The sequence below is a fragment of the Trichosurus vulpecula genome, chromosome 1 (assembly GCF_011100635.1).
Source record: "Trichosurus vulpecula isolate mTriVul1 chromosome 1, mTriVul1.pri, whole genome shotgun sequence".
Lineage (NCBI taxonomy): Eukaryota > Metazoa > Chordata > Mammalia > Diprotodontia > Phalangeridae > Trichosurus > Trichosurus vulpecula.
The window spans coordinates 492,311,706-492,888,421 of record NC_050573.1 but is presented as its reverse complement, the minus strand read 5'-3'; the positions used below and the strand labels follow the sequence as shown (position 1 = coordinate 492,888,421).

Genomic DNA, 576,716 nt, shown 5'->3' with positions numbered 1-576,716 from the left:
ATCTCCTGAGTTTAAATCCTGCCTCACACACTAGCTACGTGACCCTGGGCAAGTCACTTAATCAGTTCTGGTCTGTAACATGGGGTTCATAATAGCACCTGCCTCCCAGGGTGGTTGTGAGGATCAGATGTCAAAGTGTAAAAGGGCTTTGCAAATCTTGAAGGGCTACGTTAATACTCGCTATTATTGTTATTATTACTGCCAATTGCTCATTGTCACACAACTTGTGTATGTGAGGGATATGATTTGAACCCGGGTTTTCCCAGCTTCAAGTCTGGCACTCTCGAGGTAGATATAGTGGAATACTGTATAATGCACATTGACGCCATCGCAGATCCATTCCTCAATCAGCATATATTCCTCCTCACCCTTATGTCCTCCGTAAAACACACACACACACACACACACACACACACACCCATGCACACGCGCGCGCGCACACATTCCTCATTTTTAATAAACCATAAGGGTCGTTCCTTAGAGACAAAGCCTCCCCAGCCTGGCAGCTCCGTGGCGACCTTTCGTTTTTTTTTTCTATGCCTACATAACTACAATCTCTATCAGTATCCTTACATCTAAGGGCCAAATGTGACCCCAGTGGGGCTCTGCCCACCAGAGAGCTATTATATTAAAAGGAACTGAAGCTCAGGGAAGAGAAAAACACAGAAGGCTATTAGTGCTTGCATTAACAGCAGTGGTAAATGCCTTCTCTCCAATACACCCATTGTTTGCCTCTTTGTACGGCGGAGACAGTGGGCACTCCCCGGTAATCTGACTAAGTGGTCCTTTCCTATCTTGCTGTTCAGGGATTTATGCCTCTTGCTTATTAGTGGTAAATGGTAGTTATGTGTGTAAATCTCAGCACATGGGAAGAAAATATACCCGTAAGGTACCATAAATCACTTGGATTGATTCTGAAACTGACAGAGATGTGACCGGAGAGTTATTTGCTCAGAATTTAATTTGAATCACCAGCCATTAGACATCCTTTATTTGGTGTTAAACTGCTATATTTCCTGCTACTGAAGCTGACTCAGGTGTTTGGTGGTTTATTTGTTTGGGGAATTTCACCAGTGTTGTAGACAAGTTGGGGGTGCAGGGTTTAAATTTCCAGCACCGACTCTGTGAGTTCTGAAAGGCGCTCAAATCAAGGATAGTATATTAAATTAAAATATGTCATTTAAAAGCAGTGGGGTGGAATTTTTTGTGATTAGTGAACTCACATCTGGGGACAGCTGAATTTTAGTCCATTACTGAATTTTACAGCAAAAATGCCTCCACACCCATTAAAAGGCTATGACACCAACCATTTTGCCCAAAACTTCTACCAATCCCTCCAGCTACCTTAATTCTCCTTAGCCCAGGATCCCTACTCAGTCCCTTCAATGCTGCCCTCACTAACCTCCTAAACTCCTGAGTATCATTAACCACAATGTTACTCCTCAGGCTTGGATTGCATATGCCTCTGAATTCCTGTTCCTGAGCTTTTTGGCTCTGACTTGTTCTTTTGCTGCCTTGGTGCACTACAGATTTATACATCAAACTTCAGCTGGGACCTTGCTCTTGTTTAGAAATCTTTTTATTCACCTCTTCTTAGTTGCCAAGCATGCTTCTTTCAATGGTATTCACCTCTTCTTAGTTGTCAAGCACACTTCTTTCAATGGTAGTCCAAGCCTCTTTCATTGTCAAGCTCCGAATAGCAACACCTTCTCCACTTCATAGCATAACAAATGACAAATGGTATCACCTCTTACTTTTCTGAGAAGATCAATATGAACAGTCTCAACTTCTTTTTTTCCCCACCTTTAAATTTAAATCTCTGTCTCTTCTCCAATCCTCTCTTTTTCTTATGGCTGAGAGGAAGAGGTAGCCTTCTGTCTTTCCAAAGCTAACTCCACTACAGGGGTGTGTGTGTGTCTATATGTGTGTCTGTCTGTCTGTATATGTGTGTGTACATATGTGTGTGTGTATATATAGACATGTGTATACATGTGTGTATACATATATGTTTATATATACACATATGTATGTATGTGTATGTATATATCTACATATACATCTAGACATATACCCACATGTACATACATATATACATACATACAATACATGTATACATACATATACCTATGCATATATACATACACACACATACACACATATATCTGTTTATCCAATGTCCTTCCATCATTCTCAGGACCTTATTCCCTCACCCCCTACCTTTGTCCAGAAACTTAAATCCTTACCATTTTACTCCTCTTTTCCTCTTTGCCATTAAACATGTGCCATTCTTTTCAATCTTTTGCAAAATATCACTTAACCTTGTAGCTACTTTAGCTACTTCTCTAATTCTTTCTTTATTTCACTGCCAAACCCTTCGATGAGTGTTCTGTTTCTCCTTAACTCTCTGCAATCTGTGGGAATTTTAGAACTAAATTAAGGACAAGAAAAAGAGCAAAGAAGGGATAAATGAGATGATTGTGGGAGAGGGAAAGAGGACAGAGTTAAAAGATTCCCTGAAAATTAGAATAGGACAAGCAAAAGTTAATGAAAACAAGAAATATTAAAACAAAGTCAAAAGATTGGAAAAAAATAGATAAAATTATAAGGTATCTCATATAAAAAACAACTGCCCTAGGGAAAGAAATGGTAAATCATTGGATTACCTGAAAGCCATGACCATAAACAAAAAACAAACAAAAAGATCCTGAGCATCCTATTTCAACAATCATGAAAGAAAACTGGTCAGGCATATTAGAAGAAGAAACTAAAGTACAAACAATACATCAATCATCTCCTGAAAAAAATCCCAGGAGCACCATAGCCAAAATCTAGAACTTCCAAGACAAAGAAAAAATACTGCAAACAGAAGAGTTCAAGTACACAGGAACCATAGTTAGGATAATAGAAAATTTCACAGCTACGTAATAAAGAAGCAGGGAGCATGTAATAAGATATTCCTAAAGACAAAAAAAGCACACAACACAAAATAACTTACCCAGGAAGACTGATTATAATCCTATGGGGGGTGGGGAATGCACCTTTAATGAAATAGAGAAGTTCTAAGCATTCTTTAAAAAAAGACTAGAACTAAGTTTAAAACTTTGAAATATAACTATGAGAGTGAAGAGCAGACAAACAAATATATATATGTATGTGTACATATATACACACACACACATATATATTCTACACACACATATATAATATATATTTATACATATATATATATATATATACACAAATGAAAGAGACTTTATTGAATTGTTTGAGATTGAGGTGTTTGCATTCTAATGGGGGGGAGGTACAATGATACGAGCATCCCCTCAGAATTCTAATGTCATCTGGTGCCATTGAAGGAGTCAAATAACAAAGAGGGTCTAGGAGTGTTTTTTTATATATATTTTGATGATCACACACAAAGAAAGGAAAGAGTGCAAGGAAAGCATATACCAGAGAACATGATCAGGGTGCAAAAGTAGGAACTGAATGTAAATGAGAAAGAAGTAGGAAAGGGAAGTGGTATCACTTGAACCTCACTTTCATCTGGACTGGCTCAAAGGAGGGCAGAATTCACATATAAGTAGAGTTTGACATAGAAATACATTCAATTCAACAAGAAAACAAGAGGGAATAGATAAAGGAGAAAAGCAAAAATAATAAGGAGAATAGATTCAGGGAGAGATTTATCATAAGCAAAACAAACCCTGAATTCAGAGTGGGGATGAAGAGGTAGTAAAAGAAATAAGGAAGGAAGGAAGGAAGGAAGGAAGGAAGGAAGGAAGGAAGGAAGGAAGGAAGAAGGATAAGAAATGATTGGGTCTGGATGAGGGAAGAGAAGCCAGAGGAGAAGAAGCTGATTATCAAGCATAGAGCACTGTTTCTGACCATAATCTTGTCCTACAACCTTCTTCTTCTTTGTAAGCAGGGGCAAGGAACAAAGACAAAAAAAGTACTAGGGAATATAATAAAATACAATACACAATTAATGATCACAACTGTGAACATGAATGGTATGAACTCACCCATAAAATGAAAGGGGATAGCAGAATGGATTAGAAAACAGAACCCAATAATATGTTTACAAAAAACATAGTTGAAATACAAAGACTCACAAAGAGTCATTATGTTCATGCAGAGTGAACATGAGAAGCAGGAGCAAAATCTGTTATGCTCCAGCAGAAATAAAAAAGCAAGGGTGGTAACTATGATCTTATACAAAGCAACAGAAAAAGTACTTGATTTAAAAAGATCAACAAGGAAGCTAAATTTTGCTGAAAGGTAGTAGATAATGAATTATTTTCATATTAATATATATATATATATACATATGCACCAAATGGCATATTATCTAAATAAATCTAAAAGCTAATGAGTTATAGAAAATCTAAATGAGTTACAGAAATAAATAATAAAAGTAGAATATTGGGGAACTTCAATGTGCCCCTTTCAGACCTAGATATATCTAACTAAAACATGAATAAGAAAGAATTTAAAAACCTGAATATAATCTTAGAAAAGTTATGATAGATGTCTCTCAATTACTGAATGAAAAGAGTAAAGAGAGTATATGGTTTTCAGATGTTCAAGCACCTTTACAAAAAATCACCATGCATTATTGGGTATAAAAACCTCACAAATGCTGAAAGGTAGAATACTAACTACAAATTTTACTTATCAGAATGCAAGAAAAATTGTGTTCAATTATAAGCCATTGAAGAAAGGAGTAAAATTAAATGGCATGATATAACTTAATCTTAAAGAATGAGTGAAAGAAAACAATCATAGAAATGACAGATAGTCTGTTTAAACATAATGACAACATCAGACGGTATGTGAAACTTTTTGTGATACAGCTAAAGCAGCCAGTAGTGGATACCTATGCTTCTAAACACTTTCATTAACAAAAAAAGAGGAAGAATAGATCAACAAATTGGATATACAACTAAAAAATTAGAAAAGTGACAATTTTGAAAAACCTAACTAAACCCCAATCTAGAAATCCTAAATGGCAAAGAAGATTATCTTTTTACTTAAAAGGAATAATTTCATTAATAAATAAAACCAGGAGGAGATTTTTTAAAATAGTTAAGACTATTAGCTAATTTCATTTTAAAAAAGAAGAAAACAACTGCCAATATCAAAAATCAAAGAGAATTCACAACAAATGAAGAATAAAGGAAATTATTAGAAACTATTTTGCCCAACTATATGCCAATAAGACTTACAACTTATATGAAATTAATGACTATTTACAAAAACTCCACTGAGATTAATGAAATAAAACATAATGAATTTTTAAAACCCAAACTCAGGAAAAGAAATTGAACAAGGTATGGATAAACTTGCAAAGGAAGAACCCTGGAACAAGATGGATTTATAAGTAAATTCTATGAAACACTAACTCCAATATTATATTAAATATTTGCAAAAATATAAAAGAAGGGATCCTACATCTATAACAAAAATATGGTCTTTATAGCTAAGCCATGAAGAGTCAAAATAGAGAAAGAAATCTATAGACCAACATCTCTAATAAATATTAATACAAAAGTTCTAAATAAAATATTAACAAAGAGATAATATATCACAAAGATCATACACTATGACCAGGTTATAGTAGGAATTTTCAATATTATTGTTAATAATATTTTCAATATTATGAAAATTATCAACATAATTAACTATATGAAGAATAAGAACAACAAAAATCCTCTGATTATTGATAGATACAGCAAAAGTATTTGACAAAATAAAATACTTCCCTTACTTCTATTAAAAAACACTAAAATGTAGGAAGATATGGACCTTTCTTTAACATAGTAAGTAGAAGCTGTCTAAAACTAAGAATGGACATTATATGTGATGGAGATAAACTAAAGGCCTTTCCAATAAGATTGAGATAGAGTGAGGGTGTTCTTTGCCACCACTGTTTTCATATAGTGTCAGAAAAATAGCTGAATCAATAAGACAAGAAAAACAAAGTCAGGGAGTAACCACAGGCAAAGAAGACTCAAAATTGTGACCTTTTGCAGATTATATAATGGCATATTTAGAGAACCCCAGAGACCTAACTAAAAACATTCATTGAAAAAAACTAGATGGTGGCTGGAAAGCAGGGACTTGCTTAAGCTGTCCCGCAAATCCCTCCAAACAGCTGTAAAAAATGGCTCTGAACAATATTCTAGAGCTGTGGAACCCACGAAATAGCAGAGGGAAACAGGTCTCCAGCCCAGGAGAGCTTGGATGGTCACTGGGAAGGGTCTATCACATGGTGCTGGGAGAGGAGCACGGACTATACTGGGTGTCAGCCAGCTGGCCGCAACAGGCCATAGGGCCATGAATCATTGAGCTGTGGCAGTTACCAGACTTCTCAAACCACAAACACCAAAGAGCAGGTTAGTGGGAAACTGCAGAATTGAGTTGAGACTGGTCCGGCCACCAGCCCTGGGGGTGGCAGAGGTGGTGCAACAGTGGGGGTGGCAGCAGCAGGAAGCTCCAGAGGCCACTTCCAGATCTCCAGTGTCAGCTGCTTCCCAAGTCCCTGGCTCACACGGTGGGAAGAATCTAGCAGCAGATCAGAGCAGGAGTGCAAGGAGCACTTTGTGAACACAAAGACAGGTTCTCTTGCTGTGCCCTGCTTGGATCTGTATTGCAGTCCTGGTTGGTGGTTCTTGGGGGGGGGGCAGTGCTGCTGTGACAGAGCCTACAGTGATGGTGGAGTAGAAGTAGCTCTGAAAACAGCAGCACTTGGACCCTAAAGCTTAGGACAAAGTACTCTCTACTCTACAAGCCATCATATCCTGACAAAAAGCTCAAGGGTCAAGTAGTTGGCCGGGAACATGAACAGGCAGTGAAAATGAACTCAGACTCAAACTCAAACTCTAGATTCCTTTTTTGGTGACAAAGAAGATCAAAACACACAACCAGAAGAAGTCAACAAAGTCAAAGAGCCTACATCAAAAGCCTCCAAGAAAAATATGAATTGGTCTCAGGCCATGGAAGAGCTCAAAAAGGATTTGGAAAAGCAAGTAAGAGAAGTAGAGGGAAAATTGGGAAGAGAAATGAGAGTGATGCAAGAACACCATGAAAAACAAGTCAATGACTTGCTAAAGGAGACCCCAAAAAATACTGAAGAAAATAACACCTTAAAGAATAGACTAACTCAAATGTTAAAAGAGCTCCAAAAAGCCAATGAGGAGAAGAATGCCTTGAAAGGCAAGATTAGCCAAATGGAAAAGGAGGTCCAAAAGACCACTGAAGAAAATACCACCTTAAAAATCAGATTGGAGCAAGTGGAAGCTAGCGACTTTATGAGAAATCAAGATATTATAAAACAGAACCAAAAGAATGAAAAAATGGCAGACAATGTGAAATATCTCATTGGAAAAACCACTGACCTGGAGAATAGATCCAGGAGATATAATTTAAAAATTATTGGACTACCTGAAAGCCATGGTCAAAAAAGAGCCTAGACATCATCTTTCAAGAAATTATCAAGGAAAACTGCCCTGATATTCTAGAACTAGAGGGTAAAATAGAAATTGAAAGAATCCACTGATTGCCTCTTGAAAAAGATCCCAAAAAGAAAACTCCTAGGAATATTGTCACCAAATTCCAGAGTTTCCAGGTCAAGGAGAAAATACGGCAAGCAGCCAGAAAGAAACAATTTGAATATTGTGGAAACACAATCAGAATAATACAAGATCTAGCAGCTTCTACATTAAGGGATCGAAGGGCTTGGAATATGATATTCTGGAGGTCAAAGCAGCTAGGATTAAAACCAAGAATCACTTACCCAGCACAGTGTGAGTTGAACATGAAAGGATGATATCTAAAAATAAAATAAATTTAAGGGGTGAGAGAAAAATGTATCGAGAGGGAGAAAGGGAGAGGTAGAATGGGGTAAATCATCTCACATAAAAGTGGCAAGAAAAAAGCAGTTCTGTGGGAAAGGAAGAGGGGCCAGGTGAGGGAGAATGAGTGAATCTTGCTCTCATTGGATTCAACTTGAGGAGGGAATAACATACACACTCAGTTGGGTATCTTACTACACGGGAAAGTAAGGGGAAGGGGATAAAAGAGGAGGGATGATAGAAGGGAGGGCAGATAGGGGGAAGAGGTAATCAAAAGCAAACACTTTTGAAAAGGGACAGGGTCAAGGGAGAAAATTCAATAAAGGGGGACAAGATAGCACGAGTATTGTGGAAGTGTTTTACATAATGATACCCATGTGGCCTATATTGAATTGCTTGCCTTCCTAGGGAGGGTGGGTGGGAAGGGAAGAGGGGAGAGAATTTGGAACACAAAATTTTAAAAGCAGATGCTCAAAAAAGTTGTTTTTTTCGTGCAGCTGGGAAACAGGATATGTGGGGAATGGGGCATAGCAATCTATCCTGCCCTACAAGAAAGTAAGGGGAAAGGAGATGGGGTGGGGGGAGGGGTGTGACGGAAAGGAGGGCTGACTGGGGAACAAGGCAATCAGAACATATGCCATCTTGGAATGGTGGGAAGGTAGAAATGGGGAGAAAATTTGTAACTCAAAATCTTGTGGAAATCAATGTTGAAAACTAAAATATTAAATAATATTAAATAAAATTTAATATCAAATATCAAATGAAATATCAATTAAAATTCAAAAATTAAATAAAATTCAAAAAAAGAAGAAACTAATAACTTCAGAAAAGTGGCATAGTATAAAATAAACCCACCTGAATAATGAGTATGTCTATATATTAAAAACAAAACACAACAAGAAGAAATAGAAAGGTAAATTCTATTCACAATAACTACATAATTTTGAAAATACTTGAGATAGTAAAAAGTACTATCTACAAAGACACACAGGAATATAATTCTAAACCATTCTTTACAAAGATTAACTTTTTTATTTATTTTTAAAATTTTAATTAATTAATTTTTAATTTTCAACATTCACTTCCATAGGATTTTGGGTTTTAAATTTTCTCTCCATTCCTATCCTCCCCAAAACAGCATGCAATCTGATATAGGCTCTACATATACATTCATATTAAACATATTTTCACATTAGTAATGATGTAAAGAAGAATTAGAACCGATTGGGGGAACCACGAGAAAGAAGAAACAAAACAACCAGAACTACAACTACAACAAAAAAGTAAATAGTGTGCTTCCGTCTGCATTCAGAATGCAAAATTCTTTCTCTGGATGTGGATAGCATTTTTCATCACGAGTCTTTTGGACTTGTCTTAGATCCTTGCATTGCTGAGGAGAGCTAAGCCTATCAAAATTTGTTGCTGCACAATGTGACTATTTCTGTGTACAATGTTCTCTTGGTTCTGCTCACTTCACTCAGCATCAGGTCATATAAGTCTTTCCAGGTTTTTCTGAAGTCCACCTGCTGATCATTTCTTATAGCACAATGGTATTCTATCACATTCATATGCCGCAACTTGTTCAGCCATTCCCCAATTGATGGGCATCCCCTCAATTTCCAATTCTTAGCCACCACAAAAAGAGCTGCTATAAATATTTTTGTACCTGTGGGTCCTTTCCCCTTTTTTATGATATCTTTGGGATACAGACCTAGAAATGGCATTGCTGGGTCAAAGGGTATGCAATTTTATAGCCCTTTGGGCATAGTTCCAAATTGCTCTTCAGAATGGTTGAATCAGTTCACAACTCCACCAACAATGCATTTTTAGTGTTCCAATTTTCCCACATCTTCTCCAACACTTATTATTTTCCTGTTTCGTTGTGTTAGCCAATCTGATAGGTGTGATGTGGTATTTCAGAGTTGTTTTAATTTCCGTTTCTCTAATCAATAGTGATTTAGTATATTTTTTCATGTGATTATAGGTAGCCTTAATTTCTTCATCCAAAAACTGCCTGTTCATATTCTTTGACCATTTCTCAATTGAGGAATGACTCGTAATCTTATAAATTTGACTCAGTTCTCTATATATTTTAGAAGTGAGGCCTTTATCAGAGACACAGGCTGTAAAAATTGTTTCCCAGCATTCTGCTTCCCTTCTAATCTTGATTGCATTGGCTTTGTGCAAAAACTTTTCAATTTAATGTAATCAAAATCATCTGTTTTGCATTTCATAATGTTCTCTCTCTCTTGTTTGATCATAAATTTTTCCTTTCTCCATAAATCTGACAGGTAAACTATTCCTTGCTCTCCTAGTTTGCTTATAGTACCAGCCTTTATATCTAAATTGTGTGCACATTTTGACTTTATCTTGGTATAGGATGTAAGATGTTGGTCTATGCTTAGTTTCTTCCAAACTTTTTCTGGTTTTCCCAGCAGTTTTTGTTAAATAGTGAGTTGTTATCCCAGAAGCTGGAGTCATTGGGTTTATCAAATGATAGATTACTATAGTCATTGACCGTTGTGTCTTATTCCACTGATCTACCACTCTATTTCTTCGCCAGTACCAAGTAGTTTTGATAATTGTTGCTTTATAATACAATTTAAGATCTCATACAGGTAGGCCACCTTCCCTTGCATTTCTTTTCATCATTTCCCTTGATATTCTGGACCTTTTGATCTTCCAGATGAATTTTCTTATTATTTTTCTAGCTCTATAAAATACTTTTTTTGGTAGTTTGACTGGTATGGTACTGAATAAGTAAATTAATTTAGGTAGAATTGTCATTTTTATCATATTAGCTTGGCCTACCCCCAAGCAGCTGGTGTTTTCCCAAGTATTTAGATCTGACTTTATTTGTGTGAAGTGTTTTATAATTGTGGAAAGATGATCTTTTTTTAGTTTTAGTTTATAGCACACGGTTATACATAATTTTGAGTTTCAGATTTTCTCCCCTCCCTCCCCCCTCCCTCCTCAAGATGGCATGGAATCTCATATAACTACTATGTATAACTTCGCATTAAATTAATTTATACACTAGTCAAGTCGTGGAGAAGAATTATGACCAATGGAATGAATCATGAGAAAGAAGAAACAGAACAAAAAAAAAACCCAAAAACAAAAACAAAAGAGAAGAAAAAAAGGTGAGTGTGTAGTGTGCCTCAATCTGCATTCAAACTTCACAGTTCTTTCTCCGGATGTAGATAGCATTCTCCATCGTGAATCCTTTGGAGTTGTGCCTGCAACTTGTGTTGCTGAGAAGAGCGAAGTCTGTCAGGGTTGGTCCTCATGGAATCCATGTATCTGTGGTTGTGTACAATGTTCTCCTGGCTCTGCTCCACTCACTCAGCATTATGTCATCTAGGTTTTTCCAGGTTGTTACGAAGTCCGTATCATCCCCATTTCTTATGGCACAATAGTATTCCATTACCTACATATACCACAGCTTGTTCAGCCATTCCCCAATTGATGGGCATCCCTTTGATTTCCAATTCTTGGTTACCACAAAAAGAGCCACTATAAATATTTTTGCACATATGGGTCCCTTTCCCTCTTGTGTGATTTCTTTGGGATACAACCCTAGAAGTGGTATTGCTGGGTCAAAGGGTATGAACATTCCTATGGCCCTTTGGGCATAGTTCCAAATTACTCTCCAAAATGGCTGGATCATCTCATAACTCCACCAGCAATGTAACAATGTTCCATTTTTCCCACATCCTCTCTAGCATTTATCATCCTCCTGCTTTGTTATTTTAGCCAATCTGACAGGAGAGATGTGGTATCTAAGACTTGTTTTGATTTGCATTTCTCTAATCAGTAGTGATACAGAGCATTTTTTCATATGCCTATAGATAGCTTTAATTTCTTCCTCTGAAAACTGCCTGTTCATATCCTTTGACCATTTCTCAATTGGGGAATGGCTTGTATTCCTATATATTTGGCTCAGTTCCCTGTATATTTTAGAAATGAGGCCTTTATCAGAGATACTAGTTGCAAAGATTTTCTCCCAATTTTCTGCTTCCCTCCTAATTCTTGTTGCATTGGCTTTTTTGTACAAAAACATTTCAATTTGACATAATCAAAATTATCCATTTTGCATTTTGTAATGCTCTCTATCTCTTGTTGGGTCATGAATTCTTTACTTTTCCATAAATCTGATAAGTAAACTATTCCTTGCTTTCCCAAATTACTTATAGTATCAGCTTTTACTTCTAAATCATGAACCCATTTTGACTTTATTTTGGTATATGGTGTAAGATATTGGCCTATGCCCAGTTTTTGCCCTACCATTTTCCAATTTTCCCAACAGTTTTTGTGAAATAGTGAATTCTTAGCCCAGAAGCTGGCCTCTTTGGGTTTATCAAAGAATAGATTGCTATAGTTGTTGACTTCTCTATCTTGTATTCCTATCCTATTCCACTGATCCACACCTCTGTTTCTTAGCCAGTACCAGGTAGTTTTGATGACTGCTGCTCTGTAGTACAGTTTAATATCTGGTATGGCTAGGCCACCTTCTCTAGCATTTCTTTTCATTAATACCCTAGATATTCTAGACCTCTTGCTTTTCCAGATGAATTTTGTTATTATTTTGTCCAGCTCAGTAAAATAGTTTTTTGGTAGTTCGATTGGTATGGCATTGAATAGATAGATTAATTTAGGTAAAATTGTCATTTTTATTATATTAGCTCAGCCTAACCATGAGCAACTGATATTTTTCCATTTATTCAGATCTGACTTTATTCACGTGAAAAGTGTTTCACAGTTATGTTCATATAGGCCCTGGGTTTGTCTTGGCAGATAGACTCCCAAATATTTTATAGTGTCTACAGTAACTTTGAATGGAATTTCTCTTTCTATCTCTTGCTGTTGGGCTTTGTCAGTAATGTATAGGAATGCTGAGGATTTATGTGGGTTTATTTTATATCCTGTAACTTTGCTAAAGTTGTTTATTATTTCAAGTAGTTTTTTACTTGATTCTCTAGGATTCTCCAAATAAATCATCATATCATCTGCAAAAAGTGATAATTTAGTTTCTTCTTTTCCTATTCTAATTCCTTCAATTTCTTTTTCTTCTCTTATTGCTACAGCTAACATTTCTAGTACCAAATTGAATAGTAGGGGTCATAATGGACATCCTTGTTTCACCCCTGATCTTATTGGGAATGCATCTAGCTTGCCCCCATTACAAATAATGGTTGTTGATGGCTTTAGGTAGATGCTATTTATAATTTTAAGGAAGGTTCCATTTATTCCTATGCTTTCTAGTGTTTTTAATAGGAATGGGTGTTGTATTTTGTCAAAGGCTTTTTCTGCGTCTATTGAGATGATCATATGGTTTCTGCTAGTTTTGTTGTTGATATGGCCAATTATGCTAATAGTTTTCCTAATATTGAACCAGCCTTGCATTCCTGGAATAAATCCTACCTGGTCATAATGTATTATTGTCATGATGAGTTGCTGCAATCTTTTTGATAATATTTTATTTAAAATTTTTGCATCAATATTTATTAGGGAAATTGGTCTATAATTTTCTTTATTAGTTTTGACTCTACTTGGTTTGGATATTAGTGCCATATTTGTGTCATAAAAAGAATTTGGTAGGACTCCTTCTTCACCTATTTTCCCAAATAGTCTACAAAGTATTGGAATTAGTTGTTCTTTAAATGTTTGATAGAATTCACATGTAAAACCATCTGGCCCTGAAGATTTTTTCCTAGGGAGTTCACTGATGGCATGCTCAATTTCTTTTTCTGAGATGGGGTTATTTAGAAATTTTACTTCCTTTTCTGTTAACCTGGGCAGTTTATGTTTTTGTAGATATTCATCCATATCTCTAAGGTTGTCAAATTTATGGGCGTACAATTGGGCAAAATAGTTCCTAATTATTGTTTTGATTTCCTCTTCATTAGAGGTGAACTCATCCTTTTCATTTTTGATACTGGTAATTTGATTTTCTTCTTTTTTTTAATTAAATTGACCAAAGGTTTATCAATTTTATTGGTTTTTTCATAAAACCAGCTCTTTGTTTTATTTATTAATTCAATAGTTTTCTTGGTTTCAATTTTATTAATCTCTCCTTTGATTTTCAGAATTTCTAATTTGATATTTAATTGGGGATTTTCAATTTGCTCTTTTTAAAGACAGACTTCCATAATTAGAAAGTATTAATTGCTCATGGGTAGGCCAAGCCAATATAATAAAAACTACAATGCTACATAAACTAATTTATTTATTCAATGCTATGCAAATCACACTACAAAAAAGATTACTTTATAGAATTAGAAAAACAAAATATTCTGGAGGAACAAACGATTAAGAATCTGAAGGGAAGTAGTTTTAAAAATAGGAAATAAGGGGAATTAGCCATACCAGATCTTCTCAATTTATACAAAATATAAATCAACAAAACAATTTAGTATTGGTGAAAAAATAGAGAAGTTTGTCAAGAAAAAACAGCTTAGAAACACAATACACTGAAGCAAATTAATCTCATAAGCTAGTGTCATATAAAACCAGAGACTGGGGCAAGAATTCACTATTTAACCAACACCCCTGCGAAAATAGTAGCATAGCATAGTAGTGTGGTAAAAATCATTTGTAGATCAACATTTCACACCATTTACCAAGATAAGTTCAAATTATACATAATCTAGATATAAAAGTTCTATCACAAACAAATTAAGGAAGAAATCATATTTCAGATCTATGAATGGGGAAGAACTCAAGACCAAATAAAAGAAGGGGAGAATTACAGAAGATTAATTGGTTAATTTTCATTATGTAAAATTAAAACTTGTTTGTACAAAAAATATCCAATGCAGCTAAGATCAGAAGGAAAATAGTTAACTGATTTACAAAAATATTTGTAGTATCTGATAAAGGTCTCATTTCCAAAATGCATAAAACATTTATATAAATTTTGTTAACACTCTAAGTAAAAGTTATGAAATAAATAGAATTATTAAAAATTATAAAAATAAAACCATTCAACAATGACAAATAATCAAAAGATTTGAACATGTAGTTCTCAAGGGAAGAAATCCAAGCTATCTATAGCTGTATGAAAAAAATGTTCCAAATCACTAATATAGAGAAAAATTCAAAGTAAGGCAATTATGTGCTTAAAATTTTATTTATAAAAAAGGAATAGTAAGTGTGATTGATAAACTGCTTTTAGGTAACTTTGAAAAAATGTGGATAACAGGAAAGAGGTCTCAGGACTGAAGGGAAACACATATGATTCCAGTTCTCAATTAAGAAGAAGGTCAATTCTTCAAACTTTATTGGGACCTCGTATTTGATTCTTTGCAAAATACTATGATGTATTCTTTTTTATATAGAGTTATGGGACCAATAGGTGCAGGGGTGAGGTACCTATGGCCTCAAGGCCACATGTGGCCTTCTACATCCTTGGATGCAGCCTTTTGATTGAGTCCAACTTTTACAGAACAAATCCTTTTATTGAGAGGATTTGTTCTGTGAAGTCTGGATTCAGTCAAAGGCCTACACTTGAGGACCTAGAGGGCCACATATGGCCTCAAGGCCACAGATTCTTCACCTTTGGGAGAATTCTGTAGAGAAACTTTAACTGAATTTAAGCAAGCAATGATAACATTGTTCATTAAATCCTCATGGACATGATGAAACTATTCAGGCTCAAAGATAACATAGGTAGACCCAGAACTTGTTGGTGGACGTAACCCAAAGTGTAATGTTTAATAGACTAACGCCAATCTGGAGGTAGGTGTCAAGGAAAGCACTCCAGGGATCTGCATGTGACCCTGTAATGTTCCATAATTTCATAAATGACCTGCATTGAAGACACAGATGGCCTGTTTACTGAGGCCCCAAGGGGGCAGCTAAGTGGATAGACTGCTGGGCCTGATGTCAGAAAGACTCATCATCCTGAATTCAAATCTGGCCTCAGACTGTGTGACCCTGAGCAAATCACTTAATCGTGTTTGCCTCAGTTTCCTCATCTGTAAACTGAGCTGGAGAAGGAAATGGCAAACCACTCTAGTATCTTTGCCAAGAAAACCTCAAATGGGATCATGATGAATCAGACACGATTGAAAAACAAGTCAGCAACAACAAAACAATAAGAGGTCACATAATCTAGAAGAAATACCTAATGTATTGGAGTAGAGAGTTAAGATACAAAAAAAAAAATAGGCTGAATCTGACCATATGGAATTTGATAGGGATCAATGAAATTACTTACATTAGAGCTTTTAAAAATCATTTGGATGTGCATAACCAGAGAATAATTCATGTGTTTGGTTTTTTGTTTTTAAAGCCAGAAGCTTTTAGTCCACTGCAAACTGAGTCTGGATCATTGTTGTGGTATGGAGGCCAAAAATGCTAAAGAGACATCATAGCTGCTTTAATAGAGGCATGGTGTCCATAATGAAGGAGGTCATGCATCAGTTCTAGTCAGATCATATTCCGAGCATTGTATTTGGGTCTAGGAATTCCACTTTATTTCATTTATTTATTTTTGTTTGTTTTAGTGTGTGTGTGTGTGTGTGTGTGTTGATGTAGTTTAGTCCTGTGTTATCCATAACACCTTCACAGCCTCAGAGGCAGGCTATAGATAATACTGAAGTAACTAGTAGTTTAGCTACCTGAAAGGCATGATTTATTGTTTTGCTTTGTTTTTCATTTTGAATTTTTTTAGTCAAAACAGCTCAAGACAAGAAGAAAAACAGAGAAGAGAAATGTATAGGAAACTGTAATTTCTAACACTGAAATTTGCTTTAACTATGTGTATATACACATACACACATATCCACATAAACATAGAAATTTACATATACACATACATATATATGCTATATTTATGGTGTATTATATATTTTATATATACACACACGGTGTGTATGTGTGTGTGTGTGTGCGTGCATGTGTGTGTGTGTAAGCTTTTCCAGGTAGTAACAAAGAACTTGATTTTTGTCTTCCTCTGTTCCTCCTCCCACTTCTGTGCAATTTTTAAAAATATTTTATTGATTTTTTTCATATGTATCAGTGTTTACCAATCCACCTCTCCCCCAGTAGAAGTTCTACCTTATACTAAATATATATAGTAAAGCAAAGCAAAGCACATCAATCTATTGGCCATGCATGAAAACACATATCTGGTTCTTTACATCCACTTCCATCCCCTTTCTACCAAGAGGTGGAACATGTATGTAACCAGGGGTTGCACAGAGCCTGTGCAAAGCTTCTTTTCCTGATTCCATATAACCATGTATGTTAGCTCAGGGTTTTGGTGTTTTGGGTATAAAGAAGCCCCTTCCTGCTTTTCTTGGGGCATGGAGACTTGGAGTATTGGTATGACAAAGCAAACCTATATGGTTTTTTGTCCCTGCTCCTCCTCATGATAGTAGTAAAAGGGCAGGGTGCTATGTCAGTTAAAAAGGAGAGAGTTTTTGACTCACTGTTCTTCCTTGGACTCTCCCTGAGGCAAGTAAAATGGGGGTGCAAGCAAAGGGGCCACCCTTCCCAACTCAGCTAAAGTGGCAAACCATGGAGTACATGGCAGCTAAAGCCTATGTCCTATCTAAGTGAACTTGCTTCTCAGCTTTAGATTTCCTCTTGTATGTTTGTTTGTGCCTGAGTTTTGATTACCAGGCAGATTTGCCCAAACTTGGAGACTACTGTGTGAGTCTGAGAGATCCAAAGATCCTCTGTCCTTTGGTCAGAGACAACTAGAAGCAGGGGGAGGAATCCTCCACAACTATTCCAGGATTCTTTGGAGAACTCGAAAACTGGCCAAAGGATGAATTCAACCCCTGGTCTGGCTTGCCAAAAGACATATGCCACGTGGATTGCCTATTCAATATTCCCACAAACTGTTTTGATGTTTTAAAGGGATTTAAGTATCAAATGCCATAAAAATATAACAGTAAAGTTAAATATAACAATAAAGTTCATAAATCCTGTTTTAAGTCATTTTACGCATTTAGTTATTTTAGCATTTGTTTTGCACAGGGGAAAGAAATACCTGTCCCATACCTGACAAGTGCCTTCCTACCTCTACCTCAGGGAGATACTAGACCTGAGGCAATATCTCATCTTAAGCAATTTTTCCCTGGGGCACCAAGCTAGGAGAGACATAATGAGCCAAAGAGTGTGAGAAAAAGGAGTCTGACTCTCCTTCTAGATACTCAAGCTCTTCTAGGACTGAACCCAGTCTAAATAATATACATGATCCAGAACAGAAGGATCCTTTAAAAGAAAGGAGAGGAGAGGAGAAGAGAGAAGAGGAGAGGAGAGGAGAGGAGAGAAGAGGAGAGGAGAGGAGAGGAGAGGAGAGGAGAGGAGAGGAGAGGAGAGGAGAGGAGAGGAGAGGAGAGGAGAGGAGAGGACAGGACAGGACAGGAGAGGAGAGGAGAGGACAGGACAGGAGAGGACAGGACAGGAGAGGACAGAGACAGAGACAGAGAAACACAGACAGAGAAACAAAGAGACAGAGAGAAAGACAGAGACAGAGACACAGAGAGGGTCTGAGAGACCAAGAGAGACAGAGAGATTGTCCCAATACCTCCCCATCTCTACCAATCACCAACACATACTACACCCCAAGGTCCGGCAGTTGGTCTTATTGCTAGGTATACTTTGCCATGAACATTATAAAGTCATGATAGATTGCAGCTTTAGTCAAAATCCTGAGATCTTCCAGAATCATTTCCCTCACATTGTTATAGTTATTATGTAAATTTTCTCCTGGTTCTGTTCACTTTACTCTACATTAGTCCATTAAAGTCTTTCCATATTTCTCTGAATATGTCATATTCCTCATTTCTTATGGTACAACAAAATTTCATTGCATTCATATGCTACAATTTGTTCAGCCATTCCTCAATTAGTGGGCACCTATTTTGTTTCCAGTTTTTTGTGTTGTTTTTTAATATTCTTATACATTTAGGGCCTTTACCCTTGCCCCTGACTTCCTGGGGGTAGAGATAGAGTGTCAAATTGTTTTCCAGAATGGTTGAGCCAATTTATAAATCTACCAACAAAGAACTAATGTGCCTGCAGGGACCTCATTTTAGAAAAGACATTGATTTAAAAAAAAAGAAGACAAGGAAAAAGAAGCAGACTTGAAACTATACTATGTTATATTTATTTAAGGAAATGAAAGTATCTACTCTGGAAAAGTAGTGATGGGAGGGGGACATGGCTATTATACATAATCAGACTTTGGCAGGGGGGGGGGAGGGAGGGGAGGGGGGGGATTGGTCAAAGAATGAATAACCAGAACCTAGGAGTCAAAGTTTCCGAGTCAAAATTTAGCTAAGGTATTTAAGAGTGAATGAGCTGCCTCAGGAGGTAGTGACTTCTTTTATCACCAAAAATCTACCAGTAGAGCCGGTATGACCATTTCTTTAAGCATATTAGAGAAAGGATTCATGTTCAGGTAAGGATTGGACTAGATGCTTTCTAAGATTCTATGACTCTATGGCTTCTTCCCCAACATGCCATTTCCACTCTCTTAAAGGTCACCAATGACCTTTATCTGTCCTATATACCTATTACTAATATACCTATTACTAATGGTTTTATACATACATACATATATATATACATATATAATATCATTTCATTATGTCAGTCCCCACTCAAAAAGTTTCAATGCCTCCCCACTGACTTCAGGCTAAACTTGCTTTTACATACAAGGCTCTCTATAATCCTTAGTCACAACCTACCTTTTTCATCTTATTTCCCAGTATTTTCCCACACAGACCTTTTGCTCTGTCCCAACTGGCCTGTTATCTTTCTTTATTCCCCACCATTTGCTTATCCAATACACTAACTTACATATCTTTTAGCAACCTCTCCACCTAGCCAAAACCCCCTTTAACTCGCCACTTTTCCATAGATTTTAACCTACCCCCTTTAAAACCCAGAAATCATTTCTTCTTCTGAAGGCAGTACTTATTATTGTCTTCCATTCCCCTGACAAAATCATTCATTGACTTATGGCAGTGGTTTCCCAACTCGGTGTAGCAACATGCCCCACCCACTACTCTTTATACTTTTCTTTTCTTTTTTGTTGTGCATATGTCCTTCCCCCCAAATTACATGTAAAAACAATTTTTTAACATTCATTGTTCTCTATACTTTTCATAATCAGTTTCATTCAGTTAAGATAATTTCTTATTTTTTTGACATTTGTCATTTATGTTGTTTTTATTGCCTTACTGATACAGAGGTTCCTAAACTTATTTGGCCTACCATTCACTTTCCTCCCCTGCAAAAAAAATTACTTGGAACCTCTCTGGAAATCTCCTTCTTTAACCCTTTCCTTTTTTGTTTTTAAATTTGTGTCATTTCAAACTACTACTGCCCCCCTGGATCATTCCCCCAAGAGGGCAGTATCACCTATTTTGGGAACCTCCACAAGACAGTGTCTTCTCAAAGCCTCAGGGATCCAAGATTATTTTCAAAGACTTCCAAGTATCAGAATCTTAACGGAGATTCCAAATAACCTTTATAAATTCACAGCTCTGGCATAGGTGTAGTATGCACACCTGACCATTTGTCCTCCTTTTAGTCAGTTCTGGAATTGGCAGAGACTCAGGGATATTTTTGTAGTTTTGTGGTTTCAAGAAGACGAGGGGATTGAAAAGTAGGGCAAGGACAAATCTGTTATTGACATCTCTGGGTCCTGATAGTTCCTCTGGGCAGATTGGGATGAAGTCTCCACTTTATGTGATGGTTTCTGCAGCCTCAGCCCCACCGCCTCTTGGACCTTCCATCCTTCTGATGGGAGGGTGAACCTGAGAAAGGGTCTTCAAAGGCCCTGGAACTGACATCAGCTTCCTCCAGCCCCCATGTTGGACCACGGAGGCCTGGAGCCTCCACCCAGGAGAGTGTGGCCCTCAGACTAGGGTGAAGGACAGATAATTTGTTATAATCTTGTAACAACACACAAACTAATCTTAAACATACAATAAAATTAACATAAAATGTTAAGGTAAATAATCACTGCATGAGATGATTCTTTGCAATCATCTAGTCCAACTCTTTCTTCATATTACAATTAAGAGTCTGAGACCCAGAGAGGTTAAGTAACCTATGGAAGGTTACTTTAGAAGTAAGTGGTAGGTCTCCCAGTTCAGTTCAGAATTGAACTCCAAATCTACCCGTCCTACTGTATTATGCTATCTCCCAAAGGCACAGCTAAGGAAGAGAGGTGCTCCTCCCCAGCAAACTTTATACTTTCTCACAGACATGCATTAAGTGACTGGGACCAGAGATGGGGGAAGAATTGGGTTGTCAACACAACTTGGAGCAGCAGCACTCAGGGTCTAGCACCTCAACCACCCAGCATCTTTTCCCAGCCTGTCCCTTGGCTCTCTTCAAGACTCTCTTTCATTTTGGAGATATGGGAAGACCAGGACTAGGGCCTAGGAAGTGCGGCCAAGAGTCCCCAAATCCACAGATGCCACATAGACTCAGACTCCACCTGCTGCAAAGGGGAGTTAGTGGTGTGTAGCAAATTAGTATGAGATGACACTGACCAGTTCCCTCTGCTGAGGGATCTTAGCCTTTCCCCCCTTTTGTTGTTGTTCAGTCATTTGCAGTCATGTTTGACTCTTTGTAACCCCATTTGAGGTTTTCTTAGCAAAGGTAATGGAGTGGTTTGCCATTTCCTTTTCCAGATCATTTTACAGATGAGGAAACTGAGAAAAACAGGGTGAAATGACTTGCCTAAAGTCACACAGCTACTGCCTGAGGCCAAATTTTCACTCAGGAAGATGAGTCTTCCTGACTCTAGTCCTAGCATTCTATCCCCTGTGACACCTAGCTATCCAATACCATCCCACTACTATGAGAAGAAGGAAGAGATAGTTACCTTAAGCTAAGTTACCCGCTCTGTGCATGCACAGAGCCACCATTGGTGCAGAGGGAATGTGAGGAAAGGTGAATTCATTCCCTACTCTCTGGACCTGGAAACAGTTGGAATTAATTCACAATGTTAGTCTCACTTTTGTTGACTTTAATTTAACTTTTAATTTGGAAAATATGTGTATTTATTCCTCATACTGAAAATATCAAATAATTTTGACCATGTTTCAAACTCTCTTTAAGAGGAGACACACACCCCTATTCAGAACACTCTGCCTTATGATGTCTCTTGAACTTTCATCTTTTATTATTTTTCAAATTTTCCATCTTGGGTTATCTTTAAATTTTTAAATTGAACTGTTGCAATTGCAAAAATCTAATCTCCCCAAATAGCTCCCCAACTCTTTCCCTGATCTTTAAAACAGACTTTTGGAAATTGTGCTCTTCCACAAGTTCCTGCTCTGATGACTCATCCTGTGTGGAGGTGGTTCTGGGTCATGCCAGTAGAGCATAAACCCTGGCAGGTTCTAATAAGCTGGAAAGATTTTTTTTAATGGCACAGGCAATAGACCAATTCTATGTACCAAAACCAACTTAATTAAGGAAGGAAAGACAAAGCACCAATAAATGGACCTCCTGCTGATGGATTTTTTTTTGCCTGAGGAAACTATTAAAACAAAAGAAAAACTTAAAATGGCCCTTTGTTCTAAGTTTTTAGACTCTCTATAAAATTTTGACTACTAGTACTCTAAATGTGAGATCCTTTTCTAACAACTTATCTAACAATGAATAGACATATTTCTAAAAGGGCTGAATCCACCAGTCTTAATATTTTTACTACAAATACTTTTTTTTTAAAAAGAAGGAAGTTGCAGCTAATGGAAGGATGCTTCATGTTTTCTCCTTGGAGAAACAAAAGAGTTGGCAGAGAAGGCTTTATCATATGCCCAAGGGCAACTATCAACACTTTTATGGCTATTTGGTCATCATATATTGCAATCCTAATAATAAGTATTTGTAAAAAGACCACGATGAAGGTCTTTTCATTTGGGTTGCTCGGGACGAAGTGGCAGAGAAATTCTACAAAGATCTTAAGATCCTCCAAATACAATCAACATACTCTAGAACTAAATTACTTCAGGAGAGCGTGGGGAAAAGTGAAGATGGGAGGACACATAGGGGTTTGGTTTAGAAAGAAGGAAAAATGGAGGCCAGAGATTTACAGATTACATTTTTATATCTTGAACATTTTCTTCAAGAAAACAATTGATAGGAATTGGACGTAGCAAACAGCAAATTATATCCTAAAGAATGCAATAGATTCTATTTGAACAGACAGGAAAAGACTTGTAATTTACCTGATAGTTATCCCTGAATCAGCTGCCCATGTGCAGGCAGACCCAGTCTATCAGAGTAAAAGAAAAATCAGTATTATTAAGAAGAAAAAAACAAAAAGGAAAAAGTATTACAATGGGGGAATGATCTCACATACAAGAGTAATAACATTAAACATGAAAAAATCAGAAATAAAGAAGTTATATGGACACCATCTATAATAATTTTATCCACAAGTTTAATCAATGTAAATTGTATTAATCATCACAGCAAGGAGACCAAATGAGTCCCAAAAGTACTTTAGTCATCAAAAATCTATCTACTTACCAAATGGAAAGAGAAGGTTGCCAATGGCAACACTCAGTTGGACTTTAAATCAGTTATAAAATTGTATTGAAGGATGATATCAGCAATGTGATCTCCTAAAGTACAGAGAAAGTGGAAAATAAAATCAGTTTAAAGAAATCTTGGCAAGCTATCTAATCAAGCAAAGTCATCCCAAGGGTATTCGAGGATGAACATGGTAAAAAGACAACAAACAGAAGAAAAATAGAAAAGATCTGAAAAATAATTATAACAAACTTCTCCATTAGTGATAGTTGAAACTACCACATTTGGACTGCAACATCACAGTTGTCACAATTGAAATTAAGGTAAACAGAGGCAACAAAGTTGAAAGCATGTTCAATTTATTGGTAAGACCAGTATTTACCAATAAAGGGGGTCCTTGGATCTTCAGCAAGCCAAAAGACCCCAAAATGGAGTTTGCAAGGCTTCTTATAGTTTAGGGAGAGTAGATAAAAATAGAACAGCATGAAGGTAGGGTAGGGATTAAGTCATCTGGTTTCTATTGATGAAAAGGATAAGATTTTCTTCCTTGTGTCTAGGGAAAGCTGATGGGTTTTATCCACTTGTAGCCTTGCAAGGACAGTCAGTGGTACAGAGATAACAGGTCTCCTTGACACAAAGATAGAATAGCGATTTACAGGAAGACTGAACTTCTGAACTTATGGACTTCTGAACTTAACTCAGAGACGAAATGTGACTTAGGTAGCTTATACAAAATGTTAGTAGAGATGCAGAATGAAATCAATTTACAAAATAGGATCAACATAATCAATATGATTTTCTTACAATCACAGATACACTTATAGGGGAGTTAGAAATGGCACTAAAGGAAACAAATCAATCAACCCATCCACAAGCATTTATTGTGCACCTACTATATACCAGGCACTAGGCTAAGTTCTGAGAATACAAAGACAAAATGAAAACAGTCCATGCCCTCAGGAAGCTTACATTCTAAGAGAGGAAGGTATGACATGTACATAGATAAGTATTTATATCATATAAACTAAATGGATGCCAGTTAGTGTGGAGAGTCTCACAGCTGGGACAATCAGGAAAACCTTATGTAGAAATTGGTGCTTGAGCTGAATCTTGAAGGAAACTGGGGATTTTAAGAGGTGGAGGGGAGGAGGAAGTACATCCCAGGCATAGAGACAGCCATTGTAAAGGTCCAGAGACTGAAGATGGAGCATCCTTTGTGCTGAACATTGAGAAAGATGTAATGACTGGATCACAGAGTACGCAAAAAAAGAGTAATGTGCAAAGATTGGAAAAGTAGAAATGGGCCAGGTTGTGAAGACCATTAATTGCCTAATAAGAATTTATATTTTATATTAGACATAATGGGAAGCCAGGACAGTGAAATGGCACAGTATATTGAGTACCAGGCCTAGAGTCAGGAAGACCTGAGCTCCAATCTGGGCACAGACATTTATTTCCTAGCTGTGTGACATTGGCAAGTCACTTAACCCTGTTTGCCTCAGTTTCTTCATCTGTAAAATGAGCTGGAGAAGGAAATGGCAAACCACTCCAGTATCTTGCCAAGATAACCCCAAATGGGGTCACTGTAGTAGCAATTTAGATTTGAAGATCTTTCCCACCCATTAATAGTCCATGTGACCTGCTTACAATGCAGGAAACCTAAGACATGTGGTGGGAGGAGCTTCCTAACAGGAAAAGAAAGTTATGTCACAGGAAATGCTGAGAGAGAGAGAGAGAGAGAGAGAGAGAGATGCTATGGCTGCTAATGGCTGCTAATTGCCACCCTCATGATTGTTAGAACTCAACAGGCTGACTTAGCTGTACTGTGTTTGTTTTGGGGAAGACCCCAGCAGGGGGTCGGAGAGGTTTTGGGACGAAGAGGCTCCATGTTGTGATATTGTGTATTGAATGTTTTGGGTTCCTTGCTGTTATGATGAAGTGGACTGACTGCCTGTGGGAGCTGAGCATTTGATTATGGGATATGGCTCTCTGGTGTCTGAATAAATGGTTTACTTCTACCTTCTATGTGGAGAGTCTCGTATACTTTGTGATACAGAACTACATAGGCATTTTGACAATTATCATCTATATTGTTATTATTGCCTTGCTGTTATAGTCACAAAGAGTCAGAAATGACTGAACAACAACAAAAATAGGAAGCTGTTAGACTTTGATTAAAGGATGATATAACCAGATTTACACTTTTAAAAAAAATCACTTTGTCAGCTATTTGGAAGAAGGATTGGAATAGGGAGAAGCCTGAGGTAGGGAGATCAAATAGGCTTTTGCAATATTCTATGCAAGAGTTGATGAAAGGCTGAAATAGGGTGGTGACAGTGTGAGTTGAGAAGAGGATCATTTACCTCAGTTTCCTTGTCTGTAAAATGAGTTGGAGTAGGAAATGACAAACCACGCCAGTATCTTTGCCAAGAAAATCCCAAATGGAATCACGAAGAATCAGACCAGACCGAAAAAACCAAACAACAAATACAACATATATAGAGATAGAAATGACAAAATTTGTCAACTAACTGGATATGTATGGTAAGTGAGAATTCAAGGCAAGGAGGACACAGAAGTTGTGAACCTGGCTGATTGGGAGAAGAGTGATGCCCTTAACAAGAAAAGGAAAACTCAAAAGAGAGTTAGGTTTGGGGGAAAAGATAATGAGTTCTGTTTTGGACATGTTGAGTTTCAGATACCTATGAGACAGCCAGTTCAAGGTGTCCAATAGGCAATTCACTAGGAAGAACTGAAGATTAGGAGAGAGATTAGGGTTGCATATATAAATCTGGGAGATAGACAAATAGAGATAATAATTGAACAAAAAACACCAGAAAAAGCAGCTAGACAGGAGATATATACTGGAGGCAACACAATTATTGGGGAATTGAGAAAATATGTAGATCAAGAAGGGAAAGATATCAAATGTGTAGGTCTTTATTAGTACCATTAAAGAACTGATTGAGACAGGATCTATAACTGCCTATCTATCTATAATCTCCCATCCACATAACAACTTTGTGAGAGTCATTTATATACAACTATTCTTGATGCTGCCTGATTAGTAGGGAACAAGAAGTACTTCACAAGCAATATTTCACAGTGGACTACATCTTAAATATTTCACAATTAACTGAAAGATGTAAGACCCCACTGTGCTTGCTATTTGTGGATTACCAAAAAAAATAATACGCATCTGATTAGGCAGAACAAAATTCTGCTTATAGGTTCTTTTATAATAAAAGTTTTTCTCATCCATGTAACAAAATTATTCAAGATTCCTTGAACTAATAGAAATAGCCCTATTCAATGGTCCTCTGATCATAAACATCAAAAAAGGCACAAAACAAGGGGATGTTTGCTCACCAAGTGCTCACCACTGTGATGAAGGAGATCCTGTGATGAATCCTAGTAAGAAAGAGATTCCTTCTACATAGTGAGGTCCTGCTTTTTTCAGATGACATTATGCTGATTGCATCAAGCCCCAAGACATCACAGAGCCTTTTGAAAGAGGTCTGTCATCACCACTGATGCGCCAAAAAAGTAAAGAAGGCCTCCAGGTGGATCCCTGGGGGTGAATTGATGGTAAGATATGAACAAAAGTAGCACAGGATGAGTAGGCATGGATGGGTTGATCGTTTTGGACATCCTTGGAGGGAATTTCCAGATCAAGGAAATTTCAGATCTTTATTTGAGTAATATTTTTACTACCTACCTCAGTAGGGTAGTTTTAAGGATCAGGTCCAGTAATGAATGTTTTATCCATGTTGTTAATTTTATTAATTATAATCATAGAATCAGAGGTCTAAAGCTGGAAGTGACCTCAGTGGTCATCTAATCCAACCCCTTCATTTTACAGTGAAGAAAGTGGAAGCCAAGAAAAGTTGTGACTCACTCGAGTCCTCTGGCTTCAGATCTAGCCCTCTTTCTACTGTATCATGTTCTCCCTTCCTTCCCGAAATCTTTGTGGCTACATATAACACCTACATCTCATTCGACACCACTGGACAAACCTGACCTTTATCTATGTTCCATCCAATTCTATATCTTGTCTGATGGTAATGGTGTCCACCTCTGTAGTATATTGTTGGTATTCAATACACTTGACAACAATGATAAAATAAGAATTAGAACATCAGACCATTCATTCATTCATTCATGAAAAAAGCATTTATTAAGTGTCAACTACATGTCTGGAACTGTGCTGTGTGTGAATTTTCAATCAGCAGTTCTGCTTAGTTTCCACTTGATAGAATACCGTGCCTCTGTGGGATACAATGGTCACCTGAAATCTCATTATTACACAGATTGTCTCTATTTTTGGTACTCAACATCTTGCCAACTCCCTCAGCTGTCTCTCCCTTCTGTTTGGAGGGCTAGAGGGTAGAGCAATAAATTGCTCTCAACACCTTCCTTTATAGCAGACTCAGAACTGTGCAAGTAATTCTCTATTTTCTCTATTTTCCATCAGCTCCAAGGAACATCATGCTTCAGCACTGGGTACCTCCTGGCAGTCCCCCTAGCCTCCCCATTCCCCATGCCACTCTTGCTTTTCAGTTTCCTTTTGTGTGTTGTCTTCTCCCATTAGATTGTAGGCTCTTTGAAAACAGGGAGTGTCTTTCTTTTTCCTATTTGTATTCCCAGCACTTAGCACAGGACCTGGCACATAGAAGGTACTTAATAAATGTTTTCAATTAAATTGAATTATGCTCTAAATATACTCACCTGTTTAGTTTCCTCATAAAGTGAGCTGAACAAGGAAATGGTAAACCAATGCAGTGTCTTTGTCAAGAAAATCCCAGATGGGGTTGTGAAGAGTCAGACAGCCAAAACTACTGAACATCAATAAAAATACTCTACTAGGGAATAACAACCTGCATACATTTAATTAAATATGAAGTGTTATGAGGGCAAGGCTAACAACTGGGATTGTCAGGAAGGGGTCCACATAGGAAGCAGCATTTGAGTTGAGTCTTAAATGAAGCCAGGGATTCTAAGAGTTGAAGGTGAGGAAAGAGTGGATTCTAGGCATGAGGACACCCAGTGCAAAACCAAAGAGCAAGACATGGAATGTCATAAGCAGAGAAAAGGGAGTAGAGGAGATTGGGTGACGTGTAGTATGCTAAGGGGAGCAATGTGCCATAAGACTGGAAAGATAGAGTAGATAGGCAGCTGCTTGGTTGAATGGATAGAGCACTGGGTCTAGAGCTGAGAAGACCTGAGTTCAAATCCTGACTCAGGTATTTACTAGTTGTGTGACCCTGGGCAAATCACTTAACCTTTGTTTGCCTCAGCTTTCTTACCTGCAAAATGAAGATCATAATAGCACTAGCACCTACCTCCCAGGGTTGTTAAGAGGATCAAATAAGATAATAATTGCAAAGAGCTGAGCACAGTGCCTGGCACGTATCATCATTATTAAAGCCAGATTGTGAAGTGCTTTAAATGCTTAATAGAAGAGATTGCATTTTTCCCTAAAAGCAGTAGGAAGCCACTGAAACTTTTTCACTTCTCCTCACAGGGGAGTGACATGATCAGACTTGTGTTTTTAAAATATAGTTTAGAAGCTGTGTGGAGGATGGATTGAGGCAAGGAAAACAAAGAAAATCCTCATTTTCTGTGATTTTCACTATGGATTATTAAATCCTCTATGAAAACACACACCTCATGGCCTTTCCTTCTAAACTGCTGGCAGATAGGAACCTTTCAGCAAGCATGTGTCAAAACCAATGGCAGGAATGTAAACTGTAACATAATTTTTTTATGTATTTAGACACCTAGAACAGCAACCTTAAACACTCAAGTGTCAAAGTAAGACAGATAACCCAATAAATCTGGAGCAGGGACAGGGAAAACAAACATTGCCTTCTGTTATATGGATGTTAGCTAACTCAACACAACTGCATGATTGGAAGCATCAGTGGGCCACACATCTTTCCTGTTGGGAGGGGTGGGGGAAGGGGTTCTATAAACTCTTTTAAAGCTTCTCAGCATCTTTTTTTTCTTTTGGTCTGTCTTCCTGTCAGTTTGCTGAAATGCACAGCTAGATTCATTATTTAAGGAGTGGAAAAGGTTAAGAAAGGAAGATTTTGGTGACATGACCCAGGAGATACAGGCCCTCAGCTGACCATACTTCTGTGGTTATTTATGCTTAGCTGAGAGCTGATATAAGAAGCCTGGGGAGAAGGATCCTTTAACCAAAGAACTTGGACTGAATACTCCTTGGAAAATTCCTTTCTCTTCACTGCTATTTTCAGACCACTGTCACTCTACCTACCATCTCTCCTCCTCTCGCTGATTGAAGCCCATACCACTCGTTTACATCACTCTCCCCCACCTTTTTCATTATTGCCTACCAGCCAAGAAAGAGTACTGAATTTGAAGCCAAAGAGATGATTTCAAAAACACATGGAAAGACTTACATGAAGTGAGGCAAAGCAAAGGGAGCTGAATCAGAACAATTCATTCTGTAACATCAATATTACAAAAATGAACAATTCTGAGACTTTTATAAACTGTTGGAGAACGAAATGAACAAAACCAGGAGAACAGTTGATACAATAACAACAGGGCAAAAAATGTAAAACTTTGACCAATACAATGACCATTCATGATTCCAGAGGACCAATAATGAAACATTCTATGACAGAGAGGTGATAAATTAAGGGTGCAGAATGAGACATATACACACACATATATCTACATCACATGAATTCATATGCACATGAATGTTTGTGTGTATATATATATATATATATGTATATATATATATATGTATATATATAGTATATGTAGCCATTGAAGGAATTGGTTTTGCTTGACTTTTGACAAAATTTCCTTGACAAAAATTGACATATTTATTGTAAGAAGTGTGTTATTTCCCCCCAGTGGGATGGATATGAGATGGAGAGAAAACAAATTTCCATTTTTTTATATAGATGAGAAAGTGAGGCACAAGGTGAAGGTCAGAGTTATACTGGTGGCAAAGTAGTAGCCAGAATAATAGAGTCTGAGATTGTTTTTATGCCTCTGATATATTTCCTTCCTTCAAACACCTTGAGAATCAATCCCTCAGCATTCTCAGAACTATGTCATCAATAATGCAGAACACCTCTGGTCTAGCCCAGCTGTTTTTCTCCTATTTTCCATTCCCCCTACAAGTATACCTGAAACTTTGATTTTAGAGGCCAAATGGGATGGCTCCACTGTCCTTGATTGTGAAAAGGGTTTGTTATTTTTTTAATACCCTATAGATCTTTTGTATATTTGAAGTATTTGCTGTCCTACTTCCACAATATTTTCATTGTGTCATGGAGTTGTCCTAAGGTTCCTGAAAGTAATGCCAATGGAATACAAACTCTGGTAGGCTCTACTATGATTGAAAGATTGTTTCTGTTTTCTGAGGACCAGAAAACATATATTGTATATGGAAAACATATATTCTATACAGAAAATATATTCTATACTGGCTAAGTATAGGAAAACTCGTCACCATTAGACTAGTAGATGAATTTGTTTATTTACAAAGAAAAATCAAAAATGGTCTTTAGTCCTAAGTTTAACAATCTTTTGTTTCTGCAATGATGGGGGTAGGGTGGGAGTGGAGGGTGGGCTGGAAAGGGAGCAGAAAACACTTAGGATCACGGAGGATTTTTTTTACAATACCCATGTTTATTGAGAGATTCAACAAAGCAAAATAATTCTGGAGATATTTAAGGTTAAAAACTGGAGTGGTTTTCATTCATAAACCATTAAAAAAAATCTTTGTTGCTATATTGGAGAAAAAAATAAGATAAACCTATAAATGAGGCTGCCTAATTTTCTCTACCACTTACCTTTTATGAGCACTAGAGTACAAAGACCAGTAAGTAGACATTGCCCACATTATTCTACCAAAAAAAATTTAGGGGGGAGAGGAAATGAGATTGGGGAGGGGGGGTTGTTGGAAAACATCCTAAAAGAGCACAAAGGAATTGCTGTTTATTGGATGAGTGGAGAAGAAGGGAGGTATTCTGTCCCTTTCATACCCCTACCTCATTTGAAACAGCTAGAAGTAAACTTGAAGTCATTTGTGATTAGGATATCACCAATATCAACTAAGCAGGCTGACTCCTAATAAGCCATAACAAAATACACAAAAAGGTCAAAGACAAAGGTTAACTCAAAGTCAGACTGAATGGACTTCATCTACAAAGCAACAGGATCAAGTAAAAGCATTTGAAAAGTGAAAGGCACCTTGAAGTACTAGTAGGCCTGTAAATTCAAAATCTAGAACTAGAAAGATGCATTGCAAAAAAAAAGAAGTCAAATAAGAAAGCATGCAGAAGACTACAGGGGAAAAAATGACTTATTTATCAGGTTCAGAGTAGACTTGGAGGAAAAGAGAATTGTGCTGTAAGTGGGCTTCATGGAAAGCTTAATAGTAATATGAAAGCAAAGCAAACTTGGAATAATCATGCTAGGGAGGGGAGGGGAGGGGAGGGGAGAGGAAGGAAATGTTGCTGGAAATGGATGTGATTTAACAAAAGGCATCGATAAAATTTTGTGTAAAAGGCAATCATGATGCAACAAAAACAGGAGGCACCATCTTTGGGATTTAAATAAAACCAAGCAATATTGGCTTAGAGAAAAAGATTAGAGGAGTGCTGGATGAAAGGAATATGAATCAAAGATGTTTAGTAAGGGAAAAGATGCCTAAAAGATTCACTGGGTTTGTAGATAAAGAGGGTATTAGTGGAGAACAAGGCTCAAAGCTACCAGAAAAGGCAACCCTTTAAAAAAAAACCATAGACAGGAATAGGGAAGGATTTGGCCAAAAAAGGAAGAGGTGTGGACACAAGAGGAATTATAAAAGAGGAATTATAAAAATAAAAAGCCAGTGGCAATAACCACCTGACAGATATAAGGGCCACTTAATTCATGTAAAGGGAGGCATTTGAGAAAAGCATTGAAGTCAAAAATCATCATAAGGCCATGGGGGTAAATACAGAGCTGACAAAAAAAACATTTATTACAAGGGCAGGCTTCTATCGGGGTAGAGAGATGGGTTAGTGAGAAGGGAAAGACAGAGAGGAAGACAGAGAGAAAGAGAGAGACGGAGACAGAGATAGACAGAGAGAGACAGAGGCCAAGACAGAGAGACAGAGAAACAGAGACAGAGAGAGAAACAGAGACATAGAGAGAAAGAGAAAATAAAATCCTTATATAAAAAATTTCACAGAAGAAAACAAAAAAGTAAAGAAATAAAGAGAACACAAATAAATAGAACAGTTTTGTTACCGCCTTGTTAAATTTAATATAGATATGCTTCTTTAAAAACAAATTCAGTTTCTTGTAAAATCCTTTTATTGTTCCTTGGAGACTGAAACGTTTATGTTTGTTTATAATTGTTAAGTTTACAATAAAAAATTTTAATTTAAAAATACAACTATTGGGAAAATTAAAATAAAGGCATAAATGACCCCAAGAAACCTAAGAAAAAATAAACTTGACTCTCTTTGCGCCATTAAAATCTTGGGGAGCTTGGTAACTTTTTCAATTTTGTCCAGTGAGACACCTCAAGGTAATGAAGAATCCTATTGTTGTCTATCACTAGTGGGCACTGTAGGGGTACATCTTGGTAGTGGTCAATGGTAGTGGAATAGTCATTAATACCGATGGGCTAAACAAGGTATAAGATTCAGGAACTGGAAATTGATTAGAGCAGAGCTCAGACCAATGAGCATTTTTTGCTTATTTGGTCCTGTTGGTGTGATCTCTTGCAGGACTATCCTTTACAGAACCAGTAAAAATGGATTATTGTTTGCCATTCAGTCACATGTTTTCCAATGTCAGAATGAATGTAAAGGCTGTGCATAATAAAGAAGGGTATGCACAGCAACAGATCCTTCATTTGAATTCAACAAATATTTATGAAGCACCTACTGTTTGCCAGGCATGAGGAGTGTGGCATAGTGAATTCCAAAAAAAAAAAAAAACTTGCAACTCTTTACTTCCTGGGAATGCCATATCCTACAAGAGGCCTCCGAGTGAATTTAAGGGGAGAATAAGATAATAACTTTTCACCTACCAATAATCCTTTTGCCTTTAAAAGTGATATTTTGTGAATTCTGGTGATTTTGGTCTATAAATACTTCCTATTTCAGCTATGACAGCCTTTAAAACCAAGTATCAAAAGAAATAACTTAAAACAAGATTTTAAAATTACTGTTACAAAGTACTAAGCCAATACTTTCAAAAAATAATGAAGTATATTCAATCACATTAATAATAATAATAATAAATATGTAATAACTGTATGTTGTCTGATATTATAAGGTAAAATAATTAATACTAATAACAAACAGTATTAATAATTTAATGAGAGCCAAAAGTTTCCATACCATTTATATATAAAATTGGTATAAAATAAAGCTTCTAGATCACAGCTTTAGAGATAGAAGTGACCTTAGAGGTCACAAAATCCAATCCCTTTATTTTAAAGGAGTTAAATGATTTGCCCAGAGTCACATTGATAGTAAGTTTCTGGATATAGAGTTTGAACCAGGTCTTCCTGATTCCAGGGACAAAACTCTATCTGCAATGCTACTCCTTTAGGATATTCTTCTTTGATTTCTACTCTAATTTATATTTTATAATGTATACATTAGTACAGTGGAAAATTTATCTAATTTATAAATATGCATATATAGGTGTATATGCTTAAAATTTTTTACTGATTATCTACACGATTAAAATGTTTGGAGATTGTCTGTCTAGACAATCAGTGGTACAAACTCAGAAGTGAGAGGTCATGTGTGTAGGCAAGCTTGAGTTGGGTAGCATTGGGACAGGGCTCAAGAATTTTGTACTGGGGAAAACCCAGAAATAATTGTGGGGCAGATAGGAGTAAAAGGATCTGTCATGGAGATGGGGGAAGAATTCTTTGGGCTTGGGTGGCTCTAAATGGTATAGTATTCCCTGTGGGTTTTTTGCACTCCTGAGGTTTAAAGAAATGTTTATGTAGCTATTCATTTTGACAGACCACAAGGTTCACATCACTGGCTGCTCCAGTGAGAAAACTCAAAAAATGTTTGAAGGTGCTCATTAAAACTGGAATTCTTAAGTAACCAGAATGGGAAGAATAAGTGAGGTGCATGGGTACACAGAAGGAGGAAGAAATGATCTTCCTCTGCAAGACAATTGACACAGGCTACCAGCTCCTGGGACTACCTACAATGGCATTTTCATTGGAGAAGAGCAATTGTTTTATATAATGATCAATACAACATTTTATCCTATCTTTGGATTAATCCTAACCATTGGAATTTCACTCCCCACCCTCATCCTCCACTTGCCTTTAATTGAAGCACAATGAAACTTTGATTAGCTCACTGGATTTTCAATGCTCTGCTTGTAAAAGAAAGGGAATTCATTAGAAAACTAACTTTCACCTTGGATTTAGCTAGACAAAATATAGACAACCCCACCAAAGTCTTCCAATTACCTCCTATTTAAGCACCTATCATCAACATACGTTCAACCTGTTTTCCCAGTGCTTCCTTTTACATACATTGATAACACTAAAAAGTGAGAACTAACATTCAGAAATGGTAACCTTGAGGCCCTACAATATCCTCAGCTCATAAAAATATTACAACCTATTCCCTCCACGATACTTAGTAAGACAGGAAAGTAAATTAACATCTTAAAAGGGACTATTGAGCAAAACCTGTCAAGCAAAACTTGAGAAAGCTAACAAGATCTCTAGTGGAAAGTATGGATGGGAGGGGAGAGGATCAATTTGAAAAGAGGAAAGGTAAACAATGAGTTACCAGAGGTTTCCATTTTTAAAACTAGGTAACACTTGGGCTTTGAAATGAAGGATAATCTAACTGTGCCTTTGATTGCTCAGCAAAGACAAACAGACAACCATTTTCCAAGAGAAGTGGGATGTGAATTATGACTAGTTCATAAGAAAATATCTTTCAGATGAGGTCTGTGGCAGCTGTGGAAGCAGGATTAGAGAGCGGTTGATTTAAGTGCACAGATAAATAAAATACACATACATGGGTATTAGGAAATGTCACTTGTGCTTTTTAAAAAGAATAATTCTAGGCCTCAGCTGGAATAAACAAGGAACCTACCTCCCATCAAATAATAGTACTCCTAGCTTGAATGATGGGAAAAGATGTTCCTTCCCCATATAAACATGCTACAATAGTAGTAATAGAGAAGTCACAATTTTGACATGAGAAATATATGGACAATGGGGGGAAAAACAGCACATAAAGCCTGAAAGCCACATAGGCTGCCTACAAGCAGCCTAGAAATCCAGTTCCATTTAGATGTTACCCTGATCTCTCAACAGAAATTCAGATCAGCAAAGAAGGCACAGTTGACAATGAAACCCAAGCCATCAACAAGAAGGGAGGGAGGAGAAAACAAATCAAAGTTAGTCACTCAGAGGTAAGGAAGCAACTCAGATAACTCTGTGGTTGTTTCCAAAAACTCTGTTCTTTGTTGATTCCATAAAGCTTCCATATCTATCCATTGATCCATTGATTCTAAGATCCCAGGATTCCTTCTCTGGCCCTCTCCCTTGTCCATAGGGGAACACTAACTGCTGGGCACTTGGCACTGCCAGAGGAATTTCATCCTCCCAAACACATATATCATAAAATTGGCCCTGATGTTGCAATCCAGTGCTAGTGGCCCTCATTGAGATACAAGATGTAATGACAAGCTTGAAGCCCACAAAAATGCAGTGACAAGAAAAGACAAGAGACAGAGGATTTCCCAGGACCCCACCTTTAACTTACTCTTATACGCGATAAACACATGGCCGCTACACTGTAAATAACTCTCCCTGGCATGCTAGAGGAAATGAAATAGGCCACCACCAAATGGGCTGCCATTTTTGTTGGTTTTTATGCCCTAGACAATAAAAGGTCCTTTAAACACAAAAATAAGTATGTTACTTCTTTGTGTGGTGGCAGAAAAATTGGAAACCAAAGGGATGTCCATCAGCTGAATATTGGCTGAATAAGTTAGAGTATATTAATGTGGTGGAGTAGTACTATGCTATAAGAAATGAGGAAACAGATGAAAAAGATATAGAAAGATTTATATGAACTAATTCAGAGTGAAGTAAGCAAAACCAGAAGAATGATGGAATATCAATATTACAAAAGTAAAAAATTTTGAGGACTTTTACATACCTATCAAAAATGAAATGATAGATCCAGAAAAACAATTTATACAACACTATAAAAAACAAATGACTTTGAAAATTATAAGAGCTATGATCAATACAATGACAATTCATGATTCTGGAGGACCAATGATGAACCATGTTATCCATGACAGAGGGGTGATGAGTATAGAATGAGAAATCTATATTTTTGTATACAGCCACTGAGGGAATTTATGTGGCTTAACTGTGGATATTTGTTACAAGAAATTTGTTTTCTCTTCTTTTCTATAGGGTGGGATTGGGAGAAATAGAAAATGGATTTCTTGCTTTTTTAATAGAGAATGGGGGTGGTGACGTAGATCTAAAATGTTGCATTAACTTTCAGATCAGTTCTTTTCCCTTTATTATCAGTTTGACTTGTTCTACTTTGTTACAACAGACACCTCACCAAGTAGAAACAATCTCTAAATATCTATAATATAAAAATAAAGCATATCAATAAAAATTTTTTAAAGAGAAAGATATCCAATAAAAGGAAGTAAGAGAACGTTCACTGGTACAGAGAACCACTGTGTTTGCTTGGGAGTTTCTCCCTATCACATTTCTTTTTACTGGTCAGTCATTTTTTATTCATGTCCTATTTCTCATGACCTCATTTGGGGTTGTTTTCCAAATACTAGTGTGGTTTTCCTTTCCTTCTCCAGTTCATTTTATAGATGAGGAAACTGAGGCAAACAGGGTTAAATGACTTGCCCAGGGTTACACAGCTAGTAAGTGTCTGAGGCCAGATTTGAACTCAGGAAAATGAGCTTTCCCAACTTCAGGTCTGGTAGCAGTGGATAGACCTAGCTGCCCAGTGACATTGCTGGTGTGGTTCTATTTAGCTTTGTTTATTTCTCTCTACTCTCTTGGGGCTGTTCTTGAGAAGTGACCCAACATGAAAACCAAACAACTCATTTTGAGAATGATTATTTAAAATAACTATCTAAGAGACCAGTTATCTGCATGGATTCATCCTTGGGACTACTGACTCAAGCAGTTCTTGAGGACCTAAATCAGAAGTTCTTGACCTAGGGTCAATAAACTTGTTTTGACAAATACTTTAATAACTGTATTTCACTATAATTGGTTTCTTTTATAATCCTATGTATTTTGTTTTACACATCTAGAAATGTATTCTGAGTAGGGGTCCATAAGTCTCACCAGATTGCCAAAGGGCTCCAGGATACATTTCATCACCCTATACCTAGATGATGAAGGCTTCCTAAGAGTCAATATAAGTGTAGTTGGAGTGGGGATCAGGGTGGGGGTCTAGGGTAGAAGTAGGATTAATTACCTATTAATGCCCCCCAATTCCATAATGGTTATTTGTAGAATATTATCCCTTTGAAATACCACACACACACACACACACACACACACACACACACTATTTAATTTGCAAGAGATCGGTAATTGATCCCTCCAATAAAGCCCTATTTAAATGTCTCATCAAGGGACTGGGGTGACTCTAGGTTCTGGAATGCAATGTCAGCAAACCTCAAACTCTGACAAGATAGAAATGCTTGAAAATGGGCCTCCTTACAAATTGACTATGTCAGTCATCTGAGAACTAGCAGAACTTAACTCAGCACCAAGAAGGCAGGCTTCTAGGTGTGAATTATTTTGGCCACAAGAATTCAAAATTCATAGATACAAGTAAGTATCTAGCTATCTCTCTATCTCTGGGTGCATATATAAGAATGGCATGTATATATCTGCATATGTATGTACATATGTGTATATGTACATACCTGCATATGTATGTACATATCTGTATACGAGTGTGTGTGTGTAAAGCACTACAGTGTTCTGCACATAGTAGGTACTAACAATAGAATCACAGAATTTTAAGGTGGGAAGGAACTAGAGAGGCAACATACTATAAAAATCCACACATGGACAAGAATTCCCTTTTCAACATACCTAAGCAGTCATTCATCTTCTGCTTGAATAAAGAGAACCCGCTACCTCCCGAGGGAGCCTCTTTGACTTTTGGAAAGCTCTAATTAATAACACCGTTAGGCTTATAGCAAAGCTGAAATTTGTCTCTTTGTAATTCCCACTTATTGCTACTAGTTGCAATCACGTAAGACCAAGCAAGGATAGTTCAAACCCTCTTCTAGGTGACAGCCCTTGAAAACTTGAAGATAACAATAATGTGTCTCCCCCTCGCCTCCAAGCAAACAGGGATGAGAGGAGAAAAGAAAGTAAAAATTGTAAAAAAAGAAAGTTAAAAAAGGAGTATAACCACCAGCTGGGTACTATAAAACAGGTCATTTTAGTCTCATGAAGCAAGAAAAGGCTAAGCAATGAAGAATAATACAGTAAGTAGCATCAGTTGAGAGGTTACTATTCAAGCCTGGTTGGCACATTTACAACAAGGAGGCTTATTAGCTATTTTATACCTCAGCTCCTTTTATACAGTCCAATCACTAAGTGGGCTCTTTTCTTTCTGATTCTTTTTTTTCCGTGACTTTGAGAAAGTCAATACCTACCTAGATCTCAGTTTTCTCATTTGTTAAATGAGGAGAGTGGGCTAGATGGACTCTGAGCTTCCTTTTACCTCTAGTTCTATGATGCTAGGAGCTGGAGCTCATCAGCCCTTATTTGGCTTGGATCACCTAACTGGGTGACTCTAGTCACCCAAAAGAAACAATCAGCTCAAAACAAAGACATAGAGTGAATTGCCTTAAAAAGAAGGATAACAATAAAACACCTCCCCTATTAACCTGGAGTGCACACTATCATCCAATGGCAGTGCAAGGAAAGGATGCACACAAGAGTTCACAAATGTAGAGACATGCATATAGGTAACACACAAGTCCAAGGCAGGCAGGAGGAGGAGCAACTCACACCTTTGAGGCTACAGGTGTGCAGGATGCTGGTGTTGTTACTACCAGCTTGGGTCTCCCAGTCTCCATTAGATGAGGCTCCCCTGGTTGTAGCCAAATGCTGCTCTGATGGAACCTGTTTGTCTGTAATTACCACCTGTAACAACAATACTACTTGCAGCTACCGAAGGACAATAACACCAGCACACAGGAGGGCTGCTAGCACGGGTTCTTTGATCTGCTTTTTTAAGGAAAGCAACTTTAAGGGATTTACAATCTTAAACATACATATATCATTCACTTAATCCAGGGAAAAAAGTCAGAGAAAACCCAAGCAGAAATTATATAAACAGAGAAAATAACACAAATCAGCAGACAGAGCTTCTGTCTGCCCACAGCAATACATACATACATACATAGTTACCAGAGAGAGAAGCACCAACATCTGGGTTTTCAAAGCTGGGGGCGGGGGGTGCTCCTTAATGGCTACCCAGAGTCTTGTCTGGTGAAAACACAGGAACACTCTTTCAATGAGTGAGCCCCCAAAGCAAAATGCTTAACTTAGAGTATATATACACTTCTTCAGGGTTAGCCCACAGAGGGCATCACAACCATATGACTCAAACTCATGTGAGTTAGGCTTCTTCATGACTTAAGCAGGTCATCAAAGACTCTTGATTCAAAGACTCTTGATTCAAACAAAGGCAAGTCTCTATCAAAGGCACTTGATTGCCTTAGTGCTGAGAAGAACTAGAACTCCAAAACAAAAAACAGCAAAACAAAAAGTCTCGTTTTACTTGCCATTATACCACCACCTCCAGCTTTGGTCTCAGGTACGCCCTAAGACCAGAAGGATTTGGGATTCTAAGGCCAGATGAGGACAACATGCGGCACTAGGAAAGTGAGAATATCATGTTTGTTCAGTTCCAAGCGCTATGTTTTTAAGAAAGTTTTATCTAATAGTTTTTACACCAAAGTCATTGTCTGCTATGCCCCTACCCCTCCCGAACCATCCATTGTGGCTAAGGAAAAGTTTAGCAACATCTGATATAGAAACTACCACTGACATAGCAAAAATCACATTCCTGTGTGGCATATTTTGGAAAGGATGCTGATAAGCTGGAAAGTATCCAGAGTGACGGGTTAGGGTAGCGAGGAGTATATCTGGATGGTGAAAGAATACAAGATCATGATATATGGTAGCTACATGAAGGAAGTGGGAATATTTAGCCTGGAGAAGAGAAAATTTAAGGGAGATGTGATTTCCCTCTTATCACTTCATGTATCTGAGGGGCCATCAAATTGGGGAGTGATTAGATATGTTCTGATTAGTCTTAGTAAGAAAAACCATGATCAGTGGATAGAAATTGCAGAGAGCTGGATTTAGATAGGAAAAAAATTCTAATAATTTAAACAGCCTCAAAGTGAAAGGGACTATCTCCCCTAAACAGGCACTGGTGGGTTTTGCCAGCTAAGGCAGAATGAATATTGGCATGTTATAGTGGAGGATTCTTGTTCAGACCTTACTAAGAAATTTCAGGGGTTCTTTACCTTCTGTCCAGAACCCCTTTTGGTAATCTGGTGAAACCTATAGATCCCTTCTTAGAATTCATTTTTAAAATGCACAAAATAAAATACTTAGGATTATAAAGGAAAACAATTATATTGAAATACAGTCATCAAAATATGTATTTTTAAAATGTTAACAGACCCCAGATTAAGAATCTCTGATTGATAAGCTCTGGGGGCTGTTAGATCAGTGATTCTGTCATTTTTCTGTGCCTCCTGGATTCCCTTGCTTCCTTAAAGTCTTATCTAAAATCTTATATTCTGCAAACCTTAGCCAGTTCCTCTTAATGCTAATGCTTTCCCTCTAAGATTACTTCCTATGTTCCTTGTGTGTGCATAAATATCTATATATATAAAAATACATATGTATACATATGTGTACATATTCATATTTATACACACATATATACATATACACACATATATATATATACACACACACATATATCTTGTTGCCCGCCCACATTATAAAGAGAGCTCCTTGATGGAAGAGACTTGTGTTTTTAGCACTTAATAAATGCTCGTTGGTTGACTGAATGATTGATGGCAACGCCTTGTACTTTCAGCAAATCATTTGTTCAACTTATTGGTCAATTGTTCAATTAATTGGTGCATGTAGACCTAGCCATAGAGAAAATTCCTACTGGAATTCAGCATCTGAAACGAATGAAGGAAAAACTGTAAAAGGAGTTAGGAATTAAAGACTGCAAGAGGAGCTATCACTATATAACAACCTAACCTTTGGAGAAGGGGATACTGTCTTTATTTCCTCATTACATATTGAACATAGATAACACCATACAGCCCAAAAGGGCAGCCCAAACAATTCTATGATTTTTATAACTTCTTCTAAGACCAATGGAAGGAATAAAGGGTCTGGCATTGACTATTTGTTCCACTGATAATCCTTTCCTATTTTGAGAGTTTCACATCTCTCCAAGGACTTTACTATTTCTTGGAAAAGCCAAGCTCTTCTGTAAATCAGGTTTTCAGCTCAGGGAATATAAAAACAGGCTATGTAATGAATGTGCCTAGCTTCCTTGAATTTGCAGGCAGATGGAAAGAATAGCAAAAGAAAAGGTGCGAACTTTCCCCATTCATCTTAATGGGGTGTTAACCTCCCTGCCTCAGGGTGACCATTTGAATTCTAGAATTATTAAACAACTTGACCAAATTCAGCATCCCTTCCCCCACCCCACCTCCCAACCCTGGGAGTCCCTGATCACTCCCTGAAGAAAGACAGCTGGGTCCAGTTTGGACGATGACTCAGGCTTAAGAAAGCAAACACATACCAAACAAAACTGCCTTCAGCCAACTTTAGATACTTCCCATCTTCCCTCTGTGCTTCTGCCTGAAATTTCCAGCCTGTTTAATATGAGGAAGGGATACAGACTGAGGTATTCCCTTAGGAGACAGGCATTCTAGAATGTTTGCATTAAATGAAAACCTTTACCTACAGCCTTGCAGAGAAGCTGCCAACCCTTTCAGGATTTTGATTAGCTCCTTAAGGGCTAAAGCTGAGTCTTACTCATTTTACTCCCAGCTCCTAACATCCTGTCTTCTAGGACGCTACTCAGTACCCAATCCTGAAACTATCACACTTGCTCAAAACCCTTCACTGGCTCCTGATTGCCACTAGGATAAAAGACAAAATCCTCAACCTGGTGGTTAAGGCCCTCCACAATCTCCTTCTAACCTACCTTCCCAGTTTTATCTCAGGTTCCTCTATTATATACACTCTATACATTGTAGTCAAACTGAATTAATAGCAGCTCTTGGAACTCAGATTTCTAGTGTCTTTGTCCAGGTTGTCTCCCAGGGCTGGAGCCGTTATTCTCTTGCCCCTCCGCCTCTTGGAATCATAGTTTCCTTGAAGGCTCTGCCATTATAGAATTTCCTTCCCAACCTTCCCCTTACCCACTTGTTAGTACTGGCTTTCCCTCTCTACTCAAATTACGTTGTATTTTACTTAGCCACACACCTGTATCCTGTCATCCTCCCTTTCCGCCATGTAAGCTTCTTGAGGGCAGTGACTATTCCACGTCTATCTTTGTATTACAATACCTTTCATATAATAGGCACTAAATAAATTCTATTAAATTAAAAGTAGGTATTCAATAAATATTTAATTAATTAAAACTGCAAGAATTAAAAAGTGCATTGGTAAAGCAATACTGTGCACGTAGTCCATAAATACCTATTACTTGAGAAGAAACAATAAAGTGTTATCAGGACTCTTCCATATTCTCCATCACAAATAGACTGCATTTCTCTGGAGATGTCCTACACTAAGACAAAAGGCATCCAAAGTCTGATCAGCAATGACAAGAGAAAGGAATAAGGAACAGGCCTTCGAGAGGCTGGAAATTGGATTTCTACTTAACATCATTTCACAGGCAACAGCTGAGGGCAGCTATTGTTTGTATTATGGAGTTGGCAGGAATGTACTCATTGCAGATCAAACACAGCTGAGCAAGTAACTCAGATAAAAGGCCAAGAAATCCTTAGAGAAAAGATGGAAACCTGACTCAGAAGCCCCAGGTGCAAGGAATAGTAGGGCAAACAGACTATATGCCACTGGGCTGTTAGGGTTAGCTACAAAAGCTACAGTTTACGCAGAATCTTGCTTCTAGGAAGGAGGGAGGGTTTGGGGAATCTGCTGGTGGGCTGCAGAAATTGAGCTATGTCTATGCTTCTGCTCATGCCAAGTTACAGCACATGTGGTGCTGCCCCCCTCTCCCTTCATCTCTTTTCTCTCTGGACTCACTCATTCCCCACCCCCAACCTACATCCCCATTAGCCACTTGGGTCTTCAGAGAGACAGCTGGTACATCTCTAAGTGTGCTAGGGGCAACTCAGTTGTGTGGCTAATTTTCTAATTCTATAGCTACTGAGCCCCCACCAATATGTTTCCCATTGAGTGGCATGGTGAAGACCTCTCATAAAGTCTAAATCTCAGCCTTTCTGTAAATTGAGTGGGATAAATAAAAGTGAGGAGTTTTCAGCATGGCTCGGGGCTTCTAACTGACAGCTAGGCCTAAGTTTTGAGTTACTAAAAATCACCTGACCCATAGGAATCTGAAACTTAGAGCAGCCTGACCCCCTTCAGCAGGAGCCTCACCAAATAAGGGTAAAAGTGTTTTTAAGAGTTGGTATTGGCTAAATTAGCGTTTCCTTGTTCCTTGTACCTGGGGTAGATTTCCCAGTTTATATTGTGAGCCTGAACTCCACCAATGACAGTGGTGGGTGGGGGTTGTTTGCCTTAGGGTATATAGCTGGGTTCTGCCCTCTGGGCGCTGCCTTTCCCTACCCATTGTCTATGGGTTAGGAGACCGCCCTTTCTACTGAGATCTTAATAAGGACTCTTTTTTGTTTTTGCTTCTACCTTGAGAAGTCTCTGAATATTACTTGAGTTGTCTCACACACCATGAACAAATCAGCCAGCTGACTCATTTAACTCTCTTTCATCTTTGTTTTTATTTCCAAATTCTCTCCTTCCTCTCTCTTCTCTCTATCCCCTTTCTCACTTATTGAGAAGGTCAGAAATAGAATATTCATTATACATAGGAATTGATGCAAAATTTATTTCACATGAGCTATGTTGTAATTTTCTTTAAAAGCAAGAAAAATAAAGAAGCTGACTCATTTAACTCATAACAAAAGCATTTATTCAAAAGGCAAAACAAGAACAATACCCACAAACTTCTCCCCACAGTGCATATAGTATCAATGGAGAAGAGAGTAGGTAGAAAATTAGAGCACCATGGTAGTGTATGGGACAGAATTTTTAAAATAATAGGAGAGACATCTTTGAGAGAAACAAAGTAAATTTATTCTACAAACCTTGCAAGATTTGGACACACCTCCATAACGGAGGAGGCGAGGTAAAAGGGAACCTGCCTTAATTTATAGTCTTAATGAAAAAGATTCCCACCCACCTCTATCCCTTCTCACCATTGACAGGGAGGTGGGCTTACAGTCTAGGCGCGAAAACTACACAGAGGACCAAGATTGATCCAGTCCATTCAGGTTTTTCCCTATCAGAACTCAACTACCAGGGTGGCATCTGAAAGTCTAGGAGAAGAAATGGGTTGGGGGAAGGAGAGACCCTTCCTGGATCAGAGAACAAATAGCTCACAGGAAATTCATTATCTTCTAACATCAGAGAGAGAGAGGGGGAAGGGCATGCCAAATCCCTCTCCATTAGACATACCCTGTGAAGTCTTCACAATTATCCATCCCATTCAATAGTGATGGCCAGGGATGCAGTACATCTAATGAGGGATAGGAAATATACATATACCTAGGACTTAGAGATTTCACAGAACCACAGTCTCAAAGTTAGAAGATATAATTTAATCAAAAAAGCTTTCAATAGAAAGTACAAAAAGGAGAAAATTGGTCATACACATCCACAAAAACAGATACCTCAGTGAGCACCAGGTACAGTAAAATAAGAATATCAGAAAAGAGGCTGAGTAGTTTACTATTCATAGAAGGAGATATGCAAAAAGAAAAGCAATAATAAAATTGATGGCCTGAGCTATATGTATATGTGTGTGTGTGTATATACCCACATATATACATATACATATGTGTGTGTGTATATATGTATATATGTGCATATATACATATATACATATGTTTGTATATATATACACACACAGAGTATGGTTGTACAAGGTATGGTTAGTAAGCGAAATAAACTAGAGCTCTTAGTTCTAAGGGCTAAATTCAACCTCTTAAGTATCACTAAGATTTGATAGAATGAGACTCATAATGAGAATATGACAATTAAAGGGTAAACTTCAATATATGGATAAATCTGTTACCTTACTGGTGGGCATTACCTCCAACCAGCACAAGCTCAAATATTTTGATACCCTCTCCCCCTGTATATTTCTTGTCCAGTTCCACTAGAACCTTTCTTCTTGTTCTGAAAGTTGTTTTCACTGAGTTGTTGTTCAGTTGTTTTCAATTATGTCCAACTCTTCATGACCCTGTCTGAGGTTTTCTTGGCAAAATACTGGTGTGGTTTGCCATTTCCTTCTTCAGATCATTTTACAGATGAGGAAACTGAGGAAAACACAGTTAAATGACTTGCCCAAGGTCACACAGCTAGTGAGTGTCTGAGGCCAGATTTGAACTCAGGAAGATAAGTCTTCCTGACTTTAGGTCCAGCGCTCTATCCGCTGCATCACCTTCTCTTAACTGAAGGCTGTAGATTATTTGAGGGCAGACATTAGTTAAGAAGGGTAATGGCATATCCCAAAGATATGGAAATGTAAGAAAACCCAAGAACCAGTGGAAAGAGCATTTGAATGAGGATTAATAGAGAAAGAAGCAGAAGATACTATAATGAGTTCCACCTAGCCAAAAGGAAGAAATAAACATTAATTACCAGAACAAGTATATAAACCTGGTAGAGTCTTAATATAAAAATGATTTTCAATTATCCAGATATTTGCTACAGTCCTCTTTCTGTTAAAGCAGAATAGTGAACAAATGTCTGGCTTTGCTTAATGATTTTGTTGTGCAGTTGTTTTTTTCAGTCGTGTTCAACTTCTCCACCTCACTTTACAGATGAGCAAACTGAGGCAGATGGGGTTAAGTAACTTGCTCATGGTCACACAGCTAGTAAATGTCTGAAGCCAGATTTGAACTCAGGAAGATGAGGCCCTGCACTCCATTCATTGTACCACCTAGCAGTCCTTCTGCTTAATGATAACTTCATCATTTTAAAAAATAAGGGGAAATTGCTATTTGGGGTATTATTCTGCCCAATAAGGAGAAGGTGGTTGCTGAAATAGAGATAAGTGGACCCTTGAGAGAAAGTGACTAAGTAGTCTTAGGGCATTGAGGCTTCATAAGGAAAAGGCCAGGAATGTCCTGATACGCTCCCTAGATTTGTGGCAAGCAGATTTCAAAAGGATCTAACAAATGGTAGACAGGATCCTTTAGCCAGCAATTGTAGAATATTTTGATCTATATCTGGAAGGGATTTTAAGATATTTTCTATTTCTACCCTGAATTTTGTTGATGAAGAAACTGAGGTCTGAGAAGTTAAATAACTCACCAAATACCACAGAAACAATAAGTAGCAGAGTGGGGATTTGAAATCAGGTACCCTGCCTCCAATATTCTTTCTGTTACCTGTGTTGACTTTTCCATTGATGCAGATTACAGCCCATCCATGCCTGCCTATCCATGAAACCCTAGGCTAAATTCTCCTATAAGTTCACCATAGGGGATGCCCACAGGAATGTGCTGGTAAATGTTTAACAACCAACTCTGAAAAAAAGTATTCATGACACATTTTTAAGTTTAGTCTGCATTATTAATATTCTCCCTCATAATTTTCTGAAATCTAGACAATAAATAAAACAATAAACTACACCCTGATTTGTAGAATTTGCCTATTTCAAATATGTAAATGCTTACATTGAAAATTTTTAAATTGGCTTTTGTGAGTCAGTATGAGCTGGATCAGGTACACCCTGGATCTACCTAAGGTGCTGGGGGCCTTCTTTGATTTCTCCTATTATGAAGATAAAAATGAATAATCAATAAACATTTATCAAGTTTCTGTTATTTCATAGGCACCATGCTAAACAAGTAGGATAATTGTGGCATAAAAACAGAACCTTTGAACCATACATCAACCATTACTATATTACCATCTTTAGAGGAAACATCCAAATTGATGAGAACAGAGATCCATTTGTATATTTTGATTTCAAGATCACCCCAGAGTTATAGGATGCCCTCAAGAACAAAATTATAACAACACAAATTCAAACAAGAAAGAAAATGTGGTGCTATCTCGACATCGATGTAAATGCATAGTGTATTTATGAGCCAATTTTTTAAAAAATTGTTTAGATGACACTATGATCAGATAACTGAGGATGTATACAAAATAATGGCATATTAATGTTAACTTTGATAATGCCATATTGATAATACCATAAGAATAGTTTCAGGAATGCTGAAGCTCAGAATGTGTCCCCATAAATGCACACGCGCATGCATGAATGAATGAATGATTTTACTTCTGTTTTCTCTATGGAGGAAAATGATACCTTGCACTGAAAAGTTTAGAAGAAACACAATTACCCAGAAGATGAAACCCAAGACAAGTGAGGACTTTTTTTTTATTTTATTTTTAATTTATGGAATAAAACAAGCATTCCCATAACATTGTTCAACAAAAAAAGACGATTGTACATGAAACCACAAATCTGCTATGCACAACTTGTTGCTATTCCTTTTAAATATATAATTAAATTCACAAAGTCATTAGAACTTTGTCAAATCACTAAGAATACAAATCCTTCCCTAGTAGATAAATGGTCAAAAGATGTGAACAGTTTTCCAATGAAGTGAGGACTTTTAAGAAAGTTTTCAAGGGAGAGAGAGGGGAGCTAATGATAATGTTGCCAAAGAAAAGAAAGAAAAAAGCATCATTCAAGCAGTTTTTTTTAAATCCACAGAAGAAAACAGAAGGAAGTTCAGAAGGAAACACAGACAAGAGGGATAGCTTTGAAAGTAACATGGTAAACATATTATATATCTTTTTAAAAACAATCTGTACATAATAGAGAATTACATTCTTATATATAATCCTCTTTTTTCTATTCTAGTTTGTATATAGAAATATTCTTTTGGAGGATGGGTTTTTTGTAAAACTCAGAATTTAAAAAAAAAAATTAAAGAAAAAACATGGTTTGTGATAAACTGGAGTGTGTCCAGAAGAAAGTGACCTTGCTATTCAAAGATTGTTTGAAGAACCTACGGATGTTTCTCCTGGAGAAGAAAATTCATAGGAGACATAATAACCATCTCCAAGTATTTGAAAGGCTGTCATGTGGAAGAATGTTTGAACTGTTCTACTATGTCCTAGAAGGTACTAGGAACAAGGGGAAAAAGTTGCAAAGAAGCAGATTTTGATTTGATAAAAAGAAACCTTTCCAAACAATTAAAGCTATTCAAAGTGGGATAGTGTTTCCTGCTCCCTTCCCACCACAGAAGGATACTATTTCCCCAACACCGGAGGTCTCCATGTGGAACTCGGATTCCAGTCAATCACCACCCATTGATTAAGTGCCCACTATGTGCCAGACATGGTAGAGTACCAGATCTATCCTGAATATTTGTGGGTTAAGATTCATTCTACACCTTCTCTGGGAGGTAAGGAATCACTGAAAGAAAATGTGGTCTGTCTCCACATATCCTGTTTCATGCTTCTAATCTCAATAGGTTTAACAACTCAATCTGGAACAAACTTTCCAGGGTGCTAACCCTCTGGAGGAAAAAGATTAATGAAGTCTCAATTAAGTCCTGACCAGTCTTCCCTTGACTCTCTTCTCTAATCCAATCACACCATTCCTAATTATTTACTTGATTCTTTATTCTGGCTTTCGTTTCCCTTCTTTCTCCTCTCCTTCATCTCACCTTCCCTTCCACCATGGGTTCATCAATAATAAGCTAGAACACCTGAGAAAAATAATTTCATCACCTCATCAAATCTTTGTAAGCAGTATACCAGTATCAAAACCCCACAACAAATTCAGAGAAAACAAGCAATGGGATTGATGTTTGGTTTGGTTTTTCAAACACACAAATGTTTCCTCATCCATAAAATGAGGATGCGGGAGGTAGATTAGATCAGGGGTTTCTAGTCCCTGAACTTGGATGGGGGAAAATACGACATCTTGATTTTCACTAATCTCTAACTGAAATTTTACATTTCTCCAATTATTTAAAAACATTATCCTGAGAAGAGGTCCATAGGCCTCACCAAATTGCCAAAGATGTCCATAGCACATAAGAGGTTAAGAAGCTTTGGGATTAGCAGCTATATAAGGTCCCTTCCAAGTGATATTCTGTGAGTATAAGTAAAGACTCCGGGGACTTCTGGGAACCTAAAGACTTTTTATAGGTTGAACAATAAGCACTTGTTGGCAAATTGATTATCAGGTTCTTCTCTGCAGGTTGTACAAGGTGAGATATTAAATTAAATGCATTTAGAAGACTTGGCTCCTATTTCACATATGAGGAAGCTGCTATTTATTCAATGAATAAAAAAATAGTTGGGAAGCATCATGAAGAAGCAGGGGGTTCATGAGCATTTGGAAATGGTAAATGGTTGCCATGGGAGTACACCAGTAGAAGCCAGAAGAGAGTGGAATGAGAAGTTCATTGTAGACAGTGGGAAAGAATGGCAGAGAATCTGCTCACAGGGGATGATCTAAAGGGGGAAAAAAGAAATAGTTGTAGGTTATTGGCTGAGGATGAAAAGAAAGTCAATAAAGGCATGAAGAGGAGAGGTTGGCGATTTTCATGGGCCAAGGAAGCGGCAGTTACAGGTTATGAGGAAACATATTTTTATAAAAAAATAGAATCTGTCAACTTTAGTCAAATGACAGGATGGTTTCTGGGGTTTTAGATTTACTTTAGGCTCTTGGCACAATTTCTTTACCTGCTGAAATTACAAAGCAAGATGTGCTCTTGATAGCTCCGTCTTCCTATATTTTACTTTCCTTCCCAACTGCTGTTCACCCTTTTGTCTGTCATAATGAACATAATATTTCAACTCCCAGCCTCAAGTCCCAGAAAAGAAGAGCCCAAGCCAAGTATGTGTGGTTTGTTTGACTGTTTGGGAAAAATAATAATTTGAGAAAGGATGAAATAAATATTTATTTGAAAAGTCTTAAAGTCACACAGTAATATTATGTATCACTGGGGATGAGAAGAGAATTTAAGTATAGTAGAAATTACATGAATATTGTTTAAAGGAAATACAGAAAGTTTACATCCTACCCATAAGCTCTGTCAGTATAGTGATTAACAAACCAACCATAAATTGCCTGCTTCTCAAATTTCTATATTTTTTAAGCTTTCAAAAATCAGCTTCCTGAATAAGTATTGAAAATGTAAATGTGGATTACTTCTGGGAAGAATAAAAAAGAGAAATTGAATGATTTTTTTTTAAAAAAACTACCTAATGTTGTCCAAGAATGGTGAAATACTACAGTAGAAAATAATTCGGAGGGGGCGGGGGACAGAGCCAATATGGCAGCTGGTAAGCAGGGACTACCGTGAGCTCCATACCGAGTCCCTCCAAAAACCTATAAAAAATGGCTCTGAACCAATTCTAGAACGGCAGAACCCACAAAACAGCAGAGGGAAGCAGGGCTCCAGCCCAGGACAGCCCGGATGGTCTCTGGGTGAGGTCTATCCCACACGGAGCTGGGAGCTGGGAGCTGGGAACGGAGTGGAGCCCAGCCTGAGCAGCGTGGACCAAAGAGACCAGGAGCCGGGTGGAGGGGGCCCTAGCGCCCTGAATCAGTGAGCTGCAGCAGTTACCAGGCTTCTCAACCCACAAACACCAAAGACTGCGGAGAAGGTTAGTGGGAAAAGCTGTGGGAGTAGAAGGAGTTTGCGGTTCGGCTTCTAGCCCCAGGGGCAACGGAGGTGGGGCAGCTACAGCTGTTGTTACTTCCGGCCCCAGCCCCACCTGGTGGGAGGAATTAAGTGGCGGATCAGAGCAGGAGTGCACAGCCTGCTGAAGATCTAAGTCCAGTCCGGGTTGGAGGTTCTTGGGGAAGGAGCAGTGCTGGTGTGGCAGAGCCGGCACCTCCCCCCCAAACGTGGAACATAGAACTCTCTAGTCTAAAAGCAGTCATACCCCACTGAAAAACTCAAGGGTCAAGTTGGTTGGCTGGGAATATGGCCAGGCAGCGAAAACACACCCAGATTCAGTCTCAGACTTTGGGTTCTTTCTTTGCTGACAAAGAAGACCAAAACATACAGCCTAAAGAAGTCAACAAAGTGCAAGAGCCTACACCAAAAGCTTCCAAGAAAAACACGAACTGGTCCCAGGTCATGGAAGAGCTCAAAAAGGATTTGGAAAAGCAAGTTAGAGAAGTAGAGGAAAAATTGGGAAGAGAAATGAGAAGGATATGAGAAAAACATGAAAAACAAGTCAATGACTTGCTAAAGGAGACCCAAAAAAATACTGAAAAATATGCTGAAGAAAACAACACCTTAAAAAACAGACTAACTCAAATGGCAAAAGAGCTCCAAAAAGCCAACGAGGAGAAGAATGCCTTGAAAGGCAGAATTAGCCAAATGGAAAAGGAGGTCCAAAAGACCACTGAAGAAAATACTACTTTAAAAATTAGATTGGAGCAAGTGGAAGCTAGTGACTTTATGAGAAATCAAGATATTATAAAACAGAACCAAAGGAATGAAAAAATGGAATACAATGTGAAATATCTCCTTGGAAAAACCACTGACCTGGAAAATAGATCCAGGAGAGATAATTTAAAAATTATTGGACTACCTGAAAGCCATGATCAAAAAAAGAGCCTAGATATCATCTTTCAAGAAATTATGAAGGAGAACTGCCCTGATATTCTAGAGCCACAGGGCGAAACAGAAATTGATAGAATCCATCGATCTCCTCCTCAAATAGATCCCAAAAAGAAATCTCCTAGGAATATTGTTGCCAAATTCCAGAGCTCCCAGATCAAGGAGAAAATACTGCAAGCAGCCAGAAAGAAACAATTTGAGTATTGTGGAAACCCAATCAGAATAACCCAAGATCTGGCAGCCTCTACATTAAGAGATCAAAGGGCTTGAAATACGATATTCCGGAGGTCAATGGAGCTAGGATTAAAACCTAGAATCACCTACCCAGCAAAACTGAGTATCATGCTCCAAGGCAAAATATGGACTTTCAATAAAATAGAGGACTTTCAAGCTTTCTCAGTGAAAAGACCAGAACTGAATAGAAAATTTGACTTTCAAACACAAGAATCAAGAGAAGCATGAAAAGGTAATCAAGAAAAGGAACAAGAAAAAGAAATTGCAAGGGATTTACTAAAGGTGAATTGTTTTGTTGACATTCCTACATGGAAAGATGATGTGTATGATTCATGAGACCTCAGTATTAGGGTAGCTGAAGGGAATATGCATACATATATGTTTATGTATGTGTATATATATATATATATATATATATATAGGTGAATGTGTATGTATGTATATATCTATGTGTATATATATATATATATATAGAGAGAGAGAGAGAGAGAGAGAGAGGGAGGGAGAGAGAGGACACAGGGTGAGTTGAAGATGAAGGGAAGATATCTAAAAGAAATAAAATCAAATTAAGGGATGAGAGAGGAACATACTGAGAGAGGGAGATAAGGAGAGATAGAATGGGGTGGATTATCTCGCATAAAGGTGGCAAGAGGAAGCAGTTCTGTGGGAGGAGGGGAGAGGGCGGGTGAGGGGGGAATGAGTGAACCTTGCTCTCATCAGATTTGGCCTAAGGAGGGAATACCATACATACCCAATTGGGAATCTTACCCAACAGGAAAGATGAGGGAAGAAGATAAAAAAGGGGGGGGATGATGGAGGGGAGGGCAGATGGGGGTGGAGGTAGTCAAAAACAAATACTTTCGAAAGGGGACAGGGTCAAGTGAGAAAATTCAATAAAGGGGGACAGGTTGGGAAGGAGCAAAATATAGTTAGTCTTTCACAACAGTATTGTGGAAGGATTATACAAAATGATACACATGTGGCCTATGTTGAAGTGCTTGACTTCTTAGGGAGGGTGGGTGGGAAGGGAAGGGGTGAGAGAATTTGGAACTCAAAGTTTAAAAACAGATGTTCAAAAACAAAAAAAAAAGTTTTTGCATGCAACTAGGAAATAAGATACACAGGCAATGGGGTGTAGAAATTCATCTTGCCCTATAAGAAAGGAAGGGAAAAGGGGATGGGAGGGGAGTGGGGTGACAGAGGGGAGGGCTGACTAGGGAACAGGGCAACCAGAATATATGCCATCTTGGAGTGGGGGGGAAGGTAGAAATGGGGAGAAAATTTGCAATTCAAACTCTTGTGAAAATCAATGCTGAAAACTAAATATGTTAAATAAATAAATTAATTTTAAAAAAAAGAAAATAATTCTGGACCCAGCTTACTTACTACATGTACGACCTTGGCCAAGTCATTTGACTTCTGTTTGCTTCAGCTTCTCTATCTGTAAAGCAAGGTGGTAGAAATATATGGTACATAACATCCCTTCAAGCTTTAAATCTATGAAAAAAAAGAAACAACAAGCTAATCTTCTGTATAATCTACTGGTGAGGAGTGCAAACTATGGGCAGTTTATAAAAACAAAGGATTTCCTCCCACTTTTTCAAAAAGTCAGCAAGTATTTATTTGGTACCTGTGATGTGTTTAGCCTAACACTAGACAGCTTAGAGTATTAAGAATTATAAAACAGAAGATGGCTAGAAAACAGGGACTCCCTTAAGCTCTCCCCCAAACCCTTCAAATACCTGTAAAAAATGGCTCTTAACAAATTCTAGAGCTACAGAACCAACAAAATAACAGAGGGAAGCAGGTCTCCAGCCCAGGACTGCCTGGATGGTCATTGGGAAGGGTCTATCACATGGTACTGGGAGTGGAGCGCAACCCAGCATGGACCATAGCAAGAAGGACCAGGCCCCAGGTCAGGAACAGATCTGGCAGAGCAGGCCTTAGGGCCATGAATCACTGAGCTGTGGCATACTTCTCAACCCACAAATGCCAAAGACAACTTAGCAGTTCAGTGGGAAAACTTTTGGATCTGGCTGAGAGAAGTATGCAGTCAGCCCCAGTCCTAGAGGCAGTGGAGGTGGTGTGGTGGCAGCATCAGGAAGCTCAGGTGGCTGCTTCCAGAGCCCCATCTGCAGCTACTTCCAGCCCCAGGCCCACCTGGTGGGAGGAATCAAGCAGCAGATGAGAGCAGGAGTGCAGGAATTGCTTTGCTGGGGCAGAGGCAAGCATGTCTTGCTTTGCCCTGCTTGGATCTGGGTCTTAATCCTGGTTGGTGGTTCTTGAGGGAGGAAGAGAACTGGTGCAGCACAGCTTGCAGTGACTGCAGTAGAAGTACCTCTGAAAACAGCAGCACAAGGCCGCTGAAGCTTGGGACAAAGTACTCTGTACTCTAAAAGCAGTCATACCCTGACAAAAAGCTTAAGAGTAAAATAGGTGTCTGGGAACATGAACAGGCAGCATAAAAGGACTCAGACTATAGAATCTTTTTTGCTGACAAAGAAGATCAAAACATATAGCCAGAAGAAGTCAACAAAGTCAAAAAGCCCACACCAAAAGGCTCCAAGAAAAATGAATAGGTCTCAGGCCACAGAAGAACTCAAAAAGGATTTGGAAAAGCAAGTAAGAGAAGTAGAGGAAAAAATGGGAAGAGAAAAGAGAGTGATGCAAGAAAACCATGAAAAACAAATCAATGACTTGCTAAAGGAGACCCAAAAAATACTGAAGAAAATAACACCTTAAAAATAGACTAATCCAAATGGCAAAAGAGCTCCAAAAAGCCAATGAGGACAAGAATGCCTTGAAAGGCAGAATGAGCCAAATGGAAAAGGAGGTCCAAAAGACCACTGAAGAAAATACTACTTTAAAAATTAGATTGGAGCAAGTGGAAGCTAGTGACTTTATGAGAAATCAAGATATTATAAAACAGAACCAAAGGAATGAAAAAATGGAAGACAATGTGAAATATCTCCTTGGAAAAACCACTGACCTGGAAAATAGATCCAGGAGAGATAATTTAAAAATTATTGGACTACCTGAAAGCCATGATGAATAAAAGAGCCTAGATACCATCTTTCAAGAAATTATCAAGGAGAACTTCCCTGGTATTCTAGAACCAGAGAGTAAAATAGAAAAAGAAAGAATCCACCAATCACCTCTTGAAAGAGATCCCAAAAGGAAAACTCCTAGGAATATTGCAGCCAAATTCCAGAGTTCCCAGGTCAAGGAGAAAATATTGCAAGTAGCCAGAAAGAGACAATTGAGTATTGTGGAAACACAATCAGGATAACACAAGATCTAGCAGCTTCTACATTAAGGGATCAAAGGCTTGGAATATGATATTCTGGAGGTCAAAGGAGCTAGTATTAAAAGCAAGAATCACCTACCCAGCAAAACTGGGTAAAACCAAGGCAAAATATAGATTTTCAATAAAAGAGAGGACTTTCAAGCTTTCTCAATGAAAATACCACAGCTGAATAGAAAATTTGACTTTCAAATACAAGAATCAAGAGAAGCATTTTAAGGTAAACAGGAAATAGAAATCATAAGGGACTTACTAAAATTGAACCATTTTGTTTATATTCCTACATGGAAAGATGATATTTGTGATTCATGAGACTTTTCTCAGTATTAGGGTAGCTGAAGGGAACATACATATATATAGACAGAGGGCACAGGGTGAGTTGAATAAGAAGGGATGATAGCTTAAAAATAAAATTAAGGGGTGAGAGAGGAATATATTGAGAGAGGGAGAAAGGGACAGATAGAACTGGGTAAGTTATCACACATAAAAGTGGCAAGAAATAGCAGTTCTATTGGAAGGAAAGAGGTGGCAGGTGAAAGGGAATGAGTGAATCTTGCTCTCATCAGATTTGACTTAAGGAGGGAATAACATACACACTCAATTGGGTATCTTACCCTACAGGAAAGTAGAGGGGAAGGGGATAAGAAAGGGGTATGATAGAAGGGAGGGCAGATCAGGGGAGGAGGTAATCAAAAGCAAACACTTTTGAAAAGGGACAGGGTCGAGGGAGAAAATTGAATAAAGGGGAACAGGATACATTGGAGAGAAATTTAGTCAGTTTTTCACAACATGACTGTTATGGAAGTGTTTTGCATAAGGATACATGTGTGGTCTATGTTGAATTGCTTGTCTTCTCAAGGAGGGTGGGTAGGGAGGGAAGAAGAGAAGAATTTGGCACTCAAAATTCTAAAAACAAATGCTCAAAAAAGTTGTTTTTATATGCAACTGGGAAATACGATATACAAGCAATGGGTTATAGAAATCTATCTTGCCCTACAAGAAAGTAAGGGGAGAGGGGATGGTGGTGGGAGTAGGATGACAGAAGGGAGGGCAGACTGGGGAAAGGGGCAATCAGAATATATGCCATCTTGGGGTGGGGGGAGGGTAGAAATGGGGAGAAAATTTGTAACTCAAATTCTTGTGGAAATCAATTTTGAAAACTAAAAATTATTAAATAATAAAGCAATTTTTAAAAAGTGTATGTTGAAAACTATCTTCACATGGAATTGGAAAAAATAGTATTAAGTGAAATAAAAATATAAAGAAAAAAATAATTACAAACCAGAATTCTTACCTTAGAAGATTTTACAATCTACTTGAAGAGATAAGATTAACAGTCAGCAAAAAGGTATTAAGCTCTTACTATGAGCCAGGCACTGTGCTAAGCACTGGGGATATAACACAAGGTTAAAATGAGGGTACGCAGGTGGCACAGTGGAAACAGGCCTGGAGCCAGGAAGACACCTTCCTGAGTTCAAATCTGGCCCCAGACACTTACTAGCTGTGTGACCCTGGGCAAGTCACTTCACCCTGTTTGCCTCAGTTTCCTTATCTGTAAAATGAGCTGGAGAAGAAAATAGCAAACCATTCCAGCATCTCTGCCCCCCAAAACCCCCAAAATCAGATCACAGTCAGAAATGATTGAAAATAACTAAACAACAAAGAAAATAATGAACAAATATTGAATGTATGTGTATATATGTATATAAATACTGAAGTAATTTATATTATAATAAATAATAAAAATTAATAATAAAGTGAAGAATGAAATAATAAATAACAATTAACAAATAAGAGAATAAAACTTATATGTAACAATATGTGTAACAGTACGAAGTTGTATGGAATCTAGAATGTTTCTAAGTGCTTTCAGAGAGTTCAGAAAAATGGGGAGTTCGATGAGGGAGGGCTCTACTGCTCAGAGAAGACGTTCTGGGACAAATAGTATTTCAACTTGCCTTTAAAGGATAGGCAGGATTTGGATTAGAGGAACTGTTTAGAATGGATAGTTGACACAAGGAAGAATAGGAAAAAAAAGCATTTAGGGGCAGCTAGGTGGTGCAGTGAATAGAGCACCAGTGGGAGCCCAGAGGATCTGAGTTCAAGTCCGGCCTCAGATGCTTGACACATTTACTAGCTGTGTGACCTTGGGCAAGTCGCTTAACCCCAATTGCCCTGCCTTCCCCCCTCCAAAAAAGAAACCACTCTTATTTGCAAAAATAAATAAAATGAAAAATTAAAACAAAAAAGAAAAAAAGCATTTACTAAGCACCTACTACATGCCAGGCATTGTTCTGAGTGCTTTACAAATATTATCTCATTTGATCCTCACAACAACCGTGGGAGGTGGGTGCTATTATTATCTCCATTTGAGAGCAGGGGAAACCAAGGCAGACAAAGGTTAAATAACTTCCCCAGGATCTCACAGCTAGTATCTGAGGCCAGATTTGAACTCATCTTCTTCCACTCCAGATGAAAGCAACATGAGTGAAAACACTTATACAACTGTCATGCCTTCCATAATATCTGACATTTTATAGTACTTAAAATTTTATAAAACACTTTACATATATTTTCTCATATGAGATTCACAACAACTATTCATTTGTTCATCCTTTGTCCTTCATTCTCAAAGAGGACCAATGACATCAGGAAGGCGATGTCAAGACTTGCAAGTGAATTGGATTTAAGTGAGAAAGGGCTGTGCAAAGTCACCAGCCTCACTCTCTCCTCCAGAGCCATCTGGGTCCAGTGTCCAGATATAGATCAGGGTGACTGGAGATGGCCCCATGGGAACATAGTAGGTGATTAATAAATACATCTTCATATTATAATTAGATTGTGAGCTCCCAGAATGCAAAGACTAATTCACAATATTACAGATCTCAAGCTAGAAGAATCTCAGAGGCCATTGAGTTCAATGACCAGTTTACAGTTAAGAAAACTTAAGACCAAGGAAGTAAATGACTTGCCCAGGGTCCCAGAGGTAGCAACCCATCAGAAGTAGGATTAGAACCCAGGTTCTCTGCCTCCAAAGCTCATTCTCTTTGCATTGGGTTGCACTGCTTGCCAAATAGAAGTTTCTTTATTTGCAAACGACTCCATTTTCTCCTCCCTCTTCCAAGGCTGACCCAGCTATCACCTGCCTCTCATGTGCCTCCTCCATCCCCCTCCACAATGGTCCCTTTCCATCAGCCTAAGATCATTTCATGGCTGTCTCTCTGATGATTCTAAAAATATCTTGCCTTGGCTTTTCTCCCTCATCTTGCTCCCTACCCTCTGCCTCCACTTCCCCTCTACCCATCCATTCATCCTCCCTTTGGAATGTGGCACCTGCCCTCTCTGCTAGGGCTTGCTCTCTCAAAGGTCATTCAATACCAATAGCCTTTCCTTACCTGGCCATCTTCCTTTAACTCTGCTCCCTGCATGCTCCTGGTCCCCCACCCAGCTTCCTGCAATTCCTCCTCTTCCCTCTTGTGTCTCCTGGGGTCCCTCACCCATGCCCTTCCTGTGAGAGCTTCCAGAGGGTCCTCTTCTTCCTCAGCAACCTCAACCCACTGCTTGACCTTCAAGTACTAGGAAAGCCCAAACACTCTTCAGGTGTCTCCCAGATCTCCATGACTTGCCTTGATCTCTCTTCTGAGTCCAATCACTTCAGTAGAAAGACCGTTGGATATAAGGATTCAAAGACACTTAACTTCCATGGGCCTCATACAGAGGTATGGACTCAGTGGCCTCCGGGGTCCATTCTAGGTCTGGATCTCAGATCCTAGGAGGTAGATTTAAGATGTATTATCACTTCCAGATTAGGAAACTGGGGTTCAGAGAAATTAACAGGCTTATCTGTGGTCCCCAACCTAAATAAATTTTCAAAGATTTCAAACTGGATGTCCAGTAGACATCTTAAACTAAACATGTCCAAAACAGAACTAATTATCTTTTCTCCTAATTCCTCCCCTTCCACTACCTTTCCTATTAATGTAGAGGGCAACACTATAGTTTCAATCCCTCAGGCTCACAACCTAGGAGTCATCCTAGATTCCTCACTATCTCTCATCCCTCATATCCAAGATGTTGCCAAGGCCTGTCAATTTCACCTTTTCAGACAGCCTCCATGGCCACCACTCTGCAAGCCCTCATCCCCTCACACCTGGATTACTGCAATAGCCTGCTGGTGCATCTGCCTGCCTCAAGTCTTTCCCCACTCCAACCTATCCTCTCTTCAGCCATGAGAATGATTTTTCCTAAAGCACAGATCTGATTAAGTCACTCCCCATTCAATAAACTCCAGTGGCTTCCTAGGATCAAATATATGTTCTATTTGGCATTCGAAGCCCTTCATAACCTAGCCCCCTCCTACCTTTCCAGTCTTCTTATACCTTACTCCAAAATGTATTCTTCAATCCAGTGACATTGGCTTGTTCCATGAACAAGACACTCAATCTCCCTGCTCCAGGTATTTTCTCTGGCTGTCCCCCACTTATTCCAACTAAAACCCCACCATAGGAAGCCTTCCCTAACCCCTCTCAATTCCAGCACCTTCACTCTGTTAATTATCTCCAATTTTTCCTTTCTATAGCTTGCTTTGCGTACATTTGTTTGCATGTTGTCTTCCCCATTAGATTATAAACCCCTTGAGTGCAAGGATTGACTTTCTTTTGCCTTGTTAAATACCCCTACCACTTAGCACAGTGCCCAGCACATAGTGGGTACTTAATAAATGCTTATTGATTTTTTTTAACCCAGGCCCTCCTGATCTGTAGAGCACTTTAACAATTATATCACTCTGACTATATGAAGTTATTGGGGAATATTGTTTATACTCATTGTTGTGATATTATGATCTCAAACCTTCAAATCAAAAACTAATAGCTTAATTGAAAAGCTGGGGAGAGGGAAGTATAGTTTTGTTTGTTTGTTTGGGAGGCAACCTGGGTTAAGTGACTTGCCCAGGGTCATACAGCTAGTAAGTGTCTGAAGCCAAATTTGAATTCAGATCCTCCTGACTCCAGGGCCAGTGCTCTATCCACTGTGCCACCTAGCTGCCCCTTGGTATGTATAGTTTGTACAACCCTGTGTTGTCAATGAGGAAAGTAAATGTCATCTGTCAGCTATGAGGGTGTCTATGAGGAGTTTGTGTCATGCCCATGGCTACAGTTGCTTCTCATCTCATAGATGTTGTTGACCAGGCAGTCTTGGTACTGCTCTAGAGTCATTGACATCATCAGTGCTTTTTTTCTCTATTTCTGTGGTTGATATTAGTCAGGCAGTTGCTTTCACCTGGGGATGATTCCAGTTTCCTTTCACTATCCTTCTCTAAGGTTACCTGAACTTTCCTGGAGCTGCTACATTAGAGGGGACAGAGACCTCATAGAGGGCTCCCTTCCTAGGAGCATTGATGTATGCTACCACATTGATAACATACAGTTGATTGAGCCAAATGTTGGCTGTATGAAGGACAATGAGTAGGAATCAACCCTAAGAAAATCTAGGGTCCAGCCTACTCTGTCAAGTTTCAGAAAAGATAGTGGTTGAAGAAAACCAAGAGGATTCTAGGCAGAGTTTAGAATAAGCCATTTATGCTCACTTCCCCACAGTCTAAGAAGGAAATCCAGAGACTTATTGGACTCCAGGTTTTAAAGAAAAATATCCCACACTTGGGCATCCCCAATTTACATTTGCTCTCAAGTCTTCTCCTTTCAAGTGGAGCCCAGAACAGGTGGCAGCCCTGGAAAATATAAATCAGGCTGTCCAGCAGTTTCTCCCCTTGGGCCCTTATGTCCCTGAAGGGCCCATGTTTTGGGAGGTCTCTGTTCATAAAGATCAGGCTGAATGGAGAAAACACAAGAGAGTGATCAGAATAAGTAAGTGTTAGCCTTCCCAAGCTACAAATTTCCCAAAGCAGCCACTCACTCTACCATTTTTGAAAAGTATTTGTTTGTCTTTTACTGGGTCGTAGCTGCTCCTTACCAGATCATATGGGTCATATTCTTTGTCCAGAATTGTTTATTATGGATGGAGTGATATAAGATGGCCTTGCCTGGGTCCCTCTGGTGTTAGTACCCTTCACAAATAGGTTGTGACTTGCTAGAGAGTGAAGACTCCAGTCCAAGCCCTGGAATCCTACCTCCTCCTCTAGACCAATGGGCCCACATCTATAAGGATCTGGCTCCTGAGGAATGCCATTTTGCCAGGTTTACTGATGGATTCATTTGCCATAAGAAAGGCATATGCAATTGGACTCTAACAACCTCTCATCTGGTAACAGAGAACACTCTAGGGGATGGGATGCCAAAATAGTCCCCAAGGGCAAAATCCTGCTACTTCCTGTTTTAGCCACCTGTTTTTGTTCAACTTCAACTGAGAATGGTTTTTACATTTTTAAATACAATAAAACTTTATTTAAAAATGTAAAAGCCATTCTTAGCTCATGGGCCATATGTGGATTTGGCCCTCTGGACCATAGTTTGTCAATTCTTTCCCTAGGGAATGGGGGTCCTGGTTAGTCTTCCTAGGGGACTGAACTCCAGGCCATAGATTGGTATGTGAAAGATACTTGAGGGAGAGGGCAGAAAAGATTTTTCAATTGCACTGATTCCTGGGCAGTGGCCAGGGTACTGGCCAAGTGGTTAGTGCCTGGACAACATTGGACTGGGCAATTGAAGGCTTTCCCCTTTGGAGCTCGGACCAATGAAGGGATTTTGTCAATGCCTCTTACTGAATACAGTTGTTTGTGGGGCTTATAAAGAACCATCAGAGCTCCACTGATTTTTTTAAATAGGTTGAAGCTATTACAAGAGAAGTGGAGATTGGGAGTAGGTCCATTGCCAATCTGGACTTTGGGATAATGACGTCATGTTGTGCTGGTCATGGAACTGCATGATCTCCATAACTAAGAATAAGGCAATTATTTCTGCCCAACTGGGATCCTTTTGCCATATGGAGAACTCACTTACTCCAAGTAGCCTTCAACCAACTGACAAAATGGAATTTCTCCCCCAACTCAGGGGAAAAAGAGATTTGTCCCTTGCTAATCAATAGCTGTCTATTTTACCATCTAGGTCAAGTATCCACCTTCTCAGGAGCCACATTTGTGATATCAGCACCACTAGGGGAAAGGGAAGAGCTCTCTGGTTCAGCAATTTCTTGGACCCAGGAAAACACAAGAATCAATTGTTTGAGGCCATTGTCATGTCCTTATTCCTTCCTCAGCACAGTTACCTTAGCTTCAAGGTCCTCGGCCATTCAGAAGACGATGTACATCCTAGAGAAACAGCCCAAATCTCCCTCAGTTGTCAGGCTTCCTTTCCTCTGGGATGGTTCAGACAACTCCTTCCCATAATGCTGGTTGGACCAAGGGGTACTATTGTTGGGAGCTGCCTTGTTTACTAACAACAGGGGGAGGTAAAACTGTCCCTCTAAAACTACTGCGAAAGTATATTTACTTGGAGGAAAGGAGATCGAGATGACTTGGTGGTAATTCTGAATCCCTTGATGAAGGTTTGGGAGAACCCTATAGAATCCCCTATAAAAGAGGGCAGCTTTTCCACAGAGGCCTCTAAGGGGGTAAAGATTTCATATCACACACGTGATGTGGCTCCCAGGAAGGAAGAGGTTTTGGTGGGTAAGCCAAGGAACACTGAGAAAGCAGTGATATAGACAGAGCCTTGGTATCAATTTAGATCCTAGGACAGCTTGCATGCAAGAGGCTTATGACCTCTTAGCCACTTCACCGTAGATGCTCGTAGTGACCTCCTTTTGTCAGGAAATGTCAACTGCTGAGGTGTAGTATCACTAGCCACATGGACTAGATTGAGATCAGAGCCTTGATTCTTCATAAAGGGGGAGATAAAAAGTCAAAGAGTTCTAGCTTTGTTTTCTTCCACCTACTTTTTTCTCATTTTTCTTTGTAGTAATTTCTTCGGGGTGAAGGGTAAAGTGCTGTTAAAAATATTTTTTGTTATTGTTGCTCTGTCTCTGTTTTTTCCCTCCCCTCCTCCTTCCCTTTTTCCTATGCTAGTAGGATTGTTCAATAAAGTCCCTAAAAATATTTAAATGGTAGAAGACATAGAAAATCCTTAGGATCTTGTCACCATGGGGTGGTATGAAATAAGACACTAATATATACCAGGACTCCTTCCTTCCCCTGAAAAATGGATTAAGTTAGTTATTCCCCTAAAAGTTAACAAAGCTGTCCCTGGAATTTCAGCTTCAATGCAATTTCCTGGTAGTCTCTGGCTTTCTGATCACCTAAGGGGGTAAAAAGGCCCAGCCACATGGGTTTGGGGCCCTTCAGACTTGACAAATGTCTCCAGACCTTGCTAGTCACCACACCCTCCCCTGCTGACCAGATGTGTTTCCATTTGGAGATGAGGAGGACTGGATCTACTCAAACTAAATGCTAGAGTATACTTGTTGATTATCCTTTGCTAAGTAAACCTTCTTTTGTTAGCTGTTGAATGTCTCCTTTCATCCCAACATTGAACCTGAATTAACAAGTATTGGCCAGAGATAAGCTTGCCCTTCGCATCCGTCCCAAACCTTTTATTTTTATGAGTCCAAATAACAGCCTCTGATCAGCCACTTCGCTAGGGAAGAGTAGAAAAGTGACAGATCCAATGTATTTTTTACAAAATTATGGGTTTGTCTAACTTGAATCAGGTTGATCAAACACTGAATCACAAATGCAGAAACTGAAAAGATAACAGGCAAAAAGACAATAAAGACGTTTGAAAACATAAAAATGAACAATAAAGGCATATATGAAAATAAGCAAACTATTGAAATAAATGGAAATTAAAAACTGCCTGGGGTAACTAGGTGGTGCAACGAATGGAGTGCTGGGCCTGGAGTCAGGAATACTTAAATTCAGATCTAACCACCAATACTTAACCAGCCATCTGACTCTGGGCAAGTCACTTAACCTCTGCTTGCCTCAGTTTCCTCAACTGTAAAATAGGGATAATAACCTAAGTCTTAGGGTCATAGTGAAGATCAAATAAGATATTTGTAAAGCCCTTAGAATAGTGCCTGGCATATGCTAGGCACCATAAAAATGCTTATGCCCTTCTCTTCTCTCTAGCTCACTCTACATATGAACACACACTCACACACACACACACACAAGCACCCTAGACATAAGAACCTCAACAGATCTGGAAATACCAATGCAATGGGAATAGTGTGACCACTTTCTGAAGGAACATAACATACCAGCAGCCTCTGGGTCTCAACAGATGCTGATGTGAATGAATCTACCCCAATTCCATTAATTTAGCCAGAGAGCTAAAAGAGGAAACTAACAGAACTGATGACAATAAGTCTTATTTCTATGTGAGAGCACAAACCCTCACTGCTACTTTCTATTCTTTACATTCATGGCTTTGAACAAGGCACTTCTATAAAAAGATGCCAAAGCTCTTAACATTTGCAGGTTGACCTAGTTTCTAAACTAAGCCAAGCCTCCTCATTCTTTATTTTTCCATTCTCTGCAAATCTTCCCTGAGAGGGCTTCTCTTGATTAACAAATGAAACCACACAGGAACAAGTGTCAAAGCCACTTGAATGGAAACTGTCTCTAAGCAGCTTTGTTTCAAGCCGTGACATTCCCACTCTCTTAGGGATGAGGGGAACTGTATGAGAGTATTTTTTTACTGCCACTTATACCGCTGCTGCTACTGCTACTACCACCACCACCACCACCATCACTACTACTACCATTACTACTACTACTAGTAATAATAATAATAACCACCAACAACCACTAACTTTATATAGTACTTCAGGGTTTGCGAAATACTTAACACTATCCCACTGAATTGTCCCAACAAATTTGTGAAGTAGATGCTACTGTTATGCCCATTTTCCTTTTCATTGCTAGCTCCAGTCACTCTCCCCATTCCTCTCTCTCTGTCCATCACCCCGGCTGTGCCCTTACTTTTCTCATAATATTGACCCTATCGCTGTCCATTTCCATTATACGGCACATTATGTTCTTAAATCCCTTACCCCGCCCCCTTTCACATCCCCACTCACATCTTCTAACCCTAACCTTAAGCACCAACACCATTTGCCTTCTCTTTGAGAGCTATTCACAAGCTGCTACACACTTCAGAAAGAAGTCATACAACCATTTATGTTAACGTAGCTCAACTGGGTTCTCAATATTACACAGAAATCCTTTTATTCTTCCCTAATTGCCTATCCGCATGTCCCACAGCACCTGTTTCAAACCTTCTCTCTTCCTCTTCTCAGGCCTCCCACATGACCATATCCTCTTCTCCCGCCCAGCAAAGAAGCAGATTTGCTTTACTGAAAAAACAGTGGCCACCCACTGTGAGCTTTCTCTTCTCTGCTACCCCATGTCTCAGTCTTTCAATACCACCCGCCATTTGCTCCCTCCTCATGCCAAACTCTGATGAAAAGGTGATCATTCTTCCAAAGGCGAACCTACACCCTTAATCTCATCCCTTCCAGTTTTCTCCAGTAGTTAAACCTTCCAATTATTATCTTTTCTCTAATCTTCCATCTCTCTCTATCCACTACATTCTTCCATGATGCCTCCAAACATGATCAGTCCTTCTCCCCCACCTTTGTAAGCCCGTCACTTGACCCTGCCATCCTCATAAGCTATTATGTGTGTATATGTATATACAAACATATATATATGTATGGATGTGTGTATAATGTATATACATATGTATATATATACATATGTGTATATATACATATGTATATATATACATATGTGTATATATACATATATATACAGAGAGAGGATATAAATGTGTATATATATACATATATATCCTCCCTTTCATAGTATAACTTCAAGAAAAAAATCTACACTTGTGTCCACTTCCTCTCTTTCCTGCCACTTGTAACATTTTATATGAAATTGTGAACTTCCATTTTTTACAGTTTTAAAAAATACAAATTAAACTCAGCATGATAGTAACAAAATTAAACTATTTCTCTATGCCCCTTTCTAAACTTCCTTCTGCTTTCTTCTAAGTGTTGTTTAATGTTTCTCTGATGCTCTTTTCATTCTTTCTTTTCTTCTTTTTTTGCACCATGATCATTACCCACTAACTCCCCCACAAATACTCACTTTTCAACCTCTGACTTCTGACTTCATCATTCAACAAAAATTGCTCTCTCTAAAGTTATCAATGATCTCTTAATTGCCAGATCTAATGTCATTTTTTTCAGTCTTCATCCTTCTTTACTTTTCTGCAACATTTGACACTGTTAATTACCTGGATGCTCTTTCCTCTTAGGATTTTAGTAATTCTACTCTCTCCCCCTCCTCTCCCTCCTCCTCTCCCTTCCCCTCTCCCTCTCCCTCCCCCTCCTCTCTCTCTCTCTCTCTCTCTCTCTCTCTCTCTCTCTCTCTCTCTCATTTCCCTCTGCCTGTCTGACCACTCCTCAGTCTCTTTTGCAGGATCATTACTCATATCATGCCCCCTAGTTGGGGCTATCCACCCAAGACACACTCTTCTGAATCCTTTTTGTCTTCTCTCTATATATTCTCCCTCTCCATGATCTCCTCAGCTCCCATGGGTCTCATTATTATCTTTATAGAAGTGACTTACAGATTTATATATCCAGCACTAATCTCTCACCCAAGCTCTAATACCAAATTAGACATTACTAACTGGATGGCCCATTGGCATCTCACAGCCAATATGTCTGAAATAGAATACATTATCTTCTACCTTAAACCTTCCCAAACTGCAAAATTTCCTGTTTCTGTTGAGGGTACCACCACCCTTCCAGATACCAGATATACAACCTCACTCAGCCTCTACTACTCCATTTCTTGTATTTGTTTCCAATCTCATAGCCACCACTCTAGTTTAGTCCTTCATCACCTCTCACTTCAGCTATTGCAACAACCTCCTGATTGGACTTCCAGCTTCCAGTCTCTTTTCTCACTAATTCATCCTCCATGTGGCTGCCAAAATAAGATTCCTTAAGCATAAGTTTTATCATATGACTCCCCTGTTCAAGAAATCTATGTTGCCTCTAGATTAAAATGCAAATGGCAGGTTGGCAGTTTTTAATTTAATAATAAATATTAATATAATAATATAGGATATATAGATAATTTAATAAACAATATGGACAATATAAAAATGATAAATTGCAAATAATCAAATTTTAAAATATAAATATATAAAATATATAAATATAAATATATAGAATATCAATATGTAAAATTTTAAATTAATTTAAATCCTTTAGAATTTAGTTCCAGTGTACTTTCAGAGTTATTTCACACTATTCCCCTTCATACCCTCTCTGTTCTGGCCATTATGGACTGTTCTGCAAACTCATTATTCCAAAGAGGGGAAGAGTGGCCAAGGAAAGAAGTTTTGGTGCATTTCATTGCCAATACTGTGAGTAAGAACATAGGACAGTACATGCCCTTCCTAATAACAGTGGTAGTTTTTATCAGATTATTGATCTCAGAGCGAGAACCAGAAGAGCTTTTCTTTGATCCCTTTGGGGTCCAAACCTATTAGTTGTATTGCTGGGGCAAAGCGTACACACAGCTTTATAGCCCTTTGGGCATAGTTCAAAGTTGTTTTCCATAACGGTAGGATGTGTTCATATCTCTACCAACAGTGCATTAGTGTCCCAATTTTTTCAGATGACATTGGTCATTTTCCTTTTCTGTCATATTAGCCAATCTGATAGGTGTGGGGTAGTACCTCAGAGTTGTTTTAATTTGCATTTCTCTATTCAAAGGTGATTTAAAGCATTTTTATGTGACTATAGATAGCTTTGATTTCTTCTTCTTAAAATGGCCAGTTCCCCTCTTTGGACCACTTATCAATTGGGGAATGACTTGTAGTCTTATAAATTTGACACAGTTCTCTATATATTTGAGAAATGAGGTCTTTATCAGAGAAATTTGCTGTAAAATATTTTCCCCAGTTTCCTGTTTCCCATCTGATCTTGGCCACATTGGTTCTATTTGTACAAAAAATTTTTAATTTGATTTAGTCAAAATTATCTATTTTATATCATATAATGCTCTCTAGCTCTTATTTGGTTGTAAATTCTTCCCTTATCCATAAGCCTGACAGGTAAGATATCCCATGTGCCCCAATTTGCTTATAATATCACCCTTTATGTCTAAATCATGTATTCATTTTGACTTTATCTCATTATACAGTGTGAGATACCTATAACTAGCTTCTGCTACAGTGATTTCCAGTTTTCTCAGCAATTTTTGTCAAATAATAATTTTTTGTCCCCAAATTTTGGATCTTGGGGTTTATCAAACACTAAATTACTATGGTCACTTACTACCATGTATTGTTTACCTAATATATTCAACTGATCCACCACTCTATTTCTTAGCCAGTACCATATTGTGCTGATGATTACCACATGGTAATAAGGTTTGAATTTTGGTACTGCTAAGCCACCTTCCTTCACATTTTTTTTCATTGGTTCCCTTGATATCCTTGACCTTTTGTTCTTCAGATGAATTTTGTTATTATTTTTTCTAGCCCTATTAACTTTTTTTGATACTTTCGCTGGTATGGAACTAAGTAAATTAATTTAGGTAGAATTATCATTTTTATTACATTGGCTCAGCCAACCCATGAACAACTAATATTTCTCCAGTTGTTTAGATCTGACTTTATGTTAAAAGTCTTTTATAATTGTGTTCCTATAGTTCCTAGGTTTGTCTTATGTAGACTTCTCAAGTATTTTATATTGTCTACAATTATTTGAAATGGAATTTTTCTATCTCTTCCTGCTGGACATTGTTGGTAATGAATAGAATTGCTTGTGATTTTTGTGGGTTTATTTTATATCCTGCAACTTTGCAGAAGTTAATTATTTCAACTATTTTTTGAGTTGATTCTCTAGGATTTTTCATATCATCTGCAAAGAGTGATAGTTTTGTTTCTTCATCGCCTATTCTACTTTCTTCAATTTCCTTTTTTCCTCTTATTGCTTTAGCTAGCATTTCTAGTACAATACTGAATAATACTGGTGATAATGGACATCCTTCCTTCATTTCTAATCTTGGGAAGTCTTCTAGCCCCATCACAAATAATGCTTGCTGGTGGTTTTAGATAGCTACTACTTAACATTTTAGGGAAAGCTTTTTAGTGTTTTTTCTTCAAATAGGAATGAATCTTGTATTTTGTCAAAAGCTTTTCTTCATCTATTGAGATAATCATGTTTTTTGTTATTGTTATGTTTTTGTCATTGATGGGGTCAATTATGCTGATAATTTTCCTAATATTGAACCCTCTGAATTCCTGGTATAAATCCCACCTGACCATAGTGTATGATCTTTGTGATATAGTGCTGTAAACGTCTTGCTAGTATTTTATTTAAAATTTCTGCATCAATATTCATTAAGGAAATTGGTCTAGAGTTTTCTTTCTCTGTTTTTGCTCTTCCTGGTTTAGGCATCAGTAACCATATTTGTGTTGTAAAAAGACTTTGGTTAGGACTCTTTCTTTGGCCATTTTTCCAAATAGATTATATAGTATTGGAATTCATTGTTTTTAAAATGTTTGTTAAAATTTGCTTGTAAATCCATCTGGTCCTGGAGATTTTTCATAGAGAGCTCATTGACGGCTTGTTCAATTTCTTTTTATTAAGATAGGGCTAGTTATATGTTCTATTTTCTCTTCTTTTAATCTGGACAATTTAAATTTTTGTAAATATTCATCTATTTCACTTAGATTGTTATATTTATTAGCACATAATTGGACAAAGCAACAATAATTGCTATAATTTCATCATTATTGCTACTGAATTCACCTTTTCGATACTGGTAATTTGGGTTTCTTCTTTCTTTTTTAAAGAAATCTATTATCTATTTTATTGATTTTTTTCATAAAACCAGTTCCTAATTTTATTGATTAGTTAAATGCTGCCTTACTTTCAATTTCATTAATCTCTTTTGATTAACATTTCCAATTTCATGTTAAATTAGGGCTTTTTAAAATTTGTTCTTTTTTGTTTTTAGTTGTAAGCCCAATTCATTGATCTGCTCTTTATATATTTTACTGAAATAAGCATTTAAAGATATAAAATTTCCCCTAAACACTATTTTGGCTGTATCTCATAAATTTTGGTATATTTTCTAATTGTTGTCATTCTTTTTAATTAAATTATTTCTATGATTTCTAATGAAATTGTTTCAATGATTTGTTCTTTTACCCACTCATTCTTTAGATTATTTACCTTTCAATTAATTTTTAATCTGTGTTTCCATGGTCCTTTGTTGAATATAATTTTTATTGAATTATGATCTGAAAAGAAAGCATTTAATATTTCTGCTTTTCTGCATTTGGTTGTGAAGTTTTTATGCCTTAATATATGCTTGATTCTTGGGAAAGTGCCCCATGCACTTGAGAATAAGGTATACTCCTTTCTATTCCTCTTCAATTTTCTCTGGAGAGCCATCATATATGACTTTTCTAAAATTCTATTAATCTCCTTAACTTCTTTCTTGTTTGTTTTATGGTTGGATTTATCTAGCTCTGAGAGGGGGAAAAGTTGAGGTCCCCCACTAGCATACTTGTACTGTTTATTTCCTCTTTAACTCATTTAACTTTTCATTTAAGAATTTGGCTGCTATGCTATTTGATATATGTATGTTCAGTGTTGATATTACTTCATTATCTATGGTACCTTTTAGCAAAATGTAGTTTCCCTGCTTATTTATTTTAATTAAGTCTATTTTCACTTTTGCTTTGTCTAAGATCGTGATTACTACTGCTTTTTTTTAATGTCAGCTGAAGCATAATAGGTTATGCTCCAGCCTCTTATTTTTACTCTATGCGTCTCTCTGATTCAAGTGTGTTTCTTTTAAACAATGAATTGTTGGAGTCTGGTTTTTAATCCATTCTGCTATCCACTTACATTTTACGGATGAGTTCATCCCATTCACATTAACAGTTATCGTTATTAACTGAGTATTTCTCTCCTTCCAACCAGTGGTCTGACCCCCATGTCTGTGGGCTGAGAGCTCATGAAGCTGCTGCCACCAATGCAGCTTCCCCCAAGGTGTGGCCTGGCTGCACTCCCTGTGCATGCTCCCAGGGACACCACTGGTGAGATAGACCTTTCCTATCGAGCTTCTAAGTTGTCTTGGCCTGGAAAATTATTTCATCTGACTTTTTTTGATTCCGCTACTCCAGAATTTGATTTGAAGCGTTATATAATGGTTGTTTAGAGGGAATTTTGAGAGACTTGGCTAAGTACTCTCCACTCCACCATGTTGACTCCACCTTCCCTTCCATTAAAACTTAAAGCATTTTCCAAACAAAAGACAATACAAGAAAAATTATAGAGTAACATTTCACCAATAAACCTAGGGCATGCTCTCCCACCAATGTGCACAGTGTCTGTGGGGTAGAACAGGAATAACCTTACATACTATTGTAAAAGAGGTGCATGTGTAGCGTATCCCACTCCCCTCCCATCCCCTTTTTCCCTTCCTTTCTTGTAGGGCAAGATAAATTTCTATACCCCATTGCCTGTATATCTTATTTTCTAGTTGCATGCAAAAAAATTTTTTGGTTGTTTTCGAACATCTCTTTTTCCAAATTCTCTCCCCTCTTCCCTTCCTACCCACCCTCCCTAAGAAGGCAAGCAATTCAACATAGGCCACATGCGTATCATTATGTATAACCCTTCCACAATACTCATGTTGTAAAAGACTAACTATATTTTGCTCCTTCCTAACCTATCCCCCTTTATTGAATTTTCTCCCTTGACCCTGTCCCCTTTTGAAAGTGTTTGTTTTTGATTACCTCTTCCCCCATCTTCCCTCCCATCTATCATCCCCCCTTTTTTTATCTTCTTCCTCCTTTTTTCCTGTGGGGTAAGATACCCAATTGAGTATGTATGGTATTCCCTCCTCAGATCAAATCTGATGAGACCAAGATTCACTCATTCCCCCTCACCTGCCTTCTCTTCTTTTCCTACAGAACTGCTTTTTCTTGCCACTTTTATGCGAGATAATTTACCCCATTCTATCTCTCCCTTTCTCCCTCTCTCAATATATTCCTCTCTCATCCCTTAATTTGATTTTATTTCTTTTAGATATCTTCCCTTCATCTTCAACTCACCTGTGCCTGCTCTCTCTCTCTCTCTCTCTCTCTCTCTCTCTCTCTCTATATATATATATATATATATATATATATATATATGTATGTATATATATACATATATATACACATACATACATATACATATATATACATAAACATATATATATATATGCATATTCCCTTCAGCTACCCTAATACTGAGGTCTCATGAATCATACACATCATCTTTCCATGGAGGAATGTAAACAAAACAGCTCAACTTTAGTAAGTCCCTTGCAATTTCTTTTTCTTGTTCTTTTTCTTGATTACCTTTCATTGCTTCTCTTCATTCTTGTGTTTGAAAGTCAAATTTTCTATTCAGCTCTGGTCTTTTGGTGAGAAAGCTTGAAAGTCCTTTATTTTATTGAAAATCCATATTTTGCCTTGGAGCATGATACTCAGTTTTGCTGGGCAGGTAATTCTTCGTTTTAATCCTAGCTCCATTGACCTCCGGAATATCGTATTCCAAGCCCTTCAATCTCTTAATGTAGAAGCTGCTAGATCTTTGGTTATTATGATTGTGTTTCCACAATACTTAAATTGTTTCTTTCTGGCTGTTTGCAGTATTTTCTCCTTGATCTGGGAGCTCTGGAATTTGGCAACAACATTCCTAGGAGATTTCTTTTTGGGATCTATTTGAGGAGGAGATCGGTGGATTCTTTCAATTTCTATTTTGCCCTGTGGCTCTAGAATATCAGGGCAGTTCTCCTTGATAATTTCTTGAAAGATGGTATCTAGGCTCTTTTTTTGATCATGGCTTTCAGGTAGTGGTTTTTCCAATGAGATATTTCACATTGTCTTCCATTTTTTCATTCTTTGGTTCTGTTTTATAATATCTTGATTTCTCATAAAGTCACTAGCTTCCACTTGCTCCAATCTAATTTTTAAGGTAGTATTTTCTTCAGTGGTCTTTTGGACCTCCTTTTCTATTTGACTAATTCTGCCTTTCAAGGCATTCTTCTCCTCGTTGCCTTTTTGGAGCTCTTTTGCCATTTGAGTCAGTCTGTTTTTTAAGGTGTTGTTTTCTTCAGTATATTTTTCAGTATTTTTGGGGTCTCCTTTAGCAAGTCATTGACTTGTTTTTCATGGTTTTCTCGCATCCTTCTCATTTCTCTTCCCAATTTTTCCTCTACTTCTCTAACTTGCTTTTCCAAATCCTTTTTGAGCTCTTCCATGGCCTGAAACCAGTTCATGTTTTTCTTGGAGGCTTTTGGTGTAGGCTCTTGCACTTTGTTGACTTCTTCTGGCTGTATGTTTTGGTCTTCTTTGTCAGCAAAGAAAGAACCCAAAGTCTGAGACTGAATCTGGGTGTGGTTTCGCTGCCTGGGCCATGTTCCCAGCCAACTTACTTGACCCTTGAGTTTTTCAGTGGGGTATGACTGCTTGTAGAGTTAAGAGTACTATGTTCCAAGCTTGGGGGCATGTGCCAGCTCTGCCACAGCAGCACTCTTCCTTCCCCAAGAACCCCCAACCTGGACTGGACTTAGATCTTCAGCAGGCTGTGCACTCCTGCTCTGATCCACCACTTAATTCCTCCCACCAGGTGGGCCTGGGGCCAGAAGCAACTGCAGCTGTAGTTCTGTAGCTGCCCCACCTCCGCTGCCCCTGGAGCGGTGGCCAAACACCAAACTACCTCTTTCACTCTGTCCCCAGCAGCTTTTCCCACTAACCTTCTCTGTTGTCTTTGGCGTTTGTGGGTTGAGAAGTCTGGTAACTGCTGCAGCTCACTGATTCAGGGCGCTAGGGCATGCTCCACCCAGCTCCTGGTCTGGTTGGTCCGCACCACCCACACTGGGCTCCGCTCTGCTCCCAGCTCCATGGGCGAAAGACCTCACCCAGCAACCATCCAGGCTGTCCTGGGCTGGAGCCCTGCTTCCCTCTGCTATTTTGTGGGTTCTGCAGTTCTAGAATTGGTCCAGAGCCATTTTTATAGGTTTTTGGAGGGCCTTGGCAGGGAGCTCACGCTAGTCCCTGCTTTCCAGCCACCATCTTGGCTCTGCCCTCCTTACCCCAAATTTTACAATAAGGTACTGTAAACACCCCATAAAAGAAAAAGGGGAAATTCAGACTTCTTCTCTGGTACAAAGGGAGGACCACCATGATCAATAGTCTATTTTTTAAGGTGTTGTTTTCTTCAGTATATTTTTCAGTATTTTTTGGGGTCTCCTTTAGCAAGTCATTGACTTGTTTTTCATGGTTTTCTCGCATCCAATTTCTCTTCCCAATTTTTCCTGTACTTCTCTAACTTGCTTTTCCAAATCCTTTTTGAGCTCTTGTGGATTTTCCAGATTTCAGGGGCACTATGCTTGTAACTGCCATGATGTGGAAGGGATAACTGCATTTTCAAAATTTTGAAGAATATACCGGAGAAATTGTAAATCAAAGGACTATGTTGGGGACTGTTTGGGGACTATGGGAAAATTGTATATTGTCTATTTTATTCAACAGAACAAAGGATTTGGGATTTCTTAACTTGGGTTAGAGATGGGTTACTATTCATGAAGGGGCATTCGTTTGAGTCATAAGAGGTCAGAGAGGGAATGAGAAGTCAGAGATTAGAAGAATGAGAAGACCCAGCAGCCACCAAAATAAAGTAATGGGCCACAGAAAAGGAAGTGCAACAGAGCAAAGCTTCAGTCTGAATCAGCTGCAAGATCTGACTAAAGCCAGCTAGGCTCATTCACTGTTCTGGTCACTGTTTGGCTGAGAGGAGAGCTCTGTGACCCCTAAAAGCTCATTGGAGAAGACAGAATCCTGCTGTATGAAGAGCTGGTTGGCTTATCTGCATTGGTCTTTAGTGCCTTTACCAGCCCAAGAAAATGGAGGCTGGATTGCATGGTCCTTTCTAATCCTCTGGCTTGAGAGGGAGAAACTCCTCAGAGGCCAAAAGGGCAGATCTAAGGAGCTATGCAGTTCTCAGCTTAAGGGAACTACTTGTCACTAAAATGTTTTAAAACCACTTTAGTGCCCAGGCAAGGGAGCAGACTTAGAAAGCTACCGATGCCAGACAGAGGGATGCTGTTCTATTGAAAGCATGCTGTTTCATCACCCCCAGAGTAGCAGAGAAGCAGCTTGGTCCAACAGCAGGTCCAACAGTTAGGGCAGGGGGGTAAGGCTGTTTCCTAAAAAAGACCACCAACATTCAAGCCTTTGATCAAGAGCTGTGACCCTGAGCACATGCATCTCAATTCTGTAAGTGTCTGCTCACTCTCCTCCTCCCACCCTCAGACATAGAATGCATGGGTGGGAGAATATGACTCAAGTTTATTGGTGAACTATTATTTTATTGTTCATTCATTTTTCAGTCATGTCTTACCCTTCAAGACCACTTTTGGGGTTTTTCTTGGCAAAAGATACAAGAGTGGTTCATTTTACAGATGAGGAAACTGAGGCAAACAAGATTGAGTGACTTGCCCAGGGTCACACAGCTAGTAAGTGTCTGAGGCCAGATTTGAACTCAGGAAGATGAGTCATCCCGACTCTAGGACCAGCACTCTACTGCGTCGCTTAGCTGCCCTTATATTTTCATTATTTCTGCTTTTGCCTTCTAATTAGTAATGCTATGTTATGATTATGTTTGCTTTTGCCTTCTCACTTAGCAAATGTTTCATGCTTGATACAGTGACATCACTAAGACTGATTGATGTAATTGGAAAACATACTAGTAGAGCTTGCTACAGTAGGAAGTTGTAGATGTGTATTACCTCATGCCAGGGCTACCCCCAGGACCCCAAAAATGAGTTATATCTCTATGGTCATGACTATAGCTGGCCTCCCCTTCAGAAACTCCCTGTCCAGTTTTGCCAGTGTCAGTACCCATTCAGACAAATAAGCCAACCCAGAGGGAGAGGAGTGGGCATAGGTGCCACATCAAGTAATAATAATCATAATAATAATGATTAATATTTATATAGCAATTACTATGTGCCAAGTATTGTGCTAAGTGCTTTATAATTATTATCTCATTTTAGCTTTACAACAATCCTGGGAGGAAGATGTTAATATTATCTCCCTTTTACAGATGAGGAAACTGAGGCTGGGAGGTTACGTGACCTGCCCAGAATCATACAGCTAATAACTATCTGAGGTTAAATTTGAACCCAGCTCTTTCTGACTCCAGCCCTGGTGCCCAATCCACTGTACCACCTAGCTGCAGGTACCACAGTCAGGCTATAAAGGCAATATACATTTGTCTAATAATCACAAAACAGTACTGGGTTTCAAGGCTTCCCAGCTAAAATTCTCCCATCAGTCATATGAAAGTTTGATGCTGAGTAATAGGACACTGTGGTCTTCTTTACGCTGAATATCTCCAAAGATTTATCTCCTTATCTCCAAAGACTGTTTCCTTCCTTCCATTCTCCCTTCCTTCCTTCCTTCTTTCCTTTCTTCCTTCTTTTCTTCCTTCCTTCCTTGTTTCCTTCCTTCCTTGTTTCCTTCCTTCTTTTCTTCCTTCCTTCTTTTCTTCCTTCCTTCTTTCCTTCCTTCCTTCTTTCCTTCCTTCCTTCCTTTCTTTCTTTCTTTCTTTCTTTTGTTTTTTCTTCCTTCCTTCCTTCCTTCCTTCCTTCCTTCCTTCCTTCCTTCCTTCCTTCCTTCCTTATTTTCTTACTTTCTTTTTTCTGAAGGCTATTGTGGTTAAATAATCTGCCCAGGGTCACACAGCTAGTAAGTATCGGAGGCTGAATTTGAACTCGGGTCCTCCTGACTCCAAGGCCAGTGCTCTATCCACTGCAAAACTCAGCTGACCTGTTTTCTTAGTGTTTGTTAAATGTACGGGTCTCACATTTGTCTTTATCCAGGCCTTCTTTCAATCAGCAAAATTATAAAAATTTGAAAGAGGGACCCCTTTACAAATACACTTATATATGTATGTGTATATACACATACACACACACACAACTACATGGCACAGTGGCAAGTAAGAGTCAGTAAGACCTGAGTTCAAATCCTACCTGAGACATTTATTTAGCTGTGTGACCCTGGGTAAGCTACCTAACATATCTCGGTCAATAAGCAGTTATTAAGCACCTACTATGTACCAGACATGGTGCTATGCACTAGGGATACAAAGAAAGAAAGACAAAAGACAGTTCCTCCTCTCAGAGAATTCAGAGTCTAATTGGGAGACAACATGAACTTAACTATGTATAAATAAGTTATCTATAGGATAAACTGTAGATAATCAATAGAGGGAAGGTATTAGCATCAGAGGGGATCATCAAAGGTTTCTTGTAGAAGATCAGCATTCAGCTAGGATTTGAAGAAGCCAAGGAAGCAAAAAGATGGAGAAAAGAAGGGAGAGCTTTCCAGGAATGGGAGACAACCAGCGAAATGCCAGGCATCAGGAGATATTGGGTCTTGTTTGGGGCCCAGCAAGCAGGCCGGTGTCCCTGGATCACAGAATGTGTGAAGGGGAGTAAGGTGTAAGAACACTGGAAAGTTAGGAAGAGGCCAGGGTGTGAGAGGCTTTGGATGGTAAACAGAGGATTTTATATTTGATCCTTGAGGGGAAAGAGTAGTCACTGGAGTTTGTTTCCTCAGCTGTTAAATGGAAATAATTATAGGACCTGTGTCATGGGGCTGTTGTGAGGATTAAATGAGATTATATACAGATAAAGTCCTTTGCATATTTTAAAGGGCTGTATGTCGTTGTTCAGTCATTTCAGCTGTGTCCGACTCATCGTAATCCCATTTGGGGTTTTTTTTTTTGGCAAAGATACTAGAGTGATTTTCCATTTCCTTCCCTAGCTCATTTTAGAGATTAGGAAACTAAGACAAACAGGGTTAAGTGACTTGCCCAGGGTCACACAGCTAGTAAGTGTCCAAGGCTGGATTTGAACTCAGATCTTCCTGACTCCAAGCCTGGCACTCTATCCATTGCACTCCCTAGCTGCCCAAAATACTATACAAGTACTAACTATTGTCATGCTCATCATCGCTATTATTGCTGTTGATATTTCATTTAATCATCAATCAAATTTATCAAAATAAAACCCTGTATGATAAGAACTATAAGAATTATTATCCTCATTTGAGAGATTAGGAAACAGAGCCTTGGAGAGATTCAGAAACAGAGTCTTGGAGAGATTCAGTTAGGATTTGAAACTAAGTCTTCTTGACTCCAGATCTACCATTCTATCTACTCCTGGAGACACTGCCTCTCAACCACACTCCACAAATGGCCTTCATTGGTAATACATCTTGATTCCCATGGACTCTAAACAAATCCTCTGCCTGCACTGTAATCACCCTTCAAGTGACCACTTAGTGCCCACTAAAAGAAGAAATAAAAGGTGTTATTAGTTTGTGCTCTTTTTTCCCCTCTAAAAGACAAAGTTCCCTGTCATTTGTGAAATTACCCTGGGATTTACTAATTAACATTGAGTATGACAACTTCATTAAGGAGACTAAGTAGAAGTAAATTGTGGGGTCAGACTGGGGAAAGGGGAAAGCTGATGCCCACCCACATGCTTGGAGTATAAAACCAGTGAAAGAGGGAAGAGAATGATGAAAAGAATTGATGGGCATTATCTTCCCTGTGTTACTTTTATCTCACCATTTAATCAAAGCCTATAAATAACACAAGTATTTACCCTTTCATACACACTTCAGAAATTTTCATTAGTGTTGGTTTATGAGAAATTTTTTTAAGCAACATTATCTCTAACTGGACGATGAAATCCACTTGACATTGCATGTAAGTTGATGGATGGTTTTGTTAGCAGCAAGCACGGGGAGAAGGAGCTCAGCTCCTCCTCTGAACTAGATATAAATTACAGGGTGTTAGTAGACAGTGAAATGTCAGAACGACTCAGCACTACAGTAAAGCATGAAGGACTCTATGAAAGTCCATGTTTTCACTGCAGTATTAAGGCGCTATACTACCTGTCAAAGTAATAAGACACGGAGGCAAACATCTATTATATTCAAACCCTGGCCACCCTACAGTACCATTGCTCCCATCCTTCATGTCCATTTACCCAATAAGATCATTGGCTCCACTCTAAAATTTGCCCACCATGTGATGTCATAGACCCTCCCCTCCAGATCTTGTCCAATTAGGTGACATCACCCTATTGTTCCCACTTCCCTCAAGGCCTGTTCTCTCCATATTTGAAACCAGTTCCCCTACACCCTACAGGTTTTCCTGGCTGGCTTTCTGCCTCATCTGAGTACTGAGTTAAGTTTCAGCAAGGTAGGCCTGGTATCAGCTTTCCCCTTACCGAGATCAACACCAGAAGTCAAGGAATGTTGACCAATGGAAAAGATGCTAAACCTATCGAAGCAGTTTCCTCCCTAAAACTCTCTCCTTATCTCTTCCAGGAAACTTTCAATAAATCTACACATCCGTGACCTGTCCTTTACCTCTATTGGCAGACTACTTTTCTAACACCCCCTTCTGGCCTACCTACCCAACTCAGTTTGGTCCCCCAAGAGATGGCGTCCATAGATTCCAGATATTCTGTATGCCCATACTCTTACAACTAAAGCTCATGAGCCCCCATGATGTGTTTTCCTGTACTTTAATCAGCCAGAGGACACAAAAGATAAGGCATTTATTGAAATGATATACAAAAAAAAGAGTAGCATTATAAAGTATCTCTCCTATACACCTAGAATGTACCCTCTCACAAATACACTCAAGGGCAGGAAGTGATTAAACATAAAGAACGGTAGTAAATATAGTAGGCACAAACCTAGAGAAGATACATGGCCAACCAAGACAAACTGGTACTTCTCTGGTACTCATGGGCTTTTCTTATTCTCATGCTGCTCCCCCTGGGTCAGCATCCCTAGTAGGCAGATCATTCCACTTGAAATCTCCGATCCTACTCCTCTCTTCAAATCACCTTGACCCTAGAGCTAGACTTTCAGGGCCTGCTCTGTGATGGATGCATTATCTCCTGTGAATGGCTCCATTGGGTGACATCATTGCTAATCAGAGATCAGAGATAAACACAACCCCTAACCACCAGCACTCCAGAAAAGAGGTGAGGAAAAGGGCCTTAAAGAACAATTATTTCTCAAGTATTGGACTCTTCCTCCATAGCTAGTTCTTTTCTCAACTTGCACAAATGAATCCCAATTATGAAAGATAACTGACTACTCACAGCTTTTTAAGACCATGCTTGATACTTCAGCCAGTCAATGACTAGCTACCCTATCATTCAATCAAGTTGATTTAGGACTTTCTTACGCACCTAAGAAGAGCAAAGAAAGGTATACACTTCTTTATAATTCCTTTGTGCTGGCCAAAGTCTAAAAGAGGTAACTCTTATTACAAGCAAATTAGCCAATTCAAAGTTTGAGAGAAGTGAACCTTTACATTTCATTGTCTCTTTTACTGGTCTTTTATATCATTGCTGTCAAACATCTGGCCCACAATACTCCTGAGCACAACCTGCGTTAAATTAAAACATAATTAGGGGGCACAGAGCACTGGCCCTGGAGTCCGGAGGACCTGAGTTCAAATTCAGCCTCAGACACTTACTAGCTGTGTGACCCTGGGCAAGTCACTTAGCTCTGCCTCAAAAAAAAGGAAAGAAAGAAAGAAAAGAAAAAAATGTAATTGGAAAATGTTTAACTAAATAAATAAAATACAATTATAGATAATGATACATTTTAAAACTTGGTCAATACACAGCCCACAGAGAGCATTACATACAGATTAGTTGGCCCAATTCTATTTGAATTTGACACTATTCCTTATATCTTGTAGTTTCATTCTATGGGTTGAGGAATATCAATAGACAAAGGGTTCTATGATCGACACTCCAGTGAAGATAGATTCAATTTCTCTTCAAAAAACCCTCATTTCCCCTATCCCTTGAGTTGAATTGCTCAGCATCCGGACTCTTCTTGACCTTTTCTCCCAATGTATCTCAAAAGAAGGCTGAAGCTGAAATGACAGTGTTTGTTTAACCAAAGCAGTCATTTAAGAGGGAGTTTGAGCTCATAAAATTAACTTTGCACTGATATGACAACGGCTGAGGAATGAAGACTGTACTCAGTACAGGTAAACTACAAAGAAATTATTTCTTTTGGTGGGGGGTTGGTTGCTAAAATTTTCTATTGGTAAAAATCTTTTATATAACCACATAGACATAAAATTATAGATTTGGAGTTAGAAAGGACCTACTTCAGATGTCATCTCTGGCCCAAACCCTCTTATTTTAGAGAGGAAGAAGCCAAAGCCTAGAAAGAGCAAATGTCTCTTCTGAAGTCACATGGGAGTTAAGTGGCAGAGCAAGAATGCAAACTGAGCCCCTTTGATGCCAAATCCATCTCTTTATAAGCATCACCATGCTCTTTGGGACTGTTTCCTTCAGTTGAATGAAGAATTAAAGATTTGCCTTGGTTGGAAATAGTGATTTAAAAACTAAGTGTGAACATTCAACATAATTGAAATGACGTTCAAGTTATGGTCTTCATTGGACAGGAGAATGGGGAACAAAAGGTTTCATTTGCACTGGAATGGTGACTTTATATGGAAGATAGTCAAAATGAATGGTTTTTGTTGTGCTAGGGAAGGAGTTGTTAACAGAAACCACTACAGTTATTTGCAAGCAAATCCAGAACTAACAACTTGGGTAAGCCACACTCCCCCATGCATCCAAACACAACTATAGAAAGCGACCTTCACCTGAACCTCAGGAAATTCTAATGATGCCCCTTAAAGCTGAAGAAACCTATGAGAGACCCCAGAAGATGGAGCACTTACTAAATTCATCTGACTGAAATGCTACATCGTGATCAAGACAGAAATGTTATAAATGGAGGTAAGAATCAGATCATTGTACAGACTGTCTACTGGATTTTATTAATCGTTTCTGTCGTGCCTGACTCTTCATGACCCCATTTGGTGTTTTCTTAGCAAAGATACCAGAGTGGTTTGCCATCTCCTTCTCCAGCTCATTTTATAGATAAGGAAACAGAGGCAAACAGGGTGAAGTGGCTTGAGCAGGGTCACATAGCTAGTAAGTGTCAGAGTCCATTTTTGAACTCTGGAAGGGGAGCCTTTCTGACTCCAGGCCTGGCACTCTATCCTCCGTGGCACCTAGCTGCCCACACAGGATCACAAAGAATCCCCAAACAGGCCCTGTCTTCAAGTGCTCAATATATTGGTTCCGGAGGCCCATATAATTCAGAAACTTAGACACTAGGCTCTCTAGAAGAGACTGTTGAAGGGAATGAGTCTACAGAAGAAATTTCTTAAAAATCCTAGCTCATTGTGAGTCAGCCAAGACTGTGGATGATTGTATATGCATAAGGAGCTTTTCTCAAACCCTGTTAACTAGTTCCACAATCGCCTACACAGGTGTGAGAGGTCTAGAATGACTTATGGAATAGGCTACACACAGTTATAAGAAGGGATTTAACAACACACTCTGATTTCCAGCATGCACTGGTGACCCTGTTGGCACTCACCAACTACAACTGATTATTGAAGCTCTCCCTTTATAAATAATATTTTTAAAGACTTGCTTTAATATCGCTATCTCAGTATAAATATATATATATATGTATATATATATAATATGTGTATATGTGTGTGTATACACGTAGATATATATTGTGATCCTGACAATTCACAGATATGTAAGAATGGGAAATTTGACCTCCCTATTCCCTCACTCCCCAGGCTCAGGATGTAATCACAAGTTGATGAGGTTTTAACACCTCAGGATTTAATCAGAAGTAAGGAGGAGTTAATTCTTTAACAAGTTATTAACACTTTAGAAAGTGTTAAGCTCTTTATTGAATTATAAGGGTAGTTTCCCATTGGCTGGCAGAAAATGGCCTTGCCCCAGGTAGCCCTTAAAAGTTAGTATATTTGAGAGTTGGAAAAATTGAGCTAGTTAAGGAAAAAAAACAGAAGTCAGGGGAAAACCCTGCACTACATCCCTTCATGGGGGTTAAGGGGATTTTCTTACCTCCCCTCTCACTCATTAGACATGGCATCTAGCAATTCACCTGCTTCCCCAGAAGACAGACCATTGAACAGAGTAAGTCTGAGAGAACATAAGACACAGTTGAGGGAGTTTACATGCACACACACACACACATGCATATATACATGCAGGCATATATACATACATATATATATACACATACACATACACACATTCATATTCTGGGCAGACATGGATACCATCCAAGGGCAGAAACAGTCACTAAGAGTGTGCCCTCTGCTAGATAAGAAGAGAGACAGTAACCTACTCAAGACAGAGTTAGCCCTGATAATAGAGAGTAGAAGAGCAGATCTGGGGAAATCCTAAGGAGCAACCCACTTAGCAGGGATGCTGTGTAAGAGTCTTACTCTTGTGAGAGAAAGGACATCAAAGAGCTGCTAGTACTAGAGCTGGGAATTTCAGCAGCCATATATGTTCCCTATGTGAGTGGCTCACTTCCATTGTACTTCAAATGCTTGCCCACAATTCCCATGGACATTGTATGTCTTTGTGATAGGGTACTCCTCAGAATTATGGGGAAAATGTTTTATAGCTCCTGTCCATACTATGCCTTCTTAGAAAATGCCCATATTAAAAGTTAATTATAACTAGTGGCTAACTGTTTAATGGGCAGCCCACCAGTAGGGGCTTGTGAGCTCTAGTGTTAGGAGTGACCACGCAGAGGTGACTCCATAACCCGAGAATGGAAGCCACCCTCCTGGGCAGCCAACCTGTGAAAACTTGTCAGAGGGGGTGCTAAAACTAGTTATGTCTGAGACAGATGCTCTGTTGAAAGAGATATATTATACCCTAGGGATAGAAGATCAGCATGTATATTTATCAATTACCTCTTTTTCAAAAGACCTTAAAGTGGGGTGGGGAGAAAGTGACTGGGGCAGGTTTTAGATTGGCTGAGTGAGGAAGATGCTTACATTCAGAATTAGTTTCCAGAGGCACTAAAACTATCCCTCCAAATGGCACTCCAATTCACTCCAAACAGGCAGATCTATTGGAGATGTCAGTTTTCTGAGGATAATGGGACCCTAAGCTTCTGACGGGTGAGATTTCACCATTCCTAACCCAACCCAGGCTATTTTCATGCCCAACTCCTGCCTGAGCTTCAACCACCACTGAAAACCCAACATTCCAACTCCTACCCTGGGCTCCTGCTCAGTGACATTCTACCATTTTGAGCCTGATCTGGACTTAGCATGGTTCTGCTCCCTGGATTCATGCCATGCTGCTTTGCTTAATAGCTTGGTCCCTCCTGAATTTCTGGTTATGAGTCTTGAAACAGTAATCAAATCAACAGTAGAAATCCTAAAAAAGACACGTCAATCAATTGGTCTGTTACTCCCCTCATGCTCCCTTTGTTTCTTGATGAAAATACTATTCCCTATTCACCATTCTCCTGTATGGTTTTTGTCTTTTCCTATGAGAATATAAGCTTCTTGAAGGCAAGGACTGGCTTGCTTTTTTATTTGTATCCCCCAGGGCTTGGCAGTTCCCAGCACAAAATAAGCGCCTGATAAATGCTTTTATTTTACTCATTTTTCATTCTTTGTAAGTTTGTTAATATCAGCTGTAGTCATTTCAAAGTATGCTTTGATAAATCAGATCAGGAGGTGTACTGTGCCTTTGAGTCAATGTTTTACTCAGGCAGTTTATGTCAAAATGTCCAGACAAACCATGGAAAATAATTTTTGAACATTTGTCAGGAAACTTTGAAAAGTGGCCAAGCATGGCCCCAAAGAAGAGACATGAGAATGAACCTCCTTCCCATCTTCACAGAGGTAGGGGACTTTAAGAATGGAACACTACATATAATGTTGGATTTCATTGATGTCTTAGTTTTGCTGAACTGATTTTTTTTCTTTCATTCTTTGTTGTAAGGGATGGCCTTCTGGGTGAGGAAAAAGAGGGATATGTTGAGAAAAGAAGGGAAAATAAAAACAAAAGATATCAATAAAAATCTTAATAGAAATGTTAACAAATGAGATAGCATTCACCATTTTGTTGTGAAGCTGGGGGTAATTAAGCATTTCAATTGTACATTAATAAAAAAGAAGGCATTGCTTTAGAGTCTGTAACATATTTCAGCATATTAATGTACTTAAAGTCTCCTTAGGTAGTTAAATCTTTCCTACCCTTTGATGACACACAAATAACCTATGGATTCCATGTCTGCACATTCTTTAGAGGTTTCAAAAACTCCAGTGGAAGTCTCAAAAGAAAAATCAATAATTCTGTCTTTGCAAAAGGTGACCACATGAGGGTGTCTAAGATAAAGGGGAAATTTGGACAGGGATATAAGCAGACTTTTCACAAGGGAGATTTTTATAGTGCCAGATGTGATGACTAGTGGATAACTGCCTGTTTATAAGTTGACAGGCTATGATAGGGAACAGAACATAGATACTTTTTAAACAGAGGAATTACAGAAAATAAATCCAGGTAAGGACACTATTTACAGAACAGAAAAAAATTCTCCAGATCAGGGGTCAGGATAGAACAAGAGTGTTTTCTTGAGTAGAAGGAGGGGAGGGACCTAAAAAATGTAATAGCTAGACCAAAGCATCAAATCTCCAGGGTTTCTAGGGATGGGGTCATTCTATTCTCAACTGAATAAATAAATATTATCTGTGTACATATATAGAGAAATCCTTGTATCTTCCCTAATCAACTCACTATTCTACTACTATAGTGGCTTTTGATCCCTCCTCAAATTCCCCATGGCTCCTTATCTCCCCACCCTCTCAGCTGAAGACCTCACCTCATACTCCACTGAAATATCAAAGCCATTTACCCAAGTACTCCTTTTTTACCCAATCCCTTCATGTCACATCACTCAGATGTCTTCCCTCCTGCCTCCTTCACCATAAAGAGGTGGCTCTTCTTGCCATAGCAAACCCTTCTATATGTACCCTTGATCCCATTCCATCCTGTTTCCAGTAGACGGCCTTTTCTATCATATCAGCTGCTTCCTTGATGCCTACAAGCATACCAAGGTAAATTTCCTCCATTTAAAAAAAACCTCTCTTTTTATCTGACCATCCCTGCTAGCTATCATCCCATATCTCTCCTTCTTTTCATGGCTAAACTTAAAGAAAGCTTTCACAGTTCTCTCACTTCATCTCATCTTACTTTCTTCTAAACTCTCTGCAATATGGCTTTATCATTCAACTGAAACTACTCTCTCCAAAGTTATCCATGATCACCTAATTACCAAATCTAATGGCTTTTCTCAATCATCCTTTTTGACTTCTCTGCAGCCTTTGACAGTATAAATCACCCTCTTCTCCTTGGTACTCTTTCTTATCTATGTCTTTTTTTTTACTCTGCTCTCTCCAAATTCTTTTCCTACCTGTCTGACCATTCTTTCTTAGTCACCTTTGCTGAATTATCATCCAGATCATGCTCACTAAACATAGGTGTTCCCTAACAATCTATAATGTCCTCTCCCCTCTCTCCTCTCCTCTCCCTCTCCCCTCTCCTCCCCTCTCCTCTCCTCTCTATATCATAAGGCAGAATTCATGACTTCAAAGATAACCATGAATATGCCTGAATGGTCCAGAATCACAGGATATAAGGAATTCTCTAAGTAGAAGGCAGAGGAGTTAACTCATTTATTAAAACTCAAAAGTAGCAGACCCACAGACCAGTGTCCCCAATTTGACATCCTGGCAAGAACCTTCCAAAACCAGTATGCCCATCTCACAATAGTGACCAGGAGGCCACAGAAAAACATTATGGCAGCAAGCCAAGCCATACTGGTGCTCCCCCACCCCAATGCCAGGGCCCTCCAGCAAGAAGACCACCCACTGGCCTCAAGCCCCTGCTCAGCACTCTCTGGTCTCCACGAGGGTCGATCCTGCTTTTTTGTAGCGCCTGCCACCGTCGCCTCCACTTCCGCCACAATCTCCAAGCTGTGTTCCAGCTAGCTGACTGCTTCCTCTCTCCTTCAGCTATTAACTGCTCTCAGCAACTGCCTCCTAGCTCTGCTCCAACCCTTCAGCAAGCTCCTCCCACCACAGGCTTTATGTCATCACATGGACCAGAACTCAGGTGCCTACCACTGGCTCTAGTCCTAGCCACTCCCCCCAGGACTCTGAGAGCCCCTCTGCAGAAGCCCACTCAAATGGGCAGGGAAGATCTTCCCATTCACTGATTGCCTTTACACTCTCCTCCCCTTTCCTCTCCTCCCCTTCCCCTTCCCCTCCCCTCTCCTCTTCTTTTCCCCCTAGTCTCTACTATTTCATTTGGTGATTTCATCAGCTCTTGTGGGTTCACTTATTGTCTCTATGAAATGATTCATGGATCTCTACATCCAGACCTAGTCTCTCTCTCGAGCTCTAGTTCCACAGCAGCAACTGCTGCTTGGACATATTGAATCATATGAATACCAGGGGTGGGGAACCCGCGGCCTTGAGGCCACATGTGGCCTTCTAGGTCCTCAAGGGCAAACTTCAAAGAACAAATCCTTTTATTAAGGGAATTTTATTATTTAGGACTGTCATATACTATTGCAACAGCCTCCTAGTTGAACTCTCTTCCTCAAGTCTCTCCGCATTTGGATCTGTCATCTACTCAGCTGCCAAAGTGATCTTCCTAAAGCAGAGGTCTGACCATAGAACCTCTTCACTATGCACTACACTCCAATGACTCCCTATTACCCCCAGGGCCAAATATAAAATCCTCCCACTTTTAAAACTTTTCACAACCTAGCCCTGTCCTACCTACCCAGTCTTATTACAACTTCCTTTTTTCTATATACTCAGCAATCAAATGACACTGGTTTTCTTGCTCCGGATTTCATGCCTTTTCATCAGCTGTGCGCTATGCCTGGAATGCTCTCCCTCCTCCTGGCTTTCCTGCCTTCCTTCAAGATTCAACTCAAATCCTACTCTTTTCAGCCGGTCTTTGCTGGTGTCCTCCCATCCCTACCTCACTGCTAGTGCCGTCCCCGTGAATTTACCTTCCTTTTATAGTGTTCCATTCTGTGATGGATAAATAAATATTATCCATGTACATGTGTGTATAGACATATCTATGTGAACATGTATCTATATATAGACATGTAGTGAGCAATTCTTGTACATATCCCTAATTGATTCATTATTCTACTCGTGTGTACAATTTTTATGTTATCTTCCCCATTAGAAGGTGAGCTTCTTGAGAACAGATACCCTGTATCCCTAGTAATTAATATAGTACCCAGTATATAATAAGGAATTAAGAAATGCTTGTTGATCCATGCTTGTTGACTGACACATAACAGTCCCTAGGCACACCTTTACCCAGGACACTATATCTAACCCACCATGTACTTGGTATATCCCTTATAGCAGCAGTGGTCATGGAAGATAGGACTTGTGGAGATAAATTCCATCCTTCCCCATCCCAAACATGGCACACTGTAACTGAAAGCACCACTTTGGAAATAAGAAATGGCAATGAATACATTCACTCTTAAGAAAGGTGAAAAACAAATAAGCTCTGAACCGATGCAAGACTGTCCTTGGAAACAGAAAACTGCAAATTCATCAATACTTTGGGCCACCTAAGCCTTTTAAAAGGAAGCCACAGAAGAGAGCTCTTACTTGATATAAGAAAATTTAGAGTATCAGATGACTTTGTACCTTCCAATGTAAGCATCCTTCTTTTTTATTATTCAATTTTATTTTATTTTCTGTTCCAGATTCTCTTATCTGCCATCCCCTCCCTCACCCACTGAGGAGGCAAGAAACACAAAACCCATTACAAATATGAAGTCATGCAAAACAAATTTCCACATTAGCTGTGAGTAAGCTCCTTTTGAGTAGGGATCATAGCATTCTTTGCCACTTATATCTCCAATACCTACTACAGGTGCATAATAGGAACTTAATAAATTCGTGCTTGATTGCTCACCCTTTTAAACAACAACAAAAATAGTGATGGTTTGTGTCCACTGTGGCTTTGACGAATGAATGTGTCAGTTTAGCTACTAACTGCTCAAACGTGCATTGAAGAAAATACTTAATGGTCAAGTCCCCCTATTGGCCACGCTGTCCAAATATACCCTTCTCTGTCCCAAAATTTGACATAATTGTCAATTATGAGGTTTGTTTAGATCTGAACAAAACCCTGCCTTAAATCAGCTATATCCCTGTGAAGATGGTACGGATCTAGATAAGGGAACAAATGTGTTACTGATCAACTGTCCTGTTATCTCACTTTTCACCCAGCTGACCCTCAGTAACTGGATCATCAGCAAAAAGAATAGTTGCTACCCTTGGCCAGATTTTATTAGATTAACACTTACCACTGAAATGACACACTGGTGATAGTTTTTCCCTGGTTTGGGGACGGGTGTTTTACTAGGACATACCAGGATATCATGAAGTAATAAAAATAGAGGGAGATAATAAGGCTTTTTGTAAGCCAAGAATATCTGACACAAGGTAGCAAAAGAAGATGCATCTGTACAATGACTCGTCTTTTCAAGAAAAGTTACCGCTAAATGCAATGGATATAGATATCAAGCTCAAAAGGAAGAAGAATGTCTTCTGTCTAATGGTTGATGAAGCAACCCAGTGGTCTAAGTTGTATATCCTTCAGAGAACTGGAGATAAATTTTCTTCAGGGAAACAAAGGTCTCTAATATCTGGATATGTGAGTTTCTGGAAGATACCGTATGAAAGGACAGCAATGTTTCCCTGTTACCTCGGGAAAGGCTCTATTAAGAGGGATACATGCACTGTTGGGAGAAGACACAGAATGTTTAATTTGAGTAGGAGCTGGGTAGGTAAGAATGGACATAGACAGGGCTGGAGAGAGGGACTAGAGGTGAGAGAGGTGTTTGTGGTGGCTAGTATGTCTGTTGCTGAGAGCAATGGGGCTTCACTATTGCTGCTGCCTTCACCCATTATGGACAGATGGAATAATTGAAGCAGGTGTGAGAGGCATATCAGATCTTTCTGTTAGAGAGAACTGTTACAGCACTGAATGATTTTTTTGGCTCTACCTCACTCCACTTTCTTCTGCTTGAAGAGCATATATGTTAAATAAAAAGATTATCTTTTTTTCAAAAGGTTGCCTAATTAATTTGAATGCCTAATGAAGAAGTTTTTTGACCACAAACATTTTGGTGTGCGTGCTTCATTATTTATGAAAAGGGATTAGCAAAATAAAGAGGGACAACAGTAGTAAGAAAATAAAGAGTAAAATGAATGAGGTTTGAACCCTCTTTTTGCTTAAGAAGTCTTCAGGACTCTACTGAACTAAACAAGAAATAATCTTATTGATACTTATATCTTTTATATTATTTTGCATAAATGTCTCAAAGCGGGGTATAAAATTGTATCCAGATTTGTTTTCCCCTTTGGGTGACTTTGCTATCTGCTGGGAGTCTATTGAGTCACACTGTCTTTTCCATTGCTATCTCTGTCCTGGACTCATGCACATAGGGCTCTGTAGGGGTAAGGTTAAGAGCAATGACTTGAGAGTTATTGTTGTTCAGTAGTTTCAGTCGAGTCTGATTCTTTGTGACCCCTTTAGGGTTTTCTTGGCGGAGATTCTAGAATGGCTTGCCATTTCCTTCTCCAGATCATTTTCCAGATGATGAAACTGAGGCCAACAGGGTGAAGTGACTTGCCCAGGATCACACAGCTAGGAAATATCCAAGGTCAGATTTGAACTCAGCAAGATGAGTCTTCCTGATTCGAGGCCTGGCACTCTATCCACTAAGCCATCCAATAGGTTCTGGCTAATTGGAGGGAAAAGGGCATGATTGGAAAAGTCTAATGATATCTACATTCCAAGAGTGTGGGCCATCAAAAAGAGAGTAGTCTTCTTCTTTTTACACAGATGTCTGGATAAATTCTCATCTTCTGTCTTTTTCAAGATGAGCAACACCTAGTATATGATGAAGCTTCACTTACATCCAATTCTAAGTATCCTGTGGACTGCATGTGGATTGGACTACTCAGCATCCCAAAAGGCAGCCAGGTCTATAATCAAGAGAATCTTTTCCCAGGGCAGCTCCCTAAGAAGGGCATTCTAAGGTTTATGAATAATGATGTCTTTAGTGGGAATGGCGTTCCTGAAAACCCTATTCAACTTCAAACATTATGACATTAATTATGTGGCTCTGTATGTGGGTAGTCAACAGGCTCCCATTAAGCATTTGCCCTTGGTTTTGAGGCCAGGAACTATTTTAAAAAGTATATAAACCTGGTACAGACTTCTGGGAAGCACATGAATGATTGCGAATTCCTAGTGAACCATGCAGAATCCTGCCAATGTTATATTTTTCTCCCTTTCAATTTGTTTCCTGGACAAGAATGCTTGAGCCTGAAGGCAGAGACTCACTTTGCCCAAGCCCTCACTTAACAGCGTTAACATGATTATGTAGGGAGTATTTGATAATGTTGTAGAGATTAACCTGAGATACAACATGCACATAACCAGGGGCATGTAACAACTTCTAATCTTTTTATTGAAGCAATCCTATACATGAAAAAGGTTCTTGTATGTTTCACTCTGTGACCATTTCCATCAGGCTCTGGGCATTTTCACTGGCTATATCCCTCATGCATGGATTGCTCCCCCTTCTCATCTCTGCTTCTTTGCTTCTTTCCAGTCCCAGATAAGATCCCACCTTCTACAGGTGTTGCAACAATTTGACTAGCAGCTGCTGTGGGGGTGAAAGACCAACGCAAGCCCAACAACAAGAATGCTGCTAGCACAGGTTCTTTTGATCTGATTTACTAAGGAAGGCAACATTAAGAGGTTAACAATCTTACTTTAATCCAACATATACATATAAACTCAGTTCAGGAGGAAAAGCCAGCAACCTGAACTTCAGAGCAAATAAAAACAAGTTACAAACATACACAACATAAACAGACCAAGTCACAATTCATAGTTACCAAGAAACCATCAACATCTGAGTTCACAAGCCAGGGAGCACTTAACAACAGCTGGCCCAGAGTCACATGCCTCACCTCCAGTGGCTCAGAGCCCCAAGGGAGAATGCCTACCTCTGGGTTTATATATCTTGTTCAGGGTCAAAAGTGAGTCACACATGCGACTCACCCACATCACCTAAAAGTGTCACAAAAATGCAACTTGAACCTATGTGGTCTAAAAGTCTCTGATGTCACAAACATGTCACTCAAACCCATGTAAAGTAGGCTTTCCCTTGAGGTGAGGAGGTGATCAAGGACTCCTAATTTAATCAAGGAAACAAAGGCCAAACTCTTCAAGGGCACTTGATTGAATAAGTGCTAAAAGCCCACCTTAATTACCAATACAACGGGAGACCTTTCTCAGTCCCTCTTAATGTTTGTGCCCTTAGTGCTAAGCATAGTGTCTGGCACATAGTAGGCACTTAGTGCTTATTGACTTATACCTTCCTAGAAGACAGTTGTCCTGGAGTCCCTTAGGGATAGTGATCTAAGCCTTTCTAATACCAAACCTAGAGGGCATTGTCTGAACATTCACCTAGTTGAAAACAGAAAGGGGGAATTTTTTTTGACATCTATGAGCACTCAGTAGAAAAGCCATGCTTTCTTAAATCACTCACAATCTTCTTGAGAAAAATTCTAAAGTTATTGTGTTTCAGAATAGACTAAGTTCTAAGAGTGCTTGACTTGTTGTCTGTGGTTACTATTATGTTTTACCTATTCCACTGCTGTAAGGAGTTATCCTTTAACTGAATTGTAAACATGGATTCTGAAGAGGCTGGTCAAAATGGCAAGATGGGTTTTGAGAATTGTAAAGGATGAGTTTGTGCTAGACTGACAGGTCAGCAGCCTTAAACCCTTAGTAGATGCATCTTTTGGCAAGAACTTCATTTGTAGTAATAATAAAGTACTTCCGACAACTGGAAATGAATTGTGTCTTGGCATATTTTTTCTTTCTGGTCATATGACAATGATCTAAATCACTATTGGTTAGAGAAAGGCGGATTAAAACAACCTTGAGATATCATTTTATACCTACCAGATTATTGGCTAAAATGATAGAAGGGGAAACTGTCAAATGTTAGAGAAGATATTGAAAAATTGGGACATTAATTCATTGTTTGTGGGATTGTGAACTGATCCAACCATTTTGGAGAGCAATCTGGAATTGTTCCTCCAAAATTATTAAACTACCCCTACCCTTTGACCTAGCCATACCACTGCTTGATTTATTTCTGAAGACAAATAGGGAAAAAGGAAAAAAACTTGTATGTTCTAAAATGTTTATAGCAGCTCCCTTTGTGGTGGCAAACCAGAAATTGCAGGGATACTATCAGTTGGGGAATGGCTGAACAAGTGTAGTAGCAATTTAGATTTGAAGATCTTTCCTACCCATTAATAGGCCATGTGACCTGCTTATATCACAAGAAGCCTAAGTCACATGTGGTGGGAGGAGCTTCCTGACAGGAAAAAGAAGTTATGTCACAGGCAATGCAGAAAGAGAAAGAGAGAGAGAGAGAGCAGTTACGGCTGCTAATGGCTGCTAAGGGCTGTAGTGATAGGTAGAGCTGAACTTCCTGTGACTTAGCTGTACTGTGAGTTTGTTTTGGGGAAGACCTCACAGGGGGTAGGAGCAGTTTTGGGATGGCAAGGCTCCTGTTGTGATATTATGTATTGAATGTTTTACTGCTATGATAGATTGGATAAATAGTTTGTGTGATATGGTTCTCTGGTGTCTGAATGAATGGTTTACCTCTTCTACCTTCTATGTGGAGGGTCTTGTATACTTTGCGATACAGAAATACACAGGCATTTTGACAATTATTATCTACGTTGTTATTATTGCCTTACTGATACAACAAGTTATGGCATATGGTTGTGATAGAATACTACTGTGCTACAAGAAATGATGAGCTCAATGATCTTAGAAAAACATGGGAAGACTTGCATGAAATAATGGAGTGAAATGAGCAAAACTAAGAGAACATTGTATACAGTACCAGAAGAACTGCTCAAAGAACAACTTTGAGCAACTAAGTTATTTTGTCTATTATAAGTACCCAAATTAACTCTAAAGGACATATGAAGAAAGATGCTATCTGCATCCAGAGAAAGAACTGATTAATAAAAGTATGTATAGAATAATTTTCCATATATGTATACCTACTTGTGTCTAATGGTAACCATCTTGGGGAGGAGGGAAGAAGAAAAGAAAATTACATAATAATTTTGTTGTATATTGGAAAGGAATAGCAAATTGTGCATAGCAGATTTGCAGTTTCATGTGCAATCATCTTTTTGTTGCACTGTGTTGTGGGAATACTTATTTTGTTCCATAAATTTAAAATAATTTTTAAATTAAATCTAAAATCATACTGTCACCCTCATCCTATACCTCCTACATCTATTCTCTCAACACCCAAATCATGAGTCTTATATGAAGAAAAGGAATTTATAGTGTGAGCCAATATTTTCTCTAGAGTTTTGCTCAGAGGTTAGGTATAGACACCACCCACCTTCTCTTCAGGGATGCTGTGAAAGACACTCGGTGATGATGATTTGCCACAACTGTGACATTGGAATGACATGACCTTAAAACAACTTGGATGTGTCCTGTGAGTAGGGCTCCCAAGAATAACAAAAAGACAGAAGTATAGCTGTACAAGCATTCTCATAAAAACTGGCCAGCCTTTACCAATCTATGCAGCAAGGTACTAATGGCTCCTAACATGCTCATGATGATACACTTTTGGACTGTCACAATTTGTTCAAAAAGCAATTCTGTATTTTTTCTGTAGTAGTAGTTCACACTATCCAAGACTTCCTGGTTAACAGCGTCCCATTCCAGAGCATCTGGATTTGGTGATGCCAACATTCTACACTCAGGTAGAAATCATTTTATAGACTCTTTTTTCAATTGCAGGTATAAGCCTAGTATCTGTGAAACATAAGGCTTATCTTCTCACCCAAATCTAACCCATAGTACTACATTTTTAATATCAACATCCAACTGGTGACCATATTTTCCTCACCAGTAATAGGTTTGTTCCTAAGTTACTGTATCTGGAAGGATGGCACCCAGTATAGTCTCATTGAATATTTCTTTAGTGATTGATTGAAATTTAACAATCAAAAGGACAGCTGAACTTAGCAAAAGCCCAGACAACCACACCATTTTTCAATGGCTGTTTTAAGGACAATACACTTATTACCCTATCTTTTTATAAGCCTGAGCCTACTTTGAAAAAATTTCTGCAGCAGTGGGGGTGGGTTGAAAGCAATGGCTGAAAGTAACTCATTAGAATTACTGGGCAATGTGGCTTTTCTCTATTTGGGGGGGGGGGGGCAATTATACCAGGAGTTTGGATTTGATCATATTCACTGGGGTAAGTTTACTGCAATGCTGACTTGTGTGAGAACAATGAAATAGACCTAGCTCTTGGACCTTGAGAGGTTGACTGGACGTACCCTGGAAATTGACACAACTAGCCAGTTTGGTGCAAACATGTTCCTCAAATGTGGATAAATCTAAATATACCAACAGCTATAGAGTTTCTTTGTGGCGTTTTGGAAACCGTCCAGAAGGAAATGTGACCAAATGAAATACATTTGTTGAACCAGTGTCTTGATTTGTCACTTGTCATGGGGATTTTTAAAAAGAACCATGTGTCTGGTTGTTCAGGATAAGGCTGCAGCTCCTCTTACTCTGGCAGAATATGAGATGATGATGGTGATGATGATGATGATATGATGATAATGAGGAAGTTAGATGATAAATGAAGACAGATAGATTGATTATAGATAGATAGATATCTTAATGGGTCCTTTTGCCCTGGCAGAATTGGAGATAGATAGATTGTATGATAAATATTATATATAAGCTATGTGGATGATTTATAAACAATGCTGAGATTTAAAATTCTGGTGGTGGATATTTTTGGTGAAAACTTTTTTTGAGCTCATCATTATTACAGGCCTCATCCGTTAGGTCACCTACAATCACCACAGTGACATGCTTGATGGGGGGAAAAGCTCATTGTCATTAAATGTCAAGGGAAGACCATAAAAAATGTTTGGAAATTAGCAATACAGGCCAATTTTTGGCACACAGTGTCTACCAACAGCTATAGCACCAAACAATGTTTTTAGGAACCTAGGACTCAGGAGTATTATTGCCAAATTCTACTATTACTTTCCCCAAAAATGGCCTTGCTCCTAATTAGATACATGATAATAGACACATGAAAAATGAATCTTGAAACTCATTGCACATCCAAAGGGTTTAGTAGCCATAAAGGAATGTTTTTAAAGTCACAGTTATGATCCATTTCTCATAGATCACATGTTGTATCTTTTTCAACAGCTTTTTTCTGTCAGTCAATGTCTCTTATCATTCACACTGCCAGTCTGCTATATGATTATTTGTACAAGCTCATTCTGTCTGTATAATAATAAAGCATATTTGCAAAATTCACTATAATCTCCTTGACTTTCAGAACAGTCTTTCCATCACAAGTCTTAAAACTATACGATTTGGAGCCAGCTAATGCCATCCATGTTCTCTTGCTGGTAATTAACTGGTCAGCTAGCTCATCTAGTTAATAATCCTCCCCAAGTGACTAATGAAAATCACAGAATTGATATTGCAGTGCTCCTGTAAATGATCAAAGAGCTTGTAAAAAAAAAGCTTCACTCATGAGTAGGCAGTAGTTAAGCAAGCTATGAAGATGTTTAAGGTCCTCTATATCAGGTATTGATCCTTGTCCTATATCCATCAACACCCAGGTCTGTTACCCTCTACAGAAATCACAATGTGAGACCTTATAGGAGAAGGTGAAAAGGCATCTTCGAAAGGTGCCAAAAGTTTCCTCGTAATGATGGTATTGGGGGGGTTGGATGGATGATCTATTGACTAAACATATCCCACAATGAATTCAAAAGCAATTTTTCAATCTGCTTCCTGGCAGGGTTTGCACAGTTGCATTTGAGGCCAAGTTTTATACATTCTTTGCTAAGGTCATCCTCTATGTATGGTGCTTCCTAGTTGTCTGTCTTACACCAACTGGGGAAACCTGGCATTTTCCTGATTCTAGTGCAGGCATATACAGATAAACTCACTGGGTATTTATGGGAATTTGTAGAAAATACCCAGTTTCACAAACTTTGGTAATTCTACACCCCTTTTTCAGAGCTACAGTCAATTCCCCAGTGCACCAGGTCCCTATTACAACTTATTCCTCATCACCATGCCTGCAGGGTTCGTGCTAATGTCTCTCCCCATATTTTCTCAAGCAACAGCTGCCAAAGCATAAAGGATACATCATAAGATTTTAAATTATGTGCAATGAATGTGAACTTTTAAAATCTGGCAGTCATGAATTTTTTCACAAACTGTTCCACACAGCCCACACTCTTAAATTCTCACTGCTAGTGATACTTGTACATGCGTGCTGCATAAATATCATTTGTGATATGCACTCTTATCTTTTGAATGCAGTCAAAGTAGCTACATGATATACTTTCAGATTCTTTGATGGGACCCAGACAACATAAATGTCTGCCATCTTTTCCAACCCACATGGGACAGGTTCCACACCAGACATTCCTTACACTTGAAGTGTTTAGAAGACACATCCGTATAACAGCTGTCCCAAAGTTTCTGATCCTTGCACCCTGTCTCTCTCCTGTAACTTCCAGAGTCACAGGCTATAACCAACAGGCATCTGGATGAGAAAGGTTCTGCAGTGAGGGAGCCGTGAGCAGTTCACATTTAGGCAGGTGGGTGACTGACAGCTCTGGAAGAAATATGGGCAGCAGTGGTTGTACTTGTGCCCCTATGCACACCAATCACAGAGATAGTGTGTACCAATAAATGCCTTTCTATCTAACAGTCCATTATAATAATCATCTATGTCGGTCAGTCAACAAGTACTTATTAAGTGCCTACTATGTCCCAGATACTGTGATAAGTGCTAGAGATAAAAAGAAAGGCAAAAGACAGTCCCCGTCTTTAAGAACCTCACCGTCTGATGGGGGAGACAACTGCAAACAACTAAGTATAAATTAGAGGTAATCAACAGAGAGAAGGAACCAGCATTAAAATGGATCAAAAAGGGCTTCTCATAGAAGGTGGGATTTTAGCTGAGACTTTAAAGAAGCCTGAGAAACCAGGACTCAGAGATGAGGAGGGACAGAATTCCAGGCATGACAGACAGCCAACGAAAATGAATAGAGCCAGCAGGAGTGGGGAACCTGCGGCCTCCAGACCACATGTGGCCCTCTAGGTCCTCAAGTGCGGCCCTTTGACTGAGTCCAAACTTCACAGAACAAATCCCCTTAATAAAAGGATTGTTCTGTAAAACTTGGATTCAGTCAAAAGGCCACACCCAAGGACCTAGAAGGCCACATGTGGCCTTGAGGCCACAGGTTCCCCACTCCTGAAGAAAGTCTTGATCAAGGAACAGCAATGAGGCCATTGTAATTGGATCACATACTCGGAGTGGGGGGGAGGCTTACGGGGACAGAGAAGGAGGGGTATGAAGGATGTAAGGAGTAAGAAGACTGGAAAGGTATGAAGGAGTCAGAAAATAGAGGACTATAAAAAAGCTAAGGGGCCAGCTAGGTGGTGCAGTAGATAGAGTGCTAGGCATGGAGTCAGGAAGACTTACGTTCAAATCTGACCACTGAAACTAGCTGTATGACCCTGGGTAAGTCACTTAACCCTGTTTGTCTCAGTCTCCTCATCTATAAAATGATCTGGAGAAGGAAATGGCAAACCACTCTAGTATCTCTGCCAAGAAAATCCTAACTGGGGTTGCAAAGAGTTGGATACAACTGAAAATACCTGAAAAGCAACATCATAAAAGCAAAATAGAGGATTTTTTTATTTGGTCCTGGTGGCAATAAGTATCCACCATAGTGAATTTGAATGGTGGTGGAGGAGGGGGAAGAAGGGAAAGGTTTAGTGGATGGTTAAACTAACACTTTAGGAAGAACTATTTAAATTCTGAGTGGATGCCTGGGTCTAAAACCTGCCTTGGATATGTGCTAGTTGTGTGATCATGGACAAGTCACATTAGGCCTCAGATTCTTCCTAAATGTGTGTCCTTGGACAAACTTCTTTTGCCTTAATCCACTAAAGGAAGAAATGGCAAACAAGTGTAGTATCTTCACCAAGAAAACCCCACGGACAGTATTGTCCACAGGGTCACCAAGAGTTGGACATGACTGAGCAACTTAACAATCACGGCTTGACTTTACAGTTATTCATGTGTGTGTGTGTGTGTGTGTGTGTGTGTGTGTGTATTATTAAAGATACACACTCATATATGCAGTACTATCCTTTAGAGAGGAAGTTCTAATTGTAGTTGTATATGGGGTGTTCATGAGGACTGGCACCTCTGGCGTGAGGACTTACCAAGGCTTTTCAGGGATCTTCATCCACTGTTGATATCCATGTGCTACCTGACTCTCACCTGTAGCTCCAAGAAACTGTAGCATGTACAGCAGCCATATCCAATAGACCATCTCTACAGATGGGCTAAATCAGATTGAGGGTAACCAATGGGCCTCAGACCCACTGGTGAGTTAGGGGGTGTCTACCCCAAGCATGTGAAGACTTACCCCAGCAGAATGGGTGGAGGAGAACAGTTTGTTCCAACAGCCATGAAGCAGGTGCTAGGGAACACTTAGAGCTTAGTCAGAAACAGAAGACCTTATGGTCATCCACTGCATCCCGGGTCACTGCAGGTTGTCTTGACTTTGGTTTTGCCAATGGACTTTGATGACTCTGGAAGAGAGAATGAGGCTGATGACTTGGTGAGTGTCTGCGTCACTTCACTCCAACTCACTCACAAGTTGAGATATCACCCCATGATGTCATTGGTCCTCTTCAAAAACAAAGTACAAACAACAGCAATTCTTCACCATTCATAGAATGATGCTTCACTTACTTATAGAAGGAACAGTTAGTTCCACACAATGCCCACTCACTTGAGATCATGTCACTACAAATCTCAAGAGTTCTGGGACTTGGCAATAAACCAAGTTCATCTCATAGAATCATAGCATCTCAAGAGTTGAAAGAAATTTCAGAGCTCAGCTCAGCCAACACCAACGCCTGAAGAAAAATCCCCAACATAAATCTCCATGTGACGACCCTCAGTAATGGGGAACTCGCTACTTAACAAGGCAGTACTTTTAGACAGTTTCAGTTGATAGGAAATTTTTCCTAACATTAAACCTAAATCTGCTTCTCTTCTACCCATTGCTCTTCATCCTCTCTGAGACCAAGCAGAATTAGTCTAACTGCTCTTCCATATGATCAAACCTTCAAATATTTAAAGATAGGTCTCATGTCTTCCCTTCATTTTCTCTCCTTCAAACTAAACAGCCCTAGCTCTTTCAACTAATTCACCCACAAAATGGTTTCACATCTCCTTAACACCTTGGTCATTAACTCCTATGAGTTTTCCAGCTTGTCAAGGCTTCCTAAAATGTGGCCCTTAGAAATTAATAAAAGTTCTCTGGGGTGTAGTCTGACCAGAAAAGAGTATTGCAGGACTGCAATCCCTCTCCTGTAAGATTCTATGCTGCTGTTAATGAAGCCTTTTATGGTTTTTTAATCTAATAAAATTCTAGATACAAAGTTAATAGAGGATCATCTACATCAGATTTTATACAGTATTACACCCTTCCAAGTAGATAAGAGTCAGCTCATTTTAGACAGGTGCCCTGGCACAACAGAATGACTGAGTCTGGAATTAGGAAGACTTTGGTTAATATCAGGCCTCAGTCACTTACTAGCTGTGTGACCCTAGGCAAATCACTTAACCTTGTTTGCCTTGGTTTCCTCATCTGTAAAATGAACTGGAGAAGGAAATGGCAAACCACTTCAGTGTCTTTACCAAGAAAACCCCAAAAGAGCTCACAAGGAGTCAGACACAACTGAAAAATGACTAAACAAGAAACATACTAAGAAGGAAAAGTGACTTTGGAGTCAGAAAGTAGAGGTTAATAAATGGCAGAACTGGAACTTGAACCCAGATCTCCCAAATCCATTTCCAGTGCTCTTTGTACTAAGATAATAGCAGCAAGTATGGCCCACTTCCCTGTGCTTTATTTGCTATAGACATTAACAAAGAAAGGGTAGTCATGGGATTGGCTGAGAAATGTTTCTTCCAGTTTCAAAAGATCATGGGATTTGGAACAGAGAGAAATTCAGAGCTCATTTAACACCCACATTTTACAGATGAGAAAACTGAGATACAGAGGGGTTAAGTAACATGCCTGTGATGGTACAGTTAATACATAGAAGTGCCAGAATTCAAACCTACCTAAAATGGTTCATCAGAAAGAGCACTGAATTTGGAGTCAGAGGACTTTTAATTCTTTTTTTGCCACCTACTACCTCTGTGACTTTGGCCAAGTGACTACACTTCTCTGGGCTTTCAGTTGCTCATCTGCATAATGAGGGCATTGGACAAAATTACCTCTAAGATCCCATTTCTACCCCACTCAACAATCCTGTGATCCCATGATTCCAATGCTACCTCAAGGTTGCTTTACCTTCTTCTGTGTCATGGAGCCCACTGGCTCCATGTGGTGAAGCCAACAGAACCCTTCTCAGATTATGTTTTTATGTCCATAAAACAAAATACTTAGGATTACAAAGGAAACACATTCTATTGAAATAGTTACCCAAAAAGAAAATTTTTTAAACCAGTTCATGAGCCCTAGGTTCACCTGCCCCTGCATTTCACCAAAGTGGTTGACTCCAGATGTTGTAGCCCTAGATAGGAATGCCCAGGACCAGATGTGATACTCTGGAGAGAATGGGGCATCTTGAAGCCAATAACTGTAGATTATGAGGTCATCAGCACAAAATAGTGAGATGGAAGCATTCGCTGAGGGAGCATGGAGGGGGGGGGGAAATATTGTCATTTTTTCTTTTTTCTTGTTTGAAGTTACTAAGCTACAGGGTTAAGCAGGAATTGTTGCTTTGATTTTATTCTTTTTGGAGGCAAGTGGCTGCCTGCCAGTGGCAGCTGCATATGGGATCCTTTGCATTGTGTGCAGTCTCTGGTTTTAAAGGGAACCTCTTCCTTTCCTTAGATCATATGCTTCTTTAGACTCAGGGCCATTGCTTCACACCGATTATATTCCTCCTTTAATCTTTGCCCTCCACCCACCGCTTTCTGTGACGACTTATTCCGTACAGTTTAATAAGCAACCCAGGAACAGGGCCAAAGGACTCATCTTGATAGCTACGAAAGCCAGTCCATGGACAAAAGAGGAATTATTTGATATTCTCATGCCTGGATGCTCAAAAAGAAGCTTTGGGGGATAACACATATACTGTCTCTCAGATTTCCTTATCTTGCCTCCATCACCTAGGTATTAACTCCTCTTGCCCAGGAACCCAACGGGCATTGAGACTTTCTTGAATATGATGAACATTGGCCTTTCAAACAAATCTCAGAGCATTGAAAGACTAGAAAGCCTCTCATAGGATGGCATAAATTCACTTTTGTGTGGCACATTATAGACTTAAACAGGGGAATCTTCTTATATTAATATGAAGGAATATAATAATTTAATCAAGTTACAAGTATTTCATAAGTGCCAACTGTATGCCAGGCACTATACTAGGCACTGGGGATCGATTCAAAGACAAAAACAAAAGCTATTCCTGCCTACAAGGAGTATAAGTTCTATTTGTGGAAATAACATGTACACATGCAAATAAATACATAATCATTTCAGGGGGCCCACTAGTATCTGAGATGGGGAGGAAATCTGGGAGGGATCAGGAAAGGCCTCATGTAGACAGCAGGCACTCGAGCTGAACTAAGGAACCAGGGATTCTTCAAGACAGAGGAGAGGAGAGTGTGTACTCCAGACATGGGAGACAGCCAATGAAAAGGCAAGGGATGAAATGCTATGTACCAGAACCAAGTAGTCCAGTTCAATTGAAATGCAGAATCCGTGAAGGGGAACAATTTGTAATTAGTCTGGAAAAGTAGGCAAGAGCCAGAATTTTAGAGAAAGGCATTAAAAGCCAAATGAAAGCATTTACATATGGTCCTGCAGAATATCGGGAGCCACTGGAGTTTACTAAGTAGGGGAGTGATATGGTCATACTTTAGGAAATCACTTTGGCAGCTGTGTGGAGGAAAAATTGATTGGAGGAGAGGATTAAGGAAGAGAGAACAATTAGTCAGCTATTGTAATAGTCCAGATGAAAGGTGATGAGGCCTAGGCTAGGGTGGTCATGATGGGAGTGGAGGGGAATCTGGTGTCATAGATGTGGAGGTAGAATTGACAAGGCCTGGCCACTAATTGGATGGGGGAAGTGAGGGAGAGTCAAGACTCAGGGATTAGAACCTGGGTGACTTGAAGGATGGCAGTGCCCTCGTAAGAAAGAAGGAAGTTGGGGAAGAGTAATAGGTTCAGAGGCGAAGATAACAAGTTCTGCTTTGACATGTGGAATTTCAGATGCCTAAAAGAAATACAGATGGAAATGCTCAAAAGGCACATGTAATGTGGAACTGGAGCTCCAGAGAAAAAAAAGAGAACGGGGGAATGAGCATTTATATCACGCCTCCTGTTTCCTAGGCACTGTGTTAAGTGTATTGCAAATATTACCTCATTCGATCCTCACAAGTCTGGGAGGTGGGTGCTATCTCCATTTCACAGTTGAGGAAACTGAGGCAAACAGAGGTTAAGGGACTTGCCCAGGGTCATACAGCTAGTTAAGCATCTATTCCATATCTATGCATTCAGTTCTAGAGACAGCTAGGTAGATAGAGGGGCAGGCCTGGAGTCAGAAGTTGTCTTTCAGCGGTTCAGTCATGTTCTTCAGTCGTGTTCAACTTTTTGTGGCCCCATATGGGGCTTTCTTGGCAAAGATACTGGGATGGTTCACCATTTCCTTCTCTAGCTGATTTTACAGATAAGGAAACTGAGGCAAACAGGGTTAAGTGACAGCTAATGAGTATTTGAGGCCAGATTTGAGTTCAGGTCTTCCTAACTCCAGGTCCAGTGTGATGTCCACTGAACCACTTAGCCACCTCAAAGTGGATACATACATACATACACAGACAGATATATAGATATGTGTATATACACATATGTGTGTGTATATATGTATATATATATATATAATATGCAATCATTTTTACTACCTTTAATAATTTACTGTTAAGCAAGCTTCTCCATTCCCTGAGAAGTTTAAACAGTTGTGCTTGGTTTTAGTCATGTGACCCAAGAGCTGGAAAAAATTATTTTACCCTTTTGTATATAATCAGATGAACAAGCCCTCAACTAATATTTGCGTAGCACCTACATATGCATAGGGTGCTATGGTAGAAGCCATAGTCACCCCCCTCAGGGAGTGGAACCTACTTGTAGAGATAAGTCTCATTATACAAATGAAAACGTAAACAATAGTAAACATGGGCTTTGAGCCAAAAAAAAAAGTAAATAATAAATGCTATAAAAATTCAGAGGAGGGAGAAATTACTATGGATCAATGTCATCAGAGAAGGCCTCTTGGAAATGGAGGATTAAATGAGCTAACATATGTAAAGTACTTTGCAAACCTCAAAAGGATTTAGAAATGCTAACTACCATTATTGTTGGTGTTCTTATCGGCATTATTAGTGGATGGAAGTATGTTTTGCATGATTTTACATGTATAACTGACATCATATTACTTGCCTTCTTAATGGGTGGGGAAGGAAATGGAGGGAGGAAGATAATTTGGAACTCAAAATTTTAAAAATTAATGTTAAAAACAAATAAATAATACCCTTTTTTTAAAAGGCAGTATTATTAGTGGTATTTAAGTGGTTGATAAAATTAGATAGGGTCATTCTGTATTTAGGGTCATTAAATAAGGTCATTTCATACATAAAGAATAATACAAGTAGTTCTGTTATGCTGTAATGGAAAGTTCACATAGAGACAAGGAGTGAGTTTGGGCTGCGGTGATAAATGGGGAGAAGCCTAAGAGTGTGTATTTTCTGGTGTAGGCATGGGGAGCATTGAAGATCTTGAGTAAGGAGGGAAAGCTCTGTCTAGCAACAGGCTGCTGCCAGTTTGCAATATAGTTGTTGAGAGCCAGGGTGAGAAGGTTTTTTTTTTTATTAGTTATTTTTTTATTAATTTTTTTTTTATTTTTAGTTTACAACACACGGTTCTACATAATTTTGAGATCCAGATTTTCTCCCCTCCCTCCCCCCTCCCTCCCCAAGACGGCATGGAATCTCATATAACTACCATGTATAACTTCGCATTGAATTAATTTATACACTAGTCAAGTTGTGGAAAAGAATTATGACCAATGGGGTGAATCATGAGAAAGAAGAGACAGAACCAAAAAAAAAAAACAAAAAAAACCCAAAAACAAAAACAAAAGAGAAGAAAAAAGGCGAGCATGAAGTGTGCCTCAATCTGCATTCAAACTTCACAGTTCTTTCTCTGGATGAAGATAGCATTCTCCATCATGAGTCCCCTGGAGTTGTCCTTGCACCTTACGTTGCTGAGAAGAGCGAAGTATGTCAGGAAACTAAATTATCACTTTTTGCAGATGATATGATGATTTATTTAAAGAATCCTAGAGAATCAAGTAAAAAACTACTTGAAATAATAAACAACTTTAGCAAAGTTGCAGGATATAAAATAAACCCACATAAATCCTCAGCATTCCTATACATTACTGACAAGTCCCAACAGCAAGAGATAGAAAGAGAAATTCCATTCAATGTTACTATAGACACTATAAAATATTTGGGAGTCTATTTGCCAAGACAAACCCAGGGCCTATATGAACATAACTATGACACACTTTTCACGCAAGTAAAATCAGATCTAAATAAATGGAAAAATATCAGTTGCTCATGGTTAGGCCGAGCTAATATAATAAAAATGACAATTTTACCTAAATTAATCTATCTATTCAGTGCCATACCAATCGAACTACCAAAAAACTATTTTACTGAGCTGGACAAAACAATAACAAAATTCATCTGGAAAAACAAGAGGTCTAGAATATCTAGGGTATTAATGAAAAGAAATGCTAGAGAAGGTGGCCTTGCCATACCAGATATTAAACTGTACTACAGAGCAGCAGTCATCAAAACTGCCTGGTACTGGTTAAGAAATAGGGGTGTGGATCAGTGGAATAGGATAGGCACACAAGTAGGAGAAATCAACAAGTTTAGCAATCTACTCTTTGATAAACCTAAAGAGGCCAGCTTCTGGGCTAATAATTCACTATTTCACAAAAACTGTTGGGAAAATTGGAAAATGGTAGGGCAGAAACTGGGCATAGACCAATATCTCACACCATACACCAAAATAAAGTCAAAATGGGTTCATGATCTAGGAGTAAAATCTGATACTATAAGTAATTTGGGAAATCAAGGAATAGTTTACTTATCAGATTTATGGAAAAGTAAAGAATTCATGACCCAACGAGAGATAGAGAGCATTACAAAATGCAAAATAGATAATTTTGATTATGTTAAATTGAAAGGTTTTTGTACAAAAAAAGCCAATGCAAGAAGAATTAGGAGGGAAGCAGAAAATTGGGAGAAAATCTTTGCAACTAGTTTCTCTGATAAAGGCCTCATTTCTAAAATATACAGGGAACTGAGCCAAATATATAGGAATACAAGCCATTCCCCAATTGAGAAATGGTCAAAGGATATGAACAGGCAGTTTTCAGAGGAAGAAATTAAAGCTATCTATAGGCATATGAAAAAATGCTCTGGATCACTACTGATTAGAGAAATGCAAATCAAAACAACTCTTAGATACCACATCTCTCCTGTCAGATTGGATAAAATAACAAAACAAGAGGATAACAAATGCTGGAGAAGATGTGGGAAAATTGGAACATTGCTACATTGCTGGTGGAGTTGTGAGCTGATCCAGCCATTTTGGCGAGTAATTTGGAACTATGCCCAAAGGGCTGTAGATATGTTCATACCCTTTGACCCAGCAATACCACTTCTAGGGTTGTATCCCAAAGAAATCACACAAGCGGGAAAAGGACCCATATGTACAAGGATATTTATAGCAGCTCTTTTTGTGATAGCCAAGAAATGGAAATCAAAGGGATGCCCATCAATTGGGGAATGGCTGAACAAGCTGTGGTATATGAAAGTAATGGAATACTATTGTGCCATAAGAAATGGGGATGATACGGATTTCGTAACAATCTGGAAAAACCTACACGATATAATGCTGAGTGAGCGGAGCAGAGCCAGGAGAACATTGTACACAACCACAGAGATATGGACTCAAAGGTTTTAAGACAGTTTTTTCAAGAAGAATCTGGACATCCAAATTTTTTTTAAATCATCTTAGGTGGCAATACAATTATTCTTGACATCATTAGAATTTCCCTTTTAACAATTGCCTGCAGAGCCTGCCTCACATTCTTTTGGATATCCTCGGTGCTAATAAATCTCCATCTTTAAAAGATGGATTTAATTTGGGGGAATGATGAGATATCATTCTGACTTGGCGAGTAAAGTAAATGATCCATTCCAAAGGAGGAAGCCTGAGTTACAAGTCACACGATCTTACATTTATTTTTCATCCTGACCACAACCTCCAGACCCCCTCCACCTTCTTGTTCTTGATCAGCCACCCCATCTCTGGCCTCTTTCCCCACTTCCTTCATAGCTTTGACCCCATATTTAATAGGTTCAACAGTGTACTGTTCTCTAATCTTGACCCTCTTGCCTTCTCATCCTTCCATCACTCAAGCTCTGCCTATTCTCAGCACTGGGTCACCCCCAACGACTGCCTTCTATGCTCCTCCTACTCCTATACCACTGAAAGCCATTGGAGGAAGTGATGTAGCCATGCCATCTGAGTCCACTACAAATTCATGTTATCCAGCCTAAACTTGGCCCTCACTGTCACACAGAAATCCCTTTTTTTCCTTTCCTGATTGACTATCTAACATATTCCCTAGGTGGCTGTTTCAAACTTCCTTTTCAAGCGCTCAATGCCACTTTTTACCCTCTTGTCTGAAAAGGACTTTATTTCCTACTTAACTGTGAAAATCAAGATCATTCATCTGTTTTACTGCACACATCAAAGCATTTCTACATCTCCATCCATCCTCTCATCTTTTGCTCTAATCTTAGAAAATGAAGTAGTCCATCTCTTTGTCTCTCTACCCATCCCTTCCAGAAGCTTTTCTCATTGAAAATGAAAAAAAGGAAAGAAGAAAGGAAGGAAAAAAGGAAGGAAAAGAGACAGAGAGAGAAAAAAAGAAGGAAAGAAGGAAAAGAAGAAACAAAGAAAGAAGCAATGAAACAAAATATAGAAGATACAAATAAGATACTTTTGTTTCTATATTAAATTTAATAAACTATGTGTAATAAAAGTTCACAGTTCTTTTCCTATTCTTTTTACATCAAAATGTTCATGCTTGTTGATATTTGCTAAGTGCATAATTAAAACAATTTTTTAAATGAAAGGATTACAATCTGCATTGGTGGAGGGAAAATCCACACTGATTAAATAAATTATGAATCATTTGAAGTAAACAAAAAAGATTATTTCTTGAGTTGAATACTGGTAAAATTAGCTCAAGGAATCATGAATAAATAATCCATAATAAATTGGGTTGATCTAAGAAAAGAGAAGTAATCTGGGAATCAAATTTCCTAGATTCATTTCTTGGGACATATCCTATGTGACTGGTCAAGTTACTTTAACTTCTCTGTGTCCCACTTGGGATATGTATGTTAGCTAGGGGTTTTGGCAGATCCCTTTACTGTTCCTTCCCCTAATACTCCCTGAGACTTTTCTCAGATGTTGGATTCTAGATACTCTGCTTGGCTCAGCTCCTACTCCCTGGAAACTACTCCTATGCATATGTACCCATTAAAATTCACTTAGACTTCATAGAATAACCAAAGGGAAATGATTTAATTAGATTAGAAAAGTATAATAATATCAAAAAGCATCAGACTTAGGCAGCATGAAATAGAGTAAACCAGTCACCATCCCCAATCATCATCAATCCACCAAGCCTTTAAGTACCCCAGGCCTGCAAAACAAAGACAGGATCCAATTGTTCCCACTAGCATAGTTAATTGTTGTTGTTTGTACTTCATTCTCTAAGAGAACTGTGATATCAGGGAAGTGGTACCATGACATGCAAGTGAATTGGATTTAAGTGAGGGAGGGCTGTGCAAAATCACCAGCCTCGCTTTCTCCTCCGGAGTCTTCTGGGTCCAGTAGCAAGATACAGATCAGGATGACTGGACGTGCCTCTGGATGTGGTGGGAGACTTTGGCCTTTTTAAGGTAAGGTCTTCAACAGGTCTCAGTTTGACTGAGGCAATACCCATTCAGTGACAAAGGCTAGGTAAGAAATGAGGCAGGGAATGGCCTCCTTACCTAGTCAAAAAAAAATCAATCTGGGAGGGGAAGATGCTCAGGGTTTCTGGCCAGAACAGAAACAGTTGCTATTTACATTGACTCTGAGCCAATCACAGCCCAAACAAGTGGGGCTTGACCTGGGACCTATTGCTGGCTAATCAATGAGACCCAGAGTGATTTCGGTTTAAGGCACGGTCTTTAAGGGAAAAAAAAAGGTTTCAGAGATGAAATTGTACGTTCCGCTGAACAGAGCACCCTCAGGTAATGGTACAATATCCTATGTGACAGACGGGAGGGGAGGGGAGAAAAGAGGAGTTAGTCCCTTAGGTGCTATCTCCCAGCCCTCAGGGTTTTTGTCTTTCTGTGTAGTTCAAAACTCTCAGAGTCCCATAAGGCCGAAAGTTTTTATAGGTCTCTGTGGGGAATTAAAGTTTACATGGGTCGCTGCTATGTTGGGGCATTGTCTATCTAGCAAACCCAAATGTCTTTCCCTTCTGAGTGGATTCTAATCCACAGGATGGTGTTCCAAACCTGGGGAGAGATACATATATGTCCATGGAAAGTGGTACTCACCAGAGTGCAGGGAGACTGCTGCACTAGCAATGCCAAGTCCATTTCCCTTCTGGAGGGCCCAATCTGTTTTTCAGGGTCAGCTCAGGTCAACCTACTACTCGTAGCTTTCCTGATCTCCCAGTTTTTTAGGGCTCCCTCAAGCAAAATGACTTTGTATTCACATTGTAGTATATATTTATGGTTTCTAACTCCCAGCAGAACGTAAGCCCTTTGAGAGCAAGGGCTGTGATAATTTTTGCCTTTCTATCCTCAGAGTTTAGCATAATGCCTTGAACATAGTAGGTACTTGATGTGAGCATAATGAAACTCTTTCCTGAAATGAACTCAGTCATCTGCTTCATAGGGAGGAAAATAAAACTACTTGAACTGTTGGTAAACTCAAGTGAGGAAATCCCCTCCTCCAATTATTAATCTCTTCACATTACTTCCTAGTTCTAAAATTCTCTCTCGCGGGCGCTCTCGCTCCCTCGCTCTCGCTCCCTCGCTCTCGCTCCCTCGCTCTCGCTCTCTCTTGCTCTCACCCTTGCTCTCACTCTCTCTCCTTGCTGGCATCTTCCCATTTGGAGGGGCAAGGGTCCCAGAGAGTTACTGCAATCCAATCTCAGGCATAGCAAGCTGGGGGGGCGGGGTGGTACGTGGCAAGAATAATTGCTACATCATAGCAAGAAGGGGGTAAAGATCATGGAGCGCACTTATCATGGTAACCATTTTTTCTTTCCCTCTAATCTTTTCCCCAATGTTCTTGTTCAAATATTCTTCCAAGAAATATCAGTATGTTATCCTTCCAAAACTTACAGGGCAGATAGTCAAGATTCAGTACCATACGTATAAATTCACAGACTTTAAGAGCTGAGAGAGTTTAGAGATATCCAATCCAGGGATGGGAACCTGAGATCTTGAGGCCACATGTGGCCGAGTCCAAGGATTGAGTCCAAGTTTTACAGAACAAATCTTTTTATTAAGGGACTTAATTAAGAGACTTTAATTAAGAGACTTTTGTGAAATTTGGATTCAGTCAAAGGGCTATACTTGAGGACCTGGAGGGACACATGTGGCCTTGAGGCTACAAGTTTCCCACCCCTGAATTCTAGTCTAACCCTCTCATTTTAGACAATAAGAAATAGGGGCCAAAAAAGTTAAGTCATTTGCTTAAGATCATATAACTAGCTAAAGAAAGAGGTAGAATTTAAAACAAATTGTTGGGACTTTTTCTGACTTCCCGGTAAAGACATTTTTATACTAAAACATAATGCATTCCCATTTTATTTATCACCTTCTGCCTCTATGAGGATTATCTCAGAATTAATTAAACTCACTAAGCTCAAGTGATCCACCAGCTTCATCCTCCCTGAGAGCAGAGGGTACAGGCATGCACCACCATATCCCACTGTAACTTCTTTCCCTACATCTCTCCTCTGTGCTCCTTTCTCGTCATTCACAAAACTAACACACGAGCTCAGCCCTTTATCACATCTCACCTGGACAATTACAGTATCCCTCTGGTTGGTCTGCATGCCTCCAGTCTCTTCCCACTTCAATATATTCTTCAAAAAGCTGCCAAAGTGACTTACCTATGGTATCTTACCTCATGTCACCCTTCTCCCTGCTCAGTAAACTCTTTGTTTTTGTTGCTCAGTCATTTCTCAATCACGTCTTGACTCTTCATGACCCAATTTGAGGTGTTCTTGGCACAGAAACTGGAGTAGTTTGCCATTTCTTTCTCCAGTTCATTTTACAGGAAACTGAGGAAAACAGGGTTAAGTGACTTGCCCAGGGTTACACAGCCAGGAAGTGTCTGAGGCCAGACTTGAACTCAGGGAGATGAGTCTTGCTGACTCCAGACCCAGCACTCTGTCCACAGCACCACCCAGCTGTCCCCCAGTAAACTCTAGTGGCTCTCTATTACCTATAGGATCAAGTATAATGCCCTTTGTCATTCGAAGCCCTTCACTGCCTGGCCCTTTCCTACCTTTCCAGTCATCTTACATGCTATTCCCCTCCATGTATTATTTGCTGTTCCTTGAACACTCCATCTCCCCTCTCTGTATCTCTGCGCTGGCTTTCCTCAATGCCTGGACATTTCTCTGAATCCCAGGCTTCTTAGACACTCATCCTTATGAGTACTTTCCTAGTCGCCCACCCCCTTCCCAGATGTCAGTGCCATTAGATACATCTACTTGGTATTTAAATTGTATATCATCTCCCTCACTGGAATGTAAACTCCTTGAGAAAAGGGATTCTTTTTACCTTTTCTTTGTTTAGCATGTAGGATCATCTACAGTCATCCCAATGAACATCTGTTCACTGGACCCAGATGGCTCTGGAGGAGAAAGTGAGGCTGGTGACTTTGCACAGCCCTCCCCAACTTGAATCCAAGTCAACTGCAAGTCATGTGATCGTTTCCCTGATGCCAGGGTCCTCTTCAAAAATGAAGGACAAACACAGCAACAAGTGTTTAGAATAGTACCTGGAAAATAGTAAATGTTCAATAAATGTTTATTGGCTGAGTGATGAATTGGTTTCACTTTCCTATTCCTGGCTTAGTTGCAGTTAGATGGTGTAGCAGACAATGCTGGCATGGGAAATTAGGATTACATGAGTTCAAATCCAATTTCAGAAATACTTACCCAATAAATAAATAAATAAATGTTTTAAGAAAAGAAATACGTACTAGCTATATGATCCTGGACAAGTCATTTAACTACTCTTTGTCTCATTTTCCTCATTTGTAAAATGGGGATAATAATGGCACCTGTCTCACAGAGTTATTGTGAAGGTCAAAAGGAGATAATAAATGTAAAGTGATTTGAAAACTTTAAGAACTATAGAAATATATTTTTATTCATTTTTACTCACTGCCCTTTTCCACATTCTCAACACAACATCCTCGAGCCTGGAGGTTTTGGTATGTACTAATCTGAGGATTTGCTTTTCCAATTTCTTCTTCCAACTTTCCTGCCCTTCTGTTTTCTCAGACCAGTCCAACTTGAATATCCCATGATTCTAGCACTCTACTAGCTTGTAAACAGTGCAGTTGAGGAAGCAGATTGCTGCAAATCACATGGTTTCAGCTCCAGGAAATGGACCTGTAATTTGTGACGTCCAGCTGACTGTTCTCTTGGAGGCACTTTCTGCACAACGGATACTGTTGTTTTAATAATATGCTTGGTGTATGCTAAATTTGGAGGTGCTGAAAGCATCAGGGATAACCTAAGGCCAGGGTTTGAACCCCCTGGCACATGTTGTATGCTTAATAAATGCTAGTTGACTAAAAGACTGATTGACTGGCGTAGGCTGGGAACTGCCTCTACCAATGCAAGTCAGAGCCCTTAGCCTGGAGAATTACAGAAGTTTTCCAAGTCTGCTTACTTGTCTGAGATCTGAAGCACCATTATATTCCTTTGGCCCAAAGCAGATGCACTAAGCTTGGGTTCTGCACAATTTTTCCAGGTGGCTCCCTTGGCTGGGCTTTGAAGAGTTTCTACTTCTTAGGCAGTATATAGCAGTAAAGGGAAAGAGAACAGCATAAACTTTCTGACCACCAGCAAATCTTTCCCTCCAATCAGCTGTGACCATCAATAAATGTACTCTTCCAAGCAGCAAATGACAATTTAGGTTCTGAGCTCTTGCTATAACCCAGCTCTGAGGTCACTTCTAGGACCTAAATTGGAAGACTGTTCTTGGACACACTTGGAGATCTGGTCTTGACCAATGCTGCTGCTATTAAAGAGACTCTTTTATGTGAAGTGATACACTTCTAACTTTTGCTGAGAAATCACATTTTTGTCAACCATACCATAAATAGGCAACGTAAAGCAGTCCCACAGTCACAAAACAGTTCAACAGCTAGTAAGTATCTAAAGTAGGATTTAAATTCAGGTCCTCTTGACATTATTCTGTCCACTGCGCTACCTAGTTTGATGATGGAGTGTGTTATATTTATTATTTTAATCCCCAGAACCCAACACAGTGGATGGCACATAGTAGATGATAAGAAAATGCTCATTAATGAATTGATTTTTCACATTAAAAAGATCTTTATGGATAGATAGGATACAGCTTGGTGTTATATGAACCTTTATCTCACAAGGCCTGAGGGCTTATATTCAGCATAATAATCAGAAGTAGTCAGAAAGTAAGGCATCTCCTTGCCACAACCTGCCTAAATACCAAATATTTGTATTGTTAATTTTCAGTTTTAAAAGGAATAGCAAATAACAGCACTCCATATTAGAATAACAAAAATAAAGCTAAAACCCTCTCTCCTCTCCTCTTTCCTTTCTGTAGGAAATGGCAGTTTTTAAAGACCCACTAAACTTCCATTGGGAATAGTATCATGATAACATTCTCCCTATACCACCGTTATTTTTTTTTTTGCTTATAATACTGAATGAAAATTATTTCTTTCAAGCATATGTCTGTGGGGAACCCAAATTTCCTCCTGTTCCAAGAATATCTTTAGCAGATTCTGGCTAGTAATCTCTGGTCAAAACTCTAATGGAGGTACAATAAAGGAATGGAAAGGAATGGCATGGTTTCCACAATGACTTGAATGTAATGATGCTGTTCTTAGAGATTCCAATTTTTTCCTCATTATTCAGAAGTATATCTCTTGTTGCCCTTCCATAAATGTCAGAATATACCTTGCTGTATGATAAGCTTGATTTTCTTCTCCTCAGGAAACTCTACTCCCCCTCCCCCACCAAGCTTATTTGTCTTCTATCAGTATTTTCTTCTGTCAGATTCTTTCCCCCTCTTCTTAGGTCATTTTTTTTCTAGCGTGTTCCCCTTTCTAACTAGTTTTGCAGGTTTTCTACTTCTTTGAAGCCTTGAATCTGGTGGCAGCATAATTTCCAATTCAGAGTGTATTGTGACAATCCGGCTAGCAGCTGTTGTGGGGATGAAAGACCAACACAAGCCCAACAACAAGCATGCTACCAGGATGCTGCAAAAGCACAGGTTCTTTTGATCTGCTTTAGTAAGGAAAGCAACGTTAAGGGGTTGACAAGTTACTTTAATTCAGCATACAAATATCATTCCCTTAGTTCAGAGGAAAAAGCCAGCACCCTGAACTTCAGAACAAAATACAAACAAAGTACAAACATTGACAGACAGACCTTGTCTGATTCAAATCCCAATACATAGTTACCAGAGTTTAACAAAGTCTCAGCATCCAGGTTACAAGCTGGAGGGCTCTTAGCTACAGCTGCCCAGAGTCTCCGCCTCAGCACCACCACGAGTGAGAGCCCTGCGCAAAATAGCTCTGTCTTCTCTTCTTAAAGCATTTCAGACATCATCAAACATCATCTGAATGACCAGAACTTAGGCTCCTATGATTGGCTCTGGAGTTAGCACCTCCCCTTAGTTAGCCCCACCTTGGGCCCCATCTTAGTTGCCAATCCACACCCACATAGGTTTTACACCTAATAGGGGTTTGGACCTGGGGCTTAGCACCCAGTAAGACTCAATGAAATACACTGAATTAACAAAAGCCAAACTCTTCAAGGGCACTTGGTTGAACTAAGTGCTAAGAGCCCATTTTGCTTACCAACACAGGGTGGGGGGGGGGCACCTGCCTGCCTGTTCTCTTTGCCAGATGCAACCTGAGTGTTTGTGTATGAAAGAGCCCACACACTGTGCACTCTTTAAAATTTACCCCTTAAAGAAAACCACATCAGCTAGTCTATATCTTTTAATGTTGTAGTGTCTTTAAAAAAATACTCCATATATAAACCTCAGAGAACTTGATGGTGTTTGGAATTCAGGAAGAATTAACAGTAAAAATCCTAGACAAGAAGCTACTCATGAGCTTCCTTAAATCAAACTGTGTATGGCCATTTGATGGTGTTTAAAATTTAAAATACCTTCTCTTACACAGATGCATTGGGAAGTCCAGACAGGAGGTACTGTAGGATGACAAAGTGTAGTTGGTAGTACCTTGGCTATTTTATATATTGTTCCTCACAACCCATGACTCAGGCCCATTTTCACAAGACTCTTGTCAGTGGTGGGGTATGATTACTCAATGCCTCAGGGAAGCAAAATGGGCTTAAACCCTAAGTGATGTTCTTAATTCCTATTGGCCCAAGCCTTGATGACATCATCATCATCAACATCTTCATCAACATTGCTAGCATTTGTATAGTGTCTGCAAATTTATATAGGTTTGCAAAGCCCTTTATATATGTAATCTCACTTGATCCTCACAACAACTCTATAAGTAGGTGTTTAGATATAAAGACACTAAGTCCAAGAGGAGCATGGGCTCTAAGGGCCCTTATTCCTTTACAGATTACATAAGAGGCATTCTTCTTTGACCCACATATTTGACATGAAGGGGACTTACAGTAAGGAAATTCTCAGAAACTATTACTACTGAGTTTGGAGTCGGAAAACTTTGGTTTGAATCATAGTTCTTCTACTTACTAACATTCTAACCTTGAACAACAAGTCATTTAGCTTTTCTGTGTCAGTTTCCACCCATGTAAAATGTGGAATTGGATGATATGGTCTTTACAGTTTTCAATCTATGATTCTGTAAAGTTATCTCATACCGTCCTCAATCTTGGAGATGGGTAAGAGTGTGAAGTATAACTTCAATATGATGGTCAACGTTATGTCAAGAACTCTGAAAGAATATAGGCATGAATGGTGATAAATAGACTTGCCTTAATTGGATTATATATTATTATTATAGCTATTAATAAAAGCATCATTATTGTTCATTATACTTATTTATATATTTTATGTGTTGTTCAGTCAGTTCAGCCATGTCTGGCTCTTTGTGACTCCATGGTTTATACTGTTCATGGGGTTTTCTTGGCAAAGATAATGGAGTGGTTTGCCATTTCTTTCTCTAGTGGATTAAGGCAAACAGAGGTTAAGTGACTTGCCCCAGGTCACACAGCTAGTAAGTGTCTGAGGCCAGATTTGAACTCAGGTCTTCTTGATTCTAGGCGCAACACTCTATCTACTGAGGCACCTAGTTGTTTCCATATTTTATATAGTTAGGTATAATATATTTATATATTATAATAATTGTTAATAATGATAATAATGATTGCTGACACTCATATAGAGCTATAAAGTTTGCAAAATAATTTATAATACGGGATTTCCCAAAGGTCTCAGTGCAGTTTTAAACTATCGGGACACCCTGTATAATCTCATTTGAGATTCACAACAACCCTATAAGTTACTGGCATCATTTGCAAGACTATTTACTTTTCCTTCCTTCCTTCCTTTTTTTCTTCTTTTTTTTTGCTTCCATCTTCTGGTTCTCAGTTTAGATTTAGTTCAATCGGCTGAGTCACTACTGGGCTACTGCCTTTTGTTAATTCTCTGATGAGTTTCTTCCATTTACTAGTTCTCCATTGAATTGCAACTGCTACATGGACTTTTCCCAGAAAGGGAGTGGTTATACCTCTGACTGAGAAGCTAGTCTACAGCCTCAGGGATAGTCTAGCTCTTTTGTGAATCACATCAACAGCTGTACTCAGCCAGCTGGCAAAATTATTAAGTCAATTATGTCCTTTGAATTAGTTTGTTTCCCTCCAACTGAAATTCTCCTGCCTGGTTAGGATGAGAAAATTCCTCTAATCTCCTATGATGTGCCTGGCTGCAAGCACTATATCCATGCAAATTATCATGGTGCTTCACTTAATATAACTAGAAGGCTGGGGTAGAGCTCATAAGACTTGCCCTATCCTCCTTTGAGCACCATCACAATTGCTGTTTTACTCTAGTATCATCTCAAAGTATAGTGTTAATGAGGTCAGGAATAATGTTATGGGGTATATAGTGTTCATGAGGTTGTGGGTTTAATTCTGTGTATTCCCTTCTGTGGCAATGAATTGAGTCTCCAATCTCTTTAGTCATCTAATAGACAGGCATTCCCTGTTTCAAATCTCTCCTTTCTCTAATTTATCCTCCACATGGCTGCCAAAATAATTTTGGTAAAGAAGAGGTTAGAGCATGTCACTTCTTTGCTCAGTAAATTCTGATGGCTCCCTGTTGCTAGAATGAAATACTAACCCCTCTAGCATTTAAAGTCCTTCTAAACCAGGCTCCAACCTACCTTTCCAGAACAATTATACATCATTACCTTTCATGCACACCTAATGTCCAGCTTAACTGGATTTCTTGCTATTTCTTACACATGATACTCCCTCCCTGTGCTTTTGCATAGACTATTTTTCATGCCTGGGATACAATCCCTTCTCATCTCCAATTAGAAGAAGCACCAGGTCCCTTTGAAGACTAGCTTAAATTTTATCTTCTACATGAGGCCTTTCTTTAACTCTGAAGAATCTTCCCTCCCCCATATCACCTTGTGTTTATTGTATTTAAAGTTCTTGTACCATATCATGGGGAGAAGGAAACACATATATTAAATTCCTTCTATGTGCCAGGAACTGTGCTAGTGCTTTACAAATAGTATCTCATTTGGGCCTCATGGGATCCATTGGACCCCATTTTGTAGTTAAGGAAACTGAGGCAGACAGAGTTAAATGATTTGCCTGGGACCACACAGCTAGTAAGTTTCTGAGACCAGATTTTAACTCAGATCTTCCAATTCCAGGTCCAGTGAATATTACAGAATTTTTTTTTATATTTATATATATATGTGTGTGTGTGTGTGTGTGTGTGTGTGTGTGTGTGTGTATACATATAAAGGATATATTGCATAATGTATCATATGTTTATTACATACTTTATGTATGTGTTGTCTTGCCAAATACATTGTAAGCTTCTTGAGGGTAGTTACTATTTCATTTTTATCTTTGTATCTCTAGGGCCTAATATTTGCTTGTTGGTTGATTGATTGATTCAGAGGGCTTCTCAAAAGACTGTGATTAATACAAATCCATCTGCATAGATGGAAAATAAAGTGGCAGCCTTTATATAATCAGGACATTCGGCATATTGTTGAACAATGCTTCCATTTTGCAGTCATGGCCAAAAGATCTCCTGGTTTGTTTTGTTTCCTTGTTTAATATTTCTCTCCCTGCTTCTTTCTCCTCACTGTCTATATATACCAGTGCAATACTTGACTCAGAAATATCTATGGCTTCAGAGATCAGATTCTTTTTGAGGGTAACACATTTCACCAAATCATCAAAATAGAAGCTGAAGGTGATGTGATCTTAGATATCATTTTATCTATTCCCTATCCTTTTACATGTATAGAATCTGAGGCCAGAAGTTACAAAGCCCCTTAACAGAATCACACAATGAGATATGGGAGACGTGGGATTCAAGTCTAGGTCTTCTGACCCCAAGTCCAAAACACTACAGTGCCTGCCACTCTTTTATCTTGAAACCTTACCCAGAAATCTGGAGGGAAAAACATCCTTCTGGTACACAGCCTCAGAGGTTGCCCAGACTTCCTTCAAGTCTATAGAGATAACCACAGAGAAAAGGTGGGGCGGTGATAATGTGGCAGCAGAGAGAAAGGCCTCTTGCAGAAGGTGGGATTTGAGCTGAATCCAGGTGACCCACAGAGGTGAAGAGGGAGGGTGTTTTAGTCCTAGAGAATAGCCAGTGAAAAAGCAGCGTTGTGAGATGGAGCATCATGTTCAACAAACGAAAGAAGGCTGGTGTAGCTAGATTGTAGAGTAAGGTGTAAGGAGACTGGAAAGGTAGGAAGGGGCCAGGTTGTGACAGGTCTTTAAAACCAAGGAGAGCATTTTCTGTTTGACTCCAGAAGTAATCGAAAGAAACTGGAGCTTACTGAGCTGAGGGGAGAGGGAGCGACATGGTCAGACCTGAATTTTAGGATGATCATTTTAGTAGCTGAGTGGAAGATAGACTAGAGTGAGGAGAGACTTGAAACAAGGAGACCAAACAGAAAGCTCTTGCAATAGTCCATGCTTGATTAGGGTCTGCAACAGAGGGGCAGTTATGTGAGTAGAAAGAAGAGGACTTACATGAAAGATGTTGTGGGGTTAGAACAATGAGACCTGGCAACAGACTGATCATGTGAGGTGAGTGCAAGTGAGAAGTCAAGGTTAACACTGAGGTCACAAGCCTGGTGATGTGGAGGATTTCATTGTTGTTTATTCATTTTTCAGTCACGTCTGACTCTTCACGACCACATTTGGGGTTTTCTTGGCAGATAATGGAGTAGTTTGCATTTCCTTTTCCAGCTCATTTTACAGATGAGGAAACTGAGGCAAACAGGGCAAACAAGTGACTCATCCAGGGTCACACAGTTAGTAAGTGTGTGAGGCCAGATTTGAATTCAGGAAGGTGAATTTTCTTGACTCCAGGCCTGACACTCTATCCACTGCACCATCTAGCTGCCCCTGACTTGGAGGATAGTGATGTCATGTCCTAAGACAGTAATAAGGAAATGTGGAAGAGTGGAAGGTTTTGGAGAAGAAAAGAAAATGAGTTCCATTTTGGATATGTTGAATTTGAGAAATCTATAGTATATTTGGTTCTATACATCCAAAAGGCTTTTGGTAATGTGAAATTAGAGATAAGACTAGGGCTGGATAAACAGATATAAAAATCACCTTTGTAAAGATGATAATTGAACCCCTTCCTTTACATAAATAGTTCTTTTTTATTTTAAATTTATTTATTTAACATATTTAGTTTTCAGCATTGATTTTCACAAGTGTTTGAATTACAAATTTTCTCCCCATTTCTACCCTCCCCCCACTCCAAGATGACGTATATTCTGGTTGCTCTGTTCCCCATTCAGCCCTCCCTTCTGTCATCCCACTCCCCTTCCATCCCCTTTTCCCTTCCTTTCTTGTAGGGCAAGATAAATTTCTACGCCCCATTGCCTGTGTATCTTATTTTCTAGTTGCATGCAAAAACTTTTTTTTTTGTTTTTGAACATCTGTTTTTAAAACTTTGAGTTCCAGATTCTCTCCCCTCTTCCCTTCCCACCCACCCTCCCTAAGAAATCAAGCAATTCAACATAGACCACATGTGTATCATTATGTATAACCCTTCCACAATACTCATGTTGTGTAAGACTAACTATATTTTGCTCCTTCCCAACCCATCCCCTTTTATTGAATTTTCTCCCTCGACACCGTCCCCTTTCCAAAGTGTTTGTTTTTGATTACCTCCACCCCCATCTGCCCTCCCCTCCATCATCCCCCCCCTTTTTTATCTTCTTCCCTCTTCTTTCCTGTGGGGTAAGATACCCAATTGAGTATGTATGGTATTCCTTTCTCAGGCCAAATTTGATGAGAGCAAGATTCACTCATTCCCCCCTCACCTGCCCTCTCCCCTCCTCCCACAGAACTGCTTCCTCTTGCCACCTTTATGCGAGATAATCCACCCCATTCTATCCCTCCCTATCTCGCTCTCTCAATATATTCCTCTCTTACCCCTTTATTTGATTTTATTTCTTTTAGATATCTTCCCTTCATCTTCAACTCACCCTGTGCCTGCTCTCTCTCTCTCTCTCTCTCTCTCTCTCTCTCTCTCTCTCTCTCTCTCTCTCTCTGTCTCTTTCTGTGTCTCTCTCTGTCTTTCTCTGTCTGACTCTCTATCTGTCTCTCTCTTTCTCTCTCTCTCTCTCTCTCTCTCTCTATATATATATATATACACATATATACACACACACATACATATATACATACATACACACATATATATATACATAAACATATATGTATATATGCATATTCCCTTCAGCTACCCTAATACTGAGGTCTCATGAATCATACATGTCATCTTTCCATGTAGGAATGTAAACAAAACCGTTCAACTTTAGTAAGTCCCTTGCAATTTCTTTTTCTTGTTCTTTTTCTTGATTATCTTTTCATGCTTCTCTTGATTCTTGTGTTTGAAAGTCAGATTTTCTATTCAGCTCTGGTCTTTTCACTGAGAAAGCTTGGAAGTCCTCTATTTTATTGAAAGTCCATATTTTGCCTTGGAGCATGATACTCAGTTTTGCTGGGTAGGTGATTCTAGGTTTTAATCCTAGCTCCATTGACCTCCAGAATATCGTATTCCAAGCCCTTTGATCTCTTAACGTAGAAGCTGCCAGATCTTGAGTTATTCTGATTGTGTTTCCACAATACTCAAATTATTTCTTTCTGGCTGCTTGCAGTATTTTCTCCTTGATCTGGGAGCTCTGGAATTTGGCGACAATATTCCTAGGAGATTTCTTTTGGGGATCTATTTGAGGAGGCGATCGATGGATTCTTTCAATTTCTATTTTTCCCTGTGGCTCTAGAATATCAGGGCAGTTCTCCTTGATAATTTCTTGAAAGATGATATCTAGGCTCTTTTTTTGATCATGGCTTTCAGGTAGTCCAATAATTTTTAAATTCTCTCTCCTGGATCTATTTTCCAGGTCAGTGGTTTTTCCAATGAGATATTTCACATTGTCTTCCATTTTTTCATTCCTTTGGTTCTGTTTTAGAATATCTTGATTTCTCATCAAGTCACTAGGTTCCACTTGCTCCAATCTAATTTTTAAGGTAGTATTTTCTTCAGTGGTCCGTTGGACCTCCTTTTCCATTTGGCTAATTCTGCCTTTCAAGGCATTCTTCTCCTCGTTGGCTTTTTGGAGCTCTTTTGCCATTTGGGTTAGTCTATTTTTTACGGTGTTGTTTTCTTCAGTGTATTTTTCAGTACTTTTTTGGGTCTCCTTTAGCAAGTCATTGACTTGTTTTTCATGGTTTTCTCTCATCCTTCTCATTTCTCTTCCCAATTTTTCCTCTACTTCTCTAACTTGCTTTTCCAAATCCTTTATGAGCTCTTCTATGGCCTGGGACCAGTTCATGCTTTTCTTGGAGGCTTTTGGTGTAGGCTCTTGCACTTTGTTCACTTCTTTAGGCTGTATGTTTTGGTCTTCTTTATCACCAAAGAAAGAATCCAAAGTCTGAGACTGAATCTGGGTGCGTTTTCGCTGCCTGGCCATATTCCCAACCAACTAACTTGACCCTTGAGTTTTTCAGCGGAGTATGACTGCTTGTAGACTAAAGAGTTCTATGTTCCACGGTTGGGGGGGATGCGCCAGCTCTGCCACACCAGTACTCCTCCTTCCCCAAGAACCCCCAACCCGGACTGGGCTTAGATCTTCAGCAGGCTGTGCACTCCTGCTCTGATCCACCACTTAATTCCTCCCACCAGGTGGACCTGGGGCCAGAAGCAACTGCAGCTGTAGCTGCCCCACCTCCGCTGCCCCCGGGGGCGGTGGCCAAACCGCAAACTCCTTCCACTGCAAACTCCTTCCACTCCCACAGCTTTTCCCACTAACCTTCTCTGTTGCCTTTGGTGTTTGTGGGTTGAGAAGTCTGTTAACTGCTGCAGCTCACTGATTCAGGGCACTAGGGCCCACTCCGCCCAGCTCCTGGCCTGGTTGGTCCACGCTGCTCACACTGGGCTCTGCTCCGCTCCGCTCCTAGCTCCTAGCTCCTAGCTCCATGTGGGATAGACCTCACCCAGAGACCATCCAGGCTGTCCTGGACTGGAGCCCTGCTTCCCTCTTCTGTTTTGTGGGTTCTGCAGTTCTAGAATTGTTTCAGAGCCATTTTTTATAGGTTTTTGGAGGGACTCGGTGGGGAGCTCACGCTAGTCCCTGCTTTCCAGCTGCCATCTTGGCTCCGCTCTGGGGAAAAGCACATAAATAGTTCTTAATGTTGGATCTCTGAATTTGTTTTTATTATATTTTGATGACTGTATTTTAATATTATTTATTTCCTTCATAATCCTGTGTACTTTATTTTGTATATTTAAAAGCATTCTGAGAAGGGATCCATAGGCTTCATCACACTGCTAAAGAAATCTGTGACATAAAAAAGAATCTCTGATTTCCATATATCAAAAGATTTCTGGAAACTTAGCTTCAAAACAGAAATAGTTCCTTTTTAATTCATGAATTTAACTCATGTTTTATTCTTTCCCTCCCATCTTCCCCTCTCCCACATTGAGAAGGCAAGAAAAACATATCATATGTGTGTGTGTATATATATATATATGTGCGTGTGTGTGTGTGTGTGTATAAAATTAAGCAAAACAGAGAGAGAGGAGGGAAGGAGGAAGGAGGAAGGGAGGGAGGAAGGAAGGGAGGAAGGAAGGAAGGAAGGAAGGACAGAAAGAAAGAAAGAAAGAAAGAAAGAAAGAAAGAAAGAAAGAAAGAAAGAAAGAAAATGTGCTTCAATCTGCACTGAATCCATCAGTTCTCCATCTGGAGATGGGTAGCACACTTCATCATGAGTCCTTTGCAATTGTGGTTGGTCATCATGCTGAACAGTTACTAAATCCATCAAAGATGATTACCTTTACAATATGCTGTTGCTGTGTAAATTGTTCTCTTGGTTCTGCTCACTTCACTTTGCACCAGTTCATACAAATATTTCCAGGTTTTTCTGAAGCCATCCCTTTCTCTATTTCTTATAATACAATAGTATGCTATTACCTTCATATCATATACCATAATTTGTCCAGCTATTTCCTAATTAATAGGCATGCCCTCAGTTTCTGGTTCTTTGCCAGCACAAATAGAGAGGTGTTTTATATATGTGTATGTATATATATATATATATATATATATATATATATATATATATATATATATATATATATTTGTACATATGAGTCTTTTTCCTCTTTCTTTGATCTCTTGGAGGTAGACTTTGTATCAGTATTACTGGGTTTGTAAGTTCAAAAGCTTTTTGGACATAGTTCCAAGCTGCTTTCCAAAATGGCTAGATCAGTTCACAGCTCCACCAATAATGCATCAAAAAACCAATCTTCCCAGCGTTTGCTGTTTTACTTTGCCAATCTGGTGGGTTTGGGGTAGCACCTCAGAATTTTTTTCATCTTCATTTCTCTAGTTAATAGTTTTTTTTAAATATGGCTATTGATAGCTTGTATTTCTCCCTCTGAAAATTATTTATTCATATCCTCTTACCATTTGTTAATTAGGAAATGGCTCTTATTCTTGTAAATTTGAGTCAGCTCCCTATATATCTTAGAAATGAGACCTTTATTAGAGAAATTGGACTGCAAAGATTTTTTTCCCCAATTTCTTTCTTCTCTTCTAATTTTAGCTGCATTTGGTTTTGTTTGTGCAACAACTTTAAAATTTTATATAATCAGAATTGTCCATTTGACCTTCTGTGATCATCTCTATCCCTTGTTCAGTCATAGACTCTCGCTCATCCATAAATCTAACATGTAATCTCTTCCATGCTCCTCTGATTTGCTTATTATGTCACACTCTAAATCGCATATACATTTGGAGCTCATCTTGTTATGGTGAGTGTTGGTCTATACCTAGTTTCTGCCAGACTATTTTCCAATTTCCCCAACAGTTTCTGTCATATAATGAGTTCTTGTTCCAGTAGTTGTGATCTTTGAGTTTATCAAACTCTAGGTTACTGTGTTCATTTGCTTCTACACATTGCATTCCTAATCTATTCCACTGACCAACTTCTCTGTTTCTTACTCAGTATTAAACTATTTTGATGACTACTGATTTGTAGTATACTTCAAGATTTGGTGCTGCTGGGCTCCCTTCCTCCGTGTTGTCATTAATCTTCTTGGTATTCTTGACTTTTTGTTCTTCCTGATGAACTTTCTTATTGTTTTTTTCTAGCTCTAAAATATAATCCTTTGGTAGTTTGATTGTTATAGCATTGAATAAACAAGTTCATTTAGGCAGTATTAGCACAAATAGTTTCTTAACAAATGGTTTTTCTCTTCCAATACTGATGCCACCTTATCGAATTTATCTTCATCTAAGTCACCTAATGATGGGATGGCTAGGTGATGCAGTGGATAGAGTGCTGGACCTGGAGTCAGGAAGACTCATGTTCCTGAGTTCAAATCCAGCCTCAGACACTTAGTAGCTGTGTGGCCCTGGGCAAGTCATTTAACTCAGTCTCAGTTTCCTCATCTGCAAAATGAGATGGAAAAGGAAATGGCAAACCACTCTAGAGTCTTTACTAAGAAAATTTAAATGGGGTCACAAAGAGTTGGACATGACTGAAAACAACTGAACAACAAGTGTCACCTAATGGTCAGTGCTGCCTTGTATCTGATCAATAGCAAAGTTATAGAAGCTAGGTTTTAAAGGCCAGTTCACACTGGCTAAGAAAGGCTAATGTTTACTCCCTCTGTCTCCAGAAAGCCATTACAATAAAAGCTCCACATAACATGTAAAGCTTGTCATCAGATCAAAACTGTTCATTGGCTTCCAAATAAAATTCAAATTCCTTTGCCTAGCATCCAAGGCCCTCTCCAATATGACTGCTATTTACTTTTTCACAGTCATAGAATTTATACCTGGCAAGGAGCCCTGTATATCAGCTAATCCAATCATTCAACCATATCTTTATACTGTGCATCCACTCACCAGCTAAAGCAGATTACCCATGTTGTTTTGTCAGTTAGTCATGTGTGACTCTTCCTGACCCCATTTGGGGTTTTCTTGGCAGAGATAATGGAGTGGCTTGCCATTTCTTTCTCCAGCTCATTTTATAGATGAGGAAACCAAGGCAAACAGGGTTAAATGACTCACCCAGGGTCACATAGCTAGTAAGTGTCTGAGGCTGGATTTGAACTTGGGTCTTCCTGACTCTAGGTCCAGCACTCTATCCACTATTCCACCTAGCTGTATATAATAACATTTTCCTACCTCTGTATCTTTCCTCCTGCCATTTTCTTTGGGCAAATTCCCCTTACCTCCCCACTTCACTCCTGTTTTTTTTTTCCTTTTGAAATTGCATACCTTCCTTAAGGGCCAACTCAGATCCCACTTTCTTCCATGCAGACTTCCTTGATTTCCCTAACTGGTCCTCTTTCTGGAGTCTTTCTGGAGACAGGGGGAGGAAACATTAGCCTTTCTTAGCCAGTGCGAATTGGCCTTTAAAATATAACCCCTATGATTTTGCTGTTGATCAGATATAGGCAGTAATGATCATTAGGTGACTAGGGGAAGACAAACTTGATAAAGCAGCATCACTAATGGAGGAGAAAAGCTCTTTGTTACGAAACTATATCTAAAACTTTGAATTCCTCTTAGATTCTTCAATGGAATTACGACAAATGGAATTACTCCAACCGACAGTTCAGACTGTAACCTTCTCATGCTGTGCTATTCCTGTCCATGTCCCAGAAATCTACTGAGGTCCTTCTCTCAAGCTTTTGACATTGTAACTAATTAATCATTGACCAATAGAGGGTACAGACCTTCATCAGTTATCTACGGCTCTGGCTACATGACTGACATACCTCATACATCTCTCCAACAACATCCTTTATAAGGATTTTCTTTCACAATTCTTGGTTGACATTTTATGTTTACTCGTGTCCACCATTTACCTCTCCATTGCTTTGAGGGTTTTCCTCAACTTTAATTCATTGGAAATCATAGTATCCTACATCATTTCTAGAAGAATATTGGTGTGGTTTTTTTTTTAAGAATTTGGCCCTTTTTCAGAGTGATGTTTAGAGTCATTAACTGTGCAATTTAGATAGAGCTGAGATAAGAACCCAAGTCCCTAACATCCCAGTCCCATACTTAGTATATTATATCCCACTACTCCCCTAACCAGTCCTGTACCTAATAAAAAATATTATATATAAAAGAAATCTACCACAATTGTCTTTTGTTATATTTTTGCCACTTTTACATTGCTCTAGTAATATAGTATCCCTACCTTTACCTGAAAATGTCTACAGTGTTCTCCTCCTGCCCTGAAACACTTGTTGGGGTAAAGTTATCATCTGAGGCCTACAAACTATCACTTGACCAAGCCAATATTTACAGTTTTCCATTGTGTACTTTCCTGTATTCTCCTCACACAGAAGCCCACAAAATCCCACCTCCAGCATTACAGTCAATGTTTTCCCTGCTGCCAAACTCCCCATATTGAATTCTAGGTGGCAGGCACTGACCAGAACTGAATACCAATGAGTTTGTGGAAAATGGTATTGAGTTAGGTGAAGAACAAAAGCATTCTGGCTTCAAAGGGAAAGCCCCTAGAGTGGAATCTACAGTTTCTGCACACAAGGGGCTTAAGAGAGCCTGGGTTAACAACAGCCATGACAAAAAAAAGAGAAGGAGAAAAAAGAGAAAAGAACTACAAAGAGCTGCAAAATAAGCCGTTATCAGCCCTTTCTGTAGCATTCTGCAAAAGCTTTTAGACCTTAAAACATGATCCAAAAAGTCGTTCTTTGGTCATCATTTGGCCTGTGATGGCTGTGAGCAAGCCTGAATTTTTTCTAATATTTCTCAATAATTCACTCAGAAAGGAGAATACTTCAATTGCTGAATCCTTGCTAGATGGAGAGAGACACACACATTCATGCGAAGGTGCTCTGAGAAAAACAGAAACACACACACACACACACACACACACACACACACACACACACACACCTCCAGCCAATCCGAATTGGTTGGCTAGAAGTGAGTTCTGGCTGACTTCCCAAAGATTAGAGGCCTTGCTGTGTTTTTTTTTCTTGCTGATTTTCTCTTTTTACCCATTCTAGTCAGCCACTGATGTGTGCACCTCGAGCAATGGTGACCTCACAAATGCTCCATCCCATTTTTCATGCTTGTTCTAATGACCATGTTTTCAGGGGATAGAAGCTGAGGACTTGAAGGGATGGGAAGAGAAATGTTAGGATGGGGGTGGGGAGAAGGGAGAGAATCTTTATCTGATCTTTTTCCCTCTCCCTAAACCAGTGTGTTTTCGAGCAAAAGAGAATGGAAAAAAAACTATTATAAATACCTTTGTCCTTGATATTGAAAAATGAAGTATTATTCTTTCCATTGTCGAAACACTAAAGACTCTCTCCTTTTCCTCATGTTTTCTCCCCTCCCCCTTTCCCATTGCTCCTTTCTTCCCTTCCTGCCTTTCTCCCATACTTCTTTCCCCCTTCCCCCTTCCCCCTTCCTGGAGAGAAGCCAGTCACTCGGGCCCCCACTCTTTGCCATATCACTTGCTTTGCCAGTTGTTGATGAAGATCTGGCAGCAGGAAGAGGGACCATCTGTGGCAAAGTTGAAACCTATTTAGCTCTCCAACAAGCTGGGGAGGGGTGGGGGTGGGGAGCAGCTTTCTTTATATTCAACCAGACTAAAGATGACAATTACAGTAGGATTAAAACCATGGAGTGAAGTGTTGGGGTGGGGCGGGGGAAGAAAACTCTTCCAAAACAGCAGAAATCATACAAACAATTAGCTTTGAGAATCAGAAATTCCCATATTTCTGTCATGTACACCTGAGACAAGATCAGCCTTTCTCCACAGTTAGCTATGTTAGAGCCTGCTCTTGGATCTCAAAGCATATAAGGAAGACTCTGACACTCTCAAATGGGGTGATATTTGTAAAGTGCTTAGCACAGAGCCTAGTACACAGGAGACATCTGATGAACATTTGCTTACTCCCTAGCCCCTTCCCTTGCTGAGGGATTTTAGGTCATAACCTCTCATATTTTCAACAAATACATTTAGCATTTAATATGGCAAAGGTATTGGCTAGGCCCTGAAGATCAAAAGACAAAAGCAAAAATCCCTTTCCTCAAGGAACTGATGTTCTATTGGATGAGCTTTTACATAAACCTAGGTATGTAGATACTAGGTATAGAGGGAATGAATGAATGAATGAATGAATGAATGAATGAATGAAAAAAGCCATAAATTGAGCATTACTGTGCTAAGTGCTAGGAATACAAATACAAAAACAAAGACAGCCTCTGCCCTCATGAAATTCACATTCTAATAGGGAAGACATCCCACATAAGGGATTGGTGGCTAAGGAAGGAGACTTTGATCCAGAGCAAAATGGTCAAGGTAGAGTTCAGATTGAGAGCTGTAAGGAGAGTGAAGGAGAGCAGGAGGTCACTAAGAGCTCAGGAATTCAAAGTAGAATTTCCTGAGTAAGGATATAATATATCGTGATCAGAGATTTAGAATTTAGAGGCCAGCAAGTCCAAACTCTTCCTTTTACAGATGAAGAAACTGAGGACAGATTGATTAAGTGACCTGCCTAGATTTACAGTGTTCGGCATAAAATTGGAACCTAGGTCTTCCTGATTTCTAGTCTAGTACGCTATCTCCTTTTTCTCCACTGGCACTTAGTGTGCCAGCTAAACTAATCCTTGAAGGAATATAAGATTTGGAAAGGTAGAAGTAAGGAGAGAGTGTATTCCAAGGATATGGGATGATATGGAAGCAGGAGATGAGCCACTGAGTTCTTTCTGATTTTGCTTGGAGTGAAGAGTTCGTGGAAGAGAAGTGGGAAATAAGACTAGAAAGGTAGATGGAGCCAGATTGTGGTAGGTTTTAAGAGGCAGGAGTTTATCTTTTATCCTAGAGATGATGAAGAGAAATTGAAGGTTTTTAGTTAAGAATGCTACATGGTCAGTCCTGTGCCCTTGGAAGACTATTTTGGCCGCCATGTAAAGGATGGATTATAAAAAGGAAAGGTAGAAGGAAGGGAAACTACTTAATAATGTATCACAATAAATCCAGATAAGAATGATGAGAGCTTGAACAAGGGTGATTGCCGTTTGAGTGGAGAAGAGATGGGTGTGAGAGGTGATAATAGAATGAATCTACCAAACTTCAAAACATGGAATATTGGGGTTAAGGAAGGAGGAGTCAAGGAGGCCTCTGCAGTTATGAATCTCCGTGACTGGGAAGAGGGTATGACCAGTATAAATTTGGCTTGCACAGTAACATGATTACTCCAGTTTTGAATGTACTGAGTTTAAGACGCCAATCAAATCAGATATCCAGCAGACAGTTGGTGATATAGGACTAGAATTTAAGAGATTCGTCTTCAAATAGATGGCATGTGAACCATGGGAGCAGATGAGATAATGAAGAGAGGAGCATTATTGTTGTTGCATCATTCAGTCATATCTGACTCTTCATGACCCCATTTGGGGTTTTCTTGGCAAAGACACTAGAATGATTTGTATTTCCTTCTGCAGTTCATTTTACAGATGAGGAAACTGAGGCAAGCAGGGTGAAGTGACTTGCCCAGGTTCACACTGCTAGTAAGTGTCTGAGGCTGGATTTGAACTCATGAAGATGTTGTCTTCCTGATACCAAGCCCAGTGCTCTATATCCCGTGCTACCTAGCTGCCCTCTTCATTTACATAGTAGAACAGAAAAAGAGGAAACTGCAAATCTTTATTATGTACATCTTTCTTTTTTAAAGTATATACTAAACTTAAACCTTTACATTATTCTTAGGTGAGGTTATTTTCTATCTTTTCATGCTGGATTTTGTTGATAATATTTTAAAAAGCTGATAATTTTATGAGCTTTTTTTTACACTTTCCAAATACAAACAAAACATAAGCTCTGGCCATTTTTTTTCCAGCATTCTATCATGGTGGAAAGACTTCATGTATAACCTTGATAACAGACTGAATTTGTTTTCCAAGGACCATCCTAGTCCCCCACCTAGTAATGAATTTTGGGGGCTATGACAAACCCAAAACAAAACAAAGATAAATTTTAAGTGGCCCTCAGGCCTTCAAGATCTCCCTTTCTCCTTCTGCCATGATAGTTGCAAAGTGATGGGAAAGAGAGCTAAGGGGGCTAAGAATCACAAATCGGTATTCTTCACTTTGATTATTGGTACTCTAAATGTGACATCCTTCTTCAGTGACCAACAAGTATATTGCTGGAAGAGCTAAGTGATATCAACTCAATAATTATACAAATTCCCCTGTTGTCCATGTCTGAAAAGGGATGTCTTTTTCTGCATTTTAAGATCATTGCCTTTATGGAAAGAGGTGAGAGCCAAGTTTCACCCGCAGGCTTTTGGAATCAAAACAATCTTGATATTTTTGCTACAAGGATCAGGAGAAAGAAGGAGATTGTAGCTAAATGGAAGAATGACTCACAAATTCTTCTTGGAGAGGCAAAGAAGAAAAGTTGGCAGAGTGGGTTTTATTTTGTTCACCTAGAGGCAACAAGAAACATTATTTCATTTGGATATTTGGTCATGACAGATTGAAACATTAATGACAACTACTTGCAAAAAGAACAACATGAAAGTAATTGCCCCATATGCAGCAACATTGGTAGCTAAAGATAAAAATAGAGGAGGGTATGAAGAAGCTTCATAAGACCCTTTACATCAAATCAACATATATTCACATTCTTGGTAAAAGGTGGAAAAAGGTGAGAATGGAAAGAAATATTAGTCAGGAAGAAGGAATTTGAGAGGTCAAAGACCTCTGGATTACAGCAAAGCCTCACACCTCTATATCTGGAACACTTTCTATGAGAAAAGTGGGGTGGGGGGCAGGAAATCACTAGGTGCTAGACAGGAAGCAAGGAATGAAAGAAGGAAGGAAGGAAGGAAGGAAGGAAGGAAGGAAGGAAGGAAGGAAGGAAGGAAGCATCATAAAGAACAAATTAGATTATATTTTTAACATAAAGAAAAAACTTGTTAATTGATATGGGAGGTATCCCCAAGTCAGTTATCTTTATTCAGTCAGACCACTGACTCACCTATTGTAAGATCAGAATTAGTAAAACACAAAAAGAAAGACAAGAATAAGATACGCCATACAGTAGAAATGACTTGAGTCCGAATTATTTAAACAAGTCCCTGAAAATCAAAAAGGGAAAATGGAGAACAAAAATGACATAGACACTGACTTTAATAATTTCATCTGGAAATTTAACCAATGAAAATTAATTGCTACAATAAAGAGACCAAAAAACTTAAAATGTGTCTTAGTCAGCTTATTTGTCAAACGGAAAGAAATGGCTGCCAAAGCAACAACATGTTAGAATAGAAACTTATTTGTAAAATCTTACAAACAAGAGTGGTGAATTACTATGTGAGTAGTACCATCCCATAAAGGGAAGAGGAGTAGCAGGTGAGAAATATAAAATATTATGCTAATGCAACATTGTAACCTTTCAATTAGCCCTTCTCATAGTATGATGCCTAGATATCTCTTTGGGTTATCACATTTTCTCATACATCGGTTATTTGTGCACATGTTCCCCGCCCCCAGCACCATTTGAGATTGTAAACTTCTTAAGAGCAGGGTCTGTGTCATATCTGCCTCAAGAGGTAATAGATTCTCCCTCCTGGAAGATCTTCAGTTAGAGCTTTGATGACCATTTGTTGGAGGTATATTAAAAAAGAGTTCTTGCTCAAGGCTGGTTTGAACTAAATGACCTTTGGGGTCCCTTCATATTGGGATTCTGGGGCTCTCTAGTTCTACTTGTTAGCACAGTGCCTTGCATACAGTAAATAACACGTTTGCTGATTTGAATTTAACTCCTGGGTCCCTAAAACATTTAAACATGATCACCAGGGGCTCCTGATGGTTTATTCCTCGACAATATTACTTTCTTCTGGGCCCTAAATGGCCCAGTCACTGGTAGAATTCTCTACTTCCTGGACCATAAAGCCTTTCCAAATACAAAACAAGACCTTCTTTGATGATCCATGCTATTCACCCTTTGTTACCAAACAGATGTGGAAAAGAAAGTTTCCTGTGATCTCTAGCACCTCTGTAACTAGCCCAGAAAAAGGCTGGGTTTGTGAGTTTGTTTGCTTAGCTCTCACTTTGCTGGTATGAGGCAAAGGTTGTTGAATTCTTTTAACTTATTGTTCTTTTCTAACAATGTTATTTTTAGCTTTTTCATTTGTAGTCTACTGTTCCTCAGAATGTAGCCATGTTATCATGTCACTTTTAACAGTTTTTGAGTCCACTAGTCAGGGAAGAAGTGTTTATAGTCTATACTCGTATTTCTGGATAAGTTAAACAATATAACCTTGCTTATCTCATTTTCATTTGAAATTCCCATGACCTACATCTGTCCAAATGCTGACAACTTAATTTTCGGTTCCATTCCATTAAACAAACATTTATTAATTACCTACTATGTGCAGCACAATGCTAGGTACTAGAAGAGATCAAAAGAATAAAAAAGAACCAGTTTCTGTTGGTACTAGCTGATACTCATTTACAGATCAGCTCCACCTAAGTGGGTGTCTGGGTTCAATGTTCTGTGAATATTCAAAGCATTTCTCCACTGTGCACAACTTTCTCAAAACTCATTCTTGCTCTATCAATGCCTAATGTTTACTGGGCCCTCATTTGGCTAATAGGTTCCTTGTCTCTTCCATCTTAACACTTTTCACTCCTACTCCCTTCTTCTTGCATTAGAGACTAATTTCCTAGTGCAAGACTGTTACATAGAATGCTTGAGGCTTCCCTCAGCCCATCCTTTGGAAGAAATAGTTCAGTTCAGCCAGGCCATGCCAAGTCCACCAGTGAACATTTATTAAGAGCTTACTGTGTGCCCGGTACTGTACTAAGTGCTGGGGATACAAAGAAAGACAAAAGACAGTCAAGACAACTGGCAATAACCTAGGACACAGTGGATGATCTTAGGGTCTGTGATATGTAACCAAGCTTTCAGTGTCCCATAGCACCTGCTTCAGCCACCTTCATGGACATTGAAACAAATTGTTCTTATCTACCCATTCCACCAGGAATGTCTTCACATGCTTGAGGGAGACATCTCTAACTCACCAACAGGTGTGAGGCCTGCTGGTTACTCTCCACTTGGTTTATCCATTTGCTGGGGTGCGGCCACTGTGTGTGATACAGTTTCTTGGAGCCACAGGTAAGAGTTGGGTGATGGGTGGACATGAAAGGTAGATGAGCAGCCCTGAAAAGATCTCAGCAAGCACTCACTTCAAAGGTGCTAGTCCTCCTTGAATGTCCCATACACCCCTACAATTTCTATAGCAAGGTCCGAAAGGAAACAGGAAGGGGTTGGGATCAAAAGTTTAGTTAGAAGTATTAGCTATGATAAATTAATAGAAATTCTTCTGCTTCCATGACAGGAGGTAAGAGAGCAGGCTGCTGATGAAGAGGTGGAGAAATTGGGAAAGTGGGGAGCAGAACAGAGATGGAAGGGATGGGATTTAAATTCAGGCCTTCTTACTCCAGAGATGGAGCTCCTTCTACCATTCTAAGCCAGTCCAGGTCAACTGGAGCTCTTCAAACAGAGGCTGAATGACCACTTGTCAGAGATGCCATCGTGGGTTTCCTTTCCAGTTCTCAAATTCCACAATTCCATTATTCTGTGATTCTGAAACTGAATAAACTGAGTACCTAACTGTTTTTAGGGGCTGGAGATACAAAGCCTTTAAAAACAATAATAGTACATTACTTTTCTTCAAGGGTCTTGTCCTTCTTTTGAGGGAGAGGGAAATGAGAATGATATGCATCCACCTGTTCACTCCCAAACTTCTATAGAATGTGACTGATAGAACTTTAAGGAAAGGATGGACCTTGAGGTGAGCTGGATAAACAGCTAGAGCATTAATTACTATTCACTAGAGATTTATTAGCATCTGTTAGTGCTTACTATGTGCTAGGGGGCAGCTAGGTGACTCAGTGGATAGAGTGCCAGGACTGACATCAGGAAGGCTCATCTTCCTGAGTTCAAATCTGGCCTCAGATACTAGGTATATGACCCTTGGCAAGTCACTTAATCCTATTTGCCTGAGTTTTCTCATCTGTAAAATGAGCTGGAGAAGGAAATGGCAAACCACTGCAGTATCTTTGCCAAGAAAAACCCAAATGGGGTCATGAAGAGTCGAACATGACTAAAATACTATTGAACAGCAACAATAGCAACAACTGTGTGCTAGGTACCACACTAAGTGATGGGAATATAAATATGAGCACACAAGACATTCTCTTCCATCAAGGAGCTTATGTTCCATTGGGGGAACATAACACATCAGTGGAACCTGGGAGAGTTGGTGGGAGATCAGTACCACAGGACAGCTTGGAGCAGTCCAGAAAGTAGTGCAGAGGCCTGAGCCCTGCAAAATAAGTCCAAAACCGACTCATCTGAGCAGAGGGACCCACAAGTGACATTTAGGCCATAAGCAGTAAGGAGGTGGAGTTGATTATCCCGGTAGAGAAGGCATGGATTGCATCAGTCTAGGAAGTGATGTGGAGGCCTGGCCTTGGCAAGAGAAGGAGAAATTTATGTTTCTAAAACTGTCCCCAGTCTCAACTTCAGGGATCATAGTTGTTTTCTTTTTTAATAATATTTTATGTTTTCCCAATTATATGTAAAGACAATTTTAAACATTCATTTTTAAAATTTTTGAGTTCAGGAAGAGGATTGTGTAGTAGGTTAGAAAATTTTTGGCTCTCCAAATTTCCTCCACAAAAAAAGACAGAATATCACCTCAGAGGGAACACAGAGCAAGGAAACAAACAAAACTTGGAGTAAAGCAGTTATCTTCCTAAGACAATTTGAGAAGACCCCAGAAAAGAATAACCTCCAGGGGTAGAGGTTGAGCCTGATACAAGTACAAACACATCCAGGCTGACCCTGCCAAATCAACCAACAACAAGCCTTGGGGGCAGCTGGGTTAAGAGGCAGCCTCAGCCTTAGAAACTTTCATCTCACTGACACTGTGGGGGTTTGAAAGCTGAGTAGAAGACTGAAGGACCTTTCACTGTCCAGGGATGACAAGCATACCTGTGCTGACCAGATGTGTCCTAGGCTGTGGCTGCAAGAAGAAGGAGCTAGCACACACCTGATAAGTGCGGTCACAGATGGGCAGGGACCCTGCTGGCTTACAGGAGAGCAGAGTCCCTGGTTTCAGTTCCAGGGCAGAGAGGACAGCTGTAGTTTGCAGCCATCAGAGGGACCAAAAGGAGTAAGATCATTTGTGGGAAAGCGTGGCTGGGGGCCCTAGCCATGGCTCAGGAGTAGAGATGAGAGCCCAAGGTTGGACCCTGGGACAGACCTCAGAAAATAACAGTAAGAAGGACCTTGGGACATCATTCCCCATACCTCAGGACTAGAACTTGATTACACTAATAGCTACTAAAAACAAAATAAAATAAAAATGAAAAAGCAAAGGAGAAAGAACCCAACCATAGATAGCTACTATAGGGATAGAGATCTGGATTCATATTCAGAGGAGGATAATGGAATTAAAAAGCCATTCCTTTTTCAATGAGAAACATCAAAAGGTCCCAAGCATAAAAAGAGTTCTTAGAAATCAAAAAGAACTTTAAAAATCAACCAAGACAGATCAAGGAAAAAATTTTTAAAGAAGAGAAATTAAAAAAAAGAAAAGGAAAGTCAAACGACTTAAAGAATTAAAAACTGAAGGAAGAAAATCACTTTTAGGGCTGTATCCCAAAAAGATCATAAAAATGGGAAAAGAAGCTACATGTACAAAAATATTTACAGCAACTCTTTTTGTGGTGGCCAAGAACTGGAAATTGAGGGGATGCCCATCAATTCTGTAATGGCTGAACAAGTTGTGGTATATGAATGTAATGGAATACTATTGTGCCATAAGAAATGATGAGCAGGTGGACTTCAAAAAAACTTGGAAAGACTTATATGAACTGATGCTGAATGAAGTGAGCAGAATGAGAAGAAAATTGTACACAGTAACAGCCACATTGTATGATGACTGACTTTGATAGACTTAGCTCTTCTCAACTATGCAAGAACCTAAAACAACTCCAAAAGACTGATGATGAAAAGTGCCACCCACATCAACAGAAAGAAGTACGAAGTCTGAATGTAGATCAAAGCATACTATTTGCTCTTTTTTTGTTTAGTTTTGTTTTGTTTTTTTCTTTCTCATGGTACCTCCCATTCATTCTAATTCTTCTATACAATATGACTAATGTGAAAACATGTTTAATAAGAATGTATATGTAGAGCCTTTATCAGATTGCAGACCATCTTAGAGAAAGGAAAGGGGAGGAAGGTGGAGAAAATTTAAAACTTGTGGAAGTGAATGTTGAAAACAAAAAATAAATAAATTTATTTATTAAAAATAGAAACAAAATATAGATCACTTACAAGAAAAACTTAAGGAAGAAAATAATTCCTTGAAAACTAGAATTGGACAAGGAGACGCTAATGACATTCTAAGACACCAAAAAGTAATAAAACAAAATCAAAAGAATGAAAAATGAAGAGAATATGAAACAACTCATCAGGAAAAGAACTGATCTGGAGAACAGATCAAGGAGAAATAATATAAAAATAGTCAAACTACCTGAAAATTACAATAAAAAAGGATCTTGATACAATATTATTAGAAATTATCAAGGAAAATTGCCCAGAAGTTCTAGAACAAGAAGGCAAAGCAGAAATAGAAAAAATCCACCAATCACCACATGAAAGAGATCCCAGGAGGAATCTTACAGGAATATCATAGCCAAGTTTCAAAGCTCCCAAGTTAAGGAAAAAATATTGGAAGCAATAAGAAAAAAAAATAAATATCATGGAACTACAATAAGGATTACGCAAGACCTAGCAGCTGCTACGTTAAAAGACCATAGGTCTTACAATACTCTGTTTCACAGAGCAAAAGGTCTGGGGTTATGACCAAGGGTAACTTACCCAGCAAAGTTAAGCATAATTCTAAATGGAAAAAAATGGACATTTAACAAACTGAAAGACTTTCAGGTATTTGTGACAGAAACAGCAGAACTTAAGGGAAAATTCAACATATAACATCCAGGAGAAACATAAGGCAAACATTAAAGACCAATTATAAGAGACTCAATAAGTCAAATTGTTTACTTCTTATAAGTGAAAATGTTTTAGTACTCTTATGGCTATCATCATTATTTGGAGTTATTTGAAAGAAAAGCTTAGGCTGAGTTGAGTATGATGAGGTGATTCTAAAAAAACAAAACTGTCTAGGGAGAGATATAAAGGAGTAATTATCTCAAACAAATAAGGCATAAAAAGAAGGATTGATAGAGAAGAAACTGGGAGGGGGGGAACAGCTAGTGCTGGAACCTTACTCTCCTCAGGAATAGGTTAAAGATGGAATAACGTATATATGTATACATATGTGTGTATATACATATGTGTATGTATGTATTTATATACGTATGCATAAAAGTCCTCTAAATTCATAAAGAAATAAGAGGGCAAGGGGATAGGGTTGGGGGAAAGGATAAGGGAGGGACTCTTGGATGGGGTGGATAAGTTAAGGAATAGGAGAGCAAGGTAGCAGATAGAAGTAAAGCAAGAGAGTGAGAAGGGATAGGGTAAACAGGGTAAGAAGGATAGTAAGGAGAAAAACAGGAAGGAGGAAAATACACAACAAGCAATTATAAATTAGAATGTGAACTGGATGAATTTACTCATAAAATGGAAATGGATAGCAGATTAAAAATTTGAATTCAACAATATGTTGCTTTCAGGAAACACTAAAAATGAGAGATACATACAAAGATAAAATGAAGGGCAGGAGTAGAATTTATTAAGTAAAAAAATCAGGGTAGCGATCATGATCTTAAAGTTAAAATAAATTTAATCAAAAGCGAAAAAATAAAGCAACTATACTTTGTGTCAGCAATATTATTCTATATTGTTTTAGAACATTTAAAATACCTAGACAGTATAAAATACCCAAGAGTATACCTGCCAAACAGACACAAAAATTATATGAACACAAATATAACACACTTTCTATAGAAAGCCAGATCTAAATAGTTGAAGTAATATGAATTGTTCATGGGCAGGTAAAACCAATACTTAAAATGACAGTTTTACCTAACAAGTCGATTTATTCAATGCCACCCCAATTAAATTACTAAAAAAAAATTATCTTACTGAGTTAGAAAAAACAACAAAGTTCATTTGGAAGAACAAAAGGTCAGGAACTTCAAAGAAACTGGGGTGGGGGGGAGATGTAAAGGAAGCAGATTCAGCAGTGTCAAATCTTAAACTATATTATAAGATGAAAACAACATTGAAGTGTAAAATGGATAATTGTGATTATTCTAAATTCTAAATTTGATTATTCTATGTAGCTAAGAGTAGAAGGTATGCAGAAAATTGGGGGGAAACTTTCATAGACAATCTCTCAGAAAGGATAGGATTGGGTTGGAATATTGCTGTGGTAGAGGAAATGATGAGCTGGTTGACTTAAAAAAACCATGGAAAGACTTGGACTTATAAAGGAAGATGCTATCAATGTTCAAAGAAATGACAAATGGAAATAAGCAAAGTATGGTCTTACATATATGTGTATGAGTGTACATGTGTGTGTTTACAGATATCTGTGTGTATGTATCTATGCTTAATTGTAGCCTTCTTTAGAGTGCAGAAAGTGAGGAGGGAGGGGGAAAAATTAAAAGTGCACAGCAGAGAACAAAAGAAAATCTACAAGGAAGCAAAGAAAAGCTGGGCAGTTTTGTAAACAATGTGTAGTATTTATTACATAGATTTTCTTGAAATGGAAACTTATTGCTTATATTGAATCCTCTCCTATGTTTTGCTGTGTACTTGGCAATGCTTATTTTTTTTCTTTTCTAATTTCACATTTAAGTTTAAAATAAGTTTTTTAAATAGCCCAAAAAAAGAAAAGAAAAAATACTTGGAGTCCCAAATTTTCTCCCTCCTCTTACCTCTCCCCTCCCTCAGATGGCAAGTAATTTGATAGAGGTTATGCATGTGCAATCATGCAAAACATTTCCATGTTAATCACAGTGTGAAAGAATACACAGACCCAAAGGAAAAAAAACCATGAAAAAATTAAGTGAAAAACAAATTGCATGCAGACTCCATCAGCTCTTTCTCTGGAGGTGGGCAGGATTTTCCATCATGAGTCCTTTGATATTGCCTTGGATCATTGTATTACTGAGAAGAGCTAAGTCATTCACAGTTGATCATAGAGAGTGTAGTTGCTTTTCATGTGCTTTTCATATATTTTTGTTTCTACTTCTCTGTTTACCTATTGTTTCTCCCCTGTGAATACAAACTCCTTGAGGATAAGAACTGTCCTTCCATGCCCAGCACAGGATGTGACACCTAGTAGGAATTTAATAAATGTGTGTTGAGTTGAATTGAATTATAAGTGGGAAGGGATCTTTGATGCCACTGGTTGTCAAGAGCATGGTCATCCATGGTCAGATGCTTCCATTTCCCTTTCTGCAAGGGTCATGCCCAGTCCAGAGAGTATAGCCTAAGAAAATGCACAAAACAACTCTAAGACCATGAGCACCACAGAGGTAGTACTCTTTCCATCCTCTTAAGGACTAGGGTTGTAGTGAGGATCAAATAAGATATTATATATAAAGCACTTAACATAGTCCCTGGCACACAGTAGACACTATGTTATTCCCTTCCTCCCCTAATATTAGGCCAGTCTGAGACAACTGTGGGGTGGAGCTTGTAAACATAAAGTTAGAAAGGAATTTAAAGACCTTCTAGTACAATCCTCTTATTTGATGGATGAGAAAACCAAGGCTCAGGGACATTGAGTGACTTGCCCAAAATTACATAGTTAGTGGACAACAGAAAGATAGATAGATAGATGGATAGATGGATAGATAGATAGATGGAGAGAGAGAGAGAGAGAGAGAGAGAGAGAGAGAGAGAGAGAGAGAGAGAGAACGAGAACATTTACAAATTATATGCCAGGCAAACAGTTCTGGAGCTCAATGAAACATGGAGGGGATTTGTAGGAGGTCAAGTCTAACATTCAGGCATCAATCTGTTAAGATATGTAGTCACAAACATATTATACCAAAAGACCCAATCTGTCAGCTAACTGCATGCATATGACACCAGGCAGTATAACTTTTGGCCTTTTGCTCCCAAACAACATGCTACCCAGACATTTAAAATATGTATTCATAGCACAAATTCTAGTTTGCCAATATTAGGCAAGTGGTAGGTAGAAATGAATCATATGACTATTAAATTTTTCTCTCCTTGATATAAAATGTGTTTGTGCACATACACCTACCATATATGTGCCTGATATGTAACTATCTATAATCAGATATTTCCTTTCTCATCTTCTAGTTGATATATTTTTATATCTGTCATTATTTATATGTCATATATCACAATTTCTTAACCTGAAGCCCATGAAAATCCCAAGGTGTCTGTGGATAGATTTTAAGGGGTGCATGAACTTGTAACGTTAAATATTTTATTCATTGTATTTCAATCTAATTAGTTTCCTTTATATCTTATGTATTTTATCTTATGCATTTCAAAACATTATTCTGAGAAGGAATCTCTAACTTTCACCAGACTGCTATAGGGTTCCATGTCACACAAAAAAGATTTAAAACCCCTGTAATATATTGATGGATGGATATGTATGACCTTTCCAAGGAAGCCAGGACAGCTGAACCACAGCATAGATAAGCAGCAAATGTGTTCATTGATACTGGAGAGACAGCAACTGGTTAAATGACATTGGGGAGCATAGAAGATGAGACTCATGAGCAATATTATTAAGGGGAAAAACCCAGGCTCTAAGGAATATACCCAGAGAACCCCAAGGAGTGAAGTAGTTCTCTCTGGGAACTCATCCTGCAAGTTGAGTAAGTCCACAGAGCCTATACTATATAATTAACAAAAGTGGATAACTTAAAGAGATCAATCTTGAAAGGAGAAAATTATATAGTTTATTAAAAGCTATCTTTAAAAGCCACCAAAGTTTTAAAGAACAAGTAATTCCTATATTATCTAGACTATTTCTAAACATAGAGAAAAACTGGAGAATTATGGTAGGCTACACACAGGTATATGCACATGCATGTATTGAACATATCTATATTTAGGTACATATACGTATTGGATATAATTATATATGTGTACATATATGTATTGGACATACCTATATGCATGTACATATATAATTAGGCATACATATATGTAGGAGTTTTTAACTAATAAAACAGACAAACCATTAACTAAGCTCATTTTTTTAGAAAGGGAATCAAATTAGCAAAATGAAAAAAGAGAATCACCATCAATGAAAATAAAATTTTAAAAATTGTTAGAACTATTTTATGCCATTCTATGTCAGGAAGAATGCTTGCAGAGTTTGATACTCAGATTAACATAATAAAAATATGAGAATTCAAATATCAAAATCTTAAAATAAGAGAAAGAGACTAAATACACCTTGAATGAACTCCAGCCCCTTTTCTGCTGATTGAGTCTGTAACGAATCAACTTCTTTGCGTCAATATGAAGAGACTTCTAAGAAATGTAAAGAGCTGGGCCTTAGAAAAGGGATAAATCAATCCCACAGAAAATAGGAAAAAAAAATCTAAGATCAAGGCATAGATTAATAAAATTGAAACTGTAAAAGTAATTGACATTATAAATAACATCAATAACTGTTTTGATGAACAATTAACAAATCTAATCTTTTGAAAGGAGGAAGAAAACTCAAATTACCTAAGTGAAACTATTTCATGCAGTTCAACGTTAATACACTTGTGTACATGAAAGAAATACGTGGGTAATTACAAAAAAATAAGATGCCGCAATTAACAAAAATGGATAAACTAAAGAAATCAATCTTTGAAGGAGAAACATATTAAGAGCTATCTTAAAAAGCCACCAAACTTTTAAAGAACAAGTAATTTCCATATTATCTATACTGTTTCTAAACATAGGGGAAAAAACGGGAGAATTATAGAGGCCACCTGATTCCAGCTCGTGGTACAGTATATAGAAAGACTACTAGTCCTTGAGTCAGGAAGACCTGAGTTCAAATCCAGCTTCTGACACTAGCTTTGTAACCCTGGGCAAGTTGCTTAACCTCTATCTGCCTCAGTTTCCTCTACTATAAAATACGGATAATAATAGTACTTACCTCCCAAAGTGGTTGGGAGGATCAAATGTGATAATATTTGTAAAACTCTTGTCACAATGACTGGGATATAGTAGCTGCTTAATAAATCTCATTTTTTTTCCTTCTGAGGTAAATATGGTTTCAATTGCTAACTCAAGCAAAAATAAAGCCAAAAAAAAGAAAATTAAAGGCTGATATCACTAATGAAATAGCTACACAAAACTGTAAAATTAAATTTTCACTAATACCATCTAATAATACACTGAAATGATGAAATTACTTCTGCATTTTTGTCTTTCTAAAACAAATACCAAAGATGAACCATTTTCAAAAGAAGAAATACAATTTATCAACAACCATATGAAAGATTGCTTCAAATCTCTAATTAGAAGAGAAATGGAAATTCAAAAGACTCTGAGTCTTTACCTCACATCTCTCAAAGTGACAAAAATGTTAAAAAATAGAAATAGTAAATGTTGGAAAGGTTGTTGAAAGATGGTACACATAGACAATGGATGGAGTTGTGAATTATTTCCTCCATTCTGAGAAACAATTTGGAATTATGGGACAAAAGTCATTAACCTTCTACTGACCTTTGATCTAATAGCATATACCCTAAGGTAGTCAAAAAAAAGTCCTCATAACATGCCAAAATATTCATAGCAGCACTCTTTATGGAAGCAAAAAACTGAAAATAAAGTGAGTGACCTTCAGTCAAGAGATGTCCAAATAAATTGTGAAATTAATATTATTTTGCCTTAAGAAATGATGGAATTCAGTGTAACATGAGAAAACCTGTATTTTGCCAGGAGGCAAAATAATCTTATTTGTCATCACTCTTATCAAGTGATAAAAGATGAAGTAGGACCAGAAGAACAACATGATAACTATGAAAATGTAAACAAATATAACAATAAAAGCCAATCAGATTCTAGATGATTATAATGACCATCTCAGTCCCAGAGGAATGATGATGAAACACACTTCACCCTTCTCAGTGGGGAGACAATTGGCTACAGATATGGAAGGTGATGTACACTTATTTTATCAGGCAAGATCACTAGGTTGACTGGTTTTGTTTAAACATTTTTTTCCTTTATTACAAAGGAAGGTTCATAGAAGACCTAGCTTCCTTTGAGTCTTATCTGAAGCTGTACTTCCTACATGGGTCCTTTCCTCACCTCAACATTTCGTAGGGACTCCCACCCCCAAATTACCTTGCATTTACTTTGTATCTGCTTTGTATGTACTCATTATATATATATATATATATATATATATATATATATATATATATATATATGTGTGTATGTATACACACATACACATACATGTATACACATATGTGTGTGCTCACATGAATATACATACATATATATGCAATACACATTTGTGTTCATGTATGTACATCCACATATAGCACACATGCATATACATATAATCACATGCATGTAAATGTATACATGTTGTGTGTATGCATGTATATATATGCATGCATAAACATATACCTATGCATACACTTACAAATATACTACATATTCATATTAACTCTCCCAACAAAATACGAGTTCTTTGAGATCAGGGATTGTTGTTTTTTTGTTTTTGTATTAAGTGCTTGGCATTTAATAAATGCTTATAGATTGAGTGATTGAGGTGGTTTAAGGGGGAAAGATTGTGGTGTAAAAACAAAAGCCTTCAATGAAACTTACTCAAAATGGAAAGGAGGCAAAATGATCTTATTTGTCATCATTATCACATTTGAGAGGATGAGTGAACAGTCCACTCTATTAATAAAGCCAAGCTTCAACACCACCACCCAACTATGCTGAAGAAATCCAAATAACTAAATTAAAAGTTCTGTGTGATGAATAATTGAATGTCTCCCAGTATACAAAATTAGTCTTCTCTAGCCCTGAAAAGTAGGATTTTTTTTTCGTCTGCAATGGATGGAACTGCTTGCACAAGGAACTGCAGCATTAGACTTGTCAAGACACTGGCACAAGCCTTCTTTCCGGCTGCGCTGTGCTGTTATGCTATTGGAAAGGTATGTGCCTGTGATTTCTTAATTATCAGCATCTGCTTGTTTGGTCCTGCACTTAATCAAGTACAGTTAAAGCTAAACGTGACCCAAATCAATGAGGACATATAGAATGGGGGGGGGGCAGGGAGAAATGTAGGGGCGGGGGAGACACAAGCCATGTGTGTACAAGCAGAGACAAAACACATCCTACATGGGCAAGTAGGGCTGGTATGCAGTCAGAAGAGCCAGAGAAAAGCAGAGAGAGATGTTTAAAATGTGGGAGCCAAGCAAAGTGCTAGGTGAGGTCTGAGGAGAAAGGGAGCTACCAGCAGGCAGGACCAGGGGAGACCTCGCGGATGGTTGTGTAGGAATCCAACAGGTGAAACGGGGGCAGGGAGGGCATTAGAAGTACAAGGAAAACTATGAACAAAGGCATAGAGGTGGGAAAGCAGTAGAAAGGTAGCCTGAAGTCAGACTGTAGAGTGCCAGGCTAAGAAATGTGAACTGTCAAAGCAATGATTAAAAATCAGGGGAAGATATTTGACCTTTGAGACCAAATCATTTCACCATTTAAGTTCTCATCCTAGTCACTCATCATGCCATTCAATTAATCAAGAAGCATTTATTAAACACCTCTCATGGATCAGACACTGTGCTAGGGGCTAGAGATACGAAGAAATGAATGAAAGAACCCCTTCCCTCAAGGGGCTTACACCCTATAGAATGAGGCATGTCCATATAAGCCTATACAAAATATGTGCAAAATAAACACAAGACAAATGAGGATAGGAGACACAAGTCGCTCATAGTCTCACGTAGAAGGTTGCTTTTTAGCTGAGCTTTGAAGGAAACTAGAGATTCCAAGAGGCAGAGGTAAGAAGGAATTATATTGCAAGTATGGGGGACAGCATTTGCAAAGGCTTGGAGATGGGATATGGAACGCTGTATGTGAGGAAAAGCAAGAAGGCCAATTTGGCTAGACCATCAACGTGCACGAAAGAAGCTTAATGAAGGACTGACTAACGAAAGCCCAGTCTTCATGAGCATGTGAAGGCAATCTCCTATATGGAGCATACACAGGAATTCTGTGACTTTTTCCTATCCGTTACTGCGTGTGGTGAAGAAAGGGCCTTTGGGTTGGCTCCTGAGCCAGGACATGTGAAAGATACCCATAGGGTAACTCCATCTCTCTCCTTCCTGGTGATGATCAGTCCAAGAACTGCTTTAAGCCTCAGCATGAGGAGAGAGGTAGAAGTGGGGTGGCAGCAGCCTCCTGCTGCCAGCTGCCTACCTCCTCACCCAGGCTAACCGGGGCTGTGAACTTGATGCCCCTGTTTCTTTGCCTCTTGGTTAGCAAGTGCTGGAGAAGGAAAGGATTAGGATTCGACCTTGTAAGATCTCAAAAGGTCCAGGAACCAGAATCCATACCAGAGTTTGCCAAAAGCCAAACTCAGTGAACAGCAACCTTTTTGAGCACAGATGCCAAGGGAGTCACGCATCCATTGGCTGCGCCATATTCAAAACTGAACTTGATGGGGGTGAACGCTTTGTAGCAACCACTCAAGTTTGAGCTCACTCCCTAGGACCGAGGTGGTATAAAGGAGAGTGTGTTCCAGGTCCAGGAGAATGTGTTAATTCCATTGTTGCTATATCTTCTCAGTAAATATCCTTTTGTAAAAACTAATTGATGTTAATTAGTTAAATGATACTGAGGTACACTCACTGTATAGTATTAATGATATGAGAGAGATATTAACTATAACTATGAATTTATATTTAAAAGAACATGCCAGAATATGGTTATCCCTTCCACATAGTGACTTTCCCCATCGCAGTTTCAATATATCGTGAGTCAGCATAAGAAATTAAATAAGAATTTGGGGGGAGTTTTGCAGAAGCCGCAGATGACATGCAAAGGCCAGGAGACAAAGCAGAAAAAGTTTAGAAACTCAGAAGTACATAAAATGTACCTATAGTATTGTATAATATCTACATATTTTATCTTTTAATACCATAAATATATACAATTTCTTTTCAAAAGTTAAAATAAGTAAAAAGTTAAAGTTATTTATTTCATTTTTTTATTTTTTCATACTGTATTTTTATTTAACATTGACCTACAAAAAGCCTATGACCAAATACTTAACCCAAATTTTACAATAAGGTACTGTAAACACTCCATAAAAGAAAAAGCAAAAATTCAGACTTCTTCTCTGGTATGAAGGGAAGGCCAAAAAAATTTTGTGCATTTTCCATTTCATGAGGGTGTCGTGCCCTTAACCCCTGCAAAGTGGAAGAGGTAAACTGTAGTATCTTGAGCCAATGGCATTAGAGAGATACTCCCCATCCCTCAGAGGCTGAATCCTGAGGGGGAGATAGAGTCTTAGGGAATCCATCTTTCTAGTGAGAGTGGAAAGTTGGATAGGACCCCCAGAGGCTATAGCTAGTTGCCCTCTGGGAAATCAACTTGAAAATGAGACTGAGTTAGAATAGGGATATCCAGAGTTTATACAGGAAAATCCAAAAATCTAAAGCTTAAAATTGCACCAAGACTTTTGGGATATCCTGTGTAGTCTACAAGAGTAATACATAAAGTTAGAAAGGTAGATGAGAGTTAGGCTTTTAAGGAATTAAAATGTCAAAGAGTTTGCATTTCACTTTAGAGGCAATAGGGAGTCACTGAAGGTTATTGAGCCTAGGAGTAATGTAGTCAGCCTTTGCTTTGGCAGCTATGCGGAGGATGAAGAGGAGAAGGGAGAGATTTGAGATCATTTAGGAAACTATTACAATAGTCCAGGTAAGAGGTGATGAGGGTCTGAACTAGGGTAATGGATGTGTGAGTGAAGAAAAAAGGGTAAATGTGAGACAGGTGCTATGAAGGCAGAATCAGCAGGATTTGACAACTGATTAGATGCACAAGAACCAAAGAAGACTCAGAGATTGTGAATGTTGTACTGTGCAGTACAAAGGACAGAGCTTGCTGTGACAATCTCGTTAAGGGATTCGAGGATTCATGTAAGATGTGAGGAGTATCCCCATGGCCAGAGGAAACCAAGATGTCTGAGAGGACATCACCAAGTCAGGGCAACAGACCACATACCCAGGGAGAAATAGTAAAGGAGGCCAAATATGGAAATAACAGCTCAAGGAGGGACTAGGTAGGATTCAAAAGTTCCTTCCAACTCTGAAATCTTAGAATTAGTGAATAAAAATAAGATGGAGGGAAATTCAAAACTAGTCATTCTAACTTTGAATGTGAATGGGATGTTTATAGCAGTTCTCTTTGTGGAGGCAAAGTACTGGAGACTGCAAGGATCCCCATCAATTGGGGAAGTTGTGGTATATGGTTTTGATGGAATACTATTGTGTTATAAGAAACGATGAGCTCAATGATCTTAGAAAAGCATGGAAAGACTTGCATGAAATAATGAAGAGTGAAATGAGCAAAACTAAGAGAACATTGTATACAGTAGCAGCAATATTGTTTTAAGAATGACTTTGAGCAAATAAGTTATTCTGACTCTTACAAATATACAAATTAAAAATAAAGGACTTGTGAAGAAAGATGCTACCTGCATCAAAAAGAAAGAACTGATAAATAAGAAGTATATGTAGAATAGTTTACACACACACACACACTATACATATATATACACATATATATGTATATATACATACATATATACCTATTTGTGTATAATCTCTGGGGCGGGGGGAGGGAAGAAAAAAGGAAAAAAAATTTACATAATAACCCTGTTGCATATTTGGAGGAAATAACAAGTTGTACATGGTGGATTTGCAGTTTCATGTGCAGCCATCTTTTTTATTGTACTGTGTTATGGAAATGCTTGATTTGTTCCATGAATTGAAAATTTTAAAACTTTGTAATACAAAAAAAGAATGTAAGCTAAGAAAAGAAAGAATTCTAATATTCACTGACAAAAGAACCTCCCTCAGCTCCTTGAATTTTATCATCCTCACTGTGAGCAGAAGCATGGGGATGGGTGGGAGGAGGAAATCAGGTTTTTGTTTTGTTTTATTTTGTTTTTGGTCAAAAGTTAGCTGTGATTCTGCTGGGCTTCTGTGATTTGCATTATAGTTAATTATGCACCTGTTACATCTGTCTCTCCTAAGGTTCTCAAGGGCAGGAATGGGTGTGATGGCATTTTGTTGCTCTTGTACCTAGCAAAAGACTGTCTATGCTTTACTTCAATTCCTCAAAAATACACATATGTGTCTTTCAGAGTTGTAATGAGGAATTTTTATACCAAGAGCAAGTAATACAAACCATATCTGGGGGCAAATAGCAAAAATAGGGCTCTGGTGAAAGTTTGATTGTCTCCTACCCTCAGCAGATTCCAGAGACATCCTTCTCTGTCCCTCAGGGATCACCTAACTCCTTGTACTGGACTCCCCTAGGTCTGCCGTTCTCCTTGCCCCAGTTTCCCTTTTAGTCTTTCTATTTCTGTGTAGCCTTCCTGTGGAACTACACAGCCTACCCACCAACCACCAGTGTTGGGAAGCATCAATGTGCTACTAAGGAAGCCTCCTGCATAAACTTCTTGAGTTGTCCTTTCCTGAGAGAATCTAATTGAACTGGCCAAAGGGGTAATAGGTCAACCTGGGGGCATGATTACATCTGTTCATTTACTGAGCCACTGACCAGAACTGTGACTAAGATTCCCAGCTGCTATGACTCCAGAGGCAAAGACAGGCAGCCCCACTTTTACTCCTGTCTATCCCAAAGAGAACAGAGAATGGGTCTCTGAAGCATGGGCTCCAGTGTTAGGGATACCTGCAACCATTGCACCTCCCCCCCCACCCCAAAGCTCATGACCTATAGTCCAAAAAGGGGGTTAGCCAGTCAGATAGTTGCCCTGTTATCCTGAAGAGCATAGTGCAATGATTCAGGACTCAAAACCCAAGGACTTGGCTGGGAAACCTTGTGTTACCCTGCTAGATCTAAAGATCTAGATCTGAAGATTTTGGACCATTTTAGGACCCTCAGCAGTCACTCCAGTATCCTGATGAATATGGCACTGTGATTTAGGACCCAAAGGTAAAAGCCAAGGATCTTAACCCTATGCTTCAGTAATAGGAAACTCCTTTCTCCCCTTTAAATTTATGAGTACTGGCCAAGGCTGCAACTAGGATCCCCAGCAGTCACACCTTCACAGGTAGGATTTTTTTATTTCACAGAAGGAGGCAAGCACCAGAGCCAGAACCAAGTACCTCAGCAAAAACAACAACAAAAACAAAAACAAATCAAAAAGAAAAACCCTTTCTCCTCCCTTGTGGCTAAATCAAATCCAGTGCCCTCTTGGTAATGCGAATGGGTTAAAATGTGAGTCAAAATATGAGTCATACCCATGGCAGAACATAAAGAAAGTAGGATTTTATTTTATTTTAATTTAATTAGGTATTGTATTTTTTTAATTCCATAACTACAGTTGTCTTATTGAACTTATGGTCCATGGGTACCTCATTGCATTCTAATTTCAAGCTTGGACTTGTCTGAGCTAGGTCTGGCCCAGAAAAGCAGCAGGGGGTGAGGGAGGGCGGAGTTATCAAAGAGCTCACTTGGGGTGTGGTTGCTACAGGAAGGGAGCTCTTAGAGTTTTCTATTCGTAGCAATTATCACTGCCAAGGAGATGCTGAGCTCAATTGTTTCTATACTCCAGAAATGCTGTCAGCACCCTCCAAATTTCAGCATTTTGAATCAAAATCCCAGCAACCTCTCCACCCCTATCTTCAACATCTTCTGACCCCAAGAACTCTACATGGACTACAGAACCACTACATCATCCCTCCATGGCTTTTGATATCACATTCTGGCAAATAGATATCTATCAGATAACTAAACTAAAAGTCATGCATCTAACCTCTATCACTAACTCTACGACAAGAGCTTTGATCAAATGCCCCTCGGCCCACTTTCCCATCACTAAAAGAAAGTTGATAACACCAGCTCTTTATAGCACAAGAGAGTTATAAATCTTAATGAGACTATGTCTATAAAAGAACGAAGCTAGAGAAATTCATGATATCAATTAGTATTTTTAAAAATGGTTTGTGGCATATGAATATAATGAATTAGTATCATGAATGTGAGCTCCTGGAAAGCAGGAGCTTTTGCCTTTTTTTGCATCCTTAGCATTAGTACCATGTTTGGCACATAGCAGATACCTAATAAATGTTTATTGAATGACCGAATTGTAGTATGTGAACACAATAGAATGTTATTACCCCACGAGAAACAATGAATGTGAAGAATTCAGAGAAACTAGGGAAAACTTGTATGAACTGACACAAAGTAAAGTAAATAGAACCAACAAAACCATTTATGAAATGACTACAACAGTATAAAGGAAAAAACTTAGTTCAATGCCAAGACCAGTTTTAACATCAGAAGTAAACTGCAGATGTGGAACCAGGCATACATTGACATAGTCAAGGTGTTGGGTTTCATTTATTTAACTATATTTCTTATATATTTAAAAAGAGCATTGGAACAAGAAACCAAAAAAGAAATTACAATAAGTCTACTTTGCCAATCTAGGTCTTCATAGATATAGCCAGAAGCCTTCAGACTTCAGAGATATCCAGTTAGAAAAAACCTAGCTGAGGAGTACAGTAACCAGAAATCTTTGAACTCAAAGAACTGAGGCAACCCTGAGAAGCCTGCAAACTCTAACTATGTGCTGGGGGTAAAGAGATGGGGTTCCAGACCAAGGTCTAGCTGAGAAAACCTGGAGAACTTAATTGTGTCACTCCGACCCTAAAACGAATCAGAAACCTACAAGGTTGGAACCGCAAAAGCAATGATGAGGACATATCTTGTATCAGGTCACTCTACCACAGACTTCCTCACCTCCTGCCTTGCAGACCAGTCCAGCTCCTGCACTGACTACACCCACTCTTGAGGTCCGTAAAGAGCATATTCCTCATTTCTTAGACCCCAGACAATATACATCAGTACTCCCCTCCCCAATAAAAGACCTGGCTATTCCTTCTAGAAATATACAGAGCAAAATTCTAGATATGACATCTCAATTCAGGAGAAAAATGAATAAATACAAGAAAATACTAACAATAAAGACATATTATGAAGCCAGGAATGCTCAAGACACAATTCCAGAAAAAGAGAATACCATCTCACCATCTACATGCAAATTCTCAAAAAAAACAACCAGATTAACCATAAGTTCTATTGGAATTCCTAGAAGAAATGAAGTCAAAGTTTTTCAACAATGAAATAAATTAAACAGGAATTCTAGAGGAAAGAATAAGGAAGGAAATGAGAGCAATAAAAGAATTGAAAAGAGAATAAACAGCTTAGTATAGGAGATTTTTTTAAAAATCTTATTCAAGTAGACTCTTGAAAATTAGATTAGACCACACAGAAATCAGTGACTCTAATAGACAACAATAAATACTGGAAAAGTATCAAAAGAATGAAAAAATATCAGAAAATGTATGGTATGTCCAATCAGAAATAACTTAGGTGGAAAACAGGTCAAGAAGGGTTCATCTAAGAATCACTAGATAATCTGAACACTTCAAGCGTTAAAAAGTTTAAGTATTATAGGAAGTCAAGAATGAAAACTACCCAGAGCAATGAGAATCAGAGGGCAAAGTAAAAATAAAAATAATTTACCAGTCACTTCTCAGAAGAAACCTCCAAATTAAAACTTCCAGGAACATCAGAGCCAAAATCCAAAGATACCAAGTCAAAGGGAAAAAAAAAATACTGCAAGTAGCCAGAAAAAAAAGAATTCAAATATCAAAGAACTATAGTCAGGATCGTACAAAGACCTTGCAGATAACACATTAAAGAAAAGGAGAGCTTGGAATCTGATATTGCAAAAAGCAAAAGAGAAAAGATTACAATCAAGAATAAGTTACCCATCAATGAAGAGAATAATACTATAAGGGTAAAATGGACCTTTAATGAAATTGAGAACTTCCAAGCATTCTTGATGAAAAGATCAGAGCTAAGTAGACACTTTGAATGAAAAAACAAAAATTAAGAGAAACCTAGAAAGGTAAATACATTTGAGCAATTGGAACAAATATACAATCATGAAGTGTTTATATTCTAAGAAGGAGAAGAGTATTCCCTCAGAACACTGATGTGTTTAAGTTTCACAAAGGGAGTAAATAAAACAGAGGAACTGGGAAAAGTTTTGTTACATTTCAATGATCTAAAGAGAAAAGAAAAAAAGAATATACAAGAGAAAAAAAGGAGGAAGGGCTTAGATAATCCAAATAATCCAGCTACATAAGAAGATTACATAAACAGAGAGGAAGAGAGTGGTGGGGGCAGGTTACAAATGAACCTCACTTTCATCTGAACTAGAAAAATGAAGGTTGCACACATAAACATATGTACATATATATATATACACATACATATATATATATTATATAGTTTGATGTAGAAATACTCTAACTCAAGAGGGCATTAGTCATGAATAAGGAAAACAGAAAGGTGGATTGACAGGAAGAGATTAGTTATAATTAAAATCTATCATCAGAGAGTAAGTACAGTGTAAAGGAAAGAAAGAAAATGTAAGAACCCCTGATCAGAAACTGGACAAGGAGAAGAAAAGAGTAATAGTGAAATGGAATCAGACTGCATCAAATATAGATCACTAGAGCTAAACCATGTCCTCTCTCAACACTCTCTTCTCCCTAAAGTGAGGGATGGGGACAAAGAAAGGAAAATGTACAAAAAGACAGGTTGGATGGATACATACAATTAATACCTGTAACTGTGATAAACTCACCTATAAAACACAGGAAGGTAGCAGAATTGACTAGAAAGAAGATCCAACAGTATGTTTTTTTTTTTAAAGAGACACATTTAAAAACACAAAGATTCACACAGAGTTAAAATAAGGGACTAGAGCAGAATCTATCATGTTTCCAGTGATGCAAAAAACGTAAGGGGAGCAATTGTGATATCAGACTAGGCAACAATAAAAAGAGACTAAATTAAAAGAGAAAAACAGAGAAACTACACATTGTGCTTAAAGGCACCATAGACAATGAGTTACTCTCAATATTATAATACTTATTCACACTCATACATGTTGTTGTTGATCAGTTGTTCAGTCTTTATGACCTCATGGATGATATATATGCACCAAAGAGAATAATATTTAAATATTTAAATTAAAAAATCAATTGGATTATAGGTAGTCAAAACTATAAGACTGTTGGACTTTAATGTACACTGCTCAAACTAAGACAAATCTAAATTAAGGACCTGAATAGAATTTTGGAAAATTGAGTGTGATAGACCTCTCGTGATTACTGGATGGAAATAGAAGGGAGTGTACTTATTTCTCAACTGTGTGTGGTATCTTTACAAAAATGTAACATGTATTAGCCTAAAAACCTTACAAACAAGTGGAAAAAAGCAAAACTAGCAAACAGATCTTTTTCCAACTGAATACAGTAAAAGTGATATACAACAAAAGGCCTTTAAGGAAGGGACTAAAAATTAATTGGAGACTAAATACTTAATCCCAAAGAACCTGTGGGTCAAAGAATGAATCATAGAAATAACTGATAAATTCATCAATAAATATGCGAACAATAAACCAAAACTTGGAGATGTAGCCAAAGCAGTTATAAGGGAAATTTATATTGCCTAACACTTTCATCAACAACAACAAAATGAGAGAGAACAAAATAGAACATATATTTTGAGGAGAGTGAGGGGTCAAACACACTAAAAGCCTAAGAATAAATGGACTTTTCCTTATTATGGCAAATAGTGTCTCTTTAAATCCAAAAGCTAGTATTAAATGTAATAGAGTTATCTAGAGGCCTTTCCAATAAGATCAGAGGTAAAGTGAAGGATATCCATTATCATGACCATTACTTAACATAGGACTAGAAATGCTAGTTATAGGGGAAAAAAAGGAAATGAAATTGAGGAAATAAACATAGTCAAAGAGAAAACAAAACTATCACTTTCTGCAGATGATATAACTTACTTAATGAACCCTAGAGAGTCAACTAAAAGTTAATGGAAAGAATTAGCCATTTTGACAAAGTGGAAGGAATCAGCAGCCAGAAGAAATAGAAAGAGAAATCCCATTCAGAAAATTAGAATATTTAAATAGTAATGACAGAATATTATATCTACCAAGCTACACACAAAAATTGCATGACTACTATTAACTGTTCCTCGTTACAAGGAATGGTTCTATGAGAGCAAGGAGTATGATTGGGAGGTGAATGATAAAAAAAATCTTTTTTTTTTTTAATGAACAAAGATATCTTATTAAATACTTATTTTCTTTTCCTTTGTCTCTGGTGCCCTACTGTCTCCTGCTTTAAGTCTGTAACATATATATTGCTGACTGTCTGAAAGTAAGTAAACCCATGGCCTGGGCTTCTACAAAGTGAATGTATAGAATCTGGCCAGAATTAGCTTCCAAGACAGTTGACTCACATCAGCTGGTCAGAACCAAGGAAACTTACCTTCCTGCAATAGAATAAGGATGTTATTTTATTTCTCCTTTTTTTCTTTTCTATTCTGGTTTCCCTCTTCTTCTCTTTTTTCTTTTCCTTTCTCTCTCTCTTTTTCCTTTTCCCATTCCTCCCTCACCCCAAAGTAGCAGCACACTATATCAAAGAAACTCTAGCTGGTGCAGTTCTCCAAATGGCTGGAGAGAAAACATCCTGGTGCTAATTAAAAACATAGAATTTAGCTACAAGAAAAAGTAAACATTACCTAATGAAGTTCTTTGTCTTCTGCCAAAACACTTAACTTCTTGCTTCATTCATTTGGTTAATTGCTCCCTCACTGTTGATCTGCTCCTGTCAGCTAGGCCAATTACCATTAAGACATATATGCAAACCACATAGCCCACTCAGTCCTAGACCTTATCCTTTGAAAGAAGTGTGAAAGACTATCGCATCTCCCACCAGTCCTTTGCGAAAGGAAAAACTTCATTTTTATTGGATTAGGTGCCAAGAGCTTTCTTCAATCACCCAATGGCACTTTCTTTTTTATTTGGTAAACTTTAAAATGAGGCTTATTATCCTCTACTTCCTGCGGACCAAAGGAGCCCTGCCTCGTTTTTGTTGTTTTTTTTCACTCCCCTTTTTATTGCTGTTTGCCCTTACTTCCACTTTTTCCCCTTCTGAAAAAATTTGCACTCTCCCCACCCCCACCCCCAAGCACCATAAATTAATAGCCTCCTTCCCTTGTGGTCATTTTTATTCTTTCAGAGTAGTGACAAATTAAAGCTTCCCTTTCAAAAAAAATCCCCATGACAAAAGCACTTGTAAGCTGAAAGCTGCTATAGCATAACCTCTCCTATAGTTCTTCAGAGAGCTTGTGACCTGGGATAATTTTACAAGTCCAGTTATGAACCAGCTTATAAACACACACACATACACACACACGCACGCACACACACACACCTACTTATGTGCACAAACACACTCCTTCAGTCTGGCGAAGTATGAACAAACAGGTCTGGAGTTTTATTACAAGCCTGAAAGACTACTTCGTAGGCTTTTAATTTATCGTTTAAAAAAATGAAAGCTGGATAAATGAGAGTTTTGTTGTTGCTGGTAGTTTAATGACTTCCCTTTTCAGGGGCTCTCTGACTGCCTTCCAGTAGCTCCCCTCCTGGGTCCATTTTTGTGCCACACTAAAGCTTGGCTCCATGCCAGTGTGACAATCACCGCCTGAGAAGCCTCCTCTGTAAGAGATTATTTCTCAGGTTTCTTTGTTTCATTGGTAGTTGGGGGAAAGAGGGAGAAGAGGGTGGAGATGGAAAGAGAGAGAAGGGAAATGGGATGGAGGGGGTAGGGGGTGATTTCTAAACTCAAACAGGATGTCCTGCTGGCGTCTCAGGCTGGGAAAGCTTCAATTTCACCAAAAGGGCAGTGTAGGATGGCTTAAGTTAATCCAGGGTGTCTAGGCTGGTGAATTTTGCTTTGGGCTTTTTCTCTTTGAGAGACTCTAAACCTCAGAGGGGACTCCACCCACCCTGGCAGCACAGAGAAGGTAGTTTCTAAAAACAATGAACTCAGAAAAAGGAAAGGAGGGTGAAAAGGGAAAAAAATCATGTTAAAACATGTGCCTTTGAACATATAAAGGCTAGACACCAAACTAGTCTTTAGGGTGTGTGTGCATGTGTGTGTGTGTGTTTGTGTGTGTGTGTGTGTTTTGTCTCCACAAGATAAATAATCAAAGTAAGGGACAAGTTAAAAAAAAATAAAATGTGGCAAATTACCTCATTTCAGCACATGTCCACTTTAATATAGGTGCAGAGAGGAGAGAGCACACTCACCACATCAGAGCTCTTAAACGCTCACTTGAGCCAGAAAGGGAAAAGGGAGCAGATGGCCCCTTACCCTTATGCCAGCTCCCTGCCTTCATACAAAGTATATGCAGATCACATATCCTGCCAAATTTACACCCTTCCTTCATAAGTTTTGAAAGGGTGGCACCATTACTAAGTGTCCTTGAACATCAATTTGGGCTCCAAATTTTTTAAAAGTATCTCTTTCCATAATTAAATGTGAATCCCCACAAAATCTCACTCCTTATGTTCAAAAGGGAAATCTATATCCCCACTAACTCTTAAATGCCTGATCTGAAAGAAAAGGAACTATATTGGAGGACAGAAAATGGAGAAAGACAGAGGGGGGGGGGGGAGAGAGAGAGAGAGAGAGAGAGAGAGAGAGAGAGAGAGAGAGAGAGAGAGAGAGAGAGAGAGAAGAAAAAAATAAAATAATCCTACTTAAGGAAATCTTCCCTAAAAGTGAAATTCTTTTCTTTGCTTAAATATCTGAAGCCAAAGAAATGTTACATGCCTTTCAACAAGGCTATATAGCAAAGAAGTACCTCTCTTTGCATAATGTATGTTTCTGAAGAGTTGTGTTATCATCATCATAGACACTAGCTAATCTCTACTTTTCCTGGTCCTGTAGATCAGGTAGCACTTCAATAAGGAATAGGCTCAAGCTATTTCTGCTCCAAATTTTACCGTCATCATACTCATAATAATTTACAATTCTATGGTGACTTAAGGTTTACAAAGTAGATAGATAGATGGTAGATAGAGATCAATAGATAAATGGATAGATGGTAGATAGAGATCAATAGATAAATGGATAGATGGTAGATAGAGATCAATAGATAAATGGATAGATAGATAGATAGATAGATAGATAAATTAGGCAGATAGAAGTAGAGATAAATCTCATTTGATCCTATCATCATAGCAATCTTGTGAGGTAGATGCATCCCCTACAGAGGAGGGTACAGATCAGGAAAGTGAGCCTGAGAGAGGTTAAGTGAATTCTCCAGGGTCACACAGGAAGAGTATGAGGCAGAATTTAAACCCAGTTCTTTAAAGCCTCTATCTATTATACCACCTGGTTTGATCACTTGGGTTAGTTGGCCCTACTAAGGCTAATAATGTCTGTGTCCCACTGACAACAATTGAGTTCAACTCAACAATAATTTTTAACATTTATCAAGTGCCTATTAGGTACAGAGCAGTTTTGAATAAGGCATAAAGTGTAAATAAGACAAAGGCCCTGCCTTTGTGGAATCTAGCACATGTGGGGACTAGCACAAACAAAAACACAAAATAACATTGTGAGACACATATAATATACATACATATATACATATACACAAGTACATACATGGAAGAATATGTGAAACCTGAGAGGGAAACTGGGAGGACCACAGAAGGCTTCATGGAGGACAAGGCATAAGCTGAACCTTGAAAGGAACCTTAAAAGAGGAGTAGGAATATTTTCCTGTTGGATTACAGCTGGGTGGAATGCAGAGCAGGGTCTGGGACCTGCTAAATACAGTGAGTTAGTCAAGTCGGCACCCAACAATCAGATAGCTCAACACCTGAATGGAAGTTCCAAAGCTTGGATTAGCTCTCCCAAGGAGCTGGAGAAAAGAAGGTCCATAAGAAAGTAAGCTCTCTCTCGGTCTTGGTCTCTGTCTTTCTGTCTGTGTCTGTCTGTCTGTCTGTCTCTCTCTCTCTCTCTCTCTCTCTCTCTCACACACACACACACACACACACACACACACACAAGTCAGGTGCGCTGATAGAGAGGTGTTCCAACTATTTCTACAGTGACAATACAGTAATAAAATTCTACCCATGGAAGACAGACTACTGACTTCCCTAAGAGAAAGGTCCACTGAAAAGACAAGTGAATTTGGAAACAGGGGATCAAACTTCTAGGTTCAGGCTTCACAACAAACCTATTCTGTGGAAGTCATTCATATAGCTACGGCAACCTGAGTTTCCTCATCTATAAATAACAGGAAATATGTCAACAGGTATTATCATCAAAGTCTGTGAGCAAATATTGGAGTTCGCCCCAGATCAAGGGCTCCCATCATTCACCATTGCTTTTGTCTTATGCCACCACCACAGCGGTTAAAAAGAATGCAAGGTCTCTCCTCTTTAGACCAGGAGCTTGAGAAAATAGTCCTGCAATTCCTTTTGAACTTGTTCCCTGTGAGCAAATCACTGGTGACATTGCCTCTAGGCAGTCACTTAAGAGTTCAAGAAACTACTTGACTCTACTAGGGACACATTCTGTGGGGGGGTCAGCAAATTGCAGTTGCACAGCTTAGTCCCAGTGTCCCACTTTTTGTCTAACAACTTGAGACAGTTTTCTTTCTGGCCAGCTCTCCATCCACTATGACATGCTCCTTCTCTTAGAAATGACCTAAAAAGGGATTCCCTGTAGATGGTGAAGTCCTCCAGATCCTCCTATTTGTGAATGACATTGTACAAGTTGAATCAATCCCTGGAGCACTGCAAAATTGCCTAAGAAGATCAGTAAGTACTATCTACTCAGGAAGGACCAGCTGTCTGAGGAAACTCTATTGCCCAGAATCTGACATGCATTTGGATAGACAAAGGCTGGAGTGTGTCAGATTGGATTGCTTTCGCAACACTGAAAAGCTCCTTTAGCAACCACAAGTCTTCTTGAAACTGAGTTCAAATCTAGAAACACAGGCTTATCTCTTTAATACCAGGTATTCAACCTCTCCTGTGGCTTCTCTGGGACCTGGAACACAATAGTCCGCAAAGAACATGAAAATGAGTATCACACAGGAGACAATGGAGACATATATGGTGGTTGTGAGCAGGCTGTGAAATGTAACAAATTAGGAACTTTGAAGAACAAAAGATGTCATCAGGGAAATATATGAGTGAGTAGAAAATAAACTGGCTATATGGTAAGGATTAGGGATGACAAGTAGACATCCTAAGTGCTCCCCACTGATATCCTCTCAGTATATCGTGAGAAAGCAAAGAATGCCTCCAGGATATTGGGTGGAACTGCTGTGGAAAACATATAGAAAAACACAGACAAAAGCTGCACAGGATAGAAAAGCATGGCTGGATTAAGGTCTGTATCATTGTAAGCAATAGTGCATTGGAGCCATCTCTAACTAGCTTGTGGATTATTAAATTTACAATGTGAGCATTTATACCTCAGAAATCAGCTATCAGCATAAATCAGGACTTGATTTATTGTTTAGCTGATCATCTGAACTGATGAATATTAAACTTAGAAGTGGGTACGTACATTTTTTCCCTAGAGCCCAGTTGTTAAACATTTACCAGTACACTCCTGTGTTGTTCTATAAATCTTGCTTGAGCTTAGCAGAAGTGTGGTAGAAAACTCAGGTAACAAGACTGTCATCAGGCTAGAGGCCTGGAGACTGTAGGCTAAAAATGATAATAATAGTAGTAACGATAATAGCCATTTATATAGAGCTTTAAGATTTGTAAAGTGCTTTACATCCATTATTTCATTTGAACCCCTGATTGTAGAGAATATTCAAATCCTTGAATTCACAGATCAATCTCAGATATTTTCCCTGCCCTCATAGAGTCTACTGGAGTGGTAGATATTTGGCAAATAAATGCGTGATAAATGCATAAGAACAGAATAAGCCAAATATTATATCCAAAATCCATGGTGGGAAAGATTATTACTTAGTGGGGAAAGATCAGAGAAGGGTTCACAGATTTGAATTGGCCCTTAAAAGATAGGTTAGAAATCAACAAGTAGGAGGAAGGAAGAATGAATTAATGAATGAATGAGGGAGGGAGTGAATGAATGGGATCATAGGTCAAGTAGAAGGCTAAGAAGTGCCCTCAAATGATGTTGGAGAACCCTGCATACCTGTGCTACATTGGGGGCTCATCTCTCATAGCACTCTTAGATAGGGAAGCATCCTCTAAAGCCTGGTTAAATTTATATAATGTTTATGTTCTCAATGATGTCTAAACCCATAGATGCATCATCTTCAGCCTAATGTATGTATACGGGGTGGAGGAAAAGTAGTGGCCAACACAGGACTACCTTAAAAATGAAATGATCCTAGATTAAACCATTTTGCTGCATGAAGCAAATTGCCGTTAGTTGAAATCCCTTTCATCCTTCCCAGTTGTTTCCCTGATTCTTTTTTTGTGTGGATTCACCTTGATTTGAACTTATCATTCCAAAACTTAGTTCCTGCCTAACCCACTGGATCTGTTATGTCTTGAATTTGTCTTTGACTTTTCGATGACTTAACAGTTGCTTCTTTGATCCCTGGCTTAGGTATTGTGTACGAAACATTCTTAAAAGCTTATGAATTCCTTCTCACGTGTTATAAATCAAGGTCTAATTCCCAGAACCAGCTGACCCTGCCTCCCCACCTCTAGAAGGCATATCCTGGAAAAATAGGGTAAAGCAGTATGCCAAGGGGCAATTACATTCATAAGAATAATGCCATAAATGGGCCTTTGGCCAAATGACATTATAGTAGGGTTTCATGATTTTACCATGAGGTTTAGTTATAATGCATGAATGAATATATTACATTGGTCAGAGTAACTTTATATGGAATATAATATGGTTGTACATAGGATGTTACATTACTACAAATTAGGCTGACTTTTAAAAAAATCACTAGCTGTAACCACAACAAACCCATCAGTTCAAATGGAGCCTTTTTCAAGGAAACTCAGCCGGCTTTCGGGTATCACTTCATCAATATTCAGTTTTCTTTCCAAAAAAAATTCAGTAGTCACCTCTGAAAAGGTTACTCTAAGGAAATTAAAATGACAAGCATTTTTCCCTCACTCTACATATCCAATCAGCTTCTATGTCTCCTCCATCACATCTGTCACCTAGCTCCTTCTGTCTCCTCACATGGTCATAGTCCATCTCCAGTGTCTGTGCCTTTACAAAAGCTATCCCGATGCTTGGAATGAGCTCCCTCCTCTCTACCTCTTAGAATTCCTAGCTTCCTTTAAAGCTCAGCAAAAATACTTCCTTCTATATGAAATATACAATGAGAAGTTAGATGGCATGATGAATAGAGTGCTGGGCCTGGAGTCAGAAAGATCTGAGTTCAAATCCAGCCTCATCCACTTGCTAGCTGCATGACTCTGGGTGAATCACTTAGCTTCTGTCTGCCTCCCATTCTTTAAAAATAATAATATCTACCTGCTAGGGTTGTTATAAGAATAATTGGAGTTAATATTTATAAAGTGCTTCATAGACCTTAAAAATATTCTATAAACACTAGCTATCATTATTATTAATACTTTGTTATTCCTCCATATGGTAATGCCACCACTAAAAAAATCCTCATATTTATTTTGTATATACTGAATTGTGGACACATTTATTCACCCAATTGAATATGAGCTCCTTGAGGGCAGAGAATGTTTCAATTTTGTCTTTGTGTCTACAGTGCCCCACACATAGTAGGCAGCTAATAAATGTTTGTGGGTTGATTGTTTTGAGTTAATTTCTAATTTGGCAACAAAGATCCTGGGTTCAAATCCTGCCACATCTGACCTAGCTGTCCTTGGGCAAGTCACTTCACTCTCTCAGATTCTGAACTTCCAAATCTGTCAAATGAGGAGGTTAAGTGAGGTGCCCTCTAAGTCCATGACAGCTGTTCTTTCTCAAACATATTTTATACTTCCCACTAAAGAAGCTGCTAATATGCCAGGGTAAGTATCAACAATATCCTGTGTACTTCTTCATCCATTCTTCCCATATCCTCCTTCGTTCTCTTTGATAGTCTTTTAAGCATACAACTTATTTCCAGCCTCCATCTCTTTAGGTAGTATATTTTATTGAATTAATGTTTAAAAGAAATTTGCAAGTAATTATGATTGCATAATGATTCATTTCAGAATTTTCTTTCTGACACATTCATGCCTGATAATAGTAAGATATGATAACATGAATATATATATGCATATAAACAGTATCTGTATATCATTTTAAAACAAGAAAATAAAATAATTTATGGAAAGTTTCTCTATAAAGTAAACTCATACTAACTTATGAAGTTCAATGAAGATAATATCATTTTGCCTAAAGGATTTGCCATAATATTATTATATAATCTGTCTATCCATGGATGTGTATGAAACAAGAGGAAGAACATAGGATTCTTAGTTCCGAGAGTTCAGATTTAGTCTAAGATCTTCCCAGAGTAAAGATTTGGGTTAAAAAAATCCCAGGTCTGGATAGAGCCAAGACCAGGGTTTAGTAAGGTAAAGAGCTGTCTAAGGGGCAACAAACAGTGGGGTGCACCAAGAAAAAACTTGTTAACCTGTTAAACAGTAAATGTGTCTTTACACTCTAAGTCTTCAATGAATCGATGATGTCACTAATGTGAATATTCTTTCCGCTAGTAGAAGCAATAACTGGGTCATAGGCTAAGCTAGTTTCTACCTTAAAAGGCAAGAAGAGCTTCCTTGGGACTTAATTGGTTCAGAGGATAGAGGTTTCAACCACTGATATAACTTCCCAGTTACTTAAGGTATAAAAAGCCCTCCCCATGAAGAGGCAGCTCTCCTTAGACCTGCTGGAATCCCAGGTAACCATTCAAGTCAGAATACTCTTCTGACACAATAAGCCATCATAGCAAATGCGTAGACCCAACTGTGATGATTTTATATAGTGCTGTATCCTAGCTAGATAGACTTTGTATGTTATTGTGAAGTAAACTTCTTTTTTGTTAAATAGCTAGCATTTATGGAGCACTTTAAGGTTTACAAAACACTTTTCAATTATCTCATTTTATCCTCACAATTTGGGGAGGTAGGTGATATTATTATCTCCATTTTACAGATGAGGAAACTGAGGCAAACAGAGGTTTGTGTTTTTTTTAAGTGACTTGCCCAAGGTCACCCAGCTAGTAAATAGATGAGACTGGATTTGAATTTAGATCTTCCTGACTCTGTCTATTGCTCTATCCACTGCACTACTTAGCCGCCTCTGCATTGTTAATTGTTAGCTGTTCCACAAGTATCTGATTTCATTCTGCTTCCAAACCTGAATGACCAGACTAGTGAGAGTCATGCCTGGCCGAAAACACTTCCGCATGTAAAGACTATGACCTGTCTATGCCAAGGTGATTGTCTAGTTATCTCAAAGCACTATCCCTTGCTCAGGATATAACCTTCTCCTTTTCTGATAATAAGCTCAGGGATGTCCTTTAGGCCAATTATTGCATATAAACCATCACAGATCACAGCCTATGTGCCCTCACCATGTGTTTCCCCATTCCTTTTTAGAGAAAATAGAAATGCCTTCAACATTGATTCTCCAGGTATTGTGGTGTCCCAAGATTCACAGTCATGCAATATCACTTGAGAACACTGGCATTTAGAAGAAAGATAAAGTTGTTTAGTCTTTTTTTCTGGACTGGAGAACAGCTTAGAATCATTAAAAAGCACTGCCCACTTCTCAAATACAATCCAGCCTGCTCTCTTCCTCCTATTTACTCCTGGGACCAACTTACTCATTGCACGGGGACTATTTCAAATATATGGCCTGATGCTCTAACTCAATGGACCAGCCACACAGCTACATGTCATCATTTGGACAACAGGCATTTTTCATCTATTTAATTTTTTCTATATGGATTATTAGGTCAATCTCTTTTAAATAATTAAGGCTTTCAGTGAGGGAGCCCTGTCTGAAGCTTAATGTACTCAGTACAATAACATCTGCCAACAGGAACCTCCAGGACATGTTAACATCTACAAGAAACCCAGCTTGCATTTGGAGCCTGAACAAGACATCATCTATGACAGCAACAAGAACCATTGGCAAGCAAGTATTTCCCTGTTTTGTGACTTGCTTGTTGTTAATAATTACAGGTTCACTGAATAGCATTATTTTTTGTATTTGCATTAGCAAGGAATTTTGTAGGATCTTAGCATATGCACAAGGCTTCTTGGAGAAGAGCAATTCAGGCTGAATTTCACTTTACCACATCAAATGCCTTTTTTATAATCAACAAACAATAAAAGTAGCACCTTTCAGTAGGTTTTGCAACTATAAAGTTATTGTCTGTGGTAGAGAAGTGTGTGCAAAAGCTTACTTCTAATGCCAGAAAATTCCACTCTATGTGGTAGGTTGGTATTTATTTTGGGATATCGAGTTACTTTCATCATGGCAAGAGCTCAAAGCCTTTCAACATACAATTCAATTCAAATCAATTCTTAAAATATTCATTAAGCATCTATTATATGCAAAGATCCAAAATATCTTACTTCCATTTCTCACTGTAATGTGGAAGTCGCCCTGTATTGTTGAAGGATTTTTCAGCAGAACAAAGTGTCTGGCAGGTTCTACCATGCTGGAAAGATTTTATATGTGCAATATATACTTTCAGGAGATCAGCTATCATTAATTACCTATTGGGTAGAGACATCTTAAATACATCTAAAACTGAACTTTTTATCTTCCTCCCTAAATTCTCCCCTCTTCTAAACATCCTATTTCTGTGTAAGGCATCACCTTCTTTCCAGTGCCTCAGGCTCATGATCCCAGCATTTTCTTGGGCTTTCCACACCCTCCCTCATCCCTAATCTGTTAATAAACCATCTCTTCCATTTCTGCCTTCACAACTTTCTCACATATGACGTCTTCTCTCTACTCAAGCAGCTACCACTTTAATTCAGGTGCTCCTCACTTCTTGTCAAGACTTTTTTTAATTAAAAAAATTTATTTTCAGTCCCAAATTCTCTCCCTCCCTTGACCCTACTTACCCATTGAGAAGGCAAGAAATATGATACCCGTTATACATATGAAGTCATTCAAAATGCATTTCTATATTAGCCATGTTGCCAAAAAAGCAAGAAAAATAAAGAGGAAAAAATATGCTTCCATCTGTACTCACAGTCTATGAGTTTTCTATCTGGAGGTGGATAGCATTTTTCATCATGAGTCCTTTGGAGTTGTCATGGATCATTGTAATGATTATACTAGTTTCTTGCCTAAATTATTGCAACAACCTCCTCATTGGTCTTCCTCCCTTGAGTCTCTTCCTGCTTCAGTCCATCTTACACACTACTACAAAAATGTTTCCTTAAACATAAATCTAGTCCTATAACTCAACCATCTTCAGTGGTTTCCTATTGCCTATAAGATAAAATATAAGTTTCTCTGTTTAGCTCTTAAAGCCTCATAGAACTTGGCCTCAACCTATCTTTCAGGGCTTATTGAATATTATCTCCCTCCTGAATTCTTCAGTGAATCCAAACACCTTTTCTCTGTTCTTCACACCAGACACTACATTTCATTTCTCTTTGCTTTTGCCCTGGCTGTCCCCCATACTTGGAATGTATTCCTTCACTATACCTCTGTCCTTTTTCCCTTTAAGATGCATGTTAAGCATTTTCTGCGGAATGAAGCCTTGTATTTAACTGATTTCTATATATTTGTATTAATTCCCCATATATCTATGCTATATATATTTTATGTAGATTTATTTCTTTCCCATTAGAACATGAGGCCATTGAGAGGAGGGATTGTTTTATTTTTTGTACCTGTTTTGCAGTGCCTAGCACAGTGCCTGACACCTAGTAGGTTCATAATAAATAATATAATGATTGATTCATTGGCTAGTGATTTCTTTCACCATGGCTTCCCATTAAAAAGGAAGGAAGGAGGGCAGAGTGGAAGGAAAGAAGAAGGGAAGGAAGGGAAGAAACAGCAAGGGAGAGAAGCAGGGAAGGAGGGAAAGGAAAAAGAAGGGAAGAGAAAGAAAGAGAGAAAGGAAGAAAGGAAACCCTCAGGGTCCTAAGAATCAAACAGTTTTTAGGTTGTCTATAAATATTGATTTAGAAGCTCATATTCTAAATATCAGATCTTTGTCCAGGGACTTACCAATGGAAGAACTGATTCATTAACAATCTGTACATTTTCACTATAAATGAAATCAGAAGATGAAAAGAAGTTAGTTAAATGGAAGGGTATCCAAACTATTTTCTTTTCAGAGACAAATAAAAGGGTTGGAGGAGTTGATTTTATCATGCATCTGAAGGTAACAAGAAACATCTCAAGGGAAACTTGGTCATCTCATATGACCAAGTTTTCATGATAAACACCCTTTAAAAAGATCACCATGAGATAATTTCAGCTCACATACCAACATGTTGCAGAAGATGAGAAGGTGAAGAAATACTATGCAAAATTTGCAAAGATTTTTCCAAAAAAAAAGGACCCATATGTACAAAAATATTTATAGCAGCTCTTTTTGTGGTGGCAAAGAATTGGAAATCAAGGGGATGCCCATCAATTAGGGAATGGCTAAACGAATTGTGGTATATGAATATAATGGAATACTATTGTGCTATAAGAAATGAGGAGCAGACAGACTACATTACAACCTGGAAAGACTTATATGATCTGATGCTGAGTGAGGGGAGCAGAACCAGGAGACATTATATACAATTACAGAAACACAGATTTCTGATGACTAACTTTGATAGACTTGGCTCTTCTCAGTAATACAAGGTTCTAAGACAGCTCCAAAAGACTCATGATGGAAAAAGCTATCCACATCCAGAGAAAGGATTATGGAGTCTGAATGCAGATTGAGGCAAACTATTTGCTCTCTCTTTTTTTTCTTCTTTTTTGGTTTTGTTTCTTCTTTCTCATGGTTCATTCCATTGGTTATAATTCTTCTTTACAACTTGACTTATGTAAATAAGTTTAATGTGAAGGTATATGTAGAACCTATATTGGATTGCATGCCATCTGGGGGGGGGAGAGGGGAGAAGAGGGAGGGGGAGAAAATTTGGAACTCAAAAACTTGTAGAACTGAATGTTGTAAACTAAAAATAAATTTAAAAAATAGATTTTTCCAAATTAATAAACATATAATTTAATGTTTGGTTACTTCAGTGCAAAAGTATACAGAAGACTAGGGAACCATGCCTCCTGCACTCTGGCCCTTCTTGTCCAACAACTGGAATTTAGGTTCTAACCCCTGGGAAACTAGGTTCAAACAGATGAAGTTAAAAACAAGATAGATGAAAAGTTCCACAGTATAAAGAACACTGTATTTGATATCAGAGAAGCTAAGTTCAAATCCTGATTCTTCTATTTTCTACCTGTTTGACTTTGGTCAAGTCACTTAATCACTAGGGGCCTTAGTGGCTCAAGTTAGAGCAAAGACCTAGTTAGAGGACGTAGAGATAATTGGTACTTGGGAAGCTAATACAAGGATGAGTTTTGTTACTATGCATCACAGCAAGCAGGCAAAAATAGAAACATGCATGCACATGCACACACACATATATACACAGATTCAGCCACACACAGGACTAGGGTCACTCATTTGAGGGAGATGTGTACTGTGGGAAAGATCTCAGTGGGAGCACACGCCGAGTGAGGTCTGAGCAGGGAAGTTTTATATCTTAAAGATGGACTTGGTTGAGAACAGGTAATCAATGCCAGATATGGGAGGAGGCATTGCTAATCAGACCCAGATGTGTTGGGGAAATTCAGCTGGGTTGCTTATCGGTACCAGAATCAAGTAAGGGAGTTTCCTAATAGGGACCAGAAATTGGGTGAGAGTCTGAACACGTAATTGGTGATCCCAGAAATGGGTGTTGGCTTGAAACTGCTTCAGTCCAGGAGCCTTGTCCAATCTGGAGCCTAAATCTTATACATCAGTGGTGTCAAACTCAGACAGAAACAGATCTCCGAAGGCTGCATATTGATATAAAAAACACAAATTAACATTTTTATGCTGTATTGTATTTTTATTTATTTTGTTAAACATTTCCCAATTACATTTTAATCTGGTTCCCTTGCATTTGGGTCAGTTTGATAACTCTGATTTATATATTTGACCCAGGGTTGGAATGAGTCGGAATACCAGAAAATTATAGGCCATTTGTAATTGTTTATGTGTTTACAGTCTTTAGGACTGCTTAGCCTAAGTGGCTCTATATTAGAATCCCATCACTTATACCTATAACATCAAATTATATATTTCGAAAATTACAATTATCACAGTTCTTCTACAAAATGAGGCATTGGGGTAGATTACTTCTATAGGCTCCTCCAACTTTAATCTACAATTCTATGAAGACTTTGCTCAAGAAGAGAAGGAGGAACGATGTAGAGAAGAGTCAGGGGGTGCTGGACATGACAAGTAACAAATAAAATCACAAAAATGACCCCGATTCTATTATAACAGACAGAAAGGAGCTCAGGAGCAGCAAGATGGTGAAGTTGTTTCATACAGATCACTCCAACCCAAAACCCTAAAAAAAAAGAAAGGAATAAGGCACCACATACAGAATCATCAAAGCTGAATCCACAAGATAAGGTAGAAACATGGCACAAGGTAAAGATTTCATGACATAACATTGAAGAACTGAATATTTGCCACTCCCATTCAGTTTCCCCAGCCCATGACATATACGACAATGAGCACAAGCAACTCCATAGACTTATTCTTTATTGTCTTGCTATGAAGAGTTTCTGCTTATTATAGCCAGTGAAAGGACTCGATCTGAATACCACCATATACTCCAAAAGAGGATTCTGACATTGATTTTCTCCAGCCATGGGAAGGAAAGAGAGGAGAGAGGAGGGAGGGAATATTGAGCAGCAAATAGCCTGTAAGAAAGTTTTCTGCCATCCCTTTTGACAAAAGGGACAGATTCATAGAAACCTGGAAAAACTTAGATGAATTGATGCAAAGTGAACAAAACCAGGAAGGTGGTTTATACAAGTAGAAGAGTATAAAGGAAGATCACTCTGAAAGACTTAACTCTGACCATGGTAAGAACCAGGGATGATTCCAGGAGACTTATGATGAAACATGCTTTCTAACCCTTGACAGAGGCGGGATGGACTAAAGGTGCAGAATAAGACATGCATTTTCGGACACAATCATGTGAGCCTTTGTTTTACTTAATTATACTTATTTGTTAGAAGGGAATGCTACTACGGAGGGAGAGAGGAATTATGAAAGAGAAAGAAGGAATAATGATGGTGCTGATGAAATAAAAGGAAAAAAGAATAACGATAAGACATTTTAAAACCCATAGAAGAGAGCAGATGAAAGTTCAGAGGCCTAAAAAAAGGCTGGTTTGGGAACTATTGTCTTGAATTTGTTTCATACTATTTTTAAAAATCAAGCTGATACCACTACTAGGTCTATTTCCAAAGATGATTAGCAGAAAAGGAGAACCTATATGTTTTAAAATATTTATAGCAGCTCTCTTTGTGGTGGCGAAGAACTGGGGGATGCCCATCAGTTGGGAAATGGTTAAACCAGTTGTTGCATATGATTGTGATGGAATATATACTGTGCTATAAGAAATGAGTTTGGTTATCTTAGAAAAATATGGATAGACTTGCACAAAATAATGAAGAGTGAAATGAGCAGAACCAAGACAACACTGCATACAATAGTAGCAATATTGTTCTAAGAACAACTTTGAGTGAATAAGTCATTTTGAATATTATAAACTAACTACAAAGGACATATGAAGGAAACACTATCTGCATCCAGAGAAAGAACTGATAAATGGAAGTATGTATAGAATGGCTTTACATATACATACATATTTGCATCTAATAGTAGCCATCTCTAGGGCAGTGAGGAGGGAATAAAAGGGAAAAAAGAAATTTACATAACAGCTTTATTATATATTTGAAAGGAATAGCAAGTTGTACACAATAGATTTGCAGTTTCATGTGCAATCATCTTTTTTTATTATACTATATTATGGAAATGCTTGTTTTATTCCAGAACTTGAAAATAAAATAAGTAAATAAATGTTAAAAGAAATATAATTATTTAACTTTTTCAAAAGCCAATCATAATATAGATTCATGATTTCACATATAATCCTCTTTTCTATTCTTTTTATATGGAAATTATAATATACTTTGATGTTTGTCAAGTTTATAATAGTAAAAAAATTTTTTAAATTGAGAAGCTATGAAACATTGAATTAGGGTGGTCTCAGAATTGAGTGAAGAGGAAAGAAATTATAGAACTAATTCAAACCCTAACTCTGCCAATACTTCCTTAGACAAGTTATTCACCTGAGTCTTAATTTTCTCATTTTTAAAATGAGAGCCCTTCCAGTTCCAAATCCATAAGCCTATAAAATGTCAGTTTTCCCCATGTTGAATCTGAAGTAGTGACATGATCAAATATCAACATACTCCCCAGTCATCAGCTGAAAATGGGAGCATAGAGACCAAGAGAGACATTGAGGTTGATTGATATATAAACATGGTAGCCATCTGCAGAAATGCACTACCTTTTGTTGAAGCTAGAAGAGTACATAAGAGCAACAAGGAAGAAAGAGCATTTTGAGAAGAGAGTCTAGAATAGGAATTAAGAAGATACACATTTAGTTAGTTGGAGGACAAATGTGAACAACAAAGAACAACTGTGAGCTAAGAAAGGAATGCTTAAAAATTTTATACCGAAATTCTTTTCCCCCTGTATCTTGTAAGGTTAATGGGGAATAAGATCTTCCCTGCCCGTCAATAGGCCTCATGTGGAGCACATTAAGGGAAGCTTGCTTGCCTTTGGCTTACACATCTTTTGTTAATTTCTAATTAGGCACTGAGCCTAAAGAGTATGTATTCTGAGAGGTGAACTTTTGCTTTGGAGGCTTGCTTATGAGAAAGATATTGTGATTCCCTGGTCTTGATTCCGAGCAGCCATATGTTCAGAGCTCCCCAACTCCTCAGAGATAAAAGCTCTCTCAATTCAGTGGTGGATGTAAAGCTTTGGTTCAGGCAGTAGAGCCCTGTCTGTTGGTCTTTATTTCTCTTCTCTGTATTTCCTGTGTTTGTATTTTATGTGATTAAAAAAGAAAGATTGTTGACCTCTGAAACAGCTATCTTTCCTTAGTAAAGCAGATAAAAGAACTAGCAGCCATCCTGGGTATGCCAGTGTGGTTGCTGTTACAACCTATAAAACATTAACTTGTCTTTTATATTTTACCATTTTGATTGGGGGCAGGTAGGTGGCACAATGGACTGAGTGCTGAGCCTGGAGTCAGAAAGATTCATCTTCCTGAGTTCAAATCAAATTTTTACTAGCTATGACACCCTGGGTAAGTCATTTGATTCTGTTTTCCTCAGTTTCCTCATCTGTAAAATGAGCTGGAGGAGGAAATAGCAAACCACTCTAGTATCTTGGCCAAGAAAACCCCAAATGGGGTCACATAGAGTTGCACATGACTGAAAAACAACTAAATATAATTTTGACAGTGCCAGGGCATCCCATTTCTCTGCTATAAAAATTATATTCCCCTGAAAGACAACAAAGCTGTCCCTGAAATTTGATTTGCTCCTGCCTCCCTTGACAGAGCTTCCTGGTCACTAATGAGCATAAAAAATATCACCCTTGTGGCCACTCTGATCTGTTGGATTTCTAAAGACCACACTAGTTACCATATGTTGCCCAATTGCCCATATTCACCATGTAGAAGAGAGGGGGGCTATATCCAGAGAAGCTAAGTGTCACTGTATTCTTTTTGCATTTTGCATATCCTTGCTGTATTAGAGCAAAGGAAACCTCCTTTTGTTAACTGTTCAATGACTTGCAAATGCATTTAACCCTAATAATGTGCCTGAACAAGGTACTGGTACAAGACTTGCCCTTAACAGCTTTGGGCGGGGGGATTTGTTTGTTTTTCTTGTTTTCAGGAGACCTACATTTAGATAAAACGGGGACAAACATGAATTGTAGGCTGAGACATGTTCAGGTAGTAGTATAAGGAAAAGAGAAAGAACTATTCTGAAAGTCAAAAGGAGAAAGAGTACCAAAAATGAGAAGACAGATGGTCAACAAATGCTCAAGCAAAGAAAAGAGGGATTAGGATGGAGAAAAGGCCATTGGATTTGGTCACTGAAAGGTGACCTTGGAGTGTGCAAAGGACAGAGAAGTTGTACAAAAGTAGAAGTAATGAATAAAGTTGACTCTCCATGAAGGTAAAAAGAGAAGAATGATGGCTTAAGAACATGGGAGGGCCAAGTGAAGAATTTGTATTTATTTTTGTTTTGTTTTTATAAGATCAGAGGGTCATAGTTCCATAGCTGAAAGATACCTAAGAGGTCATATAGTTCAATTCTTTCATTTTACAAATGAGGAAACTGAGGTTCAGGGAGCTTTTGTGACTTGTTCATGGACCACAAAGGCAGTAAACATCAGAAGCAGTATTTGAACCAATGTATGTCCTCCAATTTGAGATCTGTTGCTTTTTCTATGGTACCACATCATTTTCATTTGGTTTGGGAAAGAAGTCCCTGAGAATGTTTATGGGCCATAAGGAAAGATCTAGAAGAAAGGAATAAATTGAATATGAGAGAGAGAGAGAACAGAAATGATCAATGGAGCAAGGTTCTGGAGTCAAAAGTAACCGATGATGATGATGATGATGATGGCTAGCATTCATATAATGCTTTAAGGTCTGCAAAGAGCTTTACAAATATTTCATTTGATCTTCACAATCACCCTGGGATACAGCTGCTATTATTAATCCTTGCTTTAAAAATGAGGAATCTGAAGCAAACAAAGGTTAAGTGACTTGGTATGGGTCACACATCTAAAAAGTGTCTGAGGCCTGATTTCAATTTGGGTCTTCTGACTCCAAGCCCAGAGCTCTATCCACTGGACTATATGATAGGCTCAAGGCAGAAGAATTGTAAACACACAGAAGTCCAATTTTCAACCTTGTCTAAGGTGTATGAATGTCCCTCTATCATTCATTTCACAGATGAAGAAAAAGGGGGCCAGATATGTTCAATGACTTTCCCAAAGTCACACAGTGAATGACAGATCTGAAAAAAAAACAGAAGTCCTCTGACTCTCCTTTTAGGAATTTTTTTCCATGACACCACCTTTCCCTTCTCCTTATTCTCCTCTGCCCTCCAAATTCTGACTACCCCACCTTCAAAATCCAAGAGTTGTCTTCTCTTTTCCTTTCTCCTTTCAGGGACAGTGAGTAGAATAATTTCCGAGGAATAAAAACAGATATTCTACCCGTCACCTAGAATGGAGAAAAGGTGACTACTAGCCATTTGCTCTCTATCTTCCACCTTAGATGAAAATCATCTAGATGAGTAAATTAAGGAGTCCATAATTACTGAACTTTCCTATCTAAGTTTTAAATGTGGAGACTAAAGCAGAAGGTGTTTGCTCATCATCAATGCTCCAATTTCTTCATTAAAATAAACACACACAAATATAAATCCCTCAAGCAATAATCACTCCTAGTCCTCTGTTACTATGTCAGTTTTCTTCTGCCCACCTTATTAGTCTTACTGTCCCAAGAAGCAACAAAAAAAAGAAACCCCACATCCAGTAAGTGGTAAGTCAGAGAAACTTTCTATATAAAAAAGCTAGAATTGAACATCATACAGAAAGTCAGATTCCATTGCTACAAAAAATACATGTTGGCTTCATTTTCCTGCTTCACCAAGCCTTTTTTACCCCAGTTTTGTTTCACACCATCATTTTCCCCAAAATGTGTCTTCAAGAGTCTTTTTTCTTTCTACTTTCCTTTGCCAATTGGTCTCTGTATTTGGAGGGGCAGCTAAGTGGATAGAGAACAGGTTCTGGGGTCCAGAAGACTCATTTCCTTAGTTCAAATGGGGCCTCATAAACCCGAGAGAGTCACTTAACCCTGTTTGCCTCAGTTTCCTCGTCTGTAAAATGAGCTGGAGAAGGAAATGGCAAATCACTGCAGCATCTTTGCCAAGAAAACCCCGAATGGGGTCACCAGGAGTTGGACTCCACCAAAAATGAATGAACAACTCTCTATATGAGGATTTTATGCTTCAGTCAGGCCACTCTAATGCTGTTGGTCTTGGGCCCCAGGAGTCCAACATTGTTGGAGTGCATTAGAAAGCGGTGCTCGGGGCAGTGGTGGTCCGTGCTTTTCCTCTTCCCCCAGGGTCTGCAGAGCAATGAGTATCTTTCCAGGTTTCAGTGCAAGGCGCCTTTGTTTGGAATATCTTTAAAGCTTCTTCTCCCTGACACCCAAATTCCTTGGCCCTAAATCACGGACCGTACAGCACACTGAGAATGCATGTAAACTTGCCGCTGCACCGAGCTGAAGCCATCTTATATGACTCAACCCAGCCACAATTCTCTTCACTCTAACTCCCGGGACAGCGCCGATTACTATGGAAACGGCGTCCCTTCCATCACGTGGATGAAAGGTCACATCCGGGTGATGACAGTTCCGGTTCAGGCTCCTACCTGGAATTGTCTAGGTCTTTTTGAGCTGGCTGAGTCTGGCCGGTTCCAGGGCCCTGAGAGGGGGCAGCCTGCCGTTTGGACCCTGAAAGGGTCACTGGTCCATCCCCCCGAACACGGAGGCCTCCATCTTGGCGAAAAAGCAGCAGATTTCCAGAGTGGCCAAGGTGAAAAACAAAGCCTCTGCTGAAGCACGCATCGCAGAAGAGCTTTTAAAAGAAGCTAAAGAAACAGAGCTTGAGCTTCTTCCGCCACCTCCTCCACAGAAAGTCACAGACAAGAATTAAATGATTGTAAACTAAGGAAACGACTTTTGAGGACAATATAAGGAAGAACACAACTGCTGTTAGTAACTGGATGAAATATGCACAGTGGAATGAGAGTCCAAAAGAAATTCAAAGGACCTGGTCCTTATAGGAGTGTGCCTTAGATGCGGACTATCAAAATATCTCCCTCTGACTAAAACACACAGAAATGGAAATGGCGAATTGGCAAATAAATCACGCCTGAAATATCTGGGATAAGGCCAACATATTCGTCCTTGGGTCAGCCAGTTCTGACTCAAATACATTTCCTGTATTTCACCATATAACCACTGCCACCACATAATCACACTTTTTTTTTCAGTCCAAAATTGGCCAATTGTCGCATCGTATAATTCTGTTCATCAGGCCAGCTTAAAAGGTAAACAGCAGCAATGTATTCACCAGTAGCATGTGGACACACATTTATCTCTTGCACATTGCAAGCCACGAACCTAGAATTCTCAGTGCAGGCGCGTTGTCAGTATTCAATTTTAATATAATTTTCAGAAGTATTCCATGCATCCTAATCTTGCAGCAAAAACAGTTTAGTAAGAAATGATTTTTGAGTAATACAAGCACAATTTTTTGAAAAAGTTTCACATAGCGGTCACATCCCACTTTTTTGCAAAAAAAAAAAATTGCCATAAATCTACAACGATTATGCAGTGAAAGACAATATATGGAAGAGATGTTGGAAAATATTGCTGGAGATTGGCAAGTATTTGATCACTGGATGGAGTAGCAACTTGAGGAACAAGCCTGCCACTCCTACATCAACTTGACATGAGATATAAAGAGGTGGATAAGACATGTTGCATTTAAGAAGGATTTGGCCTGGTATATCCTGATGTTAAGAACAAGATTAAGTATGCTCACTTTGAAGAAAAACATAGCCGCTTTGCTTATGCAAGGAAAGTATACTAAAGAGCTGTGGAGTTCTTTGGAGATGAACATATAGGTGAACATCTTTGTGCGGCCTTTGCAAAGTTTGAAGAAAATCAGAAAGAATTTAAACAAGTGATCTACAAATGTGCCCTGGACAGAATTTTGAAGCAGGAAGCATAAGAACTCTTTAAAAATTACACAATCTTTGCAAAGAATTTTGGGGATACGTGGGATATTGAAGATATCATTGTGAGTAAATGAAGTATGAAGAGGTGGTGAAGGCTTTTCCACACAGTTATGATGTCTAGTTTGATTATTTATGATTTGTGGGAAATAATGTGGAACTAAATACTATGTGAGAGCTGCATGAAAAAGCCATTGTGCCATGGGTCCAAGAGGAGAAGCACTAGAAGCAGTGTATATTCCTCTGGATCAAGAGTGAGGAACCTGGGGCCTTGAGACCACATGTAGCCCTCTAGGTACTCAAGCATAGCCCTTTGACTGAATCCAAATTTCACAGAATAAATCCTCTCAATCAAAGGATTTGTTCTGTAAAACTTGGACTCGGACAAAAGGCCATACCCAAGGATTTAGAAAGCCACATGTCACCTCAAGGCCACAGGTTCCCTACCCCTGTTCTGGACCAACTATGCATTTTATGAAGAGTTGGAGGTAAAGGATCCAGAGAAGACCAGATTGGTACATCAAAATTGTTTGGCATTGGTTCCTCACAAAAAGTGTAAATTTGCCAAAATATGGCTACTGTGTGCCCAGTTTGAAATAAGACAGGAAAATACGCCATTTGCCAGAAGAACTTTGGGAACTTCTTTTGGCAAGCATCTCAAAAACAAATTGTTTAAGTCTATGCTCAATTGAAGCTTCAGCTTCAAGAATTTGGCTGGTGCCAAAAACTTTATGAAAAGTTCCTAGAATTTGCATCAGAAAATTGCACATCACAGATCAAATTTGGTGAGTTAGATACAATTATTGGAGATATTGAGATAGGCCAGACAATATATTAGTTGGCCATTAGCCAGCCATGCTTAGATATGGCATAAATACTTTGGAAATCCCACACTGATTTTGAAATTGAACAACAAAAATCTGAAAAAACAAGAAGTATTTACTGGAGATTTTCACAATGAACATGCATCAAGGTATGGATCAGTTTTGCCCAATTTGAGCTATCTGCAGGAAATAAAGAAAGTTTAAGTGCAGACAAATTTATGAAGAAGCCAGCAAAACTATGAGAAACTGTGAAGAGAAGGAAGGAATACTCATGTTACTAGAATCCTGGCGAAACTTTGAAGATGAATTTGGAACAGAATCTCATAAGGATAGAGTGGACAAACTCATGCCAGGGAAAGTTAGGAAGAGAAGAGAAGTACAGGCAGGAGATGGGTGTGATGCTGGCTGGGAAGAGTGCTAAGATTACATCTTTCCAGAAGATGCAAACCAGCCCAACCTCAAACTGCTGTAATGGCCAAATTTTAGAAGAAAGAGCAGAAAGAAAAGGGATGCTACAGAGCAAGAGTGGGACAAAGATGTGGATGAGGGTGAATCTTGTCTTTTTCCATGGTGTTGCATTTTTTATTTTTATAAATTCTTTTCAAAATACAAAAAATTTGAAATGTCACCAAAAAAAGGAAAGCAGTGCCCTTCCTCCTTCTCTGTCATCAGCATTATAAGTTTAATTGAATTTACTCCCATTGGACTCAACTTCCTCTCTTTCTCCATAGAAACATTCTATTGGCCTTTAGTCTGTCATCCTCCTAAAATGCAGTGCTTCCCCAACCTCAAAGGCTCATTCCACATAAGTATGTCTCCAATACTTTTATTTAATTTTTAATTGTCAATATTAAGTATTAAACCTTCTTGGTTAATTTATTTTCATGTTTTAATAACTGTGAATTGTCATTCAATAAATGTGAAATGTCATTTCCCAGTGACTTCCTACATCCTTGTCCTGCCCAGTAATGCCCTCCCTTGAAACAATAAAGTACAGCTAATTAAAAACAACCAATGCATTAGCCCTCTCTAACCACTTGGGACTCATTCTACACAAATAGTCTACCACGTCTGCTAAAAAGGCTATGTTGTACTATCAGTACTCCAAAATAAAGCTTGGTCACTGCGTTAATCAATTTTTCTAAATGTTGTTTTCTTTTACGTTATTGTGATTACTGTGTAAACTGCTGTCTTGGTTCTGTTTACTTCATTCTGCATCTATTCATATAAATCATTCTGACTTTTTTGAATTCTTCATATTTCTCATTTCTTGATGAGGCAGAGTACCATAGTACCAGAGTTCCACTGTCACAGACAGAGAAGCCTCAGTTCAAGATCTGCCTCTACCACATGTTGGCTGTGACCCTGACAAGTCCCTTATCCTCTACAGTCTAAGTTGCAAAAAAAAAAAAAAAAAGGTGCTGGCCTGCATTGGTAAAGGGAGTTTCCTCACCCAGAGTTCCTTCTACCCATAAAATCACAGGTCCAGGTCCTATCCTTATTCCTTTCTAATCACGTGCTCAATATTCCAATTAAATTACATTCTTAATATCGAGCATATTCTTATGCTCAATAATATCCCATTACATTAATATAACACAATTTGTTTACCTATTCCCCAGATAATAGGTACCCACTGTGTTGCCAGTTTTGTTTTTGGTTTTTTGCTAGTGTAAAATTGTTGCTATAAATATGTTTGTAAATATGGAAACTTCTTCCTCTGCCTCTGACTTCTTTGGAGTCTATCACCAGCAGAATTATCATTGGGTGAAAGGACACATACAGTTTAATGATTTTCCTCATTTAGTTCCAAATTGTCTTCTAGACCTGTTCTACCAATCCACAGCTCCAGCAACAATGCACTGGTTAAGGTTTTACTCTGTGCCAGTGTTCAATTAAGCTAAGTTAGGTTCAGATTCGGATTCGCGTTGGCAGTAAGGCACACTCCTGAGAAAACATGGTTTTCATTGAAAGACAGGGAAAATACTCTAACAAACACAGTTAACACAACAAAGACAAAGACACAAACAACATAGATTCATCACCTCTTGGGGGAACTCCAGCACTTAATCCTCTCAAAGCTGAGGGGGGTCCCAGTTTACACAGCCCAGCTCGATCAAGGCCCAAGAGGGAAACTGATCCCAGGAAGCTTCCTCTCCATAGTGAGATCCCCCCTAGCTTGTTCCACATGGGGACTTTTATAGCTTCCTCAACAAGGAGGGCCTACTGCTAACTGTCCCGCATGTTCCCCTCCAGAAGGGTCAGCCACTCCCCTCAGGAGGGGAAGATCTTGTCAATCATTTTGTTTCTGAGAACTGGCTAGGTCCTCAAGAATCAGTTTCAGAATTTCCTGTCCTTTGTCCCAAGAGTTACCTGTTCTTTGCTTGGGCCTATCTCCCAATGTATTCCACTCTTTTACCTTGCGCCAATTCATGAGAGAGGAGTGTCTGAGAGGTCCATTCTTAAGGTTTATCAGGTGGAGAGGGATGTTTGATTCTTTATTCCAAGCCGGAAAGTCTAAAGGTCTTTGCAAGAAAGAAAGGGGGAAAGGAATGTCTGATATTCCAAACCAGAGAGTCTTGCAGGGAGCGGGGATGGGGGGAAGGAAGAAAAGCTGGGCTTACACTATAATACGGAAGATCTTCTATAATGATTTATCATTCAGCCAGGTACTGGGCTAAGCTTGAGGGATCCTCCGAAAGACAAAAGCACTGTTCCTAATTCCATTCTAATGGGGGAGATGACATTCAAATAACTACATAGATATTAGGTATACATATAATGTCAATAGAAAGTCAACTCAGGGGGAAAACACTGGCATCAGGAAGACCACAAGAACTTTCCTCCAGAAAGTGGGATTTGAGCTAAGCCTTGAAGAAATCCAGGGGAGCCATGAGGCAGAAGTAAGGCAGGAGGGAAGTTCAGGCATAGGGGACAGTCATTGCAAAGTCATGGAGTCTAGGGACAGACTGTTGTGTGTAAGACAGAGCAAGTAGTCCGATGAAGCTCTATCGCAGGGGGAATGAACAGGAATAAGGTATTTGAGAAGACTGGAAAAACTAGAAGTGCCAGGTTGCAAAGAATTTAAAATACCAACCAGAGGACTTTGCATTTGATTCTGGGTGCCAAAGAAAGCTCCAGAGTTGACTGAGTAGAGGAGTGACATGATTAGACCCAAGTTTTGGGACATTTTGGCTTCTGAGTAGAGAATGGATGGAAATAGGGAGAGATTCGGATTGGGACGGCTAGTTAGGAGATTATTGCTATAGTCTAGGCCAGAGGGGATGAGGCCCTAGGGTTCATATTTTGGTGATACTCATGTGAATAGAAAATAGGGAGCATATAAAAGAGATGTGAAGGTGGAAATGACAGATTAAGGGAAGAAATACTGAAAAAGGTGACAGATGAGTTGGGCCTTGAAGAAAGAAAGGAATATTAATAAATGATGATGGAGGTGAGAATCAATCCCAGGCACAGGGGACAATATAATCAAAGATGTGGAGATGGGTGTGTGGGACCAGAACAAGGGACAGAAAATAGTTCAAATTGACTGGAACATGGAGGAATGCTGTGAAATAAAGCTGACCAAGTAGATTGAAATCAATCATGAAAGGGCTTAAATGCCAGAATCATGAGCTTGTTGTTGCTCATCCTTCATTCTCAAAAGGGACCAATGGCATCATGGATGATGTCTTGACTTTTGAGTGAATTGGATTTAAGGGAGGCAGACCTGGGCAAAGTCTCCTCCAGTCATTGGAGTCCAGCGGAAAGATGTAGGTCAAGACGCCTGGCTATGGCCCAGCAAATCATAAGCTTATATTTTATTCAATAGCTGAGAGAAAGCCACTTAAAGTTTTTATTAAATTATAATTTTTTTATTTTTAGTTTACAACACTCAGTTCCACAAGTTTTGGGACTCTAAACATTCTCTCCCTCCCTCTCCTCCCCCCTCCCCCTAAGACAGCATATAATCCAATGTAGGTTCTACATATACCTTCACATTGAATTTATTTACATAATAGTCCAGTTGTTAAGAAGAATTATAACCAATGGAATGAATCATGAGAAAGAAGGAATGAAACCAAAAAGGAAGGAAAAAAAGAGAGTTTGCCTCAATCTAGATTCAGACTCCATAATTCTTTCTCTGGATGTTCATAGCTTTTTCCATCATGAGTCTTTTGGAGCTGTCTTTGACCCTTGCATCGATGAGAGGAGCCAAGTCTATCAAAGTTAGTCCTCACAGATACCATGTGTCTGTAATCATGTATAATGATCTCCTGGTTCTGCTCCCCTCACTCAACATCAGTTCATGTAAGTCTTTCCAGGTTATAATGAAGTCCGTCTGCTCATTTCTTTTTTTTTGGAGAGGGGAAGGCAGGGCAATTGGAGTTAAGTGACTTACGCAAAGTCACACAGCCAGTAAGTGTGTCAAGTGATGGAGGTCAGATTTGAACTCAGGTCCTCCTGACTCCAGGGCTGGTGCTGTACTCGCTGGGCCACCTAGCTGCCCCTGCTCCTCATTTCTTATAGCACAACAGTATTCCATTACATTCATATACCACAATTTGTTTAGCCATTCCTGAATTGATGGGCATCTCCTTGATTTCCAATTCTTTGCCACCACAAAAAGAGTTGCTATAAATACTTTTGTACATACTGGTCCTTTTCTCACTTGTGTGATCTCTTTGGGATGCAGCCCTAGAAGTGGTATTGCTGGGTCAGAGGGTAGGCACATTTTTATAGCCCTTTGGGCATAGTTCCAAATTGCTCTCCAGAATTGCTGGATCAGTTCACAATTCCACCAACAATGTAACAATGTTCCAATTTTCCCACATCCTCTCTAGCACATTTGAGGTTTTTGTATAAAGGAATGACGTGATCATAGGAATAAATTAGGAAGATTACTCAGGTAGTAGTGTGAAAGACGGATGAGAGAGGGGAGTAAATGGGGCAATTCATAGTAGCTGAACCAACTTTATTATCACTGACTTCTCACTACCCTTGAATCTCTTCCCTGCCTTGTCTGATCATTAGTCATCTACTGCCAACCCCAATCCTAGATGCAATGAAATTGCTGAAGCCTTGTTATCTAATCTCATCTGGATCCTCACTGCTATAAAATAACCCCTTTATTCCTCTTAGACCTACTCTGTATCACAATGCCCAAAGAAACGAATTCAAATCTTCTCTTTCCTTAGGTCTCCTACACCATGTCCTGCCTTATTCTTCTCAGAGGAAAACCTTCACTCTCACTGGAACTTCCTGTTCTCCTTGCCTCACCAGTCCCTGATCTCCTTTGGTGAAGCCTCTGATAAAAATTAGCTTTTCTTTTTGCCAAAATCAACCCCTCTGCCTCACTTAAATGCAATTCATGCACAAGTCATCACCCCATATCATTGGTCCTCTTTGAAAAAGGACAAAACAACCAGTGTCCTATCAATATGTGGCACCATTCCCATTCAATACTCTCCCCCCTCCTCTTGTTGGGTTTCTTTTTAAACAACCCTACTTTTTTCGGTATTTCCTCTGGGCAGGACAATTCCTAATAGCATACACCAGGAAGGACAACCAGGGGAGAAATCAAATTATTTGGGAAGGCTCAATCTCAGAGTCATTTCCCTTCCTCTTTCTCCCTTGCTTTGCATATCCAATCAGTTACTGAGTCAGATTATTTCTTCCTCTACAACATGTCACATCTGTCCCCTTCTCCCAGCCACCACCCTAGTTCAGGTGCTCATCATCTCTTGCCTAGGCTATTACAACAGCCTCCTAATTGGTCTTCCTGATTTAAGGCTCTCTCCTCTCTAATTCACTCTCTATATAGCTGTCAAAGTGATATTGCTAAAGCATGGGTCTGAGTGTCATTCCCCTACTAAATGAATTCCATTGACTATTACCTGTAAGATCAAATATGAGTTCCTCTGCTTGGCATTTGTAATGGACTTAGCGCAATGCTTGGAACAAAGTAGGTACTTAATAAATGTTTTTTTCCATTCTTCTTCCCCTCCATCACAACTAGGCTCCAGGCTACCTTTCCAGCCTTATTATACGTTACTCCCCTTCACGAACTCTTCAGTTCAGCCAAATTACTCTTTTTAATTGTCATCATATATGACATTCCATCTCCTGCCTCTGTCTCTTAACTATCTGCTATACTTGCAATGTATTTCTTCCTCACCTCCAGCTTTTAGAATGTCTAATTTCCTTCAAAGCACAATTTAAATGTCATCTCCTACATGAGGTTTTTCTCAGTCCTAATAGTTCCTAGTGCCTCCTCCAGAAAATTATCTTGCATTTATTTCACATATATTTTGTATATACTAACAAGTATAAATCTCTCCTGAGAGATATAAGCCTCTTGAGGGTAGGGACTGTTTCAGTAATATCTTTTTATTCCCAACATTGCCTGGCCCATAGCAGATGCAATAATAAATGCTTTTTAAATGATTGGTTGGTTGGTTGGTTGGTAAAATCATCAAGAAGGGTTTTGAAGGGATAATGAGGTCACCAAAGGCCAGTATACAGCCTGGGGGAGAGGGAGAAAAGGAAGAAATATGGACAAGAATGGGAAAACCATCTTTAACAATTTATATTACATATATTTCTATTATATATAATTTATATTTTTTATTTTATTTTTATGTATAATTTATTTTATTTTATATATTTATATATATTATACATACTATATAATTAATAATAAAAATAAGAAGAATTGTCCAAAATTGTAACAGTTGCTTCAGAAGCTATTACACAGAGAGACCAAAAGAAAGGCTGCTTCAAGCCAACCAGATCTCATCAAAGAAGTTTGGAATTAGGGCCATAAGTCAAGGAAGCCCATTTCATTGTTTCAGAAATAAGAGAACATAGCCAAAGAACCTGAGCTGCATTTTGCTACAAAGATAATCAAATATATATTAGATGCTCAAGAAAATAGTCCAACCCTGGTTTGCTATCCACTGAAGTCTGCCAGACTAGCACTGAGAAAGAAAGATGAGGGCTAAAAATGAGAGCTACCCCAGATCCTTAAATCTTCAGTACTGCCACCAACAATCTTTCTACCTAAACTCAGAAAACCCCTATACGTCAAAGATAGTGAAGATTTAAAAAATAGTATATCTGAACTGTGGCCCCAAGTGACAGTTATATTCTAGTTGGTATTTTTATTATAAATTTACTTTTTATTTTTAGTTTACAACACTCAGTTCCGCAAGTTTTGGGGTTCCAAATTTTCTCTCCTCTCCCCTCCCCCACAAGATGGCATGTAATCTAATGTAGGTTCTACATATACCTTCACATTGAACTTATTTACATAATAGTCCAGTTGTTAAGAAGAATTATAACCAATGGAATGAATCATGAGAAAGAAGGAATGAAACCAAAAAGGAAGGAAAAAAAGAGAGTTTGCCTCAATCTGCATTCAGACTCCATAGTTCTTTCTCTGGATGTTCATAGCTTTTTCCATCATGAGTCTTTTGGAGCTGTCTTTGACCCTTGCATTGATGAGAGGAGCCAAGTCTGTCAAAGTTAGTCCTCACAGATACCATGTGTCTGTAATCATGCATAATGATCTCCTGGTTCTGCTCCCCTCACTCAGCATCAGTCCATGTAAGTCTTTCCAGGTTATAATGAAGTCCATCTGCTCCTCATTTCTTATATAGCCCAATAGTATTCCATTACATTCATATACCACAATTTGTTTAGCCATTCTCCAATTGATGGGCATTCTGGTTGTTTTTTGAAGGGAATTTGCAGTATACACCTCTGCTACTTATGCAGGGGTCTAGGCCTCAATGGATTTAGCAAGAAGGACTACATACACTTGGGTCTCATAGTGAGTCTGGAGTTCCCTAAGGGAAGTTATATAGACAAGGGGTAAGGGATTCTAGAGTACTGAGAAGTCAGCAATAATAAAGCTGGTTCAGCCCCATTCACTCAACTTCCCACCCACTTTCAACATCACTACTGGAATATTCATCTTCCTGATCCATCCTGTGATCATTTCACTCCTCCACACACTAATTTTAAGTGGCTCTTCTTGTCTACAGAAAAAGGATAAAGAGGTCAATGCAATGACAAACCAATTCCAGAGGACTCCTGATGAAACATGCCACCCACCTCCTGACAGAGTGGTGATAGAGTCAGAGTAAAATTTGAGACATATTAAGACATATTTTGGACATGACCCCCAAAATGTGCTACAAAGATTTTGTCTTTATTTCTTTTCTTTTAAAATGGAGTGGGGTGGTTAGAAGGGAGAAATATATTTTAAATTAATTTTTTAAAAATAACTGCAACTATTTGGAACTTTCCCTGTCTCTTCATTAAATTGGAATTTAGCTATAATATTTCTGGAAGTTTCTATTTTGGGATCTCTTTCAGGAGGCAATAGATGGATTCTTTCGATTTCTATTTTACCCTCTGGATCTAAGATAGGGCAAGTTTTCCTTTATACTTTTTTGAAATATGATGTCTAGGCCCTTTTTTTCATCATGTCTTTCAGGTAGCCCAATAATTCTTAAATTCTCTCTCCTCAATCTATTATTTTCCAGGTCAGTCATTTTTTCTGATTAGATATTTCACATATTCTTTTACTTGTTTATTCTTTTGACTTTGTTTCATTGTTTCTTGATGTCTCATGGGGTCATTAGCTTCCACTTGCCCAATTCTCATTTTTAAGACTTGTCAATCAGCATCAGCTGCACCCAATGTCAACAAAGGGTCCCCCATAATCTCTTTCTGACTGCTTTTCTAACCCCTTACCATTTCTGGGCTAAGAGCTCCCACATCTGCTGCTGCTGCTGTCACAGCTGCTTCCAAGGCCCCCCACTGGTGCTTCCCACAGTGAGTGCTCCAGACTAGCCTCTACCTGATGTCACAGACCTCTCCCTGCAACCTCCTAAGTTGTCTTGGGCCAGGAAAATGTCTCACCTTGACCTTTTATTGGCTCAGCCCCTCCAAAATTTTACTTGAGGAGTTATATTAAAGTTATTGGGAGGTGAATATTGAGGAGTTCAACTAGGTTACTGCCTGTGCCCCACCATCTTGGCTCCACTTCTTCATTTAATTGGAACAAACCTAAGAAACAATGCAGTCATGCTGTTCTTTTACTAAAACCTCAGCCTGAGGTCTCATGAAAATGATAAGATTTCTCTCTGTCCAACCTCAGGACTCTATATGAGGGAAAGGACAACCCAGGGAATTAGCTAGGGATCACAGAAGCTCCTTTGGAGAAAACCATTTTCTCTCAAGCATCTTGCATTTAACTGGCTCAACCTATGATTCGACTGCAATGAAAGGGGCAGTAAATTCCAAGGGCTACAATTACTTCTGCCAATGCCTAGAGAATTCATTCTGAAGACTTTTAAAAAATAGAGATGTGCACATAGGAGGCAATGGGGGAAGGAAAATGAGTATAGAAAATGGCAATATATGAGACAGAGGCAAAGAACTGGAGAAAAAGACAGGCAGAAACATAAGAAGAAAGCAAAGCTACATTGATAGTAGTTTTCCAAATTCAAACTGGTAAACATATGGCCAAGCTATTAGTTTGCCTGTAATTACTACGTTCTCAGCAGCAAGACGACTTACATTAAAAGCTGTGGATTGAAGCTCTTGGATCTTTTGGAATAATTTTGCTCCAGGCTCAGACTTTATTTTGTTTCAATTCAGAGTTATGTTTCCTGTGGTAGGAGAGTCAATTATTCTGAATTTCAGCATTTTAAAATGTAAAGATAACAGTACAAATTAAAAGAGGGTGAGTTCACCTCTCTCCTTAGCCTGGTCTTTTATCTAAGGACTTAAAATAGGTCCCTTAGGCCACAAAAGAAAAAGAGAGAATTGGACATAATGATCATAGGGAATAAAATGGTAGTGTGATGAGAGGCATGAAGAAAAGGGATGCTACCCCTTGCCAGCTTGAGTAGTACAATATCTCTTGCAAATGGAATATGATCAGGAAGACTCAAAGGCTAATTGATCACTGGTGTTTTTTTCTTTCTTTTTAACAAATTACTAGCATTTATTTTCTCTCATTTCCATCTCCCTACTACAAAAAAGAAAAGAGAAACCCTTGTGATGAATATGCATAGTCAAACAAAACAAATGCCCACATTGTTCAAGCCCAAAACTGTCTGCCTCATTCTGCATATTTAGTCCATCCCCTTTGTGTCAGGAGATAGGTAGCATTCTTCAGCATCAGTCCTCTGGAATCACAATTGGTCATTGCTTTGATCAGATTCAAAATTGTTCACTTTCACAATGTAGTTGTCATAGTGTGTGTCATACTACTGATTCTGATCACTTAATTATGATATATGAATGTAATGGAATACTCCTGTGCCGTAAGTAGGTGCTGACAATGACTTGAACACACAACACAACATAAAAGCAATGGCATACTGGAAATAGCTCATATTGTGTGTTTGCATTTACACTTTGGAAATCAGGAAACACTACAGATCGAGCCTTGATTTATTGTTTTATTAATTGTCTAGACCAGAGGTTCCCAAACTTATTTGGCCTATCACCCCCTTTTCAAAAAAATTACTCAGTCCTTCCCTGGAAATCTACTTTCTTTAACCTTTTGATGGTTTTTTTTTAATTTGCATCATTACAAAAAAATAAGATTTTTTAAAATGATGCATCTTAAATTTAATAATTTATTGTAAATTTGTGGGGTTTTTCCTGCATTGAAATTTTGATGACACAATATTGCATCATGTAACCATATAGTATCATATTGTAAATAAATCATTACATGCACATATTACTGCCAATGCATGCTGGACTTTCCCACAATGCATGACACACTCACCTGCCAACACTTGCTTGTTAAGACCTGTCATCAGACTTGACTACTTGACCAGTGCAGTTATAACTTACATTTTGTGTTTTTAATTGGAAAATAATGTAATCACTACAATTTTAACTCTGTTGCACAAAAAATGAAACATGTATGTACAATTTTTCAAAATTTTCTTATCTTCTTTTCTTTCCTTATGTTTCTAACACCACCTTATTTTTATTCAACGCCCTTCAATTGCACCCAAGGTTACTACTGTCACCCCGGATTGTTCCAGCCAGCTCCCAGGAGGCAATATCACCCACTTTGGGAAACTCTGCCTCTAGACTTAAGAAGTGATGGAGAAAATGTTTAAGATCCTTATTAAACTTAAAAGTGTGTCATGCATATTTTTTTTCCCAGAATGCCTGGTCCTTTAATTTACCAGCACATTCCTGCATAAAAGTCACATCAAGGATACATATGAATGGGAAAAAAAGATAAGTCAGTAAAACAGTGAGAACAAAGGCTTAACAGACAGCTCAGGACCACACTGGTATTCACAAAATATTAAAATACCTAGAGGAACACCTCCAACATGTTAGGCAGGTCTTTTGTGGAAGATTTATGGAAGGCAGTAGACAAGAATCACAAGGTATGGGTGGTTATGATCTGTACCAGTGAAGAAAGTACTTACAATGGTCAGTCAGTAAACATTTATCAAACACCTTCTATGTGCCAGGAACTGTGCTAAGCACTGAAGATATAAAAATAAATGAAAGATTGTCCCTACCTTCAAGGAGTTCACAATCCAATGGGGGAGCCAACATCTAAACTATATAACTATAGTTTATAACTATATAAAAGCAAGATCTATACAGGATAAATAGGAAATAATTAACAGAGGGAAGTAACCGGAATTAAGAGGGAGTAGAAAAGGCTTCCTGTAGAAGGTGGGATTTTAGCTGGGACTTGAAGGAAGCCTGGGAAGCCAGGAGCCAGAGTTGAGGAGGAAGAGGTTTTCAGACATGGAGGACAGCCAGGGAATATGTCTGTGTCAGGAGATATAGAATCTCTTGTGCAAGGAGCAGCAATAAAGACTGAAGAATACATGAGATGTATGTTGGGTTGAGGGGAGGGGAGTAGATCTGGAATGATCCAAATATTGTGCTTTCAGAGCAAGAGTCCTGACAAGGCTCTGTCAATCTGGTGTCAGTTTGATATGGTCTATGTGCTAATGGACTTTTCCATTGTGGTTTTTTTTTTCTCCTCACTTCTGAGCCCAAGGACTCTTTCTAACACAGGTGTGTGCTGGCCTATCTCGTACTGCTCCACTCATTTGCCAATCCCTTTTAACTCCTGGCTTCCCACTGCCATTAAAGGTACAAGCATTTGCACTGTCCATTTAGGTGTGTGGTATTTCTTTTCAGTTTTCAGTCCTCACAGGCTTGTCCATGAAGAATGATGTCTTAAATCTAGTTGCATCCCCACAGAGGTGATAGAGGAAAGCTCACGGTAGAAATGCCAGGCTTTGAGTGTACGAGTGTACTCATTATTTTTGGCTGCGGCTGTCAACACCTTATTCAGGTACCATTCACAGCTGCTGGAGTTAATGAATTCCAGGCAAGTTTGTTGCATCTTTTAGTTTTTATTTTCTACTGCCATGCCCACTGAGCATGAAATGGCTCCCAAGGGGAGGGGGAGACTGAAAGATGGAAATAAAAAGCCCCACACTTTCTTAAAGTGAATCAGTGTACGCAGCCAATCATATTATTCTCACACAATGAAAAGAATCTTCTGGTTATCAAAGTCTTGCTAAATCAATGGAGGAAAAAAAAGACAATTTAATGAGTTTCACCACGAATAAGATAAAGATAGTATTAATCTGGTTTTGTAAGTTTAAATATCACCTCAGCTATATACCTATTTTCTTAAGAGCGTTCCCAATGGATCTCTAGTGTAAACACCCCATCTTGGACCTATTCACAATTAGTTTAGCAAATATGTTGTACATTGATGTTTTTTTTTCAAATGCACAGTTTCAAAATACAAATAGACATTTGGAAAATTACAAAACTAAAATTAAAGATCTACCTAATTTAGAGCCTTCGGGTTATGTTCAAGTTCCTGTGATCCATTTGGAATTTTTATTATGCTGTAGTAGAAGAGCAATAAAGTTAGGGGACCTGGGAATAACTATCAGCTCCAATTCTGGGTCAAGGGAAGCTATGTGCAATTCTCAGCTTGGTGACAGTGGGCAAATTATTTAATTTCTCTGAATCTCTGTTTACTCACTAATAAAGGGAGGATAACAATAGTTATATGAACTATTTTCACATGGTAGCTGTGAAGTGAGTTGTAAACCCTCAAGCGCTACTATATAAAAATTTGAGTATTATTATTGAAACACATGGCCCAGAGGGTCCTCAAATGATCTGTGGAGAAGGGCTAATTCTGGGGCCCTGACTCAAGAAAGGTCTATTCTCTCTCTGATTCATTGCCTTCATGTGTAGTTACTCCAGGAACTCTCCAAAACATATTCAAGGTATAGCTCATGTCTAGGTTTCACCAAATATAAGTAAATGGGTCCCTGGTTCCCATACAAGCACTCAGGGTAGCAGATACAAATAGGGAATGGGACACCAGCAAGGGCAGTGCATAGAGCATTTGACATAGAGTCTGGAAGACATGAGTTCAAATATGACTTCACACACTTAATAGCTTTATGACCTTCGGCTTACTTAACCTCTGTCTGCCTCAGTTTCCTTACCTGTAAAATGGGGATCATCATAACACCTCCCCTCCCTTGTTTGTTGTGATGATCAAATGAGATATTTATAAAGTACTTAGCACAATGCCTGATATATAGTAATTTAGTAGTCACTTTATAAAAGTGACTACTTTTTAAAAAAATTTCAATTCAGAAAATACAGAAGAGGCAAAGGACTCACAGGATCCCATAAATCAATACAAAAATATGTAAAGCATTTAGTTGGCCCATCAGCATTCCTGACAGCACCTTAAAATTGGAGTTGCTATCAGGGTAACCCATTAAAACTCCAGTGAGTTCCTAGTTTTCACAATGTCCTACCCGATCTCCCCAAACTCATACTACTACCTTTTACTTCAGACTCCTCACAGGAGGGAAACATATGTCAAGAGTTGTTGAGTAAACAATCCTCTTCCCACTGGACTTTTATTGTCCAAGTAACTAACTGTCCATGCCTTCAAGGTAGGACACTGTGAAAAAAAATAGGTGAACTATCTTTTTCTTTCTCTAAGGAGCTTCTCTGCAAAGAGTCCATCCTACTAAATCTTGATCAGCCAATTAGCAAGGCATCATTGGCCATGCCCACATTGCATAGTGTCTGGCACTAAAATGCTTGTTACGTGCCCAACCTAGCATGATTCTAGAATACAGTCTTCTAGCCAGAGATTTATTAACTTTGGGGTTCACCTTGTGGGTAACTCTAAGTTTTGAGCATTTAGGGATCAAACCTTCTGAAGAGATGAGGGTCAACTAAGTGGCTTGGTGGGTAACAGTAGCTGGAGTGCCTAGAGTCAAGAAGACCCAAATTCAAATCCAGCCTCTGACACTTACTAGCTATATGATCCTGGGCAGGTCGCTGGACCTCTGTTTGCCACAGTTTCTTCACCTGGAGATGAGGTGAGGAAATGAGAATCATAATAGCATAATAGCATCTACTTCCCAGGGTAGTTGTGAGGATCAAATAAGATTACATATGTAAAGCACTTAGCACAGTGCCTGGCACATAGTAAGCACTATATAAATGTTAGATATTATTATAATTATTTTCTGATTCAGTGTGCTTCTTAGAGAAAGAGACAGGTGACCTCCTATGTGAAAGGCATTTTGCTAGACATCAAATAGTCCAAGCCAAAGAGGAAAAAAAAATTCTCTGACCTCAAGAAGCCTACTTTCTACTTGGAGTTGCAAAAGATACAACTCATATACAGGTAAGTAAATGCAAGTTGACTTCAAAAGGGAGAGAACACAAGAGCTGAGAGTGGAGGGAAATCAGGAAAGGCTTCATGTAGGAGGTGGCACCTAAGCTGAGCCTGAGGTAAAGGTAAAAAGGAAGTAATTATTCTAGAATTTCTCAAGAGAAATATTTTTTTAAATAAGGAAAACCACCTTTTGTTTTCAGGGACATTTTCTTGTCCCCAAAGAAGCTAAGAGCATTTTTTTTCAAGGATTGGATATTTTGCATAGCATGTTAAAATTTGCAAAGCATTTTACAAACATTATCTCACTGGATCATTACAACAACCACACCACGAAGGTATGTATCGTGCGCATTTATTATCTACATTTTATAACTGAGGACACTGAGACTCAGAATGGTTATAGAAGCATAAATTTAGAGCTAAAAGATCCCTTAGAAATGATTTAGTCCAATACCCCTCCACCCTGTAGATGAGGAAACTGAGGATCAGAGAGAGATCAAGTGTCAGAGGCAGGATTCAAACTCAGGACTTCCCGATTCTAGCATGATCGTTCTATCTACTGACATCAATCTGCTTCTCTGTGGGAGGTGCTGAACAAATGTTTGCTGAATTGAATTACAAAAGAAGATGATATTACTGACCACCATCAGTACATTTGGAGTTGTTTGGGTTGAGTCTTGGGGTTTTGTTTTTTGCCACATATGGTGGGGAAAGGTTTGCTTTGAATCATCCACCTGATCCTCCTTGTGACAAATGATAGCCTTTTACAAGACAGCTGGGTGAGATTTGGCCTAGAGGCTTTTATTATGGAACTATTATGGTTAGGTTCACAGCCTTAGGAAGAGTATGACCCAGTGGGAAGAGAAAGAAAGGAATGAAAAGGTAAAATGATCATGAGACAGAATGCCAGGAACATGAATATCTCTCAGCCAGATATAGATGTTACTCATAGGTTTCACTGAAAAAAAGTCTGAGAGAGAAGTGACATCAGTGAGAGGTTCATTTAGTCAAAAGTTCTGAATTCTAGCTTCAGGTATGCTCTTGGCTAACCATGTGCTGCTAGATCATTTAACTTCCATAGGTCTTAATTTCCACCTATTGGAAAATGAAAGAAATGAACCAGATGATATCTGAGGTCCCTTCTAGTGCTAGCATTCTACATTCTATGTTCTAAGACTCCATCTTCATGGGTTCTACTGTCTCACCAAATGAGTGAGCCATTCCAGTGAATCCTGCCAGTCAGCACCATTCTATCTCGAATCAGCAGAGTTTCTAAATACAGCCCAGCTGTCAGCAGCAGGGATAGCCCTAGGCAAAATCACGAAGTCAGCAAAGCTTTTCTTTGGAATGGCTCGCGTTCCCTTCCATTGTGGTGAGCCAGTGGTAGAGAAATATTCTTGGATGGATGCCTTACTCCTCAAAGCACAAAGGTGATTCCCACTTAATCCAAAGGCCAGCCTCGGTCTGCAGAAACAATTACAGAAGAAATATTAAGATGTCTCCTGGCACCAGACTCTTGACAGGGAAAATAAAATCCACAATTTGAATTCTGAACTATGAAAATTCATTAAACGGCCACGGCACATTTGTGCCATATAGTGGAAGAGAACCAAAAAAAGTCATGGGCAAGTGGTTTGACCTCTCTGAGACTCAATTTCTTTATCTGTAAAAGGGGGGATAACAATGCTTGTAGTACCTGTTTCACATGACTTTTGCAAAGCTCAAAGGAGAAAATGTGAAAATAGCTTTTTGAACCTGTATAAATCTCAGTTATTGTTATTATTATTAATTTACTGTTGAACATCAGAGAACTCATTTTCCAAGTTCATAAATGCCTGTTTGTCATGGAATTGCAGATCCCTAAAATGTTAGATTTAGAGTTGCCCCCAGGCAAATCTCTAAGGAGATAATTGCAAATGAGTTGATGATTCACGTTGTTAGAAATAGTTTCCCAGGATTCTACATTGATGTTTTCACACGTCCAAACCAAAAACCAAGCAAGTGAATAAATGTGTGAATGAACAGTTAAACAAATGAATAAGCAGAGGAATAAACAAAGCAGATCCATAGATATGGATGGATAGATAAATACATAGATGTAGAGAGAGATAATAGATATGGATGGAGATAGATATAGATAGATAGATAGATAGATAGATAGATAGATAGATAGATAGATAGATATAGATATATAGATAGATATAGATAGATAGATAGATAGCTATAGATAGATAGATAGAGATATAGATAGATAATCATCCTCTCAGTAAGAATCAAAGATGGCAAAGAGAACCCAGAACTCTCATTCTAAAAGGGAATATGGTATGAGGAAGTGAGTAGAGAGATTTTACAGCCCAGTCACTTCTTCAATTACTCAAAGTCACAGGATATTAGAACCAGAAGGAACTTCTGAGTTTATCTAGTCCAACTCCCTCATTTTGTAGAGAGAATAACTAAGGTCTAAGTGAAGTAACTTGTGACAAGTCACATGGCTAGTGACAAGCACCACTGGACTCACATCCATTTATACTAACTATGGAATCAAGAAGATCCAATATCAAATCTGGCCTCAGACACTTACTAGTTGCATGACTTTGGGCAACTCATTTAATCTCCATCTGGCTCAGTTTACTCACCTATAAAATAGTGATGGTAATAGTCCCTACTTCCCGAGGTTGTTGTGAGGATCAAATGTGACAATATTTTTAAATATTTTATTCGTTTTGAACTTAAATACAAAAAGACAAAAAAGTCCATGTACATAGCATAACACGAAAAGAGAACTCAATATGAAACAATGCATTTCCATTTTGCACTATTGACTTTTTTAAAAAAAAAACTATGTAATAAATACTACACATCATTTTCAAAACTATCCTGCATTTCTATGTTTCCTTCTAAGCTTTCTTTTGTTCTCCACTGTGCATTTATTTTTTTCTCCCTCTATTCCCACCCAGCACTAGAGAAGGTCATCATTAGACACAGATATGTATATGTGTGTGTACATGAGAGGGGGAGAGAGGGAGAGAGAGAACCATACTATACATACTTCTATTTATCCATTCCTTCTCTGGAGCTGGATAGCATCTTCATAGGTCCTTTGTAGCTGATTTGAGTATTCAGCTTAATCATTCACAATTATTCTAACAATATTGCTGTTAATATATACAATATTCTTGGTTCTGCTCATTTTGCTCTTCCTGCAAGTCTTTTCATGTTTTTCTAAAATCAGCCAGCTCATAATTTCTTATAGCACAGTGGCATTCCATAACATACCAGTGATCCTATACCAATAATAACCATATGCCAGTGATATTTATAAATAGCTTTGTGAACTTGAAAATGCTACAGAAATGTTAACATTATTATGCTTATATTTTCAATACTCTTCAACTAAACCAAGCCTCCTGCTCTGGCAAGCTATTCAATATGCTATAATAGAGAGAGCTCTGGACATGAAAGGCCATCTGTGTCCGATTCCCAGTCTTATAATCAGATACATACCTGTGACCTCAGATAGAGAAATTGACCTTTTCAAGGCCTCAGTTTCCTCATCTGGAAAATGGAGGCATTAGAATGGATGATCTCAAAGGTCTCTTGTAATATTCTCTGATGTTCCACAAGGTGTGGATCACCTGTACCCTGGGCTTCCCTTGTCTCCCTGTTCCTCTAGCTCTTTCTGCTTCATCTGCCTCTGATTCTCTGTCTTTGTAGGCAGTGGAGAGGCAGTGTTGGGTAACAGGAAAGTATCCCTCTAAAGACCCTCCAGTTCTAAACGAGTTCATTTTGGAAAGCAATTTGGAATTATGCAAATAAAGTGACTAAAACACCTATACCCACTCCATTGTGGGATATATAAACCAAAGAAGTCATTAATAAGAAGAAAGTCCCCATATACACCAAAATATCTATAGCAGCACTTTTTGTGGTAGCAAAGAAACAAAGTAGCTGCAATTTGGATGCCAGAATCGTTAATGGTCTCTTGGATTTCTATCATCCCTCTTACTGTACAAGGTCCCACAGGTTTCTAAATGGCATCATTGAATACCATTATCCTAGACCATGCCTTTTCCCCTCTGGGTGAAACTCATCACTTGTCCTCACACCCATCCTGAATTCCCTTTCCTCTCTGAGTCTAAATATGGTCTCTTGACAATGTTCCTGAGATGGTATCTTCTGTGGTTAGATTTTCTGCATTGTAGATTATTCACCATTCTTCTGATTTATCTTTGACTTTGTGTCACCAACACACAACACTTCTATAGAAGTGAATCCCCACCCGGATACAATATGCTGCAGTTTCAAATAAGAGTCAAGAGTTTTCAAAGAAAAGTGTTTTTATCGGTTAATAAATCAACAAGCATTAATTAAGTGCTTGCTGTATACCAGGAACTGTGCTAAGCACTGGGAATAGAAGGAAAGGCGAAAACACAGTCTATTCTCAAGGAACTCACATTCTAACGGGGGAGACAACAACATGGAAACAACTACGTATATACAAGGTATAGACAGCGTAAACTGGGTGTAATCTTGGAGAGAAAGCACTGGCAGCACAGGGAACCAGGAAAGGCTTCCTGCAGGAAGTTCGATTTCAGCTGAGTCTTGAAGTAAGCCAGGGAAGCCAGGAGGAAGAGACAAGGAGGGAGAATATCACTCTTCTTATATTTAACAGAATTATGCTACAGTTACTCTTTGGAGGAATTTGAGGATTTTTTTGGTTTGGTTTGGTTTTAATTTTCCTTTCTGTTACCCAACAGACCATCTTTGAATAGCAGCTGAGTGATAGTCTGAGGTTATTAAAGAAAAATGTCCCTGACAGCATTGCTGATGTTAACAACATAAAGAAGATTCAGATGTGTTACAACAAGTGTTTCTGTTCCCAAAGAAGTGGCGAGAAGAAAATAGCAAATGGGAGACAGATTCGGATGAGACACAAAGAAAAATAAACACAACTAAATAAGGCACAAGGTTTACTATCAGGAGATTGGGATTCTTCCCGGCTGAGGAATGGAGAGCTTTACAAATATTGCTGGAGGGAAAGTCAGTGGGAGTAGCTGAGAAGGGTAGTGAATGATTTAAGTCCATCAAGGTACTTAAGGGATACCAGGAAGTAGGGAGTATGGTCCACAAGCTTTGGTGAAGAAAAAGACCAGTCATTTGTTTTGCTGAAGAGTCAATGAATCAAAAGCGTCTTGTGTAAAATAAGGAGTTAATTTCATTCCATTTTTGGTTGGTCATCAGAATTTAAGAGGGCTCTGAGTGTGGAAGTCCAGGAAAGGAGGGAGAGAGAGATGGATGAAGGGGGCAAGGAGAGGGAAAAAAGAGGAAGAGTGAGGAGATGGGAGGGAGAGAGAGAGAGGGAGACAGACAGAGAGAGAGAGAAAGACAGAGATAGAGACAGAGACAGAGACAGACAGAGACGGAAACAGAGACAGAGACAGACAGAGACAGAGACAGAAAGAGACAGACAGAGAAAGAGAGAGACAGAGACAGAGAGAGACACACACACAGAGAGAGAGAGACAGAGAGAGATGAGAGAGGATGGATGAATAGATAGACAAATAATAGAGTAAGCACCTTACTACATACCAGGCATTGTGCTAGATGCTAGGGATAAAAATATAGACAGACGTATATTCCAGGTGTGAATAAAACCTAATCCATAGTTATAGAGATGAAAGATAAAGTGACAAACATAATGAACAGAAAGAAGGTTGTGTGGTTGGATCATAGAAATTATGAGAGGGATTCATGTATACTAAAGCTAGAAAGGTAATTTTGGGCACCAGGTTATGAGCCGATGAGAGTTTATATGTGATCCTCAGGCAGCCAGGTGGCCCAGTGAATAGAACTCCAGGCCTGGGGTCGGGAAGATTTGAGTTCAAATTCAGCCTCACTTAGTAGCTGTGTGACCCTGGGCAAGTCACTTAACTCTGCCTCAGTTTCCTCATCTATAAAATGAGCTGGAAAAGAAAATGATAAGCTACTCCAGTTTTTCACCAAGAAAAACCCAAATGGGGTTACAAATAGTCAGACATGACTTCAAAAAAACATCTGAACAACAAGAACAAAGGTAAAAGGGAATTGATTAAATTTACTGAAGGGGGGATGGATTAAATGATCAGAACTGTGCTGTAGGAAAATCACTTTGGCAAGTGTTTGGAGGATGGATTGGATTGGGAGACTTAAGGCAGGGACACTACTTCAATAGTCTAGAGGGGAAAAAAGGATAAGCATCTGAACTAGGGTGTTAATTGTATGAATGAAGAAGAGACATATTGGAGAAATATAGAAGTAGAAACAACATGGCCATGTGGGATGAGTGAGGTTGGGAAGTCAGAGATGACACTGATGTTGAAAACGTGAGTAACTGGAAGGGTGGTGATGCCCTCAACTAAAATAGGAAAGTTTGGAAGAAGGGTGGATTTTAAGGGAGAAGATGAAGGGTTCTGTTTTAGAAGTGTTTAGTTTGAGCTGCCTATGAAACATCCACTTCTGAATGCCAGTGCTAGGTGATACAGAACTCGAGTCCAAGAGAGAGACTGAGAGACTGAAGCTGGATAAATTGATCCAAGAATCATTTGTATAGAGATGATAATTAAATGCAAGGCTGCTGATAAGGTCACTCAAGGAAAAACTGATAGAGAAAATGGTCCAGAACTGAGCCTTAAGGTGCACCCACAGTTAAGCAAACCAGTCAGCAGAGATTGACGGTTAGAGAGGAAGGAGGAATAACTGTGAGAACAATCTGCCAGAGAAATAAGAGGAAATGGGATCAAAAGCATTTTATGTTAGCCCTGAGTAGCCTTAGGTTTGAGATCTGTCAAAAAAATTAACATACTCAGAATACATTAGTGTTAATTATACCTTTACTAAGATTTTCAAAGGATACAAGAACATTATTGATTAAGCCTACAGGACCAACCTGATAACAGTTTCAGTTAGATGTTAATGTCAGTGTACAGGCTCCCTGTCCTCAATCTGTCCTCCACAGAAGCTCATCCTGGGTGCTGATAGCAGCAGCATATGGGAATTCGGAGGGTTTTGCTAGGTCACAAGAACAACCACCCTACTCTTTGCAATCCTTGCTATCACATCAGTCCAAGGGTTACCTGGGCATTTGTTTAAACAGGGATTTCTTAACTTGGTTACATATCTCCAGATCTACAATTTTGTTTTTTCTGGAATTTTTCCCCTTTCAGCTTTGTCTTCCTGTTGTAGTATCTCTTCATCTTAGGTCTGTTTAGAGAAATTGGGATGGAGTGGGTGTTATAGAAGCCAACTCTGTACAGGTATTGGTCTTGGCAACAAGAAGGACCACTTATTCATCAGAAAGTGGAGTAAAGGAGAAGGTGGGATAGGGATGCAGACTGGACTAGAGAACCTCCATTGCAAGTTGGCACCTTCTCTGAAAGTTATGGTCTTAGATAGTTGCCTAAAGTACTAAAAGGTTAAGTGACTTTCCCAGGGTCAAACAAACAATATATGTCAGAGTCAGAAGTTGAATGCAGGTCTCCCTGGGTTCAAGGCTAACTCTCTAGCCACTATGGTCAGGCTATCTCTCAAAGGACAAGACAGTCAGGGATAATGCCAAGCAACTCAAAAAGGCACTTCCTGCCAAAAATCAATTCAACAAATATTCACTGAGGCCTGTGTGTCCAGAACTGTTCTAGACTCAGATTCAAATGATTTATGCCCTACTTACTTATGAAGAACTTACAATTCTCCTGGGGATATACATGATTTGATAAAAAAAAAAGACAGTACTAGATTGTGTAACTCTATAAGACTTCAGGGAAAGGCAAAATTAATGTCAAATTCCCATGGTCTCTGACTGCCAGCATCCTTTGACTTCTGTACAGCGATGCTAAAGAGTGGGTAAAGTGTGGGTAAAGTGCTGTCAAAAAATGAATGATGTTGCTCTTATGACATAGATTCATCATGACCATTGTTTTGTTTTGTTCTTCATGCCCAAGACCTTGGACAGCTCTCTACACAGTCCAAAATACCAAATTTTGCCATGGGCACAGGCTGCACAGAGGAACACAGAGAGGGCCACCTGGGAACAACAGCTTTCCAAAGCTGCTGTGCTCCAAATCAAAGAGGTCTCTCATGTTATTTCTATCTCTCTCTCTCTTTCCAGGAGAATCAGCTCTGCAACAACAACAAAAGGGACCAAGCCTACAAATGCTGGTCCAAAAGTTTTTCTGTCTCCCTGCTTTTATTTGATGCATGTAGAGAGCCAAAGAGTTGGAGCAAGACTGGCTCAGTTCCTGAGGCTATTTCCATAGCTACTGCCTGCTGCTTCCAATGCTCAACTCCCCTGGTTTCTTGGTGGGGTAAAAAACACAAAGGCTAAATGGCTAATAGAATGAAAGTATGATCACTTAGGAAATACATCATTCTAAGAAGAAAGAACAAATGAAATGCCATTTTTTGCATGGAAAATAATGTTTTTAAAACAATGGTTTTCATACCAGCTGCTATCTCTGTGAACCCTAGTACACAATGGTATACTTTATTCTCTTTGGTCTTTTCCTTTTCCTCCTCCTAGGGTGGATAGGTTAAATGAGATGACTGAGATCCCCAGTGAGTAGAGCAAAAATACCCTAAGTTGCTGCTCCTCCCCTCCCTTTGTGCCATAGATAAAAACAGAAACCAGATAGATTTGATGCTCCAGGGGATGGGTAATGGAATCCAGAAGTTTTTACTTCCATGGCTCTGGTTCAAATTCCACTGCCTAAAGGATTAACAGTCTAGTATCACTATTATCCAAAGACAGGACTAGAAGTAAGCAAGGCAGGCAGCTGCCTAGAACTCACAAGCAGAAGTGGGAGAAAAACATCAGACCTTTTAAAATATTATTTTGCATAAACATGCAGCAGGCAGCAATGCAGAACACAGTGGTTTGAGTTGTCGCTGTGCTGAGTGGGGTAGGGGAAGAGGAGAAATCCCCTCTCTTCTCCTCACTTTGGGGAGATGTAGCTTCCTTTCAGCTCCCTCCTCCCTCAAAGGCATGGTTTGCCTTTCACGAATAGCCAAACAATACACTAGACTCTGAAGACAGGGTGCTTGCTTATCAGCCCGAGTTTCAAGAGACATCTGATTCTGAGTTAAATCAGTCAAGTTGCTGTTGTTGTTGAGTCTTTCAGTCATGTCTAACTCTCTGTGACCCCATTTGGGGTTTTCTTGGCAAAGGTACTGGAGTGCTTTGCTATTTCCTTCTCCAGCTCATTTTACAGATGAGGAAATTGAGCCAAACAGGGTTAAATGACTTGCCCAGGATCACACATCTACTAAATGTCTGAGTCCTGATCTGAACTTAGGTCCTCTTGACCCCAGGCCTGGAAGCTCTATCTATCAAATCATCTAGCTGCCCTTAAGCATTTATTAAGTGCTTATTATGTGCCAGGTACTGTGCTAAGGGCTGGGGATACAAAGAAAGGCAAAATATAGACCTTGCTCTCAAGAAGCTTACAATCCAAAAAAGAGGAGATAACAAGAAAATAACGTTGTAAAACAAGATATATCCAGGACAAATTGGAGATAATCTTAGAGTGAAGGCACTAGAATTAACAGGAATCAGGAAAGATTTCTTGCAAAAGGTAGGATCTTAGCCTTTACCTGAAGGATGTCACGGATGCCTGGAGATCAGGAAGCAGAATATTCCAGTCATGAAAGAGCAGTCAATGGAAATGTATGGAGATGGAGTGTCCCATGAAAGGAACAGCAAGGAGACCGATGTTACTGTGTCATAGAGCACGTAGAAGGGAGTAAGGTGTAAGAAGACTGTGAAGGTAGAAAGGAGCCAGATTATGTAGGGCTTTAAAAATCAAACACAGGATTTTATATTTGATTGTGGAGGTAATAGGGAGTCACTAGACATATTGAATATAAGAGGGGGAGCAGATCAGATCTGTGCTGGAGGAGATCAATTTGACAGCTGACTGGAGTGGGGAGAGGCTTGAGACAGGGAGACCAAGCAGGAGGCTATTACACTAGGTCAGGTAATGAGGGTCTATGCAAGGGTGGTCGCAGTGGTACAGGAGAGAAGGTGGCATATATAAGAGATGTTCCAGAGGTAGACTTGGCAACAATTGGACATGGAGGGGTGGGTAAGAAAGAGGGAGGAGTGGAGAGTGACATCTAGGTTGTGATACTGAATGACTGGGAAGATGGCGGTTTTGTTAACAGTAATACGGAATTCAGAAAGTGGGAGGATTTTGGGGGAAAAATAATGAAGTCAGTTTTGGACATGCAGAGTTTAAGATGTCTATGAGATATCCAGTTTGGGATGTCAGTCAATAAGCATTTATGGGCGGAGCCAAGATGGTGGCTGGAAAGCAGGGACTAGCATAAGCTCCCCCGCCGAGTCCCTCCAAAAACCTATAAAAAATGGCTCTGAACCAATTCTAGAACTGCAGAACCCACAAAACAGCAGAGGGAAGCAGGGCTCCAACCCAGGACAACCTGGATGGTCTCTGGGTGAGGTCTATCCCACACGGAGCTGGGAGCGGAGCAGAGCACAGCCCAGTGTGAGCGGCGCGGACCAACCAGACCAGGAGCCGGGCGGATGGGGCCCTAGCGCCCTGAATCAGTGAGCTGCAGCAGTTACCAGACTTCTCAACCCACAAACACCAAAGACAACAGAGAAGGTTAGTGGGAAAAGCTGTGGGAGTGGAAGGAGTTCTCAGTTCGGCTACCAGCCCCGGGGACAGAGGAGGTGGGGCACCTACAGAAGTACAGCTGCAGTTGTTTCCGGCCCCAGGCCCACCTGGTGGGAGGAATTAAGTGGCAGATCAGAGCAGGAGTGAAGAGCCTGCTGAAGATCTAAGTCCAGTCCGGGTTGGGGGTTCTTGGGAAAGGAGGAGTGCTGGTGTGGCAGCACATCCACCCAAGCTTGGAACATACTTCTCTAAATTCTACAAGCAGTCATACTCCACTGAAAAACTCAAGGGTCAAGTTGGTTGGCTGGGAATATGGCCAGGCAGCGAAAACACACCCAGATTCAGTCTCAGACTTTGCATTCTTTCTTTGGTGACAAAGAAGATCAAAACATACAGACAGAAGAAGTTAACAAAGTCAAAGAACCTACAACAAAAGCCTCCAAGAAAAACATGAACTGGTCTCAGGCCATGGAAGAGCTCATAAAGGATTTGGAAAAGCAAGTTAGAGAAGTAGAGGAAAAATTGGGAAGAGAAATGAGAAAGATGCGAGAAAACCATGAAAAATAAGTCAATGACTTGCTAAAGGAGACCCAAAAAAGTACTGAAAAATATACTGAAGAAAACAACACCTTAAAAAATAGACTAACCCAAATGGCAAAAGAGCTCCAAAAAGCCAATGAGGAGAAGAATGCCTTGAAAGGCAGAATTAGCCAAATGGAAAAGGAGGTCCAAAAGACCACTGAAGAAAATACTACTTTAAAAATTAGATTGGAGAAAGTAGAAGCTAGTGACTTGATGAGAAATCAAGATATTCTAAAACAGAACCAAAGGAATGAAAAAATGGAAGACAATGTGAAATATCTCACTGGAAAAACCACTGACCTGGAAAATAGATCCAGGAGAGATAATTTAAAAATTATTGGACTACCTGAAAGCCATGATCAAAAAAAGAGCCTAGATACCATCTTTCAAGAAATTATCAAGGAGAACTGCCCTGATATTCTAGAGTCCATGTCGGTAAGCAAAATGGCCTTTGTTTTCTTTGAGTAACTCAGTTTATTTCATTAAGCCTTACTAGGTGATGGGCCCTTGGGGATCAAGGTAGAGCTAACTCCAGGGAGGGCCTAGTTTACATGTCTTGGACAACAGAGGCTTTTAGACCACGGTGGGTTTAAGTCCGCCTCTTTGTGACGATTCATGGGGCTGGCTAAGGTGATGTGTTAACTCCAGAGGCATGCCCTATTGGGTGTTAACCTAATCTACGTGGATGTGAACCTCCCAGGGTCCTAAGGGGAGGAGCCAACTCAAGAACCAATCGGCTCTGGTCATTCAGATGACGCTTGATGATGTCAAAAATCCTATAAGAGGAGAGAAGACAGCTTGAAGATCCCTTTTCAGTTGGAGCACCAGTGGCTGGCGACTCTGGGCCAGCCCTTGTTCCGAGCTCCCAGGCTGGACCTAGATGTTGGTAACTATGAATTGTATTGAGTCTGTCAGTTGATGTTTGTAATTTGTTAGTAATTTTTCCTGAAGTTCAGGGTGCTGGCTTTTTCCCCTGAACTAAATGAATGTTCTGAAGTTCAGGGTGCTGATCTCTTCCCCTGAAGTAAGTGAATGAATCTGTATTTGGTCTGTCTGTTGATGCTTGCAATTTGTTTGTATTTGTTCTGAAGTTCAGGGTGCTGGCTTTTTCCCCTGAACTAAATGCTGTCTGTATGCTGGATTAAAGTAAGCTTATCAACCCCTTCGCCTTACTTTCCTTGGTTAAGCAGATCAAAAGAACCTGTGCTTTCCTGGCGTGCCGGCAGCTTTCTGGGTGCTGGCTGTGGGTGGATCTTACACCCCCACAGAAGCTGCTAGCTGGACTGTTAAAACAGAGCCACAGGGCAAAATAGAAATTGAAAGAATCCACTGATCGCCTCCTCAAATAGATCCCAAAAAGAAATCTCCTAGGAATATTGTTGCCAAATTCCAGAGCTCCCAGATCAAGGAGAAAATACTGCAAGCAGCCAGAAAGAAACAATTTGAGTACTGTGGAAACACAATCAGAATAACAAGAGATCGAAGGGCTTGGAATACGATATTCTGGAGGTCAATGGAGCTAGGATTAAAACCAAGAATCACCTACTCAGCAAAACTGAGTATCATGCTCCAAGGCAAAATATGGATTTTCAATAAAATAGAGGACTTTCAAGCTTTCTCAGTGAAAAGACCAGAGCTGAATAGAAAATTTGACTTTCAAACACAAGAATCAAGAGAAGCATGAAAAGGTAATCAAGAAAAAAAAAACAAGAAAAAGAAATTGCAAGGGACTTACTAAAGGTGAACTGTTTTGTTTACATTCCTCCATGGAAAGATGATGTGTATGATTCATGAGACCTCAGTATTAGGGTAGCTGAAGGGAATATGCATGTATATATATATATATATATATATATATATATATATATATATATATGTTTATGTGTATATGTATAAGTGAATGTGTATGTATGTATATATGTATGTGTGTGTGTGTGTGTGTGTGTGTGTGTGTGTGTATATATATATATATACACAGAGAGAGAGAGAGAGAGAGAGAGAGAGAGAGAGGACACAGGGTGAGTTGAAGATGAAGAGAAGATATCTAAAGGAAATAAAATCAAATTAAGGGATGAGAGAGGAATATATTGAGAGAGGGAGATAGGGAGAGATAGAATGGGGTAAATTATCTCGCATAAAAGTGGCAAGAAAAAGCAGTTCTGTAGGAAGAGAAGAGAAGGCAAGTGAGGGGGGAATGAGTGAATCTTGCTCTCATCAGATTTGGCCTTAGGAGGGAATGCCATACATACTCAATTGGGTATCTTACCCCACAGGAAAGAGGAGGAAGAAGAAGATAAAAAAGGGGGGGATGATAGAATGGAGGGCAGATGGGGGTGGAGGTAATCAAAAACAAACACTTTCGAAAGGGGACATGATCAAGGGAGAAAATTCAATAAAGGGGGATAGGTTAGGAAGGAGCAAAATATAGTTAGTCTTTCACCACATGAGTATTGTGGAAGGGTTATACATAATGATACACATGTGGTCTATATTGAATTGCTTGACTTCTTAGGGAGGGTGGGTGGGAAGGGAAGTTTTAAAAGTTTTAAAAAGTTTTAAAAGTTTTAAAAAACAGATGTTCAAAAACAAACAAAAAAAGTTTTTGCATGCAACTAGAAAATAAGATACACAGGCAATGGGGAGTAGAAATTTATCTTGCCCTACAAGAAAAGAAGGGAAAAGGGGATGGGAGGGGAGTGGGGTGACAGAAGGGAGGGTTGACTGGGGAACAGGGCAACCAGAATATACACCATCTTGGGGTGGGGGGAGGGTAGAAATGGGGAGAAAATTTGTAATTCAAACTCTTGTGAAAATCAATGCTGAAAACTAAATATATTAAATAAATTTTAAAAAGAAAAAAAATAAGCATTTATGAAGCGCCTACTATGTGCCAGGTACTGCACGAAGCAATGGGGATACAAAAAAAAAAGCAAAAGACAGTCACTGTTCTCATAGAGCTCACAGTCTAATGAGGAGACAATGTACAAATAACTACATACAAATAAGCCATATACGGGATAAGTGGGAAACAATCAGCAAAGGCAAGGCATCAGAATTAGAAGGGATTGGGAACATCTTCCTACAGAAGCTGGGACTTGGAGGAAGCCAGGAGACAGACATGAGGAGGGAGAGCAGGGACAAGGTGGGCAACTGGTGAGAATGCCCGAAGCTGAAAGATGGCGTATCTTGTTTAAGGGGAATAGCATACTGTCGGTGTCACTGTATAAAAGAGTATATGTAGGGAGGTGGGAATGTGCAGGAGGTAAAAAGGGGGCAGGATAAAGCATATGAAGATTAGAAAAGTGAAGAGTAAGTAATGAAGGATTTTGAATGTCAAACAGAGGACTTTATATTTGAACCTAGAAGTGACAGGAAGCCACTGATGATTATTCAGCAGGGGAGTAACATGGTCAGACCTCAGCTTAAAGAAAACCACTTTGGCAGCTGAATTAAGGATAGACTGCAGTGGGGAGAGACTTGCGGCAGGCAGACAATCCAACAGGCTATTGCAATAAGTGTGCAAGATGATGGTCTACCGGGGTGGTAACAATATCAGAGGAGAAAAGGGGGCATATTCAAGACACATTTCAAAGGTGAACTAAAACAGGCCTTAGCAACAGATTAGCTGGGAGCAGGGACAGGTTGGTGAGAGATAGTGATACATCAAGCATGACACCTAGGTTTTGAGCCTAGAGTACTAGGAGGGTGGGGCCCCCAGCAAGTAATAGGGAAGTTTGAAAAGGGGGAGAGTTTGGGGAAAGATAATGGATTCGGTTTTAAACATGTTAAATTTAAGATGTCTACACGACATGCAACTTGATACATCTAATAGGCAGTTGGAGATGTGAGTCTGGTGCTCCAGAGAGGGGTTAAGGTTAGATAAAATAGATCTGAGAATCACCCACTTCAGAGATGATAATCAAATCCACGGGAGCTGAAGAGATAACCAAGTGAAATAGAGGGAGAAAAGAGGGCCCAGTACAGAGCCCAGAGTGACACATTGTGGGCATGATCTAGAAGAATATCCGACAAAGGAGGCAGAGGAGGAGCAATCAGAGAAGTAGGAGAACCAGGAGTGAACAATGTCAGGAAAACCTATAGAGAAGAGAGTATTAAGGAGAAGCAGGCAGTGGACAGTGTCAAAGGCTGATGAGAAGTCAAGAAGGATGAGGAGTGAGAAAAGGCTATTGAAGGTGACAATCAAGAGATTGCAGATAACTTTGGAGAGAGCAGTTTCAGCTGAATGATGAGGTCAGAAGGCAGACTAGAGAGAGTTCATAAAAGGAAGTGGAGGCACTGATCGTAGACAGCTTTATCAAGAATCCTAGCCACAAAAGGGAGAAGTAGGAAGCCAGGCAGCAGGAAAGGACAGGTCAAGTCAAATCTTTTTGAGAATGGGGGAGATATGGACATGTTTGTAAGCAGCAGAGAAAAAGCCAGTAGACTAGGAGAGACCACAGGTTAGTGAGCAAGTGGGGATGATGGAGGGGTCAATCTACTGGAGAAGACATGATACAACAGAAATAAAGAAAAATGGAATTATACTTTTTATCCCCTTAATGCACTTTACTCTCAATTCAGCATAAAGCTCAGGGCCCCAGCTGGTTTATGCTGACAAATCCAAATTTGGGGATTTTAAACTTCAGTATTTTAAATGGTCCCCTTCCAGATTTTGTCCTCCATCTGTTGCCAGGCTCATTGCTAGCCTACAAGTAAGCAGAATGAGCACAGATTCAAATGGCCACCCAGATTTTAATACATTGTCACATATACTGAGAAACATTTAAAATAATGCTATTTACAGAACTACCCATTTTTAAATGGTCACAATATGTCTCCACAAGAAGAGAGAGGGGAGGCAAGAGAAGTAGAGCCAAGTTTGCATTTTTTGGTCATTTCAGTCATATCAGACTCTTTGTGACCCCATTTGGGGTTTTCTTGGCAGGTGTACTGGAGTGGTTTTGCCATTTCTTTCTACAGTTCATTTCTCATTAGGGAATGGGTAAAGCAAGGGAGAAAAGGGGTCAGATAAGACATGAGCCCATTTCAGTTCCTCCAGAGAACTGTAGGGGTGGGGAGTGGGAAATGTCTCCAAGGTGGTCTCACTGGCAGCCCTACTCCTCTCTGCTCTTCTTCATCTCTCTTGTTTGGCTTGGCTTCCAACTCTCTAACCCACAAGGCCTTTTCAAGATAAGTGGCCCCTTCAAAGTCAAGACGCAAGGAACTCTGGTAAAGTCTGAAATCTCCCCCAAACTTGGAGAAGCAAAATTATTTAGGAAAGGGGAAGAGCTGGTTAGATGAGTCTGCAATGGCCCTGCCCAGTTACCCAGCAGTAATAGGGTATCCTGAGATGCACACAACAAGGGGAGAAGTTCTGAGCCATTGAGAATGCTAAGCTGAACTGCAATCAAGCAGCCCAATGTGGAATGCGATCTGTTGAGCAGAAATGCCTGGAGGCTTGACATTTAAAAAAAAAATTTTTAGTTTTTCTGAAATTAAACACTAACAACTATGAGTATTTCCACATATAGAGAATAGAAAGAGGATTGTACATGAAACATCATGTCTCCATTATGTTCAGCATATTCTTTTTCAAAACATATAATTAATTCAATATATTAGTTCCAAAGTTGTCCTACTTGTCAGTGTATCCTGTCTGAACTCCCTTCTGTTTTTTTCTGTAAGCTCTTTTGAATGCTCCATTGATGCTTTTATCAGGTTTTGGGTTTTTCCTGCTCTACTCTCATCATTTCTTGCTCCTTGCAATGTTTTAAAGCCTCTCCCTTATAATCAAAAATTATCATCAAGGAAAACAAATCCGCACATTAGCCATGTCTAAAAACGTGCATCTTGTTCTTCACCTCTAGCTCATCATCCTTCTGTCAAAAGGTGGGAAGCATTTTTCATCTTCAGTTCTAAAAATAGTTAAGGTTTAGATATTGTACTCAACACGGTTCTTAAATCTTAGCTTGATTCCGTGTTAAAGACAAGCATAGTGACCTATACTGGAGGGAGTTCAGCCATAACACAGCTTTCATGTCCTGAAACTAAACTCAGTTGGCCAATGAGCAAGCTGAAACTCACCTAAAGGACTACATCTCTCACTGTTGACTATGCTTCCCATCCATAGCGCATCGACATCTTGCCATTCACTTTGCCCTGCCTTTGTTTTCCCTTGCTCTATCTCTGAGCCCTTCTGGCAGAGGTCTAAAAGGCAAGGCTACATAAAAATAGTTTATTCCATATTCCACGGCACCTGGATATTTCTTTTTTAGATGAGTCCAACTATATGTGTTATAGAGGAGGCTCAAAATCCCCAGAAGGCAGAAACCCACAAGGGGCACAATTTGCAAACCTTGTCTAGGGCACACGAATGTATCATCATGGCCTTGCTATCACTTCCCAACTTTGTGGCTTTGGGGTACATTATCAAGAATCAGCCCCATTCCCAGCAGCCTGATATCCACAGAGCAAATAGTTCTCCTTTCCCTCTTGATGGTTGTCTTGAATCCAGATGTTCAGGAATGAATGGCAATATCAGCTATTCTACCTGCAAATCCTGGAAAAAAGGCTTTTTAGCAAGGCTTTTTCCAAACCCTTCTCTATTTCCACAGGAATTTATCACAATTTATGAAATAATGGGTTTACATTGTTTGGGTTATTACAGAATATAAAATTTTTTAAAACACTCAAATACAATTCTAACCTTTTCTCCTTCTTATTCATTTTTCCCCTTTGCTTATATGAAAGGTAGATCTTTAGTTAATTTTTGGTTCTTAAGAGAAGCAATGTAATATTGTGAAGGTCTCAGGAAGATCTGGGTTCAAATATTTCTTCTGCTACTTTTTGAACTTCTGGCAAGTGTTTGAGCCTCAGGCTGTTATAGACAGGCTGATATCGGATACTTTAAAAATTGTCCATTTATTGGGTCACAGGATCATAAAATTTTTAAACTGGAAAGGAACCTTTAAGATCATATACTAATACCCTCACTTTACAGCTGAGAAATTGAAGCCCAATTAATTGACTTGCCCAAAGTGACACAGATAATAAGTGACAGAATTGGGATTTAAATGCATGTCTTTTGGATTCCTAATGCATTTTTATTCCTACTGCCTCCCACTCCTGGCTTAGTACAGGGGAAAGAACACTTGCTTTCAAGTCAAAGACTTGGCTTCAAATCCTAACTCTGTTACATCCTACCTACATTACCTTGGACAATTCACTTAACTTATCTGGACCTTGGTATCCTCATCTACAAAACTAGTGGGGAGAGAGAAGGGATTTAGTCAGGAGTGTGCCAGGGTAAGCTTGAACCAGCTCTGAGCCAAATATTAAATTTTCAATGTGATAACTTCTACCTTAAAATTGACAGATGCTACAAATCAAGGCTTGATTTACTGTTTTGTTGATTATCTAGACTTAAAGTGATGGAGAAAATATTAATAATTCAGATTTAAATTTAAAGGTGCATTGTGTAAGGGCCATTCCCCAAGTGATAAATGATCAAAAGACTGTTCATCAGTCAGTTTTCAGATGAAGTAATCAAAGCTATCTATAGCCATGTGAAAAAAAATGTCTAAATCACTATTGATTGAAGAAATGCAAATTTAAAAATTCTGATGTACTACCTCACAGTTATTAGATCAGCTTATAGGGCAGAAAAGGAAAATGACAAATGTTGGAGGGGATGTGGGAAAACTGAGACATTAATATACTGTTAGTGAAGTCGTGAACTGATTCAACAATTCTATAGAGTAATTTGGAACTATGCCCAAAGGACTATAAAACCAGGCATACCCTTTGACCTAGCTAAAATACCACCACCACAGGTCTATATCCCAAAAAAAGATAAAAAAAGAAAAAGAAAAGGACCTATACGTACAAAAATATTTATAGCAGCAATTTTGTGGTGGCAAAGAATTGGAAATTCAGGGGATGCCCATCATTTGGGGAACGGCTGAGCAAGTTGTAGTATGTTATCGTGATAGAATGCTATTGTGCTCTAAGAAATGATGAGCAGAATACTCTCAGAAAAAACCTGGAAAGACTTACATGAGCTGATACAAAGTGAATGAGTAGAACCAGGAGAACTTTGTACGCAGTAACAGCAATATTGTAAGATGATCAGCTGTGAATGACTTAGCTATTCTCAGCAATACAATGATCCAAGACAACTCTGAAGCACTTATGATGAAAAATGCCATCAATCTCCAGGCAAAGAACTGATGGTGTCTGAATACAGATCGAAGCACACTTTTTAAAAACATTTCTTTATTTTTCTTGAGGAGTTTTCTTTCTGGTCTATGTTTTCTTTTACAATATGACTAAAATGGAAATATATTTTGCATGACTACACATGTATAATGTATACCAAATTGTTTCCTTCTCAATGAGGGGAGTGGGGAGGGAGGAATCAAGAGAATTTGGAACTCGAAATTTTAAAAATGAATGTTAAAAATTGTTTTTACATGTAACTGGGCAAAATAAAATACAAAATATTTTTAAATTTTTTAAGTGCATTGTGTTTATGTTTGGGGTTGTTTTTTTTTTGAAAGCTGATTGTTAAGTATTTGCCAGCACAATCTTGGATTTAGTCCAGATAACCTCTAAGATTCCTTTCAGCTTTAAATCTATGAACCTTCACTATATTTCTAATTACATTTATTCCAGTCATAAAATACTGGGATGCACTGGAGCAGACCTAGATTCAGTCCTTACTCTGCCGTAACTAGCTGTGAGGCCTTGAACAAGCACTTCATCTGTCTAGGCCTTAGCCTTCTCTATAAAATTAGGAGGCTTGGCCTACGTGATCTCTAAGGTTCCTTACAATGATGATATCCTAGGTTTCTGGGATCCTAGGTCTATGGTTGACTCAGTGATTAGTTTGCAAGTTTCTGAAATATTCACCACCTTTCATACATCTACAGGATATGATTTTAGCTTAGCTTTCTGTTTAGTAATGTGATTGTAAACTCCTTGAGGACAGTATATATAGTGGTCTCTGTGTTTCATGCCTTGTCCAGGCTAGTGTCAGGTAGATCTTTAGTAATTGGTTTGCTTTGGTTTTGTTTTCTGACAACAGCAGTGTAAGAGATAAAATCTTACACTTAAGGGTGGGCCATAGAAGGCACAGCTGAGAACGACTGGCAGGGCTGCCAGCAAGCTTGCATTGCCCCAACTCAGAGTGTGGCTAATGGGGAGATGTCATCTTGCGCAGCTGCACATCCACCACCTTTTCTACAAGCACTAAATTCACTATTAAAAAACCTATCACTGCACAGCCACCAAGAATCTGGACCTAGTCCACAGACTTCCCTTATTTGCTGCCAAGTTTACAGGATTTGCCCCTGAAAGGAACTTAAGACATTATCTCCCTTAAACCCTACCTTTAACAGGTAAGAAACACCAAAAACCCAGAGAAGTGAATTGATTTCCAGGAGGTCACACAGACAAGGAGGAGCAGAGCTAGGAATCCAGCACCTTCTCTTCCCACTGCCCCCATGTGTCTGCCTTGTTCCAACCTGTTAAAAAGTGCCATTGTGGAAAATTCTTCTGTTTGCTTGCCCCTGCCCAGGCATCATCTTCTGCAGAGAACACTCCCTTGTTTCTGTCGCCAGACAAAAGCTTAGCTTCTGATTACCCTCTTAGACTACCCAGCCTTGGCACAACTACAACCCTTGAGAGCTGTTCACTGCTGAAATATCAGAAAGATTATTTTCGTTTCTAGCCATCGTTCAGGGTATTAGGCAGGGTTAAGGACGGACTCTGACAAACAATGCTATAAAATACGAATTAATACTCTGATGAGCCCAATTTTATGACAGGCATGTTAAATGTGATTAAAACTGTACAGCATTCCCCACATACCCATCTGCTGCTTTTGAGGTGCTCCCAGCTGTTCCGATTTCCTACATTACGGTTTCTTGTCAGTTACTTCCAATGCATCAAAGTCTCGCACATATTCTTGGCCCTCCCCCTCCGTTCCCGGCTGGGCCTTGGCTGGATTTTCTGAAGCTGAAAAGCCGGGTGCCTCTGGCTACTGGGGCTGCAGAGGCATGTGTGGTTTATATTGCTGCTGCACAAAAGCTCGGCTCATTAGCAGCTAAAATTAATCTCCTGGTTCCTTCTCTGTCATTACTCCACCACCTGCAGCTCATCGAAGCTTTTTTTTTTTTTCATAGAATGAGGAAAAAGAACTCGGGGGAAAAAAATCATTTTAGCCACTATGGGGAGCAGGTTCTGCTAATCCCAAGAGCTTCTGAAACCACCACCTACTCAACCTCCTCCACCCCCACCCCCTAGCTACCTGGGAATCTCTGGAGCTGCGGGACCGTAGTCCCCTCCTACTCCGCCCGCCGCTTCAAGACCTTGCTGATTTCACAAAAGAGGTTTGTGGAGGAGTATTTCTGGAAACCTTAGGAGCTCCATAAAACACTGTATTTACAAATCAGTCAATCATCGAGTATTTGTTAAGTCCCGTTGTGTGCCAGGTGCTATGAAAGAAGCTGAGACTACAAAGACAAAAATGAATCAGTCCCAGCCCTCAAGCCTATCGGGAGAGACAGCATTGTAACCGTATGAAAATATACCAACGAAATATACACATAATCAATAGAGAGTAATCGGGGGTAGGTACTATCAGCTGGGAGAATCAATAAGGGCTTCATGGAGGAGGTGGCATTTGATACCCACTTAGAGTAAAACCCTCCAAATATCCCGGGGCAGCTGCTCGCTGGAGATTAATTACTTAACTGGTTCATTAACAGAGGCAGCTTGGCATAGTGGATAAGGTGCTATACTTAGAGTCACTAAGACTTAGGTTTGAAATCTACTTCATGTACTCAGTTGTGGGACACCGGGCAAGTTACTTAACCTCTTGGCCTCAGCTTCCTCATCTGTAAAACGGCAATGATAAAAGCCCCTTCCTCACCGAATTGCTATAAGGCTTAACCTACAATATGAAACAATATCATCAAAATTATTTACAGCCAGGGATACCTAGGTGGCGCAGTGAGTAGAGCACTGGCTCTGGATTCAGGAGGACCTAAGTTCAAATCCAGCCTCAGACATTTGACACACTTACTAGCTGTGTGACCTTGGGCAAGTCACTTAACCCCAATTGCCCTGCCTTCCCCCCTGCCAAAAAAAAAAAAAAACTATTTACAGTCAGTTAAAAAATAAAAGTCGATAGATGGATCCAATTAGGCACACAAGACCCTGAAGCAATCAAATATAATAGCATTTTGTTAGATAAACCCAAGGATGCCAACTCCTAGGATTTGACACAAACTGTGGGAAAACTTGAAATAAGTCTGGCAGAAATGGGTTTAGACCAGCATCTCACATTCTATACCAGAATAAGTTCCAAATGGATATATGACCTAAATATAAAAAATCGTATCATAAAAAAATTAGAGGGGAAGAAAGCTAGAGCTAAGGCTAACTAATAATAAGAGATACAGATGATCATAAAAGATAAAATGGATAACTTTAATTATAGCAATAACATATGTAAGAAAAGATAGTATGGTATTTGGTTTTGCTCCCACAGAAGCTATCCATATAGCTGAGTTAAAGTTTACCTACCAAGATAATGGCCATCCTGGTGTCAAGGAAGCTAGAGAGGCTAAACCGGTTGACCTAGTTCACACTTATCATGTCAGTTCAAGGGTCAGGTGCTGGTCAAGTGTCCAGGCCTACTAATCTGCATAATTTGCCTATGTTAAAGAGGGAAAGTTGGGAAATAAAGAATGTGGATTAATCCTAACTCTGACAAGGAAGATAGAACTAATTAACTTCACTTTTGCTTCTGTATCCTTACTGTCCTACCTATGTAAACTGTATAAGATAAGTATGTAGAAAAGTAAAGAATGAAAACTAACCCTAACTCAAACAAGGATGGAGGAACTGGTTACCCTTGCTCCTGCTTCCTCATCAGTGTGAGTGTTCCTAGTGAGCATAGCACCTGCTCTCTCACAAAGACTGTAATAAATGCCTTCCTCTGTCTACTCTGGTCTTGAGTTCTTTGGGTGAGGATGGGCAAATCACACTGGTCTTCTTGAGGTCATGCTGCCAGGAAAGCAACGAGATGCAGAAGCATGCATCTGGTTTGCTTCCTGACTCTGCCTTGGAGAGTCCTGTGATCCTCACAGTGGTGTTAAGGGGGTTACTACTTGGGTCTTCCTCAGGGAACCCTGTGGTCTACACAGCCTTCTTAAAGGGCCATCACTTGAGTCTTCCGGCCCTATCTCAAGAGCCCTATGAGCTTTACTGCCATCCTAGTGGGCCATCACTTGGACCTTCCTCAGGGTCTGACCCTGCCTAGGGATGTCCTGGGATCCCCACAGATTAAGAGGGGCTACCACTTGGTCTTCCTCAGGGAGTCCTGTGGTCTGCACAGCCTTCCTTAGGGGTTATCACTTGGGTCTTTCTCAGGGTCCAACCCTAGGGAGTCCTGTGATCCCCACAACCATACTAAAGGGCCATCACATGGTTCTTCCTCAGCGTCTGACCCTGCCTAGGGAGACACCATCACATGGTTCTTCCTCAGGGTTTGGCCCTGCCCAGGAAACCCTGTGAGCCCCACAACCACGTTTCTCACACATACTTATATAATTATGTATAATATATTCATATTTTATATTATTAACATAACATGTTAATATAATATATAATCCTAGATTACATATTATATAATTAATTATAATTTAATTATATCAAAGTGAAAAGCTTTTGCACAAGCAAAACAAATATTGTTTGTATTAGAAGGGAAGCCATTAACTGGGGAAAAAATAACCTTGACAGCAAATTTCTGATAAAAGATTGATATCCAAAATACATAAGGAATCAATGCACTTAAAAGACCTATTCCCAATAAATAAATGGTCAAAATGTGAATTATAAGCTATTGTTAGCTGCATGGGAGAAAATAAAACCATGTTGCAAATCATTAATATCCATGCACATTAAATAAACTAAGGTTCCATCACATATTCACTAAATTGGAAAAAATAACAAAAGAGAAAAAGGGCAAGTTTTAGAGGTGCTATGGGAAGAAAGGTCACTAATGTTCTTCAGTGGAATTGTGAATTGGTCAGACATTATATAAAACTATTTGGAACTATACCCCAGAGGCCACTAAACTATGCATTTCCTTTAACTTGGCAGTACTACTGCTAGGCATATACCCTAAACAGAGAGAAAGATCTCATATGTACCAAAATATTTACAGCAGCATTTTTTGCTTTAGCAAAGAACTAGAAATAAAAAGGATACCCGCCACTTGGGGAATGACTGTATAAACTGTGGTTTATAAACTGTGGCAGAAAGCTCCAATGAGAGAAAGCCAACAATGATGCCTGAGTTCATTGCCAAGATCCTCAATGAGAAGCTAGAATTTTGCTGAGACATCTTGGTGTTCAAGGTATGCACAAGTTAGTGAACAAATGTGTTGATTTGTTGTATTTGACTAATAAATACAGCTTACAAGGAAGGACTGCTGGGGGGTAATTAATGAGTAGTGATATTGATGCAAAAATAAAAGAAGAGGAAAAAAGAGCATCAATGAAAGATTTAAAAAAACACTGAGAAAGAAATTGGAAGAGGATTCGTTTGTACAAAAAAAAATTTATAGCAGCTTTTCTTTGTGATGGCAAAGAATTGAATACTGAAGGGATGCCCATCAACTGCAGAATGGCCGAACAAGCTGTGGTATACGATTCTGATGAAACACTATTGTGCTAAAAGCGATGATGAGCATGATGGTTTCAGGAAAACCTGGAAAGACTTACATGAACTGATGCAAAGTAAAGTGAGCAGAACCAGGAAAACATTGTACACAGTAATGGCAATGCTGTGATAATGATCAACTGTGAATGACTTTGCTGCTCTGATCAAGGCAATGATCCAAGACAATTTCAAAGGACACATGATGGAAAATGTTATCCACCTCTAGAGAGAGAGAACTGGTGAACTCAAGTACAGATTGAAGCATACTTTTTTCACTTTCTTAATTTTTCTTTCTTTTTCCCCCAACACAGCTAATATGGAAATATGCCTTTCATGATTTCACGTGTATAATTGATATTAGCTCACTTGCCTTCTTAATGAGTGAGGGAGGGGTGGGAAGGAGAGAAAAAATTTGAAACTTCAATTTTTTTTAAAAAGAATGCTAAAAAGAAAAAAAAAGAAAAGAAAAAATACACTGAGAGCAAAAGCACAGAAGGGGACACAGACAAAATATAGTTTTGTTACTACCATACTAAATTTAATATATTCTTTAAAATTGGACATAATAAAAGTTGGTGGTTTTGAATACAAACTTCTTTACATATATAGTATGTATATATGTATATGTGTGTGTTCATGTTGTTTGATGTTTTAAGTTCTCAATAAAAAAGAAAAAAAATTTAAAGTGTAAGATCTATATATACTGTGTGACTTAAAGAATGCCAGCAATACTCCCACCTCTAGAATATTTCCCCTTCTGCTTGTTGAAGTATCTGAAATTCTACATTAGAAACTTTTGGATTCAGGCATTACCAATCTTCTAGATTCTTCTAGAGCCTTCTTTGAAAATGTAAATAACATTGGTAATAGTCCCATACCCCAGCATAGAAATTCTAACTCCCTTCAAGGCCCAGCTCAAATGCCACACGCCAGGGTATGTGAAAGGGAAGATGGATGTGCATAGGAAAAAAACAAAACTTTCCTGTCTTTAGATTTTGCCTGTCTCTCCCTACCCCTTGACAATTAATGGCCCATTTTCCTACTATGTCCTCCTTCCCTGAGCTTCCTAACAGAGAGAGAGTCAGCGTCAGGACTAGGAAAACTAGATTCAAATCAATGGAAATTATCTACTTTGATCCTTCATTTTACAGGTAAGGAAACTAAGGCCCAAAGAGGTTTTGACAATTTGCTTGTGGATACACAGACAGCAAGTGGCAGAACCCGAGTTTGTATTCCAGTCTTCTGACTCCAACCGAATGCGATGTTGTATCCCCTCCCTATACCCTGCTTCCTCAAATGGGAAAGATTCAGAGTGTGGAAATAACAGACTGCATGCCTCTTGTCAGGGGACAAGACTAGTTAAGTGTAGAAAGACAAATCACCAAAGCGTTGCCCATGAAGGCATGAATATTTTCTACCAAGGCAACTAATAAAAGCTTTCTATTTAGGCATGGATGGGGTGGCAATCCACATTAGTAGATGGAGGGAGGACTCACACTGATAAAATCATGGATCCAAAGTGCTTTCCCATAGATTATCTCATTAAATACTCACAACAACCTATAGACATAGGCAGAGCAGGAGTTACTATCCTCATATTATCGATCAATCAGCCAATTTTTTAATTAGATGAACAAATTGAGGCTCAAACAAGTTAAAAGATGTGTCTAAGCTGGAGCTAAGAGTAGAACCCATTCCTTTCATGAGAGCTGACTAATTAAAGAAGACAGACTTGGGTCTGTTTGAACATAAAAGACACTTGCTAGTTCTCTTCCCAAGAACCCATAAAGTACAAACTAATTCATTAGTGACCAGCTTAAAATTATACGAGGACTTTCAGAACATCCTGTATTTATTTGTGAACACACACGTTATCTCCCTCTATAGCATGTGAACTACTTGAGGGCAAAGACTGCAGCTTTGTTTGTATTGAATCATTATACCGACATGTACCTAGCCTGGCACATAATACGTTCTTTCGATTAATCCATTATGACCTTCACAGCTGAAGGCAGCAAGATACAGTTGTGGATTTGGAATCCAGAGATGTGGATTTGGATTTGGATTTCAGCTCTGGAACATGTGACCGGATATGATGCAGGGGATGGTTTCAAAAAAAACCTGAATTCAGGCAAAGTGAAGTGAGCAGATCCCAGAGAATGATCTACATAATAACAGCAATGTTGCAAAGAGACTCAACTCTGAAAAACAGTGACTGATGAACACAATGATCTACCACAATTTCAAGGGAATTATGATGGAACATGCTATCCACTTCTCTAAAGAGAAATGATCGAATTAAAGGGAAGTCCAAAGTATGTTTTCTTCTATTTCTTGCTTTATGGCTAATACAGAAATCTGCTTTGCACTGGTTTTATTTTGCAATGGTTTTATTTTTCTTGCCTTTTCAATGAATGGGGGAGGGAGGAGGGAGAAGATTAGGAACTGAAAATAAAATAGAATAGAATTGAGAACCAAAAATTAAATAAATAAAACTTCAGCCCTGTTACTTACTATGTAGGATCAAAGGATCCTACATTTGGAGTTGGAAGGGGTTTTAGAGGCCAGTCCAATTAATCAACGTGCACTTATTAAACTCTTACTGAATGCTAAGCATTGTTCTAAGCACTGGGGATATGAATCAAAAGCCCCCCTTCACCCAAAAAGGTCTCTGCCCTTACGGACTATACATTCTAATGAGAAATGTATTCCAGCCCCCTCCTTTTACAGATGAGGAAACCGAAATTGAAGTGATTGGTGCAAGGCCTCCGAAGTAAAAAGTCAACCTCTGATTCCAAATCTTTCTGCAAAGTGATACCTCTGGGCACATAATTTCACTTCCCTGAACCTCAGTTTCTTCGTCTGTGAAATTGAGGAAAAATAATGCTTGTATCACCTACTTCACTGGGTTGACATGAAGGAAAAAAAAAAGATTTTTTTCAATCCCTTCAAGCTACGGAGGTGTCAGCTATCTTATTGGCTAGGTATAGGAGATGCCTGCGGTGGATATCTCAAGCTGGTTCTTTGCTCTTGTTTGCTTATAAAGTGATCTTCCTGTGTGAGCTCCTCCAAAATGAAAGAATAAAGAAAAGGAAGTACTTATCCAGTGTTTAATCCCATCAGCTAATTATGAGACCTTTGTTGTGGCTTTCCTCGAGTCTTTCAATAGAGTGGATAGATTTACACTGTTTGTATGTTGTACTTGGATTATGCCTGAATTTACCAGCCTGATGAGGGTGGACTTTGCTACAGAAGAGCAAGAAGAGAGAGAGGATCCTCAGAGAGCTTCAATAAAAAAGGCACTCCTAGTATTTTTGTTTATCTGTAACATATATAGCTGTTTGGAACAAAGCACTGCCCCCAAGACATCATTCCCAAAGAGGGATTTAATAAACAACAGATCCTTGTTAAGGTATTAATTAAATATTTTAAACAGAATGTCTTCAGGCTGGCAAGAGTTCTTGTTTGCTGGGAAGGGAATATGGAAAGAGAGTCAGTTAAATGGGACCCATCTATATAAGGGATTTCTTTCAAATGGGCCAGTGCTGACAGGAACCTTTGTTTCCTCTCAGTGATACAGTGACTAGGCCTATGATTTCATGGGTGTAGGGGACTGCCAGGTAAGGAAATTGCCTCTACCATGCAGGATGGCACCTTCTCTGCAATTTATAATCTTTTAGAGTTTCTTGAGGTTAAGTAATTTGCCTAGGGTCACATAGGCATGATGAGTCAAAGACAGGGCCTGAACCCAGAACTTCTTGGCTTTGAGGCCAGCTCTCTATCAACAATGCCATGATAACTTCAGTGTGACAAACTATAAAAATTAAAGGCCAGCTCAATGTCAAAGTAGACCTCCCAAATGTTTTAAATGATGTTTTACTTGGATTCTTTGTATATAATTTGGACAGCATCCCAGCGGGTAGTTTAACATGGAGCGTGCCCAGAGAAGGCCAGATTTAGCTCGGATTGACCAAGATGAATCCTGGGAACTTTTCCTCTGGGAGAGTGGGGAGTGGAGGGGGATTTTCAGAAGGTAGGCAGGTGCTAAGAAATATAGTACCCTTCTCCCCACCATTCATTCTCCCTTCTCTACCTGCAGAATTCTATAAAAACTATAAAATGCATACAGGCAATGGGGTATAGAAATCTATCTTGCCTACAAGAAAATAAAGGAGAAGGAGATAAGAGAAGGGGGGGGTGTGATAGAAGGAACTGGAGATTGGGGGAAGGGGTAATCAGAATGCACACTGCCTTGGAGTGGGGGAGGGGAGAGATGGGGAAAAAATTTGAAACTCAAAATCTTGAGTAAATGAATGTTAAAAACTAAAAATAAATTAATTAATAGAAAAACTATAAAATGATTTTTTAAAAAATTTACATAGTAAGTGTTCATACTATGTGGGTTTCCTTTACTTCCACACTTCTAGTGTGTCTGCCCACACTGACAAAAAGTTGGTTTGAGATTGAGATTTCAGAGAATAAGAGAGGTCATGGTAGACAATTTATATAACTAATATAAGCTGAAGCTGAGTTTCTATTCAGGAAAAGTAATATATAAATGCTAGCTATTATTATTATCTATCTACACACACACACACACACATACACACACACATACCATATAGGGCGTTTCAAAGTCTTAATACAATTTTAAGCTTTAATAGCCAGTGTGTCTGAGAGCAGGTCATCCTGATTTTCCTAGGTTGGCTTTCTATTCACCACTCCACTGTCTCTCATTCCTATCTATCTATCTACCTTTCTACATATATATGTGTGTTTGGGAAAGGGGAGGATGACACAGTAGCAGCTGAGCAGATCAGGATAGATCTTATATAGGAAAACGATAGTGTCTGAGCTGAACTTTGAAGAAAATTAGGGATTCTAAGTGGCGGAAGTAAGAAGGGAGAACATTTCTGGCTTGCACAAAGACACCAAGTGTGTGTGTGTCTGTGTGTCTGTGTCTGTGATTGCAGGAAGACTAGTTTGGATCATAAGAGTATGTGCACGGAAGGAAAGAAGGAAGGAAGGAAGGAAGGAAGAAAGGAAGAGAGGGAAGGAAGGAAGGAAGAGAGGGAAGGAAGGAAGGAAGGAAGGGAGGGAGGGAGGGAGGAAAGGAGCGAGGGAGGAAGGAAGGAAGGAAGGGAGTGAGGGAGGAAGGGAGGGAGGAAGGGAGGAAGGAAGAAGGGAGGAAGGGAGGGAGGAAAGAAGGAGGGAGGGAGGGAAGGAAGGAAGGAAGAAGGGAGGGAGGGAAGGAGGAAGGGAGGAAAGAAGGAAGGAAGAAGGGAAGGAGGGAGGGAAGGGAAGGAGGGAGGGAGGAAGGAAGGAGGGAAGGAGGGAGGGAAGGGAAGGAGGGAGGGAGGAAGGAAGGAGGGAAGGAAGGGAGGAAGGAAGGAAGGAAGAAAGAAAGGAAAGAAGAGAGGAAGGGAGGAAGGAAGGAGGGAAGGAAGGGAGGGAGGAAGGGAGGAAGGAAGAAAGGAGGAAGGGAGGGAGGAAAGGAGTGAGGGAGGAAGGAAGGAAGGAAGGGAGTGAGGGAGGGAGGAAGGGAGGGAGGAAGGGAGGAAGGAAGAAGGGAGGAAGGGAGGGAGGAAAGAAGGAGGGAGGGAGGGAAAGAAGGAAGGAAGAAGGGAAGGAGGGAGGGAAGGGAAGGAGGGAGGGAGGAAGGAAGGAGGGAAGGAGGGAGGGAAGGGAAGGAGGGAGGGAGGAAGGAAGGAGGGAAGGAGGGAGGGAAGGAAGGGAGGAAGGGAGGAAGGAAGAAAGAAAGGAAAGAAGAGAGGAAGGGAGGAAGGAAGGAGGGAAGGAAGGGAGGGAGGGAGGAAGGGAGGGAGGAAAGAAGGAGGGAGGGAGGGAAGGAAGGAAGGAGAGAGGGAGGGAGGGAGGGAAGGAGGGAGGGAAGGAGGAGGAAGGAAGGGAGGAAGGGAGGGAGGAAGAAAGAAAGGAGAGAAGAGAGGAAGGGAGGAAGGAAGGAGGGAAGGAAGGGAGGGAGGGAGGAAGGGAGGGAGGAAAGAAGGAGGGAGGGAGGGAAGGAAGGAAGGAGAGAGGGAGGGAGGGAAGGAGGGAGGGAAGGGAAGGAGGGAGGGAAGGAAGGAAGGGAGGAAGGAAGAAAGAAAGGAAAGAAGAGAGGAAGGGAGGAAGGAAGGGAGGGAGGAAAGGAGGAAGGGAGGGAGGGAGGAAAGGAGAAAGGAAGGGAGGAAGGGAGGAAGGGAAGAAGGAAGGAAGGGAGGAAGGGAGATATCTTTTAAAAGGGCCCTGGAATTTGAACTGGAGATATTAGTCTTGGGAGAGCACCCAAATTTAAATCTTCAAGCTTTCTGTTTTTGAAAGCATAGGAGTTGGAAGGATCTGTAGACATCATCTAATCTAGCGCTCTTTATTTTATAGCTAGAGAAACTGAGGCCATCTGTAAAATGAGGAGGTTGGATTAGGTGACTTCTAAAGTCCCTTCTACCACTAATTATGTAATATGCTAAGATTATTTTCTCTCTCGTCAGGAGAAGTGAGCTAAGCCCCATGCATCTATCTGAACTCGAAGGAAATGGCTAGGGCTGGTTGGTTTAAGAACTGACTACATTTTACAACCTGGGAGCCGCCTAAGGGCCATACAGTTTTGAAGTGAAAAGAAACTGGAACATGGGTTGAATAGTTTACCTTCACAAAAACTATCCAGATTTGACCAGGCACAGGGACCTCGAGAGGGCTGAATTTATGTGGAACTTCACCTTTCACATATATTATTTCATTTGCTCTTCAGAACAACCTTGTGAAGGCCAGTTATTATTATCCTCATTTTACAGATGAGGACACCGAGACTCAGAGAGGGTGAGTAATTTGCTTAAAATTGCACAGCTAATGTGTGGCAGGTCCGGGAGTCAAGCTCCAGTTTTCCAACTCCAAGTTCAGTATTCTTTACACCATGCCTGTCCGAGTACACTCTTATAGTGGAACAAGTATTGGGTTTGGAAACAGGGGACTCAGCATCAGATACTAAGGCAGCATTTGCCATTCGTTGGTCATGTAATGAGTCTCAGACGAGAAGAATATTTGAGGAAAAGTTGTCTTTTTAGCACAGGAAACTGAGCCAGCCAGTTATGGCTATATTAAGGTTATCATAGAATAAGATATCCATGCTTTAAAATTCAACCATAAATGTGTTCCATTTTTCCTACAACTGAGATTCTTATTACTTACCTGAAGACCTCCTCCCCTTCTTTTGTTTTGGGGGGGGGAGGAGGGAGGAAGGCAGGGCAATTGGGGTTAAGTGACTTGCCCAAGGTCACACAGCTATTAAGTATGTCAGGTGTCGGATTTGAACTCAGGCCCTCCTGACTCCAGGATCGGTGCCGTGCCACCTAGCTGGCCCTACCGCTTCTTCTGATTTCACTTCCATCAGCCACTTTGTGAATGCTCCTAACTCTCCCCCGTCCACCTGATGGTGCCTTTTTATCCCAGATATGCACTAACCACCTGTGGCAACTGGGGCCGAAGGAAAGTAACGTTGTTGTAGTGAGGGAACACACCAGAACAGGAAGAGTCATAAGACTCTTGGGCTTGAGTTCAAGCTCTGAAGCTTGTGGGACCTTGAGCAAGTGAATTCATTTCACATCTATAAATGGGTTGATACTTGCCCTTCCTCCCTTACAGGACTGTTGTGAGTAAAGCTCCTTGTACATCTTTGTGTGCTTTCAGAAACATAGACCCCATTGAACTAAAGGGAAGATAAAGGACATTTGTGATAAGGCTAGTGGCAATAGTAATATATGGTTATCCTTTCCACATCAAGGGAGTTAGGGGCAGCGTAGCGCCCCAGCGATCTGGAAAATCCACATAAAATGTTTTGGCCCTCCCTTCATACCAGAGAAGAAGACTGAATTTTTATGGTATTAAAAGATAAACTATGTTGATATTATACAATACTAAAAATGTATTTATGCATTTCTGAGTTTCTAAACTCTTTCTGGGTCATCTGCTGGCCTTTGCATGTCACCTGCAGCTTCCACAAAACTCCCAAAAAATTCCCATCTAATTTCTTATGCTGACCCACGATATATTGAAACTGTCATGGGAAAATTCACAATGTGGAAGGGATAACTGTAGTAGGAAAATGTCAGTAGAAGTCATGTCAGCCCCTCTTTGTCCTCCCTTTTCATGTGGAGCAGATAGAAACCCAGAGGGTATATGCCCAGAAAACACCAAGCAGGATCTCCCAGTTTGGTGATTATGTGGGATGGAGAGATGTCTAGGATCAACTATGTATATTTTAGGAAGAAGATAGGACACCCAATGACTGTGACACTGAAAGGTTGTAAGGCTGGGGTAAGGACTAGAGCAGGGGAACAGCTCCTGATTGCCAGTACCATACTGACACCTTAACTGGAACAGGGGTAGCTGTTTCTGGTCTCCTAGACATAGGGGTGGGGAACCTTTGGCCTCAAGGCCACATGTGGCCTTCTAGGTCCTCAAGTGAAACCCTTTGACTGAATCCAAACTTCACAGAACAAATGTGAAGTTTGGATCCAGTCAAAGGGCCACACTTGAGGACCTAGAGGGCCACATGTGGCCTCGAGGCCGCAGGTTACCCACCCCTGTGACCTAGAGCCACGTAGATTCACCAGACGCTGAAGAGAGATGTCAGGAGGTTACACCAGCCTCCAAAACAGCAATTTCACTCATGACATATGGACTTGACTAGGTGGTTCTATGAGTTTATAAGGACTGTGAGCCAAAATCTCCGGGAAGGAAAATGAGGGTCATCCACATGGACTCACCCAATTGTTTTTATAAAGGCTCAGATACAGAGTTCTTCCTGTGTTCATTACCCTTTAAATAAACATGTGCCATTTATAATATCTTTGCTAGCCTGAATGTTTTTCAGGGCTACAGCGGGCCCTTTGAACCAGATTTTCATACTTCCAGGGGAGATCCTGGATGAGACAGCGAGCCAGGGAAATTATTATTAGAAAGAAGCCCCGGAAACAGAACTTAGCCTATTTTGTCAGAGCTCAGGAGAGGGCCTTTGGAATTTAGTAGAAAGGCAGAAGAGGTCAGCAACCTAGCAGTTCTGGAGTACAGGCCTAGGATATGTTTTTAAAAAAAACTAGCAAAGGAAGAAAACCCCAACTAGGGCTAGAACTGGAATAGAACTGTGAAAGCCATCTGCTTTGGAGGTGGGAGAGAAGAGAATAATTCTTCACAATACCTACAATATTTTTCTCAGACAGAGTGAGACTGCCCTTTTTAGCACATAAAGCATTTGTCAGGCACCAATGGGACCTGTCCTCTACAATCCATCTGAATGCTTAAACAGGGGAGACATGGTCTTTGTCAGTTCCATGATATCTTGTGTCCAGTTCTCACCTAACTTTCACAGTTTTTAAAAAAGGGATATCCTGCACCATATCTAATTGTTCCTAAAATCTAATGACTTCCCAAGATGTCCCTAAAGCCACTAAGTCTCAGAGAAATTTTCACAATAGGACTATAAAACAGACCCATGAATGAATTCCTTAGTCTTAGATTTTATGCTGAGCAAGTTTGAAACACTTGATTAAAGAGGCTATCTTTAGTTTCCACCCTGCAAGCCTGCTTAAATTTATTGCAGCAGAACACAGGCATCAGCATTGCAAAGATAGGAAAGTTAACTGTTTCACGGCTGGTGGGTCCCTGCAGCTGATGTCTGGCCATGATATGGTACAATAATAACGATGAAAGTTTGAACAGCTCACATTCATGAAAGCACATTAGGGCTTGCAAGGTGCTTTCCTTACAAAAGTCCTTGTAAGGAAGGCAAGACCCCCCATTTTACAGATGAGTAAACTGAGTCATACGGAGGTGAAAGTCACACATGCCTGGAACATATGAGCCTGGACTCAAGCCCAGGAATTTTCTGACCACTCTCAGTCCAGTTCTCTTTCCACTATGCTCACTAATGATAAAGGGGGTGGGGAGAGAAGGAGGATGTCATCACAGTTGCCTTAAATAGAGAGTTAATCGGGTCATCTCCAAGATGCATTATCTTAGTGGAAAGAACGCTGAACTGGTAGTCTGGAGGCCTGGGAAGTCCAGGTTCTGCCACTGGTGGTTCTGCCACTGGTTAGCTATCTGACCTTGGGAAAACCATAACCTCTCACCACCTTAGTTTTCCCATCTATAGAATAAGAAGAGTGTATTAGGTGATGGGTCAGGATCCTTTCCAGGACTGATATCCTTAGTTCAAATTCTAGGGCCCAAAGATCTTTCAAAAGGTAGGTAATCTTTCCTTCACCTCCTACCCAAGTGCCATGAGCAGTCATTGGATATCTGGAACAAAAACATCCCTGGAGAGGTGGAGAGGGGTGCACATTGTACCTGGTGTGTCTTCCACAGAGAGAAACCACAAAGTGGCTAATGGTAGCAAAAATTGAAGGAAGCTGTGGATAGCCATGAAAAATTCTTTTTCCTGGGGGGAAGGGGAACTGGGAGAGAAGGAGGCGATGGGGGGGAGGGGAGAAAACAATGGAAAGGAGGAGGCAGAGAGAAAGAGGAGAAGAGTGGCAATCTGTCAGGACAATTACACTGGGACAGGGGACTGATGGTACTTGGGGGGGGGGAAATTCTAAAAACAATTGACACACCGCAAACTGATGGAAACCTAGAGGTGAGGCTCATAGTGGAAGCCACCCAAGGGGGAAAGTACTTCCTGTGTCAGTACCCTGAGCCAAAGTCTCATGCTAGTTATAACCCTAGCAGTGGTTCCCCTACTATACTGGATTAACTGTGAAAATCATCTAGAAATATTCGAGAATAGCTGAGGCGAGCATTCTTCTGTTGGGAATGCGTCTTTGCTGTTCCTCAAACAATACACTCCATCTTCCAACTCCAGGAGAAAGACTTTTTAAAAAGCAAAGTAATAATGTTGATTTTCATATGTGGCTTCTAAATGGGCTGTGAAAGTAGTTTCTCAAGTTCCAAAGAAGAGTGTCTAAATCTTGTCAGCAACAAGAGAATTTGGGGAATATGTCCTCTCTCAAAGGGAATGTTTGCAAGAACACTTATTTGGATGTTTAAGTTGATACTCTTTTGCCCAAAGCTACAGGTGAAAAGCTTGATCCCCAGAGCAAGCAGCAAAAAATATCCCCGCAAATCACCTTTTAAAAATAAATTCAGTGGCAATGCACAGTAAGAGATCCTGGGACCCAAGAGCCTTTGTAGGGAGAGATCCTGGAACATCACCATGTGGTAGGGAGATAGAGACCCTAGAATGATGAGAAGTTACTGCTGGGGATAGGATATCTCTGAAGAAGGCAGGAAGGGGAGGAGTTCACCTGGTGTGTGACCACCAGGGGGAGGAAGTATACCATTTTTACTTTGATTAATTATTCTTACTAATTAGGCATGACATAATGGATAGAGAGCCAGCCTTGGAATGAGAACGGTCTGCCTTCAATTCCTACATCTGACACATGCCAGCTATGTGATCCTGGACAAATCACTTTAACCTCTCAGTGCCCAGGCAACTCCAAGATATAAATTGCAGAACAGCTACTGATCTACATTGGAAGAGGGAGGGAGTTTCCTTACTAGAAAGCTCCCTTTATAAATGTCTAGATGTCTAGAGGTCCTCTGATTACAAGTCCAGACACCCCCTGCTGCCCCATGGTCCCAGAAAAATAATATTTGTCAACTCAATATTAAGTTTTGTTGTTTCTACACTGTTGCAGGAGTGAAAGTACTGTCAGCACCTTCTAATTACTGATGCCATGGGGCCAAGTGCCAGTCACCACTGCCCTAGTTATGCCTCTGCTTGTTACAAAATCGGTCCAACACTTTAGAGCTCAAATCTCAGCTCTGCCACTTTAGAGCTGGTGTATCCCTGCAAACGTTCTCTCTACCCTCAGCTCCACCTCCTGACTTTCCCAACTTCCTTCAAAATGCAGCTTCAGTGGTGTCTTCTACAGGAGGGCTTCCTCATTTCTGAGTGCCTTCCCTCTAAGATGGTCTCCCATTTACACTGAATATGTATCTTGCATATACATAGCTGTTTGCATGTTGCCTTCCCCATTAGAATGTGAGATCCTTGAAGGCAGAGACTATGCTTTTTGCCTTTCTTATCAAGCCCTGGCATATAGTCAGCACTTAATAAATGCTTGTTGACTGACCACTCTTTGAGATTCCTCACCTATAAAATGGGGGGATAATAGCATTTGAACTGCCTATCTCATAGGATTATTGTGAAAAAATCTTTCGCAAACTTTAAAACCTTGCATAAAATAGGGAGAACTAATTGAGATTCTTCATTCAGGCACCACCAGGATCACAGACTGTCCTTTTGCTATTTTATGGCCTTTGGGCAGTTGCCCAAGATGCCTAAGTGCTTTCTGCAAATCCAAACTTCCTTACATGGTTGAGAGGAAGCCTAGAAGGTAGAAGGTATGCCATAAGAGCTCAAAGACTGGACCTGAAGTCACAGTTCTGACACACACTGTCTGAGATCTTGGGAAAATTACTTGACCTCTCAGAATTCAGTTTTCTCGTCTGTAAAATGAGAACAATATAATCCACTTCCTCTCCCTTCTATCTACCCATCACATTGAGCTGTTGTGAGGATCGAATAACATAATATTTATGAAAGCGTTTTGCAAGTAGAAAAGTGCTATGGAAAACGAATTCAAAGGATCACCATTATTATTAAGTAGAAAGGGACAGAGAAAAACTCTAAGATTAATACCTCTATCATATTCTTAGACTTTTCTGTTACCACCTGGTCATTAAACATTTCAGGCCATTCAGTATTGCCCAGGGATCCACAGTTCTTTAAGACCTCATTACCAGCTATACAGGCATTCCAACCATCTCCAGTCTGGTTAATAAAACATCATTAACAGCTAGCCTAATACTTGCCCGGAAGACCAAGTGACTTCCAGAAGAGGAAGTTCCAAAAAAAATGGAATGATGGAAAATTCACTGCCCAATCTCCAGCAGACCAAAGCCCATCATTTCTCACTCCCAGCTAGAAATCAGGCTCATCAGATTCATTGCAAATGCAAGTAAAGGATACAACCAATCCTGAGAGTCCTCTGATCTGAAATGCTCTGGCTCATAACATACCCACATCATTCCACCTATAAGGATGCAACTCACCCTAGCCTTTCCCTGATCTAATCATCGGTTTTTGCACAACTTGCCTCACCTCTGAAACAAAAGTTATTGAGTCAAAATAATAATCTTTGATTAAGCACTTATTTTGTGCTAGTCACTATGGTAAGTACTGGGAATACAGATGTGAACAAAAAGAGAGTCACTGCCCTCAAGGAGTTTACTTTCTAATGGGAAAAAAGAACATGTAAAAAGGAGCCAAAAAGTTTGAGGGAGAAGTACCGATGTGGGGACATAATGGGGAAAAAAATATGGAGAGTTTAGAGTGGAACCCAGAGAGAACAGAGTGAACATGACTGGCTGGGCACTTTCTTTAAAATGGAGGTCCTGGGAGAAACTGACCAATCGGACAAAGGGGCCACAGAGAGAAGAGATCTTCCATGCTCTTTTGGTCACGTTTCTATCTATGTCTGCTGGATACTTTTCTATATACAATTTCTCTGGTGTGGCCTTGTTCTAACTCAGGCTGGTTACTTGGTCGTTTAGGTCCAACATTGGAATGAAATAAGACACTGTTGTAGTTAACAAAAAGAGGTTTACTTAGCTGCAGAAGAGGACAGAAATTCAATGAGGATATTCAGTAAGGAAACTATATTGGTTCAGTCTCATGTTGGTCCATGGTCAGACATCTCAGAGAGGAGGCTGGAAGTTTCTCTTGGACTTTTATACACAAATGACCAGGAAGTCAAGTTAAAACCTGAGCCAGTTTCCTTAGCCAATTAAGTGTTGAAAAAAAATTAGCCTAACCTACTGAGGTGGTTAGGAAAAAGCTAGGGAGGACCCTAGGAAATTTTATTCCCATCAAAATCTCATTTCTGCTAGGGAAGTAGCATACGACAAGAATGTGGCTTGAATTCCTGTGCCCTTTGAACCAGTTCTTCTGTGGCATAAAATATATTTAAGGTCAAATTACAGGAATTTGAGAGACAAAGGAGGGGTTTGAACATATATAAATATATATGTGTATGTATATGTTATGTATGTGTGTATATACATACATATGTATGTATATATCAATATGTGATGTGTGTGAAGAATCTCTAGTAGCCTCTCCTATGGCCCCCCAGAAAAGTGACCCCAGGTTAAAGGTACTCTGTGGATTAGTATCTACTCAAAATAATATCTCACAAACCTCCAGCAATGTATTGACTTCTATAAGCAAGGCAGGATACATATTAGTACAAAATAATAAAACAGCACAGAAAATAAAAATGTCAAGAAAAAAAAATCCAACCTCTTTCCCCAAACATGGAGTACACTCTTCTATTGATTACTACACTACTGGTGATGGGAAGACAGACATGCCAAGAATACAAGTGACACATACGTTAGGAAATCAGGTAATATATACATGGAAAGCACACACATAGACTTGCTTGTGTCCAAGGCACACATATATCAGGAGCAACTAACATCCCATACCTCTGATGATGCCAGGTCTCAAGTGTTATCCAGGGATGTCACTGTGTAACATGTTCTCTGCTAGGCAACATAATATCTCTCCTGGATGCCACATGATGGTGTTTTCTCTGCTAGACTTCTCCACTGTTTTCAACCATCAGCTGCTATACTTCAGCTCTTCAGAGCTATTTGCTGATCTCTACTCGTATTTGTTAAAGGCTAGATAGTGTCTGTTAGCTTCTCTGACTCAGCGAGGTGGTACACTGGATGGAGTGTTAAGCTCGGATCAGGAATATCTGAATTCAAACCTGGTTTTGAAGTCATGTGATCCCCCAGCAAGTCACTTACCTTCTTTTTGCCTCAGTTTTCTTCTCTATAAAATGGGGATAATAATAGCACCTACCTCCCAGGGTTGTTACAAAGATCCAATGAGATAATATTCATAAAACGCCTAACAGAATGCCTGGAATATAGTAGGTGCTTAATAAATGCTTGTTTCCTTTCTTTCCTTTCTTCCTGCTGCATGGCTAGAAAGCTTCTTCCCAAATAGGTCAAGCTGATGCATAACTTCAGCCAGGGACCACCACACATCCCTACTTCCTCCTCCGCCAGACCTTGGATTCTCTCCTCACTCATTCTCTGCCCCCTCCCAAAGACCCCGAGCTATGATGTGTGAGCTTTTGCCTTATCTTGCTTGGAACAAAGCCTCTACCTTACCAACTCCAAACCAGGCAAGTTCCATTCCATCCTTCATCCCCACCTCCTTCACACCAAAAGTCTTGGACTCCACACCAGGAACCACAGTGGACTCTGATAGATTTCTACCTTATTTCCCAGCCACCAACTCCAAGCTATGGTGCCTACCATCTAGTCTCTTCTCTTTGCCTTCCAGCCCCATTGGATGTGTTTTCTTCTTCCCTTAGAGTCTGAACTCCTTGAGGGCACGAACTGTCTTGTTGCTGGTATCCCTACTACTTAACACAGGCCTTGCACTTAGTAAGTATTTAATGAATATTTTCTTATCTATCCTCTATCTATCTATCTATCTATCTAATTACCTACCTGCTTACCTACCTACCTATCTATCTGCCTATCTACCACACCTAGCCAGGAACCTAATAAAAGTCAGCAGAAAGGCTTTTTTTTTACTTTCCTTTTCCTGGTGTTGATTTGAGGCCCATGTTCCCAGAAAACTGTCAGAATTCTTTATTATTTCCATTCGTTCCCTAATTGTGAGTCAATGTCTGCAAAGCTCCTTTTGAGGACTCTACCCCCCTGCCCAATAAATACCATAGAAACTACATGGAAACTTAGAATCCTGAAGTGAGTCTCATTTCTAAGATCTTTGATTGACATACAAATGAAGCTAGCAGCCAGCATAAAAACTAGTGGAAAAAAGCAAAGCCAATACCCTTCACCTCCCACCCCACCTTCCGACACATGCTGTTTGTGTGTGTGTGTGTGTGTGTGTGTGTGTAGTGTTTGTGTATATATGTGTGTGCATTTATGTATATATGTGTGTTTGTGTATAGGTATGTGTGTTTGTGTGTATGTGGTGTATTTGTGTATATATATGTATGTGTGTGTGTGTATAAAGTCTGCCAACCACAAAATCCCTTTAGTTCTTTTCACAAAAGATTTTTGAGCTAGTCGATTTTCTTAAACAAAAGCTCATGGGCATATGCAGACTACCACCATATACCAGCTGAAACCATCCTTGTAGGGTTTTACATGCCTTTTTCACAAGGGGGTAAATAGGACACTTAAGTCAAATACACTTCCCTTAAATATATGTGAAAACTGGATTTGTCTCAGGAGGAAATGGTCTGAAAATAAAATACTACTGTGAAGTAAAAAAATAATTAAAAAAGTGAAGCAAACGCAAGTGTTTATGTGCCATTAATACGGTCTCAGTGTCTTGTTTCATTAAACTGGTTTTAGGACAGAGAAATGGTTTTTAATATGGTTGCCATGAAATACCATATTGACTGCATAGGGAAGCAGCTTGACCTAGTGGAGGGAAGGCTGGCCTTGGCATTAGGAAGTTCTAACTAAGTTCATCTCCTTCCTCTGGCACCTACTGACTGTCTTGCCCATGGGCAAGCCATTTGATGTCTCAGTGCCAAAGGCAGCTTTTTAACTGCTATCACAATAAGCATTTTTTAAACTATGTGCCAGGTACTGTTTGATCTCCCATAGGGACAAAGATAAAAATGAAACAGTTCTTGATCTCAAAGAGCTTACATTCTGTGGGTAAATAGCAAGTACACAGATCAGTAAGTACAAAATATCTATAAGTACATACAGGGTAATTTCCCAAGAGGAGTCACCAGTACCTGGAAGGACCAAGATAAGTTTCTTGTGGCAGGTAGGTGGTACAGTGGATAGCATTCCAGAACTCATCTTCCTGAGTTCAAATCTGGCCTCAGACACTTATTAGCTATGTAATCTTTGGCAAGTCACTAACCCCATTTGCCTCAGTTTCCTCATCTGTCAAATGAGCTATCAAAGGAAATGGCAAACCACTCCATTATCTTTACCAAGAAAACACCAAATGGAATCACAAAGAGTCAGGCAAGATTGAAATGACTGAATGATACCAAAGTTTCCTGTAGGAAACAGAGGGTTACTGATCAGTATCTGCCCTGATGCAAGAATTCTTGATATCAGTGCAATCACGGATCCAGAGCTCTGGCCCTCCCTGCCAAAACAATCCTTCGTGAGTTAGTAACAGTACAGTGTTCCATCAGTGTGAACTTAAAGCCTTCACTGACTTTTTTAAACTAAGAATGCTTATGCTATTTTTTAACTCTATTCACTTTACTCTTTTTAACCTTCCTTAGTTTGTTTTTTAAAATTTGGAATGAAGAATCATCCCTTCTTTTTAACAAATAAGGAAAAGCCTTTGCCTCACTCTTCTTCCAGACTTTCATATGTCACAGGGTCATAGATTTAGAGCCAGAACGGGTCTTAGAAGTCATCTGATCCAATACTCCCTTGTTTTCCTGGAAAGAAACTGAGGCCCAGAGTTGTGAAATTATTTGCCCAAGGTTCATACAAGTTGTTGTGTGTTTATCCTTCGTTCCATAGGTGTAGTAAATGGCCAAAATGGGATTTGAACTCAGATCCTCGATTCCAGATTAAGCACCATCTTCTCTCCAGATACCAAGCTAAATTGACTGAGAGTCTGAAAAAAAAATTATATTCCTCTTTAGGCACAACTCAAAGCTAGGGGAGATTCCATAAGACAGACGTGTCAAACCCACAATGTGGCAGAACCTGATTAAAATGTAATTGGGAAATACTTAACAAAGTAAATAAAAATACAATAGAGCAGATAATATTAATATGTGGTTTTCTAAGTCAATTTGCAGTCTGAAAGGATCCTTATGTATGGTTTATGTTTCTCTCTGAGTTTGACACCACTGCTGTAAGGCACACTGCCACAGCTGGGAAAGGAAAGGCAAACCCTGGCCCTAATTAGAACATCTTATACCAAGGATCAACCCAGACAGTGTTTATAGCTCCATTAAGGATCTGCATACATGCATACTTGTCTGTCACTGACTTACCTCCCAATTTAAAGTATGTTTTGAAGAGTGCCTTAGAGGCAACATAAATGCGTTCACTAGTTGCTTTGCTAATTATATCACACATACCAGCATTACATGTCCAGTTGATTCTAATTAGTGTTAACTCCATCTATAAATGAGATTTCTAACATGCCCAGAGAGATGTTGAGGAATTCAGGGTTTGGGGGGTGGGGAGCTGGCCACATTGTTCTGTTGCTTTGAAATAGTATAAACACACAACAGGCCTCTGCATATCTGATTCCAATGTGTCTACGACAGTAAACTCTCACGGGGGCTAAGGGGAATACCATGAGCTCTGGAGACTCTGTATGGCATAGAATTACTCACACCATTCAGGGAACTTGCAAGGGGATTAAGGCCATTTCTGTAATATCCCAACTCTTCAGACATGAAAGAAGGCAACTTTCTTCCTTCCTCCACATCTTGACAACCCAAGAGATACATTTCCAGAATCCCAGCACCATACATATTTAAATCAAATGAAATTCTGCAAGGCTATCTAATTGGTTTCCATTATATTTCTTCTATTATATATTTCTATAATATTTAAGTACATGGGAATAGATGAGAGAGAGAGAGAAATGGAAAATATCTTATTGCTTGGAAGAAGTGGAAGATATATTTTACTCACATCCATTTTTCTCTTCCCATGCCATTTTACTCATTACCTTAATAATGGCAATATTTCTGGTCTTCTTTCTTCTGCTCCTTTTTTCTTAAAGCAAAGGGAACCCGTTCCTGGGGAAACAGCCAAGTGAGTGATTTTCTTAGACTGTCTACTAAGAGAATTCAAAGTATTAGCAATATGACATTTGCATTAGGAAATCTTTTTCATTATTTGTAATTAAATTATAGGGATTTGGGAAGCCCACCATTTAAGTCAAAACTGATCAGCTGAATACTCCCCTACTTTGATTCTAGTCATTATAAGAGACACAAAAGTACTTGAGACAGTGACTCAATAAGTAGCCCACCCAAGAGATCTGTGCAGCTGTTGTCTATCTCTATATGTTATCATCTGCCCTCTAAAAATTCCTATATCCAGCTAGCATGTCACAGTGGCTTAGTAGGACAGAACATTGTTGAGAACTTTAATGCCTTTAAGTCACTAGAAAAAGGATTCTGCCAACAGTGGATCAGATCAGAATAGAATGGTTGAGACTCAGAAAAGAGGACCCCAAAGGTGGGGCAGGTGATCAGGGAGGGTCCTGGGGGGGCGGGAAATAATAGGAAGAAGTTTAAACGGTTGTATTTTCAGGCAGAAAGAGCATTGCACAAAAGCAGTAGGAAATATTGCTTGCGGTCTTTGGGAATGAGGGAGAGAGAAACAAAATTGGAACTCAAAATCTTATAAAAGTGAATTATTTTTACATGTAATTAGATTACTATTAAATTACTGTTAATAAATTAAATAAATTAATAGTAATTTTATTATTTTTGTTAAATTAATATTAAATTAATAAATTAAATACTATTAAGTGGGGGGGCAGTAGGCAATAGGAAGAGGTCCCAGGAGACAGGCAGTTGGCATTAAGAAAGCCTGGCACCAGGATGTAGGGAACTAGCCATAGGTGCCAGGATGAACTTTTGGAAATAGTGAGGGAGAGAGGACCCCGTTCCAGAAAAACTGAGGCACTAGACAAGAAACCAGTGTGAAAATTAAGGCACTGGGAACTACTGATACATCTTCCACCAACCACAAACATGACTTTCCTAAATCATAGGTCTGATCACATCACTTCCTTGTTCGAGAAATTCCAGTGGCTTCCTATTGCCTCTAGGACAGGGATTCTTAAGCTAGGGTCTTTGAGCTTATGGGATTTTTTTTTATAATTTGATAACCGTATTTCAATATGATTGGTTTCCTTTGTAATCCTGTCTATTTTTTAATTATTTACATGCATTATTACAAAAGGGATACATAGACTTCACCAGATTGCCAAAGGGGCTCATGATACAAAAAGGGTAAGCACCCCTGCTCTAGTAACAAACACAATTTACCTCTAATCTGCCTTTCCAGTCTCTTTATACTTTACTCCTTTTTACATCCTCTATGGCCTAGTCGGGGGCAGCTAAGTGATGCAGTGGATAGAGTCAGGAGAACTCATCTTCCTGAATTCAAATCTGGCCTCAGACACTTATTACCTGTGTGACTCTGGGCAAGTCACTTAACTGCAGTTTGCCTCGGTTTCCTCATCTGTCAAACAAGCTGGAAAAGGAAATGGCAAACCACTTCAGTATCTTTGCCAAGAAAACCTCAAATGGGGTCATGAAGAGTCAGACACAACTGAAAAATGACTGAACAACATGGCCTAGTCAGGGAGCAGCTAGGTGGTGCAGTAGATAGAGCACCAGGCCTGGAGTCAGTCAGATTTGAGTTCAAATCCAACCTCAGACACTGGGACCCTGGGCAAATCACTTAATTCCTATTTGCCTCACTTCCTTATCTGTAAAATGGGGACACACTGGAAAAGGAAATGGCAAGCCCCTACAGTATCTTTGCCAAGAAAGCTTGTCCATGGGGTCACTAGGGTTGGATGTGACTGCACACTTGAACAACAACAAACAACAAATGGCCTAGTCAACTGGGCTATCTTGCTATTCGTCACACATGATATTCTATCTCCTATCTCCATGCCTTTGTGCCTGGAATATAATTCCTCCTTACTTCTATCTTTCAGAATAGCTAGTTTCCTTCCAAAATCAACTTTAAACGAGCAATTTAATCAAGTTTAAGCAACTTGATTGTAGTCCTATAGATGTTAAAGCATCAAATTCAGTATTCAAATGGAGGAAATTAAGCTACATTAAAGCAATAAAGTATTAGGATTGCATAGAATGACAAATATGAAGAATACAAAGAAATAAGGAAAAACTCATGAGAAGTGGTTGAAAGAGGGGTAAGTAAAATACACAACACGCAACTGACTAAACAAATAGGTGTTTTGGAAAGGGGATTCACGGCAAAAATGTTTGTTTTTAAAATTTTGTTTTATTTCTTTTTGTTTTTTTGAGGGGAGAAGGCAGGGCAATTGGGGTTAAGTGATTTGCCCAAGGTCACACAGCTAGTAAATGTGTCAAGTGTTTGAGGTCACATTTGAACTCAGGTCCTCCTGATTCCAGCACCCGTGCTCTACTCACTGTGCCACCTAGCTGCTCCTAAATTTTTTTTTAAATTTACATCATAGCATGCTTTTTTCTTGGTTTGTGAGAAAAATTTATAAATAAGAAATTATGCAAGAGAAATGGCAAAATATGGCATCAAAAGAAATTAATATCTACAGAAAAAGAAAGTCTGGTCCCATGGCCAAAGGGAAGTAGAGACTCTTTGTTCCTTTGGCATTCTTGAGATGACAGTATAACATAAGGTCTCTTTCCCTCCTCTATTCCCTCTCATCCTTCCCTCCCCTCCAATAATTGGGTTGACCCACTGTGGGAAATATTAAAATATATGGGTAAGAAACACAGGCAGCTTCTTTAGAGAGGCCATCCACATCAGGGAGATCATAGATCCACTGGAGTTTTAGTATATGTTTTCTCTCAGTCAAAACACAGAGTTTGAAGAGATTTAGGCCACATTTAGTAGAATTATCTTCCTATTTGCAGCTTCTGTGGGCGGGGTTGGAAAAAAGGGAAAAATCTGAAATGAATGAATAAGGAGAAGGAAATTGTGTCAGTAGTTTGGAGGGAATTAGACATGTGAAGAAGACCTGAGGTTGAATTTGGGAAGGAAATTTTTGCAGAACATTTGAACAAAAATAATTTCCAGGTCATTTGAGATTTCATTTCTGATTTCTGTGAGAGAAAGGTGAAGAAACATGACTAAAGAGTAAGGACCTAAAGAAAGTTGTTGGAGAAAAGCTTGAGGAGAAAGAAAAGGGAAAGGGAGTTGGAAAGACAAGGTAAATAAGAATAGAGAAAAAGAACAAATAGGTGTGAAAAGCAAATTGGTAGAGTAGATTGGTGGGTAGGCCGAGTTGGTAAAACAGGAGGGTGGTACAAAGGGAGGGGAGGCAGGAAGTAGAGTATGGCTGTCAAGTTAAGAGGTGATCATTTCTTAAGGTGATTAAAGATTACTTATAAATGGCCACAATTTGTTAAAAAAAAAAAAACAACCAAAACTGACAATCTCAATCAGTATGGAAAGTGTGATAAATTTTGCAATGTATTTCTGCCACAGCTATTTATGATACAAGTGTAGACTGGTATTCCTCCTAGAAGAGAGGGTGAAAGAATACAACAAATGCTTCTTCACATTACCAGTTGTTCAGGACATTAAAATGTTCCTAAAAGAAGTAAGTGAGCTTCAGTGGAGTGGAGGGGGCATGAACATCTGGAGGAGAATAGGGAAATCTTGACCATGGTCAGAAGTTTGGTGAGTAGAAGAAAATCAAACAGAAGAGGAATGAAAAGAAATGGATTATTGTGCACAGGGAACTAAATAAAGAAAACTTTAGAACTTTCCAGAAGAGGAGGAAGCAGATGCTTGTCCTCTAACATCTCCAAACTCTTTTGATTACCCTCTCAGTTAAAGGAAAAAAATTAAGTGTGTGCCACCAATCATTGAGCTGGGTTGGAGTCAGGAAGACCTGAATCAAACCTACCCTGAGATACTAGCTGTATGACCCTGGGCAAGTCACTCATCTTCCATGTGTCTGTTTGCTTAACTATAAAATGAGGGTAGTAATAGTACCTACCAGAGTTGTTGTAAGAATCAAATGAGATAATAATTGTTAAATGTGACTAGCACACAGTAAGTGCTGGATAAATGTTTCTTGTTGTTCAGCCCTGTCCGACTCTTTGTGACCCTGTGCACCCATGTGTCCATGGGGTTTTCTTGGCAAAGATACTGGAGTGGTTTAGCCTTTCCTTCTCCGGTGGATTAAGACAAACAAAGGTTAAGTGACTTACCCAGAGTCACATGGCTAGTAATCGTCTGAGGCCAGATTTTAACTCAGGTATTCCTGACTCAAGGCCCAGCGCTCTATCCATGAGTCATCTAGCTCCTAAGAATCCACCCCAAATGTTCACATAGACTATCTGTGCCCGACCTGTGGTGGCACATTCCAAGCTCGTGTTGGACTGATTAGCCATAGTCAGACACACTGAAACTTGACTCTCAGGTTGTAACGTCGTTTTGGTCCTCTTCGAGAACAAAGGACGACAACCAACCAACCAACCATTTATAACTTGTACAACATTGGTTATACATGTACATATATAATAAAATAGTAAATATCATAAAATAAAAATAGTTATATTAATTATGTTATTCTTTATAATAAATATGATAAAACAAACCAAACAAATTCAAAAAGGTGAGATAAAGTTGAAATAATATTTGATTCTACAATTGATAGGGAGTCATGGGGTTTTTTAGGTACGGAAGTGATATGGTCAGAGCTGTGCTTTAGGAAAAGCCATGTGGCAGCTATGTGGAGATGCATTGCAGAAGAGAAAAGCTTAAGACAAGGAGAGCAAGCTAGCACAAAAGCCTAACCAAGATGTGATTAAGGCCTGAACTTAAAGAGAGGCAGGTAAAAGATACAAAATTCTTCAAACTTGGCACCCTCCCACTTTTCCAGTTTTCTTGTACTTTTACTCACCCCCACACCCCAACCCCACCCCCAGCTCCCACTGTATACTCTGCAATCCAGTGACACTGGACTCCTTGTTGTTCCTTGCATAAGACACTCCATCTCCCACTGATTATCCTCCATGCCTGGAAAGCTCTCCCCCAGATCTCAATTCCCACACTTCCCAGGCTTCAAATTCCACCTTCTACAAGAAGTCTTTCCCAATTCTCCTTAATTCTAGTGCCATCCCTCTGTTGATTATCTCCAATTTATCTTGTATATATCTTGTTTGTACATAGTTGTTTGCATACCATCTCACCCATTAGACTATGAGCTCCTTGGGAACAGGGACTGTCTTTTGGATTTTGTTCTGTCCCCAGAGCTTGTTGACTATTGACTTACTGACAATCTACCCATGCCTCCTCATCATATGTGACTCATATGCTCTCTGCCTATGCCAGGTTTCTCAAATCTCTCAATTCAAAGCTGTTTAATAATGGCTTCAAAGCCTTTTAAGTGGCAGAAGGTCCTCTAGAAGATTTTTGGGACCTTGATACCAAGGTAAGAGCAACAACTTCTGTTTTATGTAGACTAGACAGGTTTTTCTTTAGTAGGGCAATGAGGCCATTCTCAAGAATTGACTACTCTGGGAAAACAGAACTCAAAACATTGAGCATCGTGAATTCCCATGGCCCAGAAAATCCAGGTTGTGAAGAACTGATGTTCCTTAGATCAAGTCAACAAACATTGGTTAAGTACTTATTTTGTGCCAGACACTATGCTAAGGGTTGGAGATATAAAGAAAGGTTAAAAAAAAGTCTCTGGTAGTTTGAATGGCAAAACTCATAGAGTAGTCCATGATTCAAGGTCAACTTATCAGGAGGTCTCCAGTGGAGTGCGTTGGGGATCTGTGCTTGGTCCTAGGCTGTTTCTATCTTTATTAATGAGTTACATAAAGCAGAGATGACATGCTCATCAATATGCCTATGATGCAAAGCTAAGAGGAATAGAGAGGATCCAAAAAGATCTTGATAGGCTGAAACATTTGTCTGAATCTAAAATTAAATTCAGCATCAGACAAATGTATATTTGGGTCCAAAAAAAGGTCAACTACGTAAGTAGAGAATGGGGAAGGCATGGTTAGACAGCAGTTTCTCAGAAAAAGATCTGCAAGCTCTTTCTTTCCTTGGACTCCAAGCTCCAAATGAGTCATACAGCCAAAAAGGCTGATGAAATCCTTAATTACATTGAAAAGGATAACTTCCAGGAATGAGGGGTTTCCTCTGTACTCTACCTAGTCAGGGCATATTTGGAGATAGTGTTCAGTTTGGGGTACCACAGTATAAGATGAACATTGGATTGTACCCAAAGGAGGAGAAGGGAAGGATGGGAAGAAGCAATTATTAAGTAGTACTGTATGCCCCGCATTAGGCTAAATGCTTAACAAATATTATCTCATCCTATCTGAACTTGGGATGTAGATACTGTTATTATTCCCATTTTACAGTTGAGGAAATTAAGGCAGAGAGAGGTTAAATGACTTGTCCAAGGTCACAAAGCTAGGAATTGTAGAAAGCTAGACTTGAATTCAGGTCTTCCTGACTCAAGGCCCAGCACTCTACCAACTGCATCACCTAACTGCCTGGAAGACAATCAGGACAATGCAGGCAAGGATGAGGTGAAGGATAAGATGAAAGATTAGAAATATTTAGCCTGGAGAAGAGAAGACTGGGGGAGGGGAACAACATACTAGGTTTCTCTAGTTATTTGAATAGCTCGCAGGTAGAAGAGGGATAACATTTTTTTTCTGTTTGGCCACAGAAGGCAGAGCCAAGAACAATGAACTAAATTTTCAAAGTAACAAATTAGGTATGTGTTTCAACAATTCAGCTAGCAGCTGCTGTGGAGGTGAAAAACCAACGCGAGCCCAACAACAAGAACGCTGCAAGCCAAGGTTCTTTTGATCTGCTTTGCTAAGGAAAGCAACATTAAGGGGTTAACAATCTTACTTTAATCCAACATACAAATATCATTCACTCAGCTCAGTGGAAAAAGCCAGCACCCTGAGCTTCAGAGCAAATACAAATAGAGCAAATAAACACAAATCAATAGAAAGATTTCTGTCTGACAAAAATCACAATATACAGTTACCAGAGAAGCATCAACATCTGGGTTTTCTTCAAAGCCAGTGAGCTCATAACAACAGCTTGCCTAGAGTCACGCACCACTGCTGCTGTGGCTCAGAGCTCCAAAAGAGAAAGCCGACCTCTGGGTTTATATATCTTGTTCAGGGTCAAAGGTGAGTCACACATGCGACTCACCCATGTGACCTAAAATTGTCACAAAAATGCGACTTAAACCCACGTTGTCTAATAGCCTCTGATGTCACAAACAGGTCACTCAAACCTATGTAAACTAGGCTTTCCCTTGAGGCAAGGAGGTCATCAAGGACTCCCAGTTTAATCAAGGAAACAAAGGCCAAACTCTTCAAGGGCACTTGGTTGAATGAGTGCTAAGAGCCCATCTTGATTCCCAATACAGTATGATATCAGGAAAAATGTCCTAACAAGTAGAGTTGTTCAAATGTTGAATGGGCTGCCTTGGAAGGTGGCGAGTTCTGCTTCATTGGAAATCTTCAAGTAGCATCAACTTTTTGACTGTTACAATAGGGATTCCTTTCATTTTAGAACTACTTGTTTTCTGGGGACCATCTCCAGTTGCGCTGATCTATATCTTGCCACTGGACCCAGATGGCTCCAGAGGAGAAAGTGAGGCTGGTGACTTTGCACAGTCCTCTCTCACTTGAATCCAATTCACTGGCATGTCATGGCATCACCTCCCTGATGTCATGGTCCTCTTTGAGAACAAAGAACAAACAACAACCTATTCTCTAATGACCGTTCTAGTTCTTAAATCCTGATTCTGTGACTAATTATTAGCATTTGTTGAGAATGATGATGAAAATGCACTTCTCTCCCTTCTTTGTAGAGGTGGCAGACTGTGGGTGTTACATACTACATTCACTGTCAGACTCAGTTGGTGTTGCTTAGTTTTGCTAAATTGTTTTTCCTGTCCTCTTTTCTTTTTTGATACAAAAGATGACTCACTGGGTGGGGGCAGAAGGAGAAATATAATTGGACATGAGAAGGTGATAGAAAAAAGGGAGAAAGAAATAGGGAAATGTCAGAAATAAAGGTAATATACAAAGAAAAGCCAATAAAATGTTTAAATTTAAAAAGAAAAAAGAAAAGATGAGGATTACAGAGAATTTTAAGTTTATGATCCAACCATTCTGGTTTTTTTTTTTTGAGGCAGGGCAATTGGGGTTAAGTGACTTGCCCAAGATCACACAGCTAAGTGTGTCAAGTGTCTGAGGCCAGATTTGAACTCAAGTCCTCCTGACTCCAGGGCTGGAGCTCTACTCACTGTGCCACCTAGCTGCCCCCATGATCTAACCATTCTGGAGAGCAATTTGGAACTATGCCCAATAAAATTATGCATACTCTTTGACCCAGCAATACCACTACTAGGTCTGTATCCCAAAGAAATTGAGGGAAAAGAACTTACATGCATAAAAAATTTTTATAGCAGCTCTTTTGTGGTGGCAAAGAATTAGAAACTGAGGGGATGTCCATCTATTGAGGAATGGCTAAACAAGCTGTGGGATGTGATTGTTATGGAATACTCTTGTGCTATAAGAAATGATGAGCAGGATGCTTTCAGAAAAACCTGGAAAGACTTACATGAACTGATGCGAAAGGAAATGAACAGAACCAGGAGAACATTATTCACAGTAACAGCAATATTGTACAATGAAAAGTTGTGAATGACTTAGCTGTTCTCAGAAATACAATGATCCAAGACAATTCTGAAGGACCTATGATGAAAAATGCTATCTCCCTCCAGAGAAAAAACTGATGCAGTCTGAATGCAGATTGAAGCATACTATTTTTTACTTTCTTTATTATTCCTGTTTTTTCAGACTGTTTCCTTTTGACATGGAAATGTTTTGCATGACTGCACATGTATAACCTAAATCTTTCTCTAGGAATGGGGAGGAAAGGGAAGTATGGAGAGAATTTGGAACTCAATATTTTAAAAGATGAAAGTTTAAAATTTTTGTTTATGTGTAATTGAGAAAAAATAAAATTAAAAAGTGTTACATTTATAGAAACAAAATACAATAAAACATATCGTTAATTAAAATAAACCTCAAAATACTATATAAATGCAAACCATTATTGTTTATGTTTGTCTCTCTCCAAGGAAATTAAGGCAGTGTGGTTCAATCAATTTTTGCTAAAACAACAAAGGAAGGATAGAATGTCAATGAATAGATGCAGTACAGCATGGCAGGCACTTTTCCCACTGAATGCATCCTGTGAGTAAAATGTAAAACCTTGGGTGCTGCATAGCCAGCTGTCCACCTTTTGAATTTCCAAGTATCAAAATCTATTCTGAGTATACTCTAGATTTAAATTCAAAGTGATTTAAAACTGTGTATTTTTTAAATGCAAGTTGGTAAGTTAATTTATTTCTTTATGCCAAAGTAATTACAATTTCTCCATAATCCTCTCCAGTGAAAGACATTTCTATAATGAAGTGACTTATCTTTTATAAGAGACACTTCAAGGTGATTTAATAATAAATCTTACCATGAATCACATTTTGCCCCATAGACATCCACTCATCGGTCTCTCTGAATAGGGTTTCAAGTACAGAAAAGAGAAGGCATTTGCCTAAGCTTCTAACCCACTTAGTATTCCTGACCAAATATATAGCTTCAATTATTTTAGGACGAAATCCATAAGAAATTGGACATGACAGCTTAAATCCCAAATTGACCTTGAGAAGCAACTGTATAATGTTTTCATTGCAAGTAATGGTCATTTCTTGATTGTTAGACTCCTCAAAATAAACATGGATTTTATAACTGTGGATAAAAAGGGAAACAGAACATTGCAGTCTCAGGGGTCCTGACAGTAACATCCAAACTAAATTGTATGGCTACATCAAGATACTTAGTCCAGAATTGCTCATGGGCTAATGTGGCCTAAGAACTGAGGAACTAAGAGGTTATGTCTATGACAAGCCACTTGACCATGTACTTAATGTGAAGCCATACCCAAGATAACATTTCCCTGGGCAAAAATGATCCACAACATCTCTTGAGTACATCCTAACCCAATCATCCACAAGATACATAAAACCCTGCTGAAGCATCATTTGGCTGATTGGTCAAGGGAATGGAAAGGGAGTAATCCTTCCTATAGCACTTACTATGTGTCAGGCACTGTGGTAAGGTCTTTTTACAAATATTATCTCATTTTTTTCCTCACAAAAACCCTGTGAGGTAAATGCTATTATTATCATCCCCATTTTATAGTTGAGGAAATTAAGGCTGTTGTTTGTCCTTTTGGGGGGCGGGGAAGAGAACCATCATGAGTGAATTGGATTAAAGTGAGGCAGAGTTGCACAAAGTCATCAGACTGTCTTCCAGAGTCATTGAAGTTCAGTGGCAAAACAAAAATCAGGATGACTGGAGATGACCTGGGATGCAATGGATGACCTTGGCAACTTTGATATCTGACCAAGCTCTAGTCTGAGCTCTCCACAGTGCCTGATTCAGCTGCCTTCATGGCCATTGGAACAAACTGCTCTCATCTGCCCATTCCACTGAAGGAGGTTTACATATGCTTGGGGTAGCCAGCCCCGTAATTGACTGACAGTTTTGTGGCCTGTTGGTTACACTCAACTTGGTTTAGCCATTCTGCCAAGACAGTTTACTGGGATGTGGCCACTGCATGTGTTACAACTTCTTGGAGCCACAGGTGGGAGTTGAATGCCATGTGGACACCAAAGGTGGATGAGTAGCCCTGAAAAGGGCTGAGCAAGCCCTCGCACCAGAGGTGCTAGCCTTCCTTGAACAGCTATACACTCCTATTTTACAGCTGTGGAAACTGAGGCAAACATATCCATAACAAAAACAACAAAAATCATAAGATTAAATCAATAGACTCAGAAAAAGTTTTTGACAAAATAAAATACCCATTCCAATTTCAAAACACAGAAAGCATAGGAATAGGAGCTTTTCTTAAAATAAGTAGTATCTGTAAAAAACCAAGAGCAAGCATTATCTGCTATGGGGATAAATTAAAAGCCTTTCCAATAAGATCAAGGTGAAGCAAGGATGTCCTTTATCATCATTATTATTCAATATTGTACAAGAAATGCTAGCTATAGCAATAAGACAAGAAAAAGAAATTGAAGGAATAAGCATAGACAATAAGGAAACAAAACTATTACTTTTTTCAAATGACATGAAGGTATACTTGGAGAACACTAGAGTCAACTAAACATACTATAAAAAATTAACAATGTTAGCAAAGGTGTAGTGAAAGCAGGAAAACATAGAGAAATCTGCGTTTAAAATAACTACAGACAGTATAAAATACTTGGGAGTCTATTTGCTAAGACACACACAAGGACCATATCAACACAATTACAAAAAGCTCCACACAAATAAAAACCGATCTAGATAATTGGGGAACTATTCATTGCTCATAGGTCAGTTACTACCTAAATTAACTTATTTATTCAGTGTCATATTAATCAAAGGACCAAAAGAATTACTTTATAGAGCTAGGAAAAACTATCCCAAAATTCACCTGAAGGAATAAAAGGTCAAAAATATTAAGGGAATCAATTTTTTTAAATGTGAAGGAAAGGGGCCTAAGCAGAACCAGATCTCTAATTATATTACAAGATAGTGATCATAACAACAATTTGGTACTAGATAAGAAATAGAGTGGTGGATCAGTGGAAAAAATTAGTTATGTAATATACAGAAGTAAATGAGCACAGTTGCCCCTTAGTGTTTGAGAAACCCAAAGATCCCAGCTACTGGGGCAAGAACTCACTATCTGAGAAAAACTGCCAGGAAAACTGGCAAGTAATCTAGCAGAAACTAGACACGGACCAACATCTCACACATATACCAGGAAAAGCTCAAAATTAGCACATGATTTAGACATAAAAGGTAATATCATAAGCAAATTAGGGGAGCATGGAAGAAATTGCATCAGTTCTATTGATAGGGGAAGAGTTTATGATTGAACAAGAGACAGAAAGGATCACAGGAAGTAAAATGTATAATTTTGATTATATTAAATTTTTAAAATTTTAAACAAACAAAACCAATGCGGCCAAAATTAAAAGAAATGCAGGAGACTGGGGCAAGAGGGAGAATTTGCAGAAAATTTCTCTAATAAGGTTCACTTCTCAAATATTTAAGGAACTGAGACAAATCTAGAAAAATAAGAGCTATTGCCCAATGTATAAATGGTCAAAGGATAAGAAGAAGAGTTTTCAGAGGAATATATCAAAACTATTGATAGTCATATAAAAATTCTCTAAATCATTAATATTTAGAGAAATGCAAATTAAAACTCTGAGATACCACCTCATACTCATTAGATTGGCCAATATCACAAAAAAGGAAATGATAAATGTTGGAGGGGATGTGAAAAATAGGTATATTAACACACTATTGGTAGAGCTATGAACTGACTTAACCATTCTGGAGAACAATTCTGAACTATGCCCAAAGGACTATAAAAGTGTGACTACATTTTGATCCAGCAGTTCCACTGTTAAGTCTATACCCCAGAGAGATTAAAGAAAAGGGAAAAGGACTCATACATACAAAAATATTTATAGCATCTCTTTTTGTGGTGGCAAAGGATTAGAAACTGAGGGGATGGCCTTCAGTTGGGGTATGTCTGAACAAGTTGTGGTATGTGATTGTGATTGAATACTATTGTGCTTTTAGTAATAATCAAGATGATGGTTTCCAAAAAATCTGGGAAGATTTATTTGAACTAATACAAAGTGAAGTGAGGGGAACCAGGAAAACACTGTACACAGCAACAGAAACATTGTCACAATAAACCACAACATGCCTAATGTAGAAATATGTATTGTATATTTATTTTTATAATGGGTACAATATTTCTCACCTTCTCAATGGGTGGAGAAAGTGCTAGAGGGAGGGAGAGGATTTGGTACTGAAAATACAAATTAAAAATATGCAGGGGGGGGGGGCAGAGCCAAGATGGCGGCTGGTAAGCAGGGAATAATGTGAGCTCCGTTCGGAGACCCTCCAAAAACTTATAAAAAATGGCTCAGAACCAATTATAGAACGGCTGAACCCACAAAACAGCAGAGGGAAGTAGGGCTCCAGCCCAGGACTGCCTGGATGGTCTCTGGGTGAGGTCTATCCCACACGGAGCTCGGAGCTGGGAGCTGGGAACGGAGTGGAGCAGAGCCCAGCCTGAGCAGCATGGACCATCCAGACCAGAAGCCGGGCGGAGGGGGCCTTAGCGCCCTGATTCAGTGAGCTGCGGCAGTTACGAGACTTCTCAACACACAAACACCAAAGACTGTGGAGAAGGTTAGTGGGAAAAGCTGCGGGAGTAGAAGGAGTTCGCAGTTCGGCTTCCAGCCCCGGGGGCAGCGGAGGTGGGGCAGCTACAGCTGTTGTTACTTCCGGCTCCAGGCCCACCTGGTGGGAGGAATTAAGTGGCGGATCAGAGCAGGAGTGCACAGCCTGCCGAAGATCTAAGCCCAGTTCGGGTTGGGGGTTGGGGAAGGAGCAGTGCTGGTGTGGCAGAGCTGGCACCTCCCCCCCAAACGTGGAACATAGAACTCTGTAATCTACAAGCAGTCGTACCCCACTGAAAACTCAAGGGTCAAGTTAGTTGGCTGGGAATATGGCCAGGCAGCGAAAACGCACCGAGATTCAGTCTCAGACTTTGCATTCTTTCTTTGCTGACAAAGAAGACCAAAATATACAGACAGAAGAAATTAATAAAGTCAAAGAGCCTACAACAGAAACCTCCAAGAAAAACAGGAACTGATCCCAGGCCATGGAAGAGCTCAAAAAGGAGTTGGAAAAGCAAGTTAGAGAAGTAGAGGAAAAATTGGGAAGAGAAATGAGAAGGATGAGAGAAAACCATGAAAAACAAGTCAATGACTTGCAAAAGGAGACCCAAAAAAATACTGAAAAATACACTGAAGAAAACAACACCTTAAAAAACAGACTAACTCAAATGGCAAAAGAGCTCCAAAAAGCCAATGAGGGGAAGAATGCCTTGAAAGGCAGAATTAGCCAAATGGAAAAGGAGGTCCAAAAGACCACTGAAGAAAATACTACCTTAAAAATTAGATTGGAGCAAGTGGAAGCTAGTGACTTTATGAGAAATCAGGATATTATAAAACAGAACCAAAGGAATGAAAAAATGGAAGACAATGTGAAATATCTCATTGGAAAAACCACTGACCTGGAAAATAGATCCAGGAGAGAGAATTTAAAAATTATTGGACTACCTGAAAGCCATGATCAAAAAAAGAGCCTAGATACCATCTTTCAAGAAATTATCAAGGAGGACTGCCCTGATATTCTAGAGCCACAGGGCAAAATAGAAACTGAAAGAATCCATCGATCACCTCCTCAAATAGATCCCAAAAAGAAATCTCCTAGGAATATTGTTGCCAAATTCCAGAGCTCCCAGATCAAGGAGAAAATACTGCAAGCAGCCAGAAAGAAACAATTTGAGTATTGTGGAAACCCAATCAGAATAACCCAAGATCTGGCAGCTTCTACATTAAGAGATCGAAGGGCTTGGAATGCGATATTCCGGAGGTCAATGGAGCTAGGATCAAAACCTAGAATCACCTACCCAGCAAAACTGAGGATCATGTTCCAAGGCAAAATATGGATTTTCAATAAAATAGAGGACTTTCAAGCTTTCTCAGTGAAAAGACCAGAACTGAATAGAAAATTTGACTTTCAAACACAAGAATCAAGAGAAGCATGAAAAGGTAATCAAAAAACGGAAATTGCAAGGGACTTACTAAAGTTGAACTGTTTTGTTTACATTCCTACATGGAAAGATGATGTGTATGATTCATGAGACCTCAGTATTAGGGTAGTTGAAGGGAATATGCATATATATATGTTTATGTATATGTATAAGTGAATGTGTATGTATGTATCTATGTGTATGTGTATGCATGTGTATGTGGGTATATATATATATGTGTGTGTGTGCTTTTATGTATGTATATACATACATACATATATGTGTATATATATATATATATGTAAAAGAGAGAGAACAGACACAGGGTGAGTTGAAGATGAAGGGAAGATATGTAAAAGAAATAAAATGAAATTAAGGGATGAGAGAGCAACATACTGAGAGAGGGAGATAGGGACAGATAGAATGGGGTGGATTATCTCGCATAAAGGTGGCAAGAGGAAGCAGTTCTGTGGGAGGAGGGGAGAGGGCAGGTGAGGGGGGAATGAGTGAACCTTGCTCTCATCAGATTCGGCCTGAGGAGGGAATACCATACATACTCAGTTGGGTATCTTACCCTACAGGAAAGAAGAGGGAGGAATATAAAAAAAAAATAAAAGGGGGGGGATGATGGAGGGGAGGGCAGATGGGGGTGGAGGTAATCAAAACAAACACTTTGGAAAGGGGACAGGGTCAAGGGAGAAAATTCAATAAAGCGGGATGGGTTGGGAAGGAGCAAAATGTAGTAAGTCTTCCACAACATGAGTATTGTGGAAGGGTTATACATAATGATACGCATGTATCCTATGTTGAATTGCTTGACTTCTTAGGGAGGGTGGGTGGGAAGGGAAGAGGGGAGAGAATTTGGAACTCAAAGTTTTAAAAACAGATGTTCAAAAACAAAAAAAAAAGTTTTTGCATGCAACTAAAAAATAAGATACACAGGCAATGGGGCCTAGAAATTTATCTTGCCCTACAAGAAAGGAAGGGAAAAGGGGATGAGAGGGGAGGGGGGTGATAGAGGGGAGGGCTGACTGGGGAACAGGGCAACTAGAATATATGCCATCTTGGAGTGGGGGGGAGGGTAGAAATGGGGAGAAAATTTGTAATTCAAACTGTTGTGAAAATCAATGCTGAAAAGCAAATATGTTAAATAAATAAATTTTAAAAAATATGCAGAGACTAGGGACCGCAGAATATGCACATTCAGAAGTTTCCCCCCCTCCATAATCCATTTCACTCAGATCTTTCCTTTTAATTATCATCTCCTGACCTTCCAGTTCTCCCCATGCCTCAGTCCTCCTAAATTTATTCTTACCTATTCTCATTACTACCCTCTCTTATCTTTCTCAGGCTATTGCTTCCACTCTGGCTTTATTTTCTTCCCTTCAATACCTTAATTCTTGAGCCTTGGATCCCTTGCCCTAATGTCCCATCACCACTCCTCCCTTTCTAGACCCCAATTCTGGATAGCTCCCATCGTCCACTTTTTCCATTCCTGCTTAAGTGCTGCTAAACACAGATGCAGGATGTCATGCAACCATGCTGCCCAAGTACTTCAGTCTTGACGGATCCCTCTGTGATAGGACCAATATTCCAGGGATGCAATAGGGCTTAGTTTTCTCTAAAAGGTGACAAAGTTGGCCCTTGAACCTGTTTGACCTCTGACTCCCTTGATGCAGCTTCCTGGTCAACTAAGGGTATAAAAAGTCCTATTTATGAGCAATCAGGTCCTCTCCAACTTGGTAGATGTCTGAAGACTGTGAGAGGCCTCATATTCTCTAGTCCCTCCCTTACAGACCAGACATTTCTGTATGGAGACAAGGGAGGCCTCATCTATAAAGCTGAGTATCATTGTATCCTTGTTGCTTATCTTTGCTGCATTAGGGCATAGTATGCTTTTTGTTCATTGTTCAATGACTTACAAGTGCTTCATTTAGTCCCAAATAGAATCTGAACTAAGTAAGGGTGCTGGTGTCAGGCTGGCCCCTAACGCTCTCTTTGTCGAACACCAATCTTTTTATTCATCCCTGATCACCTCTCTATTGTCTCTACATGGTGCCTGTTCCAAACCTTTTCCTCTCTTCCCAAGATACCCATTACCACCTCCTGTTTTCTCAGTGGGGAACCTCACTTCATACTTCAACACAAAAACTGAGGCTGTCCTGCAACTCCCCATTCAGCGTCATCCTCTGTCTCCTCTTCTGCTCCACTCTCAGAAGAGATGGCTTTTCTTGCTAGTATCAGTCCTTTCACTTTTTTTGCCCCTGATCCCACCCCCTCCCCTCCTCTAGAAATTTGCTCCTTCAATCATCCATCCTTTCCCTCTCCCTAATTATCAATCTCTCCTTAACCTACAGCCTCCCCTTCCTTGCAACCTACATACATGGAACTCTCCACCCCTAAGGAAGGGAAAAAAAGAAAAGAGAAATGTCACTTGACCCTACTGTTCCCTTAGGTTATGGTCTTCTCTCTTCCCTCTCATAGCCAAACCCTTCCAAGAAAAAACTACCTACATGCCTTGCCTCCACTTTCTCACCCCCAACTCATTTCTTAGCCTTTAGTAATACTTTTCCATCTTACCACTAGCTAAAAATCCATTTCACCAAAATCACCAGTGGCCTTTTACTAATAAACCCAATTGCCTTTTTATTCAGTCTTCGTATTTGTCACTGTTAACCACCCCTTCCTTCTACATCTACTCTTTCTTGGATTTTGGAGGCATTACTCTATTGTGAATCTCTTGCTACTTGTCTGATGTAGACATTTTGATCTTGATTATCATCAGCCCCATTCATGAATGTATGCTAGGGCTCTGTCTTCTCTTTGCTATAAGGTTTCTATCAGTGATCTCGTCTGTTCCTGTGAATTCCACTAGCATCTCTATATAGATGAAATCTACACATCCAGCCCTCACTTTCTCCTTAGTTTCAATCCTATATCCCCAACTCCCCAACTACCTGCTTAATGTCTATGTACAGATAGCTATACATAGATATTTCAGCCATTTCAAACTCAACATGTCTAAAACAGAACTCATTTATCTCTTCCCCAAGCCCAGCCCTCTCCTAACATCCTATATCAGTCAAGGGTATCACCATTCTTCAAGTTACCTAGTTTTCTGAACTAAGAGTTATTATGAACTCTTCACTTTCATTCATCCCCCATATCCAAAGAGTTGCCAAAGCTTAGAGATTCTACCTCCTCAACATTTCTCACACTGATCCCCTTTTCTTTCTTCACACCATAACCACCCTAGTCCTCACTGTCATCACCTCTCACCTGGACTACTGCTGCTGCTGCTGTTTGTCCTTCCTTCTTGAAGGGGACTATGACACCAGAGGGGTGATGCCACGACATGCAAGTGAAAGGGATTTAAGTGAGGGAGGGCTGTGCAAAGTCACCAGCCTCACTTTCTCCTCCAGAGCCACATATAGATCAGGACAACTGGAGATGGCCCAGGATGCAATGGTAGACCTTGGCCTTTTTAGGCTAAGGTCTTTAACAGGTCTCAGTTTGACTGAGGCAACACCCATTCAGTGATTAAGGTTAAATAAGAAATGAGGCAGAGAATGGCCTCTTTACCTAATGAAAAATCACCTGGACTACTGCAATATTCCACTCAATCATCTTCCTTGATCCAGTCTATGCCTCCCTGCAATATATCCTCCTGTCAAACAGAGATTCGTAAAGTACAGGTTTAGCCACTCCACTTCTCTGCTCTAGAAGCTTCAGTGGCTCCCCATTGCCTTCAGAATAAAATACAAACTTATCGTTGGGCATTTACAACCCTTCAAAATCTGGCTCCAGGATAATCACTCCCTCACCATGCATTTTACATCCCCCCTGTCCAGCCAACGTTCTTCTATTCTCTGTAAATGACATTTCATCTCCCACTTTGGAGTTTTTCATAGGCTGTTCCCCCAAAACTGGGATATGCTCTTTCCTCATCTCTGCTTCTTGGAACTCCTAGTTTCTTTCAAGTTTTAGCTCAACTTTCCTGATTCCCCCAAATGATGGTGCCCCATCCCATCACCCTTGCATTGATTTCTCTGTTCTGTGTTTACTTGTCTGTAGACAAGTTGTCTTCCCCAGTAGGATGTAAGTTTCTTAAGGGTAGGAAGGACAGGAATTGTCTAGCTTTTACATTTTTATCACCAACCAACGAAGAGGAGGTATTTGATAAATACTTATTGATTATTTGATAAGATGATACTGAGCTCCTTATCTCAAAGGAATGTTATGAGGAAAACCTTTTCTAAACCTTAAGCATTCTAAAAATGTGACCTTAATATTAGATACAAAGGAAAAGGCACATGGTTCTACCTAGTCTCTACAGGTGTGCCATCCCACCCCAAAGATTGTATTTTCCCTCTCTCTCCCAGGACTATATGGCTTGGTGAATTTAGCGCTATGGGAACTAGTTTCCAAACACCAACAGAGGAGACCCTGCTTCCCTGTGGTTAAATATAGTAGATGAAGGCAGTCCCAATGTATGTGAAAAGCTGGGAAGCCCTTTCCCATCCATTAATAGGCCCATATGACCTTCTTAAGCCACATGGAACCGTAAGTCACATGAGTCTGAGTCACATGAGCCTGGGTCACGAGGGTTGTGATGCCCTTTGACCCTGAAGAAGTGTATATGTACTCGGAGGTTAGCATTTTGCTTTGGGGCTCACTCATGGGAAGAGTGTTCATGTGATGTAGCCATATGAGACTCTAGGTAGTCAGTAAGGAGCCCCCCAGCTTTGAAAAACACATGTTGGTGCTTCTCTCTCTGGTAACTATGTATGTATTTCTTTTGGTCAGACAGTTGGAAGCCCTGTCTGTTGGTCTTTGCTGTTTGTATTTGTTCTATTTATATACTTTCTGCTTGTAATTTTTATTTGTATTTTCTCTGAAGTTCCAGGTGTTGACTTTCTCCCTGAACTAAGTGAATAATAAATGTATGTTCGATTAAAGTAAGATTGTTGACCCCTTTTAAGTTGCTTTCTGTGAAAAAGTAGATCAAAGATCCTGTGCTAGTAGTCCTCCTGTGTGCTCATGTTATTGGTCTTACACCACCACAGCAGCTGCAAGTAACATTGTTGTTACAGGGCCTCAGTTTCCTCCTCTGTAAAAGGCCAGGATTTGACTATATACTTTAAAAAAATTTTATTGATATGTTTTGTTTTTTGACATCACTAGAATTTCTCCTAGGATCTCTCTTCCTCCCCTTTCCAGAGAGACTTCCCAAATACAAATAATATTTTAAAACAAAAAAAAATAGAAGAAGAGAAAAAAATCAGCAAAATTAATCACTACATTGAAAAAAATCTGAAGACATATACAATCTACCACATCTGTGGGCCTTCCGCTTTGCAGAGAAGTGGGGTGGGGAGTGTTTTCTCATTTCTGTTCTTTGAGGCTGTGCTTATTCCTTGTAGTTCTGCCACATTTACTTTTGATGGTTTTGTGGTTTTTCTTTCCATTAATTATCATTATGTACATTGCTTCATTGGTTCCGCTTACTTGACTCTGCATCAGATAATGTAAATCCTCCCACGCTTCTCTATATGCATCACATCTGCCATTTCTTAGAGCACAGTAATATTCCATTACAGTCAGGCACCATAATTTGTTTAGTCATTCCCCAGTCAATGAGCATTCTTTGCTACCAAGAAAAGTGCTGCCATAAAAATGTTGATGTATCTGAGAGCTTTCTTCTTAACCATGACCTCCTTCGGTGTGGTACTAGCTGTGGGATATATGAGTCAAAGAGTATGGAACATTTTGTACTAGATAATTTCCAGGATAAATTCGAGCTCTGGATCCAATGATGTTTTCAATGGCTATGATTGAATCAATAAGCTACTTTAGGCTAAAGAACAAACACACACGGAGTTTTGGGGATGGAGAGCTTAGAATCAGAAAAACCTACATTCAAGTTCTACTTTTCATACATATTGGCTGGGTGACCCTGGTCAATTCACTTAAACTCTCAGTACTCCAGGCAACTTTCTAGGATTATAAGTTGCAGAGAGGGCACTGATGTGCATTAAGAGAGGGAGTTTCCTCATTTGGAAGTTCTCTATACCAATAAAGTCAAAGGCCCAGTCTCTATCCCTACACATCCAGACCTCTCCATGAAGCAAAATGTCTGCCAAAGTAATTTTATTTAAGTGCAGCTCTGGCCTTGTGACTCCTCTACTTAACCAAATCCAGGGGCTCCCTATTTCCTTTCCTTTGGTTAGCCTTTAAAGCCCTACACAAACTTGCCCTAACATCTTTTTAGCCTCACTGGACATGACTTCCCCTCAAACACTCCGGGATCCAGCCAAACTGGCCTTCTCTCAGTTCCTCACTGGCAGCATGATCCTCTTCAAGAACAAAGGATAAGAAGCAACATGGGCAGCTAGGTGGCACAGTAGATAGCATGCTGGGCCTGGAGTCAGGAAGACTAATCTTCTTGAGTTCAAATCTAGCCTCAGACACTTAGTAGCTGTGTAACCCTGGACAGGTCACTTAACCCTGTTTGCCTCAGTTTCTTCATCTGTAAAATGATCTGGAGAAGGAGATGGTGAACTATCTTTGCCAAGAAAATCCCAAATAGGATCAGAAAGAGTTGAAAAGTTGGACACATCCCAATAACAACAGCAGTTCTTCACACATGAGGTTCCATGACTATGCACTGGGTGTCCCACAAAGAGAGGGACTCTTTGTTTTAAGATAAAGCTCAGCATCATCTTCTTCATGAAAGCTTTCCTGATCCCCAAATGGTTAGTTTCTTCCCTCCCAAACTATCTTGCATTCATCTATGCTGTATACATTTGTTTTTTATTCACTTTACATTTATGTTGTATATATTTTAATATGTGCTGGAGTATAAGCTTATTGAGTGTGAGTAGCAATTGCTTCATTCTTTGTACTAAAATCCACAGTGCTTAGGAGTACCTGAAACATAGTAGGTGCTTAATAAATGCCTGTTGATGATTAATTGCTTGAAAAGAGATCCTTCATGAACACATAACTGAGTCCACAAACAGAAAGTTATTCCATTTTGTGCCACCCCTATCCTGTTTCAGTGAGAGAAAAGGAGGGAAGAAAAGCTGAGGGGAACACTAAGTATTCCAGCCTTTTGATTAATATTAAGCAGAAGAGAGATCCAAATATTTAAATGACTAAGCAAAGTTAAGTCTTGGTCTCCCAGAACAAAGGCAGAAAGTTTCTTTATGCTATAGGAGCTCTGGATGACATTGGGCTAAGCCGGTCATTAAGGCCTCCCTCTACTGCTCCAAAACTAAGCCATCTTGCTGCATTTAGCACTTCTGTCTAGACCACCCACTCAGACACGGATACACAAACCACATGTGCCCGGAATGTCTGCCAGGCTTGAAATCAATATCAGCATTACAGCCTTATTACTTGCACAGACAGCCTTTTAGGTGGATTCATTTGTTTTATCTTTTCAATAGCTTTGATTATTTTCTTTTAATGGCTTGCATCCTTTTTTAAACCTTCTGAAACTTTGGGATTGTGTGACAGAGGTGGGGGTGAGGGTGGGGGTGGGGGAGGAGACGAGGTGGTGGGAAATGACTAGAAACATACGCACACACACATACACACACACAGCTTTACTAGACACGCTATTCACTCCCCTGCTCTCTCTGACCTTCTCATCTTGGAGGATTGGCTTTCATGCATCCTAATACCCACACTGAATTTTGTTTTTGTTAAGCAGCTATCACATTTCCATGAGGAATGATGATTACTGTTCCTCAGCAGCTGAAGGGCTCCTTTCTAATATTTGAAATTTTTTTCCTAATACTGAGGCAATTATTTATTATAGTTATTTCTGTAAATGTCTTATTCATTCCCATCCACCTCCACCCCTAACTAAATCACAACTTCCATGAAGGCAGGAACTATGACCCAGAGCCTACCACAGTTTGAATTCCAAACCTATTCCAAATCTCTTCTCTCCTCCAGACTCCCACATCCCTCCCCCCGCCGCCCCATAACTGCTCATCTAAAAATTTAGCTTCTTAGTTAAGAAAACTGGGGCCATTTTTGATGAGCTCCTTTTACTCCCTTTCTCTTTATCTCAAAGTCCCTTGAGACTATCCCCTTCATCCAGATGGGGTGTCCCTTCTCCTCCTCAAGGCCAATTCTCCATGTGTCTTTGAACCTATCCCCTCCCGGTTTCTCCAGCAGATTGCCTCCACCTCATTCTCACTCCAGTGAAGAAAACAAAACAATTTATAGTCATATGAAAAAAATGCTCTAAATCATTACTGATCAGAGAAATGCAATTTTAAACAACCATGAGATATCATTTTACACCTATCAGGTTGGCTAAAACGATTGAAGGGGAAAGTGAAAAATGTTGGAGGGGATGTGGAAAATTGGGACACTAATTCATTGTTAGTGGAATTGTGAACTGATACAACCATTTTGGAGAGCAAACTGGAATTATGCCCTAAGAGTTATTAAAGTATCTATGCACTTTGTCCCAGCAATACCGCTCCTAGTTCTATTTCTAAAGATGATTAGGGGAAAATGGAAAGAATCTATATGTTCTGAAATGTTTATAGCAACTCTCTGTGTGGTGGCAAAGAACTGGAGATTGCAGGGATGCCCATCAATTGGGGAATGGCTGAGCAAGTTGTGGTGTACAGTTGTGGTAGAATACTACTGTGCTGTAAGAGATGAGGAACTCAGCGATCTTAAAAAAACATGGAAAGACTTTCACAATATAAAGAAGGATAAAATAAGCAGAATCAAGAGAAGAGGAAATGGGATATAAACTCCTTTAATCTTCATCATCTCCCTACCAATGGCTCCTTTTCTACTGCCCTCAAATGTGCTTAAGTCTCCACTACCCCTAAAAAATCATCAATGGATCCTACCATCCCTGGTAAGTGATTGCCTATATTTCTCCTTTTCTTAGTGAAACTCCTAGAAAAATAAAATGCACATATTGCCTCTACTTCTCCACTTACTTCTCAGCCCTCTGCAATCTGGCTTCCACGCCTTTCATTCAACTGAATTTACTCTCTCCAAAGTCATCCATAATCCCATTGCCAAATCTAATGATGTTTTTATCTCAGTCTTCATCTATCTTTATTTCTCTGCTGCATTTGATGGCTTGACCACTTTATTCTCTTACGTAATCGTAATCTCTCCTAAGTTCTCATGACACTGCTTTTTCTCCTCCTATCTGATTGCCCCTTCTCAGTTTCTTTTTGATTCATGAACCACATCACATTCTCTAACTGTGAATATACCCCAAAGGTAGGTCTTGGATGCTCTTCTTTCTTCACATTCTCTCTCAGTGGCCTCTCAATGTGCTCAGTTACTGCATCTATTCTAATGATTCACAGATCTCTATAACCAGACCTGGACCCCTAACCTTCAGTCCCACATTGCCCATCACCTATTAGACCTTTCAAACTGAACAACCTAGAGACATCTCAAACTCAACATCTAAAACAGAACTCATAATCTCTCTTCCCAAATCTTTTTCAAGCTTCCCTATTTCTGTTAAAGTTATCACTGTTCTTTGAGTCTCCTGGCTCATTCCTTGACTCATTCTCCCTCACCTCACACTCATTTTCCAAATCTTGTCGTGTCTGCCTCCACAACAGCTTTCACATCCAGCTGCTTATCTTGACTTACACAGCCACCACCCTACTTCAGGCCTTCATTACCTTTCATCTAGATTATTTCACTGTCCTCCGAAATGACTTTGCTGCCTAAAGTCTGACATTATTCTAATCCATCCCCCCACATATCTGCTACGGTGATTTTCCTAAAGCACAAGTGTGGTCATTCCCTATTCAATAACTTCTGTTGGCTATTTGTTACCACTAGAAGAAAATAAGTTCTTCCATTGGACATTTAAAGCCCTTCACAACCTTAGCACAACCTATATTTCTAGGCTTATTATATATTATTCCCCTTCCAGTACTCTAAGCCCCAGCTAAATTGTCCCTGTATCTTTGCACTACTTCCTCTCCTCCCCCCATGCCTGGAATGCCCTGCCTCCTCATCCCACACCTTAGAGTCCCTCTCTTCCTTTAAGATACACTTCAAACACTACCTTCTACACAAAGCCTTTCCTATTCTCTCTAAATGCCAATTCCCTCTCGTATTAATTTTGTATTTATTTTGGGTTGTATATATGTGACTATTTCTCTCTCTCTCTCTCTCTCTCTCCATATACATATACATATATATATATATATATATATATATATATGCTATATCTAAGTAGCAGTGAATGTAGTAGAAGAATGTAAACCCTTTAAGCATAAGGTATGCCTCATTCATTGTGTTTTTATCTCTAATATCTAGGACAGGCATATTAGAGATAAAAACACAAGGAATGAGGCATACCTTATTTTTAAAGGATTTACCTTCTTCTGGGAGAGAAATACTTATTGTTTTGTTAAATTTAATTGAATATGGCCTTGAATATGGGGAAATTTTGGAATGGATCTTCAAAGAGTTGGTCAATGGACATCTAGCAAAAGGAATATATGGTTACAAAAAGGTGATACAGCTTGCTTCATCAAGGATGGATCATGCCAGACTACCTCTAACTTCTTTTTGGTTTAGTGTTTTTTAAAGACAGGTTTGCTAAAATAGTATAAAAAGCAGATGCTATGGAAAAATTTACCTACATTTTACCAAAGCATTGGATAAAATACTGCTTGCTCCCCTTACGGAAAATTTGTAGAGAAACAGATCAGATTGTAATAAAATTGGATTGGTTAAGACCAGATTGAATGGCTGAATTCAAAGAGTAGTCATTAATGGTTCAACATTAGCTCGGTAGGAAGCCTCCAGTGGAGTGCCTTAGGACTCTGTACATAGCTTTGTGCCCTTATCAGTGATTTGGACAAAGGCACAAATATCATGATCCTTAAATTTTCAGATGACACAGAACTGGGAAGGACGTTAACACTCTGGATGACAGCTGGGATTAAAGCAGATCTTGGCAGGCTAAAGCACCAGACTGAATCAAATCAAATTCATTAGTCATATTTGGGTTCAAAAAATTCAACTTCATAAGTATAAGATGGGAAAGGCATATTTAGATAGCAGTGTATCTGAAAAAGATCTGAGAGTTTTAATAGATTGAATGCTCAATGAGTCATGTAGTAGCCAAAAAAAAAGGTTAATGTTATCTTGGGTCACATTAATGAAATAAGCATTTGCATAGTACCCACTATATGGCAGGCACTGTGATGAATGCTTTACAAATATTCTATCACCTGATCCTCACAAGAACCCACAAGGAGGCCCTTTCTCAGTCCTCTTTTTCTCCTTGACTTCTCTGCAGCCTTCGTCACTGTTGATCACTCTCTCTTCTTTGATGCACCCTTCTCTCTAGGTTTTCAGGACACCACTCCTTCCTGGTTTTCCTCCTATCTGACTGCTATTTCTCTATCTCCTTTGCTAGGTCCTCCTCCAGGTCATGCCCTCTAACCATAGGTGTCCCTCAGGATTCTGTCCTGAACCCTCTTCTCTTCTCCCTCTATACTATTTCACTTGGTCATCTCATCAACTCCCATGGATTTAATTATCACTTCTGTGCTGATGATTCTCAAATCTACCTTTCCTTCCCCAATCTCTCTGCTGATCTTCAACCTTACATCTCCAGTTGCCTTTCAGACATCTTGAACTGGATTTCCAGGAGAAATCTTAAACTCACTATGTCCATAACTTATCTTCCCCCTACACTTCCCCCACCCCTACTTTCCCTATCACTGTAGAGGATATATAAATACCCTTCTTAAACTCTGACACTTGAGTTTGAATATCATACTCGAGATGTGGTCCAACTAGGTCAGAGTTAGAGGATAGAGATAGAGGAACTATCACTTTCTTATTCATGGAAGCTATGCCTCAGCTAGGCGGTACCATGTATAGAATGCCACCATCCTCTCAGTTCCTCAGGCTCACAACCCAGGAATCATCCTGGATTCCTTACTCTCTCTTACTCCCCATATTCAAGTGTTGCCAAGGCCTGTTGTTTTCACTGTGGCTACATCCTTGAAAATGCCCCCTTCTCTCTTCTGACATCAACACCACTCTGGTATAGGCCCACATCACTTCACACCTTGATTATTGTAATAGCCTGCTGCTTGGTGCCTCAAGTCTCTCCCCACTCCAGACTATCTTCCATTAAACCACTAAAGTGATTTTCCCAAAATGCAGATCCAGTAATGTGGCACCCCTACTCCATAAAATCCAGTGGCTTCCTATTGGCTCCAACAGCAAATACAAAATCTTCTGCTTGGCATTCAGAACCTTTCATAATCCAGCATCCTCTTAACTTTACAGTCTTTTTACACCTTACTCCCCAACACATACTCTTCAATCCAGTGACATTGATTGGCCTTCTGGCTCTTCTACAAACAAGACACTTTTCCTCTTTGGCTCTCAGCATTTTCTCTGGCCTAGAATGCGCTCCCTCCTCCATTCTGATTATTGACCTCCCTGGCTTGCTCTAAGTTCCAACTAAAATCCCATCCTCTGTAGGCAACTTTCCCCAAACCCTCTTAATTCCAGTGTCTTCCTTCTGTTAATTATTTCCTATTTATCCTGTATATAGCTTGCTTTGTATATGTTTGTTTGCATGTTGTCTCCCTCATTAGACTATAAGTTCCTTGAAGGCATCTACTGTCTTTTGCTTCTTTTTAGATCACCAATACTTACACAGTGCCTGGCACATAGTAAGCAGTTAATAAATGTTTATCGATTATTATCTCCACTTTATAGTTGAGTAAATTGAGGCAAACGGAATTTAAGTTATTTGCTCAGGGTTGAATAGTTGTAGTAAGACTGATGATTCTCAAATCTACCTTTCTTTTGCTGACCTCCAATCTCAAGTCTCCAACTGCCTTTCAGACATCTCGAACTGCATGTCTAGTAGTCATCTTAAATGCAATATGTCCAAAACAAAATGTATTATCTTTTAGCTATCTAGTGAGTGTCTGAGGCCAAATTTGAACTCATATCTTCTTGACTCCAGCACTGTATATGCTGTGCCACTCAGCTGAGGCATAGCTTCCATGAATAAGGAAGTGATAGTTTCTCTGTACTTTGACCTGGTTGGACCACATCTCAAGTATGATATTCAAATTCAAGTGCCAAAGCTTAAGAAGCGTTTTGATAAACTGGAAAAGGCAACCAGGATTATAAAGGGCTTTGAGTCTATGTCATATGAGGACTGCTGGTTGAATAAACTGGGCATGTTTAGCCTGAAGAGAACTCAGTGTGTGGGGGCAGGAAGGGAGGAGGGAGGGGAGGTATCAAGAGGGAAGGGAGCAGTGATCGAATAACATGAGAGCTACCTTCAAAAAATTTGAATTTGACATTTTGTTGTTTAGAGCACAATTGAGATGTATTCTCTTTGGCTGCAGAACCAGGAGCAACCAGAGTTATACAGATTTAGATTTATGTCAGAAAAAAACTTCTTAGCAATTAGAGCTATCTAAAAAGGAAATGGGACACCTTAAGAGTAAGTTGGTTCCCCTCAGTGGGACTTTCAAGCAGAAACTACACTTGTTCAGGTACCTTACAGTGGAGATTCCTTGGTGGATCATAGACTAGACTAAATGGGGCAATGAGGCCCCTTCCAACTCTAAATTTCTGTGATACTGTGATGATCCCTTGCTGGGGCTGGGATGGGGTGGGAAGGAAATATTAGCTATCTTGTTCTCACCAATAAAAAACTAACAGGCAACACTCCCCTGATAAAGGAGAGGCTGCTTATGTAAACAGGAGAAGTTTTTGCAGTATGTAACATTGCAAAGGAAGTAGAGGTGTGATGAACCAGGAAATTAAGTATTGCAAGCATTTTGTATAGAAGCGTCAATATGTCAACTTTAAGCAGATCTAAGGACGGTAAAATTGGTATCTTTTAGCAGTTTAGCAAGTGTAACTATGGAACAGAGCGGTGAGGTTCATCATCACGTGAAGGCCATTTCTTCAATTTACCAGTAAATCAATAAGCATTTATTAAACGCCTAGTTTGGACCAGCCACCGTGCTAGGTGCTAAGAATATGAGGACAAAGGTGAATAATTCCAGACCTTGGGTTTCAAGTCCAGCCAACATCTATATGCACGTTTGTGTATATAAAATAAATACAAGTTGCTTCGCAGAGGAAGCACTAGCATGTGGGAAGATCAAGGAAAGAGTTCATTCAAATGTTATTGTTTAAGTAGAGCCTTGAAGGAAACTAGGAATTCTGAGGCTGAGGTGGAAGGAGGACATTCCCGGAGTGGTGGACGTGAAGGCAGGGAATGGAGGGTCATGGATGAGGAACAGTGAGACCATTTGGCTGGATCAGTGTGAGAATGAGGGGAGTGACATAGAACAAGGCTGAAAAGGTAGATTGGGGCCAATTGTGAAGGGCTTTAAATGCTTAACAAAGACGTTTAATTCTGGAGGCAGAGGCGAGCCACCAGAATCTGAGCAGGGGTGTGATATGATAAAATTTGTCTTTTAGGAAAATCACGTTGAAAGTAGTGTGGAGGATGGGCATGAGGAGAGACTTCAGTCAAGGAAACCAATTATGAGGCCACTGCAGTATCTGTGGAGAGAAATGCTGGTGTGCGTGGAAAGAGAGGGATGGATGTGAGATGTTATGGAGATAAAAACATTTGGCAAATAAGCGGCTATGAGGGATTAGTGGGGAGGTGAGGATGATACTAAGATCATAAACCTGATTGTTTCAGGATGGTGGTGACCTCAATTAAAAGTAGGTCAATTTGGAAGTAGGGTTGAGCTCTGAGAGAAAAGATGAGCTCAACTTTGGACTTGCTGAGTTGGATAAACACCAGATGTCCAGTTGGGCATGTCCAGTGGGCAGTTTGCTGGCTATGTTGATCTGGGGGTTGGCAGTATAGAGATGGTAAGTAGAACATCTATTAACAACTTGCCATATGCTAGGTACTGTGCTAAATGCTGAGGATGGAATTATAAGCAAGTAAGACAGGCCCTGCGCTGAGAGAGTTTACATTCAAATTGGGGAAGACAACACTTGAAGAGGACCTGGAAAGGCATGGAAGAATTGGGGGAATAATGTAATCCAGTTGTGAAACTGAAGGGAAAGGAGGAGAACCATTGGAACAAATGTATTATTTCTCAGTAAAGTATGAGGTCAGGCCTTCCTGCAGTTGTAAGACTTGGTATGGGAGATGTAAGTAGTGAATGTTCTTGGGACAATACTGGATGAGTCACTTGTGAATCTCTCTGGTGATAATCCATTTTTATCAGTGTGAGAATTCCAAATGTAGAAACTCCTTTCACCGATGCAAGTCAGCAACTCTCTTAGTATTAAAGAACTACTTGAGGCACTAAATTAGGTGATCTGACCATGATCACACAACTATTTTTTTTTTCAGATTTGGGACTTGAACTGAGTTCTTTCTGACCCTAAGGTCAGCATTCTATACACTACACAACTCTGCCTCTCAATCATTGGTTTGAATCGTTCAGAGGGATAAAAGAGGCAGTCCTGCCAAAGTGTGGTAGAGTTTCATCTGACACCTCAACTGAGCTATATGGGCAAAAGGGCTATTTTTCCCTACCTCTCAGCCACAAATGATACAAGGAGCATTCTCTGGAAATGTCAATTTTTATGCTGAACCAAGCTGAGATTTTCTCTGTTCCTATAATTTGTTCAGTTCATTAAGAACTACCAAATGGGTAATAAACTTACACATCGAAATTAAAACTTTAGCAGTCCAACATAGTCCCTCTACATGACATCTGCAATTCTCAGATTTGATATAACTGGATCAGCAAACAACCTTCTCTCCGATGAGTATTACATTCAGTCACTTAGTTATTTGCCAAAATGAAATGGTATTGTTTTCACCATGGTAGTGTTTATTCCTTCCTGTCTAGTCACCAGAGCACTTTTAGCTGCTTAAATGAATGCAAGTCCTTTATGAGTTTTAATTTTGGTGCATATTGGTCAGTTTTCCAACAGGGCTAGCCTTATAAAAATTAGTTTGTTTAGCTAAACCACCACCTTGATTAACTCATATACAAACACACACATTCACACAAAAGTGAACTGTGTCCCTTAACTGTGAGGGGAATTCTTAACCCCTTTCATGCCAAAAGAAAAAAGTTTTCTAAGTTAGCTATTTCCAGTACCTTTAATTCAGCACTTGGAAAGTAGATGTAATACACAAAAGCTTTTTTCTGTAGTGGTGATGGTAATACATACCCATACTCTCATTCTTCCTTTTGACCAGCCATAGGCTTTGCAAAATGAGTAGTTAAAGTTTGCTATTTAGTCTAAGGGCACAAAGTATTTCCTCTTTGCAGATGTTAACATCAACCACAAAAGCCTCTCCCACAGAAATTACAGACACTCTTACAGTTTTGAAGAGGCATTAAAATTTTGGACAGTAACAGTTTAACTATCGTTCTAAGGGGAATCTATGAGGAGATCAAATATTTAACTGTCATTAAGGAGAAACTGTCAATGGTGATGGCTGAAGAGGACATAGAGAAAAAGGACCAAGAGAATGTATTTCCTAAAAGAACTGAGTTTACCCCTAATTCTATGAAGAAACATGAAGAGAATCCTTGAGAAGAAATCTCAAGTGGTATCCTGAGAGAACTGAGTGGTGGGACTGTGTTTCCAGAATTGAGAATTCAGCAGTTGTAGTAATGGCTAAAGGTGACTTTGGATATGATCTTACCCACAGCTGATATATTTATGACTTTGTTTTATCTTCTGTTTTATTTGATAAATAGTATAGCTGGTGACCTTGATGTTTACTTAAAACTAGGAGATTGGGGATTTGAAAAAGTTGGGCAAACTGAGGTAGGAATTCAGAGTAAATTGAAAAAAATGTTCCAATTTTAATAATATGAAAATATCAGAACATATCCCCTGATTATCTTGGAACCCAGAATGAAAATGAACAGGAAGAATGAACTAGAAACAGAGAGCAACAAAGTTACCTTCGCCTAGGCTGCATATGAATATGGTCATTCATACCACCATCAAAAAATATTAACTAACTGTTGGTCATAACAATGAGATGCATAGCTATATGGGAAAAGAGTTGGATTTGGACCTAGGGAATCTAAGTTCAAATCTCAACTCTGCCACTTACTTTCTATTTTATTCTGTAAAATAATTCAGCGTCTCTGAGATTTGGTTTCAATATCTGTAAAATGATGAGGTTGGACTAGAGTCACTAGATGACATCTGAAGCCCCTTCTAGTTCCATATCTATAAGCGACTTTGCTCATATTGTTCTAATTAAATTTTAAGATGAACAATTATAATGCAAACAAAACCACTGTTGATCACGTGTCAGTTTTAAATGGATTTTGTCTATGTACAGTTGGAAATAGTCTGTCTCTACTGTGAGGCTCATCTGAAGTCTTTCTTCAATTCAAGATTATTGTTGTTGTTGTTGAGTTTTTTCAGTCATGTTCAATTTTTCATGACCCCATTTGGGGTCATGCTATTCCATTGGAGTTCACCATTTCCTTCTCCAGCTCATTTTACAGATGAGAAAACTGAGGTAAACAGGGTTAAGTGACTTGCCCAGAGTCACACAGCTCCTAAGGGTCTGAGGTCACATTGGAATTCCGGAAAAGGAGTCTTCCTGACTCCAGGCCGGTCACAGGCACTCCATCTACCGCACCGCCTAGTCACCCCAAAGAACACTTATTAAATACCTACCACAGTATGTGCAAGGCACTGATACAAAGACAAAAATGAAACAACCCCTGCCTTCAAAGAACTTATATTTTACTCAGGGTGGGGGGGAGGGTTGGAGAAAAGGGGTCAATATACAACATTTAAATAAGTAAATGAATACAAAGAACAGTATATACAAAGCAATACAAAGTAATTTCAAGGAGAATATTACTGGAGTAACTAGAGGCAAGAAGAAAGGTCTTATCTAGGAGGTGATACCTGAGCTGTGCTTTGAAGGAAGCTAGAGGTCTACTAGGCAGAGCGCAGGTGCAGAGAGAATCAACTCCAGGCATAGGGACCACTGGTGTAAAGGCACATCGAAGTGTTCTTATGCACTTATATACCTGTCTTTCTTTTTCTCTACACAATCGTCCATTAAAGAGATGGTGACATTTTCATAATACTTCTCGACTTTGTTCATCTTAATGCACTTTTACTTAACATGTACTTTTTCCATGTGAAAGGGCTCCCACCGGCTTAAAAAAAAATCAATCGACATTTTCTTCATAATTCACTCTTCTTGGAAAGATTATAGTACAAGAGCCAAAATACACATTCGCATCTCATAAAGAGCAGTAGCTTAGCCCTTCTGACTACTTTCTCAACGTCCCCTTAATAAGGAATATAGGAAACAGCAAATGACTGGGTACTTAATAGAATCAGTTCTTGATAAAGAAAGGAAGGTACCTAAACTATAAAAGTGGAAAATGAGCATGGTGATGCAAAAAGCATTAAAAAGCATTCTCGTTCTCCCAATCAAAAATAAATTAGGCTTATCATTTATAATACTGAATGGTGTTTAGAAGTGAAATTAAAACTTTGAAAAGACTGAATACCCATAATTATCAAATATTGCTGATAATTACCCTTTCAAAAGGTTCAAAATAATGCAAGGTATTTCGTTTTGCATTTAAGTAAATTAGTTGTGTCAAGGGATTAGATGGGTATACGAAAATATAAAATGTTTCACAAAATGTTGGGATTTCCAAAGAGGAGATTAATTTAATTGACTTTGAGCATAAAGGGGATTGACAACTCAAAAAGAGTGAAATATGCTAATTTGTTTAGTATTATTTTAAAAATGTTTATCACTATGACATTTTTTCCTGACCTTTCATTTCCTTTTTTGCTTTTATATTCATTTTGATATTGCTACCCACATGTATGCTCAGAAATATGAGGAAAGATTTCATAGAAAAAGAAATTTCTCTTTGGATTCACAGATGATAAAACAGCTGCAGAAACTTTTTGTGCTAAGATGACCTTTGTTTGGTGAAGGGAGCAGAACTGGCCCTGTGATTTCATTGGTAAAGGGAAATGCCCATGAGGAAATTTCCTATACCAAAGCAGATCAAAACTGCTCTGCAACTGATGGTTTTGTCTATGGTCATGTAACTATGGCTCTCTTAAAATGACTATGTCATTCTCACATATAAGACTGGCCTCTCATTATACTATGCTAAAATTCACAAAACCTGTAAATTTGTAAGCAAAATGTTCATAATACATGCCACAATATATAATTTCTCATCACTTCACTGGAGAATGTTTTAAATATTAAGATAACCTGATGTCTGATGGATTTGATGGAATATTTATATTTCCTTAGTTAACTGTCTTTTTGCATATTTTTGTATATTTACATTATATATACATACATTTTTTATGATATATTGTTGTATATCATACATTGAGAGGTAGCATGGTGTAGTATGGATAGAAAGCTGGTATCAAAGTCAGGAAGACTTAGATTCAAGTCTTGTCCCTGAAACATACTGTGTGACTCTGGTCAAGTCCCTTACTCTCTCATTGCTCAAGGCCACACTCCAAGCCTCTACTGTAGAACCCATTGCTACTGGTAAAGATAGTTTCCTCACTGGGAGTTCTCAAAACCAATTAAACTACAGGTTGTTTCCATACACATGTATGCATATATGAGTCACATGTACACATATATACACATATAAGATGCACAAAGCACTGTAGTTTTATAGTGATCCCTCTTAGCCATAGTGTTATGACCCATAACTTTCAGGGACACCTCTATGTCCTCTCCTCTGACTTAGAATTGAATCTTTTGCAATTTGGCTTCTGACCTCATCACTCAAGTGAAACTACTCTCTCCAAAGTCATTAGTGATCTTCTTATATGTCAGATTTAATGGACTGATCTTTTTTGACCTCTCTGCATCACCTTCTTTTCCTCATGCTCCCTCCACTCTAGTTTTCATGACACTATTCTTGCCTGATTCTACTACCTAGATTGCTTCTCCTCAGCTTCCTTTGCTGTTGAATCATCCAAGTCATTCCAATTAATCATGGCTGTCCTCTAAGGCTCCATCCTAAAAGGTCTTTTCTTCTCCCTCTGTGTTGGCCCGCTTGGCAATTTCACCAGCTCCCATTAGTCTAATTATCATCTATGCAAATGATCATGTCATCTATAGAGATGATTTTCAGATTTCTATATTCAGTCTTAAGTCTCTCTCCCAAGCTCCGGCACCACCTTGCCAACTGACCTTTGAACAGATGTTCCAAAGGCATTCAGACTCAACATGTCACATGTCCAAAATAGAATTATCTTTCTCACTGAACCTTTACCTTCTTCCCAACTGATTACTATCAGGACCACTGCCATTTTTTTAGTCACCCAGGTTTACAATCTTGGTATCATTCTCAGATTTTCAAACTTACCTACCCTCCAATCTTTTTGTCACCTTGTCATTTCTACCTTCACAGTATCTCCCATATATGCCCTCAATCTGCTTCCCCTCTAGTGCAGGCCTTCATCTTCTCGTACTAATGACTCTTGTACTCTTTCTACCTTATTTTCTGCCATTCCAATCTATCCTACACTAAGCTGCCAAAATGATTTCCAGAAACACAGGTTTGGCCACGTTATTCCCCTGTTTAACAAACTCCAGTAGTTCCCTATTACTAATTGAAGGATCAAATACAAAATCCTCCATCTGGTGTTAAAAAGACCCTCACAACTTGGTCCTTTCCTACTTTTTTCCAGGTCTTTTGGACATTATTCACCTCTCTGCACTCTGAGAACAAGCTACACTTAGCTATTCTTTGCACAGGACACTCCAGCTTCCAAAGCCTTGTCTTTTCAATGGCTACCCTTTGACCCTAGAATTTTCTCCTTCCTGGCTCCTCTGAAGACAGCTCAAATACCCATTCTGCAAAATTCAAGGTTCCCCCCCCACACCTACCTTAATACCTTCCCTCTCAGATTACCTTCTATTTACACTGTATATACATTGTGTATAGTTATTGTCAGGTTGTCTCTTTCCTTAGAATGAGAGTAGGGACTGTGTTGTGTGTTTTTGCCTTCCTTTGTTATCCCATCACTTAGTATCATGTCAGGAACGTAGTATGTATTTAATAAATTCTAGGTTTGGAGTCAAGGAGGCCTGGGTTCAAGTTGCACCTCTGACCCTACTTATGTGGCCACTGGGCAAATCCTTTAAACTCTATGTACCTGAGGCACTAGAAATTATCGAATAAGCCTAGATGGGTTTCAGCTAAAGCTGGTGAAGGGAGGTCCCATACTAAGAGTTCCTATCCTGGCTGATGAAATCAGATCTTTGCTGTGGGTGCATGATTTTTTAGTATGGGTTCACGCTCCATTGATGTAGGTTAAAATGCCACTACATCTTAGGCTGTTTCACAAGTTATCTTGGCTAAAAAACATCCATCGTCTTGCAGACAGACCTCTGATGATGACCTTAGCCACGTTCATCCTCAGTGTTACTAGGTTTACTCCATTTAGAGCTTCATAGACTTTCCAGAATGTTCAGTCTACTGGAATAGTCTTCTAGAACCTAGCGGGGGCATTGCCATCATGGTAAAGAACAGAGGAATAGCACAGCAGTGGAAGCTTTTACATATATGTTAAATGCATAAAAATACGTGACTAATTCCCCCCACCCCACCCAAGAAACACCATGTTGTAGTTAAAATATCAAAGTTACTATTACCAGCATAAAGTGCATGCTAAACAACATTTTAACAAATTCTCAAGATAAGCATTTATAAATGTGATAGCTCTATGTGGGTTACTTTAAGAGAAGTATGACTAATTGTAAATAATTGAAAAAAGGATTTATTGTTTCTGCATACAAAATTAGATGAAAATAGCTAATGTAAAACTTTTTTTAAAAAAGATCAACACCGCATGACTCTTGTTCTATCAAAATTTTGTGGAAAACTCAATTTGCTATCACCAAGAACAGGGAATAGTTACATTCTTCCCAATTTTAACAACAGATCAGAGACTCTTCATTTTGGCAATGTTTTCAAGGCAATTAATGAATTTCCTATCTGTGGATCTAAGCTCATCCCCAAAGTAGGTACCTTTTAATTTTTCCCATCTCTCCCTTGGGAACATTACTTATATTTTCTTTGTGCTTGGCTATTATTAAGTTCATAGATGAAATGTCTTTATGTAAATAACAGTTCTATAAAAGGGATGCAAAGTAATTCCCCTCCCCAAATTCTGAGTTTTTGCCACAAAATTTAGTTAGAAAAGTCAAAATGGTCCAAACTACATATGTAAGTATTGGGTTTAACTAATAAAAAGATACCAAGTTGACTGTGTACTAGGAGTTCAACATTTTTCTTAAAGATTGCTTTGAAAATTTGCAAACGGTTTCATATAAACATTGACCCTCCCCTAGCCCCACAATGTTAAAAAAAAAAAAGAGCCAAACCTACACAAAACCCAACATCAACCACCAAATGTCCAAAATGATTCAGAAAGAAGATTCTTCTGCAATTGCACATTGAAATGTGGACTCAACAACAACAAATGCTTCAAGTAAGTTTCATGCCAATCATCATTAAGAGTCATAACATTACTGAAAAAAGTACACTTGTTCTTTTGGAAGAAGCCTTACAGAGACCTTCCATGGAGCATGGTTTGAATCATAATTTAAGATTTTTTTTTAAAGAAAAAAAAAAAACAAAGTCTTCTCTTTGGACGTAAAGAAACAATGAAAAAAATTCCAATTTTGATTATGTAGAAATAACTCCACTATGAATCCGCATTTACATTAATGGACGCCTGGAAATACCACTTACTATACAGACACTAATCCCAATATGTAAAAGACGGTATCTGGCATGTAAGTAAACATGAGAGATACTGATCTATCAACAAGCATCATGTTTCCTTAAAGCCGATCCACTGAACAAACCTTTGGATCCAGAAGTATTTCTTTATTCCTCTTCCTTTCAGAGGGATGAAGTCCTAAAACAAGGACTTAGGGGATCCATGGAGAGGATGGAATAACAGCGTCAAAAGTATTTTTGGCCTTCCCCCCACCTTTGAAAAAAAATCATCTGCTTTGTTTTACACGTCACAGGACAGAGTCCCTCCTGGTTTAAACGTAAGGGTTCATCAGATAATGAAACAATCACCCTCTTTTCAGCAACTGAAGAAATTCTTCTGGAAACACAAGTGTGCTACCTAAATAGCTACTGAACTGCTGAAACTGCAAGTCAGTCCATAATCTAATGTCATTGTAGAACAACAAAGAATTTTTTTCAAAGAAAGGATTTTAATTGTTCGAAGGTTAAAAAAAAGTCTAAGTAGATTGTGTTAAACAAACAAAACTCTCTTATCCCAGTTTTATGAAAAAGGTAGGTAACATATGGGCAGCAGTAGTGTTGAAAATTCCAACTAATAAGTAGTTCCAAATTAAGAATTTTCTACAAAGTTTCTTTAGAAAACAGGACCAGTATTCATTTTTTTCCTTAAAAAAAATTAATGATCCTGTGGAATGCCTTCACTTCCAGATAAACAGACATGAGAATGTTGATGACAAGTCAACAATGCTGGATTTGGGACGGTTTACAGTAACACTTTTTGTTTTTCATTTTTTTATTTGTTCAAAAAAAGTCTTACTGGTTTATTGACTAAGGCTAGAGAGCAAATCACATGGTCCTATCTGGTGCATTTTCTACCATGATCCAAGATCAATGTATGGATACAAATAGACTGGATCCAACTCAAAGCAGAAAGACCCCAAAGAAAATCAGTACTACTGTTTGGTCCCTCCTCCTTCCCAATTGGTATTTTGCTTCCAGAACTGGGAGAGAAAAAAAAAAGACAGAGAAACAAGATTGTAACATTTCAAGTGACTAAGAAAAGTCATCAGTAAGTGGCATAAAAATGGGTAAGGTCACTGGGCACTGGTCCTGCATCAAAGGAGCATAGGTGGGACTCGAGTAGTTATTACATCTGGTAGTGTCATTCCCTCAATGACATTAGAATAGCTGTATGCAATAATAAATAGATCCGTTATAAGGCAGTGTGTTGAACATGTATTCATCTTGTGGAAGGGAACCCCACAGAGAGATACATGATACCATACACATTCATTAAGAACGAGTTTTTTTGTTTTGTTTTGAAATTTTTTCAAGGCTATCCAGGCTAACTCTTCTGGAGTATTTCCTTGGTAAGAAGAGCGATCCTCTGAGTCTTGTCACTTAACCTCTCTCCTTTATCAAGAGATGATGACTGGCTTTAAAGAAAAATAAAGCTGAAGAGGGTTGTTTCATTTTTATTTTTTTCCTTTTGGTTGCATCATTCTGAGTGTTTCATTAAAAAAAAAAACCACAACCAAAAAAAAAAAGAAAGAGCCCCGATAGTTTTCGATGTATCCAGTTGCTGTATCCTCAGGATGTTCCAGATGTTTCCAGGTAACTCTGTAGTTTACGGACTGTGGTTTTATCCAGAGAGCAAAGGTCAAAGTCAAAGGTTGTGTTCGTGATATGAAAGTGTCCAGTTTCTTCTATAAGGTTTACAATCTGGCAAAGTAAAAAAAGGAGAAAATTTTAGAAATGAGCAGGAGATAAAAACAGGGGAAAATTGGGAAAGATGGAGACACACTTTTAGGTCAATAGCCACAGAGATTCCTTATGTCCTGATGTATTTCTATAGAAATCAAGAAGAGTGAATAATTGACGGTGAACATTTTATTTGCACCAAGAAGACCCTACAGGGAGGAGCACATCTGAGGCACATCTATTGACCTGTATTCACTGGCAAGTCTGCCATTTAAGGAGAGATATACTGTGTTTACTATCAGCAACTGAATACCATTTGTCATTCATACCCTTTAAAATGCATAACCAGCTTTAAAAAAAAAAAACCGTACACCAGTATACTCTCTATGTATATCTACTTGGCACTCTTCCCCCTAAAGGTGGGAAAATTATAGTGTGGGGATACTAAAAGGAATATAAGGGAAAAAAATGTCAGGAAAAACTAGTATGTGATTATACCATGCTTCAAGGAATTTGGGGGGTCAGTATTTAATTTCCAGAATCCAAATAAAAATTCTGAGATTCATTCAATAAGTTATGATTGATTGAAAAATGGTAATCATCATACTTAAAAGAGGGGGTGAACATCTGAAATAAAGAGATCAGTTATCTCCCAATGAGGCAGAAGCCTAGGCAGTTGAGTTGTAGAGGAACTGAGAGCCCAGTGGGAAGTAATTATGGAAAGGGAAATGCATATGTTGATTAGGATCTATTGAATTATGAACTCTGAGGTCAAAACAAAGTGATGGTTCTCATCTTTATTATATCTCCAGGGCCTACCTAGCATCACAGGAGCTTCATAAACATTTGTTTGAGTAGATCCTGGCTATTTTCGCTTCTTTCACTCTCTTCTACTTATCTTTCTTGCTCCAAATAACTCTTTTTTTCCCCTCAACTCCCTATCTTGCTCTGGCACATCTTTCTTCAATTCACAGTACAGAATGGAAATACAATTACAATTCATGTTTATTAAGTAAAGGGTTATTATGTTTCCCAGTCTCAGTTTCAAATTTACACAAACTTTCAACTCACCCACTGCAACAACAAGAAAGCTGAAACCACACTATTCTTTTCATTTGTAGCATGGGGGTATTTAATTAATTTCAACTACAACAATTTCCCCTTCAAGTCAGTGATTCTTGATAGGAAAAACAATACAACAGTAATGAAGGTTTAAAGGATTCCCTAATGCCTGAACTATAATCTTATTGTTATCTTAGGACACTCATCATTTTAATACATTAATATCTTACCTTGATACCTTAAGGTAACTCTGTAGTTATATATGTAGTTACAGTATATTATGCTGCAGGCAGCATAATATGGTGAGGGGGAGGGGTTAGGAGAGGGAACCACCTGATTCAGAATGAAAGGATATGAGTTTAAATGCAGGCTCACTACTCATATTACCTGGGAGTGATTCAATTAACCTCTTAGGGCTTCAGTTTCCTTTAAGGTAAAATGAAGAAGTTGGACTGGATGATCTCTAAAGTCCCTTCTGGCGCTAGGGCAGTTTCTATATCTCATTCATTTTCATAGAGCTGTTGCTCATGGATCTGGATTTTCACTGCAACATTTAAGTGATTCACCCAACTTGCAAAGAACCTTCCCAGCCTGCATTCAATATTTTATCTCCCAAGTTGTTCCAGTTCTATTTCTATCTGACAATACGGTGATCCTTACTTTCTACAACCAGTTTAATGGTTACAGTTGATAAGGCTTTTTCTTCCTCTTAAAGAGAGAAATCTCATCTATAATAAAATTTAGCTATAGAAAATTGCCACTTTAAATTTTAGGTAGATAACCAAAACTTATAAGTACAAGGATTATTACCCTAATTTTACAGATTGAGAAAATAAAGTTCAAGGGTTTAAATGATTTTTCTACTCAGATAATAAATAGCAGAGAGAGCTTTTCTAAGGCTAAGAGCAGTGATGTTTTAGCACTGGCCTTAACTTTAGTATGTCTCAGTTTCTTGGAAAGAATCGATGAAAATGAAATGAATCAATAAATAAATGTTGGTCATTCTTTTTTCCTGGCTCCAGACACTAACAGTAACAATATGGCACCTTGGGCAGAGAGCCAAGCTTTTGAATTTTATTGGTTCATCCCAAGCATCCCAAGGTATCCTTTATGAGGAATGAGAGCTCTATTTTAGGGATGTTAATTATGATGAATAGACTAGAATTTAATCTAACTTGTATCTAACCCAGTGCATGACATGAGAGAACCAGTAGGCATTCTTTATGCTAACTGACACTTTGAACAGGTTTCTGGAATATCATGTATAAGTCTGGTCATTATGATGTCAAAAGTTGGTAGAAAAACTAGGTATGATCAAGAGAAAGGTTAAAAAAAGTTACTAAGGGGACAGAAGACTAGGGCCTCTTGGAGAAGAGGTTATAAGGGATTGCATGCCTAAAAAACGCCAGCTAAGGCAACAATAAAACATGGTCATTGAAAAAATTTCTCCCCATGTCTATCCATATTCGTTGTGTAGTATCAATTCTTAAACTTTCAGATTCAGTCGGAGTGATCGTTATTCTATCTCTTGTCAAATCTTTATTCTTTTTTCTCTTTTTTTCACTTATCTCTTCCTCTCATCCCTTCTCTCTTCTTATCCATGTATACAGAAAAATAAAGGGCATTTGACAAATTTCACTAAAACAAGCTCAAGTTTTTATGGGCCTACAAGAATACATCACAGTTGTGCCAGAGAGCAAAACAAACAGCAGCAACCTTCTAAGGAATTCATTACTGCCTGCCAGAGGGAGCAACATTAACGGTATGAGTTATTAGTGCTTGCACACCCATCTTCAATTAAGTCAAAAATACTCTATAAAGAAAAATAAGTTTTGGTGCTTTGCCAAGAACCATGACAGAATGTTAGAAGCACTACATGAAAATGTTGTATTGCAATGACACAGATGCCCATGACTCACTCATTCTGCTTTTTATATATTAATGTACAAGTCTGTTTATACAATGTGGCTCTACCTCCATTTATCACACTGCAACAATTAATCTGTCTTTAAGTCCCTCCCCATAATAATAATAATAATAACAAAATCCAGAGTAATTTTATGAAAAAATAGAGGATTATAGGGGGGAGCAGGAAGGGAAGTAAGCTAAGAAATTCATTTTTCAGATGATGGGGGATGTGAACACATATGAGACTGATTACTTCCAGCCATGTCAGACTCTTCAGGGAAAAACGCATGCTTTGTGTTGTGTCTTTTTTTTCAACTATGAATCTACTTAGGTGGTTTCCATCCATTCTTAATTACAAAAAGGTAAAAGCATTGCCATCATTGTCAACATCATTTGTATTACATTAAAATCAGAATTTCTTTGTGTTTGACTGATCACCCGGAGGGGTTTGAAATGTCCTTCCTTTATGGGCACGCAATAGTGACACCAATAGTTACTCCTTCATAGGACTGCGGTGGTTCTAGAGTTCTTTTGTGCTGTGCATCCCATTGGGGAAAACTAAGGATGCCCCTCTTGGGATAATGTTTTAAAATGGGGAAATAAAATACACAGAATTAGGAAGGAAACCAAAAGTTAATTAAAATAAAGATATTAATTCCCACCCTCTCCATTAAAATTCATGGACTCCCTGAAATCTATCCATGGACCAATCATAAGGTAAAGAAACCCTGCTCTGGCTAGTTTTGCCCTAGCGTGAATCAAGCTTTTCTTCATTTACATACTTTTGGAACACACACACAAGTATCATGCATTTCTTTAAGTGGGGAAAATGGTCCTGCAAGCAGGGAAACTCTTGAGATGGTCATACACATCTTCTATTACACATTTCCATTGAAATGTGGAAGCACAGCACAGTGGAAAGAACCAAGGATGGATGAGTAGTCAGAGGACATGGGTTGGAATCTCACTTATGCCACTTACTATCTGTGTGATCTTAAAACAAGTCATTTAACTTCATCAGCCTTTAAAAATGAGGCAACTGGACTAGATGGTCTTAAAGGTACTTCACAGTTCAAAATCTATAATCCTATGGTTTTTGTTATCATGTACCTTGAGCCTTGGGAAGGCTTCTTCAACAAGAAAGTGAAAAGTCTAGCTCTTTTTACCTATTATTCAGACACATAAATAGATGATGACAATGATGACAAAACCCACTTCTGTGTAGACACCTCAGAATCACCTTTTTTTGTTCTTTATTAGCAAAGTTACATGGAAGAGCCACAGATATAGTTAGAATGGGAACCTGGTCCACTGTGAATTTTGCTTTGAATGTATCCACTCAAAAGAGCACACAAGCATTTATGGAATGCAATTTGCAAAATGAGAAGCTCGCAAGGTGGAGAATAGCATTAGTACTCAATAACCCTAAGTTTTACAATAGGAATTAATTAAGCGGTAAACCATGACAGGACATGCATCATGGTCTCATAATCACACGCTTCAGATGCATTACAAGGCAAAAGGCCAAAGACAGAGTGCTTTCAATAGTCCAAGAAATGCAATTAGGGTGAAACAATGTGTGCCCTGGAGTGCCTTTATGCCAGGTTAAAAATTCATAGCTACTCCCCTTGTGTCCCCCTTATTATTACCAAGGTTATCCATTTAGATCTAGCCCTGTAGTCAGGCACCCTCCTCACTGTTCTTTGGTCACAATAAGGGGGAATGCTAACCTTGACACCAACACCACCCCCAAGAGAAGTCACTAAAAGACATTTTCTATTGTTTTAGCTTTTATCCTCCCTATGGAAACTGAAGAGACTGGATGACTAAGAAGGATATTTGGAGATCTTAGAAATGAAATGGAGCAAATGCAGTAATAGTAAGGATTTACTGGCCTTTTTCCCTCCAACTTTACATTTGATCCATATACAGAATTTGGATAAGAGAAGAGAGCAGGGAGAGGGGAACTGCCGTCTCTCTGCTGGCTGCCCTGTGAAATTAGGCAGTACTTTTGTACTTAGAAAATAAGAAAAAATGGGAAGGACAGGACTCACTGTGAACGTCTGCCCTGGAGACTTTGCTGAGTAGCCTGGCATCATGGTATTTGCCTGGATTGCTTTGTGGACTCCTTCCAATCTGGGGCAGATTAACAAAAAGCAAGGGCCCTGGGGCAAACATAGTCTTTGAAGGTTGATTATATACAATGCAATTTATTGTGTGAAATGGAGCTTTGGGATCCCTCAAATCTGGGTTATGGAGCAACTGCCCCTTTGGAATTATGTTAACCGACCTCTCTGTCCAGCCCAGCCCAAATCTCTCCCTCTCCTTTTAAAATCGGATTCTATGCTTGAAAGAATTAACAGATTCAATAGGACGTGGTCTCCTCCATTGGTTGGGGTCAATTTAAATATTTCCTTTTTGGAAAAGGGAATTGCAGTCATTCAGAATTAGTTTGGGGTAGGGGGCGAGGAGGGGAGATGGGAGTTGGATGGGGAAAATGAACACTAATGAATTAACAAAAAACTAAACCATGAAGATTTACTGAATAACAAACAAAACGAATTTGAGTTCTACAAGTGAAGAAGCATAGTAAAATACTACTAGCACAGCCACAATAAATAATACGAGGCAGTATGGTATACTAGAAAGAGCAATGACATAGAAAGGGTACCTGGGTTCAAATCTTATCTCTAACATTTGGGCAAGTTAATGGAGCTCGTTGAGTTTCCTCATTTGTAAATGAAGGGTTGGGAAAAGATAGGCCCTCAGTTCATTTCTAGCTCTGGTTCTGTGGTCCTATATACACATGCTGCTTCCTGTATGCAAACCTATTTTAAACAAAACCCTCCTTCCCCCCGCCTCCAAATTAAGAATTCTAGATCTGCTCTCTTGTTCAGAAAACCTTAGAAGGGTTAGAAAGAATATCAGTCAGACCAAAGAGATAACTTGGCTGGTTGAAAAACTTTAATCTATTTGGAGATTTAAACAAAAATCTAAGCACAATATCAGACTTAATTTTTTTTAAAAAAGGTGAATTAAATATCCCCTGAAATTCATTTGGAGGTAATGAAAATAAAGATATAAAAACAATATGGCAGCATATGAATCCACCTAAGATTGAGAATATATTATTTTCTGTTTGGGTATAAAAGGGAATTATTTTCTCTCTAACCACCGGAAATACATACACAAGGCCCATATATGCAACCACACAAAAATGTAAGAATGTCCTCTTTTATTTTTTAAAAACACAACATGATCCTAATAGAAGTAATCATGTTCTTTAAGAGTTCCACAGCTGGATACATGATGATAGATTTAAGGTTGCAGAAGATAAAAGAAATAACAAAAATGTTTATTTTTCATAGCATGGTACTGGTCATTGGCCCCCTAATCGGATCCTAAATGTTTACAACACATGACTGAAATTCTTATTGTTGCCTTTTCATGAAATCAAAAGTTCTGCCTTAAGGGTTTCACATTCCTATTATCCCCTTCCCTCACCTCAGTTAAGGAACCCACTGATTGTGATCAGTAAATTACAACGGCAATGCTAACTTCACTTTCAATGGGTCCCCATTTTTCACTGGCCTACTATTACGGCAAAAAAGGGAAAAAAAAATCATTCGATTGATTCAGAACCAAAGAGCAGCCGGGTGGTAATGTAAATCAAATACTTCTTTAGGTGACATTAAAAGTCTACTGTGTGCTAGGAAGACATATTGGCTATGTGACACATGGAAGAGGCCATAGCAGTACTCACCTGTTGAAGTACATGTCGTTCCCGCAATGTCATTAACCTTCTGTGGAGTTCTACTAGTTCATCTAGATATGCCTGAAAAAGAAAGACAACCCCACCTTAAGAAAAATCAAAAACTTTAAGAAGTAGAAGGATATACCACATTCTACCTCCTAGCTCCCAGCTGTTTTGGCTTTCAAAATTGGTCTGATTAGTTTTAAGTCATGAAGCACAGATGAAAGAACAATCCTCACCTAAATAAAGGACAGAGGTATTTTTGTACAGATCTCTGTGGCCAGTTATACACACACAGGTAATAACATATCCGTTAGACATATTCCCTTTAAGGCACAAAGGCAGCAACAGCAGTGGCTTAACTTTAAAGACATTGCTACACAAGGGAAGCTCCTATAATCTCAAAGTGAAAAATGCTGCCCCATGAATATTACATTTTGCCCAATGAATATCTTTAAATGAATGGAATTCACACTGGCAGTTTCTTGTATTTTCGGTTTTTCATGGTATTCAAATGATCACCAAAGAGTGTGCAATCAGGAACACCAAATGGGAGACCTGTGAGGTCTCGAATGGCATCACAAAATTGTTCCTTTATCCTTTCTTTTTTTTGTGAATCACAAAGAAAAGCAGTATAATGTCAGACAGATAAGTAGTACACTAGCTTGTGACAAACTACTAACCTGCCCATATATAGTATTGCACAGTAATAAACCAATTCTCAGCAAATAAAAAACACTAATTTTTTTTTCATAAAATGTAACTAAATACTAAATGTTTATTTTAGTCATCAAAAATTCCCCCAGAGGGCAGAAGGACATCTCTCTTCTTTATCCATTTTACTGTTTTCGTTCTGGTCAGTTTCAGAGACCATTACGGAGCACAAGGCTCCACAGGAAGCCCCTTAGTATGCTGCTAATAAAACCAGAGGAAAGACTTGTTAAGTGAGCCTTAGGGTTGTTGGAAGGAATGTCGCTACCCTACTGTATAGTAAGCCTCTTCCAGTCTAGGATAATTAAATCAGAGTCAGACTTCTAGTACATATGGCCCACTCGCAGAGGGCACCACACTGCAACTCAAGATGTTGCTTTAACTTGCTTCTCAGTTCCCTCCCTACCAAATCAATATTTTACCTCTCAATTAAATTTCTTTGGAAATGTCTTGTAGTATTGGCCTTGCACCAAATGATAGTGTGAGCCCAAACTAAATATAGGAAGATAAAAAGATTTTTAAAGAAAAACACAATACTGGGACAGCACTCAGGCCAGGAAGTAAAATACGTTATAACTGCATTTGGGCATTTCATCGGATAGAAAGAATGAGAGTGGAAGGCAACACAGGAGAACATAAATGAATGGAAAAATATATTAACTCTACATGACTTAACTCATAGCCAGAAACTAAAAACCTACCTTATCACAATCCCCATTCTTTATTTGCTTATCAGATTTGCTTTGCTTTATTGGGCTTTTCACTTCTAGAATCTAGAGATCAAAGAAAGACCGCTATTAAACAAGTATTCTAAAGCTTCTTGGTTAACAACATTCAAGTAAACAAGGGCATACACACATGTCATGGAACGACGCATAAGAATCATACCACTTTTCATTTTTTTAAAATCCTATTTTGTTGAAATCTTTTCTTCTTATGTGATATTTATTTCAGAATATATCTTTCTATCCTCTCCTATCCAAGTACACCACCTCTTACAGCAAAGAATAAAAGAAAACAGCACTTCAGCAAAACCAACCAACGTCTATCAAGACATCTGAGAGTATATGCAATGTTCCACACCATTAGTCTCCCTACCTCTGTAAAGGGAAGGAAGATCATAGCATCGTTCAAAGAGCATTTTCCCTCAAGAAAGTTCAATATGTTTAACTCAAACATATCTCCAAAAGGCAAACTTAAATAATTCCCGCACATGACTCTGTTTCCTTTCTTCTCATTGAGGCCTATTATTTATTTTCAGATCATAAATGATTTCCACCAGAATTGTTAAATTAAAAATGATGACAGAGAAACTGATTTGATATTTTGTTAGACTTCCTAGATTCTTTTTCTTATGTTACATCTGCCTAATGTTAGATCACTCAACCTTCCATTCAGGGTCACATGAAATGATGAGATGAAAATTTCATAGGACCAGATTTTTGTCTCCTTCATTTTCTAAATCCTCTAAAAAGTATCACCTCAATGCATAGAAATCCTTCTTATGGCTCTATTAAGATGTGGGTAGGAATACAGAATTTGGGATTTCACAATTTCCTCTTTTGCATGCTCTGCCAGTGTGACCCTTCATTAGAGGACTTTTCTGCATGGGTAGAAACATCATTACCTATATTGATGACATCATAGATGTAATGAAGTAATGAAGAAAATGAGAGACTCATAAAAGAAATGTTTTCAAATTAAAACCATATCCCTGTTGTTTTTCTCTAATACCTTCATTTAATTGGCTGTGAGACCATTTCATCATTTGACTCATACACTATTCTTTTGGTCAGGTCTTCCATATTCTGGGATACGGAAAAGCTTTGAAGATCTAATTTTTCATTGATAAATGTCTTATTTGTTGGGATTATTGCTGAGATATTTTGGGAAAAGGACAATGCATATTTGCAAGTATTTATTTTCTTTAGACCCAGGAAGCCTGAAAGGAAAATAAGCTTGACTTTAAGTAAAACAGCAAAGTTTATTGGAAATATCCCCCAATTCTATTTTTTAAAAATAATTCAATGAGCAATTTGGCTAAGTTAACTATAAATACGGAACTTTGGTGCCATGCTAAGGTCACCTGTTGCTGCAAATAACCAAAGTTATATTATCCAGACTGAGGAAACACTCCCCACCTCCATTCGGAGGGAAGTCTTTTTCATTGTGGTTGTTGCAAATGAAACCTCCAGGGAAAACAGGATGTACACAGGTCTAGGTCAGTAGATGGCACTCCTCCCTAATTCAGAAGCTATTGGGAGGCAGAAATTGAACATTCTGGGTGGACAAAACACAAAGTCCCTCAGAGCTTTGGGGCAAGAGAAAACAATTGTTCCTCCTATGGCAGCAGAGTAATTTTACTTGGCTTACTTTTCCCTTTGAGATTTAACTTCTTTTCATAGTACACAGTCATTGTAGTCCCTACCAATACCCAGAGAGGTAGAAAACTGCCACCTAATGTTAAATCACTTGACCTTCCATTCAGGATTACAGTTGGTAGAACCCCCCAAAAGCACTGAAGTCTCCCATGCCACCCACATTTCCTAAGTGCCACAGCCTAAGAAAGTTTGTATTGTGCCTGGAGATGAAAAATCAAGATATAGTCTTGATCCAAGTCCCTTCTTTAGAAGTTGCAAAGGCAGAGAACAAGAAGGTCCTTCTGGTGTTGATGACCAGCCTCAAGTTACAGAGTAGCTGCCCAGAAAAAGGCTCAGTTAATCTTTTCCCTTTGATCTCTTACTGCTGCAAAGTAAACAGCTTTGTTGAAAACCTCACAGAATGACAGAGCTATATCATCCTGGAGACAATTGCTTTATTTAGTATCTGTTCTTATCTTTAGGGAAATGGTTCCAGAATACAAGTGTACCCCACCTTCTCCTCTGTTTTGGTTTCAAACCAGTTTAACTGGATAGGAGCTCTGATTTCACTCAGCTGGCCTTTGCAATCTACCAGCCTGTAGAGTGATTTATTATATTCTGAATATTAACCCTGGTGCAGTGAATCCCCTGAACTCTTTCACTAAAGGGTATTTTAACATTTTCTTTTCTGTTCACACATAAAGGAGGTTCAAGTAATGACAGTTGAACTTTGGTTGGAATGATGACTCTCCTGTTTTTTTCAAATTCCATAATACTCAATGGAGAAAGTTTGCCTATTGACATCAGAGAAATGCATGTTCAAGGAAGTTTGGAAATAATGTTATTTGGGACATTCTCTGAAAATGTGAGGCAACATACAGGACTTGTATAATTAATCTTTTCTGATGAACTCTCATTTATAGAACGAAGTCAATTACTGATTATTTACAAGTTGTGATATCATGGCAAATCTCAGTTAATATTTTTGACTATAAAAATGCTTTTTTGAAAAACTTTTCATCATTTACTCCTTTTCTATAACAGGAAAAAACCTTTGAGACACAAATCAACTACCTCCCATCCCATAAGAAAGGGTTGAGAAAAGGCAAATCCAGTTAGCCTGATGTTTTGGATAACACAAGAGAAAAACTATCTATTGCTAGCAAAGGGTGAAGGGATTTACTAACAAGGCCAGGAAGAGAAAACTAAATAGCTTTCAAAGTCTCCTGGGTTAAGTCTTCATTTTATTTTGTTTAATGGGAATTCCCAGAGAACTATACACCACATCTTATGTTCAAATATAAATGCAAAAATACATTTCAAGGTAAAATGTGACTTTCAATAAGCATTAATTAAATCTTGTTTAATATCAATATTATTTATTTGTGATAGCAATAAATGCTTATTTAATGCTTATTTAGATAAAATTTATTATTTTGTATTACTTAGATCCTTTTCTTCTCCATCCTGCTCATTAATGTGGATCATCCATGGAATATAACACTCATAATAACATTTAATTTAGTGGCAGCTTATAAGTTACAATGATGACAATAAAATAGATCACACTTATCTCCTCCTTGACAGTTTACAAAGTACTTTCTTCAAGACAACCTTGTTCAAACTGGATAACATGATGATGCATCCATTAAAGGTAGTGGTGACAATGACTAGAGATTTGATTTTTGCATTATGTACCTATCTCTTTTAATTCTTCATGGCATTCAAATGAAGAATCATGATAGAAGAGAAACATCCAAACTCAGCTACTTGTATCCAAAGAACAAAGAAATAATTCAATTCAGGTCAACAGACATTCATTAAGGGTGCTAGAGATACAAAGATTAAATAACAGTAACTCTTTCTCCAAAAGGGATTACAATTTAATAGGAGGGAAAGGCATACACCCAAATAATAAAGACACAGTAGATTATGTTACTGGCAAAAAAAAAAAGAGAGAGAGAGAGAGAGATCCAGACAAAGCGTTTTGAGAAAAATCAATAAAGGTAAATTCTAGTTTAACATTTTATGGAGTGTTAAGGAAGGAAAATATCAGGGAGAAAGAAGAGCTGGAGCTGGGTCTTGAAATAAGGGAGAGATGTGGAAAGAATGAATTTCCAGCATCAAGATGAATGTTACAGACAAGATAAGGCTTAAAAGATTGGTTATAGACAGATTGTTTAAAGCCTTAAATGTCAGACTAAAGATATAAAGTATGTCTTCAAAAAAAATGCAGCGGAAATTTTCAGAAAGAATTAATCATAGAGCAATCTTTTAGCATACTGCCTTTCTGCCTTCAAGATAGAGATGTAAAGCTCAAAGCACTCCTATGGTATGTAACACTGCCTACTGGAGGTTCACATACGCAGTGCCATATGGCAGATTTACATCTGTTATTTGTCATGGGACCAGAGATATTTTATTTACTCAGAGAAATTTTATTTTGTTACTTACGGGAGACAACATCTTTCTTTGCCAAGAAGAAGAATGATGTATGAGAAAACTACCAGAATTATATCCTTTGTATGCAATCTGTTAAGCCTTCTAGATTCCACAAATAACCCACTGGAAGAAACTGTGAATGAAAAAGTCTTAAAATGAGTTGACCGATGCTTTCTATTTTGGAATTATGTTAAAAAGAGAGATCAGTCTTAACATCCACAATAGAAAAACAAAATGGATGAAAAATAAAAATTGCCCAGACTCTGACATAGCCCTGGGAGGGGCAGGCAGTGGAAAGAGTCCATCAATATGTATACTTTAGACAAATGCTACAGGTGTACAATAAGCTGGGCCCCAAAGTGAAGAGGATGAAGAAGAAATTGGGCTAGATTGTGTTTGGGAAATGTTAAAGTACATTCAAAATATTTCCTACCACAAAGTTAATCTCTTTAATTCCAGTATTCTACCAATGATGTTACATGGCCACAAATCATGGAAAATCACAATTTCAGATATGCCTAAATTCAGAATTCTCACTGAAATTTAACATTAGAAGTAATCCAAAAATCAAATAAAAGATATTATGGACACATATCTGGAAAACAAAGTGGGTCACATAAGAATGAAGGACAGCTAGGTAGTACAATGGCACCATCAAGGTATTAAAAGTATTTTTAAAAAGTAGCAGCCCACCAGTGTGTAAGGTAGAACTTTTAGAGAAGACTTAGGAAAAGAAATAGTCTCCTGAATGGAGGAAATACAATGGCTCTTATATGCATGAATGTATTTGTGTACGTGTATTTATATATGTATATTACTGGGAGTACAGTAGGTACTACAGACAGAAAGATGTTTGGATTGGTTGATGTCTGATGGAGTATAAATAAATTGGATTCTATCCTATAAGTTCATAGATATGATGTGCAATGAAAGGATATTAGCCTCCTTAATTAGTCTGTAAACTAACAAAGTATTCTGCACACATAAGATATTTGACAAATGTTGGCTATTTGGTTGTAGCCAGAGCAGAATCAAGATGGTGGCAGGTGTTCTATACATTGGACAGTGTCATTTGAAGTAATGAAAGTAAAAGGTAAGCCCATCACAATACTTTCCAAACACAGCAAAAATCAAAGGGAAGGTCAATCTGAATTAGAGAAAAATCTAAATCACTGACTTTTTTTTTAAAGAAAAGGTTTTGGGGGTTGTTTTTAGTTTGAAGTAATTATAGTAACTATAATTTGCTAACCCAGTATTGCCAAACAGAAATAATGAGATTTATGGAAAACAATAATTTATACAGCAACTAGAATATTAGTATATAATAATATAATTATAATATATATAATTTCATATAATTAGTTATATGAAAAGAAATTCAAGCAGTTAGAAGTCTCTGAAAATTTTCCCTTCTAAAATAGTTTAAAAGATTATTTTTCCCAAAGAAATTATGCTACAGATGAGGAAAAAAACTAAATTCTCTACAGCACACTGTCTACTGTCCACAGACTCTAGGAGGGCAGGGATGAGAAGCCAGGAAGACAGCCAAAAGCTGCCAAGAGGAATAAGACACAGGGAGAAGGAAGGGGAAAAGTAGTAGGTTTTTTAAAAATTATTTTATAAGTTTTAGATGAAACACTGATAGGAAAATGATTTTCCGGGCTGGAAAAATTGACTGCACAGTCAAAAAACATTACTTTAAATATCTCTCCAATACAGTCTGCCCTCCTTAGTTAACAATCCCCTTCAGCATAGGTAGTCAGTTTGTGGTCAATTTCTTACAAATTCTAAACTAGTAGATTCTGAATGAACAAATGAAAAAACGGATATTTGATTTATATGTTTATTCAACTCAACACACACTTACGAGTGCCTTAAAACCTGAGGTATTCAAAGATGAAAATGACACAGTCCACAGCCTTAAATTAATTTACATTCTACTGGGAAAAATCAACAGGTTGAGACTGGACAGGTAGCTAGAAACCAGATTATAAAGGGCTTTACATTTGAAAGGCTAGGCTAAAAAAAAATTCTATTTTATCCAAAAGAGGAGAGAAAGCCATTAAGATTTTTTTAGAGCGAGAGAATATGCAAGAATCACAGTATTTTAGAGCTAGAAAGGTACTTGAGTGACTGACTCCCAAGGTCACAAAGGCTGCAAGTAACAGATCAAATTTGAACATAGGTCTTCTGGTACCGAGTTTAGTGCTCTTCCTCCTCTTCCTCCCCATCCATGACATGCTGGTTCTTATCATTAAATTTGGGCTTTAGGAAGGTTATTCTGGCAGTTGTATAAAGAATGCTGTGCAAAGACTTGAGGGTAGCAACTGAAGGGTAAGAACTAGAGAAGATTTTATAAGAGTTCAAATGAAAGACATTTGGGGGCTGAAATAGGCTGGTGGTTATGGGTGGAGAGAAAGACACAAGATGGGACAGATCTTATATTAAGAAATAAAAAAACAATGATAAACCATTTTTATTAGATTTTATAAGACAATGGTTTAATCAGAGAGCAGACTTGCCCACCTCATACCCCATTGAGCAATTTGCTTTACAACTGACCACTCAATAAGTGAGAAGAACCAGGAGAACATTGTGCACAGTTACAGCAACACTGTGGGATGACCAACTTTGATAGACTTAGCTCTTCTCAGCAATACAGTGATCTAAGACAGTCCTAAAAGACTCATGATGGAAAAGCTATCCACATCCAGAAAAAGAACTATGGAGTCTGAGTGCAGATTGAAGCAGACTATTTTCTTTCTTTTTTTTCTGGGTTTTTTTTCTTGTGATTTTTCCCTTTTGTTCTGATTCTTCTTTCACAACATGACTAATGTGGAAATATGTTTAATATGATTGAAGATGTATAGCCTATATCAGATTGCATGCCGTCTTGGGAAGGGAAAGAGAGAGAAAAAAATTTTGGAACTCAAGTGAATGGTGAAAAAAGATTTTAAAAAGAAGAAAAAAAACTGATGCTAAAAAAAAGAAACAACTGACCACTCAGCTAGTATTTTGTACTGTTGTTATTCTGAATTTTTGTCTTCTCCACTGCTAAGACTATAAGCTCCATGGGGGCAGGGACTCTATATGTCATCTGATTTTGTATCTTCCCAGACCCTAAGGAAGTAGTAGGAACATACAGTAGGACATATAGTAGGAACTTGATAAATGTTTCTTGAATGAATGACAAAAAAGATGCAAAATATATCAAAAAAGATTAGAACTACAGTTCAGAAAATCAGTGGAAAAATAAGCACCCGCTTTTCTCTAGGTCACAACTGTTCACCGCAGCACATTATAGAAAAAGTACTATAAGTTATACCTATCACCCTACCATGGGATAAAAGAGCATTAGAGTGACAATTCATACAGGTTCTTTAGCTATAGCATGATACTTGTGGTTTCCTTTAAGTTCCAACTAAAATCCCATCTTCTATCGGAAGCTTTCTTCAAACCCTCTAAGTTCCAAGTATCTTCTTTTTGTTAACTGCCACCTATTTATCCTTTATATAGCTTGCTTTCTGTGTATTTGCTTGCCTGTTGTCTCCCCGATTCGACTGCAAGCTCCTTGAGGGCAGAGATTGTCTTTTGCCCCTTTTTGTATACCCAGGGTTTAGCACAGTACCTGGCATATAGTATGTACTTACCAAATGTTTACTGATTGATTGTGTATCACTAGATACTAGGGATCCTTCTGAAAGCAGCAGGAACCTAAGATGACCAAAAAGTTTGATTCTGGATGTCTCAGTACAGGCTACCAGTTTTTTGAATTGCAAAGCCCACCACTTACCTGGTTGCTGTTGGTTTTTAATAAAGGCGGTGGGGGTTCATGCCGTAGAGGAGAAGAGGCAGAACTACTTTCACTGTCACTGCCATCACTTAAGCTAACTCTGAAAAGACAAAAGGAAGAAAAGATGGAGACACACAGAGAGAAGCATTAGCAACACAGGCAAGATATAAGGACCTAAGAAATGAAATGCAGTTTTGAAAATCAATCCAAAACAAGAACAGAATAGGATGATTTCCCATATACTTTCAATGACAGGACTTTTCCCATAAGCTTTTCATTTTGGCTTATATGAGAGGAGACCCATTTCTACTTCAATTGCCTTTTGTTCTCCCTCCCCTCCCTCCCTCTTGTAAAGATGATAATGTAAACCTACAAAGGCCCAAAGGCCAAATGGTCAAATGAGAAATAGCAGAAACAGTGAAAGGGAACTGGGCAATTCAGACCCTGAATGGAGGAGAATTAACAGTGATACTATTGGAATCAACTGCATGCCATTTTAGGAAAATCGCTCAATCTTCTATTTGCAGATTGTTGCTTCCTTAGCATGTAAATAGCAGTGCTATATATAAACACTCTTTCTCAAATCTGGAGCATTCACATACCATCCATAGGAAAACATGCATAAATTCTCCATATAGATGATAGTATCAGGTCATGGTAGAAAAACTGCCTTGGGAAGTATAGCAATGTCTTCCAACAAGTTGAGAACAATTAAAATTCCAGTAGGTTTTTTTAAAAATCAGCTTCAGAGGATCATGGAATTTAGGCATGGAAGGAGCCTTAAAATCATAGCGTCTAATCCCCTCATTTAACACATGAGGAAACTGGGAGCCAGAGAGGGAAAGTGGGGGGAAGTAGCTGATTCAAGGTCAAGAAAGTAGTGAGTAGCACAATTCACTACTAGATGTTTTTGTAGGTTCTTAAACATATCAATATTTGCTGTTTCTTACTTTTTCCTCCACAGATTAGTAGATTATGGATGGAAATGTTGGTGGGGGGATGGGAAGGCCATACAAAAATAGCTTATTGATTACTTACCCCTCAACTTATTTTTTTTCCTATTTAGGAGATCGCACAGAACAAGTGTGTGCATGAGAATATGTCGGACTAGCTGAGAAGCAGCACTTGACTGGGTTCACTGTGTATATATCTCACTTTCAGCTCTCCCAAAGTAACACCGAGGTGTTGACAGTTTAGGAGGTCATGTCAACTTTTCCCTTTTAACAAGCTGCAAACGTTATGTTCAATATAGCATTCTTTCAGGAATTATGGGGCCACCAGAAACAGGAAACATCCATAAATACTAGAAATGTAATTTATGAGGAAGCTAGCAGCGCTGATTTTGGAATGAGAAAGACCAGAATTATGCCTCAGACATTTACTGCCTATGTGACCCTAAGTTCAGCCTCAGTTTCCTCATCTGTAAAATGAAATAGTATCTACATGAGGTAATATAGGTAAAGAACTTTAAAAACCTAAGAGTACAATATAAATGTTAATGTATTTAAAACAGGAGGAGAAAGAAGACAAGTTGGCACATTCATGATAAATAAAATTCTTCAGGGTAGTTTCAAGTTGGCTCTTAAAATATATGATACAGATTACCATCTTGCAGGCGGAATGACATCTTATGATATCAAATATGCTTAGGAATTTCAGTGTTAATGCACTAAGGAAGAAAGTTCTAGGAACACATACATGTCTGTGTATGCCCACAGACTAGATCTGCTGCACGACACATTTAAATTGATTATTGTATTTCCAATATCAAATATCCCCAATATCCTTGGGGCATAGAGAATATCCTAAGGAATAAAAGGCAATACATTCTACAGGAAAAAACCCTGAATTTTCTTCAGGGCTATAATGTCAATCACTGAGACATCCCACGTGTGGGTTTTCCCATTTAATGAAGATTAAGGTAAATGGTTTCCTGTAGATATATCACATGCGTAACATGGGATATTCATGTGCCAATTTAATGGTTACATTAAGCATCATTGCTCAGCTTTCTTTGAAATAAGATTTGCATTTCAATAATTTTGCTGTTGGTAGGTCCTCTTGAAAACTATCACCCAGTTCCTCCTCCCTGCCAAGAAAAGATGCTCACCTGCGACTCCGACTGCCTCCTCGGGTATTTATAGGTCTCTCCATTTCGGAGTCATTGTCATTCTCATCTGCCTCCTCTGATTCATCTTCATTGTCATCAGAATGCAGATCTTTCATTATAGACCTTAATGGACCTATGTAATGACAATAAACCATAGGGGCAAAACAGAGACAACTTAGGATTCACTGCATTATTAGGCAGAAGTGGTCAGAGGCGAGCTTAATAGAAGCTCACTGTAAACAGAGCAGAACTACTATTAAAAAGCATCACCAAGTTTGAGTAATATTGATAGTACCTCTGGAAAGGGACCACGCCAATTAATTACTGTTTGCACCACATACATTTGACTAAGTGTATGTTTATTTGAGAAGTCTATATTAAAGGAATTCAGTGCTGTCTCTTTTTCTTTTTCCTTCCTGAACCCAATTTACACCTAAAAAGATCTGCAGAGACCTATTAGTAAGCTGCGGTTATTCTCTTAGGTTAATCCACCCATTCAAAAGCAGAGTCTAATAAATCACTCTGGTTGTAACTTGTTCTAGGCAATGCAGCCTTTGTGTGGCCCTTTTTGATCTCTTTAGGTTCACCTCTTTAACTGTTTCCCTTTATTTCAAGGCCAATTTCAGGTCAAGCATGAACTTTAGTAAACTTCAGATTTTTAAGGTATTTTAAATTCCATGCTGCAAATGGTGAGCTCAGTCTTCATATTCATCTGAACAAGTGAAATAACTCTTTCTGCAACAATTTCATAAATATGGTTTTCCACTTTTCAAGTAATCTGATAAAAGGCCAGAGTGCATTTACAAAGATGAGCATGTCATTATTGAGAAAATTCAAGAAAGAATCTAGCTATATAACAAGCAAAGAAAAGTAACTTGACTCTAGGGCAGATCATATCTGAAAAGACAAAAAGAAAATCAGTAGGATACTAGCTTATCTTCCACTCAGAGTCAATAAATATGGGGAATAAGTTAAAAGTTGGATGAATACAAATGTGTAGAAGGCCCTTTGATTCTGGATTAGATGAATCGTAAGGCCTAATTTAAACTGAGGATTTTATTAGCTCAATTACAAAAGTTTGATCACTTTGCAATCAGAGATACAAAACACAAATCACTTTGCTTGTGTCCTGGGCTCTTTGGAATAGGAGCTTTGAATAGCTAAAATGATCTCCTATTAACTTTCTAGTTTACTCTTCCCTTCCTCTCCTTTACCCCCTAACCCGACCCCAGGAGGATTACCAACAATTTATTATCTTTCAAAACACAGAAACTCATCAGTAATGTTAACTGTGATCGAAAGATGGACATAAGATATTTTAAAGCAAATCACTCTTTGATACATCAATCTGATATGGTATGGTTTTTTTTTTCCACATAGACTACAGAAATGCACCTGTTTATTCAATACCCTACATTAAGTTTCTTGAATCTGAGTCCATTTACACTAAAACTTGATATATAATGATAAAGGAAAAATAACTAATTAGAATTAAATTCATATTCCTTACAGAATAAATTAGAGATATCTGCAGGTATCTGGCCAGTGTCTATAAAAGCTTAAATACATTTCTCTAAGAGCCAAAGTTTATGCTCCTACTACAAATTTAGTCTTTTGTATAATATTTTATTTGGGGTCAGCCTCACTGGAATCTTCTTATTCTTTTTTAAAATAAGAGTTTACAGTGTATGAATCCAAAAATTCAACTATATAATAACTACATCTTAGACATTAGAATTAAATTCATATAAACCACAAAGGAATAAAAGAAAATTTAATGGAAGCCAAATTATCATTCACTCTTATGAAATGATACTAGAAGAAAACCATAAAATCAAATAGTTAACAGCATTCCCTTTTTGCTTGTCTTTAGATTTAAAAATTCATAGTTGGTTTGGGTACCTTGTTGTCTGGACTGTGATGGTGTGAAGCTGGAGCTCGAGCTTGAACTTGAACTGGCTGGACTAGGTTGTTCAGACTTAAAAAAAAGATAGAAAGAGGAAACAAGTCAACAAACGTGTAAGTTTAAGTGACATAAACACTTAAGTAACACAATTTCTTATCATCTTTGTCTGCCAGGCTAAACAACTGGCACACACCACTCTGTGCTCCTGGTTTTTTAGTAGACCTTATTTTAATGAGATATAGAAAAACAAGGACATGGGCTTATGTATGAACAGACTTGCTTGTCCATATTTAACAACAGAAAAACCTGGTTTTAGGTTTGTTCCTCTTGTTCATCCTTGGTAAGATCTCTTGCTGAAGATCACCTTTATTACCCTATCAATTTACAGTGGTTAGTTCCACTCAATGGGTTAAAACATGGTGGTGATGAGGGCAAAGCCACAGGTAGGATCACAATGTGAGCCAGTTGGTTTCACTCAGTTCCAAAATCCAAAGACAGTGCCTGTAATCTTGACTTACAAATGTATAACTTTGGTCACAATGGGGCCAGATGGGCAGCATGGACAGGGTCACCACAAATCCTTTGCTTCTCTTAGAGTGAGTAGCACATCAACCAATAAACATTTATCAAGTTCCTACTATGTGCTAGGCACTATATTAAATGTTGGGGATACAAAAAGAGACAAAGGACAACCTCTGCCCTCAAGGAGCTTACAATCTATTTGGGGAGACAACATGCAAACAAGTATATATAAAGCAAGCTAATATACAGGATAAATAGGAAATAATTAACCAGGGGAAGGAATTAAGGAGGGTTGGAAAAGGCTTTCTGTAGAAGATGGAATTGCTAATCACACAGATCAAAATGCTAGCCAGAACTGAGGCTTTGACCTGTTCCATTTCCAACTTGGGCTGATTTGTTCCTCGTCAAGCAGCCTGGTGGTCCTATTCCTTCCCAGGAGCTCACGATGTTGTTGTTAGACTTATTATGGACAACCTGTCAGCTTTAACTTTATTGCAGCTCAGAATTCTAGAGTTCAAGCCATCCACCAGCAATGGGGATTACAGGCATGCTCTACAAAATTCTAACGTATCTGTTCTATAACCGAAAGTCTTAGGGAATTTTGTGGGGCATGGAGAATGTATGTAAGAAGAAGGAGATTCCATTTCTTGAAAGCTTCCCTGATCATCACAGCTAACATCTCTTCCTCTTTTGAACTTGTGTTAATATTTCTCATATGTAACACTAATTTTGAACTTTACAGGTACTGCCTTATATGATTGTTTTCTTCCTAATTAGAACATAAACACTTTAACAGTTTGAATCATGTCTGGTATGGCTTTGTACCTTTTCCCTCCTCCCCACCTCACCCCACTTGCTATGCACAGAACATTGTACAATGCATACAGCAAATATATATTAACTGACTACACAAAGGGAAGCAGATTATGTTTTCTTTGTATGGTCTTTGCTGGAAGCTTTATGAGACACTTTCGGAGTCTCTTGGTTAGGAATAGAATCAGAAAATATTTGTGGAGATAGGGATAAATAAATGGTCTGATGCAGTAAAAGTACCAAGATCCCCCTAAACTTGCACAGATAACAATTTTTAAAATCTCATTAAAAAGAATTTATTGCTACCCAAATATGATTATGCAAGTTCTTTCCCATCAATTCTTATAACTGTTGCAGTATATTTGTTCTTAATTCAAACTACTTAGCCTCCCAAAGTCCTTCCAGTTCTTTAATTCTGCCATTTATTCAACAAATATATATTAATAGTTTGTGAACAGATGATCTACTACTGTGCAAGACACATCCATTTCCCACTAAGCTGCGATGATCACTAAAAATGTCTGACAAAAATGATCACTTGTAGCATAGACGATGATTGCTTCACGTGGCAGTCAACATTTATTAGTCTTCTCCTACCCTTCAGAAATAAAGCCACATCCCATAGAAATCTATGTTGCCCCTCTACCCCTGCTGTCCCCCCACCAGATAGCTTGAGGAACAATTTTAATGCAGCTGAAACAAGTGTTTTTGTTTGTTTTTTTCCCAGTTCTTGATCCATCCTTAGGCTAGATAGGAAAAAATGTGCCAGAATCTTTGCAGGAATGGAACCAAAAAAACACACAAGTTCTAACAAGTAGAAGGGGGGTTTTCCTTTAATTTAAAAAAAATCATGATCTACACCAGGGCTGTCCAAAGTGCCACCTGCCTACAAGCATAGAAATTTACATAAATGCTTTAGTAAATGAAGCTGAGGTACCACAAAGCTCTCAGTAAAATGGCAAACCAAAATATATTGTCTATTGTTGCAATGAACACCTAAGGTTGGCCAGCCCTGATCTACACTACACAAACCCACACATCTCTATTGTCTTCCAGAAAAGAGGAATCTGTTTCTAAATATAGACGATTGTAATGTCTTTATTCTTGTGCAAAAAAAATGATATGCTTACAACATAGTGTAGCCACACTGTATATTACTGAACTGAGTAATGTTAGTAAGAACTGGCTGCAGATCCTCAATCCTGGAAACCCATTTTGTTCTTTTGTTTTCCAAGTTGTCACTTTCTTGCATGAAAAATTGATAGACCTGGAAACCAAAGCTCATGCAGCCAAATCCTAGGCTTCTGTTGGCAGGAGAGAGATTTTATTCCTCATGCTACCAAACCAATAGGCTTCATTTGAGTTTTTGGGAAGGACATCTTTCCAATTGTGTCCATTCCAATTTAGTCCAGCTGCAAAGCTAAGAGTAACATTGACAGTAACAGAAGGAGCCTTTTTGATACCACTCTGATTCCTTATATGCTATATATCCATATGTCTTTCAAGTACCCATGTCAGTACACAAGAACTCAATTAAGAGGCAGTCTTAAGGTTGGGTCAAACAAAGCTAATAATTATGTGATCCAAAGGATCTGAAAGTTCATCCATTTTAAATCTGTAGTACCCCAAAATCTCTATTTAAAAAAATAACAGAAATTATTTATTTTATTTCCCTCCCAATTTCATTGGTGAAAAAACTACAGGAAACTAATTAATAATACGCATAGTCAAACCAAATAAATTCCCCAAATAGCTGTCCATAATATTATACATGCTAAACATATCACTTTTTTGTAAATGATAGAATGCCTCATGATCCAGCCAATTGCAATCATGAATAATGACTGAAGTGGTAATGGCTTACTGCTTCAAGGTTGTTTGTTTTTACGCTATTATTGGATAAATTGTCCTGGTTCTGCTTATTTCATTCCTGATTAGTTTATAAAAGTCCTAAAAATTGTTCCTTTTTATAATATTGATTTCATAATATAAATTGTTCTGCTTCTGCTCCCATCATTCTTCTGCGCCAAAAAAAACTTTTATTGATACACCTTTTTTCCTTCATTGATAGATTAATATAATTACATTATGCACTAATCATGGTGTTAAAAACAAAAACAACTCATGGATAGGACTGTAGCTCAGTATGATTGATGGCAAAGCCCAATTCCCATCTTGTAAAGTTTGGAAAATGAGGCAAGGAGAGGTAATGATGAAAAGGCAGTGGAAAGGAATGCCAGAAATCAAGAGACTTGGGTTAATAAGAAACTTAGAGCTGGAAGAGAGATTATCTAGTTCACCCTCCTCCTTTTTATAGATAAAGAAACTGAGGCTCAGAAAGTGGCTCAATAATATGGCAGGCTCAAAATTCAAAACCAGGTCCTATGACTAAAAAGCCAATGCTATATAACAAAAAGACAGGAAGGCAGATGGGGGCAGCTAGGTGGCACAGTGAGTATAGCACCGGCCCTGGAGACAGGAGGACCTGAATTCAAATCCGAGCTCAGACACTTGACACATGTACTAGCTGTGTGACCTTGGACAAGTCACTTAACCCCAATTGCCCTGACAAAACAAAACAAAAAAAGACAGGAAGGTATAACCTAATTTGTTGTTGTTCAGTCATTTTGGGACTCTTTGTGACCCTATCTGGGGTTTTCTTGACAAAGAAACTGAAGTGGTGTGCCATTTCCCTCTCAAGCTCATTTTACAAATAAGGAAACTGAGGCAGAACTGACTTGCCCAGGGTCACACAGGTAGTGTCTGCTGCCATATGTGAACTTAATTCTTCCTGACTCCATGCTGGGTACTCTATCCACTGCACCACCTAGCTGTCAGCATAACTTAATAGGTTCAAATCAACCTTAGCTTTGACAACAAGCAAATCATTTGACCTCTTAGCACCTTGATTTCCTCACATATAAAGTTCGTAATATTGGTACTGCCTACCTCTCAGGGTAGAGAAAGCACTTTTAAAACATCAATTTTTTTTGGAAGAGAAAGCAAGTTAATGAAGGTCATGATTATATTGAACTGGGAGTCAGGGGGAAAAGACATGCTGGGATGAACTCAGCAAAGACTTATCAAGAATAGTCACATCCTAGTATGGGTGTAGTTGATAGAGTTGACTCTGAGGCCAGAAGTTCTGCCTGTGACATGTGTTGAAGTTCTGCCTGTGACATAACGGTTATGTAACCTGAGGCAAGTCACTTAACCTCTCGCCTTGGTACTGCAGGAAAGAAACAAGCCGCCACGAAATGGTAAATTATGAACCTGAAAGAGCTTCTGAAATCATTATACTCATAAACCACAAACTTAGATTGTCCTTTATCCCCTTTCTCCCAAGCTAGAGAGTTTGGTGAGCATCTATGTCCCCTACATCTTACCTCCTACTATACCTATTCTACACACTAAGTCAGATGCCACCTCTGCAACCGGTTAGACTTGGGTGCAGAGAGTTTTGGGCAGCACTGTAGTTATAGAATCACAAACATTTAGCCAGTCTGACTTGAACTGGTAACTTCTAGCAGTAGTCTGCTACAAGTATTAAGAAGGACTATAGTTATGGAATCACAAAAATTTTAGCTTCAGGCCACAATCCAACTGAACTGGTGACTTCCAGCAATAGTCTATTAAAGTGTACCTTGACAGATCAGGATTATTATTATCACCATCATCAATAAACATTTATTAAACAAATCTTAAATAATGATATGCTGAGGCTTTTACAATATTAGCTTAATCCAAGCCCACATTGAATAATGACCAATAGTAACTGAGGCAGGACTAAATGTGTAAATTGCATTTCTGCCATTATCTAACTGGAAAATTTCTAGATTCCACAGTTCAAATGATATACAAATGTACTTTAAGCAAAACTAATGAGTTCTAAATTCATACTTATATTAAAAGGACTGGTTGTTTTCTCTATAGAAGTGTTCTTTCCTTTAGGAAAGTATTCACTGTAAACTTTCTTTGAACAGAAAGCTTTTTTAGGGCATTCAAGACATGATTTGCCTTACAAAAATTCAGTAACAGATTTGATGTGTGAAATAGAAACAATGAATTATAAATAGCTTATTAAAACTTGAAATAAGACACAGATTATTTTCTCCTTTGCAGTCTCCAAACACACTTAGAAAAAAACAGTCTTGGTGCTGCCATAACAAGATTATCTGTTAGGCAAGTTACCCTCTCCAAGCATCAACTTCCCCATTTAATTCATTTCAAATCAACAAGCAATTATTAAATGTCTACTGTATGCAAAGCAAACCTTTGCTTACAAAATAGAGATGAAAATATTCACAGTAAGGCAGTGTAGTAAGCTGACCTTGAAGCCTAAAAGTCCCACTTCTGACACATGCTAGTTATATAAACCTGGCCTAATCACTTCACCTCTTAGTGCTCTGGACCAGTGATCCTCAAAGTGTGGTCTGAGGACACTGGGGATTCATAGTAACCTTTCGGGGAGTCCATGGGGTCAAAACCATTTTCATAATAATACCAAGATATTATTTGCCTAATAAAATATTACTTCCTTTTCCCACTACACATCTGTGTGAGGCCAGATATCCTTCACATTTGCAACAAACTGAATTTAGAAGAAGATGAGAGTCCAACTATCTATCTCCTATTAAGCTACACATTAAAGAGATTTGCAAAAATATGTAAAACTAACTCATCTCACTAATTTTTTATTTTGGAAAATATAGCTATTTTACATAAAAATATTACTTATGCTAATATGTAATGAATTTATTACTGTTCATTAAATATTTTAAAATGTTATCAGTTTTGATCAATAATATAGCAAATGTAGATAGTAACAAAAACTCTTTGGGGTCCTCAGTTTTTAAGAGCATAAAGAGGTCAGTTTTAAAGTGTATAAAAGAGTACTAAGACCAAAAAGCTTGAGAACTGCTGCTCTAGACAAGCAGAGATAGTGTTGACCTGTAACTCCTCCAAGGAGTTTGCTTACCTGGGAGTTCTCTACACCTATGAAATTTCATGTCTCCTGTCTATCTCCTAATAATATTCATAACCTCATAACAATAGTAAAGTTAGGAAGAAACCACTCTGATACCTGAAAAGAGCTACATAAATATGAACTGCTATTATTATTTCATTGGGAAAAAAGGAAGCCTAACTCCCATAAAGAAAATGGATAAGCATTTAATACTTAAATCTCTTAATTTTTCTTTCTTTACAGAATATCCAGAAAGGGCAGCAAATTGGTCTAGTTCTGGGATGGGAATGATTCAAGGAATAAGATACCCTAATTTTCAGCATGTCTGAATTTATTTTCTCTTCAGTTTTTATCATGATTGAAGATTTGAGATACATTAGTCAGGGGAACATTTTATTAGTCAGTGTAACATAGTCTATCCATGAGTAATTACATCATTCCATGGTTTCATTACTTTTTTTCCCTTAATTTAGAATATGCAAAAGAACAGAACCACCAAAGATGATTAATGAGGTTTGGGTTATAATTAAAAGTGCCTTCAAACTCTTTCTGTGATATATTTATATAGTTAATGGAAGAAAACATGAACTTAACCTTAAATGCGGATGGATTAAATTTCCTACTCAAAGAGAAATAGATAACAAAAACCAAGGAGAGATTTAAATTTTTTTCTCCCAGAATTGGAAATCCAATTTTAAAAAAAAGATGACATAAAATGCAGAGATGAATGAATTGTAACATAAATTAGATTTGACTGACCTATCGCAATTTTGGCATGGGAATGCTAAAGTATTTACATATTTATCAGGATACCAAGTTACTTACTTTTGTAAAACTGATCATGAGTTCATAAAATAATCATATGGACAATATACAATAAAAGTAGTAATGAATGGAGTAAAGATTAACAAAAAATGAAAAGCTAAATGGAGCCTAAGTAACAATATTCTGAATAAAAACAAATCAGAGAAATGAAAAAGGTCATATTAAGTTATATAATTTACATAAATATATACAAATTAAAAATATAATATATTAATAATAGATTAATTAAAATTAAATTTAAATCTATTTAAATTTTTTAATGAAATAATAAAATATAAATAATATAAATATAAAACATAATATATGTTATATATAAAATATTCAAATTATGCAACATACATAATTGTAAAAATGAAACAACATAACAAAGCTTATGGGAAAATGTGCTACCTGAAAACTTATTATATTAATAAAATAGAAAAAGAGGGGACCAAAGAAATTATCATGTAATTTGAAAGATGAGAAATCAAACAAATTAGTAGCCCCTAAAGAAGTAGAAATGAAGGAATTCTGAAAATTAGAGAACTCAAAAATAAAGACGTAAAACTCACAAACCAGACCAAATGCTGTTTTTCAAATTAAAATATTAACAAAAGTTTTAAATCTTAGTAAATCTGATCAGGAATGAGAAGAAAATCTAATTACCAAATTAAGAAAATTAAACACATAAAACTCTCAAATTATACAATTATATGCCAACCAAATGGACTTCAAAAGAAAACTAATGAGTATCTACAAATAATAAAATAACCAAATGAACAAAAAAGGAAAGATATCTTAAACAACTTTATTTCTCGGGAGTAGGGTAAGAAGGTGGAAGGAAGCAATGTGAATTACCAGAAGAATTTACAAGGGAATCCTATCAAACTTTTAAAAATGGATTAATGCCTATGTTACAAAAAATATTTCTTAAAAGAAAAATAGATAAAAGCCACTCTACTGATCTCTGTTTGTGGCAAGTATGGTCCTGTTATCCAAATATGGGGGGTGGGGGGAGAGAGAAAAGGAGAGAGAGAGAGAGACAGAGAGAGAGACAGAGAGATAGAGAGATGGAGACACAGAGAGAGAGAGAGACAGAGAGAGAGAAAGGAGGAGAGAGAGAGAGAGAGAGAGAGACAGAGACATAGAAACAAAGACAGAGAGAGACAGAGAGAAGCCAGAGAAAAATTACTGTATGACAATATAAAGCAGTAGTGTATAAAATAAATCCATGAGTATCATTAGCATTGTATATAATACTAACCAAAAATGAAGAAACTAAAATAAGATAATCCACTCAAAATAACTACAAAATAAGATATCCTAGAATAATAATACCTAACATTTATATAGTGCTTACAATGTGCCAGAAACTGTGTTAAGCTCTACAATTATTATGTCATTTGATCCTCACAATAACTTTGAGAAGCAGGTGTTGTTATTATTATTATTCCCATTTTACAGATGAGGAAACTGAGGCAGACAGAGGTTAAGTAACTAAAAGAGTGAATATGAAAATAGATATTATTCAATAAAAGGACAGGGTCCTAATTAAGTTAAAAAACTACAAAATAATAATTTAGGTAAGTTTAACTGATTCAAGGTAATGGCAAGAGCAGGCTAAGAGATACAAAGTACTTGACTTGGGTCATTACACTGTAATTACATAGCATTCAAAATTATTTTATGCTTATTTATATGTATTAAACATTGGTAGTCATATGTAAGATTTTCCTAATTATGTTTATTTCAATCAATCAAAAACCATTTATTAAGCAGCTACTGCTAGCACCAGGCATTATGCTAAACACGGGGAGACAAAGGCAGTCTCTGCCTTTAAGAAGCTTATGAACTAATGGGGGAAAATTTCAATATTCAAAAATTCAAAATTTCAAGTTGAATCAGTTCATATAAGTCTTCACAAGCCTCTCTGCCTTCATAGTTATCATTTCTTATGACACAGTAATACTACATTATATCCCCACATGATGATTTCTTTGGCTGTTCCCCAATCAATGGGTTTCTGCTTTGGTTCTCAGACCTCCTTGTGTATTGCCAGGAAAAGTGACAAGTATTTATACTTTGGGGTATAAGCCTAGCCTCTGGGCATAATTCTAAATTGCCTTACAGAATGGCTGGACCAATTCACAGCTCTATCAACATCCATGTGTCCCTCCAACCTAGACTAGTCCCAGTCTTTTGTCATTTTTGTGAATTTGATGGATATGAGATGGAACCTCAAAGTTTTTTTTTTTAATTATATGGCTCTTAATAGTAGTAATTTGGCCTAATCTTTCATATGGTTATTAATAGTTTGTAGCTGTTTCCTTTGAATAATGGTGATTCCGTAGGGAAGTGGCCCTCCCAACCATGATGACAGTGCTATGGACAATGTGGAATTAAGAATCAGACCTTGCAAGTCAAATTCCAACTCTGCTACTTGATAGCGGTATGACTTAAGCCATTAACTTAAGTTTCTTTGGACCTCAGTTCCCTCATGTATAAAATTAAGGCATTGAGCTAGATGACCTCTCAGGTCCATTCTAGGTCTAACTCTATGATCCTAATACCTTCTAGACTTTCAGATTCTATCATTCATAGATTAATTTTTTCTTTACACTTTTTCCCTTTTGATTATGTTTTTTAAAATGGTGGGAAGGGAGGAGGAGATGTGAAGCAGGGGTTCCTAGCAGAGAATTTATAACCATAACACCTCCTAGAATAGAACTGAAAAAAATCCATATGTTCCTTGATTCTATCACCCCAGGAATGAACTGTCACAAGAGCTGTTCCCCTCACATCCAAACAACACTCCAGTTATCAGAAGTAATGCGTTCTGTTGTCAGGATGACTACTATTCAGTAACTGGTGAAATTACCCATTGGTATACAATGCAGAGCCTGAAATAACTCCAGATGATTTGTATTCCTAACATAGAAAAGGAATGCAGTGGAGTTTTCAAAACGTTCTAAAATTGATAACTAAAAAATAAATTACCTACAATTATGTTTCTCATTTATAGATAATGAAATTGGATTTGGGAAATCAAAATAATTTGTGAGCAACATCTGCTGAAAAGATTACTTGCCGAGACAGAACAGCCTGTCAAGAAGGTTAATGTTAACATTTCTGCAGCTTTCTATTCTCCAATCAATTTTGGGGGGTGGGGGGGGGTGGAGGGGGGTGGCGGCAGTAGGTCTTCTTTCCTCTCTTGGTTCTGATCCTTACTTCTAGAGTCCAAAGCTTTTCCCCTAACCCAACCAATATTGTTAGCTTCCTTTGGTGTATCTGCCCTTATTAGAATCTAAGTACCTTGAGGGCAGGGAATATCTTTTTGCTTTTACTGGTATCCCTAATACAGAGCCAGGTACACAGTACACAGTACACATTGCTTAATAAATGCTTGTTTCCTGTAATCTGTGCTAAACTTTTATGTCAATGGCAATAAATCATTTCTTCACAAGCCATAACTTTCATAATTAAAATAATCTAAAAATCTTATCATACACATAAGTGGTCCATGTATTGTCCTCTCGTCATAATTAGCAATGACAGATTTGTTCTCTTCCTATCAAGCATTACATCATAATCATTTCAAATCCTGAGATGATCTGTAAGCAATAGATGTAGATATGAACATGGATAAGAAAAGATATACATATAGATGCCGAACTGAATTAGAAAAAGCTCTAAAATAATTGTCCAAATTATTACAGTCATGATTTTAAGAATTCAAAGTGTATTTTTACTAAGAACTACAAAAAGATTGTCTTTACTATCCCAATATTCGATTTGGAAAATGGAATTGGCTCTGTTATAGTGAATACTGTTCAAAATTGGCTAGGACTTGGATTTTGCTCCTCATGCTTGCAATCAAGAGTTTAATATCCAAGCTATTCCTTTTAACAGAATTGGAGCACCAAATAATGGATTCAAATCAAACTTGATTTAAAAGCAAATGAAAGATGCTGGTCTTTCCAAAGTGAAAATTCTCTTCACTGGTTGCTGTTTGGGTGGGTTTCCCTTCTTTTTACAGTGCCCATTTTAATCAGGGACCATTGAAAACCATGCATTAAATAAGGAGCCTGGTTTAAATGAGCTATTCTGTAGGAAATGTCTCCTGAAAATATTAGCTTTCTAGATTTATCATCTATCTCCATTCTGACTATATAAAATTTTTTTTAAGGAAGGGGGCGGGGGGGGGGGGTCTCCCATACACATGCCCTGAAGAAATGAACAAGAACTTAAAGAGCAAAATGTCTAAAACCTAACATGCTTTTAAAAATCAGAGGATGACAATGTGACCTGCCCTCAATTTTAATCCCACAAGATGTGCTATTAAAAAAAGTCTTCCCTATAATAAATACTTAGATTTCCATTAAGAATAATAATTTGTTTTTAAAAAGTCATGCTTGCAAGGTCCTAAATAAACCTGCATTTTCACGCACTCAATCTTATATGAGCCCAACAGTTGCTTTTCTCCATAAATCAATCCATTGTTGCCCTTCAGAATGAGAAGGCAGATTTATAGCCTTTTACCCCTTTTTCTCACAATCAAAAAGATGCCTATTTGGGTAACAGAATGTTTCTCTTCTTCAAGAGTGTTTGGGATTAGGTGGTGGGGGGCAAGGGCCTTTAACATCTGCTCTCTTCAAGTGAATGACACCTCTAGTTCTCACAGTTGGGAAATTGAAAAGCAAATAGCCATCAATAGATATAATTTTCCAACCTCAAGAGTTAAGACTATACCACGCTAGAGCACCCTCACTTTCACTTTTGGTATTCAAAAGTTCTGTCTTTAGATCCCCAACATTCAAAAGTAAAAATTCACCTATTTTTAGGGAGGAAAATAATTAGAATGGAAATTCTAAAAAACTAAAAATTAATTTGAGTAATTTGAACATAAAACAAAGACCACCCTTGGCACCAACACCTCAAATTTTCCTAATCCTGAAAATATATTTAAATTACAGGTGGTCAAGACCAAAACATTTTTTCTGATCTCTTCAGTTTTTTTGTAGCAACAAAACAATAAGTTCTGTTTATAGCAAAAGTGCTGGTAAGCTTTTATTTACTTCTATTTTGAAAAATTATTAACATATTGTTTTTATATCACCTAGATTTCCTCTTGTATCCTTCACAAAAAAGTGGAACACTTCATTAATTTGCATATCAATTTTAATGCAGAGGCCAGGCTAATCTTCTCAATATTGTTTCAATTGGTAGTAGAAGTGCTGCAGAAATGAGCACACTTTTATGTACGCCCCCCCCAAAAAAACCCTTTGGAAAAATATTAAATTTATAGATTTTATGCCTTGATTTTGAATAAAAGCATTTTATTTTAATCATCCAATTCCTGATTATGTAGATAATAAATACTTGTATGGGGAAACCTGCAAGTTTTTGTATTAATAAAGTCATTTATGGGTACCTGTATGTGTATAAATATTATAGGAAATTATGATTTAAAAAACCTCGGCCAAACTCTAATGCTAATCAGCCACAATTTTTGAAAGACAAGCTACTTTTAAAAAGGCATCAGATGTACAAGAAGACACTGAGGATTATTTTTTTCAGAGTCACTAAAAAATAAAGGACACAGGTACAGCTTAGGGAAAAAAAAATCTAAAAGCTCTTTCAAAAGACTAAATTGGGCCCTACATCTATGAATATGGAATAGTGCCTGCTGGGCTAACACTTCTTGTTACCAGAGGCTATCTTTTGTCACTTAAGCAAAGCTTTCTGACAGTTTTACAGGCTGTTATCCCAAGGACTTTGGTATTTATGGCCTTTATTCACTTGGGCTTTCTGCTCTTATCTGCTGGTTACTAATCACTAAATAGATTTTTTTATGGGTCTGAAATTAGCTCAAAGGATGTCCTTCAACAATGGCAACTCAGGACAGAACCAGCTAAAGGTCTTCTCCTATGTCCCTTCCCAGTTACCCTCAATTTTCTCTTCATGCAGATGAGTCAAGACAAGTTCAGATCCAAACTACTAAATTAGGAAAATGCCATATGCAATCTGCAGCATTCTCACATGATCGTTTCTCAGCTGAATGTTCAGTGTAGATATGAAACGTCAATATCTCTAGGCCGATGTAAGGCCATAAATGTGGTTGACTTCCACCAGAACCACAACTCAAAACAAGCTCCCCAGTTTAATTATATCAAACAACAATTAAGCATCTAACCTAGGTGCTAAACCCTGTGATTGATGACAAGGTTAAAAATAAGAAAATGAGACAGTTTCTGCTCTTGAGGAGCTTACCTGGTAAGGGGAAAGCTGAGATAAGGAAATATAGCATGTATACAAAATAAACACAGATGTATGCTTTGGTGTACAAGGTGGGGAGGAAAGGGAAAGTATCAGGAAAGGCCTCTTTGAGGGAGGTGACAATTGAAATACTTCTCGATGGGAGCTAAGAGAAAAGGGAGAGAATGGGGGGGCGGGGGTGGCGGCGGGGTAACCTATACAAAGGAACGAAGGCAAGAAAGAGATAGAATATTTTGCACACCCAAAAAATGCCAGGTAAGCAAGCTGATCAGACAATCAATAAGATTTATTAAGTGCCTGCTGTGTACCAGGTAATATACTACGTGCTGGGGAGTTAGCTGCCAGTGTGGCTAGAAACTTCAATGCCTGATAACAGTAACTGATAAACAACCTGGAATTAGGGCGGAGCCACACAGTGAAGGATTTAGATTTTAGCAGTGGTGGGGCTTTTAAACAAACCAGGGTCACATAGCTAGCAAGTGTCTGAGGACAGATTTAAACTCAGGAAGAAAAGTCTTCTTGACTCCAGGCCCAGCACTCCATCCACTGTGCCACACTTAACTGATGATATTTACCATATCAGAAATTAAAACAATTATTATCATGAAAATAGTTTTGAACTTGGAGACCCATTGAAAGTAACTCAGAGAGGGAATCCCCCTAGAGTCCCCAGACCACACTGTGAGAACTGCTGCTTTGAAGAATATAATTTTTGTTATTTCTACTTTCAAATTCCTTGCTTAGCAAAAACCTGCTATTTTCTAATACCCATTTAGAATAAAATGACAGAAAATGAAGTTATCTGTTAAAAAAATTTTTTAAATGATTCATTCTTTTTCCTAACTGTATTTTACCTAAATACAAGTTCACATTCACACAGTAATTGATGATACCAGAGGCACTTGATTCATAACAACCCTGTGAAGTAAATAGACCAAGGTTTAATAAATGACAAAGCAGGTTCAGACCAGTGAACTGATTTGAAAGTCACAGGATAATAAGTGTCAGCTAGCTCCAAAACTGCAACCCAAGTCTTCCTGATCCTTACATTCAATGCTCTTTTCCCACCACACCAGCTTGGACTCATTCCATACCATGTGATGTAAGAGATCATGTCTTCTGGTGCTCAGCCTCTGCAGGCAAGCAGTCTTTGAGTAAGGTGCTGCACCTAAGAAATGAAAATACTAAGGGCTTTAGAAAGCTAATTGCTCAAGGAAGTACAATTTCCTTGAGATGCAGTAGGTTGAAAGAAGCAGAAAAATTACAAACTTTTCAGTAAATCTTCCTGTAAGCTAAGTAAACTATCTAGTGATTCCCAGAGTGATTCGGTGAGCACTAATGATTTCAGTCTACAAAGTTGGCAATTAATAAATGGCACGACAATATATTAAATGATATGATCCTGGCCAGAAGGGCAGCTAGGTGGCCCAGTGGACAGAGTTCTAGGCCTCGAGTCAAGAAGACTCATCTTTCTGTTCAAATCTGGCCTCAAACACTTACTAGTTGTGTGACCCTGAGCAAGTCACTTTATCCTATTTGCCTCAGTTTCCTCATCTGTCAAATAAGCTGGAGAAGGAAATGGCAAAGCACTCTAGTATCTTTTTCAAAGAAAACCCCAAATGGGGTTATGAAGAGTCAGACATGACTGAAAAAAGACTGAACGACAACAAAACCGAGCCAGAAGGGGACAAATTGTTATTCCTGAGATTCTACTTCCTCTTGTGTTATAACTGAACATAAAAACATATAAGGAAATACTGATTTCTTATTAATTCCTAAAGTTTCAAGGGTAATGACAACCAACCTATTTTATAACAGAAAGGGACCCTTGTATTTTACTATGAATAGCTTAAACCTTTAACTGCATCCCCACATGCTTTGATGTTACAATTTTAACGATAATTTCAAAAGTCTGACTACATATCACATATATATATACGGGTTCATTACCTTACAAAATGTGCTTTAAACATCTACATGGGAAATTCTTTGTGAGTTTAACAGGGGGCGGGGAGGGGTGGTGCTTTTTGACTCACCACAATAGCTGTTTCAAACTTTTTCATCATTTCTCAAGTCACCCATGGGACCCCTAACATCAAAAGCCAAGGATCTTGTTTTATCATTCACCAAAAAAAATTGAGGCCATTCACAAAGTGGTCCCTGTCCTCCCTTCTCTGCCATCTCACATCACTCGGACATCTTCCCCTATTACCTCTGCCTTTACCCACCTCAAAGTGGCCCATTTTGCCAAGAAAAGCCTGTGCACATATACACACTATGCTATTTCCACTCTTCTCCATGATTGTGCTCCATCATCCCAACTCTCACTATTCTTACCAAATTAGTCAGAAATTGTCAGAAAAGGAAAATGGTGTAATTTCATAACTTTTTTCAATTTTACTGGCCAAGTATAAGAACTTGCTCAATACTTGCTGAAAAATACTTCTTAATATTTTACATTTTTGTTTTATGCTTAAATATCTTACTTTCAAACCCTAGCACTATCTGTAATTCTATGAGTCACTTCAATTTCTTTAGAAAGTAGGTTGGGCATAAAACTTATATAAAACATATTAAGTATTTTATAGCCTATAAAAATAATTCACAAACGCCTGTTTTTAATAGAAAACAGAAGAGCTCTGAAGAAAATGGCAGTGCCATAGGGGGCACGGCTGTCAGAGTCAAGGGCAGGGGTGGGGAACTTGCAGCCACGAGGCCTCATGTGGCCCTCTCAGTCCTCAAGTGCAGCCCTTTGACTGAATCCAAACTTCGAAAAACAAAAATTTAGTTGTGCGAAGTTTGGATTCAGTCAAAGGGCTGCACTTGAGGACTTAGAGGGCCACATGTGGCCTCAAGGCTGCTGGTTCCCCAACCCTGGCAAGGGTTATAAAGATCAATCACTCTAGAAGAGAGTAAAGTAGGCTTTAACCACATGTATATTTAAATTAGGCTGAAAGTTTAAATGACAGAAAACACATGCTCATGACTTTCCCATTGTTAATTCATCCAAACACACTGGCTAATAAAAAGCAAACTTCATCCCTGACGAGTCTTTTTAAACCATGTGTCCATTTAACATTAGATGTGTGGTAAGCTTACATTTTGACAGAATACATGTCAAATAGGTTATGGTCTCTTGAAGCATCTCTGAACTTTTAAATTACATTAACACTCTACAAAAAGATATATATTTCTCAAAGACAGGCCTGATTTTTGGCCTCTGTAAATTAACTGTATTTAGTCTATGTGTTATTTTAAGCTACAAGTAAAAACTGTCTTAAACAATAGCACCTAAAAGTCTTAGGAGTTCTTTGCTGGACAAATATTTTAGTGCTTTGATCCAGACTATAATATGAATTAATAATGAATCAAATAGGAAAAATGATAACTAAGCAAATAAAAGGAGACAAAACAATGTTAGTAAATATACTTTCCCATTCAAATGAAGCAGAGTTAAAAGTACCAAAACATAAACAGATTATTTTAAACTAGAAACAGTTCACACTCATATTTAGCAGCTGCCCAATTCAATCAGACAAATATTTACTAATAACTGAATTTTACATAGTATATTTATGATCTGCAAAACACTTTAGACATTACCCCATTTGTTTCCCACAACAACTCTACGAATTGTATTACACTTATTTAACAACTAGAAAGGCTAAGACTATGATCACAAGGTTAATGAGTATCAGAGGTAGGATTTGAACTTGGTTCCTTTTTTACTTTAAATCTACTGCAAGCATCTCTGGATCCCTGACTACATCACATTATTTCTCTACTGAGTCCTTGGTGTATGCAGAGGACTGAGCTAGATACTAGGAGAAGTATTGCTATTGTTGTTACGCAAAAAAGGATATGGGAGAAAAAACATTAGCCTGAGAGTAGAAGACCTAGTTTCAAATTTGAAATTTATGTTAAGTACTTATGAACTAAAACACAGTCCCTGACCTTATATGGAGGTAAAATTTGGGAGAGGGATATGAGAAGTACATAAATTTGTTTTTGTTTTTCAGTTGTGTCCAATTCTATGTGACTCCATCTGGGGGCAAAGATCCTGGAATGGTTTGCCATTTCCTACTCTAGCTCATTTTACAGATGAAGAAACTGAGGCAAACAGGGTAAAGTGACTTGCCCAAGATCACACAGCTAGTAAGTAACCTGAGGCCAGATTTGCACTCAGGAAGCTCAGTCTTCCTAACTCCAGGCCCAGAACTCTAGCCTTTGCCATAAGGAACCTCTCCTCTTTAAAATCACACTTCATCAATAGCTATCTCCTAGGCTAGAGCTTTATTATGGTCAACGCCATTTGGTTTTTAGATAGCTAAGTGATGCTATTGCTAGAGGGTTGTATTTGGAGTCAAGAACATCTTAGTTCAAACCTACTACAGATAATTACTAGCTGTGTGACTCTGGTCAAGTCACTTCTCTTAGTCTCAAATATAACACCTATTGCACAGGTTGCTATGAAGATGAACTTTGTTAACCCAGAGAAAGTACTTTACAAACCTTAAAATGCTATGCAAATGCTAGTGATGATGATGACAGGATGATGATAACACAAATACTTAAATAGGATGGAAAGAGAATTAGCTTCAGAGTCAGGAGACCCAGTTTTGAATTTAAAATTAATTAAGCACTTATTTTATGCAGAGAACTGTAGGAGAAATGTGGTGTTTAAATCACAGCCCAAGTCCTCCTTGAAAAAAGTCTAGTAGGGCTATATGATGTGTACACAAATAATAAATTCAAAATAAGAGCTAAGTTCATAAAAGAGATATAAATCAAGTGCTATCCTGAGGTGGGGGAGAATAAAGATCATTATCAAGTGGGAAGTTCGGGAGAGGGTTTGTATAACCAATGGTCTTTGAGCGAGGCTTTAGAGGAAAGACAGGATTTCCAAAAGAGATGAGGGTTAGCAATAGGAAATAATACGCGTAAAGAGAGTGATAAAGCAGTGGGTATAAAGCAGTCCTGTATGAGTGGACTATAAAAGTACAGGGAAGAGCACAGTATGAGTTAAGACCAGAAAGGAAGCCCAGCATCAGGTTATATAGCATCAGCTTCTGACTAGGCTAAGGAATTTTAGTTTTATTCATGGGCAATAGAAAAATCAATGAAGAATTCTGAGGGAGTGACAAGACAAGATTTGTATTTAATAAGGTCACATCAGATTACCGTGATACAGGAGTCCTCCTCAAATTCATGACCAATAATGGTCAAAACAAGGAAATTAACACTGATGAGAGGAAGCCCCAAAAGTCAGAATGCTGAGAAATTCAGGCTTAGACAAAGGGATTGTGACATAAGCATACACTGATTTTGAAGAAGAAAACTGTGAAGATGAAACATTCACGAGGAGGACCAGAACAGGATTGGTGTTGCGGATGGGCTGGGAAAGGAAGTACCATTGTGCCCAGAAAGAGCCAGCTTCCTAATGGGAACAGGACCAAGGGCTGGAATAAGCAGAAGTACCACCATGTAGGGATATCCCTGGTTTCAAGTTTCAGAAGAACCTGACCACTTTAAACCACAACAAGGCAACTCACAATTCCATCTATTCCCCTAAACAAAAATGGTGCAATCTCTTACAGCAGGGCTGTCCAAAATGCGGCCCGCCTACAAGCATAGAAATTTACATAAATGCTTTAGCAAACAAAGCCAGAGCTCTCGCTAAAATGGCAAATCAAAATATATTGTCTATTGTTTCAATAAAAACCTAAGGTTGGACAGCCCTGTCTTACAGGATCTAGTGGAGAAGTAACAATTCACTTATCCATTTGTATACCTCCAAATTGTCTTGCCATTCTGTCTTAATTAAATCGCTTACTATTTTATTTGTGGTTCATACACAAGCTCTGCTTACAAAATAATTATCCTCAAATATACCCTTGGAGTTAAGATAGTGGACTCGAGAATTTGGGAGAAGGAAGGAGACAGGTCATATATGTATAAAGAAAATTTAACTGTTGGTAACACATTTAAGTATAGAGAATGAGGCAAGAAGACCCCTTAAGAAGTAACAGGTAGTGATGAGAGCGCACAATGGGGCAATAAAAATACAGAAGAGGGAAGGCTAGAAGGCAAAGGTGAAAGGACTTATGGTAATATCAAATCTCCTTAACATATGCTATTTACCCAAAATGAAATCTCCAGGAATATGAGAAATTCATGGTTTCTTTACGTATGTTTTAGAGTACACATTACAGTCACTTGCTGAACTCTGTCCTCTTTTCTCCCATTGACTATGTTTACCTTGGCAAGTCAGAAAGGAATTTGGCATATTGGTTGGTCTCAGCTCAAGCTGGTACTGCTCCTGACTTAAGGTGACACTCTCCAGATGCATGATCAAAGTACAGGAGCAAAGAATGGATTAGAATGGCAATGGAAGCTGGGGGTGGTGACACATGCCTGTAATCCCTGTTTCTCAGCAGATTTGAGGTTGAAGTATTTTCCTTGAGTTTGGGGGTTCAGAACTGAAGTAGAACTAAAGGAAAGTGGGTGCAAAACCAACATGTTGAGCCTGTGTTGGATAATGGGGCAGGGGGAAGAAGAGGCACCAGGGTGCATAAGGAGGGGATAAATATGCCCAGGCCAGAAAAATGGAGCAGGTTAAAGTTTTGGTACTGATCAGTGGTGGGACTGAGCCTGTGACTGACTGAGATTGAGCCAGCCACTAAACTTCAAGGGTGGTTGAGATAGGGAGACCTACTTTCAAAACAAAAACAAATTTTAAAAATGAGACCAGTTAGGAGGCTGTTGCATTAGTCTAAACAAAAAGTCTTCGGAAAGAACAAGAAGTGTGTGTGTTGAGGGTAGGGTGAAAGATAGAAGATTAAAAACAAGAATAATTAGTAACTAGGTAGGGGAGAATGTGCGAGGGTTGAAGGTGAGCTAAAGCCTATGTGATTGGGACAATGAAAGTCAAATAAACATAAATTAAACAGAGGCAGGTTCAGGAGGAAAAATTCTGAATACTGTTTTGTCCCCTTTGTGTTAAAGGTTATCTATAAGGAGATATCCAATAAGTAGCTGAAAATATAGGATACAATACAGGATCAGAGGAACAGCCAGGACTGACTGTGTAGCTTTGGAAGTCATCTGCATAAAAATGTTCACCGAAGCCATGAGAGTCAATCAGAATGTCATGAGGCAATATGGAGAAATAGATGAGTGTTAAATTTTTTAGATAAGAGCTGGATTCAAATCCCTCCCCTTGGATTTACCAAATGTGTATGTGTTTGTAAGAGAAGAATAGAAAGAAGAAGAGAGAAAAAAAAGACAAAGTCCATGCTTGGCCTTTCAATACAATATAGGACATGAAACTATGATTCTGCAGTCATCAAAGTGTAATGTGAATGGACTAATCCCAGCATCAAGCTATGATCCTAATGCAGTCTCAAATTACTACGCTAGAGTCAGCCTTACCAATGTCAGACCCCACGTATGTTAAATCAACTTAATTCAACAAGAGCCTTCTAGGTGAAGTGCACTGCTATGATAAATAATGGTTTAGGGAGTAAAAAGGAAATGGGATGGTTGCCTTAGTTCATATGGGGAAATTAGGTAATAGGAAGATATTGCTATAGGCAAAGTTCTTTTACGAAAATCTCTTAATACAGTGGTTCTCAAAGTGTGGTTTGGAGAATCCCAGGGGTCCCTAAGACCCTTTCAGGAGGCCTATGGAATCAAAATTATTTTCAAAATGCTAAGATATTTCCATTTTTAATATGGCAAGTATAAAATCCACATCAACAAATCTCTTTGGCAAGGGAGTCCTAAATAACTTTTAAGAGTATAAAGGTATCCTGAGACCAAAATATTTGAGACCTCTCTCTTAAAATACAGCAAAACTTGTAGGAAACCACTTTGAAGAATATCCCATATGGAAAGCAACAGGGCAAAGTAGAAAGCACACTAAACTCAGAGTCAGGGGAGATCTGGATTGGAGTCTTACTGACACTTATTATCTGTGTAACTACAGATAAAGTATTTAAATCTTACTGAGCCTTAGTTTTCCCACTTATAAAATGAGAATAGTAATAACAGATGTCATAGCTGCCTCATAAGATTGTGTTGATATGCAATTAAGATAAATGTGCATAATGGAGTTCACAAATAATAAGGCATTACATAAATAACAAATATTGTTATCATTAATGTCCCAGCTCCAACCCTTCACTTCTCCCATACTTTGCGAGCTCTTTGGGTAGAACTTCCTTTGCCCAGTGGGAGATATGACAACTGAAGGTGATAAAGCTTTAGAATATAAGCTTATTTCAGTACTTTAGAGGAAAGGATGATGGAAGAGTACATTACAAAGTTGGAAGAGTGAGTTAAGGAAAATGAGCCTGCAAAAGACCTAGGTATACTATTGTGCTATAAGAAACGGTGAGCAGGATGGCTTCAGAAAAACCTGGGAAGACTTCAGTGAACTGATGCAAAGTGAAGTGGGCAGAACCAGAACATTGTACGTGGTAACAGCAATATTGTAATGATGATCCACTATGAAAGACTTGGTTACTCTGATCAAGACAATGATGTAAGAAAACTCCAAAGAATTCTAGATATAAAATGCTATCGAGAGAGAGAGAGAGAGAGAGAGAGAGAGAGAAAGAGAGAGAGAGAGAGAGAGAGGTAGGTGTGATGAATTCTTAAGTACAAATTGAAGCATACTTTTATTTGCTCTTTACTTTTCTTGGGATTTGGGGGTATTTTCTTTAGCAACATGGCTAATATGACTTCAAATGTATAATAGATATCATACTATTTGGCTTCTCAAGGGATGAAGGACAGGCAGAAGGGAGGGAAAGAATTTCAAACTCAAAAAAAATTTTAATGGATGTTAAACTTTTTACTTGGAATTGGGAAATATTTAATGAAGTAAATTATATACCTCTGTGAAGAGAGAGAGAAAGAACGAGAACAAGAACACACTAGGCATGAGATCCAGCTAAAGAAGAACATACTGAGAATATTTCATCACTGATTTAGACTTAGAAGGAATGTTAGAAATTATTATGTCCAACCCCTTGACTTTATAGGTAAGGAAAGTGAAGTCCAGAGAGGGGACAGGTATGCTTCAATATGTACTCAGAGTTCATCAGTTCATGTTGTCTCTCTCTCTCTCTCTCTCTCTCTCTCTCTCTCTCTCTCTCACACACACACACACACACACACACACACACACACACACACACTCTCTCTCTCTCTCTAGCACTTTTTTATGAGTCCTTTGGAACTTTCTTGGATCACTGTCTTGATCTGATAAACTGCAGAGTCAGAATTAGAAGTAGAATCCATATTCTCTGACTCTAAATCCAACATTCTTTCCAATAAAGAAGGAAAACAAATATATGTGAAGTGCAACAGATCTATTGGCTTTTCAGGAGTGATTTATTACTATCATTCTTTAAAAAATAATAGCTGCTATTTACATTGTGCTTTAAGTCACATAAAGCATTTTCCTGGCAAACACTATGTAAAACAAGTAGTAAAAATATTATTACCTCCATTTTACTAGTAATGAAGGTAAAGATCAGAAGGATGAAGTGGCTCACCTGCATCTACACACAGCTAATAAACAGCAGAATTAGGACTTGAACCCAAGCCCTCTGACTCCAAATCCAGTGCTCTTCCCACTATGGTACATTTCTCTTATTCTCTCTAATTCAAACCCTCATTAAAGCATACAAAATCTGTGGGCAAATGTATGACAAAATGTGACCAGCTCTTATATTTAATCAACAAGCCTCTACCCTTGCGTAAGGTGTTTACTGATATGATACTTAAAAGTGGGAAAAAATAATCTGATTTTTTTTCATTGATCAATATATTTCCTATTAGAAAATTTAATTAGGCTCCTTTATCTAACATAAATTTCATTCACGGATTAAAGTTTCATGACTCCCAAACTCTAATTTTTAACTGTATTTTATATGTATGTATGTGTATACACACACACACACACACACACACACACACACACACACATATATCTGAATAAATCCCTAATCATTCATAGGATATAAAAGCAAGGGGGAGAAAAAGACCAAATATTATAGATAGTCACACAATAGTATTTCTGAACTTCAAAAGTACAGAGAGTGCAGCTGGGGAGTAATATATTTTCTGTACCCTTGGTAAGTTAAATTTGGTTTGGCAGAGAACTTTCAGGGATAGATAAGGCTCTGTAAGTAAAACTCTGCAGTTTTAGCCAAAGAAAACAGTCTGTAGATTTGATGACTATACTTGATTTATTAGAACCATATGCAATGCCTTTTGATCTTCTAGATCCAGTAAGCCAACAGATTGATATTTATCAGGAATATGCTATATGTAAAGAAGTCTTAATTTGACCACAGTGTTGTGAATAATATAATTATGCCAACACCTGCATCCCACTGACAATAACTATGTTATACTAAATTTGACCAATACATACAGGCTTAGCATCTGTGAAAGGCCTTTTGGGAAACATTAATATTACATATATTTTTAAAATGGAAATAAGCTTGGCGCTAAATACTGTTATCAAAGCAATTGCCTACTTGTAGTGGAGAAAGTATAAAATTGGTACATTTGAAACACGAAGGAAATAAAGGAAATAAATTCAACCTCTTGAATTTACTAGTACATACCTGGCCTCAGTTTCCTCATGCATAAAATGGACATCAATAGACTATAGTAGCTGCATCGGTGTGTCTATATGTAATTTAAAGTTTCAAGCGTCTACCTACAATTCAAGCCTTATTTCAGTATATGTCCCTTTTGCATACTATATATTCAAACTCAACTGGAGCACTAGCTAATCCCCAGATTCAACACCACATCTTTTGCCTGTAGGCATTCATATGTGCCTTCCTAATGCATGAAAAGCAATCCTTCATTTACATTTATCAGAATCCATGTTTTACTTTGAGATTCAGCATAGGTACAGTCTTTCTGATCTAAGAGAGTAACTTTACAAAGAACACCAAGGCAATTTTTTCATCTATACCAATAAGAAATCCATGAGCAAGTGTGGATTCCTATTGTCCAATTAAGATGACAGTCATGGTTTCCTGAATAATATGTAATTCAGAATTATGCTGAATTTAACTTAATATAATGAATTCCGGGGACACCGAAGTTCATTTGCTGTTTTTCCAGGTATGCATTCCTCCCAGACACACAACCTACTTATGGGCTCAACACATTAGGGAAGCTAGTTCCTGATTCCATTTAGGATATCGTTCCCCTTGATGGAAGTCTTTATTATTTCTACTCATACATATACAATGTAATTGACTATTTTGAAGTACACTGATAATTTTATTTGTTTTAACTTATTAGGGGCAACTAAGTGGAACAGTGGATAAGAGTGCTGGACCTGGAATTAAGAGGAAGAGTTCAAATCTGGCCTCAACCATTTACTACCTGTGTGAACCTGGGTAAATCACTTAACCTGTTTGCCTCATTTTCCTGAACTCTTAAATGGTGATAACAACAACGAGGACCAAATGAGGTAATATCTGTAAAGCAATTAGCAGAGTGTCTGCAAGACAGTAGGCACTATGTAAATTCTCAGTTCACTTTTCCTTCCCTCTTCTCCATCCTTCCCCATCATATTCACTCTTTGGCTTTTTGTAAGAAAGTCTTGTCCTTCCACTTATTTTTATGGTAGCCCCCCAAAACAACCAAATACATACATCTTATTAAATTCCAGAGGTGGAAGGTCCATGCATGTGCTAAACAGAACATATTTTCAGACTTTTTCAATGTATTATTAGTTCTGATCAATTTTTTCTCCTTTTTTTGTCCTTTAAAAATATTCATCACATGAAATGGCTCTATGAGAGGGAAAAGGGGTATAGCATGCTAGGGAAAATTCTGGTAATATTAAAGAAAATCGAAAGGTATCAATTAAAAATTTAATTTACTACCTTGGCATCTCAAGATTCTAATGGTTGCCATTAAAGACCCAACTATAAAATGTTAACTAGGAAAATTAAGACTTAACATCAATTAGATTCTGCCATATGTGTGGATTATAATGTCCACAATTTACTTGCATAATGCTTTAAGTACAAAACATTTTACATATATTATCGCATCAAATGAGATGACAGTATAAAGAAACAACCAACTGAGGTAGGTACTACAGACACTATTACCTCCATTTGATCAATTTAAACTAATGAATATAGAAATAAAATACCTAACACAATAGCCTAACAGGCCTTATCTCAATTCTCTCCTCTTTCTTCCAGACATATTAACCAATCTTATTGTTCATGTTTGGAGAATCCTTCTGCCATCCAGCGATTAGAGGATAAGCTTTTGCTACTGTCCCATATGTACTCAGAGATCATCTATTTTACATCTTCAGGAAAATATTTTTCAGAATTAAAAGTAATGAAGAGAATTTGTTTACAATACAAATGGCAGATTTAGAATTGATGATGTTATGCCAACCAGCCATGGTGTATGACTGCAGAAGATATGTTTCAGAAGAAGAAATCAAAACTACCTATAGTCATATGAAAAAAAATGCTTGAAATCACTACTAGTTACAGAAATGCAAATTAAAATAATTCACACCTATCAGATTGGCTAACATGACAAAAAGAGAAAATGACAAATGCTGGAGCAGATGTGGAAAAATTGGGCCACTAGTGCACTGTTGGTGGAGTTGTACACTTTACCAGTCATTCTGAAGAACAATTTGCAAATATACCCAAAGGGCTATAAAACTGTATGTAGCCTTTGAAAATCATTACTAGCCATGTTTTCCAAAGAGATAAAAAGAAAAAGGACCCATATATAAAAAAATTAAAATATTTATACAACAGCAAAGAACTGGAAATTTGAGGGGATGCCCATTAACCGGGGAATGGCTGAATAAGTTGTGATATATAATTATGCTGAAACACTGTTGTGCTTTAAGAAATGATGAACAGAACGGTTTCAGAAAAACCTAGGAAGATTTATATGAATTGATGCAAAATGAAGTAAGCAGAACTAGATCATTGTATACAGTAACAGCAATACTGTAACACAATCAACTATGGATGACTTAGATACTCTGATTAATACAATGATCCAAGACAATTCCAAAAGACCATGATGAAAAATGCTATCCACCTCTAGAGAGAGAACTGATGAACTGAGTACGGACTGAAGCATAATTTCACTTTTTTCATTTTTCTTTCTTGGGGGGAGAGAGATGGTTAATATTGAAACATGTTTTGCAAGATTTCCTATATATAATTTCTGTCATATTGCATGCCTTCTCAATGGCATGCAATCTTAATCTCAATTCTCTTTGTATCAGAGAAGTCTGATTTTTTTTTCTTTTTCTTTTATGGGGTGTTTGCAGTACACATATATCTTATGCATTTCTGAGTTTCTAAATGTTTTTCTGTGTCATCTGGGGCTTCCAAAAAACTCCCCCCAAATTCCCACGTAATTTCTTATGCCAATCTATGATATATCAAAAGTGTGGTGGGGAAAGTCACAATGTGGAAGGAATAATTATACTTTATGGTCCAAACAAAACAGACTACTTTTCATTCCCTGAAAACCTCCTCCCAGCTTAAGTTCTTACTCATCTTTGAAAGTTCAATTTAAATGCTTTCTTCTCTAAGTTTTCTCTAATTTCCCCAAATCTGTTATGACTTATCTGCCCCTTGGCCTCACAACATTACTTTGTGCCTCTCTTGTACACCAAGGATATCTTTTTTGCAATATCATTATTAGACTACAAGCTTTATGAAATCCGGGATCTTATGTTATCTAATCTATTTCCCTCTAGTGACTTGGATAGTGTATGACATACAACACTCACTTGGTAATTATTTATTACACTATTATTAAACACAGACCTTCACCAGTAAAACAACCAGTTTCTTACTAGATCAGTCACTAATTCCTTTGATCCAGGAAAGTCTTGAATTAAATGACAGAAGCAGAAAAGGAAGCAATAATCTTAGGGTGACTGGAAATTACTACAAATAGAATATCCAACCTCAATTTTAACCCCATACAGGAATGTCACATATCTGTTGCTTCAAAAATCCAAGAACACAAGTTTATTATTATTATTATTTTTAAAAAGCAAAAAAAAAAAAGTTTCTGATTAGCTAAGAATCAATGTCATAAAATTTATGTACCAAACTTAATTCATGTAGGAAACCATAATGACCTTTACTCAGAGTATACTTACTCTTACTTGACTTAGAATTCTAATTATTGTACTGGTCTGGTTGACGAGACCAGAAACAATTACAAGTACATTTGCTGAAAGCAGTGAAAAGGGGGAAGCTGATAACAGTGTTGTACAATAGAAAACAGTAATAGAGGTCTGGAAATCAGCAAACTTGGGCTCAAGTCTCAGCTCTACTAGTTACTACCTGTGTGACTAGGGAAGTCAGTGAACCTCTCTGATGTCATTTTCTTCATATGTAAATGAGAGCTCTGGGCAAGATGATCCTGAAAGTCCCTTATAGCATTAAATATAAGAAATGTGAGATACAAAATGTAAACCTAAAAAGCAAGGAAGAAGACCCAAATATAAATGGAAGAACTAGAAAAAACACTGCATTTGGGGGTATTATGAGGCAGTTTACTTAGAAGTCCTTGGCAATACTGCAGTTATCAAGTGGCACTAAATTACCCTCTAGACAACTGGAATAAGGTGCCAAATTATTAAATCTCTTCCTCGGTCAGCCAACCTCTTGAACCCCACCACTCACTGAATTCCACCAAGCAAAATTAGTCTTAAGAAAGAGGACTCCAAACACAAGCCATAATCCTAAATTGAGAAAGCAACTTTCTGTTATCTACAGGGCAGGACTTTTGATGGAGAATTGAATTATCCCTTAAAAAGGGATGCTTCCACTGACCTATATACCTGGTTGAATCTGTAAGAAGGCATGGTGTTGCCTATAAGCCTTAAGAGAAAAACTCTAAACAGGGCTCAATCCTGGCAAGAAGGAAGATGTGACCTGATCAGACAGAGTAAAGTAGCAGTAGCCAGGGCTAAAAATATAGGATTTCTGAGAGGCCTTGCTTTTTCCTATCCTTCTTTCTATCTCTTCCTGGTTAACAGAGGTACAGAAGGCTACCTTCTCTTCTTCCTCCAGGAGGGCAAAAACAACTCGTTGGCTATCTGACTCTTCTTGAGAGCCTATCTAGGCCTAGGATAGATATTAATAAATTATCCATTTACAATATTTTTGCAAGAATGTCTTTGTGTCATATCTTTAGGGTGATAGAGATTTCAAAATTAAATTTTCTTTTTAATTATAATTGTGACAAAACATCAAACATGTAAATTTCCATGGGGGAGAAACAAAGCTAGAGGCAAATATACAAGATTCTAAAATGTATATGAAATTCTTGTATGTGACTTTCTATGACATTCAACTTTTTTTAAAGTATATATTAAATTCAACATGTTATTAGGAACACTTCCCTCTCTCTGTAATCCCTTCTGAACTTTTCTGCTGCCTGTGTTTTTTCTTAAATATTTCATCGGCATTGCTTTCTTTCTTTTTTTTTCCCACTAAGACTATCCCACCAACTATTCCCACAATTCTCCACCCAAAAGACGAAAGCCCTCCTTTGTAACAAATAAGTATAGCAAGAAAAACAAATATAAAAATATACTGGTCAAGTGTGAAAATATGGTTCATTCTGCATCCACAGACCCACTACCACTGCCAAAAAGTAGCAGGTACACTTCATAAGTTTTGAGGTGTGGCCACTTGCTGTGATCATAGCTCTTAAATTTTTTAAAGGTGTTTTCCCACATTTCCCTCATTTAAGTCTTATGCAATGCTTATAATCAGGCAGTCACTGAACAATTTTTTTTCCTGTCATAATATCTTTGAAGTATTGATTTTTATGTATAGGTAGGAGAATACCTTATTGGGAGAGAGCCTTTAAGGTAGTATTTTGTTCTAACAAATTAATTGCTCTTTCATAATCAGCAAATAGTAAGTGCAATAGGCATTTGTATTTTCTACATCCTTCTGTCAACTGTTAAATAATCATGATAGAGTCCATTAATGAGTGTCTAAGAAAGCCTGCTGGTTCCCTACTAATACACTTGGACTGAGTATGTCCTTAATATGGTAGACATGGAAGGGTTTCAATCTGTTTCAGCGGAGGAAACATCCAAATTGATGAGCTTTCAGATCGATCCATTTTCCTATGTAAATATTTGAGTTGCATTAAAATAGTTAAAATGATGAAAGTTTTAGAATTCAGAAGAGTATCTAGAAAATTCTCATATATTATACTTCATCAGGACTGTGAAGCTTCTTATTGACAGATCTTTAACCTTTCTGGGCCTCACCTCTAAAACTGGGGGGCAATGAGGGCGAAGAACTAGATCATCCAGTGATATAGAATTCTATATAGATACACTAAATCTATTATCCTATTATTAGACCTACATCTACAGATACCCCAGGATGGAGTGAAGCTATGTAGGCTCTTCAACTTCTTTGAAAGGCAAATGTCTCTAATGGAAAGGATACAATGAAATATTACATTGGAATGAAAAATGACCTACCTCTCTCATCTTCCAGTCAGGATTCTCCAAATCTTCTGAAAGATCTGCAGGATGTCCCTGTCAACAATAAAAACACACAGTCAAGAAAGTGGGGGACAGCAAATGCTGCTTCAGCATCATAAGGTATTAATCTGTAAGTGATAACAGGTGATATATCTATGATGCACACATACTGAAAACTTACACAACCTTACTTATTATTCTATTTTGTCCAGCTAGCCAACATGAAACAATTATCATGCTTTGAAAAAGTAAAAGATAATTAAGCTATCTATACTTTTGGGAATTGTGTATTAGCCCACCAGATTCTCATAAAAGAGATAAGATTGAATGACTTTAATGGTGAGCTTGGAGGCAACATTTCCAAAGCACTTCATATAAAATATATAGCTTTTAGTCAAAGAAAATGATGGCTGATTTGATATTATTCCATTAAAAAGGACATAAAGGAAAATCTATCAAGATATTTGGCGGTAGAAAGTAATAAGTTTAAATAATGTATAAAGAAAATGATATTAATAAAAACACCTGCATATTTTGTTTGGTTGTTCAATTCAAACTTCAAAGCATACTACACAAAGCAAGAGAAATAATATAGGCTGCAAGTTACATTATTGTAAAATAAAAGTAGAATTTCTCTATACACAATGGTCAAGTAATCTAAATCACTGCTATATCCTATTACACTCAATTCCTCTCCTTTTGTATGCAAATAAAGCCTCCTTGCTAAGAGTAAAAAAAAAATATCAGTTAGAAAAATCACTACCTTTTTCTTCCTTTCTACAAATCTGCCAAGTATTTTGACAAAGTAGATGCCACTCTGCTACCAGGAACACAAAAAAGAAATCTCTCAAAATACATACATGCAAGAGAATAGATGTATCTTTTGTGACAACAAGAAGTTCAAATTAACTACCAGTAGTGAAACCACTTGGAAATTGTATATAAGTCAGACTGATCAAGAAACTTTTTTTAAATCAAAATTTAAGTTCACACATATCTGTATCTAACAACTGAAAATCATGTCTCATTTTTATTGAATTAAAACTGAAAGCACTGATTAAATATAGTTTAGTTCACAACTATCCATTAATAGCAAATTTTACCTAGTTACTTAATGTACTATTGAATAATGACAACTGACAATAATAGTTATTACTCTGGAAGTATTTCCTGGAAGAAATTCAAACAAATTTTCAATTCTGGGAAAAGAAACATCCAAGCTCACATCTATCATTGATTCACATAGTTCCAATTTCTTCCCTGAATTTCTGCTCAGTAGGATAACTAACAAAATGGGTAGGATTGGGATGCAGGACTTTCAATTTTTATTCTAAAGATTGTCTTTTCAAAATGGGTACCTGCTTTCTGTGAATGATAATTAGTTGCAAGTTGAAGGTTAAAGAAGACAATCTCCATCAATTAATAGAAACAGGCTTTCTCATTGTCTGTGGTGAGAAAATATCTTAGCTAGTTCTAGATAATCTGAAAGAAAGCATGATGAAAAGACTGTCTACTAACTAGAATCAGTCTAAGGCACAGATTCTTAAGCTGGAGTTAACCTCATACATACATACAAAAGTAAATACAAAATAATTTGCAGAGAAGGCTTTCATTGTGCTTGGTTTCCTTTGTAATCCTATATATTTTATAGATCTAAAAATATTATTGAGAAAAGGGGTCTATAGATTTTGCCAGACTGCCAGGGGAAGCATAACCCACCTCCCTCAAAAGTTTAAGAATCCCTACTCTACAGCCACCCTCATATGTAAGCGTATTATCTTGGATTCAGGAGAGACCTGGATTTGAATCCTGCCCCCAACACTAACTAGTTACTCCTATCTTATCACCCCTCTGCCAGATACCAGGGCATGTAGGTGGATAGAACACTGGGCTTAGAATCAGGAAGACTCACCTTTCTGAGTTCAAATCCTGCCTTCAGACACTTATTAGCCATGTAACCCTGGGCAAGTCCCTTAACCCTCTTTGCCTCAGTTTCCTAATCTGTAAAATGAGCTGGAGAAGGAAATGGAAAACCATTCCCATATTTTTACCAAGAAAACCCCAAATGGAGTCACAAAGAGTTGGACACAACTGAAATGACTGAACAACAAGCCAGATACCATTCCTTTTGCACTCTTTCCCTTTTCTTCTTTCATATGCAAGTCACAACCTCCCCAAGCCTAAATTTCCCTGTTTGTAAAATTGGGGCGATAATATCAATGGTACTTATGTTACAGTATTATTGGAAGGATCAAATGAAAATTTTCAAAGGACTTTATAAAACTTTGAGTTCAAAATGAAAATGAGCTCTTTATGTTACTGATAATTTTTACCCTTGAATAAATTCATCAATGCATCAAATTCTAAGCTACAGGTATTAATATTCTACATGTAGGCAGGAAAGTGCAATGGATAATATAATAGAAAACCTGAAATTTTCAAAAAGTGATCCTATATTCAATTCAGCTATAATTAGAGAAATGGTGTAAGGATGCTATTAGTCAAAGAACCGCAGGAACAAAGATGAATGACTATGAGAAGACATCCAGCTTACTACAGCCTTCAGGCATGACCACACTTAATTCATTCCAGGCAGATAAATTATTATTTTTAAAGATCTCTAGGGAAAGAGCTCCTATAATGTCTCAAAATAATATGCTTCAGTGTTTAAATACCCACAATGCTGGGAAATAATCCCATCTAACTGAACTTATCCCACTTCCTCCCTTGCTGAAGCTTGAGGTTATTTTTCTTCTCAATGGAAAGTTCCACTGTATCCTTTTCATTAGGTGCAATCACTTTCAACAAAATTCAAAGGCAGCATCAAGTAACAAGACCATGGGATGTGATCAGAAGATCTGGGTTTTAGTTCCAGTTTTGACATTTACTAGCTGTGTGAAAGTGCAAAAGCCATGGGCTTCAGCTTCCTCATCCATGAAATGAAAATGCCTGATAAGAGCTGCTGTTAAAAGGAAACTTCTGTAAAACATTTTATATGTATATCTTGACCAAACCACCACAGAATGTATACTAAAGATCATGTCTATGTAAGAAGTCATATATAAAAGATGATATCAATTACATGCATGCCCTGAAAAATGGGCACATTAGTTATATAGTAGACAGTAGATGGAACAAGTAAGGTGGTTCAGGGATGCCTCAATATACTGGAAAAGAGGAAGGGTATATAAATCCCTAGTGAAGGATTTGGCAGGAGCCAGGGGGAAGGAAAAAATAATCATAAAGGACAGTAATTGTTAGCAGGGAAGGCTTGGTTTACAATTTATAGAGATGGAGGAAATGCTCATACCAATGAAATTTTATGGTTTAACAAGTATCAAACTACAATTAAGCTCAATTTTTTATTTAAAAAATTATGGTAACGAAAAAGAGATAGCTCTTTGAATAAGACTGACGTAAAGAAAAATATCCTTAAAATGAGGATAATTTAAAAGTGTACATGGCTGCCTTCTTCAACATGGCCAGCAGCTTGTCATTAGATACATTTTGAGGTACGTTCTGTTGACATAGAGGTTGGATTAGATAGTCTCTGAGAGCCATTCTCATACAGAAATTCTGTGTTTCTATTATTTCTATATCAATGTCTTTTGAAAAAAATTCCATAGAGAAAGCTTAAAGATTGCTAAGAGGAAACAAAGGCCAGTAACATTTTAAATTTCTTTTTCAAAAGCACAGTGTCTTAAATGTAGCTGCCACTTAATAAATGTATAATTTTAAAATGCGTATTGTTGAGTGAAGAAGACCATGAGTTTATTCATCTAAGACAGTGGAGATGTTCCCTCAAGGATTCAGAATAGAGAGAACAATGAGTATACGAGTGTTGGAAATAACTATGATTAATAAATCAATTAGCAATTAATTATAAATAATAAAAAATATACATTAATAAGAATGGAAGTTACTGAAGTTCTGTTATTAGTGAACATTAGGATTAATTGATTTTTCACTAACATTTATTTAGTATTATTTTCCCATTTACATCCTTTTCTTCTATGAATATATGTGTGTGTGTATATATATGTATGTATGTATGTGTATACACCCACATAGAAATTGATATATTTCTATAAATAGACACACACACATATAAAATGTGGATATACTACCATCAAAATAGAGTTTATACCTACAGAATCAAATATAAACCCCTGTTTGGCTTTTAAAGCCCTTCATAACCTACCCTTCCCATGCTTCAAGTCATCTTTCACCTTATTCCCCTCCTTGTTCTCTGAAAGCCAGTTAACAATGGCCTCTTTGCTGTTCCTTCCACAAGACACACCATCTCTCAAATTCTGAGAATGTTTGCTGGCTGTCTCCCCAAGCCTAGAATGCGTTCCCTCCTTGGTTCTGCCTCCTAGTTTCCCTGGCTTCCTTCAAGTCTCAGCTAAAGTCCTACCTTCTGCAAGAAGGTTTTCCCAGATCCCCTTAATTTTGCTGCCATCTCCCTATGACTACTCCAAATTTATCCTGTCTACATATTGTTTGTACATAGGTGTTATCCTATTGTCTCCTCCATGGACTAGGAACTCCTATTTTCTAGGACTTTACTTGGTTTTTCAGTAATTGAAAATTTGGCATCTTTTCACCAGATTTTTAATTTACTCTGTTGTAATCATTGTGCATATTTTTCTTTTGGATCAGCTTATTTCATTCTGTATCCATTCATACAAATCTTCTCATGTTTCTCTGAAATCCTCATATATGTGATTACTTACTATACAATAATATTTTATGATATATGATATTACTTACATATGATCGAGGTGGGGTTTTTTTGGCCATTCTCAAATCAATGGCCTTCAGGTTTATTCCTATTTACTTACTACAATAAGAAGAGCTGGTGGGATCTGTTTTGATTGCCGTGGAATATATACATCCCTTGGATCATTAAAGGGTAAAAATAGTTTAGTCACTTACCTTGAATGATTTCAAATAGATATCCAAAACACATTTGGACCAATTCACATTTCCAACAACACTAGTACTATTGTGAATGGAGTGACAACTCCATGGTTTCCCCACCAAAAAGTGACTAAACTAATCACGGTATAAAAATTTAATGAAATATAGCTGCAGAGTAAGAAATGACAAATATGAGTAATTCAGAAAAGCATGAAAAGATATATCAACTAGAACAGACTAAAAGAAGCAGTACCAGAAAAAAAATATACACAGTAACTATAAGAATGTAAGTCAAATGCTGTGTAATTTTGATGACAAAGCTTGGCACCAGCAATGACTTGAGAAAATGAACATTTACTCCCTGCATTGCAGTGTTAGGGTACTACTGACGTGGAACTATATACATTCTATTAAATGTGACCAAAATATTGGTTAGGTTGACTAAACTGCTTCTCATTTCTTTTTAATTTTTTGTGGCAAGGAATGACTCTCTGACTAAGGGGCTGAAGGAAAGATAATTGAAAAGTGAAAGTGTTGAAATAGCAAAAGGACTCGATAAAAATTGCTTTAAAGAATAACATATCAGTGTGCCTACTTCTCATAGCCTGTGCAATATACTGTGTTTGCATTCTCTGAACATTTGCAAGGTATGAGATAAACAGCAAAGCCATTTTAAATTTCCTTTCTATGAGTGATTTGGAGTATGTTTTCAAAGGGTATTTTATAGTCATAACAATGATTCTTCTTTTGCAAACTTTTAATTCTTATTATGAAAAATAGTTTCCTATTCCTTTAGGAACATCTTTCTGCTATGTACTTGACTCAATCCTTTCCATATCTGGAACAAAGCAGAATTACTTGTGTTAACAATAAAACTGAAAATAATGTATGTGCACAATAATTAAGGAATGGCTCAATAAATTATGGTATATGCGCATAATGGAATATTGTTTCACTGTAAGGAATGATGAATATGAAGAATACACAGAAACTTGAGACCTGTATCAATTAATGTAAAGAAAGTAAACCTAAAAAACCAAAATATAAAAGGATTACACAAAAAGTAAATAAAATCAAAAAGGAGTGGGTATTAATCAAATAAAACACTCAATGTTATCATAATGTAAAATTTGAAGGACTTCGGCTAAACAATGAATAAACCAACTGTTTTGATGGAAATTTATTTTGTAGGACACTAACATCAAAAGAGGTAAGCATTTTCTTAAAAAAAAATAACTAATGTATGTCAGTTGACTGCCATAAGGGTCTTAATAAATACTTGTTGAATTTAATTGAACTATACCTTTATTTTCCTTTAACATAATGAAAAAGGCCCTGCTTTTTGTCTGAGCGTGCTTGAAAAAGAATGAGGTCAGACATATTAATAAATGGCTGTGTTGTATCTCACTTTTAAAAAATAACAATATCTTCTATGCTTTATTAAAATATTTGAAGAACATTAGGTTTAAGTGATCCCAAATATTAATAAACTGCATTCTCTTTGAATGTACCACTTAGTAGGAACAGATAAACTTTAATTTTAGAGGAGGAACTGTTCTGGTAACAAGAAGAAAATCTGATATCCCTTATTTATGATGTTCTAGGAATTAACAGTGACCAAATTTAAAACATCTAATCATTTTTCTCTGACTACTTGACACTTTTTTCTTTTTAGCAAGCATGAAAATATATTAAATTATGATTATTATTGATTAATAAGATTTATGGTTCTTGCAGAACAAAACTACAAATGATTTATAATGATTTAAATTAGCTATTTCTCACAGCAATGCTACACATTAGTCTGTTACCACTGCCCCCCTACTTTCTGAAAGAGAAAACTGACACATAAAGTTTCAGCACTGTCACAAGGGTACAGGTTCAGATTCCAGTGTAAGAAACTATAATAATGATGGTGATGATGATAACATTTATATAGTAATAATCATAATAACATGTAGACAGTGCTTTAAAGTTTGAATAGTACTTGATAAATATTATATCATTTTATTGTTATAAGAACCCTGGGAGGTAGGTGTTATTTCTGTTCCCATTTTTAAGAAAAGGAAACAGACAGGGAGACTTAGCCAGGGTTATACAGCTAGTCAGAGTCTAAAGCCTGATTGGAAATCAGATATTCCTGACTCTCAGTGCTCTATCCACTGTATGATCTGGTTTCCTCAATAGTAAAAGACACAGAGATGAGAAAAAAATATGAGGCTCTCTATCAAAGCTCCAAGTATTTTTCCAACCATATTCTAAAAGTTGTGCTGTTTATCCTGTCATTCAGCACAAAGAAGCAAGAAGTCCATGGTACAGAAGGAAAAAGTGGGTAGTTTAATGGAACCATTCTCTCAACACACCCCAAGCAACATTTTAATGGTAATGCAATGGGAAGATCCTTCCTATCCATTAATAAGCTTGAGTCACGTGGAGGCTGTGGTGGGAGGAGCTTGCCCAACAGATGGAGCAGGAAGGGGTAGAGCAGGAACTGAGAGTAAGGTGGAGTTGAGGGGGGGAAGGAGCAGGCGCAGGCACAGGCAGAGCAGCTAGCATGAGTGAGAGGGAGGCATTTTGCCTAAGGGAGCTTACCTGTGGGGAGATCGGACAAAGGTAGGCTTGGGGATAGAGGTTCTCTCAGCATGGGTAATATGTATGCATTTCTTTGTTACTATGGTGGATTTGGCTTTCTGGTATCTGAATAAATATCTCTGTTTCCTCTTTGCTCAAGAGAGTCTATTATATTTTGCAATTCAAACCTGGGAATACACCTGCATATTCATAGCAGCTGCTGTGGGTATCACATTGGTGATATAAACATGAATGTTGGGACAATCACCAGACTCAGGGTTGGATCTGTGAAAGCTTGTAGACACAAGAGTGGCTTATTGGTGGAGAATTAATCATTATTAGTAGTAATATTGACTCATGAGGTTTACCATCCATTTTACACTATTAAAATGGGCTGAATTGGAGTCAAAGAGACTAGGTTTAAAATTCCTGCAGTTGACAGCTAGACGTCTGCTCACTGGCAAATAATCACTTTATGTCTGAGAGCCTCAGTTTCATCTCATATAAAATGGAGATAATGAGACCTGCAGTATCTACTTACCTCACAGAATTGCTGGATTCAATTGAGATCATGCTTATAAAATGCTTGCAAATTTAAAAAGACTACTAATTCAATAACTATTCAATAATAATAGTCATTGATATTTACATAATAATCTAAAGTTTTGCAAAGTGCTTTGTGTTTATTATCTTAATTGAGTCTCACAACAAACAATTCTAGGAGATAGTTACTACAATTATAATTATTCCTCCCCTGTGTTAGGCACTGTGGATGTAAAGACAAATACAACATTCCCTGGCCTCTGAGAGACTTATCTTCTACTAAAAGAAAATGATATAAACATGGAAAACTAAATATAAAATATATAAAATAGAGAATTGTCTTATTTTAAAGGGAGGAGATAACAACAGGATCAGGACTTTATATTGGAGTTGTCACTGGAGCTGAGCCTATAAGTATGCTTGGGATTCTAAGAGGGAAAGAAGAAAGGGAATACTTCAGGATAGTTCATACAAAGACAAAAATCTAAGATACAAGCTCTGATCAGTCCTGAAGAATAAAATTAGCTCTTTTATTCTGAGAAACATGAGACAGGAAAGTAGATGAAGGAAAGCACTGGACTAGGTTCAAAAGTACTGGCTCTACTACTTAATACTATGGCTGCATCTCTTAACCTTTCTGTGACTTAAGTTTCTTTGTCCATAAAATGGAATTATAAAAATACTTCTAAGAATGTCATGAAGGAAAAACTAGGATTTTCATGTTGAATCTGCTATCACTGGGGTGAAATCATTTAACCTTTCCAGGACTCAGTTTCCTCACCTTTAAAATAAAGGGATTGAATTAGTTGTGATGTGATGTGAATTAGATTGAAATAGTTGTGATCTCTTTCAGGTCAAAAGCTATGATCCTATGACCTATAAAAACTGCAAAAAGCTATATAACTAAAAGTTCGGTCTTGGACAAAAGGTAAACAGTTGTACTCATATATCAAAAATTCAAAATGGGAACTGGCCTACAGAAAACTATCTTAATAAAGAGTGTGCCTTCTTTTATTCTCCCAGTTTGAGATGACAGGAAAACAAAAAATGAAAAGACAGGGAAATATTTCAGAAAAATAAATCAATGAGAAAATGACAAGGTTTCTTCAAAGGCCGGCTCCATCTAGATTTATGCAGAAGAGGACATACAAAATAAATTGTATTCTGACATGGCGATTTTTTCATTCATTCATTTAACAAACTTTTACTGGGCACTTGCTATTTATATAGCACATGGCTAGATACAATGCTGTATTCTATATCACACACATGACCACAGACATGAAAAAAGCAGGCAAAAAGAACAAAGGAGACCTAATATAGGCAAATATTTCCAGATTTGTTACCATCTATTAAATTACTTATTAATATTGTTTTAGAACCTATCAGTACCACGGCCAGCGATTATGATATTCACAAGGTGACTGGTTCAGCACTGAAAATAAGGGATAGCAATAGAAGTCCTCAGCTAAGCTGCTTTGCTGATGTGACAGATGGGGGTGGAGTTACCAGAGATAACTAAGGAGTAAGGAAAGCCTACTACTGTTGCCTCTAGATTGGTCAATTAGGTTGGCGAACCTTCACTTGTGTCCTTAGGTGGTTTGGGTTATTCAGAGAGCAAGGTAAGACTGTTGCATTGTGTGGGTTTCTTAAGAAAAAATTTCCATATGTGAAGTCTATCTTAATGTCTACTACTTCAGTTGTGTTTGGTGTTCTGGGTTTTCTTGATAGTGGTGGTGGTTTTTTTTTTTCTGAGACCCAACCCCACCAAACTACATTCATACATTTATGGGCTCTACATGGGAATACCCTACTAGGGCATTTCTGGAAAGCAAAAGCATAGCCTTAACACATAAATCCACTAAAGACAGCAAATGGCTAACAGAAATTAGTTATTGTCTTTCCTAGGATACTTTACATAAAGAGAAGATGGTTAAGCAATACATTCTACTGAAATAAAACTTATCTTCTTTTTCTTCACCCTCTGCCTAAAGCTTCATACAAGAGATTTTAAATGGATAACAACTTTAAAGCTCTATGTGGACTTCTTTTTCATTATTATTATGTTAAACAGGAAATGTTATCTCCACAAGGATCTTGCCTTGGCTTCACGTCCTGGCAGAATACAGGAATTTTTAGCTAATGAGGGCCTAGAGGTTTTACAAGACCACAGGAGTTTTCAAAATATTCTTACATATTCATAATAGTTAAATTAACAGATCTGATGCCAGATGTAAAGTGGCATTTTATGGGTAACTTTAAAAGGTACTAATGGGGTAACTTTTAAAGCAGCTTTAAAATATGTAGCTTTGAACTTAATACAAAATCATGTAGGCTTTTGATCTTTTGTTATATGTACACTATTCTGCAGTGAAGTGATCAGAAAAACTTGGCTTTCCCTATCCTCCCCGCATCCCTACATCCTAGCAGATTTTGGGCATCCCCTACCTCACTTCCACCTACGGAAATTTAGGTTGAATATTTCAACAACCCATAAAAGCAATAATAATTAAAGGTTTTTCCTTTGACTTGCTGACAAAGTTTGTGGCATTTGCAATGGCGGCAAAATAAATCTTCCTTATAGAGATATTATATACCCATAGATGGATTTAAATACTTTTGCGGAGCCTATAATTCCATCAACCTCAGACTGCTTAAGACTGAACAGCATTAACATGGCAAATAACAATAATCAATTACTATTTATTAAAAAATGACAAGGGTGTGAGGGTAAGGGATGCTTGTAGCACATACAGAGCAGCATTATACTTGCAGAAAAGACATGATTGTCCTTTACCTTAAGGAATTGGCAATTCTAATAAAATATCAAGAAAAAAAGACATACATACATACACAGACAAAGGATATGTGGGGATAAGCGACAGACAGACATAAGATAGTCATACACACACACACACACACACACACACACACTGACTTGTACATAGTATGTGGTTTTATATAACACATTGTGTGTGTGTGTGTATATATATATATGCATGTGTATATTATCTATGTACATATACATATATTTGTTATTCAGTCATTTTTAAGTTGTGTCCAACTCTGTGACCCATTTGTATATATATATATGTGTGTGTGTGTATACACACATGAGTGAAAGCATGTAATCAAACAATACAGTAAAAGTACAGTTCATAAATCACTTCTCTATTTAGCAAATTCAATTATGTTGCACATCAAATTATGCTGAGTTTTCAGAATGTGTGCCATGGGTCACCATCATGTCAAAAATCCATTCCATGTGTCAGAGGGTCATCTATTCATACCTGGGACAGACTACAGAGGCTATCTAGTCCAACACTGTCATTATTTTTGAACTGAGAAAACAGGCCCAATTAGGTATGTGACTTATCCAAGTATATATACAGAGAAAATATAAACATAGATCCAGAACTAGCTTTATTTTCCCTGCACCCTATTGTTATGCTTGGCTCAATAATAGTACTATAAAGTGGGATGTTAACAAAGTATCCCAAGGTTCAAAGAATAATTAAAACCCAAATAAAGAGAAGTGTGATTTTTGTTGGAGATAGTATATTAAGCAAATTGTACACAGCTTCCTCAGGAGCTAAATGAAAAGGGTAGAATGTGAATGAAATCTTAATGAATAAGATGGAAGAAATTGACAAAAGAAATATAAAGATGCTTTCTCCAGAATGGCGGTCAGTCTGCACAAGGATAATGCGTTGCAAGTAGTGAAATAGTTGGTCATGGGGGAAAGTAAGATAAGTTGTTCACCCTAATACAAATTTAGGTTTACAGTCAACAGTAAACTATGTGGTACATTCAGGCTATTGTTAACAAGTAGGCAAAATGTAGTGACTACAAAGGGCCCACCACATTAGGTGCTCATTTAGAGGGGTCCTCAGTATGGCAGAGAGGAAGGAACTCACTGGTGCAAAGCCTAGCAGTATGATACTAACCCAAAAAAATTAGTTTCAGGGGAAAAAATTCATTCACCAATATGTAATTAGATTATAATTGTGCTAATATTCCATTTTCTACCAAATAGCTTATTTCTTTAGCTGATAGCTGCACTATTCACAAAGTGATGTTAACACACAAAACAAAATCATATTGGGCATCCCTAAGGGATAAAAAATGTTCTTGTTTATTATTTTTAACTGTGTTTGCTCTGAAGTATAATTGCTACTTATTTTTAAAAACAACTTTTTGAAGCACTAATTCTGCCGTAAACTGGTCAATAAAAAGTCAAATAAACAAAGCATAAGATGGAAACAAAGACTGAATATCAGTCACAAAATAGCTGACACTCATATAGTATTTTAAGGTTTGCAAAGTACTTCATAGATATTATATCACTTTGAGCATCACAAAAAAAATCTATGAGGTTATCATACTTACCCCACTTTAGACATGAAGAAAATGAGACAAAAAAGTGTCAGTAATTTGTCCGTTGTCACATAGCTTATTTTATGTTGAAAGAAGAAATTGGACCAGAATACTAACCATTATAATTTGCTGATTGTTGAGAGACACTAATAGTATTATTCCATATTTTATTTCTCTCGGACTATATTGTTTTTATGTTTACATAGACAGATGTTTATATATGTGTGTACTGTTACGTATAGTACATGCAATGTGTATATACACATATGTACACATATGCATATGTACATACATAAACACAAACACACATGTATATTTCTAATATCTGACATCTGATGTAGCAGACATTACAGGTAAATTCACATAGCTATCTTATATCGCCTACATCTGGAACAACTTGTACATAGTATGTGATTAACAAATGCTCATTGTATTTGAATTTATAGAAACACTAACATAAGGAGTTTTAATAACAATTTGACAATAAAATTAAACCTAATATTTTATGAACTGTGTTTTTATTGGTATAGGGAATTCCCAGATGAGGAAATTCCCTCTACCAAGGCAGATGAGCTCCATCTCTGCAAGTAATAGTCTTAGAAAATTATCTAAAAACAGAATCGCTTAATACATCGGCCACATGTGACTCCAACTTTACTGAGTGGCATCCAAACCAGATTAAAATGTAATTGGGAAGTGTTTAACAAAATTAAAAATATATATTACAACAGAGATAATGCTAGATTTTAAAACTAAGTCATTTATGTGGCCTTTAGGGATCCTTATGTATGAGTTAGTGAAACCTCATTTTTTTTGTTTAGTTTTGGTTTGTTTTTTGAGTTTGACGCCACTGATCTAGAACACTAAGATGCTAAGTGCTTGCATGTGGCTACACAGCTAGTATATGCCCAAAGTTGAAACAGAACCAACCGACATTATCTACATTAAACAACGAGCACTTACTAAACACTATAACGTGCCAGGCACTGTGCTACATGGTATGCTATGCATTCTCTTATGTGTTAATGATCTCACTTGAGAAATTTAACTATTCCTCTAGGGGCCTTCTAGTCTTCGTGGCATCCAAGTGGACATATTTTACCATTTCATCAAATCTACTTAATAGCTCATATAAAAGTTATTGGCATATCAATTTATTTCATGATTGCAAAGGCAGCAAAAACAAGAGGGCCATGTAAATTCATATTATGCTACTTCACCAGCCCACATAAGCAAGCAGGGAAGCTGACATTTCTTTCGCTTCTAACATCCTGTTATTGAAATTTCTCTCAAGATGATTTATTCTTTAAGAAGACAGAAGCAAATATTTGAAATTTAAAATGGACTATGCCATTCTCTGACTGTTGCAAAAAAAAAAAAAAAGATTAATCTGCCCTTGTAGACCTCACAATCTAATAGCGAAGATGCTGTATGATTATATTCATATTTATAAAACTGTTCAGGGAAGAGGGTTTATTTGTCCAATATATTACTCCCTATTTTTGGTATTAAAAGGATAAGAGATTAATATACTTGGCCAAGTATATTAGTCAATGTTTTATTTTTCCAAACCAACTTCTAAAGCTATCATGTAAAATATACGCGTTCCTTCTCCTACTTTGATGTAGCAGTTGAATTCAATAAAGACATTTTTCTAACCCGGGGTTTTTTCACCAGGCATTCATTGAGTTAAAACAAATGACAATGTTTTTCATTTTAATGTTTGCTTGTGATACTATGTATTTCATTTCATGCATTTAAAAGCATTATTCTGAGAAGGGGTACACAGGTTTCACCTGGTAGACAAAGGGGTTCAACTCATACACTAAGAGGGAGAAAGCCCTGCCATAACAATTTTAGTTTTTAGGAGTTCTTAGGGGTATTGGAGAAAGGATTCCTGTTTTGATAGTAGCTGAACTAGATAATTTCTAAGGCCATACCAGTTCAAGGTTCTATGATCCCTTTCTCCTTTGTTTTTCTGGCTTCATGCCAGAATTCATAAGAATTTATTCTTTGGTAATTGGGAAGATTTTTCAAGAATTTTTATTCCCTTATTACTCTCCCAGAGAGAGAAAACTAATTTGTACGAGAAGACCCCTCCAACTTTTGGAAGATAAGCATACTAATGCATCGCTGGTGGAGCTGTGAATGGATATAACCAATCTAGAAAGTAATTTGGAATCATGCAAATAAAGGGACTACAAACATCCATTCCCTTTGCCTGGGAGAGCCCACTGCTAGACATATACCCCAAGGAGGTGGCTGAGAAAAAGAAAAGTTCTATAAACACCTAAATATTTATGATAGCACCTTTTTTTGTGGTAGTAAAGAACTTGAAAGAAATTAGATGCCCGTCTTGGGGAATGGCTGTAAAAACTGAGATAATGAAATACTGCGATGATGTATGATGAATATAACCAACAGAAAGATGTGTGGAAAGTTTTAAACCAATTGAAGCAAATGAGTAAGCAGGAACAGAAAAAAACAATGGCTACAAAAATGTAAATGGAGAAAATAACCACAAAATAATCAAAAGTGAATGTTAAAAAGACATATCAAGAACAAGTTTCAGCCTAAAGAAGAGATATGAGAAAACATTTGTCCTCTCTCCTTCGATGGAGTGGGATTCCATGAACGTGGAACACTGGATATAACATTTTCCAGTGTGCTAATGTTTTACTGAATTTTTTCCTCATTTTTTTACTGTGATAATGGAAGGCTCTCTGGGAGGAGGAAGGGAGGGATATAAGGAGAAATATAAGGAAAAAAAATATCATTAGAAATCTTTTTTATCAAAAAAAGAAGACAATTCCTTCGATATTTCTATCAGAATAAGGCTCAGTGTTTCTATTTATATAACAAGATGACCTCCAGTAATATACTGTTCATATCATATAGCTATATAAAATGGAAACACACAATGTCAGAATAACAACAATCGCAGGTGACAGAAGGCAATGAATAAATAAGTGGTAAGAAGCTAGCAAAAAAGACTTGCTGAGAAGTATATTAACAGGTAGAGTATAAGTTGTATTATATCTAGATCCAACTGTTAGAGGGAATGGGTTCAAATCTGATCTCTTTCATGTACTACCTTTGTGACTCTGGACAAGCTACATCATCTCTCTTTACCTTTTCTCATCTTTTAAAGTAGACAAAGGAGGCATTAAGATTTCTAAGTTCCCTTTCAAGGTCTAAATCTATGATCTCATGAGCATTAAAGACAAGTATGTTGAAAAAGAATGGGTCATTCATACACTGGGAGTGAGGAATAACAGAGAGGGAACCCTACTGCTTCCTTAGTACCCTCAAATTACTGTAAAAGCCAAAGTAGGGCCCTGTTCTTTTGGGTGTATCCTTTAAGGAGACTTTACAAAAAGACATAGTTGAGAATCGTATAGGATAGGAAAGCATGAGAAGGTATAATATGTATTCAGGGGAAAGAAAATTCACAGTTATGAAATCAAAGATCTAAGTATCTATTGAGAATTTAAACCACTGGGCATGAGATATATTTATTCTATATCTTTTGCAGTCAGTCAGTAAGAATTTATAAAGCATCTACTATGTGCTAAGCACCGTGGAAAACACAGGGGATATGAAAAAAAAGATATTTAATAAAAGGCAGGAAAAAAAAAATCCCTGCTCTCAAGGAGCTCACAGGCCAGGCCTGCGCAACCTGTGGCCCGAGGGCCACTTGTGACATGCCAAAGGATTTCCTCTACATACCAAGGATGTTTCCCTCTACATTTTTCCTGGGTTGCCGGAAATCCTTTGGCAAGCCACAAGCAGCCTGAGGGCCACAGGTTGTGCAGGCCTGTCACAGGCTAATGGAGGAAATAATATGCAAAGAACCATAACACAGGGTGTTTCTAAAGTCTGGACACATAAGAAATGTGAGTTATTGCATCGAGTTCACATGAATTGTGCAAAGCTCGTCAACTTTTGCATCACAAATGATGGAAATCATGTTGAAGATGTTCTTTCATTTCTTGAAAATACTCATATTTGCATATGTGTCCAGATTTTAGGAACACCCTGTATAAACAAGGTATATGTAGGATAAATTGGGGATAAAGTAGAAGCATTGATTTGTAGACAGCCTTCTCAAAAAATTTAGTTGCAAAAGGGAAAGGAGATACGGGAGGATAGCTAGTGGAGATGAACAAGTCAAGTGAAGACTGTTTGAAGATGGGGAATTTCTAGGAAAAGTTGAAGGTGAGAGCCTGAGGATGATTAAAAGCTGGAATGAGATCCCTTGTGAACGTAGAGGAGTTTTCCTTTGCACATGAGAAAGGGAGGAGATAGTACACAAGGCGTCTGTGTGATATAAAATGAGGATGAGAGAAGGACTTCTCGATTTTATCAGCAATATTTTCTATTATACTATGTCATGGAAATGCTTGTTTTATTTCATAAATTTAAAATATTTTTTAATATGAGGCAAGGTTCTAGGTTGATAGAGTGGTTGGTGGAAGACCCTTGGGAGGTTTGAGGAAGGATAAAAAGTTTAGAAAAGCTGCTGTGTGGTGATAGCAAGTCAATTAGGGAAGTATAAAAGAAATGCCCTTGTTATCACTTTTAGCACTTATTTTTTTTTGCTAACAAACTAAATTATCACTGTTTAAATCACCTACATAATAAATGTGTATCATTTCTTTCCCCTGCCCCTTTTCATTTATTTGTGAAAAAATGTGGTCACATAAGTTAAGTTTGTTCACTTCCAAGAGAAATGGCAAGGTAAAGGGGACAAAGAAACTATATCATGTGCTTCCTGCTTAACTGATGCCCTGAACTAGATGATCTTGGACGTTCCTTTCAATGCTGAGATTCTATCATTCTATTTAATCTTTATAAGGGGATTGATCATTGATTAATTGTCTACTATGTGGCAGGAACTATGCTAAGAGCTTTATAAATATTGTGTTATTTTCTCTTCACAACATCCCCATGAGGTAGGTGTTGTTACCAGCCCCACTTTAGAGCTGAGGAAACTTGACAAAGAGGAGAAGTGATTTGCCCAGGGTCACACAGCTACTACATGTGGTAAGTCACATTTGAATTCATATATTCCTGGCTCCAGGCCCAGCACTGTATCCACTGTGCCACCTAGCTGCCTTTATAACATCCTTTAGATATAATCTTCAGTTTCACTGTAGTGATGCATCAAATAGGGAATGTCACAAGGGATATACTGAGGATGTGGCCACTGTCACAGCTTAGTGTTCAGAAAATAAGAACCACTCGTATTATAATTGGGAACTCTTAAAATCATGTAATCATAGGATAATAGATGTTTTAACTGAAAGAGACTTTATAATCGTCTAGTTCAATGCCCTCAATTTCTAATTGAGACTTCCTTTAATTGAGACTCATGGAGGTCAGTAATTTGCCCATAGGCTGATCTCACAGGAAGTAGATGGCAAAGTTAGTAACTGAAGCAACTTGCTATGTATCCAAATCTGGTACCCTTCCCACTATATCAAAACATAAGCAAGCATTTGATCTGTGATGTCAGCTGCTCAAGAGAAGTCATTTTAAACTCTGCTTCAACTCAGAGCTGGCTACCATCATTTGGAGGCTGAATATCAGTGCTCTGGGCAAGGGGCTAAAGAACCAGAATGGGCTTCTATCAAAAAGCTCAGGAACATCTAACAATGACCCTGATTTCAAAAAAAAACTTGTTTCCAAATCAATGAGTCATCATTAACATTGTATAACTTTCAGAAGTTTGTGGTTTCCAAATTTGGTCTCTGATCCTAGAGAAAAGAACATTTTGACCTTGTAAATTTCTAAAGAGGAAACAGGCCAAACAAATGGTAACATGTGCCTGTAGGGCCTAAGAGGATCGGTGACTTCTCAGCCAAGCAAGGATATGAGAGACGTGACAGGTCATTTTCACCTCCATCCCCTCCAACTAACCTTTGTTTTTCATGGAAAATGTGCAGCTTGGATATGGTTTTAATGTAGAAAGAAAAGACTTTCATGATTTTTTTTTTTAAGTTAAGGGCGATTTGCCTCGGTTAAGATTTTGGAGCATGTGTTTTCTGCTGGTACAGAAAATACAAATTTGTAGAAAAAGAAAAAAATCCATCTTCCAAAATCTTGTAAAGGTTGAAGATCTTATTAATTTATAATAATACCTAATTATTAGTATGACTGCTTTTTCTAGGCAAAACTATTCAGAGATGGCGGGGGGGGGGGGACACAAGCAATCAATGTTCCACATGATTTAATATATCACCGCAATTTTGACACAGATTGTCATACACAGTAAATACTTCTGAAAGACAATGAACTTGAAAAACTGCACTAGGATTAAAGAATAAAATAGGGATAGGCTGAATGAAAAACGAAACCAACAACAAATAAATAAATGCCCTTCAAGACAGCTTAGAAATAACACATTTATAAACAATAAGTCTGCACACAAAAACAAGACACAAACATCTACACATATGTATACCTTCACAAATCCTAATTTTTCATCTCTTAGAAACATCTACAAGCCTTTTTGCAAAAAGGCAGTCCCAAGTTTCCACAAGACACAATCTAGGAATAACAGATTGGGGACTAGTTATCGTAGTGATACAATTGAGGAAGCAAGACAGTCTGTCTTAGAGCATGATGTAACTATAAAAAATTTACATAATAATACAATAATAGTAGGTGGAATCCCTACTATATTCTTCTCTACATCCTTGTTATGAGACCACTTCATAGATAAAACTGGATTATATAAGAGAGTCCTTTCAGTACTTCCGTAACTAAATGCTTTTGGAAGAGGTCCAAAATAGATTCTCCCAACAAAGAGTCTAAATTCCGGGAGGAAGCCCATTAGAATATAAAGACTCACATTCAGGAGACCTGACCTCCTGTTCTGTCTGTCCCATGAATTAGCTGTGTGACCCATGGATAAGTTGCTTTACCTCTCTGGCCCTCAATTCTTCATCTTGTAATGAGAAATTATAAACAAATGATGCTTAAATTCCCTTCCAGCTCTACGATTTTTTTAATGTTGAAAATCCTGTATTAATGTTGGCTGATTATCTCATGTTTGGATTATTCATGTACCTTTTCTCTTATCCCTCATCTTCCAACCATCCATTTTGTGGTTTTTCTACTACCCTATGAACACCTCTATTAGGACAGTAGGTAACAGGCAGAGAGAAGAATAAAAAGTAAAATGAGTCACTAGCTCTTTAAAAAGGTTGGGTGGGTATGTGTAAGGATTCTAAAATGAATAGTTAATGAGAAGCTTGGGAATCACCTTTAAATTTTATTTTCATGCTCTCTCTAGTACATCTTCAGCAAGGCTAATATCAAGTGATTTTATGATTAATATGAGAAGATCCCTGAGAAACTGAAAAGTAACTGAAGGCTAAGAAGTATTACATGAGAGTGTTGTGATTAAAATTATTCAACAGAGGGGAGAGTGTAGTGAAGAGAGAGGAAGGCAGAAGGAGACTTGGGAAGCTCTGAAGGCAATGTTTTTTAAATCCTCAAAATCAGATTCAGTCAAAAAGTGACTGATCACTATTAAGTAACAATGGATCCAAGGGTCATCAAAAAGAAAAAAAAATCTGCAAGGGGAAGTCAATATGATTTGAAAAATTAATTGTAAATTGTTTTTGAAGATCCAAGAAGGGACAAAACCAGAAATGCTACAACACACAAATCTCAACACTGTATAATGGCAAACACACCAAACAGGGACTTGGGTTTGGCTCTTGATTCTTAATAATTAGGTGCTGTGTGACCTTGGTCAAGTCAATTAATCTTTTAATGCCTCAGGAAACTCTCTAAATCTTTATGTTACAGGAGGCAGCTAGGTTGCACAATGGAGAAAGCACTGTCCCTGCAATCAGGAGGACCTGAGTTCAAATATGGCCTCAGACCTCAAGTCACTTACTAGCTGTGTGACCTTGGCACATGTCACTTAAACCAATTGCTCTGCCTCCTCCCCTCAAAAAAAAAATCGTTATGTTACGAATAAGAATACTTGGTTTTCTGGATTAGAAGAATTTCCTCACCCAGAGCTCTCTATTGCTGTGGAAATCACAGGTACCAAACAAAACAAATACGCAAACAAAATTACAGTATGGTAGTGTCTTAGGATCAACAGGGCAGGTTCTAAAAGGTTCTACAAGGAGGAATTCTTCAACATTGATTTACCAAGAAAATCCTTTCTTCCCTCTGTGGAGGGACAGATTTCCTTTTCACTATACCTACAACCATCTCTGCCTAGTTAATACTGTATACTTGGGAAGTAGTTTAAAAGAATTAACATGATCATTAGCATAACTATTATTTTAATTCTGAATAAATGTTCTACAAAAGGATCAACCCTGGTATATCAAATTTTGTCCTGACTTATACATTGAGAAAAATATCTGATGCTATATAGAACTATACAGTGCTGTATAGATGACTTTATTTCTCAATCTGGAATAAAAAGATTTATATAGAAACTAAATGGAAAGGATACCATCTTACTCTCCATTGTAATTCCATTCCTGTGTTACCTCTGAAAATATCTTTGGCATTTATCAAAATCTGGTATTGATTGGTACACCTAAGTAAGCTCTAGACATCTTAAACACAAGTTAATGTTCAAGCTAAAATATCCTTTGTAACACTGTGGCATGGTCTAAAAACTACAGTATTACAACTCAGCATTGTTCAGCCAGGATGAATACCCAGACAATAAAGGAAGTAACCAAAGTTGTGGGAGCAGACTACAAATGTACTATCCTTTCTGTCAAGAACAGGACATACTTAGCAAGTTAAACTTGTATCAGACTTGCAACAAGGAAGTCAATCAAGGATGTTTCACTATCAAAATTCCAATGAGGAATATAGTACTGTTATTGTATTTAAAATTTTCTATTGGGAAAGTAGTTCTCTCAAGGTTAAAGCACAGTATTATTCACTTAACAAATGGCTGAAACAGAAGACTAAATGTTACAACAGTAAAATCTACTACACAGACTATGCCTTTGTAATTCTAATAGGAATTAAAGATGAAAATCAGATTCGTTTTGCAGAAATCCATCTTATAGGCTCTTTCTAAAAAGGCATCTCTTATGTAAAGCAAAGTAGCCTTGTAATGGTCTGTCAAATAAAAGATTTAATCATATCTTTGTCTTTTTGTCTAAAAATGACATATACATGCCTCTTCTCTCTCTCTCTCTTTCTCTCTTTCTCTCTCTCTCTCTCTCTCTCTCTCTCTCTCTCTCTCTCTCTCTCTCCCCCCCCCCCCCCGCCCCTCATGTCCTAATTAGTAATTTAGTGGCCTAAATTAGATAATTCAGCTTTTGGAGACATTTCACAAAAATCAAACAACTGAATTTTGAAAGCATTCATTATAAAATCAACAGATCTCAAGTGCAAAAAGAACTGAAGAATCAGAAAGCCGAAATACAAATTTGGCTTCAACCCTACTCCCCATGTGGCCCTATATAAGTCACTTAACCTCTTTCCTTCTCTGTAAAATGGGATAATCAAATTTCGAATATTTACCTCAAAGGGTTTTTGTGAAGATCACAAGAGATAATAGCTATAAATTGTTTTTTTAACCTATAGGACTACGCAAATGTGACCTTTTATTATTATTTGCTGGACCCACTCTCACACAAAGAAATAGCTTGGGAACAATTTGGAAGCAAAATGTTCCAGAGTACAATATAAAACAAAAAGAAAAAAATTTCACCAGTACTCTATTAATGCAACAGGAAATGAAGGACAATGTTTAAGACAAAGATAAACATTTGGAGTAAAAATAAATGCAGTAAACAGGTAGAACATTCATGACACAAAGAGGTCAAAAGACTTCAAACATTTTAAATTATCTTTCTCACTGGTCTGAATATACACAGGAGGCACTTTATCCTCAATGGTATTTTCGTCTCCAGTTCGAAGGCATACAAAATGAAAAGTCCCACTGGACAGCCTGCAAAGCACTAGAATGGATGGCCCCTGCGAACTGCATACTTACCATACTTTCAGATTTTACAACCCTTGCATTCGCTAAAGGAACAAGTCATTAAAAAGCCACTTTGAAAATACAATAAAGACCTTCTTCTCTGATTGTGACAACCTTCCATCAAATAAAAACCTAAGGTCGAAGCTTCAACAGCAGGATATTTACTACTAGCTCCAGACATTTTAAACAGGGCAATGAACCGAGTGGGGGAGGGAGAGAGAGGAAATAAGGCGCGAGCTCGTTCACGCGCGCGCACGCACACACACACACACACACACAAATGAGGGAGAGTTTTTGGATTTTTTTTAAGCTGAAACTTAGGTGGTTTGCAGTACTTATCCTATATCTCAGCCACTACCACACCCTGGAAAAACAAATGGAGCCATCAAAGTAAATTTCATTCTCCTCCTCCAGCTACATGTTATGCAAGGAAATAAAGCTAATAAATCCAAACCAAGAAATAATTAAAATCTGTTATTCCACAGACTGGACATTTTATCAAATTTAATCTGCCCAGTTTTCCAAAAGAGTTAATTAGGACTTTTTATTTTGCTAACCTTAATTTTTGTATGAGAATTAAGCCTCCATTAAATATCAGGGTAAGAAACAGGCAGAGAAAAGCAAATTCCTTTAATACAATGAAACAGACTATCAGAACAAGAAATGGATTATTTAATTTTTATTTTCCTCTGTTCTTCATTTCCATGATACCAAAACGTGTCCTCTCAAAACTCAAACATTCTTTAAAGTTCATAAATTCTCTTCAAAATAAGAATTTGGAATATTTCATATTAGAGAAATTGTTAGAGACCCAGGAAGAATAGGAAAGTGTTCAACACTTGGATTCTTTTCATTGTTCTTTATGTTCAAAGTTATAGATAACAACCTACAATTATAAAATGTGAAGTTTTTACTGATATTCACAGATCTAAAAGACCACCCAAGTGTCATGCTGCATTAGGGCAGCATAGCTACTACCAAAGAAGGGATGCTTTCAAGGCCGTCTACTTATAAGCTTTCCCTGTGAAGAGTCTCCTCTTTCAAACAGCATAGATCTATAAATACATAATCGTATCCATTTGGTGATCATTAAGCAGTTAAATATAAATGGGGGAGGGGAAAGACACTTTAACAGTCACATGAATAATAAAAAATAAAAGATGCCTTCTAGCTCCTTCATTTTGGGTGGAAAAAAAAAACTTTCTTAAATCAGGATTGTTTTTTATGAATCTTGTCCCTTATCTGTGGGACAATCAAAAGGGTTTCAAAAAATGACTAATACGAATGGTATTTAATTCATTACTAAGCTTCAGCATGGTAATCCAGTCACCCAATAAAACTTTTATTTTCCAAAAAGAGGGTAGCTTAAAACTGAAGGAATCTGAATCAGAATTTCCTTTTAAGATTTAAGGATCCTTTTGTCCAGTATTTTTCCTGTTACAGTGTGTAACACATGCATATCATTAAGAAGAGTCACACACCTCCTCAAAACAAAATTCAGGGCAAAGTGCCATCTGCTCCAAGTAATTCTTTCCTTGAAGTTTTTATGTTCAAGAAAATGTTAAAACCCACATTCTTGAAGAACAAGCCAACTCATCCAATTTTGTGTTTAAAAGTACTTTAAAATGTCTTTAAGGACTCTGTTATTTAAAAGGAATCCATGTTAATAGAGATCCATAAGAAAATGTGCAACACTCAGAAATCAGAGATAGCTAAATTCCCTCACTCTTTACATTTAGATTCTTGTGTGTATTTGTTTGTGTGTCTGTGTGATCTTTCATCTCAAGAGAGGAAAATGACAGGAATATATATTCTTTATAACTCACTTTTAAAAATCTCTTGGACTTACTTTATTTTCCCCTAAAACCTGACTTTAAAAATGAGGGTCTTAAATAACATAACAACAATTCTTATAGCTAGTAGATGCTTCAGAAGTGATTAATTGAGGAACCTGTTGGCTAATGGGCTACTTGGCCATGTCCTTCCCAGTTCTCCTCATACTACACCACCACCACCACGCCCCCCTCAACCTTATCCAGGATTTCTGCCTCTTATACCTGAAACTGCCTTAAAAAGTCCAGTCAGTCTGCCAAGTCGTTTCACAAAAGCTTCCTAGAACGAGTGAATAAAACAAGGACTCTTCCTTTCTCAAAGGCTCAAGCTTGCATTTCCTCAGGGCAGGAACTCATTCTGGATTATTTCAGTTGCTATGCTACATAACCCACATGGATGATTATGGATTTTGAGCTGAAAGAGGAGGCCATCTTAGTCCAAACACCTTATTTTATACATGAGAAAACTGAGGCCCAGAGAAATTAATCAGCTTGCCAAGATCATAATAATACAGTAGATCTTAAGTGGTATGACCTGGGCCTCAGTTTCCACAGGGCTGCTGAAGATGATGTGAAAGAGCGCCTTCCAGTTTAAGATTTATTATGATCTTATGGTATTCTTACAATAAATTCCATCTCATTTATACCATATTCTTCTCCTATTCACAGCCCTATTAATAACCACAAAAATAAAAAGCATTTTACTAAGAATTCAATCAGCCATGATTTTTAACACTAAAAAACTAACAAATTATATTCTTGTACTTAAAACAACAAAAAGTGAAAACCCTAGAGGTTCCATTTCCAGTCATGAGCAGAATATATTTTAAAAGGAACTCTTGCTTTTTCCACTACATTTATGGCTCTAATCTGTCATGAACTGTTTTTTATTATGTGGAATTAGTAATCTAACAACTGATTCCATGATACTTTTCAAGGGATTGCTTTACTGTGTAGAAAATGATTTCATATAAGAGAGACTTGCTTTAGAAGTTGTATATCATTGAGAGAACAATTACAGGTAAAAAGGAAATGAGATATAGCATGAAATAGTAGAAGAAGGCACTGAATTTGGAGTCAAAACTGTGTGACCCTGAATAAGTCATCGAAACTCTCTGTGCCCCAGTTTCCTTATCAGTAGAACAAAGGGGTTGGACTCCTTAATTTCCAAGGTCTTTTCATACTCTAAACCTATAATCCTTGGAAGATTGACTGTGGTGGCTTATTTAAGGGTAACACTCACTGGAACACTTGGCAGCCATACATCCTACCATGATCTTGGCAAGCAGGAAAGTATGAAAAAAAAATTATCAGTATCATCCAAATTCATTAAGTTTAAGTACTTTTAATAAATAAGTCAATACAATGAATAAAAAACTATATAATCGATGTTGGACAGAAGTTACTTTTACTTAATTCAACCTTTCAAAGTACTTTTGGATTTATGCTCTTATCTTATTTCAGAACTCTAATTGTTGTGCTACACGTCCTGCTGAATGGTATGATGTTTCATCATTTCTGCTAGATTTTTAACTCCATGAGGACAGATAACATTTTAATGATCTTTATATTACTCCTAGTGCTTACACAATTCTTTGTACATAGTAAGCGCTTAAGAAATGGGTTATCGAATGAAAGACAGAGATAATTAATAAGCTCCACTAAACAACTTGGCATTTTTATTTGAGAAAAACTTGAAAGTATGTTCCAGCATGTAAGTGGCAAAGTGGGTAGAATATTGGACCTGAAGTCAGGAATTCTTGAGTTCAAATCTTTCCTCATTAGCTGAGTGATCCTAAACAAGTTAATTAACCTCTTTCATCTGTAAAATGTATAATAATGTATCATATATAATAATTATAATATATAATAATGTATGAAAATAGATAATAATAGCACATAGTTCACAGGGTTTCTGTAACAATCGAGTGACAACATTTGTAAAGTGCCTTGCATACTTTAAAGTGCTATAAAGACTATCATTTTTATCCTCTCTAAATAAAGGGTGAAGTGATGCAATATCAAATACTCAAAATACAACTCCATAGTTGCTGTAATTTATTCACTGCACCCAAACTGTCTGGGTACTTTGAATAAATTGTTTCTAGGTACATGCTTTTTTAATGAGAAACATTCTGATCTTAAAACTACAGCAAAACATAGATTTACCAAATGAGCAGATTTTTTTTTAAAAAGAGCTAAATTCGATTTTAAAAAGTAAAAATGGTATTGTAAGAAGCTGACAAATTACTTGACAATGCATTTTCATTTACTTTTTAGCAATATTTATTTAAAAGAAAGGTATTATGCTGTGACTATAAAGGCTTTTGCATATGTTGCTTTTTTAGGCTACAAAAAACATTAGTGGGATCTTACATTGATAAAACAAGAGAATAGATGGAAGATGAAAGCAGTTTAGGGATAGCACTGGGTAGGTAAGTGTTTCTGAAATGGAATTCTCTAGGATAATATGGGAGAGAAGACACTGGACTGAGGATTCTAGAGACATAGGTTCTAGTCTTGGCTGCCATTAATTTGCTCATGTAACTTTGCCCAAATCACTTAAAACTCCTGTCTCCCAGTTTCATCTGGAAATATGAGGTGTGACTAAAGAATCTTTAAGTTTCTTTTCAACTCCCAATACTATGATTTCAAACAATGGTCTTGAGACTGGACTCAGTAACAGATTGATTGCTGTAGTTTTTTAAAATCCACAAGCCAAAATGTACTTATGAACAAGCCTGTGCATGCTGAGGATTTCCTTTTGAGATTTAAAAATACTAATAACACATGAGGAGAATAGACCGTGTTAGTATAGCCCACCCTAATACCTTTGGCAGCATTCCAACTAGCAAGGTACGAGAAGGATAGTATGGAAGTCACCAGTACACTCCAACCTATATCACCATTTCAGGTAGTAAGATACTAAGATCTATCACATGGAGATGAAATAATGCAGCAATATCAGAGTACGTCCTCTTCTTTGTGCCTCTAATGGAAATGCTGATAATTCAATTAAAAGAGAATTTCCTAACAGCCTATTTTGTCCAAGGCACTTTGCTAGTCCTCGGGAATAGAAAGACAAAATTCATACGGTCCCATATCACAAAGAGGTTACAAATCTACTGAACAAATGCAAGGAGAAGGATTTCAAGGGCACTTGCCATGCATTCATTGTCATTTCATTATCATGAATCTTCATTATCTATCGATCTTCCAGATTAACTAATAGATTAAAATTAACCTGCTTGAGACCTCTGGATTCTAAAAACAGTTGGCACTACTAGCTAGTGAGTTCCCTGTTGCAGTATGTATTCCAGTGAAAGTTTGCCATCTGATCAAGTGAGTTATAGACAAGATTACTATACTGGCTAGAGAACAGGATCAAATCCAAATTTCCATCCTACTCTAAAATTTTAGGATTCAATGATTCTAAATCCCAAAGACAAAGAACATTCTACTGTTTCCTTCAGAAGAGAGATTTTTAACATCAGGAACATTCAAGGAACAAAAACCTCACCCCCATTAATAAGAAAAGAATATAGTTACATACATAAAAATATAGGTTACCACCCTTCACAAGATAGATTAGATTTTCTGGATAGATAAGAAAATTACCTTTATCCTTTTATAGTATTGATAAAAGGTCAAGAGTTTACATCATCTTGCTTTTTCTTCATGTTTTAACCTGAATTAATTTCTTAGATTTTTTTACTTTTTAAAATGTACTCGTACTAGAAACAATAAAAGGTAACTGAGGGTTTAACAATCTCAGGAAAAATAAAGGGGGTTAGGGGAAGGAAGCTGTAATGAGCGGATAGTAATTTCAATTACTGTTCCAATGACCCATTATCATGCTAGGACATACAGCTTTCCCTAGACAATATGAATCACACAAATAAGACATATTAAATACTACAGATGCACTAGCAACTTCCTTTTCTTCATTACCTTTCCTGAACCACGTCCATTCTATCTATTTTATTGATTCATTCATTTTCTCCTCTTCCCCCTCCCCCTCTCTAAATTGTAAAGCTGTCTAAAAGAGAAACTTAAATCTGAAAATCACAGGGAAAAATGAAAAAAAAAAACCAACAAAAAAAACAACACTCACTTCAGATTTAGAGGACATGTTTTCCTCCATGTCAGAGTCATTGGGATCCACAATATCATCAAAGGGGGGTAAAGTTGATTTCTTCTTCTCTGATGTATCACCTTCCATTTTTACCTTTCCCATCTTGACATGAGATTTATCTTTTGTAGTTTTTTTCTCAGCAGAACAAGTGAGTATCAGTGGTGGGGCACTAGAAAAACTTTTAAACAAAGCCTCCGAACTGCTTTTTTTCCTTTTTTTGGCTGCAAGGTCCTCAGACTCTGAAACAGGGGGCCTTTTACTGGGGGCTTTTTTGTCTTGCTGCTGCCCACCTGTGATGGTAAGTAAGCTGCTTTCATGTTTTGGCTCTTTTGACATGGGTTTAGGTTCCTTGAAGGCCATCTTAGGAACTATTTTTTCTTCTTTTAGTGGTTTGTTTTCTTTGGGTTTCTTAGAGGATTCTTTGGAAGATTTGTTATGTTCCCTGGAAGGTTCTTTGAAGGCACTTTTATGTTCTCTTGAGTCCTTAGGAGGTTTTTCCTTGTGCTCCTTTGATAACTTGTGAGGTTTTGAGAAACTGTTACCACTGGTGCTGCTGCTATTTGTATGGCTACTCCTATTGGGGTCCTGCAAAAAAGACAAGCACAAATCTGTGAGGCTCCTGAAGCTGAGGAGAAAGGCAGAACTACTCCCAGTTTCCTCTGCACATAATGGTTACATTGTGATTTCTCTCCAACTAATCTTGTGGACACCAAGTTCCCACAATATGATAAGTGGGTAGAGAACAGAACAGACTTAAGAAAAAGTGGGATGGAACTGTCTAGCAAGCTAATGAGATAGGAGAAACTAAGCCAGGGTCGCTTTCCTAGGAACAACGTGTAGTTTTATAAAACCAGCCGAGGATCTTGGGAGTCGGCACTAAGAGAGTTCTTAGAATAGCAACTAGTCTGACCCCTTTCTTTCTGCAGATAAAAGAAACTGAGGCTCAGGAGGTTAAGTAAATTTGCCCAAGATGACCCAGTCAGGAATTAGAGCCAGGATTGGAACTGAGGTCCATTGACTCCAGATTCAGTGTGCTCCTTACTGCAAACAAACTTTCAAAATAAAATAGCAAAAGTTAAGGTCTGATGAAAAATATTAATTTAAAAAAAAAAGACTTATTCTACTTAATGTTCTCTAGGTAATGAAAATGTGTTTAAAGAATTCTTCTTAACAATTAGAATTCCTAACATTTTAAAATCTGACCAAGTACTTTCCTCACAACACCTCTGTGAGGTAGGTAAAACAAAAGAGGTTATAAGCCTTGCTCAAGGTCATGCAGTCAAGCAATCAACAGCTAGAAAGACCGGGATTTGAACTCCAGTTTCCTGACTCCAGGTCCAGCTCTCTTGGATTTCCAAATCAGTGAATTAAGGCAAATAAAATTGGACTGTAGTGTCTTTAACAATTATAAATGCATATTCATTCCTTTAATGATCCAGCATGATACATGGGGTGATTTTATAACAAACAAAATTGTGATTTTATACTTACTATATTCATGGACATTTATTTTTGTAATTAAAAAAAATCACAAATGAATCAAATTAGATCCTTAGCATGTAAAACTGTGTAATCAACACATAACCAGAGGAACTGTGCCATACTTACCTTTATCTTCTTAATTGATACCAGAGGAAAATGAAAGGATAAGTTTTGTAACTGGAATTTGCTTCTCCTGGCATGCTTATTATGTTTGATCTTTAATTCACCTTTTCCTGTTTTAAGTCCAATGATATGTAAACCAAATGTGTGTAGCAGTAACCTCAAAAAAAATCTACTCGACATGTTGCACAGATTCCGGAGAGGAGAAAAATTTCTTTTATAACTAAATACATATTCAACAAATCTAGTCTGTTATTTTCTCTGAAAAACAATAGGCTTAATTATCTTATTGCAAAATAAGCCACCTAGAAAAGCCTTGTTTTTTTCCCTATTTCAACAAACTACACAAATCTTTTTTTTTTTAAAGGAAGGGTAAGGGAATTATCAATTTTCAGGAATTTAAGAGCCAAAAGCTGGAGGTGGATTTCATGTTTCTGAAACTTTATTACTTTAGTAAACAACATTAGAGGACATTTCCTGACATGGCAAACAATGCTATGAATAATCCAAAAATATAGTATAAAAACAGTGCACTAAAATGCCGTACTCTTAGATTTTATCAGTTTATTGATGCACTCAATTTTTGTAACTTGCAAAAAAATACTATAGCTATAACACTAAATTCCCCAGGCTTGGCCATTCAATTAAAGTTACCTAGGTATTAAACAACTTTTTGAGCACATAGTTTTTAAAGTATACAGCTGTTAACTAACCACTGCATTTTTTCTATGAAACAACAATAAAATTAAGCAGCTTTAGCACAAAGTCTCCATGAGGATGCCTTTATTTAAAATGAAAAATATCATCCTGGAATTTATTGCCTTGAGAAGTACAATAAAATATCTTGACCTTAAATATACAGACCAATTAAATCTACACTATCATAAGCAAAGTATCTTGGAATAATGACTTAACTTGTGCCTTACCTTTAGCCTTTTTTCCTGTACTATGTTATTTGAGATTTTCGCTATACAATACCAGAAGGAGACTAATGTGTTAGAAGCCTAGAAAGGAGACAGGAGCAAGATAGCGAAGGGCCTTGAATGCTCATCAGTTTTATGTTTTATCCTAGAAGCATCAAGTAGTCAGTGGAGGTTCTGATTCTTAATTGATACCAGAGGAAAATGAATTTTATGGAGGACAAATATGAGTGAGGAGAAACCAGAAACAAGAAGACCAACTAAATGCCTGTTGCAATAGGCCAGGTAAGAGGTAATGACAGCCTGACTAGAGTGATAGCCATGAGAAAGGGGCAGATGCCAGAAGTGTTGTGGTAGACCTGATGAGACAGCCGATTGTACTGGAGGACAGGGGAGGTAAAAGAGGGAAGATGACTGAGATTTTGAACCTAAATGATGTATGGTAGCGACTTTGAAAGAAATGGAGAATTTAGGAAGCTGGTTAGGTTTGTATAAAAAAATAAAAGTTTTGTTTTGGAAATGTTACATTTGGTATGTGAATTTAAAATATCCTATGGGCAGTTGGTGATAAATGAATGAATGAACAAAAAGGCATTTATTAAGCTTTAACTATGTGGAAGGCACTGTAGTAAATTCTGGGAATACAAATAGAAAAGACAGTCTCTACTCTGAAAGAATTCATACTCTGCTGGGAGAAGAAAATACACACAGGTTTCAGCTAAAAGTCTAAGATAATGATCCATCGGGCGTAGAAGCAAAATAGGTGGCAATGTATCTTTTTTAGTGTTATTGCTGCTCATAAATGTATCTGTTTCTGATACTGAACCATTTGATAGAGCTATGGGGATTCTGATAGCAGGAGCTGGGATGGCAGCAGAACCACAGGGATTTGGGAAGGAGGCCTACTACTACCAGGATTCTGGGGTTCATTGACTGATGTTGGTAAGTGGTCAGCATTGGATGCTGATGGTAGCAAAGGCAATGATTTCCACAGTGTCGAGGGAATCAAGCTCAGGAAAAAGACTAGAGGGAGTTATCAACACAGAATAGATCCATGGGAGCTAATGAGATCAGGGAGAAAGAAGGTACTGTGGAGACAAGAACCCAGGACAGAGCACTGCAGTAAACACACAGTTAGGAGGTAAAAGAGGGCATGAGACATCAGTGAAGATTTAGGAAAGTTCACTAAGAAGAGTAGTCAAACAGAAAGCAGAATCAAGAAAGCAGGGACGTGAAAATGCAGGAAGAAAAGAGTATGGTATCCAGGGAGAGAAGATAGTCACTGTAAAATGTAGAAAAGTCAAAAAGGATATGTACTGAAAAAAGGCCACTAGATTTGGCAATTAAGAGATAAATAACAGAAAGACTAATCAGTTACTTGAAGGTAATTATTATAGAATGTCAAGTACAATTTGTTTGCCTAAGACCAATTAGGACAAATTGAAGATAAAGCAAACTGATTCAAAGGGTATATATTACTAAGAGTGCATATTGGAATATTTGAATATATATATATATATATATATAATTTTTTTTAACAACTCCATTTTCTTTGAATACAGCACATGGCATTTTCTTTCTTCTATTCATCCTTTGCTGAATGTCAATCCTTGTTTTCAAAGTCTGGGACAAAATGAAATTCCTTTATAAATAATCTCAACTAATACCCCTATAATCTAATAGCTATGGGAGGTGATTTGAGGAAATAAAGGGTTTGTAAATATTGGCCAAAATAAGGTTTGTGGTTATTTTTGAATCTCATTTTCCACACTGTCTCTGGCACCTATTACACTGATAATCAAGGGCTGGTTCGAGTGATTTTCTCTCCAGTTGCTACTTCTTCCCATTAGACCTCCTTTTATTTTAGGCTTTTTCCTGACCTATTTAAACTGGCTTCCTTACTCGTATGAGGTTTTCAGCTTGCTTAACACTTTATTCCATAAGTATTTGCATATGGCCAAATATGTAGGAGATGCATAAAAAGTGCTAGAATATTTCTTACAAAGGTATTTCCTAAAAGCTATAAAATTTTGCAAGAAATAATACATGAGAAAAATATAAACATATGCTTTCTGAATAGGATTTCTTTCTGCAGCAAATCTTATTTTTTAAAAAGGCGAATATAAACAGACTACATGCCAGCCACGAACTGGAATAACATGTAAATTGCAACTTGTCAACAGTCCTCCACCCAATGTCCCTCACCAGGAGTAGTAACCATCCACACCTCCAGAGAACTTGTTATTTCTTGTTCTAACCACATATTTGAAGCATCACCTTCTACAAGGGACTCCTCCTCACTATCTGAGTTCTTCCCTACCTTCCCTCACCCCCAATACTATTTATTTATTTTGCAAATATACGAACATTTTGTGATCATTGTTCTATATGAATGTTTTTAAGGTACCTGAGGTCATGTTTTATGTCTCCAGCAACTACCACCAAGCTTGGCATGTGGTATACTGTAGGAACCTAATAAATGCTTGATGAATTGTATCTGTGTGCCTGCCTTCCCACACCTCATCCAACAATATTTTGTCTTTGCCATTTTTGCTAATTTTCTGTGTATGAGGGAAAGCCTAAAAGTTGTTTTAATTTGCATTTTTATTGGTGGCATATCATTTCCACAAGGTTGAAGACAGTTTGCAATTCTTTTGGAAACTTTCTTCATAATCTGACTACTACTACTATTAGGGAATGAGTTCAGATCAGATAGTTTTTCCTGGATTGATTTTATTCACACAGAAGCTTTAAAAATTTTACTCAACTGAATTTGTCATTTTTGTCTTTCATGACAATTCTTATTTTGTTAAAAAAAATTTCTCCCTAGTCATGGTACTTCCTTAACTCTACCCAATTTTTTAAGATGCACTCTGACTTTTTCTATTTACATACACTGTACTGTAGATAGCGAGACTCTGGTGTAAATTAATTTCTACCAAACACTTTCTTACTTTTTCCAACAATTTTTGTTCAATAAAAAATGCAAGCCACATCTTCTTGAATTTATTGAATACTGGGCCACTATGTTTTATGTCTTTTAGATCTATTTCAGCTGAACAAATTCAATTTTTTAACCAGTACTAAAAAATTTTGATGATTACTATTTTATAGTACTGTTTGGAGGTGAAGTACTATCACGATTCTCTTATTCCTGGTTTGTTATTAATATTCATTAAGTTTTTCAATGGAGTTCAGATGTTTATATTCTTTGTCTCAAATATTGTAGGAGAATAAGTTCATTCTCAATGATTATAGGATATACCAAATTATTAAAGTTACTATTTCAGTATAATTGATCTAACAGCTAGATTCAGGCAATTAAACTCAAAAAGGACTTTTCAGAATTCCAACCCAATTATGCTCATCAAGTTTTCAAAATTGTTTAAGATCTCAGTACTCTTTTTGACATCTATTTAGTTATTAGGTATAATTTGTGGTGTTTAACTTAAGTAAAGATTTTTCAATGACCTCAAAGTCTTCAACTTTTCCTACTTCAGATTTTTGTAGCTCCTTGACTTGATCTCTCATTTCAACTAACTCAAGTATAGGTATCAAATTATGTTTTAGAATTGCCTTGTACTAGCCAGCAATACCTTACAACGTGGTTTGAAGCTGAAGGTTGACATGACCATTGACAAAAACAACATAAAGTCCTTGCCTTCAGTTTTTTTCATGTGCACTCCTGGTTTGCCCACTTTACTGGTCAGAACCATCAGCAATGAAGCCCTTCTAGCAGGTGGGTTACTGGTATTTCTGATTTGTTCCAATGTACCTTGCTCTCTTCTGGTACTAGAACATGAAGGAACAACATTCTTTCTGATGTCCACTTTGTCAAAATGATCATCAACACAGTTGTGAGTATGACCAGCCAGCAATTCTACGCCATCCCATCTACATTTTAGATTCACAGGTATCTCTGGTCAGTATGCTAACCTAATCATAGTCCAGTGTCTAACTGGCAAGCATTTCAGGGTTCATGCCTGGCCTTCACAGCTGCCATAGCAGTTTCAGGATACATGAAAACCCTCTCCATCACCCTGACTACTATAGCCTTACTCTGCCATTAAAACGTCTCTCACAGTATGGATGATGTGTTAAGCTTTGAGGGGGTTTATTGATACTGTTATTATCATTTCTCTTAATATTGTAGGGCCTTTATTTTTTTTTTTAGTTCCTTATGAACTGTTATTACTTAAAGCCTTCTACCATCTGGCTTCCAATAACATTTCCAATCTTATTTCATATTATTCTCCTTAACATGCTCCTATTCCAGTCAGACTATATAATTACTGCTTTTACATGACATTCAATTCCCCAGTTCGGTGCCTTTGAACAAATGGCTCTATAATTCTAGAATGAGCTTCTTCCTCATCTCTATACCATGGAATTACTAAAAAATTAATTTAATATTTTATTCAAAATTTAATCCTGAACATCAATATAACCACTTAAACTGGTTTAACACTCATTTAGAAAAAAATTGATTTCATTGAATAAAATAATCATAACATTTTCTTTTTTTTCCCATGTCTGTCACTATCCTTCTCAAAGTAAAGTAAATCTGTTTTGTTCTAAGAAATATACATAGTCAGCCAGAATAGATCAACCCATTAGCCATGTCTGAGAATGCATTTCATTCTGGAACCTCTAGTTTATTGCCTTTCTGCTAAGGGATGGAAGGTATGATTCATGCTCACTCTTTTGTAGGTATGATTGATTGCAGTTTTAGTCAGAGTTCTGAGGTCTTTCAGAGATGATTCCCATCACATTATTGTTATAGTAATTGCCAAATTGTTCTCCCAATTCTACTAACCTCATTCTGCATGAATTCATTCAAGTCTCTCCACCTTTCTCTCAATCTGTCATATTACTCATATCTTATGATGAAATAAAATTCCATTGCATCCACACAGAACAGTTTGTTCAGCCATTCCCCAACAGATGGACACTTTTATTTCTAGTTCTTTGCTACAACAAAAAGTGCTACTATAAATATTCTTTTAAAGATAATGGTCCTTTCCCTCTGTCCTTGACTTCATTGGGGTACAAGACTAATAGTAGTATCAAGGGGTAGATCGTTTAGTAATTTTTTAAAATATGGTTACAAACTGTTTTTCAGAATGATCAAGCCTATGTATAACCTATATCAAATTGCTTGCCTTCTCAATAAGTGGGGAAGGGAAGGGAGAAAGGCAAAGAATTTGGAAATAAAAAACTTTTTAATTAATAATAAAAATTATTTTTACATGTAATTGGGGAAAAATTAATATTTTTTTAAAAATTGTTGAGCCAATTCACAGGTACAACAAGAGGGTACTAGCATGCCTGTCCTTCCATATCTCTTTCAATAACTGCTATTTTCCTCTTTTTGTCATCTTTATCAATCTGATTAGTATAAGGTATAACCTTAGTTATTGTAACCTGCATAAACAGCAAACTTTAAAGAACAGTTCAGAGGCTAGCTCCTAACAAAATCATTCCTGACCTTCCAGGTATTAATACTTTCTTCCTCTTGAAATTGCTTTCTGTTACTTTTTATCTACTTATGTTTATTTGCATATATATTATATTTTCCATCACGCCCTTAGAAACAAGCTCCCTGATGTCAGGAAAGGTCTTTGCATATTTCACAGCCAGCACAGAGCCTTACATACAGTAGGTGCTTAATAAATATTATGTGAATTGAATTTTGTAAAATTCTATAAAGTTTCCCTTCAGTACTTTTATTAGTGTAGACCTAAATCCAATAATCAATTTAAGTAACATTATCAATTTTATTATATTGGCCTGACCTAATCATGAGCAATGTATACCTCTCATTTTTCTTTTTAGAAATTTTTGTAGTTGTTTTTATATGTTCTAAATCAGTCCCAAAAAGCTAACATCTAGATATTTATACATTTTCCAGTTATTTTAAATATAGTTTGTTTCTAGTTTTTGTATGCACTAGATATAAATATTAAGATTTTGTGGAATTGCTGAAGCTATTAATTGTCTCAATTAATTTTTTCACTGATTCTTTGGGTGTTTTTTTAATAATTCATCATGTCATCTAAAAATAAAGATTACTTTGTTTTCTTTTGCTTAGGGTTTTAAATTTAGTATTTTTTTCATTGTGATAACTATCATTTCTAGAACCGTAACAAATTTTTTGGTGTACTGAATAATTATATAAAATAATAGTGGAGAAATTAAAAAGGAATTATTTTATGTTTGCTTTTACTAGAAAAGCTTCCAATTTTTTCTATTCATTGTTGATTTTTAGATACAAATTTCTGATCATATTAAAAGAGGGCCCTCTTGTGTCTATAATTTTAAGGTTTAAATATATAGTAGTAACATATTTTTTCTAAGGAATTTTTCCATGTGTTAATATAATTGTGTATTTTTTAGTTGTTTATATGATTGATTATCCTAATCATTTTCTCCTGAGAAGTAATATGGTACAGTGAACAGGGGACTGGCCTGGTTGGAAAAACCTAGGTTCAATGCCTATGTCTGATGTAAACTGGCTGTGTGGCCCTGGAAAAGTCATCTAACCTTGCAAGGTGTCAGGAAGCTTTCTAAGACTATATGTGGCAATAAAATTGCCCATAGGCATTGGTAGAGGGACATTCCTAAACAGGAACTCTCTACTAAGATTAAGACATGCATATCTGGTATGCATCATATTGAATTAAATGTTGGATATATTCTCATAGTGTCTTTACTAGGAATTTATTTACAATTTTTAAAAATCAATTATCAATAGAGAAATTGGCCTGTAGTTCTTGTTGGCTTTATTACAGATTTGGTATCAGAACCATGTTTGTCTCATTAAAGGAGTCTGGAGTTTTTCTCTTTTGGGGGGAAATCATTTTTATAGTACCAAATTTTTTGTTCTTTAAACAGGATAGAATTCAATTCTAAGGCCCCCAGGGAAAACCAGGGTGTTTCCCCTGCTTTGGTCATGCATTTACATCTCAATAAATTTCTTTTTTCTGAGATTGAAGATCTCTTTCATGTATTGCTAATTTGGTTAATTTATATTCTAACACATTCATTTCCTTTTAATTCTCAAGGTTGCTGGTATATAACTGGATCTAGGAGTTTCTGATATCATTATTTTATGTATATCTGTTGCCAAAAGAATATTGTTTTTTCCCTCTTCTTTATCCTTTTTCCACTCCATAGTAATAATATATAAGTATTAGATAGGATTTAGAAAATACAGCAAAGCCAAAACTATTTTATTACCAGTTGATGCAATACTGAGGGCAAACACAGACTGAAAAAAAAATACGTTTATGTGCAACTATATCCAACTTTAAGAAGATGATATTGATACATATAATAATAGTCAAAGAAATTAGGTATCTGGTTGACCAAATTGTTGCTTAGGAAAATCAAATAATAAAAATAACAACAATAATAGCCAGCATTTATACAGCAATTTAACATTTGCAAAATACATATTTTATATCATTTGCTCTTCATAACAGCCCCATAGGGTAACTGCTACTACTACATTTTACAGACAGAGAAACTGAGGCAGAGGTTAAGTGCTATGCCCAAGATCACACAGCTACTAAGTTTCTAAGGCCAGACCTGAACTCTAGTCTTCCTAACTCCCAATCCAGTGTTCAATTAGGCGCTACCTAACTGCCTCTATCAAATAAATATTTAACTATAAGCACAGAAAGGCAATGGAGTCCTTTGGTTAATATTATAGATTTCTTAACATCATCATCATCATTTTGCAAAACATAAAAATCTGCTCTTCTAATTAATGATTTCTGTTCAGAGAATTTACCTCATAGAGTATAAAAATCAATTTTCAGATCTAAATGCCAATTCTGCTCCGGTACTTTGAATTAAGAAAAAGAGAATGCTAGGTAGGAAGATGAGACTTAATGATTTAAGATGATAATAATGATATTGACTGACATTTTCAGTCAGTATTTTCAGAATACTCTCCATAAATTACCTTGTTTATTCCTTACTATGAACACATCAGAAAAGCTACAGGTATCATCATCTCCATTTTATAGGAAAAAAAAAATGTGTGAAAGTGACTTAGCTAGGGTCACAAAGTTATTACTAAATGTAGGAGACAGGATCTGAACTCAGTTCTAACTGACTACAAGCCTAGCACTCTATCCACAATGTATTGTGATATAAACTGGGGCAGAACTCTAAAAAATAATAATAATAAGGTGAATTTCCATTCAGATCCAGTAGAGGGAGCATAAAACATTGCTTTGTAGTAACAGTGTTTCAGGTTCTATAAAAGGAAGGTCCTTACCTTTAAAACACTGTTTTGGAGCAGGTCAAATATGAATAGAAGGTCAAAATATCATAAGATGGTGGACCTAGAGCTGGTCAGGAACTCAAAAGGCCAACAAGTTCAATACTCTCATTTTACAGGGGGGAAAAAATTGCAAACAAGGAAGTTAAGTGACTTGCTCAAGGTCTCACAGGTGATCAGCAAAGGTAGAATTTTAAGCCAACTCCTCTGACTGTAGAGTCAGGGTGTATTCCATTATATCATGCTGTATCATTGCACTAAATAAGTATTTTCAAATTAAAATATCAAATTAGAAGAAAATAGTGATCAGAGTGTCAGCTATGTTATAACACCTGCCCTCTAACATATCTGGCTTTTGACAGAGCTATGTGAGCAATTTAACCCTTTAGTAGCCACCTAGGTCAAACAAGCCACCCCCAATCCCCAAAGGAATATCTACTACACAGCAGACCCAACAAGAGTCCATCCAGCCTCTGCTCAAAGACCTCCAATAAGGAAGAACCCACCACTTCATTACATTTTTAGCTTCACTTTTTAGGAAATTTTTTCCTAAGATCAAGCCTAAAGTTTGACTCTTTGAAACTTCAGTCCATTGATCTTAGCCTACCCTCTGGAGCCAAATGGAACCAATCTAATTCCTCTGACACATGGACAGTCCTTTAAATAACTGAGAATAGCTGGCATATCTCCAGTGGGTATTCTACTCTCTAGGCTAAACAACCCTAATTCCTTTCATCAATTCTCATGAGACATGGATTCAAGACCCTTTATCATCCTCCTTGTACTGCTCTGCATCCATTCCAGATTATCAATGTTATTCTTAAAATATGGCACCCAAAATAGACACAAAACTCCAGATGTAGTCTTGACTAGTCCAGAGTAAATATGGATTATCACATTCTCAGTCCTGGAACCAATGGCTCCTTTAATTCAACCAAAGATGACATTAACATTTTAGGCTGGCATCTTTTTAAGGTAAAATACTTCCATCTTGTATATGAAGTTGGTAATTTTTATCTACCCAAAGTAAAATTTATGTCTATTAAATTTCATCATATTAGATTCATCCCAATGCTCTGAATTTTTTCTGGATCCTGATTAATATCCAGTGTTCTGGCTATCTCCTCCTAGGATTCCATCATCTGTGAATTTGCACAGTATGCTGTCTATACCTTTGATCCAAGTCACGGATAAAAATTTTTTAAAAACAGCCCAGATGGAGCACAAACCCCTAAGGCATGCTGCCAGACACCTTCTAACAAGCTGACATTGAACCATTAATGGCTACCCAGAGTTGAGTCAACCAGTTCAGAAGTCCATTAATTGTATTACTACTTAGTGGACCATTCTCCATCTTTTCTCTCAAGGATTGTGTGAGATCAAAGTGCTTTGTGAAAAATCTATGTACACTCCATCTCCAGCGGAAGTATCACAGCCCACAACACTTCAAAGTATGGGCTGAACTAGATTAAAAGGTAATTGAGAAATTTTTAATAAAATAAGTTAAAATATAAAATGTAGATAATTTTAACATGTAGTTTCCTAAGTCAACATGAGACCCACGGGGATCCTTTTGTATAGCTAGTTTCCCCCATTTCTATTTGAATTTGACACTTTTGATCTATAGAATTGCCCTGAACTACCTGTTTAGTAACCTATTTTTTAAAAATGTAACAAGGTTATTCCAGTGTGCCTTATTTTTTGATGAATCCAAACTGGCTATCTGTAACTACAGTTTCTTTGGCTAGATACTCACTAGGCATGATGAAGTCAAAGAAAATTATGAGGTTAGGGAACCATATGTTTTTAGGGGTGCTCGAGACCCCAAAATATCAACCACTGAGTCCTGTGGAATGAATTCGACTCACGCATTCTCAGCCAAAGAAAAACAAAGTTTATTAAAGATTCACCATAATGGATGGATTCTTAGGGAGCTTGAGCATTTGTGACACTAATGCCAGTGGGCCAGATTGATCTGAGCTGAGCTAGATTGAATCTGAGCACCTTCCCGGAGGCAAGATGAGATTTATATACAGAAAGACTATGAGGGATTGAGGGGTGGTCAAGTAGTCTGGGGTGACTAGAGGAGAGATTTAGGGAGGGTCTTGAGGAGGAGTCTAGGGAGGATCTTGATGGGACTGGGGTGTCTACAAGTCAAGACTCTAGGAGTGAGATTAAGGGTGAGAAATAGCTGAAGGCTACCTGGAGATAACAGACAATACAGGGCTAGGCTAGTTCAAGGGTAACAGAGATTTGGGCCTAGAGATAAGGGCCTCAGACGAAGCCAGATCAAGTGGGAAGATTCAAGGAGAGTTCAAGGGGGTTCCCAGAGACTGTACCCCATCAGCCATATCTTTAAATATTTGTTACAAAATTTTGCTGAATTTACTGAAGTGATGTTCACTCGTCTCTCTCTAGCCTACAGATTCTTTTCTTTTCCCTCTTTTTTTTTTCCCCCAAAATCAGGGCATTTACACTTTCCCAGTCTTTCAGTCACTCTCCGGAGACTGTATCATTAAACACCTAATTCTCAAAAACTGTTCCATTTAAATTTGTTTACCATAATGCTAATAACTAAGTTATAAACCTGGGTAAAGTGGGGAAGTGATGGTGGCCTTGACAATGATAGGGAAGTTGTGAAGAGAGAGGGCTTTAAGGAGAAAGAAAATGAAGAATTTGGGACATGTTGAATTTAAGATGTCTATTGGACTTCTAGTTTGACATGCCCAATAGGTAGTTGGAGATGCAAGACTAGAGGTCAGGAGAGAGGTCAAGGCTAGATAAAAAGATATGAGAATCAGCTGCTTGGAGATGGTAACTGAATCCAAGGTAGCTGATGAAATCATTGAGCAAAGGGAAATAAAGGGAAAAGAGAAACGGACCCTGGACAGAGTCTTGTCTTCTGAACCCAACTTTTTAGTCCAGAAGCTTGGGTCTCACTGTTGAAGACTTCTCGATCTTGTTGTCTCTTTTGTCTCAACCATCATGTCTCCAGACTTTAATCTCTAAATGCCACACTACTCCTACTTAATTATGGATGGTAGAGGCTACTTACCCCAAAACTGCCCCCCCAAAAAATACAGGGTTCAAGGTCCTAGTTCATTATGTTACCTGGAAAAGCCCTTCAGCACTCCCAATATGTAAATAAACGGAGAACAGAGACGAAGTGAAGCACGGGAAGCAAGATTATTTTCTCCCCAACCAGCTTGCCTTTTCACATGCTTATGTGGCAGCTTAGTTAATAGAAGCCTGGAGTTTACTCTAACTTCACCCTAGATAGATAGATAGATAGATAGATAGATAGATAGATAGATAGATAGATAGATAAACAGATAAATAAATAAATGAATGAATGAATGAATAAAGAGATAAATAAGTGAATGAATGAATGAATAAATGAAGGCGCCAAAGAGCTGTCACTCTTCTCCCCTCATCTCAGATCACTGAAAAAATTTCCCTTCAATCTCCTCCTTTATTCCAGGCTCAGATGAGTGAATGGAGGAAATTGTGAAGGAAGAGGTCTGCTCCTTACAAGGAAAATTCCTCTACAAGCACCTTTTATCTCATCTCCTCTGTTTTTTCCAGCAGCATCTCCTGTTTTTATCCTGTCATCTTCCTATTTACTCTGTTTCCCTCCTGCCTACAAACATCTCCCCCCATCCTTAAAAACTCTCACTTGTTCCCACCATCCCTGCTAGATTTTGTCACATATTTCTTGTTCACCTCTCAGCTAAATTCCTTGAGAATGCAATCTACCTTAAGTACGTGCACTCTCTTCTAAACCTGCAACCAACCTTTCAACCTCATCATCCAACTAGAACTCCTCTCTACAAAATCTGACTGACAGATAAGACTTTTTCTCCAACTCCCTCATTTTTTTTGAATGACCTTCAGCATTTGACTCTGTTAATCACATTCTCCCCGTGGAAATGCTACCTCCTGCTTCAATTCCTACATATTTGACCTCTCCCATTTCCCTTGCTATGCAACTCTCCCCCATGACTATCTTCTTCTCTTTTCAATCTATACTTTCTCACTTGGTAATTTCATCTGCTCCCACAAGTTCAGTCCTTTTCTCCCTTCCTAAAGCCACAGATCACCCACCAACTGCCTTTTGGTTATCTTGTACTGGATGTTCTGCAGACATGTCAAACTCATCATGTCAAAAGAGCAGTCTATCTTTCCCTCAAATTTCTCTGCTCTTTCAAACTTCATTATTACTGTCAAGAGTATTATCATCCTCCCAGACACTCCTGCTCCAAACCTTGGTGTCATCCTCAATTCCTCACTCTCATTTAGCCAAAATATCCAATCCTTTACCAAATCCTGTGACTTCTACATCAAAATGTTTATCCTATACATTGCCTTCTCTCAGCTCACATAGCTGCCAGCTGAGTTCAGTCCTTCACCTCTCTCCTGGTTATTGAAATAGTTTTCCAACTGATCTCCCTGCCTCAAAGTCTCTTTCCATTCCAATCCTTCCTCCACTCAGGTGTCAAAATCTTTTTCCTCAAGTCTAGGTCTACCCACAGCAATAAATTCTAGTACCTCTCTTATTGCCTACATGACCAAATTTTAACAGCTATTTTGACACTGAAAGCTCGTCACCTGATCCCTTCTTTTCTTTACAAGGCCTTGCAAACCTTCAAGTGCTATAGAGATGAAAGATGCTATTATTCCTTCCTGAAATTACCAATTTTAGCTAACTGAAGCTTGCCAAAGAATCATATATTTTTACTCCTGATGGTCTAGAAGCTTACTCCTATTTTGAATAATTCTATTTTTATACAATTTGCAGCTTTGATGGAGCTCAGGCTCTGTGCTTTAATTAGACTTTAAAACCACGAGTTACATTTGGTAGAAGTTTCTGCTTCAAGACTACTCTTTATGCTTATGGTTTGAAATAAAAAATACAAACCGTTAGATTAAGTAATTCTGTTCCTTCCTAAGATCAGGTGCAGTTTAGCTTCACACCATTTACGTGTTCTTGATCAAGTTTCGAAAATACTATTAATGACCCAGGTCTTCTGACTTCAGATCTGCTTTTCAGGTTGTCACATAACCTTAGTTAACATTTCTGCCAAAGCACTGGATGAAGGCAGGAATAGCATGCCATCACTTTGGATGGGAAGTTTGATTATAGGTGCTTGAAATCTTCCAAATCTGCCTAATTATTCTAAACCAAGCCGAGCAGCAATTCCTGGGTTAATAACAAGTCCTAAGTTAATTGTACTAATTCCAAGTTTCATTTGCAGCTAGATTTCTAAGATGATATTCAAATGAACTAGATGTTTTCTAACATTCCTCTCCCAGTCCTGTGTCTGACAATCTACCTACAACTTTGATGCTTGTTTGAGGCAAACTTCACTGAAAAACACTACCTAAGATAACATAAAGTTAGGAAAGATAGGGAGAATAAGTGGTGCTTTTTTTTACCCACTTTTTCATTACATTCTTTCTTTTGCACCTCTGAGAATGGTGACAAGGTTAGAAAAAATACACTCAAATCTTTGTTATTGCAGGACAGATTATTGAGTCTATAGATTATCTTTGCTTTCTGTTTTTCTTCTTCCTTTTTCTACACTCTATTGTTTATTATTAGAGGAAAAACCATTTTTAGATCAAATCAGTCACTTTGTTAGTAGCACGAGTACAATGTTTGGATTGTGATAAGGTGAAAAAAAATAGAATTAGGTTTGAGCACTATCGTTGGACCTACATTGTATTTCAAATGAAAACAGAGGAAAGGAAACTAGGCCCCTATGGTCATAAATAAGACAGTTGTCTGTAGGTGGAGTATTAAAGCAAGGTTATAGAAATAGAAGGAAAGGAGTCTTAAAAAGAAAAGAAAAAACAATAAATTCTACCTATCAAAGCTTCAAATGGGAGGGGGGGGAAGTTCACACTAGAACAACAAGAACCATTCCACAGGGTTCCATGAGGAGAAAGTTGTGACCCAGAAAGAAACAGACTTGGAAAGCAAAGACCACAGCACATGTAGGAGACTTAGCTGACCACGAGTTTGGTAACTGCATATCCCTCTAAGCAAGAGTTCCATACTGCTCTGTGACATGGATCCCTTGAGTAGTCTGGTAAAGCCTATGGATACCTTCTCAGAGTAGGATGTTCATAATTGAAGGGAATGCTAATTTTCAATTAGAAATGAGGAAAAATAAAGTTGTAATAATTTTTCCAATCCAACTTCAAGAAACCCCTAAAATCTATCCAAGAATTTCTTAAGGGAGCCTTGGACGCCAAGATAAAAACCTCTGCTCTGAAGTGAGGAAAACATTGATGGATTCCTCCTGTCCTTTCTTTAAAGAGCAATTGACTTCATCATTACATTTCTCATCTCTGAGGACCCCACTACCTTTATGTTTAATCCTCCATGAGGCATCATGGCATGGTAAATAGTACAAAACTTGAATCAGTAAAACATTCATGGTAGATTAAAGTACTGGACCTGGAGTCAGGAAGAACTGAGTTCAAATCTAGCCTCAGACGCACACTACCTGTGTGACTCTGGACAAATCAGTTAACTGATGTCTACCTCAATTTCCATACTTATGAAAAAAGAAAATAATACTAGGAGTATATAAATAAATGGATAGACAGATAGATAAGTGCCTGCCCAGGCCATTTTGAGTACAGAATAAAACAATATTTATAAATTGTTTGACAAACCTTAAATGCTATCTAATTTGATTTATTTAAACTTAGTAGTTGTATGATCATAGGCAGGTTATGGATATGATATAATATACTTATTATGTGTAATAAATATATAAATTAGAAATATATTTCTAATATATAATGTTATATACAGTGATATATAATATAATTATAATATAATATATGGATATAATTATTTTGAGCATTATTTTCCTTACCTCAAAAATAAGGATAGATAGGATTATAATTTTAGAGACAGAAGGCACCTTTGAGACAAATAGTCCAATCTTCTCATCTTAGGGATGAGGAAACTGAGGGTCAGAAAGGTGAAGGTCATATTGGTTTTAAGTGGTAGAGGCAGGATAATATCTGTAATACCTACTTCATAGGGTTTTTGTGAGGCTTAAATAAAAATAAAATAGGTAAGCACATCATATAGCCTGGAACATTATGTAAATGCTAGTTATTATTAGCCCCACTACGTTGGTACCCAACGCACCCAACAACAAATGAGTCGTCTACCCACATTTGCTTATATGAATGTAAACCACTCTTAGCAGCTGTATTCTCCCACAAGATAGATCAGAATACTGAAAGAATAAAGGTTGTTTCACACCTTTATTCATGTATCTGTCAGAAATATATCAATTTCAAAAGAGGATATATCTGCTATGTACACAAATAAATTTAATTCAACAACAGCAAAAAAACCCTAACCAACAAAGCAACAAAAGTTGTGACAACTAAAGAAGAGAAAAATCAAATTGAAACCAAACACAAAAAATAAATCAAATTAATAAAACTAGAGGCAGTCACTACATCTATAATGGTTATTCACTTCCCTTCCCTACTCAGTTTAAACCTGGAATAAAATATCTATGGCAGGCAAATGTCCCACAAAGACTAACATGAAATCTAAGTAAATCTATTTGAACACAATTCCTTTGGCTCACCTGAGAAAATCCAATGCAAATGTTTTTGTTAAACTCAGGGAATTGATCAGATTAGCTAATAGCTTAGATATTATATTAGGTTGGGCTTTTTTAGAGTTCTTAGCTTTATCAGTTCAGTGGATTTAATTTTGATTTTTATTCCTTCTTTAATTTTCAGAATTCTTTTTTGTGTGATTGGAGTTTTCTGATTTGCTGAGTTTCCAAAGAAAAGCATCTGTGATAAACAAGAATTTGGGCAAGTCAGAAACTTTTGTGGGCCTACATTTCCTCACCTGGGAAAAGAGGAGTTTGGACAGGATGACTTACAACATCCCTCCAAGGTATAGATCTATTATCCGATGAACTATGATCAATGCAATAACCAATTACCACTCCAGAAGACTGGCAATGAATCATGTTTCTCTAACCCTCCAGCAGAGGGGTGATGAACTCATGGTGCTGAATGAGACATAAATTTTAAGACACAGCCAATATATGAATTTCTTTTGTTATTACTATGCTTATTTGTTATAAGGGAGAGATTTTTCTTTTTGGGAGAGGAGAATTTGAGAAGGAAGGAACAAATAGTGATGGTGAATGATACTAAAACACACACACACACACACACACACACACACACACACACACACACAACCCAGTATGTCAATGAATAACTAAAAATCAAAAAGGTTTCTAAGGGTCCACAGACAAGCACGAGAATATTTGAACGACTGTGTAAAATTTGAATTATTATCAAAAACAAGCTGTTCATAGAGGGGGAAAAAACCTATATGAAACAGATTTCATTAAAGAATCCTGTCTTGTTTTTTTCCTGTGCATATTGAGATATTCAGGTATGCTAATGTTTATTAAGTTCAGAATAAAAAGGAAAATTAAATTAAAAAGAAACTCAGGAAGTTCACCAATTCACTTTTACTACTTAAAAGATTCATCCAAAAGACCATATTTCTAGAATACATAATACATAATGCTACTTTGTATAAAGGGTTACTAAATCTTCACCAGGTTATAGGATACTATTTTATAGCCAGCTATAAATCTATGAGTCACATTTCCTACTATTTGTATGATAGGAGCCAGCAATATAGCACATGGTCCCTCTCCCCTGACCTACTTCTGATCAGAAACAGGAGGAGTCAGAATAGCTGTAGGGCATCTAGCCTAGACTTAGATTATTCTGATCTAGAGAAGGCCCATGAATCCTACAACCAATGAAAAGGTCGTGTCCCAGAATTAAATTATAGTCAGAGAGCAAGTCAAGCAGATTCCAACGTTGCCTATCTATTCTGTTTTTCGGATAGCCAATAAACCACAGGAAAAATGTCCGCTCTCCCACTTATGATGAGCCAGATTCTACCAAAAACAAAAAAGAGGGATAGGTGTACCATCAACATGGGAATCACCCGGGCATAATCCTGAAAATCCTCCATCTCCTGGATGACACCAGACCAAACCATGTCCTTGAGCCCTTCTCTAGCCAAAAATATTCCACATTCCCAAGGAGATTAGCAACCACATTAAGGTTCTATAGCCCAAGGACTACCATTTGAATGTTTGTTATTTTAAAGAGGTTCACTAAGCTTCTTAATTTTCTAACAGTACCCACCAAGTACCCTGGTTCGAAAAAAAAAAGTACTGCAGCAATTAATAACACTTTCATATAGTGCTTTAATGTTCTTACCGAAATGCATGCCTCACAGTAACCTGATGAGGTGGTTGTAGCTCTTGAACAACATCCCTTCTCAAACATTAAATTTGAATTGTGCTGATAAGCCACAAAATATATAAAAAAACTAAGCACATATACAATGAGGTTGAAATCAAATAAATTTGAGAGAAAACTAATCTCACACATATAGTTTCCATAAGTTGGCATCAGTATTCATGGAAAGCATCACTTCCTACCTGGTTATATTCTTGAACTTAATTTTTCTTCATCTGCAAGATCCCATCAACTCTGAAATTCATACCTCCTCAGTACCCCCTGGAATTCCTCCCTTCCTCTGCCTGGACAGAGTGAAGAGTGGACAGCAGAGAGTTTCTCCCATACCCTTCCCTTGAGGAGACCATCCAGGATATCTAGTTCATCATTTTCCATAGGCTACAATCCAGATTTCATCAAATTTTGTGCTGGGTACCCTTTCCCCTCCCCCTACCTCTTCAGTTTCTTTTTTTATGTTGTCTTTTTCCACTAGGTTAGCTCCTTGAGGGCAGGGACTGTCTTTTGCTTTTCTTTGAATTTCTAGCACTTAGCACAGTGTCTGGCATATAGGAGACATTTAATAAATAGTTAATGACTGAGTAACTACCACAGTCGCTAATATTTATACACCACCAAGCCAATAACATATAAGGTCAATTGAAGGGTGGGATGGTCCTGGGAAAGTGAGGGAAAAAGTAAAGTTTGTTATCTTTGCCCCTCCCTTTTGTTGGAGCAGGTTTTCCAAGTCAACTGCTGTTTCTTCACCCCCTTCCCATGAGCTTTCCGTCTATAGGCCGTAGCAAAGTGTTTAGACAATCCAGCTAGCAGCTGCTGTGGGGGTGAAAAACCAACAACTACCAACTCACAGAATGCTGCAAGCCCAGGTTCTTTTGATCTGCTTTACTAAGGAAAGCAACGATAAGGGGTTAACAATCTTACTTTAATCCAGTATAGAAATATCATTCACTTAGTTCAGGGGAGAAAACCAGCACCCTGAACTTTAGAGCAAATACGAACAAATTACAAACATCAACAGACAGACCTTGTCTGATTCAAATCCCAATGCATAGTTACTAGAGTTTAACAAAGTCCCAACATCTGGTTTACAAGCTGGAGGGCTCTTAGCTACAGCTGCCTACAGTCTCCACATCAGCGAGCCACCAAGAGTAAGAGCCTTGGGCAAATAGCTCTGTCTTTCTTTTTTATGTAGTTTCAGATGTCATCAAATGTCATCTGAGCAACCAGAACTTAGGCTGCTATGACTGGCTCTGGTGTTAGCACCTCCCTTCACTTGCCCCACCTGGAGCCCCACCTTAGTTATCAATTCACACCCACATAGGCTTAGCACCTAATAGGGGTTTGGGCCCGGGGCTTAGCACCTAGTAAGGCTCAATCAAAGACACTTAGACACTTAATTAATCATTTCAAAACAGCAAGAAAGTCTCAACTTAATTGATATTACACAAAGCTATAAAAGTCAGCAAAGATTAGAGTTGGAAGGAACCTCAGAGATTATCTTGTTCAACCCCCTCCTTTTACAGACAAAAAAACTGAGGTTCAGAAAAGTTAAACTTGGCCCTGAACACACAACTAGTTCTCAAAAGATCTGAGGGATCAAACTTTCTGGTAAATTTCTTTTAAACTTAGAAAATCAATGGGAGAAGGATTAGACCTGGGATTTCTCTATTACACAAAACTCCCCATCTCAATGTAAGGTCAGCAACTCCTCTCCAACTTACTTGTAATACAGTTACTGTGAATCACAGGCTACTGTTGGTCCCTTATCTTCCTGGCTCCAAAATCAGTTCTCTTCCCCACCATTCCACCTGGACTCTTAGAAAAGTACCGCCCCCCCCCAAAAAGCATCTCAAATTCAAAGTGAGTTTACTCCCCATTCCACCTTCTAGTGCTTTTGAGAGAAAGATAATTTATTAGAATTAAAGATCTGAAAACTTACAAAAATCATGGTCAAAGATATTTTATTCTCTATTTTTAAAATCTTGAATAAACTTTTTTTTAAAGTTGCTTTCCTTAGTTCCAGTCTGAGAAAAGATGAGCCCTTTCCACATTCTGGAAAATACCACTAAAAACCACTTCTGAAGTCATCCATGTCCATCTTTTTCATCTAAAAAATTACTTCAAAACTGTGCTTATCCATAATTTACTGAAAATGAAAACCTATCCAACCCTCATAGATAGGCTCTAGTAGGTTGATTCTGGCTTAAAAGAAGAGCTCTAATCAACATTTTTCCTTTATTTTGGAAGGGAACCACAAACTACAAGGGAAGAGACAAGGGGATGAAAAAATTCACTGCCAACCCCAATTGCCTCTAACTACCCTGGAAAGTTTACCAAGTCAGTTTAATCTCTGCAAGGGAAGGCCTTGTTGAAGATTGTTTTACTGGTCCAAAATGAGAGAGATGACAACAATGGGGGTTTTGTTTTCTCTTTAATTTCTCCAAGTTTTAAAAAAAGTATTTTAAAAACAAGAAAGCCCTATGACAAACTAGAAAACACTGCAGGGGTGTGGGGGTGGGGGGAGGGAAGGAAGGCAGTGAAGAAACTTGGTTTCTAGTCCTGGCTCTCCACTAGCCTGCCCTACCAAAAAAAAAAGTGCTAGGAAGCATCAGCAAAATTCTTCCATGAATCCTGAACCCAAAATGAAGGGCATTTAACTGTCCTGTTCTATTTTATAATAGCTCACCCAGCCAAACTCATGGCTTTTTGTCCAAAAATACATATAAATAAAAATCTTGGCTACCTTGTCCTTCAAATTCTTTCACATACTAGCCATGGACCTCATAGCTAGGCCCATTGGGAGGATCTGTCAGGACATATATCACTCAGGGAATACTTCTGTTACTGGACTTGTGTTCACCAAGATCTAGCTAACTACTCTTGCTTCATAACAGGCAGAACCATCAGAAAAATCAAACAAAACAGCATTTCTGAAGGGCTAAATCGTCATAGCAAGAGCCAATTGGGCTAGCAAATAAAGTATTAGAACTAGGGGGTAGGGAGCTTTAGGAGATTCTTAAATTTGGGTAGGGTAGAAGGACCCTAAAACTGCCCAAATCTAGATCACAATACAATTTTAGTAATGTCTCCAGGCCCCACTAGCATCACCCCTCCACATATGCTATTATTTGATCTATAAGCTGCCCCCCTTCTGCCTTCAAGTTACAGTCCCAAAGTTCATTTACATTTGCTTCAAAGTGCTCAATATATTCAAAGACAATTTATTTTTATTTTCTCTATATGTTAGTGATCCAGCTTTCCTAAAGCCATTAACAAAAAGCAAAGAATACTTGGCTTTGCTATGTTTTGCTTTCCCTGTCAAGCTTCTAAAGCACCCAATGCACTAATCCCACAAAGTGAGTGGAAGCTCCTCCTTATCCCACTAAAAGGGCTATCCAAGAAGAAAGCCCAAAAAAAGACATAAAAATGACTTACTAGTACACTACAGAAAACCCATTATATATTATTTTTTAAATGTATAAATGATGCTTCAAAAAAAACCTAATAGATCAACAGAAGATACTCCATCAGTCCATAATAACAGTGAGATAAAGAATAAAAAGTCAAAAGTGGAACAATCTTTAAAACATTAAGAAATTAAATACATGTTGTATTATATCAGTGAACACTGAGGTTTTTTTCCAAACAATTCAACTGTATTTCCCAACATTTAGAGAATTAATTAATAGTGAATATAAGAAAATTCCATTCTACTAAATCTACCATTGTAGGTCCAGAAAATTTGTACTGAGCTTCATGGTCCTTGGTCCTAGGATTCACAGAAGAGTTAGAAGACTACTAACTAGGTAGTTGACTGCCTTTTGTTAGAATGTTAAAGTCTTCACTAGCAGTGAACTTTACCTGGCTCCTCCTATTGGAGAAGCAAACCAGTAGCCCAAGTATTACCTCCTCCAAGTGTTAATAACTTAAACAGTTGAAATCTGAACAATATCAATTTCCTAATAGCTATCACCATCTAGACAAAGGTATTTGTGATTACTGAAAAGACAGCAAAACTTCACTTCAGCCTTCTTGCCTTGCAGGGTAGGGCCATCCCAATGACAGCTACCATAGAGAATGACATGGCTCCTTGGTATGATGAAGGATTAACTGGATGACTTCCAAATACCAGTGAAGTCCTTGCAGCTATAGGGTCCTCCCATACTATGCCTATGTATTCTTCACAACCCTGGAGCCACAAGGTACAGGACTGATGTATATGGATATCTAATCAGCCACAGCTCCATTTCTCACCAATCCACTAGTCCCTTATGTGTTTTATCATTTCAGTACTCTTTGAGAACTAAGAACAACTACCAACCACCATCTCCCCATTGGAATATAAGCTCCTTGACAGTAGGATTCTCTCTGCTTGTCTGTTTTTAACCCCAAGGCTTGATACATTGAACATATTTAATAAATTCTTTTCTATTCAAATATAAGAAAATTTGGTAAGACTTCTATGAACTGATGTTAAAGGAATTAAGCAGAACCAACAGAACAACATGCACAATGACCATACTTATTTAAGGTAAAACAACGTGAAAAGACATTGAAGCTTAAAGCAATGACCAATTTTGATTCCCACAGAGTTGAAGAATTATTCTTCCATCCTCCCAGTAGAAAAGTGGTAGGTAACAACAATCAAACAAAGATTATGCTATCAGATAGAGTCAATACAACAGTTTCTTTTGATTAACTACATTCCTTTGCTACAAAAGCTCAATTAGAAAATGACAGTTTTACCAAAAAATAAATCAATAAAATATGAATAAAAAACAAAAGCTTGTTGGTTATAGTGAACAATATGGGAAAATTAAGTCTAAAAACTAGGGAAGTCAAAGCCTGAAAACATAGGGGAAAAAACATCCTAATAGGTGAACAGGTGTATGTGTGTGTATTTAAATAAAGTTCTCACCACTGAAGTCCTTGGCAGTGTCAAATGGTTTAGCATTAGACACAGATATGGCTTTATTAATGGAAAAGCACTAAAAAAAATACCTATCTCCTTTGTTGTTGCAGCCTGAGGAGAGACCATAGGGCCTTTCCAGCTACCAAAACCTCTTCAACATGTTGTCTCTCCCAATTAGAATGTGAGTCCTTAGAGAACAGGAACTGTATTGTTTTTTAGTTGTATCACTAGAACTTTCTACATAGTAAACATTTAATAAATGCTTCTTCATTCCTTTTCATTCACATGTGTAAATGCATTTATGTATACAGATATGTGAATAAATAATACATATATGAATATATAAAGGTATCTGAAAAACAAAGACTCCCACATAATTTTTAAAATCACATGTTTTTAATTATAGAATCCCAATACAAGAAGAAAATCAACCGTTCTTATCTATCTACTTGATGTATGACAGATCTTTTATGACTGAAAGTTTAAGCAGAATCCACAATAAAGGGTTTGATAACAATGTTAACTATATTTATAAAAACAGGAATAAAGACAAAATTTAATTTTGAGTTATAAAATAACCATCTAACTTTTTCCTCTGTAAAGCTATAGGTAACAGCAATACAACATAGCACAGTGCTTAACTGTGGAAGCCATTGATCCCAATTCCAGATTGTGACCATAGACCAGTTGCTTTATCTCAATGAATCCCCATTTCCTTATCTAGAAAATAGAGGTAATCCTAGGAATAGAGATTTAGAATTTGTATGGAATAGAACTCAAAGGTCACCTGTTCTAACCCATTAATTTTACAGATAAGGAAAGAGGCTCACAGAAATTACTTAGGTAATAAATGGAAGAGTTAGTAATGCTTCCAATACCTCCTTCAGTTTTTGTTGTGAGGTTCTAATGAAACAATATAGGTAAAGTTGTTTTCAAATTTTACAGATCTATGTAAATGTTCGTTAATATTATAGCTAGTTTTCATTTAATTATCACAAATAATATGCATTCATAAAATATAGTACTAACTGCCTTTTTAAATTTCATATCATTTGGGAATTTCCAAAATGGTGTTAAAAAAATAAACTTGAAGAGTCTGGGAGAAAAACTCAAACTATATGATATTCACTTTCCCATTTTATATAAAAATGGATCCTAAACAAAAGAACTAAGAAAACTGGGAATACATCTTCAAGGAAGGAAGTGAATGACCTACTAACTAAACTGCAAGAAGTTTAAAGAATGGATTTTCAATTATTTGTGTGCTTTTAAAAAAATGAAGAAAGCAATCATTCCAATTTCATAAAGTTCTCTTTCCACAATATGCTCCTTAATGCCTCCTTTCTGATTAGGAGCTATTAGGTTTTTGTATTTTTTGTATTTTTGAGGTGAAGAAAGGGGTCTGGAAATGATCTTTCTGGGAATCAGTACATTTTCTTCTAGGAATGAAAACCACAAAAAAGTAGTTACTACAATCACCCAAGATGCACCTACTATGTAGGAAGCACTGTACTAGGCATCGGACATGCAAAGACAAAAATGAAAGAACTCTCTACCCTCAGTGGGTTAATCTATCACGCAAACAACATTTCCATTTAACTAAATACAAAATACGTAAACACAAGGTTATTTGAGAGAGATGAAGACAAAGGCAACCAGGAGGATAAGAAAAGACCTCATTTGAGCTAAGTTTTGAAAAGCTAAAGCTTCTAAAAGGTAAGAGGGAGAGCTTTCAATGCATGGAAGTCAGTGTGCAAAGGGATGTAGATAGTGAATGGTATGGAGTGTGCCCAGCAAAGGAGGCTGAACCAAATATAGGGCTTTATGGAAACGGCTTTTCTTTGAAACAGTGACGACTAGAAACCAAAGGAGCCTTTATCATTGCCATCTTTGAAATCAGTCACTTGCCTCTTTTCACCTTCCATTTATTTTTCCTTAGCCTTTCTTCTCTTGAGAGGTTTGGTTCTGGAATGGAGGAAGCTAAGAAATACATGGTGGCTTCATTTTTCTCTCTTTAAAAAATGAGAGAACATTTTAATCAGAGAGCTTGCTTGAGCCAATTTTAAATACACATAACAGGAAGGAATAACATCATCTAGCTTTTAGTAGATGTTAATCCATAATGGCCATTTTATTTTTTTTTTTTTAGTTCAATGGTATTGACAATATTGTGTTACTTTCTCCCTATATTAATAAATGCTTCAGGAAAGAAACTTTAAATTGAAATTTAAAATCTGGAAACCAAATGACCAAATAGCGGGGAAATAGACACATCATAAATGACAAAAGGACGAGTATGGTAAATATGGAAAGGTTTATCTATGCAAAATAATGCAAAGCTAAAATAATAAATAAATGAATGAATCATAGGCACAGGACCTAAAAAGAACTTCAGAAGGCTAATACCCTTGTTTTTCAAATGAGATAACAGAGGCCCAGAGAAACTGAGTTACTTAAAGACAAACAGCTCCCCCTTAAAAGGAGGAAGCAGAACTCAGATCCAGGCCTCTAACTTAAATTTGAACACTATTTTGATAACACTATAAATGATACATAAATACTGATTAATTAATAGGGAGAAAGTTAAATTGATGTAATCATAATGTTGAGGTGAGTGTAAAGGTATTTTTAATAAAGTTTTTAACTTACAATCTTAATAAAAGCATTAGATACTACACCTAATATACTCTCTCCATATACATGAGGTGTGTATATCCCCATATATACATATAGAGCATTTAGAAAAGAATACATTCCTATAAGTTTTAAGATATTCAGTTACAGGAAGAAAAAAGCAAAGGTAAAAAGCAAATAAAAGATTATTAAATTACCATGAAATATTATTTTAAAAAATGAACAATACTTTTCTGAAAACAGTGACATAACTAAATAAAACAAGGCATTCAGGCTTGTCTATAATATGCATAAATGAATTACCTTTTTCCAGGGCAAAGGCAGATAAAGGCAGCATCCTTGGTTTTTGGGAACAGTAGATCCCAAGGTCAATATAGATCAGAAAATAATCAAAAGGCCAGTTCACCGCCAAATGAACTCTCCAGTTCCAAGTGAGCCTCTCCAGTAACACACACTGAAGTAATTTCTAAGGTATGATTTGTTTCAGTCATCTGTTAATAAGCAGCCAGCTGTCTATTTGGGCACCAAAGAGATATGTCTGCCACTAAAGTACTTAAACTGTATTTTCAAATCTGTTTCAGAAGACCAAGTCTAGGCAAAGCTGTTACTAAGAAAAGTAATTTGTTACACTGGATAACAGCAGCTTAGCCCCCTATTGAACAAAAGCCTAAAAACAAATCATTTTAGTCCAAAGGCTTTTAGAATTTTTTGTAATTTTTACAAATGCCCGTGTGTGGGAGAAGTGCCTATGGTTTAAGACGAAAGAAAAACCTTAAGTTTTCAGATTTGTAATTAAGGACTAAAAATGTCAAGTCCAAATACTTAAAATTAGCAACACACTGGAACCTTACTATAAATCCGTCTCCTGGAACCTACTATGGGATAATTTCATTGATGAAATCATCCTTTAATGAGGTTTTCCAGTATTTTTTAAAGCGTAAAAAATTGGGTCCCCTTTTTGGGTCCAATCAGAACCTGACTCATACCAAGTGCTGCTTCCTAATAGTGTTTCGTGGAGGTTCCACTGTATTATAAAAGCAAAGCATATAAATGTTATTTCCCACTCCAGGAAACAAGACTGCATTATACTGCAGGCTTAAAACAAACAGAAAATATTTTTACTATTTCTTCCCTGGCAAGCCTTACAGAATGGTTCTCTGATGTCCTAAGGAAACAGGTTGCATCTGAGCAGAATTGGATTTTTGCCCCTGGAAAGGCTAGTTTTAACTACTGCTACAGTTAACTTTAATTTTTAATCCACAAAACAAATTGCTTGTCAAGCAGTTCAGGAGTAGATGAAATACCACTTTAAATCTATGCACTGTTGGTAAAAGGATAGCCATAAAAATCCCAGACAACGGAACCACTCGATACTAGACAAAAAGGAGATAGTTACGAAGGAGTTAATGACAATTATTTTCTCAGTAGGAAAGCAAATATGGACATACCTTATTCTGAATGTTATTGACATAATAATCACATAAGTGAATAAAACCTTAAAAAAAATCTTTATTCATATTAAGTTGAGAAACTTATGACCAGGGATAGGAGAGTGAATTTTAATCTTTTCAAAGAGATAAATTTTATTACCTAACGTTCCAGACAAAATTCTGAGAAAGACAGCATTTATCTTGAGCAAGCATAGGGGCAAGGGTAGGGGGATTGTCTTATCCACTTCTGTACTCTTCGTGAAGTCTAGCTCAGTGGTACAAGCACAGAGTCAGAAAAACCTCAGTTCAAGTAAAACTGTGTGATCTTGGTTGGGCAAGTTACTTAATCTCTTTGCCTCAGTTTCCTCATGCGTAAATGGGGATAATAAAAGCATCTTCCTCCCAGGTTTGTTGTGAGGATAAAATTAAAATGAGTGAAATACTCAAACCTTGTGGCACTATATAAATGCTAGCTGTTGTTATTATTACTAGCATGTGCTTAATATTTAAATTTAAGAATTTTAAATATTTCCTATGACTAAATGTTATAACCTCTACCAATCAAATACTACATCTCTATTTCTTTTTTTTTTTTGGTCATTTGTAGAGTGATTTATTCATTTATTTATTTTTTGTTTTCAACATTCACTTCTATAAGATTTTGAGTTTTCTCCCCCTCCTTCCCCTCTCACCTCCCCAAGACAGCATGCATATATATGTATTTCTTAACCCCACAGGGCTTGAGATAAATATCTCTTATCTATCCAGACTCCACTCAATATAAGAACATAATTTTTAGAGAAATAAAAAAATTGGAATGCAAAACCTCATTCAGTAAAAAGCTCTGTGTTACCATAAGTATTCAGAGTGTCCCTCTATTTTAGAAGAGATTCAGGTGGTAATCAAAAGAAAAGACTGGTCAATCACTTGTCACATGTTATGGTGGAGATGCCTTTATGTGCAGGTTGGGCCAGAAAGCTGCTAAGCCTTCCAACTCCTGAAATTCTATGAATAGGGCTGAGAATTAGCCAGTAAAAGACCATTCCCTTTCATATTTAAAATCTTAGGATTCATTCATTTCCAATATGTTCAAATGTATCTTATGGAAAAACCACAATGGGGTGTATGGACTCAACTTCCTCATCACATTTAGCTGTATGATATTAAATAGGCAATATGATTTGGGATTTGTTTTTTTTTTTTTAAACAAAAAATGTCTCTATTCTCCATTCAATGTTTTGGATAAGTGGATTTATAAATCTGAGGGGAACATACTACATAGATTAACAGAAGCTATTTAGGGAGGAAAGGAACCCAGATTGCAACTAATTGTTAAGAAATGTTTCCTTAGAACAAACCAAAATTTATCTCCTTCAACCTTTAGCCATTTCACTTTATTCTGCTCCTTAGACCCACAAAAAATAAATCTAAATTCTCCTACCATGTCAATCCTAATACTTAAATACTTAAAAACAGTCTTCCCTCCTTCTTTACCCCTTCATCACAGTCTTTTCTTCTAAAATCTTTTTCTTAATACCCTCAATGCCTCCAAATGATATTTTATTAGATATTCTCAAGTTCATTTACCTACCTGATACAATTCTGGATATGTTAAAGGTCTTCCAAAAACAAACATTGAGACCCAGTCCTGAATACATGATTCTAGTTGTGGTTTAATGAAAGAAAAGTCAATGAGCCTATCATTTTCCATGTTCTGAAAATGTTTTGGCTTGTGTTTTTTTTTAATTTCCCAAAATGCAAATTAGGGTGTAAATCCAAGAAAGAATATAGAGGATATAAAGGGCACCATCTATCATCTTTTTATTGACACTTTCATTTGAGACATCTGCAAAAATTCAGGAGATTTGAAAAAGAAAAAATTTCTAACTATTCAAAAGAGTAACTTTCTCAATATCTCTGAGACTTATTCAACAGGATACAAAAAACAATAAAATAGGATAATTTTTCCTTTGTTGTTTTAGTATTCCTTATCTTTCATGTATATGTTTTGGGATGTGATGCTGAATCAAAGTCAATAAAATTAATAATGATAATAGTTTTCATTTCAAGGAAATCTGCCCAGTAGAATTTCAGTTCACTTTCCTCAGTTTCCTAAGAGGACACATGTCTTCCTTTGACTAGCTACAATTCACTAAAACTGATGATCTGAGACAAGTCAAAAATTCTTTTAAAAAAATAAAAAATAAAAAAGTTACAATGACATACATCTCCAATAAGGATAAAGCTACTATAAATGCCCTGAGAATACACTCAATATTTGTGTTTTCTCTAAATATGCCAAAGTCCAGTAAGCCACAGCTTAAGTTTTTCTTTTTTTAATGTACTGATAGATACTTAATATAAAGGAACTGCATGACAAAAGACACTGCTTTTCTTTTCAATCTCAGCAGATAAACAGCACAGTGGTTGGAGTCGGCAGATCTGACCTCAGACACTTACTTGCTGTGTAACCCTGGCAAAGTCACGTAACTTCTGTCTGCCTCAGTTTTCTCATCTATAAAGTGGGGATAATAATAACATCTACCTCCCAGAGTTATTCTGAGGATCAAATGAGATTATCATTGTAAAGTGCTTAGCACAGTGGCTGGCATATAATAAGAGCTAGATAAAAAACTATATAACTGTTCTGATGTCCAGTCGTTTCACTCGTATCCAACCCTTTCTGGTCCCATTTGGAGTTTTCTTGGCAAAGACGCTGAAGTGGTTTGCCATTTCCCTCTTTAGCTCACTTTACAGATGAGGAGCTAAAGCAAACAGGGTTAAGTGAATTGCCCAGGGAAACGTTGCAAGTGTCAGAGGTCAGATTTGAACTCAGGAATATGAGTCTTCCTAACTACAGGCCCGTCATTCCATCCATTGCACCACCTAGCTGCCCCACATCAATGTTGGCTATTATTATTATTAAAAATGTACTTTTTTAAAGCGACCATTTAGAAATAGAGAGAGAAGGAAAGATATGGAAAAGGAATGCAGTAATGATACATTAATAAAAGAGAATCCAAGCTACTGATTTCAGAGATTAGAAAGAAAAATCTGTATGATCTTCCCATATACCTAAAGCTATTTTTGATAGAGATATATATTCTCAAACTGAAGTAGCGTCTGACTTTGGAATCATATTCTTGTTAATTTGTAAGAAGATTAGGTTTTCAAAAAGGTAGCCAAACCCAAAACAGTGTCCCCAATCTTTTGAGAAGCCAAAAGTAGCTTCTAATGAGACCCACATATTCCTGCAAAGATGGAAATTTAATTTTACAAACTTGTAAAGTGAACATCTTCCTAACTCTGTACCTTTGCCTGGTCTGCCCCGCTCCCAATGGAATATACTCACTGTTCAACTTGAGTATTTAGAATCCCTAACTTCCTTTATGGCTGAGCTCCTGTACCCTCTCCTATGGGAAACCTTTCCCAAAATCCTTGTTACAACAACTTCCCTCCTCCAGAAATTTTCATGCATATAAATATGTTCATGTGCTACATGCTCTCCAACTAAAATGCAATGGCCTCGAGGGACTGAGATTCTTTTTGTATGTTCCTTTTATATCCAACAGCATGTAGCACAGTGCATTACACACAGTAGGTGTTAACAAACACTTGTTGAACTACATTCAATTGGAAGCTAAATGAACTCAACACATCTCTATAGTGACTTAGAGTCATAAGGGTGGAGACAGAAGTGACCATGAAGGCCGTCAATTCCCACCCCTCACCCAATACTTTTTTCCTTTCATTCTGAATCAAAGCCAGGTTTCAAAACCAGGCCTCCAGATTCTAAGTACAATGGGCTCTTTTCATTACAACACATCCTATGTGAAGAACTAAAACATGAGCTACACACTGCTTGATAGATGCATGACACAAATTTCAAATCTCTGTATCTACATAAAACTTAAATATTCATGACCTTACTCCTGTGACATGAAAGTAAAAATGGACACAGAGCTACAAACCAATCCCCCTTGCCTCTGACTTGGCCCAGACCTAAAGAAATCACCAGCAGGAAAAGCAGGAATGTTAAATGGAAATCAGAATGACTCATAGGCCAGTAATTATGGTGACTAATACAGCAACACTTCAAGAATCCAGGACTTCATAGGTGTGGGGATTCCCTCCAAGAATGTAGCTCATAGACCCTTTCCCAGAGCAGTTGAGACTAAGTAATTCATCTGTCTGAAGCCAATGAGAAGATGACTTCATCTAAATTTAGCAAGGCTAATCAACAGGCAGCATAAGTAGCCATTACTTGGCTGATACCTTGATAGGACACCTTCTGGATCTTATTTTTTACTAGAATAATCTTTATGAAACCAGGCATACTTCCATGTTCAGACTCTGTCCTGAGACCTCACCTCTTCTCTCTTCACAGTCTCTGCCTCAGTGACCTCATCAGCTCCCCCAGGTTTAATTATTATTTCTACATAAATGACCTATATATCCAACCTCATTTTCTCCCCTGAGCTCTAGCATTGAATTACGAGCAGCCTATTTGACATTTTCAACTGGATACCCAGTGGGCACCTTGGGCTCACCATATCTTAAAACAGAACTCATTATGATTCCCCTCAAATCCTATACTTCAGTGAACATCTCTATTTTGATAGAGGTGATATAATATAAAACAATGATGTCTGTGTATGTATAAATATATAATAAATATAATAAATGATGGAGAAAGCTCACCATTAATCCAACCATCAAGATTCAGAACCAGTGTTATTCTTTTTAAAATTATTTTATTTTTTCCAATTGCATGTAAAAAATTTAACATTCATTTTTAAAAATTTTAATTTCAAATTCTCTTCCTCCTTACAGCCCCTTTCCCACCCACTGAAAAGGCAAGGAATGATACCCATTATGCATGAAGTCATTGAAAACAAATATCCATATTAGCCACATTGCCAAAAAAAAGCAAGAAAAATAAAGATATTTTTAAAAGTGAAAAAATGATCCAGTATTTAATAACTCCTCATTTTCCCTTATCCCACATACCAATCAGATGCCAATTACTGCCATTTCTCCTATACAGCACCTCTCAAATCTGGCTACTTCTCTCTACTCATACATTCAACACACTAGTTCATTTCTGGCCTATTAAGTAATGATCCTGACTAAAGTCTGATCCCACTCTAAACTATCCTCCATATAGGTGGGAAAGCAATTTTTCTTAAATACAGATCTGATAATGTCATCCCTCTTTTCAAATTCCAAGGACTCCCTATTATATCTAAAAGATAAAATTTCTGGTTTAGCCTTTAAAGCCAAAACAACTTGGATCCAACTTATTTTCCATTTTCATTATACATTTCTCTCTATCCCACAATCTAATCTGGTATGGCTAAATTGGCCTTCTCTCTATTCCAAAGGATGCCTTCCTTCATCCATGTCTACCATTGCTCAGTCATGCAAAGGGCTCCTCATTCCTCACCTCCACAAAGTTTTTCATTTCCTCAAGACAGTTCAAGAACTAACTTCTATGCAAATCACATCCTAAAATTATCAAAGCTAGTGCCTTCTCTCACTATCTGTATCTATTTTGTATATCATCATTCTGGATATACTAATATGCATGTTATCTCTACCAATTGAATATGGGCTCCTTGAAAGGACTAATTATTTCATTTTTTGTCTTTATCCTAGAACATAGCATGGTTCCTGGTATATGACAGATGCCTAATAAATGCTTTTTCATTAAGTGGTAAGGCATCACATAAAGCAGACCATAGGCTGCATTATGATACTGGTAAATATTAAAGATATGCTGAAAAAAATTGGGAAAATCTTCACAGGGTAAAAGTAGTGCTTTTAAAACAAAATATGTTTGTAAGACTGCTACCAATATAAGATATCTCAAAAAGAAAGTGCAGTTTTAAGATTGAGTAACTTCATTTACCTCCTCCCAATCTGAAAGATTGGAAATTTTTAGGTATTGACACTTCTGATTAAAATTCAACATAACCACCATGTTCTGTTACTTATGTATCACCTGAGTCAATTTTTGAACTTTGTAAAAAGAATTTCATCAGCTTTTCTTCAGTGGCTGAAAGGATTATTTGGAATCCTAGTCTTAAGTACATCCAGAATTGAGTATTTGATGTAACAATTCTGATGTGACTGTATACGAAAAAGTCTAAATGAGATAAGTGGTTGAGATGTCTGAGCCAATTTACCTCCTCTACTGATCAACCAGTCATCCTGAAACTGCTGAACAAGAAATGAATAATGAGAATGCCCATTTCTTAAAAATTAAAATTAAAAATGTATTATTCAAACTTCAGAAAACTAAATAAGTACACAAGAAAGGCAAATCATTAAACTTTTAAATGATTTTATGTAAGTTTGTAGCATCTATTTTTCTGAGGTTACTAAAGCTTAAAACTGTGCTAAAACTTTTGGGACACCCTATATAAGATAAGCTATTATTTGCAACTGGCTGAATTTGTGATAAAACTTAAAAAGGAGCTGGATTCAACAAAACAATCTTTGAAGTAGAAATTTTGTGATGCACCAAGTGGATTTTTTTTTATTTTTTACTTTATTATTTTTAGTGGTGTCATCAAAAATATAAACAAAAAATACAAGCAATCTTCAAAAGAGCACTTGGACACAGAAAAGGAAAGCTATGCATCAACGGGAAGAATTCCTGAGATAAAAGATAAACAAAGACAAAAGATGTCTACAAGAAGAGAAAACATCAGGACACAGTGTTGAATTATCAATGACCTCAAGTTTATCTTTGGGTGTATAATCAACCCATTAGGCACACCGATACTAAGAGGATGTTTAAAAAAAAAAGTGTTTCTGGTGTATTTATTTTTGAAGGCCAAACCTTATCAAGTACTCTATGTACTTAAATGAATTACACATACTCAATCAAATTACTTACCCAAATGTATGACTATGATAAGACAATAAAACACAAAAAAGGACCTGGTAGTCTGGTGTTTAATTCAACTATTAAATTTAAGTCATCAGTTAATTATTAAACACCTACTACGTGTAGACAGTAAAACTAAGACCGGCAATTCAAACGCAGAAATGAAATTATCTCTGCCTTTAAAAAGATTGCAATCTATTGGAAGAATTGAACATGTATACATAGACATGCAATGATTAGACTAGAGTAACAACACTGAAAACTGGAAGGATCTGGAAAAATTTTGCATTTGAGGTATCACTGTAACTAAGTTGTGAAGGAAGACAAGGATTCTGAGAGGTTTAGGTGAGGAAGACCAAGAGATACAATGTCAATTTTAATGGAAAACTTACAAGCCAGTTTAGATGGCGTGTAAGATTCATGAATACGAGAGTCAGAAAGGGAAAGTGAGAGTCCAGTTGTGGAAAAACTTTAAATGACAGTCTAAGTTGGCATTTTATTGTAGAGGCAATAGAGTTCCTGAACACTTTTGAAAATTGAGGTGACATGGTCAGGGAATGAAGAGAGAATCTCAACTATGATTTTGGCTCTATTTTCTCAGCTAAGAAAAATGATTTTTGAAATGCAAGGTACAGAAGAAAGGAAGAATTCTAGGAAGTCTAGGAAGTGATAACCACGATTAAGTGGGGACACAATAAAGATGCACCAATTAGGCTACAGTGAGTTCAAGTCACGCAATACACATAAACCACGTCCATAGGAACTAAGAAACATGATTGCTGAGCCGTTGTCAGCAGTATTGGAAACACTATGAAGAATGAGAGATGCATTGTAAAACTGGATAAAGGCAAATATTCCAATTTTCAAAGAGAAAAAAAATGGGGGCAGGGAGGAGTGTGCAACCCATCAGCCAGGGAGGTATACTTCATGTACTGGTAAATTTCTAGCATGTATAGTTAAAAAGATAGCTAATAAACATCTAGGAAAGGAAGAAATAATCACAAGAACCAGAGGTTGCACAAGAGGAAATTAATTTCCTTTTTCCACCTACACTTGGGCAAATTATTTGACAGATTTTCTTATACTTTTTTTTTTTTTTACAAGATAGCAAGAGTGTGGTATATTGACAGCTGGATTCAAAACTGGATGGACGGCCACTCTGAAAGAAAAGTCATTAATGGTTGGCTCTAAACTTGGATATAAATTGTAATTAAAATATTACACAGTTACACACATGCACACAGACACACACATCCAGGTAATATGTACTATTTGACATTTTTCTATTTAACACTTTTCTCAATGAATTTTAAAAAGACATAGATTACACGCTTATTAAATTCACAGATGTCACAAGGTTGAGTGCGACAATCAAGACTGGATGACAGGATCCAGAAACATCTGGGTAGGCTAAAACAAGTTCAAGATAGCAAAGGTATCACAATATCTCAGTTCATACGAAAAAAGATGCAGAGGATTTAATAGTCTGCGAGGTCAATGAGTTAACATTATGATAGGACAAAAAAAAAAAAAGAATACAATCACCTTAGGTTGCATTAAGAGGTGAGTAACCAAGATCTGAAAGGTCATATAGATTACATTTGTCCCATTATGGGCATTTTTTAATTATATTGATTGATAAGCAAGAGAGTGGCCCAAGGAAAATAAGTAAGACACTAAAGGACTCAGGATCATGCTATATGATATACATACATGAATCTGATTGATGGATGTCTTAGTTACTTTTAATATAAGTAGAATGGGTCTTCAAAAAAATTCCATAGTTAAATCAACCTTTGGAATACAACCCATTTTTATTTTTGGTGCATTCTTTACCTAGAAATAATGCTGTAAATGGTTGTTAGGTTCCAAAACTCTGAAAGTGAGTAAAAACATAAAGCAGATAAAATATTATATGCAGACAATTAAAAATATTTTTAAAACCTGAAACTATGTCACAAATATACAATAACTCAGTTAGATTATAAATTAAATAAATCAAAATAAATAAATAAATACAATTACTGTAAGGCAGCATGCGTAGCATTGTTTCTATGGGAGATGGAATTGTGTGATGTACAACAAGAAAGGAAAGCAAAGTCATGAAGAACATCATATTCACCCTCCTTCTACCATCTCCCCCACCACTCACTCCTCGAGAGATGGTGGGCATACTAAGGAGGGATGGGAGGCAGAAGTGTGGAGGAATAGGTTCGACTGAACATGAGAGGATTGAAAGGCAACAAATGTTCCAATTACTATTCATTAATTCATACCACTTGCCCCTAAATATTTAAATCCAACCACCAACTCTAAATCCATCCCTTTCTCAGCCAAGATAGGAATGCAGTTACACCAAGAATATATCTTCCATCATGTTTTCTCAGTAGCTATCACAGCTCCTGACAGTTTTTCCAGGCTGAAAAGATGGAAGGAATAAGATATAGAAAAGGTTTCAGGAAGCCAGGGTCAAGGAGGCTAAAGTATATGTGTTTCCATATGCAAAATGCCTTGCATTACAGATAAAGGAGAGGTTGGATTCAAATGACTACACACACACCCTGACTCTTCATACCTCAGGGAACATGGGAATCTCATTGGTCTTGGGGTCATACTTGAATCATAACCCATAAATGAGATACTAAGGACACTAGGAACACAGTTCCTAGCCCTTTCCACCAGCTTCTCACTGATGCTATCAAAAGCTTCTATTCACTCAGCTATAGTAAACTGTAATACAATAACTCAGGAGTAATCCTCACACTCCAGGACTTAAGCAGTGAGAATAAGTACACGAATGTGGCTAGTTGTTTGGGAGATACTTTGTTTACACACTCACAAAACAAATAAAAGAGGAATATGTAGATATGAATTTCAAAATACTATGAGTTAAATAACCTCATTGATCTTATGTTCTGAAAATGGAAAGGCCCCATGGTCAGGTAATAAAGACTTATATAAAGAAAAAATCTAAAATCTCAGCGCCCAAATTAAGGTTCTACAGGAAAAAAAAAAAAGAAAGAAAAAAATGCTCTAAGAAGAGTAACTCATAACAAAAGATAATCTCTTCATTACTAGCAACTACTAACTAAATAATATTGGCAAATATGTACCTACACAAGATATTAAAGAAATTCTAAAACTCTTCCAAAAATCTGTGTCAATCAGTGAAGTGTTAATTAGCATTCATTTGTCAGTGTTCCCATATATTACTAATATACTACATGTATACAGCAAAATATTTCCTTTTAATCCATAAAAGTAGCAAATTATCCATAAAAAATAATTGGCCAGAGAAGGAAAATGGCATTATGATACATTCAAACATATTAAAAAACCATTCTTCTTTTTCATATAAGGACAATGATTTATATTTATTCTCATGTACTTTAAGAAAAAAAAATTGTCAGCACCTCTCTCTTTATTTTCATGTCATCTTGTATTATAGCTACTTTATACATAAGGCAGCGATCTGTCCTTTCACTGGTTATAGAGATCCTAAAATTCTGCAGTATAGTATTTTAAGTGTCTATTTTATTTATAGAAACATTAAATTCATTTGACATTACCTATCAACAAAAGGCTACAAACTGAAACTACATTCATAGACCAAAACCCTTAACAATATAATTCAATAAAGGAGAAGAATTACAAAGCTATTAGCTAATAGTACCTGAAGGATTGTGGTTTTTTAAAAAAGGGCAGAACAGGTGAAATAACCCACCATTTTTAGCTATGAATGAAAAAAAGATTCTTTAGGTTTTAACAAACTGTCATGGGCCTAAGAGACTTAGGATTGAGGTGTGCATCCTGGGTTAGGTCATGTGTCTTCAGCTAAAATTATTCTTTACTGCCAACTCATGAAAAATGTGAGCTTTTAAGTAGGGGTCACAGAAGAAGGTAGAGCAGCTAGGTGCTTAGGTGGAGCACTGAATAAAGTGGCAGGCCTGGAGTCAAGAACACCTGAATTCAAATCTGAACAGAGACATTTACTAGCTGTGTGACCCTGGGCAAGTAACTTAACCCTGTTTGCCTCAGTTTCCTTACCTGTAACATGAGCTGCAGAAGAAAATGGCAAACCACTCCAGTATCTTTGACAAGAAAAACCCCAAACGTAGTCACAAAGAGGCCGACACATGTAAAAAAATGACTGAACGAGTACAATCACAGAGGAAGATGTATTTGAATTATTTTATTTGAATGCACTATGTGCAGCTAACAGAGTCAGAGTAGAAGGTACAGCTTGGCTTGGAACCCCCTGACATCTTGTATTTGAACTTAAACAGTGATGAGCCTAGGAGGATGTGTTCCACAGAATTAGTTCTACAGAAAAGTTTGCAAGACTAGAGTCTGAGCTGCCTACACAATAGTAGAAAGCAAATTTTAAATTAATAAATATAATTTGGCTTTGTAGTAAACATGGCTGGGACATACCTTTTGTGTATACACAAAGATTTCAGGATTATGTTTATATTACAGCCTTCTTTAATCTCACCCACCATCACCGAATTACAAAGAATGGGACTGCACATTAGAATAGAACTTCATGATTTACTAAATTGTTTATCTTAACCCTACCACAATCTCAAGGACAAATTTCATTTCCTAACAAGGCAGTACAAACAAATAAAGATATACATTCATCTCACTAAAGAAATTCAGCATGAAATAACTTTTTCCAACTAATACAATCAAGAAAACTTTGAAAAAGAACTTGGCCTTCAGACACTAATTCCTCTTGGTATTAACTTAAAACTTAAGTTTTCATCCTCACACAGAGATCTCATAATGCAATGCTTGACCTTAAATTCAGGAAGATTTTGTATGCATGGTTGGGAATTTGCCTTTGGTGCAATAAATACAAAGGGCTCTGACCTTAAGGAGAGACTGAGGTTCCATTAATGAATTATGTACATCAGGTACTTGGTTCAGAACTTTCTTTGCTTACCTTCTGTTTCAGAGACAATGAGAGTCCTGAGCTAAATTTTGCAGTTAACTATTAATTCTTTTCAGCATATGAGAAAATCTTATTGAATTTTAAAATGCACTGATAAATCAGTATATCTTTAATGGGATGGCTTTTAACATGAGTAGCAGCACTCACCCCTCCTGCCTTCAGCAGCTTTCTTCTGAAGTCCTCTGTGGGGTTGTTGAAAGTTAGCTTTTCACAACGGAGGTGATTTACAGGTGGATGGCCTTCAAGGTGCAGGAATAAGTCATAATCAAAGCGGACTTTCTTAGGTTCTTCCTGAGGGTTGAAAAATAGCCAGAAATAGAAAGTCTAATAGAGGAAATGGTTATCTACATGAGGAAAAGAGACTCAAATATCTAGCATTCAATCTGTCAAAGTATGTATTCCAAAAAAGAATGTTTCTATGAATTATTTTAACTGATATAAGCTATTTAATTAAAGGAATCAACAACATAGAAGAAATAGAAGTTCTCTATACATTAATGTTGCATTTTTCTCACCTAGCCTTAATCACTAAATGAGTACAAATGATTCCTATTAAAGACCTTAGATTAAAAAGGCCAAGGTCTTCCACTTCTACAGGGGCATCTCCCATTGTCCTAATCTATATCTTGACACTGGACCCAGAAGGCTCCAGAGGAGAAAGTGAGGCTGGTAAATTTGCACAGCCCTCCCTCACTTAAATCCAATTCACTTGCAATGTCATGACACCACCTCTCTGATGTCATGATCCTCTTTGAGCACAAAGAACAAAATACTACAAGTGTTGTATATGCTATTACAGAATTCAGCAGGACTCTTTCCTGAATATAAACAAAAGGAAAGAAAGGGGCAAGGACAAAATAACCTTGAGTAGGGGTTAGGGAATCCTAGTCTCAATTATCAAGAGACCCAAGTTCTATTCTCAGCTATATTTCTGTGTGTCTTTGGTGTAATTTAAAAAAAATTCCTTCCACTTCTATTATTTCATCATACAATACTTATGTCTAAAGAACACCATGAATGCAAAAGCAAAATGATATAATTTTATTATTTTTAAAATAATAAAAGGTATTAGTATTAAAATAATATTAAATATAATATTAAATATTTTAGGTAGATCTTTGTAAACACATATTTAGAAGCAGACCAAAAATCCAATGAGGTACACTTAAATTTTCACAGAAACAAAATCTTAATATTCACTCTCATTACTTTTATGGTAAAGAAAAGCACTCTGCTGGCCATTAAATAGAAATGAGTACTAACTAGGTCTTCTCATGTCACTACCAAGAGATTAACAAAAGCATTTAGGAAGTTCTTTCAATGGATAAAAATGACTCTAGCTACATATTAAAGGAAGCAACAGTTAAAATGATTAAATAAACCCCCAAAAAAGATCAGTACCCTGGACAAGGGTAGCACCCTGGACAAGGGCAACTGGGAGTCTGAATCCCTAGCCTACATCAGTACTGACAAGACACAATATTTTGATCTCCTGGGCTTGTAGTGCTATCAATATATGATTATAGAAACAGTAGGTGATCTAAAGAATAATAGTGGCCCATCTTGCTGATAGTTATAGACTGTGATAATGGACTTCTTTGGCAATTTCAAACACTCTCACAACGTGAATCAGACCAAAATGAAACTTTGTTATTCGGTAGAATATAGCTATGTTCATAGAAACTTTGAGACATTTCCTTAATGTAGATGTCACTCTGTGTGTGTGTGCGTGTGTGATGCAATATCATGGGAAGGTTGCTAAGAAAGATCTGCATATGTATATAACCACTTGTCCCCTAGATAAAATATCTAGGAGGCGTGTAGCTATTCTTCCAGCATCTTCATTAGATAAAAAGAGTTTTCAACTTATCAGGTTAGTTCATGATGATAAGTCTTTCTGGAGACAACCTAAAGTAAGGAAAATTTAGGAATTTCTGAGATTCCCAGAATTGAAAGTAAGCATCACACAGGATTCAGAGATGAAAGAAAGCTGGGAGATGATCTAGTCTAACACTTAAATTTCAAAAATCATTTGTAAATTAACTTTAGTACAAAATTTTTTATGTCTCAAGGACTATAAATTGCTAGTCACATAATATTTCAGCAAAAAAAAATTTCATCTAATGAGCTAACACATGAACTTGTAGACCCAGTAAGAAAAGCCACTCATTCACTAATACTACTGTATAACTGAGCATGGGGAGTATATAACACAAGACTTTGACCAAGTAGTAATTGTTTTAAAAAACATTCTTGTGTCCTTTATATGCGTGGTTTTGGTCATGTTGTCTGCTAATTAATAAAAATATTGAGACTTCTCTTTTTTATAGATTAGGACCTATCTGTAGAGTAAATGTGTTTCTTGTTTCTAACGTTCCCTATAAAAAAAAATCAAGGTACAAGCAGTGACTAGGGTTATTTGTAGACAATAACACTCATAAACTATCACACAATGTGAAGGACTCACCCAACTAGAACATCATCTGTTATCAATTCTGAGGCACCAATATCATGTAAACAGAGGCCTTATACTTAAATGTTACATGATCCTTGAAAAAAAGAGCTCCCTTAAAAATGTCCCCCCAAGAAAATGTAAACATGAAACTAATAACATTTTAAAGTCAGAAAACTATGTTTAGGCAACACCTTCCCCTCACTATTTAGACAAAACTGAGTAGTTGGTATTGTTTTCAGTGTTCTTGTAGGATAGGTAGAGAGAGGGTAAGAAATTGTATATTTCAACCACATTAGTTAATAGGATTTTAAGCCTACAGATGAAATTTGGAGTCCTTCAAGGAGGTCCTGTAACCACAAAGGTCTTCAAAAGGGTAAATATGGAATTATACTGCAAGAAATGCTCACCCTCTCATCTCCCCCTAAAGCTTTCTCTGGCTTTATGATCAAGCTAGTGCCTTCCCTCATTGGTTACCTCCAATTTATCCTGTGTGTATGTATACATGTATGTATGTGTATATATACACACACACACATGAGAGCGCGCTAGTTTTTTTTCTACAATTATTTGGATATAGTCTCACCACTATATCCACTAGATTGTGAGCTCTTTGATGGCAGGGACTGTCTTTTGTCTTTCTCTGTATATCCAGTTCTTAGTATAGAGCCTGGCATATATTAAGTGCTTTAAAAATATATATTGACTGACTGTTGAACAGTCATTCAAGTCTCACCAAATAAAAGGCTAAAACTGAAGGATTTGAGAATTTGGGAATCCCACAAAATATTGTAGGATCTACTAAATCAAATGACAGAAAAGATAATTTTGATATAAAGCTATGCCAAATTTGTGTATCTATTTCACTGTAGCTGCTGCCTGTCTTAGTGTGTGTGTAGATATTAAATAAAAATTTTGTCTTAAGGTCTCACTATATGAGGGGGTTTGTTTCTAGAAAGAAAGGAAAAAAGATAGTCCCTAACTATCTAACAACAAAGAAAATATCTATGGGTGAATAATGTCAAAAGGAAATCCATTTTAAATTTGGAAAAAAACACTATAACTCTTGGAGTTTCATATACAATCTTAGAATAAAGTCAGGAAATCTGCAAGTGTATACTCCATATCAAATTGTGTGCCTACTCAAGGAGGAGAGAAGAGAGTGAGGGAAAGAGACAGAGAATATCGAATTCAAATTTTTTTAAAATATCAACATTTGTTTACTTATAATTGAGAAAAATGTAATAAAAATTAAGTGTAAAACATAAAAAAGGATAAGGTCAGTAAACAATACCACCTGGGTTAAGATTACAGGAATACTTTAAAGACAAAGCTATCATATAATTAAATATAAAGAACCAAAAAGTGAAATGATTCCAAATAATAGAACCTCAAAGAAATTCTACAGAAGGATTATAAACTAAAATGAGTTGTTTCTAATTAGAAATAAAATTATTCTTCATATGTACATATTTCAAGTCTAATACAGAAGAGATAACTGATTAAATTTCCTTTCTATCTTTGAGACACTAAACTCAGTCCTGCACTAAAACTGTATTTCAAGGCATGATAATAAAATGAAGATGACCCTGAGTTCTCAAAGCTAAGGCAGTGGAGAATAAGGTCTGGCATATCCTACCAAGCTGGAAAGATTTGGGAGTCTGTTGCCATAATGTCTGCTGAATGAAGATTAGCTTAGTTAAATGCTGAGAGTAGTATCACAAGACTATTGAATGCAATGATTTTGGCCACAGTCTCAAAAAAACCCACTATATTCAAAGTATTCTGAATAATGTTAGCAAAGTAGGTATTCACACTAAAGAAATAATAAATAATAGAATTTTTGTTGTACTGAGATAAGAAAAATCTTTAGAAAATGACCAAGAGTTTATGAATACTGGTATCCCTTGCCTAATAAAGTTAACAGGTGACCTGATGAATAGAGTGCTGGGCACAGAGTCAGGAAGATATCAGGTTAAATCCAACCTCTGTCACTTACTTAACACTGTGAACCTGGGCAAATCACTTAACATCTGTTTACCTCAGTTTCCTCAACTGTAAAATGGGGATGATAATAGCACCTATCTCACAGAGTTATTGGGAAGATAAAAGGAGATAACATTTGTAAAAACCTCTTAGCACAGTGCCTGGCACATAGTGGACCCTATATAAATGCTTATTCCCTTCCCCCTTTCCTTTGTCCTATGTAGCAGAGGGAATCATGTGGCACAGTGGATAGAGGGCTAGACTTGGAGTAAGGCAAAGCAGAATACAAACCTAGCCATGGACACTAGTTTTATGACTGTGCACAATCCTAACCTTTGTCTCAGTTTTCCTCATCTATACTTTCCAGTGTTGTTGTTAGGATTCACTAAACTATTTCCAAAGGACTTCACAAATTTCAAAATGCTACGCAAAATTTATGTCATTATTATTATCATTGTCATCATCTTCTCAATCTTTAAACTTTTACTTGGGGTACATAGTGGCTTTTTTATTTTGAAATAATGCAGAAGAGAAAACTCCATGACTGATTTTATTTTCTTTTGAATTGAACTAGAAAATAATTATTTTTACAAAAATGCTTTTAAACATTACTTTGTTCATCCCAGACTACTAGACAGATGAATGCCATGTATATAGCAGTATCGCTCATTCCCTTCAAAGGTCTGAAGGAAGGAAAATGACTAAAAAAAACACAACTGAGAATGCCCTGAAAAATAATTTTTAAAATTAAAACCAAATTCGTTCTTCTACACCTATCTTGTAGAGGGCTATACATTCTGGAACAATAATTAAGCCAATTGTTCAGATGAAATCATGACTCTCTCCAGTGATGATCAGCAACCTTGTGGTAAGAATGAAAAAGGCTATCAGTTTTGCCCATGGACAATGTAATCTTATTATCAACTTCATACAAACTTTAGGAAAGAAATGTATCGGTAATGGATATTACTAGACTCGATAGTATGAAAATCACTTATGCTACCAAATTCTTCGCATACTTTTGTTTTTAAGGTCAATGAGTAGAACAGATTAAGTGTACAAACTACAGAGGCGGATTCTAGGAGGTTGGTAGAGTAAGTCAGAAAATTCCAGGCTCTCCAAATTTCCTCCACAAAAAGACAGAACATCACCTCAAAGGTAACAAAGAGCAGCAAAAATAAAGGAGTGCATCCTCCTAAGACAACTTGAAAGGACCTCAGGAAAAACAGAACCTCCAGAGGCTGAGGTTTGGCCTGAGTAAGGTGCAAACACTTCTAAATTAATAAGCAACTAGTCCTGGGATAAGAACCTAGGCTTCAGGAACCTTCCCCTCAGGAACTTTTATGTAGGAACAGCATGGGGACTAGACTGCTGAATAAAGGAAGACACTCCTTTGCTCCTGAAGTGAGGCCTAGTGGTGCTGACCAGGGGTGATCCTAGGCTAAGTGGAGAGCACATTCCCAGTGAGTGTCCTACACCTCAGGGAGAAAGACAATGTGACTGAGGGCCCTAGACATGACTTAGGGGAGACGAGGAGTGCCCAAGGCCCCTGACAGAATTCAGAGAAAAAAAAAACAGCAAGAAGGACCTAAAGCCTGGGGCACCATTGCCCACAACTCAGTATTGAAACCTAATTACAATAATAAGCTACTAAAAATTAAAATTAAAATAAGTAAAGGAGAAAAAACCCAACCATAGATAGCTACTATGGTATAAAAAGATCTAGGTTCATATCAAGAGGAAGACAGTGAAGTTAAAAAAGGGCCATTCCTACCTTAGAGATCAATGTCAAACGGTGACAAGCCCAAAAAGAGTTCTCAGAAGACCTTTAAAAGGACTTTAAAAATCAAATAAAGAGAAATTAAGCAACAATTAGGGAAAAAAGTAAAAGCAATCCAAGAAAATCAAGAAAATTATAAAAAAAAAGTCAAACAATTAGAAGATATAAAAAAATCTTAAGGAAGAAAATAACTCCTTGAAAACTAGAATTGGACAAGGGGAAGCTAATGATGTTTATAAGACACCAAGAAATAATGAAACAAAATCAAAATAATGAAAAAATAGAAGAGACTATGAAACATCTCTTTAGAAAAACAACTGATCTAGAGAAAAGATTGAGAAGATACAATGTAAGAATTATTGGACTAACTGAAAGTAATGATCAAAAAAAGAATCTTGATACAATATTAACAAGAAATTATTAAGGAAAATCTATCAACTGAAAGAGGTATCAGTTTAAAAAAAAAAAAGTACTATCACAGCCAACTTTCAGAGCTCCCAGGTAAAGGAGAAACTATTATAAGCAGCAAGAAAAAAAAACATTTTAAATACAGTGGAGCTACAATTATGATTTCACAACACTAAGCAGCTTCTACACTAAAAGACCATACATCTTGGAACATTATATTTCAAAGAGAAAAAGAGCTGAGGCTGTGAACAAAAACAGCTTGCCAAGCAATCCTGAATGGGAAAAAATGGATATTTAATGAACTAAATGACTTTTGGGCATCTGGGACAAAAAGCCCAGTAATCAATGAAAAATATGATATAAGATGCAGAAGAGGGGCAGCTAGGTGGCACAGTGAGTAGATCACCAGCCCTGGAGTCAGGAGGACCTGAGTTCAAATCTGGCCTCAGACACTAGACACGTGTACTAGTTGTGTGACCTTGGGCAAGTCACTTAACCCCAACTGCCCTGCCCCCCCAAAAAAAACCCAAGATGCAAAAGAAATATAAGAAAAACATTAAAGACCAATTAAAAGGGACTCATCAAGACCAAACTTTATGTCTTATATGTGGAAATGTTATCAGTATTCTTAAGACTGTCATAATTACTTGGCTAGTTTGAAAGAAAGGTAGAGACTGACCTGAATATGATGGGGTGATTCTAAAAAAATAAAATCAGGTAGGAAAAGATAAAAATGAGTAATTACCTCATACAAATGAGGCATGAAAGGAAGAATTGATATGGAGGAAGCAGGTGTGGAAGAAGGGCTAGTAGTACTGGAATCTTACTCATCAGATCTGGGTTAAAGAAGGAACACATACATTTAGAGGGGTAAAAATAGTAATTATGACATTGTGAATGAGATTGAATTTACCCATAAAACCAAAATGGGTAGCAGAACGGAGTAAAAATGGGAATGTTGTTGATGAGACATTTAAAAATAAGAGATACATACAGAGTTAATATAAAAGGCTGGAGTTGAATTAATTATGCTTCAGCTGACACAAAAAAGCAGGGGTAGCAATCATGATCTCAGACAAAGTTAAAGCTAAAATAGATTTAATTAAAAGAGATAAACAGAATAACTATATTTGGGAGAAAAGAAAACAAAAGTAATGAAGCGATATCAACATAAAAGCTATGTGCAGCAAATATAATAGCACCTAAATTTTTAAAAGAAAAGATAACTGAATTACAGGTAGAAATGAGAGTCATGTTATAATAGTTGGGGACTTTAATTTTCTCCTCACAAAACTAGATAAATCTAACAAAAAAAATAAGAAATCAAGGAAGAGAATATAATTTTAGATAAGCTAGGTATGATAGATATCAGGAGAGAATTGAAAGGGAACAAGAAGGAATATACCTTTTTCTTAGTGGTTCAGGATGCCTTTAGAAAGACTTAAGGTGTATATATATATATATATGGCATTAAAATTTTATACTTAAAACCAGAAAAGCAGAATTAAAACCATCCTTTTCTAATCATAATGCAAAAAAAATTATATTTAATAAAGGACCATAGAAACATAGATTTGGAGACTGAACAACCCAATCTTAAAAAGAATGAGGGGGTTAAAGAACAAATCATAGAAATAATCAGTAACTTCATTAAACAGAAATGACAATAAAGATACAACATATCAAAACCTATGGGATACAGCAAAAAGAAGTAATCAGAGGGAAATGTATATTTCTAAATGCTTATATAAATAAAACAGAAAAAGAGCAGATCAATGAGTTGGGCATGCAATTAAAACAACTAGAAAAAGAACCCCAAATCCCCAATTAAACACTAAATTAGAAATCCTAAAAATTAAAGGTGGGAGAAAAGCACTAGGATGAGATGGATTTACAAGTGAATTCTATCAATCATTTAAACACCAGCTTATTCAATATCAAATACATTGTTTGGAATAATAGGTAAAGAAAGGATCCTACAAAAGTCCTTTTATGAAAAAAATATGATATTAACACCTAAAACAGGAAAAGTAAAAACAGAGAAAGAAAATCACAGAGCAATTTCATTAATGAATATGGATGCAAAAATCCTAAATAAAATACTAGCTCAAAGATTACAAAGATTATGCAACACGACCAAGTATGATTTATACCAGGGATGCAAGGATGGTTTAACATAAAGAAAACTATTAACACAATTGATTATATCAATAATAAAAGTAACAAAAATCATATGATATATCAACAGATGCAGAAAAAGCTTTTGATAAAGCACAATACTCACTTCTATTAAAAACACTTGAAAGTATAGGTATAAATGGATTTGTCCTTAAATTGATAAAAGGCATTACCTAAAACTATCAGCAAACATTATTTGTAATGGGGATAAGCTAGAAGCCTTTCCAATAGGATTAGGTATGAAATAAGGATGTCGATTGTCACCAATAATAATCGCTATTGTATTGGAAATCCTAGCAATAGCAGTAAGAGAAGAAAAAGAAATAGAAGAAAGCAGAATAGGAAATGAAGTAATCAAAACTACCCCTTTTTGCAGATAATATGATGATATACTTGGAAAATCCCAAAGACTCAACTAAAAAGTTCACTGAAACAATTAATTTTATAAAAGTAGCAAGACATAAAGTAAATGCACATAAATCATTAGCATTCCTAGATATCACAAACAAAATCATACAAGAAAAGATAGTAAGAAATACCCCATTTAAAATAACTCTACAGTACAAAATACCTGAGAGCATACCTGCTCTCAGGAACTATATGAACAAATTTTTTTTAAAGTCTTTTTATACACATAAAATCAGATTTAAATAATTGGAGAAATATTAACTGTTCATGGGTAAGTAGGGCAAATATAATAAAAAATGACACTTTTACCCAAACTAATTTATATATTCAATGGTATCCCAATTAAATTACCAAAAACTTATTTTACTGAGTTAGAAAAAAAATTCAGTTGAAAGAACAAAAGGCCAAGAATATCAAAGGAACTAATAAAAAAATGTAAAGGAAGGGGATTTAGTAGTACCAAATCTTAAACTATACTATAAGGCAGTAATTACCAAAACTATCTGGTACTGGTTAAGAAATAGAAAGGTAGAACAGTGGAAGAGAATAGACAACAGTTCGTAGCAGCAAAATGACTAAAGTAACCTTGTATTTTACAAATGTAAAGACTTAAGCTTTGGGGGTGAGAATTCATTATCTGGCAAAAATTCTTCAGAAAGCTGAAAAGCACTATGGCAGAAATCGTGCATAGACCAGTATCTTACAGCATTTACCAAATACATTCCAAAGGTATAGTGTCCCATAAGCCCAAAGCCCTACTCCTACCCCCAGTTAATAAGGGAAAGACTCACTATTTGATAAACTAGAAAGCAGTATCAGAGACCAAAGTCTCATATCATATGCTACTACAAGCTTCAAATGGATAAAGGACCCAGATTTAAAAGGGAACATCATAAATAAATCACAGGAAGAAGGAAGAAATTACCTTTTAGATCTAGGGATATGAGAAGAATTCATGATGAAATGAGGGATAGAGAGAAACACAGAAAATTAAACAAATAATATTGACTACATAAAATTTAAGTTTTTGCACAACCAAAATTAATGTACGTAAGATTAGAGTGGAGATATTTAACTGTGAAAATCTTTGCAGTAAGATTTTTTGACAAAGGTCTTGTTTCCAAGATATATGAAATGACTCAAACATTTAAGAATAAGAGGCATTGTCCAACTGTTAAAAAAGGAACCAATTCTTAAGAAAAGAAATCCAAACTACATACAAAAAAAATGGTCCAAATCACTAATAATTAGAGAAAAGAAAGAAAAACAAACTCAGAGATTCCATTTTAAATCCATTAGATCAGCAAAGTCTGCAAAAGAGAAAAATGAGAAATGCAAAAAAAAAGAGGAAAATAGGCATATATTATTAATTAACTGCTATAGGTGATGTGAATTCGTTCACATTTTTGGGAAAGCAATTTGCAACTTTTGCTCCAAAAGTTACTAAACTGGCCATATGCTATTTGACCCAATGATGTGACTACTATATCAATACCCCAAAGAGAGAGAGGAAAAAATTCTACACATGCAAAAAATAATAACAACTCTTTTTGTGATGGCAAGAACTAGAAATTGGAGGATGGCTGAAAATATTATGATATATGAATGTAATGAAATATTATCCTGCTAGGGTAGGGTAGCTTAGCGGCACAGTGGATAGAGCTCCAGTCCTAGAGTCAAGAGGACTAGAGTTCAAATTCACCTCAGACACTTATTATGCTGTATAATCCTGGGGCAAATAACTCAACAGTGATTGCCAAGGGAAGGAGGGAGGGAGGGAGGGAGGGAGGGAGGGAGGAAGGAAGGAAGGAAGGAAGGAAGGAAGGAAGGAAGGAAGGAAGGAAGGAAGGAAGGAAGGAAGGAAGGAAGAAGGGAGGGAGGGAGGGAGGGAGGAAGAAATGCTATCATTCTGTAAAAAATGAGGGAAAAGATAGTCTGAAAGAGGCATGGAGAGATTGATATGAACTGCTGCAGAATGAAGTGAGCAGAACCAAGGGAACTATTTATACTATAAGGAATAATGTAAAAACCAACAACTTTAAATGATTTAAGAGCTCTGATTACTAAAATATTCAACCATTATTGCTACCCAGCTCCTAACTAGTGACGGATTAAACATGGAGAATGAAATACAAATTTTTAGATGTGGCCAATACGGTTGTTTCACATAACTAAGAATATTTTTATAATGGTTTTATTTTTCTTCTTTTTTCCCCACACCAATGCCAGTAGGGGAAAAATGAATAGAGAGACCATAAATGCTCACTAGTTAAAAAAACTTAAAAATAATTCTAATTTGATGGCTTAAATTTCTACATAAGCTGTCAGATACCTGTTTTTTAAAAAAGGTCTTAAAGGAAATGTCTAATGAAACAATCATTTTCTTCTTTTCTGACATCTAACTTTAAAAGTAAGAAAATTCTAAAACATAAAAAACTGGAATGTTATCTTTTTGTCCCTCAACTCTACTAAGTTGTTTTCTATTAATACCTGTTTGATACCCGAAAAACAGCCATACACATCAGTGCAGGGTGGCAAGTTGCAGAGATGAAAATATAAAATTGACAGAATGGCTATGAAGTTTTCTTTACATGATCATAACATTTGTAACTAGTGGGAATTTAGAGTTTATCTGGTTGAAATCCCACACAGGACATGGGAAAAAGGAATTATATTCTTGAGGTATCTAGGTGGCACAGTCACTAGAGTGCCAGGCTTGGAGTCAATTCAAATCTGGCATTTAGCATTTAGCTGCTGTGTGATCCTAAGCAATTCACTTAACCCTGTTTGCCTCAGTTTCTTCATATGTAAAATGAACTAGAGAAGGAAATGACAGACTGCTCCAGTATCTTTGGAAGAAAACCTCAAATGGGGTCATATAGAGTCAGACACAACTGAAACAATTAAACAAGTGCAAATATCTCATTTTACAGATGGAGAAAGTAAAACACAGTTTAAATAATTTGATCCGTCACAAAAGTGACATTTACTACAAAACCTGCTACTTCTAATGTATTTCCATACCTAACACCACCAAAACTACACTCCATATTACATAAGCTCCAAATCTGTCATCTTGACTCTTCTTTTTCTCTCTCTCTACATTTAATCAGTAGCTAAATCTTGGTAATTCTACCTCTGTCCCATCTTTCACAAACACTCTCTATTTTGCCGCCATTCCCCATTAGTGATGTCATTAAGTGAAATAGCCTGCCTTCCCTGGAAGAAGTGGATATCTCACCAAAGATATCCAATCAAGGGTGGATGAACCTGTCAGGGTTGCTGTAGAAGAGATTTTTTGGAATAGATGGCTTCTAAAGTCCCTTTCAACTATGAGTTTTCTGTGATTTTGGACATCTCTACCATGGAAATTATAACCTCTCCACAACTAGAAGGTATTCTTCATAAGATGCTATGACCAAAACAAAAACAAAAGCAAACCATTACCTAGTAAAGAATCTTCCAGATGTTAAGCCTCTCCACACTTAGTTACAATAGGACCTAGACAACAGATTCAGATTATGACATGCTCCTTACTAGGCAATGCCAGTTCCTAACAAGCTAGGAAACAGGAGCTTGGGTTTCAGTAATATGGTCTTCAAGAATACTGGGTCCTCTCTTTACATTGAGGATCACATAAATATAATGACCCAAATGAAAATTCAAAGCATCAAAGGGTTCGGTGTACTGCTGGTGATAATGTTGCCTATATCAAAATATCTTACTAAAAAGCACTAGTCAGTTAGTCAACAATTATTAAGCACTACAATTGGATGATACTGTGCTAGACCCAGAGGGGAACAGTAATTGAAAATGACCCATTTTGCACTCTCTTGGAATTTACCATCTAATAACAGAAACAAGAAATGTAAGCAAATAACTATAACACAAAGGGGAAGTAATACAAAAGCATGAGGGGTTAAAAAAAAGTAAGTATCATTCAGAGGGAAGCAGAGATCACTTCTGGAAGGAAAAATTAGGAGAGATTTCAAGGAGGAGGTAATGAAAGAGTAAGACTTTGAAGAGTTGTTAGGATTCCCATTTGATTCTCTTGATTGGGGCAGCTAAATGACTCAGGAGTGAGTAGAGAATGGGGCCTAGAATCAGGAAGACCTGAGTTCTAATTCAGACTCAGACACTTACTAGCTTTATGACCCTGGGCAAGTCATTTAACTTCTGTTTGCCTCAGTTTCTTCTTGTGTAAAATGTTGCTAACAATAGCACCTCCCAGGGTGATTGTAAGGATCAAATGTAATAACCTTTGTAAAGGGCTTGGCACAAAGTAAGTGTTATATAAGTTTTAGCTGCTGTTGCTATTATTAAATCAAATTCAACAAATATAAAGCACCTACTATGAGCAAAGCATTTTCTTAGATGCTCTCAAGGAATAAAGAGGAAACAGATATCTAAGGTAATATTGAATGATATTAGCAAAAACAGGGAAACAGAAAAGGCATGTGGCATTCTCAGAAAATGATAAGTCATCCAATTTGGCTGAAACATGGGATATGTGAAGGGGAATAGCAAGAGATAAGACTGGAGAGGTATATAGATATACCATGGATATCCATGCAATCCAAGCTCAGGATACTGGACTTTATTCATTAGGCAATGGGTATCACTGAAGTTTTATGAGCAAAGAAATGTTATGATCTAATCTACATAACAGGAAAATCGATCTGATTTGATGGATTGAATAGCACTGTTATGTAGGATAGACTGTAAGAAGGAGCAAGCAGAAGGTCTTCACATAATCAAAAAGAATCAAAGAAGAATAAATGAACAAATTTTAATTTGTTGTGTAAATCAGTCTACAAACTATTACTGGCATGACAACTCAAGGAATTCATTCTATCTTCAATGACAAAAGTGATATTCAAATATAAGGAATTATCATTATAACAGTCATATTACTATATGTGCTTTCAAAAAAAATCTAAAAAGTGTTTTCTTTATGTTGGTTTGGAATAAAAGAGGAATACAATCCATTTCTAAATATCAAAATGTTTTGAGACTCCTACAACCAAAATCCACAACTGTTAAGACACATTTCCTGATGATAAGGCTGCTTACTATATCCTAAATACCCTACGTGTGTATTTTCTAAACCTGAGAGAACAAGCTCTGTGAACTAGAGCAACTTTGTGGGCAAAGGAAAAATATGAAACATTTTAGACTATATCTCATGAGACTGTAGATAATTTAGAATAATTCTTAAGGTAATTTTCAATCTGTTAACATCTTAAACTGTAATAAGTATATATACATTCAATAAACTCCTTCCAGCTAAATATCAAACACCAGAAATGGTTCTTTCCCAGGAAAAAATCAAATGGTGCTGGTATTATGAGATGGAACAATGCTAAGTTTCAAGGACAAAAGCCTAACTTCCATTTTCCTTATGACAAACATGCAACAATTTTTTGTTCTACAAAACGATTACTCAGAAGAATTATTGATTTTTCCTAATTAAGAAGATTGAAAATATGAGAAAAAGACAAATTAAAAATCTCTCCTATTCTAGAAACTTACTTTTCTATTCCTGATTATGGATAATACCACACAGTACTCCCAGAGGGGGAAAAAATTAAATTTGATTTGATTTAAAATATTCTCGTAATTAAAATATTGGCACATCAAAATAGCTGCATCATTATTACATAATAAATCATTCAACAGAGTTTCAAAGGGGTTTTCCAGAGATTGACATAATAAGTGAATGCTACATACCTTGTTTTTAAAATAAACCTCAATTGGCAAAATGAAACCAGCGTACCCAGATTCTTCTACTTTGTAAGGTGGATCTTTGCACACTGCAACATGGGGGAAAAAAAGAAATACATGAATAAAGAAAAACAGAACTTTTAAAAGAAAAATAAATAACATTAAGATAACAGTAAGATCCATTAAGCACCTTTGTACAATTCTAACCCACCTGCCCAATACCTTAATCAATCTTACCCTTTGGGTTGATTTCTAATGATTTTACAGTAATCCCTTCCACAATGCAACTTTGCTCATCATAGTTTTGATATATCATGCCAGCAGAAGAAATTAAATGGGAATTTGGGGAAAGAAGCCACAGATGACACAGAAATGGTTTAGAAACTCAGAAATGCATAAAATATATGTATAGTGTTAGATAATATCAACATCTTTTATCTTTCAATATCATAATAATTCTGACTTCTTCCCTCTGGTACAAAAGGAGGGCCAAAAAATTTTACTTTATGCACTCCTTTCCTTTACACCCCCTTCACTCCCCACAATATGGAAGGGACAACTGTATTTTAAACAAAGGTTTATTGCTATAATGTTATTGCTTAATGTTTATTTTTAGATATTGCTACACATTTGCCTTCTCATTCTTATTACAGCAAAGGTCCCCAAGATGAAGGTCAGTATAAAAATAATAGATTACAAAGATACATTTAAGTATTATTCAATCAACTGTCATCATCCCCCAACTCTTTAATTTAACAAGCAGTTATGTGTTAGGCAAGGCGCTAAGCACTAGGGAGCACTAAGGAAGAATAAAGACAATCCCCATCCTCAAGAACTTTATATTGTAAGGGGGAAGACTCATTGCCGGTGTCTTGACTTTTGTCTTGCCACTGGACTCCAATGACTCTGGAGGATAGAGGGAGGCTGATGACTTTGCGCAGCTCTACCTCACTTAAATCCAATTCCCACGCAAGTAAGACATTACCCTGGAAATGTTGTGATGACCAACAACAAGAGAGGGTCTCCAAATAAATCCAAACCTCTGGAGACAAAATTCCTGAGTCAAAAAGGAGCTTTATAATGTATGGGAAGGAAACAGGAACAGGTTTCTTCCCTGTTCATACCAAGCAAAGAAAGGAATCCCTTGAATAGTACCTATAACCATGAACCTAAAAACAATCAATAAATCCTTACTGAATGGTTTCAGAGAAACCTGGGAAATGATATAAAGTGAAGTGGGAAAATAATTACACAAAAATATTGTAAAGAAAAACAACTTGAAAAGATTTAAGAACTGTGATCAGTGCAATAACAACCTGGATTCCATAATATGCAAAGTAAAACATGGTATGATTTTCTGACTGGGACATGATATACTTAGAGAGCAGATAAAGACGTATATTTTTTAAACATGGCCATGTAAGAATTTGTTTTGCTTCACTTAACATGTATGTATGTGAATGTACGTGTGTGTATGTATGTATGTACGTATATGTGTACATATGTGTGTATGCACATACATACACATACACACACACACACGCTACAAAGATTTGGGGTTGGGTTTTTCTTCCAGTTGGGGGACTGGAGACGAAATATGAGAGGAAAGACAGATTTTGATTAGTTGAAAAAAATTGTTTTTAAAAAAGCCACACTTATCACCACATAAATAGGTTAACACAATAGGAAAAGCTTCTTCCAAGCTACCACGCTACGGTATACCAGGCACTTAATATGGAAGACTTAATTTTTTCACCTCCTAAACTTGTACTTTGGGGCCCCTCTAATCAAATTCCTGCATGCCTCACATAGCCTAGTTTAACTAGGTGGCCCTTGACATGCCTCATCATCCTCCCTGTCAACCTTCTCACCAGTAAAGCTGCTGCTGGATACTTTTCTTTCTAATTCTGAGACAGGAATCAAATTAATATTGTCATTGCTAGTTAATAGGATATGTCAAACTACTCCTGCATGCAATCAAAAATTTAGAAAATAAAACAAGTATTAATGCTATTCCTAAACACAAATGTCAATTATATTCAGGATGTCTAATTCATTTATAGAAATTCCCCAAGCAAAGGTTACTTTATTTCCATGAAATCCTTTGTGTGTTTAACCATTCCAATGGCACTTGAAGGAAGTTTATTCTGTGGGCTGCTAAAGGCATGAGCAAAGATACAGATATTTCAGTATGATGACCTCAGCATAATTCTAATTTTCAATTTTGCATGGAAATTACTCCTATTACAAGGAACAGATATTAATGGATTCATGTTATGTCTCAAGGTCATTGACTGTTTTTAACCTTCCAAATGAATTAAACTATGTTATGTCTTAATGGCCTACAAATTAATTTTTTTACAATTTTGAACTCATATCTAGATCCCATTTCAAATGCAATTTTTCTATTAATAATTGTGGAAGTATCTGTAAAATAGTATGGGTTTCCCCACTTAAATGACACGATGCAAACTTTACAAATACAATGTGACTTTGAATGTAAGTTTCTCTACCAAGAACAAAGTCAAATTGGGGGAAGTGTCATTTAACTTTTCAAAAAAATTACAAATCAAATCATCAATAAGAACTTCTCAACCATTCTGAAAAAGTATATTGAGAGAAAAAATGAGAATGGATAATAAATTAACTCATAAAGCACTCCCTTCCATAAATTACTTCCATAATGAACTATTTACTTACTATTCACTATTCTCATCTCTGATTCCATACCTTTGCTCATATACCATGCACCATTGCTTGGCAGAGACTCCTACTTACATCTGCTTGTCAAGCCAAGTTCCTGCCTTTGAGGCTCTATTCTACACTGCCTCTTCCATGAAGTCTTCCCTAACGTCTCCACATAACAGTGAACTCTCTCTTTAAATTTTTCATGACTCTTGTAACATAATTTTGTTTAGTGTTAACTGAAGAAAAACTAAAAATAGATAAAATGAAAAAAATTAAACATTGTGGTCTTATAACCAAACTTGTATTGTAATCAATGGCCTTTAACATCAAGAATAGAGAACATCTGTACTCATACAATTAATAAATGACTAAGGAATATATTTTTAACTAATAAAGATCCACGGAGACAGGATATTTAGTTGAAGGCTGAAAGACCCAGGTTCAAGTACTGCCTCTGATATATACTGGCTGTGTGGCCCTATACATCACTTAGCCTCTCAGTTCTCAAGCTCTAAGACCATAACTTGTAAGGAAAGTATTAATCAGTATTAAGAGAGAAAGTTTCCTCATTGTAAGAACTTTCAAAAAAAATTTTAAAGATAAATACAGAAAGCAATTTGAGGAATAACAGTAGGCAAGAATTTTGTCCTCAACTTCACAACCCTTGGCAAGTCTCTCTACTTTCAAGGCAAACTGTTATTGCTTAGGTATTGGCTTGGCTTTAGCGGCTATACCAGTTTGAATATTTTAGTTAAGAACATGGCCAAGTTGTGCATTGATAATTTTTGGTTTTATTTTATTCAATGTACAAGTCCCCTTGGAAAGGTAAAAAGCTGAATTGTCTCTATATGTACTAATCATTACCAGTGTTTTCCTTTGACGCATATTCAGCCAAATATCCATTTCAGCTCAAGAGGCTTGAACTATACTCCCTCAAGAATTAATTTCCATCACGTCAGAGTCTCTTAAAATAATTGGTGCCCTTCCTTCTCTCTTTGGAGTGAACTAGCACTATTACTACCACTAGTAAATAAATACTAGACCATTACTAGTGTCTAGAAGTCTGAGAACTTTGGGGAAACTCACCATGTCACCACTAAACATGGTCTAATTTTTGAGACTTTTATATAAGATTTTCCAAAGAACAAAAAACCCCAGATGTGTTTGTTTGGAAGGGGGGGGTAAAACCAAAAAGCAATGGCTGATTCTACAACTGCTTCTAAAAAAAAGGGGAAATGGTTTACTTCCTCTTGGATGATTACTTCCTTCATTTTCCTGGTAAAAGAAAAAAAAACAATATAAAGCAAATCTGCTTTTGCTTGTTGTCTTTTTAGCCAGACATGGACCTTTTCATCACAATTCTAATAATAATATTCAGTAATGGTATGGAAATCACAGAATGTATATCTGCCTCTCATAGTTCCTTCAGTACCATACAAAAGAAATACACCTAGTAAGAGAAACTTGGTAGCTGAGGTGATGAGGTAGTTGGTGATAAAGATGAGAAGACTCTAAGTCTAAAGACTTTTTGTCTAAAGGAAGGCAGTTTTGTAAGGCGCCTTAAATTTAGAAAAATAATTTATGAAAAGGCCTAAGAGAGGAAATATCTAGTAAAATAGGAGTCAGGGAATGGCGGTAATTAAGAAGGCAGGATACATGAACTGCCTCACAGCTCTCTACTGGATGACAAGTTATTTATTCAGGATGCCTCACTATTAAATACACTATAGGCACTCAAATATTCCTCATCCTTTTTTAAAATTTAGTTATTTATTTTTAGTTTTCAACGTTTACTTCCATAAGATTTGGAGTCCCAATTTTTCTCTCCATCTCCCCCCTCCCCTCACCTCAAGATGGCACGTAATTTGATATAGGCTCTACACATATATTGAACCTATTTTCATGTTACTCGTGTTGTAAAGAAGAATTAGAACCAATGGAGAAAACTGCCAGAAAGAACAAACAAAAGAAAAAAAAAGAGCAAATAATATGCTTCCATCTGCATTCAGACTCCATAGTTCTTTTTCTGGATATGGACAGCATTTTCCATCAGGCTCTCAAATATTTCTCAAAGGCCATATAGTACCAGAGAAAAATGAGAAGTGGGAAAGGGCGTTACCAATGACAAATGTAATGCTACTTAAGCTAAGATTAAAAGGAAAACAAGTGGGAAAGAATCTGTATAGCACAGGTTCTCTGATAAATGTCCCAGTGTCAAAAAATATTAAGAAAATTATTCAAATACATCAAGAACAAGCATCAATCACCAATTGACAAATGGTTTAAGGACATGAACAAACAGTTCTCAAGGGAGGAAACCCAGGCTAATTTATGGTCATGTGAAAAAAAATCTCCAAACTACTATTAATTATTGAAATACAAATTAAAACAATCCTGAGATTGCACCTCAGATCAGTAAGATTAGCAAGAATGACAAAAAAGGAACATGATAAATATTGAAGGAAAATAGGCACATAAATGCACTATTGGAAGACCTATGAATGACCAGAACCATTCACGAAAGCAATTTGGAATTATGCACAAAGATATTACTAAACAATGCAAGGATTTTGACCCAGTTAAAGGACTGCTAGGTCTGTACAAAAAAATAAAAGACCTTAAAGAATTAGAAAAAAATCCTATATTTACAAAAATATTTATAGCTGCTCTTTTTGTGGTGGAACAAAATCTGGAATCTAAAGGCATGTCCATCAATTGAGGAAAGGCTGAATAAATTTTGTAAACATGATTAAATACTACAGTACTGTAAGAAATGAGAAACTACATTATTTAAAAGAGCCATGGAAAGACTCATATGAACTGATGCAGATTGAAATAAGCAGAACCAGAAGAATAATTTATACTATAACATCAATTTTATTAAATATTATCAATTATGGTCATTATAATATATGTTATAACTATTATGTTATATTATGAATATTAAAATTAATATTTTTAAACTTTTATAAATTAATGAATAAACCAATCAGAACCATGAAATAATTTACACAGTTAACAACAACACTTGAAATACAAACAACATTGAAGAACTATAATCAATACAATGATGATCCATGATTCCAAAGGGCCAGGTATGAAACATATGATTACCTGACAGATGGGTGATGGATTTAAAGTGCATAATAACATAGAGATATGCATAAATATACATTTCCATACAATATGTATGTATATATGTGTATACAAATACATGCATTTGTATACAAATACATATACATGTGGATATATTTGTATAATGCAGGCATATGTGTGTGTATATAATATGTGTATATATATGTGTATATATATATATGTACATATGTGTGTGTGTGTATATATATATATGCATTTGTATACAATCAATGAGGGAATTTGTCTTGACTATGCATATTTGTTACAAGGAACATGTTATTCTTTTCTCTTTCTTTTTTTAATGGGGCAGAAGATGGGAGGAAGAGATAATAGATTTCCATTCATGAAAAGAACAAAAACAGAAGGGGAGGGAGATATTCTACAGATGTGGAATGATGCAAGCCCTTGCCAGGAAAGGTAATTATGAAGTTAGTTTTACTGAAGTGTTTTAGTCAGTCAAAAAGATATACCGTGGAGTTAATTTGTAAATAGTGGTAAAAACATATCAATAAACCTTTTTTTTAAAAGGACAACGATATACACAATGAGCAAAATAAAAAAGTAAATGGAAAGAACAACAACAATAACAAAGGGAATAACAAATAACAATTACGATAAAACCAACTAAATTCTGCTCAGTTATCATGATCAAGATTGGCTCTAAAGAAGACATGAAAATACAACTCTCCTCCCTTATTTCTTTGCAGAGGTGAGGGACTATGGGTGTGGACCAATGAACGTAATATCAAGCATTTTCACTATGTTGGTTATTGTTTGCTTAACTTTTTTTTCTTTCTCTATTCTTTAATATGTGGGTTTGTGTTCCAGGATGACACAGGAGAATTGATACTGTGGGACATGTGGGTAATGTAAAAACAAAAATGAAATTTATTTTTAAAAAAATAAGATATCTTTTAAAAGATTTTCCTAACAGCATTATATGCAATTTTTTTAAGTGGGAGCAACTAAAACACACAACAGGGGAATGGTTAAATAAATCATAGTACATTAAGATAATGTAATTCTAAAATGCAATAAAGATCAATAAGTATGAGAATAACAAGGCTATCTGGAGATACTTTTATGAAATAAGAAGTAGAGAAAAAGACAAATATAAAGATGGAGCATACACTAGCTTCAATCACATAAGGACAAGTAAATGAGATTGAAAAAACAAAGAAATTTTAAGGGTAATTAGAGAATTAAGGGTACTTATTGTATCAAAAATAGCCAATTTTAAATGTATTTAGTGAGCATGTTTAGTAATATGTATAATTTCAAAGCAAGGATACTTCTGGGCTCTTACCTATTCCAAAAGAAGGAAGGATTATATAGAAAACTCAACATAGGATTAAGGGTTATCCCCAAAAAAGATATTATAAAATCAGACAAGTCTAATTGAGATATCCAAATTTTGAAGCTAAATATGACAAGGATTAGCAAAAACAGCCTTGTCAAAAACAAACCCCAATGACAGTTAACCATGTCCTTGCTAAATTCATAATTCTGGCAAAAACAAGAATTTTGATTCTTTTTCTGGAGAATATTTAATCAATAAGACCAACATAATGTGGTAGAGCTTCAACATATGACCAAAAGTTGACTTCATAGAAACATTAAAAGAAATATATCTGAAATCTATCAATAAAATGTTCTGTTTATTCATGACAGATAACTTACCAACAAGCAAAATAACCTAGCTTATTTCATTTCACCCTGTGGTTTTGGGATCTTAGGAATCATGAGCCAGCACATTGCTCAGCTTTATAATTACTATATGTGGGACATGAGGAAATGATCCTGAGAGAAGAAACTACTTACAAAATCTGGTTAAAGCCAACTATTCTTAAAAGGAAAGATAAGTACAAAAGGGGGAGAGCAGTATGCTAGATCTCCTTAGAAAAATGGCATTGATAAAGGAAACTTGATGTTGCTCCCAAAAGAAACTCCATCTAAAGAGACTCCAGGCATTTTCACTGGCTATTTGTCTCCCAAACTTGGAATATTCTGCCCCCTCATCTTCCTTAAAGTATCACTAAAATCCCATCTTCTATGAGAAGCTTTTCCTGGTCCCCCTTGATGATGGTGCCTTCCCTTATGTTGATTATTTTCTATTTATCTTGAATCTATATCATTTGTACATAGTTGTTTGCATGTTATATCCCCAATTAGACCTTGAGCTCCTTGAAAGCAGGGGTAGTCTTTTACCCGTTTTTTATATCTCCAGTACGAAAGTGTTGGCACATAGTTGGTAAATGTGTACTGACTAAGAAATACTTGGCATGGCCACAAAAATCTCAAATTTTATTCACAATTATCATTTTAAAAATTAACAGTTGACAATGTCAAGAAACAAATAATCTAGGCAAATGTGGAACAAGTAAAGACTATAAATTCAAGCTATATTTTGATTAAAATATAATGTAAATTTTAATAAGAACATTAATATTACATTTGCTTTAGGAACCCTACTAAATCTGTAGAAAAAGTGCTATTAATGATTTTGTAATAGTTTTTAGTAAATCACCAATGTGAAAATTATTATTAGTATGTTCATTTTATTTTGCATTGATATGGGTTTATCCGTATGTCTTTGTATTCTTCCTATTGGTGATATAGGATGTTGACATAATACTCTATCATGTTAACTTGCCATAATATCCTTAACCACTGGGCACAAAAATTCTGATTTCAAGTTTTTATTCTTATAAATCATAAATAAAGCAGCTATATATATATATATATATCCAAGTAATATTTTCCCTCTTAATATTTTAATACCATGGCCCAAGAAATGGCAATCACATGGACAATAGGCATGCTCAGTTCAGTGACTCTTATAGGACATAACTAGAAGGCTCTTGAGAAGGTTTGTACCCCCTAGAACCACACCAATAACCATAAAAAAAACTGTTTCCTCTCAACCATATGAATAACAAAAATTTTTTTTTTTACTTCTATGGTTTGACTAGCATTTACAATGATCTACTATGAATAACTTAGCTATTCTCAGTAATACAATGACCCGAGACAATTCTGTAGGACTTATGATGAAAGGTACTGTCCATCTCAAGAGAAAGAAGTGTTGGAGCCTGAATGAACAGAATGACCTACATGGAAATGTGTTTTGCATAACTATACATGTATAACTTATGTCAAATTATTTCCCTTCTCAATGGGATGGGGGAAGAGGGAGGGAGAGAATTTGGAATTCAAAATTTGAAAAAAAAATGCTAAAACTTTGTTTTTACGTGTAATTGGGAAAAATGAAATATTAAATTAGATTTTAAAAAGATTTAAAAGGATCACAGGAGAAAAGAATGATTTTCATTACAAAAAAAATTAAAAACCTTCTGCACAAACAAAAGCAATGAAATTTAAAACAGAAATGAAAAAGCTAACTAAAAAAATATTTTTGTAGTCAATTTCTGATAAAGGTATGTTCTATATAGGGACATATAAGAATATATAGCAAATTTCTGCAAATACACAACAAGAGCCATTTCCCTAACAGACAGTCAAAGGAGAAGAGGCAAATTCAAAGGGTACAATCAAATCTATCAACAAGCATATGAAAAAAGGTTCCACATCACTAATAAGGGAAAGGCAATCAATAAAGGCTTTGAGGTTCACCCTCACATCCATAAGATTGTCAAAAGAATGACAACTGCTAAAGGAGATGTAAAAGGACTGGCACACCAATGTGCTGCTGATGAAGCTGTAAACTGGTTTTGTCATTCTGGAAAACATTTGGAAGTATATCAAAAAAGTGACTAGATTATGCATACTATTTGACCCAATGACACTGTTATTACTAGGCTTATGCCTGAAAGAGATTAAAATGGCAATACATACATATATATATCTAAAGTAGTACTTCTTATAGCAAAGAATTTGGAACTAAGCAAAGTACTTAAAATTGGGAAATGGCTAAACAATTTATGCTATTTGATTTTGTAATGATATATTATTACAACTGTGAGAAATGATGACAGGGAGTTATGAAATAATGCAGAATGGGAGCAGAATTGGATGAACAAAGACTTAACTTTGATCGATGCAAGGACCAACCATGACTACAGAAGGCCTGTGAAGAGGCATGCTAACCATCAACTGACAGAGATGACAGGATCAAGGAGGAGGATAAGCCATATATTTCCAGATATGGACAATATGTGAATTTGTTTAGCTCTTCACTATGCTTATTTGTTATAAGGATTTTTATGTTTTCTTCCATTTGTTTTTGGGGGGGGACAGAAGAGGATAGCAAATGGAATGGGGAAAAAAGAAAGTGGGTGGCCAAAGTATTTTTAAATGAACAGAAAAGGAATAAAAAAAGTTCAGAAGGAAATAAAGATAAGCACAACAGCCTTGAAAGTGTGTTAAATTTATTTTTTTTCAAAAGCAAGCTATATGTAATAAACATCTGCAATTACATAGAATTATTTTACCTTCTACTGGGTATATGGAAAGGGATATTTCTTGAGTCCTATTAAGTTCAGAATATTTAGTGTGTAATATAACCTTTCAATATCATTCCATTATTTTATAAATTACTTTTTGAGTGCAAAGTCTGAGGAGGTCATAACAAAATTCAATTAATTATGTTGTAATTTCCAAAACATAATAGTATTTCAAAACAAATACATATTAGCATGTTATTGTAATGCCATCAAATGCAGCCAATACCATTATCAGTTTGAATGTAAGGTAATAACCTTCCTTCTCTAAAGTCCAAGTGTAACACCTCATTGTGGTCCTAGCTTCTTAAACCAATACTAGGAATAGAAGCTCTAGCAAGTTACAAGCCAAGCTGAAAAGGTCTCCATTATGCACCAAAGGATGATTCAAATACCAATCTAGATGATTTTGTAAAAACTCATCACTAGATTGGCAGAAGGTAGTGTATTTTATGACCACAGAAAGTTTCCAAAGTCATTTAAAATTGCAATATCTCTCAACAAAAGAAATACCCAGAGTGATGAAATAAGATATTTAAAGCACAGAGTTGGATTTATTTGATCATTGGAAATCTGAAATTACTTTTCTTGGGGTTTGAACAATTTAATTTCTTTTATGTCTTTTAACTATAGCAACAAGGGGGAATACCTATTAGATCTATGAATATAAGTCCTTATAAAGAAAGGTTTAGAGATCTTCAATCACATACTTGACGCACATTTTTCCCAAACTATTTTGAATCATTGATTTTTATCCAATGATTTACTATATTTATTGAATATGTAAAACACTTGTGTGCTATCAAATTGTATTGTAGACATTTTATTTACCCATTTAATACTCAGCATAGGGCAGCTGAACTCTTTCTAACTAAAACTTATCCTCTTCATCCTCATGATTTGCCCACTTACATCAAGGGTACCACCATCCTTTCTACCATTCAGATATGAAACACCTTGGAATCATCCCCAACTACCACTAGCCACCCCACCTCCCATATCCTTTCAGGTTCCAGGTCTTATTGATTCTTCATCCACAGTATCTTTCTGATCACTACCTTCTTGCCACTCACAAAAGTAACAATGTGATTCAGTAACATATCAATTCTCTCCAAGACTGCTGCAATAGCCTTTGAATTGGTCTTCATGAGTAAGCATGGTCCCTTCCCTTTCCAAGTCATCATTCACAATTTCCAAATCAATATTCCTAAGACATAGCTCTATGTTACCCCCTGCTGAAACAGTTTGAGTGCCTCTAAAATAAAATACAATCTCTTCTATTTGGCACGTAAATCTCATCATATCCAATGCCAGCCTACCTTCCTAGACTTAACTAGACACTTTGCCCCATTATCCACTATACAGTCTCTCAAAACTGGCCTGTTTCCTGTTATTCAAATGTGATATTCCATCTCCTGATCTATCCTCTCTTTTGTACAGGTTGTTTCCTATGCTTGGAATGAATTTCCTCTGTTCCTCCTTCTTTTAGAAACTATAGCTTCCTGTAAGAATTAACTCAAGTGTCACCTCCTAGTCAATAGGAAGGCTGATTATCATCAATAAAAGGTGAAAGATCATGGGGAACAAACCAACAGCAGATGTGCCACAAGCTGGACAAGAACGCACAAATGTCCCAAGTACCATAAAAGGGAAGAGAATTTGCAAAGTATACACCATTGAATACAAGTTGAGTTCTTGGGAAAATTCTACAATGAATCATTTTTAAAAATGGTTGGGGAACTTCTAGAAAGGGAAGTGGTCATTACAGTCAGAATGGCTTCATACATTCATTCATATCCTGTTCAGGTCATGCCAGACTATGTTGACTTTATTTTTCTGACAGGATTACTGTTGATGACCTTTTTCTTTTGGATATTTTTTCTTCTTTAAACCATAACTGGTTATAACTCCTATCTGTCCCACCACGCTTTCTCAGTCTTCTTTGCTGATTTTTCATCCATTACTTGCCCATTATTTGCCTATGGGTTTTCCCCAAAACTCTGCCCTGGACCCACTTCTATTTTCCTTCTATCCTGTCATACTGATCCTTAAGTCCCAACTAAAATCCCATCTTTTACAGGAAGCTTTTCTCAACTCCTCTTAATCCTAGTGCCTCTCCTGTGTGAATAATTTCCTACTTATCATGTATATAGCTTGTTTGTATATTGTCTCCCCTCTTAGATTGTGAGTTACTTGAGGGCATGTACCGTCTTATGCCTCTTTTTGTATTCCCCAGTGCTTAACACAGTTCCTGGCAAATAGTAGGCACTTAATAAATGCTTATTGATTTATCTTATAGGCAACCATGAAGTCAATTAGCATTTTTATGCAGATGACAAGATAGTTATAAATATATACATATATACATACACACACACATATATATTCCTAGACTGTCTCCTGAGGTTTAGTCACATGTCACTTCCATCAGACTGTGAGTCCCTTGATTGGAGGGATTTTGTTTTCTTTTTTTGTATTCACACTGCTTACCACAGTATGGCACAGAGTAGGCACTTAATAGATGCTTGTTGACATACTAACTGGCTCTACCTGCTATGCTTCCTCTAAAATGATTAGAGATGGAGGGAAATCTTTCAGACCTAACTTTGTGCAGCTACAGGAGCAGAATAACAAATAGGAAAAGTACTCTGAATTTACGGAAATAAAGCCAAAAGATCAAAAACCTTCCTTTTGTTTTTAACTATTCCATTTTCCTCAGTATGCCAGGAGTTGCAAAGTGGAGGAATTAACCTTTGTTGTGAACACAATTTCTACTGATAAGGGCATATCCAGGTGATAAGTGAACTGTTCTATAAAGTGATGATTATCTCTCAGCCACTTAAAAACCTGACTAAAGGACAAAGATTCCTTACTGATGCCAGAATTGAAGTGGGTTGGCCTCTTGCTTGTAATGTATTAATGAAATTGTTGTGATATTGTTTCCTTTGGGGAAACCTTATGGGGAACATATCTGCAAAATTCTTTTTAGACCATTCTAAACTTGATGTTTACACATTTTGTCTTTGGTAATATATCTGTACTGTCTTACCTGTTGGAGATTGTATTTATATATGTGTGTGGAAAGAGTAGGAGAGAGGGCAGGGAGAGAGGGAGAAGGAGAGAGAGGGAGAGGGAGAGAGAGAGAGAGAGAGAGAGAGGGAAAGAGAGAGAGAGAATGAACACAGATGGACAGTGGACAGGGCACTGAACCTAGAGTCAGAAGACCTGAGCTCAAATTCTACCTCTGGTTCTTATTAGCTGTGTGACCCTGGGCGAGTCATTTAACCTCTGAATAACTCAAGTTCCTCAACGGTAAAATAGAGATAGTCATAGCATCTAGCTTCAAAGATTATTGTAAGGTTCAAGCAAGATATTTTTAAAATGCTTTGCAAACCTTAAAGAACTATATAAATGATAGCTATTATTGTTAAACTGATTTCTGGGGAACCTCGATTTCTATAAGGCAGTCCACACAAAAGAAAGCAATATTTATCAGAAAAAAGTAGTAATGGGTACACTCATAAAAATAACCAAAAAGCTTTGCACTGCACTCTGTATTAAGTACACAAAGTATTAGTCAATGTATAAAACCACGAGAAATTTCTTGAAAACTGATCACATGATCTAAAGGAGTTGTATTACTGATTTAGAATCAATTAATGACATTACAAGTAATATAGAATATGCAAGTAGTTAACTGAGAATCTATAGCTGCATAGTATGTGAATATTAAATAATGCCCATTTATATGAATTCTGTATTTGGATTAAACTACTGGTTTTATTGATGTAAACTCATAGTATGAACAACTCCCTCCACAAGTGCAGAATGACAAATTTTCTGCAATTATTATCTTACAGAGCTGACTGAGCTACTAGCCAAGTTAAGTGACTTGGGGGTAAGGGGCTGTCAAGAAGTCAACATGAGTTAAAGGTTGGACTAATCCATGTCTTCTTAACTCTGAGCCCAGCTCTTAACCACCATACGGTGCTACCTATCCTCACCTCACATTTATAAGGATCATGGAGACATGGACATCACTGGAAACTTTGAAGAGACAAGAAAGCAAAAGAATGTTTTAATAATGGAAACTAAGAATAAATTAATGTAAAATAAAACCCTCTAGGCTGAAAACCAAATCCTAAATTGAGAAAAAAAATGCCTACTTGATGACTGCTAACTCCAATTTGAATTCATATCTAGTCATCCTGGTGTGTGGTTTAAAAAGACATAACTTCACATTTTTAACAAAATTACCAAGAAGCTTACCAAAAAAAAGTACAAAGAAAACTTAAAACTGAAACACCTACTCTTTCGAAGGAAAATTATGATAATATCTAAGGTATCTTTTATGATCCTAAGGTAATCATGGGCAATATTTGGTTGAAAGAGAACTTTAAGTACACGTTTTACCTTACAGAAAGAAATGCTTATTTTTATAGTTAACAAGCAATAATCACAGTGGGATCTTGTATTCTTTATACCTTTTAGGCAGTCCGGTGGCCATAAATATGTGATCTCCTGTAAAATAATGTTTGTGAATGCCTGCCTATTATGTTTCCATATTTTTATTAAGGATGCTCTTGGCTTATGTAAAAACTTCTCATGAAAATTTTGGAGAGAAAATAGTAATGTGGGTGAATACTTCTTAGCTTTTCACAAATACTTCTAGTATTAATAAATAGCTGTGATTTTTCTAATAATTTGTATATTTTCCTCTTTTAGGAAGTTGCAGAATAAACTCAAATCAATTGAAAAAAATTTATTAATGCATCAATCAGTTTGTACTCCAAGAGGCTTACATACTACACAAGGAAACAGAACGTACTAAGAAAATCAAATACACACACACACACACACACACACACACACACACACAATAACAACAACAACTGGGGTGAATCAGGAGAGACATCTTGATGAAATCAACTCCAAAGCTAGAGAAGAAAGATACTGATACGGGACAAGATGGTAAACAGGGTGGTAAGATATTTCAAGATCATGCCACAAGCTGTCCAGTTGAAGGAGTTAGGGAAAGAGTATACCACGGTTAAAATCTTTTCCTACTCTGAATGTCTATGATTCTGTAAAATTTTATCAAGTAGAGCTGAGGAGGTACTGAAATGTAGGCATGGTGGATAGGCTACAAAAAGGAATAGAGACTGAATGATAAGTAAAATGACAAAGTAAGCAGGCAACTATCTGCTATATCATAGAATACATGAAGAAATGTAACATACAGTAAGCCTATAAAAACATGCTGAAGCCAGATTGTGAAGGGTTTTAAAAGCTAAATATAGTATTTTACCATGCAGTCAAGGAGTTTCTCAAGCAAGGAAGTAACACTACCAAACCTTTGTTGAGAGACAGGAAAGAGGGATGCCAATGAGAAGCCTATTTGAAATAGTCTACATAAGAAACCTTAACTAACATGGGAGCTATGTGAGTAAAGGGGATGGATACGATATATATTCTGGAGGCAAAGGCATTAATACTTGCAACAGACAGTGGGAAGAGGGGAAAGGACCAGTTAAGAATGACTCTGAGGTTGCAAAATTGGCTAACTAAAATTTGGTGGGGGTGGCTTCAACAGAAACAGAGAATGTAAGATAATGGTTTGGGGCAGTGGTGTCAATCTCAAATAGAAACGGTTTTGGAGAAAAGATTATACCCCACCTAGCCCTGAATCACGCTCACCCTGTGCCTGATTCTCAACACTCTTGGTTGAAGTCACAAAACTGTTCTAACTGGTTCTACTACAAATATATCAGGTAATCTCATCTGAACCTTCACTGCTATTTGTCAATCCTTTTAGTCTTCCCTGACTGACATGTCTTCCTCTCAACATTGGAGCCATCCCTTCTCTCTTCCAGTTACTCATCCCACATTCTCTATGCTTCCTCTCTCATGAAAGGACTTTATCAAATTCCTTCCCTTACTGGGAAGTGGGAAAACTGGGCCACACATTTTGAGGACTCTCTTCTTCCCAACTTTACAATCCAAATCATCACAAAACCATCACCCATTCTCTCCTGGTTTGTTGTAGTCTCAGAGGAAGAAGCATTCCTTGTCCTTGAAAACATCAAAGCTTCACTTATACCTTTGATCCCATTCCTTCTGTCTCCTTTGTGAAATTCCCCTTTGTTGATTTTCCTTTTTTGGCCACTGACTTATTGTTGCGCCCTAAGGATTCCTGGGCCTTGTCATCCACACCACTGCTGAATCATTAGAACTTCTTTGTCCAACAGCTGAACTTTCATTTGTATTGTCTCTCCCAATTAGAGCTATTAGAAAGGAGGGATTTATCACCTTTTGTATTTATATCAACAATACTTGTATTGTGTATATTTGTATACACCAATATATTATAGTAGGTACTTTAATATATGCTTTTATATTTATTCATTTTATGTATCTGTGGTCTTCTATTCCCATCTCTATTCCCAAGCATGTTGATATGATTAAAGCCTCCTAGACAGATGTAACAGATATAACTTTCATGAACATCTGATTACTAATCAAGTAAACCACTGTATTGGGAAAATCAGCAAGTATTTACGAAGACATCTAGCATTAACAAGCACTTCCTATGATGCCACCCACTATGTTATCTGCTGACAATGCAAAAAAGACAAAAACAGTCCTGCTGACAAGGAATTCACATTCTAAGGAAGGGATACAATATGCAAACAACAAAGTACATACAAAATATATACAGGAAAAACTGGAGGCAATCTCAGAGGCAAGGCAGTAAAACTGAGGCCAGGGAAAGCCAATTAAGTTTCAAAAATTAAATATTAGATTAGCTTAAATCATGGAAAGTTCTGAATGGTCTGTCCAAGAAACCCCCTTTAGGATTCCTATAAACACTTGCTTCTATAAACACTCCACTCTACACTGCAATTTAAGAAAGCTTTACTTTGGCTGATGTAACCACAAAGGCAAGACTCCCATTTGGGAGATTGCCCTTCAACCACAAAGTGAAAGAAATATATGAATATGTCTGTAAAGCTTTTACTTGCTTGGCAATATTCCTGACATCTTCCTAAAAGCACCTATCCTACATTAGATAAGATGTTTTACCAAAATTGTACAGGCAAATGAGATATGCCAAGGGACCATCCTATATGAAAGACTAAACAATGAAAAGGTTAAAAGAAAGATCCAGAAGCAGAAAATAAAGACGCCTTGATTCTCCACCAAATCAAAACAGAGATTAAGAATTACCGAGATGACATGATGAAACAGAAAGGAATTTAGAGTCAGAGGATTGAGTTCAAATATCAGTTCTATTTACTACCTGCATGACCTTGAACAAGTCACCTAACCTCTTAAAGCCTCACTTTCCTCACCTGGAAAATGAGAAGACAGGACTAAATGACCTCTAAAGTGCCTGTCTGCACTAATGCTATGATGACGGATCCAGAGGATGATGGGTCCATGACATGTTAAGAGACCTAAAAGGTCCCAGCATTTTGGACAGACTCCCGATGTAAGATTCCTAAGGAGGCATGGACATGAGTCACTTAAGATGAAGAGGCACACATTGGTTGTACTTTATACTGTTTGGTGAACTATTGGTATTGAGTTCACAAACCCAATGAAGTAATAAATATGATTGAATGGAAGTTATGAAAAAATATTGTCATGTTGCCCATAGAGCTAAGGTCCATCCTAATTCTAAATCTATGCTCTTATTATATAATCCAAATTGTTCATCTTAACAACTGAAGAAACTGAGGGCCAGAGAGCTTCAATGATTTGACAAAAGTTTGTTATTGTTGTTCAGTCATTTTCCAGTCATGTCAGACTCTTCTTGCCCCCATTTGGGGTTTTCTTGGCAAAGATAGTGGAGTATTTTGCCCTATCCTTGTCCAGTTCATTTTTCAAATGAGGAAACTGAGACAAACAGGATTAAGTGACTTGCCCAGGGCCACACATCTAGTAAAGATCTGAGGCTGGATTTGAACTCATGAAGAGGAGTCTTCCTGAGTCTAAACCTGGCAATCCATTCACCGAGACACTTAGCAGCCCTGACAAAAGTTACACAGAAAGTGGCAGAGCTAAGATATGAATACATATCTTCCGAATGCAAATCTAGCACTCTTATTACTGCATACTGAATTGTTTGTCATCCAGTCATATTTGAAATAAAATTAATATGAAAATACAGTTTGGGTTTTATATCAGTCTTGTTATTTTAAACCAGTAGGAAATCTTAAAATCTCGAACATCCAGCTCTCTTGTTATATTAAATATGGAAACTGGCAAAACAGCTTAATTGACTTAATAAAAGTCATATAACTAATTCAAGTCAAGTCAAAAATCATTATTTAAATCTGCTATGTGCAGAAACAGTAATAAGCACTGGGGATATAAAGAAAGGCAAAAGACATTTCCCACTCGCCAGGAGTAGACAGTCTAATGGGGAGGACGATATGCAAACAACTATGTATGAATAAGATATTTGTGGGATAAACTGGGGGTAATCACAGAGGGAAGTCACTAGCATGAAAGAGAATAGGGGAAACCCTCATACAGAAGGCTGCATTTTAACTGAGATTTGAAGAAAACCAAGCAGTAGAGATGAAGAACATTGGATGCATGGTAAACAGGCTATGAAAATACTGAGTCAAGTAAATATAGGAGTGCTTGAGCAAGATAGGATTCTATATTTGATCCTGGAGGTAATAAAAGAGCAGAAACTAGAATTCAGATCTCCTGTAACTGGATTCAGTGTTATTTCTACCACATCATGAAATCTCCCTTATTGAGTGCCAATATCGATTACAAATTCACACTAGATCAGAGTGATGCTAATACTACAATAATTGCTTATGGAATGGGTATAAAGTAATGCTTGCTGCTCCTCTCCAAGTTGGCTTTTCATTTTTTTTTCTCAAATGACTCCTATGGTCAAAAAAAAGTGACCATCTGTTGGCCAACAGGCTAATCATAAGCCTCTGCTCAATAGAGGAGGAGAAAGGGGAAAAAATAAGCATTTTTATAGCAACTACTATGTGCTAGACACTGCAATAAGCACTTTACAAATATTCTTTCATTTGAGATAGCAACAGAATCTGAAAAGTACACTAATATTGTCTCTATTATTATGGCTTATACTAGTTTCAGCTATCTGTTAAGGTTCATTAAATTTTCCATTATTAAGTGATAATATATCATCTTTTTAAATTAGAAAAAAATTAGGATAATTAAATTTCAATTTTATTGAGAATTTCAAGGGATGATCTGTAATTATTTCTCAACACTACTATTTTAAGTTTCAGGGTGTTTTTTTAAATACCTATCATATTGTACCTAACAATAAATAATGTTAAGAAATACAGAAGATTTTATAGTTCCTTTAACTTTGACATGAAGATTGGACTCTGAAGACATACCTAGTGTACAAACGCAGAAAGAAACATGAAAATACAGCTCATCTGAATCATGAACCTACAATTATTGACAGTGTGAGTAACAGGTGGCCCCCACATTGAAGTTCAATGCTCAGATTTTACCTCATCTGCACATACCATATTAAATAATTTTTATGCTGCACTAATTGGCAATTGGAGCAAATTTGTTGCATTAGTTTCACTTTTGTTGACTTTACTTTGAACTTTGTGTTCATTGTGTTAAATGTTGTATTTGTATAGAACTTGGACAGAAAAAAAAATCTTGATTTTGATCATTGCTTTCTGCATCCTGCTCAGAGGGTCTCCTTCCCTCAAATCACCCAGATGTAGTATATTGCAAAGTTAGAAAAACCAAAATAAATATACTAAGGCAAATCTTAACCCTGCCACCTGACTGATGTTTTGTTTTGTTTACCAAGTTAGAATTTTTCCTGTGAAGGTTGGACTAGATCATGGGTTCCTAAATTTTGGGGGATCATAGAATCCTTTGGCAATCTGATGAAGCCTATAGACTCATCACAATAATGTTTTTAATTGTATAAAATAGAACAGCAAAGAAAACACAAATAACTGAAATACAGTCATCAAAATATATTTCAAAAAAACAAACGAGTTCATGTAGCCCTGGTTAAGAACCCATACAACTAGATGATCTCTTAGATCCCATCCAGCTCTAAAATTTTATGATGTATTCTAAACACAGGTCTTTCCAAACCACAAAACTTGGTTGCTTATTTCAATTATTATTGTCTCATTGATTCAGGATTCAAAAAGAAGAGCAACTGTTTTGGTGGTTATGATGGAAATGGAGAGTACATAATATTCCATTATACTCAAGAGTATGTATTCTTGCACACACACAAGCATGCGTGTGTACATTCACACACACACACACACACACACACACACACACACACACACACTCTCTCTCTCTCTCTCTCTCTCCCTCTCTCTCTCTCATCTAAGTACCATATCTGCTATAAATGCAAACAGGTCACCAAAACCAACAGAACTGAACAGCAGTGAAATATGATACAGCGAGAATGGAATTTTTAAATATCTATTTTGTGAAAATTTTATTCTCAGTCTGAGAAATTTCTTCTATTCAACCACGAAATTCATCCTACATTTCTTCAATAGGTGCTTAGCCCCCCCAAAAAAAAAACTCTCATTAATACATTATGTTTTCATTTTAGTCTCTTAAAATCAAGTTAGATTAGATATTTTGAGTGAAACTTGACAAATCCACAGATCACTGATTTGTATAATGACACTGAAAATTTAGTTCCCTAAAATATGATTATTAGAATAGTGTATCAATCAAATAATAAGGAGGGAATAACAGAATATACTGACATAGCTTACAGGAATAATAAAATTGTAAAAGATTTTAAATGGTTATTTCTTAAATGTTATTTGAAAAGCTCTTGCTCATTACCAGATTTTAATATGCACATATATACTCATTTTTGAAAATTCTTTTATGAACTGAACAAATTTCAAGAGAAATGAACATTTCAACATACAAAGAAAAAGTAAAGAGAATTATGTCTAAAATTATAGGCTATTATTACATATAATTTTGGGTTTTTTTCAAACAATATTGCACTTCCAGTGCCTTTATTCCTCCCACAATGAGGAATAGCTTAATACTTTTTTGTAAGTATGTATCTTCACAACTAAGTCTGTATACCAAAAAGATCAAAAAAAGGGGAAAGGACCTATTTGTACATAAATGTTTATAGCAGCTCTTTTTGTGGTGGCCAAGAATTAGAAACTGAGAAAATGTCCATCAATTGGGGAATGGCTGAACAGGTTTTGATATGTAATTGTAATGGAATATTACTGTGCTATAAGAAATAACAAACAAGGACTACACATGTATAACCTATATTGCATTGCTTGCCTTCGCAATGAGGGTGGGTGGGGAGGGAGGAAGGAAGGAAGAGAATGTGGAATTCATAGTTTTAAAAATGAATGTAAAAAATTGCTTTTACATACAACTGGGAAATAAGACATACAGGCAATAGGGTATAGAAATCTATCTTGACCTACAGGAAAATAGAAGGAAAGGGGATCAGACAAGGGGGAATATGACAGAAGGGAGGGCAGATTGAGGGAAGGGATAATCAGAATGCATGCCATCTTGGGGTTGGGGAGAGGAGAGATAGGAAGAAAATTTAGAACTCAAAATCTTGTAGAAGTGAATGTTGAAAAATAAAAATAAATTAATGAAAAAAGTAAAAACAGGCATTCTGGAAAAAAAGCAAGATGATTTGAGAAAAACCTGGAAAGACTTACATGAACTGATGCAGAATAAAGTAAGCTAAACCAGGAGAACATTGTACACAGTTAACAGCAATATTGTGTGATGATTCAACTGTAAATGACTTAACTATTATCAGCAATACAATGATCCAAGACAATTCCGAAAGACTCATAATGAAAAATGCTATGCACCTCCAGAGAAAGAACTGACGAAGTCTGAATGGAGATCAAAGCATGCTATTTTTCACTTGCTTTCCTTCCTATTTTTTTGGCTCTAGTTTTCTTTCACAAAATGACTAACATAGAAATATGTTTTACATGATTGCACATGAAGAACCTATATCAGATTACTTGCCATCTTAGGGAAAGAGAAGGGAATGATAGAATTTGGAACTCAAAACTTTTTTTTTTAAAAAAAAGAATGTTAAAAATCATTTGACATGTAATTGGGGAAAATATTATTTTGAAAAAATTAAAAATGTCTTGCTCCTAAAATATACTATATTAATAGTATAGCCTGCCTCCAAGCAAGACAGTTCAATAAATAGACCAAGGAAGATGAAAATTTTTCCATATTAGGAATAAATAATTCCATTGAATATAAATTTCAGTTAATGAGATGACTCAAAATCTACATTGGTTATAGCCAACATCAATAGGCTATTTTAATACATTAGCCTGAACCTCTAATTAATGTTCACTATCTAGTATAAACCAAAATCAGAACAAAAGCAAACTTGCTTTAGTCATAACCTTTTTAATTTTAATAAGCCAATCACAAGGGACAAAAGTCACCAAATAAAAAGTATGTTTGGGTCTCAAAGTAGGTACATTACCTAATTTACCTTGATGAACAAACATCAGGAGACAACTATAACCAAAACATGTTTAATTGCCTCTTAATTTGTAGTTTTGTGTCATGTAAATGAATGGCATGATTATTTTTTTTGAAAAATGTTCATTCAACTATATATGTGTGTGTGTATACATACTTTATTCAGAAATAAAGAAAAAAGAATAATTATATCTTATCATTTATTCAAATGACTTTTTTTAATCAAATACATTTCCCAGGGTGAATTGTCAGTTTGTTCTCCAGAACGTTTTTAATTTGGAATGATCTTAAGCTCAACGCATGCTGTAAAAATAAGATTTTAATTATTAACTTCTTTGTGTATGTACATAAAGAAATATCTACCTGGTTCTGTTATTTAGTACATACAATTAAGAATATACCTTAAGAAAACTTTGCAGACACAAAGCAGCCAGCAAACATGAGTAAAATTCATTTCTATTTCATTAACTCCACCACATTATTCAGGATTCAACTATTTGTACATATGCTGGCTAAGGCCCTAGATTATTTGTGTACTATGCTTCCAAAGCAGCCACCCAGCCCTGACCTGGTGAAAAGCCTAGGGGAAAAATACATCGAAAATAATGTGTCCGTGGCAGCCTCTGACTTCCCTGTCTCCCTGAACCCAATGACACCTCCTCCTTGGGTTCCAGAGCCAAGTGTCAATGGATTACTCTCCTTGCTCTCTCTGCCCACTATGGTGACCAAGGGCATTTAACTATAAATGAGTCAAGATTAGAATTCTGATATTATTTAGACTGCTTATATAATTGCAACAGGACTTTTAAAATTCCACTTAATGACTACTAGTTTTCTCAAATTTCCACTTTTTTCTTTTTATGTTTTTTTTTTATTCCTACACTAAAGTCCTACTTCACTACCTAATCAGGGGTGACAGAGAAGGGGCTCTGTCATCTTGAAGTCTATGTCAGAGGAGTGCAAGCTCAGGCAGGTCCTTCCAAGCCAGCAATTAATTATCTACCAAGGCGTATACCCTACCTGTCATTCTTATACCAGTCTGGCTATGTTCAGAGAAACTGAACAAGGGAGGATTAAACATCAAATGATTCATTTATTTGCCCACAGCAGCTCATAAAACCACCTCTTGAAAAAAAGGATGGAGCTATGTTCTACATTTGTAGGGAAGAATATCTTCATATGAAACAGAAGACCTTTGCAGATCTAAAGAATGGTTTTATTCAATTTATGATCAAAATTATTTTTGTAGTTTCTGACCCTAGTTCTTCTTTACCAGTTTATGGGTCACTATAATGTTCCATACATAACCGTCTCAGCTGACGATTATCTAGCACTTGATGGTTTAAAATATATGAATTCATTGTCTTCATAACACAGGTGAAGGAAATACAAGCATTATTGTCCCAATTTATGGATGAAGAAACATTATGGATGTTCACAGAAGACAGTCACCCACAATTAGAGAAGAAGTATTAGAGGTAGAACTCGTATCCAGGTCTTGCTTGATTCTGAGTCAAGTAATATTTCCATGACAACAGTGGTTCTCAAACTTTTTTTTTTTTTACTGTTCCTTAAACCCCCTTGAACAACAGCCTGCCCTTCCCTAAGAAGTGCTGTAATCACTGAAGGTAATGTAATATTCTATTCATAATAGTCTTCTACAATAATTTACTGCTTTAAGGCATGATTAAAGAATTTGCAGCACAATCCCTTGGACCCATCTCTAAATGGGAACCACTATATTATATCACGCTGCATCTCTAATAGTAGTGTGTGTGTGTGTGTGTGTGTGTGTGTGTATAATTTTTAAATATTTTGACATTTAATTATTGAAAAATTATAAACAAATTCATTGAGCAATAAGCTTATTGTCAATATTCTGATATAACATCCTTTTAAAATTTCGGAATATCATAGGTTTTGTTTTCTTTTTCATTTTTGTTGTTTTTTTTTTTAAGGAATTTCAAGCTACAAGAAAAGTCTTTCAAAGCAATTGGATCCTCTAAAGAGGCTTGACCTGTACCTCCATGTTTTAGAGAAATGAAAATTCAGTCACAAGAAAATAGAAAAATTATATGGATGTGTACTTTTTTTAAAGGGAAAAAAAATCATAAATGTCAACACCAAAATACATCAAATTTTTCCAGATAGAGTTTAGATAAAGGCAAAGTGGCATATATAATGAAAAACCATTAGAAGTATATTCTATAGGCTGGCTCTCTAGTTAGAGGAAGGGGATGGATGATGTAACAACTAAAGATATCAATAAAATGTATTTTTTAAAAAAAGAAAGATGAACTTTTAACTGCAAGCCTAGTTCTTTTTGCCTTTATTTAATAATCTAGAACAAAAGGAGCATTCTTTCTTCTACAAAAGATTCTTTTCAATTGCTGACACTCTTTATTCTGAAGAGGCCATATGTGTGAAGAAAATGCTCTTCCATAAATAGACAGGTTTAATAAATTCATTAAGTGCTTATTATGTGCCAGGTACTGTGCTAAGAATAAGGGATGCCATTACAAAAAGGTAGGACAGTTGCTACTTTCAGCCTTATAAGGAACTCCTTCATCCCTCTCTGAATTTCCTTTTCCACCATGACCCTGTCTCTGTGTCCCCTCCCTCTGATTGGTCAATTCCCCCAAGAACCTCCATTTTAAGGACAGTGTGTAGGCCTCCAGCTCTGTTTACTCCATTCTTCTCCATGCTCCACTTCTGACTCTGTAAGTCTTTCTCCACATGCTCCCAAACAGATACATTCTTTGCCACTTGAGCACTTTTCAATTTCCTGTTATATGAAGCCTCCCCCCATTATAAACGCAAGCTCCTTAAGGTCAGGGATTGTCCTTCTTAATGTTCATATCTATATTCTTAGCACTTTGTACTGCGTGTACCACTTAATAGACACTTGTTTACTTGAGAAAAGACAAAACATAATGAAATAAAAGTACTAATGATTTTTAACTGCGATACAAACGGATGTTGTTGTTTGATTGCTTTTCAGTCCTGTTGGATTCTTCATGACCCTATTTGAGGTTTTCTTGACAAAGAAACTGAGATGATTTGCCATTTCCTCATCCCACTCATTTTCCAAATTAGGAAGGCAAATGGAGACCAAATTTGAACACAGGTCTTTCCGACTCCTAGTTCACTGCTCTATTTATGATATCACCTAGCTAGCAGCCTGAATGACACCTTATTTTCTTTGATTCCCACAATAACCCAATTATTTATTTTTACTTTGCACACAAGAAAAGGGGGTCTTTGAGAGCTTAAGCAACTTGCCCAGGGTCACAAAATTCATCAGGATTTGAGGTAGGAGATTAGGTTTTCCTGACTCTAAGCTGAAGTTCTCTATATAATGAGTCAGCAGTAAGGTGTAATCCTGGACAAGTCACTTAACCCTGTTTGCCTCAGTTTCCTCATCTGTAAAATGAGGTGAAAAGGAAATGGCAAGCCGCTCCAGTATCTTTGCCAAGAAAACCCCATTTGGGGGTCACAAAAAGTCAGACACAACTAAACAAGTAAACAACAAAAACCAAAATGGAGGGAGCACAATGCAGGCATGGAGATAAGCTGGGCTAAGGCCCTTGGACTAGGGAGGGAATGTTGTGTATGAGGACTAACACATGGGCCAATTTAACAGAAGTACATAGTGTATGAACAGGAATGAAAGGGTGGCTGGAGCCTGATTCCAAATGGCAGAGTTTGTATTTTATCCCAGAGGCAAAAGAAAACCATATGACCTTTTTGATCAGAGAAGTTACATGGTCTAAAGACCAGCGCTTTAGCAATATCACTTTGGCAGTCAAATATTACTTTGGTGGCCGTATAGGTTTGGAGGGAAAAAACCAGAGGTATGGGGACCAATTAGCAGGCTAGTCCAATAGTACAGGTGAGAGCACTATTATTAAATCCAGATTCTGCGTTTTGCAAGGACAAAGGCAGAATATTATCAAAAATGGTATGAACTACTTTAAGGCACAATCTTAATTAACTTGTTGTCACCCTCTATAAAATGTAAGTTCCGAGAGAAGAGAACATTTGATTTCTTATCTTTGTATCTACAATGCCTAGTTTAGGGTCTGGAACACATTAGGTGCTTAATAAATACTTCATACTGGTCTCAATTTACTGATTTTTTTAATTATTAGGTGAATGCAATAGTTACTACATACCATAGTAATCTGACGCAAAAATGAGCAAGTAGATCAGAGTATACATTGTTACTGAATCATTTTCCTAATTTGAATATTTCATATGAAAATGCTTTCTAAATCTTTCTGATGTTAACAAAAGTTGTAATCATTTCAAAAATTTTACAAAGTCTAAAGTTCTCCATAGCATTTGTTCACATCAATTAAATATTTCTATTATGTGAGAATTTATTAGGTTAAAAAGCTGAGTAGACAAATCTGACTCATAAATTAAAAGAAAAAATCTGACACTTTACATGAGGCCGTTGCCAGCACTTCATTTCAATGGATTACAAATGCATTCTTTTTTTAAAGCTGTATGGACTTTAATATTCCAAGAAGATTTAAAAGTATGAAACACATTACCAAAATTCATTACAGAACTTAATTCTTTTTGATGGACATTTCACTTTTATGATTGTACCTTCAACTCACCACTGAAATGAGTCCAAATCCCTTTGCTGTACTAACAGAGATTTTTGGTGGTCCTACATATGCCTGTGTATGAATTATTTCTCTCTGTTGTAGACTATTTTAAATTATCTAGTTCAATTATATGTTAGTATAGATTAACATGGAGCAATGAATAGAGCACCAGGCCTGAAGTCAGGAAGACCTGAGCTCAAATCCAGCCTCAGACACTAATTAGCTGTGTGATCCTGGCCAAGTCTCTTAACTCTGTTTGCATCAGTTTCTTCATCTGTAAGTTGAGCCGAAGAAGAGAATGGCCAACCACTCTAGTACTCTGCCCCCCAAAAAACCCAAAGGGGGTCACGAAGTATCAGATACAACTCGAAGTGACTAAATGACAACAAATAAATATGGAAAAATAAAGTTAAATAGTCAGCAAAAACTTATTAAGTGGCTGTTATTATCCAGGCACTGTGTTAACTATTACAGATACAAAGAAAGACAAGGCAAAGAAAGGGAGAGCTATTATAACATTTTAGTATTTTCTTATATCACAATAGACACTCATAGTACATAGGCGAAACTGTCACAAACTAAACATATTCGGAATTTAATATAAATATGCTGTCATTTTACTATCACAATCTGAAGGGGCTCAAAGTTAAATTCTATAACATACACACTTAATTGGGTATCTTGCCCTATAGGAAAGTAGGAGGGAAGAGGATAAGAAGGGGGGGAGTGATAGAAGGGAGGGCAGATTAGGGAGGAGGTAGTCAAAAGCAAACACTTTTGAAAAGGGATGGGTCAAGGGAGAAAATTGAATCAAGGGGGACAGGATAGGATGGAGGGAAATATAGGTAGTCTTTCACAACATGACTATTATGGAAGTGTTTTGCGTAATGATACATGTGTAGCCTACGTTGAATTGCTTGCCTTCTCAAAGAGGGTGGGTGGGGATGGAAGAAGGAAGAGAATTTGGAACTCAAAGTTCTCAAAACAAATGCTCAAAAAAAGTTGTTTTTACATGCGACTGGCAAATAAGATATACAGGCAACGGGGCATAGAAATCTATCTTGCCCTACAAAAAAGTAAGGGACAATCAGAGTACATGTCATCTTGGGGTGGGGGGAGGGTAGAAGTGGGGAAAAAATTTGTAACTCAAAATTTTGTGGAAATCAATGTTAAAAACTAAAAATATTAAATAATAAAAAAATGTAAAAGCTAAATTCTAGAACGGACCACTATTCAAGCATGAAAATGTTAGCCCTTGTACCTGAGTAATGTCTTCTCATCATGAAAACCTTCAGGAAAATAGTTCAAACCTGGTAATTCTGGAGACTTTATTTTTCCTGAAACTGTCAAGTAATGCTAGTATACATGCCAAAATTAAACATTTTTTTTAGATTAAATGATGATTACCAAGCAATAAGGAACTGGCTCAAACCCATGTTCATTTCAATAACTGAGAGTTTAAGTTAAGTTCCTTGACAAAAAAAACAACAACAAAAAGGCATTCACCATCTGTGCATAAAAGTCCATACTTTATAACCTATGATTCTTTGGTCTTATATCATAGTGTAAACATGTTATAAATAGCTTGATGGACAGTTTCACCTTTAACTGAACCAACTCAAGTTAGAAGAAAGATATGGACTTTTATCCAGTTCCTTTCACTGGGGCCCATTACAATGATGCTGCCTGCCAGAGGGATTCCACAGCAGCCTTAGATATCTTGGACTTACACTCTATTTATTTTGGAACTGTGGGTTCTTCCCTTATTAAATCTTTTTGCCAAGAGAAAACTGGAATAAAAACCAGAAAGGCTGAGATGTATAGATATTTTAACTTGATAGAATAGTATAAGATTTCAATCTTCGGGGGGAAAAAATCTCAATGTTGTTAATGTTCTCCTTTTCAAAAAGGATATGTCTCATAACAAAAGTATACAGGAACAAAACAAATCAACACATTGGTTATGTCCAAAAACATATCATTCTAGGACTTCTATCTGGGGTTGTAGAAGGAGTTAGGAAATAGATTTTTAAGGACAAAAGTGAAAAAATGGAAAAAAGCATCAATGAACAAAAAAGAAGAAATACAAAGCTCAAAAAGCTACACAAACAGGGTGATTTTTGTTAGTGACCTATTAAATTTAAATGTTTAATTTCAAAATAAATTTACATAAGAATTTCACATGTATTTCATGTGAATTTTCACAATCCTTTTTTTGTTTTCTGCATATTGAAAAATTTGTGTTGTTGATTGCTAAGTTTAAAATAAAAAAAATAAACCTATAATATGGAAAACAATGAAAAGTAAAAGATTGTTTTAATAAAATTATATGGCTAATTGCTTCTCCCACTTTTATTACAATAAATTGCATGGAAAATAGATTGGATGATAGAATTGGGAACCAAAAGACTGAACAGACAGAAACCACGGGTGGAAACTAACAAGATAAATTTTTATTAAGGATAAATGTAAAATCTGTATTTTTTTTAAAAAAAAATCAAGTTTATAAAATACAAAATGGGAGAAAGCTGTCACTACAAAGTAACTCATGAGAAAAAGACAAAAGGGTTACAGAGAATTTCAAGTTCAAAATAAATCATGATGTAGCAGTCATCTTTCAATAGTCCTATGATATCTTTGGAGTGGACAATGTAACAGAATCACAACTCATCTCTTTCTTCTTTCCTTATGCAATTCTTGTCTACTCTTTCCTATAAATCCTTCATAAGGGAGCTGGCTAACACGGTGCAGGCCTGTTTCTAGAGCATTTAATGTTCTATGTAAACTGCAATCATAGGCTGTATTAACAGAAGCCTAGTAACTACAGAGAGAGGAGTAACAGCCATAGGCTATTCTGACCTACTTAGACTCTATCTGTAGAATTTTGTGTGGTTAGACTGTGACCCAATTTAGAAGATCATTGACAAAAAGGAGCATCTCCAGAAGAGAGCTAACAGGATAATAAGGGGACTAAAAACTGCATCATAATACAACTGCTTTAAAGAATTGGAGATATTAAGCCTAGAGAAGAGAAAACTTGAGAGAAGAACATGACAGCAGCTTACATCAATGTCACAGAAAACAAGGACAAGGGCTCAGCTTGCTCTTCCTAGCACCTGACAGCAAGACTATAACAACTAAGTGTAAATTACAGGGATGCAGATGCTCGTTCAATGTAACTATTAATAATGTCCAAAAAGAGATCTGACAGCTTCAGGAAGCAGTGAGTTCCATGTGATCAAAGGACTTTAGGTGGAATCTGGATAACCACTTGAGGATACTATAAAGGAGAATTCATGATCTGATTATGAGTTGGCCTAGATTACTTCCAAATATATTAGAATCTCTGGTTCTTTGGTTTTCTTAAAATGAACCACCACCCCCCAAAAAATGCTTCCCAGGACCTTTTTAAATTTTAACACTAATTAAAGCAAGATGACTGCTCACTAAATCTGAATAAATCAACTACTTTCTCAGGAAAAATTTAGAACATACTCCACAACACGACACTGATGCTAACTAGAGTTCAGTTATTACCAATAAGTTGCAATAAAGGCCAATGAGAATAAGAGCCAAAGATATAAAATCTATGAGTGCATGCATATCATAAAAGCCTAAACAGTAGAAATGCAAATTCCCCAACATCTATTCCTGTGATCTTAAAAAAGCAAGAACCAGCTAAAGGTCTGATTTCCTTTGCATGTTAACTTTGTGTACTGCTTCATGAGTTTTCTGGAATCTGTAATAGTAAGTAATAAATTTAAAGGGGAAAAAATGAATGAATGTGCTACGGGCTCCCTAAATCCCCAAAGGATAATCCTGAGTGACAAGATTTGCTTATTGTTGAACTGAATAACTGTATGTAACAAATCAAGGTGACTGCCAGGAAACCACCAGATGGAGGAGTGCAGAAGGCAAATAAAACTCTTTATCAGCCCAGTGAAACATAAGCTCCACCCTCACACACTTTCAAATTAGTTTGCCAAAACCTTTTACTGAAAAAGAAGAGAGAAAATGAGATGGTTAAAATTAAAAAGTTTTGTGATTTACTCCAGAAGAAGAAAAATTAACCAGATTAGCAAAAAAAAAAGGGGGTACTCACTAGAAATGGGGGGCGAGGGGGGAAGGGAACAAGCATTTATTAAGTACCTACCGTTAAGTGCCAAGCACTGGGCTAAGTATCTAACAAACATATATCCTCATTTGATCCTCACAATAACCCTGGGAGGTAGGTATTATTATTATTCACATTTTATAGTTAATGGAAATGAGGCAGACAGAAGTTAAGTGATTTGTCCCGGGCCATATAGTAATTAAGTATCTGAAGTTGCATCTGAACTCTGGTCTTCCTGACTCCATGCCTCGCCACAATGCCACCTAATGCCTTGGAGTTATGCCACAGAGTTATTCAACAATGTTGAATGGAAAAGTGTACCATTTTCAGTATTTATTCAAATATTTACAGAGTTTCTATTCTGTAAAAGACACTGTGCAGGATACTTAGTTAAAATGGCCCCTGCCTACATGGAGTTCACATTCCAATATTGGTATTGGAAACAGAGGCAAAAATAGCAAAATGGCCATCAAAATGCAATTATCGTATCTGTACAGATCACTCTCAAATCTGTACATTCGGCTTCAGTCTTTACTCTAAAATGCAATCTCATATCACCAAAATATCTATTGGAACTTTCAAATTGGATATAACAAAAACATCTCAAACCCAACATGTCCAAAAAAGAGCTAATTATCTTTCCACCCAGATCCCCCCCTTCCCCTCCCCCACCTCAAATGTTTCTATTTCTGATGAGGGAACCACTGTTCTAGTAACACAAGTCTGCAGTGTCAGTGCCATCCCTGATTTCTTACTTTTATTCAACCCACAGAGCCAATCTGCTGCCAAACCTTTTTTCTGCCTCAGCAACATCTCTCCCACCAGTCCCCATCTCTCCCATCACACAATCACCACCCTGGTTCAGGGCCCTCAATACCTCTTGATTGGACTACAGCAGGTACCTCTTAAATTGTCCCATCTCCTCCCCAAGATACTCCAGTATTACCTGTAGAATTAACTCCTCTGTCTTATATTTAAAACCTTTTGTACTGCTTCATTCTAGCTTTCTGGCTTTGTCACATATTACAAGACCTTTAAGCGTATTATATACTCCAGCCAAACTGGCCTTCTTATTCTCACACTGTCTCCATGCCTCTGGCTATTCCCCCATAGACTACACTGGAATGTACTATATCCTTACCTCCACCTCTTAGAAAAGCTTCATTCAAGGCTCAGCTCAAGTGCTGGGAAGCCTTTCCTGATTCATGCAGATGCTACTACACTCTTCCCTTCATATTTTATTTTATATTATACCTAACATATAATATATACACATACACATATATAGTCACATGTATATAAGCATGTATGAATGTGTATCTATGTGTATATATGATAGCTAACATTTAAGGTTTGCAAAGCATTTAAAATATACTAACTCATTTGATCCCCATCATAATCCTGTGAAGTAGGTACTATTTTTACTGGCATTTTTCAGATGAGGACAATGAGGGAAACAGGTTTAGCAATTTGCCCAGAACGGCACAGCTAGTAAGTGTCTAAGACAGGTTTTGAACTCAGATCTTCCTGACTTCAGGACCTAAGCATCTGCTACAATTTTTTTTCTCCCCAAACAAGATATAAGGTTCTTGAGGGCATGGACTTTGTACACTTTTTAAGCCTCTAGCATCCAGCACAGAGGCTAACAAATAATATGTTAAATAAACATTTGTTGATTGATTGAAATTAAGTAATGAAGGGAGGAATCCACATGCCAGTGGAAATAGCCTAAGCAAAAAACAGGGTGTTTTCAGTTGGAGTAAGACGTATCAGAACAGGCAGATAGATAGGATCAGCTACGATTGAGAACAAGTGTCCAGAAAAGCTAATGGGTCAGGAAAATGAGATCAAGATGAGAAATAAGGGTTCTCAATTTACCACCCTTTCCACTAAGTCTGTGATCTAATTTATATAAGACCATTTTATCTCCAGCTCTCCAAAAGTCATTCATGAACCTCTCTATCTTAAAAAGCTGGGATCCATAAATATGCAACCACAATTAAGTGTAAAATACAAAAAGTACCCAAGGAAACATATGCCGCCCCCCCCCCCTCAAAATGGTATAAGTAAATAAGAGTATAAGAGATCACTTCTGACTATGGTAGATGAAGAGAGAACCAAGACAAAGAGGGATTCCCTCTGGATGGTAAGGTCCTACAGATGTTCCTGTTCATAGATGACATCATGTTGGGATCTATCCCCTCTGCCTTCTCATCCTCTTCTTCACCCTGTCCAGACTTATGAATCCTCCCTTCATGTATCAGGGGATTGGATAAACAATTTGTGGTACAAGAGAATAACAGAATACCATTCTTGCACCATGAAAACATCAATTAATAAAAGACAGATATTTGAGAAGATTTACATCAACCAAGACACAGAAAAACAAACAAAATCAAAGAGCAATTTACATTGATAGCAATAAAGAAAAGGAAAACTTGATAAATCTGAGCAATGTAGTAACAATGCTTGATTTCAAAAGCCTAGAGATAATGTATGCCTCCTACATGTTGATAGACTGGTATGGAAGTGAGATGCAAAATCAGGCAGATGTTTTCAGATATATTCAATATGTTGTTTTGTTTTGCTTGACTATGCTTGTTAAGAGGGACAGTTCTACGGGGTAGAGGAGGATGATCAGAGACAGAGTGAAATGACAATGATGCTTAAAAAGAAAAGAACTACAGTAATACCTTTTTTATGACTATTACAGTCCTATAGCCAATATAGTATTTAAATAATAATGAAACTGCTTTTTGGTTACAGTCAAATAACCAAGTTGAAATCTAAAGAACAGCAATATAATCTAAACTTTAGATGTGGGTTTAACCCATATCTCTCAGGATAGCTTAAAAACTGGTGAAAAGTTTTACTGAAATCTATGACCAGCGGAGTCAGCTGAATCGCCAATCTAGTAACTATCGTAATAAAAGGAAATACCGACTTCTCGCGTATATTGGATTTCAATTCCCTGCTAGGAGTTTTTGAATTAATCCAATTGAACAAACATTTCAATTCAACGAATATTTATTAAATGCCTACTACAAGGCACATCTTTCCCAGTAAAATCTACCAGCTCTAAATATTTCAGGAAAGGAGGAATTATGTTCAGTAAAGTCAAACTGAAGAGAAACCAAGATTTTATGGGAGACATCACTATTGCCATCTCCAACAAACACATCAGGAACTAGGTGACTCAGGGCTGGAGTCAGGAAGACTCATCTTCATGAGTTCAAATTTGGCCTCAGACACTTACTACCTGTGCGACCCTGGGCAAGTCACTTAACCCGATTGACCTCAATTTTCTCACTTGTAAAATGAGCTGGAGAAGGAAATGACAACCCATGCCTTGTAGGTTGGGTAAGAAAGAGTTGGATATAACTGAACAACAACAAAAAATTATCTTTATAGCATAAACATATACCAAAAAAACAGACTTTTAATCTTCCATTTTCCGCGGTTGCTAGACATGCCCCAATACCCACTCAAAACCTATAGAAGTCAAAATTGCTCACAACAAGTAGGGGTGGGAGAGGAGTTGTTGCACAGGAAGGCACAAAAGAATAAGTGTTCCCACTATTGCATGATTGATCATACGCTTCAAAGTCAAGCCATTTATTTCCTACTTTGAAGAGTAATCACTACCCATAGTAAAGATTACCCAGACAAAATTAAGTTAATAACTAGACTGATGGCACAACAAAAGAAGAAGGATTTTGCTGTAGTATTCTAAGGGCCTGGAAAGTGGCCACTATTTTGGCAAGCTTTAAAAATGAGGAGTGCTAATCGTGACCCTTGGGTTAGCCACCAGTCTTTGTCAACAGTGGGGGAAAAGCAAGAGAAAAAAGAAGCTTCCTCAGCCAATTGAAGAATAGATGTGGATATGCACAAATAACTATTTTAGTGTGTTCTAAAACCCTAAAAAGAACTCTAGAGTCATTAAAAGCAAAGAATACAAATTTTCTAACACATTTTGAAAAAAATTATCAAGAATTTTCCCCATGGAGGAAAGTGAATAGCCCAGGGATGAAAGGTAAAGAAAGCAATGTTCCAGGTTTAAAGGTGAATAAAACTTAGAAACACATAGCCAGTTTTCTGAATGAGGAAAGCAGCCCTACCAAATAAAAAGTTATATAGTGGAAAAGGAGAAAGAACATAAGAGTGAGCCATTCTGTTCTAAAGGCTTAGGAGTTTTTTGGAAAGGCTCAGCCTGGTTAAATACCTATACAGCATTGTATTAAATGAAGTTTAATGGAAAAGTAAGTAGGGCATATGTGGCAGAAAGTAGTCTTCCTCATTAAAAAACTTGTGTGAAGGTGGAGGGGCAGATTCACTTTGGAAATCAGTTTCTGAACAACAAACAATTTTTTAAAATGAGGATAGAACATAATAGGTGAATTTGCTAGGTATCAGTGAATAAGTATATAATAAATTGGGGATGAAGGGTTTATTACTGTGAAAATAAAATTACAAATTTATCTTACAAAAGATTTACTAAAAAAAAAAACTAAAAAAAAGATTTACTAAAATTGCCTGTTTCTTCCTACTCTAAAAGTAATGGGAAAAAAGCATGGTGGCCCATATACAGATTTGACTTCAGAGCCAAGAAGATCCAGGATCTAGTTCCACCTCTGCCATGACCAGGAGGAAGTCACCAAACTTTTCAGTGATCTGAATAACTAACACTTTGTGGAGAAGATGGTGACCTTAAGATACGAAGTAAAGCAGAAGGGGGAGCATGTGGGGAGAGAAAAGAAAAAAAAAATCCATCATACATACATACATACATACATATACCATACACCACTTGAAACAATGATTTTTGGAATTATAATAACCAAGCTTGACTCCAAAGAAGAGCTATGAGATGGTACCTCTCTCCATACTTTCCAGAAGTAGGTGACTTTTGGCACGGCATTCTACAGGTGGCATGGTGAGCAGACCACTGGACCTGGAGCTGGGAAGACTTGTGTTCAAATCCATCCTCAGACACTTAACTAGCTGTGTGACCCAAGACACGCCACTTAAATCTGCCTGCCTCAGTTTCCTCAACTATAAAACGGAGACAACAACAACACCTACCTCCCAGTACTACTGGGAAGATAAAAACCAAGATAACATTTGTAAAAGAGCTTAACACAGGGCTTGGTATACAGTAAGTATTTAATAAAGCCTCCTTTCCTTCCTCCTTCCTACTGAAAATGTCAAACTTTTTATGTCTTCGTTTCTTTTGTTGAGTATTTTCTTCCCTTCCTTTTATTTTTTGTTATAAGGGATGGTTCTCTGGGAGAAGGTAAGAGAAAGGATACTTTGGGAAACATCAGTTTTTAAAAAAAAACAAAACATTATTTTTCAAACTTGCGAATTGGCCTAAATAGGTTTATGTATCCCTATTTAGACTTAAATACATAGTCAAGTGACTCCATTTGAAACACAATGGGCTTTCTTACAGCCCGTTTTTTTCCAGAGTTATAGTTGAAGAAATCACAAATGATAATTGCACAGGACAAAAATATCTCCCAGCTCAAGCCTCAGTGGCTCATTGTTTGGCTTTTGATGGCTTAGAATGAGTGTAATAGCTAATGTTTTCTGTTTCTTATCCTCCCGGATTGATATATTTGTGATAGAGAATTGCTCCATCTTTTGTCTCTATTCTCATCTAGCCCATAGTCACAGAATGGGCTTTGCCTCAGACAAACTGAGACCTGGGAAAAATCTTAATTTAAAAAAGTCAAGGTCACCCACAGCATCCTGGGCCATTGCCAGTCGTCTTTACTTTGTCTTGTCACAGGATTCCAATAACTATAGAGAAAAGAGTGAGGCTGACAACTTTGCTTAGCTCTGCCTCAATTAAATCCACCGGTAGTCTTTGAGAAAAAAGAAGGAACAACAATAATGTAGCCTCATTATAACCTCATTATAATTCTGATGTACAGAAATCAAGTGGTACTTGATTATTTCTTTTTCCTATTATAATAAAATCTTGTTCCCTAATGTACAACCCTGACAATTGGGAAAATAACTAAATCTAACAGCAGGGAATGATAAATGAGCTATGCTTTCAAGGAGGGAAGAGACCTAGGAGGTGAAGGTATATAAGAACAATATTCTAGGCTTGGAGAACAGTCTGGGCAAAGACACATACATGGGAGATCGAATATCTATCTCATGGTCAGTTAGGCTAGAAGAGAGAGTTCATAAGGGAGACTAACACAAGATCGGGGGGACAAGATTATTGGGTGTAGGTTAAAAGGGGTGTTGAATGCCCAACAGAGGAGGTTTTATTTGATTCTAAAGTAAGAAGGATCCACAAAAGCTTCTTGACTGTCAATGTCAGACCTGCACTTTAGAAAACATCCACTTGAAAACTCTGCAGAAGATAAATTAAAGAGAGGGACTTCAACATGTAGATCAATTAAGAGGATATTACAGAAGCACACAGGAGAGGTGATGAGGGGCCGAGCTAGGGGCAATGACTGTAATCAGAAAGAGGTGGACCTATTCAAGAGATGCAGTAGAATTGTAATTGTCAGAACTTGACAAGTGATTGGTTGTGGGAGGTTTGGAAGAATAAATAGTCTAGAATATCCAGTCAACATGTCCCATGTCACAGAGATTCTACTAACTTCAACCCACTTTTTTTCTTACATCTGATTTCCAAGACTAGAAGAGACTATAAGAAGAAATTAGGAGAGAAAACGTAGCTGCTAAGAGACAGGGCCAGAGCAAAAACTGAAAAGAGGTGACAGTCTAACAACGAGGAAAAAAATTTAGGAAATCCGAAAACCTTTATAGACTAGAGCCATAATCTATACAAGAGAAAAAAACACACTAGACACCTCAACAGTTGAGGATGTCTTTCATCTGTATATTACATCCTAATACAATAATTAACACTCGTGAATTATCAAGAGCAGACTGAATTATGTTGAAGGCATGTAGGTAATACATTTTAGAAAAAGAAAATGCCCCCAAATCATCAAAACAAAACCAAAAAAAGTTTTGGTAAAATGGATAAATGTTTTGGTTATTGTTTAGGTGTTTTTCAGCCATGACAGACTCTTCATGACCCTTTTGGGGTTTTCTTGGCAAAGATACTTGGAGTAGTTTGCCATTTCCTTCCCCAGCTCATTTTACAGATTAGGAAACTGAGGCAAACAGGGTTAAGTGACTTGCCCAGGGTCACACAGCTAGTAAATGTCTGATGCAGGTTTGAATTCAGCTCTTCCTGACTCCAGAGAATCCACCAAGCCATCTAGATGCCCTTGGATAAGCTTTAGTTATCCAGAAAATACACATACCTGAAATGCCTTATACACACATGGTGTTGGATTTATTCATTAATTTACTCAACAAACCTTTAAATGTCTACTGTATGCAGTATGAGGAATGTGGAATATATAAAGGAAAACAAGACATGGATAAATTAAAGCTTTCCTTATCTCTAACACCATGTCACTTTTTCCTGTTTCTTTCTCCCCAGCAGTACATACATTTCCATATACTGGAGCAGGAGAAAACAACCCTAAAAGAGGAGCAAGTAGGTATCATTATTTCCCATTTTACAGAGAAGGAAACTGAGGCAGAGAGTGGTCAAGTGACTTTCCACACAGCTAGTAAGTATGTGAGGATGGATTTGAACTCAGGGCTTACTTATGCTATTTTATCACAAGGTCACATAGCTTCAGAGATGAAAATGACGCTGGAAAGTCATCTATCTATTCCAACAGGTGCCAGGAAAGTAATCAGGAAGAATTCTAAAACACTGCCAACCTGTACTTATCCATGAGTCATATATGCTCTTGAACAAGGTGAGGCTGGCAGAGATGTTTTCCTGAGAATGCAGCATCAGAGGGTGAGGACAGGGCACTCCGCATCCCCACAACCACAGAACTCTGAGAGAGGAAGTGACTCACACTGCCAAAAATCTTATCTTTGCTCCTATCCAGGCTTGCTCTCTCACTAAAGTGCAGAAGACTCTCACAATGGTACAAAAAGCAGTCCGAGCCATTTTTCAACCAATGCTTTTGGGTGACATAATATTGTAGCGGTTGACTTTTGCTGGTTAAAGAAATTCTGTTTTTCCCATGTGTGTATCTGCTATTTAGATAAATGTCTCACTGATACAATATTAAATTAAATGATTTCCGCTTAAACTCAGATAGTCAATTGCCAATTACCCCCATATAGAGTATCTTCTATGTGCATTATTTAAAGTCATTCTTTACCACTCAACTGTTCTACCCACACATAGGTGAAGACCCTGCTGCTATGAAACTTCCTACACTTTCACCACCCCCACCCTCCCATGAACTCTGCAATCCGGATGTCACTGCCCTCTCCTTGCTGTTCCTTCCTCCCACAAGACACTCCACCTCTAACTCCAAGCACTTTCATTGGCTGTCCCCTATGCCTGCCTTCCTCCTCATCCATACCTCCTGGCTTCCTTCAAGTCCCAGTTAGAAATCCCACCTTCTGTGAGAACTCTTTCCCAATCACCCTTAACTCTAATGTCTTCCCCCAGTTGATTATTTCTAATTTATCCTGTATATAGCTTGTTGTACATAGGGTTGACATATTGATTGCCCCATTAGACCATGAGCTCCTGGACAACAGGAACTGTCTTTTGCCTTTCTTTGTATTGTATTGCTAGCACTAAGCACAGAAACTGTCACATAGTAGGCACTTACGTTTATAACTTGACTAGGAGCAGAGTAAACGAGCCTTATTTGTTCATTACCCAGCACTAAAGTCTTGCTCCAAAGTCTTGTATTAGTGGAAAAGTAAAACTGAATCCCTGAAGATGGCCAGTAGAGAATAAGCTCTGGAAGGCAGCCTTCTGTTAGCTATAAAGTCTTCAAGCAAGGGCTGAAGACCAAAAAAGTTAAGATTTGAGATGTTCATCAACAGTTTGGCCACAAAAAGGTAAAATTTTAAAAAAGCAATCCATCAAAAGAGAACCACTAGTTATAGAGAGATTTAAATCTGAATCAATGGAGAGGGATTAATAAAATTGTAATTCACTAAAGTATTCAAGTGTCTTATGTTAACATTCCATTGATAAATAGCTAAAAGCTAGCAATATCATAAAACTTCTCCCCCTTCAGAACAAAAGTGATTGATATTCTGCAACCATGCAAAATCTCAGGTTAGTGTTTAGTTGTGTTGATTCAGATGTCATGGAATCCAGTCTATACCTATAGAGGAATCATCTTCATAGCAGTCCTGTAAAGTGGTTATTTAGCCTTTACATGAACTCCAGGGATGGGAAACCCCTTGCCTCTTGAGGCAGCCCCCCTGTATTTGTGGAGCATTATAATTTTTACAATTTTTTCATTATGTTGACCTGAAATCTATCCCTACATAACTTCAACCCATTGTTTCTAGTTCTGCCCTCTAGGATCAAGTAGAAAAAGTCAAATCCTTCTGCCACGTGACAGCATTACAATCAGCTGAAGCCAGGGGCCATGTCCTCACCTCATTCCAGGCTATATATTGCAGATGTCATCTATGAAGCTCCAGTTCGTTATCTGAAACATCACTTGAAATCTACACAGTAGAAAAGCTCTCTGTCCCTGAGGCTTCTCTCTGTGATTCAATGGGCCCTCCAAGAAATACAATTTAAGGAGAGCACTCAAGCCAGCCATTTCTCGTTCTTCTTCAGGCAGTTTGGTTCTAGTCTCCAATATTTTAAGAAGGCCATTGATAAACATCGATGGCACAAAAGTAGGCAGAACAAGCTAATATATCAAATGATGGCAGTTAAAATCCAAAACAATTTTAATAGGCTAGAAAAATCCCTGGGCCAAATCCAAACCCAAATTCTAATTCTATATAGCCCCTAGCTAAGAATGGTTTTTACATTTTTAAATAGTTTCATTGCATTCAAAGGTATAAAAACCATTTTTAGCTGGCAAGTCTTAGAAAGCAGGACTATAGTTTGCCTCGAACATTGAGTCTTATCTAAAGTATGAAAGATAAGAGGAATACATGTAAAGTCTTATAAATTGGGCTAAAAATTAAAATTTGGGTTAAAAGTGGGCTTTAAAAAAAAACAAGTTCACAAGTATAAGCTATAAGACTCAATGATAAACAGCAGTTCATTCAAAAGAAAACTGAGAGTTATCGAGGCCCTCAAGCTCAATGTGTCAACTGTGTGGCAGCCAAAATAACTACCGCATTTCCCATGTATAAGATGCACCTTAATTTTGGGGCCCAAAATTTGAAAAAAAAAATTACATAAAGCTATTGAACTCAAGTTTTATTCATCTGCTCATAGCTTTCAGGCATCTTTTGGGCAAGTCTGGTGCATATACGCAAGCTTAGTCCATTCATGAACCTGAAGCCCCAATTGTGTCCTTTGAAATCAGTTAACTTCTTTTTCATCAGCAATTCTTCTTGCCTCATGCTGAACCATCTCTGTGGACACAAGAATTCCAATTGCCCTTTGCTCTTCAATCCATATCTTCAATTCCCTCTCTAAATCAGGCCATTTTGCTGACTTGCCTCTCATGGCCTTCTTCTGCCTTGGCGTTTTCAGTAGGGTTTCTTCTTCCCATAGCCAGTCTCGGCTTGTTTTCTCAGTTGGAGGAGGACCAAACTTAAGTTCAGCAGCCCAATTTCCATTGACTTTTGCAAACTGGATCACTTTTAACTTGAATTCAGCACTGTACAAAAATCTTTTCTGAGCCATTTCTGGGCAGAACGTGGCAAAACGTAACCTAATATACCGGTAACAAATGCGAAACAATGAGTGCAAAGACAACAAGCGTGAAAAAGCAGGAAATGCAAGTAAAAAACATCGACAACAATGAGCGCAAAAACAAGCATGGAAAAGTGGGAAATGCAAGTAAAAAAATCTACAACCACTGTATAAGACACACCCAGTTTTTAGACCCCAAATTTTTCAAAAAAAAAAAAAAAGGTGTGTCTTATACATGCAAAAACATGGTAATGGAAATTGAACAGCACTAAGAGTCATGGCTTCTAGGAACAACAAGCGTTGACGCTGCCACTGTATCCTGCTCAAGTCAGGAGACAACTAACCAGGGTGTACCCAGGTCTTTTAGGAAAGACACTGTTAAGTTGGAGAGGAAGTCTCAAGACAGGAATGGAGTCGTCATGTGAGGATGAAATGAAGGAGCTAGGGATGCTTCCCATGAAAGCATGTATACTACAGAAGCATGCGTCCCAAGGGAATTATAGTCTTCATAAGAATAAGTGTTATATCCATGTATAAACCTCTACTGCATTAAGGCTGCATATATGAAATGTCATTACTGTGTAGCTATATGTTATTAAGTCAATGTTCTCATTTGGCATCATAAAACTCATGGACACAACAAAATCATAAAACTCACGGACACAACAAAAGAGACAACTGCAGTTGACTGAAAGCAAACCTGAGCATCACATACGAGTACCCACAAAGCAGAGAAACCCTTTTCCTGACTTTACTGTCATAAATACTTCAAGTAGAAAGAAATATTCAAGGTTTGTTTCAAGAAATACCATGATACAAACTTAATATCAACTGTTTATGAACACCTAAGTGTGGCAAAGGCTTTTCAAAATAAAATAATACATGCAAAGCTGACTATTGTGAAAGAAAAACTCCAAAGGAAAAACAGAAGGCCCTGAAACAATGAGCAAATGAAGATAATTTGGTTGAAAAGAAGTGTGAATTCATAAATAAAACTAATGTCAAGATAATTTGTACAATGACTTTGTCACAGTTACTAATAGACTATAAGCTATATAAGGACAGGAAATCATGTCTTAATTATTTTTATCTCCCCCAGTTCCTAAAATAGTGCTTTACCCTTTTTTTCTTTAAATTATTTGACCTATATAGAAAGTACCTTATGAGGAAATCTCCAGTTAATGCAAATGAGCATCTTCTGCATAATTACATTAGTCTTATAGAGTTGCCACTAAGCGGTTGTTATTTTCCCAAGATCACATAGCTAGCGTGTGTCAGAAATTGGAACAAAACTCAGGTCTTCCTAGACCTGAGTAAAATGTTTTCTATCCACTGAAACATACATGCTGCTTCTCTGTTTTAGTAGGTAAGGGAGTTTTTGAAAAAATAACCCAAATGCCTTTTGTAACAAGTCACAATTTTTTTCTTTTTTAAAATTTTCTTTATTTTATTCTGAACTTTGAAATGGCAAATCTATTACACACAACTTGCAATTTCTTTTAAATATAGTAAGATTATCATGTAACTTTCTTTTTTTAATTTTTTTCCTTTTTTTTCATCCCTCTCCCCATTCTAGTGATGGCTACCATTAGACACAAATAGGTACATAGATAGCATCTTCCTTCCTATGTCCTTTACAATTAGTTTGGGTATTTATAATATTCAAAATTATTTAGTCACTCAAAGGTGTTCTTAAAACAATATTGTTGTTACTACATATAATGTTCTCTTGGTTCTTCTCATTTCACTTTTCATTATTTCGTGTAAGTCTATATCCATGTTTTTCTAAGATCACTGAGCTCATCATTTATTTTACCACAGTAGCGGTATCCGCCTTTGCCCTGGCTGTACCCCACTATTCCTGGAATGCACTCTCCTTATCTCTCCCTCTTGGAATCCCCTGTTTCCTTCAAAATTCCTCTCAAGCAACACCTTCTACATAAAGCCTTTCCTGATCCCCAACACATACGAATGCACACTTTAAAAAAAAAAACCCTTGTATTTATTTCATATATGCACAGTATATGCTAATTAATGTAGATGCTGGGTTCAGCAATAGAAAGTAAGATCCATCAGGGCAGGACCTGTTTCGTTTTTGTTGTTCTAATCCTTGTGACAGCACAGTGCCTGGCACAGATGGTACTTAGTAAATGCTTAGTGATTAATTGAGAAGAAAAGACTTAGAGAGGCCCTGCTTCTGTAGTTGTCTTCAAGTATCTGAAAGGTATTCTTGGAAAAAGACTTAAACTGCTTCTGCTTGACCCCAGAGAGCAGAAGTAGGAGTCATGGATATATAAGTTGTCATATAAAATTGCTCTAAGGGAATCCTGCTCAACCCATGGCCCATGGGCTACACCAAAAGATTTCAGGTAGCCTGTGAAAAATGCAGAGGATGTTTTCCTCTACATTTTTCAAGGGCAGCCTGAAAAATCCTTTAGTGACTATAAGCAGACTGCAGGCCAGCTCTAAGGCAAAATTTGTTTAAAAATTAGGGCTATCCAAACATGGAATGGCCTGCCTTAGGAGGTAGTGAGTTTCTCATCAATGGAGGTCCACTAAGAAAAGGTTATGTATGATGCAGAGGACATTATAGTTCAGGTAGGAATTGAACAAGACAGTATCTGAGATCCTTTCCTACTTTGAGATTCTGTAACTCTGTAGATGAACAAATGATTACTGCTCAGAAAGAAGAGAGAAAGAAAAGATCTTTAAAAGGACCTTAATAATTTTAAGTATTTAAAATACAATTTTTCAAGAGTTTTTGCTCATCTGCATCTGGATCAGAGATTGATTGGCTTCTGACTTACGAAATTCAGCTGGTCATACTTACAGTTGTCCAAAGAAAATCATCTTGAGGATAGTCTTCCCAAGCCACCAGAAAGCTAGAACTTTTTGGAAACAGCCAGTACCACATTTAGTCCTAAGACAGAAATTGATAACATACAGCAAATCTCAAAGAATTTGGAAGAATTATGATGTGTCCGCCACACTCACTACTGAATTTCATTTCTACCAATGTGTAACTAAAACACACAGCATTTTAATCTTACTAAAAGGTATCCATAGAATAGTCTGTATAGACCAACGCAAATAAAAGAAAAAAATGAAGCTCTCTGCAGCTTATAAATGAACAACAGAATGTTTCCCCAAGAGTGTAAAGCAAGGAAGAGGATTAAATCTTTCCAGAAACACTTTGTAGACAGCTTCATTAAATAATGCCTTCGCAAAAAGACTGTAAGGTCTAGAGGGCTTAGAAACGAATTTTCTCCGCACACTGTCAGAAGCAAGTTCACTAATAAGGACACACGGAAGAGACCAGCATGGTGTAAAAGACTACTCAGACTTAAGTCAGGAAGTCTTGGGTTCAAATTCAGACTCAGATGCTTACTGACAGTATGAGTCTAAGCAAGTCATTTAATCCCTTCAGCCTCATTTCCTTATCAGTAAAAGGAGGGGGTTGACCTAAATGGCCCCTTCTAACTCTAAATCTAGATTCATTCCTATTCCCAGGCTGCCTATTACAGCTGCCTTCACCAGATTTGGTGCCCTGGAGGTCTTGAATCATTTCAATTTCCTTCTGTTCAGATTGGCGGATGCATCACCTGGACCAGTATTTCAGGGCAATTCAGCCTTCCTTGATTTCTCCTGAGAATATCACTGACACATCAGTTTTCCACATGTCATCCTTTATATTTATTATATGACAAACTCATCTTATTTTCCTATTGTGATTTTGTGGATAACATCTTTTACTTCTGTTTTTCAGAGTTCTCAAAAGTCTGCTCAAACCATGTGCTTCTTCATTGCCCAGTGTGTAATATCCATTTTTAATTCTTCTGAGATTTGTGTTTCATATTTTGAAAACAATATATTTAAAAAGTTGATATTCATTAAAATACCTTTGCAATTGCCTGAAGGCAAATCTTTCCTCCTCTTAAAAAAATCTGTCCCCCACTCGTTGTCCATCTGCACTCTGTCAGACACACACACGCGTGTGCGCATGCGCACAGACAGGCAGGCAGGTACATGCACGTGTGCACTCACGTGTACACACACACACACACACACACACACACACACACACACACACACACTGAAGGACAAGCTCTCCATATTGTCCATACAAAATCATGTTATAATCTGGTCAACAGATATCCACATCCATTTGGCCTTTCTTATGGATGGTCAAGCCAAACTCTAGAATGATTACAGAGAAGTCCCGGAAGGTGCTGCAATGTTTCAAGGGCTTGACGCAATCAGTAGGCCATCCTCACTTGGTGCCATATAACATAGCATAACTCCATTTTCAAATGCTACCTGCTTTCTTTCCTTTGGGGGGGGGGGCGGTGCGGGATGGAGATAGGGGTAGAGAATGCTAGCCTATAATGAAATTACATGTGAGGAAATTCACACCACCAATGGAGGTTCCCAATTCTTCTGCTATTTTTTCGCAAAAAAGAGTTATCTTAAACCCTCAAGAGACTGAGTAACCATGAGAGGTCACATCGGCAGTATATGTCAGAGGATTGTCTTGAATTCAGGTCATTCTGATTCTGAAGCCAGCTCTCTATACACTATTCTATGCTGCCTGTGTTTCTACAGATCCCAAAACAAGACACTATTTATGAGGAAAGAGCCTACTTTGAAATCTTCTAAAGATTAATATTTCACCATTTGAATTATATTCATATTGTAACATGAGTCCTTAAGTACTCTGAATCTTTAGAAAAGCATGCTTTTTTTGTTAGGAAACGAACATTTCTTGACTGCTAAGGAGAATGTTTATATAATTGTGTTGGAAAAGTGTTTACATTACAATAAACATCTTCCTTGCGAGAAGGGGTCAGAAAAGACATTGCTTTTTGTCAAAGAAATTTGTAGTGTTTACAAAGAACACTTTCTGAAAAGGGGCTTTAAATTGTTTCTCATTCCTTAACAGCACCTTATTCTACTCTACCTCTGCTCTGTGTTCCCTTAGCACACTTCTACGACAATGCAAAACAATTTGCAAATATATTATTTAGGCACAGTTTATAATTCTGTTTCTCTGTTTATTTGAACTTTTCTCCTTCAAAAAAATCAATAGTATAAATTATATTTTACTTAGAAGTAAAGTGGTGATATAAAGCATACAAAGGCCTATAAACCTATACAAAGTCCCCACATTTCACCAAAATTGGCCATGAAGAATTGTCTATCAAAGGAATCTCATCTTTTCATAGACATTCATTAAAAAATCAGGGATATATTCAAGACTATAATATTTTAGCCACTCAACAAAATAAAATTATACTGCAAAATAAAGCAAAACTTGAAATCATAAATTCAAAAAGAAATAGTAACTTTTCACAAAACATTAGGTTACTCAAACTATTAAAAAAATCAAAATGAAAGCTAGTTACATAATAAAAAATATTAATCATAAAAACACTCTTACTACCTAGAAATTTTGACAGAGTTGTCTCCACCACCACATTATTCCCATCATCGATATAACAATCCTTTGAAGCTTTAACAAAACAGTCTCAGACCTTGAACATTTTCAGCTTTTACTTTGTAAAAGTAACTTAACAAAACTCAGATAGGATAAGACTACACATCTAGTGAACTGATCCAAAATTCTGAAAAGTAACTTAGAATTGTGCATTTTAAAATGCCAAAAATGTTCTCACTTTTTTCCAGTTTTCCCAGCAGTTTCTGTTAAATAGTGAGTTCTTCTCCCAGAAGCTGGACTCTTTGGGTTTATCAAACAGTGTATTACTATAGTCATTGAGTACTGTGTCTTGTATACCTAACTTATTCCACTGATCCACCACTCTATTTCTTAGCCACTACCAAGTAGTTTTGATGATTGCTGCTTTATAATACAAATTAATATCTGATTCAGCTAGACCACCTTCCCTTGAGTTTCATTACTTCCCTTGACATTCTGGACCTTTCGTTCTTCAGGATGAATTTTGTTATTGTTTTTTCTAGCTCTATAAAATCAATTTTTGGCAGTTTGATTGGCATGACAGTGAATAAGCAAACTAATTTATGTAGAATTGTCATTTTTATTATATTAGCTTGTCCTACCCATGAACAACTGGCATTTTTCCAATTATTTAGATGTGACTTTATTTGTGTGAAAAGTGTTTTGTAACTGTGTTCGTATAGTTCCTGGGCAGGGAGACTCCCAAATATTTTATAATGTCTAAACTACTTAAAAAAATGTTCTCACTAAGAACAGCCCAAAGACAAAAAGGTCCCATATCCACTCTATCATTCCTTACAGTACTTTTCATGGTATCAAAGAAGTAGAAACAGTAGATGTCCATTGAGCGCAGCCTGGCAAAACAAATCATGATACATGAGTATAATGGAATAGTATTGTATCCTGAGAAATGAAAAACATCAATTCAAAGAAGCATAGGAAGTTGTTTGTGAATTGATGCAGAGTAAAATAAGAATAAGCAGGAAAACAATAGGCACCTTAACTACAACAATGTAATGGGGCCGGCCACAGATCGGCTGATGCTCCAGAAGTTGGAAGAGCGCTGCCTTACCAGATGAAAGCATTTAAGTTCAGGACTCCATTAAGGTGAACTGGGGTTAAGCAAGGAAATACTTGTACTCCACTTAATTACTTGCTTTGTTGTCATCTCTTTAATACAACACATCCACTTCCAACTTCTAAGGAAGGTCTGAGAGAGTCAGTTTTACCTGCCTCATACTGAGATCAGAATAAGAAGGAATAATATTGCCAGCATGATGTGGTTTCCAAGGAGTTGGGGCAAGAGGTGGAATTGTCGGTTATTGTTACCATTGGGAAAAGGAGACAGCTTATAGGCTATCCTAAACTGCAGTATATCTAATTATACTGGAGTCAAAGGGTCACTGATCCATACACAAGGATTCCTGCTGGTCACATACTGACTTAGTTTTCAAATGTAATGTTATCTATGTTCTATTGTATTTTTATTTATTTTGTTAAATATTTCCCAATTACATTTTAATCTCAGGGTGACAGTCAAACCCTCTACATCTGGCACATAAGGAAACAGAGGTTCAAAGAAATGATGTGACTTGGTGAAGGGCACACAATTAGTAATAGAGGAAGAAGTAAAATGTTCAGCTAACTCCCAAGCCAAAAATCTCTGTTTTTTCACTACATCCTGCTATTACTGAACCCGGTCTTCACAGTATTGTTTCTTTAATCCAAATTGCCACAAACTTCCCGGATTCTGGACATATTTACACAGAACTACAAAATCGTTAAAAAGCCAAGTAAGAGAGATGTTTTGGCATACACACCATTCTGTATTGACTAAAACTCTGGCCCCATCCATTAATTAGAAAAATGAAGTGATACTTGCAAATACCGTTTTTATAGAAAGTACACTAAGCTGTCAAGCTTCTGTAATCATTTCACAAATAACCAAAGTTTTATTGCAAGTACATATTTACCTTAAGACCCTCTGGTTTTCTGTAAAACATAACAGAAAATTGGCCATAAAGATGAGAAGCTAATAGGAAATAAACCAAAATGACAGTGATTTTATAAGCTTGAGTTGTGCAGAAAACCTGACTAATTAGGAGGAGACATTCCAGGAATGTACATTCTTTCCATGATATACCAAACGGATGACTGTATATTAAGCAATGTCCACAAACTCAAAGGGTGTGAATTCTAATCCTGACATGAATCACATTTCTTATGTAAACAAAGCTGATCTCTATATTTTTAATAGTAACAAAAAGAGGGAGGTGAGGGCAGGGAAGCGATACGGGAAGAAGAATAAAGTAGAGACTAAATAAAGGAACATCATTTGGAGGAATGGAAAATAAAAGCTGAATCTTTGTTAAAGCTCAGATAAATTCTCAATATCAAAAGCAAAAAGAAAACAAAGAGCACATAGTTTTAATGATGTTGAAGGACAAACTTAAAAATAAAAACATCCATATGCCATTAATTCCTTATTCAAGCTTACACCTTAAGCCTACTAGATGGGAGACAGGCATCTCATGTTACAAATAAGAAACAGCCTCATTTGCACTAACTGCAATTGACTTGATCTGGTTCCCCACCCCCTTCTCTTTCCTTCCACCACCCTTTCCCTGAGAGAGGCTAATATTACGTGTTAGCAGTAGTCCTAGCCTGAAACAACTGAATATATCCCAGAACTAAATATTTGAATTAACTGCAAGCTTTGGATACAACCTAAATCCGATATTGATTCTATAGTGCTTAATTCTAGTCATGTCAATGTTCATCTGCTTAAGACAAAATATGAAATATGCTCATTTTCTAGTCTTGAGAACTAGGAGAAGTCCAAAAAGGCGATCCCCACATCAATTGTTCGGTCTTTAGGACTGGAGGCATTAACCTCTGTGGCCCATGCTCCAGATAGAGATCTAAAGGAGCAGACACTCTATAGGAAATCATCCACCTGACAGCAAAAAACCTGGGCAAGTCACTTAACTTCTCAGTGCCTCAGTTTCTTCAACTGTAAAAAGTGGATAGTAATATTTATCCCACATACCCCACAGAACTGCTGTGGGGAAAATGTTTTTGGTCAATTCTTAAAATGCTTTATAAATGGGACATTACTATTATTATCATATTTATTATTTTTTTGAGTTCTCCCTTACTACCATTTCTGTTGCCTCTTCATTATGAATAAAAAACCTGTAGGAACCACAGCTGTCTAATAATTTTAGCTTAAAATTATTAAAGTATTGCACAAGAACAGTTGTTCTACAGAAATATGCTGTTCAGAAGAAACAAAGATTTCCAACTTTGTGAATCACTTCTAATTATTAAGCATGGCAGAGCTTATGTCAACATTCTAATGAACTTTTACATTTATATGAAAACAGATTTTCACACATATCAATACTCTTTTTTTAAATGTTGCTTTTCAGTAGATGTTTCATTGTTAAAATGATTTCCACTTGTCTTTTGACATTTAAGTTGAATATTTCACATCAGAATTAGGTGCTTCGGGTTTTGCATTAATTTATTCTTGTTCAAACTAGTTCCCCTCAGCATATGGTAAACACAAGGAAAGAAAGCATATCTGGGAACTGCTAGAGCTGCATGTAAGCAAAATCTATGAGTAAAAAGCTAATTTGATTAATCAAAAATTAAAGTATCCATGATCACTCACTATTTGGGAAAAGAAATCTTCTAACTTACAATGAGAAAAAAAAATATTTCTTAAGGAAAAGGACATCTCTTGTTCTGGCAGAAATATTATTATAATTGCTTTACTTAAAATATCAACAAAAAATTGTCATCTTGCACAGTCAAGAAGCAACACCACTGCCCCCCAACCCACCCAGTTTAAAGAGATACTAACCTGAATCCCAAAATTAGTCAATTCTTTTCTCCCCTTGGAGAAGAACTCACTTTCCCCAGGCACCACATACCATCTATCTGTTCCAAAAGTTGAGTTCTATCGAAGGAAACTTAGCAATTTATATATTCATTCTAAATGTTCTTAAAATTTTTAATTAAAAAAAAATAAAGTCTTACAATGCCTCATATCAACTGGAAGTGAGCCTGGTTTTTCGAAGGTAATGGCAGCACAGCTCAAGTTCCGTCAGGTCTTACTAATCTGGAAAGGCAGTAAGTGTGGGCCGGGTAATGTCTGTAGTTCAAGGACAAGCCCAGCTAACTTCAAAGAGGCTAATAACCAACTTAGTCACATAGCAATGAATTTTTCAGACAGAACAATTCTCGAAGGTCAGCTGCTTGGTTGGGTTAGAGTGCCTGTGACTGGCATCAGTGGAGGGAGTAACAACATTGACAAAATCAGAAGCCCTTTAATAAGTGAAAATGAACACAAGAGGTACTTGAATTAAAATAACACTGAAGTTCTGCCTCAAATCTGGAAAATTAGAGTTGTAGAAAAACATGTCGATATGCTGTTGCAGGAGATGTGAATTGTTCCAAATGTTCCAAAAAGCAACCTGTAGTGATTAAATTATTCATTCCCTTCAATCTAGAGATCCCATCCCACTACTAGACCCACCAACAATAAAGGGACAGAGAGATGGACAGACAGACTGATGAAAAGAAGAACTACCATATATCTAAATATTCATAGCAGCATTTTTGTGGCAGGAAAGAATTGAAACAAGGTATATACCCATCAACAGAAGAATTGCTGAATAAACTGTGCCGTATGAATAAAGTGGAATATGAATGCAGAGTAAGAAATGACGAAGAGAAGGAACCAAAAGGAAGACTTACACGAACTGATGCAGCCCAAAATAAGTATATTCAGAACAATAAATACAAAGGCAACAACAATATAAAAATGCTAAGCTGATTAACACCTTTTAGAACTAATGGTTCCAGAAAAGATAAGGAAATATTCATTCCCCCTTCCTTTGGCAAAATCACGGGATCAATAGTGTAAAATGTTGCATGCACTTTCAGATGAATTGTTGCTTAAACAGGCTTCCATACTATAAGAAAGCTTCAGTTGAAGAAAGGGGAAGCTAGTGACAGATACAAAAACATCAATAAGAATTTTATTTAAAATACGTGTTAATCACAAACTGTTCCTTTTCATGGGATGCTTAAATGTTTTCAGTGACGTACAAGGTACTAAGAGGAGAGTATTCCCATTTATATCTATCAACTGAAAACTAAAGACTCATAGGAGACAAGAGGTACTGACATATTTAATGAAAAGGCAAATGTTTATCCTTACTGCCTAGACAGCAAAGTATAGTGCTGCATATGAAAGTGAACATGGCATATTTTCAAAACTCATCATTTTTAAAGATGCTGAAATTTTATTTAAAAAGCTCTGCAATAAACAAAGTCAAATTTTATGTAATCACTAAATCAGGAGGCTGGTTTATTTTTGCCTTGCTTAGGTATTTAGTTCTTAAAAGGAAAAATCTATGTCCTTCCCCACAACTCCACTAATCAGAGAGAGCAAAGAAATGAAATCACAAACAAAACTGATAAAATATTGTAAATAAGCAAGCTGGTTCTCGTAAATAACTCCCTGCCAGGAAAAAAAAAATTTACTGACAGCAACCTATCTTATTTAGAGAAGTGGGGATAGCAGGAATAAATTAAGGAATTGCATAACAGCATTTACTCTAAACCCTCAAAGAAACCTAAAAACTTTTTTAAAAATATAAATCTCAGGGGCGGAGCCAAGACGGTGGCTGGAAAGCAGGGACTTGCTTAAGCTCTCCCCCAGGTCCCTCCAAACACCTATAAAAAATGGCTCTGAACAAATTCTAAAGTTTCAGAATCCACTAAAATAGCAGAGGGAAGCAGGGCTCCAGCCCAGGACAGCCTGGATGGTCACTGGGAAGGGTCTATCACATGGAGCTGGGAGCAGAGCAGAGCCCAGCGTGGGCCACACTAAGACCAACCAGACCGGGAGCCAGGCAGAACAAGTCCTAAGGCCCTGAATCAGTGAGCTGTGGCAGTTACCAGACTTCTCCACCCACAAACACCAAGGTCAACAGAGAAGGTTAGTGGGAAAAACTTCTGGGACAGAGTGAAAGGAGTTCACGGTGGGCTACTGCCATGGGGGTGGTGGAAGTAGTGCAGCTCTGAGGCTGCTTCCAGAGCTACAGCTGCAATTGCTTCTGGCCCCAGGCCCACCTGGTGGGAGGAATTAAGCAGCATATTAGAGCAGGAGTGCAAAGCCTGCTTTACCCTGCCTGGATCTGTGCCATAATCCTGGTTGGCGGTTCTTGGGGGAGAAGGAGAGCTGGTGTGGCAGGGCTTGCTGTATAGAAGTAGCTCTGAAGACAGAAGCACAGCCCCTCAAGCTTGGGACAAAGTACTCTCTACTCTACAATCATTCATACCATTACAAAAAGCTCAAGGGTCAAGTAGTTGGCTGGGAACATGCCCAGGCAGTGAAAATGCACTCAGATTGAGACTCAAAACTTTGGAACCTTTCTTTGGTGACAAAGAAGACCAAAACATACAGCCAGAAGAAGTCAACAAAGTCAAAGAGCCTACATTAAAAGCCTCCAAGAAAAATATGAATTGGTCTCAAGCCATGGAAGAGCTCAAAAAGGATTTGGAAAAGCAAGTAAGAGAAGTAGAGGAAAAATTGGGAAGAGAAATGAGAGTGATGTGAGAAAACCATAAACAACAAGTCAATGACGTGCTAAAGGAAATGCAAAAAAATACTGAATAAAATAACACCTTAAAAAATAGACTAACTCAAATGGCAAAAGAGCTCCAAAAAGCCAATGAGGAGAAGAATGCCTTGAAAGGCAGAATTGCCCAAATGGAAAAGGAGGTCCAAAAGACCACTGAAGAAAATACTACCTTAAAAATTAGATTGGAGCAAGTGGAAGCTAGTGATTTTATGAGAAATCAAGATATTATAAAACAGAAACAAAGGAATGAAAAAATGGAAGACAATGTGAAATATCTCATTGGAAAAACCACTGACCTGGAGAATAGATCCAGGAGAGATAATTTAAAAATTATTGGACTACCTGAAAGCCATGATCAAAAAAAGAGCCTAGATAACATCTTTCAAGAAATTATCAAGGAGAACTGCCCTGGTATTCTAGAGCCAGAGGGTAAAATAGAAATTGAAAGAATCCACTGATTGCCTCCTGAAAAAGATTCCAAAAAGAAAACTAGGAATATTGTGGCCAAATTCCAAAGCTGCCAGATCAAGGAGAATATACTGCAAACAGCCAGAAAGAAACAATTTGAGTATTGTGGAAACACAATCAGAATAACACAAGATCTAGCAGTTTCTACATTAAGGGATCAAAGGGATTGGAATACGATATTCTGGAGGTCAATGGAGCTAGGATTAAAACCAAGAATCACCTACCCAGCAAAACTGAGTATCATGCTCCAAGGCAAAATATGGATTTTCAATAAAATAGAGGACTTTCCAGATTTCTCAATGAAAAGACTAGAGCTGAATAGAAAATCTGACTTTCAAACACAAGAATCAAGAGAAGCATGAAAAGGTAAACAAGAAAGAGTAATCATAAGGAACTTACTAACGTTGAACTGTTTTGTTTACATTCCTACATGGAAAGATGATATGTGTAATTCATGAGACCTCAGTATTAGGGTAGCTGAAGGGAATATTCTCATATATATACATACATATATATATATATACATATATACATACATATATATATATATATATATATATATAGTCAGATGAAGGGATGATATCTAAAAAAAAAATCAAAGTAAGGAATGAGAGAGGAATATATTGAGAGAGGGAGAAAGGGAGAGATAGAATGGGGTAAATTATCTCATATAAAAGTGGCAAGAAAAAGCAGTTCGTTGGAAGGAAAGAGGGGGCAGGTGAGGGGGAATGAGTGAATCTTGCTCTCATCGGATTTGACCTGAGGAGGGAATAACATACACACTCAACTGGGTATCTTACCCCACAGAAAAGGAGGAGGAAGGGGATTAAAAAAGGGGATGATAGAAGAGAGGGCAGATGGGGGAGGAGGTAATCAAAAGCAAACACTTTCAAAAAGGGACAGGGTCAAGGGAGAAAACTCAACAAAGGGGGACAGGATAGGAGGGAGCAAAATATACTTAGTCTTTCACAACATGAGCATTGTGGAAGGGTTTTGCATAATGATACGTATGTGACCCATGCTGAATTGCTTGCCTTCTTAGGGAGGGTGGGTGGGGAGGGAAGAGGGGAGAGAATTTGGAACTCAAAAGTTTTAAAAGCAGATATTCAAAAGAAAAAAGTTGTTTTTGCATGCAACTGGGAAATAACATACACAGGCAATGGGGCATAGAAATCTATCTTGTCCTACAAGAAAGTAAGGGAAAAGGGGATGGGAGGTAGTGGAGTGACAGAAGGGAGGGCTGACTGGGGAACGGGACAATCAGAATATATGCGATCTTGGAGTGGGGGGGGAGGGTAGAAATGGGGAGAAAGTTTGTAATTCAAAATCTTGTGGAAATCAATGCTGAAAACTAAAAATATTAAATAAATAATAAACAAAAACAGAAACAAAAAAATATATAAATCTCAAAATGTTTTTAAACGAAAAAACAACTACAGAGGAAAGGTATTCTTCAATAAGATAATATCACTTTCTTAAAAATCAATTCAAATAAAGTCTAACTTATATGACAAGGTTTTTACTACAAAGTGTTAAAATAGAAACAATCTTAGAAATACAAACAAAAGAAAAAAGTCATCCTGTAGTCAATTTGGGAGTTATTTAAAAAACATTGATTAAGAACCTACTATATGCTAGTCACTGTGCTAAGTGCTAGGGATACAAAATAAGGGAGAGACAGTGCTTCTGCCCTCAAAGAGCTAATAGTCTAATGGGGTATACGATACAGAAACAAATATGTACAAACAAGGGAATATTAAGTTTAGGAAAAATCAATCCAAGAATCATCTTGTTCAGTTGTTTTGGTTGTGTACAACTCTTCATGACCCCATTGGGTTTTCTTGGCAAAGATATTGAAGTGGTTTGCCATTTCCTTCTCCAGCTCTTTTTACAGATGAGGAAACTGAGGCAAATAGGGTTAGATGACTTGCCCAGGGTCACGCAGCTAGTATCTGAAGCCAGCTTTGAACTTAGGAAGATAAGTCTTCTTGACTTCAGGCCCAGCACTCTATCCACTATGCCAAAAAGCACCACCTACAACTTAAAGGCACTGACGAATTTTCAAATGGTGAGATACTTTTGTAAAATTTGGAAACAAAAAAAAGTGCCGGGGTAGATTTTTTCTAAGAAAAGCTCACTACAAGCAGCTTCATAAAATCTCAATTAAATGAAAACTAACTCATCAGAATGCTTGAGGTGAGCAAATAACATGAACAAAAAGATTTCCCTTCCACTTTCCTCACATTCTCCTCTCCCTGCACTATAAAGGCAAGTATCTCCAGCCTTATCAGTCCCTTTTCACAAACACTCTGCATCATGAATCCTCATGAGGCAGATGCAGTAGTCACATAATGTAAAGTGTTTTGCAGATGGTAAAAACAGATATGGGAGGACACTAGAAGGAAAATCTCTCAGGTAAAAACAAGAACAAATGGGAGATGAGTGCAAAACCCAGACCAAAAGAAATGTGAAGATAAATTACAATGACTAGCACTAAAAAGAATTTCTAAAGAAGGTGAAATATTCCATCAGGAATTCTTCTTCAGGATTCTTGCTCTCTTAGAAAAAAAAGCTTTAATTTTTTTTAAGGGAATGACATTATTTGACATCTTCACAAGGACAAATTTGCACTAAGCAAAGAAAATTATAGCTGAAAACTCAGGATTCTAATTTTATACCTGTTTTCTAAATTTGTATTCCATAATATTAATAATTCATACATCCTTCATCTCTGCAGTCCCTATGTATTTTGCATAACCAAAAGAATTCAGTTCATACATTTCATTTAAAAGTCATTAGGTAGGTAAGGAATGAGACATACATTTTCAGACATGGCCAAGGTATTGATTTGTTTTGCTTGGCTGTACTCATTTGTTACCAGGGAGTATTCAGACTGGGAAGGAGTCATTGAGAAGTGACTCTGATGGTTTTTTAAGAGGCAACAGCACCAATAACATTTTTAAAAGACTTTAAAAATCATTAGGTAACCTCTAAAGGTACAGAGTATGCTAAGGAAGCTCAACTCAAAATAAAGCACCATATAAAAAGATCTTTCTAGCTCTGCTATAATCATGAAAGAGAATAACTATTAGACTATTCTTCAAAGGCTTCAAACTGCCTCAGAGAAGTTACCTGAGTTTACTAAGAATCTACTTAGGAGTTTGCTAAGAATCTCCTCCAGAGAAATTAATACCATTATTTATATTTAGCATTTTTCCCCTAACACATATGTAACTAAGAATCAGTGAAAATCTTCCTTTGGAAATACCATCCTAGGAGCAGCTAGGTAGTGGAGTGGATAGAGGACCATCCTTGGAGTCAGGAGGACCAGAGTTCAAATCTGGCCTCAGATACTTCCTAGCTATGTGAACCTGAACAAGTCACAACCCTGATTGCCACCAAAAGAAAAAAGAAAAAAAAATACCATTCTATAAATAAAATGAAGTCATGGTTCAAATTAAATTGTTTCCCTCAGATACACAATATGCTATACACATCACTGACACTGTAAAATGAGGGAGTTGTATAATGTTATGTATAAAGTCACTTCATTTGAAAGGGTCAGTTTCAGAGAAATCTGGAAAACTTTTATGAACTGATAGAGTAAATTGAACAGAATCAGGAGAATAATTTATATAACTACAAAAAATGTCAATACAAGCTTTAAAGACTTAAGAAATCTGATTATTGTATTAAAATAATAACTAGCATCTATATAGCACTTTAAGGTTTTCAAAGAACTTTATAAAAATATCATTTAAACAACATAATATTCAATCACTACTCCAGAGGAACAATGATGAAGCATGCTTCACAGACATAGAGGTGATGTGCTCAAGATACAAAAAGAAACCCATCAGAGCCAATGCAGCTTTTTGGGTTTTTTGTTTCACTAAGCAATGCTACAAAGGCTCTGTCTTTCTTTTTCTTTTTTTAATTGGGGTAGGGATAGTACTCTTCTAACCCTGACAATCTATATGACTCTCTGGTTCTATTAAAAATTATCTATATGCTTCATATTCTTTGACAGCATGTAAGGAGTCCCTTTGCAAAAACAACAACAAAAAACCACGCTATGACTTCCTGTTGCTAATAAAGCCTATTAAAACTTGTGTTCAACTCTTTGAAAGCATAAGCAAATAATAATATTACAAAATAGGTTTTTAAAAAGTATAAAACTCCAATAGCACAAGATGTATGTCATACAATAGTGTGAAAAGCAGTATTAACCATAGAGTCTTCATGTTGCCACTACTCATACAATTTTGTGGCCAGACTTGTTAGTCCTCACTTCTTACATGTTAATTATTAAAAAAAAAATACACAGAAAACAAATAACAAGAATTCCAAAAGGTACATGCTACAACAATTATTATGCACTATATTAAAAGCAAACATTTTATTTAAAATAATTATAAGATTCCATCACCAACAACTTCTAAGAGTAATTATCTACTACAGGATGTGAAGATATTTTCAGCTATACTAGACCTAAACAGGGGTCTGTGTTCACACCTAACATGGTGGTCAGTCAGGTTATAACAATGTTTAGGTATCACACCAGGAATTTTTCCACTGACGATAGGTATGGTACAAATGCAATTTTTAAGCACATTTTAACCCAGCATGTCTCCAGGCTAAAGGTGGGCAGAAAGCAATGCAAAGAGCTCTCATTCCATGAGACTGTTTTAGTTAACAATTGCACGCAGGAATGAACCACTGAGTGACAGATAAAACCTACTACGTATGCAGATCTCATGATATAATAATCACTGACACAAGTATTTATTAAAATCTACTCTCTGTCAAGTGCAATGCTGGAAAGCAGCAAATTATCCTTTGAGTTATGTTTATCAGGGAAATATACCATCTTATTAACTGGGTATGAGAAAAAATTATTATACTTAGAGGGCAGTGACACTATTAAAAGCATACTAGTGCAAGACTTCAGTGAAAATATCACTAAAGTCAGCAGGGCTTCCTAACAGCATTCCCATCCACATAAGCGAAACTTGGGAAAAACGAAAATTAGTGGGTATCTGCTTTAAAAAATTTCCTAATTATGGAAAAGTGTTCAGGATATATTCAGGGGCAGATAGGTGACACCAGATAGAATGCCACAGCTGAAGTCAGGAAGACTCATCTTCCTGAGTTCAAATCCAGCCTCAGAGAGGTATTACCTGTGTGACCCTGGGCAAGTCAATTGGTCCTGTTTGCCTCAGTTTCTTCATATGTAAAAATGAGCCAGAAAAGGAAATGGCAAAACACACCAGTATCTTTTGTCTAGAAAACCGCAAATGGGGTAACAAAGAGTCAAACAAAACTGAAATGAATGAACAAATTCAGGATTACCACAGAGTCACATAAATATTTCTATTGAGCTCCACCTTCACAAAAGACCTACGTGGTGCTCTAGACTTAAAGCAAGAACTGCCTTGAGATTAAGGCCTCTGGGTAGAGGGATGGGGAATAGAATTGCTAGAGATTCTGCCCCATTTCTCTGTGGCAATACAGTTCCCTACAATTCATAATACTAATGAAGGGCAAGGTCTGGATCTGCTCTTCTACATTTCATATCTCTATCCCCTGTTGCCCCTTGGCTCCAGCTCCTAGTTGGTCTCTAGAATGCATTTGGTCTAGAAATTCTTCCTCTTCTCAATGGGACAATTTAATAAGCATTTGTTTGCTTCATGAATTGAACTGGACTTTGTAATATAACAGCCCTCCTCTCCAAGAAGTTTGATGGATGAACTTCTATTCAGTGTCTGTAATGCTTGGTTCCCAAATTCTTCCACTTGTCCAGAAGCTCTGCCTTCATTCACATCATTGTTGTGTGCTTTTTTCTACAGTTGCCAGCTTGACCTAAGAATTCCTTGCAAATCAACCTTTTGCTAAAACCTTAAACCATATCTAGGGGCCAGGTAATTGTCTAACTCTCCTGGTTCTCTGATTCATCTGGTTGCCTAGAGGAACCTTGGGGCAATATAGGCTGAGAGAGAGTCACAGAGAGAGAGAGAAACATGCTGTGTACATCCTCACTTATTATCTCTCAGGCTACTGTATCTTTGGTTCTCTCTAGCTTGCCAGGCCTCATTTTAAAGGCCAAATCCAAGAATACTTCAGGTGTTTGTGTCAAGCATCTGGACAAGACTTAATGCAGGACAGTCCAATGATCCAGGTTTGGTTTCATAAGACACTCATGGACCACAAAATGCAATTAAAATGATTTAACTAAGAATAACTAAAACATATATAGAATTCCTAAAGCTAAAAAAGGAACTGAATATAAAATCTTACTCTCCACCACATTCACATTCACCATTGCAACCAGTCATACTAGGTCAGGAAGATATTCCCAAAGATCAGTGGGAAGTCTATTATAACATATACTACCAACACTCCATAATCTGAGCCTTTGGAAGCCAAAGCAGGGATGATCCCAAGAACCACCACACTGCCTCCTTAAAGAAAAACAACCCCAAGATTTATACACCAAGTGTCACTCTTACCATATTCTATCACTTGGTGCCCAAGTTCCAAAAAGTTTCTAGTGAACCTTATATCTTAGTATTTAAATAATTCTTGAGCAATCCTAGCATAAGAAGCCCTAGAAAAGGAGATTCATACAAGTAAGAAAAAGATTAAAACAATGCAATCTTCTTAAAAAGATAATGAATGGTGGTTATGTCAAGGACAATTCAGAATAGACCTCCTGATTTAAAAAAAAAAAACCAATAACCAAGAGGAACACCAGATCAACAACAGATGATAAAGATTTGTCCAAGACCATAGCTAGTCCCCATAAGAGTCTGAGTCATCTCTTTTCTTACATGCAATGTGTCCCAAGGTTTGAAATGATACCAACTCAGTGTTTTTTGATTCAGCAGCAAGAATCTATCCTAGCCCTGGGAGCCTCATCTGGGGAAAGGTGTCAAATTTTGGCCCCTTTGAAGGCTTCTAACTGAGGGGGTCCCTGCTTCTGTGGAGGTTGGGTAACAAGCTCTCTGATCCCATAAGGAACATCAATCCAACATACATAATAAAATAGATGCCACTTCTACCTTGCCATGGTTCAATCATCCTCAAATGTAATCTTATAAGAGATATTTCCACATCATATATGGAAATAACTTCAATAACAGAACAAAGCCCAGACCTTCAAAAGAAGTTATTTTTGATCAAGATCTTGCTGGACACAATCTCTGCATTACTGTAGAAATTCAATCATTCTAAGTATAGTTCCTCACCAAAATTAATAGTCAATTAATTTATTTTGGGAGCTTCCATGAATTTCAATTAAAAAAAAGACTTTTATATACTGCTGTTGACTTCTATGTAGAAGGCACTAGGAAAAGTATTCAGGAAAGAGGACAACATAGCTTCAGCAAAGAGTCATCTTGCTCATGGGGAAGCTTCCTCATATACAAAGAGAGATTCAGAATTAAAGGTACAAGTTCATTATGCTTCAATCAAACTGCAGGGGAAAGTCTGCAGTAAATTCCTCTTAGGAAAGGTCTGGTACCCAATATTTATTGGGAATTGATATAAATATTTATAAGCAAGAACCATTTCCCCCAAACAGGATATGAAAAGACACCCTCAAAAAAATGTAAAACCATGTGAAAAATGCTGCAAATTACTAATAATAACAGAAATTAACATTAAAATGATTCTAAGGTTCTACCTCACAACCATCAGAATGAATAGCAAATATGGGATAAAAGCAAAATGAGAGTTGTTGGCAGGGTTGTAGGAAAGGCATACTAATTCACTGTTAGTGGATGGTCAATCCATTCTAAAAGGCAATTTGGAACCATGCCCAAAAACTCGCTAACCTGTGCAAATCCTTTGATCCAGTTATAATACTCTTGGGCACACATTCCAAAAAGTTTAAAGACATGGGGAGAGGATACATATGTATAAAAATATGTCTAGCAGCACTTTTTGCTGTAACAAAGGACTGGAAACTAAGTCGGTGTCAACAAATGGAGGCTGAAAAAAATTATGACATTTGAATGTAATGGAATATTAATTACTGCACTGTAAGAAATTGTGAAAGCAGTGAATTCAAAGGAACCTGAGATTTGCATGAACCAATGCAGAGTGAAGTGAGCAGAACCAAGAGAACAATTTGTATAACAACTCCAATAATATAAGGAAAAGAACCTTGAGAAACAACAAATGTGATGAATGTCATGACTAATCATGAGTCCATATGTAACCAGATAGATATGTAATTGCAAATCAGTCCCCCTCTATTGTTGGCTCATCCTAGAAGCTCCCTCAATCTGGAACAGCCTACCACCACCGAGGAATATTCACCTCCTTCTCCCTCTGTAGAGTTCCCCTGGGAGCCTTCATTTTATGGAAAGGCCAAGGCTGGCCACCTTAATTTTCCTCAGTGCCCTATTCCTAACTTTCTCAGGACTATATATCCCTTTCAGCAACCTTCTGTGTACAGTCTGACCCATTAGAAAGTAAGCTCTTTATGGCAGAGATAACTTTTTGCTTGTCTTTATAGCCCCAGTGCCTAGCACAATGCCTGCCACATAGCAGGTACAAATACATGCTTATTAACTTACTTACTTCCCAGGATTGTGGTAACAATCAAATGAGTGTGTGTGTGTGTGTGTGTGTGTGTGTACACACACACAGATACACATACACACACGTACATGTATGTATAAATATCCACATATAAAACATTTTTCAAATCTTAAATCGCTACCATTAATATTAGGTAATATATAAATAGGTTGATATATAAATTAGTTAATATATAAATTTATATAAAGGAACAGGGTATCTAGGGAGCTTCACTTGTATCTGAGCCAGATATAGGAAGTTTCAGGAGGTGGGAAGAAGATAGCAACAAAATACAATAAAGTAAAAAAGGAATCAAAGAACCTCACCCTTCTTAGGAGAAAAAGAGGAAAATTTACATAGTGACCACAACAATAAAAGGAAAAGAACATTAAAAAACAAACAATGGAGAGAAACTTTGAGGGTCTTCCCCACCCAAAAAGATTCTTCTGTGAAGGCAAACTGGGCCACCTTTTGCCTCCATTCTTACCTAGCCTTTAATCACTGAATGGGCATTGCCTCAGACAAACTGAGACCTGGGAAAGAAAGATCTTAGCTTAAAAAGGCCAAACTCTCTCATTGCGTCTGGAGCCATCACCAGTCATCCAGACCTATGTCTTGACACTGGAACTCCAGTGACTCTGGAGGAGAGAGTGAGGCTGATGATTTGCACAGCTCTGCCTCACTTGAATCCAGCTCACTTGCAAGTCATTCATCACCATTGGTTCTCTTCCAGAAGGAAGGACTAACAACAATACCCTATCACCATAAAGATGCAGATTCAGATAAACATTTTCAAAGATGATGACTGAGTTTGTTTGCTTTGACTGACTACTTATTTGTCAAAACAGACAAGTAAGTTCCCACTTGAGGGAGGTTATCAATGGGAATCCACAGGGATTTTTTTTAAAGAAACATTTTTTAAGAAGAGATTTTGCTAAGGACCAGTATAAGAGAGATGTCAGTTCCTTCATATATATGAAATTGCTGTAATTTGGAAGGTACATTAGAAGCGTCATCCTGTAGAGCTTGAAAGAATAGAATTAGAAATAGTGATTAAGGCAGTCTGAGTCAACATAAGAAAGTATAAGAGAGAGCAATGAATGCCCAATGTGTCTGGGAAGGTACACTAAAACAAGATTAGGAAGGGCTTTAATGTCAATCGGGGAGTTTCTGTTTTATCTTAGAGGCAATATGAAGCCTCTGGAGCTTTTTAACTTGAGAAATAAATTCAAAATTATTCTTGTATCGTCTCAGATATGCTTTCTTTTTTTTTTTTGCAGGGGATTAAGTGACTTGCCCAAGGTCACACAGCTAGTAAGTGTGTCAAGTGTCTGAAGCCAGATTTGAACTCAGATCCTCCTGATTCCAGGGCCGGTGCTCTGTTCACTGCACCACCTAGGTGCCCCACAGATATGCTTTCTTTAGCTAATTTATTCATTAGAAATAATACCCCCAAAAGAAGAAGAGGGATAGAGAATGAGGACATGGAGGGAAATAAGTTAAGAAATGTACTAATAGATGTTGTTTGGTTGTTTCAGTCAAGTTGGACTCTTCATGACCCGATTTAGGGTTTTCTTGGCAAAGATACTGGAGCTGTTTGCCATTTCTTTCTCCAGCTCATTTTACAGATGAGGAACTGAGGCAAACAGGGTTAAGTGACTTACCCAGGGTCACACAGCTAATAAGTATCTGAGACCAGATTTGAACTTAGGTAGATGAGTTTTCCCAACTCCAGACCCAGTGCTCTATATACTGTGCCACCTAGCTGCTCTGTTCTAATAGATACAAATATCCAAAATGGGAAATCTAAAATAACTCTGAATATATCACAATATAGAATATACTTTTCTGAAACTGGGTTGATGAAAAACTTTCACTCAACAAACTCAACTCCAAGTACACACTCATTTAGAGAGAGACACTAAAAGCACAAATGAAACACAATAACAACAAAGACACTCTGGGTCCTTTCAGAGTTTTCCAATCTATTGGAGCATGTGAACTGCAGCACAGTGCTAAAGGTCTTTTTTAATTTACACTTCAAACAAGCAAGCTGGTGAAAGACACTGAGAATTAATTAATCTGCTTTTCACATTCTAAGAATCACAAGGGAAAATATCATTCTATAATTCCTACTATTTGTGGGAAGATAATTTTTTTATTGATGTTAAGCATATTTTGTAGAATCCAACAGTTTTTAAATCTGTTTGTCCCACAAAACCAATAAACATTCTATTCCATGCTAGTTAATTGATTATCCCAGAGTAAACACAATTATTGACTAGGAATGTATTTTTTTTTCTTTCTTAATACTCTAAGGTAGCATAAAGAAAGGGTTCTGTGTTTCTGAAATTAAACTTCAAGGTAACCTATAATATTTATCCTGCTAGTCTTAAAATGCCAGGCTAACAACTGAATACTCATCTGAGTTCCTGCAAGAAGAATCTATGTAGTATCTGAAACACTGCCAAGTTAATGGAAACAAAGAAGATGACAATAAAAATCAGAGTTTCAACTCCTGAAATAAACACCATTTGAGTCAAGATCTAAAGGACTGAGAAGCAAATGTTGAGCTTATAACCTAGCTTGGCAATGTAGAGGGGCATAAGTTTTCAGAGAACTCATATGCACAAGAAGACACCAAAGACATTTTGCAACAGTGAAAAATAATGCTTAATTCTTTTAAATGTACCTTTAATACTCATTTAACAGTAACGGACAAGGAAAGCAGAGCCATCATCTTAAAAGAGTTTCCCCACTGAAGGAGCCCTTTCCAGAGATCCATTCCCCCTTATCAGATGGTCTGAAAGCTTAAAAAGCTCAAGATACTGATTTCAGATTCTGGGATTCAAAAGACTGAAATGAGATTCAATTAACAAAAATCCATATGAATAAAGACTAAGTTTCTATCTGGGTATTTAATTTTGGTGGTAGGTGATTGTTTATTTGTTTATTTTTCTTTCTTCTCAAAAAGTAAGGCAGAGAGTCAAAACTTTTTTCACCAAACAGGAAAAAACATATGATACAACCCAAGCAATCTGTTATTAGGGTCTGAAGCAGTAACTCCCCAGGCCACAAAGAAGCAGCTGATGAATCCTAGCCATTCACACTGGGCCACCTACTCAGCAAGAAGGCATTTTCCAATCAGAGTTTAAGGAATTTATCTTCTTTTTTTCTTTAAAAAAAATGGGAGAAAAAGTAGAAAGTTGTGACTAGATATGAAACATATACAAACTTTACTGAAAGAAAGATAAATGCCATATTTGGTTAAGGTAGATTTTTTTTTCAATTATTTGGGAAGGGGGAGGCTTAAGTACAGAAGTTTTAAATGAAATTTAAAGCCTTTGTTTTAGTTCCAGCTATCAAATGTCACCGTACCCTCACTACACATGCTTCTTATTTCAGTCGTCTGCAAACCATTCCTGTCAAATCCCAAATGCAGGTCTATTCAGTCCCAAGGTCACTATGAACACATGCTTCCCTCCTTAATAAATAGCCTTGGTGTACAGTGTTACTGCTATGGGATTTTTGTTCCTTTTACTACAACAGTAGAGGCTTTTAATACCTTTCATCAAACTATTACTTATAACTGATCTAGTCAAACCATTTTATTTTGGTTTAAATGCTGACCTTCAAAATTCCTACTTTGTGACATTCTTTGAAGGCATTTAGTAAAATAGTACTTTCAAGGATATTTGTACTTCAGAGTTGAGTCTGCCATAGCTGTTGTAATTTACTCCTATTTGGGGGCACAGATTTATATAGCTTTGAATTTGACAAGCTGCAGAGAGGTGGGAAGTAAGAATTCAGCACCAGCAAATGCCATTGACAATCCAATTCATTTCTCCTTAAGCATACAACATATTCTATAAGTTATTCAAAATCCTAAAGCCACGACAAGTCAAATTAACAAAAATTTACTACCAACTGAACTGTACTAGGCCAGAGGAATGAAAAACTACTGGTAGGATTTGTCAACAGCTTTCCATCTTGCTGAGGAACCACAATGTACAACCAAAGGGTTTTGTTGTAATGGAAGATTTTCTTCAAAGAAGGGAACTGTAGGTAAAACTTTGGGTCATATCTAGACTTCAATTGTTGGTATATAACTCTAGATCAAGAAGGGAATCATAGCATTGCAGAGTGGAAAAAAAACATTAAAGGTGATCTGGTCCAATGCTCCTTAACTTGATGAAAGAATCCCCTCAGCCAGAGAAGTGGTCATCTTGCCTAGGCTTTAACACCTCTAATGTCAGGGAACACACTAAATCAAGATGACTCACAGCAATCAATTCCATTTTTTGTACAGCTCTAATTGTTTGGAAATTTTTCCTTAAAATAACATGAAATCAGAGCCTGTATAACTTCTGTCACTCTACCTTCTTGACTCTCATCATTGATCTGCACCTCCTTTCCCATCTCCCCTAAGACCTTAAGGTATCCCCTAAACACCTTAGACATAATCTACTCCAACCCCTACATTTCACAAATGAGGAAACCTAGAACCAAAGAGACTGTGACTTACCCAAGGTGACATAACTGGTTATTGGTAGAACAGTGGTAAAAAAAAAAAAATAATAAAAAACAACCAGTTCTCCTAGTCTCCAAAAAAAGCACTGTTTCCTATCACAACTAGAGAGGGAATATGACACTCCATGCTCCAAAAATTCAGAGAAATGGATTTTACATTAGTCAAAGGAAATTTGTGATTTATTCATACTTTTGACTTCTCTTGCTCAACTACTTCCTCTCTATAAAGGAAGGAAGAAGGAAGCAAGCATTTATTAAATGCCAAATATGTGCAAGGCCTGTTACAAATGTTATCTCATTTGATACTCTGAGAGACAGGTGCTACTATTTTTTAGCCTCATTTAACAGTTGAAGGCAGCTAAGTGGTATAACACGTAGAGTGACCGGCCTGGGTCAGGAAGATTCCTCTTCCTGAATTTAATTCTGGCCTCAGACACTCACTAGCTGTGTCATCCCAGGCAAGTCATTTAGCCCTGTTTGCCTCAGTTTCCTCATCCATAAAAGGAGCTGGAGAAAGAAAGGGTAAGTCACTCCAGTATTTTTGCCAAGAAAAACCCAAATGGAGTCACAAAGGTCCAACATGACTAAAACGCGTCAACAACAACAACGAAAACAGTTGAGGAAAAAAAGGCAGGCAGAGATTAAGTTACTTGCCCTGGGTCACACAGCGAGTAACTGTCTGGTTTGATCTGAACTCTTCCTGACTGTAGGCCCACCTTTCTATCCACCATGCCACCTAGTTAATTCATATTCTAATTCAAAATCCTACAGCCTAATCCAGCTAATTTTCCAACTTGGTGGTACATTTCTAAAATTTAATAGTAAGGTTTGCCTTTTTTTTATCATGAGTGTATCTCAATTATTATTACACCAGTGTTCCCCATTTATCAGATCATCAGTGACTGTCTTTCATTACTGACATTTGCTAAAGGACCTTGGATAGTACTTTGAGAATATGGAATAGGGCTTAATATAAATGTGACATATTTGGGAATGTACTACTAAAAAGAACTGATAAGTGGAAAAAAAACTCACAAATCTCTCCTTGCATCACTTCCATGAAGAACACCAAGGCAAGCATGAATGGAGCCTCCCCCACAACTCTTCTGAACATGCCATTGCCTAGATGAGAAAGGTTCATTGAGCTACCAGTCTCGTAAAACAGGTAGTACAGCATGGAAACTAATGGAAAAAAGATTTCCACGCTTCCACTTTAATTAGGCATTCCCATTGATTCATTAAAGCTTACATCTAGAAATATTACCTCTCATCTAGAAAACCATGAAGGAGAATCCATAAGTAAGCTGAATTTTCATTTCTCAGAGATATTATTTACCTATATCGGTTTATCAAATACTCTCATGACTGTGTCCAAAGTAAGTATATCATAGTCAGAGTTCCTGTAATGTCATAATCATAAATTTAGAGTTAGAAAGGTCCTTGGAAGTCATCAAATCCAAACCCCTCATTTACAGATGATGAAACTGAGGCTACAGGAAGATAAGGGACCAGGGGTACAGGGCTACTTTGGGTCTGAAGCAGGATTTGAACTCACATCTTCCTGACTCTAAGCCCAGCACTCTACCTATTAGATCACTTAGATACTTCAGAAATAATTTTGTTTGTTTCTGAAATAAAACATTATAAACAAGTATGTAGATTTACCATACTTACTCTCACAAAAGCCTCCTGTCTGGTCTCACCATCAGAGTCCAATCTCCCTCCCCTCTCCCCTGAACTCTGCATACAACTAGTTTGTCAACTTTCCAAATAAATAAAAATAAGGCTTTTCTCATACCCCTCTCTTGCTCAAAAACCTTCAATGGCTCCCCAGCGCCTACAAGACAAAGTCCAAACTCCTTAACCTAGACCTCAAGACCTTCTCAATCTATGTCATCAACATACCTTGCTGGTCCTATCTTTGAAAATTGGCTCAATACACCGATCAAATTCATCTCTACTTATTTTGCCCTGATCTTATTGTGTAGAGATGGAAACAACACTAGATATCATCTAGTGTAACTTTCCACTTTTATTCTCTGACACCCATCTCTCCTTGTCAAAATCCTACCCATCTCTCAAGGCACAATTCAGATGTCAGACAGTCTTTGATGATCACCCACAGACAGATCTCTGCCTCTCTCTCCTACTTCCTTCCCTCCCCCTTCTCTCTCCCTCCTGTCTCATTCCTCTGGCCCTCCTTCTTTCTTACCCTCCCTCCTCTCTCTCTCCCACCCTTCATTCACCTCTCTCCCCACCTCAACTCACAAGACACTTTCTTCATACCTCTCTTCAGCACTTATAGTATTTAAAACTGGAAGAGACATTAGGACATAGAAGTCATCTGACAGCCAAAGAAATTCAAGGCCAGGAAGGGAGATGATTTGCACAAGAAGTAGTAGAGCGTGGATCCCCTTCATTCTCTTTCAGTTACACCATGTGGACATTCATCACAGTGCCTTTCATTTGTATAAATAGCTCATCTCCCAAGCCCTAGCACAGTGGCTGGCTTGCACAAAGCAGGTGCGTAATGAATGCTTGTCAATTAATCCATCTCCATTGCATTTTAAGCTCCTTGAAAACATACACTGCATCCACCACAAACCTGACATTGTATCTTGAAACCTCAAGGTACTCAATCTTTGCTTATTAATTGCAACAGCAACAAGACCAAGTAGGCACTCAATAAAGACCGTACTAAGATACCAGGAAGGAAAAGACAGCAAATCAACTAAGGTCTTTGTCACAGCCAGCCCAAAGAGTCCATTGAAATTTTTGCATTAGATTTATGCTACTGTGTTCATATCCATTCTGTTAACCCCATCTATTTCATGACTAGAAAGTTCAGGATTCTGCTACTGAAATAATTACTAAATAAATAACTATCCTTGTCCCCAGGGTGGGGGGGGGGGGGGGGGGGGGGGGGAGGCGCGCGCAGAGTTCATTCCTTACTAGCTGTCTGTGCTCAGAGGTAGTATAAGGTGGCAAGGAAAGAAATCAGTGCTGGGGAAGTGAAGAAAAGCACTTCCAATTTACTTGCCAATTTTCCTAGACTTCGAGTTAGTACAGATAAAGGAGACTACCTACAAACTCATGGCTGCCAGATGGAGGGATCTTATTTAATACTTTTTCATTTAAAACAAAAACACTAAAACCGTGCTCTTCAGAAAAGCATTAACAAGTGGTTTTTATGCAGTATTCTCATAATTTTTTTAAATTTTTACATTCTCGGACTATCCCAGGATGAGCGAGACGGTAGAATTTCTCGGCAAACCTCTCCAGCCTCCAAAACAAATTATGTGGTAGCTATGGAATAGCAACAGCTGAATCCACAAGTCAAGAAGACAAAAAACACGGTACCACATAAGAGCCTTATGAAATAAAATCAAACAACTGAAACATTCAGAATTTCCCCACCCCACGCAGACACAAACAAGCAATCTCATAGAGTTATACTTCAGAGTTCAGCTGTGGAAGTTCCTATGTGGTCATCTCAAGGCAATGAATCACTCTTCCTCACACACTATAAAAGGTGCAAGACATATTCATCCTATCTGCCCCAAGGAAACAGTGAGCAATTAACAAGAAAAGAAAACGTAGGTAGGGCAGAGGGAGTTAATAGATGCCTGAGAAAAAGGGGACTGAAAAGCCAAATGGAGCTAATTGTCTCTCCAATTTCTGGTGGGTCAGTCAGTCAAAAAACATTTATTAAGCACCTAGTATGTGCCCGGTAGTATGCGAAGCCCCAAGAGATATAAAAAGAGGGAAAACAGCCCCTGGCCTCCAAGAACTCCCAAGCTAATGGAAGGCAAGGGCTGCAAGCAAGCTACTCACATTCCCCACTACAAGGAAATACAATAGACGGCTTGGTGGTGGTGGTGGTGGTAAGGTGATGGATGAAGAAGATGGGCAGATTCTGTAGAATGGAGAAGAGTCAAATAAGAGATAAACAACTGGGAATATAAAAGAAAGGTTAAAAGACTAAAAGCACAAGAAAAAAATCTTGAGGATAAGTATAGATCATAAGGAGATGAAGCAACTGAGAAGGCTTTAAGGACAGAAGAAAAAGTGAATTAAAAAAAAAAACAGAAGAAAAAGTGAATAAAAAGGTTTAGAGAGGGGGCAGCTACGTGGCACAGTGAGTAGAGCACTAGCCCTAGAGTCAGGAGGACCTGAGTTCAAATCCAGCCTCAGACACTTGACACACTTACTAGCTGTGTGACCTTGGGCAAGTCAATTAACCCCAACTGCTCTCCCTTCCCCCCTCCAAAATAAAAAAAATTTTTTAAAGTTTAAAGAAGACCAAGAACAAAATAAACCAAAATTACACAAAAAAGGAAAATAAACCCAAAATTGCCAAAGAAAATTCTGTAGACTCTCCAGAGATCATGAAAAAACAGCAAGAAAGTTCAAAATCAGTCAAGCGAGAAATAACTTTTGAAGGAAGATACTGGGAAAAAAATTAGGTTTTTTTTATTCGGTAGAATAAAACACACACACACACCAGTACACAAAAATTAGAACATCTGGCCAAAAAAACCACTGATCTCTATTTTGAGTTGGAATGGACTTTGATAGTCATTTAGTCCAGCTTCCCTCATTTTATACAAGCCCAGAGGGAGAGCAGGTCAGTACTAATGAGGTTGGAAACTGAAATGCAAAGGATCAAAGAATGAGAGAAGGCAAAGAACATATATAGAGTTTTTTCTAGGATTTTGATTGAGAAAGGGAAGGAAAATATAGGACAATAGATTGAAGGAAAAGTAAGGTCTAATGAAAGTTTTTGAAGGATGTGAGAGATTTGGGTATATTTTAAAGGAGTAGGAAAGGAAAGGACAGATAGGGAGACACTGAAGATTAGAGAGAGAAGGAAGATGATTGAAAGGCCTATGTTCTAGAGAAGACAAGGAGGGAATGTCATTTAGGACACATGCAGGGGAGTTGGCCCTGACAAGGAGGCCACCTTCCCACCTCATCAGAGAGGAAGAAGGAAAGATTGGGTGATGTCGAAGAATTAAAAGAAAGGGAAGGGATGAAGAGAGAGCTCATGGTCATTGCCCTCAATTTTCTCAATAACATAAGTGGTGAGAGCCTCAACTGAGATGGTGGCATGCTAGAAAGCCTGAGGAAAGATTTAAAATAACTTCTTTGAAGTGTGGTACAGGGAAATCAATTAGGAAGGAATAAATTCTTTAGCTGAAGTGAGATAATGAGGTTTTAATGTATCTAGTCTATTCTATATTCCCATCTAGGGACCCAATTTGTTCCAAATCTTAAAAATATAATAAAATTAGTGTACTCTATAATATTTTCAATTAGCAATTCCACTACTAAAGAAGATTCTATATGATGTGAAAGAAGATAGAGGGTGTAATACTTTTTAAGTCTCAAAGGACTTTCAAAAGAAAACAAAAGAGAGGAAGAAACATACTCCCTGTAAGGGTGGGGGAGGGCCGGGCACAGAATCAAAACATATTGCATTTATTGATAAAATACAGAAGTTACTCTATGAAAATTATATATTCTCAGCAAGAATAAAATCTCCAACTTGGGAACTGTGGATGTAGCACTTAGAGTGCTAAATTGACAGTGTTGTTTGATAAGAAAGATGAGCTAGGTCAACACAATTGGGCACAGTCATAGGCTCAAAAAGATTATAGTTCTAACAAACATTTTTTTTTTAATTCAGGAGTTTAGGTGGATCCAAAGCCATCTGTCATAGTTAAACACATTTAAATAAGTTGTAAATCATGCCTTTTTGCACTTGCTCACTTTAAATCTGACAAAAACAGGATAGTTTTTAAAAGTTTTTATTGATTATTTTTAAATCACCATCCCCACCATTTCCCTTTCTTTCCCCTTCCTAGAGTCATCCTAGAAAGCAAGTAACATTTAAAAGAAAAGTAAAACAGTGAGGAAATAGCACAAGTATTCAATAAATCAAAAGGTCTAAAAATATAACAAGGTACAACAACCCTGGATCTCTTAAATTTATTTCTTATCTCTTAAATTCATCACAGGTGTGATGCTGATCATCATTTAATTCAGTCAAGCAGGTTAGTATCCAACTAACCCATCTGCAAAAATCAAGAATCCAGAAATGTATGCAACTGTCATTATTCTAGCTAAGGAAGGCAGCATTACTACTAAACTGTTTTGGTTTGGTTTTGGTTTGTGTTGCTTTACTATTTTTTAGGGAGCGCTGAGTGAGACGGAAGTTTGAAGGAAATCAAACAAGAAGAAAATATACACTGAGAACGGGGGATCTCAAACTAGAACTCTATCTAATACATACCCCACCCACATTATTGCTGGTCCACAGGTTTTTGTTTTTAGGTTCAAAGTGTTTTTCTAGTCACTATCCCTTAGAAGGGAAGAAGCAGGCTTACATCCTCAGACTTTATTCCTTCCCAACAAATTACTGGCTGCATGAAAGATAATCACAAACAGTGAATTGTGAATAAACCCATTTATTCATAGCAAGAGAGCAAACAGAAATTATAAGTTATAAAGATTAGAATATGCCAAAAAATACACAGAGTGAATAAGCTCTCTAACTAGGATTGAGAGATCTCAGTTCTGCCAAGAGAAAGATTCCAATTACAGCCAAGGATAAATTGCCTGAAGTCTCTAGAAAGGCAAATTAGAAAACAGAGACTGGCTGCTAAATATAACTGCTGCTTCCCAAAGTCTTTTTTTCTCTTTTTATCTCCCTAAAAACTGTAGAGTCATATGCGTCTCCCTCAAAACAGAAAAGAAAACCAACTTTCTTCTCCACAATTCTCACACAAACTTCACCCCTTATATTGTAGAGTTGAGTTATCATTCCCTGTATCAATGAAGAGTCTTCTTGAAAGCCTAGTTACATCAATATTAGGCAAGGTGTAAAATAGAGATTTATCTTTGCTAAAGTTGTGACTGTCGTGGAAGATGTCTAATTAACATTCCAAATGGAAGAAAGGCTCCCTATAAATGGCAAGATTCTCCAACTAGAACAGGCATTCTTAAAATGGGATCCATGAAACACCAAAGAATAGATGGTTAGATTTCAGGCGGTCCATAAACTTGGATTAAAAAAAACTTATACCGGGGCAGGTAGGTGGCGCAGTGAATACAGCACCAGCCCTGGAGTCAGGAGGACCAGAGTTCAAATGTGGCCTTATACTTGATACACTAGCTGTGTGAACCCGGGCAAGGTACTTAACCCCAATTGCGCTGCCTTCCCCCCTCAAAAAAAAAAAACACAACAAAAAAAACTTAGACTTATTTCAGTATAATTCATTTCTTTTGTAATCCTATGCATTTCATATATTTAAAAATGTCATTCTGAAAAGGGCTCCATAGGGTGGAATAGACAGCCAAAGGGATCCAGAACACAAAAAAGATTAATATTAAGAACGTTTTGATCAATTTGGGCAACTAAGTGGTGCAATGGATAGGGTGTCAGGCCCGGAGTCAGGAAGACTCCTCTCCCTAAATTCAAATCTGGCCTCAGACACTTACTAACTGTATGACCCTGGACAAGTCACTTAATCTTGTTTGCCTCAGTTTCCTCATCTATAAAATGAGCTGGAGAAGGAAATGGCAAACTCCAGTATCTTTGCCAAGAAAACCCCAAGTGGGGTTACAAAAAGTCAAACATGACTGAACTAACTCAACAAGAATATTCCTCATTTGCTAAATACTTTGGTGTTTTCATTAAGCAGCAGAACATCATAGGGCCTCCTCAATGAAATCCCTGCTTATATATGCTAAGAAGCCAAAAGAAAAACTAAATGAGTTTAAAGTAGCTGCTGTCTAGACTGTGACATGAACTTGGATGGCCAATCCATTGAATTAGTATGCCAGTAAGTATATCAGAGTGGGTACAGACGGAAAATGAGTCAGGCTGATTTGGACCAAGAATTGAATAAGGAGAAGAGAATAGGCTGGATGTTTTTTTTACAAATAAATACACAATGTTTTCAATGATACCAAGCTACTCTCTGAAACAGAAACTCAATCTCCCCTCTCTTAGATGTTATACTCATAAGGCTACTTTTCATCTGTTAATATCAAGTTTGTTTGTTTTTTTTTTAACATTCTGGCTAACTCTTTTGTTTTAATACTTCTGGCTAACTAAGAACAGTGTAGTGTTGGTTTTGTAAAACTCTGATGATTCTTATACTTAGGATGAAGTTCATCAATCAGAAATCTTTCATAAAGTACCTAGGATGGGCAGGACACTGGGAAAACAGCAATTGGAAAAGTGGGAAATCTGGGAAAGTTGGTAAAACCGAGAAATCAGAAAAGATTGACTCAGCCTCTACACTTGAGGATGCAACAATCTAATAGAGCCAAAAGGTATACTTGAATTGAGTTATAAGGCTTCCTTATTAATATTAGGACTTCTGAAAGCTTCCTTCATTGAGGGTTCAGATCAGAACATTTCAGGTAACTCTCCATTTTCCATCAGCAGCTCTGCTTGGTTGACTCCAAGGAACATCACATTCTGCCTGTTCCCCATGTAATTCCTATTCTCCCACCCTTTAGAGCTTCCATTTGTATGCTGTCTTCCCCCATAAGGCTGCAAGCTCCTTGAGGACAGGAATTGTCTTTTTTCTTATTTGTACCCACAGCATTAGCACATAATAGGTGCTTAATAGATGCTTACTGAATTGATTAAAAAGATGTCATGTAAAAAAATTAGACCAAGACATTAGTCATTATCTTTCCAAGCCATAAAATCCTAAAACTTTCATGTAGAACAAAGGTATTTTTCTTTTCCCTTTGGGGATGGAAATTTACTTCCCTGAATACATTTTTCTAATTGTTTGATTTTATTTCCTACCATTTTCAATACGGGGAGTGGATTCACCAGACGCTGTCCAAGATCTTTCCCACTCAAGATTTTGGTGATATTAAGATACTAAGAATGGTGCAACACCTCAATTCAAAAAAGCAAAAACTGTGGGTAACTAAAGAATAATAGAAAGACATGGCAGGCTTACATAGGCTGCAGTTTATTATCAATAACTTGTATGCAAGGAATGTGGCAAAAGATATCTCCATCCAAGAAATATATGACCAGTGGGACAAGGAATCTCCATTTACCAATATAACATCAAAAGACACAGAGGAAGGCAACAAAACATTGTGAGACCTTCTTATTTTTTGGAGGATGTGGATGAGAGAGTCACTTAAGATTAGAAGACATGGAAGGATTGCAAGCTACATCAATGGAGGGAATATCCACAAAAATGAGATTATATGCAAATTCATTTAAGTCATGAAGTATATCACTTGTTTAAATAGATACCCATACCATATCACATGTTCCCTTGTACTTAGTACAGTTTTCATTCTTTTAAAATAAAAAATAAGCACTCGTATATTCCAAAACTAATGCCTCCAAAGCATGAAGACTTTCAAGGATTTTACAAAAAATTGATTAGGCCATTCAAATGCACACCATGAAGAAAAATAAATTTTAAAATTGTTTTTAAAAAGGCTAAGTGGCAGAGTGGATAGAGAACTGGGCTTGGAGTCAGGAAGACCTGAATTCAAGTCTAGCCTCAGTCACTTACAAGTTATGTGACTCCGGGCATGTCACTTGAGCTCTGAACCTACCTGCCAAGGTTGTTGTGAGGATAAAATGGGATCATATTTGAAAAGCATTTTATAAACATCAAGCTCTATATAAATATTAGGCATTATTATAATTATTAATTAGTATTACTATTACACAAAGCTAAAGGTTTATTCCTGAAAGTTCTATCTGAATAATTTTTTTTGGAAAATGAATCACATCTACTTGTAAAACAAAAAGAAATTGTTTTATGTAGAATCAATCCCTAAATTGTTTTGAATTAGCACTATCATAAATTAGTGTGAAGTCTGAATTTTCAAATATCACAAGTTTGACTGCCTAGAGGTGACTGAATGACAGATTTTCCACTGCAGAATTTTCATGAAGAAGTACACTTGAATTTACTCATTTTAATAGCTGAATTAAAATTGAAGCATTCTACTTTTAAAATCAGTATTTTTCTGAGTGTTAACAAATTAACCTGTTTCTATGTGAAATTTAACTTCTGGCTTTCCCTAAAGTAGTTTTCCTATCAGTTGCTCATGAGTAGGCTGAGCTAATATAATAAAAATGACAATTCTACCTAAATTAAATTATTTATTCGGTGCCACACCATTCAAACTACTAAAAAAGTATTTTATAGAGCTAGAAAAAACAGTAACAAAAATCATCTGGAAGAACAAAAGGTCCAAAATATCAAGTGAATTAATGAAAGGAAATGCAAGGGAAGCTGCCCTAGCTGTACAAGATCTTAAATTGTATTACAAAACAGTAATCATCAAAACTATTTGGTACTGGCTAAGAAATAGAGTGGTGGATCAGTGGAATAGATTAGGTATACAAGACACAATAGTCAATGGCTATAATAAACTACTGTTTGATAACCCCAAAGACTCCGGTTTCTGGGGTAAGAACTCACTGTTTAACAAAAACTGCTGGAAAAACTGGAAAATAGTTTGGCAGAAACTAGGCATAGACCAACATCTTACACCCTATACCAACATAAAGTCAAAACGGGTACACTATGTAGATATAAAGGCTTATACTATAAGCAAACTAGGAGAACAAGGAAGAGTTTACCTGTCAGATCTATGGAAAAGGGAAGAATTTATAACCAAACAAGAGATAGAGAACATTATGAAATGCATTTTGATTACATTAAATTGAAAAGTTTTTGCACAAACAAAGCCAATTCAACCAAGATTAGGAGGGAAGCAGAAAGCTGGGATACAATAGTTGACAGCCAGTGTCTCAGATAAAGACTTCATTTCTAAAATATATAGAGAACCGAGTTGAATTTACAAGAATACAAGTTATTCCCTATTTGATAAGTGGTCAAATATTATGATCAGGCAGTTTTCAGAGGAAGAAATTAAAGCTATCTATAGTCATATGAAAAAATGCTCTGAATTGCTATTGATTAGAGAAATGCAAATCCAAACAACTCTAAGGTACCACACATCACACTTATCAGATTGGTTAACATGACAAAACAGACAAATTATAAATGTTGGAGAAGATATGGGAAAACTGGAACACTAATGAATTGTTGGCGGAGTTGTGAACTGATCCAACCATTCTGGAGAGCAATTTGGAACTATGCCTAAAGGGCTATAAAACTGCATATCCTTTGACCTAGCAATACCACTTCTAGGTCTGTATCCCTAAGAGATCATAATAAAGGAGAAAGGATCCACATGTACAAAAATATTTGTAGCAAAATATGCTATAGAATAGCAAAGAATTGTGGTGGAAAAGAATTAGAAATTGAGGAGATGTCCATCAACTAGGGAATAGCTGAACAAGTTGTGATAATATGAACGGAATGGAACACTACTGTGCTATAAGAAATGATGAGCAAAAGTACCAGAAAAACCTGGGAAGACTTATATGAACTTTTGCTGAGTGAAATGAGCAGAAGCAGGAGAACATTGTACACAGTAACAGCCACACTGTGTGATGCCTAATAACCTTAGCTCTTCTCAGTAACATAAGGATGTAAGGCAACTCCAGAAGACTCACAATGAAAAATGCTATGCACGTCCAGAGAAAGAAGTTTGGAGTCTGAATGCAGATGGGAGCATACTATTTGCTCTCCTTTTCTTTTGTTGTTTTGTTTTGTTTCTGCTTTCTCATAGCTCCTCCCATTAATTCTAATTCTTCTTTACATCATGACTAATGAGAAAATATGCTTAATATGAATGTCTAAGTAGAGTCTATATCAGATTGCAGGCTGTCTTGGGGATGATGGGAGGAGACAGAGGAGGAAAAAATTTAAAACTCAAAATCTTATGGAAGTGAATGTTGAAAACTAAAAATAAATTATTTTTAAAAAGATTTACATAATTCTAGGAAAAAGGAATACACAGTAAGAGACTTTGACTGTAATTTAAACATCAAGATTATGAGAAATTTCAAAGTATTGCTATAAAGTGTTAAATGTGACATCAAGACATAAAACTTCAAATCATTCTAATTATTTGTCATAATGTTTAAATATTAAAAGATCTCCTACAGACAGTAAATTCAAAGTTATAAAATGTATTTGCCAGACATAAAATATTATAAGCATTCCAACTGTCAAATGCTCACCGTAGTTTATATTATTCAAATACATGAATCTTGTCCTTTAACATACTTGTTTTAATTCAAGAAACCACTCAAATTGCAAATCAGATGATGATCCAATATAGCATGATAAGTGGCCTATCCCTCGCTTTAGCATGCCAGGGGGATATTAGTGAATCTCTGCTCCCATGTCTCCAAAGTAAAAGATGCCATCTGGCATTGGTAACCTTACTATGTAATGGAAAGTACACTGGATTGGAATTGGGAGGCCAAATCTCAAATTCTGGCTCCATTACATATTTACCTGAATCATCTTGGACAAGTACTTCCTGTCTGTGGACCTCAGTTTCCTTACCTGTAAAATGAGGGTGCTGAACTAGATGACCTCTCAAGTCCCTTCCATTTCTAAATCTTTTGATCCTATCATGATTGACAAATTATAGAGCAGCGTTTAATTAAATTTTACATAAATGCAATTTTTAATTTTCATTCAAGTATTTAGATGCCCCTACTGATCAGAGAATATAACAACTTTATACCATACCCTGTAATTGAATTAAAAATTAAATCCAGGGTCATTTGCAAGACAGAACCCACCCCAAACTGTGCACTTTTTTCATACTTAATATAAGATTCCATTTGTTTGTTTTAACACAATTATTTTCTGTTTCAAAATCAGAGCTAATACGGACCTTGAAAGTCATTTAGTTCAGTGGTGTCAAAAACTAAATAAAGACAGGGGCCACTAAACTATGCATAAGAATCCCAGTGAGCTACATAAATGACTTTAAAAAACCACACATTTATACATTTCATTTTCTATTAATACATGAACACACTAAAATCATAAAGGAACTACATTTTAATCTGATTCAGGCTACATTCAGGAGTGTTGTAAGGCAACGGCGGCTGGTGTGTCACACGTTTGACATCTCTGATCTAGCCCAACTCCACCATTTTACAGATGAGGAAACTGAGGCAAAGTGAGGTAAAATAATTTGTCCCAAGTCACACAGATGGTAAATGGTAGAATTAGAATTTGAACCTAGGTCTTCCGGCTCTAAGTGCAGGGAGGGGCGGCACAGAGCAAAGGAAAGAAAGGGGGAAGGAAGGAAGGAAGGAAGGAAGGAAGGAAGGAAGGAAGGGAGGAAGGAAGGAAGGGAGGGAGGGAGGGAGAGAGGGAACAATAATGTTCACAGTTCTCAAGAGGTCAACCACTTTTTGAAAGTAAATTAATTAACAAGAAAAATTAAAGCAGACCTGTCAGCTTTACTACATTTTCTCCCTCTTACTACTTTAGAAGAGTAGAATTCAGAATTTGAAAATGTAACTAAACTTGGTACCTCAGTGGTACTGCCTGGGCAGAACAAATGCTGCCCATCTTTCCCATCCAGAAAGAAGTTTGCTGGTTTATTTGTTGTTTTAGAAGTTCTGACATCATTTCTAACTATGTTGATGACAAGTAAAAAGATAAATGTATAACCAGCAATATGTGTAAACCCTCAATGGAGCATGTGTAGCAGGTGGGGTTTAATTATAAAAATGCCTTATTGGGAAAAAAATGTAGTGAAATTTAGTTCACCTAATTAAATGAAAATTGGCCTGACATGCTTTTGAATCTTCCCTTCAGCTAGTGACACGGTTGTGGTAGTTAGGGAAAAGATACTCCTCTTTCAAAGTCACAATCTTCCCTGGGGGCTGTAACCCACACAGTATTTCACAAAACAGGGACCCAACCCCTGGTGCAAAGCAGAATTTTTTTAATTGAATTCAAAGGGCAGCAAATACCTTCAAGTAGTCATATAATTAACAGTTTGATGCCTTCAAAAGTAATTCATAGGAAAAATCTTGATCACTGGGAATTTCAATATGCCCACACCTCAACATACATACAGCATGCTGACAGAAAGCACCATGGAAGCTACCATGGCACAGCTAGGCTATGGAATGACTTCACCTTTAATGATATATGCTGGCCAAAGAAAAATTAAAAGTCCTTAGAAAATAAAAAAAGGAAGCTGGTGACTTTAACTGTCCTAAAGAGACAAAGATGTATCTGAAAGAGAGTCTTCTGTATAATAAAGTACCACTTTGGCAGTCAACTTATGAAGGGTTAAAAATTATTATCAGGTCAGCACTACCCTAAGCTGGGATAAATCAGGGGAAAGGTCTCACCTACTGCCTTAATGGCTAAAAAAAGAGGGGGGTGTGTGGGGGTGTGTGTGTGCGTGTGTGTACATACTCTATATTTCCAAAGGATAACCTAGTGATGTTCCCATTCATCATCATTTAGAGTCCAGCATACAGCATGAAGAAAGAAAGCACTTCAGGAGAGGAAGAGGCATAAAAACAACTTTCAACAAAGAAAAATAAAATCAGAATTTGAAAATTGTCTCTATATCAACACTGCATGCCTTAATGTGATCTCTAAATGTTAGCTATAGGTGGTAACTGATTAGATATGGGAGGTGAGGGAAAACAAAATTATCAACAGTAATCTGAGGTTACTTGGATATGGGAGACTATGGGAGACTAATGCGGGAGACTAATGTGAATGGTTGTAAAACAGTCAAAAATAATGAAATCAGAAGGAATAGGATTGGTTGGAAAGACTGGTAGTGTCATAAAGAAAAAAAAAACTCATAAAATGTGCCCCAGGAAAATTATTTCCTAATACTTATTATCGTCCTTGGGAAATTTCTAGTGGAAACCACTTCTCTAAAGCCCTTTTAGAATGGGGTCTTAGGATGAATATAGCTGGCTCTGAAAAGGTATGACAATGAAGGGATAAGAATAACAGGGACTAAAATTCATAATTTCCAAATAACCAAACCTTATTTCAGATAACAGGTTCAACCTGTTCTACTACTTAATCTTTTACCAGAGCTGCAAATGAATAGCAATATTAACTGCTTTGAGTTTGTCTTCTTTTATTTACTCACTGTATTCTACAACAGAGATTGCTAATAAGCAGTAACATGGCCAAAAGACAATTTCCAAATAAAGAGAGTGGAGTGGTGTTGTTAATAAGAATATTGAATCCTTGGGCCAATTCTATCACTGCTATTATCTAGATGGTTACCTACTTGACCTTTATCTGGGCCTCAATTTCTTTATCTATAAAACACTGAAGCATTCAGTCAAGTCCCTTCTAACTCTTAATTTTCTGTGACCTAAGAAAGGACTTCACAATGCACAACCAATCAGCCATTGTACTGAGATGAGAGATTGTATACATTATGATTACAAATGTCCACTCTATTTTAATTCTCCTTCCTTTTCTTTCATTGATCTACTATTCTATTTTCTTCTTTTTTATTTTTTATCTTACACACCTTTTCTAAACATTGGCTTTTTTTTTAATGGTCTGGGTTTTAACAGATATAAAGTCATCTAACTCCAGAGGAAAAATGTCATACAGATGTTAATATAGTAATTGTTGCTAGCATATGTAACACTTATTATAATGTCTACTAAATGTTCTGCAGACATCAATCATCCCATTTGATCCTTGCCAAACCTTGCAAGTACTTATCATCCTCATTTTTTGAGACGAAGAAACTAAGGCTCAGAAATTTAAGTGACAAGTCCATAGCCACACGCCTAATTAGCAGAGGGAGGTTTTGTAACTAGCATAAGTTTTCACAAACCCATAATACCTCTGTAAGTAAACACAGTACCCCAAGCTTCAAGTTCAAAATAATGTTTATAGTTTCCCTTCAAATCCACTACTCTACACTCCCACTAATGTTTTATCTCTATGCCAGATTATACCAGATGACATGCACATTTCAAAAGGCTAGTAATTAACAAGTAACTGAATCAGGAAGTAAATATTTTTTACCTACAAAAGTCTGGAGAGAGTTGGTCAGCTCTCCTACCAGTTCCTACACCTCTCCAATACAGAAGAAGGACAGTCAAATCACTTATCCAATGGTCAGCACATCGCTTATCCAATGGTTACAAAGAACAGAGATTGAAGTTCTTTTCGCTAAACACCTTCCTTCCAATTTTAGTTCTGCCCTCTACAAAACACTAAGTTCTCAGCAAGCTCGGCAACTGAGAAAGCACTGCATTCTGAGGAAATGGACAAATGTTTATGATGCCTGCCTTTCCGTGCCATTCTCAGAATCATCGTTAGTATCTGGGCACCGTGGTCAATTCCAAAGTTGCTCACATCTTTTTATGTCCTCCCAAGCTAGAGGCCGAATGAAGACACATCAATAATCACTTGTTAACAAATTGCTGAAAGAAGAGTGAAAGAAATGAAGCTGAAAGAGGAATGAGGAGAGAGGATGTGAGCATGACAAAGAAAGTCTAGAGATTCATAAGTGCAGCCTAGAGAGAAATGAAGAAATGGCTAGCTTGGGTATCTTAAAAAGAAGACTCTAGGAGGAACCAGCCAATCAGAAGAAGAGAGTATGCTTCAGTCAATCAGTTATGTACCACGTGGATGTCAACACATAGAAAGGTCACACACAGCCTTTTGGAAGATGTAGTCCAGAAAATTCACCCCACTGACCATTTCTGTCTTGGCCACAAGCATTGTGTTCATCCACAGGCACGTCTTCTACGTAAATAAGCAAAAAAGCTAACACTAATGATGAGGGCACAGTCTCTGGGAACTCCCTTGAATCTGGAATACAGTCTCTGGGAGCCTCCTTGAAATCTCTACCCAAATCTCTACCCAAACCCTGCCCTCTATTGTCAATCTAGCCCAGTAGGTTGAACTTGGCCCCTTGTGAAAAAAGGCATCACAAAGGGTGGGATTTCTTAAGACAGCCCATTATGGTGAATCCCTAATAAACTTTCTCTTTTCCCTTGGCTGAGCAGGCTTGAGGATTCTTTCGGCAGGACCCGGCTGTTGGTATTTTGGGGTCTCAAGCACCCCTAGAAACCTATAGTTCCCCAACAATCATCATTTTGATTAAACCTCTTCATTTTGTCTGAGAATTTAAATAACAAACCTACATGAAGACAAAGAGGGAACTACATGAATGCTGGAATTTATTTCTAAAGCATAAAATTCAAAGAAAGCATTACATATCTTAATTTCTAAGGTATAATTATACTAAAAGTCATTCAGTTACTGTCCTAAACTTCTACAACACAAATCTTCCTGGCCTATATAATCCCTCTATAAGATTACCACATTCTATACAATAATAATCCCTTTTTTTAATTAACAAAACCACACATTTCCTTTTCCTCAATCTTTTGGTAAATCCAGGAGAAAAGACTGCCTTCACTGGAAAGTATATTTAGGAAGTCCGTTAATCAGATATCTATGAAAAAAAAATAATAAAACCTACACCCTCTCCTCACTATTGGCAAAACTAACCACCAGGATACTCTCATTGCTCAAATTTTCTAACCTGGAAATAAAATCCCAAGTAGCCTACAAAAAAGTCTGAAACATGTAAGTGAAACAGAATAAACCTGCTTAGTGAAGTTAAAGGTTAACATCTTCTCTATTCAGCAGTCTACTTGAAATAAAAGATCTTAAAATTTCTAGCATCAATACAATATTTTCCTATAGAGCACTAAATACTTAGCAAAGGATCTACCAAAATAAGCAAGATACACACTTGTTAATATGTAACATCCCTGTGGCCTTACACCTTCTCCCAATACCATTTCAATTTGGAACCCCAGGAGGAATGACTACATCAATTTCAAAGTAGCTCAGTGAGCCCCAACTGGTGTTTACCTTGTGTTCCATCAGAGTATGGAACATGATTAGCTCCAAGCAAAGGCATTTAGTAAAATGGCATGGTAAGACTAGGAAAAATATATATCTCCACCATAAACCTGGGGGCTCACTCTTCTACAAATACAAACTATGTCAATGGAAAGGTTAAAGATCCATCCATAGAGTTCAAAAACAGAGGCATACAAAAAGAACTCATGCACTCAAAGCAATTCACACCTCTGAAGTTCCACTGGTGTCCTTCCTCCTCTTATAGATCCTGTCCTCATTGTCACTACTGGATGTCACCGCCTGGCTACAGTCACTACTGCCTCTACCTACAGGCTCCACTCAAATCTTAAGTACTTTTTCCAGAAAGAACTAGAACCTTTGCCTTGGGTCAGTAGGATTTTCCCTGATTATAAACCTTCCAACTCTTGGCTCTGAGGCAAGATCCTCAGACTGGCAGGGCCCTAGTATCAAGCCCCACTGAAGAGGTTAAAGGTTGAGAGGTACTGGACACCCCAAAATACTGACGCACCGGATCCTGCCGAAAGAATTCGACTCAAGCCTTCTCGGCCAAGGGAAAAGACAAAGTTTATTAGGGATTCACCATAATGGGCTATCTTAAGAAATCCCCCCCTTTGTGACGCCTGTTTCCACAAGCGGGCCAGATTCAACCTACTGAATTAGATTGAATCTGAGCACCCTCATGGAGGCAAGATGGAGACTATATACACAAAGATTGTAGGAGGGACTGAGGGGTGGTCTGGGGCGACTAGAGGAGGGGTTTAGGGAGGGTCTTGCGGGGAAGTCTAAGGAGGACCAGGTGAGGTCAGAGTCCAGGAACCAAGAGAATGGAATTAAGGGTGGGAAGTAGCTGAAGGCATGGATACTGATATATCAAGGGTGGGGAAGTAGCTGGACAATAAAGGGTGAGGCTAGGTAGAGATTTGGGCCTAATGATAATGTGAGGCTTGTGGCCTTAGGGGAAGGCCAGATCTAGTTGGAAGATTCAAGGACAGTTCAAGGGGGCTCCCAGAGACTGTATTCCAGATTCAAGGGGGTTCCCAGAGACTGTGCCTTCATCACCACGCTCTCTAATCTCACTGATAATTTGACTGACTTCTAGAGCTAGACTCTCTACCAGGCTTCCTTTCCTACCTAGCTTTTAAACTCTGCTTCTCCTCCTCAGTCAATGGGCAGAGAAAAGGCAAGGAAAAAAACTCTTTGTATTTGCCAGTTCTCAGGCTTTTTTACTTTTTCAAATGCAAATGGACTACAAGGTTTCACCCACTTTACAATCTGGGAATAAGCCACTCAGGGTGTGTGGACCACTCTAGGTTTCACTTTTTGCATTCTGCAAACAGGCCACTCAGTTCGGCCACTCAAAGTTTAAAAAGGGCAAAGTCTGAAATGCAGGCTCTCACATTCTTAAAATTAAACTCTGGTTTTGCTGGATGCTGTTGATATACTCTTCTATGTCAACATCACACAACCTAGATATTCATTCAAATGAACTAGTATTTATGTGGCAGTTTGATTTTCTGGCATGTGGCAATCATTTTTAAATGATTATATTAATTTCCCATTCCCCTGTGAATCCACAAATACAGAAGCTTACTTTGATAAAAATCAACTTGCTTTCTTCTCTCAGCAATGAAGTCATCAGATCCAACCACCTTGTTTATATCCCCACATGAGAATATAGTTTTATTGATTACTTATTTGGAGTGCTTTATTTCTGGCTCAAACTGTGACCATCTTTGTTTCAGAGTGCTACAATAAAGCATTAGAACCTTAACCAGGGTGGCCTGTGCAAAACAACAGATGCTAGAAAATATTTTCATGTTTTTTTACTTACTGCAAGGAATTTGTATTTTTTTTCTAAAAAAAAACAACTTGTCATTTCAGATCATTTTTAGAACACACCAGGAGAGGAAGAATCACTATTAATCCTACTTTATATAGAAAAAATAAGGCTAAGTGACTTCCAGAAGCCTTCCAAGTAAACCAAAGGAAGAGTGCAGAAGCCAACTCAAATGTTACTCTTAAGTTAAGATTCAGGATGAAATTACTCGAATTTTTCCTGTCACAACTATCAGAATCATGAGTTTTCTGAAAGATGTGGAAATGAAAAGACTAACCTCTCAACAAAACCAAGCAATAATTTTACTCAAATGTACTCTATTCATTTGTAAAACTTTTTAAATATTTAAATAAGATTAAAATGTAAAAAAAAAATTTCCCAATGACAAATCTTATTTCATTTTGTTTTTTTTGAGGGAGGAAGGTAGGGCAATTGGGGTTAAGTGACTTGCCCAAGGTCACACAGCTGATGAGTGTGTCAAGTGTCTGAGGCCATATTTGAACTCAGGTCCTCCTGACTCCAGGGCCGGTGCTGCACTCACTGTGCCACCTAGCTACCCGGGCAAATCTTGTTTTGATAAGGAAACTAAGGCAGCCAGCTCAGTGATTCACTGGATGGAATTCTGCACTTGGGAGTCAGAAAGATCTCAGAAGTTTCTCTTCTATTTTTAATACTATACATTTAATATTCAGGTCACATTTCTGTTTTGAATTTATGGTGGAATATGGTATAAAATGTTGATCTAAGCCTAGTTTCTACCAGCCGGCTCTCCAGTTTTCCCAGCAGTTCTTAGCAAATAGGGAGTTCTTTCCTCAGTAATGTATGCTTTCAGGTTTATGGAACACTAGGTTACTGACTTCCATTTGTTATCATTCTGCCTTGCCAAGTCTGTTATCTATTTTTTTAAATAATACCAAATGGTTTTGATAACTGCTGTTTTATAATATCATAATAGATTTTTAAGAGACTGCTAATCTTCAAACATAGATACAATTATATATGTGTGTTCATATATTTAGGCTGAAATTACACTAGTATAATTTCTTCTTTGAACAGATATTGTTTTGCTTTCAGATTTTATCCTTATGAGCATATGACTATTTTTAGTACTACATGTGGCAGTTTCTTTAAATGTTGCTGCAAGGGGTAAAAATACAACCCTCTAGAATAAAAAAGAATAAGACATTTAAAATTAAGTATTAGAAAGAAAAAGCATCAAAAGTAACAGCTGTCTTATGGCTGTGGGATAAAGAACCTAAAGGACTTAAAAGTCAATGGAACTGGGTTTGAAAAGTCACTCTCCACTTACCAGCCATGTAAATGGAAAAAAGTCAAAATCTCTCTGACCTTCAGTAATCTTATCTGCAAAATGGGGGCAAATATATGCTGTACTATCTACTTTGAGCAGCTAGGTGGTACAACAACCAGAGAGCATGGGGCCTGTAATCATGAACTCTCTTGAGTTCAAATCTGACCTCAGACACTAGATGTGTGATCCTGGGTAGGTCACTTAACTGCTCTCTGACTGTTTCCTCATGTATAAAATGAACTGGAGAAGGAAACAGCAAACTACTCTAGTACCTTTGCCAGGAATATCCCAAAAGAGGTAAGGAAGAATAGGACACTAAAAAACGACTAAATAACACTAATATCTATTTTACAGTATTGCTGAAAGGACATTATAAACTTCTCATGAAGAGTTCTCTAAATTAAAAGCGTTATTAAATAAGAGGTTGCCTCTAAAACATTATAAAAAAAACCTAATACTCTGCACAACACAGCTTTAAGGTTTACAAAGCACTTTATATATAAACCTCTCATTTTATCCACACAACAATACTGGGAGGTGTTATTTTCCTCATCTTACAGATGAGGAATCTAAGACAGTAATGCGTCTTGACTGAATTGTCCAGGAAGACATAACTAATAAATGGCTGAGGCTGGAGTTGAACTCAGGTTTTCTTGACTCCTGAGGGGCAGCTAGGCTCAGTGGATAGACCCTGGGCAAATTACTTAGCCCTTTTGGCCTCAGTTTCCTCACTTGTAAAATGAGCTAGAGAAGGAACTGGCAAACCACTCTAGTATCTTTGTCAAAAAAAAAAAAAAAAAAGGTCAAGGAGAGTCAGAGACATGACCGAAAATGACTCAACAACCAACTTAAAAGAGTATCTGCCCTCAAGGAATAGTCACCTAGTAATAAAATGAATTTCTATGCAAAAAATAAATATTTATGAAAGGAAGGCCTCCCACTCCCAAGAACAGTTATCAGCAAGCAAATCAATACTTTTGGCCAAGGTAACTTAAATGAATCAGATTAGTAATAGAGTGGGGGGGGGGCGCCTGGGGCAAAGGAAAATAAATGACAAGGAGGGCACTCCTACCACTTCCTCTCAGGCTAAGTAAAACTCAACGACAAGCAAAACTACAAAAGCATCACAGTACCCAAGACCAGAGACAATGCATGCCCTGAAGGGTACCCTTTCACCTCCAGAAGGCTAGCCCAGAGCCCCTCAGAACTAAATCACAAAGGGCCTCAGAGTCTGAAATATCTAGGTACGCTCATAGTGTAAGTACAAAAGTGTACATTACTGACCACATTCTCACCAGTCACCTTTCCCCACCCCTTTCAGTCCTAAAATGATAATCAAATCAATACCACATTGTCAAACTACTCATCAATGGGCTTCACTCACCAACTCAAAAATTTTGAAAGCAAAATATCCCTCCCAGGCCAACACCACCCACAAGCCCCTCTATTTTAATGTAAATTCCTTGAGGACTGACTTTATCCCTGCTTTTGTATTTATATTGGCAGCACTTAACATCGTGCTTAGGTAGTAAATGTTTAATAAACCCTTTTTCATTCAATCATTCTTAGCTTCCAAAGTGCTCTCCCTGCCCTCTCCCAGCCCCCAAGCTTATTTCCCTCTCTTTCACCTTACAAATTTCTCTACTTTATAAATTATTTTACAACCTACCTCTTGAACATGTCCTATAAGGCAGGTAAGTGTACTTTCCCACTTGCAACCTTTGTTTACACTATTCCTTTTACCTGGAATACCATCTTCCTCATCCCTCGTCCACAAATCCACACTTGTTTATATCAATTGCTCTTTACTATACACATATTAATATTTTTGAGGCTATGGATGAAGTGCAATTACATAAAGGAATAGCCATCTCATTATACATATCTTATGCTCTAATTAGACTGTAAACACCCTGAGGTCAAACTGCGCTTAGAGAACAAGTAGACCAAGTGAAGAGATCAACCCAGAGTCATAAAGTATGTGTCAAAGGCAGAACTTGAAATCAGGTCTTCCAAGGTTTCAGGCCAGCTGTGAATCCATGGTGACTACTGGCCTCTCAAAGGAACTACCTCCAGGGCAGGGCTAGATAATTCTGCACACTGCAGCTCCAAGTTTCCTACTGAGCACAATACTTTGCTAATACTAAGCATTCAATAAATATTTGTTGATTATTTGAGAAAATGACCAGACATACATATATCTGTATGTGTGTATGTATGTATATACATTTTTTAATCTGGAAAATAACAGTGTTAAGCCAAATGACTAAAATCCTAGCAGCAGAGGGGGTATATTCAAACATTTTTATCCCCTTTTAAGCTGACCCTCTAAGAAATCCCATTTAAGTTCTTTATCTTACATCTGTTTGGTTAGTTGTTGTCCTTCAATCTCAAGAAGACCAAAATGACACCATTATGCTATGGTCAAGTTTCAATGTGTCCAATTGTGGCTGATCAGAACAATATGAGCTTGAAATGCTCTACCACAGGTTGGGCACAAATAGTCTGAGTGAACATTTGGGGTGAATACTCTAAATTTGCGCATCCTGCGTTTCCTTTAAGCTGTTTCAATTCTGCTTTGCTCATAGAGCACAGCACCTTCTCTGATGTGGGCACTCCATACTGAGCTGTCCTGTGACAGTGTCTCCCATGTGACACAATCAATTCCAAAGTTCTTAAGAGAGGTCTTGAGAGTGTCCTTGTATCACTTCTTCTGACCACCAGGTGAATGTTTGCCCTGTGTGAGTTCTCCATAAAGCAGTCTTTTGGGCAAGCATATGTTTTGGATTCAAACAACATGGACAGTCCATCACAATTGCACTCTCTTAAGCAGAGTTAGAATGCTTGGCAGTTTAGTTCGAGTAAGGACCCCAGTGTCTGGTACCTTATGCTACCAGGTGATCTGCAGAATCTTCCTAAGACAATTCAAATGGAAGTGATTCAATTTCCTGGCATTGAGCTGGTAGACTGTCCTGGTAGTCACAGGTATACAACAATGAGGTCAGCACCACAGCTCTGTAGACATTCAGTGTGGTAGTCAGTCTAATACCTCTTCTCTCCCATACTTTCCTTCAGAGCCTCCCAAACACAGAGCTAGCTCTGGCAATGCATGCCTCAACCTTGTTATCAATGTGTACATCCCTAGAAAGTACACTACCAAGGTAAGTGAACTTGTTCACAGCATTCAAAACTTCTCCATTTGCTTTAACTGATGGTTCTACATATGGATGGTGTTGTGGTGGCTGATGGAGCACCTGTGTTTTCTTGGTGTTAATTGTTAGGCCAAAATTAGCACAAGTAGCAGAGAACTGATCCATACTTTGTTGCATCTCAGCTTCAGAGGCTGCATTGAGAGCATAATCATCTGCAAACAAAAAAATCATACACCAACACTCCCTCCACTTTGGTCTTGACTTGTAGCCTTGTAGTCTAGATGTTGGTGCATCTAACATCTCTGGGAAAGTTAAAACAATCTGCCTAAAGTAAAGGGCAAAAACAAACCAACAAAAAAAGGACAGAACAGGAGAAAAAATGAGTTCTTTGCCACATTAATTGAGTTGGGAATAATATTTCTCATACCTACTCTCAGGGTTGTTGTGAGGCTCAAGTGCAATAATAATTTATAAACACTAAAGTGTCAAAATCCTAAAACATAAAGATCAGCAGTCATTAATTTGAACAGATTGCTCTAAGTTTCTGGAAGAACTTTAGGGTTAAGATTAATATAATTATTGTCTTCCTGGTGTAGCCTTCTATAGATTCATATAAATGAAAACTTCTAAAACAATGAGGGGTACAGTGAAAGAAATCAGTATGCATTAATCAAGCACTAATAAATGGTATTTGAGAACTCTAAGAATGAAGAGTGGAAGCAAATAAAATGGAAGTAGAAGGAACTTCCAATGGTCCAGAATTGATTTGAAAGAAAAAAAAAAATGCACCTTTCAATAAACAAATTTATGTTAGAGGAAAAAAAATAATGCCCATTCACCAGCCAACTGTCTTCTCCATCATTTCCTTTGGTCATCATCAGAGTTACTTAGAAAATACAAAAAAAAAAAAATCTGATGCTGGCTGGCAAGTAGGTGAGTGATACCCATTTCTAAGAAGTATGAAATTGTTCAATTAACAAATTTAGGCACTTAACACCAAAAATTTGTATTAGAATACTTCTATAGATTTGATATTTTAATAGTTGGATTATCTTTGATATATCATTTTATACTTTCTTCTTTGGCCTAGAGATCATTTAATAATTACTTTAAATTTTCCATGCAAATCCAGGACAATAATGTTTTCATTGAATGCTTGTACTTCCGCTATACTGTGATACATGAGCGTGCTATTATTTCTGTCCAAATTTGCCTGATACTTCTCTATGTAAAATATCCATTTTTCCAATGTACCCTTGGTACTTTTCCATTAAATTTTTTTCTACATCTGCAATAAATCCAGTTTAACACTTCTTAAGTCTATAACTTCTTTCTTAAATAACTCCTTGATTTATTGGATTCTGACAATGTAATACTGAAATCAACTCTTATTAATTTTTCATCAATTTCTCCTTCCTGTGAGCTTTTCTGTTATAAATCTAGATGCTATGCCACTTGGGGCATATATATACATATATATTCTTAAAACTAATATGCTGTGGACCTTATATTCATACAAAATTGATGTGCTATAGTACTAAAGCTTAAGAATGAGATATTTAAACCAGAAGAAATTTAAGTTTCTCCTTGTTGAAATTCTATGAAATCCATTCGTCTATTTGCAAGATAAGGATTTTTTTTTCAATCCTGAGGAATTTTCTTGAACCATTCCCTGAAATATAGTAATCACATTCTTTTCTTCTTTAAAGTTTTTTTTTTCCTGTGACTTAAAAATTCTAGAGGACAAACCTAGCTAAGTATGGAAAAGGTCTTCATCAGGAGGCTGGGCAGAAAGTAATGAATTCTTTTGGTCAAGGCAACCCATGAATCAAAACAAAAAAGAAATACAACATAGTCTCCCATTCTGTACTATGCCCTTCTACAATGGTGGTGGCAAAGTGACAGAAAAAGGAAAAGAGTGCTAAGAATCACAGTTTTAAGCCCATCTATAAACTTTACCCCTATTGAGCTGTGAGATCATTTCCAATGACCAACTATTAAACATACTTATGCTTATGGGCCTTGACTTAAGAGATAGACAAGCAACTAGTTTAGACCATATGTACATAGCAAAGATCCACTTTTGACAACTATGGGAGCATTGAGTTATCAATTCACAAGAAACTTGCAGGAGAAAAAGATACCAAATGCAAAGATACCCAAAAAATTCTGTTCTTATTAATACTGAAAAAGGGAACCTATGCCTACTACTTTCACTCATATATGTACATATATATATATAATATATACACACATATAGACATATACATGTGTGTATCCATGTATATGTATGTATCTATGTATATATGTATATGTGTATGTTCTATGACAATCATTTATACACACATAAAAGGCACCTCCTACTTACCATAATACAATAATGGGAACAGGAAGGTTTTCCCAAGTGACATTCCATAGCATACCCCATATTTATCATCCCATCACTGAATGAGTATAGAGGATACTAGATTATTCTGAGCTTATAGTTTAGGGATTTTTTAAAAATGGTTTTGGCAGAGCAATACCCAGCCTTCAAGGCTCTCTTACAACAAGGTATCTCCTACACATTCCTCAAAATTATGTAGCAATCTCTAAAGATAAATAGTAATAACTTTGTTCACTCACCCTCTGATCTCTATTATCAGGCAAGTCATAAAACAGCATGATAGATGCACACCAAAGATATTACTCAGTGTCGTGCAGGACAGCTAAATCTCTATAATCCATATAAAAGATGGACTTTTATTCTGGTAAAGTCCTCCAAATGCTGCTTTTTGTGGATGACACTGTGCTGCTTATTATCCAATCCAAGAACACTAAAGGAGGCAGTTAGGCGGTACAATAGATAGAGGATTTGGCCTACACTCAGGAAGCTCTGAGTTCGAATATGGTTGCAGACACTTGCTGTGTGACCCTGGACAAGTCAATTAATCTTTGTTTGCTTCAGTTTCCTCGTCAGTGAAATGGGGGTGATAATAACAGCACCTACCTCCCAAGGTCACTGTGAGGATCAAATGGGGAAAGCAATTGTAAAGTACTCGGCATAGTGCCTGGCCCATATAGATCTTAGCTATCAGTATATAAGCCTCTCAAAGGAAATCCACAGCTACTCAAAAGAATGTGACCTCAGCGTTTTTTCCTACTCTAAGTTGTGATTTCATCAGTACAAGTTACTCTCAATTGAAGAACTTCCTCTAATAAAGAAGATCTGCATCTTCTTTGCAACTTGTGGTTTCAAAGAGTTACCAGAGGCACCACAAGATTAAGAGACTTGATCAGTGTCACAGAGCCAGCATTCGTCGTAGATGAGATTTGTACTCAGGTCTTTCCAATTCTCAAGTTAGTTCTCTATTACACCAGATACACATAGGAAAAGTCAATTGAATTAAGAATGTCTATTGTCCAGATTATGACAAGGTTTAGGGCTTATCCATCCATCAATCAATTAATCAATAAGCATTTATTTAGCACCTGCTATGTGCCAGGCACTGTGCTAATCAGTATATTTCATAAAATGAACAAGTTGGGACCCAGAGTTCATTAGGAAGAAGAAAGTGGGCTGAATTTCCTTCAGAAAATTGCTCAGTTCACTTTGAATATTAGTATTCTACAAGTGTTGGATGATAAATTTTAAAAGTATCACTCAAAATGCAATGAAGAGGCAGCTAGGTGGCACAGTGGATAGAGCACTGGCCCTAGAGTCAGGAAGACCTGAGTTCAAATAATGCCTCAGACACTTGACACACTTACTAGCTGTGTGACCCTGGGCAAGTCACTTAACCCCAATTGCCTTGCCTTCTCCCCTCAAAAAAAAAATGCAATGAAAAGGCTCAGTAGACCATAATACACACCAACTGCTAAACAGAAAAACTAGAGTAAAAGTTATCACCAAGAAAATGTATGTAGAAGATGTGGCAGCCACATGGGCAAAGGGTAACCAACAAACTAGTCTGTAGTATCCTTCTGATGTTGGGAGAAATAGAGGAGGGCCCCTCCCCTGCCTCCAACAACCTGAGGATGGCAAACGTGTGGAAAGATATGGCTATATCACACTTAAATGACAGTCTTGAATATGCTTCAAAGACTTTGGAGTTTGGATCAACCAGTACCTAATACTGTGTCTTAGTTACAATAGATAATAATGTTTAAGAGAATTTAAATGAGTTCCTTCATCTATTCTTCATTCCAGCCAATCTAGGATATTTGCTGCTCCCCTAACACAGCCTTCCATCCCTCCCCCCCCCCCACCATGACTTTGCACTTACCTAGAATGTATATTCCCTCCTCACTTCCACTTAGAATCCTTAGCTTCTTTCAAAGATCAACTCAAGTATCAGTTATTTCTGCTTTCTCCCTCTTCAAAATGGCTTCTATTGATTTAAGTACACGTTACAGATGATACTATTTCCCTCTCTGTTCTCCTCCCCACCTTCACCTTAGAATGAAGGTTCACTGAGAGCAAGAATCATTTTCCATTTGTCTTTGTATCTCCAGAGCCTCACACAGGATCTCATTAAGAATTAATTAAAATGAATCATTTTATATTAGAAAAAAAGGGGGAGTAATAAATTGGAAACAACTTTGGATAAGTTGAGTTTTACACAAAAGCCTAAATAGTTATAGATGTAGTGGACAGGATTGATCTGGAATATCCACCCGAAAAACATTTGCTTTATGGAAAGGAGTCTTCTAAATAACATTTTAATTCTAAGGACTATAAAGAAAATTTAATTCCAAATACAATTAGTATCTTACCAAAACTTTTCAAATCAAGAGAAAAAGAAGAAAAATACATTCTCTTTCAGAGACCACCTGGGTAGGTTTAGAACTATTATTCTTCAGTACTAATGATTGCTGGTTTTAATCTTTTTATATAATGAAAAACAAATAAGTCCTGAATTCTGATTGACAATTTGTGTTCCAAGTTTCTTTCCAGTCATCTTTAAAGTCCATGCTACAAATTTTCCCATAGAACTGATGAGGGATCTTTGACTCTAACAGACCTGGTTGGCATCAATGGTTCAAAAGCATTATGAAAATCTCCTAACAAACTCAATTTTTAAAAGTACAGAACTGGCGTTCACTTCCCCAAATCTGTTTGATCTTTGGAGTTACAAAACCATATGGCACACAGAGAAAAACAAATTATCTTTGCTCATAAAATAAAAACCTTCTGTAAGACTAGGGGACCATCAGCCAGGATGTCCTGGTTGCTGTGTATTACCATAATTAACTCTCCCTGATTCTCTTTAACAATGGAAACATAGTATGTGAGGGGGAAGGGAGGGAAAGGAGGGAAGGAAAGGACAGGAAGACTGGCAGACTTTAGGCATGTAAATTTAAATATTCAAAATTTATAAATAATTCAGTACATAATATTTTCTTGCTTTATTTAAGTAAATTTAATGTGGAAAAGAAACACAAAGGCATGCATGTCAATATTTACAATATAACTACCCAAGAGGGTTATTCTTCTGAAGAGGGCAATGTCACCACACTCAATGGTTCTAAAGCTTCCGAGATCAAACATTAGCCAGTTTCATAATCAGTGTAATTTTCCAGTCATCAGCTACATAGAAGCAACAGCCAAATGTGACAGGGTGAAAAGGAAATTCAGTAATCTAAAACTCAGTTATTTAAAACGAAGATCTAACTGCTTTCCCTGTTCTTTTCTCCACCCTCAAAGGATTTTTTTTAGTATTTCAATTTTGCAAAAGGCAATGTTTTCTATCTCTACCTTATTGACTGAAATAATCTGAATTTAGCAAAACAATGATCTGAGCTAGCATAAAAGTTTAGGAAATTATATTCTGCACAAGGAGAATAGCTGATACAGACATTCAAAAAGAGAAGTGAAACCAGAGGAGAAAAAATGAAGAGTAGAAAAAAAGGAAAGTAATGCTTTTTTTACAACAAAGAGTACTAAAGTCTAGGGTGTTAGTCTGTATATTCATACCTAATAGTATATATTAGGTTATTCAGAGTAGAGTAGTAGGAACAATTTGTAACTTTTTTTATTTCCTAAGGGAAGATACTATTCTCAGGCATAATGCTCTCAGTCTTCCTGTCTTTCCACTCAGTTGGGCTGGAATAATGAAAATATTTTTCCTAACACATTACATGGAATAAGTTAATGTAATAGTCCTTCTCTTGAGTCCTTGCTTCTAGTCACAACAAATATTAGCTTCAGGGTTTCATTCAAAGAAAGAGTGGTAATATCAGTATATTTGGGTGTTATTTCATTATTAATGCCACCCCTGCCCCCCTCCAACCTTCATTATAACCCAGCACAACTGGTAAGCCTCAGAGCCAGAGAACCTGGGGTCTGAGAACAGAGACCTGCCAAAACTGTCAAGCAGACTCTGGGGAAGTTTCCAAGATGCAAACTAGCCAGGGTTCAAGCTGGAAACTTTATCCCCTTAGCCATGATCTCCTCCAAATTTAAATAGTTTTAAAACATATAGATTACAAATGCAATCCTGGGAAAATCAGTAACATGTCACCGAGAAACAGTATTAATGGGTTTACAGGGAATCTGATATGGTTATTTCTCAACATCCTTGGTATTTTTTTTAACCTGCTTACAGTATGGAGATGAATTACAATGGAGAATACCTTTTATTCATTCACTTATCAAATCTCATTGTCCCCAAGCCAGGCATTACTTGAGGGTGAGTGTCAAAGACTTAAAAGATAATAGATTTCCAGCTTCAGACCTTCAGACCTTCTTAAAAAAAATGTTTAAGGCTAACAGTTTGGGTATTCAAATAAGTGAAATCCAGTACTTTTCTGGGTTCCCTTTTGCTGGGAAGGGTGAAGAGAGAGAAAGAAAAAGGGAGAAGATAGGTGACAGAAGAACAAAATACAAGGAAAGTCTGTGTGTAGTAAATCCAAGGGTCTGCCTGTATGGCCACTATTCTACCTGCTGTTGCCCATTTTTCTAAAGTCTTTCATTCCAACAAATTTTGGTTACATTTAAAAACCTATAGGTTTTAACACTTTCCCTTCAGCAAGGGCCATTTTCTTCATTTTTCAGAGGCAAAGGAAGAAAAGAGAAACTGTAAGGGACCCTCAGATCATCTCAGTCCAATCCCCTCATTTTGCAGTTGAGGAAACAGAGGCACAGAGAGTTTATGCCTGTTGTCTATCCCAAGTCACACAGATAAAAATAAAGCCTAGATCGGAACCTGGCTCCTCTGACTCCACTTTTCTTTCCACTCCATCAAGGGTCACCTACTTTACCCAGTAAAGGTGTCTATGGACAAACTGCAATAAGAGGGAAAGGATGAGTATCTCTTAAATCAACAGCAGAACCAGTTGAAAGGAAGTCAAGGAGTTTCCAAGTTAAGGTTTATCACAGAATCACAAAACCTCAGAATCAGAAACAGCCTCAGAAGCCCTCTAGTCTAACCCATTTTTGAACTGGAACTCCCTCTATAATATCACTGACAATTGGTGGAAGAAAAAAAAACTATTAGAAAATGTACATAGGGATTCAACTCCTATACTTAAGGAAAAAAAATATTCTACATGAGTTTGAGATTTGGGAAAAAAAAATAACATTATCAGATGATACATCTGGTCAATTATCCTACTGAGTCAAATATTGTTATTGTCCTCCTTTTAATACAAAAAAAAAATCAACTTAAGAGTCTTAGAGAATTGCCTGGGGCCTTCTGAAGAAAGACAGTAAGGTGGTCCAGTGGATATAACTCTGGGACTGAAGTCAAAAAGGCCTGATTCAAATCCAACCTCAGACACTTTCTAGTGAGCCTGGACAAGTCACTTAACCTCTTGCCTCAGTTTCCTCAACTAAAATGGGGATAATAAATAGTACCTGCCATCTTGCAAGGCTGTTGTGAGGCTCAAATGAGATGATATTTGTAAAGAGCTTGGCATAGTGCTTGGTAGATAGACCCTACATAAAAGATTATTCCCTTTCTTTCCCTTCCTTCTTAAAGGACTTACCCAGCGTCACAATGCTAGTTATGTGTGAAAACTGGACCTTAAAACCAGATTTTCCAAATTTCAAATCAATGTTGTAGCCACTAGGCCAGGCTACTCTCAATAAATATATTACTGAGTAGTCTCAGAAATTCATACACACCACCCTTCCCTGAACAGTTTTATAAGTATATGTGTGGTCACACAACATCCTCCTAATTAGATTTTAAGTTCTACAAGAGCAGAGATCAAATAATTTTCGATCTTTATCCCCAGGGGCCTACACTAAGTAGGCACCTCGTAAGTGTTTGCTGCAAAGAACTATATCTTGTCTATCAGTCTCAGAACATTTATAAGCAAAGATACACTATCCCTCCTGTATCCCACAGGAAGTCAATCAGGATAAAACAATGTCAGTCAGAGAGAAGCATGCTATAAGTTCTATCAAGTAGAAAAGTGGGGCAGATAAAGCAGACCCCCTTTGTCCCATAATCTGTTGTGAAAGAAAAAGGATAATGTAACAAATGAAGAATGAGCATTGCTGTTGTCTCAAGTAAATTTAGTGGCATGTTAGGGGTCCTACATTCAGAAGTACTCTAAACTAGATGAGAAAACAACTTTCCCTACAGCTAAGCTATCTAACAAAGTTTCTAAATAGATTTAATAGCACCATCCGCAGTTGCGGTTCTGGCATCCTCAGGACAACTTACACATAATAGAGATTACAATGTAAGCAATGATGATTTTCTGAGGCCAAGAGGGCAATAAAGTTTCTAAATATTTCACTTCTGCCCACGAGAGCTGCAAGCATAGCCTCAAAGAACTACAGAGATAATTCTCTGCTGGCACTGGCTTCCAAAGTGGACAGAACCTCCTTAATGACTACAAAATGCTACTTTGTTTATAGAGTTCCTGACCATGGCCAAGAAAGCATTTCCATTGAAAATCTCAACCAAGTTATTAATCCTTTCCAAGATGCAAGTGTGTCCTAAGGGGGGAAAAATCCATACGGGTGGCTTTCCTGGTTGTGTTTTTTTTTTTTAAGTTTTCACTGTGGTGTCTTCAGTGTCTTACATCAACATTTCCTTGTTTGTTCAGTCATTTCAGCTTGTGTCCAACTCTTTGTAACCCCATTTGAAGTTTCCTTGGCAAAGATTCTGGAATAGCTTGCCATTTCCTTCTCCATCTTACTTTACAGATGAGGAACTGAGGCAAACAGGGTTAAGTGACTTGTCCAGGATCACACAGATAGTAAGGGACCGAGGTCAGTTTAGAACTAATGAAGATGAGTCTTCCTGACTCCAAGCCCTGCATTCTATCCACTGAACCACCAAGCTGTCCTACATCATGACAGCGATCCCAACTATTCCCACTCCTCCCAGAGAGCCAAGAGAGTAGCTTTCAACAAAATTCTGTATTTCCAAAACAAACTTACAAAACAAGTCCTTAGCATATGTCTGCATCCTGATTTATCTACCCAAAATCAGTAAACTCAAACTTTTTCTTTCTATCTACTGAAAATCAGTAAGCCAGAGAGCACTATAAACAGTAAGAAGTCAGTGGTTTCCCACAAATACTTAGAGAAGTCCTAGATGCTTGCAAGGATATTCCTAGTAAATACTACTTTTTACTCTGGTGACATTTTTCCCTCTTTTGGAGGTAGGGAGCTAGAAGGTGAAAACAAAATTTAGTCACATTAAACTCTTAACTTATGGCCCTAGTACAGGGGTGAGGAACCTGGGGCCTGGAAGCCACATGTGGCCTTCTAGGTCCTTGGGTGCGGCCTTCTGACCTAGTCCAAGTTTTACAGAGAAAATCCTTTTATTAAGAGGATTTGTTCTGTGAAGTTTGGATTCAGTCAAAGGGCTGCACTAGAGGGCCTAGAGGGCTACATGTGGCCTCAAGGCAGCAGGATCCCCACCCCTGCCAGCAGTTCAAAGTTTCAATTGTCTAGTGATTTGGCCCAGATTATATGAGAACCTGTTCTACTTAGACTCAGTCAAGTTTTCCAAGGAGGGTGGAGGGTGAGGCAAATGCCAGAGACCTAGATTATGCCCTGAATCAGTTTCACTAAAAAAATTCACATAGTCACACTTTTAGAGTTGGGAAAGACCTTAAAGATTATAAATTTTAACCTCAGTCAATGACAGAGATGCAACTAGGACCTAATTTCATGTGCAATGTTCTTTCTCAAACTGGACAAAGGGAAAATTTCCAGAATGCCATCACTGGCCCATAATTTAAGAGCCCTTCCTCACCTTATAGAACTATATCCATAAATTCGACCAAGAAGAAATATACAGGCAGGCCCCAATTTACAAACACACTCTGTTTGTGTAAATTCTGTTTGGAGCTAAGAAATGCATTTTTCCATATAAACAATGTTTTAAAAGTTGATTACAAACTCCCAAGCCTATTCAACCTATAATGTAACTAGGATATAAATGTAGCTACATACCCTTACCATCATTTTAGACATTGTTTCCATGGGGAAAATTGTCCCAACTTTCTATTTGAGATGCCAGGAATACTTTTCTCCCCAGCCAGGGAGCACAGGCTACTAACACAGAACCAGCATCATCTGGAAATCCTAGTGGCAGACAGAGCCCCTGAGAGTTTCTAAGGAAGGCTTCTCCTCTGCGCTCCTTGATAAAAGTTAGCCCTTCTATTCTACCTCTTCCTTCCCATAAAAACCCCCAACACTTAGTCTGCCACAGTATTCCCAGCAACAGCTTACTTTTTTGAAGAGTCAAAGGGCCAGAGAAATCAAGTAGGTTTTTTTGTTTGTTTGTTTTTTTGATTGATTGTTTTTACTATGACTACAGTGAGGGCTTCAGTCATGGAGGTTCCACAGGGCATGAATGAGGGGTAGGGTTGAGGATGAGGTGAGTGCTTCAGGGACTTCTACCAGAATAGCCACTTTTGCAGCAAAGGATTATGGGGCCCTTTTATATCTATCCAGTCATTTGAAAAGGAAAATAGGGAATTCCAAATCAAGAGGAAGTCAGAGAAGGCCCCAGATACTCCAAAAAGGATGAGATGGTGTCTCAGATGTCATACACCAAGTCATGGATTTAGGCCAGCATTGACTAAAGGGGAAAAGGGAGGGAGTGGCTAATTCTTGAAAACTAAAATTAGCTTCCATTATCAAATGTAAAGCAGAAATAAATATCACCAAACAAGTACAACTTTAAATTGCTAAACCAGCTAATATACAGTTCTGGATTCAGAAGTGCAAAGAAGCCCCTGGTTTCTTTATTTTAAAGGACAACAAATAGGTAGCCTTGTTATTTAAAATTAACAAAAGTCAATAATAGAGATCAAAGGCAAAAAGTATATAACACAAGGACAAAAATCATGTAAATATATGCTGAGACTAAAAATGTATCACAGCTTAATGTGACTGAAATCATGAAATTATAATTGGCTCACTTCATCTTTACCGGTTTGCTGTTATGTGTTGTCAGAATTCCAGAAAACAGACCTTCAAGAAATCATTTGGCACAAGAAAACCTCCATGACTTTCAGTCAATAAAACAGCAGCTCTAACCACATTATTATTATATGAATTTATAGCATGTGCCCAGTACCTAAGCCTCTGGGTGTCTATCCAATAGTAACATTCAAATTCAAAATGAACAAACTGGCTTATACTCTCCAATGAGGTTAAAACTCTTTCTCCAACAAGCTCATGTTTGGTTGCATCGATGATTGCTTGGCTTCATGCCCTATAAACCAACAAGCTCTGGCTTTGTTGAGCCAGGAATGCAAATGAGTTACTCAAATACAGGCCTTACTAGGAATTATCAAGAGATACACCAGAGCTCCCAACCCTATTTGGGGATACCAAAAAAGTCAGGAATCAATGCCCATGAGGGACTTCTTCAATAAGGTTATATTCAGCTAAATTGAATACCTTGAACAATGTAAAAAAAGAAAACAAAAAACAAAAAAAAAAGGATAAAACCAGAATGAGCATTATTTTAAAAGCATATGACCACAATATACACAATGGAAATGTAAAATACAACAACCACAAATTAAAACTGAATGTTGCAAAATAAAAAAGAATTCACAAGCATGGCCCCAGACAAATGAGATAAACCGAATATATTTTCAGATTCTTTTAAATATACTAATTGGTTTTCCTGGCTATATGGGATGGCTCTCTGGGAGGTAGGAGAAGAGGGATATAGGGGAAAATTTAAGGCATATAAAAATGAAAGATAGCAATACAAAAAATTTTTGATATATGGCCATACTACCAATGAACCACAATTCTGTAACATGAAACCAATTATACTGAGTGTCTTTCCAGGAAGCTTTACAGCTATAATATGATGCAAAGTCTAAAAGGCAGAGGCACTATATCTCTACCTTTTGCCCTGTGAAAACTCCTAACACAGAGATCCATGTGTGGTAGATGTTCCATAGTTGGAAGTCTCTTTGTGAGGTTTTCAATAAATACAGAATGGGAAGTTTTCTTGAACAACAGATTCTATCACAGAAAAATCAATGAAATCCTGCTACCAATTGAGTAAAATATTCTTCTGCTGCAGATGCTTTTTCTTCTTCTCAATAATTTGAGTCACTTCTGGATCAGTCTTCATCTAATTTATTCATCTCTTCTTTCAAGGAGAACCAAAAAAACTTTAGAAACTAAGCCACTCAAGTATAGAAAGGCAAACTAGTCTATTTTCTTACTCCCTCAAATAAAATTGTACATAAATCCTCACACTATAACACTTAATGATAGGACTGAATTTTAAGGAATTTTCTCTTCCCCCCCCCTTCCTCATTTCAAAAATTGTTAATTACACCTTACAAATGGGCTATTACAATAGTCTGCTGATGGGTCCACCTGCCTCAAGTCTCTTTCCACTCTAATCTTTCCTTTATTCAGTTACCAAAGTGATTTTCCTAAAGCACAGGTCTGACCATGTTATTCTTGCTCCCCAGTAAAGTCCAGTGGTTCCCTATCATCTCTAGGATTAAATATAAAATCACCTATTCGCCCTTCAAAGCCTTTCATAACCTAGCCCCCTCCTACTTTTCCAAGTCTTCTTACACTTTACTCTCTACTCTCTCCCCACCATCCTCTTCAATCCAGTGACAATGGTCTCGTTGCTGTTGCATGAACAAGGTATCTCTTGGCTTCAGATATTTTCTCTGGCAGTCCACCATGCCTGAAATGCTCTCCCTCTTCACCCCCACCTACTGGCTTCCTGGCTTCCTTTTAAGTCTCAGCTAAAAACCTATTTCTACAAGAAGTCTTTCCCAATCTCTCTAAATTCCAGGTTCTTTCCTCTTTTAATTATTTGCTATTTCTGCTGTATATAGTTTGTTGGTACATATTAGTTTGCTCGTTGCCTCCTACATTAGATTGTGAACTCCTTAAGGGAGCCTCTTTTTGTATCCCCAGCACTTAGCCCCACTGCCAGGCACATAGCAGGCACTTAATAAATGTTTACTGTCTGTAAACCTTAAAAATGAATTACAGTACCCAGGAAATATTTACCTAAGCTATAAAAATGACCAATTGTACTTGACACTGAAATACAAGTCTATTCCCCAAAATTACAACTACCCAAACAAAACAAAGATGAATTCAGTCAGTCAGCATAAATTCCCTAGGTCTCCCAATAGCCTTTAGATTAAAAATTTCTTGAGAGCTCTGATCAGAGATCATATTCCAAAAAGAAACTCCAAGGAATAGCTTTGTTTCTCAACAATATTCAGTGATTTTAGCAAAAACAAAAACGAACTAAAGAAAAACTAGAAAAAATGTCTATGGCAAACAAATTAAAAGCTTGAAATCTGAACTATATAAAGAACTATAACATACTAAGGAAGACAACCTCCAGGCTCCAATGGATAAATGGCTTAAGAGATATGAACAATTTTCAAAAGAAGAAAACAAAACAACTTGAGGAAAAAGACACAAACAAGAGATAGGAGTTAAAATAACTAAGGTTCTACCTCAAATCTATCAAAATGACCAAAGTAAAGAGTTATAGAGAAATAGGTATATTCATTTCTTGCTGGTAGAATTGCAAACAAGTAGGGAGATTCTTCTTAGAAACAAGTCTGGCAAGATAAAATAAAACTTAAGAAAATAATCATTCTTTCTGACACAATAATTCCATTGTTGGGACTATACACCTATTACCAAAAAGGTCAAGGAAAAAAGTTTTGTTCAAAAAATTTTATAGCAGCATTATTTAAAATTGGAGGGGGGAGAAAGGAAACAACATAATGTCCAACAGTAGGGGAATGGAGCTAAATAAATTGTGATATATTAATGTGATAGAATACTGATCAACAAGTTTGAGGACTATAAAGAAACCTGGTTGGACCTTAATTAAATAATGCAAAATGAAAAAAGTGAAACTAGAAAGCACAGTACATGATTTTTAAAAAGTTACATAAAAGGAAAAATGAATAGAAATGAACAATGATTCCTGATAAAGATTTGAAAGAAATTATGATCTTTCATGTGTTAACATTAATTTATTTAAAGGTAAACAGTTGTGAAGCAAGTTTAATTGCTTTTTTCAATGTTTAATGTTTATAATAAATTTTTTAAAGGAATCAGCCAGGGAATATATTCTTGATTAATATTTCAATCAACAAGAATCACAGCTAAAGGGTTATATGGTTATTAATTAGCAGTGAACTTAAAGAAGAGTAATAAACCTTCCCCCTCCTGCAGTCAACCCAAGGACAGTCAAAGGATCCCTCATTTATGACTGAAAGGAATGCCTTCTTTGAGCAGGCACACATTGACTATCTCTCTCATCTCCTATGATACAATGCCATCTTTATATTAAAGATCCTCAAATTGTGGGGGTTTAAACTGATTGCATACTTACTCTCCTATGTGTTGCAATACTAATAATTTTACTTTATTGGACATTCAGAGAGGCTTTGTTTGATACAGTTATTTTGGAGCCAACTTCTCACTTAAGATTCTAGATTCTTGGCTTTGGCAATTAAATATGAAAAGTGACTCACTGTTTTATGTGTCTGAGAGCAGGGGAAAAGTGATATGAGTATGTGTAGGGATTCTATTTTTTTGTACAGTGGTGGTAAAAAAAAAAATTAGCCTTCCAGAAAAGTGAGCATTAGCTTTGGTTTGGTCATTGGTAATTAGGTTCTTGAAATTTTTAAAAAATATTTTCTTTTCCTAATTTTACAGTCACTATTTTACATGATCAATGACACCAGGAATGTTAAAGGTAAATATTATATTCTTCTAAAACACAGATGAAATGAGATTTATTCAATTTACGTATATGTCTTACCTTGGTCAGTACATTTCTTCAAACACATTCAAGAGTTTAATTTAAATAACTGATTTATGCTTGCATAACTAGACCCACAGATAAAACCGGATTAAATGTACATGATCTCAGAAATAATCTTGTTTTGATTCTAAATTGATTAATAATAATCTTCTGAGCTCTTTCTGGGTTTCTCTTTTCCTTTTTTTAGCCCAATGTAAAACAATTCATCAAAATTAAAATTCTGAAGTGCTGTTTTTCAAGCACAATCATACAATAAAAATAGGAAGGTCCCAAATTGCAAATGAAGTTCTTACTGAAAGTAACAACAAAACAGGTCACACATGTTATCAGTCTCTCTCCCCAGAAAAAACTCTCTGAGTTCACTGTCACCAAACTTTGTTTCTTGTAACTATCATTTCATGTTTACCTAGAAAAGGAGGAGTTCAGAACAACAAAAAAAGTCTGACCTGTGAGGGTCCCCAGGCAGTAATAAAGTGGAGATTAATTGTAGACTTGGAAAAAGTAATACCTAATTGTTACATTATATTTCATTCATAAAACTTACAAAGTAATATATAACCCAGTCTTTTTTGCTTTACTTCTCATTGACAACAATGCATTTACAACAAAAGTAGTTTAAGAAAACAAGTTCCCCTCTGTTGTTACAGACGCAGATACCAAAATTACAAGAAAAAAAAGAGAGAAACTCCTAACTTCTCAAACAAGTTTTGATCCACCTTTGAAAAAAGACTTTGACCAAATTTAATCTACTCAGTATCTTATGAACAGATGTACAGCCAGACCTGGGTATTAAATGCTGGCACATGAGATAATCTCGAAGAAACTTCTCCCCATCATTCAACTTTCCTTTGCTTCTGTAGTTTTGAGGAAAGAGACTTGCCCAAGGTCATACAGGTAGTTAAAAAGCACATCCAAGGAGAGAGAGGAAAGGAAAGGGGAGAAAATTTAAAACTCAAAAGCTTGTGGAACTGAAAGTTGAAAACTAAAAATAAATACTTTTTTTTTTAAAAAGCACATCCAGGATCCAAACCAAAATGCTCCAATTGCTAGAAGCAATGCCCTTTCAAGGATGCAATAGGTTTGTTATTTCTTTTATTCCAACCAAATAGCCATCCCTATAACAAAAAAATAAAAAAGAAGGGAATAAGAGTTCAGGAAAACTAAAGCATCAACCAAGTTGCACTCCACAGTACCACACCTCCACAAAGAAGAGAGGAAGATGCAGTCTCACGTCTTCCTTGAAGACAAGCTTGGTCATTATAATTTCATGGCAACCTTTCAGTTCCATCACTGTTATTGTTCTTTCCATTTACACTGTTATAATCAGTGTTTATTTGTTTTCTTGGTTCTGATTATTTCATTCATCATCAGTTAATGTTTCTCACGCTTCTCTGAAGTCTAAATATTCACTGCTTCTTGCAGTGGAATCATTATCTCTATTGTGTCTAAGCATTCCCCAGGTGATTGACATTTATTTTGTTCCCACTTCTTAGCTGCTATAAAGTGTTGCCATAAATATTTTGGTATATATAAGACAAAAAAATTAGATATTAAAAACTTGCTAGTGTTGGGGCAGCTTCTTGTGTTCTGGCAAAGCTCCAAGGCCTCTGCAACCAAGATGATCAAATGAATCCATGTATCTAAGCAGTCTTCTCATATCCACCATGTGCCCCCACTTATGAATGATACAATCTTAAAGTTGGGAGAATTATAACTTTAGGATTAGAAAGAATTTGGGGCATCATGTAGTCCAAACCCCTCATTTATAGATGAGGAGGGAAATGGAGGAAATGACATGTCCAAGATGGCACAAGTAATAAGTGAAACAGTTGGGATTTGAACCTAGATCCCCAAACTTTAGATCCATTATTCCCACTGTACCATATAAGTCTTAGCAACCATCAGTCAGTCAGTGTGTCAGTTATTTTGCAAAGATTTATTAAGTACTTACTCTGTGCCAAGCATTATGCCAAGCATATGAAAAAAGGAAAAAAAATGCAGTCCCTGCTCTCAAGGAGCTCACAATCTAATGAGGAAGATAATATGCAAACAAACATACACACACATATGAGAAATTGGGCTTAATCTCAGAGGCAAGGAACTAAGATTAGGAAAGGTTGTTTGTTGTTTGTCCTTCACTTTCAAAGAGAACCAATGACATCACCGGGTGATGGCTTGACTTGTACATGAATTGGATTTAAGTAAGGCAGAGTTGCATAAAGTTGTCAGCCTCACTGTTTCTTCCAGTCATCAAAATCCAATGTCAAGACCGAAGTCAGAACTGGAGATGGCCCAAGATACAATGGATGACCTTGGCCTCTTTGATGTCTGACCAAGCTCTAAGTGCTCCACAGCCACCTTTATGGCCATTGGAAAAGAATGTTCTCATCCATCCATTCTGCTGCTGGGGAAAGTCCTCACATGCTTGGAGGAGACATCCTCCTAACTCACTGATGGGTTTGAGGCCTGTAGGTTACCCTTAACCTGGTTTAGCCCATCTACCGAGATGGTTTTACCAAGTATAGCCACCGCACATGCCATTGCTTCTTGGAGCCTAAAGTGAGAGCTGGTCGACAAGTGGACAGCAAAAGTGGATGAGTAACCCTGAAAAGGGCTCAGCAAGTCCTCATACCAGAGGTGCTAGCTCTCCCTGAACACCCCACATGTCCCAATAAAGGCTCCTTACAGAACTACAGGACCTTAGCTGAGACCTGAAGGAAGCCAGGGGAAGCCAGGAGGTAGAAATGAGGAGGGAGTGTCCCAGACATGGAGACAGTAAAAATGCTTAGGGTCAGGAGGTGTTCAAGGAGAAAAGAAGCCAGTGTCACAGGGTTACAGGGAACACAAAGGAAAGTACATTGTAAGAAGACCAGAAAGACAGGGAGGAGCCACGTTATGAAGGGTTTGGCTTTTAAATACAGAACTTAGGAAACGTTTCTAACTGAAATAGTTCATATTCCCTTTTTGGATGACTTCAAATGATACAAAATCCTTCCTTATAATGAGATGAAATATGCCCTCTAACTTCTAGTTCTGCCCCCTGCAGCTACAAAGATGTGGTTTTGTGGGAAAAGCACTAGTTTGGAGATTAGAGGAGAGGTTCACATTCTCAACTGTCATTTCAAATTCAGACTCCCCTGAGTCAAATCTCAAGAAGAGATCTTTTTATTCATTTTATTCCCCATCCTGAAATCTCCCTCTCCACCTCATCCAAATACAGATAGAGAGGATACTTGGAGGGTGTTCACAACTGTAGTAATAAGACACAGTATTGGAAAGAGTACTTAAATGTGAGTCACAGCAGTTGAGGTCAAGTTCTGGTTACACCACTGGCTATCTCTGTGATCCTGAGACATTCATTTAAATCCTGTGGGCCTCATTTTTTGTATCTGTAAAATCAGGCAGTTGGACTAGACTATCTTCATAGGCTTAAGAGGTAGAAGGGACCTTAGAGATCAAAACCAGCCTCCAAATTTTACAGCTGAAGAAACTGAGGTACAGGAAGGCTGCCTCCCTCTCTTTCCCTCTTCCTACACACACACACACACACACACACACACACACACACACACACACACACACACACACACACTGTATGCAGCAGAGATAGGATTCAACCAGATACCTTTTGACCTCCACGTAGCTAAGTTTCCTTCCTGCACTGGCATTCTATGACTTTAATCTGGGGATAATCTTTACAATGATTCACAAATCTTAAGTAGGGTTAAAGAAATCAACTGACAGTTGAATAGGCAAGCAGACAGGGAAGTGAATAAGGAGTTATTAAGATCAAGCTGACATACTCAACAAGCATCTGCCAAGAACTGAACTAGTCATGGGAAGAAAAAGGGGTATACAAGAAACAGTCCTTGATCCTAAGGAATTTAAATCTTATGAGTGAACCCAACATAAAGAATATTCAGTCAAAAGAAAATTTTGAGGCCACATAGTCCAACTGGCATATTTTACAGATTAGTTAACTGAGAATAGCAGTGGTTAAGTAACCAAGGAGCTGGTAGCACCACAGCTGGTACCTGAAGGCAATTCTCCTGATTCGCAGTATGCTTCACTAATAATACCTATCATCTGATCTTTATATATTGCAATATCATTTACAAAGTGTATTACATTAAGCTCTCTCCTCACCACATCCAGTGAGGTTGGAAGGACAGGTATTATATCCCAATCTGACAGATGAAGAAACTAAGCATTAATGAGGGAAAGTGATTTTTGCCTAAATGAGCTCACAGAAGTAAGCAGAAGAAGCAAAATTTGAACACACGATTACAAATTTTGCATTCTTTTATGCCAGTGGAGTGGCATATTGATGTAGAAAAACTGCAAATTAACATTATCTATGTTGTATTTATTTATTTTGTTAAACATTTCCCAATTACAGTATTAATCTGGTTCACACTAGACTCCACTTTGGCCAGCAGGTTATGACTAAGACAAAGAATCTCTGCTTTTACACTATCCTGTGGCTTCCCCTTTCCTTCTTCTAAAACCAACTTACTTAAATTAGGATCCCCAGATTTGCAAATTGGAAAAAAAAGAAAAATACAATATTGGGACTTCAGAAGACTTTTTTTCTAATATACTAGGAAGAGGAAATAAAAACAGACTAATCAAAAGTACAAGTTTTATAAAATGCCAGATCAACCTGGAAGGAGATCAAGTTAAGGCTAAATTTTCTTAAAGCAGATAAACACGTGCTTACGATGAGATAAGCACTAATGAAAATACATCATGAGTTTTGATTATAAAGCCTAACCTACACTATCCTCTATTTTTGCTATAAAACTGACCCACTTTAAAGGAGGCAAGCCAAATGAAAATGTGAGTATTTAAGTTCCCTTACAGCAAAGGAAAGAAATTGACTGCAAAAGAAATATCTGAGGACCAAAACAAAATGAAAAAAAAAGTAGAATATGTAATTCCTTTAAAAAGTGACACTCAATTACCCCATTCTAATCCCTTTACAACAACTCAGTAATCAAACAGATACTAACATTGAAAACTTTTAGAATGCTGTTAGGAAAGGAACAGTTTCATTCAACTGTGCAACTGCCAACTCCTTGCCTCCTAAAATAACAAAATATAGGAACATTTTGGTTAGAAGAAGGTATGGCCCTGATCCAGCAGAAGGAAAACATCTATTTGAATAGAGCAGGTCCCTTAGACAAAATTAAAGCAATATCAATTTTGCCATGAGGCCCAAGAGGAAAAAATCATCATGTTAGAATTCTCGACTCACAATCTATTCATTCATTTCACTGCTTGAGCAGTATTCATTTTATAAATTCTATGTACCCAGGACTATGAAAAGATATAAAACTAACAAATGAAAAGTAAAGGAAATTGGTAGAAACTATTTTACCCAATTATATGCCAACAAACCTTATACCTTAAAATAGATTAACACTTAAAAAAATAATGTTGCCTTATATATCCAGACTGGCAAGCAGAAATAGAGAATTTGACCCAATATCAGAAAAAAAAAATTGAACAAGTCATAAGTGAATTCCCACTAAAAAGCAACCTAAGCCCAGATGGATTTCCAAGTGAATTTTATAAAACTCTAAGAATAAATCAACTCCCATACTACATACATTGTTCGTAAAAATAAAGGAAGAAGGCACTAAATCCCTTCTACGGTACCTAAGCTGGATCAAGATAAAGAAGAAAGAAAAATATAGACCAGTATCTAGAAGGAATATTGATATGAAAATGAGGAAAATATTAAGAAGGTGGCTATAGTAATATCTATATTGATCAGGTTGCATTTGTATCAGGAATGCAGGAATAGTTCAATATTAGGAAAACTATAAATATAAGACTATTAATCAAAACAATAAAAATATATGATTCAATCAAGATACAGAAAAGGACTAACAAAATACAACACTTATTTATATTAAAATGCATATGCTAGAAAAGAAAAGCATAAACAAACCTTTCCTTAAAATAGTAAACAGTATCAAAAAATAAGAGCCTGCAGTACCAGTAAGAAAGAAACTTTAGAAGCCTTTCCAGTTAGATCAGGAGTAAAACAAGACTGTCAACTATCAACTTTATTATTTAATAGTACTAGAAATGCTAACCATAACATTTAGACAAGAAAAAGAAACTGAAAAAATAACCAGACAAAGAAGAAAAAAGATTATTGGTTTTACAGATAATATTACGGTCAACTTAAAGACCCCAGAGACTAAACTAAAATTAATTACAAGAATTCATAATTTTGGTAAAGCAGACAGACATAAAACAAACCCATAAAAAAAATCAATGACCATTTTCTTATATGACTAACAAAACCAAGCAGGAAAAATATTTTTTAAAAAAGAAATCTCATTCAAAATAACTACAGAATGCATAAAATATGTGGGAGTCCCCCTATCAAGACACAATCAAGACTCAGAAATACAATTGCAAAACACTACAAAAAAATAAGACAAATAATCAGAGAGATATAAATTGTTTTTGGTTGAGCCATGCTAATAATAAAAACTACAATACTAAATATACATGTTGAGTATGAAACAAACTATCAAAGGAAGATGATAGATATGAGGGAAAAAAATCATCAACAAGACTTTTTTTTAAAAAATGCAAAGAAAACAAAGGAGACAATTACTACCTTGTTAAATTTAGTACAGATTTTTTTTTAAAATCTGTAGGGAACAAATTCATTATATAAAATTAGGCAAAAAAATACTTAAACTTATCTGGATTAACAAAAAGTCAAGAATCTCAAGGGAATTTTTTTAAGTAGGAAGGAGTAACAAAACTTAAACTCTACTACAAAGCAGAAATTGTCACCACTACTTTGTAATGGTTAAAAACTAGAAACATTGATCGATGGAAGAAGTTAGGTAAACAAGCTTGAGAAGCAATTATTCATAATAGAGCAGGATTAGATTAAATCCAAAATACTAACTACTGTGGTAAGGACTCCCTATTTGTTACAGTCTATTAGATAACAAAAAGATTCTGGTAGAAATTAGATATAAACCAAAATACCACACCATGTCACAATAAAGTACAAATGGATACATGATGAATATATCAAGTCTTTTATCTCTATCTAGCAGACAATAATATACCTTTCTTAACTATGACTGAGTGCTGGACTTTCACCAAAACAAGATGAGGTAATCAGAAACGATGAAATGAACAATTCTGATGATATAATATCAAAGATTTTTGCAAAAAGGAAATAGATGTAATTTGAATTAAAAGGGAAATGGTTCACTGGAGGAATCTTCAAGAAAATTTTTCTGATAAACTTAATATCCAAAGTATATAGAATCATTCTCCAACAGATAAGTGGTGAAAGACATAAGATGTGCAATCGTCAAATGAAGACATTCAAGTTATCAACAACCACCTTAAAAATTTTCTAAAACACTAATAAGAGAAATAAAAATAGAAACAACTCCAAGGTTCAGTCTCATAACCATCAAGTTGGCAAAGATGATAAAAAGGGGGTGAGGGGAAATGTTAGAAAGGCAGTGTAAAGACAGGTCCATTAATGGACAGTTAGTAGAGCTGTGAACTGGTTCAACAATTCTGAAAACGATTTGGGACTATTACCCCTACCCCACAATCGCTATGCACAAATATATCCTTTGATCCATGTATTCATTATATATGCACAAAGAGCTGATGAATAAAGGGAAAGAACCTATGTACACAAGAATATTTCTACAACTGGAAAATAAGTACACATATACCAGAGGAATGGCTGAATTATTGTGGTATATGAATGGAATAAAATATCATGACTTGAGAAATACAGAATATGACAGATTCAGAGAAATGGAGGAAAATGTGTATGAACTAGTGTATATGAAATCAGAAAAATTTAGCAGTGATTGTAATAATGAGGAGAAACAACACTGAAAGAACTCCGAACTCTGACCAAAGTAGACCATCATGACTTCAAAAGACATATGAAAGAAACCTATCTACCTCCTACCACTTGGGAGATAATGGACTAGAGCAGAGGTACAGTAGAAGGCCTACATTCTCAGGCATAACCAATATATTGGCTTGTTTTGCTTGACTACATAGTTGTTACAAGGGAGGGCTTCAAACTAGAAGGGCAAAGGACAGTGGTGGGTTAGAAGGTGGACACAAATATGAAAAAAAAAGCATCAATAATATTTTTAAATACAAAGAAAACAAAAAAGAGAAAGACACAAATAATTACTACCTTGTTAAATTTAGTATAGATTCCTTTTTTTAAAACTTAGGAAAGAAGTTCATAGTTTCTTACATAATCCTCATTTTGTGGGAGGGGTATATTGATATGTTTGTTGGTGACTGTTAAGTTCACAAATAAAAATAAAAGTCTTAATTTAAAACCAAAAAAGCACTCTGCTGGAAGATAGGAAAACTAGATTCTACTTCTGGCTCTTCTTCCTTTTACCTTCCGAATTACTCAAGCAAGCCACACTCACACACCCCAGACTTCATTTTCCTCATCTGAAAATCGGGAATCTCTTCTCTATCTAGTTCACAAAGATAAAAAAAAAATCAAAAGGAATTCTATAGTATACAGAAAAACAGCATAAAATTTGAGGTAGAGAAAAATAAACACTTCAAAATGGCAAAGTAAAGATTTTTTTAAAAGGAAAAGAAAAACCTGCATTGCTTCTAGGAAGACACTACCTCTAAATAACATTGAGTTCCCTAAACATTTACTTACTGTAAAGGAAATTGACTTATTGATAAATATGAATGGATTCATCATTTTTAAAAATAAACAAGAACCCTACAAAAACTAGAGGAACTAAAAAGTTAATTTGTCAAAAGTGGTAAAAAGAATGTAAGCTATGAGGAAGTGTGGAGTTGTGGTTAGAGCACTGGAGCCCTATTGCACTCCTGCATAGCTGTTCTAGTCCAACATGACTTACCTGAACCTCTCTCTCAAGGAAGGGAAGAATATACATACTCACACAGTTGGTACAGAAATTTATCTTACCCAACAAGGAAGCATGAGGGAAAGGGGCAAAATGACTTACCATGGTGCCTTTGGACAAGTCTCTTCCCAATTCTCAATGAAATACGTATTCCTCCCTCTCCACTCTAGCTCATCCCACATACCCAATCAGTTTCGGAACATCATCTCTACCTCCATAACATCTCTCCCTTCCACCCCTTCCTAGAGGGCCACCAACATAGTTCAGACCCCTCCCCCTTATTACCCCACCTATTGAAATGGTCTTCTGAATTGGTCTCCATGCCTCAATTCTCCTCCCTTTACAATTCAACCTCCCAAAAACTGACAAAGAATTATCGTAAAGTGAACAACGTCTCATCGTGTCACTCCCCTACTCAAACTTCACTGGTGCCCCTATATTAGAATCAAATACAGACTCTAGTTTGTCATCAAAAGCCCTTTACAACCTGGTCCCAACATACATTCCAGGTTTATCATACATTATTCTCATTTATAAAATCTGCCTTCCAGTCAAATTTTACTCCCACACAAGATTTCATTCAGCATCTCTGCTTTTACAGCAGCCGTTTTCCATGCAGATAGAATGCACTGTCCTTCCTCACCTCCAGATCTCAGAATCCCTGGTTTCTCTCAAAATCCACCTCAAGGACAACCTTCACCAAGAAGCTTCCTCCATCCCAACTTCAAGTGCTTTAACCCCTACAACTACTCTTTATTATGTTTGCATCTACTGACATAAAAAAGAGTTGTCTCCCACAATAGAATATAAACTCTTTAAAGCTAAGTCTTTTATGTTTTCTAACACAGTGCTTAGTACATAGACAGTTTAGGCATAAAGCTTATAGACTGTAAAGTCAAATTAAATAGTATCACAGTTGTTTCACAATGACACGAGATCTTCAGATAAAATGAATAACAATTCAAGAAGAAATTAATCACTTCCTCCATCACCTTGTTAACATGAATTACTGCAAACAAAATACTCTAAAATTTTCAATGATTCTTAGATTTCATTAAGTCTAAACTCCTCAGCCTAACATTCAAGGTCTCCCACAATCTAGAATCAGCCTACTTTCTAACTTTAGTTCCCAATATTTTCTTATCTATGTGGTTTGTTCTAACCAAAGTGGTCTATTCAGTAAGGGTATTTGCTGATACAGCTCTAACATCCTAGCATCCTAATACAAGCTGTTTCCCTTTCTTCTCCACCCATAAAAACCCTCCTTAAAACATAAATTCTAGCATCACCATAAAACTGATCGGTATTTCAAAGAGATTTTCATTGTTATATTTGTCAGTGTGAACTATTATTTTTAAAAGATCTGACTAAACAGCAAGATTCAATTTCATGCTCCTAATTTAGTTGTAAAGGAAGCAGCTATGGCCTTCTAATTTTTCATAATTAATCATGAAAAAATAGAAGAGACACTACTCTCCAGAGAGTCAGGAACTACTCAGATGAAGATTCAGGTCAAAATAAAGCAAAATTAATTAAGTGTTTAATTAAATAATTGCCTGACAAATGGTCATCAGCTTCTGCTGGATGACTACTTGTGGGGTATGTTGTAGTGGTGATTTTCCTTTTGTGCATGGATAGGATTAGATGCTGCTGAGTGACTCTGATCATTCTGCATAAGATATGATTCTTGGTACTGGGTATACAAAGATGAAGCAACAGTTTTTGTTCTCAAGAAACTTGTACTCTAGTACCAGGGTGAGACATGCTCACAAAGAATTATGATGAAATAATATGAGTAAATGCTAAGGAGAAATTAAATTTAAAAAAAAGAATACCTGAAGAAAGTGATATAGATACCCTCTACCTCTGGGGATTCCTTGTTTCCATCAAACTCGTGCTCAAAGAACACATTCAGGAAGCTTTTCCTGATCCCTGCTACCTACCACCACTGCTCTCCTTCCAAAATAAATATAAATATTTTATATATGTACATGTTGTCTCCCAGGATAGAATGTAAGCTTCCTCAAAACAGGGACTGTTTCATTTTTGTCCTGTACTTACGGCACATAATAGGTACTTCATAAATATTTGCTGATTGACTGAAGTATAGTTAAAAATACAGCTCAGTTACAAGCACTCCAAGGAATGACTCATATAATTATAAGTCAGAAAATAAACTGGGTCCTTATGAGACTCAAGAAGCTCTCTTCCCCTAAATTTATTTTTTGGAAAAAAAAAAAAACTATGACAGCACTGTGAGAAGCCTGGAGTTGGTTTTAAAAAAATTATACCCATCTCACCACTTAAAGAACAGATTAAAAGGAAAAAAAAACAGAGAAATGAAAAGAACAAAAGAAGCACACTTTTGAAATAATTCTTCTTTCTTCTCATCTCCTTTATTTTGAAAAAAATTAAAATTTCAAAGTGAATTCTCATCATTATCATCAATGATTTCTCACTATAAGAATCCATAGAGATTGTCCAGTAAAACACTCACCTTAAGGATGAGGAAACCAAAACCCAGAGGTTAGATGACTAGGTCACACATGAATTAAATGGCATACAGAATTTCAACCCAGGATCTCTTACTCCAGGTTCATCAGTTTTTCCACTACACCACACTTATCCTCCAATTTCTCAGCAAGTTTTTAAACAAAAAATAATCTTGCTTCATTAAATCAACAATTCCTAAGTTGACTTTCTTTTAAAACTCTATGAAATAAGGACCCATTCAAGTGCAGAGAAAATGTAGACATTATTTAAAACACTACTTTACTAATACAACTATAATAATAATTGCTTTTGAAAGCCCACATCAAGTTTTCCTCTGAACTTGAGCAAAAAATTTCCATCTACCAATTTGCAGCTAGGTAAGGCCATTTGCAGATAGGCTGTGGGTCTTAATCAGGTCAGAACTGAAAAGAAAAAAAAATAGCCCTAAAAGAAAATTATTTGAAGGTATAGCCAACTTATGAGTTCATACTATTGAGCCAAAACTTGATTCTCCATTCTAATTATAATCAGGAAAATGGCACAGTTAACTATTTTACATTTAACTTTGAATCTAAAGCTTTATTGTAACCACTATTTGTAGAAAATAATCTGAAGATGGAAAACTGCTATTTTAATGCACTCCATGGGAAAAGCTAGAAAGTTTGAAGAACTAGAGAACCTCTCAGCTTCATAGCTTTCAAAGCCTCCAATGGAGATTACCCAAGCATGATGATCACCACTAGAGAACTACCACTGGCATCCTACAGCTAAATGTTACATGCCAAGCCAGTCATACTGTAATTTTCCACTTAAAAATAAATTGTCAGTCATTTAAAATCATTTTAATCATTATTTTTCCCTTTCCTTCATTCAGCACCATGACAGATTAACATCCACAGCTACTGCATAAAGCAAATACTCTCTGACAATTCTTGCTTTTTAGTTATCACTGTAATGATTTCCTCAAAACAAAACAAAAGCCAGACTTCTCTGCCACAAGGGAGTCAATCTTATATTGGCACCCTAGGATCTAAATTTCATGGAGCTGGTCTTGAAAATTACAGTCTTTGCTATATATATATATACCTTCCATATACACTATATATATATATATATATATATATATATATATATATATATAATGTATATATACACACACACATATATGCCTTCCAGTGACGGAGATGCTACTTTCTGGATCATAGGACTGCATCAAAGGATCACAGATTTAAGGCTATAAGCAAGCAAACTCATTTTTACTCATGTATAGTCTATATGTATATCATGTATAGTCCAACCCCTCATTTTTACAAATGAGGAAACTAAGTCCCAGAGAGGTTGTATAATGATCAAGATATAAAGTAGAGTGGAATTTCAGCTCTTTTCATTCAAAATTGTCTCTCAAGCCCCCACAATATTAAAACAGGATTTCTTTTTTTTTTTTAAACTGTGGTTCATGAGCTTCCTGGAGATTATTTTCTTGCAAGTTGGATTAATATTTAAGTGTCATACGCAGTTACTAAATTTCTCTATGAAAGAGACATTTGTTAAGGACGTACTGAGAGCAGATCACCAAGCTAGAAGTTAGGGGAACAGCTCCTAGTACAGTGCCTGGTACATAGTAGGTATTTAACAAATGGTTCAATTTAATTGAATTAGAGAACCAAAAGTGTTTCCAAACAAAAAGGCATGAAAGCATTTAGATACTGATTGAGGCATTTTCTACCTGCCTTCCCCAGAATCTGGGTTAATTCCAGCCAAAGGTTACCACTTTATGCTGAAACTATTCCAGGAAGTCTGGTCTATTTTGCCTGGTAGCTAAAATCAGGTCAAAAACTGTCCTCAGGTTTCTAAGTCACTCCCTCAGAGGGTAATGAAGCTTCAGGCAAATTTCACACCCATCCCTGGTGATAAAACCAAAGGAGAAATATTAAGCCAATAGTGAAAAAAAAGTAGTTTACATAGCAACACTCCAAAACTAGCTTCCAAAGTTGTTAAGCGCATGTTGGCATTCTTGATACACATACTTTAGCCATGCCCAGTACTTAATAAAAGTTCTCAAAATGACCTTAACTGGAGTTTTACAAGTCTCAAAAATGGAAATTTCTTAGACAGTTTGTCTCCTCTACAATCACGGACAATTTCAGATTTTTTGAATTAACACATGCTATGACAATAAATTAGATCTGAAGAAATGCATATTGAAAATCAGATCACAGTCTACGCAGGGCACAAAAAGAAACCATATAGAAAAACCTTAGCAAAATTAATATTTTTAAATGTCAAGAAAAATGTAGGAATTATGATTATACACGGAATTTTTATTTCATAACTCTCGTGGCATCAGCAATTAAAGCAAAGACAAGAAATTTTTTTTTTTGCCACACTACAAAATTAAGTAAAAATTAGAAATTAACATATCCTCCATATAACAACCAAAATAATCTTCCTAAGCAAGTCTAACCATGGGCCTCTCTTCCAGGGGCTCTTTATTGATTCTAGGATGAAATACAATGGCCTTTGAAGCCCTTCACAATCTAGGTCCAGTCCACCTTTCGAGGATTACTTAACATCCACCCCTTTGCACTATCCATTATTAGAGACCAGCTGACCTAACTCCAGATCTTTTAAGTTAAACCATAGCACCTTCCACATAAATGCTTTGGCAGTTTGTTCTCCAGGGAACAAATAGAGAATGTACTCCCTATTCATCTCTGCGTCTCAGAATTCCTACCATTCTTAAAAGTTCAACTCATGTACCACCTAGCACTGATTCCTGATCCTCCTAATTGTTAGTGCCCTCTCTTTCCTCCTCAAATCCCTATCAATTAAATCAATTGACCAACAATTACAACGTGCTGGGCAGGCACTGTTAGTCACTTAGGGACATAACAATTCCTACTCACAATGGGCTCACTTTCTAAGGAAGGATACAAATATATGTAAGTGTGTGTGTATACACATATATACAGTACAAATATAAATTTGATAAATATAAGTACATACAAAAGAATTAAATAAAAGATGTCTAAGCTACATCGTAACGGAAGAGACAGAGATAACATAGAAGAGACAGATATGAAAGGGATAGGGAAGAGGTACATTTTCTGACAGATGGCATGCCACTACAAAGGTACAAATGCCAGAAATGGAGTGTGACAAATGAGGAACAGAGAGAAAGCCAAATTGCAGAATGAAGGAAAGAGGAATGCCCAATGAGACTATAAAGATAGGCTGGAACAAGATTGTAAAGGACTTTAAAAGCTAGATAAGAGGGAGAGATGGTATTTTTTTATTAGAGGCAAATGGAAGCCACTGAAGCTGGTAGAATAGAGTCACATGGTCAGATCTGCACTTAAAGACACTCACATTGGTAGCAATGTGTAAGATGGAACAGAGGAGAGACAGAGAAATCATCGAATTGAAAGGTATATATACTTGTATCCACTGATCTACATGTTGCATCCCTCAATATGATGTAAGCTACTTAAGACGGGGACATCTTATCTTTGAATGATATAGTTGGCCCTTAATGATGGCTAGTCAGAGGCAGCTAGGTGGCATGGTGGATGAATTACTGGGTCTGGAGTGAGGATGACCTTACTTCAAATCCAGCCTCAGACACTTACTCCCTGTGTAGCCCTGGGCAAGTCAATTAAATGACTATTTAATCTATTTGCTTCAGTTTCCTCAACTCCAAAACGGGGATAATAACAGCATCTACCTCAAAAGGTTGTTAAGATAAAATGGCATAATATTTGTAAAGCACAATGCCTGTGACATAAAAGGTGCCATACAAATGTGTATTCCCTCCCCTTCCTCCCTCACCCCCTCTACATACTTAATTATATTGGAACTAATAGATTTTTAAAAAAAAATAAACTGGCTAACTGCCTTTGTAAAAAAAAATTGTGTCAATCATAAATTTCTCTTTGGTTTACTATTATGCTTATTAATAACTGAATAATTACAATGTCATATTTTTGGTTGAACATTTGTTCCTTAATGTCACTGTGTAATTGAAAACATTCATTTTTCAATTGCAAACAACACACTATTCATTGATTCCAAAATTTTTGTTTGAGGATTAAAAATAAAGCTCATTGTCTCTAAAGGTTTTCATATTGAGATTTGATGTGAATGGTTTCCTATTTGACAACTTTTGTTTCTCTGGGGTTTTTTGCAGGGGTGGAGGATGGGCAATTGGGGTAAAGTGACTTGCCCAAGGTCACACAGCTAGTACATGTGTCAAGTGTCTGAGGCCGCATTTGAACTCAGGTCCTCCTGACTCCAGGGCCTGTGTTCTACTCACTGTGCCACCTAGCTGCCCCCATCTGACAACTTTTAATGTAAAACAAGCAGCCCCCAGTTAGTCAGTCACATTAGACATAAAAAGAGCCAATGGAGTTCCATTAACAGCTTCCTCTAAAATACATCTATACAGAAGAGGTAAAATCTGAATCAGGAGAATAGGGAGGCAGTGTGGTACCGTGGAAAAAGCACTAGCTTTAAAGGAAGAAGACTTAGGTTCACATCCTGCCTTCTTTGACCTTGAACATGCTAACTAACCTCCCTAATTCTCAGTTTCCTTAGCTGTACAACAAGGGAGCCGGGCTAGTTGGCCTGAGAGGTCCTTTCCAATTCTAGTTCTATGAACCTGTGACATTTAGTTTTGGAAAGGCAGACTATGGTGGAAAAAACCAGCCCTATGGGATTTCAACTGACTCATACCAGGCTATTATTAATCAAGCCGGGAATCTTCTACCCTTCTCCTGGCCCCACCCCAACTTTGCCCGACCCCTTTCAACTCATCAATAGCAAACAATGAGCTTAAAAAATGTTTGCTGAATAAATCTAATGCAGTCCAACCAGCAGAGAAACAAAGGAAGAGAAAGCTGCTATTTTCAGGATGGCCAAATGGAAGATAGGTTCAAATTTATGAAAACCTGACAGTTGAAAGTCCAAAATTAGGAGTATTCTTTGCTGTATAAAAGCATTCTCTGATTCTTTCAAAATAATAGGTTCCAGTGGAGCACTGAACAAATGGTCTTATTAGCAAAAATTCAGCTTGTAAACTTTCCGGAAGGTTTTTATTGAGCAAAATGAAATACACCTGTATTAGACTAAATGCATTCATTCCACTCTCCTTGGTCTCAACTCTGAAACAAAATGCTCCTCCTAAGATAAGCTAATCACTTCAAATCTTGTAGCCATAGACTGGATATTCAGGTACCTTCCCACTTCCTCTCCCCTACAACAGAAAGCTGGAGGATGGAGTACTAAACTCCTCCCAAAGCCTTCCTTTACAGAGCCCAGAAACTGGACTTCCAGCTTACTCAACTCTACCTACAGCTCTGCTTAACTTCAGCCCCACAGAACAAGATGATCCCACAACAGCCAAGCCTACGGTCTCCCCCTGCCTTTGTAGCTTCCTTTAGTGTATTATCTTCATCCATTAGATTTTAAGTTCCTTGAGGGCAAGAACTGTCTTTCTTATTTGTATCCCCTGTGCTTAGAGCAGTTCCTGGGGCATAGGAAGCACTTAATAAATATTTATTAAATTAAATTGAATTACAAATATGTCATTATCAATTCTACCAGAGCACCAGAAGGACTGGTCCCTTGCCTAGGGATAGAAGATGAAGAGCTACTTTAACAGCTGGAATTTCTATTACCTCTCCTTCCATTACCACAAAAAAAAAAAAGTAAAATGAAAGTGAAATTTAAAAAACAAAACAAAACCTTGAAATGTGTCCCTGGTACATTATTGGAGGTAATTGGAGGTATGATGTTTATTTTTTTTCATTTTATGTGGACTTTGACACCAAATGTATTTTCAAAATGTATCAGATGAGAAGTACAATTAAGCATATTGAGCCAGTAACTACTCAGAGAAAATTTAATTCAATTCAACACACAGCAAACACTTTATTTTTATTAAGTGATTACTTGTGGGTAAAGTTCAATGCTTAGGGCTGGAAATGACAGAGAGATGAAAGTCCTTGCCTTCAAAGACCTTATACTTTTATTTGAGGAAAGACATACAAATAATTACGATAAAAGTTATGATTAAGTATATAGAAGGTGCCAAACAAGAGATTTGAATAGGGAGTGATCATCCTTACATGGGAAAAGACAAAGAGAAGTGCCCTCAGCAACACTATAATTAAAGGAATTTGGAACTAGTTGAAAAAAAATAGACCTAAAGACTAGTCATTAATGGTGTGCTGTCAATGTGAAGGAAGTTCCCAAAGAATCTTGGCCTGCTCTGTTAATCACTTTTTTTTCAATAGTTTGGATAAAGGGAGAGATGACATGCTCATCAGCTTTTTGGATGATGTTATCCTTGAAAGGATAGCCAGCATGTTAAATGACAGTCACAATTCAATATGGTCAACAGGCTAAGAAAAAAAACATCATTTAATAAAAATGAAATTTCACAGGAATAAATGTTAAAATCATATAGACATGTTTTTTTTTAATTAATTTCACAAGTACAGGATGGGAGAGGCATGGCTAGACCACTAAATTTGTCAAGGTTATAAAGAGCTTCTAGTAGAGTTCAAGTTCCATGTATCACAAGAATATGACTAGGAAATAAAATAAACAAATGAAAAATGTCTTTTGTCTGAATTAATAGAGGCAGAGCATCCAGAACAAGGGGGATGGTGGCTCTGCTGTATTCTCCACTCATCACAACTGTGGTATTCTTTCAGTTCTAAGTGCCATGTTAGCATAAATGGAAGTCATTCTAGAGAATAGTGAGATTAGAGACCATGCCAAAGGGAGGGTGAGCTGAAGGAGCATGACATATTTAACCTAGAGAAGAGATAACTTAGGGAGGGTCAGTGGGTGGACAAGTATTTTGAAGGGCTGTCAAGTGGAAGAAGGATTAGATTTGTTTTGTTTGGCTCCAGAGGGAAAAACTAGAAAAAAAAAATGGTTGGCAATCACTGAGAAATTTCATCTCCATGAAAGGAAACCAATCTTTTAAAAACAATTCAAACTACGCAAACGTTGAGAGGTAGTAGGCTCCCATCACCAGAGGTCTTTAGGAAGACACTAGGTACATGTCCAAAAATCTGTGTCTCCATCTGCGTCATTAACACATCAGTTCTTTGTGACAGGGTGGGGCAGTGTATATCATTAGTCTTGGGCATCATGGTTAGTCGCTGAAATTTGGTTATCTGTTTTGCTTTACAGAATGTTACATGAGGTTTTTCTTTTAAATTGGAGCTGAGGCAGAAAAGTAAAAAAAAAAATGCTTGTTGATTGAAAAATAAAAAAGAGGCTACTAATTGATTATTTTTCAGAGATGTTTTAAAAGGGGTAACAGTTCAAGTTGGTGTTGAATTAGAAGGCTTCAGAGGTCCCTCTTAACTCTAAAACCGGGTGTCATTCTGTAATACTGTCAACAAAAGGGACCACAGAGGCCATAAATAAGTTGCAGGTAAATAGAAAGACAACTCAGCAGGTTTTCCTCAGAAAGTTAGACAAAGGAATTAGCAAAGGAAAAAATATTATATCGTAGACTATTTGGTCATCTCCCTTTGACCTGCCCATGATCAACAAAGCAGAGCGACATGAATAAATTGTAAATTCTCTGTCAAAACCTATTATAAAGAATGAGAAAGTAAAATAATTCTAAGAAGATACTGATTAAAAACCCTCCACACCAAGTCTATATTTATATATCTATTTCTTATATATCTATAGAGATACATACACACACACACACACACCCCTTGCCTTGTTCAGTCATTTTTCATTTGTGTCCAACTCTTTGTGACCCCACTTAGGGTTTTCTTGGCAAAGCTACTAAAGGGGTTGGCCATTTCCTTCTTTAGCTAATTTTACAGATGAGAAAACTGAGGCAAACAGGGTTAAGTTGACTTGCCCAGAGTCACACAGCTAATAAGTATGTAAGGCAGATTTGAACTCAGGAAGATGGGTCTTCTTGGCTCCAGGCCTAGCACTCTAATCACTGTGTCACATAGCTGCCCATATATATCTTGACATGATATTTAATCTCCCATTTCCAGGCTATATCCTATGCCTGGAATTCTCTCCCTTCTCCCCTATGCATCTTGGAATCTCTTGTTCCTTCAAGGCTCATCTCACATGCTACCAATACCTAACAAGAGGCCTTTCTAGATTCCTCCAGTTGTTAGGGCTTCAAACCAAGATGTTACTTTGTATTCATTTTACATTTTGTTACTTTGTATTTACTTGTCTCTGAATGTGTGCTACTTTCCCAGGTAGAACATAAACTTCACAAGAGCATGCACTGCTACCTTTTTTGTCATGTCTCCAGTGTATAGACCAGTGCCTCTCCACCGGGAGAACTTAATCAATTTTTATTGAATGGAAAACTAAATATGAATGTAGTCTATGAAAAAATGAGGCTGGATTTAAGTAATGAGATGACGGAGAAAGCTAATGCCTACATATTTTAACTATAATACAGACAGACTGGACTTCTGATTTCACTGGGATGAGGAGTTCCAGGAGGGGAAATTTTCTAGGGAAGTAAAGCTACCTTCATTGCACATTCTCTGCAATTTAAAGAGAGTCAGAGGGCAATGAATGTGGCAAAGCCTGAAAACTATTACAAAAAATTAAAACGAAATTAACTATATTTTAACATGAAGCAGCCATATTGTAGTGGATTGAGGGGTGGCCTTGGGGACAGGAAGACTTGGGTTCAAGTCCCCTCCTCCCATTGTCATATACTGATTATGTGACCCTGGGCAAGTATTTAACCTAAGACTGTAAGCTGTAGAGAAGGTACCAGGCTGCATTAGGAGAACAAATTTCCTTACCCAAGAATTCCCTGTAACAATTAAATCCCACATTGATCCTCTATATATAAGGGATAGCTTATAAATACACATAGATAGTATAGAGCAGGTTTTGGAATCCAGAACACCTGAGTTCAAATCCCAGCTCAGACACTTAATATCTGTATAACCATGGTTAAGTCACAACTTCTGTCTATCTGAACTGTAAAGTGGGAATTATAATAACACCTACATCTCCCATTGTTATAAGGATCAAATGAGAATATTTATAAGGCAATTTGCAAACTTTAAAGCACTGTAAAAATGCTAGCTAGCATGGTGGTGGTGGTGGTGGTGTGGATGAAAAGCAGCAGCAGCAGAAAACATTAGTTACTGAAATAAAAGGATTTTTACAATTAACTGTGTTCAGTGAGAGTAGATGAATAAATCAAAGGTCAAAATAAACACCAAATTAAAAGAAAATATAAAGATAAAAAGCTCTGAATAGCTTCATCACCACCTCTCTAAACCCTGCTAGTAAAAAATAAGAAATGTGTACAAATAAATGCACTGTAACTCAATCTACATTTCTTAGAAAGTTTAACAGGAGTAACCAGACGCCAGCCCAGAAATTACCTCAGCCAGCACATACACAATCTCCCTGTCAAGGGGTAAGGGCATGGCAGCCAAGAGCAATATCAATTGCCCTTGTTATATTCTAATACAAACTCATTAGCAAAACAGTACAGCAGGAAGATTGTAAATGATATCACATTGTAATTATAAATAATATCATATCACTGAACAGTGAGGAATACTAGAACAAAGAGGAAATTTGCAGAAAGCTTGATATGAGATCTGACTGCATATGGGTAAATATCATGTTGTGTGTAGAGAAAGGGGGCCTAGGATTCCCCAGAACTTTTACTTACCACAAACTTCTCCCTGTCACAAAAAATCGACCTTTTAAACAAGATTCTCCTAGTGAAACATACAATTGTGAATCATGGAACACCGTGGTCTTAGAAGAATCAAAACTATATGTGACCCAAGCGGCAATGGAAAGATGAAAGGAGGCTGCAGCAAATTACCTACATTGATTTAAATGCTTTAAGTGCCTTGGAAAGCATCAACACCATTTTGCAATTGGAAAAGAGGTGGGCCAGGAATGTAGCAAGAATAAAGGATACTAACTAAACCACCCAAATATTGCCCTAGTATTCAAAAATATTAAAAGACTGAATATTGGTTAGATCCTCTATGTAGGATTTATGGAAGGGCACAGGTGAATTCAATAAGAAAGCAAACACTGGTTATCATTTCCACTAGTGGAGAAAGAAGACACACAGATGAGCCCACGGGAATATATCCAAGTATAGTAGATGGGTCCAAAGAGCTGAGACAATATGTCGAAAGTCAAAGTATGAATAAATAAGCATCCGTGCTAGGAACAAAAATCTTTGTTCCGTTTCCCATATGTTATTTAAAAGAATTCTACCAAATGTCAGAATATAGGCACAGGAATAGGCAATTTCTTTGGTGACCATTAGCCTTCATGTAAGTACTCATGAGCAAAAAGGGATTTGTTTTTCATAATGCCTATAGAATCTGTGTTCTAAAAAGGGTTGAAGGAATTTCTAATGGTCCATTTTTCAGAGCGTTTGCAATTGATTTAGTTTCCTATTTGTGAACCTCACCCTATTGGGAACAGAACAATATTTCTTTACTAATATACTATTCCCAAATTTTTATTTTAAATGGGTGGAGGAAGAAGCACTAAAGCATTTGGCTGGGGGGGCAGGGGAGGTGATCTCAGAATATTCACAAAATCTTATTCTCTCAGCTTTCACAGTAATTAGCTTTGTCACCAGGCACAAGTCCTTCGAGTTCTTAAAGTCTCAGTTTCCTCATCTGTAAAATAGGGATGATAATACTAGTATTTATCCACTTCACAAGATTGTTGTAGCCTTAATGTTGCAAAACTTAAAGTACAAGAAAAAGGGGAATTAAAATTACTACTACCACTACTACTACTACTACTACTACTACAAGTTACTGCAACTAGATATTTTTTAAAATAAGATATTTGTAAAAATGTTTTTGCAAGCCTTAAAGTATTACATAAATACTAGCTATTGTTCTTATTAAAGAGAAAATAAAGAGAATTTGCTATGTACTTTGATAAAGGGAATACCCATGTTGGTGAATTCAAGCATCTTTCAAGAAACCAGATTAAGTAAAACAACTTTTCAAGGCTACTAATCTTGACAGTGTCTCTTCTAATTTTGTTTTACATTCAAATTTCCTGAAATATGCCCTGTACAATAATAAAATTGATAAACAATGAAATATTTAATTTCCTTGCAGAATTGTAAGATCATATGGTATAAGAAGCTAAAGTCAGCAAATAGTTCTGGAGAATTGCCTCTAAAAAAGAAATAAAAGAAACAATTTTGGAAAATCATCTTCTTCAGCATTCTTCCTTTGATTCATCCCCCAAGATGCATCCTACCTGGCAGACAGGTAGAGATTCATGGAAAAATTCATTGCAATAAATTTGCCTTATATGTACACTATTTCACAAGAAGCAACAGGAAATGTGCTTATTTCATGCAATGCAAATGTTTGTTCAGTCCTTCCTTTGCTTCTTATGTCTCATACCATATTCTTTCATACTTAGTCTGAACACATAAGTTGATAAACAGTGATGTCAATATACTTCACTGAATACCCCCAAAGTAGCATCTTCTAATAACTATGATTTATTTTGACAACTTTGTTCTTTTCTCTCTGAAATTATTCAGAGTTTATAGATGCTCGCTAGGACTGACAAGAAGAGAAATTAAAGAGCCACAACAGGTCAAGTTCAGTACAGCTGTAATGTACCACCCTACTGCTACACAAAAGCTTCCTATATGCGCCACACTTTCACACCTTGTATAGAAAAAAATTTCTATTTCAAATCACTGATTTTGTAAACTCAGTGACAATAATTGTTGCAAAGTGCCAACTTTGTTGACCAAGGCCTTTTTGACTCAAATATTATTTTTTATTTGCAAAAAATAAAATTTAAAAATCATAGCACTGACAGAATAGGTATTATCTAAGCACACCAACTGGTATAAGCAAGTTCAATCTAAAATGCAGATTCATTTTTACCTGTTTAAAAAAGAGCTTGAAAGAAGAGATTGTTATTTAGCTATCATAACAAAGAAGTAAATAGTTTCTAAAAGCAGCAACATAAAATAAATATAACATAAAATAAAGATATGTACATCAAATGACAAATTCAAAGCACATATATTCTTCTAACTTCTGTCCCCGATCCTCCCATTTTCCCACAGACTCCAGCCACAACACACAGGGATCAGTGCCTCTCTCTCTTTCCCTGTCTAACCAACTTTAAAATTATCTGAATTGAAAGTTCTTAAAACATCACTTAAGTTCTGCTTCTAGCATCATACAATAATGGACTGCTAAAAATAGATGATTCACAAATTGAGGACAGAAGTCTTAGGGGAGTCACAGGAGAGCTACGAGATTCAATCTGATAAAGAGCTTCTAAGGCCAGTTTTAATGTAATACCACCTTCATAGAATAGGACAATAGAGGCATAAGCCAGGAGAAAAAGATTTTTAAATTATCATCTAAATTCCCATCTTACTTGTGTTTTAGCCAATTACTTGACACACACAAAAAACCTTTAGTTTTAGCATTTTGCTATCTGGAGAGATCACGTGCACGTTCACATACACACACACGCACACATACACACACGAACACCTCATACGTCAGAGAGGGGAAGAGAGAGGTAGAAGGTATAAAAGGGAGACAGAAGGAGTAAGAGAGGAAAGAAAGGACAGCAAGAAAGCGTGAGAGGGAAAGTCTCTTAAAGCTTTGATCCTAAACAGGAAAACTAAAAATAGAGAACTCAACAATTATCCACTGAATTTGATAAGTGAAGATGCACAATCTGGGAAAATCAAAATACATAAATTTTCTTTGCTGCATTAGAGGTTATTGCCTTGACTACCACTCAAATGATACAGATCCAGTTTAAATGTCCCTATGTTTTCGAAAAGAACTAGAAAAGGAATCGAAAGAAGCACAAAGATATTATACGATTACAACTTCTAAGTACAATTTATTTCTGTTTATGAGTCAAGCAACTACACTTGTTTCTGTAGTAATATAGATGAATGATAGACATCTGTTATGATGGACAGACAGTGTGACTGTAGTAAATAAAGATTTGACAAAACTCTAAGTTGCAAAGAAGATACCAGCCTTCACTGGTAGAAGGAGTTCCTAACCTTATCATGGGAGGCAGATGGCACAGTACATAGAGCAATAGGCCTGGAATTAGGAAGACCCGAGTTTGAATCCGGTCTCAGACACTTACTAGCTGTGTGACCCTGGGCAAGTCACTTAACCTCTGTTGGCCTTAATCCACTAAATTAAAACCACTCCAGTATTTTTGTCTAGAAAATCCCATGGACAGCATTGGTGTGTTACAGTCCACAGGATCATCAACAGTCGAACATGACTGAACATTAATCCTTATCACAATAATGACCCGAAAGCAATTAAAAGATCTTGAATATGCTTTGAAATGGGGTGAAATATAGTTAATATAAACTTTTATTTTTCTATAGGCAGTTTCAATTTTCCCTACTCTTCATAAAATCACTCTATGCAGCTGATATTTTTTGGACTGGTGTTTCATTTCTCGCCACATTACTTGCTCATTTGATAACTTCTACCAATAAAGAGATAAATAAAAGCTCCAGAATCTCACAAGTCAGCATCTTACCTTACAGTAATACTCTTTTGAGATGTGATTTAATGGAATATACTATTTCTAAAACCAATACTTATTAAGCATCTACTAACTATAGGACATTACTCTAGGACAAGATTTCTAAACCTGGTTCCATGGATGACCCTTCCCCCACTCTTCCCACCAAAGGGTCCATGGATAGATTTCAGGGAGTCTGGGAAAAAAAATCACCCCTTCACTTTCACTAGCCTCTAAATGAAATAGACCATGTCCTTCCATTATGAATATAGCTAGCAAATCATAGAAGTATTAGCAGTAACTATGACTTTTGTCACCAACAGAAATCTATACTGATAGAGGGAAGATATTTTCACAACACAAAAAAGTTATTACATGTATCACAAACTAACATTTACACTAATTGTTACTTTGAGATTACTGTAGTTATTATACCTACTGCTAGATTTTATTGGATCACAAATTGGTTTTTTTTTAATATTTTGAGGATTGCATTTCAATATTAATGGTTTCCTTGTAATCCTAGGTACTTCAATTTATGTATTTAAAAACATATTTTAAGAAGAGATCAATCTATAGGCTCTGCCAGATTGCCAAAAGGGGTCCATGACACACACAAAAAAGTTTAAAGAACCCCTACTATAGGCCTAGAGAGAAAGAGATTTACAAAAATGTAAGAGACACAATGCCTTCCAAGCAGTTTTGACTATGGTAGGGGAGGGGTGTGGGCAGATCTAAATTAACAATATATTAAATATTACTACAAGAAAGTGGCCTGGGGTATAATGGTGGTGGATTTGAAGATTTGGCACTTACTAAGGTATGTCATTTAAACTCATGAGTATTATCTATGAAATGGGGATTCCATCGGTATGTGAGGTTCAAATAAGATCATATAATTAACACTGTAAACCTTAAAGGATTAGGATTAATGTCCATTGTTATTGAAAGCAAATGCTGAAAAAGTTATAAATTAAGTGAACTGTGAGGGTTCAGAGGAAAGAAAAATGGCACTTAACTTGGAGAATCACAAAAGACTTCATGACATGCTTTTGACAGAGCTCTTGAAGGATAGCCAGTAATCTTATAGGAAGATAATGAGCTGGATTAGGGGAGGAAAGAAAGAGGATTCCAGATAGAAAACAATAACAAACTACACTAAAAAAGAAAAGAAGACAAAGATGTTGGAAAGCCAGGGCTCCATTAGCAAAATAGTGATTAGTCTCAGTTTTGTGGGGAGGAGTACATGGTCAGTATTATTCAGCAACACGTAATATGGCAAGATATAGCTAAATAGACTATTCCATCTCTCCCCCACCACAACCTGGGTCTCCTGGTTCCGACAGCTAAGCTTTTCTCTTTTATCTTGCTTGAAACCAGTATTCCAAGACATTTCCTGCTACACCATGCTTCTGTTCCCATTTCTCACCTACTCTCCTTTCCCAGCTTCCCTACAGACATTCTTTTTTACCATTAGAATGGAAGCTCATAGAGATCAATAATTATTTTGCTACTTTCTATTCCCAGCACTTAGCGCCTAGCACATCATATTTAATAAATGCTCTACATATCCATATATAGACATATATTTGTATGTGTATTATTCTATACACACTTGCACACTTGCATACACACATACATACATTTATACCCTCACCTTTCCTCCATCTCAACTTCAACCCTCATAAGGATCTCAACTGATAATGCTGAGTCCTGCTTCCTTATAATGGTCTAGAGTCCAAGTAATCTTTGGGAAGTACTTTACATATAATTCTTACCTGAAATTTCTACATGGAAGCTTCCAAACACTCCAGGCCACTCTGGACTTAAAAGCCCCAATTCCCTCATTAGCTACCCAAAAAATCATCTGCTTGCTCCTATTTCTTCCTCTCTAATCTTTCTTTTAGCATGTACTCTTTTCTTCCCAGCAATCATGATCAGTCCTGATCAGTCCCAAACTCCAAAAAAAGAACCACAAGATCGGCTAATTGTTATGTCACCAAAAACCACAGTAGAGCACCCAAAGACAAATTCTCATTCACTACAGGACCTTGGACAAGTCACATCTCTTTGAGTCTACACAATGTCTAAATGTAAAGCCCTTTTCGTTGTTTACATTGCACAGATTAAAGCATGATCTACAGTCTGTCACCTTTAAAAAAAATACCAAAAAAACCACAACCCCATTAACTACCACAACCATCTAGAAAAGGATTGAAAAAACTAAAATAGATTAGTACAACATAATAAAGGATCCAAAATCAGAACTAAATGTATTCAGTGTTTTAGGGTTTGATATAACCAAAATTACTGAATACTAGGGGAAAGAAGTACTAGTTATCTAATAAAAATTGGTAGGAATACTGGGTAACAGTGAAGTGGAAAATGAGTTTAAACCAACCCTTATGTTATGTACTAAAAAAACAAATTTGAGTGGGTTTTTTTTATTTTACTTAAAAATGTGAAGAAAGAATGGCATATTTACTTCAATTGTAGAAAGGGAAAATGCTATTTACCAAATGAAAGGAAACAATTATTGGAGATGAAAGACAAGTTTGATTTTACAAAAATAAAGCTAGACTTCCAAATAAAAAATAATATAGGTTATAAAAAAATTAATAGTAAATATACCTGGAAAAAAACAATCACTAAGGAAAAGACATAAATTAAAAAAGAAATTCATTCTTTACTAGATGTTCAGATGCTTTGAAGAGACAATTCCTGATTTGAGAGACTCTCAAAAATCCAGAAATTACAAATTAAAACAATTTTGAAATACCAATTTACATCAAAAGAGTAAGAACTAGCAAAGTAATGTCATCCTTTGACCCAATAAATCAACTTCCAAGACTAGATGCTTAGGATGATATTTAAATAAAAGAGAAAAGGACCAAACTGCTAAAAAAAAAAAGGGGGGGGGAACAAGAGGGGCAGGGCTTTATGGTGATTTTTTTATAACAAAAAAATTAAATAAATAGGAATCCACATTTTATGTACAACATTTGAAGAATAGTTGTATAAGTTCCACTGTTGATTTAATGAACTATCACAGCATAAAATAAGGAAATTAAGATTACTAGAAATTACAGTAGACCTATAAAAGGTACTACTTACTGAAGAAAACAGAAGCATAACTGATTAAAACAATATAAAATACCCAGGAAGATTGAGTGAGAGGTCAAAAGGAAATAATTGCTTCAATATCTCCCTAAAATACAATAAGAAAAATTGTACAAAGAGGTAAAAATACAAATCATCAAAAGGAAAAGCAATTTTTAAAATTAGCAAATCAAAGGATATCCATGACAAAAGAAAATCCATTAAAAAATTTTAAAGCAAAGTCAAAAATGTAATATAATATCATCAAAAGTATTGTAGCATCAGAATCAAAGCTTGGATTTTCTCAATACACAATAAAACGTGTAAAAAACACGATGAAGCAATTAAAGGAAGAAATGGCAAAAACATAATAGAGATATCATGTGTAGTTAAGGATAAAATTTCAAAAATTTCAAAAATAAGATAGAAGACATAAGTACAACCACATAACAGATAAAAACTGCTTACTTCAATGGAGAAAATAAGAGAAGGTAAAATGGAAGCAACAAAGTAAAACCAGAAAATAACACTACTGGAAAAAGATTTGGAAGTAATGAAGATAAAAGTAACAAATCTGGTAGAAAGAAAAACAACTATAAAAAAATACAAACAAGGGACAGGTTGCAAATTAACAGAATTCATAAGATACCAACAGGAAACAACCAAAAATTTAATTCAAATAGGCATAACATTGGCACGCTTGAAAAATTATAGTGACAAGAAAATGACCTCCTACTAATTGATGATGATAATGATGATGATGAAGAGGAGGAGAATAATAACTGATATTTGTAAAGAACTTTACAGGTACTAAAAATTGCAACCCCCATTTTCAGGATGAGAAAAATGAGGTCCAGAGCACAACTGATTTTGAACTTAGGAATCAATCTTCCTGATTCTAAGTTTGATGCCCCATATAGTATCACAAGAAGTCACAAGGAAAAAAAAAGCATCACATCTGAAAAAAAAATTGATTTAATTTTTGCAAGATTTTCTGGAATTAAAACATAGTACAGATTACGTAAAATTTAAGACATTGGTTTTACAGTAAAGCATAGTTTTAAAAACAAAAATAAAATAGAAATATTAAAATTGACCTCACAATTTTTGGCAAAAAGCCCAATTCTTGAAGCAACTTTTCTTTTATAAACTTAACATATAAGATCTTTGAGTGATTAATTTGTAATGTTGTTCAGTTGTTTCAGTTGTGTCCAATTCTTTGTGACCCCATTTGGGGTTTTATTGGTAAAGATCCTGGAGTGGTTTGCTATTTCCTTCTCTAGAGCATCGAACAGATAAGGAAACTGAGGCAAATAGAATTAAGTGACTTGCCCAGGGTCACACAGCCAGTAAGTGTCTGAGACCAGATTTGAACTCAGATCTTACTGACTCCAAACCCAGTGCTCTATCCACTGTACCACCTAACTGCCCTAACTAATACAAAAACAAAGAAGGAAATTATTCAAATAAAGGACGAATTAGTAAGATAGAGAATAAAGAAACAAATGAATTGATGAATCAAACTAAGAGTTCTAGGAAGAGGTAGGAGAGCCACCATCAATTGACAGATTTTCATATTGAAGCAAAAAAAGAAGTGAAAATAATTTATTAGCATCAAAGAGGAAAGATCACAATGCACATAGTAAAAAATGTATCAGAGCACTGTCCACAACTAAACACCAAAATAACTGAGGCTATAAAAGAAATGGATGAAAATAACAAAATTATATAATACCCAAAATGACAAAAAAAGAAATAATAAATAAAATGATGATGAATGAAGAAATTTAAAAGGATGTTAAGAAACCATTTTGTAAAAAGGCATTAGGAATAGATTGGTCCACATGTAAAGGACAAATGATCTCTATTCTATGTAAACTGTTTTCCAAAAACAGAGAAAGAGGTATATTTAATAGCTATTTTTTGTGTACAAGACAAATATGGTTCTTCTGTTCCCCAAACCTGGCAAAGAAAATAAGTTCTTGCCCATTTAAGTTCTTGCCCAGGGTCACACAGTAAATGTTAAAAATAAATTTTGAATCCAGGTTTTGCTCTCTCCTTTAAATAATTTCACTATTCACTATCCTACACCACCTATTGTCATTAATATCAGTGCAGAAATATTAAATAGTTGCAAAAAGACTGCAACGATATATCAAAATATTACAGGATCAAAAAGTAGTTATATAAAGACATCAAGGATAGTTCAATTTTAAGAGAACAATCAAGACAATAAATCATCTCAATAAGAAAAACCATAAGTATTCCATCTGTTTACAATTTTTAAAAACCATGAATAGAAATTAAAGAATTTTTCTTTAAAATGACAAAGTATTTACTTGAAACAAAAATATTATGTATAACAGAGAAACCTAAGTGTCTATCTCCACCATTACTGTTTGACATAGCTTAGAAATGTTACTTAACCAAAGCAATAAGGCAAGAAGAAGAAATTAATGGAAAAAGTTACTAGGCTCATAAATTATTCGGAACTAGAATTTTAAAACTATGTTATATGGAAGAAAGGGCAATTTATATGTACTAAACAAACAGAAATAGAAAAGACAAAAATAAATGAATTTGATTCTACAAAAAAAAAACTACACAAAATGCAAATCAATTGGGAAATTTATACCAAAATCTATACGGAATTAGCAAATTTATGAGCAACATCTATTTTCCAGCAGTAAAAGGAAGGAGACAATTTAGTTCTTTCTTAAAGAAAGATACACAAAATGTCATTATCCACTTAAAACACTAAATAATTTAAATTTTAATAAGAGAAATGAAAATTAATACAACTTTGGGATATCACCTTAGAGCCATCAAATTGGCAAAAATAACTAAAAACAATAAAATTCTATTTTAGCAGGGTCCTAAAAGTATAAGCATACCAGCTGCCTGTTCTAATAGATCTGTCAATTAATGTAATATCTTTTGAAAGCAAGATAGCAAGATCAACAAAGTTGTTCTTACTCTCTGACCCAGTTATCCTACTACTAGAGCTATAACTTCTATAACCTAAGGGTATTAATAAATTGAAAAAGAAAATTACAAAAAATATTTATAGCAAGTTTAGCTATGACAGGATGGTGACTCTACCTGTGATTTCATTGGGATAGGGAAATCCCAGATGAGAACACTCCCTCCATAAATAAAGATTGGCACGCTCTCTACAATTTATACTGATAAAGAGTTGCCTGGACCTAGGACAGAGGTGTCAAAATGGAGTCCAGTAACATTCCCTTGGAGCCAAACCGTATTCAAATGTTAATGGAGAAATATTTAACAAAAATAAAAATATTATAGACTATATTAATACGGGGTTTTTTAAGTCAATATGCAACCCTGGGGGGAGATATACATGGGGTTTAGTGGCCGTGTTTCTATATGAGTAACACAAATGCTCTAGAGAGAAATAATAAGTAAAATGATTTGCACAAGACCACACCACCAGAATGTGTCAGAGACAATACTTGAATGGCTCTAAGATCAGTTCTCAACCAGCTAAACTATGTTGCTTATGTATAATAAATCCTTGAAAGGAGAAGGATTAGAGGAGAAGCAAAGGGAGAGAGAAAGGAAATATAAAGCACACATAGTATGGCAACATATAGAATGATTATACCTATGTAGTTTTCAACAATAGAAATGGGGAGGGGGAGAAAGATGGATTAAAAACAAATCAGATGAAGATAATCGAGAAAAAAGGATATTTGTGTTATTTTGTTAAAATTAATATACACTTTTAAACAAAGTATAAATAATCTGGACTTGGGGCTGGCTTTGCATATACTTTCTATTTTAATTGTTGGTTTTAATGTTTAAGGTTTAAGTCTAAAATGTAATTGTGTTAACAAAAAAATCAATAAAACCCAATAAGTAAAGAGGATGAGAAAAGGTCAGAGAGCTAATATTTTATTAAAATATCCACATAGACAAAGCTATAAACCTTACCTTTAGCCATTAATAAACAAACATTTGTTAAGATTGTACCAAGCATTTTACTAACTTAGAATACAAAGTTAAAAGAGAATCAGTCCCAGCAGCCCTGAAGCAGATTATATTCTAACTAAAAAGATAACATGTACATGTACAAATACATACACAACTCTAACAAAGCAAACACCAGGGAAACTTGGAGAGGAAAAGAAAGGAGGAGAGGTGGGAGGGTGCTTCCTGAAGATGACATGAGCAGAATCTTGAAGCAAAGCTATCTATACACAGACAGATAATAGATAAAATTATAAATAATTTGTAGCTCAAGATAAGTTCTTATATGATTTTATTTTATCTGATTTTTTGCTGAGATTCATAATCAATCATTTTAAAGAAGATGCTCTATAGCAGGTGTTTTTAACCTTTCTTGTATCATGAACCTCTCTTTGGCAATCTGGTCAAGGCTATGGACTCAGAAAAATCTTATAAAATGAATAGAACAAAATACATAGGATTACAAAAGAAACCAATTATACTGAAATACATGTTTTTAACAAAAAATTCCCACACATTCACAAACCAGACTCCCAATTAAGAACCTCTATTCTATAGCCATAACATTAAACTTGAGATAATCTACTACAAGGCATCACAAGTCCTTAAAAATATGTATTTGTGAATGTGTAAGTACACATACACAGAGAGAATGACAGAGAGAGAGAGAGAGAGAGAGAGAGAGAGAGAGAGAGAGAGAGAAACTTCTACATATACAAAACTTTTAAATGTTCTAATATCTCCACACCTAAACCTTATACTGATTGCAGGGTATGCAAAGGAGTAAAAACAAATGGAAAAACTTCACAAAGCCTGAAAAACAACATAAGAAATATAAACTTCACAGTGAGCTGCTCTCCATGACGAAACCTGTGTTCCATAGTGTCTGTCTTGAATTCAAAATATATAATTGATGAGGCTGTCAGAGTAACATGGGCATTTTCACTTTATTTTTAAAATATACATTTCTATTATCCAATAAAGAAAATTTCCTCTGGGTGTTATGTGAAAAAAAATTATGAAAATTCACTAGGTTAAATATAAACCCCCTCAAGTCACCTCCTCCAAAAAGTCAAAGGGCTTTGATATTTTAATGACAGATAATTTTCATTTGTAAAATAAAACTGGTAAACTTTGACAACTTTCTTGTCATTTCCAAAGCTACATTTTTTTAAAAAGTGTGAACCTATTAAAATTTGGTTTGAAACTCTGCACTATCCATCTTTCTTTTTATCCATTATTTCTGTCTTCAAACATTTGTTTAATTATTACAGAGGGGATTCAAATATTTTTCTTCAGAAGAGAGACAGAAAATTTCAGTTTTAATGTGAATACAATATTCTATATCCTGAAAGCACACAGGTCCTAGGTAACCTGACTTTAATAGAGAGCTTCCTAAAGCCCTTCCTTTTTGTTCCTTTGAGAAAATGGTGAAACAATTTGCATTTACAGCTTAGTTCCTGTTTCCAAAATACCCCTTTAGCTTTTTCTTTTCTCTTTTTATGGTGGGTATAAATAGCACCAAATTGTCAAATCACAGCTATTTTGTGTGGTACCTATACAAATAGGTCTGATTCCTGGCAAGTCATAAAACAATGAGTGCTGAATTCCATAGTCCTTTGATATCCCAGCTTGTCTGCAGGGCTTCAAAGCTGTCCTCCAGTACTTTTCTTGGGGCACTGCTAAAAAACAACTTCCACAGAAACACACAGAAGATAAAATGTTCCAGCCCTATAAACACACACAGACATAGCCACAAGTCAAATCAATCTGCAGCATCGTGGTGGGGCTTCAACCATAAGGAAAATCTTTATTCTCTAGTTTGTTTTTATTGATTTCAGAAATTTGGGTCAACTCAAATTTCTCCTTCCTAATCCTTATCTAGTTTTTTATCCATTCTCTCCTGGCCTGACTATCTTTACTCTCAAAAAGAGGAAAAAAAAATTGCACTTTAGTTCTGCTCTCCAGACACACGAATGATTATACTATATGTTGTCCATAAAAAATTTATTTCTTCAGTATCATAAAACTCTCTTATGCTAGTGCTTTACCACTGTATAATGGTATCCTGAAAAGTCAACACTAAAATGGACATGAGTAGAATGTGACTCGAAAACAAAGAAAATGATTTTGTTTGTGGTGGGGGTAGGGAGAGAGATGATTCTTGTCTAAGTTACAGAAACCTGTCTTACTACTTTATAGACACATCCTATTTGTGTTTGTGTCTATGTTACATCAGTTCTAAGCACAGGGCCAGGCACATAGTACACACTTAATAAATGCCAATTGACTAACTACATCAACATAGATGCACATAGACACAAGTCTGGCCACTAATGGTGTTGTTTACTGTTAAGAAATGACAATTGAGATACACAGTAACGACAGCAAGATGATAAAGTGTAACTCCAGAATAGCCCTTGGCAACTCACAGTTTGGTCAGTCACTGAGCTGGCCACTGGGGGAAAAAAGGTTTTTAACATCTCCCACCATCCAAAGTTTTTTTAATATTAAGAAAAATTATAAAGGTTACACGTATAGCCACTAAAATACAGTATGAGTGGTAGATATTTTCTCAGGTTTTCCCCCCCAACTCCTACCAATGGCAAGAAGCCAAATCATTTTCCTTAATACAATACTGCTGGCAGCTCCATTATAATATGCCAGTTTTAATGGAAAAACTATTCCAAAAGATAAAAGCAGGTAGTGAATACTTAATCCCTGAGCTAACAGTGAGACAATATAACCTAGCCTTTCACATGGGAGAACTCATCCTTTGGGATATATGGAGGAACAATAAAGAATACTTAAATTCCCCAATCTTACCCCACACACACTTTTCTATTTCACTATAGGAATAAGAAAGATTCTATGCCAAAGGAAGCCCAAAATATAATCTTACAAAGGTTACAGTAGGTGTTTTTAATGTTAATTCCAGTTTCATTTCTGGATCTCTTCCTTCTTTTCTATATTTGCAACTATGAATGCGTATCAAATACCAAAAGGCCCTATTTCTGAAAAACCTAACTAATGAACAGATTTATAGATGTAGATTAATGATAGCTGTATGAAACTGCTCACAATAATTCCCTTTATCCTAAAAGTAGACATTTCAAAAAATCTGAGCCACTTGTACAGAACTCTTTGCTCAATTATATATAGCTTGCTTTTCCTGTCTTTGCAGTCAAAACTGGCAGGCTAACCTGGTCCTAAATTTCTTCATAATATGATTATGTAATCCCTCACATTTAATTTTATTTCCTCTCTTTTTTCCCCCTTAGGAAATAAGATCGGCTAAATGCATTAACATACAACAAAATTCTAAACATGAGTGATAAAAATGCATACAGAGTAACCTTTAATCCATGCTATTAACTGACTTTATTCTATCTTGGCACGTTTGAAGTAACTCATCTAAGGATTAGTTAGGCTTTTATACACTTCTTTTTATCAGGAGTCTACCATTCTTGATTTAGTTTTGAGAGAAAAGGGTTTGCAAAAACTATAATAATCTCACAGCTGGAGATGGCTGGAAAGTCCGTTAGTACTCATTGTGCCCTTAATTTGCAATAAGCCTTTGTGCCCTTCTACTCCTCATTTTACATGCTGAGCAGTTTTATCACTGATAAAGTATTTATAAGCCAGTTATTTTAGATTAATGAATAAACCACTAAACTTTTATGCAAAATGACATCGAATTTTCTCTTTAAAACACTGTAATTTATCTTCAGCATCTTGATTGCATGAAAATCTTAACCACTTGTAATTTGCTTCAGTAGTTTTCATACAACTATTCCAAGGCCAGATACAATTTTTAAGTAGTATTATTTTCAAACAAGGAAACATAAATTTTCAGTAATGACTGAAGCCTTGAGGCAAACACATTGATCTAATCACAAAGTTGTGAATTCCAAAATCTCATCTTGTACAGTTAAAAAGAAAAGATTTTGCTGCTCACTAAACTTGGATTAATAGGGAAAACTTTTGCATTATGCAAAAATGATAACTGCATAACCTTGACATATTTAAACTCATCAATTTTTCAAGGTAGATGAACGTTGTTTAATTAATTGTAGACTCACACCCAACTAAATTTTTAAGTCAATAGATTAGTATTTCCTCTACACTCTCAAATTGTAAAGAGAGCTAGTATGTTTAAACAGCCAGTTGTCAAGGCTACATATATATATATGTAAAACAATTTTTATAATCATGCAAATATCTCCAGAGGGTTATCAAACGAATCTCCCCAATAGTTTTCTATCTTAAACAGATGTTTTGAAATATTGGCGCTTATAAAAATAAAAGTTTCTGAAATTGTCACATTCCAGGATTTGGAGTCACAGAGAAATATTCAAGTTGCTTGTTTTCTGTTATATCACTCCCTGCAAATCAGCGCTTCAGATCATTATCATGGCAAGATTCCTATCTAACCCTGTAAATATCTCTGCAAAATAGAGATGACAGCATCAAAACTAACAGGGTCAAACAAATTTTGCAAAGGCACTGGCAAAATCTACAGCAGCTGTTTAACTTTGCCTTTAACTATAACATCAAAAGTTCAAGTGATCTAATATAGTGCTGGTCTTTAGTAACCAGATCATTTCCATTTAATTTTCTGCCAATCAAGTGGATAATGCAAACAAAATTATTCCATAGCTAGTCTATTTATTTGACAATCTAATTTTTGCTATTAACTCTTATTCACATATATAATCTCCAGAGTCACTTCTTGATTGCTGGGGTGCCAGCCACACAAGATAAAGACCAGATAGTTAACATTCTGCATTATTGAAAACCCACTTGCAAAAACTACTAATTACTGGGAAACTTTTTAGCTATCTAAGAAATAGAATTAGACCAAAAAATAAAGGCACATACATTTACTTATTCTTATGTACCAATTATTAAGTCACAAGTCTTTGCCAGAATTCATATAGAAAGCTATAGAAATCATCTCACTTTGTGTAGTCTCCAAAATTCAAATACAAAAATCTTTAAATGAACTCAACTGAATCCTCTAAGATTCCAATTTTCCACTTAAAATTAGTAATGACTTTATTGTTGCTTTTAAATAACAAAAACAATAAGTCATCATATTGTTTCTAGTATCTGTTAAGATGCTATAGGTGAGAATAGTTAATTGAAAAGTACTAATAAGTGATAACAAACAGAAAAGTTTTCCATTCTATTACAATATAAATTATTAACCTTAATTTTCTAAAGAATAAGGCTGATAAAGGACAGTGAGTAGGAAAAAAATCATGTAAACAGGAGGTAAAATAACTGAAGTACCAAAGAATTAAGACCCTTCCTGGTATATCCTTTTCCCTTTGACCTATGACAAGATTTATGCTAGAACAACTCCCCCAAATTAGTTTTAAACTAAGCATCTTAAGAATCAGGATGATTCTAACTCTCTCAACTTCTTTTTGGTCTGGCTAGGTTTCCAGTACAGTCAATCATATTGCTATATTGTTAAAGAAAACATTAACATAACGATGATTCTAGTCAAGTAAAGCTTCTGTAAAGCCCTATTACATGTCATGCAAAGGTGTTGGAACCTAATGAAGTTGATGCGACTAAGTCTATGCTTTCAACACTATCTCAGGTATTTAAGAATATGGTTTAAGTTATGCCTCAAGTGGGTAAACACAAATATTTAGGAAATTTTCTTTTCTTTAATCAATTTAGGTTTTTTTGTTTAATTTAGTTTTTTCTCTTTAGTTTTTTTGATGATGAAAAACTAAAAAGAGGAAAATGAATAAAAACTGTAGCCTAAGTGATTTACATTTATGATTAGTTTAAATTATATTTAAATGAAACACAATACACACCTAGTCAATGTTTGTTGAAATCTCACCAAAAAGGAAGGTTTATCATGTACATAATCTCCATTTAAAACTAGATTTCAATTTCGGGGTTAATATCCTTTGGCTTTGAGGAGTTACTCCATAAATTCTTTTACTGTCATGTCACTGAAATGATTTTTCTTTTTTTTAAAAAAGTGAAGGAAATTAAATTATGCTAAACTTTCTACTGCATATTTTGTGCACAAATTTAACTAGTGCATAATCTTAAGTTACACACAAGTCCTAGTTCTCACAGCACATGGCCAGCAAGAAGGCACTACCTCTGTCCCCATGGAGAGTCAAGACAAATGGGAAACAATAACCTAGATAAAGAGAATTTGAAGGATAAGTTATTCAAATCTTTTTTTTAAAAAAAAACTATTTTACTGAAAGATTGTCCTTGAGGAACATAGTAGGCAGTTAAAAATTCTTATTGAACAAGAGTATGGACACAGAACAAAACAGCAAGTTGGGAGACTTTTTTTCTTCTTAAACTGAGTGATAGCACAGACCTGATTTCAGAAGAACATACATAAAACTATACATTTTTAGTTATAAAGTCTCCTTATTTGAAAAGTCTTTTATGCTCTTTAATAAATTCTACATTATACTCAACTTCACAAAAAAGATTGTTAGGGATGCAGGAGGTAAAATTCCCCCAGTGTCTTCCAATTCTTAAAAAGCTTATCCAACAGAGATTCTCAAGAGAAAACTTTTAAAACTATTTTTTTTCTTCCAAGTAAGTAAATAATACAGGACACTTTTCTCTTTTAGGGTATGGTACCCTGTCTCTTTAAATTCTAGGCCAGCCTATGGCTCACACTCAATGAAAGCCCTATGTTTGCTGGCCTCCAGCCCACAATGTCAAGTAGCTTTCTTGCTATTGAATTTCAAGATTATTCTTTTTGGATCACTTGCCCTTTAGTTTTTTTAAGCATGCCAAAGCAAAAATAATGTCTTTTTTTTTTTAACAATAATGTAAAGAAAGCCTTAAGTTATTTCCAAGTCTATAAGTACAGAACACCTTGTCCCACACACCCCTTCTCACTAGAAATATCCTTGCGTTATACATACAAACATATACATATGCATGTATACACACACATATACCTGGCACTTAAACAATTCTTGTTTTCAGTGTCTGTGTAAACACACACATATATGCTTGTTCCCATAATTTTGCATCTGTTACTATACTGTCTTCTACATATAGTGTTTACATCTGCCACAAACTTTGACAACTCAGCTACACTCTAGGAAAGTATTCCTGTTCTCAGAATCCACTACGTTAAGCTTTGTTATAACATTATAACATTGTTATCATTCATGTTGCTTCATTCCTGAATTTGAAGCTTTATATATTACTAAACAATACGCTAAAAACAACCAACTAAAAGTTAGAGACCAACTCGCCATGTCATAACAGAGATCCAGACAGAGATCCTTTGTTTTATCCCCATTCAAATACAGTTTGCTCTTGGAGAACGTAAAACCAACTTAATAAACAGCTGCTGATTAACTGATGAACCTACAATTTAGAGGTCACACCAAAGCAAAAGCAACATCATCATATCATACTGATCATCCTTTCAGTAGCCACTGAATATAATGCTACTGTCTCTAACTGGTAGCAAAAAGAACTTCATTTGCTATTTCGATTTAAATAATCAAGAGATGCCCAAAGGCAAAGCTCAGTTTTGGGTAAATTTTTTAAAATGTTTTTGGTATGTGTATTCAGACTTCCAAAGTGCAATTTAAGATTCTCCTCTAATGATATTACATCTACCCTCATAAAATTATTCCTGTTTTCACTATTTCAGTGTGTAGCCAGCATGAGCGATTACATCATAGTTCACACTGTTTTAAATCCATAAGTAGGGAAAGGGTAGTTTTCCATAGATCACCAAATCCTAGAATAAATCATTGACTTTAAAATTGGAAAGTGCCTTAGAGGTCATCTAATCCAATAACTTCATGAATATAATCTTTCATTTTACTGTGTTAAAGGTAAATTTATCCCACCTCTTTATCTCATAGTCACCGAATAAAATGGAAAATGCATTTTCATTATGAAAATAGTTGTTTTTTCATCTATCTCATAAACCAAGTTAACTACTTAAGCCTTGCACTTAATATTAATATATCTTCTGTAAACTGAATACTTAAACTCTCCAACAATAGAGACTATATTTTCCCCTCCTGCAGCTGATTATATTGCAATGGTTTTTGGTTGATAATTGCTTTCTCAAAATTATATGTTTAAATGTCATCAACATTAACCTAAAAGGCCCATCCACAAGAAAGAAAATCATAAGCACAAATTCACCCAGTAAAAGTACCTTCCCATAGCCAAAAAGTAAATATACAAATATGAATCAAAATGAACGTTACTAGTAACCAGTCATCCAAATCTCAATCAGCAATCTCCACCCCCCTTCAGGATTTAAACTACATGACACAGCAAAAGCAAACCACATGGGACAAGGAAGTCTCTGGATTCAGAACACAGGTGCCATCCATCCTGTGTTAGTAATTTGTGCTATGTAAAAGTTCTTTCTAATAAATTTATTAAGTTAGAGATTCTACAAAAATTTCCTTCTACAGACAATTGAAAAAATAAAATAACAAAGACACATATCAAAAAATCTCACTAAAATCCAATATAAGCAACATGAAGCAAATATTAAGCCTCAAAATGTTTAGATGGAAGTGGGGGAGAAGTACTAGAAACCTGTGATTTCATTGGTTTGGGGAACTTTCAGGTGAGGTAACTCCCTCTACCAATGTAGGTCAGCAACTTCCTTGCAAATTCTACCCTTATAAGAACTCTTCAGAGAGCTCAGTGGTTAAGTGACTTACTCTAGATCACAGAGCCAGTATGTGTCTGAGGGACTTAAGCCAAGGGCTCCCGGACTTCTATAGTTAGCACTACATCCCTCACTTAGACCAACTGCCTTTCAGCACATAGGCTTTTAAAGTTATAACTTCATTCAAATTAACCATATCTTGTGAACTTTAGCATTTTTTTGATGCTATAGCATTCCGATTACGTGATAAGGAAGATAAATATACCATATACACAATGATAGATACTTCTCCTTTTAAAAATTAAATATAATTCTCAAACTCTTATGTGCTATGAAGTATTTCAGAAAAACATTAAAAGATAGTTTTATTTAAAATACATGAAATATTAAAAAGCTTCTCAGGGATGGATGAAGTTCCTATGTATTGCTCATGTCCCTGTCAAGAATACAGTAATTACTTTTACTGCAAAATAAAGATAATCTACCACAAAAATCCCTGTATGAATTTCTAACTTCAACTCCATTCAACATGCAACACAGCTACAAAGGGATGAAGATGGATATATAAAACTACATGAAGATTAACAATTCCAACCAAAGCAATTTCAGCAGAATATTCTAAATCGATTTCAAAAAAAGAAAGGAAGTGAAAATTTTCCTAAAAAAAATTTTTTTAAGCTAGAAAATCATATACAGTAAATATATTTAACTTATGTAATGTAATGGTCAAAAACAAAAGGAAAGAGTCTTATTTCCTGATGTTCAATCTTTAGGAAATTTCTTCTTAAGTTTCTCACAGTCAGTTCCAGGTAACTGAATTTAAGATTCCTGTCAAGACATCCCAGATATTTCAGGCAGATAGAAACTATCTTCTTTATCAAATAACACACCTTAAAACAAATGACAATCATTGTCCATTTAGGGGGAGAAATATTTTAAACAGTACATGAGTACTTTGCTGGTGACAGCGGAACATATTGTTTTAGCAATTTCATTAGAATTCTGAAATAAATATTTAAGGAACAGAAAAATCTGTTGAGAATTTCAGTGCTCAGAGATTACAGGGGCAGTTCTAACTTTACAAGATAACACAGATGTGAGGCCCCAGTTACAGAAATACAAATGCAAATCCTGCAAAGTATGCGGTGATGGATGGCATAATTCATGCCAGTACAATCAGAAGATAGTCAATTTTAATTAACGAAGAACATATAGAGGTTCTCTATGTCTTTTTATTTTCACTTCTCCTCGCTGCTTCCAATTTTTGACCTATTTATTTCACTGTTGATCTGTAGAACAGGTGAAATTTTAATTAATCAATTAAACTTCTTGTTGGAAGCTTTTGTTAAGAAAGGTTGATGTAGATTTAATTTACTGACTAAAATGAGGTTTGGGTGCTAGAGACCTTAAGTTTTTTAAGTCGTCATTTCTTTCCAACTCATTACCAACAGATAATTAAAACGTGAATGCTCTAGTTATTAGGAAATACAGAACACCATTTTAAAAACAAATCATATCAATAACCAACTATTAAAACATAGATAACTCTTTCATATCCCTAGTTGTTGACTTTCAAAATAAAAATAAATATAACTCAAAAAGCACAGTCATACTGATCTATGAAATCTAGACAAATCTGCTTTATTATGTCAAAGCAAGAAATTCATTCTCTATCTTTAAAAACTGTTTTTCATTAAATCTAAAATAAGCAAAATTTCTACATCCATAAAATTTTACCTATTTTTTTTAAATCTACAAAAGAGAAGTTACAAAATGGGTCTGCAGGAAGGGCAGAAAAGCAAAGACCAACAGCTGTTAATTAAGCTTTAACACACTTAGAAAAATGGTCCCTTGGTAGCCAAGATCTTTCCTATAAATTTCACATGGAGTTTGTTTACACATCATGCAGTCAACTGCTAGGAATATAGAAGAAACTGAGCTTTAGTTTGTTATAATAAATAATTGCATGGTGGATGGTGGGAGGTAGGCAAAAAGACTAAAAATCAGTTCAGCAATGCTACCCCATTTTTCTGCCTGTATTCTGTAACATAAAATCAGATTTTTTTTTTCTGACTTACAGTGCCTTCCTTTAAATTACATGAATCAAAAAAATAATTAAAAAATAAATTATATGCAATAATCATTTCAGAAAGGGGGGTGGGGCTATGTTCAATAGATAACAGAATTACAAATGTTATCATTTGGATCCCACATAGTCTGGAAGGCATTTCTAACAAGATATGGATAACTTCAGTTTTTCCACCTCCATACAGCAGAAAGGTAAACCTCAGAAGTGGGCTTTGATTTTGATGTTATACCATGTCATTATATCTTTTAATGAAGTGTACAAGTCAACTTTGTTTGTACCCATGTATTCAAAGACCAGCAAAAAAAGAAACTAATAGTCAAAATATCTAAAGGATACTCATGGAATCCGACTACATACATGTTTTTCAAAGTTCTCTACCTCACTAAAAACAATCAAATCCCAATAACCAACTCTTATCTTCATGAGCAGTCACCTTAAAACATTACTTTTAAAAATTACTAGCAGTAATACATAATGAAGGGAGAAAGCAAAGCAAGGGAAAAGCTTGGTAAAATAGGATTTTTTCCCCAGAACAAAGAAGGTTTTCATTATTCAGCAACTCACATTAATAAAATATTTTGGGGGGGAGATTTAGTTGATTTTTTAAAAGCCCACAATAAGGCTGTGTTTTTAAATATTCAAAACTAATAGTTATCTAGCATAATCAGACAGCTAAAAAGAGAGGTTAAATAGATTAAATAGGCTAGATTAAAAGGTATAATATAGTCTAAATTTAGATCTACAGACAATAATGGACAAGTCATAAATTACCCCTACAATCTACTGCTGCTATTAGTACTTTTAAGAAAAAATTTATAATATATTCTACTTTTCCATAGGAAAAACACCTAAATAAGTGAATTATCATCCTTCATAAAAGGACTATCAGTGCTACAAAGACAAATAGTACATGCAAGGACTATCTTTCCTTCAAGATTGAGTTAAAGAATTTTGAAAAAGTAATAGTTTTGATAAGATTATATTAAATTTCCACTTCAAGAAGGAAAAACAATTTCAGTAATGAAATAAATGTGTCTGTATGTATATACACACATATGTGTATACGCATGCATGCATACACACACATGTGGTTATAATTCTAATTAGACTCAACAAATGGATCCTACAAGCATAAAAAAGTTGAATGATCATGTGTTGAATGTACTACAAAAGGTATTCTTGCTTTATTTAGAAACTTCAATTAGATAACCTCTCAGATTTCTTCTAACTCTTAAGATTCTATGACTCTGTTATTCTGTGTGCAAACATTAAGCATGAAAAGACCTCAGATTTTTTTTTAAGTTCCTGACATCTCTGAAGGAGTTACAACCTGAAAATCCCAGTTCATTTAATTTTATGCCCAAATGGATTCTGTGCTGGTTGCTAACAGTTAAGAACCCACTAATTCACATAAATTCCAGTCTTTTTCTTTGAAAACCCACATCAAAAACATCAACAGATGACTGAAGCACACAAATGATCTTTCATAGCAACTGAGACCCACAGGTGGAAGGGATATTAGAATTCATTGCCCAACATCCTCATTTTATAGATGAGACTAAGACACAGAATGACTAAGTGGCACAAGGTCCAATAGCTAGTTAGTGGTAGATCTTTCTTCCAAGAAAATCAGAATAAAACTCATGGATAGCTAACTAGAAATGAAAAGTTGTTTTAACTGAATTGGCGAGCCATAAAAATAATAACGCTACATACTTATCACAGGCAGGTTTTTTTAAGCAATTGAAAAATGACACATATAAGGGCAACATTGTATGTTTCAATATTCAGGTTAAAATCAAGAGAGAAAAGAAGGAAAGCAAGTTTCAACAAGTACAGAGCTGAATTTCTCCTTCCCTTGACCAAAATGTCTCTCTACTAGTTCAACACAACCAACACCTTTATTGGATAACATGCAGAAATTAGTACAACATTAAGTTACCCTTATCAACATCATTTAAATCATAAATCATATGAACTCAACCTGGAACAGACCTTAGGGAGCACCTTTTTCACAGTAACATTGTTACTGGACGTTAACTAAACCCCATGGTTCAGTCAGTCATCATTCACATCACTCTTCTTGTAGACAACTATCACTACAAGGTTGTTCTGGTTTCCCATCAGACCAGTTACATTAGGTGGTATATTCCTGAAGTGTGACTTCAGAGATGTTTAAAGGTTGTTTTTTTTTTAACCCAACACACTTTAAGCATTCCCAATGCCATAAATTGACATTTTCTTTCCTTTCTCACTTCTGAAAATAATTTAAAATAAATTTTACAATTTTCAAAACTGTTGGGGAAAAAGAAATGCATTTTTTTCAGGGTTTTGAGTTTGGGAAGCAATAATACACCTATCAATCAAATATTTATTATCCACCCCATTACCTACCAGACCCTGGGTTGAGGATACAAGTGAAGATAAGGGGGAAGAGGGTGTGGGAGAGGGGGGAGGAGAAAAAAATCTCTCATCAAGGAGTTTACATTCTATAAGGGAAATAATATGTACACTTGAGGACAAAATACATACAACGTTTATACAAAGTAATTTGGGGGCATGAGACAAGCAGCTGGGATGATCAGGAAACAGCTCATGAAAAGTTATTTCGCTTCAACTATTTTACACACACACTCGCGCGCGCACACACACACACACACACTCACACACATACACACACCCCTTGTTCTTCATCCACAGGGGGAACCTCAAACCAGGGATGGAGGAGGGGGCATGGAGGGAGGGGTTGAGGCGTGCATACGGCAGGAAAGGGCAAGGAGAAAATCAAAGGTCACTATTTTTTGTTGTATAGGGTGTCTCTAAAGTCTGGACACATAGGCAAAAATGCATATTTTGAAATATTTGGAATATTAGCAGACCTGAGCCCCCTTGACTTTTTTTTCTGGGGTATGCTAAAGGAGACGGTGTACTCAATGAAAACCACAGATGTAACACATTTGATTGAACGTATAAAGAGTGAATGTGCTAAAATTGACGGCAATGTGGAGTTACTGCATCGAGTTCGCGTGAATCTTGCAAAGTGCATCAACCTTTGCATCACAAATGATGAAAATCATATTGAAGATGTTATTTAATATTCCAATTAAATAAAATGTTGTTGAAATTTCATTCATTTCATTTCTTGAAAATATACATTTTTGCCTGTGTCCAGACTTTAGGAACACCTTGTACATGAGCTTTTTCTCCCATTATCTTCTCATAAAGGTCCTAATTATTCTTCCAGGTTAATTCCCACTCCATGTCTGAACATTTTTCAGCAATGATTTCGGAGAAGAGCTGAAGATGTATAAAGTAAGCACACGTGCTACCTAGCATTTTTAGTTACCTTTTCATGAGCATCCATATTTGATGCAGTTACTGCCATTCCAAATACAATGTGTGAGCTTCATGTCTATACTCCTTTGTAGAGCACACACAGCAACCACATAGTACCTTATACAACTTACATACTCAACAGACATTTGTTGACTGAATAAACATTACACCCAAATGGGCCCTGAAATGTGATTAGCTATATAGCAAATATAAGGTCTTCAAAGTCCTTGATGCCCTTTTAAAAAACTTTTACATTTTAATGGCATATGTTGGAAGCATGAAAGAAACATTATTTTTAGTAATAAGCAGTGAATTTCGTTCCAGTTCACAGGACCAAAGAATCATAGCCTTAGAACAGGAAGCTACCTCAAAAGTCACCTAGGCCAATCCCCTTATTTTATAGGGGAGACAATAAAGAGCATCAGGGTTAAGTGACTTGCCCAAGGTCACTAGGTTAATAAGAAGCAGAAGAAGATTCAAAGATGTTTTGGAATTTCATATATAGTATGCCAAGCCATGGTTTAAATTGATCCTGGTATCCTTATTTTTCTTTGTCTTAGGATCTAAAATAAAAATTTCTTTTATATCTACAACTTGGGTTTAAAACTACATAAGGACTTTGAAGAAAACACTATAATAGACACATTGATCACTTTTCTTTGGAAAATATGCAACCATTCATTTCTCTTTGGCAACTTTAAGGTAAACTATATTCTCCCCAATAACTTAAGGCATCAGTAACATGAGGTACAAAGGACACTGGATAATTTATAACACACAGTAACAGCTAAAACTAAAAATAAAGCATTCAGGTAGTATGATATGAGTTAGGAAGGAATAAATGCAGTTCAGGCTATGAGTTTAAATAATTTAAAAATTAAATAAATAAGTTTAAATAATTCAGACAATTCTAAGAATCTCAGGTAGAGAATAGGTCATTCTACATGGCACATGGCCTTCTCTGATGGGGAGGTGGACATGATTCAAATGGATGAGAAGATGCTAAATGATGCCAACAAAAGCACAAGATAAGAAAAGAAAAATTTTTATAAAGGTCAATGCAAAGTACTGTGATTCAAAGACCAGATACATTTCTAGTGCTTTAATGAATGGAAGTAAAATTTTAAAATAAAAGTTTCTTTCTAATTGTATCATTGGCACGATTAAACCCTAGGGTATTTCCCTGTCCAGTTCTGCCCTACCATCACCTCACTAGCTGTTTTTACCCCATACATACTGACAGGTAAACACAGAAAAGCAAATTTTCCAATTCACACTGACAAACCCATATATACAGGGATGAAGACTATGGTAAATGGCTAGAGTGAAAAAGATCAATAGTCATGGAGCATTCTCCTCAACCACCCAAAAAACAAAGTGCACTGTGATACCTGTTTACATGGCAAGATTATCAAAAAGCAAAACAATGATTCTGTCAGTCTATAAAACCCTTAATCCTATATTAGACAAAATGAGATGCCTTCTTTTTGCGTGACTAGCCTTTCAAGGTGGGGAAGGCAATAAACCAGCATTACATGGATTCAGTTCTACAGACCACAAGGAAAACCATTATATGACCTTCAAAGATAGAATTAAGATCAACATATATGAATCAATTCAAAACCACATCTTCACCAGAACATACATAGTACATGGGAAAGCAATAGTTCTCGTTTCAAAATGCTGACTACTACAGATGATTACTTCCTTATAAGTTTTTTTTTCAAAATCCTTACTTAGGACTCCAAACACATAAACAAAGTCAAACATCTTAAAAGGCTCCCCCCCTTATCCTACCCCAGGTGCTTTGTAAAAATTTGCCAAAATGATTCAGCATATAAATTCAACATTAAAGATTAAAATCAGGATTACAGAATGCTAAATCAAAGTACAACTTCTAGGCTTAGATTTATTGTGTTTTATGCTTTTCTATCTCCCTCTTTCCTCTTATTCTGCATGCACCCCCTCTAGAAAGGGATCTGGCTTCAACTGGAAAGCCATCAAATTATACTAGTAGTCAAATTAGCTTACAGAATTATACTACTAGTCGTCAAATTAGCTTACAGAAAATAATAAGCAACAGATTTAATATCATAAATGTCAACTGAACAGATTGCAATGCTAGAAATAGCTATAATTAGAAAGAAAGTTCACTCAAATTCACATCTTACTGCAAATGAAGGCATTAATATTTAACATGAAGCACTGTAGATATGCCTTATACATGGTCAGAGTAGACTACTATAATTCCAATTCAAATAAATAAGCATAGAGGTTTTATTCTATTTTTTACCACTAGGTAGTTTTAGCAATGACAGTACCACCTGCCTAATTCCTTAGCAGTAGATGCTCTAGGGCCCAGGCAAGAACATTCAATCAAAATCTAGGGCTTTAACAGACAAACTTACTATTAGGTAGTTTTCAAATACAGGTCTCCTGAACATGCATTAGTGGAAGAGTAAAACTTCATTAATTCGAATCCCACCAAATCAAAACTCAAAAAAGGGATATGTAACTCCAATTAGGTAAAAAGTTCAAAGTATTGTAATTTCTTCCTCTATTAAGTCTCAGGAGATTACTCTCAAGTGAAAGGAAATTGGGTTTTTCAAAACAATAAGTTAATGACTAAATCAACTTGTAGGTCCAGCATTTCAATCTTTCTGTGTTCTTATAGGATGTATTCACATATGATATAGATGCATAGATATAAATGATATGTAGATACATCTGAGATGAGGCATATTATGCATGCTAATTTTAGATAACTTATTTTATGTTATCCATTAGCACTTATTTTTATAATATGTATTACTTGAAAGTTTTTTTTAAAAACTACGTTTCTTTTAAAACCATCCATAGTTCAGACTTTTCACTAAGTCAGAGTGGCATTCCCCTCATTAGTGAGATTTTATCATGCCACTGTGATGCAGGGCCTTAAGAGGACAGGAGTAAATTAAGAAATTTCTGGTATGCCTGTTCTATCATCATTGTTGTCATTTTGAAATTGTCTTATTTCAACAAACTGAAATCAGTCACAGGAATGAGTGGCATGTTTGGTGTTGCTTGAACTTACAACTGTTCCCAATGAACAGAGAAATGTTCTCTTGCAATCTGAGTCATGTGTAATTACAATATGACAAGGTCTCTCCCAGGCTATGTAAGCTGGCATTTTTCCCAGCACTTGTCACATCATGGAAAACACATATACAAATAAAAATCAAAAAAATAAACATTTTAAAACAATGCCTTACATGGCTGATTTTTCTTTTAAAGAAATTAAAGCTATCCACACCTGAGAATAAACAAAGGTATGTTCTACCAACAATTGGACATCTCACCCTTGAAACACCAGAAATTGTCCTACTATTAAACAAGCAGCACACCACACCTAGCAACAATTCCCAGGTCTGGGCTGCAGAGTCATGTTCCCTCAGGCTGGACAGAAAAATCATTAAGTATAGGAAATAAAGGGAGAGTGTCACACACCACACACCCACTAGAACAGAAATGGAGCTATGTGAAAAACAATTCTTAATCTTGAAATTTCTGGATACCAATCTGTTCATTGTCACAGTATATAAACAGTTACCTCAATTGGTGTACTTTATGCCAAAAATAAAATTGGGCTCTTTCTCCCAAAACATCAAACATTTCTTTAAATAAACTGTGAATTTTTTTAAACATCCTAAGTCAATAGCAGTCAGATAATGGCAACCTTGGGTACCAAGAGTCTCAGGGGTAGAAGGCTTCTTTTGTTAAAAACACTGCGGTGACTAACAAACCCCAGAAGAAAAGATACTAAGAGCCATCATACCCAATCCTGTACAGTAATTAAGACCTGACAGTCTACTCAGTATCACGACTTCGAGGCACAAAACAGGGTTCAGTTAAAGGATAATTATTTCTCTGGTTATGTTTGGATACAAAAATCCAACCTAAATAGTTCCTACTAGCAAAGCGTATTCCTGGTACTAGAAATGTAATTCATTTATTAATGTTCAAACAAAGCCTGTCAAACTCAACTTCTCCCATTTGAAAAGAGCATTACAAACTAAGTCAGGAAAAGAAAACACAACACAGCCCTTCACCACTTGAGCTTGGGGAACAAAAAACGCATCAAAACAACCTCTGCCACCTCTACACTCGACCCTGCATTTCTCCTTTCTTTATTCACTGCCTGTATGTTCAGTAATTCCCACATAGCTCTAAGCAGAATGGATTTATTATGATGTTGTTCTAAGGAACTGCAGGAGTTCTAGATGCCAATAAAGATTACAGATCAAATGGGAGATAACTACTAACCATTGTGTCTACTTAGATAAATAAACCTGCTCACAAACAAAGCACCTTATTGTAGTGGTACTGTTACCTCCACTAATCCAACTAAAACAACCAGACAGTAGCTTCCATGAGGGTGAAAGAAACTGAAATTGAGGTTACCCAAACCTCTTTTCCCAATATCCTGTGACATTACAAACTGTCTTGTTTGAAAACCGTCTTGCCCTGAACAGAAAAACGTTTGAAATAGTACAGACTAGCAGGATTATGCAAACTCAAAAAAAAAAGTCAAAGAAACAAGGTGGTGAAGCCTTCAAAGCAAAAGGCAAGTGTGTTCCTTCTGAAACTCAAGAAACATTTTCACAAAACCACCTCAGACTGCAAACTCTTCCCCTAAAGCTAACATCGGGACCCCACCCGATTAAAACAGTCTCTAGGCAGGATCAAGTGCCATCCGAGAGGACGGAAGATTAAACCTTTATTCAGACATAAAGATAAGGCTGGAAAGACCTAGTAGAGAGAGGGAGGAAAAAAAGAAGTCGGTGGTAACCTTCAAACAACGTGCTATAAAGCAAAGATCGGTGCAAGGAACATGGATACCTGAACAGGAAACAAATACTCGCGACGCATTTTTTAATTTTTAAAATACTGCAAAACAAACTCTTTTTTTTTTTCTGGAAAAACACAAATGCCATTTATTTTCTCCAGCCCCACCCCCACCCTTTAACGACTGTACCATCCACAGCCTAAGCTGCTAACCCCGAAGGACTGGCGAATTCTTGCTTTGGAAAAGAAAATACTGTACACCTGATGATGGTCCTTTACATGCGGTGACTTTTGAAAAGCCAGAGAGACTGGGCTGGGAGCCTCTTGCTTCCTTGCCGCAGCAAACACCAGTCTGAGAGCTCAGCAAACATACAAGGAAGGAGGGAAGGAAGGAGGAGGGGAGAGAATCACATTGGCAAAGTCAATTGTTTTCCCCCTAGTTCTCTTCTAAAGCAAATACTAAAAAAAAAAAAAAAAAAAAAAAAATCATCACCCCTTTGTATTTCAGCCCCTACCTCTTTTTGGCCTAGGAAAGCTTTCATGCAAGTGAAAGACGACTTTCTCCACAAAGTGCTGAATGTTACTGTGCTCGGGTCCGCGAACAAACACCATCCAATCGTGGGTAAAACCCTCCACGGTGGGTTTCTTCCTAACCTGGGCTCGATGCCCTAGCTCCAGCTTCACCTGAACAGCACACTAAGGAAGCAAGGGAGGAAAGAGAGAGAGAATAATGAATAATAGGAAAAGGATGTTTTTACATTTAGGATTATGCATGTTTTGTTTTGTTTTTTGATGCACACAAAAGAAAATAGTATTCTTCACACCCACGTTTCACACGCGTATAAACACAAATAGATACACATACGCTTCATGTCTTTCACATACACCCAGTAAGGTGAGACCAGGTCAGCTACACTCCAGATGAGCTCTAATTGTAACGGAATGTTACCCCCAATGGAAGGGGGAGGAAGGGAGGAAGAGGAGGATGAGGACACCTAACAACAACAGACACATTGGAATCAAATTAAATATAATTAGAAAGCAAGACGAGATCAGTTCTCAAACAATATAAGGCCAGGTGGCAGCGAAGAATGGGGGTTGGGGAACCCCTTCATAGAAAGTAACCCCGTAAAAGGAACAATCCTATGAAGTCTTTGTGTGTATCTGTGTGTATCTATGTGTTGAGAGAGTACATGCATGCAAGCATGCATGCATGTGCAGCGCAGTGCCAGGCAGAATTTAAACTGTAGGCATCTTTTGCTAGTGGGCAAGTCACAAACTCCAGTGCTTTTTATTGCAGGACTCGTGGACAGCAAATACAAGACGTCGTCACACAAACATACACACACCCAAAAAGCATACAACACGCCAATGCATTAATAACTCAACGTGCCCTGCCACCACCCCCTCCCCAAAACAAACATTACGCATAAAAGGTAGCGTGCCCTGTTGCCGTGAACCCCATACAGGAATAGAAAACCGCCCAGATAAACCCCGCAAACACCCTGAGGAGCACCCAAAGGGCCTCCCTCATCCCATGCTCCCAAAAAAAATTAATTTTGAAAAAAGAAAGGAAAAGAAAAACGGGGGTGGGAGGGCGGGGTAAGGCAGATCCATCGTTGTTACGCCGCACATACACACATACATACACATACACACACACACATGCATGGGGTTAAAGTTGCGTGTGAGCACCGGTGCTGTCACAGACACGCCGGGAGAGAACGCACCATCCTAGCGGCGACTGCGGCGCCCGCCTCCGGTGCCGCTACTGCTGAGAGTCCGCCCTGTACTGTACACACTCTGCTCCCGGCTGCTGCAGCGGCTGCTGAAATATGGCTGAGTTATTATTCGCCTCCTCCACCGTGTCTGCGTGTGTGTGTGTCTGTGTGTGTGAGAGTGTGTGTGTTCGTGTGTGCGCGCGCGCGTATGTGTGTGTATGTGTGTGTGTGTGGTGTGCGCGCTTCTTGCAATTGCAAAGGGGGGGTTGGAGGAGTATATGGGGGGGGGGTGAGAGTGCAGAGGAGGGAGTGGAGATTTAGAGGGAAAAGCAGCGTACTGCAAACCATACCAACCTTTCTCTAATTGGAACCACGGAGCGGTGTCTGGGCAGCAGCAGCAGCAGCGCTGGGTGAAGGAGGAGGAAAGAAGATTTTTTTTTGCATGTACTTACCGAGCTGGCCATGCCTGGGGGCCCGGAGGTTTGCTGGGGTGTTTTTTGGTACCCCGACTCCCCCCCGCCCCCACCCTCCCCTTCTCAGCTGTAATTCATGAAGAAGCTGATATGAATGAGAGTGCGCCCAGGAGAAGAGGGTAGATGGCGGACATTCTCTGTCTCCCCCCCCACCTCCCCTTTCCCTGTCTCTCTCCCTCTCTCTCTCTCTCTCTCTCTCTCTCTCTTTTTCTTTCTCTTTCTTTCTCTCTCTCTCTCCCTCTCTCTCTCTCCTCTCTTTCTCTCTCTTTCCCTCTCTCTCTCTTATTAAACTGAGCCCCGACAGCCAAAGCAAAAGCAACCAAACAGCAGCAACAGCAGCAGGGGCTGAGACTGGGATATCGGAGCATGCGCCTTGGGCTGGGAGCTACTGACACTAGACACAGAGGGTGCAAGAGGGAGGGACTGTGGAGGGAAAGAGGGAGGGACTGGTGGAGGTGGAGGGGGGAAGAGAAAGAGAGAGGGAAAGAGCCCGACGGAGCCAATCAAACACAGTAACTAAATTACACTAAACCCCAGCCGCCCTACCCGCCCGACTACGGCCGAAACCGAAATGCATTACTTAAAGTAACAGGTTATTGAGGAAAAGAGAAGAGGAGGGTTAGAAGACGAGGAAAGTCCTGGGCAGCTGCGGGGAGCGATCCCAGCCCCTGTGCAAACACCTCCGGTCTTACAATAAAAAACGGATTAAAAGTGTTGGAATGTAGCCAAAGTAGAGCCCCCTTGAAAGCCCCAGCAGCAGAGGGGGGTGGGAGAGAGGGGCAAGAGAAGAAGGGGAGTGGGGATGGGGGCTGTTAGATCTTTCTAGGCTTTCTGGAAAAGTTTGCTCTCCCGGAGAAGGAAGATAGATAGCTACTTCATAAATGCCTAAATAGTGTGTTTGCCTTCCACAAAAAAATGTTTGCTTTTGTGCTTAAATAGCACAACTGAACATCCAAAAGCCCACCCCAAAATAAACTTAAAACACACACACGTACATACACACACATACACACACGTCAAACTAGTAAATTACTGATTCAGTAGCAAAAGCACTGGATTTGGAGTCGTCATTTCAACATTTTATTAAGCGCCTACTATGTTCCTGGCACTATCCTAGACGCTGCGAATCACAAAAACCAAACCAGTCCTGTCTCTGCCTTTTACTACCTGTGTGAACAAATCACTTAACCTCTGAAAGCCTCAGTTTTCTCATCTGCCAAATGGGGTTATCCCTGCTGTCTCTTCCAGCAAACCTCTGACTGAAAAGCGCACAATAAATACCACGGACCTGTGCTGGGTGCAAAGCTGGAGAAAGTTATATAAAGATTTCATTACAATGAAAAGAGAGAGAGACAGAGACAGAGATTAAGGAATGAGGCAAAGCGATCGTTTCTCCCTTGGGGAATGCTTTGAGAAGTTGGACTGAGCTCTAAACTGTTCAGTGTCTAAGATGCCCAGGTGACGGTAGGAGACAAACGTCACGTCTCTGAACTGTGGCGGGAAGTTGTTTTCTTTTGTAGTCTTTTTTTTCCCCTCTCCCTGGCAGCGGATTGGATTGCATCAGAACTGGCTTAGTTGCCCTTTGAGGACTCATGGGGCAACTGGGAGGCTCAAAATAGCAGACAAAGCTAATATTGACTGTAATGCGCATAAATTGGATTATAATCTCTATGAGTTTTGGTGACAGTAAACATAATCCATCTCAGGATAATAATCGGGTTAGCCTCCCGGGTGACAAACTTCCCACTAGACGGGATCCCTAAAGGGCTCCCCGTAAATTTTTCTGGCAGGTATTATCTCGCCTGTGGACCAGAGGCAGGGGGACGCGGGAGGAGAGTGTTAAACAAGAAAAACAACCATTAGCAAAAAGTAACACTGGACGATTACTACATACTTAAGTGGGCAAGAACCGTGTAGCTGTAGTTTATTGAGTCGGAAAGGGGAGATAATTTAATTCAGAAGGTATAAACTGTTTGCATTTTTCTCCCTCTTCAGAATTCAGGTTTTTTTCCCGTCTCTCCTCTTTCACTTTCCTCCTCCACCTCCGAACTGGTCTCTCTTTCCTGCCTTTCTTCCTTCTTTCCTAACATTTCTTTATCTTCCCTACCCTCTCTGTCTAGCTCCAACTTTTTTGCTCCTCTCCTCTCCATTCTTCTAACACAAACAAAACAAAAACCAACACACCAGTTAACCATCCTTAGGATTTGAAGCAAAAGATCTTAAATACCAGGAACAGAGATGATTCATCTGATGTGTCAGAGAGCAGGTAGATTGCCTTCGACAGACACCTGGTCTGTGTCAACTCAACCCCTCCTAGGAGGTCCCTTTGTAACACCAACCCCCCAGGCAGTTAAACAGAAGATAGCAGAAGTCAAATCCTGTCAAATCTGTGGGGCTTGATTTCCCAAACAGACTAGCCACACACTCAGAGTAGCATCAACCCTACTTCTCAGTCACCAAATACAAATAACAATAAGCCAGAAAGCCTTTCAGGAGCTGAGAGCTGGGTTCACCTTCTCTGTATCGATGACCCCAATTACCTTCACCGTTCTACACTGAAAAACTAGCAACGTTTGTTAATTCGCACACCAGCAGAGAAAACGAGCGAGGAGGAATAAGACCTTTTTGAAAGCTTAAACAGAAATAACAGTTTGACTTAGATGTATTGTATCTGTGTGAACATGCCCATATATGCAGTGAAATGAATTGGTAAAAAATACATTCTTTAGGTAAGTGAAGCAAATAAGAAAGAGTCCCTCATTCCAGACAAAAAAAGGAAATAGATCTGTTTCTTAACTACTCTTTTCTATGCATTTATTTTTTAAAAAAGCAGATAAAGATCCTGCTGGAATACAGGTGACAAACAGAACTAGTCTCTGTCAGCTATAGTTGACGTCAGTATTGTATTTATTCAATGCCAATGTAGGCTCGAGGGTCTCTTTCCATTGTCGTACTTAATAGTTGAAATCTGAATGAATTGTATATTTTAAATTTTCAGAACCGGTCAACACCAAAAAGAGTAAAATAAAATTTAAAATGTAAGGAAAAAATGAGTTATTCCCTCAACACTTCCAGCCCTTTAAAAGAAATCATTTCAGAAACCACAATTTTTGAAGAACAAAACCTGAGAAAGATAGATGCGCAATATAGTCAGTAGGTGGCGCAATGAGTCCTTACAGTGACGTCCTCACTTGACCTTTTTTTAAAAAAATTTTTTTAATTTTTTAAGGTGTAGTTTCCACATTTTGAGGCAGAGGGATCCTAGACTGCCTGACAATTTTAGTCCATTATTCAACGAAAATAACCTTTTATGGACCATTTTGATAAACAGTAATGAAAACAAGGTCTTGTTAATAAAATGTCAACTTGCAATAAATGTTGGAAATCTGACCCTTGGGAGGTGGATTTTGTTTTGGTTTTCTGTTTTTTTCTCCTCTAAATGAAAGCTAAATTTAGAAACAAACTTTTTTGGTCTATAGCAGTAAGAATACTATATTTTTAGTTTGATAAAATGGGTTCAAATCTCATCTCTCATTGTAGCTCTCATTACAGGAGTGATCTTCAGCAAGTGACAACCTGTCTCAGCTTCAATTTCTTCAGCAAAATTAAAGGGTTGGAGTAGATGATTTCTAAGGTCCTTTCCAGCCCTAGATCTATGATTGTACAAATTACAAGACCTATATTCCCCTAACTAAACATTAAGATTAACTTTTAAAATAATAAGCCATTTAAGCTTTCTATTCCTGACTTTTCACTAAATTGTGTGACCTTGAACAAATCTCTTAATCTCTCTGAGCTTCAGTTGTCTCATCTATAAAATGAGAGTGTTCATAGCATCTTAGATCTAGTTGTGGAAATCTAATTTAATCCAAAATTGAAAGTCCCTCCAAGATCTAAAATTTCACAGTTCTAAATAATGACATTCATTTAATCTTCCTCCAATAAACATTTATTAGGAATACAGTTAGAAAAGTGGTAGAATTTCATTATAATGCACATATTTTCAAAGTCATTCCAAATCTTTAGGATCTGGGGGCGTAAAGGAAAGATATCTCTATAAATAATTTGCAAGTGAAAAGAAATGTTTTAAATATAGTAGAATAGCAAAGTGTTCTCAAAGACCATTTTCATCTCCCTCCCCTCCACCCCATCCCACTTTTTTTTTTTCACCCAGGCTCTCTACCTGCAGCTGTGTTTGGTTTAGGTGGGTGATTTGAAGTGGGATTCTGAGGTAGCCAGACTTAAGAGTATTTGAGGTAGAGTGTAATGATGGTGGAAGGAAGTTAAAAGATAATTACTGAAGGGTGTTAAAGAATAATTGCTGCTTGTAGATCAAACTAATAAAGGGAGAATTTTGTTGTGTTTCATTATTTCTTGTCCAAAATTCCTCCTCAGGTCAACAAAACAAAGTTACTTTTCTTCCATTAGTTATTCTGCTCAAAGATGGAATAAATTTGTTATTGACACCCTTCCTACTAATTGTATTTGCTTTTTAAAGCTACTTTAATTGCAAAATACAGTACTTGTCCTAAGCAAATTAATTGAGGAGATAAAATATGCATAGTATATCCTAGCAAACAGGAGAAAAATAAGGCGTTTTACAGAATAAAAGTTTTTATGAGGGCTCCTAAAGTCTCTATTTATTTTCGTTTCACAACAGTTCAGGAGAAAGATATGTGTTATATACACATATATGTATATGCTGTACAGTAATATGAAACAAGCACAG

The 576,716-nt window shown here is 37.4% G+C and overlaps 1 protein-coding gene, 1 non-coding gene and 1 pseudogene across 5 annotated transcripts; 1 reads left to right on the top strand and 2 right to left on the bottom strand.

Annotated features, from left to right (window-relative positions):
* The first annotated feature begins 178,123 nt into the window (after nt 1–178,123).
* Nucleotides 178,124–179,809, top strand: LOC118834427 (annotated as a pseudogene).
* Nucleotides 179,810–274,446: 94,637 nt separating this feature from the next.
* Nucleotides 274,447–572,340, bottom strand: MLLT3 (MLLT3 super elongation complex subunit). 4 transcript variants are annotated; one of them, XM_036738120.1, is made up of 13 exons: nt 571,869–572,008; nt 571,524–571,621; nt 570,309–570,489; nt 411,439–411,521; nt 396,644–396,787; nt 355,491–356,096; nt 327,143–327,199; nt 297,194–297,269; nt 295,292–295,424; nt 293,182–293,281; nt 285,288–285,359; nt 283,885–283,956; nt 274,447–277,172 (listed from the first exon to the last, which is right to left on the bottom strand). In XM_036738120.1, the coding sequence occupies exons 2-13, from the start codon at nt 571,524–571,526 to the stop codon at nt 277,041–277,043; spliced, it is 1,659 nt and encodes a 552-aa protein (XP_036594015.1). In that variant the 5' UTR covers nt 571,527–571,621; nt 571,869–572,008; the 3' UTR covers nt 274,447–277,040. The 4 variants fall into 4 exon arrangements, with proteins under 4 accessions (XP_036594015.1, XP_036594007.1, XP_036593998.1 ...); XM_036738112.1 differs by having other exon boundaries at nt 571,524–571,618; XM_036738103.1 differs by lacking the exon at nt 571,524–571,621 and having other exon boundaries at nt 571,967–572,340.
* Nucleotides 309,444–309,552, bottom strand: LOC118835043. Its single transcript, XR_005009406.1, has one exon. It is a non-coding gene; the product is annotated as a U6 spliceosomal RNA (small nuclear RNA).
* Nucleotides 572,341–576,716: the final 4,376 nt, after the last annotated feature.

Coding starts and splice junctions, on each gene's coding strand:
- MLLT3 (XM_036738103.1), bottom strand. Junction 356,097..396,643: donor AGCTGCTGAAGGCAGGAGGG/GTGAGTGCTGCT, acceptor TCTTTTTTGCAG/GACCCCAATAGGAGTAGCCA. Junction 283,957..285,287: donor AGAATGGGGATTGTGATAAG/GTAGGTTTTTAG, acceptor TTTCTTTTTCAG/GCATATCTAGATGAACTAGT.